The sequence below is a fragment of the Eleutherodactylus coqui genome, chromosome 7, assembly GCF_035609145.1.
Source record: "Eleutherodactylus coqui strain aEleCoq1 chromosome 7, aEleCoq1.hap1, whole genome shotgun sequence".
NCBI lineage: Eukaryota > Metazoa > Chordata > Amphibia > Anura > Eleutherodactylidae > Eleutherodactylus > Eleutherodactylus coqui.
Genome location: NC_089843.1, coordinates 93,810,803 through 94,369,622, shown reverse-complemented (window position 1 = coordinate 94,369,622; position 558,820 = coordinate 93,810,803). Strand labels below are relative to the sequence as shown.

The window sequence follows — 558,820 nt, the reverse complement described above, 5'->3', positions numbered from 1 at the left end:
GAGAGCTGCCATGGATTTTCGCCTATAGAATGTCTGCAAAAATACAATATACTGTGATTCTGAGAAATTGCAGTATGTTATAAGCATTCAAATGATTGCAAGTTTAAAGTTCCCTGTGGCATCCTGTCTCGAAGAAAAGATTTAAGAAGCATTTAAAGAGTCATGATGTATCTGAAAATAATACCAATAGAAACTGCAGGATGTGTTGCAAACAAATGAGCCCTCCTACAGCCTCATCGACAGAAAATAAAGTCACGGGATTAGAAGATGACAGTGAAACTTTTAGTACGTAACTTTTTTTTCTTTACAAAAAATATTTTTTTTGAAAGTAGTGAAAGAGAATATGGCCGTATCAAATTTATGCTTTATTCGTCCTGACCCACAGAATAAAGTCAGCATGTCACTTTTGCTGCACCAGGTACGCCGTAAACACAAGATGCCCCCCAAAATAGCACAAGGGTTTTTTCCATTTCATACCACGGAGAAATATTTTAAAGTTTTTCAGTACGATAAGTGGTACCATAGAAAACTACAGCTTCTCCTGCAAAAAACAAGACCTCGAGGCAGGTATGTCGACTGAAATTTTTTTTTTTAAGCCGGGCAACCGCTTTAATTTTTTTTTTTAACAGCTGTCCATGCAATAAAATAATAAAAAATACAAACTGTGATCTCTGATTGTACTGATAGTGGAAGTCAGGTGATCACTGCAGCCAATCAGACTTCACAGGAGCTGCTGCACAGTTATCCAGGGGTAGAAGAAAGTTGTTTTGTGGGAAAACGCCTCAATGGAAATGGTGTCCACGGCATCGGGGATCCTGTGTGCTAAGGACACGGCTCCTACGGAGCAGGAGAGGTTGGTCCTATGGATGAGGAAGCCCAAGGTAACAGTAGTGCCGCATATTTCTTGTGTGACACCCTTGTGCTGGTGACATCGATGACGCCTGGAGTTCTGTGGTGTTCGGACGCAGCTCCTACAGAGTGGAAGGGGTCAGGGATGATTGCCGTAGGCCCATGAAACAAGTGCCTTATGGCCACCAGATCGGGGAGTTGCACATGACATGTATATGCTGGTCTGAGACGCCACATGATGGCAAACGCAGCGTATTATGCAGGGAAAAAACTCCATGGGACTTACCCATAAGTTGTGATTGTGTAAGGAGATGCCGAGTTATGACACAATTCTATACAGCATGTGGAAGCGATGGGTACACATATGTATTTGCCTACTGACAGAGTTATACCCACATGCAGATCCGCGGCAGAATAGCCTTGGCATTCTGCTGTGCTTTTACAGCCGTGTGAATACAACCTTCGGGCATGTTCACATGTTGCAGATTTTCTGCTGCAGAGAAAAAGCCACACTAAAATCTGCAATGATGCGCATTTGCCACAGACTTAACCCCCTCATTTGAAGAGTAGAAACTTGCTGTGAAAATTCGCAGCTCAAATAAAATGTTGCGGATTTAAAATCTGTGTCACTTGTCATTTTATGCTGCAGGTCTTCTCCGCAGCGTATGGACGGCGTTTCTTAAAATCCCATCCACAATTCCTGTACTATAAATGCTGTGGATGTTTTCCACGTGGGAACGCACCTTAAGGCCACCTTCACACATGGCAGAGTCGCTGCGGGCTTTCCACAGGAAATGCACACCACATCCACAGCTAAATGGTGCCCATTTGGCTGCAGTTTTTTATTGCAGATCCTAACCCCTGTAGTTCAAGAGTTGAATTCTGTAACATAAATGGACATTCTGCAGATTTGTCGCAGAAAATTTCCGCACCGTGTGAATATTTTTGAAAACTCCTGCCTCTGGATTGTACTGTAAGGCTGGGTTCAGACGGGGAGGAAATTCCGCCGGCAATCTTAAGGCCGAACTTAAACACCAAAGTGGCCAAGATTTGCGCAACATGCAATGTCAGTAGCCCATTGATTTTTATTGGGCCACTCATACTTAGGTGTGTGAAAAAACACATCATTCACGTGAAAGAGAACTGCAGCATGCACTATAATGTTTGGAGATTGGCATCACGCAGCAAACAAACATCACTGTGTAGTTGTTGTGTAGCGTGCCGCTTCTCACGGCCATAATAATGGTGGCCAAAAACAATTGTACTATATTTTTCAGTGTATCCTCCATTTATATATGGCGGCAAATTCTGAATATGAATTCACATGAAAAATGCGTCAAAAAGACGCGTACTTTGGAGGCAGAATTACCGTGGACATTCACACGTAGTGGAACCAGTGCGGATTTTCCGGAAGGAGAATTTGGACCAAAATCTGCATCAAATTCCATGTAAAAAAAACGCACAATTGGTGTGGACTTCGAAGGGGTGACGTCTGCTGCGGTGCCAAGTCAAAGGGCGAAATCTGTTGCAAATCTGTTTAATAAAATACAAAAAAAAAAAATCAACAATGGTGCAGAATGTGATGTAAATATTCCGCTGTGGAAAACCTGCATCGATTCTGTTACGTGTACCCTATAGCTGGGTTCACACAATCCAGAATTGCTGCGGAATTTCGATGCAGACTTTCTGCAAGGAAATTCCACTGGCAATTCTAATCCCTGGATGAAGCAGCAAATTGGACGAGATTTGCAAAATTCTAGTCCACATGCTGCGGCCAAGCTGCGCTGAAATTAACATGGCGCACGGAAATCCAAGCCGCAGCATGTCAATATTATTGCCGTTTCCGCTGCGGCCAACTCTCTTCTTAATGGGGAAGAGCTGGCCGCAGAGGAATAAGCCGCTTGAAAACCCGCTGGACTTCAAGCTGCGGAAATCTTGTGGAATTTCCGTGCTGTCCCACTGCGGAAATTCACGTGAGATTTCTGCGGGATTTCCATCCTGTGTGACCGCAGCCTAAGGTCTCCCTCACACATGCGTTACGGTAAGCACCGCGATTTAAATCACGGTGGTTTGCCGCAATTTTACTTTCGCTTTTAGCCTCAGGGAGCTGCGGCTGACAGCGGAGTTTAACATACCTCACCATTGATGAGGTGCGCTAAACAGGCAAAAATAGAACAGCCACCGCTCGAAAATCGGGGCACTGCGATGGAGCTGCTGTATAAGCGGTCTCATTGAAAACAATTTTTTAATACAAAGGAAAAAGGGAGGAGTTAATGCAATTTATATGAATATCTACAATACATAGGTAAAAAGGATGAAAACATCTGTAGTTGGTAATTTATGAGAAGAAATTCATCATGAGAAATTAGGGTAATACAATAGTGTTTAATTCATACATGCATTTTTCCACCTGAACACGATAAGGCATTAAGCCTCAAGAGAGCGGAAAAACTGTATTAAAAAACTCCAGAAAAATGCATGCTGGGTCTTAGCCAAATAGTGCCTATAGTTGAAGAACAGGAAATTGCAAAGAAATTGCAAAACTGAAGCAAAAGATTGTCAGGACAGCACCAGGACTGACGATGAAATGGGTTAACCAGGCGTCCGCCATGTAATGGGACACAGGCAGGATATCATTGCACAGTACGAGTGTCTCTCACTTGAGGGTCAGCTGTCTGAGGCTCCACAGTCCATCTTTACGTTGACTTTGGGCAAGAAATTTTGCCAATACTCTAGGACTGCATGATCTTTTCCGAATGTGACTCCCAGGATCTTCATAAAGTCCAGCTGGATGGAGAAAGGGGACGTACTATGTGAACATCATGGACTCCAACCTCCCGCAGTTGACTTTGGCTCCTGTAGCTTGACCATATTCCTCACAGGTCCGGATAAGCACCATCACGAAGTTCATTGTCGAGCAAATACTTGGCCACTTGGTTCTCTGGATTTCTATGAATAGACTCTGTAAGGATAGACTCTGTAAAGAAATTCATGACACACAAAAAAAGAGAAGATGTAAAAGAAGGCAGTTTTATCTGAGCACAGAAGAGACCCAAGGTTATGGACGGAAGCAGTAGACCATCGCCAGAAAAAAGACCAGTCACGAAAAAAGAAAGTAGCATGCAAATGGAAGCCAGGAACCATCACCGGAAAAAAGGCCCAGTCCAATCAAAAATAAAGAGGGATGCGGGCGGAAGCAGGGGACCGTCGCCAGGAAAAGGGACGGTCCCGCCAAAAGCAAAGAGGGATGCGGGCGGAAGCGGGGGACCGTCGCCAGGAAAAGGGCCGGTCCCGCCGAAAGCAAAGAGGGATGCGGGCGGAAGCGGGGGATTGTCGCCAGGAAAAGGGCCGGTCCCGCCAAAAGCAAAGAGGGATGCGGGCGGAAGCAGGGGGACCGTCGCCAGAAAAAGGGCCGGTCCCGCCGAAAGCAAAGAAGGATGCGGGCGGAAGCGGGGGACCTACGCCAGGAAAAGGGCCGGTCCCGCCGAAAGCAAAGAGGGATGCGGGCGGAAGCGGGGGACCGTCGCCAGGAAAAGGGCCGGTCCCGCCGAAAGCAAAGAGGGATGCGGGCGGAAGCGGGGGACCGTCGCCAGGAAAAGGGCCGGTCCCGCCGAAAGCAAAGAGGGATGCGGGCGGAAGCAGGGGACCGTCCCCAGGAAAAGGGCCGGTCCCGCCGAAAGCAAAGAGGGATGCGGGTGGAAGCGGGGGACCATTGCCAGAAACAAGGCCGGTCCCGCCAAAAGCAAAGAGGGATGCGGGCGGAAGCGGGGGACCGTCGCCAGAAAGAGGGCCGGTCCCGCCGAAAGCAAAGAGGGATGCGGGCGGAAGCAGGGGACCGTCACCAGAAAGAGGGCCTGTCCTGCTGAAAGCAAAGAGGGATGCGGGCAAAAGCGGGGGACCGTTGCCAGAAAGAGGACCGGTCCCGCCGAAAGCAAAGAGGGATGCGGGCGGAAGCGGGGGACCGTTGCCAGAAAGAGGGCCGTTCCCGCCGAAAGCAAAGAGGGATGCGGGCGGAAGCGGGGGACCGTCGCCAGAAAAAGGGCCGGTCCCGCCAAAAGCAAAGAGGGATGCTGGCGGAAGCGGGGGACCGTCGCCAGAAAGAGGGCCGGTCGCGCCAAAAACAAAAAGAGGGATGCGGGCGGAAGCGAGGGACCGTCGCCAGAAAGAGGGCTGGTCCCGCCAAAAGCAAAGAGGGATGCGGGCGGAAGCGGGGGACAGTCGCCAGAAAGAAGGCCGGTCCAGCGAAAAGCAAAAAGGGATGCGGGCGGAAGCGCGGGACCGTCGCCCGAAAAAGGGCCGGTCCCGTCAACAGCAAAGAGGGATGCGGGCGGAAGCGGGGGACCATCGCCAGAAAGAGGGCCGTTCCCGCCAAAAGCAAAGAGGGATGCGGGCGGAAGCGGGGGACCGTCGCCAGAAAGAGGGCCGGTCCCGCCAAAAGCAAAGAGGGTTGTGGGCGGAAGCGGGGGACCGTCCCCGCCAACAGCAAAGAGGGATGCGGGCGGAAGCGGGGGACCGTCCCCGCCAACAGCAAAGAGGGATGCGGGCGGAAGCGGGGGACCGTCCCCGCCAACAGCAAAGAGGGATGCGGGCGGAAGCGGGGGACCGTCGCCAGAAAGAGGGCCGGTCCCGCCAAAAGCAAAGAGGGATGCGGGCGGAAGCGGGGGACCATCGCCAGAAAGAGGGCCGGTCCCGCCAAAAGCAAAGAGGGATGCGGGCGAAAGCGGGGGACCGTCGCCAAAAAGAGGGCCGGTCCCGCCAAAAGCAAAGAGGGATGCGGGCGGAAGCGGCGGACCGTCCCCGCCAACAGCAAAGAGGGATGCGGGCGGAAGCGGGGGACCGTCCCCGCCAACAGCAAAGAGGGATGCGGGCGGAAGCGGGGGATCGTCGCCAGAAAGAGGGCCGGTCCCGCCAAAAGCAACGAGGGTTGCGGGCGGAAGCGGGGGACCGTCGCCAGAAAGAGGGCCGGTCCCGCCAAAAGCAAAGAGGGATGCGGGCGAAAGCTGGGGACCGTCGCCAAAAAGAGGGCCGCTCCCGCCAAAAGCAAAGAGGGATGCGGGCGGAAGCGGGGGAACGTCCCCGCCAACAGCAAAGAGGGATGCGGGTGGAATCGGGGGACCGTCGCCAGAAAGAGGGCCGGTCCCGCCGAAAACAAAGAAGGATGCGGGCGGAAGCGGGGGACCGTCGCCAGGAAAAGGGCCGGTCCCGCCGAAAGCAAAGAGGGATGCGGGCGGAAGCGGGGGACCGTCGCCAGGAAAAGGGCCGGTCCCACCGAAAGCAAAGAAGGATGCGGGCGGAAGCGGGGGACCGTCGCCAGGAAAAGGGCCGGTCCCGCCGAAAGCAAAGAGGGATGCGGGCGGAAGCGGGGGACCGTCGCCAGGAAAAGGGCCGGTCCCGCCGAAAGCAAAGAGGGATGCGGGCGGAAGCGGGGGACCGTCGCCAGGAAAAGGGACGGTCCCGCCGAAAGCAAAGAGGGATGCGGGCGGAAGCGGGGGACCGTCGCCAGAAACAGGGCCGGTCCCGCCGAAAGCAAAGAGGGATGCAAGCGGAAGCGGGGGACCATCGCCAGAAACAGGGCCGGTCCCGCCGAAAGCAAAGAGGGATGCGGGCGGAAGCGGGGGACTGTCGCCAGGAAAAGGGCCGGTCCCGCCAAAAGCAAAGAGGGATGCGGGTGGAAGCGGGGGACCATCGCCAGAAACAGGGCCGGTCCCGCCGAAAGCAAAGAGGGATGCGGGCGGAAGCGGGGGACCGTCGCCAGAAAGAGGGCCGGTCCCGCCGAAAGCAAAGAGGGATGCGGGCGGAAGCGGGGGACCGTCGCCAGAAAGAGGGCCGGTCCCGCCGAAAGCAAAGAGGGATGCGGGCGGAAGCGGGGGACCGTTTCCAGAAAGAGGACCGGTCCCGCCGAAAGCAAAGAGGGATGCGGGCGGAAGCGGGGGACCGTTGCCAAAAAGAGGGCCGTTCCCGCCGAAAGCAAAGAGGGATGCGGGCGGAAGCGGGGGACCGTCGCCAGAAAAAGGGCCGGTCCCACCAAAAGCAAAGAGGGATGCGGGCGGAAGCGGGGGACCGTCGCCAGAAAGAGGGCCGGTCGCGTCAAAAACAAAAAGAGGGATGCGGGCGGAAGCGAGGGACCGTCGCCAGAAAGAGGGCTGGTCCCGCCAAAAGCAAAGAAGGATGCGGGCGGAAGCGGGGGACCGTCGCCAGAAAGAGGGCTGGTCCAGCGAAAAGCAAAAAGGGATGCGGACGGAAGCGCGGGACCGTCGCCAGAAAAAGGGCCGGTCCCGTCAACAGCAAAGAGGGATGCGGGCGGAAGCGGGGGACCATCGCCAGAAAGAGGGCCGTTCCCGCCAAAAGCAAAGAGGGATGCGGGCAGAAGCGGGGGACCGTCGCCAGAAAGAGGGCCGGTCCCTCCAAAAGCAAAGAGGGTTGTGGGCGGAAGCGGGGGACCGTCCCCGCCAACAGCAAAGAGGGATGCGGGCGGAAGCCGGGGACCGTCCCCGCCAACAGCAAAGAGGGATGCGGGCGGAAGCGGGGGACCGTCCCCGCCAACAGCAAAGACGGATGCGGGCGGAAGCGGGGGACCGTCGGCAGAAAGAGGGCCGGTCCCGCCAAAAGCAAAGAGGGATGCAGCGGAAGTGGGGGACCGTCGCCAGAAAAAGGGCCGGTCCCGCCAAAAGCAAAGAGGGATGCGGGCGAAAGCGGGGGACCGTCGCCAGAAAGAGGGCCGGTCCCGCCAAAAGCAAAGAGGGATGCGGGCGGAAGAGGGGGACCGTCCCCGCCAACAGCAAAGAGGGATGCAGCGGAAGTGGGGGACCGTCGCCAGAAAAAGGGCCGGTCCCGCCAAAAGCAAAGAGGGATGCGGGCGAAAGCGGGGGACCGTCGCCAGAAAGAGGGCCGGTCCCGCCAAAAGCAAAGAGGGATGCGGGCGAAAGCGGGGGACCGTCGCCAGAAAGAGGGCAGGTACCGCCAAAAGCAAAGAGGGATGCGGGCGGAAGCGGGGGACCGTCGCCAGAAAGAGGGCCGGTCCCGCCAAAAGCAAAGAGGGATGCGGCCGGAAGGGGGGGAACGTCGCCAGAAAAAGGGCCGGTCCCGCCAAAAGCAAAGAGGGATGCGGGCGGAAGCGGGGGACCGTCGCCAGAAAAAGGGTCGGTCCCGCCAAAAGCAAAGAGGGATGCGGGCGGAAGCGGGGGACCGTCGCCAGAAAAAGGGCCGGTCCCGCCAAAAGCAAAGAGGGATGCGGGCGGAAGCGGGGGACCGTCGCCAGAAAGAGGGCCGGTCGCGTCAAAAACAAAAAGAGGGATGCGGGCGGAAGCGAGGGACCGTCGCCAGAAAGAGGGCTGGTCCCGCCAAAAGCAAAGAAGGATGCGGGCAGAAGCGGGGGACCGTCGCCAGAAAGAGGGCCGGTCCAGCGAAAAGCAAAAAGGGATGCGGGCGGAAGCGCGGGACCGTCGCCAGAAAAAGGGCCGGTCCCGTCAACAGCAAAGACGGATGCGGGCGGAAGCGGGGGACCATCGCCAGAAAGAGGGCCGTTCCCGCCAAAAGCAAAGAGGGATGCGGGCAGAAGCGGGGGACCGTCGCCAGAAAGAGGGCCGGTCCCTCCAAAAGCAAAGAGGGTTGTGGGCGGAAGCGGGGGACCGTCCCCGCCAACAGCAAAGAGGGATGCGGGCGGAAGCGGGGGACCGTCCCCGCCAACAGCAAAGAGGGATGCGGGCGGAAGCGGGGGACCGTCGCCAGAAAGAGGGCCGGTCCCGCCAAAAGCAAAGAGGGATGCAGCGGAAGTGGGGGACCGTCGCCAGAAAAAGGGCCGGTCCCGCCAAAAGCAAAGAGGGATGCGGGCGAAAGCGGGGGACCGTCGCCAGAAAGAGGGCCGGTCCCGCCAAAAGCAAAGAGGGATGCGGGCGGAAGAGGGGGACCGTCCCCGCCAACAGCAAAGAGGGATGCGGGCGGAATCGGGGGACCGTCGCCAGAAAGAGGGCCGGTCCCGCCAAAAGCAAAGAGGGATGCGGGCGAAAGCGGGGGACCGTCGCCAGAAAGAGGGCAGGTACCGCCAAAAGCAAAGAGGGATGTGGGCGGAAGCGGGGGACCGTCGCCAGAAACAGGGCCGGTCCCGCCAAAAGCAAAGAGGGATGCGGCCGGAAGGGGGGGACCGTCGCCAGAAAAAGGGCCGGTCCCGCCAAAAGCAAAGAGGGATGCGGCCGGAAGGGGGGGACCGTCGCCAGAAAAAGGGTCGGTCCCGCCAAAAGCAAAGAGGGATGCGGGCGGAAGCGGGGGACCGTCGCCAGAAAAAGGGTCGGTCCCGCCAAAAGCAAAGAGGGATGCGGCCGGAAGGGGGGGACCGTCGCCAAAAAAAGGGCCGGTCCCGCCAAAGGAAAGAGGGATGCGGGCGGAAGCGGGGGACCGTCGCCAGAAAAAGGGCTGGTCCCGCCAAAAGCAAAGAGGGATGCGGGCGGAAGCGGGGGACCGTCGCCAGAAAAAGGGCCTGTCCCGCCAAAAGCAAATAAGGGATGCGGGCGGAAGCGGGGGACCGTCGCCAGAAAAAGGGCCGGTCCCGCCAAAAGCAAAGAGGGATGCGGGCGGTAGCGGGGGACCGTCGCCAGAAAAAGGGCCGGTCCCGCCAAAAGCAAAGAGGGATGCGGGCGGAAGCGGGGGACCGTCGCCAGAAAAAGGGCCGGTCCCGCCGAAAGCAAAGAGGGATGGGGGTGGAAGCGGGGGACCGTCGCCAGAAAGAGGGCCGTTCCCGCCGAAAGAAAAGAGGGATGCGGGCGGAAGCGGGGGACCGTCGCCAGAAAAAGGGCCGGTCCCGCCAAAAGCAAAGAGGGATGCGGGCGGAAGCGGGGGACCGTCGCCAGGAAAAGGGCCGGTCCCGCCGAAAGCAAAGAAGGATGCGGGCGGAAGCGGGGGACCGTCGCCAGGAAAAGGGCCGGTCCCGCCGAAAGCAAAGAGGGATGCGGGCGGAAGCGGGGGACTGTCGCCAGGAAAAGGGCCGGTCCCGCCGAAAGCAAAGAGGGATGCGGGCGGAAGCGGGGGACCGTCGCCAGGAAAAGGGCCGGTCCCGCCGAAAGCAAAGAGGGATGCGGGCGGAAGCGGGGGACCGTCGCCAGAAACAGGGCCGGTCCCGCCGAAAGCAAAGAGGGATGCAAGCGGAAGCGGAGGACCATCGCCAGAAACAGGGCCGATCCCGCCAAAAGCAAAGAGGGATGCGGGTGGAAGCGGGGGACCATCGCCAGAAACAGGGCCGGTCCCGCCGAAAGCAAAGAGGGATGCGGGCGGAAGCGGGGGACCGTCGCCAGAAAGAGGGCCGGTCCCGCCGAAAGCAAAGAGGGATGCGGGCGGAAGCGGGGGACCGTCGCCAGAAAGAGGGCTGGTCCCGCCAAAAGCAAAGAGGGATGCGGGGGCGGAAGCGGGGGACCGTCGCCAGAAAGAGGGCCGGTCCAGCGAAAAGCAAAAAGGGATGTGGGCGGAAGCGCGGGACCGTCGCCAGAAAAAGGGCCGGTCCCGTCAACAGCAAAGAGGGATGCGGGCGGAAGCGGGGGACCGTCGCCAGAAAGAGGGCCGGTCCCGCCAAAAGCAAAGAGGGTTGTGGGCGGAAGCGGGGGACCGTCCCCGCCAACAGCAAAGAGGGATGCGGGCGGAAGCCGGGGACAGTCCCCGCCAACAGCAAAGAGGGATGCGGGCGGAAGCGGGGGACCGTCCCCGCCAACAGCAAAGAGGGATGCGGGCGGAAGCGGGGGACCGTCGCCAGAAAGAGGGCCGGTCCCGCCAAAAGCAAAGAGGGATGCAGCGGAAGCGGGGGAGCGTCGCCAGAAAAAGGGCCGGTCCCGCCAAAAGCAAAGAGGGATGCGGGCGAAAGCGGGGGACCGTCGCCAGAAAGAGGGCCGGTCCCGCCAAAAGCAAAGAGGGATGCGGGGGACCGTCGCCAGAAAGAGGGCCGGTACCGCCAAAAGCAAAGAGGGATGCGGGCAGAAGCGGGGGACCGTCGCCAGAAAGAGGGCCGGTCCCGCCAAAAGCAAAGAGGGATGCGGCCGGAAGGGGGGGACCGTCGCCAGAAAAAGGACCGGTTCCGCCAAAAGCAAAGAGGGATGCGGGAGCAAGCGGGGGACCGTCGCCAGAAAAAGGGTCGGTCCCGCCAAAAGCAAAGAGGGATGCGGGCGGAAGCGGGGGACCGTCGTCAGAAAAAGGGCCGGTCCCGCCAAAAGCAAAGAGGGATGTGGGCGGAAGCGGGGGACCGTCGCCAGAAAAAGGGCCGGTCCCGCCAAAAGCAAAGAGGGATGGGGGCGGAAGCGGGGGACCGTCGCCAGAAAAAGGGCAGGTCCCGCCAAAAGCAAAGAGGGATGCGGGCGGAAGCGGGGGACCGTCGCCAGAAAAAGGGCCGGTCCCACCAAAAGCAAAGAGGGATGCGGGCGGAAGCGGGGGACCGTCGCCAGAAAAAGGGCCGGTCCCGCCAAAAGCAAAGAGGGATGCGGGCGGAAGCGGGGGACCGTCGCCAGAAAAAGGTCCGTTCCCGCCAAAAGCAAAGAGGGATGCGGGCGGAAGCGGGGGACCGTCGCCAGAAAAAGGTCCGGTCCCGTCAAAAGCAAAGAGGGATGCGGGCTGAAGCGGGGGACTGTCGCCAGAAAAAGGGCCGGTCCCGCCAAAAGCAAAGAGGGATGCGGGCAGAAGCGGGAGACCGTCGCCAGAAAAAGGGCCGGTCCCGCGAAAAGCAAAGAGGGATGCGGGCGGAAGCGGGGGACCGTCGCCAGAAAAAGGGCCGGTCCCGCCGAATGCAAAGAGGGATGCGGGCGGAAGCAGGCGACCGTCGCCAGAAAAAGGGCCGGTCCCGCCAAAAGCAAAGAGGGATGCGGGCGGAAGCGGGGGACCGTCGCCAGAAAAAGGGCCGGTCCCGCCAAAAGCAAAGAGGGATGCGGGCGGAAGCGGTGGACCGTCGCCAGAAAAAGGGCCGGTCCCGCCAAAAGCAAAGAGGGATGCGGGCGGAAGCGATGGACCGTCGTCAGAAAAAGGACCGGTCCCGCGAAAAGCAAAGAGGGATGCGGGCGCAAGCGGGGGACTGTCGCCAGAAAAAGGGTCGGTCCCGCCAAAAGCAAAGAGGGATGCGGGCGGAAGCGGGGGACCGTCGTCAGAAAATGGTCCGGTCCCGCCAAAAGCTAAGAGGGATGTGGGCGGAAGCGGGGGACCATCGCCAGAAAAAGGGCCGGTCCCGCCAAAAGCAAAGAGGGATGGGGGCGGAAGCGGGGGACCGTCGCCAGAAAAAGGGCAGGTCCCGCCAAAAGCAAAGAGGGATGCGGGCGGAAGCGGGGGACCGTCGCCAGAAAAAGGGCCGGTCCCGCCTAAAGCAAAGAGGGATGCGGGCGGAAGCGGGGGACCGACGCCAGAAAAAGGGCCGGTCCCGCCAAAAGCAAAGAGGGATGTGGGCGGAAGCTGGGGACCGTCGCCAGAAAAGGGCCGGTCCCGCCAAAAGCAAAGAGGGATGCGGGCGGAAGCGGGGGACCGTCGCCAGAAAAAGGGACGGTCCCGCCAAAAGCAAAGAGGGATGCGGGCGGAAGCGGGGGACCGTCGCCAGAAAAAGGGCCGGTCCCGCCAAAAGCAAAGAGGGATGCGGGCGGAAGCGGGGGACCGTCGCCAGAAAAAGGGCCGGTCCCGCCAAAAGCAAAGAGGGATGCGGGCGCAAGCGGGGGACCGTCGCCAGAAAAAGGGCCGGTCCCGCCAAAAGCAAAGAGGGATGCGGGCGGAAGCGGGAGACCGTCGCCAGAAAAAGGGCCGGTACCGCCAAAAGCAAAGAGGGATGCGGGCGGAACCGGGGGACCGTCGCCAGAAAGAGGGCCGGTCCCGCCAAAAGCAAAGAGGGATGCGGGCGGAAGCGGGGGACCGTCGCCAGAAAAAGGGCCGGTCCCCCCAAAAGCAAAGAGGGATGCGGGCGGAAGCGGGGGACCGTCGCCAGAAAAAGGGCCGGTCCCGCCAAAAGCAAAGAGGGATGCGGGCGGAAGCGGGGGACCGTCGCCAGAAAAAGGGCCGGTCCCGCCGAAAGCAAAGAGGGATGCGGGCGGAAGCGGGGGACCGTCACCAGAAAAAGAGCCGGTCCCAACAAAAGCAAAGAGGGATGCGGGCGGAAGCGGGGGAGCGTCGCCAGAAAAAGGTCCGGTCCCGCCAAAAGCAAAGAGGGATGCGGGCGGAAGCGGGGGACCGTCGTCAGAAAAAGGACCGGTCCCGCGAAAAGCAAAGAGGGATGCGGGCGCAAGCGGGGGACCGTCGCCAGAAAAAGGGTCGGTCCCGCCAAAAGCAAAGAGGGATGCGGGCGGAAGCGGGGGACCGTCGCCAGAAAAAGGGCCGGTCCCGCCAAAAGCAAAGAGGGATGCGGGCGGAAGCGGGGGACCGTCGCCAGAAAAAGGGTCGGTCCCGCCAAAAGCAAAGAGGGATGCGGGCGGAAGCGGGGGACCGTCGCCAGAAAGAGTGCCGGTCCCGCCAAAAGCAAAGAGGGATGCGGGTGGAAGCGGGGGACCGTCGCCAGAAAGAGGGCCGGTCCCGCCAAAAGCAAAGAGGGATGCGGGCGGAAGCGGGGGACCGTCGCCAGAAAGAGGGCCGGTCCCGCCAAAAGCAAAACGGGATGCGGGCGGAAGCGGGGGACCGTCGCCAGAAAGAGGGCCAATCCCGCCAAAAGCAAAGAGGGATGCGGGTGGAAGCGGGGGACCGTCGCCAGAAAAAGGGCCGGTCCCGACAAAAGCAAAGAGGGATGCGGGCGGAAGCGGGGGACCGTCGCCAGAAAGATGGCCGGTCCCGCCAAAAGTAAAGAGGGATGCGGGCGGAAGCGGGGGACCGTCGCCAGAAAGAGGGCCAGTCCCGCCAAAAGCAAAGAGGGATGCGGGCGGAAGGGGGGGACCGTCGCCAGAAAAAGGGCCGGTCCCGCCAAAAGCAAAGAGGGATGCGGGCGGAAGCGGAGGACCGTCGCCAGAAAAAGGGCCGGTCCCGCCAAAAGCAAAGAGGGATGCGGGCGGAAGCGGGGGACCGTCGCCAGAAAAAGGGCCGGTCCCGCCAAAAGCAAAGAGGGATGCGGGCGGAAGCGGGGGACCGTCGCCAGAAAAAGGGCCGGTCCCGCCAAAAGCAAAGAGGGATGCGGGCGGAAGCGGGGGACCGTCGCCAGAAAAAGGGCCGGTCCCGCCAAAAGCAAAGAGGGATGCGGGCGGAAGCGGGGGACCGTCGCCAGAAAAAGGGCCGATCCCGCCAAAAGCCAAGAGTATTGCGGACAGAAGCGGGGCACCGTCGCCAGAAAAAGGGCCGATCCCGCCAAAAGCAAAAAGGTATGCGGACAGAAGCGGGGACCGTCGCCAGAAAAAGGGCCGATCCCGCCAAAAGCAAAAAGGTATGCAGACAGAAGCGGGGACCGTCGCCAGAAAAAAGGGAAGGTCTCGCCAAAAACAAAGAGGGATTCGGACGAAAATAGGGGGCCGTCGCTGGAAAGAGGGCAGTCCCGCCAAAGACAGAGAGGGTTGCGTACGGAAGCCGGGGACCGTTGCTAGAATATGGACCTTCTGATTTAATATTCAGAACCAGTGTAGAAAATCCACCTTGAATGCAGGTACTCTTACGTAGCTACAGGCAATATTTTATCAACGACAGCAACAACATTTGTAGGAGAACTGCGATAAAAGCACAAATTCTGGAAAGACGCACAGTTTTTGCCATGTGGTCATTCCTGCTACACCTTCACCGTTTCATGTGTAAATGTGTACCTTAGGCTATATTCACACTGTGTTTTTCTGAAGTGTAGAAGAAAAAAACATGCTTTTTTGTTTTAAGAAACTTTTTAAAAAACATGTTTTTTTTACTGCAATTTTTTTTCACTGCATATGAGAAACGCATGAAAAAGACACAAAAAATGCTCAGTGTGACTGCAGAATAAAGCAATTACTGTACAATCCCCCCCATGTCTACACCACATATGTCCTCTGCATCGATGCTGTAGCGGTGACCGTCGCCAGAAAAAGGGCCGGTCCCGTCAAAAGCAAAGAGGGATGCGGGCGAAAGCGGGGGACCGTCGCCAGAAAAAGGGCCGGTCCCGCTAAATGCAAAAAGGGATGCGGGCGGAAGCGGGGGACCGTCGCCAGAAAAAGGGCCGGTCCCGCCAAAAGCAAAGAGGGATGCGGGCTGAAACGGGGGACCGTCGCCAGAAAAAGGGCCGTTCCCGCCAAAAGCAAAGAGGGATGCGGGCGAAAGCGGTGGACCGTCGCCAGAAAAAGGGCCGGTCCCGCCAAAAGCAAAGAGGGATGCGGGCGCAAGCGGGGGACCGTCGCCAGAAAAAGGACCGGTCCCGCCCAAAGCAAAGAGGGATGCGGGCGGAAGCGGGGGACCGTCGTCAGAAAAAGGGCCGGTCCCGCCAAAAGCAAAGAGGGATGCGGGCGGAAGCGCGGGACCGTCGCCAGAAAAAGGGCCGGTCCCGCCAAAAGCAAAGAGGGATGCGGGCGGAAGCGGGGGACCGTCGCCAGAAAAAGGGACGGTCCCGCCAAAAGCAAAGAGGGATGCGGGCGGAAGCGGGGGACCGTCGCCAGAAAAAGGGCCGGTCCCGCCAAAAGCAAAGAGGGATGCGGGCGGAAGCGGGGGACCGTCGCCAGAAAAAGGGCCGGTCCCGCCAAAAGCAAAGAGGGATGCGGGCGCAAGCGGGGGACCGTCGCCAGAAAAAGGGCCGGTCCCGCCAAAAGCAAAGAGGGATGCAGGCGGAAGCGGGAGACCGTCGCCAGAAAAAGGGCCGGTACCGCCAAAAGCAAAGAGGGATGCGGGCGGAAGCGGGGGACCGTCGCCAGAAAGAGGGCCGGTCCCGCCAAAAGCAAAGAGGGATGCGGGCGGAAGCGGGGGACCGTCGCCAGAAAAAGGGCCGGTCCCCCCAAAAGCAAAGAGGGATGCGGGCGGAAGCGGGGGACCGTCGCCAGAAAAAGGGCCGGTCCCGCCAAAAGCAAAGAGGGATGCGGGCGGAAGCGGGGGACCGTCGCCAGAAAAAGGGCCGGTCCCGCCGAAAGCAAAGAGGGATGCGGGCGGAAGCGGGGGACCGTCACCAGAAAAAGAGCCGGTCCCAACAAAAGCAAAGAGGGATGCGGGCGGAAGCGGGGGAGCGTCGCCAGAAAAAGGTCCGGTCCCGCCAAAAGCAAAGAGGGATGCGGGCGGAAGCGGGGGACCGTCGTCAGAAAAAGGACCGGTCCCGCGAAAAGCAAAGAGGGATGCGGGCGCAAGCGGGGGACCGTCGCCAGAAAAAGGGTCGGTTCCGCCAAAAGCAAAGAGGGATGCGGGCGGAAGCGGGGGACCGTCGCCAGAAAAAGGACCGGTCCCGCCAAAAGCAAAGAGGGATGCGGGCGGAAGCGGGGGACCGTCGCCAGAAAAAGGGTCGGTCCCGCCAAAAGCAAAGAGGGATGCGGGGGGAAGCGGGGGACCGTCGCCAGAAAGAGTGCCGGTCCCGCCAAAAGCAAAGAGGGATGCGGGTGGAAGCGGGGGACCGTCGCCAGAAAGAGGGCCGGTCCCGCCAAAAGCAAAGAGGGATGCGGGCGGAAGCGGGGGACCGTCGCCAGAAAGAGGGCCGGTCCCGCCAAAAGCAAAACGGGATGCGGGCGGAAGCGGGGGACCGTCGCCAGAAAGAGGGCCAATCCCGCCAAAAGCAAAGAGGGATGCGGGTGGAAGCGGGGGACCGTCGCCAGAAAAAGGGCCGGTCCCGACAAAAGCAAAGAGGGATGCGGGCGGAAGCGGGGGACCGTCGCCAGAAAGATGGCCGGTCCCGCCAAAAGTAAAGAGGGATGCGGGCGGAAGCGGGGGACCGTCGCCAGAAAGAGGGCCAGTCCCGCCAAAAGCAAAGAGGGATGTGGGCGGAAGGGGGGGACCGTCGCCAGAAAAAGGGCCGGTCCCGCCAAAAGCAAAGAGGGATGCGGGCGGAAGCGGAGGACCGTCGCCAGAAAAAGGGCCGGTCCCGCCAAAAGCAAAGAGGGATGCGGGCGGAAGCGGGGGACCGTCGCCAGAAAAAGGGCCGGTCCCGCCAAAAGCAAAGAGGGATGCGGGCGGAAGCGGGGGACCGTCGCCAGAAAAAGGACCGGTCCCGCCAAAAGCAAAGAGGGATGCGGGCGGAAGCGGGGGACCGTCGCCAGAAAAAGGGCCGGTCCCGCCAAAAGCAAAGAGGGATGCGGGCGGAAGCGGGGGACCGTCGCCAGAAAAAGGGCCGATCCCGCTAAAAGCCAAGAGTATTGCGGACAGAAGCGGGGCACCGTCGCCAGAAAAAGGGCCGATCCCGCCAAAAGCAAAAAGGTATGCGGACAGAAGCGGGGACCGTCGCCAGAAAAAGGGCCGATCCCGCCAAAAGCAAAAAGGTATGCAGACAGAAGCGGGGACCGTCGCCAGAAAAAAGGGAAGGTCTCGCCAAAAACAAAGAGGGATTCGGACGAAAATAGGGGGCCGTCGCTGGAAAGAGGGCAGTCCCGCCAAAGACAGATAGGGTTGCGTACGGAAGCCGGGGACCGTTGCTAGAATATGGACCTTCTGATTTAATATTCAGAACCAGTGTAGAAAATCCACCTTGAATGCAGGTACTCTTACGTAGCTACAGGCAATATTTTATCAACGACAGCAACAACATTTGTAGGAGAACTGCGATAAAAGCACAAATTCTGGAAAGACGCACAGTTTTTGCCATGTGGTCATTCCTGCTACACCTTCACCGTTTCATGTGTAAATGTGTACCTTAGGCTATATTCACACTGTGTTTTTCTGAAGTGTAGAAGAAAAAAACATGCTTTTTTGTTTTAAGAAACTTTTTAAAAAACATGTTTTTTTTACTGCAATTTTTTTTCACTGCATATGAGAAACGCATGAAAAAGACACAAAAAATGCTCAGTGTGACTGCAGAATAAAGCAATTACTGTACAATCCCCCCCATGTCTACACCACATATGTCCTCTGCATCGATGCTGTAGCGGTGACCGTCGCCAGAAAAAGGGCCGGTCCCGTCAAAAGCAAAGAGGGATGCGGGCGAAAGCGGGGGACCGTCGCCAGAAAAAGGGCCGGTCCCGCCAAAAGCAAAAAGGGATGCGGGCGGAAGCGGGGGACCGTCGCCAGAAAAAGGGCCGGTCCCGCCAAAAGCAAAGAGGGATGCGGGCTGAAACGGGGGACCGTCGCCAGAAAAAGGGCCGTTCCCGCCAAAAGCAAAGAGGGATGCGGGCGAAAGCGGTGGACCGTCGCCAGAAAAAGGGCCGGTCCCGCCAAAAGCAAAGAGGGATGCGGGCGCAAGCGGGGGACCGTCGCCAGAAAAAGGACCGGTCCCGCCCAAAGCAAAGAGGGATGCGGGCGGAAGCGGGGGACCGTCGTCAGAAAAAGGGCCGCTCCCGCCAAAAGCAAAGAGGGATGCGGGCGGAAGCGCGGGACCGTCGCCAGAAAAAGGGCCGGTCCCGCCAAAAGCAAAGAGGGATGCGGGCGGAAGCGGGGGACCGTCGCCAGAAAAAGGGACGGTCCCGCCAAAAGCAAAGAGGGATGCGGGCGGAAGCGGGGGACCGTCGCCAGAAAAAGGGCCGGTCCCGCCAAAAGCAAAGAGGGATGCGGGCGGAAGCGGGGGACCGTCGCCAGAAAAAGGGCCGGTCCCGCCAAAAGCAAAGAGGGATGCGGGCGCAAGCGGGGGACCGTCGCCAGAAAAAGGGCCGGTCCCGCCAAAAGCAAAGAGGGATGCGGGCGGAAGCGGGAGACCGTCGCCAGAAAAAGGGCCGGTACCGCCAAAAGCAAAGAGGGATGCGGGCGGAACCGGGGGACCGTCGCCAGAAAGAGGGCCGGTCCCGCCAAAAGCAAAGAGGGATGCGGGCGGAAGCGGGGGACCGTCGCCAGAAAAAGGGCCGGTCCCCCCAAAAGCAAAGAGGGATGCGGGCGGAAGCGGGGGACCGTCGCCAGAAAAAGGGCCGGTCCCGCCAAAAGCAAAGAGGGATGCGGGCGGAAGCGGGGGACCGTCGCCAGAAAAAGGGCCGGTCCCGCCGAAAGCAAAGAGGGATGCGGGCGGAAGCGGGGGACCGTCACCAGAAAAAGAGCCGGTCCCAACAAAAGCAAAGAGGGATGCGGGCGGAAGCGGGGGAGCGTCGCCAGAAAAAGGTCCGGTCCCGCCAAAAGCAAAGAGGGATGCGGGCGGAAGCGGGGGACCGTCGTCAGAAAAAGGACCGGTCCCGCGAAAAGCAAAGAGGGATGCGGGCGCAAGCGGGGGACCGTCGCCAGAAAAAGGGTCGGTCCCGCCAAAAGCAAAGAGGGATGCGGGCGGAAGCGGGGGACCGTCGCCAGAAAAAGGGCCGGTCCCGCCAAAAGCAAAGAGGGATGCGGGCGGAAGCGGGGGACCGTCGCCAGAAAAAGGGTCGGTCCCGCCAAAAGCAAAGAGGGATGCGGGCGGAAGCGGGGGACCGTCGCCAGAAAGAGTGCCGGTCCCGCCAAAAGCAAAGAGGGATGCGGGTGGAAGCGGGGGACCGTCGCCAGAAAGAGGGCCGGTCCCGCCAAAAGCAAAGAGGGATGCGGGCGGAAGCGGGGGACCGTCGCCAGAAAGAGGGCCGGTCCCGCCAAAAGCAAAACGGGATGCGGGCGGAAGCGGGGGACCGTCGCCAGAAAGAGGGCCAATCCCGCCAAAAGCAAAGAGGGATGCGGGTGGAAGCGGGGGACCGTCGCCAGAAAAAGGGCCGGTCCCGACAAAAGCAAAGAGGGATGCGGGCGGAAGCGGGGGACCGTCGCCAGAAAGATGGCCGGTCCCGCCAAAAGTAAAGAGGGATGCGGGCGGAAGCGGGGGACCGTCGCCAGAAAGAGGGCCAGTCCCGCCAAAAGCAAAGAGGGATGCGGGCGGAAGGGGGGGACCGTCGCCAGAAAAAGGGCCGGTCCCGCCAAAAGCAAAGAGGGATGCGGGCGGAAGCGGAGGACCGTCGCCAGAAAAAGGGCCGGTCCCGCCAAAAGCAAAGAGGGATGCGGGCGGAAGCGGGGGACCGTCGCCAGAAAAAGGGCCGGTCCCGCCAAAAGCAAAGAGGGATGCGGGCGGAAGCGGGGGACCGTCGCCAGAAAGAGGGCCGGTCCCGCCAAAAGCAAAGAGGGATGCGGGCGGAAGCGGGGGACCGTCGCCAGAAAAAGGGCCGGTCCCGCCAAAAGCAAAGAGGGATGCGAGCGGAAGCGGGGGACCGTCGCCAGAAAAAGGGCCGATCCCGCCAAAAGCCAAGAGTATTGCGGACAGAAGCGGGGCACCGTCGCCAGAAAAAGGGCCGATCCCGCCAAAAGCAAAAAGGTATGCGGACAGAAGCGGGGACCGTCGCCAGAAAAAGGGCCGATCCCGCCAAAAGCAAAAAGGTATGCAGACAGAAGCGGGGACCGTCGCCAGAAAAAAGGGAAGGTCTCGCCAAAAACAAAGAGGGATTCGGACGAAAATAGGGGGCCGTCGCTGGAAAGAGCGCAGTCCCGCCAAAGACAGAGAGGGTTGCGTACGGAAGCCGGGGACCGTTGCTAGAATATGGACCTTCTGATTTAATATTCAGAACCAGTGTAGAAAATCCACCTTGAATGCAGGTACTCTTACGTAGCTACAGGCAATATTTTATCAACGACAGCAACAACATTTGTAGGAGAACTGCGATAAAAGCACAAATTCTGGAAAGACGCACAGTTTTTGCCATGTGGTCATTCCTGCTACACCTTCACCGTTTCATGTGTAAATGTGTACCTTAGGCTATATTCACACTGTGTTTTTCTGAAGTGTAGAAGAAAAAAACATGCTTTTTTGTTTTAAGAAACTTTTTAAAAAACATTTTTTTTTTTACTGCAATTTTTTTTCACTACATATCAGAAACGCATGAAAAAGACACAAAAAATGCTCAGTGGGACTGCAGAATAAAGCAATTACTGTACAATCCCCCCATGTCTATACCACATATGTCCTCTGCATCCATGCTGTAGCGGTGACCGTCGCCAGAAAAAGGGCCGGTCCCGCCGAAAGCAAAGAGGGATGCGGGCGAAAGCAGGGGACCGTCGCCAGAAAAAGGGCCCGTCCCGCCAAAAGCAAAAAGGGATGCGGGCGGAAGCGGGGGACCGTCGCCAGAAAAACGTCCGGTCCCGCCAAAAGCAAAGAGGGATGCGGGCGGAAGCGGGGGACCGTCGCCAGAAAAAGGGCCGGTCCCGCCAAAAGCAAAGAGGGATGCGGGCGGAAGCGGGGGACCGTCGCCAGAAAAAGGGCCGGTCCCGCCAAAAGCAAAGAGGGATGCGGGCGAAAGCGGGGGACCGTCGCCAGAAAAAGGACCGGTACCGCCAAAAGCAAGGAGGGATGCGGGCGGAAGCGGTGGACCGTCGCCAGAAAAAGGGCCGGTCCCGCCAAAAGCAAAGAGGGATGCGGGCGCAAGCGGGGGACCGTCGCCAGAAAAAGGGCCGGTCCCGCCAAAAGCAAAGAGGGATGCGGGCGGAAGCAGGGGACCGTCGTCAGAGAAAGGGCCGGTCCCGCCAAAAGCAAAGAGGGATGCGGGCGGAAGCGGGGGACCGTCGCCAGAAAAAGGGCCGGTCCCGCCAAAAGCAAAGAGGGATGCGGGCGGAAGCGGGGGACCGACGCCAGAAAAAGGGCCGGACCCGCCAAAAGCAAAGAGGGATGCGGGCGGAAGCTGGGGACCGTCGCCAGAAAAGGGCCGGTCCCGCCAAAAGCAAAGAGGGATGCGGGCGGAAGCGGGAGACCGTCGCCAGAAAAAGGGCCGGTCCCGCCAAAAGCAAAGAGGGATGCGGGCGGAAGCGGGGGACCGTCGCCAGAAAAAGGGCCGGTCCCGCCAAAAGCAAAAAGGGATGCGTGCGGAAGCGGGGGACCGTCGCCAGAAAAAGGGCCGGTCCCGCCAAAAGCAAAGAGGGATGCGGGCGGAAGCGGGGGACCGTCGCCAGAAAAAGGGCCGGTCCCGCCAAAAGCAAAGAGGGATGCGGGCGGAAGCGGGGGACCGTCGCCAGAAAAAGGGCCGGTCCCGCCAAAAGCAAAGAGGGATGCGGGCGGAAGCGGGGGACCGTCGCCAGAAAAAGGGCCGGTCCCGCCAAAAGCAAAGAGGGATGCGGGCGGAAGCGGGGGACCGTCGCCAGAAAAAGGGCCGGTCCCGCCAAAAGCAAAGAGGAATGCGGGCGGAAGCGGGGGACCGTCGCCAGAAAAAGGTCCGGTCCCGCCAAAAGCAAAGAGGGATGCGGGCGGAAGCGGGGGACCGTCGCCTGAAAAAAGGCCGGTCCCGCCAAAAGCAAAGAGGGATGCGGGCGGAAGCGGGGGACCGTCGCCAGAAAAAGGGCCAGTCCCTCCAAAAGCAAAGAGGGATGCGGGCGGAAGCGGGGGACCGTCGCCAGAAAAATGGCCAGTCCCGCCAAAAGCAAAGAGGGATGCGGGCGGAAGCGGGGGACCGTCGCCTGAAAAAGGGCCGATACCGCCAAAAGCAAAGAGGGATGCTTGCGGAAGCGGGGGACCGTCGCCAGAAAAAGGGCCGGTCCCGCCAAAAGCAAAGAGGGATGCGGGCGGAAGCGGGGGACCGTCGCCAGAAAAAGGGCCGGTCCCGCCAAAAGCAAAGAGGGATGCGGGCGGAAGCGGGGGACCGTCGCCAGAAAAAGGGCCGGTCCCGCCAAAAGCAAAGAGGGATGCGGGCTGAAGCGGTGGACCGTCGCCAGAAAAAGGGCCGGTCCCGCCAAAAGCAAAGAGGGATGCGGGCGGAAGCGGTGGACCGTCGCCAGAAAAAGGGCCGGTCCCGCCAAAAGCAAAGAGGGATGCGGGCGGAAGCGGTGGACCGTCGCCAGAAAAAGGGACGGTACCGCCAAAAGCAAAGAGGGATGCGGGCGGAAGCGGTGGACCGTCGCCAGAAAAAGGGCCGGTCCCGCCAAAAGCAAAGAGGGATGCGGGCGCAAGCGGGGGACCGTCGCCAAAAAAAGGACCGGTACCGCCAAAAGCAAAGAGGGATGCGGGCGGAAGCGGTGGACCGTCGCCAGAAAAAGGGACGGTCCCGCCAAAAGCAAAGAGGGATGCGGGCGCAAGCGGGGGACCGTCGCCAGAAAAAGGACCGGTCCCGCCAAAAGCAAAGAGGGATGCGGGCGGAAGCGGGGGACCGTCGTCAGAGAAAGGGCCGGTCTCGCCAAAAGCAAAGAGGGATGCGGGCGGAAGCGGGGGACCGTCGCCAGAAAAAGGGCCGGTCCCGCCAAAAGCAAAGAGGGATGCGGGCGGAAGCGGGGGACCGACGCCAGAAAAAGGGCCGGACCCGCCAAAAGCAAAGAGGGATGCGGGCGGAAGCTGGGGACTGTCGCCAGAAAAGGGCCGGTCCCGCCAAAAGCAAAGAGGGATGCGGGCGGAAGCGGGAGACCGTCGCCAGAAAAAGGGCCGGTCCCGCCAAAAGCAAAGAGGGATGCGGGCGGAAGCGGGGGACTGTCGCCAGAAAAAGGGCCGGTCCCGCCAAAAGCAAAGAGGGATGCGGGCAGAAGCGGGGGACCGTCGCCAGAAAAAGGGCCGATCCCGCCAAACGCCAAGAGGATTGCGGACAGAAGCGGGGCACCGTCGCCAGAAAAAGGGCCGGTCCCGCCAAAAGCAAAGAGGGATGCGGGCTGAAGCGGTGGACCGTCGCCAGAAAAAGGGCCGGTCCCGCCAAAAGCAAAGAGGGATGCGGGCGGAAGCGGTGGACCGTCGCCAGAAAAAGGGACGGTACCGCCAAAAGCAAAGAGGGATGCGGGCGGAAGCGGTGGACCGTCGCCAGAAAAAGGGCCGGTCCCGCCAAAAGCAAAGAGGGATGCGGGCGCAAGCGGGGGACCGTCGCCAAAAAAAGGACCGGTACCGCCAAAAGCAAAGAGGGATGCGGGCGGAAGCGGTGGACCGTCGCCAGAAAAAGGGACGGTCCCGCCAAAAGCAAAGAGGGATGCGGGCGCAAGCGGGGGACCGTCGCCAGAAAAAGGACCGGTCCCGCCAAAAGCAAAGAGGGATGCGGGCGGAAGCGGGGGACCGTCGTCAGAGAAAGGGCCGGTCCCGCCAAAAGCAAAGAGGGATGCGGGCGGAAGCGGGGGACCGTCGCCAGAAAAAGGGCCGGTCCCGCCAAAAGCAAAGAGGGATGCGGGCGGAAGCGGGGGAGCGACGCCAGAAAAAGGGCCGGACCCGCCAAAAGCAAAGAGGGATGCGGGCGGAAGCTGGGGACCGTCGCCAGAAAAGGGCCGGTCCCGCCAAAAGCAAAGAGGGATGCGGGCGGAAGCGGGAGACCGTCGCCAGAAAAAGGGCCGGTCCCGCCAAAAGCAAAGAGGGATGCGGGCGGAAGCGGGGGACCGTCGCCAGAAAAAGGGCCGGTCCCGCCAAAAGCAAAGAGGGATGCGTGCGGAAGCGGGGGACCGTCCCCAGAAAAAGGGTCGGTCCCGCGAAAAGCAAAGAGGGATGCGGGCGGAAGCGGGGGACCGTCGCCAGAAAAAGGGCCGGTCCCGCCAAAAGCAAAGAGGGATGCGGGCGCAAGCGGGGGACCGTCGCCAAAAAAAGGACCGGTACCGCCAAAAGCAAAGAGGGATGCGGGCGGAAGCGGTGGACCGTCGCCAGAAAAAGGGACGGTCCCGCCAAAAGCAAAGAGGGATGCGGGCGCAAGCGGGGGACCGTCGCCAGAAAAAGGACCGGTCCCGCCAAAAGCAAAGAGGGATGCGGGCGGAAGCGGGGGACCGTCGTCAGAGAAAGGGCCGGTCCCGCCAAAAGCAAAGAGGGATGCGGGCGGAAGCTGGGGACCGTCGCCAGAAAAGGGCCGGTCCCGCCAAAAGCAAAGAGGGATGCGGGCGGAAGCGGGGGACCGTCGCCAGAAAAAGGGCCGGTCCCGCCAAAAGCAAAGAGGGATGCGTGCGGAAGCGGGGGACCGTCCCCAGAAAAAGGGTCGGTCCCGCGAAAAGCAAAGAGGGATGCGGGCGGAAGCGGGGGACCGTCGCCAGAAAAAGGGCCGGTCCCGCCAAAAGCAGAGAGGGATGCGGGCGGAAGCGGGGGACCGTCGCCAGAAAAAGGGCCGGTCCCGCCAAAAGCAAAGAGGGATGCGGGCGGAAGCGGGGGACCGTCGCCAGAAAAAGGGCCGGTCCTGCCAAAAGCAAAGAGTGGTGCGGGCGGAAGCGGGGGACCGTCGCCAGACAGAGGGCCGGTCCCACCAAAAGCAAAGAGGGATGCGGGCGGAAGGGGGGGACCGTCGCCAGAAAAAGGCCGGTCCCGCCAAAAGCAAAGAGGGATGCGGGCGGAAGCGGAGGACCGTCGCCAGAAAATGGACCGGTCCCGCCAAAAGCAAAGAGGGATGCGGGCGGAAGCGGGGGACCGTCGCCAGAAAAAGGGCCGGTCCCGCCAAAAGCAAAGAGGGATGCGGGCGGAAGCGGGGGACCGTCGCCAGAAAAAGGGCCGGTCCCGCCAAAAGCAAAGAGGGATGCGGGCGGAAGCGGGGGACCGTCGCCAGAAAAAGGGCCGGTCCCGCCAAAAGCAAAGAGGGATGCGGGCGGAAGCGGGGGACCGTCGCCAGAAAAAGGGCCGGTCCTGCCAAAAGCAAAGAGTGGTGCGGGCGGAAGCGGGGGACCGTCGCCAGACAGAGGGCCGGTCCCACCAAAAGCAAAGAGGGATGCGGGCGGAAGGGGGGGACCGTCGCCAGAAAAAGGCCGGTCCCGCCAAAAGCAAAGAGGGATGCGGGCGGAAGCGGAGGACCGTCGCCAGAAAATGGACCGGTCCCGCCAAAAGCAAAGAGGGATGCGGGCGGAAGCGGGGGACCGTCGCCAGAAAAAGGGCCGGTCCCGCCAAAAGCAAAGAGGGATGCGGGCGGAAGCGGGGGACCGTCGCCAGAAAAAGGGCCGGTCCCGCCAAAAGCAAAGAGGGATGCGGGCGGAAGCGGGGGACCGTCGCCAGAAAAAGGGCCGGTCCCGCCAAAAGCAAAGAGGGATGCGGGCGGAAGCGGGGGACCGTCGCCAGAAAAAGGGCCGGCCCCGCCAAAAGCAAAGAGGGATGCGGGCTTAAGCGGGGGACCGTCGCCAGAAAAAGGGCCGGTCCCGCCAAAAGCAAAGAGGGATGCGGGCAGAAGCGGGGGACCGTCGCCAGAAAAAGGGCCGATCCCGCCAAAAGCCAAGAGGATTGCGGACAGAAGCGGGGCACCGTCGCCAGAAAAAGGGCCGATCCCGCCAAAAGCAAAAAGGTATGCGCACAGAAGCGGGGACCGTCGCTAGAAAAAGGGCCGATCCCGCCAAAAGCAAAAAGGTATGCAGACAGAAGCGGGGACCGTCGCCAGAAAAAAGGGAAGGTCTCGCCAAACACAAAGAGGGATTCGGACGAAAATAGGGGGCCGTCGCTGGAAAGAGGGCAGTCCCGCCAAAGACAGAGAGGGTTGCGTACGGAAGCCGGGGACCGTTGCTAGAATATGGACCTTCTGATTTAATATTCAGAACCAGTGTAGAAAATCCACCTTGAATGCAGGTACTCTTACGTAGCTACAGGCAATATTTTATGAACGACAGCAACAACATTTGTAGGAGAACTGCGATAAAAGCACAAATTCTGGAAAGACGCACAGTTTTTGCCATGTGGTTATTCCTGCTACACCTTCATCGTTTCATGTGTAAATGTGTACCTTAGGCTATATTCACACTGTGTTTTTCTGAAGTGTAGAAGAAAAAAACATGCTTTTTTGTTTTAAGAAACTTTTTAAAAAACATTTTTTTTTTTACTGCAATTTTTTTTCACTACATATCAGAAACGCATGAAAAAGACACAAAAAATGCTCAGTGGGACTGCAGAATAAAGCAATTACTGTACAATCCCCCCCATGTCTATACCACATATGTCCTCTGCATCCATGCTGTAGCGGTGACCGTCGCCAGAAAAAGGGCCGGTCCCGCCAAAAGCAAAGAGGGATGCGGGCAGAAGCGGGGGACCGTCGCCAGAAAAAGGGCCGATCCCGCCAAAAGCCAAGAGGATTGCGGACAGAAGCGGGGCACCGTCGCCAGAAAAAGGGCCGATCCCGCCAAAAGCAAAAAGGTATGCGCACAGAAGCGGGGACCGTCGCTAGAAAAAGGGCCGATCCCGCCAAAAGCAAAAAGGTATGCAGACAGAAGCGGGGACCGTCGCCAGAAAAAAGGGAAGGTCTCGCCAAACACAAAGAGGGATTCGGACGAAAATAGGGGGCCGTCGCTGGAAAGAGGGCAGTCCCGCCAAAGACAGAGAGGGTTGCGTACGGAAGCCGGGGACCGTTGCTAGAATATGGACCTTCTGATTTAATATTCAGAACCAGTGTAGAAAATCCACCTTGAATGCAGGTACTCTTACGTAGCTACAGGCAATATTTTATGAACGACAGCAACAACATTTGTAGGAGAACTGCGATAAAAGCACAAATTCTGGAAAGACGCACAGTTTTTGCCATGTGGTTATTCCTGCTACACCTTCATCGTTTCATGTGTAAATGTGTACCTTAGGCTATATTCACACTGTGTTTTTCTGAAGTGTAGAAGAAAAAAACATGCTTTTTTGTTTTAAGAAACTTTTTAAAAAACATTTTTTTTTTTACTGCAATTTTTTTTCACTACATATCAGAAACGCATGAAAAAGACACAAAAAATGCTCAGTGGGACTGCAGAATAAAGCAATTACTGTACAATCCCCCCCATGTCTATACCACATATGTCCTCTGCATCCATGCTGTAGCGGTGACCGTCGCCAGAAAAAGGGCCGGTCCCGCCAAAAGCAAAAAGGGATGCGGGCGGAAGCGGGGGACCGTCGCCAGAAAAACGTCCGGTCCCGCCAAAAGCAAAGAGGGATGCGGGCGGAAGCGGGGGACCGTCGCCAGAAAAAGGGCCGGTCCCGCCAAAAGCAAAGAGGGATGCGGGCGGAAGCGGGGGACCGTCGCCAGAAAAAGGGCCGGTCCCGCCAAAAGCAAAGAGGGATGCGGGCGGAAGCGGGGGACCGTCGCCAGAAAAAGGGCCGGTCCCGCCAAAAGCAAAGAGGGATGCGGGCGAAAGCGGGGGACCGTCGCCAGAAAAAGGGCCGGTCCCGCCAAAAGCAAAGAGGGATGCGGGCGCAAGCAGGGGACCGTCGCCAGAAAAAGGACCGGTACCGCCAAAAGCAAAGAGGGATGCGGGCGGAAGCGGTGGACCGTCGCCAGAAAAAGGGCCGGTCCCGCCAAAAGCAAAGAGGGATGCGGGCGCAAGCGGGGGACCGTCGCCAGAAAAAGGGCCGGTCCCGCCAAAAGCAAAGAGGGATGCGGGCGGAAGCAGGGGACCGTCGTCAGAGAAAGGGCCGGTCCCGCCAAAAGCAAAGAGGGATGCGGGCGGAAGCGGGGGACCGTCGCCAGAAAAAGGGCCGGTCCCGCCAAAAGCAAAGAGGGATGCGGGCGGAAGCGGGGGACCGACGCCAGAAAAAGGGCCGGACCCGCCAAAAGCAAAGAGGGATGCGGGCGGAAGCTGGGGACCGTCGCCAGAAAAGGGCCGGTCCCGCCAAAAGCAAAGAGGGATGCGGGCGGAAGCGGGAGACCGTCGCCAGAAAAAGGGCCAGTCCCGCCAAAAGCAAAGAGGGATGCGGGCGGAAGCGGGGGACCGTCGCCAGAAAAAGGGCCGGTCCCGCCAAAAGCAAAAAGGGATGCGTGCGGAAGCGGGGGACCGTCGCCAGAAAAAGGGCCGGTCCCGCCAAAAGCAAAGAGGGATGCGGGCGGAAGCGGGGGACCGTCGCCAGAAAAAGGGCCGGTCCCGCCAAAAGCAAAGAGGGATGCGGGCGGAAGCGGGGGACCGTCGCCTGAAAAAAGGCCGGTCCCGCCAAAAGCAAAGAGGGATGCGGGCGGAAGCGGGGGACCGTCGCCAGAAAAAGGGCCGGTCCCTCCAAAAGCAAAGAGGGATGCGGGCGGAAGCGGGGGACCGTCGCCAAAAAAATGGCCGGTCCCGCCAAAAGCAAAGAGGGATGCGGGCGGAAGCGGGGGACCGTCGCCTGAAAAAGGGCCGATACCGCCAAAAGCAAAGAGGGATGCTTGCGGAAGCGGAGGACCGTCGCCAGAAAAAGGGCCGGTCCCGCCAAAAGCAAAGAGGGATGCGGGCGGAAGCGGGGGACCGTCGCCAGAAAAAGGGCCGGTCCCGCCAAAAGCAAAGAGGGATGCGGGCGGAAGCGGGGGACCGTCGCCAGAAAAAGGGCCGGTCCCGCCAAAAGCAAAGAGGGATGCGGGCGGAAGCGGGGGACCGTCGCCAGAAAAAGGGCCGGTCCCGCCAAAAGCAAAGAGGGATGCGGGCTGAAGCGGTGGACCGTCGCCAGAAAAAGGGCCGGTCCCGCCAAAAGCAAAGAGGGATGCGGGCGGAAGCGGTGGACCGTCGCCAGAAAAAGGGCCGGTCCCGCCAAAAGCAAAGAGGGATGCGGGCGCAAGCGGGGGACCGTCGCCAAAAAAAGGACCGGTACCGCCAAAAGCAAAGAGGGATGCGGGCGGAAGCGGTGGACCGTCGCCAGAAAAAGGGCCGGTCCCGCCAAAAGCAAAGAGGGATGCGGGCGCAAGCGGGGGACCGTCGCCAGAAAAAGGACCGGTCCCGCCAAAAGCAAAGAGGGATGCGGGCGGAAGCAGGGGACCGTCGTCAGAGAAAGGGCCGGTCCCGCCAAAAGCAAAGAGGGATGCGGGCGGAAGCGGGGGACCGTCGCCAGAAAAAGGGCCGGTCCCGCCAAAAGCAAAGAGGGATGCGGGCGGAAGCGGGGTACCGACGCCAGAAAAAGGGCCGGACCCGCCAAAAGCAAAGAGGGATGCGGGCGGAAGCTGGGGACCGTCGCCAGAAAAGGGCCGGTCCCGCCAAAAGCAAAGAGGGATGCGGGCGGAAGCGGGAGACCGTCGCCAGAAAAAGGGCCGGTCCCGCCAAAAGCAAAGAGGGATGCGGGCGGAAGCGGGGGACCGTCGCCAGAAAAAGGGCCGGTCCCGCCAAAAGCAAAAAGGGATGCGTGCGGAAGCGGGGGACCGTCGCCAGAAAAAGGGCCGGTCCCGCCAAAAGCAAAGAGGGATGCGGGCGGAAGCGGGGGACCGTCGCCAGAAAAAGGGCCGGTCCCGCCAAAAGCAAAGAGGGATGCGGGCGGAAGCGGGGGACCGTCGCCAGAAAAAGGGCCGGTCCCGCCAAAAGCAAAGAGGGATGCGGGCGGAAGCGGGGGACCGTCGCCAGAAAAAGGTCCGGTCCCGCCAAAAGCAAAGAGGGATGCGGGCAGAAGCGGGGGACCGTCGCCTGAAAAAAGGCCGGTCCCGCCAAAAGCAAAGAGGGATGCGGGCGGAAGCGGGGGACCGTCGCCAGAAAAAGGGCCAGTCCCTCCAAAAGCAAAGAGGGATGCGGGCGGAAGCGGGGGACCGTCGCCAGAAAAATGGCCGGTCCCGCCAAAAGCAAAGAGGGATGCGGGCGGAAGCGGGGGACCGTCGCCTGAAAAAGGGCCGATACCGCCAAAAGCAAAGAGGGATGCTTGCGGAAGCGGAGGACCGTCGCCAGAAAAAGGGCCGGTCCCGCCAAAAGCAAAGAGGGATGCGGGCGGAAGCGGGGGACCGTCGCCAGAAAAAGGGCCGGTCCCGCCAAAAGCAAAGAGGGATGCGGGCGGAAGCGGGGGACCGTCGCCAGAAAAAGGGCCGGTCCCGCCAAAAGCAAAGAGGGATGCGGGCGGAAGCGGGGGACCGTCGCCAGAAAAAGGGCCGGTCCCGCCAAAAGCAAAGAGGGATGCGGGCGGAAGCGGTGGACCGTCACCAGAAAAAGGGCCGGTCCCGCCAAAAGCAAAGAGGGATGCGGGCGCAAGCGGGGGACCGTCGCCAAAAAAAGGACCGGTACCGCCAAAAGCAAAGAGGGATGCGGGCGGAAGCGGTGGACCGTCGCCAGAAAAAGGGCCGGTCCCGCCAAAAGCAAAGAGGGATGCGGGCGCAAGCGGGGGACCGTCGCCAGAAAAAGGACCGGTCCCGCCAAAAGCAAAGAGGGATGCGGGCGGAAGCGGGGGACCGTCGTCAGAGAAAGGGCCGGTCCCGCCAAAAGCAAAGAGGGATGCGGGCGGAAGCGGGGGACCGTCGCCAGAAAAAGGGCCGGTCCCGCCAAAAGCAAAGAGGGATGCGGGCGGAAGCGGGGGACCGACGCCAGAAAAAGGGCCGGTCCCGCCAAAAGCAAAGAGGGATGCGGGCTGAAGCGGTGGACCGTCGCCAGAAAAAGGGCCGGTCCCGCCAAAAGCAAAGAGGGATGCGGGCGGAAGCGGGGGACCGTCCCCAGAAAAAGGGTCGGTCCCGCCAAAAGCAAAGAGGGATGCGGGCGGAAGCGGGGGACCGTCGCCAGAAAAAGGGCCGGTCCCGCCAAAAGCAGAGAGGGATGCGGGCGGAAGCGGGGGACCGTCGCCAGAAAAAGGGCCGGTCCCGCCAAAAGCAAAGAGGGATGCGGGCGGAAGCGTGGGACCGTCGCCAGAAAAAGGGCCGGTCCCGCCAAAAGCAAAGAGGGATGCGGGCGGAAGCGGGGGACCGTCGCCTGAAAAAGGGCCGGTCCCGCCAAAAGCAAAGAGGGATGCGGGCGGAAGCGGGGGACCGTCGCCAGAAAAAGGGCCGGTCCCGCCAAAAGCAAAGAGGGATGCGGGCGGAAGCGGGGGACCGTCGCCAGAAAAATGGCCGGTCCCGCCAAAAGCAAAGAGGGATGCGGGCGGAAGCGGGGGACCGTCGCCTGAAAAAGGGCCGATACCGCCAAAAGCAAAGAGGGATGCTTGCGGAAGCGGGGGACCGACGCCAGAAAAAGGGCCGGACCCGCCAAAAGCAAAGAGGGATGCGGGCGGAAGCTGGGGACCGTCGCCAGAAAAGGGCCGCTCCCACCAAAAGCAAAGAGGGATGCGGGCGGAAGCGGGAGACCGTCGCCAGAAAAAGGGCCGGTCCCGCCAAAAGCAAAGAGGGATGCGGGCGGAAGCGGGGGACCGTCGCCAGAAAAAGGGCCGGTCCCGCCAAAAGCAAAGAGGGATGCGTGCGGAAGCGGGGGACCGTCGCCAGAAAAAGGGCCGGTCCCGCCAAAAGCAAAGAGGGATGCAGGCGGAAGCGGTGGACCGTCGCCAGAAAAAGGGCCGGTCCCGCCAAAAGCAAAGAGGGATGCGGGCGCAAGCGGGGGACCGTCGCCAAAAAAAGGACCGGTACCGCCAAAAGCAAAGAGGGATGCGGGCGGAAGCGGTGGACCGTCGCCAGAAAAAGGGCCGGTCCCGCCAAAAGCAAAGAGGGATGCGGGCGCAAGCGGGGGACCGTCGCCAGAAAAAGGACCGGTCCCGCCAAAAGCAAAGAGGGATGCGGGCGGAAGCAGGGGACCGTCGTCAGAGAAAGGGCCGGTCCCGCCAAAAGCAAAGAGGGATGCGGGCGGAAGCGGGGGACCGTCGCCAGAAAAAGGGCCGGTCCCGCCAAAAGCAAAGAGGGATGCGGGCGGAAGCGGGGGACCGACGCCAGAAAAAGGGCCGGACCCGCCAAAAGCAAAGAGGGATGCGGGCGGAAGCTGGGGACCGTCGCCAGAAAAGGGCCGGTCCCGCCAAAAGCAAAGAGGGATGCGGGCGGAAGCGGGAGACCGTCGCCAGAAAAAGGGCCGGTCCCGCCAAAAGCAAAGAGGGATGCGGGCGGAAGCGGGGGACCGTCGCCAGAAAAAGGGCCGGTCCCGCCAAAAGCAAAAAGGGATGCGTGCGGAAGCGGGGGACCGTCGCCAGAAAAAGGGCCGGTCCCGCCAAAAGCAAAGAGGGATGCGGGCGGAAGCGGGGGACCGTCGCCAGAAAAAGGGCCGGTCCCGCCAAAAGCAAAGAGGGATGCGGGCGGAAGCGGGGGACCGTCGCCAGAAAAAGGGCCGGTCCCGCCAAAAGCAAAGAGGGATGCGGGCGGAAGCGGGGGACCGTCGCCAGAAAAAGGTCCGGTCCCGCCAAAAGCAAAGAGGGATGCGGGCAGAAGCGGGGGACCGTCGCCTGAAAAAAGGCCGGTCCCGCCAAAAGCAAAGAGGGATGCGGGCGGAAGCGGGGGACCGTCGCCAGAAAAAGGGCCGGTCCCGCCAAAAGCAAAGAGGGATGCGGGCGCAAGCGGGGGACCGTCGCCAAAAAAAGGACCGGTACCGCCAAAAGCAAAGAGGGATGCGGGCGGAAGCGGTGGACCGTCGCCAGAAAAAGGGACGGTCCCGCCAAAAGCAAAGAGGGATGCGGGCGGAAGCGGGGGACCGTCGCCAGAAAAAGGGCCGGTCCCGCCAAAAGCAAAGAGGGATGCGGGCGCAAGCGGGGGACCGTCGCCAAAAAAAGGACCGGTACCGCCAAAAGCAAAGAGGGATGCGGGCGGAAGCGGTGGACCGTCGCCAGAAAAAGGGACGGTCCCGCCAAAAGCAAAGAGGGATGCGGGCGCAAGCGGGGGACCGTCGCCAGAAAAAGGACCGGTCCCGCCAAAAGCAAAGAGGGATGCGGGCGGAAGCGGGGGACCGTCGTCAGAGAAAGGGCCGGTCCCGCCAAAAGCAAAGAGGGATGCGGGCGGAAGCGGGGGACCGTCGCCAGAAAAAGGGCCGGTCCCGCCAAAAGCAAAGAGGGATGCGGGCGGAAGCGGGGGAGCGACGCCAGAAAAAGGGCCGGACCCGCCAAAAGCAAAGAGGGATGCGGGCGGAAGCTGGGGACCGTCGCCAGAAAAGGGCCGGTCCCGCCAAAAGCAAAGAGGGATGCGGGCGGAAGCGGGAGACCGTCGCCAGAAAAAGGGCCGGTCCCGCCAAAAGCAAAGAGGGATGCGGGCGGAAGCGGGGGACCGTCGCCAGAAAAAGGGCCGGTCCCGCCAAAAGCAAAGAGGGATGCGTGCGGAAGCGGGGGACCGTCCCCAGAAAAAGGGTCGGTCCCGCGAAAAGCAAAGAGGGATGCGGGCGGAAGCGGGGGACCGTCGCCAGAAAAAGGGCCGGTCCCGCCAAAAGCAAAGAGGGATGCGGGCGCAAGCGGGGGACCGTCGCCAAAAAAAGGACCGGTACCGCCAAAAGCAAAGAGGGATGCGGGCGGAAGCGGTGGACCGTCGCCAGAAAAAGGGACGGTCCCGCCAAAAGCAAAGAGGGATGCGGGCGCAAGCGGGGGACCGTCGCCAGAAAAAGGACCGGTCCCGCCAAAAGCAAAGAGGGATGCGGGCGGAAGCGGGGGACCGTCGTCAGAGAAAGGGCCGGTCCCGCCAAAAGCAAAGAGGGATGCGGGCGGAAGCGGGGGACCGTCGCCAGAAAAAGGGCCGGTCCCGCCAAAAGCAAAGAGGGATGCGGGCGGAAGCGGGGGAGCGACGCCAGAAAAAGGGCCGGACCCGCCAAAAGCAAAGAGGGATGCGGGCGGAAGCTGGGGACCGTCGCCAGAAAAGGGCCGGTCCCGCCAAAAGCAAAGAGGGATGCGGGCGGAAGCGGGGGACCGTCGCCAGAAAAAGGGCCGGTCCCGCCAAAAGCAAAGAGGGATGCGGGCGGAAGCGGGGGACCGTCGCCAGAAAAAGGGCCGGTCCCGCCAAAAGCAAAGAGGGATGCGTGCGGAAGCGGGGGACCGTCCCCAGAAAAAGGGTCGGTCCCGCGAAAAGCAAAGAGGGATGCGGGCGGAAGCGGGGGACCGTCGCCAGAAAAAGGGCCGGTCCCGCCAAAAGCAGAGAGGGATGCGGGCGGAAGCGGGGGACCGTCGCCAGAAAAAGGGCCGGTCCCGCCAAAAGCAAAGAGGGATGCGGGCGGAAGCGGGGGACCGTCGCCAGAAAAAGGGCCGGTCCTGCCAAAAGCAAAGAGTGGTGCGGGCGGAAGCGGGGGACCGTCGCCAGACAGAGGGCCGGTCCCACCAAAAGCAAAGAGGGATGCGGGCGGAAGGGGGGGACCGTCGCCAGAAAAAGGCCGGTCCCGCCAAAAGCAAAGAGGGATGCGGGCGGAAGCGGAGGACCGTCGCCAGAAAATGGACCGGTCCCGCCAAAAGCAAAGAGGGATGCGGGCGGAAGCGGGGGACCGTCGCCAGAAAAAGGGCCGGTCCCGCCAAAAGCAAAGAGGGATGCGGGCGGAAGCGGGGGACCGTCGCCAGAAAAAGGGCCGGTCCCGCCAAAAGCAAAGAGGGATGCGGGCGGAAGCGGGGGACCGTCGCCAGAAAAAGGGCCGGTCCCGCCAAAAGCAAAGAGGGATGCGGGCGGAAGCGGGGGACCGTCGCCAGAAAAAGGGCCGGCCCCGCCAAAAGCAAAGAGGGATGCGGGCTTAAGCGGGGGACCGTCGCCAGAAAAAGGGCCGGTCCCGCCAAAAGCAAAGAGGGATGCGGGCAGAAGCGGGGGACCGTCGCCAGAAAAAGGGCCGATCCCGCCAAAAGCCAAGAGGATTGCGGACAGAAGCGGGGCACCGTCGCCAGAAAAAGGGCCGATCCCGCCAAAAGCAAAAAGGTATGCGCACAGAAGCGGGGACCGTCGCTAGAAAAAGGGCCGATCCCGCCAAAAGCAAAAAGGTATGCAGACAGAAGCGGGGACCGTCGCCAGAAAAAAGGGAAGGTCTCGCCAAACACAAAGAGGGATTCGGACGAAAATAGGGGGCCGTCGCTGGAAAGAGGGCAGTCCCGCCAAAGACAGAGAGGGTTGCGTACGGAAGCCGGGGACCGTTGCTAGAATATGGACCTTCTGATTTAATATTCAGAACCAGTGTAGAAAATCCACCTTGAATGCAGGTACTCTTACGTAGCTACAGGCAATATTTTATGAACGACAGCAACAACATTTGTAGGAGAACTGCGATAAAAGCACAAATTCTGGAAAGACGCACAGTTTTTGCCATGTGGTTATTCCTGCTACACCTTCATCGTTTCATGTGTAAATGTGTACCTTAGGCTATATTCACACTGTGTTTTTCTGAAGTGTAGAAGAAAAAAACATGCTTTTTTGTTTTAAGAAACTTTTTAAAAAACATTTTTTTTTTTACTGCAATTTTTTTTCACTACATATCAGAAACGCATGAAAAAGACACAAAAAATGCTCAGTGGGACTGCAGAATAAAGCAATTACTGTACAATCCCCCCCATGTCTATACCACATATGTCCTCTGCATCCATGCTGTAGCGGTGACCGTCGCCAGAAAAAGGGCCGGTCCCGCCAAAAGCAAAAAGGGATGCGGGCGGAAGCGGGGGACCGTCGCCAGAAAAACGTCCGGTCCCGCCAAAAGCAAAGAGGGATGCGGGCGGAAGCGGGGGACCGTCGCCAGAAAAAGGGCCGGTCCCGCCAAAAGCAAAGAGGGATGCGGGCGGAAGCGGGGGACCGTCGCCAGAAAAAGGGCCGGTCCCGCCAAAAGCAAAGAGGGATGCGGGCGGAAGCGGGGGACCGTCGCCAGAAAAAGGGCCGGTCCCGCCAAAAGCAAAGAGGGATGCGGGCGAAAGCGGGGGACCGTCGCCAGAAAAAGGGCCGGTCCCGCCAAAAGCAAAGAGGGATGCGGGCGCAAGCAGGGGACCGTCGCCAGAAAAAGGACCGGTACCGCCAAAAGCAAAGAGGGATGCGGGCGGAAGCGGTGGACCGTCGCCAGAAAAAGGGCCGGTCCCGCCAAAAGCAAAGAGGGATGCGGGCGCAAGCGGGGGACCGTCGCCAGAAAAAGGGCCGGTCCCGCCAAAAGCAAAGAGGGATGCGGGCGGAAGCAGGGGACCGTCGTCAGAGAAAGGGCCGGTCCCGCCAAAAGCAAAGAGGGATGCGGGCGGAAGCGGGGGACCGTCGCCAGAAAAAGGGCCGGTCCCGCCAAAAGCAAAGAGGGATGCGGGCGGAAGCGGGGGACCGACGCCAGAAAAAGGGCCGGACCCGCCAAAAGCAAAGAGGGATGCGGGCGGAAGCTGGGGACCGTCGCCAGAAAAGGGCCGGTCCCGCCAAAAGCAAAGAGGGATGCGGGCGGAAGCGGGAGACCGTCGCCAGAAAAAGGGCCAGTCCCGCCAAAAGCAAAGAGGGATGCGGGCGGAAGCGGGGGACCGTCGCCAGAAAAAGGGCCGGTCCCGCCAAAAGCAAAAAGGGATGCGTGCGGAAGCGGGGGACCGTCGCCAGAAAAAGGGCCGGTCCCGCCAAAAGCAAAGAGGGATGCGGGCGGAAGCGGGGGACCGTCGCCAGAAAAAGGGCCGGTCCCGCCAAAAGCAAAGAGGGATGCGGGCGGAAGCGGGGGACCGTCGCCTGAAAAAAGGCCGGTCCCGCCAAAAGCAAAGAGGGATGCGGGCGGAAGCGGGGGACCGTCGCCAGAAAAAGGGCCGGTCCCTCCAAAAGCAAAGAGGGATGCGGGCGGAAGCGGGGGACCGTCGCCAAAAAAATGGCCGGTCCCGCCAAAAGCAAAGAGGGATGCGGGCGGAAGCGGGGGACCGTCGCCTGAAAAAGGGCCGATACCGCCAAAAGCAAAGAGGGATGCTTGCGGAAGCGGAGGACCGTCGCCAGAAAAAGGGCCGGTCCCGCCAAAAGCAAAGAGGGATGCGGGCGGAAGCGGGGGACCGTCGCCAGAAAAAGGGCCGGTCCCGCCAAAAGCAAAGAGGGATGCGGGCGGAAGCGGGGGACCGTCGCCAGAAAAAGGGCCGGTCCCGCCAAAAGCAAAGAGGGATGCGGGCGGAAGCGGGGGACCGTCGCCAGAAAAAGGGCCGGTCCCGCCAAAAGCAAAGAGGGATGCGGGCTGAAGCGGTGGACCGTCGCCAGAAAAAGGGCCGGTCCCGCCAAAAGCAAAGAGGGATGCGGGCGGAAGCGGTGGACCGTCGCCAGAAAAAGGGCCGGTCCCGCCAAAAGCAAAGAGGGATGCGGGCGCAAGCGGGGGACCGTCGCCAAAAAAAGGACCGGTACCGCCAAAAGCAAAGAGGGATGCGGGCGGAAGCGGTGGACCGTCGCCAGAAAAAGGGCCGGTCCCGCCAAAAGCAAAGAGGGATGCGGGCGCAAGCGGGGGACCGTCGCCAGAAAAAGGACCGGTCCCGCCAAAAGCAAAGAGGGATGCGGGCGGAAGCAGGGGACCGTCGTCAGAGAAAGGGCCGGTCCCGCCAAAAGCAAAGAGGGATGCGGGCGGAAGCGGGGGACCGTCGCCAGAAAAAGGGCCGGTCCCGCCAAAAGCAAAGAGGGATGCGGGCGGAAGCGGGGTACCGACGCCAGAAAAAGGGCCGGACCCGCCAAAAGCAAAGAGGGATGCGGGCGGAAGCTGGGGACCGTCGCCAGAAAAGGGCCGGTCCCGCCAAAAGCAAAGAGGGATGCGGGCGGAAGCGGGAGACCGTCGCCAGAAAAAGGGCCGGTCCCGCCAAAAGCAAAGAGGGATGCGGGCGGAAGCGGGGGACCGTCGCCAGAAAAAGGGCCGGTCCCGCCAAAAGCAAAAAGGGATGCGTGCGGAAGCGGGGGACCGTCGCCAGAAAAAGGGCCGGTCCCGCCAAAAGCAAAGAGGGATGCGGGCGGAAGCGGGGGACCGTCGCCAGAAAAAGGGCCGGTCCCGCCAAAAGCAAAGAGGGATGCGGGCGGAAGCGGGGGACCGTCGCCAGAAAAAGGGCCGGTCCCGCCAAAAGCAAAGAGGGATGCGGGCGGAAGCGGGGGACCGTCGCCAGAAAAAGGTCCGGTCCCGCCAAAAGCAAAGAGGGATGCGGGCAGAAGCGGGGGACCGTCGCCTGAAAAAAGGCCGGTCCCGCCAAAAGCAAAGAGGGATGCGGGCGGAAGCGGGGGACCGTCGCCAGAAAAAGGGCCAGTCCCTCCAAAAGCAAAGAGGGATGCGGGCGGAAGCGGGGGACCGTCGCCAGAAAAATGGCCGGTCCCGCCAAAAGCAAAGAGGGATGCGGGCGGAAGCGGGGGACCGTCGCCTGAAAAAGGGCCGATACCGCCAAAAGCAAAGAGGGATGCTTGCGGAAGCGGAGGACCGTCGCCAGAAAAAGGGCCGGTCCCGCCAAAAGCAAAGAGGGATGCGGGCGGAAGCGGGGGACCGTCGCCAGAAAAAGGGCCGGTCCCGCCAAAAGCAAAGAGGGATGCGGGCGGAAGCGGGGGACCGTCGCCAGAAAAAGGGCCGGTCCCGCCAAAAGCAAAGAGGGATGCGGGCGGAAGCGGGGGACCGTCGCCAGAAAAAGGGCCGGTCCCGCCAAAAGCAAAGAGGGATGCGGGCGGAAGCGGTGGACCGTCGCCAGAAAAAGGGCCGGTCCCGCCAAAAGCAAAGAGGGATGCGGGCGCAAGCGGGGGACCGTCGCCAAAAAAAGGACCGGTACCGCCAAAAGCAAAGAGGGATGCGGGCGGAAGCGGTGGACCGTCGCCAGAAAAAGGGCCGGTCCCACCAAAAGCAAAGAGGGATGCGGGCGCAAGCGGGGGACCGTCGCCAGAAAAAGGACCAGTCCCGCCAAAAGCAAAGAGGGATGCGGGCGGAAGCGGGGGACCGTCGTCAGAGAAAGGGCCGGTCCCGCCAAAAGCAAAGAGGGATGCGGGCGGAAGCGGGGGACCGTCGCCAGAAAAAGGGCCGGTCCCGCCAAAAGCAAAGAGGGATGCGGGCGGAAGCGGGGGACCGACGCCAGAAAAAGGGCCGGTCCCGCCAAAAGCAAAGAGGGATGCGGGCTGAAGCGGTGGACCGTCGCCAGAAAAAGGGCCGGTCCCGCCAAAAGCAAAGAGGGATGCGGGCGGAAGCGGGGGACCGTCCCCAGAAAAAGGGTCGGTCCCGCCAAAAGCAAAGAGGGATGCGGGCGGAAGCGGGGGACCGTCGCCAGAAAAAGGGCCGGTCCCGCCAAAAGCAGAGAGGGATGCGGGCGGAAGCGGGGGACCGTCGCCAGAAAAAGGGCCGGTCCCGCCAAAAGCAAAGAGGGATGCGGGCGGAAGCGTGGGACCGTCGCCAGAAAAAGGGCCGGTCCCGCCAAAAGCAAAGAGGGATGCGGGCGGAAGCGGGGGACCGTCGCCTGAAAAAGGGCCGGTCCCGCCAAAAGCAAAGAGGGATGCGGGCGGAAGCGGGGGACCGTCGCCAGAAAAAGGGCCGGTCCCGCCAAAAGCAAAGAGGGATGCGGGCGGAAGCGGGGGACCGTCGCCAGAAAAATGGCCGGTCCCGCCAAAAGCAAAGAGGGATGCGGGCGGAAGCGGGGGACCGTCGCCTGAAAAAGGGCCGATACCGCCAAAAGCAAAGAGGGATGCTTGCGGAAGCGGGGGACCGACGCCAGAAAAAGGGCCGGACCCGCCAAAAGCAAAGAGGGATGCGGGCGGAAGCTGGGGACCGTCGCCAGAAAAGGGCCGCTCCCACCAAAAGCAAAGAGGGATGCGGGCGGAAGCGGGAGACCGTCGCCAGAAAAAGGGCCGGTCCCGCCAAAAGCAAAGAGGGATGCGGGCGGAAGCGGGGGACCGTCGCCAGAAAAAGGGCCGGTCCCGCCAAAAGCAAAGAGGGATGCGTGCGGAAGCGGGGGACCGTCGCCAGAAAAAGGGCCGGTCCCGCCAAAAGCAAAGAGGGATGCGGGCGGAAGCGGTGGACCGTCGCCAGAAAAAGGGCCGGTCCCGCCAAAAGCAAAGAGGGATGCGGGCGCAAGCGGGGGACCGTCGCCAAAAAAAGGACCGGTACCGCCAAAAGCAAAGAGGGATGCGGGCGGAAGCGGTGGACCGTCGCCAGAAAAAGGGCCGGTCCCGCCAAAAGCAAAGAGGGATGCGGGCGCAAGCGGGGGACCGTCGCCAGAAAAAGGACCGGTCCCGCCAAAAGCAAAGAGGGATGCGGGCGGAAGCAGGGGACCGTCGTCAGAGAAAGGGCCGGTCCCGCCAAAAGCAAAGAGGGATGCGGGCGGAAGCGGGGGACCGTCGCCAGAAAAAGGGCCGGTCCCGCCAAAAGCAAAGAGGGATGCGGGCGGAAGCGGGGGACCGACGCCAGAAAAAGGGCCGGACCCGCCAAAAGCAAAGAGGGATGCGGGCGGAAGCTGGGGACCGTCGCCAGAAAAGGGCCGGTCCCGCCAAAAGCAAAGAGGGATGCGGGCGGAAGCGGGAGACCGTCGCCAGAAAAAGGGCCGGTCCCGCCAAAAGCAAAGAGGGATGCGGGCGGAAGCGGGGGACCGTCGCCAGAAAAAGGGCCGGTCCCGCCAAAAGCAAAAAGGGATGCGTGCGGAAGCGGGGGACCGTCGCCAGAAAAAGGGCCGGTCCCGCCAAAAGCAAAGAGGGATGCGGGCGGAAGCGGGGGACCGTCGCCAGAAAAAGGGCCGGTCCCGCCAAAAGCAAAGAGGGATGCGGGCGGAAGCGGGGGACCGTCGCCAGAAAAAGGGCCGGTCCCGCCAAAAGCAAAGAGGGATGCGGGCGGAAGCGGGGGACCGTCGCCAGAAAAAGGTCCGGTCCCGCCAAAAGCAAAGAGGGATGCGGGCAGAAGCGGGGGACCGTCGCCTGAAAAAAGGCCGGTCCCGCCAAAAGCAAAGAGGGATGCGGGCGGAAGCGGGGGACCGTCGCCAGAAAAAGGGCCAGTCCCTCCAAAAGCAAAGAGGGATGCGGGCGGAAGCGGGGGACCGTCGCCAGAAAAATGGCCGGTCCCGCCAAAAGCAAAGAGGGATGCGGGCGGAAGCGGGGGACCGTCGCCTGAAAAAGGGCCGATACCGCCAAAAGCAAAGAGGGATGCTTGCGGAAGCGGAGGACCGTCGCCAGAAAAAGGGCCGGTCCCGCCAAAAGCAAAGAGGGATGCGGGCGGAAGCGGGGGACCGTCGCCAGAAAAAGGGCCGGTCCCGCCAAAAGCAAAGAGGGATGCGGGCGGAAGCGGGGGACCGTCGCCAGAAAAAGGGCCGGTCCCGCCAAAAGCAAAGAGGGATGCGGGCGGAAGCGGGGGACCGTCGCCAGAAAAAGGGCCGGTCCCGCCAAAAGCAAAGAGGGATGCGGGCTGAAGCGGTGGACGGTCGCCAGAAAAAGGGCCGGTCCCGCCAAAAGCAAAGAGGGATGCGGGCGGAAGCGGTGGACCGTCGCCAGAAAAAGGGCCGGTCCCGCCAAAAGCAAAGAGGGATGCGGGCGCAAGCGGGGGACCGTCGCCAAAAAAAGGACCGGTACCGCCAAAAGCAAAGAGGGATGCGGGCGGAAGCGGTGGACCGTCGCCAGAAAAAGGGCCGGTCCCGCCAAAAGCAAAGAGGGATGCGGGCGCAAGCGGGGGACCGTCGCCAGAAAAAGGACCGGTCCCGCCAAAAGCAAAGAGGGATGCGGGCGGAAGCGGGGGACCGTCGTCAGAGAAAGGGCCGGTCCCGCCAAAAGCAAAGAGGGATGCGGGCGGAAGCGGGGGACCGTCGCCAGAAAAAGGGCCGGTCCCGCCAAAAGCAAAGAGGGATGCGGGCGGAAGCGGGGGACCGACGCCAGAAAAAGGGCCGGTCCCGCCAAAAGCAAAGAGGGATGCGGGCTGAAGCGGTGGACCGTCGCCAGAAAAAGGGCCGGTCCCGCCAAAAGCAAAGAGGGAAGCGGGCGGAAGCGGGGGACCGTCCCCAGAAAAAGGGTCGGTCCCGCCAAAAGCAAAGAGGGATGCGGGCGGAAGCGGGGGACCGTCGCCAGAAAAAGGGCCGGTCCCGCCAAAAGCAGAGAGGGATGCGGGCGGAAGCGGGGGACCGTCGCCAGAAAAAGGGCCGGTCCCGCCAAAAGCAAAGAGGGATGCGGGCGGAAGCGTGGGACCGTCGCCAGAAAAAGGGCCGGTCCCGCCAAAAGCAAAGAGGGATGCGGGCGGAAGCGGGGGACCGTCGCCTGAAAAAGGGCCGGTCCCGCCAAAAGCAAAGAGGGATGCGGGCGGAAGCGGGGGACCGTCGCCAGAAAAAGGGCCGGTCCCGCCAAAAGCAAAGAGGGATGCGGGCGGAAGCGGGGGACCGTCGCCAGAAAAATGGCCGGTCCCGCCAAAAGCAAAGAGGGATGCGGGCGGAAGCGGGGGACCGTCGCCTGAAAAAGGGCCGATACCGCCAAAAGCAAAGAGGGATGCTTGCGGAAGCGGGGGACCGACGCCAGAAAAAGGGCCGGACCCGCCAAAAGCAAAGAGGGATGCGGGCGGAAGCTGGGGACCGTCGCCAGAAAAGGGCCGCTCCCACCAAAAGCAAAGAGGGATGCGGGCGGAAGCGGGAGACCGTCGCCAGAAAAAGGGCCGGTCCCGCCAAAAGCAAAGAGGGATGCGGGCGGAAGCGGGGGACCGTCGCCAGAAAAAGGGCCGGTCCCGCCAAAAGCAAAGAGGGATGCGTGCGGAAGCGGGGGACCGTCGCCAGAAAAAGGGCCGGTCCCGCCAAAAGCAAAGAGGGATGCGGGCGGAAGCGGGGGACCATCGCCAGAAAAATGGCCGGTCCCGCCAAAAGCAAAGAGGGATGCGGGCGGAAGCGGGGGACCGTCGCCTGAAAAAGGGCCGATAGCGCCAAAAGCAAAGAGGGATGCTTGCGGAAGCGGGGGACCGTCGCCAGAAAAAGGGCCGGTCCCGCGAAAAGCAAAGAGGGATGCGGGCGGAAGCGGGGGACCGTCGCCAGAAAAAGGGCCGGCCACGCCAAAAGCAAAGAGGGATGCGGGCTTAAGCGGGGGACCGTCGCCAGAAAAAGGGCCGGTCCCGCCAAAAGCAAAGAGGGATGCGGGTGGAAGCGGGGGACCGTCGCCAGAAAGAGGGCCGATCCCGCCAAAAGCAAAAAGGTATGCGGACAGAAGCGGGGACCGTCGCCAGAAAAAGGGCCGATCCCGCCAAAAGCAAAAAGGTATGCAGACAGAAGCGGGGACCATCGCCAGAAAAAAGGGAAGGTCTCGCCAAAAACAAAGAGGGATTCGGACGAAAATAGGGGGCCGTCGCTGGAAAGAGGGCAGTCCCGCCAAAGACAGAGAGGGTTGCGTACGGAAGACGGGGACCGTTGCTAGAATATGGACCTTCTGATTTAATATTCAGAGCCAGTGTAGAAAATTCACCTTGAATGCAGGTACTCTTACGTAGCTACAGGCAATATTTTATCAACGACAGCAACAACATTTGTAGGAGAACTGCGATAAAAGCACAAATTCTGGAAAGACGCACAGTTTTTGCCATGTGGTCATTCCTGCTACACCTTCACCGTTTCATGTGTAAATGTGTACCTTAGGCTATATTCACACTGTGTTTTTCTGAAGTGTAGAAGAAAAAAACATGCTTTTTTGTTTTAAGAAACTTTTTAAAAAACGTTTTTTTTTACTGCAATTTTTTTTCACTGCATATCAGAAACGCATGAAAAAGACACAAAAAATGCTCAGTGTGACTGCAGAATAAAGCAATTACTGTACAATCCCCCCATATAAAAGGGCTTCCCATAATATCTAACAATCAGCTGTTCAGCATATAAACATGAAGACACAATTAGTCTAGACAGATGTGAAAAATAAGACGCAGAAACAAAAACACTTATCTGCGAACGTCCACCTAGAGCGTCCAGGAGCTCCTCTCGCCAGGGATGATGTATGCGGCTATCAGCGGCTATATCCACGTAACGTCCACCTGGAGCGTCCAGAAGCTCCTCTCGGACAGGGATGATGTACACAGCTAACGATGAGGAGATGTTAAGGTGCAGCAGAGGCAGCAGAGTTCAGGTGACGGTTGTAGTGCCGCTGCTGCAGGAACTGCCTGTGTGGATGGGTTCTATCTGCATCTAGAACTGGAAACCGCTGTGACCTCACAAGGTCTCCATGGAAATAGCTGCACAGTGGGCCTGGACTGTCCGGAGACCCCCCAAAACCAGCAAATTTCTATACACATTTTAGGCAAATTTCACACAAATTAAAATTTTGCACTAAAATCAGCAACAAATTCTGCACATGATTTTTGGGAGGATTTTGGTGCAGATTTCACTCGTGTTGAGATGAATAGAATACACCCTGAAATATCCTCAACATACAGAGCATGCTGGGAACGCGAGAACCGCAGCGAGATGCCAATCCACGGCAGATTTTTCCCGCTGTGAGTGAAATCCCCATTCACCAGCATTTTACTGTGCAACCAAATTGATGCAACCTGCACACAATGTGTTAAACCGGACTTCATCCAATATTTGTCTAGAAGTACTAACGAAGTGTTCCATATTTAGACCAGCGTTATGCAATTTATGTCGCCATTTCTGTCAGAATCCTAAAAAACGCAACACTGTGGGGTTTTCACCATTGCAAGATCAGATCCGCATGACAATTCAGGGTAACGCAATCTCGTAGGCCAACGCTGCAGGGGGATCACAGCGCAATTTAGCACAAACAGGTGATACATTAAAACAGTGGAGTTTTCGCTTCCGGTGCTACAAGCGTCCTCCACCACTCTCCTGCCCCCTGATGCCAGCGCTACCAACTTCCTCCACCGCTCTATTGCCTCCAGATGCCGGCGCTACCAAAGTCCTCCACTGCTCTCCTGCACCCTGATGCCGGCACTACCAGCGTCCTTTACCGCTCTCTTGTCCCCTGATGCCAGTGCTACCAGTGTCCTCCACCACTCTGCTGCCCCCCGATGACGGCACTGCCAGCATCCCCCACCCTTCTCTGGGATCAAAACTGTCTAAAAGAAACTCTGTCCTCGTTGCCCATAGCAACCAATCACAGCGCAGTTTTGATTTCTGAAACTGCTCTAGTAAAATGACAGCTGCGCTCTGATTGGTTGCTATGGGCAACAAGGCCTGTTTGTCTTCTAGCTATATTACATAAATGAGGCCCTCTGTTCTTCCGGACATGTTCGCACCACACGTGTCCTCTACATTCATGCTATAGTGGTGACATGTCCATACCACACAAGACCTCTGCATCCATGCTGTAGCCATGGCATGTCTACACCACACGTGTCCTCTGCATCCATGCTGTATCGGTGACATGTCCGTACCAGACGTGTCTTCTGCATCCATACTGTACCGGTGACATGTCCGTACCACACGAGACCTCTGCATCCATGCTGTAGCGATGGCATGTCTATACCATACGTGTCCTCTGCATCCAAGCTGTAGCAATGGCATGTCCGTACCACACGTGTCCTCTGCATCCATGCTGTAGCAATGGCATGTCTACACCACATATGTCCTCTGCATCCATGCTGTAGCGGTGACATGTCCGTACCACACGTGACCTCTGCATCCATGCTGTAGCACTGGCATGTCTACACCACGTATGTCCTCTGCATCCATGCTGTAGCGGTGACATTTCCATACCACACGAGACCTCTGCATCCATGCTGTAGCGGTGACAAGTCCGTACCACACGTGTCCTCTGCATCCATGCTGTAGAGGTGACATGTCCGCACCACACGTGTCCTCTGCATCCATGCTGTAGCGGTGACATGTCCGTACCACACGTGTCCTCGGCATCCATGCTGTAGAGGTGACATGTCCGCACCACACGTGTCCTCTGCATCCATGCTGTAGCGGTGACATGTCCGTACCACACGTGACCTCTGCATCCATGCTGTAGCACTGGCATGTCTACACCACATATGTCCTCTGCATCCATGCTGTAGCGGTGACCGTCGCCAAAAAAAGGGCCGGTCCCGCCAAAAGCAAAGAGGGATGCGGGCGAAAGCGGTGGACCGTCGCCAGAAAAAGGGCCGGTCCCGCCAAAAGCAAAAAGGGATGCGGGCGGAAGCGGGGGACCGTCGCCAGAAAAAGGGCCGGTCCCGCCAAAAGCAAAGAGGGATGCGGGCGGAAGCGGGGGACCGTCGCCAGAAAAAGGGCCGGTCCCGCCAAAAGCAAAGAGGGATGCGGGCGGAAGCGGGGGACCGTCGCCAGAAAAAGGGCCGGTCCCGCCAAAAGCAAAGAGGGATGCGGGCGGAAGCGGGGGACCGTCGCCAGAAAAAGGACCGGTCCCGCCAAAAGCAAAGAGGGATGCGGGCGGAAGCCGGGGACCGTCGCCAGAAAAAGGGCCGGTCCCGCCAAAAGCAAAGAGGGATGCGGGCGGAAGCAGGGGACCGTCGCCAGAAAAAGGGCCGGTCCCGCCAAAAGCAAAGAGGGATGCGGGCGGAAGCGGTGGACCGTCGCCAGAAAAAGGGCCGGTCCCGCCAAAAGCAAAGAGGGATGCGGGCGGAAGCCGGGGACCGTTGCCAGAAAAAGGATTGGTCCCGCAAAAAGCAAAGAGGGATGCGGGCGGAAGCGGGGGACCGTCGTCAGAAAAAGGGACGGTCCCGCCAAAAGCAAAGAGGGATGCGGGCGGAAGCGGGGGACCGTCGCCAGAAAAAGGGCCGATCCCGCCAAAAGCAAAGAGGGATGCGGGCGGAAGCGGGGGACCGTTGCCAGAAAAAGGATTGGTCCCGCAAAAAGCAAAGAGGGATGCGGGCGGAAGCGGGGGACCGTCGTCAGAAGAAGGGACGGTCCCGCCAAAAGCAAAGAGGGATGCGGGCGGAAGCGGGGGACCGTCGCCAGAAAAAGGGCCGGTCCCGCCAAATGCAAAGAGGGATGCGGGCGGAAGCGGGGGACCGTCGCCAGAAAAAGGGCCGGTCCCGCCAAAAGCAAAGAGGGATGCGGGCGGAAGCGGGGGACCGTCGCCAGAAAAAGAGCCGGTCCCGCCAAAAGCAAAGAGGGATGCGGGAGGAAGCGGGGGACCGTCGCCAGAAAAAGGGCCGGTCCCGCCATAAGCAAAGAGGAATGCGGGCGGAAGCGGGGGACCGTCGCCAGAAAAAGGGCCAGTCCCGCCAAAAGCAAAGAGGGATGCGGGCGGAAGCGGGGGACCGTCGCCAGAAAAAGGGCCGATCCCGCCAAAAGCAAAAAGGTATGCAGACAGAAGTGGGGACCGTCGCCAGAAAAAAGGGAAGGTCTCGCCAAAAACAAAGAGGGATTCGGACGAAAATAGGGGGCCGTCACTGGAAAGAGGGCAGTCCCGCCAAAGACAGAGAGGGTTGCGTATGGAAGCCGGGGACCGTTGCTAGAATATGGACCTTCTGATTTAATATTCAGAGCCAGTGTAGAAAATTCACCTTGAATGCAGGTACTCTTACGTAGCTACAGGCAATATTTTATCAACGACAGCAACAACATTTGTAGGAGAACTGCGATAAAAGCACAAATTCTGGAAAGACACACAGTTTTTGCCATGTGGTCATTCCTGCTACACCTTCACCATTTCATGTGTAAATGTGTACCTTAGGCTATATTCACACTGTGTTTTTCTGAAGTGTAGAAGAAAAAAACATGCTTTTTTGTTTTAAGAAACTTTTTAAAAAACGTTTTTTTTTACTGCAATTTTTTTTCACTGCATATCAGAAACGCATGAAAAAGACACAAAAAATGCTCAGTGTGACTGCAGAATAAAGCAATTACTGTACAATCCCCCCATATAAAAGGGCTTCCCATAATATCTAACAATCAGCTGTTCAGCATATAAACATGAAGACACAATTAGTCTAGACAGATGTGAAAAATAAGACGCAGAAACAAAAACACTTATCTGCGAATGTCCACTTAGAGCGTCCAGGAGCTCCTCTCGCCAGGGATGATGTATGCGGCTATCAGCGGCTATATCCACGTAACGTCCACCTGGAGCGTCCAGAAGCTCCTCTCGGACAGGGATGATGTACACAGCTAACGATGAGGAGATGTTAAGGTGCAGCAGAGGCAGCAGAGTTCAGGTGACGGTTGTAGTGCCGCTGCTGCAGGAACTGCCTGTGTGGATGGGTTCTATCTGCATCTAGAACTGGAAACCGCTGTGACCTCACAAGGTCTCCATGGAAATAGCTGCACAGTGGGCCTGGACTGTCCGGAGACCCCCCAAAACCAGCAAATTTCTATACACATTTTAGGCAAATTTCACACAAATTAAAATTTTGCACTAAAATCAGCAACAAATTCTGCACATGATTTTTGGGAGGATTTTGGTGCAGATTTCACTCGTGTTGAGATGAATAGAATACACCCTGAAATATCCTCAACATACAGAGCATGCTGGGAACGCGAGAACCGCAGCGAGATGCCAATCCACGGCAGATTTTTCCCGCTGTGAGTGAAATCCCCATTCACCAGCATTTTACTGTGCAACCAAATTGATGCAACCTGCACACAATGTGTTAAACCGGACTTCATCCAATATTTGTCTAGAAGTACTAACGAAGTGTTCCATATTTAGACCAGCGTTATGCAATTTATGTCGCCATTTCTGTCAGAATCCTAAAAAACGCAACACTGTGGGGTTTTCACCATTGCAAGATCAGATCCGCATGACAATTCAGGGTAACGCAATCTCGTAGGCCAACGCTGCAGGGGGATCACAGCGCAATTTAGCACAAACAGGTGATACATTAAAACAGTGGAGTTTTCGCTTCCGGTGCTACAAGCGTCCTCCACCACTCTCCTGCCCCCTGATGCCAGCGCTACCAACTTCCTCCACCGCTCTATTGCCTCCCGATGCCGGCGCTACCAAAGTCCTCCACCGCTCTCCTGCACCCTGATGCCGGCACTACCAGCGTCCTTTACCGCTCTCTTGTCCCCTGATGCCAGTGCTACCAGTGTCCTCCACCACTCTGCTGCCCCCCGATGACGGCACTGCCAGCATCCCCCACCCTTCTCTGGGATCAAAACTGTCTAAAAGAAACTCTGTCCTCGTTGCCCATAGCAACCAATCACAGCGCAGTTTTGATTTCTGAAACTGCTCTAGTAAAATGACAGCTGCGCTCTGATTGGTTGCTATGGGCAACAAGGCCTGTTTGTCTTCTAGCTATATTACATAAATGAGGCCCTCTGTTCTTCCGGACATGTTCGCACCACACGTGTCCTCTACATTCATGCTGTAGTGGTGACATGTCCATACCACACAAGACCTCTGCATCCATGCTGTAGCCATGGCATGTCTACACCACACGTGTCCTCTGCATCCATGCTGTATCGGTGACATGTCCGTACCAGACGTGTCTTCTGCATCCATACTGTACCGGTGACATGTCCGTACCACACGAGACCTCTGCATCCATGCTGTAGCGATGGCATGTCTATACCATACGTGTCCTCTGCATCCATGCTGTAGCAATGGCATGTCCGTACCACACGTGTCCTCTGCATCCATGCTGTAGCAATGGCATGTCTACACCACATATGTCCTCTGCATCCATGCTGTAGCGGTGACAAGTCCGTACCACACATGTCCTCTGCATCCATGCTGTAGCAATGGCATGTCTACACCACATATGTCCTCTGCATCCATGCTGTAGCGGTGACATGTCCGTACCACACGTGACCTCTGCATCCATGCTGTAGCACTGGCATGTCTACACCACGTATGTCCTCTGCATCCATGCTGTAGCGGTGACATTTCCATACCACACGAGACCTCTGCATCCATGCTGTATCGGTGACAAGTCCGTACCACACGTGTCCTCTGCATCCATGCTGTAGAGGTGACATGTCCGCACCACACGTGTCCTCTGCATCCATGCTGTAGCGGTGACATGTCCGTACCACACGTGTCCTCGGCATCCATGCTGTAGAGGTGACATGTCCGCACCGCACGTGTCCTCTGCATCCATGCTGTAGTAGTAACATGTCTGCACCACACAAGACCTCGGCATCCATGCTGTAGCGGTGACATGTCCGTACCACACGTGACCTCTGCATCCATGCTGTAGCGGTAACATGTCTGCACCACATGTGTCCTCTGCATACATGCTGTAATGGTGACATGTCCACAGCACGTGTGACCTCTGCATCTATGCTGTAAGAGTAATAGAGAACGGCCGGGGACAAGGGACGTATTGGCAGAGGAGCGGCGAGTATTAATCCTCTTGTTATTTTACACCATTGTAGACTGTTCTTTATTCCTGGGATTGAACAACCCGAATATGGCGCCCACATACCCGCATACGATGCGGCGACCCGCAGTAATGGCCAAACCTGCAGGATGCTGCGATTCCAAAATAAAGCCTCTGACCCAAGAAACGCTTGACTAAAGAAGAAAACCCCCCACAGAGGATCCCTGTATTGTTTATGGTGTTCCATACTTCGCTGTTGATCTGCTGCTAACATCCGGCTACAAGGTTTTATGGCAAAAATTACCCCAAAAAACGTCACTGAAAATGCACCTTTATTACGCTGGTGTAAAAGCGTCCTTAAAGTGTCTTCACGTCGCAGTCACAGTGCGGTTGAGAACCACATCAACGACCGCGTGTAGTTTTGCTGTGGGTTCGCGATGTCATCATTTACTTAAGTTTTCACCTTCGAAAATTATGTGGCCAATACCACGTCTCACATCTGCGGTAAAACTGATGGGATTCTCAGATTTGGTGTGAATATACCCTTACACACAGCGCTCCGCACCATGTACTTTACACTGTATTTACACAGGCAAGTGCAATATAGGTCAGAGAAAATCAAATCTATATCTCAATAGTAAACCTGTGATTTTCAGGCTTCTGTGATACGTTTCTATGTTAGAAATTTGATAATCGCATCACTGCACGTACGTTTTTACGCATGTGGAAAAAAAACCAACATGTTCAAATAGCTAAAATGGGAAAAACGCATTGCACTCACATGCAAATAACATAGCATGTGAGTGTAATGCTTTTTTTTTCACGCTCCCATAGGAAAGCATGAGCAGTGGAATCGCCCCAAAATAGGACATGCTGCAATTCTTCAATCTGGCACTCAAGTGCACCATGAGGTTTTAACCAGTACATGCGCAATGAGTAACGCAAACCTGCCCACAAAAGGGACAGCTGTTCTATGCATGCACCAGTTGAAGACCTCACAGCACACACGCAAGACTTGGCAGCGCTACGTGGATGACTCCTACTGCATCATTCATCTCCAAGCAGGCGAGAGGGGTGGACTTTGGAACCGAGCAGGATACTGGCAGAGATGATTCAGCCCGCCCACATGACCATTCTGCCTATTTTGGCTAAAAAGATGAAAACATTTTTTAGAAATTGTTCTATCTCCACTTTTATTTTTCCATCGACACGGCTGTATGAGGGCTTGTTCTTTGCGTGGCAAACTGCAGTTTTTATTGGTGCCATTTTTGTGTACATACAATGTATTGTAAAACTTTTAGAATTTTGTTTAGATGTCAGGAAAAGAAAATACATCAATTCTATTTTTTTAAAACAACGTTATAAATGACATCATTTTTTCTTGCGGGTCGATACGATTACAAAGATACCAAAATTATTATGTTTTGTTTTTCCACTTTTGCATTTTTTTTACCTTGTTGCATTCAGAGTCCCATAACTTTTTTATTTTCCATGGACGGAGGTCTGTGACAGGGCTTATTTAGACGACCGTATATTGGCCGGGTATTCACGCTGGCCGAAAAACGGCGTCTCTCTCTGCAGGTGGAGGAGGCTGGAAGAGCCGGCAGCAGTGCTCTGAGCTCCCGCCCCCTCTCTACTTCCTCTCTGGGAATTAGCTCCACCCCTGCCCCACCTCCCCTCATTGCAAATACTGCAGAGGGGCGGGGAGGGGGTGGAGAGTTGGCGGAGAGGGAGCTCAGAGCACTGCTCCCAACTCTTCCAGCCTCCTCCCCCTGCAGAGAGGGACGCCGTATATCAGCCGGCGTGAATACGCAGCCGATATACAGTCGTCTGAATAAGCCCATAGCTTGTTTTTTCATTGGTACCATTTTGGGGTCAAACAGCTTTTCTGACCACTTTTACTGTGTTTTTTAGAAGGCAAAATGAACAAAATAAGCATCTTGCCTCGTTTTTTTTTATGTCTTTTTATTTTTAAACGTTTATTGTACAGGTCATTATGGATACGATGATACCAAATATGTAAAATTTATTTTTTATGCAAACGGGAAAGTGCGCAAAAAGGCTTTTTTGCCGAGTGTTTTTAATAGTTTTTTTTTTACATTATTTTTAACTTTTTTTTTTACATATTTTTATGCCCTTGCAGGGAGCAAGAGCTATAAAAGCTCTGATCACTATGATAATGCTTTGCAGTACTTGAATAGCAAGCACAGTCCATGAAAGGCCCAGGCACTAGAGTATGGTGTTTGTTTACCATAGCAACCCATCAGCCCTCCGTTTTCCCACTTTGAACTCTTTAGATGCCCCAATGTACATTGATTGTGGCATGCAAGGGGTTAAAAGAAGGGACTGGTATTCTCATAAATTCCTGCTGTAGCAGTGGGAGGCTGGCTATCACAGCTTGCTGCCACTGTGGTATGGCACGGGATTACTTCTGAACCCGCGCCATCCACAGGACGGGAGTTTACATCCTGTTGCTTTAACTGCCACTCTGTCTGGGTGGAAACTTGGAGTTTTGCCCCCTGTGGTGTTAAGGGCTAAACTCCAATTACTAAGATATATAACTGTGGAAAACAGAGGACTGTCAATATTATAGAGTTGCTCTTGGATTACTTTACTGAAATGTAATGACAGGTTCCCTTTAAAGGGGTTGTTCCCAATTCTAGCTGTTTGCTGCAGGAAGCAGACTGCTCCGTACATTGTACAGTGGCCCAGGTAGGTACTGCAGGCTGAGACTCATTCACTTCAATAGGGCTCATCCTGCAATACCAACTTGGGCCGCTGCACAATGTACAGAGTGGTCTGCTTCCTGCAGCTAAACAGCTAGAAGTGGGCTAACTTTTTTAAGAGTGAAAAGCAGCCTAACCGTACCGAGATGTCAGAGTCTGGTGTATTGCAGGATGTGTGTGACTTGGCGTACTTTTATATGGAGCGATTATTAGCTGGAATGAGTGAATGACGACTGAGTTATTTGCTTTCAAACATCTGTTTACAGACGCAGATCATCGTTAAAATTTTTTTGTAATTTTCTCGTCATAAATTGTTCAGTCAATTGTTGGTCTTGTCTGGGAAGTCTGGGAATGGCTGAGAATCAGGGGCGTAACTATATAGAGGATGCAGGGGATGCGGTTGCACCCGGGCCCAGGAGCTTTAGGGGGCCCATAAGACCTCTCCTCTCCATATAAGGAGCCCAGTACTATAAATAAAGCATTATAGTTGGGGGCCCTGTTACAGGTTTTGCATCGGGGCCCAGGAGCTTCAAGTTACGCCTCTGCTGAGAATGGTCTGGGAACGACTGAATGATAGCCTTTTACACAAAAAGACTGGCAAACGATAAATAATTTGTACGTTTACGTAAAATGAACAATATGTTAACGAATTACGGTTCATTATTCGATTGTTGAACAATAATTGTGCAGTGTAAACACGGACGTTTTCGCATGACTCAACGCTTATTTGAACAATAATCGTTCCATGTGAAAAGGACCCTGATTTGGCGCCCCGTTCATCGGCAAGTCTCTGTGTAGTTGCAGGAAGGCCAAAGCTATGAGACAAGATGTTGCCGGGAGCTCCTCCTCAGCATCTGCTCAATGCTGCTCTGCGCTCTGATGCTGCGGGTAGTAAAGATGGGGGACAAATGACTTATTGTAGTAATAAACTATTGTGGTGACCCGAGTGGGAGGCCCGCCGCAACAACCATGGAGAAACAAGATGGAATGTCACAGGTGGCTCTGCGATCCCTCCCATTAGCGGTGCCAGCTTGGCCTAGCTGTACATAAACGTAGTATTAAAGAATTGAATGTCACGTGACGCCAGCACCTCTTTTAGGGCTGTATTCATACGGTGCAAAATAAAGAGTCCACAGTCCAACAATACGTTTTCCAGAAAATCAACCGGAGGTGCATGGTTCTACTTTACTCACAACTTTTCAGCTTGGATTCTCCAACAAGTCGTATTGTATTGTGCAGACATAACAATCTTCTTTACAGATATTCACTTCTATCCACACCTTCAATGTTACAGGCTTTTTAAGAGACACTCTTCCCTCCGAAGTTTAGACGTCTTCAGTCTCAGTTATCTGATAGACCATCCGTGGGGTATGCACTCCCGACTCATTAACAGCATTCACTCAAGTTTTCTATTTGGTTCGATGCAATTTTAACATTAGAAACTCCTATTAACTTTCTACTGACAAAAATCGCGGGTAGCAGCGACGCAATGCTACACTTCTTCCAAGAAAAAAGCATCACTGACGCTACAAAATCATGTGTACGTAGCAACAATGTTGTAGCGATTCTGTAGCAGCGATATCGCTGTCGCCCGTGTAAAAGAGGCCTAAGGGTCCTTTTACATGGAGCAAAAAATCATTCGAACGTGCAAACAGTGACAGTCATTTGCTTTAAAATGCAGTCAGTTTACATGCAAAAATAATCTTTTAAATGTTTTTGTCATTCGCTCAATGTTTGATCTTCCAGAGGTCTGTGCCAGTCAATGGGAACGACTGAATGAACTTTTTTTTTTATATATATAATGACTTGAAAACGACTGAATGATGATTTTCTGTCTGTTGTGGCAATGTCTGCGTGAGGGGTGGGGGTCGGCGACAACACAGAGGCTCATTCAGTCCGTGTAAAAGTCCAATTTACTTTTATTGTCTTCAATACTCAGCAGTAGCAAGGAAATCCAGTGCAAACACATCAGCCACTGGCAGCACATAAACTTAGTGCTATGAAAAATAATAAACACTTTACCATCAAGGCGCTAACTAAACAGTAGTTCCCTCACTACTAACACAGTTGCCTAGCACCACTACATGTACCCAACAAGGTGTCTGTTTGGAAGTGTCCTTCCCCATCAGACTCTTGGCCGTACTGCAGCCTGGTCTCCCACAGACATCAGGCTTTCCTTTTCCTTTCAGGGAGTATCTCCAACTCTCTGAGCCTGGCTCTGGTTCCCAGCATCAGCGCTGCTCTGGCTTGTTGCTCTGCCTCAGCTTGCTGCAGCATGGGAGTGAATGTGTTTGGAGTTTTTAGCTCCTCTAGACACACCCACACGGCTGTCCATGCTAATTAGCATACATTCAGCATGCAGAAGGCCTGGTTACAGCCCCCTGCAGGCCATTCTCTGCATAGCCTTGCCACACCGTGCAAAATGAACGACTGATAAAGGAACGCATTTTAATTTGTCGTCTAATCGTTAATCGTCTGCCATGTTTATACTGAACAACTATCTTTCAAATTTGTACGATCCAATAATTGTTTGAGTGATAATGGTTACGTGTAAAAGAGTCTTTATTTCCATCGTAGTCTGAACCTCCCACTCTCGTCTCCATGATTTTTCCCAAACAGCACCAGTTCTCTGGAATGCGCTAACCATAATGAACTATTATCTGCATGAGACAGTTCTGAACTGAGAAATTAAAGGCCCATTTACACGCAAAGATAATCTTTCAAACGACTGAAAGATTGAAAGATTTAGCGATTTATTTGCATAAAGTGTTAATGGCCTTTAATGGTCATTAACTCTTTATCATCTTCATTTGCATGAAAAATGTCCTCCAGGAGCTGTTTGCAGAGCCCAGTGTGTGTTTAAACACATGCCCAACTGTGAAAACAGCTGCATTGCTCTCCCCGCGGCTGCCAGGAGATTGCATTGTTCTCTCCCAGCTAGTGTAAACGTGCCATAGAGATAACAGCCTGTGGTCTACTGAGAGATAAATGTGTTAAATCATCTTAGAATCTACTAGGGGTTCCCACTTGACGTTGCTTCGTCCGACAGTGAAGTCAATACATTCAGGCTAGTCTCGTCGATGGTAGTGTTCAGTTTGGGCTCTGCTATCCCAAAGACAAAAGATACCAAGGAAACTTTGTGAAACCACCTTGAAGACCCATTAGGAAAGCAACCATCTTGAAGTCTCCAATTACCTCCCAACAATACTGATCGTACTTTAGAACTTGCAACAGGAATTTGACACTACTGTACTCCTCCTTGAGATGTGCAAAGTAAGCCAGTGGAAGGGATTAATGAAAAGATTCAGACGTTTTCATTAATTGTGAACTGTATGGACATATTCTGCATTGTATAAGGACTTTGGCTCATGATTGGAAGGAATTTATTTTCTCACTGTGTATGTTCTTGAAATATTCGAAATTCAAAATCATATACTTTTAATTATCGATGTCCTGACTACAAAAGCAAACTTTTTTTCAAAATGAGAGTTATTTCCCATTATATTTTACAATAAGCTAACAGGAACAAATAAACTTTTCTTAGACACAAAAATTGCGTTGCCTAATGTTATGTAATGAAAGTACTTAAAGTTTCAAATTTACAATGCTTCACCAGTTTCAAAGCTCCGCTTGCTGTCGGTGAATGATCCTAATCTTGCATATAGAGTTACAGTTTTATACATTGTATCATTATGTATGCATAAACTACATCAGTCCAAGGTGTACAAAGCAGAAATATTTGGTCTGCTGATTAGTTGAAAGTGTCTCTCCATGATTCACAGCCCAATATCGCCCTTGCAGTTCTTCTGAAAACCCCTGGATGCAAAGCGTTTTCAAAAGAAAGCAGGCTCACATCCCTATGGGACTGAAGGAATCCCCCATAGCGAGGAGAGAGAGGGAGGTGGAGGAATAGGGGATCTCCTACAGATCTTTCCATATTTGGAGAGATGGGGGGGGAGCTAAAGGGCTCCCCCAGGGCTTCCTGAGAGGACGGGGCTAGAGAGGGTTTTCATAGTGACTCCTCCCCAGCCAAGAGAGGGGGCGGGGCTGAAGGGTGGATCCTTCTAGCCCTGCCCCCTCTATTGGCTAGAGAGGAATCACTATGAGAACCCTCTCTAGTCCCGACCCCAGGAAATCCCTCTAGCCCCACCCCCTAGCTCTCCAAATATGGGGAGATCACTAGAAGATCCCCTGTAGCTCCGCCCCTCTCTCTCTCCTCACTATGGGGGATTCCTTCAGCCTCGCAGGCTGTTTCGCGATCTTCTCCTATTGATTTCAATGGGGCCGGCGGGGGCTGCTGCTGGCCTGATTGAAAACAATGGGCTATATCACTAAAAGAAAGAACATGCTGCAATTTGTTTTCTGCATAGAAACGCAGTGCGGAGCTGTGCAGGAAAACATCGCGAATGTGAATGAACCCATTCAAAAGAATGGGTTTCATGTGTGTGTGAGATTTGTGTGTCTCGCAACACACAAGTCTTGCACAATTTTCTTGCTAGTGTGAAGGAGCCCTTAGGCTGCCTGTCTACGATATTCCGCCGCAGGGGAGCAGGAAGGAGAACTGACAGGTCTCCGCAATTTTCCGCGGTCAGCCTATCTATCAGATAGGCTTATCTGATAGATAGGCTGACCGCAAAAAATTGTGGCAAATCGCAGCATGCCACGATTTGAATCCCGCGAGTGGAGAATTACTATGATTCTTTGCTCGTGGACGTCGGGCTGCGCTTTCCATAGTTAAGTCTATGGAAAGCGTTCACTGCATTACCCGCGGCCAGATTATCGCCACGGATAACACAGTGACATATTATCCGTGGACAGGAGGCTTACTCTTTCTCTCCTGATCTGATATCAGGTGTGTAGTGACCCAACTGTATGCTGGGTGGTAAAGTTGTTAAAGGGGTTGTCCCGCCGTGACAAATGCAGCTATATACTTCTGTATGGCCATTACGAAGCACTTTGCAATATAATATGTGCTTTGTAAATGAGCCATACGGAAGATATATACTTACCTGATCAGGTGCCCCCCCCTATATTTACCTGTCCGTTGTCTATGGATACGACAAATCCAGCGGTGTCTCTGCATCTTCTAGTCACGCAGGCGCAGTAACTCTTGCCGGCTGGTTGGGTCCTCGTGAACATGCCTGGTGCACGCGCATGTGCAGTCCGCTCACTCCATGGCAACGGCTTTACCGTTGCCAGCTGGCTCCCGCTGAAGAAGAAGAGCAGCTTTCCCTGACGGACCGTTCTCAGCTGAACGGTAAGTATGAAGAGGGGTGCCAGGCTGCCACTGATCCTGCGGGGGGTGGGGGATCGGGCTGTCACTCAGTGAGTGTTCCCCTTTCAGGAGCAGTACCATACAGATAACGAGGACTGTAGGGCCGGTGTTTCCTGCCTGACCTCAAATCTACTATCTTGCCTGCACAGGTGTGTTTACTCTGTAAAGTGACAAAGTTTTCAAGTAAAGTTTACCAGGCCCTGACCGTTCCCAGGGACTGAGGTACTTAATTACTATACAGTGTGTGGACTCTCTTTATTACCGCCGAGGTTTCATCCTGGTGGGTAAAGGAAAGGTGGTGTCACATGACAACATGTATTCCTGTTATACAGTATGTATATTGGCCATCCCTCTCCTATGGGTAACCAGAAGAGGACCAACGATGCTCCACCCAAAGCTGCATGTGTCCCTCTGGGGAGGAGTCTAGTAAGTGCCACCGTGACAAGTGACAGCTTTAACCTCCCAGCTCCTCAGCGAATGCCCTGTGTCCTGAGTTACCCTATGGGACGCTGCACTTGCACTGATGTCCTATTTTCTATGGAAAGCAAAACACCCACTTTTTGCTCGCGATTGTCGATGGGACTTTCTAATGTTAAAAACTGCAGTCCTGGCTGCTGGCAGATCACATGACTCTGCACCCAAATCCCACTGCGTTTGCCATGTGGACCAGAAGTTAGGCTCTATGCAAGTCTGAGAAACTCACATTGAGGCATACGGGTAAGTGGGGGGTAAGGAAGAGGGAATTGGACCAATAAAAGAAAAAATCTTGTAGTGTTTCTTAAGTCCAATATGCTTATTACCTATGGGAACAGATTGCATCCCGAAGCACTGAAGTCACCTTCATGGTGCGGTATATTGGATACAGAGATGTAGACTTCTTTTATTTCACATTTTATTAATTCAGTGTAAAATACAGATATAAAACATTTTAATCCCACATGTAATATGTACTGTACGTTGTCATACTGATCTCTGGAAACATTAGTGTTTAGACGTTTTCTACATTCAACTTACAGCAAGACCCAGATACTGTACCTAGAGGTGGTCAGGCTACAGCGAGTATGTACTGCTTGTAACCCAGTGTCTTGACATTGAACACCACTTCTATATCACATTACCATTGGCCTTAGGTCTTGTCAGTTTCAGGACTGTGGGCTGGACGTTTTTCACACCACCCGTAATATGAGGCCGATTTAATCCATAGATGACATTCATGGGAAGGACAGCCTCACCAGCAAAGTCATTACTGGAGAGCCAATCATGATCCATGACAGTAAAGACAATGCAGGCGGACTTCCTCCGACACTGCTCTGACGAGACTGAGCTGTGGAAGACATTACAGTATATTAGGGGCACGCAGCTTATTTTACATATACTCATCAAGTGGAAAATGTAAAAAGTAAATCTATACAAAGTATACAGAGCAACATCTGCATGGAGTTTGCATGTTCCCTCAATGCTTACACAGATTTCCTCCCAAACACTAACATACCTAAACGCGTTGTCTACTATGCACGGAGGGGCAAATTTAGTATTGAATAGTACACCAGAAAACTGTCTTACATGCTTTACGGCACATTTATGATGTGACTTTTTTCAGTGGATGCAATTAAAAAAAATCAATACTTTTCCGGTTAGGAGTTGTGGCTTCACGGGAAAGGAGCACAACCTATCTGTGCCATTAGAAAGGGACCCTCCTAAGGGTGTGGAGTGCTGAAGAATATATCGCTGCCATATAAGCAACAGGAACTACATTTACATAAGGGAACAATGCTGAGATGAAAAATAAAACCATGCTTTCTCTAAGAGCCCTCATCTGCCTCGCATTGCACTTTAGCCTATGGGATTCAGATCTAGGGTAAACCATAACGTAGGTGGAGCATGGGTCATGGAGTAAGCACTTCTAGACTCCTATATGGTCCATAAAGAGAATGTGTAACAATGAAAACTCCCTTGCAGCTACTATAATGAGTAGAAAGCAGAAGAGCCAGATTCCAGTCATCTCATTATTATATCTGAACTCACTTTCACTCCCCGCAGTAAAGCTGCAAACAATTTGTGCTCTGCTTTATAATATATCCCCCAGACTCCTAAACTCTGACAACCCCCGCAGGGGACTCCTAGATGCTTCATTAGAATACAGTGCACAGGCTATTTGCAGGCTTGCTGCGGGGGAGTGAAAGTGAATTTAGAGATGATCATTACATCACTGAAATTATCTCTCTTCAGCTACCCATCTATATATATAAAGACGAAAGCCCTCACTGACTCACTCACTGACTGACTCACTCACTGACTGACTCGCCAAAAGTTCTCCAACTTCCCGATGTCGTAAAAACATGAAATTTGGCACAAGCATAGATTATCTCCAAAATAGGAAAAGTAATTGGGTCCCAACTCGATTATTCCATTCTAGCGCAAAAGAATTGGAATCAAAATTTAACGTACATAATCTAAATCTCTCACTTCCCAATGTCATAGAAACTCGAAATTTGGCAGGAGCATTGATTATGTCATAAAAAGGAAAAGCTAATGGGTCCCAACTCAATTATTTAATTCTATGCGCAAAAGAATTAGCGTCCAAATTTTATGTACGGAATGTAATTTTTTCACTTTCCGGTGTCATAGAAACGTGAAATTTGGCACGAGCATTGATTATGTCATAAATAAGAAAAGCTAATGGGTCCCAATTCGATTATTCAATTCTATGCGCAAAGAAATTAGCATCCAAATTTTACGTGCGGAATGTAATTTTCTCACTTTCCGGTGTCATAGAAACGTGAAAATTGGCACGAGCATTGATTATGTCATAAATATGAAAAGCTAATGGGTCCCAACTCAATTATTTAATTCTATGCGCAAAGAAATTAGCATCCAAATTTTACGTGCGGAATGTAATTTTCTCACTTTCCGGTGTCATAGAAACGTGAAATTTGGCACGAGCATTGATTATGTCATAAATATGAAAAGCTAATGGGTCCCAACTCGATTGTTCAATTCTATGTGCAAAAGAATTAGCGTCCAAATTTTACGTATGAAATCTAATTCTCTCACTTCCTGATGTCATTTTATATAAAGGAAACGTTGCATGTTTACCTCCACGTTGTGTTTCCTGGGTAACGCAGAGAACTATGCAAAATGGTGAACATATGTTTTTCCGGTATCTCTAAAGTAACCACGACTACATAAGATTTTCCGTGTGAACACCAGATAAACACCGGTACCAAATTAACTCGGGCGAAGCCGGGTATATCAGCTAGTACATTATAATAGTTTAGTGACATTTTCCCTTTAAAATAGAAGAAAACTGTTACTCATATACTTACAAGTAAAACAGCTCATCATACACTGGGTGTAAAGTTTCAGCTTTAACTTGTGTTCGCTGACCTTTCACCATTGGGAAAATATGATGGGGACAGAGCTCAATGATGACGAAGGGATCACTAAGACCTATAGAATATTATAGCATTAGACATAGAAATCATCTGCAGATAGTCGATCACATATAGCATATATCTTAAAGAGGCTCCTAGTATACATAGCATATTATCATATGTACATTATATAATGCTGCAGAGATCATTAGAAGTAAAAGGCCTTCTTTAAACTCTCGATACACAGTTGTTTGTGTCAAACTGTCACTTACAGTACTGCTTTTTTGCAAATGCTGGCTGTAGACACAAATGCAACAGCACCCCCTTTCAAATTTTAAAGGGAACCCGTCACCAGTTTTTGAGATAAACAGGGAGCATGATGGTCTAGCAATTTTTACAAGCATTCTACATATGTAGCTTTTAAAATTGCAATTGTCTGATTCAACCCCAAAAACATACCTTCACAGCTGCATGTGCAATCTGTTACTTGGGCCCTCGGAGTCACTGTTGTGGAGCCAAAGCCTTCCCAATTGACTGTTTGTACAGGGACCATTCTGCTTACATTGACCCTCCATGTGCTTGTGACATCATACTAGAAGTGCTGCTGTAAACGTTTTTTGGAGTGAACAGCACACAGGCAATTACTTGTCTGTGTCATTGGGTAAAGCTGCTACCGCTAGGAGATGGACACAGAGCACAATAAGAGTTTGTCCCTCCCACTAGCTATACCCCTCCTGCAGGCCCATAGGAGGCGGGCCTTCCTGCTCTCTAGGTCTCTGCTATTATCCCCTAGCTGGGAGCTGAAATGAAGAAAATAAAGACAAGGTGAGTAAACGGGATTCTTAAGTATGGCACTACCACCCCTCACCTCCCTCCTCCCATCTCCCCCTTCTCCCAAGCAGATAAGAGGAGGTGAACCTCTCACTGGCGCTCCTTTAGGCTCTGACGCTGTGGTTGGCACTGCCTTACCCTGCGACATTACAGTTGCAGATCACTGGTCCTTTCAGGTACCACTAGCACTTTTGGGTCCTGTCATTGCAAAAGTGTAGATTTTTAACCATTTGTAGAGCTGCGCCATTTTATTGCTATGATTGTAAAGGCGGAAATGGCCTTCACTGATGGGCATTATGGACATGTTTTAGATCAGTGGTCCCCAACCTTTTTGGCACCAGGGATCGGCTTCAAGCAAGAACATTTTTACAAGGCCCGGCAAGGTTGGGCGGGACATGGGCGGGGCTTTGGTTATATGGGGCGGGGTTATGAAGGGGGTTGGAGTTTAGTGCATTCTTATTTAATTATGACATTTAGAATGTCCTGGCAGTACACACATAGGGCAGTATATAATCTATCCCTCCCCCAGCACACACATAGGGCAACATATAATTTATCCCCCCCCAGCACACACATAGGGCAACATATAATTTATCTCCCCCCCTCCCCCCCCAGCACACACATAGGGCAGCATATAATTTATCTCCCCCCCCAGCACACACATAGGGCAGCATATAATTTATCTCCCCCCCAGTAATTAGCAGCCCCCCCAGTAATTAACAGCCTCCCCCAGTAATTAGCAGCGCCTCTCCCTGTAATAAGTAGCCCCCCCCTCAGTAACAAGCAGCCGCCCCCAGTAATAGGCAGCCCCCTCCCTTAGTAATAGGCAGCCCCCCCCCCAGTAATAGGCAGCCCCCCCTGTAGTAAGCAGCCCCCCCAGTAGTAAGCAGCTTCCCCCAGTAGTAAGCTGCCCCCCCAGTAGTAAGCAGACCCCCCAGTAGTAAGCAGACCCCCCAGTAATAACAGTAATAAGCAGCCCCCCCAGTAATAACAGTAATAAGCAGCCCCCCCCAGTTGTAAGCAGCCCCCCCCCGTAATAAACAGCCCCCCAGTTGTAAGCAGCCCGCCCCCCCCAGTAACAGTCAGCCCCCCCAGTAACAGCCCCCCCCCCAGTAGTAAGCAGCCCCCACCCCTCAGTAATAACCAGAACCCCCCCCCTTCAACCCATATACTTACCTCCTCCCCGCTGTCAGCGTCGGTCCCTCTCTGCTTGCCCAGACGTCAGTGTGCAGCCCGCCACGCTTCCTCCCCGAGTCCTCTCCTGCGGAACTAATGAGCAGGGAACTCGGGGAGGAGGTTCCTGGTTGCACACGGAGGTCAGTGTGTGCCGGGACCAGCGCGATTACCAGCGGGGAGCTGGGGCGCCCCCGCTGGTAATCGCCTCAGTGGTCAGCGGCGTTGGCACGCTGCGGGCCACATAGCACAAGGCAGCGGGCCCGATTCTGCCCGCAGGCCTTGTGTTTAGAAGAAAAGTTCCGTGGACCGGCGCTGACCTCCTAACGGCCCGGCCCCGGTCCGCGGACCGGTGGTTGGGGACCCCTGCTCTAGATAGCAGAACTGTGACCGAAGGTGTGGCAACTACAGAGTTTGAAGTTGGTTCTATGTCAAGTGAGGTAAAGAATAAAGAAATTCCTCTTTAGGGCTCAGTCACACGGGTGCCGATCCGCCCGTGTTTCAGGATGGGAAAATGGCTGCACTGCAGGTGCAGACGAATCTGTGGGAGTGGCAGGAAGGAAAGTAAAAGTTTCAGTTCCTGCCAAACTCAGGGAGCTGTTGTAGAGTCCTTCAGTGCTGGAGGAGACTGCCCTCTCTAGGATGAGGGCCTGAGAGATCCCAGAGTGGAGCATATATGTTTGCTGCTCTGAGTTGGTTCCTGAGAGAACTACTGGATGGAATACTGTTGATTTCTTGCCTATGTTGTTGAAAATAAACTGATTTTCTTTACTTTCACCACAAACTATTCTATGTGGGTTTTAGGAGTGCTGCCAACTATCTCAGAATAGAAGACGGCGATCCTGATCGAGGGACGATCCCCTAGATGGTCACAGTGCTTATAGACAGTACACTGCTCACAATGACATGATATAAAGTAAATTGCAATTTATTATGTAGGGAAATGGCATTCTATACAACCTATTTGAATAATATAAATGTAAAGCTATAATATAACAATAAAACTAAAGAAATCCAATGTGCACAGTAAAAAAAAATACACACTGATAAGGAAGAATTAGCCATGGGCTACATATGTGTTTTAATCAAACATTCAAAATGCTTCTTGATTGAGAAGTTTGTGGTGATGTTCACCACCTCATATAGGGGCACTAACGTTTTCAATACCTTGGCAACCAAAAAAAGTGTAAGTTCTGCAACTGTAAAGAAAGGAAAGGCATCATTGATGTTTAAATTGCCACTGGGGCATCCCACATAATGCAACTGCCATAGGACCAAATAACGCAAACACAACAGCACTTGTGCATACTTTATCACATAAGGGAGGTTCCTTTCGGTGTGTGTTGTGAGCTCCCAAAAGTAGTCTGGATCCATGAACCCTATAAAGTCCAGCAAGAAATTATGTGTTGGAGCCGCAAAGCAGGGTACCCAAATACCTCCATGCATAGTCTTGACAAAGGCGGCGGCAACAGCCGAAACGTTGGCATCAAGCCCTTGTGTGGCTTCAATAAAGATGGAACTCTACGCATTGAGGTATTTGGGTACCCGGCTTTGCGGCTCCAACACATCATTTCATGCAACCGGCATAGCGTACAGGGGGCCAAATATACCATTCAACTCATGTTACAACTAATGTTCTGCCAGGTGCAATATGAGGAGCTACAATACTAGAAGTGGAAGTAAATTGACATAACACTTGGAATGTACCTGTATTTTGGATTTCAGTGTATCCTCCATGTACCAGTGGGAGACAACATATTACCCGTGTACGTGCTTCATGTGGAATACCATCTTGGAGAATTACATTTACATCCATATTGTGATAAAAATGGGTCACTACTAGAGATGAGCGAACGCGTTCGTCCGAGCTTGATATTCGTGCGAATATTAGGGTGTTCGGGATGTTCGTTATTCGTGACGAACACCATGCGGTGTTCTGGTTACTTTCACTTCCTTCCCTGAGACGTTAGCGCGCTTTTCTGGCCAATTGAAAGACAGGGAAGGCATTACAACTTCCCCCTGCAACGTTTAAGCCCTATACCACCCCCCTGCTGTGAGTGGCTGGCGAGATCAGGTGTTCGCCTAATATAAAAGTCGGCCCCTCCCGCGGCTCGCCTCAGATGCGGTGTGAGTTAGATGAGGGACAGTGCTGTTTGTACCGGAGCTGCTGTAGGGAAAGAATTGGTAGTTAGTGTAGGCTTCAAGACCCCCAAAGGTCCTTATTAGGGCCACTGATAGCTGTGTGTTGGCTGCTGTTAGCAGTGGGATTTTTTTTTCTTCTCAAAATCGGCTCTGCAGAGCGTTGCACCTGGCATTAGGGACAGAAGTGCTGCATAGGCAGGGAGAGTGTTAGGAGTGAGTGTAGCCTTCAAGAACCTCAACGGTCCTTTCTAGGGCCATATTTATCCGTGTGCAGTACTGTCCAGGCTGCTGTTAGCTGTGCTGCATTTTTTTTGGGCTTCTCAAAATCGCCTCTGCAGAGCATTCCACCCTCCATTGATACTGCAGGGAAAGAATTGTATAGGCAGGGCCACAACACAGTTATTATTCATAGAATATACGCAGTGCTGCCTGTTGGTGGGAAAAAAACTGAAAACAAATCTATTTGTCCAGCCTCTGTCCGTCCTTACGGGCGGTGGACACGTGTGAGCTGCGTGAAAAACATTGCTAAATCATACGCAGCCAGCTACGCTTTACTGCTGGGTTCGCCATTTGCTTTCCTTAATTGGGAAAAAAAATACCTGCTCTCCAAGAGTTATAATAACTCTGCTACCCTCACGTTCTGTGACACATAAGCAGGGACACAGCACAGTTATTAAACTTCTCAGGTTCATTGAATATACGCAGTGCTGCCTGTTGGTGGGAAAAAACTGAAAACAAATCTATTTGTCCAGCCTCTGTCCGTCCTTACGCCTGTGGAGACGTGTGAGCTGCGTGAAAAACATTGCTAAATCATACGCAGCCAGCTACGCTTTACTGCTGGGTTCGCCATTTGCTTTCCTTAATTGGGAAAAAAAATACCTGCTCTGCCACAGTTAATAACTCTGCTACCCTCACGTTCTGTGACACATAAGCAGGGACACAGCACAGTTATTAAACTTCTCAGGTTCATTGAATATACGCAGTGCTGCCTGTTGGTGGGAAAAAACTGAAAACAAATCTATTTGTCCAGCCTCTGTCCGTCCTTACGCCTGTGGAGACGTGTGAGCTGCGTGAAAAACATTGCTAAATCATACGCAGCCAGCTACGCTTTACTGCTGGGTTCGCCATTTGCTTTCCTTAATTGGGAAAAAAAATACCTGCTCTGCCACAGTTAATAACTCTGCTACCCTCACGTTCTGTGACACATAAGCAGGGACACAGCACAGTTATTAAACTTCTCAGGTTCATTGAATATACGCAGTGCTGCCTGTTGGTGGGAAAAAACTGAAAACAAATCTATTTGTCCAGCCTCTGTCCGTCCTTACGCCTGTGGAGACGTGTGAGCTGCGTGAAAAACATTGCTAAATCATACGCAGCCAGCTACGCTTTACTGCTGGGTTCGCCATTTGCTTTCCTTAATTGGGAAAAAAAATACCTGCTCTGCCACAGTTAATAACTCTGCTACCCTCACGTTCTGTGACACATAAGCAGGGACACAGCACAGTTATTAAACTTCTCAGGTTCATTGAATATACGCAGTGCTGCCTGTTGGTGGGAAAAAACTGAAAACAAATCTATTTGTCCAGCCTCTGTCCGTCCTTACGCCTGTGGAGACGTGTGAGCTGCGTGAAAAACATTGCTAAATCATACGCACCCAGCTACGCTTTACTGCTGGGTTCGCCATTTGCTTTCCTTAACGTTTCTGGCGTCCCCACATTCATCGCCCAATTAATGGGTCCACGCGGGAGACGGTTATTAGAAAATGAGCAGTGTGAGCAGGTCCTGTCCTGGATGGCAGAAAGTGCTTCGAGCAACCTATCGTCTACCCGCAGTTCTGCGCCGTCCACTGCTGCCAATCCGAATCCTCTGTCTGCTGCTCCTCCTTCCTCCCAGCCTCCTCACTCCACTACAATGACACCTGCTCAGGAGCGGGAACACTCCCAGGAACTGTTCTCGGGCCCCTGCTTAGATTGGGCAGCAGCGGTTCCTCTCCCACCAGAGGAGTTTATCGTCACTGATGCCCAACCATTCGAAAGTTCCCGGGGTCCGGGGGAAGAGGCTGGGGACTTCCGCCAACTGTCTCAACAACTTTCTGTGGGTGAGGAGGACGATGACGATCAGACACAGTTGTCTTGCAGTGAGGTAGTAGTAAGGGCAGTAAGTCCCAGGGAGCAGCGCACAGAGGATTCGGAGGAAGAGCAGCAGGACGATGAGGTGACTGACCCCACCTGGTGTGCAACGCTTACTCAGGAGGACAGGTCTTCAGAGGGGGAGTCAAGGGCATCAGCAGGGCAGGTTGCAAGAGGCAGTGCAGTGGCCAGGGGTAGAGGCAGGGCCAGACCGAATAATCCACCAAGTGTTTCCCAAAGCGCCCCCTCGCGCCATGCCACCCTGCGGAGGCCGAGGTGCTCTAAGGTCTGGCAGTTTTTCACAGAGACGCCTGACGACCGACGAACAGTGGTGTGCAACCTTTGTCGCGCAAAGCTCAGCCGGGGAGCCAACACCAACAGCCTCACCACCACCACCATGCGCAGACATATGATGGCCAAGCACCCCGCAAGGTGGGACAAAGGCCGTTCACCGCCTCCGGTTTGCACCCCTGCCTCTCCCCCTGTGCCCCAACCTGCCACTGAGATGCAACCCCCCTCTCAGGACACAGGCACTACCGCCTCATGGCCTGCACCCACACCCTCATCTCCGCTGTCCTCGGCCCCATCCAGCAGTGTAGTTCAGCGCACCGTTCAGCCGTCGCTTGCGCAAGTGTTCGAGCGCAAGCGCAAGTACGCCGCCACGCACCCGCACGCTCAAACGTTAACCGTCCGCATCGCAAAATTCATCAGCCTTGAGATGCTGCCGTATAGGGTTGTGGAAACGGAGTCCTTCAAAAGTATCATGGAGGCGGCGGCCCCGCGCTACTCAGTTCCCAGTCGCCACTACTTTTCCCGATGTGCCGTCCCAGCCCTGCACGACCACGTCTCCCGCAACATTGTGCGCGCCCTCACCAACGCGGTTACTGCCACGGTCCACTTAACTACGGACACGTGGACAAGCACAGGCGGGCAGGGCCACTACATCTCCCTGACGGCACATTGGGTGAATTTAGTGGAGGCTGGGACAGAGTCAGAGCCTGGGACCGCTCACGTCCTACCCACCCCCAGAATTGCGGGCCCCAGCTCGGTGCTGGTATCTGCGGAGGTGTATGCTTCCTCCACTAAAGCACCCTCCTCCTCCTCCTCCTCCTCTGTCTCACAATCAAGATGTGTTAGCAGCAGCATGTCGCCAGCAGTCGGTGTCGCGCGGTGTGGCAGCACAGCGGTGGGCAAGCGTCAGCAGGCCGTGCTGAAACTACTCAGCTTAGGCGATAAGAGGCACACGGCCCACGAACTGCTGCAGGGTCTGACACAGCAGACCGACCGCTGGCTTGCGCCGCTGAGCCTCCAACCGGGCATGGTCGTGTGTGACAACGGCCGTAACCTGGTGGCGGCTCTGCAGCTCGGCAGCCTCACGCACGTGCCATGCCTGGCCCACGTCTTTAATTTGGTGGTTCAGCGGTTTCTGAAAAGCTACCCACGCTTGTCAGACCTGCTCGTAAAGGCGCGCCGGCTCTGCGCACACGGACAAGTCCCACACGGACGCTGCCACCCTGCGCACCCTGCAACATCACTTTAAGCTGCCAGTGCACCGACTGCTGTGCGACGTGCCCACACGGTGGAACTCTACGCTCCACATGTTGGCCAGGCTCTATGAACAGCGTAGAGCTATAGTCGAATACCAACTCCAACATGGGCGGCGCAGTGGGAGTCAGCCTCCTCAATTCCTTTCAGAAGAGTGGGCCTGGTTGGCAGACATCTGCCATGTCCTTGGTAATTTTGAGGAGTCTACCCAGGTGGTGAGCGGCGATGCTACAATCATTAGCGTCACCATTCCTCTGCTATGCATCTTGAGAAATTCCCTGCAAACCATAAAGGCAGCTGCTTTGCGCTCGGAAACGGGGGCGGGGGAAGACAGTATGCCGCTGGATAGTCAGGGCACCCTCCTGTCTATTTCTCAGCGCGTACAGGAGGAGGAGGAGGAGCATGAGGAGGAGGGGGAAGAGACAGCTTGGCCCGCTGCTGACGGTACACCGGCTGATTGCCTGTCATCCTTTCAGCGTGTATGGCCTGAGGAGGAGGAGGAGGAGGAGGAGGAGGATCCTGATAGTGATCTTCCTAGTGAAGACAGCCATGTGTTGCGTACAGGTACCCTGGCACACATGGCTGACTTCATGTTAGGATGCCTTTCTCGTGACCCTCGCGTTGCACGCATTCTGGCCACGACGGATTACTGGGTGTACACACTGCTCGATCCACGGTATAAGGAGAACCTGCCCACTCTGATTCCCGAAGAGGAAAGGGGTTCGAGAGTGTTGCTATACCACAGGACCCTTGCGGACAAGCTGATGGTAAAATTCCCAGCCGACAGCGCTAGTGGCAGAAGGCGCAGTACCGAGGGCAAGGTAGCAGGGGATGTGCGTAGATCGAGCAGCATGTACATCCCAGGCAGTGCAACAGTCTTTAAGGGCCTGGCCAGCTTTATGGCTCCCCACCAAGACTGTGTCACCGCTCCCCAGTCACGGCTGAGTCGGCGGGAGCACTGTAAAAGGATGGTGAGGGAGTACGTAGCGGATCGCACGACCATCCTTGGTGACGCCTCTGCCCCCTACAACTACTGGGTGTCGAAGCTGGACACGTGGCCTGAACTAGCCCTGTATGCCCTTGAGGTGCTTGCTTGTCCTGCGGCTAGCGTCTTGTCGGAGAGGGTGTTTAGTGCGGCTGGGGGAATCATCACCGATAAGCGTAGCCGCTTGTCAACCGACAGTGCCGACAGGCTAACACTCATCAAGATGAACAAAGGCTGGATTTCGCCAGACTTCTGTTCTCCACCAGCGGACAGCAGCGATACGTAAGCAATACGTAGGCTGCACCCGCGGATGGAAGCTACGTTCTCTCTCACCATCCAAAACGGGGACATTTGTGCTTCATCAATCTGTGTCTAATATTCCTCCTCCTCCTCCTCCTGCTCCTCCTCCTGAAACCTCACGTAATCACGCTGAACGGGCAATTTTTCTTAGGGCCACAAGGCTCACTCAAATAATTTTTCAGAACAATTTTTATAAGTTTCAATTAGCTTAAAAGCGTTGGAACTTTAACTTGAACCAATTTTTCGTTACACTGGGCTGCCTCCAGGCCTAGTTACCACTTAAGCTACATTAACCAAAGCGATTCACCTGCCATCTTGGTTGGGCATGGCCAATTTTTACTGAGGTACATTAGTACTGTTGGTACACCAATTTTTTGGGGCCCTCACCTACAGTGTAATCATAGTAATTTCTATGTTCTTCGCCTGCACTCATGGTACAGAAAGGTGTGTGGGGTTGGCCTACAGTTTAGCTACATAAATGTCACTTGTGCCTTGGCTATACTAAGGCTACTGAAATGGAACGAAGACTGCGCTCCCGCTATACTGCTGCTTCAGAATTGTTACTGGGGCCTGTCTTGAGTGCTACTATTGCTTACATGGAACGAAGACTGCGCTCCCGCTATACTGCTGCTTCAGAATTGTTACTGGGGCCTGTCTTGAGTGCTACTATTGCTTACATGGAACGAAGACTGCGCTCCCGCTATACTGCTGCTTCAGAATTGTTACTGGGGCCTGTCTTGAGTGCTACTATTGCTTACATGGAACGAAGACTGCGCTCCCGCTATACTGCTGCTTCAGAATTGTTACTGGGGCCTGTCTTGAGTGCTACTATTGCTTACATGGAACGGACACGTGGAGAGGACACGTAGTGCCTCAAAAACATCCCCCTCCTCCTCCAACAGGGAAAACATTGTTGGCAAATGCCTTTGCATTGGTTCGTCTGGTGGCAGTCCAAGAATTTCACCTTTACCGACACTACAAGAGAGCCCCCCCACCATCCCCCCGCCACGGCCCACTTAATCCTGGCCACATTCCGAAAACCAACAAAATACAACCGTGGTACTAGGTCCGCAGTCACCACCACATTACCACCAACGCGGTTACTGTTAAGGTGCATATAACCACGGACACGTGGAGAGGACACGTAGTGCCTCAAAAACATCCCCCTCCTCCTCCAACAGGGAAAACATTGTTGGCAAATGCCTTTGCATTGGTTCGTCTGGCGGCAGTCCAAGAATTTCACCTTTACCGACACTACAAGAGAGCCCCCCCACCATCCCCCCGCCACGGCCCACTTAATCCTGGCCACATTCCGAAAACCAACAAAATACAACCGTGGTACTAGGTCCGCAGTCACCACCACATTACCACCAACGCGGTTACTGTTAAGGTGCATATAACCACGGACACGTGGAGAGGACACGTAGTGCCTCAAAAACATCCCCCTCCTCCTCCAACAGGGAAAACATTGTTGGCAAATGCCTTTGCATTGGTTCGTCTGGCGGCAGTCCAAGAATTTCACCTTTACCGACACTACAAGAGAGCCCCCCCACCATCCCCCCGCCACGGCCCACTTAATCCTGGCCACATTCCGAAAACCAACAAAATACAACCGTGGTACTAGGTCCGCAGTCACCACCACATTACCACCAACGCGGTTACTGTTAAGGTGCATATAACCAGTCTGACTGGGGCATGCAGACACCTTGACAGAATGAATAGTGTGTGGCACATAGGTTCCCCATTGCTATGCCCACGTGTGCAGCTCCTGATGGCGGTGGCACAGGATTGTATTTCTCATTGCTTCTGTACAGCATTGTGGGCTATCGCCCCGCCCCTATTAAAGAGGGTCGCTACCTAGCCGTGCCAACCCTGTGCAGTGTGTGCCTGCGGTCCCTCGTCGTGGCAGACGCACTTCTAAATAGACATGAGGGTGGTGTGGCATGAGGGCAGCTGAAGGCTGCGCAGGGACAGTTTGGTGTGCGCTGTGGGGGGGAGGGGGTGCGGTTGGGCAGCATGTAACTCAGGAGAAGTGGCAGTGGAGTGTCATGCAGGCAGTGATTGTGCTTTGTTGGAGGTAGTGTGGTGCTTAGCAAAGGTATGCCATGCTAATGAGCGCTTTTCAGAAGTAAAAGTTGTTGGGAGGGGGGGGGGGCCCACTCTTGCCGCTATTGTGGCTTAATAGTGGGACCTGTGAACTTAGGATGCAGCCCAACATGTAGCCCCTCGCCTGCCCTATCCGTCACTGTGTCATTCCCATCACTTTCCTGAATTGCCCAGATTTTCACACATGAAAACCTTAGCGAGCATCGGCGAAATACAAAAATGTTCTGGTCGCCCATTGACTTCAATGGGGTTCGTTGTTCGAAACGAACCCTCGAGCATCACGGGAAGTTCGTTACGAATAACGAACACCCGAACATTTTGGTGTTCGCTCATCTCTAGTCACTACCGTTTGATACAAATAGCATTAAACTCTCTATTAAAAAAAGTAGTAAAAGTCAGAGGGGAACTTCCCTTCCTTTATATTTTCTACTCAAGGGACACCCAATCACTTTTATCCTTGGCATTCGTGATTTTGATGTTCTATTTAGCAACCAGGTGGGATAGCTCTTTTGTACCAACCTAGAATGAGTGGCATCCAATTCAGAATGGCAAGTATCCTGAATGGAACAAAGTATTTCGACACGGATGGCTTTGCCTACTGGAACCCCCTTAATTACATGCCTAAGATGGCATGATATAGCCTGAAAAATAGTATTTGCAGCTGTGATTTTACAGTAGGTGATACTGTTAACACTCGTTTTTGCTTTTAGGCCTGTTTCACACGGGCTACAAAAATGCATGTATGCGACATCGCTACAAGACGCATGTATGTGAAGTCCAAGGTTTCCAATGTGTTCTTTCAGGCTACAAAACATCATGAACCCGTTGGAAACTCTGGGCTTCACATACATGCGATTTGTAGCGATGTCGTGCGATTTTATAGCCTTAATGTTCTAAGCTACATTTTCATGGTATTTTGGTTTTTGATGTTTGTCTGTTCTTGGTCTTTTCTTATATTTAAACCACACTGTCAGCCGTTTGCAATGATTAAGGGCATCATGCACGCCTGAAACATATAATCAGTTCACCTTGTCTTCACCTGTATCTCAGAAAGTTGTTTCTTCAAAGGTTCATTATTTTTGTTATCTTGAATGCTAGTTTTTAAACCCTTGAATTTTCTATGTAATCTTCTATGTAACTGTTGCATTATTAGCCTCGTGCACTACAATGAAGGTTACAGTGCAGACAATAGTTGTGAAGTCAGAAGAGGACATGTAATGATTAAGTGAGCAAGCACAAGACATGCCAAGAAGCTGCATTACTTTGTATCATTGCTGTTCTAGTAATATCGGACTGTCGTATAATTGCATTGTCGGCCCACCATCCAACTATACAGAATTAGCTGTAGTATACTTCCAAATAATGTAGTAATCATATAATAATCAAATACCAGATCTACACAGTGATAGTGATTACAGTGCAGTTACCTCCAGTGATAGTGATTACAGTGCAGTTACCTCCAGTGATCATAGGTGACATCTCTAGTTGGTGATGTTTGACTTAGTTTTTCTTCTCTATCTGGGAGACTACAATAAAGACTTCATCCAGTCGTAACTCATCTCCCCATATTCTTTCAAGCCTGCTGTTAGCCTCAATGAACTTCTCAATACCCCCAAAGTAATAGTGTTACCTCTGTGGCCTGACAAAGTAATAGTGTTCACTCTGTGGCCCCTCTGAGTAATAGTGTACAGTTTGTGACCCGACTTTGTACCTGAGTCCACTATGTGGCCCCTCTTAGTAATAGTGGTCCACACTCCCAAAATCTCATCCATCAGCAGTAAAGGAATCTTCACTTCTCACTCAGTACTGCTAGATGAAGCAGCACGGGTCTCTGTATAATCTCCCTCATCTGCTGTACTAAGGCCTCATGTCCACGGGCAGGTCGGATTCCGCATGCGGGAGCCCACAGCGGTATCCGACTCTGCTCGCAGCCAAGGACCGTGTTTAACTGTCTAGGTCTTTACTGCGGATGTGTGCGGAACCGCTGGCCAGCGCGCTGCCGCACATGTGCAGTAGAGGTTTTTCTTTTTTTTAAACTCCTGATTTCTGCGGATTTGCAGCGGCTGCAGATTGGACGGCTTCCATTGACATCGATGGAAGCTGTCCATGTGGGAACCATAGTGAAATGGAGCATGCTGCGATTTTTTTTTTCCAGACCAAAAAGTCTGCAAAACAAATCCGCATGCTTTAATTTAGCTGCGGACGCCCATGCTTCCCTATGGGCAGCTTGAACTTTGAATCGTCCACCCATGGACATTGGGCCTTACTCTGAGGATGGGTTCTGCAGATAGCTGTGCCACATTAGCCAGCAGTACTTAGAAAAGAAAATACTTTTACTGCTGGTGGCCAAAGTTTTGGCAGTAGGGGCCCAGCGACGAGATGGGGGAAGATCCAATTGGCCCAAGACCCACCAGAGGATCTTCCTGCTGTTTACCATTGAGTTTATTTTTTTGAAACCCCTTGTCTAACCAACGCCAATAAATATTTACATGATTATTGTTGATAGTGTAGTCATTGCAGGAACCATTATTTATTATTGATTATCAGCTGATATGTAAATTTAGTGTACTATTACCATGCACATAAATTAGTCATTAATTTGAATACTGAATGACCCTCGTCTGCTATCTAATGAAGATGACAAATACAAGACAGAGTATAAAGAGTATACACATCATCAGCCAAACTCTACAATTTTGGCAGGTCTTAATGACTGTACAGATTGTATGTATATTAACTCACTCATTAATATATTTTGATATCAATATATGTTTAATATCTTATATATGTGATTTTCCAATATTTTTGTGTCCATATCATAGGTTAATTCATTGCATTGAATCAATTTTCCATTATTACTGTCTCTTTTTTGTTATCCATGTCTGCTTTTTGTTTTTGCTTTGCAATGTTTTCGGACTCTCCAATTTCTTTCACTATACTTTTAAGTTTCTTTGTCTGTGTTGCACCTTGTGATGGGTGAACCAATGGTCTGAAATGCGTAAATACTGGTGCTTTTAATGTGGATGTATACTCTATTGAAATTGTAACGTGTTCTAAATAAAGTATGATTTTTACTGAAAAAATATTCTCGGGTGCTGGAATAGCCTTTTCTGAAATGGAAAATAAAGTGCTTTCCATTTCACATATTACAGCCTATGGTTCCACCATCTCAATGTGAATTTTTGCATGTGAGAGGGAACCCTGAAGTATACTTAGAAAAACAATCTAAAAGAAACCTTACAGATTTAGCAAATAGGACACGTACATATGACCACACATATGAATGTATTGTTTATGCACACTATTAGGCAGCGTTCCCAAAGCATGTTTTACTACGTTGTGGGATTCTGTCAGGGGATTCCATCACAACTGCCGAAAAACAGGATTGTGATGGAACCTCCTAATGGAACCAAAATGAAACCATTCATTTGCATTAGTGAAACAAATATCCCTTTGGTGTCTGTTTTAGGGTGCCTGTCCACGGGCAAGATTTCACCGGCATCTGTCCACGAGCGGAGAATCATTGTGATTCTCCGCTCGCGGCAGGCAATTCGCAACATGCTGCGAATTGCCCCGATTCTCTGCGATCAGCCTATCTATCAGATAGGGCTGACCTGCGGAGAATCGGCGGCGGCTCCCGCGGCGGCGATCTGCCGCGGGACTTTATATCGCCCGTGGAGAGGGGGCCTTATAGGGGTTCCATTTGTTTCCGTTATGTTTCCAGTATAGAACAACATTGTGATAATCAGTTTTGGCACTGTTTCAATCTGGTGACTACTCAGAGCACCACGTTGGCACCCTCCTCCCCTGTCGGTATCCAGTTTTGGCATTAGCTATTTATTTAGCTCTATTTATTAAACAAGTACCATAACTACATTGTTTCAGTCTGCAATCAATAACTTTGCAGTCCACTTCATAAGAAGAGGCATAAACAACAATCCAAAGTCTATTTCCTTAATGGTAAATTCCTAATCGTATGGCGAAGATTACAATTGCTTGTGTGAAGTAAAGTGATCCTACTAGAGAGCTTCCTGTATAACACAGATGTAATATGACCTGTAGTGGTGTCCCCAGGTAGATACACGTCAGTAATCAGTAGTGAGTTCTCCCACAGACAACAGCGTGTGTGTTACATTCATGCAGGGATTATCTACCTTGCCTACAGGAAGGAACTAAGAATGGGGTTCACAGCAAGACAAAACAGTCCAAGAAGGACCACACCGACAAACATTAAAGGGAAACTCATCCCAAGCAAATTTTGGGGGAATGGACCCTGCCTAGAAGCAGGGTAATCATCCTGACAAGAACAGCCCTGAATCTTAGACCTAAGGCTCTAGTCTGTCCCTAGATGGAAAGTAGGAAAAAGAATAGAACTAGACAGATGTAAGATAAACCACATAGGTATTCAGCGCACAGATGTCACATGTTCACCCCACACACCGCAAACCAGACATGGATTCACCTGTCCGCAAACAACAACAGAACATAGAGTCTAGACTCAAACACCAACAAACAGACTGCACCAATGGGATACAAGATAGAGCTAGACTTACACACCAAACTGCATCCAGACAGAGAGCTGCACAGCACACATTCTCACACAGACAGACTGCAGAATGATCCACACCCAGGAATGAGTGTGGCTGGGTTATATATACCTCACACAACCACTGATTGGCCAAACAGGGGACACACCTCCCTGTCAACCAATCAGTCCACACATCATAGGAGATGTTACAGCAGGGTGGATAGGAAACACCCAGTGAGGTGTTTCCAGCAGACAATGTCACAGGGAACTTTTATAGCAACAGGTAAAAGGCAAACAGCAGAGCTGAAGTCATAGCCACATGTACCAGGCTGACATAATAGCACCACCCCGGTTCCACTACCTGTTATAAATGACACACTGTAACAGTGTTTGTCTGTGCACAGTGACTCAGCCTTGCAGGCCAAGCACATATACACTGTCCCCAGATGAGTTTTCCAGAGCTGACTTCCACATGTGACAGCGCAGGAACAGGGAGCCACATAAGTATAAAAACTACATCCCCAGAATCTTCAGAACCTAGTCTTTGAGCACCATAACTTAGTTTATGGTGCTTGTGGGTGGTGACAGGTTGCCTTTAACCCCTTGGCGACACCTGCTGTACACACATGGCAGATGTGCACAGGATTCAGATAGAGTGAGCTTGGGAGTGAGCTTTGACAGCAGACACCCTTCCGCAATGGCTATGATTGGAGAGGACTCCAGTCGCAGCCATTAACCCTTTAGATTATGCTATCAATTCTGAGAGTGGCATTTAAATGGCATTTCAGGTATCGAACCAGATACCACCTATGCTCCAGTCAGTAGCTCTCACTACTGTGGACAGTTCCCTTGCATGAATCTCAGCCATATTTCCTGATCCCAGTTACCTAGTTCCTGCCTGCTGGTTCTGACCCCTCTCCTGTCTTGATAGCACTTCCTATAAAAGCCTGGCCCTGCCACTCCCTCAATGCGATTATTCTGCTCCACAGCAACATTTGATCAAGCTCCACTTGCCTGTTCCTCCGCTATTTCTACAAGACCTCTTGATACCGACTTCTGGCTTTCTTTTCGAGTACGCTAGCTGCCTTATCCATCTGTACTGTAAACAGAGACCTCCTGTTCCTGACTTTTGGCTTCCCTTCTGAATACGCTACGTGCTTCCTCCATTTGTACTGCAAACCGTGACTACCTTTAGACGACCTCCAGCTTCCTCCTGACTACTCTCCAGACCTGTGGCTATTACAACTGAGGCTCCATCCTAGTACCTCAAACTGCTACAGGTACTGTTGTATTATGTCGCCACCGGAACTAAGGGGTGGCAACATAATACAGCTCTGTCAAAATGTAGCAACGCTCCCAGCTTCTCATTGGCTGGGGACATGTGATTGGTTCAGGCCCCATCAGCAGTAAGGCTGGGAACTGTGGCTGCCTGCTCTCTGAAGTAGCGGTGCTCAGGGCTGTGGAACAGTCCATCACATGCTGTCCCCAGCTTCAGTGGAGGCATTGTCTTTAGCAGCTGTCACTGGCACTGCTGCCGAGAGGAGCATGGGGAACGCAATAGCTGTCAGTGGCCCCATTCTCCCCCCCCCCCCTGCGCGGTCCAGGGCTGCAGATGCTGACAGGCGCCATCTGTAGGCTGATGGAGCACAGGGTATGGATGGGCAGGAGCTGCAGGTGGGAGCGCAGAGGGGAGGCCGCTGGCGGAGATGGAGACTTTTTGGCTGTATGTGCAGGACTTGTGTAAGGGAGCGCAGAGGGGAGGTTGCCGGAGGGGGGGGGGGGAGACTTTTTGCCGTGGGATGGAGGGTTAGGGCTAGGAGTCGTTTTACAGTCAGGCTTACATTTTTGGTAAGCCTAACAGTGAAACAACCCCTAACCCTAACCCTCCATCCCACAGCATAAATTCTTCCATGCTGCTGTCGGCCCTCTGAGCTCTGCTGGCTCGCCACCCAATTGGAAGCTAGGCGTGTGACAGGGGGCGTTCCTGCATCTCAGCCCTGTCAAACCCCTAGCTTCCGGTGGCATCAAAGTACAATAGTACCATCGCTACAGGCATGACAGAGCTCCAGAACAGTCTCTGGGGCTGCCATGTATTTCTGTCTATTAAGACATGCCTACAGCACATCCTCATAGACTTCCTGTCGAACTACCATATACAGCAGTATACTGTATAGGATTTACAAGTTCACATACTCTATAGGGACAAAAAAAGTGAAAATGAGCAAAAAAAGTTTTCATTATAAAAAAATGAAAAGTAAAAAAAACCTTTTCCCATTTTAAAATTAAAAAATATATATATAAGGCATGTAAACATATTGAGTAAAATCGCATCCATAAAAGTCTGATCGAATAACAGAATATTTATACAGTACCGCACACTGAATGCTGTCAGAAAAAAATACACAACTCCAGAATTACACTTTTCTTTTGGTCACTAGTAGAGATGAGCGAGCATACTCGTCCGAGCTTGATGCTCGTTCGAGTATTAGGGCGCTCGAGATGCTCGTTACTCGAGACGAGCACCATGCGGTACTCGTCTCGATTAAACGAGCACTGACCATTGAATTCAATGGAGCCGGCAATACAGCCGGCTCTATTGAAAGCAATGGGCTGCCGGCGTAGGCGGGATGAATTGTCGGGAAGAGCTTAAATATATAAGCCCTTCCCTGCAATTCATCTAGAAATGTGTAAAAATAAAAAATATATATATACTCACCTGGTCCCGGCAGAACGATGTTAGCCCATTGAATTCAATGGAGCCGGCAATACAGCCGACTCCATTGAAAGCAATGGGCTGCCGGCGATCGCGGGATGAATTGTCGGGAAGGGGTTAAATATATAAGCCCTTCCCTGCAATTCATCCAGAAATGTGTAAAAATAAAAAATATATATATACTTACCTGGTCCCGGCAGACGGAGTTCAGCGCGGCAGGCTGCAGTTCTCCTGAACTGCTCTAAACAGCTGTGAGTAGTATTCAGCAGCCGGGGATTTAAAATCCCCGCCTGCTGAATGAGATGCCTCTGATTGGTCACAGCCTGACCAATCAGAGGCATCCCTCACTCACACCCATTCAGGCTGTGACCAATCAGAGGCATCTCATTCAGCAGGCGGGGATTTTAAATCCCCGGCTGCTGAATACTACTCACAGCTGTTTAGAGCAGTTCAGGAGAACTGCAGCCTGCCGCGCTGAACTCCGTCTGCCGGGACCAGGTAAGTATATATATATTTTTTATTTTTACACATTTCTGGATGAATTGCAGGGAAGGACTTATATATTTAACCCCTTCCCGACAATTCATCCCGCGATCGCCGGCAGCCCATTGCTTTCAATGGAGTCGGCTGTATTGCCGGCTCCATTGAATTCAATGGGCTAACATCGTTCTGCCGGGACCAGGTAAGTATATATATATTTTTTATTTTTACACATTTCTGGATGAATTGTAGGGAAGGGCTTATATATTTAAGCCCTTCCCGACAATTCATCCCGCGTACGCCGGCAACCCATTGCTTTCAATAGAGCTGGCTGTATTGCCGGCTCCATTGAATTCAATGGGCTAACATCGTTCTTCTCTGCCACAGCTGTTACAGCTGTGGCAGAGGAGAACGATCTTTACGCTGACAGTGTGGGGGGGGGTCTCACTCTTGCCGCTATTGTGGCTTAATAGTGGGACCTGGGAACTTGAGATGCAGCCCAAAATGTAGCTCCTCGCCTGCCCTATTCGTTTCTGTGTCGTTTCCATCACTTTCTTGTGTTTTGCAGATTTTCACAAATGAAAACCTTAGCGAGCATTGGCGAAATACAAAAATGCTCGAGTCACCCATTGACTTCAATGGGGTTCGTTACTCGAAACGAACTCTCGAGCATCACTGAAAGTTCGACTCGAGTAACGAGCACCCGAGCATTTTGGTGCTCGCTCATCTCTAGTCACTACATTGCCAAGATAATATTTAATTAAAAAGTGATCAAAAATTCACATGTACCCCAAAATGGTACCAATAGAAACTACAGATCATTCCACAAAAATGAAGCCTGGAAAATATAGTAGTTTTGGTGGTCAGAAAATGGTGACAGGAAGTAATTTTTATTTTAAAAAAGAAAAAGATATTTTATTTTCTTAAGAAATAGGACAAAAAAGCCGTATGAATTTGGTGTTAGTGTAATCGTACTGACCAATAGAATAAAGTAAACATGTGGGTTTTGCCACAAGAAGAAGGTGGGGAGAAGAAAACAAAAAAGAAAAATGGCCATGTCCTCATGGGGTTAATGAAAAAAGTAACTAGAGGTAAGATAGCCACTAGTGAAGGGAAGCACACATCAGAATTGTCTGACTTCAGTATGTATAGAAACAATGCAACAATGTATATATAAAGAAGATATTTTTTGCAAGAGCACAATGTATCTTGTTATGTGTTTGCCGAGTTCTCCTCTCATTCTATGTCTTACATGTTATTCTAGCTGTTCTGCATGTGAGAACTGGCACAATCAGAGCGGCCTGAAAAACTAATCCTTGTATTTACAAGGATCTGACAGCAGGTACTATATAAGGTACTGTGGATCTTCTCATGACACGTGCCAGTACCTTCTGTCGGTCTTGTGACAAGAGGTGTGCGAGGGGTGTGTGAGGGGTGAGCGAGCGCTCAAGCAATCACATCCCTCACATCTCTATATCAGTGTATAAGGGATTGGAGGAATGCAGAGGCACTTGGCAGGAATACAATGTTGTGTAACCTGTGCAGTCACTAAAGCAAAGGTTGTCAAACCAGCTTTCATGTGCGGCAGATTTAAAGTGTAACACAATAATATCTCCCGGGAAGTGTATTCATTAGGATTTTTAGTCTTACACCTAAACCACAGTATTCAATGACTTAACTACTAATATCAGGTGTCAGATGCCACCACATACTAGTGACATAGATATACATATAGCGATACTCACAAACCTGTGCCAAGACATGTATGCCACATATTACTTGCAGCATCATCAGTACGATAGTGAGCTTAGAGGTATTAACATGCAGATTTAACTTGTTATGTGGTAGTTGGTGGAAAGTGTGATTGTCAGCACTAGGCTCCTTTTGCACAGGGAAGCATTAAAGGGAATGTATCATCAAGAAATTACTAATTTTTCAAATGACGGTTTTATATTAAGCTTTTTTTTTATTTTGGTGCTGTTTTTGTTTTTTTTTTATATTAGGTACTTTTACAAGGGTCAAAAGTCACCTGCGTCATTGCTCCAAAAAACAATCATGGGTGAGTGTCATCCTGTGTAAACAAGGGACTGCACAGGGCAAGTGAAGGAGAACTGCTCAATCGTCAAAGTCACTTGGTTTTTGGCTCACCTAAAACCAAGGGCTGTCCACCCATGCAAACAGGAAGTCCTCCAGCTATAAATGACTGCCTGTTTACTCTAAATGGAGGTGGGCAGCCAGAAGAGATCCCCAGCGAGCTATGCCTACTCTCAAAGAGGGGTCATTGCTCCTTTGTGAAAGCAGAGCAGTGACAATCTCGACAGTCGTCCTGTGTAAGTACCCTCAGGCTAATTCCACATGGGCGATCACGATTTTACTGATGCTTTTTTTGGAGAATACTCTCACACCACATCGCTGCCATCCATAATGTTTTATCGCAAAAATCAGTGGGACTTTGTAATGTTAACATCTCATCACAATGCGCATTTGTAAAAGCACATAAAGCACAGTATAAAGCTGTCACGACAATGCAGCCCAACCTTGCACATGTAAGATAGTCTGACACTTCCTGTCCTGTAGAGAAAACTTTTCAGCACTCATCTCATTACCATCAGGCAGGAATACAATGAAAATGAACTATGCCTACTTAGTGCCCCCTTTTTCATAACATAATGGAAAATATTTTCCCATTCCACAGAGACAAAAGACCAAATAACCCTGGGTAAATGGCTAGCATACTATTCCAGTAAGACAGTCTTTGATATGTACCATCTTCACTCAGAATTCCAGGTATAAATACACCTGAAAGCTACCTGCTGGAAGAAGTCTTCACATGAATGGCATGAGACTCTTTATATTTTATGGACATGAAACAGTTTTGATTAATTGGATGCCCATCAAATGCCTCACGGTGACAAGTTAGTGACATTTGGTCAATGATTAATAGCACTGTACATGTTGACCTGTGTCTAGAGGCTGCCCTGACAAACGTCTCCTAGTATAGACCTCATAGACAAATAGTTGGGTATATCATCCTGCCCATTATTATTTGTATTCATACTACGATAATGAAAAAAAGACATCACAAGAAGTAACAGTGATCTTTTGGATAGCCACAAATAACATTACTGAAGTTAAAGCAGCACACAAACCGGTCACAACCATTAAAGTGGAGGATGCTGAGGGCGCCTTCACACTGGTGATCAAATGGCATGATACGAGAGTGAGTGAAAACGCAGAATTAGGAAAACAATGATTTTCAATGGTTTCTTTCACATTTGCGATGTTTTCACTCATGTGATGTTGCGATAAAAAAATGACGGCATGTCTTAGGCTGGGTTCACACACGGCAGATTCCCGACGTAAATGTCGCGGTTTGGCGGCAGCAAAAAAACGTGACATTTCTGCTGGGAGAACAGCCGCGGTAGCTTTGAAGCGGCCCGGCTGCTCGCTCTTCCACTGCAGCCGGCGCTCCCATAGAGGAGAGCGCGGAAATAAAAAAAAAATAGACATGCTGCATTCGGCAAATCCGATTAACCGCAGCGGATTGGCCGTCCCGTGTGGACGAGATTTCTGAGAAATCTCATTCACTTGGCTGGCTAATCCTGAGATTAGCAGCCACATGCGGATTTGCCGCGGCGAAATTCCGCACGGAATTTCCGCTGCAAATCCATCGCATGTGAACCCAGCCTTATCTTTTTGTGTTTTGCATTATTTTTTTATCTCCCATATTTCCCTATGGAGCCTCCTTTTAATCACATCGCAAAACATAAACTTGCGTTTTTTGTGCAATGCGTTTTTAACATTAGAAAGTCCTATTGACTTTTGCACTAACAAATTGCAACAAAATCGTGAGGAATAAAATGCACAAAAAAATCGCAAGTGGCAGCTATGTTTTTGCGAGAAAAAGCAGCGCTGAAGCTCAAAAATCATAGTAAAAACATAGCGGTTTTGCATGGTTTTCTCGCAGCAATATCGCGATCGCCAGTGTAAAGGAGCTCTTAGTCTTTGTTAGCAACGGCAATTTTAGGAAATGTCTCCGGTACAAATACAGCTCAATGAAACAGTCGATATCTTCTCCTTGCGAAGAGGAACACAGTTAGGTGGTAGAGGTTCTCAGGTTGGCTCTCTCTGTCCCTCCTCCAGTACCCATAGTATCCAGATGGTTGTCTTCTCATCTCCATTGTCTCAGACTTGCTGCCCCAGTCATAGTCTCATCGTTTCTCCTATTATCTTAGGCCCTCTAGCATCCACAAGGTTGATCCAACCCTTTTCTCTGACATCGCTGGTAAGCGAAAGGTTAGCATATGGTAGCAAGGCCATGCGCTCACCAAGACTCTGGCACCACTGCTGTGTTGTCCCTTCTCTTACTTGTTACACCCCACTGCACTTGTTACTACATCCTATACTGAACAACAATCCAAAGGTGGGAAATGGCTCCATTCCATAGCGCATCCTTGCTGACATGATTGCACATGGGGCACAGGTACATCCTTATGCTCTCATGCAGCTTAAGCAACACCATTGAATTCCCAACCAATATAGTGACTGGAGGTGTAACCGCCTTGTGCCATATTGGTAAAGACGCAGCAACTCCTGAAAACCACTGCGTTACAATTTTTGAGAACAGGTCCTAATGTGACGGCAGGGATACACGTATCAAACCCAGATTCCCCGATCTCCCGCAAATGGTCTCCCACTGCGGAAATCCGCATGCAGAATCCGATCCACCTGTGGACATAAGGCCTTAGTGATGACACAACAGATAGTCTTTTAAATTAAATCATATACCAGGTTCATGTTACCCGAACCACAGGCAGCATGACCCCAGGACATCTTCAAACTGTGCTTCTTCTGAAATGCTGCAGTGTTTCAGACTAAAGCCCAATTCACACACAATGATTATCGCTCAAAATTCATTCAAACAATGGCTTTTGAGTGATAATCATTGTGTGTAAATGCTACCATCTTTCACTCTTCAGCTGAACAATGATTTTTAGGTGAGTATAAAATCCATTGTTCACCCTGAGAGACATAGCAAGGACCGCATGCTGTGTTCTCCATGGGAGCAGCTGATTACATTGTATTCAGCCGACTGCCCATGGCTGTCCATGTGAAGACAATGCAGCTGTGTGCAAAGTCTAGACCACATGCTGGGATTTGCATACCGCTGCTGGAGGCTCATTTACATGCAAATGAAGCTGATAAAGTGGTAATGGGCATTAGTGCTCATTAGTACTTTATGCAAAATAATCGCTAGAACTGTTAATCTTTCATTTGAAAGCTTGTCTTTGCGTGTAAATGAGCATTCAGACATACATAAGCGCATTGTACATACCTGTTCTGGGTTCATGCCACTGTGGTTCAGGCAGCTTAAATGTGGTGACAGGTTCCCTTTAATTATTTGATTTTGATATTTTGTATGCAAATGAAGAACCATAAACTGCTAGTGAGTCATTCCAGGTGAAACGTTATTGTCTATATTTTGCTCCATTGACTCTATAATTATATGCGGTTGATTTGCTGTACATAGGAGGTAATTGCCAATAATCTTGTTTTGTCTCTGGAGGTTTATTGGTTTGTAGTTTGTCATCTTTCTATCTTTATTATAATGGAAAGCATTGTAAGGCACTGTCTTCCTGCTGAGCTTCTGATTAGCTGATAAGCAAGAAGGTAGATTTCAGACTATCTGGACTCCTAATAGACAATGAAGCTGTCCGTCTGGGGTCTGTCTGGCGCCGTTCAGGTCCAGCATATGGCAGATCCGCCGGTTCCGGTTTTTCACTTGTTCAGCACCGAGGATGGAGCCAAACTAGAGAAACCATAAAGCTCAGATGGGCAGATTGCCTGATATATCAGTAACATGTAAACATTTTTATTAGGTAACCACACACACACATGATGTAATACATTATTGTAAAATGCTTACATTTGGATAGATTTATAAATATTTGCAAATTATTATTAGAATATTTGCAAAATATGTCTGCCATACTTTGAGCCAGGTTCATGTCTTGGAGCATGTGTATTTGTGTACTGCGGGCCGTGGTCAGTTTGTTTGTATACATCTCTCAAGTCCCATCGACTCAACAGATTGCACGGGGAAAGGAATTCAAGGCTGCCCACATCTAAATGTAGCGCCTATTACTATTTACAGCTCCCCCAACTGCCAAGGTGCAGCGATTTTCTGGAAGTTAACCTCTAAAAATCTCTGTTTCATTATCTACAATAATTTGAACTGTTTCCATTTTAGGTTTGTGTCTATTTGTTTAAGGTTAACCTCACATCTTGTCTTGCTACATATGAAATGCTCCACTGTTCAGTTAATGTGACCTGAAAAGAACATTTATTTATTCTTGATAACTAAAATGTGGACATCGCTTCTTGTGACAACAATATCTAAGTGCAAAAAATAATCCAATATGCCAATATGGAGGGGTATAAAATCGCGACATGTCCTATATTTTCGCATTCGTCGCCCATTGTTTTCAATGTGCATTCAAGTGCAATGTCAGGTTTCCAATTGAAAATAATGGAAAACACTTGCCGATCCTTAACTGTACTGAAGGGATGGGAGGCGTTTTTGACACAAATGCCTCGGATCCTTGAATACATCGAGTTTCACGGCCCAATAGGAACACAACACAACAGGAACACATAAAAGTGAACAATCAGGATGATTTTATTAGGAATTTTTTGAAGTTTTTTGAAAGTTTTGAGTGTTTCACATCAGGAAGATCACTTGTAATAATCTTGTAAATATATGTATATTAATATAACATAAACTTATATAATAAGACTCAATGCATTTCTAATTTCTCTATTGATAGATGATCTATCTATCTATCTATGTCATATCTATCCTTCTATCTATTTATCTATCTATCAATCTCATATCTCTCTATCTATCTATCTCATATCTATCTATCTATCTCTTATCTATCTATCTATCTATCTATCTCATATCTATCTATCTATCTCTTATCTATCTATCTATCTATCTATCTATCTATCCCCTATCTATCTATCTATCTATCTCATATCTATCTATCTATCTATCTATCTATCTATCTATCTATCTATCTATCTATCTATCTATCTATCTATCTCATATCTATCTATCTATCTCTTATCTATCTATCTATCTATCTATCTATCTCTTATCTATCTATCTATCTATCTATCTATCTATCTCCTATCTATCTATCTATCTATCTATCTATCTCCTATCTATCTATCTATCTATCTATCTATCTATCTATCTATCTATCTATCTATCTATCTATCTATCTATCTATCTATCTCATATCTATCTATCTCATATCTATCTATCTATCTATCTCATATCTATCTATCTATCTATCTATCTATCTATCACTAGAGAAATTAGAAATGAATAGAGTCTTATTATGTCAATTACAAATGAAGTGAGTATACAGGACAGCTTTCCGACGGAGCGCTGTAATGTATACTGTAATATTCAGATGCAGAACAGCCTCTAACATTAGAGAGCTGTCCTGTATAGTGTTAGAAACATGTCTGATTTGGCCAACATCAGAGCCATGCAGGGAAATCTGAATGTTGGTGCATTAAAATGCACCGATTTGTGCACAAATCAACCTTGTTTATTGAGCTGAGGCGTGCACAATTGTGCATACGCTCGTGTGAAGCCACTGTAAAATTTCGCAACTGCAGGTATTTATTGTGCATTTGGTACTTCTTGCATTTTTTCGTGCATGTATTGATTGTGTTTTTGATATGTGAAAAAAAACAAACAAACCAAAAATGCTCCTAGAAAATTTGCTTGACTTCATGTGTAAATACACAGTGAATAACTGTGTATCATGCATGTTCACTGAGTATTTACAAGATCCCACTGACTTCAATGGATGATTTCCATCTGTAATACAGACCAAAATACGACATGTTGCGATTTTTTTTATGCATGTTAAACACGAGTAAGGAAAAACAAATCTGATTGATTTCAATGGGTTTGTTCTCATTTCCTTTTTTTACACGTGCATTTGTTGCGTGTACCACAAACTAGGTCCTGCTCTATTATCCTGCATATTTGCGAACCAAAGGGCCCTATTGCTCATTTGAATTAAGTCACCTTAGGGCGTAATCTTTTGATTTAACGAGCTTCAATAATTATCCGGCCATGTGTGACAGGAGACTTTGGGCCGATTCAGATATCAAGACATAAGTCCCTACCATACAGTCCTGAATCATATTGCCACATACTGCTGAAATGTACAAAGCGCTTCTTCCCTTTTTGTTCTGTTTTATGCCAATGTATCATTTAGCTGAAGACATGAGCTACCTGCCACATATTCCTGCTGTAATGATCTCAGGGTGCCTATTGTTCTTATGATTACTTTCCCGCCAGCATTTGTTTCCTATTACCCTGTTACCCTGAAAATAAGACATACCCTGAAAATAAGACATAGCATGATTTTCCAGAATTTTTGAGGATGCTTAAAATATAAGCCCTACTCCAAAATTAAGCCCTGCTAACAGTTAATTAAAAAAGTTAATTTAAATAGTGTCCAGGAAGCTATACATGTAAAAAAGTTAAACCTTTTTGAACAAAAATTAATATAAGACACTGTCTTATTTTCGGGAAAACACGGTAGTACTAATGATACTTGGGATTTTACTGATGTTCTGTTGATGTTGTTGTTTGCATATATTTTACATATTCTGATGTGTCTTGTTTTGTGTTACAAGCGTTAACATGGCTTCATCACAGAGAAAATGTCAAAATCATCCTGATGGCTTTGTTTGTCTTGCAGGGAGCGCATGTTGCTTCAGCATAAAAAAAGCTATAACTTCAAAAAAAGAGCTTATTTTGCATATTTCAAAGTAAAACTGGGAGATCAAATAAGCCTTGGACAGCTCATGTTATGTGTAAAACTTGTACAAAGAATCTGTGATCGTGGACAAATGGGGAAAGAAAATGCATGACATTTGGTATACCAATGGTATGGCGAGAACATAAAAAACTGATTTGTTAGTTTTGTATGGCGAGTGTAAAGGGCGGCAATGGGATATACCGGAGTAAGTGGACGTATGCTCACTGCTTGTTGTACACTTGGTTGTAGCATGAGCATCAAATTGCATCACCTTCAGTCATTTGAATCAATTTCTAGATTGTCTTAGTGATCTAAGTGTGAGTGATTTCACCAGGAAATGAGGACCGTGCAAGAACGGTACAATGGCCAGAGAGGTAAAATAACACTGGACTATAAAAATGCACTTTGAGATTTTTTCCTGTCTCAAAATAGTGAAACTACCCTATTGTTGGGTCGAAAAACATGAATATGACATCAGATTTTGTTTGTTGGCTCTGGTTTTTAAGATATTCTAATCTCAAAGCAAAATACTAAAAATACTCTTTAAAGTTCTTTCTTTTCTCAAAATAACTACCCTAATTTTAGGTCGAGCAAAAGGAACGTGACCTTGTATTTTATAATTCGGCCAATCAATGCCACGGCTAAGCGCTATGGAGCTCCAAAGGGACCTCTACCGAGCCTGCTAGATAAGTATAATAAGACATCCCCTGAAAATAAGACCTAGCACCTCCTTTTGGGCAAAAAAATAACATAAGACAGGGTCTTATTTTGGAGGAAACATGGTACATATAATTAACTCAAATGGGCTACATCTCAGAGCCAAGAGCTAACTCAAAGTTTTCAATGTCATTTTCGTTTCTTCCACAATGAAATGATTAAGAAATACCTATTTTCAAGTCAGAAAGATTTTCACTGTTGACCAGTGTAATCAAAAACTGATAAATGAAATTAATGATTTATGTAATCTAACATGTGACAGTTGGTTAATCTATATTATACTAGGATATGATAACTGATCAATGGGTTTAACCAAAACACTTACCTACATATGGATTAATTTGGGTGACTATGAATAAATATGGAAGTACTAGTAGTTATTGCTTCACTCTTTAGGAGAGCTTTAAACTAGAATAATATGGGAAGGGAAGTGAAAGGCCTGGTAAAAATATACAGCTAATTAATACATTTGAGAACTTTGCTATTAGAAGTGGAAAGAAAGAACAAAGACAAAAAATTCCGACGGAAAGTAGAGGAGCAAGAGACACCGATCACAAACTAAAAAGCTTTTACTCAAATGCACTGAACATGGGAAACAAACAAGGAGAACTGGAGCTCCTAACACAGGAAGAGAAATATGATGTCATAGGAATCTAGGAAACTTGGTGGAATGATACACATGGTTGGAATACAAGGCTTGAAGGATACAACTTATTTATAAGAAACAGATCTAAAAGAAAAAAGGGGAGGAGGTGTTGTGTTGTATGTTAGGAAAACATTAATCTCCACAGAGATTCAAGCTTCAGAGCATGGAAGGTCTGTAGAAACTGTTTGCAGTAAGAATACAAGGAGAGAACAACAAAAAGAACACTACTGTAGGCATTTACTATAGACTGCCTGGACAAGCAGAAAATATGGATGAACTCTTTCTACATCAGAAGGTCAAGCTCTCAAAAAAGCACAACATGGTGATCATGGGAGATTTTACCTATCCAGACATTTGTTGGGAATCTCTCTCAGGTAAAAGTAATGGATCCAACAAATTCTTATCCGCTTTTGCTGACAACTTTATCTTCTAAAAGGTAGAAAAGAAAACAAGGGGATCTGCTATCTTGGACCTAATTCTTACCAAGAGGGAGGGAATGGTTGAGGAAGAAAGGGTGGCTGGGACCTTAGGAGGCAGTCATCATGCTATCCTTGAATTTTGGATAAAAAGAGGAGGAAGACCTGAGAAAACTCAGAGCTCAAGGTTGGATTGCAGAAAGGCAGATTTTAATGAACTCAGAAAGAAGGTAGGAAGAATCCAATGGCTGGATGTTCTTAAGGACCAAAATTTCTAAAAAGGTTGGGAAATATTGTGAAATGAGATTCCTAAAGCAAAATCGTTAACAATCCCTAAAAAAAGGAAGAATGAGAAGCATTTAAAGAGACCAGGATGGATGAACACAGAACTTGAACACACGTTAAAAATGAAGAAAAATATGTTCATCAAATAGAAAGAGGGAGAAATATCTAAAGAAGAATATAATGTTTCAGAAAAGCTAAAGCTAATAATGAATTGAAGCTTGCAACAGAGGCCAAAAGCAATAAAAAAGGATTTTGGGGGTATGACAAAAACAAAAAAAAGCCAAAGATGCTATTGCATGCTTACTAGATGAAAATGGTGAATTGATTAGGAATACTGTTGAGATGGCCGCACTTTTAAATTCCTATTTTGTATCTGTTGTCTCTCAGAAAGCAGATGGAACATCAACTGATCTTCCCTGTACTATTGGGGGAATAAGAGAATGCAGGCTATCTATAAGCAGAGAGGTGGTGAGGGAACACTTAGCTAACCTAAATGAATTCAAGTCTCAAGGTCCAGATGAAATTACATCCTAGGATACTAAAGGAAGCAGCAGAGGTAATTGCCAAACCACTCACCATAATCCTGGAGAACAGGAGAAGTCCCAGAAGATTGAAAAAGGGCAAATGTTGTCCCCATCTTCAAGAAAGGGAAGAAGGTGGATCCAGGAAACTACAGGCCTGTGAGCCTGACTTTTATACAGTTTTTTATATACTGTAGGACCTGTGATGATATCACCAGGGGCGGAGCATGAGAAGCATCCTCCCACACATATGTAAATATTTGGGTGTCCATGAATAATTATGTCAGTGTGTGTTCACAGACATGGGATTTGGTGCGGATTTTGCACAGTGGAAAAATCTGCGCCGAAATCTGAAATTAAATCCATTACATTTATTTGGTGCAGATATTGATGCAGATCAGCAGCAGACTTCATGCCTTTAGTTCAAGGTGTGGAATCTTCTGAAAATCTCAGTCAAAATCAGCACCAAATAGTGTGGCTTTCAATTCAGATTTTGATGCATGTGAATGCACCCTTAGGGTATGTTTGCACAGGGCAGAAATGTTGCAGAATGTCCACAGCGGAAAATTCTGTGGCAAATTCTGCAGCATTTCTGCCTCACATCTGCATCACTGCGCTCACTAGAGGCCAGTGGGTAGACTACGGAGGTGAGCTCTGTATCTTCTGAAAGCAGTTGCAGGTATGTAGCTCACTTTGAGTTACCACTGCTGCACATTTTTAGATGCAGAAATGCTGTGGAGTTTTCTGCTGTGGACATTCTGCAGCATTTCCACTCTGTGTAAACATACCCTTAAAACATTTTTCTACTGTAGTGTATTTAAATAAGCAAAGTTTATTAACATTTTCCTCATTATTTTTAATTTTCTGTCCTAAGACACAATATAAGCTCCAGTTAAACTGCGAAGTTTATTATAGTGGCTCAGTTCCTATACAGTGAGAGACAGTATGTGTATATATATATATATATATATATATATATATATATATATATAATTTAAAATATTACAGAGACGGGGCCTATTGGGATTGGACTGTAATACACACTTTCAATTTAGTTATGCTGGACACAGAAACTATATAGTGTTATTAATTATTTAATTTTTAGTTATTTAACCCCTGGTTAAATAACTAAAAACTCCCTGGTCTCTGCGCTTGCGCCCATCAGCAAACTGGCGAATTCAGGCGCTAAAGCCGAGGATTTCCCAGGAAATTTCAAATCAATGTTAGGGCTCAGTCACATGGGTGCATCGGTGCCCGTGTTACTGCAGCCAGCAGACGGCCGTACCTGAAGACGGACGTCTCTCTGCAGACCCGGGAGGAAGAACATGTGACCGGCTTCATTGCCGGTCATGTGTTCTTTCATCAGCGCTGGAGAGAGACGGCCGTCTTCTAACTGTCAGTCACATGGGCGCCCGTGTGACTGAGCCCTCAGAATTACTTGGATATGCAAAACCTTTATGGAGTTATTCTATGTTGAAGATGTCAGATTTTCAAAATTTGGCCTGGTCATTAAGGCACAAACAGTCTTTGTCACTAAAAGGATAATAATATCAAAGTAGTGAAATGTAAAAGAAATTTACTTTAAGGTATGTATCATAGCTCTGTGGCTACACTACCAAATAGCACCAGCTATTTGTCAATGTTCTTCAGACAGATCCACCTCCCCACATATGAATGTTAATATTTCCTCCTTTTTCAGTTTCCCCGGGAAGAGGAGAATGCAAGAGCTCAGTCCACGTGAGGAAGAAGCATAAGCGTAAGATTAGGAGGATACAATACAACAATGAATTACATGCTCTCCCATTCACTAATGTGCAGCTGATCACGAGGGTGGATATATATGGAAAATAAATTTAATATTTTACACGAATAACTTTATAAAAGGATTACTGGGAAACGCTAGCTAAATGTTTTTTAAAGCCTTCAGAAAAAAAATCACTTTGAAGAGGTGTTGTTGAAGAGTATTTCAACAGTGGACTATAACTACTATCATATCTTACATTTCTACCACAATTTACTATCTTCCATCCAAAAACAACCTTAGAAGATGATGACTGGACTCTACAGCAGAAGGAGATGACCACTTTCTTCATTCTCCTTGGTAACACTCATTGTGTGGCACCAGGTACACTATATCCTAGATAAAGTGTCGAACTCCATTAATACTCATTATTATGGTACAAAAAATATTTTATTAGACAGCCACAATGAGAAATACTTTTACATCCTATTAAGAAAGTGTACATTATTGAAACAAGCATACCTTTCTCTGAACTGCTCATAAGATGTAGCCATTGTCTTTTATAATTTGTATACAAGTGAAAGTCTCCTACCACTGACAAGCAGCAGAGACCTTAACTCTAAAGAATCCAGCCTGAGAAGTGGAATAATGGGAAAGGAGAGAGGAAGAAGAATAGTAAGGAGCTGGAAAAGATGGGGAATAACAGCTTATCTGGCAGAGAGACACATCCAGCTATAGCTTGATCACATTTTTGAGTGGAAATATACACATAAAGGTTAGGTTGCAACACCAGTAAGTAGACAACTATTTAAGTGGGGAAATGAGCGAAACAAGATCCAAGAAGCCCAGATGGTGTAGAATCTTGTGTGTTTATTTTTGTCATTAATACTAAGCTCCTCTGTACATTATGGAGTCAAGAGCTTCCAACCACATCAATCTTGTGGGAGGAGATGTTGATCTCCAGAGTCTTGGGATAATTTGACGCATTGCCAAAAGGAAAAATCTGAGCACACTACTTTTAACTCACTTCACAGGATTTGGGACCATAGATAAGAGAGCCATTTCTGGGGAGAAAAAGATTGAGTTTTTGTATATCGAATTGTACAATAAATTTACTTCCTGCCATAAGGCAGAGATTAATGGACAAGTCCACAAAATATGTATAAAGTTGCCTACCTTTAGGGAGCACCTCCAGCACGTATTTGAGGTCTGGGGAAACACCTTGGCCACCCGTATTGAAATTCTACACCATTGAGATAATAACTTGTAATTGAGCTCTTGGAATCTACAGGAGATGAAGAAATTATGTCTCAATGCAAAAGACTAGGTCCAAAACTCTTTGGTGAAGGATCTACCCAATCTGTTCTCCCATCCCCATCGAAAGACCAGCCCAGCACATCGTCTTGTGTTTCATCTGCCACCAAAATTCGATAAACTAGAGAGATTCCAGCTGTCTGTAATGTGGATGATAAGTTTTTCAAATTCAGACAATGGAACAAGTATTCGTAATAACTGGCCAAGGGAGTGTATATAGTTATAAAGTTTTAGGTATTGGAACTATGCCCCGACCAACAGGCCCTCCCCGTCCAACAATTCGTACAAAGGCCTCATGCCTACACTTGGTACCAAATCTTGTATACAAGGTAGGCGAGTAAGGGAGAACCCTTGAACAATGCTTGTAAGTCAGGATTGTCCAATAGAGGAGTAAGTGGACCCGGGAGAGATACTAAGTTTAAGCACGTCACAGAGCTCTTCCAGCCATTAACCAATTTAGGACCAAGCACAGTAAATTTATGGCACTTCGTCCTGAGCTTTAAACCCAGCTGAGTTAGTGGCAGCTGAGAACCCATGGGAGAAGGCAGGAATGGTTTCTAACCATTTCTGCCTTCTCCTTTCTCTAGTACACAGCGCTAAATGAGCGTTATGTACTAAAGAGTGAAAAATAAAATCTTTCTTCCACTACGCAAGCCGCGACCTGGATCCCCTGTCACGGCAGAGCTACAGGGTCCTAGCAGACCCTGATCAGCTCTGCCAGTGACTATTGTCACTACAGGGGATGTTTTCCCTGTAAGTGAGGCTCCTATGTTGTCAAATAAACAAAAACATGTGAATGACCCCCTTAGGACTTATAGGACGTCATGGGGGACATAGACATTAAAAAAATAATTACATACATAAGTAAAACAAAATTACAGAATAAAATAAAAGTATATACATAAAAAAGAAAATAACCCAAAGCCAACGCCAACCAAAACTGTCGCCGTATGCGCCCTGTAATCCAGAACCGTACATATTATATCAAAACATCCGAAACAAAATGAAAAACCCATTCCTATACTTTATTTTAGCATAAATATACTAATTAAGAAACAAATAACTATAAATGTTACAAAAAAAATATCTTTTTTTTTAACTTTTTACCCCCAATTAAACTAAAAATCATGAAAAAAGGTCAGTGAAAAAGATATTAAAAAGTAGCAATATATGTCACGGAAAAAAAACGCAGCAAAAATAATTTTGGTAGCCGAAGGAAACGAAATAGGGCATTAAAACCACCACATGGGTAAAATCACTTAAAAGTGTCTGGTCCTTAAGGTACAACACAGCCTGGTCCTTAATAGGTTAAGGAGTTGACAAATATATGGTGACAAACTAGGAGTTAGTCTCTGTGTACATTAAGGGAGCCAGAAGATATTTTGAGTCAGGTGAGGAATGGAGTCTTGTTCTAGTTCTACCCATAATTTGGAGGAACATTTGTGGAAGATATCTAACACCATTTACATATAGGAGCTTTATGATAAAAAGAAACATTTTAGTAAGCCCACTCCTCCAGTCTCTTTGTGCTGTATAAGTGTCCAAAATTTAGGCATGGTCTGGTACCCTCCCAAACGAATTTCAAAGTGACTGCAATTTATATAGGACCTGAGTAGTTTGATGGTCAGGGTTTGGAATAGGTAAGGGAATTCAGGAAGAGAGTCCATTTTAAGGACGTTAATTCTACCAAATCATGAAAGTGTAAGAGGACTCCACCTCTGTAGGTCTGCATCCAAGGAAGAAAGAATGAGATTGTAGTTTAGGGTAAAGAGCTGATCTGGGTCAGCTGTTAAAGAGATTTCCAGGTATTTAAAAAAATCCTCCCACCACTGGAGAGGGAATGTGCACTTTAAATTAAATACTTCTTCTGTTGGAAAGGTTATGTTAAGAATCTGAGATTTATGGATGTTAAATTTAAAGTTGCTAATTCTGACAATTTTTTCAAATTCCCTTAGTATGGTTGGCAAGGCTATCCTAGGGTGCGGCATGCAAATTAAGAGTTTGTTGGCAAATAATGCTAGCTTGTCTTTTCAAGTTCCTGTTTTGATCCCTTGTATATCTGGATTTTTTCTAAGAGCATTTGCCAGTGACTCTATTACTAGGATATATAGATATATATAGAAAGAGGACGTCCCTGCCTTGTACCATTCTTAATGTTTAAAGGGAAAGATAACGTTCCATTGACTCGGACCCAAGTTGTTGGATGGCTGTAAAGGACCATAATCCAGTTTCAGAGTCAGGGGCCCAGGCCCACTCTTTGCAGGGTCACCTCCAGGAACCCCCAGTGGACACTATCAAATGCTTTTTCTGTATCAACTGACAGAAGACACAAGGGATTCCTGGAATATCTCATGACCCCGTACAAATCCAATCTGCTCTCTGTGAATTAGAAAGGGAATAAGTGGTTGAAGGCGAGAGGCTAGGATATTAAAGAACAGTTTTGTATCTATGCTGTGAAGGGAAATGGGACGGTAGTTGCTGCAAGCCAATGGGTCTTTTCCCACCTTAGGTAGTATCGTTATTATGGCTTAGAGGAAAAGGGCAAGTTTTGGAAATGGTATTGAAGGATTTGAGTAGTAAAGAAGCTAGTAGATCACCACAGGTTTTAAAGAACCAAGGTGTAAAGCCATCCGGGCCCAGGCTCTTACATATCTTTAGGTTTTGGATTACCTCAAGAATTTCTGACTCAGAGAAGGCACAATCTAATACATTTGCCTTTTCATTCGAGATAGGATCAGGGGCATACCTACCTAGATATGCTTAACATTCCCGACGGCCTGGGTATGGAGTTCCCTATGTTACTTTTAATGTTATATAAGGATTGGTAATAAGATTGGAAGTTCTCTAAGATATTGGATGTGGAATACACTAAACCCTTGTTTGGGGAATTAATAGAGAAAACGTAAGATAGAAATATAGTAGGATGAATGGCCCTAGCTAACCACCGACCACACTTGTTTCTGTATTCTTACAACCCTCTTCATGCTTTATCCCTGTAGCATAATGAGGCTTGGTCTAGAATCGAGAGGACCTGTTAACGAAGGGCCGATATCTCAGCGCGTACCTGGTCTTATTGCAGGTCTCAAGGGAATTTAGGTTGTTAAGGAGAGCCTCCAATTTGCAGGTTCAATCCTTCTTATGTTGAAAAGTATTTTTTTGAACAGCCATAAGCAATAAAGACATAAACCTGTACAATATATATTATGCATGTAAGCCAATAAGACTGATTACACACCACAAGGCCCTGGCACGGGCTAGGGGGTCAGAAAAAAATCACAACTGTTGGTTTTGTATAAAGTATATGCTGTTACCTTAACCAGCCAACTACACCCTAGCGCATCGGGGTATATAAAACAGGACATAGAAGGGAAAGAGGGAAACAAGTGAGGGAGGGGTAGGCATATCTGTCTTATCTTCACTCAGAATGATGTGAACATTATAGACAGTGCACCCCCAGACTTATCCAGTTACTAAATCTCTGTGACGTTTGGATCAATATCCACGGTTGTAAAGTAGAACAGAAACCAGAGTATAAGTTTTTTCATCAGCTCTCATTTCCTCATATCTAATGAGGGTATTCGTGGATTCCACCCATGTCACTCTGGAGGGAGCAGTTGTGGTGCACCACAGCCTGGGAATAATCTGTCAGGCCGCCAGGACAAAGAAGCGTAACAGCCCCTTCTTCATTTTTGAAATGGGTCTCAGGAACATCGACAAGAGGGTAACCTCTGGGGTTAAGCAACAGATAGACCACATGCAAAATTACAGAGGGATATAATATCTCGCCAAAGGCTTGCTACCGAGGGACACTCCCACCATACATGGAGCATCTCCAACATAAGGGAAAGAGCTGTTTATACATTTTATGCAGTTTCTCTGGTGTTCTCTACCACTGGATTCAGATCTTATAGTTAAGCTTCTGCAACCAACAGGATACTGTTATCTTGTGTGAAAGGAGCTGCATGTAGAAGCTTCTGCCCAATTTCCTCTCCCAAGCAGCTACATAGCCCAAAGGAGAGTCCCCTATCTTTCAAGTCAGCAGTGCTCTGTAAATCACTGAGATGGAATGTCTAGGGGGTTCCAAGGAAACACAGAGAGCTTCAAATGTTCCCTTTAGACCACTCCCACACGGGCGTTTTACAGCATTTTTAAGGCACCCCATCATTGCAATGGGCGATGTAATACATTAAAAATACACTGAACGTACAAAAATAGAGCATACAGTGTTTGTTTTAGCGTGAGTTAGATACTCTTTGCTAGAACACTAGTTTGAGAAGCTCCATTAAAATAAATGGAGGCTCAATAACGCCTGGTAAAATGCTGTAAAAAAAACACCTGTTTGAGAGTGGCCTTAAGATGTCCTGCTGCCAGGATAGTTAATAACAACTATCTAACCAACCAACCAGAAGAAGATCCAGATGTGACAAATGAAGACCAAATATATCCTTTTTAGTCTCACATATGCACGCCATCTCACACATTCATGTGCACACACAATCACTGTACTTAGCCATAAATGCATTCAATAGACATAATTATAGACCAGCACACCATACATAGTCACATGCTGTCACTGCAGTAATCAAACACCTTAAACTGCAGAAATTTAGTATGCCCAGAGGAAGGGTCATACAGCAGCCATGTTTTCCCTATGGGTTTTTTTCTGTTGTGAATATTGCTGTACCTTCTTCGAGAATTATGGAAGGAAACAACTAAAACACATATAATAAATTTCACTTTATTTAAATTTATTATATTTGGTCCAAGTTATTTTTCCCAGCCGTGTAGGAGTCATTCCTATACGCCAGTCCCAAGGCCGGATAAATGGGAAGGTTTGGGAAAGACCTGGCAACCTATCCTGTAAAAACTTCACCTTGGAACATCTATGAAACAGCTGTCAAATGATTCAGATATAGTATCCGATGGCAGGCCTCCCCAGGCCAAAGGATTCTCTAAATGTGACTGCGGAAGAGCAAGGTCTGAGTACAAGTAGTCGGGGTTTTCCTCATGACACAACTGGGGGAAAGCCCTGAGGAAGCCCAGCTACTGATGCACCTCATGATGAAAGGAAAGGACCCTGCTGTACCAAAGCAAACATGCTAGCAACATGGGATGTGCGTGGCATGAGTCTAGGGAAGGAAATTGGACATTGTGAAATGTGAAATGACAAGACCTAACAATGATATTCTTGGAATTAGCAAATTTTACTGGACAGATAATGGATATTTTCAGTCTGATGACTTCACATTGCACTCTGCTGAACACGACGAAATCAAGATGAATCGAGCCAAACTTTATTACAAAAATCAGACATCAAAGGCAGTAGAAAGTTTTAGAACAATCAGCGACCATATCATTGCTATTCGGATACGTGGTAAGTCAGTGATAAGATCTCAATCTTATAGGTCTATGCCCCTACGACAGATGCCAATGAGGAAACCATTGAAGATTTTTATGCCAATGTCCAGAAAACTCTAAACGAAGTGCCAAAGAAGGAAATCATTTACATTATGGGCGACTTCAATTCCAAAGTTGACAGCTAGCCAGAAGCAACTATCACAGGAAGATTTGGGTTTGGTGAAAGAAATAAGGCTGGTGATCGCCTGGTACAAGAAAATCGGCTCAGGATAAGGAATACATGGTTTATGCAACCCAAACGCCGACTGTACATGTGGACATCTCTCAATGGCCTCCATCAAAATCAGATGGATTACATCCTGTGTAATCATCGTTGGTGAAATTCAGTCATTGCAATAAAAACTTGTCCTGGCCCTGACAGCAGCACTGATCATGAACTCCTTGCAGCTAAGATCAAGATCAAATTCCAAAGAAAAAAAGGTGGAGGACAGCTTCAACCATAAAAAACATTTTCTTTATTAGTTAATCCATTAGAAAAGCAATCTGCTTGCAAAAATTGTATGCAAAAACTCTGAACACATTTCAGATGACTAGCCTTTGCTTACAAAGGCCAGTTGGCTAAAATGTGGACTCCATTATGGAGTCAGAAGTGGTTATGTCAATGAAACATCTAGCCAAAAATAAAGCACCAGAAATAGATAACATACCAGCAGAGCTATTGCTGCCAATATCAGTGAAAACCATCACAGTGCTGTGCCAAGCAGTATGGGCATCCACACAATGGCCACAGAACTGGAAAAGATCTGTTTTTATCCTTCTACCAAAGAAAGGCGACTTCCAGAATTGCTCTAACTACCAACTACACCCTACAAGAGCTGGGCATATTGGCACATCTAGTCAAGCTGATAAAATCATTTTATACCAATCAAGAATCAGTATGGGGGCACAGATTGGTTTGGGATTGGCAAAGGCATCCGACAGGGCTGCATCCTCTCACCCTTCTTGATTAACCTATATGCGAAAGTGATCATGCGGAAAATGGGCCTAGATGAATTGAAAATTGGGGTGAAAATAGGTGGCAGAAACATCAACAATCTCATAGACTCATAGAATGGTAGAGTTAAAAGTGACCTCCAGGGTCACCGGGTGCAATCCCCTGCTCAGTGCAGGATTCACTAAATCATCTCAGACAAATATTTGTCCCACCCTTGTTTGAACACTTTCATTGAAGGAGAACTCACCACCCCCATGACAACCTGTTCCACTCATTGATCACCCTCACTGTCAGAAAGTTTTTTTCTAATATCTAATTTGTGTCTCCTCCATTTCAGTTTCATCCCATTGCTTCTAGTCTTTCCTTGTGCAAATGAGAATAGGTGTTACGATCATGTGGGCAAAGTAAGCATGGGGCCCACGCGATCGTGACCAATGGAGGACTGGGTTCACACACAGGTTGCACACGGTATTCACACGGGTTTCATGCAAACTGACCCTGTGCTACCGGGAGGTTGACCTGGCCCTACCTGAACGGGGACATTGCCCCAATAAGGGCAGCCCAGCGGTCTTCGGATCTGGGCTGTAGCTGATCCTAGGAGCCATGCACCAGAACAGGACACATTCACATGCCACATGACAGAAACTGAACAACAGGACACACAGAGCCAGAATACACAGCATACAGCAGCCAAAATGCAACCACTAGTAACAGATGATAAGCTGAATATAAATACCAGGTATTAGTTGACATTTTTTACAAAACGTGAAAGCTAGCAGGCCACTTCATGGCTCCTGGTTATACTGCTAGTCCCTACACTAACCAGGAGTCCAGTAGAACCGGACACAATTCACAAAGAACGTTGCAACAGGACACAGATAGCAGGTCACACAGCAAGCTAACACAAAACTGACAGAATATAAACAAACAAATGGACATGAACCAGCAAGACACAGATCACACAGCATACTTCAACAGACAAGTATTCATGACTGAACACCAGGCAGAGACTGACCAGGAGCTGGGTTTATATGTAAGCACAGACCCAGGAGATTGGCTAGCAGGAAGTACCACACCCAGCCAGCTCAATCAATTAACCCTGTGAGGGCTGTGCTGCTAGGAAGCTTAGAACTACAGATCCCAGCAGCACACACAACAGTAGGGCTGATCCCTCTGCACTGTGACAGCCCTTCAGATATTTGTAGAGAGCTATTAAGTCTCCTCTCAGCCTTCTTTTTTGCAAGCTTCTTTAACCAACATGATTTGCAAGATCCTTTAACCGATCTTCATAGGACATGATTTGCAGACCGCTCACCATCTTGGTAACTCTTCTCTGAACTTGCTCCAGTTTGTCTATGTCTTTTTTAAAGTGGGATGCCCAAAACTGGACACAGTATTCCAGATGAGGTCTGACTAAGGAAGAGTAGAGGGGAATAATTACCTCATGTGATCTAGACTATATGCTTCTCTTAATACATCCCAGAATTGTGTTTTCCTTTTTGGCTGCTGCATCACATTGTTGACACTCATGTTCAGTCTATGATCTATTAGTATACCCAAGTCTGTTTCACATGTGCTGCTGCTTAGCCCAATTTCTCCCATTCTGTATGTGCTTTCCTCATTTTTCTTGCCCAGATGTAGGACTTTGCATTTCTCCTTGTTAAATACCATTCTGTTAGTCACTGCCCACTGTGCAAGCTTTTCTAGATCTTTTTGAATCCATTATGCAGATGACACAACTCTGTTTCCAGAAACAGGAGCAGATCTGAAGCAGCTGATATGAAAAATTAAAACTGAGAGTGAAAAATTGACCTCTACCTGAATTTAAAGAAGACAAAAATTATGACAAATGCAAAAAATGGCCAAATTCAAATTGAAATTGACAATGAGGCCATAGAATGCATGCAAGACTTCATCTTCCTGGGTTTGAAAATTGACCAGGATGGAGAATCTATACAAGAGATAAAACGTAGGATAGCATTGGAGCAAATGCGCGATGATAAACATGGAGAAAATCTGGAAAAGTAGGGATATCGGCATAGCAACTAAACGCAGGATAGTGCAAACCACCGTTTTCCCCATAGACATGTATGGATGTGAAAGCTGGACTGCGAAAAAAGCTGATAGAAGTAGGATTGATGCGTTTGAGGGTGGTGCTGGCAAAAGCTGCTGTGTATGCCCTGGACAGCAAGAGTAACAGAGAAGTCTTACATCATATAATACCCGATATTTCACTGGAGAGCAAGTTGACCAGACTCAGACTCATGGATTTTGACCGAGTAATGCGAGCAGAGTCGCTAGAAAAATCTATAATGCTTGGACAGATCAGTGGAAAAAGAAGACCCAGCTGCCAAAGGACACGATGGCTGATACTGTCAGAGCTGATACTGGCATGGATATCACACAACTGAAAGAACCAGTGCAAAACCAAAAAACATGGAAGAAGCTTGCCTTTCGAGTCGCTGAGGGTCGTGAACGACTAAACGGCTAACAACAACAACAATTTTTCCTATTTCTATGTGTGAAAGTCATTTAAAGTACTTCTATGTACTTCTATAGATATGTGACTGGTGTTGGTCAGGCTGGTGGGATTCTTACTGGTCATGAGAATGAAGGGACTGCTGCTCTTGGCGGACCACAGTGGTCCTTTCATTTCCACCAAAGCAAAATCTGCATGTGACATAGAGGAGGAAATGACTGTAAGAAAAAGATATGACATGTCAACAAATCTGTTTCTTGTTTCAAATCACAAGGACATCAAGCATGCACATATTTTACACAAGGATTGAAAAGGAGCTTTGTTATATGAGCCCATGATCTACAGATGTAGCATGCACCATCTTGACTGGTGCACTATAGAATTAGTGTAGTAAACCTAGTGAATCCAATATAAATGGCTCCTTAAGGAGCGCCCCTAGAAGGTGTGTGGAGACACCTAGGAGGTGAGTGAGGAAACTTATACGGCCATGCATGCTTCTCCGGGTAATATATGCAAATAAGGAAGATGGAACAATACCTCCGCAGCGCCACCTATTGGATGGCATCATTCTTTCAAATCAATATAAATGTAACACTAAATCAAGAAGAATAGATGTCTTCATGCTGAGTAATGAAGCCCAAAATGAATCTTACACTGCAAGAAGAGACATAATAATGTATGAAAGTTGTGTATTAGGCTTAGATGTCAAAGAATCCCCCAAAATGTTTTTTCTTCTGAAGTAGAGTTTGCTCTAAAGTTTCCATACCCCAGGCAAAATCTATAAGATGTGTATAACTATTGGAAAATATGTGTAATCCTACTAAACATAAATCTTGAATCTACATTGTGCATGGATGATAATATTTCACTTTTTAATACATTACTAACATTGTATCACATGCTTGCAAACAAATACTGATGTCATCATCCAACAGATGTGGTTAATGTGTACAGTACACCACACCCTGTATGATAAACAAGTGCGCTTTCCATCTTGATCTTGTATATCCTATTGGTTAGAGTAGTAATTACACCATATAGCCAAAATGCATATACGAACTGTGTATGTAGTTTAGTAGAAACAATCAAAGGCCACATACTTAACCATACTTAGGAGACATTTTCACTTGTATACCTATTAACCTTTCAAGCTGAAACAACTATGCCCATCCAGATACATATACTAATAACTTGGGTCAATGCAAAAGTTTTATGGTACCTGTGATATGTATGGTATTCCCCCAAGGTAAATCCCCTTATTCTCAGAGACTGATGCACATGGCTAGTACTTCACCTAGGAGGTATGGTGGCACACCGATGACAAGGTGGCATGAATGCAGCTGGCCATGAGTAATATTCACACTGATAACAGTGTGAAAATATATTTACATTGCTTTTTTCTCTACAGTCATGGTCCAAAAACATCTAGAAATCTATCCTAACCCCTTTGTGTCAGACATACAGCTATATACATTATATTTGCACATACCTCGTGCAGTTAAGACATGTATGGTCGCCAATTGCATATGCTGTATATAGAGCAGGTTCAGGAGCTGAACATACTTTATTTATCGTGAGTATCGACAGTCCTTGACAGCCGGTACCTGCCTGCAATAGCCATGATCAGAGATAACTAGCTGTTAACCCTTTAAATGTCACTGTGAGTTCTGAAAGCACCATTTAAATGCCCCGATCAATTGGGATTTAAAGGTTCCGGATGTCACAGGGGTGTTGGCCGGGTGTCATACTAGCTTGGGACCTTCTGAAGGTCCTCCAGTGTTGCCATGATTGTTTGCCTATTAGGGACATGCGTGTGCACATCTTTAATATGCAGCTTGTTAAAATACAGTATAATGGATCATGAGCGCAGTAAAAATAACCCCCCAGTGGTGCAATTGTGTTTTCTCCCCATTTCGTACCACTTACATTTTTTTTAAATCTTGCAATAAATTATATGGCAAATTAAATGGTACCATTGAAAAATACAACTTGCCCTGCAAAAAAACAAGCCCCATGTGCATTTGCCACCCGAAAAACTGAAAAAAAAAAGGTATGTTTTTTTTCCTGAAATGGGAATACCAGAATAGCAGAATGTGACCTGGATGTAAGTGTATCCATAATCCTTTGTTATGAAGAGGTTAAAATGGTAGACCCCTCCACTTCAACTAAAAGTGTTCTCTTCAGGGGTTGTTGGGAGGGAGCGGGGTGTCTCCAGTGCGAGCAATACTGGCACTGCCCAATCTAGATTAACATTATGAAACAAATGGTACGAATCTCAATTCAGAAGCAAATTTCTCTTGAATACATAGGGAAATGTTCTATGTGCAAAGAAAATATTTTGTAAGATGAAAAGAATGGGCTTTGAAGTCATGCTTGGAAGGCCCATCTCAGCTGTCAATCCCATCATCATATATTCTTACTTGTGCATGGATTTCTTTCCCATTTCCCAGTCTGACCTTTTGCTCCTCGTTCCTGTCCCTGCATAATGCTCCCATCTGTTCTTTGTTGAAATATTGATATATAAAGGCTCTCGCATGCAAGACGTTTAGCCTTTAGAGAATAAGAAAAAGCATCTTTCCCAAAATATCAGGCCTAATTGAGAGCATTATAAAAGTTAACAAAACCATAAAACACTCCCAAATTATCAGGGACATCTGTTCCAGCAGTATGTGTCACAGCGAACCCAAAGGCTGCATAGGAAATGCTCAGTTCTCACAGGCCGTGCCAACATCTAAGAGTATATCAAGATGAGGGGAGTTATCATCTCAGATGTAGAAGTGTGTGATTGCTTAAAATATGCCTTAAAAGAAACATTGTGGCCGTGGTTGGTTCCAGCGGCCAGATCCAGAAAATTGCTTTGCTCTATTTACTTTGAAGGGTTTAAAAATAACTCTGCACGTCTTGCAAGGCCATTTTTCTTCCTCATATGCTAAGTCACAGACAAACGGCCAGACAGCTATCATGTTCAGAATTACAAAGCAAATATGAATCTTACAAACCCCAGCTGATCCGGGGAAAAGCAGAAACCACCCTTGAAATGTATAAACCAATTTTCCATACATAGTAACATAGTATGTGAGGCCAAAAAAAGACATATGTACATGTAGTTTAGCCTATTACCCCCAACCCAATGTTGATCCAGAGGAAAGTAAAACAAAAAACAATGAGGTTGCAGCCAATTTTCCTCATTTAAGGGAAAAAAATCCTTCCCGACTCCAATCTGGCAATCAACATAATCAGTGGATCAACATCCCTTCTGAAGTAATCAGTGACTAAAACATGTAATATTTTTTAGCACTCGGGAAAAAAAGCACTCTAGTCTCACTGCTATTACAGTAAAGAACCCCCTTCTATGTCCGTGTAGAAACCTTCTTTCCTCTAGATGTAGAGGGCGTCCCCTTGTTACAGTCACAGATCTGGCTATAAAAAGATGATGGGAGAAGTCTCTGTATTGTCCCCTGATATATTTATACCTAGTTCTTAGGTCACCCCTCAGCTGTCTTTTTTTCTAAAGTAAATAACCCCAACTTTGATAACCCATCTGGGTATTCTAGTCCGCCCATTCCATTTATTACTTTAGTTGCCTGTCTTTGAACCTGCTCCAGCTCTGATATAATAACATAGTATGTGTGGCTGAAAAAATACATATGTCCATTCAGTTCAGCCTATTACCCCCTCCCAATGTTGATCCAGAGGAAGCAAAAAGAAAAGCAATGAGGTAAAAGCCAATTTCCCCCATTTTCCCCCAAATCCTTCCCGACTTCAATCTGGCAATCAAAATAATCCCTGGATCAACCACCCTTTTGAAGTTATTGATGATATGTCATTCTTGAATACCGGAGCCCCAAACTGTACACAATATTCCATGTGTGGTCTGACCAGTGACTTGTAAAGAAGAACAATGTTCTTATCATGTGCCCCTAGTCCTCTTTTGATGTAGCTTATGTTATGATTAGAGATGAGCGAACGTACTCGTCCGAGCTTGATACTCGTTCGAGTATTAGCGTGTTCGAGATGCTCGTTACTCGTGACGAGTACCATGCGATGTTCGAGTTACTTTCACTTTCATCTCTGAGACGTTAGCGCACTTTTCTGGCCAATAGAAAGACAGGGAAGACATTACAACTTCCCCCTGCGACGTTCAAGCCCTATACCACCCCCCTGCAGTGAGTGGCTGGCGAGATCAGGTGTCACCCGAGTATAAAAATCGGCCCCTCCCGCGGCTCGCCACAGATGCGTTCTCACATAGTTTAGGGAAAGTGCTGTCTTGGTGGAGTTGCTATAGGGAGAGCGCTAGGAGTATTTTAGGCTTCAAGAACCCCAACGGTCCTTCTTAGGGCCACATCTAACCGTGTGCAGTACTGTGGAGGCTGCTTTTTGCAGTGTTGCACATTTTTTTTTTTTGTATATCGGCCGTGCAGAGCATTGCGCCCTGCAGTAATACTCCAGGGCTAGAAGTGGTGGTTAGGCAGGGACAGAAGACATATATTGTGAGGCAGGGACAGAAGACATATTTATTGAATACAGGCAGTGGGCCTTTGCAAAAACATTTGGGGAAAAAAATCTATTTGGGCTGCCTGTGACTGTCCTCAGTGTTCTGGGTCTGTGCTGGGTGTAGTTGTCCTCCTAATTCATACGCAGCCAGCTAAGTGTTACAGCAGGCTTGCGCTAAATTATTTCCTGGCTCTGTGTTGGCTGTTAAATCACCGCTGTATTCCAGTCCACAGTGCAACACTCTGCAGTTATTTGACATACTCCAGGGCCAGTAGCGGTGACGCAGAGAGAGAAGAGATATATTTATTGAATATAGGCAGTGGGCCTTTGCAAAAACATTTGGGGAAAAAAATCTATTTGGGCTGCCTGTGACTGTCCTCAGTGTTCTGGGTCTGTGCTGGGTGTAGTAGTCCTCCTAATTCATACGCAGCCAGCTAAGTGTTACAGCAGGTTTGCGCAAAATTATTTCCTGGCGTTCCGTAAGCGAAGTCAGCCTCCAACCACAGGCCAATAAGTGGCACATTTAATTACAGCGTTCTGTTTCTGCACTACTGGTAATACACCATGCTGAGGGGTAGGGGTAGGCCTATAGGACGTGGACGCGGGCGAGGACGCGGAGGCCCAAGTCAGGGTGTGGGCACAGGCCGAGCCAGTGCGGTGGCCAGGGGTAGAGGCAGGGCCAGACCGAATAATCCACCAACTGTTTCCCAAAGCGCCCCCTCGCGCCATGCCACCCTGCAGAGGTCAAGGTGCTCTACGGTGTGGCAGTTTTTCACAGAGACGCCTGACGACCGACGAACAGTGGTGTGCAACCTTTGTCGTGCCAAGATCAGCTGGGGAGCCACCACCAACAGCATGCGCAGGCATATGATGGCCAAGCACCCCACAAGGTGGGACGAAGGCCGTTCACCGCCTCCGGTTTGCACCACTGCCTCTCCCCCTGTGCCCCAACCTGCCACTGAGATCCAAACCCCCTCTGAGGACACAGGCACTACCGTCTCCTGGCCTGCACCCACACCCTCACCTCCGCTGTCCTCGGCCCCATCCAGCAATGTCTCTCAGTGCAGCGTCCAGACGTCGCTACCGCCACTGTTTGAGCGCAAGCGCAAGTACGCCGCCACGCACCCGCACGCTCAAGCGTTAAACGTGCACATTGCCAAATTGATCAGCCTGGAGATGCTGCCGTATAGGCTTGTGGAAACTGAGGCTTTCAAAAGCATGATGGCGGCGGCGGCCCCATGCTACTCGGTTCCCAGTTGCCACTACTTTTCCCGATGTGCCGTCCCAGCCCTGCACGACCACGTCTCCCGCAACATTTACGCGCCCTCACCAACGCGGTTACTGCCAAGGTCCACTTAACAACAGACACGTGGACAAGCACAGGCGGGCAGGGCCACTATATCTCCCTGACGGCACATTGGGTGAATTTAGTGGAGGCTGGGACAGAGTCAGAGCCTGGGACCACTCACGTCCTACCCACCCCCCGAATTGCGTGCCCCAGCTCGGTGGTGGTATCTGCGGCGGTGTATGCTTCCTCCACTAAACCACCCTCCTCCTCCTACGCAACCTCTGTCAAGCGATCAATATGTGTCAGCAGCAGCACGTCGCCAGCAGTCGGTGTCGCGCGGCACGGCAGCACATCGGTGGGCAAGCGTCAGCAGGCCGTGCTGAAACTACTCAGCTTAGGAGAGAAGAGGCACATGGCCCACGAACTGCTGCAGGGTCTGACAGAGCAGACCGACCGCTGGCTTGCACCGCTGAGCCTCCAACCGGGCATGGTCGTGTGTGACAACGGCCGTAATCTGGTAGAGACTCTGCAGCTCGGCAGCCTCACGCACGTGCCATGCCTGGCCCATGTCTTTAATTTGGTGGTTCAGCGCTTTCTGAAAAGCTACCCACACTTGTCATACCTGCTCGGAAAGGTGCGGCGGGTCAGCGCACATTTCCGCAACTCCAAGACGGACGCTGCCACCCTGCGCACCCTGCAACATCGGTTTCATCTGCCAGTGCACCGATTGCTGTGCGACGTGCCCACACAGTGGAACTCTACGCTCCACATGTTGGCCAGGCTCTGTGAACAGCGTAGAGCTATTGCGGAATACCAACTCCAACATGGGCGGCGTAGTGGGAGTCAGCCTCCTCAATTATTTACAGAAGAGTGGGCCTGGTTGGCAGACATCTGCGAGGTCCTTGGAAACTTTGAGGAGTCTACCCAGATGCTGAGCGGGGATGCTGCAATCATTAGCGTCACCATTCCTCTGCTATGCCTCTTGAGAAGTTCCCTGCAAAGCATAAAGGCAGACGCTTTGCACTCGGAAACGGAGGCGGGGGAAGACAGTATGTCACTGGATAGTCAGAGCACCCTCATGTCTATATCTCATCGCGTTGAGGAGGAGGAGGAGGGGGAGGAGCATGAGGAGGAGGGGGAAGAGACAGCTTGGATCACTGCTGAGGGTACACATGCTGCTTGCCTGTCATCCTTTCAGCGTGTATGGCCAGAGGAGAAGGAGGAGGAGGAGGAGGGGGAGGAGCATGAGGAGGAGGGGGAAGAGACAGCTTGGCCCACTGCTGAGGGTACACATGCTGCTTGCCTGTCATCCTTTCAGCGTTTATGGCCAGAGGAGGAGGAGGAGGAGGAGGAGGATCCTGAAAGTGATCTTCCTAGTGAGGACAGCCATGTGTTGCGTACAGGTACCCTGGCACACATGGCTGACTTCATGTTAGGATGCCTTTCTCGTGGCCCTCGCGTTACACGCATTCTGCCCACTACGGATTACTGGGAGTACACACTGCTCGACCCACGGTATAAGGAGAACCTTTCCACTCTCATTCCCGAAGAGGAAAGGGGTTCGAGAATGATGCTATACCACAGGGCGCTGCTGGACAAACTGATGGTAAACTTCCCATCCGACAGCGCTAGTGGCCGAAGGCGCAGTTCCGAGGGCCAGGTAGCAGGGGAGGCGCAGAGATCAGGCAGCATGTACAGCGCAGGCAGGGGACCATTATCCAAGGCCTTTGCCAGCTTTCTGGACCCCCAGCAAGACTGTGTCACCGGTCCCCAGTCAAGGCTGAGTTGGCGGGAGCACTGTAAAAGGATGGTGAGGGAGTACGTAGCCGATCGCACGACCGTCCTCGGTGACACCTCTGCCCCCTACAGTACGTGGCCTGAACTCGCGCTGTATGCCCTGGAGGTGCTTGCTTGTCCTACGGCTAGTGTCTTGTCAGAGAGTGTGTTTAGTGTGGCTGGGGGAATCATCACGGATAAGCGTACCCACCTGTCAACCGACAGTGCCGACAGGCTTACACTCATCAAGATAAACAAAGCCTGGATTTCCCCAGACTTCTCTTCTTCACCAGCGGACAGCAGCGATACCTAAGCAATACGTAGGCTGCACCCGCGGATGGAAGCATCGTTCTCTATCACCATCAAAAACGGAGACCTTTTTGCTTCATCAATCTGTGTATAATATTCCTCCTCTTCCTCCTGCTCCTCCTCCTGAAACCTCACATAATCACGCCGAACGGGCAATTTTTCTTAGGCCCACAAGGCTCAGTCATATAATTTTTGTAAACAATTTTTATACGGGTCAATGCTCATTAAAGCGTTAAAACTTTCACCTCAACCAATTTTTGTTTTAACTGGGCTGCCTCCAGGCCTAGTTACTAATTAAGCCACATTAACCAAAGCAATTAATGGGTTTCACCTGCCCCCTTGGTTGGGCATGGGCAATTTTTCTGAGGTACATTAGTACTGTTGGTACACCAATTTTTGGGGGCCCTCGCCTACAGTGTAATCAAATTAATTTTTAGCCCACCTGCATTACAGCTGACGTTACATCAGCTGTGTTGGGCACTGCCATGGGATATATTTATGTACCGCCGGTGGGTTCCAGGGAGCCACCCATGCCGTGGGTCCACAGGGAGTTGTAACTGCATGTGTCCACTTCTATAGAACCCCAGTCTGACTGGGGCATGCAGTGTGGGCCGAAGCCCACCTGCATTAAGCGCGACATTACCTCAGCTGTGCTGGGCACTGCAATGGGATATATTTATATACTGCCGGTGGGTTCCAGGGAGCCACCCATGCCGTGGCTCCACAGGGAGTTGTAACTGCATGTGTCCACTTCAAAAGAACCCCAGTCTGACTGGGGCATGCAGTGTGGGCCGAAGCCCACCTGCATTAAGCACGACATTACCTCAGCTGTGATGGGCAATGCAATGGGATATATTTATGTACCGCCGGTGGCTTCCTGGCACCCACCCATGCTGTCGGTCCACTAGGAGTTGTAACTGCATGTGTCCACTTCTAAAGAACCCCAGTCTGACTGGGGCATGCAGTGTGGGCCGAAGCCCACCTGCATTAAGCACGACATTACCTCAGCTGTGATGGGCAATGCAATGGGATATATTTATGTACCGCCGGTGACTTCCTGGCACCCACCCATGCTGTCGGTCCACACGGAGTTGTAACTGCATGTGTCCACTTCTAAAGAACCCCAGTCTGACTGGGGCATGCAGTGTGGGCCGAAGCGCACCTGCATTAAGCACGACATTACCTCAGCTGTGATGGGCAATGCAATGGGATATATTTATGTACCGCCGGTGGCTTCCTGGCACCCACCCATGCTGTGGGTGCACACGGAATTCCCATTGCGGAGTTGTACCTGCCTGTGACTATTTATAAAAAAACCGCGGTCTGACTGGGGCATGCAGACACCTTGACAGAATGAATAGTGTGTGGCACATAGGTTCCCCATTGCCATGCCCACGTGTGCAGCTCCAGATGGAGGTGGCACAGGATTGGATTTCTCATTGCTTCTGTACAGCATTATGGGCTATCGCCCCGCCCCTTTTAAAGAGGGTCGCTGCCTAACCGTGCCAACCCTCTGCAGTGTGTGCCTGCGGTTCCTCCTCATGGCAGACGCACTTATAAATAGACATGAGTGTGGCGTGGCATGAGGGCAGCTGAAGGCTGGGCAGGGCCAGTCTGGTGTGCGCTGTGGACACTGGGTCGTGCGGGGGGGGGGGGGGGGGTTGGTCAGCATGTAACCCAGGAGAAGTGGCAGCGGAGTGTCATGCAGGCAGTGATTGTGCTTTGTTGGAGGTAGTGTGGTGCTTAGCTAAGGTATGCATTGCTAATGAGGGCTTTTCAGAAGTAAAAATTGTTGGGAGGGGGGGGGCCCACTCTTGCCGCTATTGTGGCTTAATAGTGGGACCTGGGAACTTGAGATGCAGCCCAACATGTAGCCCCTCGCCTGCCCTATCCGTTGCTGTGCCGTTCCCATCACTTTCTTGAATTGCCCAGATTTTCACAAATGAAAACCTTAGCGAGCATCGGCGATATACAAAAATGCTTGGGTCGCCCATTGACTTCAATGGGGTTCGTTACTCGAAACGAACCCTCGAGCATCGCGATAATTTCGTCCCGAGTAACGAGCACCCGAGGATTTTGGTGCTCGCTCATCTCTAGTTATGATCCTATTTGCCTTAGCAGCAGCTGCCTGACATTGGTGGCTCCAGTTAAGCTTACAGTTAACTAAAATCCCCAGGTCCTTTTCCATGTCAGTGTTACCCAGTGGTTTTCTGTTAGTGTGTAATGGTGACATATATTTCCCTGCCCCTGTGCATAACTTTACATTTACATAGTAATTACTAATTACATCACATAGTTTTGTGTCATCTGCAAATATTGATATTTTCCTGTGCAATCCTTCTACCAGGTCATTAATAAATATATTAAAAGGAATAGGGCCCAGTACTGCCCCCTGTGGTACCCCACTAGTAACAGTGACCCAATCAGACTATGTACCATTTATAACCACCCTCTGCTTCCTATCACTGAGCCTGTTACTTCCCCCCTTACAAACATTCTCACCCAGACCAAGCATTCTCATTTTATATACCAACCTTTATGCGGCTCCGTATGAAACACTCTACAATGTTTCCTACATTATTTATTAAGGAACCAACGCTTTTAGTATTTATCTTTGTACGATTTATTTAATTGAAGAACAGCTTAGGGTTAGTTTTACTCTCCTTGGCCTCTCTGTCTCCACCTTCGCGGCTTTTTACTGTTTTTTGCCTAATAATTTTTTTTGCTTATATGTTTTTAATGCTTCTTATTTTAGTAGTTTAAACACTTTCTTTTTGCTGTTTATTGCCCCCTTTACATCTTTATTGAGCCACATTGGTTTTCTCCTATTCCTAACCATTTTATCCCTGTAAGATATAAACCTCTCACAGTAAGTACTTAAGATGTTTTTAAACATTTCCAATTTATTGACTGTACTCTTATTTTTGAGCACATTGTTCCACTCAATAAGGTTAAGGGCATCTTTGAGCCACATTCTGAGACCTTAATACACTAGAAATGTAATGTGTTTTGATTAGTTGGTCCTGGTCCAACACATTTCTCATATATTGATACATACTCCCCCTAATCAATGTGGGGAACATGATACTACACAAGCTGATATTTGGAATCAATACACTGTATGAATCGATATACTGTTATACTAGTAACAGTTACTTCAGTATTAGAGATATATTTGGGTCCCTGAGGCGCTCTGTTGAGCGAAACGCATCTGACCAGGACCAATGTATTAAAACACATTACTTTATTTTCTGGTGTAATAAAGTCTCAGAACGTGACTATGGTGAATTAGCTGAACAGGACACCTTTCCTATTGGAGGAGGATGTCCTGCACATCTGATTGTGATAGTGGAATATAAATGTGATCTCTTAATAAATGAATACACCCTGTAATTATAAGGGGAGGTGGATATATGACTAGTTGGTATTCCACCGAGTCCAGATTCTGACTTCCACTTGCATCTATTGGGAATTCAAATACAGGATCATTCCGTGTTGAGTGTTTGTCTGTCCAGAGTATAGGTACTTTTAATGATGATAATAAAAGTTAATTTTTAATTGATTTGATAGTCCAGTCAGTGACCAAGTTTAGTAAATTTAGACTATCATTGCCCCAGTGAAACCCTATAAAATACAAGTTATACTGAATCTTTGCCCATAAGACTATATAGTCCCTTTAAAGGCAATGCATGGCTTTGTTTTTATAAATTAATTAAAACTTTCTTTAAAACAATATCAAAAATTCAAATGCAATACAGTTTATATTTAACATAAAAACCTGATTTAAGAGGAACCTGTCACATTTAAGCGCCCCTATAAATTAATACTATTAAGTGAATAGTGAATACTATTAAGGATACTGAGTTCAACTCTGTATTGTTTATTTTTATACTCTGCCGTTGACCCACTGATTACCTGTAAACCGACCATTGGCTGCATAGGAAAGGACTAATGAGCGCACGCACATAATGGAGGAGACATATATAACTTTTATTAATTTTTTAGGAGGATAGGGGGTAAAAATTCCACCATTTTTTAAAATTTCAAGGTTCAGCATACAAAATAAATAATGTGATAACATTATTCTCTGCATGATTCCAGCAATACCAAATTTATACTTTTTTATGTTTTGCTATTATTGTACACTAAAAATACTTTTTTTTAATAATATTTGTTTTTGTTGTTGCATTGTAAGAGCCATAGCCTTTTTATTTTTCCATCGACAGAGCTCTATGAGGTCTTGTTTTTTGCATGATGAGCTTTAGTTTTCAATTATCCCATTTTTGGGAACATATAACAATTTGATCACTTTTTATTCTATTTTTTCTAGAGGCAAAGTTAACAAAATCTGCAATTCTGCATTGTTTCTTTAATTTTTTATTACTTTTGTTCACTGTGTGAAATAAGGAAGGCTGAGAGGAGACTTAATAGCTGTCTACAAATATCTGAAGGGCTATCACAGTGCAGAGGGATCAGCCCTATTCTCATTTGCACAAGAAAAGACTAGAAGCAATGGGATGAAACTGAAAGGGAGGAGACACAGATTAGATATTAGAAAAAACTATCTGACAGTGAGGGTGATCAATGAGTGGAACAGGTTACCATGGGAGGTGGTGAGTTCTCCTTCAATGGAAGTCTTCAAGCAAAGGCTGGTCAGACATCTGTCTGGGATGATTTAGTGGATCCCGCACTGAGCAGGGGGTTGGACCCGATGATCCTGGAGGTCCCTTCCATCTTTACCATTCTAATATGTTAAATTAACTCTATGACTCAGTATGATTTTGTGAATACTAAATTTATATAGTTTTTTTTATATCTTGCTACTTTTTCACACATTAAAAAAATGTATTTTTTTTTGTGTCGTTAAATTCGAAGACCCCTAACATTTTTTTCTGTCAGATTGTACTTTTTATTGGTACCAATTTGTCATCCATATGACTTTTTGATAGTTTTCTATTCCATTTTTATGAGGGTTGAACAAGTTTTCTATTGATGCATTCCATTTAAAGGTAACTTTGCAGCTGGTAAAACCAGTGTAATATAGCGACCATTAAATTATTTAATGAAAGTCCATAATGCCCAGATACCTTGTAAAAGTCAGGCTTAATACCTCCAGCGCTGTGTAGTAATGAATCCCGAACAGTCCAGTGGGCTGGCCCAGACTGCTTCTGCTGCCCACAGTGCCCTGCAATCCCTAGCCATTCTCTCTGTGAATGATGGGTGATGTGGATGATACCTCTTGTGTCATCCAAAGACCTGTTCAAATTTCACGCAAGCACAGACCAATGTGCAGATTATCTAGTGTTATTGTGGGCTGACTCAACTGACTTTTTTGCACATGGACTGTTCTGTGATTGTGCAAAATGTGGTCCTTGATATCTTTGGTACCTTGGATCTTCTTTGTATTGCCTGACATTGAGGAATAGGTAGGTGGTGGTACATGGGATCACAGCATGTTTCTTTTTAATTTTAGAGTAGAGAGTAAGATTTATTAAATTGCTCATCTCTTAGTTACAATTAGTGACCATATGTCTGCTATTAGTTGTGCAAAAAGGATGAAGTTATTACAAAGATTCCATCCACACGTTTATATAAAGAGATCAGATCACTCTGATTCTCTTCTCTTGACAACCTTTCCCTATAAGTGAAGTTTTCCATGTATTGCATAACTTTTTTTACATTTGTTTTGAGGTGTTTTGGGGAAAAAGATAAATTCTGCCATTTGTTTTTTGGATTTCATTTTTATGACATTCAGCATGCAGAATAAATAATGTGATAATATTATTCTCTTGGTCAGTGCGATTCCAGCGATACCAAGTTTATACCATTTTTACATTTCTGTACACTAAAAACAAGATTTGCTTTTTATGGCCGTATTACTGTATAAAGGTATATGGGCGATCATTAAGGGATTAAAAACAGGAAAAACAATCCTTTTTGCTGTAAAAAATATGTATCCTATAAGACAACCTTGTTAGCCTTGGAGGCAGAATTTTAGTATTGCATTTGTTTTTGATCACTTGATAACATAAAGCCTTATTTATCATAAACTCACCCAGTTGTGATCCTTTCATGGTATAACTAAGAATTCTCATTTGCTGTCTATTTAGCTACTTCATCAAGGCCACCCGTTGCAACGTCTTTCTATGCAGTTTCCAATGGAGTTCCATCTGCATAAATTATGAGCTGGTTTAAGGTTATGTATTTGCTGCCCTTGTTATATATGTAAATATGTGCTGCCTACATCCCTGCTTTCATAACGGTGTTTAGACTTTCTATCTTTTATCATATTAATCTAGCTTTACCAACAAAGGTGTAGCTAAAGGTTCAGGGGCCTGGGTGCAAAAGTTCAGCTCACCCCCTCTGCGTCCACCTGTACCCGTATCTACACCTAAAATGTGCTACTTACAGCCGCAAGACACATTTACATACATGATCTAGCCTCTTGACATAAGCTGTCCAAACATGACTCGTTTCCCGGACTACGTGTAAATTTGTTTGTAGCCCCTTAGGCTGTGTTCATAATATTTGTTGCATTTTTGAACCACAATTAAAAATACACTTAAAAAACTGCATGCAGTATTCAGGTTACACCAGCATGCTCCATAACAGTATATACAGGGATATACAGGGAGATGTATAATTTATATCAGCTGTACATATATATATATATATGTGTGTGTGTGTGTGTGTATAGAGGTTACACCAGCATGTTCAATATAACTATATACATCTCTCTACATACCAGTGATTACCAGCCTTTCTGGAGATGTAGCTGGCAGTAATACTTCAAAGTCAGCCTTACTGCTTTTTTGAAACGGAAGGAGCCAATTTCAAACAAAATAGCAATTTGACTGGTGAAATTTAACAGCAAATGATCACTGATGAGAAAGAAAGCAGTTGGCCAAGTCAGAAATTTTTGTAGGATAGTCAAACAAATCTTTTGTCCAAAGAATGGCCAAATAAAAATCTTTTGTCCATCCCCTGGCATCATTGAATATGTATGAACAATTAGCATGACTGTCACGACCAACATGGATTATAATTAGAGATGAGCGAACGTACTCGGTAAGGGCGATTTCGCAATCGAGCACCGCGATTTTCGAGTACTTCACTACTCGGGTGAAAAGTACATGGGTGCGCTGTGGGGCGGGGGGTTGCAGAGGGGAGTGGGGAGTAGCAGCGGGGAACAGGGGGGAGCCCTCTCTCTCTCCCTCTCCCCCCCACTCCCCGCTGCAACCCCCCGCTCACCCACAGCGCACCCGAGTACTTTTCACCCGAGTAGTGAAGTACTCGAAAATCGCGGTGCTCGATTGCGAAATCGTCCTTACCGAGTACATTCGCTCATCTCTAATTATAATGTACATTTTTGTGTCTGCAAACAATCATTAACCATAGAATAGTTTTTCAATGGTTGTTCAACCATGGACCTACTTCTATGTAATGTGTGTAGCCACCTTCAGTGGCATTTCTATGCAATGATGCCATTATTTTGCGGGAAAGCAGGAGTTTGAAAAAAAAAAAAAAAAAATTCTATTGTGCATGTGCGGCAGAGTGCCAGCCGGCGCTTCCACACACATCCGCAGTGAAGACCCGTACAGGTAAGCAGTGTCCTCGGCCGCGGGCAGGGTTAGATTCAGCTGCAGAATCCGACCTGCCCGCGTTCATTCGGCCTTATGCAGCAATCACCAAGATGTTTGTGATATTAAATACTTCTGCGTAAAGAAAGACAAAAACATCATAGAAGTGATACCTTTATTGGTTAACCAGAAAACAATATATTTGCAAGCTTTCATAGCACAGAGGCTCCTTCATCAGAACTTAACAAATGAATGACTGAGAGAAAAGCATGGTGTCACGGTCTTTTTGCAATGCTAGATGTATAAATCCATAGATAGATAGCTCCCCCTAGTGGTGGCTGCATGTAGCTGGAATTATATCATTTATTAAAGGAGCTGTTACATGCTTAAATGTTACATTTATTTGTTTGTTTTTAAATAATTTTAAAATGCCCATGTGTCTAGATGTTGTTGTTACATACTTGTTATTGTATCCTGCTGTTCTTTAATTCCTTCTTGGCTGGCTTGCACAATTACAAAAATCACTCTACCCTTCATATATAAGAGGACGCGGGGGCTCAGACTGAGCATGTCTGTCCAAAAACACTTCATACATTAGGTAAACATTTTGAGAGAGAAACAAAAGAACAGCAGGGGGCACTGTAACGACTATGTAACAGCAATAAAGAACAATGCAGTATCATAAAAATATTAAACCATAAATAAGGTTATTTATAATCACACCAAAATCAAGAAAATCTGTTAAAGCATTTGACAAGCCTCAGCACCAAAGAAAGGTGAAGACAAGAGAAGAAAAGAAAGGCAGTGGAATGTGAAAAAACTGAGTATTCTAAATAAATAACTTCCAATAAAACCAAATTATAACATAAGTTAGCACAGAAAGGAAATCAGCTCGCCACCTGTGCTCATGTCCACAAAATCCGCAGTGTGGATCCTACATAGCCATGGACATATATACAATGGAAAAATATCCAGCTCGACAAGCAGTAGTCAAGATCATTTATTGAGAGCATTAAAATGCAAGAACTGGCATCCCAATATCCCTATCGCCAATAAAGTATCTTGTCTGCTGTTCGTTAAGCTGAATATTTTTCCATTAAATCCATTTGCAAAATTACCCCATAACTGGTATTCAGGGCGTAACTAAAGAAATCACTGAGTAAAGGTTTTCAAGATTTACTGAGGAAGTGGGTAAACTACCACCATATCAGCCATAGAGGTTGCTACGAGTATAAAGCTGCATTTACTCCACAAAGATGATCGCTCAAAAGATGGCTTTTGAGCGATCATTTTGCATAAACTATTAATTGGTACTAATGCCAATGGGTGATAATGTAATTAGGAGGATATAAAAGATGAAGCCTAAATGGGACCTGTACACTTAAATAGGTAAGAATCTAAGTCTGAAAGATAAAGAAGAGCAAAAAACGTGAACGGTTTGTGAAGCAAAAGAAACATTCAATGACCTTGAAATTCTTTATCAAATAGAGATGAAGTAACAAACAATACAAGGTTGTCCGCATAAAGAGCCAATTTGGGGAGATTCTACTCCTGTACGTACAATGCCCAGCTTTTCAGTAAAGCGAGAGTCAGATGCTCCATAGTGATAATACACAAGAGCAGAGAAATCGAGTGTCGCTTCTATGTAACCATTTTTTTCTATTAAAGGGGTAAGATAACAATTACTTTAGATAGCCTTCATAATAACCCTCCATGTATTTCAAGGCAGTATCTCACAATGTGCAGGGCTTTAACTCTCCTCAAAAACGATCCAAGGCTTTTTGATACTACAAAAGCATACATGCGGATGTCGTATATATTCAAGAAACTCCTTTCTCTATGAACTCAGCCCTACATTATCTTTCTCTGCAATATCCTACATTCTATTCGGTGACAACCCAAACCAAGACCAAAGAAGTCACTATTTGCTTCAGTAAATTGGTTCCCTTTTCCCATACTATTTCTGGCCCTGCTTAAAGCCTCTCAAATTTGCAAGTCTCCGTGGGCGGTGATTTAGGCCTAGGTCTCAGCGTTATACACAGGTTAAATTTTTTCTGGCCCTGCTCAAAGCCTCTCAAATCTACAAGTCTCTGTGGGCCGTGAATTAGCCCTAGGTCTTAGCGTAATACACTGGTTAAATTTTTTCTGGCCTTGCTCAGAGTCTCTCAAATCTGCAAATCTCTGTGGGCGGTGATTTAGGCCTAGGTCTCAGCGGTATACAGTGGTTTAATATTTTCTGGCCCTGCTCAAAGCCTCTCACATCTACAAGTCTCTGTGTGCGGTGAATAAGCCCTAGTTCTCAGCATTATACACATGTTAATTTTTTTCCGGCCCTGCGCAGAGTCTTTCAAATCTACCAGTCTCTGTGGGCGGTGATTTAGGCCTAGGTCTCAGTGTAATACACTGGTTAAATTTTTTCTGGCCTTGCTCAGAGTTTCTCAAATCTACCAGTCGCTGTGGGCAGTGATTTAGGTCTAGGTCTCAGCGTTATACACTGGTTAAATTTTCTCTGGGCTTGCTCAGAGTCTCTCATATCTACCAGTCTCTGTAGGAGGTGAATTAGCCCTAGTTCTCAGTGCTATACACTGCTTAAATTTTTTTCCGGCCTGCGCAGAGTTTCCCAAATCAACAAGTCTCTGTGGGCGGTGATTTAGGCCTAGGTCTCAGCGTAATACACTGGCTAAATTTTTTTTGGCTTTGCTCAGAGTCTCTCATATCTACCAGTCTCTGTGGTGATTTAGGCCTAGGTCTCAGCGTTATACACTGGTTACATTTTTTCTGGCCTTGCTCAGAGACTCTCAAATCTACCAGTCTCTGTGGGCTGTGATTTAGGCCTAGATCTCAACGTTATACACTGGTTACATTTTTTCTGGCCTTGCTCAGAGTCTGTCAAATCTACCAGTCTCTGTGGGCGGTGATTTAGGCCTAGGTATCAGCAGAATACACTGATTACATTTTTTCTGGCCCTGCACTATCCTTTATCCTACATGATGAAGACTAGGGGTAAGGGTTGAGGTCGAGGACGTGGAAGCGGGCATCTGAATGAGGATGTGGGCAGAGGCCGAGGTCCTGGGCTGGGTGAAACAGTGCCTGCTCCTGAGGGGTTGGTAGAGCGCCACGTATCTTCACTCCTCAGCTTCATGTCACATTTTGCAGGTCTGCAAGGTAGACCATTATTAAAAGCTCCATAGTGCGATCAGGTGCCAACGCGGATAGCGGATAATGCCTCCATTACTTTATCCGACACCCAGTCGCCCACGCAGTCCACTCACGCCGCCCAAGGGACTGCACCTCTGAATCCTCAGGCTGCTCCTTCTTCCTCCCAGCCTGGTCACTCCAGGAAAAGGAGAGATGATGATGAACAGGCATACACCCAAGAACTCTTCTCGGGTCCCTACCCTGAGTCTGAAAAAACTGTTCCACAGCCACGTGAGGAGTTTGTCGTGACTGATGCTGAAAATGTGCAACTTTCACAGACTCAGAATTACTGTCTCAAGAGCTATTTGTGGATGATGAGGATGAGACACAGTTGTCTGTCAGGGAGGTGGTTGTTAGGGCAGTAAGCCTGAGGGAGGAGCAGACTGAGGAGTCAGAAGAAGAGCTGGTGGACGATGAGGTGAATGACCCCACCTGGCTTGCAAAGCCTACTGAAGACAGGGCTTCAGAGGGAGAGGCAAAACCAGCAGCGGAACAAGTTGGAAGAGGCAGTGGGGTGGTCAGGGGGAGAAGCAGGGCCAGAGCAAATAATCTACCAAATGTTCCCCACATCACCCCCTCATGGCAAGCCTCCGTGCAGAGGGTTAGGTGTTCGAAGGTCTGGAGGTTTTTCATTGAGAATGCGGACAAGCGACGAACAGTGGTGTGCAACCTGTGCCGCACCAAGATCAGCCGGGGAGCCACCACTACCAGCCTGACCACCACCAACATGCGCACTCATATGATGGCTAAGCACCCCACGAGGTGGAACGAAGGCCATTCACCGCCTGCAGGTCACACCACTGCCTCTTCCCCAGTGTCACAACCTGGCACAGAGATGCAATCCCCCTCCCAGGACGCAGGAACGAGTGCCTCCTGGCCTGCACCCACACCCTCACCTCCACTGCCTCCACAAATGTGTCCCAGTGCAGCGTTCAGCTGTCGCTAACCCAATCATTGGAACAAAAGCAGAAATACGCAGCCACCCATATGCACAATCTTTAAACCTGCATATCGCACAACTATTGAGCCTGGAGATGCTGCCATACAGGCTAGTAGAAGCAGAGGCTTTCCACAACATGATGGCGGTGGCGGTACCTAAGTACTCAGTCCCCAGTCGCCACTATTTTTCTCTGTGCGCTGTCCCCACCCTACACCAGCACGTATCACGCAACGTAAACCGTGCCCTCACCAACGCGGTTACTGGGAAGGTCCACTTAACCATGGACACATGGACAAGTGCTGGCAGGCAGGGACACTACATCTCCCTGATGGCACATTGGGTGAACTTGGTGGAGGCTGGGACCGAGTCTGACCCTGGGTCTGCTAACGTGCTACCCACACCGAGGATTGCGGGTCCTATCTCGGTGAAGGTTTCTCTGGCTTATTATGCCACCCCCTCCACCTCTCAATTACCACATGTGAGCACGTCACCGGCAGTCGGTAGCTCGAGGCGCTGCAGCACTGCAGTGGGGAAGCATTAGCAGGCCGTGCTGAAACTACTCAGCTTGGGAGAGAAGAGGCACACCGCCCAAGAGCTGTTGCAGGGTTTGACAGAGCAGACCGACCAGTGGCTTTCGCCCCTGAACTTCCAACCAGGCATGGTTGTGTGTCATAATGGGTGTAACCTGGTGGCGGCTCTGCAGCTTGGCAGACTAACACACGTGCCATGCCTGGCCCACGTGTTCAATCTGGTGGTTCAGCGCTTTCTGAAAAACTACCCCCATTTGTCTGACCTGCTCAGCAAGGTGCGTTGCGTGTGCGCCCATTTCAGGAAATCCACCACAGATGCTGCTACCCTCAGGACACTGCAACATCGCTTCCAGCTGCCAGTGCACCGACTGCTATGCGACATGCCCACGCGCTGGAATTCTACAATGCACATGTTGGCCAGGCTGTACGAGCAGTGTAGAGCCATTGTAGAATACCAGCTGCAACATGGCCGGCGGAGTGGTAGTCAGCCTTCGCAGTTCTTCACAGAGGAGTGGGCATGGATGGCAGACATCTGTCAGGTCATAGGAAACTTTGAGGAGTCTAGACAAATGGTGAGCGACGATGCGGCTATTATCAGCGAAACCATCCCGCTGCTTTGCCTGCTGAGACGTTCGCTGCTTAGCATAAAGGCTGACGCTTTGCGGTTAGAACAGGAGATGGGGGATGACAATATGTCGCTTGATACCCAGACCACCTTCACGTCTGTTTCTCAGCGCGTATTGGAGGAGGAGGAGGAGGGCGAAGGGGAAGAGACTGCTGCCCACACTGCAGTGGGTACCCATGCTACTTCCCTCATATCTGTTCAGCGTGTATGGGCTGAGGAGGATCATGAAAGTCATCCTCCTAGTGAGGACAGCAATGTGTTGCGTACTGGGACTCTGGCACACATGGCTGACTTCATGTTCAGCTGCCTTTCTCGTGACCCTCGCATTAGACGCATTCTGGCCAACCAGGATTACTGGGTGTTCACCCTTCTCGACCATCGGTATAAGGAGAACCTTTCCACTCTCATTTCCAAAGAGGAAAGGAGTACGAGAGTGATGCAATACCACAAGGCCCTGGTGGAAAAACTGATGCTAAAGTTTCCATCTGACAACGCTAGCATTAGAGGACGTACTTCAGTGGGCCAACTAGCAGGGGATGCATGTGGATCAGGCAGCATGTCCAGAGCAGGCAGGAGAACACTTTCCAAGGCCTTTGCCAGTTTTATGGCTCCCCAGCCACACTGTGTCCCCACTCCCCAGTCTAGGCTGAGTCGGATGGAACACTGTAAAAAGATGGTCAGGGAGTACATAGCCGACCATACCAACATCCTCCATGATCCCTCGGCTCTATACATCTATTGGGTGTCAAAGCTGGACACGTGACACGAACTTGCGCTGTACGCCTTGGAGGTGCTGGCCTGCCCTGACGCAGAGAGGGTGTTTAGTGCTGCTGGGGGGATCATCACAGATAAGCATACCCGCCTGTCAACTGACACCACCGACAGACTTACACTCATTAAGATGAGCAAAGGCTGGATTTCCCCTGACTTTTCTTCTCCACCAGTGGAAAGCAGCGGAACATAAAGATTCTTTAGGCTGGAACAGGAGAACCATGCACCTTCTATCACCCCAAAAAAGTCTTTGATCTTCCTCCTCCTCCTCCTCCTCCTCCTCCTAAACCAGCATGACATCATGCTGAACAGCCAATTTTTCAGAGGGCCAAAAGGCTCTGTTAAAACTAATTTTCTTGGAGGGCTGCCTCCAGGCTTTTTTTAGCAAATTAAGCAACAACAAGCTCTATTTTTTTAAAAATGTTTCTGGGTTTCACCTGCACTCTGGGTGAACCAATTTTTCAGGGGTACACCTGTACTCTTGGTACACCAATTTTTCAGGCCTTCGCCTATACTCTTAGCAAACTAATTTTTCTGGGCTTCACCTATACTCTTGGTAAACAATTTTCTTCAGGTGTTAGTTCGCCTATACTCTTAGTACACAAATTTTTCAGGCCTTCGCCTATACTCTTGACAAACTAATTTTTCCGGGCTTCGTCTACACTCTTGGTAAACACATTTTTTCAGGTGTTCGTTCGCCTATACTCTTGGTACACCAAATTTTCAGGCCTTCGCCTATACTCTTGGAAAACAAATTTTTTCAGGTGTTCGCCTATACTCTTGGTACACAAATGTTTCAGGGCTTCGCCTATACGCTTAATACACCAATTTTTCAGGGGTTCACCTATACTCTTGGTACAGAAATGTTTCAGGGGGTCACCTATACTCTTGGTACACAAATGTTTCAGGGGGTCGCCTATACTCTTGGTACACAAATGTTTCAGGGCTTCGCCTATACTCTTGGTGCACAAATGTTTCAGGGTTTCGCCTATACTCTTGGTACACAAATGTTTCAGGGGTTCGCCTATACTCTTGGTACACAAATGTTTCAGGGGTTCACCCATACTCTTGGTACACAAATGTTTCAGGGGTTTGCTATATTCTTGGTACACCAATGTTTCTGGGGGTTCACCTATACTCTTGGTACACAAATGTTTCAGGGGTTCACCTATTCTCTTGGTACACAAATGTTTCAGGGATTCGCTTATACTCTTGGTACACAAATGTTTCAGGGGTTCGCCCATACTCTTGGTACACCAATTTTTCAGGTGCTCACCTATACTCTTGGCACACAAATATTTCAGCGGTTTCCCTATACTCTTGATACACCAATACTTCAGGGGTTCGACTATACTCTTGGTACACATATGTTTCAGGGGGTTGCCTATACTCTGGGTACACAAAGGTTTCCCAGCGCGGTGTTCAGCTTTCTGACACATACACAAAATAAATTCTCCTGCTTTTCCCATTCCAATTTCTTCATTGTTCATGCTGTCTTTGGAGCAATGAAAGGAACTGTAACTGACAGTACATTGGGTTAACCACGTGGAGGCTGGGACTGAGTCTGACCCTGGGCCCGCTCATGTCCTACCCACACCGAGGATTGCACGTCCTGGTTTCTCGGGCTTATTATGCCACCTCCTCCTCCTGGGGGCCTGGGGATCAGTGCTAGTTGCCATGTATTAGCTCTCGTGTTGTCAAAGTTATCTGAGACACTGGTTTGGACCAATTGAAAGAAGCATAACAGATTTAATGAGACTTTCACAGAAGTACTAGCGTCCGAGTCAGCTTTATGCCCACGCTTGTTGAGGGTGTGGGCAGAGGCCAAGGTCCTGGGTGAGGTGCAACTGTGCCAGGTTTGGCCAGTAGAATTTCCTTGTGGCTCATCCAGTCTTTGGAGTGATGAAAGGAACCGTTACTAATTAAATGAGACATTTACAGCTGTACTAGCATCCGAGTTCACTTTATGCCCATGTTTGTTGAGAGTGTGGGCAGAGGCCAAGGTCCTGGGTGGGGTGCAACTGTGCCAGTTTTGGCCAGTAGAATTTCTTTGTGGTTTATCCAGTCTTTAGAGCAATGAAAGGAACTGTAACTGATTTAATGAGACTTTGACAGCAGTACTAGCATCCGAGTCCGCTTTATGCCCATGTTTGTTGAGGGTATTCGACTCGAGCAATAAGCACACGAGAATTTTGGTGCTCGCTCATCTCTAGTCATATCCTATTCTCAGTTCTTCGATATTGGAAGTTTCCAAATTTCTTACATGGTTGCGAATATTATATGCTTCCCCTAAGGCCTTTGTTCGCTATAAAGGCTTTTGTCCAGATACTTTTCCAGTCCGACAAGGAGCACAGCAGAAATGCCCCGTATTCCCCTTTTCATCCTAGCCATGGAACCCTTTGCAATTAAAATTTGAAACAAACTAAATAAAAAGGGAATTGAAATTGCGTCAATTCATCATAAACTTTTCATGTTTGCCGATGATATCCTGATGTTAATATCTTCCCCCCACATTACCATACCTAACTCAATGGCAAGTTTGGGTCGCTCTCTAGTCTGACAATAAATAACTCAAAATCCAAAGCTCACATTGCCCCCAGATGTGGCTTCCTTACTTAAGTCAAATTTCCCCTTCCAGTGGTTAATGGGTTCGTTGGGTTACCTGGGTATCCATCTAACTAGCTCTTATGCATCCTGCTATAATCAGAACCTTATCCCTCTCCTCCGCAAACTTAGGCTACTCCTAGAAAGCTGGAACCATTATCACAGCTCATTGATTGGGAAAGTAAATGCTATATAAAAAACTTTATATATGCACAGATGGAAAAGGGGATTAGGAGTACTGAACTATTCAAAATACTATCAGGTGGCCCGGTTAGCCCTTCTCCACTCCACAACTAACACTCCTCTCTGGTTATCCCTAGAGGCAACTGAGATCCATCTCCTCACTATTGATTCAATTTTATGGACCCCACCTAGTCATAGACGCTCTATTACTAACCCTATATTGAATTATTCCCTTAGGATTCGGGACTCTGGAAATAGTTTTGAGGACTGATCGCCCCCCACCTACCCCTTCTGCTACTCCTACAAAGCCCCCTGTGCTTTCCAGGCACTGACTCACCTTAATCCTTTAAAAACTGGACAAGTAAAAATCTCAGCAAAGTATACCATTTACGCTTATTAGAAGGCATCACCACATTGCCCATCTTAAAGAAGAATTTTGTCTTATCATCCTCTGAAATATTTCGATACTCGCAACTCAAACACCTCTCTTCTTAAGAGTATTTCCTTTCGCATACCCGCTCTGAACAGAGCAGGGAATTAAAAAAAATAATAAAATAACAGTGCGCATGTCCATGTGCGTAGGATTTGCGGGCATGCTCAGTGCCATATGCAGCCATACGTGGTCTTTGCCAACACAGCATATGACTGCCGAATGTGTAAAATTCTTTGGGAGACCTGTAGCATTTTACGCATATAGCCATGAGCATAAGCCTTAAAGGAATGAAATTTATCGCAACCTTTTTTTTAACTCAAGGTAACTACTATCTTAAAAGTGTAAAAATCATAGTTTTTAAAATGAGTAGTATGGCAGTCAGAAAATACTGTGGGTGGTCCTCAAGAAACACTGGGTTCATAAGGTAGTCACGTGACAATTTTATTTTATAATTTTCACATGATTCTTATTTATTTCCACCCTATTTTGTAATCACAATCCTATCCTTGGATGTGGATCCACTGTGTCACACACTGGTTTGACTCTGGACCAGATCTAGAGGCAAGATCTGAGACAACCTGGTCTTTACCCTTTCACCCCACCAATCAGAATCTGGGCTGTGCTACAGGGTTTCCAGGCTGTTACACTGGAAGTAGTCCCAGGTAAGTAGCAGCTGATGCTACAATAGACCAAGGTGTTACCGTGCAGGGCGGCGCGGGGTCTCGTGGTCGGCGCACGCCATCCCAGCCTCGGCTCCGGCGTCCTGGAGCTGTTACCGTGCAGTGCGGCGCGGGGTCCCGCGGTCAGCGCGCGCCACCCCGGCTTCGGTGTCCTGGAGCCCTGACGTCAGGGCTTCCCCAGCGGTGTGGGGTGGCCGGTCTGCAGCGGCGTGGGCGTGTCCGCCGGTAGGGTGCCGGCCGCACTCCTCTCTCTCTCTTGTACCGTGAATAGGGGAGTTGGCTCCTCCAACTCCCCGCCCCTGGGCGGAGTTTTGTAGTCATAAGGCTGGCAGTGACCTGAGCTCACTGCCAGTTATTGGTTCTGTCAGCTACTAGTCAGTCCTGTCTGCAGTTTCCTCTGTCAGCACCCTAGTTTGCTCGTCAGCCTCCTTTTCCAGCTTTGCCTGGAGTTTAGTATTTTCTGTTTGGTCACTCCATCTGCCTTTCCTTGTCGGTACTCTGTCCCCCGTTAGTTAGTTCCATCTTGTGCAGTCGCCAGGTCCCTAGCCAGGGTAGGGACCGCCGCCCAGTTGTCCGCCGGGGGTTAGCCAGGTCTAGGCAAGTAGGCAGGAACAGTGGGGTGCGGTAAGTTCATGGCACCCCACCAGGCGCTCGGGGGGTCACAGTGCCGTAACATAATAACTGGCCCTTAAAACTCTTTTCTATGGAGGCGATCAGCGCCCTCGCTAACCAGCTGCAAGCCCTGGTGCCGGTGGTCCAGGATTTATCCGCTCGTATGGCAGTCCAGGAGCAGCGGGGGTTGTCGCAGGGTCCGGACGCCTCGACCGCTCCAGACCCCAAGTGCCCTCTTTCCGAGGTGTTTTCTGGGGAGAGGAACAAATTTTTTGTTTTCCAACAAGCTTGCCGATTGTTTTTTCGGATGCGCCCCCGTTCCTCCGGGTCGGAGGCCCAGAGGGTCAGGCTTATAATGTCCCTGCTGCGGGGCTCTGCCCAGACCTGGGCTTTTTCCATTCCTGAGGGTTCCCCCTGCCTGCAGTCTGTGGACTCCTTTTTTCAGGAACTCGGGGGTATCTTCGACGAACTGGACCGAGCGGTGTTGGCGGTTTCTCTGTTGTTGGCGTTACATCAGGGGTCGCTGTGTGTGGAGGATTATTGCTCCAACTTCAGACGCTATGCGGGTGAGACGGCATGGAACGATAGCGCTCTGAAAGACGTTTTCCTGCAGGGCCTCTCGGATGCGGTAAAAGACCTGTTGATTTCCCATCCCATTCCCGGGTCCTTAAAGGAGGCTATGGAGCTAGCGGTGAAGGCAGATAGGTGGCTCAGATCTAGGAAGCAAGATTGACAGGCCCGTAGGGTCAGGGAGGTCGGTTGTCTTGTTCCCTCTTCTTCCTTACCAGTCTCGGTTCCCGAGCCCATGGAGGTGGACTCACTGGACCCCAAAGAGCGACGCCGGATTCGATTGCTGCATCATCTCTGCCTCTACTGCGGGAAAGCTGGACATCGGGTGACCACCTGCCCCCTGAGGCTTCAGCGCTCACAGTCGGAACCGGCGGAAAACTCTGAGTCCTAGGCGATTGTAGGGAGGATTGTCTAGGACTTCAGCTACTTCCTAAGCTTCTGGTACCTTCTCAGGTTAGTTTCCGGAATTTTTCCCGAACAGGACAGGCGTTTATTGATTCCGGAGCGGCTGCTAACCTGATAAGCCTGTGTTTCGTTAGACCCCTGATGGCTGAATTTGTGGCGCTGAAGATGCCAATTCGTTTTACTAGCATTGATGCTACCCCTCTTGCTACGGGCCTGGTACGATGGAAGACCCCAGTGTTACAATTCACGGTGGGGATTCTCCACTCTGAAAAACTATCATTCCTGGTGATGGAGAAAATGTCGGTAGACATGGTACTAGGGATGCCGTGGTTGGCGTTGCGCAACCCCCAATTCAATTGGACCACCCGGGAACTGACTCATTGGGGCCCATCCTGCCAGGGCCATCTTGCTCCCTTTCCTCTCTGCTCAGTAGATGCCGCGCTTGTCCCGGAATACTTGTCTGACTTCCGGGATGTGTTTTCTAAAAGCCTGTCAGAGACCCTGCCTCCCCACAGAGAGTGGGGTTGAGGGATAGACCTTATTCCAAATAAGCCCATCCCTAAGGGAGCCATTTTTAACTTATCCCGGCGGGAGCACGAAGCTCTTAAGGTCTATATTACGGAGCCCCTGGCCAAGCATCATATTAGGCCATCCCGTTCCCCTGCTGGGGTGGGTCTCTTCTTTGTCGAGAAGAAGGATAGGACATTGAGGCCTTGTGTAGATTATCGGGCCTTGAATCAGATCACAGTCAAGAACCAGTGCTCTCTGCCTCTGATTCCTGACCTCCTGAATCAGGTGGTGGGAGCCCACTGGCTTATAATTTGATCCGAATCCACGAGGGCGATGAATGGAAGACGGCATTTAATATCCCGTTGGGACACTTTGAATGTCTTGTGATGCCATTTGGCCTTTGTAATGCCCCTGCGGTCTTCCAGGGGTTTATGAATGCAGTCTTTCACGACGTCCTGGGGGTGTTTTTAGTCATCTACCTCGACGACATCCTGGTATATTCTCCTGACTGGGACTCTCATGTGCAGCACCTTAGGTTGGTACTAACCCGGTTACGTGAGTACCAGCTGTTTGTCAAATTCGAAAAATGTCTGTTCGGCACTCAACAAGTGTCCTTTCTAGGGTATGTAATTTCTCCGACTTCCGTGCAAATGGAGTCAGATAAGGTGGCAGCTATCTCCCAGTGGGTCCAACCAGGTAATCTGAAAGCACTCCAACGGTTCTTAGGTTTTGCGAATTTCTATCGCAAGTTCATTAAAAACTACTCGGTCATCGCTCAAATGTTGACCGACCTTACCAGGAAGGGGGCTGACTTGGTAAGATGGTCACCTGAAGCCCTGGGGGCATTCGATCGTCTCAAAAGGGCGTTCTCGGCCGCCCCGGTGCTCGTCCAACCTGACCCGCTACGCCCCTTCTTCGTGGAGGTTGATGCATCTGAGGTGGGGGCCGGCTCTGTGTTGTCCCAGGTGGTTAGCGGGAGGGCTGGCTATAGTCCATGTGCTTTTTTCTCATGGAAGTTCAGTTCGGCAGAGCGGAATTACAATGTAGGCAATCGAGAGCTATTGGCCATCAAGTGGTCCTTAGAAGAGTGGCGTCACCATCTTGAGGGCGCTAGACATCCCGTCATGGTGTACACCGATCACAAGAATCTAGTATACCTCGCCAACGCTAAGTGACTCACCGCACGTCAGGCCAGGTGGGCATTGTTTTTTTCTAGATTTAACCTCATAGTGACGTATCTCCCGGGGACTAAGAATGTCAAGGCTGATGCTCTCTCGCGGAGCTTTGGGGTCCCAGAATGTGAGTCGCTGCCTCCCGAAAATATCCTGGAACCTGGGGTTGTTGTTGCGGCGGTGGACTCTGGGCTCATTCCCCGCCTTCAGAGTGCCCAGCAGGACGCCTCCCCAGGGGTTCCAGAGGGCAGATGGTTTGTGCCAGAATCATTACGCATCATGGTTATCGAAGAGTCCCACTCATCAGCTTTCGCGGGTCATCCGGGAGTGCAAGGGACTCTGGATCTCTGCTCCAGGCTCTACTGGTGGCCTGGCATGTCTCGTCAGATACGTGACTTCGTAAGGGGGTGCTCTGTCTGCGCTCGTGGCAAGAATCGCCGGAGGCGTCCGGAGGGTCCTCTGAGACCGTTGCCTGTGCCGTCGTGCCCCTGGTCGCACCTTTTGGTAGATTTTATTACTGACTTGCCAGAGTCACAGGGGTTCACCACCGTTCTGGTGGTGGTGGACCGTTTCTTGAAGATGGCCCATTTTGTGGCGTTAGAGAAACTTCCTTCAGCGATTGAATTTGCTCAGGTCTTCGTTAAAGAAATTGTTCGCCTCCATGGAGTCCCTGAGAACATTGTGTCCGATCGGGGGGTTCAGTTCATGGCGCAGTTTTGGCGGGCCTTTTGCAGAAACCTTGGGACTTCGCTTTCATTCTCCTCAGCATTCCACCCGCAGACTAATGGTCAAACTGAGCGGAAGAACCAGGATTTGGTGCAATATTTAAGGCTGTTTGCAAGCGAAAAGGCTCATCGATGGGTTGAATTTCTGCCGTTGGCTGAGTTTGCGCTGAACAACCGTACCAGTTCTTCCATTGGGGTCTCTCCGTTTTGGTGCGTTTATGGCCAGCATCCCCGTTTCCTTACTTCTCTTCCTACCCCGTCTGCCTGTCCTGCAGCTAATGTCGCCACTGATGAGCTGCAGGGGATATGGAAGGAAGTGCAGAAGAATCTGGAGGTAGTGGGGTCTCGCATGCATTTGCGCAGAGGGAGAAGCCTCTCAGTTTCGGAACCTTACAGGGTGGGTCAGAAGGTGTATCTGTCATCCAGGAACCTAAGATTGAAGGTCCCATCCTTAAAACTAGCGCCGCGCTTTGTAGGGCTTTTTTCCATCACGCGGGTAATTAACCTGCTCGCGTACGAACTTGAGTTGCCAGCCACGTGGAAAGTGCATAGGGTTTTCCACAAGTCCTTGTTGAAACCCTTTGTCCCGTCGGTGAGGGGAATGTTACCGTGCAGGGAGGCGCGGGGTCCCGCGGTCGGCGTGCGCCATCCCAGCCTCGGCTCCGGCGTCCTGGAGCTGTTACCGTGCAGTGCGGCGCGGGGTCCCGCGGTCAGCGCGCGCTGCCCCGGCTTCGGCTCCGGCGTCCTGGAGCTCTGACGTCAGGGCTTCCCCGGCGACGTGGGGCGGCCGGTGTGCAGCGGCGTGGGCGTGTCTGCGGTGTTGGCTCCTCCCACTCCCCGCCCCTGGGCGGAGTTTTGTAGTCATAAGGCTGGCAGTGACCTGAGCTCACTGCCAGTTATTGGTTCTGTCAGCTACTAGTCAGTCCTGTCTGCAGTTTCCTCTGTCAGCACCCTAGTTTGCTCATCAGCCTCCTTTTCCAGCTTTGCCTGGAGTTTAGTATTTTCTGTTTGGTCACTCCATCTGCCTTTCCTTGTCGGTACTCTGACCCCCGTTAGTTAGTTCCATCTTGTGCAGTCCCCAGGTTCCTAGCCAGGGTAGGGACCGCCGCCTAGTTGTCCGCCAGGGGTTAGCCAGGTCGAGGCAAGTAGGCAGGGACAGTGGGGTGCAGTAAGTTCAGGGCACTCCACCAGGCGCTCGGGGGGTCAGAGTGCCGAAACACAAGGCACCTGAGGGTTCTAACACAGCCACAGTCAAATCAGTCTGGGATCAAGTCAGGCAGCGTAACTTCAAAATGAAATGAAGTCCAGAGGTCAGAGCATACAGAGCAGGTTTAGCTTGGGGCAAGCAGCAGACAGGAGAGTAGTCAATAAAGCATTCGAGATCAGGAGTGGAGAATGCAGAGAAATTTAATATACCCAAAGTCAGAAACCACAAAATCGGCACAAATTCGTAACACCTTCAGCTGGACAAAGAGACAAAAAGCTTAGGCACCTTCCTTATGGGACATGTGCCTAATATAACGAGAGGGGCTTTAGGATCAGAATCTGCACTGGCCCTTTAAGTCTGCGGGTGTGTGCATGGGTGTGCTTTTCGGGCAACTCTGAGAGACTAACAGGAGGCCAGAGCACGGTGCCTGCAACGGACAGGAGAGGAGCACATGCTGCGTCTGTCATCAGCGGCAGGTGAAGCAAGATGGTGGCTGTGATGCGTAGCACTTCTATTTATTCTACTAATACTATATATTGCATGGCAATAAAATGTTACTTCTAGGGGTTATGGTAAATGAGCATCTGAATGTAATCTAATAATCCTCTGCCATCTCCATATAAAGATGTACAATGCTATTTAGGTTATACAGAGATGCATTGTTGAACACTAATTATTACGCGCATCACAAATGAAATGATTTTCATGTTTTCCTATAAATTGGCTGCTAAAGTATACCAAATGCGTGTGGTCAAAAATCTGGAATATTTTCCATGTAGAAATGGTTACATATCCCAGAAGGATACAACAAAGACAAGAGGCCTCACCCTTTATTTTCTCAGTAGATGAACTACAGTAAATGCCCATTATTATTAGAGAGTTCCCCAGAAAATCCAGCAATGCCTCATTACATCTGTTTCTGCTCTAGACTGAGAGATCTGCATCTGTTACGGGAAATAATATCTAGCACCGGTATTAAAATAAAAGAATAATCAGATAACCTACTAATGAGTAATTAACTATAGCAAAATGGGAGTTGCAAATAGTGTTTAAATACACTAAAATCCTGAATTCGCCAGTGCTGTAGAGGATGAATATTGCAGTCCCATTTTCTTTGTGAATGGAGTAATATATGATAATAAAGTATACTTTAGTAAGTGATGTAACGTCGCTAGGATATCCCTTCATTCACTGATCGTGGAATTCTGAGTGCTAGGATGCCCACCAGTCCTCAGGATAACAGGTCCTACCTCCGGCACCTACACTTATCTGCTGCAGGGGGGTCCCTTGTATTGGAGATAAGTGCGTCAGCAACCACTCCTCCATACATATACGGCCCATTGGCATGCAACGATTACCACTCCAAATTTGTTTACACGACCGCAAATGAGCGATAATTGTTACATGTATTACATGAATTTTTCGTCTGAACAATGATTTTAAAGTGAACTTAAAATCCATCCCTCAGCCGCAGGGGGATAAAGTATCTCTCAACAGACCGCATGCTGTGTTCTCCACAGAAGCCGGACATTACATTGTATTCTGCTGGCAGCCCCGACGAGAACTGCCACTGTGTGCGGAGCCTAACGTGTGTTTAATCACATGTTGGTCTTTGCAAACAGCTCCCAGAGGCCCTTTTACATGCAAATGAAGATGATAAAGTGTCATTGGACAATAGTGTCCATTAACACTTTATGCCAAAAAAATTGCTAAAACTTTCAATCATTTGAAAGATTATATTTGCGTGTAAATGGGCCTTTACTTGTACAGCAGTGCTCACGGTGAACTGCAACAGAGACTTGCTCATTTGAATGGTTGTGGTTTTCACCAATCAGGAGAATAGGGGTCCTCTGACCCCAGTTTGTTCATTCAATGTGCCAGCTTTCCCAAGAAGAAATTAATAGGGAGATAACTGTACCACCTTTCTATCACAGTCTATGGGAGTTATGGTAAAAGCAGAGCCATCTTTGAATTTTATGGGGAGAGCAACCAGTGCCAGCCATAGGCTAAAAAGCATCCTATGTGGAATTTTTTATGGTAGGTACTGATCTGCATTGGGTCTCCTTTCAGTATGGTTTCACACAGGTCGTACTACTAGAACTTAAGTTTCCTTACTTTAGTCTTAGCAGCAGTCCCATGGCACTTCGACGTGGTAGGCAGATTTCTGCTTCTCAAATGCAACTCTTAAAGTTTGCAATTGGGTTTTACTCTCTATCTTTTACAGGGGCCACAACACAAAATTGAAATCCATGTTTCAATTTTCAGGGGCCTGTGCGCTGTACCATCATGCAGAGCATCCATGTCTTCCTATACAAGTATGCTAATATAGGACACCAATATTGAGATACAGCGCTAGATCAGTCTGTTTGATTTCACCTTGTATATTGATAGATAGGTGATGGATATATGGGTAGATGAAGAGGGAGATAGATAGGTAGATGATGGGTGGAGAGAGAGAAAGATAGATGATGGATGGGTGGAGAGGGAGAAAGATGGATAGATAGATGATGGATGGGTAGAGAGGGAGAAAAATGGATAGGTAGATGATGGATGGGTAGAGAGAGAAAGATGGATAGATGATGGATGGGTAGAGAGGGAGAAAGATAGATAGATGATGGATGGGTAGAGGGAGAAAGATGAATAGATAGATGATGGATGTATAGATAGGTAGATAGATTGATAGAGAGGGAGAAGGATAGATAGATGATGGATGGTTAGATAAATGGGTAGAGAGGGAGAAGGATAGATGATGGATGCGTAGATGGATAGATAATGGCTAGAGAGGAGGAGAATGGAGAAATAGATATATGATGGGTAGAGAGTGGGAAGGATAGATAGATAGATAGATAGATAGATAGATAGATAGATAGATAGATAGATAGATAGATAGATAGATAATGGATGGGTAGAGAGTGAGAAAGATGGATACATGATGGATGGGTAGAGAGGGAGAAGGATAGATAAATAATGAATGGGTAGAGAGGGAGAAGGATAGATAAATGATGGATGGGTAGATAGATAATGGCTAGAGAGGAAGAAGGATGGATAAATAGATGATGGATGGATAGAAAGATAGAGGGATAGACAGATGATGGATGAGTGAAGAGGGATACATGGATGATGGATGGGTAGAGAGGGATAGATGATGGATGGGTAGAGAGGAAGAAGGATAGATAGACGCAAATTGATAGAGAAAAAACGTATCTGCGCTTTTGCTGTGGTCCTGGTGCCAATAGGAATAGTCAATATAATCAGATCCAAAGATGGAATCCAACAATCCTTTTATTCCTCACATAAAAGTGTACTCCATAAAAAACATAGTCTAATAGACAATTTAGGTTAAAAAACTTGCCATACATTCAAATGCAATGTGTTTTGGCGTGTATAGTACACCCTTATGAAGCATAGAAACAAACTAACACCACGTCTCTAACTATAAATTATATGTACCTCTTATGTGAGTTGAATAAATTCCACTACTTCGTGGCCAGGCGCACTCCCGGCGCAACTCCGACATCACCGAGGTGTTCCCCCTTGGTCACATGATTGCACATATAGGCAAGGTACATGCTCCCTAGCTTGTGAAACTCATATGCGTTCTATAATAGCATTGGGTGTGGGTATTCTGATTAAATCATTTCCTACCCATTCTTGCCAAGTGCCAAGTCCCCGTGCTAGATATAGATAGGGAGAGAGAGAGAAAAGGATAAATAGATTATGGTTAGGTAGAGAGGGAGAAAGATAGATAGATGATGGACAAGTAGAGAGGGAGAAAGATAGATGATCGATGGGTAGATAGATGGATAGATGATGGATGGGTAGCTAGATGGATAGATGATGAATGGGTGGATAGATGATGGATGGGTAGATAGATGAATAGTTGATGGATGGGAAGATAGATAGATAATGGCTAGAGAGGGAGAAGAATGGAGAAATAGATAGATGATGTGTAGAGAGAGAAGGATAGATTGATGATAGATGGGTAGAGAGGGAGAAGGATAGATAAATGATGGATGAGTAGATAGATGGATAGATAATGGGTGGGTAGATAGATGGATAGATGATGGATGGGTAGATAGATAATAATTAGAGAGGGAGAAGGATGGATATATAGATAATTGATGGGTAGAGAGGGAGACATATTGATAGATGATGGATAGGTGGAGAGGGAGAAAGATAGATAGATAAAGGGATAGATGGATGGATAGAGATGGATAGATGGATGGGTAGAGAGTGAGAAGGATAGATGGGTAGAGAGAGAAGGATAGATAGATTATGGATGGGTAGAGAGGGCAAAAAATAGATAGATGATGAATGGGTAGAGAGGGAGAAAGATAGATGATGGATGGGTAGAGAGGGAGAAAGATAGATAATGGATGGGTAAAGAGGGAGAAGAATAGATAGATGATGGATGGGTAGATAGATGGATAGATGATGAATGGGTAGATAGATGAATAGATGATGGATGGGTAGATAGATAGATAATGGCTAGAGAGAGAGGGGTGGATAAATAAATAGATAGATAGATGATGGGTAGAGAGGGAGAAGGATAGATAGATGATGGATGGGTAAAGAGGGAGAAGGATGGATAAATAGATAGATAGATGAATGATGGATAGGTAGAGAGGGATATATGAATGATGAATGGGTAGAGAAGGATAGAAAAATAGATAGATGATGGATGGATAGATAGATCATGGATGGGTAGAGAGGGAGAAGGATAGATAGATGATGGGTAGATATATGATGGATGGGTAGAGAGGGAGATAGATAGAGAGAGAGAGAGATGGATGGGTAGAGAGGAATAGATAGATGATGGATGGGTAGAGGGTGAGAAGGATAGATGGTAGATGGGTAAAGAGAGAAGGATAGATAGATTATGGATTGGTAGAGAGGGCAAAAGATAGATAGATGATGGATGGGTAGAGAGAGAGAAATATAAATGATGGATGGGTAAATAGGGAGAAGAATAGATAGACGATGAATGGGTAGATAGATGAATATATGATGGAGAGATAGATAGATAGATAGATAGATAGATAGATAGATAGATAGATAGATAGATAGATAATGGCTAGAGAGAAAGAATGGTGGATAAATAGATAGATAAATGATGGGTAAAGAGGGAGAAGGATGGATAAATAAATAGATACATGATGGATGAATGGTGGATGGGTAGAGAGGGATAGATGAATGATGAATGGGTAGAGAAGGAGAAGGATAGAAAGATGGATGGATGATGGATGGATAGATAGATGATGGATGGGTAGAGAGGGAGAAGGATAGATAGATGATGGGTAGATAGATAATGGATGGGTAGAGAGGGATAAATGCATGATGGATGGGTAGAGAGGGAGAAGGATAGATAGATATATAATGGATTAGTAAAGAGGGATAGATAGCTGATGGATGTGTAGTATATAGATAGCTGATGGATGGGTAGATAGATAGTTGATGGATGAGTAGATAGCTGATGGATGGGTAGATAGATGATGGATGGATGGTAGATGATGGATAGGTAGAGAGTGAGAAGGATAAATAGATGATGTATGGGTAGATAGATGATGGGTAGAGGGGGAGAAGGATGGCTAAAAAGATAGATGATGGGTAGAGGGGGAGAGGAGTAGATAGATGATGGATGGGTAGAATGGGAGAAAGATAGATAAATAGATAGATAATGGATGCGTAAAGAGGGATAGATAGATGATGAATGAGTAGAGAGGTAGAAGGATAGATAGATGATGGATGAATAGATAGATAAATAGTTGATGGATGGGTAGATAGATGATGGATGGGTAGATAGATGATGGGTAGATAGATGATGAATGAGTAGAGAGGGAGAAGGATAGATAGATGATGGGTAGATAGATTATAGATGGGTAAATAGATAGATGGATGGGTAGATAAATATATGGATGGATGGATAGATAGATGGTTAGGTAGATGATGGATGGGTAGATAGATAGATTATGGATGGGTAAATAGGGAGAAGAATAGATGATGGGTAGATAGATGATGGATGGGTAGAGAGGGAGATAGACAAATGATAGATAGATAGATAGATAGATAGATAGATAGATAGATAGATAGATAGATACATGGATAATGTATTTGGATAAATGTGGGTGCTTTTTCAGATTCACACTCTATAAGATAGTTTTGGTGGTGGATAACATCTACCTTGATTTATATTGTTCTATTGATATTGTTCAGTTCTAACATGTTCTATACAGTATAAAGTCGTCATTCTCTTCTATTAGCACTATTCTATAATTTTATGGGAAGTACAGACATTACTATAAGTACTACCGATGCAATCCGCAGATAAGTATACAGTAAGACAGATGTGACCAGGAATATTATAACCGTAGCGCTCATCATTTTACATTTCACATCATATATTGCTAATAAATAGACATACTTGTTTGGTTCTCCTGATTTGCTCCAAAATGTTGTCTTTGATTTATATTTAAATTATCCCCCCAAAAAACCTGTACAATTGAGGCTGCGGATGCTGGGAAGCATGAGATGCCAGCAGCAGTGAGAGCTGTGCAGAGCAGTGAGGGTTAATAAGTCGGAGCTGGAGCGCAGGCAGCACCTGGTGAGGAGGAGTCATTCCCTGACACATCCACATACATTGAACGTCATCTCCCAGCAGCAGCCAATGGCCTCCTGCATCGTCCTATACTGACCAGCAGCAGAACACAACATGGAGCACATCAGGCTGCCTAAGGTTAGTAGCACATTGAGGATGTAGATGGCCACAGCAGGGACCCCTCCTCACCCTGCAGTACATAGCAGTGACATCCCCCTCCTCATCCATCCCTGCCTTGTGTTCTTCATTGCCTGATGCTGCATGATGAGGGTATTACATGGAGCATCCCGTCATATGCTCTGTGTATGGCTCACAGCAGGGATGCAGGCCCTGGCTGAGTAATCTGGGATAAGGAGGATGATGATGGTATTATCAGAATGTCATTATTATGTTGCCTCTCCTCATTCATCACTTCTTGGGATCCTTTATGTATTTTTCAAGAAGGGGAATCCCTTCTCCGTTGCATCAGTGTGCTTGTTGTCTATATATATAGAAATTCATGTCCTACTCTGCATTGGATTATGTGCAGTTCATCCATAATGGTTTAGGTATAATTGTTGATGACAATGATGTTTAATTTGCACCAGCGGTTGTCATGAGGCAGCATCACTAGTTACGTTCTTACCCGTATTCATTAAGGTTCAATGGCCGCCCATAGAAAATAGTCCAGCAATAATAGCCCATTGATTACAATACAACTCCGGTAATTTGGTCTTGTTAGAGTGACTTTTTCTTGCAGAGTGCAGTGGATGATACACCAGGATCTGTGCAGAGGTGACATCATTTATTGCTAGTGAGGACAAGGTTACAAGTCAGCCTCAAGGTGAAAAACATCCCCCTATGATCAGGGAAACAATGCAAGCACATACAATATTATACATGACATATACAGTATATATACACATTGGCATACCTGCCATGGAGGCATTGAGGTTAGTATCAGAAGTGGAGGCTTGTTGGTCACTCATTACTCCCCTTTCAATGCTCAGTTCTGCCTGTGTCTACATTTGCTGTGTCAGTCCCTGCCAAGTGGTCGCTTTAGTTGGGGCTTCCTCTACTGCGAAGGATCGGGTCAGTGGTTCAGGATGGGTAGTTACCACCACAGGAACTAAGATATCAGTCTGCACAGGGGTCTGAGCAATGGTGGGCGTCATAGTGGCCTTGTCGGTGTGCATCAGGACCAAACTCATAAAGCTATCCTGTCCCGAATCTGGCCAGGCTAAATCTGATTTTGGCCTATGTTGCTCAGTTTCAAACACAATTATGGGCTTAGCAACCCAGCAGATACTTCGGAGGTTGCTCTCGAAGGAAGGAGCTTTACTCATGTGTTGCTGCGGAATTTAACTTTGTCATTAAAACAAAACCCCGTCCCTCAGCTGGGCTCTGCCTAAAATAAAAAACGAGGGTATACTCACCTCTCCTGGAGTCCCAGGATGCAGCTGACATCCATTGTTGGTATCTGCGGTGACTTCCAGGTAGACAGCCAGGCGGAAGCACATGACTGCTGCGGCCACAGTGTCACTGTCGACGCTTCTGGCATCAGCACTCATATTTTGGGTGCTATGATGCCAGGAGTTTGTAGATGTGACTGATTGGCCATAGCAGTCACGTGCTTCCACCCAGCTGTCTACCTAGAAGTATTCGATACCTTGCTGTCAGATGCATCCTGGGCTCCAAGAGAGGTGAGCATACCTCCTTTTATTATTTTAGACAGGCCAAGCTGGGTGACAGGATTTTGTTTTAATGACAAAACCCCTTTGATTTAACCTGAAGAAACAAGTTCAATGTAGATGCCTTAATTGGACCTCAGACAACTTGCACAAAGTAATGGAAACAGTTCAAACTTGAATATTTTACTCGGGACTCAGGCCACAGCTAGCTAAACTCTTGTCCTCATTAGCCAGAAACTGGGCTGTGCATTAAATATTCCCATTGTCCTCTTTTTCTGTACTTCTGTTTACAGTCCTTGTGTAGTCCTGGGTATCTGGTGTACTCATAGTAGCGAGCCCAATGGTTATATCCGCTGTTGACGTGCTAAATCACTTGCGGTGGTGAAGTGAGGCGGGCCATGCCAACTCCTAGCACTGAGCCAAATGGAGAAATCTTATTCTAAACCAGCCTGTAAGGCTCTCCTCTGGTGGTCCCGTAAGGGTCACCTCTAAAACATCCAGCAGTACACTGCAGCAAACGCACACTTTCTCTATTCCAGAAAAGAGAATGGCCTTCACAGTGTGCCACAAGTTGGCCATGTCTCTCCCCACTCCACCACCGTTCTTAAAGGAACAGCTCTCGATACACATTAAATGAGCAAGTACTACACAGCCAACAACTAAAATAGGAAGCCAACCCGCTCCACCTCTACAGCTGTGCTGCCATAATTAGTGTAAGACACTCCAAGTAAGGCGCAGGCTTTTGGAGACACAATATGTTTGTGTTGTGGGAATGCACTGTCCATATATATGGGCAGCAGAGGTGCTGATCGGTGGTATGCCCCTGAAGCAGGGTGGTCGGCAACTGCAACCCTGCATGAATAGGTTAGAGTGGGGTTTGACCTGATTTGCTCACTCCAGGGGCTGAATTGTCCAGAGCTCTCTCCACTGGTGGTGCAGGGTCCACTTAGCAGGTGGTGGACATCTGTACCTCATACGGACAGAGCAGTACATGCTCTGAGCTAATGTAGTTGAGGAAGAAATCCCTGTTGGAGGCTCGACGTTGCCCCAACTGGAACATTGGAATACAATCTCTGTAACTCCACATAATGCTGGATAACTTTTATTAACAAATTACAAAGTCCGGTACAAACAGCAGGTATCGCTAGAGATGGCAGGTAATGAAAGATGTGATGGAACCAGTACAGAATTATTCTCCATATCCTCAGAAATAAAACAGACCCTTTGATTGGTCCTTCTGTAGCAGCTCCACTTATTTTAGCACCTTCAACACCAGTCAGCGGGAGCCTTCTTTCCCTGTGTCTCACCTATTACCTTTCAGCAGCATAACTACCCATCACACAAAATGTCGCTGGCTAACTTCTCATTCCAGTTCCTCAGACCACCCACGGCTGTCCTAACAAATGCATGGAGTCTGGCTTTGCTTTCAATTCCCGGTCATTGGTACAAGGCTTGTATAAAGAGTCTAACATTAACTTGAAGGAATGCTGCCTTCCAATAGGTGGCACTGTGAAGGCATTGTTACATTTCCCTTATGTCCTAATAAAGGAACATACACCAAACAGACACTATATTAAAGGAATATGCACAATACAAAAGCAACACCCTCTACACTCCTCTTACTACACCCACTGGTGGACCCTCCTAGACAGATTACGATCTATAGATGATGGGAGGGATGCAAGTAGTACAAAGTACACATTTACAGGATAGGACTGGGCACAGCTGGCAGATGTTCTGTGTCCATTTGGTGGGAAGAAGGAAGACAAAGGACTATATTTATGTCCTAATTTTCTTTCTATCAAGAGTGACATGGCTGTTTTCCCTGCAGCCCCCCTGAAGACATAATCACTACCTCTTAGAAAGAGTTCTACATGGAGATAGGTTCCTTTCAGGGGCGTAACTGAAGGCTCAGGGGCCCTGATGCAAAAGGTGAGCTGGAGCCCCCCCCCCCCCCATCTGTATCTGTACCCGTATCCATACCTAAACCATGCTGCACAGAGGCATAACTTGAAGCTTCTGGACCTCAATGCAAAACCTGTAACAGGGCCCCCAACTATAATGCTTTATTCATAGTACTGGGCTCCCTATATGGAGAAGAGAGGTCTTATGGGCCCCCTAAGGCTCCTGGGCCCGGGTGCAACCGCATCCCCTGCATCCTCTATAGTTACGCCCCTGGTTCCTTTTACACAGATGCCCAACAGCTCGTCCCAGTGATGACGGTTCCTCTGCTTTTACACAGGAACCATCATCCCTAGTGAATGGAGGGGAGCAGGTCGGGGATCATTCCAGCCCATCTGCCTCCATTCTTAGTGAACAGGCAGTTCTTCCTAGATTAACGACTGCCTGTTTGCGTGGGCCAGTTCATTGTCCGATTTTTAGGCATGTATAAACTGAACGCCAAACAAATTCTCCTTCCTCATTCAGTCTGTGCATGCTTTTACAGTGAGCGACAATCGTTCAAATTCTCGCTGATCAGGTTCACCGGAGCTTTGAAGTCTTTGTTTGTCATTCCAGCACTTCTTATTAATGCCAAACTTGCCAGCAGCCTTCGTATCTCAAGGTTAGATGTGCTTACTGACTCCTGAGCTCAGCATGAGATGGCGGTGGCAAACACACTTATCTAGTGTTCTACTTACTAAGTGGAAATTAAAGCTTCACCCCATGCCACTTAACATGAGAAAATGCTGAATAAACATCCATATAATGTACATTATCCAAGCCTTTATGGAAAGACGACCCTTGTGCAATGCACAGCCACCGTCACCAATGCTTGACCTCAGTATTATTGGATTTAGGATTCTCAATTCATTTCAATTGAAATATCAATTTTAGTTTTACTTTAGTGTTACAGTATGTGGGTGAAGAATTCATCGCTGCTTATATTGGCTATACAATATGTATTGCTTTCCTGATTTGTATGACTCATGGAATCATTACACATTTAATTATCATTCCCATAACTATACAGGTTATGTCTATACAATATGCTGAGGTAAAATGAAAGCCGCGCTGTGATTGGTTGCTATAGGCAACAGATTTTCCCTTAGACTGTCTTCATAAGAGTGTGGTGACGGCCTACTTTTCCATGGCTCAGCCTGTATATTTGGCATTGGTTAAATGAACCTTTTTTTGTATTATTTGCTCCTGTATTTATGTACAATAATAATGAGCAGACTATTGTTTATGGCAAACATTACGTGGAAAATGTAATGATAAGTTGCACCGTCACTCGGTACTTTGTTTCATTCTGTCTTTCACTACGGACGCATACTACACTGGCGTAGTTCTTTAGGGCTCCTTCACATGGACTTATTTGTGCTCGCAAAATTTGTGTGCGCAAGACACAGAGAATAGAACCCGTTGATATCAATGGGTTCGTTCTCATTTTCTATTTTGTGCAAATTTGCACACCAAAGGGCCCCATAGACATCTACGGGGCATGCGCAAATGCACATGCAATACATAACGGGATGTGGGAAATACAACTCAAGACCAAGGGGAAAAAGAACGCATCTGGAGCTCATTCGGCTAAATCAAACTACTAAGGACCACTTGTCAGTTAGTATGTGAGTTTTCTCATGCTCCACCCCTGGTGACGTCATTGATTCGCCCCTAGTGACGTCATCGGAAGTCCTACAACATATATAAAACACAGCCTGACCGACAGAAGAACAATAAAGTTTGGGCTCTTGAAAAGGGGAGGACAAAAATAACAAAATGAGAATAATAATCTTTATTTATATAGCGCTAAACTTATTCCCCAGCGCTTACAAAAACAGAGGTATACAGAAAGACAAAAGTGCAAAAATACAAAAACCACAGTTGCATAGTAATCAGTTGATGGAAACAGTAGGGGTGAGGGTCCTGCTCCAATGAGCTTACAAACTACAAATAATGGGGTTATACAGAAGGTAACGGAGCTGGAGTTGTGCATGGTATGGTGAGGGGGAGAGTGTGGGATGCTATACACATAAACAATGGTCAGCCATGTAGTGGCTGAATCGGTGTGACTGCCGGGGGTGGTTGATGGCGTCTATCAGGGTTTGCAGTCACTAGGACAGGGAACACGTTATCAGGTGGAGTACGGAGGGGTTTGCTTTAGGGTATATGGTATGCATCCCTGAAGAGGTGCGTTTTTAGAGCACGCCTGAAATTTTTTAAATCAGGGATCGCGCGGATAGCTTTGGGTAGCGTATTCCAGAGGACTGGTGCTGCTCTGGAGAAGTCTTGGAGGCGGGAATGAGAGGTTCGAATTAATGTGGCTCTCAGTCTAATTGTGTAAGCAGAGCATAGCGCCCGGGCTGGGTAGTGGATTGAGATGAGATAGACAATGTAGGGCAGTGCAATGCTATGGAGAGCTTTATGGATGAATGTGGTGAGTTTAAATTGAATTCTGTATTTGACAGGCAGCCAATGCAATGACTTGCACAGGGCAGAGGCATCCGAGTAGCGGCTGGACAGAGAGATGAGCCTGGCTGCCGCATTCAGGATGGATTGGAGGGGGTAGAGTCTGGAGCAGGGGAGGCTGATCAGCAGCGAGTTGCAATAATCAAGGCAAGAGTGGATGAGGGCGTGTCCACGGTGAGGAAAGGGCAGATACTTGCAATGTTCTAGAGGTGCAGCTGACATGTTCGGGCCACAGATTAGAGGTGGGGGTCAAAGGAGAGATCAGAGTCGAATATGACCACGAGGCAGTGGGCGTGCTGTCTGGGAGTTATGGTGGCGTCACACACTGTGATGAATATATCAGGAAGAGGTCGGTTAGTAGAGGTCAGAAACACAAATAGGACAGTTTTTGAGAGGTTCCGTTTTAGGTAGAGAAAGGACATAGTGTTAGAGACAGTGGACAGACAGTCAGTGATGTTTTGGAGGAAAGGTGCAGAGATGTCACGGGTAGAGGTGTATATCGGTGTCGTCAGCGTAGCGGTGGTATTGGAGGCCAAAACTCCTGTTGGCTTGTCCAATAGGGGCTGTGTAGATGGAGAAAAGGAGGGGGCCAAGGACCGAGCCCTGGGGAACCCCAACAGCAAGGGAAAGACGGGGGGAGGTAGAGCCAGTAAAGGAGACACTGAATAAGTGGTCAGATAGGTAGGAGGAGAACAAGGAGAGAGCAGTGTTCTTTAGGCCGATGGAGCGAAGCATACTGAGGAGGAGTTTGTGGTCAACAGTGTCAAATGCTGCAGAGAAATCGAGGAGGATCAATAGAGAGTAGTCACCCCTTAATTTGGCTGCCAGGAGGTCGTTTGACACCTTTGTAAGGGTGGTTTCTGTTGAGTGTTGGGGGCGGAAGCCAGACTGTAGGGGGTTGAAAAGAGAGCTTTCTGATAGATGTCTTATAAGGCGGGAGTAAACCAGGTGTTCTAGTAGTTTGGAGATGAAGGGGAAGTTAGAGATGGGTCGGTAGTTGACAGCATCAGTCGAGTCCAGAGTCGGTTTCTTTAGCAGTGGGGATATCATGGCATGTTTGAAAGAGGAGGGAAAAATGCCAGAGGTCAGAGAGAGGTTAAAAATAGTGGTGAGATGGGAGATAATAACCAGGGAGAGGGACCGAAAGAGGTGTGAGGGGAGAGGATCACTAGCCCAGGTGGTGGGACGAACAGAGGAAAGCAATCTGGAAACTTCTTCCTCTGTCGTTGGTCTGAGTACAGACAGTGAGCAGGGGCTGTTTCTGACAAGACTAGGGTCGGGGCTAGTCTTGGATTGGGGAGTTATTGCCTGCCGGACGTCGTCAATTTTTTTTTTTTTGAAGTAAGCAGCCAGCTCTTCGGCACTGAGATCCGTCACAGGGGGCTGTGGTTTAGGGCTGGTAAGAGAGTGAAAGGTATCAAAGAGATGTTTAGGGTTGTGAGATAGTGAGAAGACGAGAGAGGTGAAGTAGACATGGTGGAAGGATAGGTTGTAGGTTCTGAGCAGGAATTTGAAATGAAAAAAAGGCCGCGGATGTTTGTGACTTTCTCCACCGCTGTTCAGCATATCTAGAGCACCGCCGGATGAAGCTGTTATTATCTCAGATCAGACAGAACTCAGCAGTCCTGACAAAAGACACTGACCTACCGCCACCACAGAGATCCAGTGAGCTAAAGAACCTGCGGAGGAGTCAAGATGTGTTTGTCTTGTGTGGTGCTCAAGATGCATGTTGTAGAGCTATGTGTGTGATGTGTGGGGATCATAATGGATGTATCATGTACTAGAGCTGTGTGTGTGAATTAGCATGTAGCAGAGCTGTGTGTGTGATGTGTGGGGTCAGGATGGATGTAGTATAGCTGTATGTGTGGTGTGTGAGGATCATAATAATGGATGTACTATGTAGCAGAGCTGTGTGCGTGTGAATCAGGATGTAGCAAAGCGCTGCGGAATACATTGGCGCTATACAAATAAAGATTATTATTATTATTATGTAGCAGAGCTGTGTGTGTCATGTGCTGTGTGTGTGATGTATAGGGTCAGGATGGATGTAGTAGAGCTGTGTGGGTGATGTGTGGGGATCATAATGGATGCACCATGTAGCACAGCTGTGTGGTGCATTGCACCACCAGAAACATTAGTACTATAATTTCCTAATAATTACTAGTAGCTTTTTAAATCACGGTGGGAATGTGTCCCGCACCTATGTGAACTGATTCTACGTGAACAAAAAATACAGGAGATTCAAAGGCCGGCATTTATTTTATGCTGGACATATTAATCGCTGGTAAGACCTAAATGTCAGCAGAAAGCACCTGCGGCCAGGCAGTAACTCGGCACCATTCAGTATGTCACCCACTGTGTCTAGCTACCATCCAAACTCCACTGTTGTAAACAGATGCTGTGACCCCTGACTTCTCCTCCCAGCAACCTGTACACAGTGCAGACACCAGGGGGAGTCATCAGAGGTCACAGTATCGGACTACAGCAGTGGCTAAACGGGAGTCAGATCGGGTGGGTCACTGCCGTAGGTTCAGGGTGGGAAGGGCACAAGCAGAAGGCCCTATTACTATTGGGGCCACTACTGAGGGCCCTGTTACTATTGGGGCCACTACTGTGGGCACTGTTACTATTGTGGACACTATTACTACTGTGGACACTGTTACTATTGTGGACACTATAACTACTGTGGACACTGTTACTATTGTGGACACTATAACTACTGTGGGCACTGTTACTATTGTGGACACTATTACTACTGTGGGCACTGGTACTATTGTGGACACTATTACTACTGTGGGCACTGTTACTATTGTGGACACTATTACTACTGTGGGCACTGTTACTATTGTGGACACTATTACTATTGTGGGCACTATTACTACTATGGGCACTGTTATTATTGTGGACACTATTACTACTGTGGGGCACTGTTACTATTGTGGACACCGTTACTATTGTGGGCACTATTACTACTATGGGCACTGTTACTATTGTGGACACTATTACTACTATGGAAACTGTTACTATTGTGGACACTATTACTATTGTGGACACTGTTACTACTGAGGGCACTGTTACTATTGTGGACACTGTTACTACTGAGGGCACTGTTACTATTGTGGACACTGTTACTACTGAGGGCACTGTTACTATTGTGGACACTGTTACTATTGTGGGCACTATTACTACTATGGGCACTGTTACTATTGTGGACACTATTACTACTATGGGCACTGTTACTATTGTGGACACTATTACTACTGTGGGGCACTGTTACTATTGTGGACACTGTTACTATTGTGGGCACTATTACTACTGTGGGGCACTGTTACTATTGTGTTTTTACTATTGTGAGCACTATTATTACTGTGGGCACTGTTACTATTATGGACACTACTGGGGGCACTGTTACTATTTGGGGAACTTTTACTAAGGTGAGCAAATTTTCCCAGGTTCAAAGCGGGGCAGAGGGGTGTGGTCAGGGGGCGGGGCTTATCACCACGTATGATTTTACCTCCGTCATTATCAAAAGACAGGGAATAAATTCCGCAGCATTTCCGCATCTATAAAACAGTCAAAATCCATACCATTGGTGCAGATTTTGACTGAAAATACTATGCGGCACTCCCGCTCACCTTCTCCCAAGGCTTCCCGCTCTCATCGTTCCCTGGCTTCTGGTTCCCAGCGGCCTGTACTGGCATTACCTGACCAATGGCACTGTACCTGACTGGGCATCGCTGACTGTGGGAAGCCTTCGGAGGAGGTGAAGGGGAGCGCTGTATAGTATGAAATCTGTGGATATGCCGCTGATTTCCAGTCAAAATCAGTTTTGATTGTTTTTTGAATGCAGAAATGTTGCGTGAATTGCTGCGGAAATTTCTGCAGCATTTCCACCACGTGTAAACATAGCCCAAGTCAGTTGGCGGTAGACTGCCACGTACAGAGTGACCTCAGTAGTAAGTGTCCCCTATATCGGCCTCAGTAATAATAGTGACCCCTATGCTGGCCCCAGTAATAATAGTGACCCCCTACAGTGACCTCAGTAGTAATAGTGACCCCTATATTGGCCCCAGTAGTAATTTTATTACTACTGGGGCTGATATAGGGGACACTTGGTAAAAAAGTGAAAGTTCCAAAATATCCCATTAACAGTGGCAGTCTGGGCCCAGACAGAAAGAAAAGCTAAAGTGAATGACCTGCAATCACTGGACGTAAGGGAACTGTAATCCCTATTACTGTGTACAGCTGTTATATGGTGACGGCATTATTTACAGCTATACTAGACCTGATCTGCCATGTTATAAAAGAAATCCTAAACATATGCTGCCTCCTATGTATTTGTATTGTCATTTTTTTCATTTTCGGGAGGGAGAAACATGTTGTAGCTTGTGCCCACAATTTTTTAAGACTTTAGCAATGCCTCTGGCTACCAGTGCTGCATGGATGGGTCAATTCAGAGTCCCAGTGATGCAGTTGAAAAGTGTGGACAGGTTGTGGTCAGAAGAGGCCCAATCTGAACTTTGCATCAGAGCCCATAAGAATTTAGCTGTTCCCTTTTTACAAAATACAGTAAGGCTGGGTTCACACAGGGCGGATTTGCTGCGGTTTGCCGTTGCATATCCGCACTGCGGCAAAACCGCTGCGTTTGCAGTGCAATGCAGTACAAATGTGTTTGGGCAAAAAGCTGTTGTCACAGGATGGATTTATTCCGCATTGCCGCAGTGCGGAAATTCAACTGCGGCGCGGTTTTTCAAGACGCAGCATGTCCATTCTTTTGACTTTTCTGCAGCGCTTTTTTGTCCATAGACCTCTATGGACGCAGCAAAGTCCGCACCAAAATACGCTGCAAAAGCAAAAAAGCGCTGCGGAAAAAAATGCTTGCGTATCTTCCATGCGGAAAATCCGCAAGACAATCCGCAAGACAAAAATAACCTTTGAAGCGGTTTTGCCGCAGAAGCAGTTCTTCTGCGGCAAAACCGCAATGGAAAAACCGCAACAGATCCGCCCTGTGTGAACCCAGCCTAAGAGTGCCTGAACACGGGCGAATTTGCATTTCGGAATCTGGAGCGGACGTCTGCCTTGGGATTCCGCAGCAAATATCACCCATAGCATGTAATGAAAAAGTAATTTTTCCTGCACACGAGCGGAAATCAATTACAATTTTCCGCCCGGGGAGGAAAAATTGCAACATGCTCTATTTTTAGGCAGATTCTTTGCGGACAACTTCCATTGAAGTCAATGGAAGCCATCTGACCCATGGCCCTTAAGCAATCATCATTGCGTAAAGGCCGCGAGATTCACGCCATCGCCTAGCAATGGCGCAGCAAAATCTGTACTGCTCATGTGCGCCGGCCGGGCCATCCGCAGTACAGATTAGAAGACTTCGGATTTGTACATGGGAGTCACCAGCTGGGTTCAGTGTCGAATTCCGCTGCAGGATCGAACCTGTCCGTCTGCGGGTGCCTAACTGCTGTTCCTGCTTTGGTGGTGGGCATGTCACTGGATGGGAGGAGCAGGGGCTAAACTGTAAATGAAAAATGTCCTTCTCCCCTCCTTTGTGGAGGCATGTGGTAGGGTATAACTGACAGGGCGGGAAAAGCTAAGCCTAATGCCTCAACACAACATCACAATGTCCATATCTCATACCCATCCAGAGTGTTAGTTTAGGGGGCGTCTTTCCCTGTCAGGCTCATGGTATTCAGTCGGCAGCTTGGTCTGCAGTGGAACTTCCAAGGGACCAACACTTGGTCTCCATTGGTCCTCCAGGGACACAGCAAGACAGGAGATTTTCTGCTCTCAACCCCCCTAAAGGCCATTCCTGGTACTGCCTTCCTACTATATTCACAAATATAAATCACAGTTAAATATATTTTTGGGAAATAAAATCTATGTTATCTATGTGCAGCAATAGATTTGTGCCAAATGTAATATAATTCCACCTATTCTAGTTAAATACATCTGACCTCAACTACATCCCACTTTTTTTGTCACTTTCCAAAGTTGGCAAGTGATAAGGTTGCCTGTCCACGAGCGATTTTTCACTGCGTTTCCCGGGACGATAATTAGACGCGGGAAACACAGTGAACGCTTTCCATAGACTACCATGGAAAGCGCAGCGCAGAATCATAGCGATTCTCCCCTCGCAGGATTTAAATCGCAGCATGCCGCGATTAGCCGCGATTCTCCGCAGTGAGCCTATCTGTCAGATAGGCTCAGTGCAGAGAGCTGTCAGCTCTCCCCTGCTCCCCAGAGGCGGCTCCCATGGCGGAGATCTGCCACGGGATATCGCTACGCCCGTGGACAGGAGGCCTAAGGAATGTCACAAATTTTACCACTGAAATGTTGCATTCCATCACTTATGACATTTTAGTAGAGATGAGCGAGCGTACTCGGCCACGCCCCTTTTTCTTTTGAGCACCGCGATTTTCGAGTACTTCTCTACTCGGGTGAAAAGATTCAGGGGGCGCCGTGCGTGAGCGGGGGGTTGCAGAGGGGAGTGGGGGGGGGAGTGTTAGAGAGAGAGAGCCCCCTCCTGTTCCCCACTGCTACCCCCCGCTCCCCGGCGTCCCCCGAATCTTTGCACCCGAGTAGCCAGGTACTCGAAAATAGCGATGCTCGATCGAGTAATTACTCGAAACGAGTACGTTCGCTCATCTCTACATTTTAGCGTGAGTTTACATCAAAACTTGTACACTGCTTAATAAATGTGGGCCGTTGTATTAGATTATGAAATAAGCTATATTATTGTTGCTTTTTTATCATTGAAGGTTGAAAATGTCCGCCTGCTTGACCGGATATCTTCTAGGAAGCCAGTCCTGGGAACCCTGTATCTCACAGCAACGCATGTCATTTTTGTGGAAAATATCTCAGAAACACGCAAGGAAACTTGGGTTTGTTAATATGTATTTTGTAGATAATTAATATACCTATGCTTAATTTTCTTCTAATTTTAGTCATTTTTTTCAACCTTTTTTTAAAGCCCTTTGTGCTTCATAGTAATGTATTTTATACTATCATATAGAGTTATCCTAAAATTCATTAATATTATCTTCATATCAGATGGAAGTAATGCATAAAATATTCCATCTTCAAATCTATATTATCTAGTAAATCAGTTGGGGTCCACTGCCAAGGACTCCTCTGATCAGCTGTTCCCTGGGCTAATGCGCTCATGTTCTGAGCTGATTTCTGCAGGAAGCAGACAGCTCCATTCTCATTGCAGTGACGAGGATTGGCATTACAGGCAAAGTTTCTGTTCACCTCGATTGGAACTTTGCCTGTAATACCAAGACTGGCCACTGCTGTAGGAACGTTGCTGTCCGCTTCCTACAGAAATCAGCTCAGTGCACAAAAGCACTGACCTGGAAAACAGCTGATCATCAGGCTCGCAGCCAGTGGACTTTCACTAATAGACCATTAATAGTTTACAACTGAACAACCCCTTTAAGCAGGAATGATGCACTTAAATAATCACATAGCCTGTTGTTTTTTTATTCAGTTAGAAATAAAAAAGTAAACTGTTATTTGTCCATTCACATAATTTTAGAAATGTTTACAAGTTTATGAGATGTCTAAGTCTCTACGAACCTGATTGGGCAGATTGATCAAAGAATTTACGGCAGGTGTCTGGCATAAATACATAAAAAATATGGCATTTGTGGAATGCCTCTTTTATAAAGCCTCTGTGCTTCATAATTGCATAAATACAACCATCTTACTATATTTTTGTATTCCATAGATTTCTGCTTCTTCCTATTGTACTTACTTGAGCATCGGTAGAGAAGAAAAATACGCTAATCGAGGTGGCACGACCTCTTTTAGAAAATTGTGCACATGCTTGGATATTTAGAAGTGTTGCTTTATTTTTTTTTTAAAAAGCTGAAACGCACGACATTGCGAGTCAACATACGCCCCTTCTTCGGTCATGCTGGATATATACTATATAGAATGTGCATGAAATAAAAGTAATGCATATAATTATTTAAAAAGAAATGAAAATAGAAGAGTTGATAAACACAAGGAAAAAGGGAAACAAAATACAAAACGTGTGTAAAAATACATGCAAATGGATTAAAACAGGAATAAATAAATCAGTAGCACAATTGTAGTGGACATATATCAACAGTATAAATAATCCAACGATGAAACTATTATACCTGATAGTAAGCATCAAAAACTAAAATATATGGATCCACCAACTACTCAATAAAATGACACGAGCAGGGAACACTATTTTGTGTAATCTCTCTCAGTATGCGGTTGCACAAACTGTCAGAAGACATCTTTTCACACATTTTCAGAGTTCCAACAGGTTTACTGTGATTTACTTTATATTTATAGATTCTTCACAGTCTGATCTCTGCCATTGAAAAACAAGCAACAACTGCATCAGGTTGCCCTTTACTTCTCCGCTGCAAGAACTTTCAGATTATACAGCTCATCATTCCTCAGGAAAGAGACTGCCATGATATCTACATATCTCTAGCCAGACTCTCACGACCAGGTATTGTATAAGTAGGGATACTAGAATGGAAATAGAGGATGAAATAGACTCATATGACAGTTTGGATTTCTACTAGAGATGAGCAAGCACCCAAATGCTCGGGTCCTCGTTATTCGAGTCGAGCTTTTCATAAAATTCGAGAGCCCTACTAGAGTAACAAACCCCATTGACTACGATGGGAGACTCGAGCATTTTTGTATGTGGGACGCCAGGTGCCGAGCTTTTTTTTTTTTCTGGTTCTCTCTCTCACTTTCCCCCGAGACAAAAAATTTGCCAATGAAGCGCGCTGCGTCGCGGCGTGGAGGGGCCAAAACAGGCACGTCACAGTGGGGAGGAGCTAAAAACTGGGGCGAGATCGATCACGGCTTGATGCGTGTTCGAGTAACGAGCACCATCAAGTACGCTAATACTCGAACGAGCATCAAGCTCGGCAGAGTATGTACACTCAACTCTAATTTCTACCTGTCCAGTCCTATTCTTTCCTGTGTCACCAAAGTTGCCTGGTAGCCACTTATCTTTCACTACAGATATAACTTGAACAGTTGGCTTAGAAAGTCAATGGAGGACTTGGTGGCAATAGCTGTTATGGCAAAGAGACTTTATTGAAAGTACAAAACAGTTGATAGCAGGAGCATACATGCCGTACAGGCAGACCGTGCGACTGCTATAGCGCCCTTGGAGGGAGGGGGCCCTACCTGTGATTGCACCATCTTTTTCTACTGGATAGCAAGACAACATGCAGGATCTTTATCCAAAAAGGAACTGCATTGTTAACAAACAGGTAGGTGGAGAATATACCCAAAAGTTGTTTTAGAGGGCATGGAACAGGAAATAAACACCAGGCCATACTGTCCTAGGTGACGAAGCTGGACAACATAATGGGAGAGCTCATTTAAAGGGGTTACCCAGTTGTGAACTATTGATGGCCTATCCTCAAAATAGGTCATCAATAGTAGACTGGCAATCATCTGTTCGCCAGGCCAGTGTACTCCTGTACTGAGCTGATTTCTGCAGGAAGTAAATAGCTTTGTTCTTACTGCAGTGACCAGGCTTGGTATTGCAGGTTAAGTTCCCACTGAAATTAAAACATTGCCTGCAATACCAAGCCTGTTTACTGCAGTAGTAACGGAGCTGTTTGCTTCCTGTAGAAATCAGTTCAGGGCACAACCGAGGCATGCCAACCCGGTGAAGAACTAATCAGCGGGCATCCTGGGCAACAGACTCATGCCAATCTACTATTGCTGACTTATCCTGAGATGTGCCATCAGTAGTTCACAATTGGATAACCCCTTTAAGTTTTTCTATGAAGTCACATTTATTGTATGTGCGCTACTGATTGACAGCAATTAAAAAAAACAAAACATAAAAACAAAGAAATAAAGAAAGACAGCACATGGGACCATGGAATTAGTATTAACCCTATTATGCAATCAAAACATATGCAAAGTTACCATGTAAATGCTAGAGATAATATTCACAGGATCACTGAGCAATACTGTAATAAGTAAACCCTAATTCCAAACAAAAGTTGGGACGCTGTGTAAAATGTAAATAAATGTAAGGCAAAAAGAATGGAATGATTTGGGACTTTCATATTACTATGTTTTATTTACAGTAGAACACATATCAGAAGTTGAAAGTGAGACATATTTTCATTTCATTTAAAAAAATTAACTCATTTAGATACTGGTGGCAGCAACACATCTCAAAACTGTTGGGACAGAGATAACAAAAGGTAAGAAAAGTAAGTAGGTACTAATGAAAAACAGCTGGAGGGTCAATTTTCTACTAAGTCACATGACTCTGTATAAAAAGAGCATATTAGAGAGTCTCTTAGAAGCAAAGATGGTCAGAGGCTCACCAATCTGTGAAAACTGCATCTAGAAATTGTGAAACAATTTCAGAAAAATGTTCCTCAACGAAAGGGCTCTTTCACACAGGCGTCAGCGTTTTTACATTCGCCCACGGGCGACGTAAAAACGCATGAACAGGCGCACAAATCTACCGTTTGTGCGTCAATTCAGATGGCCCGAGACTGGCGCATATACACCGAGCCCGCAATGTCAGCAGCCAGCAATGGCTAAACTCCCTCCCACCTACCTTCTCTGGCAGTTATCATAGGCTCCCATAGGAGTCTATGCAGCCATCAACATATTCTGGCCAGAAAGATCCAGGACAATCTTTCCTGGCCGGCGTAAAAGCGCTCGGCACTACATTGGCCGGCCGGGCACTTTTACACAACAGGAATATGCCCATCTGAACTAATGTACTGGAATTCAATGCATCAGATGGTAGCGTATATCGTCCGGCCGTGAAAACAGTGGCCGATATATGCTCGTGTGAATAAAGCCTAAAATTTGGAAGACTTTGAATATTTGACCATCTACAGTACATAATATCATCAAGATTCAGTGAATCTGGAGAAATTCATGTGAAGAAGGGACAAGGCCAATGGTCAATATTGGATGCTTGAGATCTACGCAGGTGGCACAGCATTAAAAACAGGTTGATTGTGTAATGCAAATCGTTGCATGGACTCAGGGATACTTCCTGGAAATCATTGTCTGTGAACACAGTTCACCGTGCAATCCTCAAATACAAGTTAAAGCAGTATTTTGAAAAGAAGAAGCCATATATCAACACAATCCAGAAATGCCAGCGTCTTCTCTGGGCCAAGGCTCATTTAAAATGGACTGAGGTAAAATCGAAAACTGTTCTGTGGTCAGATGAATCAAAATTTGAAATCCTTTTTTGGAAACTACAGATGCCACGTCCTACAGATTCAAGAGGAGAGGGACCATCCAGCTTGTTATCAGTGCACAGTTCAAAAGCCTACCTCTCTGATGGTATGGGGTTGCATTAGTGCCTATAGCCTGGGCAGCTTACACATTTTGAATGGCACTATCAATGGTGAGCAGTATATAGAAGTTTTAGAACAACATATGCTCCCATCCAGACAACACGTCTTTCAGGGAAGGCCATGTATATTTCAGCAAGACAACACAAAACCACATACTGCATCCATCACAACAGCATGGCCTGAAGACCTGCCCGCCTGCAGTCCAGATTTTTCACCAATAGAAAACAGTTGGCGTATTATTAAACTAAAAATCCGGCAAAGAAGACCAAGAACTGTTGAGCAGCTAGAATCCTACACCAGACAAGAATGGGACAGCATTCCTTTCCCCAAACTCTCCTCACTTGTCAGATGTTTATAGACTGCTGTAAAAAGAAGAGGCCCTGTAGACATGGACCTGTCCTAACTTTTTTCAGATGTGTTACTGCCATCAATTTCTTAATGAGTTCCTTTTTCTAGCTGAAATGGAAAAATGGTTCCCTTTCACCTTGTGTTCTATTGTGAATAAATTATGATTATTTGAGATTTCAAAATCATTGCATTATTTTTTTTTTTACATTTATTTTACATTTTACATCCCAACTTTTTTGGCATTGGGGTTGTAGTCAAAACTCAGATCTGCAAACTAATACACACCATACACCATCACAAAATAATGAAACACTGCACTGTCTCAACATGCATTGCAGCCAAACTGGACACTTTAAGCACCACGTCCAGATGGGATGCAATGGTTGTCCCAAAAGGGTGATCGCCCTGATGAGGGCAACCCCATGTCCAGAACCTGGGAGCTTCCTAAACTGTCCCTAGATGGATAAGGGGATGACCATGAAGAGATGTAAATAGCAAATGTCACAATAACAAAGGAAGCAGATGTAACAGCACAATTCATATATGAACACCGGGAACTCATATGGATGCAGGATGAAACCTAGAAGACATGGACTGGACCAGAACTTCACCAACAGAGGAATAACCGGCGCCCTCTGAGAGGAGAGGCCAGAAATATTTATACTATAATAATGTCGGACTGGCTGGCTAGGGACAACATTTCTTTGATGATCAATCACACCACATAAAAATCAGATGGGACTGATTGATGTTGAATGACAGGGCACATGCGCCAGTGCCGCTGTCACATTGGGCCAGGCTAAAGTCACAACACCAGCCCGGACCTGCCTCTGTGTAACGGACATCGTTCCATGACATTAGGGTCTAACTCCTCTGCATTTTTGTTTTTACACAAAATGGCTGATGCCTCTGTCCATGTAACACAGGCCACAACTGTCCTTTTTCTTTCTTGCTTTGACGCAAGTTTATAAACTTCCCTTTGGTTTTGTACTTTCAATAAAGTCTCTGATATATTGTAATAACATTTTTCTGTGATCGTTGTTACATTTGGGTTAGTGTAGATCAGGGGTCCCCAACCACCGGGCCACGGACCGGGGCCGGGCCGTTGGGTGTTTAGCGCCGGTCCGCGGCACCGCTCGGAACTTTAGCTCTAAACACAAGGCCCGTGGCCCGAATCCGGACCGCTGCCTTGTGTTATGTGGCCCGCGGCGTGCCGACGCCGCTGACCACTGAAGCGATTACCAGCCGGGGCCTCGCAGCTCCCCGCTGGTAATCGCGCTGATCCCGGCGCACACAGACCTCAGTGTGCAGCCAGGATCCTCCTCCCCGAGTCCCCTGCTCATTAGTTCCGCAGGAGAGGACTCGGGGAGGAAGCGTGCCGGGCTGCACACTGGCGTCAGGGCAAGCAGACAGAGAGCGACGCTGTAGTAAGTATATGGGTTGGGGGGCTGCCTATTACTGTGGGGGGGCTGCTTTCTACTGGGGGGGCTGCCTATTACTGGGGGTGGGGTGGGGGCTACTTATTACAGGGGAAGGGGCTGCCTATTACTAGGGGGGGTGGGGGCTACTTATTACAGGGGAAGGGGCTGCCTATTACTGGGGGGGGCGCTGTCTATTACTGGGGGGCGCTGTCTATTACTGGGGGGGACCTGCCTATCACTGGCGGGGGACCTGCCTATTACTGGGGGGGACCTGCTTATTACAGGGGGGGGACCTGCTTATTACGGGGGGGGGGACCTGCTTATTACTGGGGGAACCTGCTTATTACTGGGGGGGCTGCTTATTACTGGGGGTGGGGGCTACTTACTACAGGGGAAGGGGCTGCCTATTACTGGGGGGGCTGGTTATTACTGGGGGGGCTACTTATTACAGGGGAAGGGGCTGCCTATTACTGGGGGGGGGGGGCTGCCTATTACGCGGGGCTACCTATTATTGGGGGGGCTGCTTATTACTGGGGGGGCTGCTTATTACTGGGGGGGTGGGGGCTACTTATTACAGGTGAAGGGGCTGCTTATTACGGGGGGCGGCTGCTTATTACTGGGGAGGGGCAGCCTATTACTGGGGGGGGCTGCTTATTACTGGGGGGGTGGGAGCTACGTATTACAGGGGAAGGGGCTGCCTATTACTAGGGGGGGTGGGGGCTACTTATTACAGGGGAAGGGGCTGCCTATTACTGGGGGGGGGTCGCTGTCTATTACTGGGGGGGACCTGCCTATCACTGGCGGGGGACCTGCCTATTACTGGGGGGGACCTGCTTATTACAGGGGGGGGACCTGCTTATTACGGGGGGGGCCTGCTTATTACTGGGGGGACCTGCTTATTACTGGGGGGGCTGCTTATTACTGGGGGTGGGGGCTACTTATTACAGGGGGAGAGGCTGCTAATTACTGAGAGGTGGGGGCTGTCTATTACTGGGGGGGGGGAGATAAATTATATGCTGCCCTATGTGTGTGCTGGGGGGGGGGATAGATTATATACTGCCCACTGCCCTATGTGTGTACTGCCAGGACATTCTAAATGTCATAATTAAATAAGAATGCACTAAACTCCAACCCCCTTCATAACCCCGCCCCATATAACCAAAGCCCTGCCCATGTCCTGCCCAACCCTGCCGGGCCTTGTAAAAATGGTCTTGCTTGAAGCCGGTCCCTGGTGCCAAAAAGGTTAGGGACCACTGGTGTAGATTATCTAATAACCTCAAATACATCTGAAATTTTGTAGGTGTCTTTTTCAAAGTGATATTACCCATATTTCTTTGCTTTTTATTTTAAAATATTGACTTTGACATTTTTTACTTTACGAAATCCTATTTCTAATGCTTCAAAACCTCACACGTTCTCATTTTCTAGTCAAGTATGAAGAGCTGTATTGCTTCTCTTTCAATCCGAAACTGGACAAGGCGGAGCGAGAGGAAGGATGGAAACTAATTGACTTGAAAGAAGAATATATCCGAATGGGAGTACCCAAAAGTTTGTGGCAAATCAGTGATGTCAATCGTGATTATCGCGTAAGTAAAGAAAACAGAAAACTCCAGCGCAGGCAGTACTTCTTCGTAAAATACAATGTTTATTAAATTCCATTAAAACCTGAGAGCTTGGTACCGATCTTCCATAGAAAACTGCTATGCATCTTGAAAAGGACATTCCCTTCATGTTCTCAGATTTTAACCCTTTCCAATCCACTGTCTGACGTCTGAAGACATTCTGATTGAAGGCTGTACAGCTCCGATGTTGGAAGACGTCCGTCAGGGTATTCTTACTGTATAATACTGGCTGCTCTGTTGTCAGGGGCCTCTCCAACATATCCCATACCGCAGTACTGGCTCTAGCCAGCAGATGGCGTCATTGTGAAATGGCAGAAAGAGAAAGCCCCCTAGGAAACCCTGAATCCAAAATTGGATTGCAAAGGGTTAATGGAATTTAATAAATGTGGGGTTTTATGAAGACGTTCTAGCTGTGCAGGAGTTTCCTGTTTGCGTTACATTTCATTCTTGCACTCTGAATTTGCTCCGGGCACACTGCAGGAGTTGGAGGTGAGTTGATCAGTTTTGGATGAGATGAGATATAAGTAAAGACAATCAACTGGTAATTCTAATCATATATTTTTAAATAAAGGGATCTTTAGCGATAGTAGTTTTAAAAAAAAGTTAAAGTTGTGTACCAGCAGCACTGACCTGAAGGTTTTACCAACTTTATTTAATGTTAATTCCCTCTGTGGAAAGGAATTGTACTTTTCATATGAGGAGAGTTATCTGTCATCGGCACCAATGCTTTTTGTGTTGCTTATCTTCTTGAAAACAATAGGATTAAATAGGTTGAAATCCAACCCATCCAATTACAGTTTGCTTCATAACAGACAACAAGGAACTGTAGGACATAAGGTAGACATGCAGTTGTAGGATTAGACAAATCTCTCAGGACAATGGAGGGCATAAGACCGGTATGAAGACCATGATAAAAGACTCCAAAGCACTTAGAGCCCTTTTACATGTCCTGATCTAGGCGTTTAACCCTCTATTGATACAGAGCGTACATTTACGTCATGTGTGTTTGGGGTTTGTATAGAGGGGGATCGGAAGCCGATCCAGCTCTATACAATACGGTTTTCAGCTGTTTTTCACAGCTGACACCAACTACCTACAGCTATGATCATCATTAATGCTGATTGTGGCTGTTAGCCCTGTAAATGCCGCTGTCTGTTCTGAAACAAGTAAAGCAACATACAAAGGGGATTATCTTGAATCTAGGGTGCCATTATTAGTAATACTATAAATGTTACATATCTGCAGCTTTACTAGGCAAGATTTAGAATAACTGTATTTCCTATATGCAGGCTTTGCATGTTTTATCTAATGTTTCTATCCAATAACAGTGTAAAACTGAGCTACTACTAGTGAAGTGTAAATCAAGCTATGTATTTAGAATTGAAACTTTAAAGCGACCTCAAGCCAGGAGCTCAAAATTGAGACATTAATCGGTTAACCAAAATTGACATGTAAATCTGCAGGGCACGATTACCTGCTATTTATTTTGGTTAACAAAGTTTTTATTCGTTTTTTTGGAAAGGTCAAAACATATTAAACATGACTTTCAATATTACATTCATTTAAATAGTCAGGGGTTAAAAGTTGGGCAAAATGCCCAAAATTACATCTCAGGTATTACTTCTTACAGAGTAGACTAAAGTAAAATTCAAAGCTTTATTCCTTTATTAGATAAACACCTACCGAAACAAAATATAATCGGCCTGAAGAGACCTGAACCAAGAGTAACATTAAGGGAGAAACAAGTATAAAGACAGTAGAGAAAACACGTAAGGAGAGGATCAAGTGGTGGGGGAGTTGGGCTATGCTTGTAGCTTGTCATAACAGTGCACCCAGAGCGTAACTTGAAACTCCTGGGCCCCAATGCAAAACCGGTAACAGGGCCCCCAACTATAATGCTTTATTCATAGTACTGGGCCTCATGGGCCCCCTAAGGCTCCTGGGCCCGGGTGCAACTGCATCCCCTGCATCCTCTATAGTTACGTCCCTGGGTGCACCTAGACTGTGTGCACCCACTATCTTACCTCCTAATGAGCTCGATTATCTTAACGAAGTTTCTTACTCCTTCTTTTTGCTAAATTTTGTGGGTAGGCCACAGCTTTATTAATTATCGTAAACTTTAACTTCAACTTTTAAACTTCAATATCACCAACAATCTTCCATGCTTGAAAACCCTTTCTTTTAGTAAGAAAAAACAATCCATCCTGAGGTGTTTGAAAGCCCCGTACTCGTTACGTGCTTGCCAACCATCCTCGATAAACACCTCAGGCATGGAAGCTTTACGCCATTCCAGCTGTGACGACTTCCAAATTCCTAACCTTCCTTGACACCAACGCCCTTTCCTCCCTTCCCTTCTACTGGGCTGGGCGGGCGGGTTTTCTCTCTTCTTTACCCCTTCTTTCTTCCTCCCTCTTCTTCCCACGTCTTCCTTCTTCTTCCTCTTCTTCTAGGCTCCTCCTCTTCCTGTTCCGGTTCCACCTTAACTCTATCCTTGCTCTACCCTTAACCCCTTTCTGCCCACAGTCCCTACGCATCTACACTAATCATTGTGCTGCATTCCCATCTGCTATTGATTTTGCTATCAGATCTTGCTCCCTGCCCTGTTTTAGCTTAGCTCTATTATGGCTGAGTTGTGATCTGTGACTATAGTTTACCTACAGTGCCTGATCTGAAGTAGTCTGAGACTCCCTGTCTGCCTCCTCTACAGCTTTAACCAATGATAAAATAGGGGGTGTGTCCCAGACTACGTCAGATCAGACACTGTAGCTACACTTTCCTTACAGATCACAGATCTCTCCTAATAGAGCTGAGCTAAAAAGGGGCCAAAAAGTAAAGGGCCATTTTCATGGGATGATTATTGCTCAAAATTCATTCAAACAAACAAAAATGAGCAATAATCGTCACGTGTAAATCCAAAAAAAATTGTTTACTATTCGTTCACTTTTCGTCATCCCTGGCTTTCAGTCAGCATAAAAATCATTGCACGCTTCTTACTGAGTGTAAGCCCTCCCCGCTTAGTGCTTTACATAGAATGTGGAGCACTGAGGGAGAAGCCTCCGATCCAGCGGTGATTTCTGTCAGTCTAAACGCTCTGCAGAGGCACAGGTGACGTCAGCACTTGTGCAGTCATGTAGGCAACTATCGTTCTGTCTAAATGAGACATAAGTCTTGAGAGAGAAAAAAATTGTAGATAATCATCCTCTCTAGGTACTGACTTACATATCAATTTTGAGCTCTTCACTGAAGGTCACTTTAAAATGTATTACTTGTATGTACTTTACATTTCTTTTACAAATCTTTTTAAATACATAATGTCAATATAGTACTAGATATATAAAATCAATGTCTTTCAGGTGTGTGACACATATCCAACTGAACTGTATGTACCTAAACCTGCCAGTGTGCCAATTATTGTTGGGAGCTCTAAATTCAGAAGTCGGGGGCGATTTCCCTCTCTGTCCTATTATTGCCAAGATAACAATGTAAGTATAACACAGTACAGAGTATTACTCTATTTCTGAATTATTTCTCTATCTGGTTAACAGTTAACATCAGTGATTGGCACCTAGTTAGATGAAAGGGCAGCCATGTAGGACAGTGTATAGCCTTAAGCCCCCTTTACATGGGAGACATTTTTGTAAGTCCATCAGTGCTCTTTCAGCTGCATTTACTTGGAGTAAGGCCTTGTACACACGTCAGACATGGCATCGCTGCGAGAAAGTCGCAGCAATATCGCATCGCTGGTCCGTGGTCACTGGTCGTCTTCTTCTCTTGAAAAATTCCCGCCTCCTGGAAGTGCTGGCTGTGATTGGTTGTGGCTGACGCTTAGCCAATCACAGCCAGCACTCGATGAATGGCTGTGATTGGTTCATCAAGTGCTGGCTGTGATTGGCTAAGCGTCAGCCAATCACAGCCAGCACTTCCAGGAGGTGGGGATTTTTCAATCCCTGGCCAGAAGATGATGAAGAGAAACAGTGCCGGGACCCGGGGAGAAGACGCGGCCGGGCTGACAGCGCTTCTAAGGTGATGTATACTGTTTTTTTATTTTTTTCCGGCAGCTAGGGCTTAGATTAGGGCTTTGACAGTAGGATTTTACACTGTATTTATACATATACTGGCCTCGTGCCCTTTTGGCATTTATCAAAGAAGGGATCTATGGATCTGTTTGGCTTATGTAGTGGGAGCTTTCCTGGCACATACGCTGAACACAGTCTTAACCACTCTGTGACGCAGCTGCTAGTTTCCAGGATCAATCATTGATATAATGAAGGATAGATAAACTGTTGGATACATTGAAATAATAATAACCTTATGCCAATGAGATGGGTAACTGGAGTCCTTCCTTTCTCTATTGGATACCTGTAGGCCTCCATCTGTCGAAGTAGTCAGCCCCTGTCTGGCTTTAGCGCTCGCTGTCTTGAGGATGAACAAATGTTACAGGCGATAAAAAAGGCAAATCCAGGAAGTGATTTCCTTTATGTTGTTGATACCCGACCAAAAGTAAGTGTATTATTTTCTTACACCAACAGAGGTGAGCTTAACTGTTTTTTACAGAGCCATTTTTGCCGAATATAAATCAATGGACACAGAAATGCTGGAATATATGTATGTCTCCACTTCCTTTGTCTCATGCAGCGAATACATCTCCATTATAGAATAAGAAAAATCTCCACAAACCCAGTGCTTGAGCAGTGTTCCGTTGTTAGAAATCCCAAAATTCTGGCATGCATGAATGCTCAGCACCATGCATGAGGCTGAATTGCAGATGACAGGTCTGAAGGTGCATCCACCTGTCACCCATAAATATAACCAGCCAGATTCCAGCATTGATGATGATGATTATCCATTCAGTCGCATCCGACTTTCGGTCACTCTATGCATCAATGCTCTCCATGCATTCCTGTCTTTCACCGCTTCTTTCAATTCCGTGATTGACATGTTTGTGGTGGCCTTGATTGTATCTAGCTATCTTGTCCTTTGTTGTCCTGATCTTTTCTTTTCACTGACCTTGCCAAGCATCAGTACTGTTTCACGTGGCCAAAAAAAAGGGAGTCGCTGTTTCATGATTTTGCCCACTAGTGATATTTTCGGTTTGGCGCGATCTAACACTACCTTGTTCGTTGTCATGGCGGTCCAAGGTATCTGTAACATTCTACTCCAGCACTATACTTCAAACGCATCAATTTTCTTTCTGTCTGTTTTCCTGAGCCTCCAACATTCACAACCACACGTCGTTATGGAAAAGACGATTGCATTGACCAGTCTGGTTTTTGTGGTAATGCTAATGTCCTTGCTTTTCCACATCTTTTCCATTCCTTGCATTACGTTGCTACCAAGTGTAATCTGTCTCTTGATCTCGGGTCCAGATTGCCTGTTGCAATCGATTTTGGATCCAAGGAAGATGAAATCTTGGACCGCCTTGACTTCTTCATTGTTAATGTTTATGTTCACTGTGCCGTTGCTTACCGCGGTCATGACTTTCGTTTTCTTGCTCTTGAGGTACAGTCCCATGCATTTGCTTTCCTTTTGCCCTCGTTTGATAGGGTATTCCAGGTCCCTTTTACTTTCCGCAAGCACGGTGGTGTCATCTGTATATCGAAGGTTGTTGACATTTCTGCTACCGATTTTGACTCCGCTTTCTGATTCGTCCAGATTGCATCAACTCATGATAGTTTCTGCGTACAGATCGAAATGGACTGGTGATAGAATGCAGCCTTGCCATACGCCTTTCTCGATTCTGAACCAATCCGCGTTTTCATAAGCTGTCCTGACTGCTGCTTCTTGGTTGTTGTAAAGCAACCTTATAAGCTGTTCAATATGTTCTGGGACCCCCATTTGCTTCAGACACTTCCAAAGCTTGCCATGTTCACCACAATCAAATGCCTTGCTGTAGTCGATGAAACACATGTACACGTCCTTTTGATACTTTCAGGTCTTCTCCATGATCCAGCGCAGGTTTGCGATTTGGTCTCTGGTGCCACAACCCTTGTGAAAGCCTGCTTGAACATCCGGAAGTTCCCGTTCAACAATTGTCGCAATGTGTTTTTGTATGATCTTTAAAAGAATATTGCTCACATGAAGTATGAGGGTGATGGTGCGCTAATTGGCAATTAACATTCTCAAGCATCACCTTTTTTTGGAAGTGTGACGAAGATATTTCAGCATTAATCATGGGTAAAATTCAATATTCATTAGGGGTGTGACGGACTCTCTAATGAAGAATTGGAATGAAGTCTCCCTTTCATAGTGATTGTCAGCGTATATTTCTTGGGCCCTAACCCTGATGGTTTGGAATAAGGCCATTTGAAGTGAGACAGAGAGCAGGCTGTTGTTCAAGCTATTAAATAGTACTGTACAGTATATAGAATGAAAACTACTTACATCTATAGCCAATTTACACATTTTCAATTACATGCCTGATTAATAGCAAGGCAGAGAGGATTAACTGCAGATGCATACTTGTTGGTGTAACCTTTAATCATCATTCCTTTTGCACATTGCTTTGTTGGATAGGAAGTGCTGCCAACCCATGTCTTCTCTATAATATGCACTCACTATTTGTACAGCTCTACCAAAGTTTAACTTGACTTTTAACTTTCTATGCTACACTTTGTTTACCCTCTCAATTGCTTTACAATGGGTTTTGTTGTTGTAACCCCTTAAGGCCCTTTTACACAGGATGATTACCGTTGGAGTTGTTCAAAACCCCGTGATCCATGCTTGAAAAATGAAAGACTAGCCATTCAGTGTAAATTGCAGTAGTTCAGTACTGAAAGGCCGCTGCTTAGAGTTAATGGAGAGGGGCGGGGGAGAGCGGGGAGAGAACTCTCCTCCAGCCACCCCGCCTCCCTGCTGACCGCGCTGTGAGTGATCCAGCGATACTCACTCCTGTGTGACAGCATAGAAGTGAGTATACAGGGGGATGAGTCTCAGGCATCGTTTGTCCAACATTCGTCCCATGTAAATGGGCCTCTAGTACCTAAGCCTGTTTTGCGCCTTAGTAATTCCAGCTGTGAGCCCGGCCTGTCACCCTGCATACCCGATTTAGCTGCATTGTGGATGATCGCGGCGGCATGCCTTCGATCATGCACAGCACAGTTGGTATCTTTTCAGTGTTTGCATTTCCCATGTATGGTCTGTGGGTCGTACGGCATCCAATGATTTCAATGGAGGCCTGTCTGCGGCAAAGTAGAGTATGCTGTGATTTTTCTTCTGCTTGCAGAATATGCAATTCATATCTGCAAGTGTGAAGGACAAAGCGAAAGCCCATGCCTTTCAGTGGCTGCGTTTTGCCGTGGATCCTTTGTGCGAATGGCGATTGCGTATTCCACAATTCGAATCCGTCCATGTGAGACCCCCCTTAATAACCAACCAATTTTTCAGTTTTTTTTTTTCATTGTTGCAATCCTAGAGCCATAACTTTTATATTTTTCCGTCAACGTTGCCGTATGTGGGCTTGATTTATTTAGGAAACAACGTTGTTTTTTTAATGGGATCATTATGGGGCACATATAATGTATTGTATAGCTTTTTTACAAATTTTTTTCAAGGGGATTAGGGGGGAAAAAAGAAATTTCACCATTATTTTTGGGGATTTCGTTTTCATGGCGTTGAGCATGCATAATAAATATTGTGATAACATTAATTTCTGGGTCGGCACGATTCCAGCGATACCAAGTTTATGTAGTTTTTCGTTTTGTTATTTTTGTACACTGAAAACACTTTCATAAAAGATTTGCTTTTGTGTCGCCGCATTCTAAGAGCCATAATATTTTTATTTTTCCATTGACGGAGCTTTATGGAGGCTTGTTTTTTTGTGGGATGAGCTCTACTCTTCATTTAATACATTTTTGTGAACATATAACATTTTGATCATTTATTCCATTTCTTTCTTGAGGCAACACTAACAAAATCTACAATTCTGACATGTTTTTAATACTTTTTTTCTACAGTGTTCACTGTACGGTATAAATAATATGAAAAATAAGTTCTGTGGGTCAGTATGATTACATCAATACCAGATTTATATAGTTTGGGGGGGGGGGGGGTTGCAACGTTTTCACACTTTTCTTTTGAAAAGTTGAATTTTTTTCAGAATTCACATTTTTTTTACCATCAACCGTGCTGTGAGCAGTTTTTTTTTGTGGAGTGAGTTTTACTCTTTAATGGTACAATTTAATGATCCATATAGCTTTTTGATTATTTTCTGTTCTGTTTTTGTGAGGTAAGAAAGGCACAGTTAGCTATTCTTGCAATCGCTTTCATATTTTTTACACAGCGTACACTTTGTGGGTTAAATAACATACTGACTTTTTACGTGTGTCATTACAAACACAGTGATTCCAAATTTGTGGTGGGTTTTCATAGTTCACCGTAGATGGCACACCTGGAGGCCATCTTCAAGCCTTCGGGTGCCATAGGAACCCATCGAGACCCTGAAATCATATTGTTCCAATGGGTGACAGAAGGAGTCCCCTCCCTCTGTCACCCTTTTACATGCCACAGTCACAGCATGTACAGTAAAGAGTTAACGGTTTGTCTCATCCCTACCATTAGAGCTGGTGCTTGGCTATCATAAAACAGCTGAGCCCCCTATTCCCTTCTCATGGGAGAACAGTGCCAGGCTTCCAATTCAGTGCTACAAAGCCCTTTAACGACTGCCATAAAAAGGTGCATGGGGGGTCAACAAGTGGCTAAGATAAGAGAAAAATAGCTTATGAAATGTTTATGATAAGATAGCTTGTTGCAGAAGGTTATCGCAGTCAAGTTAAACTTTCCTACATCTGTACCAAGCACAATCCATTTTTAAAGCATTTTTGCTATTGGAACCATATGTGAATTTTTTTTCCACGCTTATGAAAAACAGATGTAAATCTGATTTACATTGTATGTTTTTATCACAAATGCGCATTATACACACATGGAAATCGCAGATAAAATGGTCATTTTGTCACTCATCTACATCACATTCACCCATGAGAACACACCCTAAGGAGAAATGGGTTTTTTTGGCAGCACATTAATCAGCATGACGTGCTTCCACTGTACAGGAGTCAGACTCTGAGCTTGGAGAGGATGTATATTGTGTAGAGATGAGCGAGCATACTCCCTAAGGCTAACTACTCGAGCGAGTAGTGCCTTAGTCGAGTATCTGCCCGCTCGTCTCTAAAGATTCGGCTGCCGGCACGGGTGACAGGTGAGTTGCGGGAGTGAGCAGGGGCGAGCGGCGGGGGAGAGAGGGATCTCCCCTCCATTCCTCCCGCTCTCCCCGCCGCTTCCCGCCCGCCGCCGGCAGCCGAATCTTTAGAGGCGAGCGGGCAGATACTCGACTAAGGCACTACTCGCTCGAGGATACTCGCTCATCTCTAAAATTGTGTGTAGCTTCTGAGGAGAACTCAGACTGTCAGGTTGCCCAAGCATTGCTGAAAACACTACCAGTAATTCTGATAGACTGAGAGTAGCTCACAATGCTTCTTCTAGATCCTTTTCATCTGGGTGATAGGCACAGATAATGCTCCATCCCTTAAAGGCTATGGAAACCTTTGTGCATGAAAAATCAATGCACACATATTTTACCAAGTCCCTGCAGAAAGAACGATGCACTTTTCTGTTTCTTTGCATGGATTCAGCTGTTCTCACTCATAAATGCACACAAACTCAGCTCCTCTCCTCTTTCAGAGGCTGTGTAGCATAACCACACCCACTCAATACTACACAGCTATCTCATGGTCTCTCTGAGTAGCTGCTGGTCCTGTCCACCCTCATTGCTGATAAGAGCAAAAAATGTGCCCTCTGTAATAGTAGCTTTCTCTGCTCTCTGTCCTCCTGATCTCCTCCACCATTCCCCTGCACTGTCATACAGCCCTCTGTAATGGCTCAGTGGAAGGGCAGTGAATGCACCTTCACAACAGGGGAGCGGGCTAGGGGAGGAGCTGTCAGTTTACTGACTAACATAATTTATTTCTGTCCTCCAGTCTACAGTGCTATGGAAAACAATACAAGCATAGAAATCGAACAATCAGAATTTTTTTTAATGAAAACCGATTCCAAAAAGTCTTCATTTTCCAAAACACATTGCTGAAAAAAGAGTGTACATAGCCTTTAACGTTTGGTTCTGCATAGAGAACCCAATTAGGGTGTACTTTTATTTCTCTAGACGTTTATGTATAATGTTGCACTCACCTAAGTTTTTAGTCCTTTTTTTACAGATTATGGTCCTTATACCACTCTGTCTGTGGATAGACCTGCACTTCTGCTTTACATAGCTAAACTGGAATAACCTTTTGATATCTTTCCAGCTGAATGCAATGGCAAATAGAGCAGCAGGAAAAGGCTATGAGAATGAAGATAACTACTCTGACATCAAGTTTCAGTTTATTGGCATTGAGAACATCCATGTGATGAGGAACAGTTTACAGAAGATGATAGAAGGTAAATAGTCTTCACTAATGTCTTATCAGAGGTGTAACTTGCATCTTGTGGGCTCCTCGTTACAGGACCCCCACCTACCATGCATTATTAATGTTACCAGAGTCTCTATATGCAAAGGGGTATTTTTGGCCATTGCATTCTCTCTATACCGTAGTATGCATCACTTGATATTGGGTTTTCCCCTCATTGGGCCTCACAGTCTAAATTCACCTATTAGTATGTTTTTGGAGCGTGGAAGGAAACCCATGCAAAAACATTGTGAGAACATACAAACTCCATGCAGATGTTGTCCTTGGTCAGACTTGAACCCAGGACTGCAAGGCAACAGTAATAACCACTGAGCTTGGCCTGTTTGATCATAACACTTTGCATTCAGTTCTTCTTGTTTGGTAAGGTGGCCTCCTAGTTTAGGGGGGGCATCTAGAAATGGCGGCAACGTTTGCTGCCACAATTGTTTCACTACAGTGTGAATGACCTTCTACCCAGGATAAATGTTTCTAGTTAAAGCTGATTCTACTGTATATGGAACGGCTTTTTAAAGGGTCACTAAAAGTATTGATAAAAGTTGCTGAGGGAATTTATGAACGTTGGCGTTTCACATGCTAGTCTTAATATGAAGTGTGCTTGACTACGTTGGAGTAAAATGTAGCTCATTTTTGGCTGTCCATGCACAAGAAAACTAAATGAGCTATGAACTGGCGTAGATTTCCACTAAAGTTTGTACCGCTTGATGGTGGAAACTATATATTAAATCTGTCAAGATGCTGAAAGCCGCCTTCCACTGAACCCCACTCATTTGTTATGGAAAGCAGGAGTAAAATCAAAAACGTATTTATATAAAAAAAGGAACTTTTCAGAACTACAAAACTGGCATAAATCACACAATAAATTTTTCTCAATGTTTTTTTTTCTTCTTCTGATCCCCTTCATTTGTCACTGGAAGTTGGCTGAGGGTGGGGCTTAGTTGAGGGTGGGGCTTACGTTTATTTTAACCACTATTGCAGACAACAGTGGGGGGAGGCTCCTGCTAGTTCTCTTACAGCCAGATATAGGATTGTGAGGACAAAATGTCAGACCTCATGGGACACACATAGAAGAATTATCTATTTCCCGATGCTAACCATGACATGTACTAACGTTGAAGTCTTTGTATTTTCTATTTCCAGTATTAAGACTTCAGCATGAATAGGTGCAAATAGTGAAGTGTTATTGTGAACTGAATTGTGGGCCTCTCCGAACTCAATAGTTAAAAAGTCACAACTACGTGTCTTACAAAACTGTCTTGGTAGATGCTGTAACAAGATTTCTCCCACATTTGAGTTTATATCATGGGCAGATTCAAGGTTGCCAACCGTCAAGAAATTCCTGGACAGCCCGTAAAAAAAAAAAAAACATGAAAAAAACAGACTTTTTTCCCCAGCATTCGTGAAAAATATTAGATGTGGCCCAGAATTTTTTTTGGCAGGAAGGACAGTGTTACTGTTTGACAGTTTTGTTAAATGAGACCCAAGAAGTTTTATTCTGCTGTAATTGTCATTATGGGAATAAGAGACAAAATGACAAGAGTGCTTTTGTCTTTGATTTTCACCTCTACAAGTCTACTATTAGTGTGCAACGTCGTTTTCGAACAATGTTTGGTGAAAATTCACCCAGTGGGCACACAAATTGTTAGTGGTACTCCAATTTTAAGGATAAACGTTGCATTTGTAAGCAGCAACCATCCGGCATTCCAACAGTAAGCGTGGAAACAGCGGAACGTGTCCGTGCAAGTTTCCAGAAGTCCTCAGAAATCCACCATCAGAACAAGCAGAGAATTGGACATCCTGCAGCCGACTGTGTGGAAGATTCTGCATAAATGTTATCCCTACCGACTGCAATTATTACAGGCAATGAAACCGGCCGACAGAGTGAGGCGATGTTCTTTCTATGAGAGAATGCAAACTGTAATGGAAACTGATGGTTTCATGGAGTCTTTAATGGTTAGTCATGAAGCTGCCTTCCAGCTTTTAGGCACAGATAACAAACGTAATGTCAGTTTCTGGGGAGGGAAATCCCAACCGTCTACATGGAGGATATGTGCGACTCCCCCAAGGTGACAGTGATTTGCGCTATAACCTTTAGGAAAGTGTACGGCCCCTTCTTTTACCATGAAGAAACAATCCTAGGGATTTTGTACCTGGAACTGCTACAGATATGGCTTCTACCACAGCTGAAACAGGAAATCAAAGGTTTTATTTTCCAACAGGACGAGGTACCCCCCATTTCCACAGAGAAGTCAGGAGTGAGCTCAATAAGCTACTTCCAAACGGAAGGATTGTTCATCCAGGACGTTATGATAGTGAACTTCTTCCTTGGCCTCCACGTTCCCCACAACCTTACTCCTTGTGATTTTTTTTTCTCTCTGAAGCAGTGCTAAAAATGAAGTCTTGATGCCCCATCCCCCCCCCCCCCCCCCTCCACAGGTAGGATCTGCAAGTACGCATCACAGAAGCCATTGGCTCAGTCAATCATGATCCGCTACAACGTGTACAGCAGGAACTTAACTACAAGCTCGATGTGTGTCGAGAGACAAAGGGGGCCACATTGATCACCTCGGGTGTGGAAAACATTTTTACATTGTGCAACAAAATCGATAATTTATGTATTTGAGTGTCATTAAATATGAATGTTTCAATAGGGAAGGTTTTTTGTAGTAACCCTGCATATATGCATATATGGCTTAACGTGTCAATTGTCAGATTGTAGTCAAAATACTGCCAGCATGTGGTTGGATGACCACATGACACGCTAAGGCATTTATATATGTGGGCTAATAGAGGGGGATTTGACATCTAATTGTTTATACTGTAGAGGATACTGTGGCTCCCACTCACCAGCCGGTGGGTGGGGGTTGAAGGAATATGGTGCTCCGACAACCACTTACCTGTGTAGCGGAAAGCAGCTCCTGCTACACTCACAGTCAGCATTCACATTGAAGCTCTGTACAGGAATGTATTGGGTGCTACCAAAAGAGCTGGTGGGGAAGAAAGGTGGGGTGGGGAGGTGGGAGAGAAAGCTATCTTATCCATTCTCACTCCACTGTGTCCTGCACTCAACATTGCAGTGTAGAGCAGCTTCCACTACACTAACCTGCGCATTTGGCTCAGCTGCTTCTGCTTCACCCACCTTTGCAGTCGTTGTCCTTGGACAAGAACTCTGCCCTTAAGTGGATGCATTTTATATTACAATCACCGCCCTGGGACGGGCTGCCTACTAGTAAGTTCATATCGATATATGACTCATAGACATATATTACCGATAGTCTTTATACTGTCATTCATTATGATGTTTAAATGTGTCCATAAAAAAATATTCACTGTCTGTGATTTTTGGATAAGTTTTCCAGGAAAACAAAAACATCTGGTTGGCAACCCTGGGCAGATTAAAGAACCTTCTGTTCTTAAGAGTTGTACCATTTCAGTACATTGAATTTGGGCAGATCTTTTGCTCTAGAAAATCTAAACTAAAATGTTATTGCTTCATTGTAAAATGAACTTTTTGGCCTGTCCCTCAGAGATCCATGCCTCAGGTCCCAGGACTACAGGGATTGGTGAAATATTTTTGTACACGTCATATTAGTATAGTTGTTGGTTTCTTGGTCTCGGTTGTGGTCCACATACATTGTAGCTCTCCTCTTTACAATGTCCGGCATCCAGACTTGAACCTCTGTTTTCAGCCTGGTGAGACATTCGATAAGTTCAGGTAATATGATCTGCAGAGTAAGTGGATGAAGCCGGACTGTGGTACTAACTTTAGATCCAGTGCGTCAGTAACCTTTGGCTTGTAAAATAAACAGGTCATAGTAGTTCACTTTCCTTTAGCATCTCCCTAGTACAAATAAACATGAATGGAGTATGTGCATGAACTACAAACACCGATATGTTGACTGACCCTGATGACTTCTTCAGGATAAGATGATGATCTATTACGTGTGGCCCGACAGTCCCATGAAGTCTGCCATCAGGAGAAAGAACTATTGGATATATTTGATTTCAACATACTCAATCCTTTGTTCCTCTGGGAGATAAGTGGCTCTTGTGGGTATCTGGCAGCCACTAATCTCCCTCTCCCTATTGAAATACAGATGCATGCTTAGCCAATCTAAACATCTGAGTCAGAAGAGATAGCTGTCAGCCAAATGAGTGTTTAAATGACAGCTATCTCATGTACAGTATGGCCTGCTGTCCATGGCCGCCGGCGAATCACGATGGCTGACGCTTTCCATAGGGCTGACCAACGGAGATTCAGCGGCTCCTGCTCCCGGGCGGCACCCGGTGGACAGGAGAGCTATATCGCCTGCTTACAGGCAATGCCAACACTGGCCACATGATAATAGGAAAGTAGACATATTTACAGTTACACAAATCATTGCTGCCTAGTGCGTGGCTCCAATTGGAGCCATTGAAAAGCAGCAATGATGTTCCTTCCAAGAGCAGGAAGAACTTTCCATACTGCTGGAGTTGAGGATTATAATCATGCCCTCAGGACACTTTCTATACCACCCATCTATACCAGCTCTAAAAAGCTGTTACATGTAAAAGGGCCTTTAGAAGTCAGATTGCCTACAGATCCTACCAAAATAGGCAAGAGCTGCTTAAAAAAACTCTGAAATTTATTCAATAAAATAATTGTCACTTGAATAGTCATTCGGAAAACATTTATTTTTCCCAACTCCCCCATAAACATGCTGTAGCTTCCCCAAATACTGTTAAATTACTTGACCACTCAGTCCGCTCTGGTTATAGGGTATTCATTTGATGTAAATTACGTGTGGGGCCGAAACAGAATGGCTTGTTCTTGTATTCAATGTCCAGTATAGGGAGAAAGATGTCAATCAGCGAAGGGGGGAGCTGGTTGCTGATGAATAGGAGGTCTCTGTGCTGCAGCTGATAAAGTGGGTTTTAATGAAACAACAACATATCGCCGATTAAGTCATATATCACTGATCGCTGTGTGTCCATCACTACATTATACTGACTTCTGATGAGAAGGAATAAACCTGGTGACAGAGATTTCCTTTAAAGGGGTTTTGCCAAGAGCACAACCCCTGTTCATATACCTTATCAGTGTATATGAATGCCTTAGAGCAGGGTTCCCTGTTTGTGATCCCCCTCTATGATCGGATTGGAGAGCCACTAAGAGTGGCTCCTGTTCTGGTAGACCTTCTGCCAGGGGCGTAACTATAGGGGATGCGGTTGCACCCGGGCCCAGGAGCCTTAGGGGGCCCATAAGGCCTCTCTTCTCCATATAGGAAGCCCAGTACTATGAATAAAACATTATAGTTGGGGGCCCTGTTACAGGTTTTGCATTGGGGCCCAGGAGCTTCAAGTTACGCCTCTGCCTTCTGCTTTCCTGTTCTTACAGGAGGGCCATTTATGTGAACAGCCATAGTGTAACATCCTGCGACTGCAGTGGAAATGTGTGCCTAGCTGCCGCATTCCCCTTCAGCTAGTTGTGGGACCCAGGGTGATCAGTTGTTTCCCCCGGGCCCTGCATTCTAAGAGGGCTTATGCAAGTTAGCACAACGCCTTTAACTCTATACTAACTTTTAGACAAAATAACTAAGGGCTCCCTCACAAGTGTATTTTGCATCCGTATTACGTCTTTTTTATGGGCCAAAATCGCTCTTCTAAGTCTGTAGGAGCGTTAAAAGAAATGCAGTGACTATGTATGTTAGATGCACATTCACTGTGTTTTTACACAGGAAGCCTGGGGACCGTGTAAAACTAAAAATGTAAGAAATTGGTATGTGCTTTTTTCTTCCTTGTGCGCATAATAAATGCAAATAAGGGAGGTGTAATAAATCCTCCACAGCGCCACCTACTGGAAGGCAGCATTCCTTCAAGCCAAAGTCAGACTTTACACATATGCACCAAATACACACATATACATGCAGTGAAAAACGGTGCAATTTTCACCCATAGAGTCAGTTAGCCCCAATACATTAGTTTGGTTATTTTTTTGGAATCTAAACCTTTTAAATATTTAAATATTAAAAATCCTAATTTTTTAGACCTCCATAGTAATGCTCATAGTCTATCTCTCCATTCCTAAGCCACAACCATCTCAATTGATATTTTGATTACCCTGTCGCTCAACATCCCAGTTGACAACTACATTGTATATAATGGGCTTTATTTATGTTGCTCTGTAATAGTCATATCAGACCTTACACTTTGCCGCCCCCATGGATCTCAGGGTACTACAAACACAGAACATTCACTGCATTTTACAACTGTTTGGCTTTGTGGATCCTCATTTCTATGAAAAACGGAGGCCAATGGGTGTGAGAAGAGTACTAAGAATTATTATTCTGGGATGGTTCTTTGAAGTGTCAGGTATTTTCCTTTTCTAGAGGTGAGGAGCCAGCAGGAGATTATCATTTCATCATCATGTATCATTGTGGAGTCTTCAGATCTCGTCTTCTCACAGCTTGACAGTTTCCTTTATATTTTCCACGTCACTGTTCTGCATTGTTACTTATTTTTATGCTATGGGACTGTTGCATGCACAAAGAGCTCGGACTACGGGGCCTTTATTATATAATTCTCGGTAAAGCTGTGTTCTGCCGCTAAAAATATACCAAAGATAATATACAGTCATATTTGTTCTACCTGCAGAATTTTCTTTCTAGTAACTTCTGGCTTCCTGAGTAATTGTGTTTTGACCCTGAGTTGAGGAGTGACTTAGATTGACTATTTGACCGTGGGGTCACTTGTTGGGTTTCAAAAGGTTCTCTATGTACTTCTAGAAATGTTGACTATCTAAGGGGGATTTCTGGGCTTTAATGTTTTTTTTTTTGTAAGAAAGTATGAATTCTATTCCTTATACTCATCTATTCTCATCGGTCCTGACGAATCACTAGGTCTCAGCAATATTCTGTTGATAACCATGTACTGTTCCACAGCAGCCATTGGACAACATGGCCACATGATGTTTTTCATCAAAGCTATCAGGACTTTGTACTAACAAAAGTAATTGGACACCTGAGCAAGGATCAGAAGTAGTATTTATTTACCCATGTAAATACTTAGTGGGGCCTCTTTTGGCACTAATCAGACTCCATGGTATATTTCTACTAATGTCTGATACCCTTTAGCTGGTATTTCCCTCTATTCATCCTGAAAATGCCTGGCAAGCTCTCTGAGCGAAAATGGACGCTGTTCATATTTCCTGACCCAACATTCCAGTTTATCCCAAAGATGTTTAGGACTCTGTGCAGGCCAGTCCAGCAGTGGAACGTCCATATCCTTAATCCAATGTAAAACAGCGCTGGATTTGTGACCAGGCGCATTGTCTTGTTGGAAGTATTGCGAACTGTTCAAAAAGTATTGCCACATTGTCGGGAGCACAGTAGTGTCTAGAACAGTGGTGGCGAACCTATGGCACACGCCGCCATCGGACGCTCACCACTTGTGAATACCAGCAGGGGCCGCGGCTCCCCTACCGGCATTCACAAACAGCACTGCTAACCGCGCTGATCCCAGCTCACACTGTGACTTTAGTGTGCAGCCGGGATCCTCCTCCCCCTCCCCCGACGTCTCCTACTACTTGTAGAGAGCGTCTGGGGGAGGAGGCGTCCGGCAGCACACTGACGTCACAGTGTGTGCCGGGAGCATAGTAACTTTTTTTCTTCCCCCACTTCTGCCGCAATTCCCAGCAACCTGATTGGTTGTTTGGGTTGGCTGATTCACCAAACAACCAATCAGGGTGCTGGGAATTACCTATTGCGGCAGAAGTGGGGAAGAAAAAGTTAATATGCGTGCCGGGACCATCGCCGATCAAAAAAGGAGCTGAGCTTGCAGGAGGAGGAGGAGGAGGAGGAGGGGGTAAGTATGTAGGTCTCGGGTGGGGTGCTGTGGGGTGTCGCTACTGCAATGGGGGCCGCTGTGGGGTGTCTCTAATGCACTGGGGACTGCTGTAGGGGGTGTCACTATTGCACTGGGGGCCATTGTAGGGTGTCACTGTTATACTGGGGGGGGGTGTCACTATTATACTGGAGGTGTGTCACTATTATCGCTAGGGCTGCTGAGGGGGGTCACTATTACCACTGGGGCCACTGTGGGGTGGGGATCACTATTAGCGCTGGGGCCGCTGTGGGGTGGGGGTCACTATTACCGCTGGGGCCGCTGTGGGGTGGGGGTCACTATTATCGCTGGGCCTGCTGGGGGGGTGTCACTATTACCGCTGGGGTATGTTTACATGTGGTGAAAATGGGCAGGTCTGTTTCAAAATAGACAGTGTTCAGATTTTGACTGCTTTTAGGATGCGGAAATGCTGCAGAATATTCCACAGAAATTTCCGCTGAGGACATTCTGCAGCATTTCCGCATCCAAAAAGCAGTTAAAATCTGCACGCTGTCTATTTTGAAGCGGTCCTGTCCTTTTTAGAATAACGGGGGTAAAATCATACATCATGATAAGCCCTGCCCCCTGACATGTTGGCACTTTGCGATAAAGAAGTGGGTTTTGGGTTGCAGTTTGGGCACTCGGTCTCTAAAAGGTTCGCCATCACTGGTCTAGAATGTCAAGGTACACCTCAATGTTCATGGTTCTTGCCACAATAACCAACAGATCAAGACCATGCTACATCAAACATCCCCAGACCATAATAGAACCTCTGCCGTACACACTCAGGCAAAAGTAATACTTTTAATACTATGTATTACATTATACTGCATAAGCAATCAAATTATTGCACGTTTAAGGATTAAAAGAAAATTTTAAAATGAGTGAACAAAACTTTTATTGAATATTAAAGAAAATAAAAGGAAGTAAAAGTTAAAGAAAACATTTTCCCATATTTATAATAAAATCAAAACCATAAAAAACAAGAACATGTTTGGTATTGCTGCATTCGTAAAAGTCCAGTCTATGAAAGTAATGCATTATTTGTCCTGCACGGTGAACGTCGTCAGAAAATAAAATACACAACGCCAGAATTGTGTTTTTTTTTTTTAGTCAACTCATCTTCAGGCTGGATTCACACGAACGTATATCGGCTCGGTTTTCACACCGAGCCGATATACGTCGTCCTCATCTGCAGAGGGGGGATGGAAGAGCCAGGAGCAGGAACTGAGCTCCCGCCCCCTCTCTGCCTCCTCTCCACCCCTCTGCACTATTTGCAATGAAAGGAGGCGGGACGGGGGCGAGGCTAAGTTCCGAGAAGTAGCCCCGCCCCATCCTACCTCTCCCCATTGCAAATAGTGCAGAGGGGCGGAGAGGAGGCAGAGAGGGGGCGGAAGCTCAGTTCCTGCTCCTGGCTCTTCCATCCCCCCCCCCCCCCCTGCACACGAGGACAACATATATCGGCTCGCGTGAAAACTGAGCCGATATACGTTCGTGTGAATCCAGCCTCAAGAAGAAAATGTAATAATAAACAATCAAACAGTTGAATGTAATCCAAAATGGAACCAATAGAAACTACAGGATGTCCTGCAAACAACGAGCTCTCACACAACGATGTTGATGGAAAAATTAAAAAGTTATGGTCAGAAGATGGCAGTAGAAAATAATTTTATTTTTTGCCAAAGATATTTTGTTTTTTAAAAGTACCGGTAGTGCAGCAAAAAGTGTGTATATATAAAAATTTTGTATTGTCGTAATCATACTGATACATAGAATAAAGTTGTCATGTCATTTTTGCCTCAGTATGTACATCATAAAAACAAGACTCAACTAAAGATGGCGGAATTGAATTTTTCACTCCACTCAGAAATTTTAAAAAGGTTTTCACTCCATTATGTGGTGCATTAACCCTTTCCAATCCAATTTCCCTGCCACCCGCACGGTCCCTGGCTCTTATTTATTTCGGGTGGGAGAGCGCCTTGTGGATTCTGTGGAATTACTCAACAGAAACACATGAAAATGATATCATGATGATTTTATTAGCAATTTTTGAAAATTAAATGTGAGTTATGAATGTTTCAGATCGGAAAGATCGTTTGTAATAATCCTGTAATTATATGTATATTGTTGTAACATTCGTTTATATAGTAAGATTATTCATTTTTAATTTCTCTAATGATAGATAGAATTAGAAAAATGACTAGAGTTTTATTGTCAACTAGAAATTATATAGAGTATGCGGAACATAGCTCTGATGTTGGGCGAGGTCTGATGTGTTTCTAACACTATGCAGGACAGCCTCCAATATCGGAAAGCTGTCCTGCATAGTGTTAAAAACATGTCAGACCTCGCCCGACATCAGAGCTATGCAGGCAAATCTGAATGTCGGTTGAACTCTGACACTGGATTGGGAAAGTTTAAAGGGATTCTGTCATTAAAAAAGAAAAATTCTATACTTACCTATTCCTCCCCCGTCAGTCTACTTACCAGATCTTCACCTCCCCTATCTTCTTCTGGCTCCTGCAGTCTGGAGGGTCACTTCACTGCTTGCTGCCTGATTCTTCCGCTTCCAGTGAAGTTAGATACATTGCCGGCAGTCTTCTTCCTACCAGCCAATGTACATTACGTCACAGCTCGCAGGCCAGCAGGGGGAGTGCCGATCTACTGCAGAGACTGCTCATGCACGTTGTCTCTGAAATAGATCAGAATTCTTTCCTAGGCAGTGAACACTACAGCACAGGGATGTGACCTTTACTGACCGAGCAGGAAGAGTATGTGAGGAATGCACCCTTCATAACAAGCGACCCAGCGTGCGATGAGGTAACCTGGAACACTGCAGAAGTTCAGCCAGGAGAAGATGTGGTAAGGAGACTGACAGGGGAGGAATAGGCGAGTATAGAATTTTATTTTATTTTATTTTTTAATGAAGAAATCCCTTTAACCCCTTAAAGGGGTTGTCCCGCGCCGAAACGGTTTTTTTTTTTTCAAACCCCCCCCCCCCCCCCGTTCGGCGCGAGACAACCCCGATGCAGGGACCTAAAGAAAGCTTACCGGAGCACTTACCTTAATCCCCGCGCTCCGGTGACTTCTATACTTACCGGTGAAGATGGCCGCCGGGAACCTCATCCTCCGTGGACCGCAGCTCTTCTGTGCGGTCCATTGCCGATTCCAGCCTCCTGATTGGCTGGAATCGGCACGTGACGGGGCGGAGCTACACGGAGCTACACGGAGCCCCATAGAGAACAGGAGAAGACCTGGACTGCGCAAGCGCGGCTAATTTGGCCATCGGAGGGCGAAAATTAGTCGGCTCCATGGGAACGAGGACGCTAGCAACGGAGCAGGTAAGTATAAAACTTTTTATAACTTCTGTATGGCTCATAATTAATGCACAATGTACATTACAAAGTGCATTATTATGGCCATACAGAAGTGTATAGACCCACTTGCTGCCGCGGGACAACCCCTTTAAGGACACGGCCTATTTGGGCTTAAGGACGCAACGATTTTTGCCGGATTTTCTTCTTTATTTATCAAAAGTCATAACTTTTTTATTTTTCCGTCGACGCGGACGTATAAGGGCTTGTTTTTTGTGTGGCAAACTGTAGTTTTTAGCGGTGCCACTTTTGGGTACATAGACATAGATATTGTAAAACCTTTATTTTTATTTTTATGATAGCAGGGAGAGAAAATGCATCAATTCTGCCATAGATTTTTTCTTTACAACATTAATCATGCAGCATAAATGACACAATCCATTTTTTCTGCGGGTCAGTACGGTTACAGCGATACCAAAATTCTTACATTGTTTTAGGTTTTTCCACTTTTCTGCAATAAAAAACCCTTTTTTTTGGAAATCTTTTTTTTTTTTTTTTTTTTAAATCGCTGCATTCAAAATCCTGTAACGTTTTTATTTTTTATGTACAGAGCTCTATGGGGGTTATTTTTTGCGAGACGAGCTGTAGTTTTTATTGGTACCATTTTGGGGTGCATACGGGTTTTTTGATCACTTTTATTGCGTTTTTAGGAAGGCAAAATGGCAAAAATTAGCATTTTGCCTCAGTTTTTTAGCATTTTTTTTACACTTTTTTCCGTGCAAACAGCTTATTGTACGCGTCGTTGCGGACGCGATTATACCATAATAATAATAATGTGGGGTTTTAATTTTTTTTAACCTTTTTTATGCTAATATGAGAAAAAGCATAAAAAAAGGGTTTTTTAACTTTTTTTTTTTTACATTTTTTTTAAATCTTTTTTTTTTTAACACAATTTGTGTCCCCCTGGGGGACTTGCAACACTGCCCTGATGATCGCTGTGATAAGGCATGGCAGGGCTACTGCCCTGCCATGCCTTATCGCTTATACAGCGATCTCAGGCACTGGCAACACAGGATTATATCGCAAGAGCCCGTCAACTTCACAGAGGGAGCGCGCTCCCTCTGTGAACCCCTCCCATGCCGCGATCTACATAGATCGCGGCAGGGAAGGTGTTAACAGCGGGGGCCCACCTCCGATGCACCCCCAATGTTGCAGCGGGACGCCGGCTGTGACTCACAGCCGGCTCCCGCTGCAGGATAGCGCGAGATCATATGTGATCCCGCGCTCTCCCCAGGACGAAAGTTTACACCCTGGTGCGGGAAGTATCCCGCTGCCAGGACGTAAACTTACGCCCAGGAGCGGGAGAGGTTAAATAGTATTATTCAAAAATACAATTAGTCCTGCAAAAAATAAGCCCTCAGACAGATATGTCGATGGATAAATAAAAAAGTTTTGATTTATTTTAAAGTGGGGGATGAAAAACCGAAAATGAAATGGAGCAGTCCATAGGGGGTTAAATCTCCATATATGAAATATGTAGTTGCTATGGTTAAAAAATATTACGGAGCTGAAATATGTTTACATACAATATCTATGTATAAGACGTGAACTTATAGTTCTGTTGATGATTGCAGTATGTGAGCACCGATCTCCTTCCATGGGTGAATTTCTTTGGGGTCTTGAATCCTCTGGATGGTTGAAACACATCAAAACCATACTGGATGCTGGAATCTTCATTGCCAAGGTATTAAGATGTGTGGCATCTGTGTGTCTTCTCTATCCATATTCCTCTGCCAGTTGTCTTGCTTGTGAAAGCAGCTTTTGACTACACTTTAACTCTCTAAAAGGAGTTTAACTGGAAAATGAGATCTTTAGTCATTTTTTTTGTTTCATTTGCACATTCAGGCTGTGTCAGAAGAGGGCGCCAGTGTGCTTGTTCATTGTTCCGATGGATGGGACCGCACTGCTCAAGTCTGCTCTGTATCGAGTCTGCTACTTGACCCTTATTACAGAACCATCAAAGGATTTATGGTAAGGGGTTTTATTTCACATATGTAGTAGTGGGGATTTACCTTTAAATACTATTTGCGTATCCTAATTTCTTTTTACTTTTTTCAATTACTATTAGGTATTAATAGAAAAAGACTGGATTTCATTTGGACACAAATTTAATCACAGGTAATGCTGGTCGCTGCACACATGTTGGAAGAGTAATTCAAATATTAGGCTACTTAGAAGGGCTATCCAGTTGTAAAGTATCCTGTGGATAAGCCATTATTAGTAGATCTGCTACCAAGGATTCCTGCCAATCAGCTCTGTTCCCACTGCAGTGGCTAGGCTTTGTATTACAGTTAAAGTTCTCATTAAAGTTAAAAAAAAAGGACCTTTGCCTGTAATACCAGATCTGACCACTGCACCGAGAACAGAGCTGTCTGCTTTTTGCAGAAATCAGGTCATTGCATGAGTACACCAGCCCGGAAAACAACTGATCAAAGGAGATCCTGGGCAGCAGACCCACATAGTGTACAGGTGTATCTTGACGCCACCAGAAGTATGGGTGGTGACAAGATACAGGCAGTTTGACAGGCCGTTGACGCCCCAGGAGCGGATTGACTGGTTTTACAGCCCCTTCATGCCCCCTGGAGCTGATTGACAGCTATGACAGACAGCGGCCCAGGCAGAGCTGGCGGGGGAAGCGTTCTATGACAGCAGCGTCGCAGTGAGGAGCACCGGACCTGCAGAGTGATCAGCAAAGGACGGAGCAGTAATCCGGCAGCAAGCCAGTCAGAGCGCAGCGGGGGAAGCGTTCTGTGACATCAGCATCGCAGTGAGGAGCACCGAAGCAGCAGAGTGAGCAATGGAGGACGGAGCTGTAATCGGACACAACAGTGGGGTCGGCAGACAGGTGACGGCGTAGAAATGTTTTCTGCAAAAAGTGCGAGCAGTGTGGTAGGGAGCTGGGTAACCCCACTGGACAGCAGCCTCCGGGAAACAGTGAGCGCTGGGTGCAGGACTGCTTAGAACTAAATGTGCGTGCAGCAGCCTCCCGGGAACTGTCAGAGCTGGGACGCAATAAACAGCTGTGGCATGTGGGGAAGCACACAATTTACGCAGCGGCATGCGGGGAACACTATGTACGGAGCCGGCACGCGAGGCACACGTCAGGCGCCAATCAGGAGCTGGGGGTGTGACAGGGGCGTTCCTCCATGGAAGCCCTGTCAAACCCATAGCTTCCAGTGGCGTCAAGATACACCAGTACTCCTGCGCAGATCTACTATTGATGGCCTATCCTAAGGCTAGACCATAAATAAACTGGACAACCCCTCTAAAAGGTTTCTATATATTTTGTGATGTGTACCTCTCCCGCAAATCCTCACTGGGCAGTCCCTAATGCTAATGTGTTCTTGTTTCTCTCCAACTACCTGCACCAAAATCCCTCTCCCCGCTGCTATGAGTGATGGTTGTAGCATCTAACCAAGAGACTTCTATACACGTCACTCAAGAGCAAAAGTTTCTTTCTTTCCAAGTTACTTTATATTGATGTCTTAGCCTTAACACAACATAGTTAAATATCCTGTAAACCCCTGTTAATTGTATTGCTGTTCATCAATTCTGTATTTTAGGTATGGAAATCTAGAAGGAGATCCGAAGGAAGTCTCCCCAGTGATTGACCAGTTTCTGGAATGTGTCTGGCAGCTCATGGAACAGTTTCCATGTGCATTTGAATTTAATGAGAGGTTCTTGATCCACATACAGCACCATGTCTACTCCTGTCAGTACGGAAACTTTCTGTGCAACTGCGAGAAGGAGAGGAGAGAACTGAGGTGAGAGAAGAAGTGCTCTGCGTATTGTTACAGTAAGCTTGTGGTATAGTATGAACTGCTACTTACTGTTAGAAGGTCCCCTAAAGATAAACTGATCATAGGGTGTCCCACTGTTGCAAGACATATTCTAACTACCAAACCGGGCCAATTTGGATGACATAATACTAGACTTAAAGGGGTTGTCCCGCGCCGAAACGGGTTTTTTTTTTTTCAATAGTTCGGCGCGAGACAAACCCGATGCAGGGGTTAAAAAAGAAAACGGGATAGTGCTTACCTGAATCCCCGCGCTCCGGTGACTTCTTACTTACCTGGTGAAGATGGCCGCCGGGATCTTCTCCCTCGGTGGACCGCAGGTCTTCTGTGCGGTCCATTGCCGATTCCAGCCTCCTGATTGGCTGGAATCGGCACGTGACGGGGCGGAGCTACAAGGAGCCGCTCTCCGGCACGAGCGGCCCCATTCAGAAAAGAAGAAGACAGGACTGCGCAAGCGCGTCTGATCCGGCGATTAGACGCTGAAAATTAGACGGCACCATGGAGACGAGGACGCTAGCAACGGAACAGGTAAGTGAATAACTTCTGATAACTTCTGTATGGCTCATAATTAATGCACGATGTATATTACAAAGTGCATTAATATGGCCATACAGAAGTGTATAACCCCACTTGCTTTCGCGGGACAACCCCTTTAATACTTTAACCAAGTGTATCCTAGGGCTACATGGAGGCTTTTGGCGCTATGCCATAGATTGCACTGTAGCCCTGCTACATTGCATCTGAATACAAGTGAATACGGATATCAGGTTTGGATTTCTTGCGATCGTCGGGTCTTGACAACTTGCTAGTCATGACATGATTACATTCACTTACATTAGGTTGTGATGTAGCAGGGCCATGGTGCAATCTCTGGCTGTATGATAAGTGTCACACCTAGAGGTGCCTAAAAATTTCTCTTAATTTTGTGGTTGAATTTGGCTTCCAAGGTGTCACAGGTTGTGGATCTCTGCTCTGGGTTATAAATGAGATCCAGTACAGCCACTTCTATTAACTCAGGACTCTGTGACTTTTAACCTATTCCTGACATCCGCTGCATATTACAGCTCATACTCTGCAGCAACGGCCAGAACCAGAGTTAATGCGAATTCCATCCATTTAAACCCTTAGATGCTGCGGACAACAGCAACCGCATGTTCCCTAGTGAAACTGAAAAGAGGTGAAGCTCATAAAACCCAAAAACAAAAGCCTAAAAATTGCACAATTGCTCTCTTAAAAACATTATATGGTACATTAAATGGTACCATTCAAAAATAGAACTTCTCCCACAAAAAAACAAGCCCTCATATGGCTATGCCAATGAAAAAGAGAAAAATTCTGACTCTTGAAAAGCGAGGATGAAAACACAAAAAAGTTGCTGCCAAAACTGACAGTGTCGGGAAGGGGTTAAACAAGTGATATCGTCATATGGTATTGTCATTTTGACCATGTCCTATATATGAGAGTTCAAACCTACTTTTATATTCAATTACGGCAATGACTGTAAGAACCTGCCATGTTCTACCTACTTTTGCCAGTACAACTTTTAACATTAAAGCAACTTAAAGGAGTTTTCTAGGGAGAATAGTACCGATAACCTATCGTCAGTATAGGTCCTCAATAGTTGATGAGCTAGGGTCCATCGCTCGGGACACCGACCGATCAGCTGAGCGGGAAATACACAGAGGTCAGAGCAGAAGCAGCGGAAGACTCTGCGCCGACCTCTGTGTAGTGGCCAGTGCTTGTAACTGCAGGCACGGCTCTCATTGAAATCTACGTGAGCTGTTCCTGCAGTTACAAGTGCTGGCCAGTACATACTGTGTTCCCCCGAAAATAAGACAGTGTCTTATATTATATTTTGTTCAAAAAGGTTTAGCTTTTTTACATGTATAGCTGCCTGGACACTATTAAAATTGACTTTTTAAATTAACTGTTAGCAGGGCTTAATTTTGGAGTAGGGCTTATATTTCAAGCATCCTCAAAAATTCTGGAAAATCATGCTATGTCTTATTTTCAGTGTAGGTCTTATTTTCAGGGAAACGGTGTAGGAGGTCGGCATGGAGACTTCCACCTCGACCTCTGTGTATTTGCGGCGCTGACACCATGCGCCCGCTCAGCTGATTGGTCGGAGTCCCGAGCCGATCAACTATTGATAACCTATCCTGAAAATAGATCATCAATAGTATTCTCCCTGGAAAACCCATTTATTTTAAAGGATGTCAGCACCGGTTTTTCTACATAAGGCTTATAGCTGTACACCACTGCACCCTAACTTAGAAAATGTTACAGAGGGTCACGCATGCAGCTGTAAATGGAGATAATGTCAGTGAGAGGGGAGAGGAATCATGGGAATTGTAGTGCTTCACATTGATAATCCCACCTGCAGTAAGCCCTGGCAGCATCAATACAACAGTGCAGCACAGAGCTGGGCAAGACAATGAATAGTAACTACTTCTAAGCTATGTTGGCATCATTAATGAGGATTCAGACACAGACTGGTACTTATGTGTAGAAGCTGGAAACCAGGTGACTGTATAAATAAGTGTTCTTCCAGAATGTCCTCACTTCTGTTTGGGTTATTTCAGGCTTCTCATTGGTTTGTCCATGATTTCTGTAAAGGTATCCATCCGGTTGCTTATCTACTATTACAAGTGGTTTGAGGGTTTTCCTAATATACTGTTACTTTAGTACAGACAGCACTGCTCTACTAAGCACATTCTTCTAAAAGTATTGGCTGCCAGTTGCTTCCATTAGGGGCGCTCTGTCCACTTTTCCTCTTTGGGCAGGTGAGACTTTTTGTCTATGGAGGAACAGTGTGCTATAGTAAAGAAATGGAGCACCGTATAGAATATAGAGAAAGCACTCAAAATAATTTATGCGGCTGGTTTCATAGAAGTGGTAAATATATTTTATATCACAAAAGCTAATACACAAATGTACCTATTATGCAACTGTTATCTTCCAGAATTCAGGAGAGGACCTATTCTCTTTGGTCTTACTTATGGAAACAGCGGTTGGATTACATGAACCCATTGTACAGACCCGATCATAGTCAGACCCAAGGAACTCTGAGACCAAACACCACTCCATGCCATTTCAGGTAAGAGGCTAATATTGTGTCTCTCTGCATTAACAGAGTTTCCCACTTTTAGCTGTTTTGCTGTAGGAAACAGATGGTTCGGTACATTGTGCAGTGGCCTAGGTTGGTACTGTAGGCTGAGTCCTTCTAAAGTAGGATATACCAACTCTGACCACTGGGCAATGTACAGCGCTTTCTGCTTCCTGCAGCATAACAGCTAAAAGTGCGACAACCCCTTTAAATGAAGCAGAAGAACCATATTGTAATACAACATCACTTATCCTTCATATATACAAACATCAACCTTAAATTATGGGTAGATGCAATACCAGTAGGATGATGCAATTTCAGCCCAAGGTGTTTTACACACAAGTATTTGTGGCAGTCAAAGGGTGGCTGAGAGTATCTGAGTCTACTGACCAGGACCTACAGCATCATAGGAATACTGTATGTCTATATTATGCTCATCTCATAGTGACCTAAGGCTACGTACACATGGGGGAACATGATAGGGCAAGACCTATCTTTTCTGTCCGCGTATAAAATCAGTCACCATTTTTGGTCACCGATGACCTATTATTCCTGAATGCATACATTGGAAACCAATGCTTCAGATGGTCTCGATATTTAACCCTTTCCAATCCACTGTCTGACGTCTTCCTACATTCTGATTAAAGCTTGTACAGCTCCAATGTCCGAAGACGTCCGACAAGGTATTCTTACTGTCTATTGCCAGCCATTCCGATGTCAGAGCCTCTCTGGCGCACGCACACCGGCTTTAGCCAGCAGATGGCACCGTTGTATAACAGCAAAAAGTGAAAGCCTTTTAGGAAACCCTGAATCCAAAATTGGATCGGAAAGGAAGTTAAACGCGACTGAATTAGCTGCGTAAAAACGCTTGTGTGAATAAGGCCTGAGACCATAAGCAGAAAGTCAGCACTAATAATATGACTGTGCAGTCTGACTGTAACCCAGTTTTGATATCTGGCACTCCTACTAATTTGCCACAAACTTTCCTCATACCAGTCAATGATCTGAAGCCGTCTGCAAATAGAACAGGTGAACGGATCAATTTAAAGAAAGAGTCCTCCTAAATGTTTGCAACATTCGATGGCTGAAAACGCAGTAAAATGGGCCTTAATAGCAGTACAAATTAGCTGGATTATAATCTTGTTTATTTGTGCATATATTAAATCTTTCGTCTTGTTTTTCAATATACATGGAAGATTTTGGAGAGGCCTTTACAACCGATTTGAGAAAGGGATGCATCCTCGACAGTCGGTGAGCGATTTTCTTCAAGCAGTAAAAGAAGAGACCCAGCAGCTGGAGGAAGAAATGGAGTTTATGGAGAAGGTATCTGCTGCACTATTGCATAGCAAGTCTATTTAACCGATGTGCCCCGTCTGTAGGCAACTGCCGTAGTTCACTTTTTTTATATGCTGTAGATGTTAAAGGGGTTATCTGATGGCACAAAAAATATGGCCATTCATGTTACAATGTAAGTACAGCACTTACAAATAGATTTGCATTAGAATCATGCCTGGACGGTGGAGTGGTTACATTATCCTCAGTTCAGTAACTCTTTACGAGTTGCATTGGGACATTGCCATGTCAAATGCAACTTCCTCTCTTCTGTGTGTTTCAGTGTATCACTTGCCACTTGGGTGAAAGGGGCTGGGGTAATGGTGCATCATAAGGTAGGTGGGGAGTCTGGAGGAGGGAAAACCAGAACTGGAGCATAAAGAGAAGGATGCAGGTACTTGTAGTCTTTCAGCACATGCCTCAAGACTCAGATGTAAACTGGGAGCACGTGTATCATGGTGGGGATGGAAATCAGTGAGCACTAAGGGGTTACAGCTTCTTACAGCATCAGGCACATTTAACAAGTCTTTTGTCTTATTGCAGATAGGACAGAGAGAAAAGGCTTGTGCTGCAACCATTGGTCTTACACATGGCCAGCCTTATCTATGTGCAACCCGTGTGGTTGCTTCCAGCTTGTAGGGGAAGGGGGGGCACTAGACGGATGTAAGCTGGAGGCGATCTCGCCCTTAGGTCTGTCTGGCCAGATGATCTTGGTGTGGTGTTTTGTTGAACTACATGAATCCTCCTCCTCTGATGTTCCGAGGTTATGCTGTCAGCCCATCAGCACCCTCACCATACAATCACTTAGTTCTCCTACTGTATTTATATTATGAGCTTGGTTCTGGTACAGTATATATATATCAACAGAGCTGTTCTGCGTGGATATGCTGCTATCTTGCTGCTTTCTGCACAAGCAGAATACAGGCAGACTGCCTATCAGTGCAATATACACTCAATAATCACTGTATTAGGACCACCTACTCAGTAACGAGCTGGTTGACCTTTTTGGGTGATCACAGCTTTTAAATATTGAAGAACAGATTTCACAAGGTGGCAAACATGCTCCATACTTAACTCGACCCATACTCGCTGCAGTAGCTCCGTCAGTCAGCGCACATTTTGCGGATCAGTGGGAGCAGATCTCACAGCTCTTTCCACCATATTCCAAAGATGTTCAATGGGGTTACAGTCCGGTGAGTTTGGGGGCCAAGGCAGTGTGGGGAATTCATTGTTGTGTTCCTCCAACCACTCCCTAGTGATCCCAGCTCTATGATATGGATCACTGTCCTATTGAAAGATGTGCACTGTAGTCGGGGAAGACTTCCTGATGATATGGGTGCAGATGGTTAGCTGATAGGACCCTATAGAGTTTACCATTTAAGGATGTGGCACACTGACCAACAATCCTTGGTCATGCTGTTTATGCCAGATGAGGACCTGGTCATCCATGTGGCTCAGTGGGAAACAGAACTCGTAATTCCAGACAACTTTCTGTCACGTGTCCAAGGTCTAATGACATTTTCCCTGGGCAGCGTTTGTGATAACACAGGATCATCAGGGGCTCCCTTGTCGGTCTTTGATTATTGAACAACAGTCAAAGCAAGGTACACCGCATGGTCATTGTGGAGACTTGTCTAACTTCTCAGCTATTGTACTGCTGGGTCAGTTGGTCAACTGTGGCATGCCGTTATTGAGACATCAGATATGCCACCTGATGTTTACCTCTAGGCCTGCCACTGTGTGATCTTCTGGTACACTTCTGCTACTGTAGCTTGGGAAGAGCCAACAAGTGCGACTGGCACCACACCTCCGGGCACCAACAATCTACCAGAGCCACTCAAATCCGTTTACCCATGGCTACCAAATGTTTCCTGCTGTTGCACATAGGAGAGGTCCCCGCATTATCAGAGAGCAGATCGTGACACACCCATGAAGTTTGTACCACGTTACAGATCACAAGATGTGACACGCCAGCTCTTTCGAAGGGTGCATTCACACAGGTGAGCTTTCCAAGTGAGCGCTGTCCGTGGCCGAGACGGACACATCTAGTGCAGAAAAAGAACGCATTCATTTGTAATGCAGTGATCGTTCAGTGTATATCGCTTTTTTCTTATGACATGAGGGCACCATTTAAAACTCAGAACAAGATGCCATCTAACAGGAGGCCGACTATAGTCTTACAGGCAGACAAGGGTGAGCTCCTGGGACACAAGGAATAGATTTCTTTGTAGATTTCTCAGGTTAAATTGTAATAGGAGTCAAAGTAGGGTCAAAAGAAAATAGGAGATTGAGAAAGTGCTGAGCTATTTATTTTGTGGGTTTTTGTGTTTTTGTGTTTTTTTTTTAACAGGCAGAGATTATTTTTCAGGTAAACAAAATGTGTAACTTTTTACCTCATCTCGCAATTTTTCCTTTAGAGATTAGCAAAGCTGGAAACCCGAGAGGCGAATGAAACCAATAAGATTCTAAATGACCAGCCAAAAATCCATAACTTCCAGATGTGTATCACCAAACATTCTCCTGTTAATACACCCCAAGATTACAGCACCAACCTTAAGCTGTTTCCATCCCGCAGTCCATCCCAAGGTGAGGAGGACTCGGCCCTCATCCTAACCCAGGACCATCTAAAGAGCTCTGACCCCGACCTGTCTGCTAACAGCGACCAGGAATCTGGAGTGGAGGACCTGAGCTGCAGGTCTCCAAGCGGTGGGGACTCATTACCCAGTGAGGACAGTGGGAAGGATCCTGATTCAGATGAAGCAGTATTCCTCACTGCTTAAAGATCTTAGTAACTACTTGCTATCATATTATGTGTTTCTATTTATTTATAGGGAGATGTGCGATATAAGCTGGAAAGAATATACAGGAGGACTGGGGGTGTGGGATGACGAATTCAACTATGTCCCCGCTTCTATGGTAGTCTGTGCCTAAGACTAGAAACTCTGTCTGCGGGCTTTGGGAATGTGTAACGTTATGTTTAAAGATTTTTTCTAAACTCCAATATTGATGGACCTGTTTGAAGGACAGCTCATCAATATCAGATTGGTGGAGGTCTACCCTTCAGGATGCCCAATGATCAGCTGTTTGAAGAGATCACAGCGCTCGGTTGAGCACCACAATCTCTTCTGAGGTCAGTAATGTCCCATTCATTTGTCACATGGCCTGAGAGCCCTTCGGTCCCATTCAGGTGAAAAGAATGGATTTCTATACCTGGCAAAGGCACTACAAAAGGTACAGCAGTATGGCTGGTATGCAGGGAAGAGGCTGCAACCTCTTCAAAGAACTGATCAGTAGGGGGTCCTAACCAGCAGACCCCAGCCAATCAGAGATTAATGACATATCCAAAAAATAGGTAATCAATATTGGGTTCCTAGAAAAACTCTTTAATTTAGCCACTTGTCTAAGTAGAATTGGGGGCTGTGTCTAGAGCATGAATCATATCACAATACATGTGTGTATTAGGTTCCTGACTGATATAGGTATATTTAAGTAGTTTTCAAGTTTAGAGTCACTTTTCATCATAATCACATGATGCCAATGTGAAAAAGGTCTGAATGTGAAAACTGACCATGGACTAAAGTTGGCCATACAGGTTCTGATTAAAATTACAATACTGAATATCAGTTTCCTGTTTTGGGTTTGCACAACCCTCACATTCAGACAACCGTTTTGGGCTCACACAGGATATCACGTTGCTATACTATACCATGGATCCCATCCTGTGGCACTTTACTGTGCAGCTATAGCCGAATAATGAAAAAAAAAACCTCAAAAATCTTTAAGACTCCAATTACAAAAATGATGAATAAAGGCCCTTCTACACGCAACAATTAAATTGCTCAAAATTTGTTCAAACGGCCAAAAATAAGTGATAATCGTTACATGTAAACACTGGCATTGTGCACTTTTCATGTGAAGGATGATTTTAAGGTGAACTTAAATGTTTAGCTACTGAGAGATAAAGCAAACACATTTATCTCTCAATTAGACCACAGGCTGTTCTCCCCATGGCACGTTTACACTAGCTAGGAGAGAACAATGCAATCTGGCAGCAGCCGCGAGGAGAACAATGCAGCTGTTTGCACAGCTGGGCGTGTGTTTAAACACGCACAGCTCTGCAAACAGCTCCTGAAGGTCCTTTTATTGTACATGCAAATTAAGTTGATAAAGTGTTAATGGCCATTAACATTTTATGCAAATAGATCACTAAATCTTTCAGTAGTTTGCGTGTTCAAGGGCTTTAAGGTATAGATACAGATCATTCCTTTCTGGGTATCTTTCTTAGGGTAATATTGAAAAGCGCAGACTATGCCCATAGTTGTGGTACCAGAACGCAAGCCTTCAAATGATTACCAAAAATAGGTTGCAGACTTCAGGGGAAATTCCGGTAAGAATATAGTATTGAGGCAACCAAAGGAGGAGGGCGAAGAAAACAAAAACCTTGATATGCACTTCTAGATGAGAGGTGCCGCATATCCACTGGGTGAGTCTTTCCTGTAGACTTCAATATGCGTGAAATAGAGCAGTAAACCCATAAACTTAGAATTCAGTAGTTACGAAAACTATTTTGGTCCCTATTAGGTAGGTCTGGACTGTACACATTGCATTTCATTCACTTTTTAGCATCTGCTGGGATGGGAAATTGGGGAGGAAGCACATACTTTTCCTCCAGTAACAGATTTTGCCCCGACAAGTCATCTGCATGGGTCATTTTCACATAATGGTGTTTTTTTTTTTTTTTTAAAGATACACCATTACTTTAAAAAGGTAAACTGATTAAAGCGAGTCTCAGATCCCCTTCTAAGAGTATGTAGTTCTTTAGTGTGGTCCAGATATTCTCTATCCTTTTGTATTTCTTAATCTGTACATTGCAGCTTTCCTGCTGACCACTTGAGCAGATTAGCGGAGTCCCGTGTACTTGAATCCTTGCATGTAAGCCGGGTCTAAGAACCGTAGGGTCCTCTTGAAGTGCTTCCGACACTGTGGTCTTCAGAACGCACACCGATTCTTTTCTAACCGCGCTCCATGGTAGTCACATGTAGGGTTCATACCATCACATTAGATCAGTTACTGCACTGAACTAGTTCTAGTAAGGTAAGAGTCAGTGTTGTGTAGTATCTCCCCTGCCATCCCGTAACGCGTCCGCCTGCTGGGCGTAGCTAGCAGGTGTTCCGGCCATTTTGAATGTTTATTGAAACTGCTATTAAGTTTCTTTTGTAAGCTGCATGGATAAATCGTACCAAAACAATTGTTCTCACTTTGCTGCTTATTGTGACCAAGACCCTGTTGGTTCTATATGAGAGTTTACAAGCGCTTATAGTGCTACTATATAAGAACAAAGCTACTAGATGCAATAGAAAGAACAGCATGACTATCCGTTCAGAGAGCAGATTCCAAAATGGGATGAACATAGCAGACAAAGGGGGTTATACCACCAAAACCTATCTACAGGATCTGTGATGATTGATTGCTGGGGGTCTGACCATTGGGACCCCACGCAACACAAGAAACAAGTCTACCTACTGCATGGGGCCAAATAAGAGAAAACAGAATTGGAACGGGCACTCCGAATGGGGAATACGTAAGGAGGAAGTAATAAGTAAAGAGGAGACATAATACTGGTAGGCATGTCTCTCCATCCCCACTGAGCCTGACCAGCACCAATAAGCACGGGTTGACAACAATGAAGACAGAAGCAGTGAGTCCAAGGATGTAGTCTAGAAGCAACTGGAGGATTTGGATGCACACATTTATTTTTGTAGAAGATGCTACTCCATGCATTTCAGGAGTAGAGATGAGAGAGCACACTCGCTAAGGACAATTACTCGATCGAGCATTGTCCTTAGCGAGTATCTTCCCGCTCGGAAGAAAAGGTTCAGCTGTCGGCACTAGTGAGAGGTGAGTTGCGGCAGTGAGCAGGGGAGAGGGAGAAGGAGAGAGAGAGAGCTCCCCTCCGTTCCTCCCCGCTCTTCCCCGCCCTCTGCCGAATCTTTTCTTCCGAGCGGGCAGGTACTCGCTAAGGGCAATGCTCGCTCGAGTAATTGCCCTTAGCGATTATGCTCGCTCATCTCTACTCAGGAGCCATAAACTTATACCCAAAAGTCATGTTTTGCTTAAGTAAATTTGTGTATCTTTGTTACTTCTAGACTACATTCCTGGAATAGCTGCTACCATCTTCACAGTTGTCAACCCTTGTTGATTGCTGCTGGCCAGGATCAGAGGAGGTTGAGAAATATACCCTCTTCAGCTATAAGTATTTATCAGCTCTACTTATTATTTCTTCCTTACCAATTCCCCCTCCTGAGCACCAGTTCCAATTCTCTTTTCTCTTATTTGGCTTATCGTCCTTTTGGGGGCTGCCGGTGGAAGCTACTCACCCTTTCTGGTTTGTTGGGTCTTGCCATGATCCTTCAGCAGCAATTCCTTCGAGGTAGAATGATCTCCCATGAAATAGTGAGATACCATCAGGTTTCACAACCCCAGCGTTTTCCATCTTGTAATTTGGATATAATTATTACATTCTAGTCCGGGCGCCTAAATAGTGCTGTATTCTAATGTATGGAGCCGGGGCGTGCATACGTGACCACCACTCCATTCACTGGCTTGGGCGGTATGTGATCACACCACTCGGCTATCTCTGTTAGTCCCATTGAAGTGAATAGAGCAGTGGGTAATGCATGCGCACCACCGCTCCATGCACTAGGTGGATTCGGGGGGCACCATTTTTTGTGGTCCCTAGGGGTCCCGGTGGTCAAACCTTCAGCAATCATTTATTATCTCTCCGCTAGATAGGAGATAAATGATTTTGGTGGATAACCTCTTCAGGGGCGGTCAATGATTAGAGAAAAGAACCTGCTGTTTTTCCCGAAACGGCATGATCTGTCCATGCGGTGCGTTTAGTACTGCAGCTCAAGCCCATTTAACTACATTTGGACTGAACTGAATACCAAATGCAACCCATATGGATGTGCCACTGTTTCTGCGAAAAAGCAGATTCTTTCTTTAAAAAGCCAGGACAAACCTCCTAAAGTAGAACACCCATGTTATAGAATTGAAGCATCTGCATAAAAAAAAAAAAAAAAAGGCATATTATTCTTGGGAGGAGCAGCTGAACAGAGCTGTGCCCCCATAACGAGTAATTTGCTTTATCCGAGTATCGCTGTGCTCGTCCCTGAAGATTCGGGTGCCGGCACGGAGCAGGGAGCTGCAGGGGAGAGCAGGGAGGAACGGAGGTAAGATCTTTCTCTCCCTCTCTCCCGCCCACTCTCCCCTGCTCCCCGCTGCGACTCACCTGTCAGCCACAGTGGCACCCGAATCTTCAGACCCGAGCACAGCGATACTCGGATAAAGCAAATTACTCGAGCGAGTAGTGCTTTTCCGAGTACGCTCGCTCATCTCTAGTGTTGTGGAGACCCTAAAAGTGGTACGCATGTTCTTTTGGGAGTTTTGCTTTAAAAAGAGTCATTCCCATCTGAGCAAGTTATCCTCTAAGTATCAGTTAGGTCTGACTGCTGGGACCCCCACTCATCCCGAGATCACAGCCCCAGGGGCATCCCAAAGTGTGGGCGGCAAAGGATGTGCATGTGCATCTGCTGCATTTTTCTGGATCAGCGGAGGTCCTAGTGGTCAGACCCTAACCAAGCAGCAAGTTCTTACCTTTCCTCCTGGGTACAGGGGATAACTTGCTGTGGTTGAAATAACCCTTGGCTGCAGAGGTTTTTTTTTTTCTCCCATGAAGGTATTCATTTTTTGCTTTTCATTTATTGCTGGTATCATTGCTTATTTCTGTGAGGAATATTACAAGGTCATGATCTATTTTTTTATTTTGTGTTGCACATATTTTGTTATTTATATGCAGAAATTAATTTCTGTTTTAAGATATTTTAAAATATATTGTCAAGCAATATTACCCTAATTGTGATGATATCAATACAAAATATGGATGTAAAAGTAGTCTATTCTGTAATGTGCGATTAAAATATTTTTTTAAACACACTTCTGCTGTGTATATATTATATATATAAAATTGTGTCCATGTCCTTTACTAACACACTATTGCCTAATTTATAGTATAAGGTTTTAGAAAATTGTATATACGTCAAGATCTGATTAATACTTGATGATCGGGGGCCGGCGATCAGCTGATCCTCCCATCCACTGTCAGGGTGTCCCCACTGCACTCCCGAGCCAAGTGTGTAATAGAAGGCATCGTTTCTATGGATTTCAATAGGAGCAAAGCTTTCTATTACACTTCCAGCTCTTACCACCGATATGAACACGGGGTGGGAAGATCAGTGGGGATTCCACGCGTAGGAGGACCCCTGCCATTCAACTAAGGATGACCTAGCTTGAGGACAGATTACCAGCGGTAAATACCCAGAATATCCCTGTGACACAATGAAATTACCCTGACAATTGATAAACTAGAAAGTCTAGTAATTTTTCTTGTGTAGGTCTGCCGAGGAATGTCGAATTTCTCAAGGCTAAAAGTAGAAGACCCGGCAGCAAGTTAGCAGAAAATTAGGAAATTCCCCTAGTTCAGAAATCAAAAGAATACCATATTTTGTGTTATTTTGTTTTGGACAGTTTTTCTGAAGGCTTTCTACCTTGACAAGTGAGGTAAATACACTACGAATGAATGACCAGTCACCCAGAATACTTGGTAATATCATAGCCCATAAATCAGAAGTGTCAAACTCATTTTCAATTATGGCCCCATCAGAATGTCATCTGCAGGATGGTAATGAGGATCACCTGGGATGTACAAGCCGCCTCACGGTCTGACCCCCAGGAAGCAGCGCTGCACTAAAGGTTCAGCGCGAAAAGTCCACACCAAAGACTCTGTGGGCTGCAGTAAGGGCCACAGTGCTCAGTCTGCATGCACTGAACGTCACAGTGTAGACCAAGATAGCGGCCATTATCCCGGTATCCAGCAGCAGGCCATAGACGAGTCCGCAGTGTAACAGAGGGTCTTCCTGGCATATCTCAGGACCCTCCCATCCAGAAGAGACTTTCTGCTTCCAGACCTCACGGGCCACATAAAATGACCGACCTTCAGTTTGACACAGGTGCCATCAATTAATGGAATGTCACAGTACATACCTGCTATTAGAATTGTTAAAGGGGTTTTCAAGGACTTAAATTTGGATGAACTATCCTCAGGATAAGATAACATATCAGATCGCGGGGGTAGCAGATTCCAGGCAATCCAGCCAGTTAGTAATTTGAAGGGGGAGAGGCTGGCATGAGTACTGCAGTCTTTTCATCGTCTACGAAGCACAGCATTGTACACTATAGTAGCTCAATCTCATTCACTTGGATGGCTGCAGAAAGATCACGTGACCTCACCAGAGAATGAAGAGGCTGAACTAGTTACGAGAACGCCCTTTAAGTAGCTGATCAACTGAGGTGTTAGGATTGAATCAAAGGTCATCAATATCAGATCGATGGAGGTCCGACTCCAGTTTGTAAAGTTAAAGGGTCACGGTGGCCCTGTGAATAATGCGGTTAGTACCCCATAAATCAGACTCTTATCCTAATGTGAAGCCATTATCAGAACCGAAAACAATGTATACTTAAGCCTCATTTACACGAGACAACTGTTGGGCAAACGATGCCCGACACTCGTCTCCACTCCAGTGGTGTTGCACAGGAGCAAATATCGTTGGCTCACATCGGGACAGCTGGAGGAGATTGGAGAGGGGCGGGTAAGAGCGAGGAGTGAAATATTCTCCAGCCGCCCCGCTGTGAGCCAGTGATACTCGCTCCTGTGTAACAACACGGGATAGAGTATATGCAGGGACGAGTGTCGGGCATCGTTTGCCTGACAGTCATCCCGTGTAAATGGGGCTTTTGGCTGAATGCACATGGGCGGAAATTCTGCGGCGAGATTTTGCACAGAATTTCCTCTGTTACACGCTGCCATAGGATTGCATTAGCTTATGCAATCCTATGTAGACAACCATGATTGGACCGCGTGAAAACTCGCGTGGTAACAAAATCGCAGCATTTCCTATTTCAGTGCAAGGCTCGCACTGCCGCATCATTGCTGACGTGCCGGCTCTGCACTGCACTGCACACGTGCGCTGCAGAGCAGAGAGAGAAGATGCTGGACAGATAAGCGAGAAGTCAATGCAGGGGTACGGATCGCATCCCGCTGCGAGAATCTCGAAGTCGGACTCCATCCCGTCTGCATTCACCCCCACTATCAAAAGCTAGTTCTTGTTAAGAGCAATAAATCAACAATAAATAATTCTTGTCGGAACGTGAGTAAAAGGAAGCAGCAACGTGTTTATTACTGCTTGTATTTACATTATAATGTACAGGTACAGCCGAGTAAAGAGCACACCTTCATTTCTTCCCACTCTTCCTGAAAGGCACTGTATGTACAGAAGCATGAAATGATGCCAATGGCTCATGAAAGGGAAAGAACACTTAATTTGCTGAATAAAAAGCTCCAAACACAGAAATTAAGTATTTAATATAAATCATTCCAATATGGGTAACAGAAAGTAAAAAATATATTAGAAGTATCCTTACAGCAGATACAGAGTTTGTCGATGTGAAACGAACAATGGTAGTTAAATCGTACAAAAACAGGTCTTACCGATAATCTATCAATGGAACAGAATACAATCATTGTTACCTTCCAATCATAAATACAAAAAAATGTGCTTCCTAGGAGTCAACAACCAACTTCTTCTATGTCAACCTTTCTAATTAACCTAAAGAGAAACAGGGTTAATATGGAATTAGTAGGTATGTACAAACGGTTTCTTCTACTTGTAAAAAAAAAAAATGTTACAGTTTTCTTGGTGCTATTCGGATGATTTCAACGCAGATTTGTTGCAGAAATTGCTATGACCATCTCAATTGCCTGAATGGAGCTTGCAGAAACCATTACAACCCCATTTAGTCTATGTTCACATCAGCTTTTAGTTTTCCGCTTTGCACAAAAAGAAGAATGGAGAAAAGGACATCCTGTAAAATCCTCATTTTCGTTCCTGTTCTACATCTTTTTTTCCCCACCATCAAAGAGAACCGTTGGACCTTTTCCCCATTCAAAATAGCAGAAACGGCAAAAGAACAGAAGACTCTATTCTGCTCCAACAATGCTGCTCATGGGGGTCAGAAACAAACGGAAACTACTTTGTTTGCATCCGTTATGCTACTGTTAAGCCAATTCATTAAAATCTGACGGTAACGGATATCTTACGGGATGAAAACTAGCTTTCCATTTGTTTTTTGGATACATTTAAAACCTAAACCGCTTGAATACAGCCTAACTAAGGGAAACGGAAGCAGACTTCTGTGCATTTGTTCTGTCTACAGATTCTGGCATAAATGCTGGAAAAAACAACACTATTTTTTCCAGTAAAATAACCAAAATCATGAGAAAAAAAAAAAAAAAGAAAAAAAGGACAGAACCCATTATAGCCAATGGCTTCCGTCAGGCACTGCCAGTTTTTCTCACTTGGACAGATCCGGCATGTTGTTTTATTACCCATAACGGAACAGACGAATGGAAATATGAACAGCGGCTCAGACATCAGTTTAGTTTGTTTGAAATAGGAGAAAAAAATGATCCATTACTAACGGATAAAAGACCGCCGATGTGAACAAACCATTAGATGTGATGTCTGTATTGGATCTCCAGTCACAGAAATCTGTCAACAAATCTGCTGTGTGTGAACACCCGATCACGCAGGTCATTTTACACCATCATCATTGGATCGTGAAACATTTGCCAGCGACTAAACGCTGAATGATAAGTGAGTGAATTATGGTTTGATCTTTATTCCTGCAGAAACTGACCAACAATTGGCCTGTGTAAACAGGCAGTCATTAGTCTACGAACGTCTGCCTGTTTACTGTGAACGGAGGCGGGTGGCCAAAGAAATCTCCGCCTCTATTCACAGAACAATTACCGCCCGTGTGAAAGCGCAGAGGCAATAATTGTTGGGGGTTAACCCCTTAGTGACGTGGCCAATTTTCGCCCCAAGGATGCAACAATTTTTTTGAGGATTTTTATCTCCTCATTTGAAAAGTCGCAACGGCTTTATTTTTCGGCCAATGAAGGCTTGTTTTTTTTTGCTTGGCGAACTGTAATTTTTGAGTACATATAAAGGTACTGTAAACACATTTATCAATTTTATTGTAGAGGGCAGGAAGAAAAAACACATCAATTTTGCCATTGTTTTTTTTTGTCAGTGTTAATCATACAGCATTAATGACATGATCAATTTTTCCCGTGGGCTGGTACGATTATGGCGATAAGAAAGTTATATATTTTTTTATTATATCCCCTCTTTTGGAAAAAAATTAATTTCCTGCATCACTGCATTCAAAGTCACGTGACGTTCTAATTTTTCTATTGCTGGAGATCTGTGAGGGCTTGTTTTTTGTGTGGCAGTTTTTATTGGTACCACACTGGGGTACATACAGCTTTTTTTGATAACTTTTATTGTGTTTTTTTGGGGAGGCGAAATGAACAAAATAAGCATTTTGGCTCCATTTTCAATTTTTTTTTTCTTTTACAGTTTTTGCTGTACAGGATAAGTAGCGTGTTCAATTTATTGTACAGAACATTACAGATATGATGATATCAAATATGCAGATTTTTTTATTCCTAAGAAGGAAAAGTGCACAAAAAAGGTTTTTTATTTGTTGCTGTATTAACGTCCCTGTAGGGGACTTGAACCAGAAAAGCTATGATCGCTATGATAATACATTGCAGTACTTCTGTACTGCAATGCATTATCGCTTACAGTAGTAATCACAGGCCATGGCAACCCATCGCTTACCCCCCCTCGATTACATAGCGGAGAGGTAATGACTTCACAGAGGGTGTGCACCTTTTGATTCGGAAGGGGTTTGACCCCCAACATTGGGCTGTTGAATACCAATACCTTAAGCCCATTTTCCTCTCTATGCAGCTTACAGTCCAGATATATGCCCCCCAATGACCACATTTGGTTTAATAAATGGGTTGGCTTCCTTTGCTGTGAATACATGTGTTGACACCTCCAGTTTCGATTTCACTATTCAGGCGTTAAGAAGGGGCCATATGCCTTAAAACAAGTCACAATACTGGTTCACTTTTGTGCTTCATACAGATTTGCGCCCAAGCCCTAGATCTTTGGTTTTCTATTACTATTTGCACTTGGCACCTCTGTAACCCTCAGGTTCGCTTGTGGCCATTGCAAATAAGAGCTCTGCCTGTTTTTTTTCTTTGATCCACATTACGGCCTCTAAGACTGGGTTCACACCAGCTTTCGGGATTCAGTTTTCTTGTTCCACCATGGGAGCAGGAAAGTGTAATGCCGGATCCATCCTATGACAGAAACAAACCACACCTGACAGACCAATGGACGATCAATGGTGTCTGTCCAGAACTCCAGCATTTCCATGAGCAAAACAGTGCAGCATGCTGTGCTATTTTGTCCGGCATTGTGAGCTGAATCTGCACTGGAAGCTCCAACGAAAGACGCCAGCGCAGATGTGAACACGGCCTAAGAGAACCAGTGCAAAATGGAAACAATGTTTATATTACAAAGTGATTAGAACAGCTTTACTCCCACTGAATGTAATAGTAGAGTATGGTCTTGTTGTATATTGCATCGAGCACAGCACGGCAGTGTATCATACCTAGAGCGGTGCGTGGTATTGGCTGTGCAGGGATATGGACTGTTGCAGCTTTTCTTCTTTTGCTCTTCTACTGTGGCAGCACTGAGGAAATAAAGCAATCATTTGTTAGAGCCCTTTTATATGGAACCATTACGGTTATTAAAAAAATCGTTGGATCGTGCGAACTTGAACGATAATAGTTGAGTGCAGGCATAAAAATCATTAGCTCAATGGTGCGTGTGAACAGCGACCCTTTACTTGTTCACATCCACGATTTCAAATGAAATTGTGGACGATTTATCTGGCCGTATGAACAGGCTGCACAAGCGTACTCTGTCATCGTTTGTTCGTGACTCATGAAAACAAAAGTAAACATTGTTGAGCCATAACCCAGCTTAGGCCGGGCTCACACAGCCAGGTCAGTATAGCGTATTCAGTGTGCCCGGAATACACTGTTCCAATCCCCCATAGGCGGCCATGTTGCTGCTCAATTCGCGCAAAATATGAGTGCAAGAAAAGTCATAGCATGTTCTATCCTAGTGCCTATGATGTACGCATACACGCCAAGATAGTACATGGCGATGGGCGGCACGCAGCAAGTATGCAAGGTCATTGACTGGTGATTGGCTGCTGTGGTCACGTGCCAGTAGGGTTTGTCATTGCCGACCGATCTTAAACAAAGGAGATGCGTTTTGGAGCATGAACTCCTTCCTCAATCCACATACATCTGACAGGCTCGTATACAAAGCACACATTTATCCAAAACCCAAGCCACTTAGTTACCTGCCAAATGTTTCTGACAGACAAAAATAATATATATCAAATCCCCATATATGCAAAACATATACTTGCCATATATAATAAAGTTTGTGTGTCTCTATTTGCCTCCACATTTGCGCACCAATGCTCCATAGAAGTCTATGGGAGGTGCGCAGATGCACACTAAATACCCATGCAATTGTGCAAAGAACACAAAACACATCTATCATGGCAAACAGATAGATGAAGGACTACCTGTTTACACGGGCCGATAGCTGCTTGGTTTTTGGCGAGCTAAAAACTAGGTGACTCCAACAAGTGAGCATTTTCTCACTCAGTGTCCTGTTGGCGGCTGCGTGGACACAAGATAATCAGCACCCAAATTGTCGGTTTTAAGCGAGAAATCGGGCGATAATCGCCCCATGTAAAGCACCCTTAACAGTGGCATTTACACTATCCTACCAAAAGTAATTGGACACCTGAGTAAGAATCAAAAGCAGCATATATTTACATATGTTAAACTTAGTGGGGCTCCCTTGGTCCTACTGACATTGGATACTCTCTGTGGTATACTTTCTACTAACATCTGATACATTTCACGGCTCATATTTCCTGACTGGAGTTCCAGTTTGTCCCAAAGATGTTCAGTAGGGTTCACGTTGGGACTCTATGCAGCCAGTCCAATTGTGGAGCATCCATTTGGATTTGTGACAAGGTGCATTGTCTTGGAAGTATGGCTGACAATTCCCAGAGTATTGCCACATTGTCGGCAACACATTAATGTCTAGAATGTCAGGGTACACCGCCGTGTTCATGGTTCTTGCCACTACAACCAACGGACCGAGACCATGCCACCTAACACATCCCCGGACCATAATGGAACCTCTGTTGCGTTTCCCAAGCATCCTCCACAGCCAGGTACATCCATCTGAATTGAAGATGGAGTATATCGACTTGTCACTCCATAGAACGTTCTTCCAGTACTCATCTTTCCAATGGTAACACTCCTTGCACCACTGTGGACGAACTGATACATTACGTTTCATGACGGTCTGCTTGTGTGGAGCAGCATAACCCGTATATCTAATAGCGCGCAGTTCCCGTCACAAACTATGGCCGACACCCCCAGTGGTCTGTATCTTACAGTTTAGGACATATAACATGCTAATAAGACATGATCCATTCTACTGATGGAGGCGTCCAAATACTTTTGGTAGAACAGTGTACAGTGATAGCCTGTGAAAAAAAAAAAAAACCCTGAATCCGTTAATAATGGATGCCACTATTTAGCACCTATAGGCTATAATGGTATATGTTTATTTACCAGGTTATGATGTAACCATTGCATGGATGCCTGTACTGTAAACAGATGCCATATAGTGGCATCCATGACCCAGGCTTTCTTGGTATTCATTTAATGGAGTATAAAACAGAATGTGACTGGATGAAATAGGACAGTCTGCTGTGCCACTCTTTCCAGAAAAAAGGTAAGCCTGATGGAGGCCGGGTTGGCCGGTATCCATCGTGTAAATGGAGGCTTATAGCTCTGTTTAAAATGACAATAGCACACATTTATATGGTCCTGCAAGACCTTTGTGCTAATACTTATTTTATAATATTTGCAAAACTTTAACAAACACTGAATATAAAATGACAATAGCCTTTCCAGCACATGTCAAATGTATCACTAAAACCCAGTGTGAAGGTTACCTGAAGTATCTACTGTTAGAGTATGTCCCCATTCTAAAGGCGCACCACCATTAACCCTACATCACCACTCTTACCGTCCTCTTCTCCATGAACAGAGTTAAGAAATCATCTATTTCCGTTTTGCCCTCGAGGAAATTTTCAGCAATGTTGTCCGACTCCTCTTCCGCTTCATGAGCAGCAACTTTTAACCTGGCCTGTAGAGCACTCAGACTGCAACTCTGTGAGGGGAGAACAAGCATGACGTTACATCTCAGCACAGTAGAAGATGTACAACGTGGTTAATTGGTTTTCAACATTTATCATTTTGCCTAGTTAAGGATGCAAAACATGGGATAGGTTTGCGCTATATAAAAATAACACAGCTCCTGTTATTCTGGTCAGACGCTTTACTCTTGCCGGGTGTTACTTGATAAATCTGCTACACACTCCACTGGGGAAAGAGAATGATAAGTTTCTACCATTGAAAGGGGGGTTAAAGAAAAAGCTAGCCTTGTTGTCCATAGTAGCCAATCACAGTGCAGCTTTAATTCCCTAAATTGCTCCCAAAAATTGAAAGCCAAGCTCCGGTTGGTTGCAGTGAAGGGATCTTCTCAATTGACATTTACATGCGGAAAGATTTTAATATTGATTGTCTGACAAAAATAAAATGCCTAAAAAGGTCTGATAAGGGTTTAGTCTAATAGACCAAAATTCTGTCTAACGGAAATCATTGCTGTAACTCCAATAACACTTATAACTGGTAGTTCTGAACAAACTCAATCGATTCACCAAAGTGTATTAAAGAGTAGCTGCACTTTGATACTTTTGCCATGTCAAAAATTAGCTAATCAGTGGGCGTCCCGCTGCGGAAACCCCGGCAGATTGCTAGAATGAGGGGGCTGCAGCGCCATAAAAGTCCTGTACAGCACTCTGAGGTCACCTAAAGTGGTTTGAGCTGTTTCAAGGCAAAGTTAATGAAGAATAAGGGGATTAAGACGAGTGAAAAATACGAGACAGGAAGACCTATTTGCAAGGCATTGTGGGCTAGCATGAGGTTATGTGATCCTTCCTCCTCCTCGTTTCTACCATGTGACAAATGCCATTTTAGTGGGTTTCAGCCGTGACAAAATGCCCAATTTTTGAGTTTGCGCCAAACCGAACTTTTAGCCAAAGTTCAACCTGAAATAAGGTTCGACTGTTTCAGTTTGCTCAACTCTAACCTGCGAGTCCTTGCTCTCGCCTATTTATTTCCTCTGCAGCGTCAAACATAGGTAAAATAAAATATATATAAAATGCACAAGTGCTGTAGAGGGACCTGCAACCTGATAGCTTTAATGGAGAGTGGAAAAAAAAACAAAAACAAAAAAAAAACAACAACTTTCAGATGCAGCTTTGGAAATAACAGAAGTAGTCACAATCAAAGGGCTTATTTACACGAGCGTGTATCAGACCGTGTTTTCACGGCCGTCCGATATACGCTACCATCTGAGCAGTTCCCCTCTTTCTTCCCCGCTCTCTGCCTCTCCTCTCCGGCGTTTGCAATGGGAGGGGCGGAGCTAAGCTCCACTGTCCTGCCCACTCCCATTGCTGGCTGCAGGGAGGGGGCGGTAGCTTAGCTCCACCCCCATCCTGCCCACTCCCATTGCAAAGAGCCGGAGGGGAGGAGAGGCGCAGAGAGCCGGTGAGAGGAAGAACTGCTCAGATGAAAGCATATATCGGCCGGCCCTGAAAACACAGGCTGATATACGCCTGTGTAAATAAGCCCCAAGGCCAAATTCATGAGAATGCATAAAAACTAGTCCGAAAAAATGGCCACCATCTAATCAATGTGCAGCTCTGTATGACCGACATGCATATGTGGTCCGTATGTCCGTTTTCACTTCTATACGTCATACAAGACAAAAACTAAAAACCGGTCTCAATTAATTTTTCCCCATGTTCCTTAACACCAGATCCATGAAATACAGTATGTGCTATTCTGTTTTCTTATTCGCATCCCCATTGTTTTCAATAAAGGGGTTTTCTCTTGCCAGAACAAAGCCTGCTGACATCTTTTTTTATGTGTACCGCGTGTTTGAGCAAGAAAAAAACTGATGCATGAATTGGCAGACGGACTACTTTGAGTCCATGCCCTGAGCCTAGTCCGCTGCAGACTTAGACAACACACAGACAGAAGATACACCAGTGTGAATTAACCCCAACTCTGTGTAAGGACGCATACAATATTAGAATACATTAAGATGGTAAAATGATATACAGCTATGAGCGAAGCTATTAAAATCCAACATGTCCCATCTTTGCCTGGACCCCGTCAGTACCTCACTCAGCTCATGTTGTCTTTGCATCTTCTTCTCAAATGTAGTTTTCATCTCAGTCAGCAGCTCATACTGTAAGAGGAGAGAAAAGCTAAATAACACGTAATAATGCTGCACCCGCCCCGTCAGCCCCGAGCACACCGACCTACCTTCTCTAGTAACGCTTGGCGCTTGGACTCTAGAATCGGCTCCATTTGAAGATTCTTTTCTGCAGAAAAAAAAAATAAACATTTTCAAAAATCAGTGAGGCGCAAAATGTCTTAAAATACTAGTAAATCACCATGCGCCGATTCTTACTTGCCAGCTCCTCAATATTTTTCACTAGGTCCTCTTTATCTTCTATAATCTGTTTCAATTGTGGGAGAGACATAAACTGCTCAAACAGAACTTCCTCTTGTTCCATCATCTCAGTGAGCTGCGAGACACTGAAACATAAAGCAACGTGTCAAACGCTGACTGTAACACAGGAGCGGACAGGGCTGGCTGCAGCGCCGCTACACACTAGGGTGCCCAGGGACGTCACGCTGTGCAACAATCATATAGTCACATTGGCCTTCGCCACAATAATGGATTTCGGAGCTGGCTGCAGCGCCGCTACACACTAGGGTGCCCAGGGACGTCACGCTGTGCAACAACCATATAGTCACGTTGGCCTTCGCCACAATAATGTATTTCGGAGCTGGCTGCAGCGCCGCTACACACTAGGGTGACCAGGGACGTCACGCTGTGCAACAATCATATAGTCACGTTGGCCTTCGCCACAATAATAGATTTCGGAGCTGGCTGCAGCGCCGCTACACACTAGGGTGACCAGGGACGTCACGCTGTGCAACAATCATATAGTCACGTTGGCCTTCGCCACAATAATAGATTTCGGAGCTGGCTGCAGCGCCGCTACACACTAGGGTGCCCAGGGACGTCACGCTGTGCAACAATCATATAGTCACGTTGGCCTTCGCCACAATAATGGATTTCGGAGCCATGTGATGTGGAATGTTATGGACAGCACATGGTCTCCTTATAGTCTATGGGACTATAGACAGGGACGCCATATATCTGTCCAAGTGGGGAAATTGCACATCCTATTCCTGTCCGTATCACGAATGAGAAATAGAACACGCCAATGCTTTATGTCCGTGTATAACGGACAGCACGCGACCAATGTGAATTGCATTCGAGTTTCGTGGGTGCAACTCACAGCTTCGGCTAGTATGCACCTAGCCTTTATGAGACGCAAATCCCTTTTGATTCAATGATCCTTTGATCAGCTTAAACAATGCTCCAGAGGTCCCCCTGGTATTTCCTGCAGCCAGCCACTGGTCACATGTCTTATTTATGGCCAGTGATTGGCTGCAGCAGTCATAAACTGGTACAGGACATAATCACTCAAGATGGGGACAAAGACTTGTAGGGAACCACTGCAGTATCTGTGCTGGAGCTGCAGAGCATTTAAAGGCTATGGTCAGTTTTGCCAGGAAGGGGGATGTATTTTGGGCTGACAATCATTTTTGCAATGGGGTTTTCAAAACGTTACCCAGTTTGTCTTCTGAAGATTCTACGTATCAATGCATATAGAGACAACAAGCTGAGTGTCAATAGGACATCGGTCAGTGAAGCTGCACTGACTGAGGGCCTAGGGTCGTTTTACGGAGGGGGGCGGAGATCACTCCGACCGCCCGCCTCGATTCACAGTAAAGCGGCAGTTGTTCATAGATGAAGGACTACCTGTTTACACGGGCCGATCGTTGTTTGAGTTTTATGCCTTCAGAAACTGAATGAATTAGCATTTGAAGATATAAAGTGACCAGGCAGCAACTGATGGTTTTTGCAAAATTAAAAAATACTTTTATATGGAGGAATAAAAGTTAAGACCGGCAACGTTTCTGTTTCCACTGAAACTTTTGTCAAGGTTTCAGCGGAAACCGAAAACGTTGCCGGTCTTAACTTTTATATGGAGGAATAAAAGTTATTTTTTAATTTTGCAAAAACCATCAGTTGCTGCCTGGTCACTTTATATCTTCAGTTGATTGGGGTCTTGGATCCGGACCACACCGGGCTCTTGCAAACCTCTCCTCATTTTTGTGACGGATATTTCCTTTGTGGAAACCAGAGTACCATCTTCTTAGAACTCTGGCGTGTGCTGCGGTTGTCTTAATCTTTCTGGAAATGAATTAGCATTTGTTATTCAGTCACTGCTGACATCTACACAGAACTGTAAGAACCAGCAAGAATCTGAACAATTATCGTTCAGTGTAAAGGGACCCTTATAGTTTTCAGTCCTTTTTTCGCCTCTCCTGAACGTTTTTATCAGCTAATTTATGACCATACAGAGAGGTGTACTATTTATTTTAATCAATTCCACTTGATGTTACTTTTTTTCCCCTCTCATACGACCCCTTTCAGGCCAAATGCACACGGCTAAAGCAGATTCCACATGCAGAATCAGACCCTGTCCGGCTAGTGACCCTCTACGTACCTGTCCAGATTGTTATTCTGTGTGCTGCGGATATGTCAGCCAGCACAAATGCACAGTGCAGAGAATGTCGCACCGGAGATGACGCGGATCTACAGTAATTTCGAAATTTGGACGACTCATTTTACATTGCATGCTATGGACGGACATTGCTGCGGAATCTACGGTCAGACGCCCGCCGCAGATTCTGCTGTTATATTCTCCTCCGTACATACGCCCAGAGGCGAGGGAGAGTCTCCTCCGTACATACGCCCAGAGGCGAGGGAGAGTCTCCTCCGTACATACGCCCAGAGGCGAGGGGGAGTCTCCTCCGTACATACGCCCAGAGGCGAGGGAGAGTCTCCTCCGTACATACGCCCAGAGGCGAGGGAGAGTCTCCTCAGTACATACGCCCAGAGGCGAGGGAGAGTCTCCTCAGTACATACGCCCAGAGGCGAGGGAGAGTCTCCTCAGTACATACGCCAAGAGGCGAGGGAGAGTCTCCTCAGTACATACGCCCAGAGGCGAGGGAGAGTCTCCTCAGTACATACGCCCAGAGGCGAGGGAGATTCTCCTCAGTACATACGCCCAGAGGCGAGGGAGATTCTCCTCAGTACATACGCACAGAGGCGAGGTAGATTCTCCTCACTACATACGCCCAGAGGCGAGGTAGATTCTCCTCACTACATACGCCCAGAGGCGAGGTAGATTCTCCTCACTACATACGCCCAGAGGCGAGGTAGATTCTCCTCACTACATACGCCCAGAGGCGAGGTAGATTCTCCTCACTACATACGCCCAGAGGCGAGGTAGATTCTCCTCACTACATACGCCCAGAGGCGAGGTAGATTCTCCTCACTACATACGCCCAGAGGCGAGGTAGATTCTCCTCACTACATACGCCCAGAGGCGAGGTAGATTCTCCTCACTACATACGCCCAGAGGCGAGGTAGATTCTCCTCACTACATACGCCCAGAGGCGAGGTAGATTCTCCTCACTACATACGCCCAGAGGCGAGGTAGATTCTCCTCACTACATACGCCCAGAGGCGAGGTAGATTCTCCTCAGTACATACGCCCAGAGGCGAGGTAGATTCTCCTCAGTACATACGCCCAGAGGCGAGGTAGATTCTCCTCAGTACATACGCCCAGAGGCGAGGTAGATTCTCCTCAGTACATACGCCCAGAGGCGAGGTAGATTCTCCTCAGTACATACGCCCAGAGGCGAGGTAGATTCTCCTCAGTACATACGCCCAGAGGCGAGGTAGATTCTCCTCAGTACATACGCCCAGAGGCGAGGTAGATTCTCCTCAGTACATACGCCCAGAGGCGAGGTAGATTCTCCTCAGTACATACGCCCAGAGGCGAGGTAGATTCTCCTCACTACATACGCCCAGAGGCGAGGTAGATTCTCCTCACTACATACGCCCAGAGGCGAGGTAGATTCTCCTCAGTACATACGCCCAGAGGCGAGGTAGATTCTCCTCAGTACATACGCCCAGAGGCGAGGTAGATTCTCCTCAGTACATACGCCCAGAGGCGAGGTAGATTCTCCTCAGTACATACGCCCAGAGGCGAGGTAGATTCTCCTCAGTACATACGCCCAGAGGCGAGGTAGATTCTCCTCAGTACATACGCCCAGAGGCGAGGTAGATTCTCCTCACTACATACGCCCAGAGGCGAGGTAGATTCTCCTCACTACATACGCCCAGAGGCGAGGTAGATTCTCCTCACTACATACGCCCAGAGGCGAGGTAGATTCTCCTCACTACATACGCCCAGAGGCGAGGTAGATTCTCCTCACTACATACGCCCAGAGGCGAGGTAGATTCTCCTCACTACATACGCCCAGAGGCGAGGTAGATTCTCCTCACTACATACGCCCAGAGGCGAGGTAGATTCTCCTCAGTACATACGCCCAGAGGCGAGGTAGATTCTCCTCAGTACATACGCCCAGAGGCGAGGTAGATTCTCCTCACTACATACGCCCAGAGGCGAGGTAGATTCTCCTCACTACATACGCCCAGAGGCGAGGTAGATTCTCCTCACTACATACGCCCAGAGGCGAGGTAGATTCTCCTCAGTACATACGCCCAGAGGCGAGGTAGATTCTCCTCAGTACATACGCCCAGAGGCGAGGTAGATTCTCCTCAGTACATACGCCCAGAGGCGAGGTAGATTCTCCTCAGTACATACGCCCAGAGGCGAGGTAGATTCTCCTCAGTACATACGCCCAGAGGCGAGGTAGATTCTCCTCAGTACATACGCCCAGAGGCGAGGTAGATTCTCCTCAGTACATACGCACAGAGGCGAGGTAGATTCTCCTCAGTACATACACACAGAGGCGAGGTAGATTCTCCTCAGTACATACGCCCAGAGGCGAGGTAGATTCTCCTCAGTACATACACACAGAGGCGAGGTAGATTCTCCTCAGTACATACACACAGAGGCGAGATAGATTCTCCTCAGTACATACACACAGAGGCAAGGTAGTTCTCCTCAGTACATACACACAGAGGCGAGGTAGATTCTCCTCAGTATATACACACAGAGGCGAGGTAGATTCTCCTCAGTACATACACACAGAGGCGAGGTAGATTCTCCTCAGTATATACACATAGAGGCGAGGTAGATTCTCCTCAGTATATACACATGGAGGTAAGGTAGATTCTCCTAAGTATATACACATAGAGGTAAGGTAGAATCTCCTCCGTATACAAATCATTTAGGTTTTATGGTTTGAGTAAAGAACTCTCATGTATTGCGGATTTCCACACTTAGAATTGAATATTAATATTGTGACCTGCTTTACTTTTCCTATTTACAACCTAAAGAATGGTCGTGCCAAATTTCACATTTGTAAGACACCAGAAAATTAGATTAGTTACATTACATAGGGGGTCAGTTACTTTTGCACTTAGAATTCAATAATGAAGTTGCAACAACCCTTTACTTTTCCAATTTAGGACCTAAAGAATGGTTGTGCCCAATCTGGCTTCATGCCTGGCAAAAGTACAGACATGAATCTAAGGCGGCTTTTTGACCATCTGACATATGAACACTCTAACTGTGGGAAACGCACCCTGGTATTTATAGACCAGGCAAAGGCCTTCGACTCAGTAGAGTGGAGGTACTTGTGGGCAGTGATGCAACGGTTTGGATTTGGGCCAGCATTTATTAGGTGGGTAAAGATCCTATATGACTCCCCAGTAGCCAGTATCAAAACCAATGTCCATGTTTCTGCCCAGTTCCCCCTCGGTAGAGGCACACGACAGGGTTGCCCCCTGTCCCCTGCCCTGTTTGCCCTTGCTAAGGAGCCCCTTGCAATTTGGGTCCGGACCTCGCCGGTAATAAAGGGATTTAAGCTTCACAATTATGAAGAGCGCATAGCACTATATGCTGATGACACCCTCCTCTTCCTCCAGGATCCAGAGTCCTCTCTTGATTCTGCACTCGCCATTTTTGACACATTTGGCCTACATTCTGGTATTCGGGTCAATTGGGACAAAACCCATTTAATTGCAATAGACCCTGCGGCAGCTGAGCTCCCTTTGCCCGCTCCACTAAGCTGGACAGCTCAGACAAACTATTTGGGTATAAGAGTGTCGGTGGGGGTTTCTACCTTCTTTGACCTTAATTTAGCTCCCCTTCTTAAATGGGCTGAGGGAATGGCGACGCGTTGGGCCTCTCTCCCGCTCACTCTAGTGGGCAGAGTCAATTTGTTAAAGATGAAGCTACTACCAAAATTTTTGTACGTCCTGCATAATTCCCCTGTCCTGGTCCCAACCAGATTCTTTGCCACGCTTCGTGGGATTGTACTGCGTATCCTGTGGAGAGGCTCCACCCCCAGGATTAAATTGGAGACCTTGTGCCTCCCAGTGAGCTGGGGAGGATTAGCCTTACCCCACTTCTACTACTACTATCTGGCCAGCCAGCTGGTGTATGCTGGGTGGTGGCCGACTTCATCGGATTACAATCCGGCGGTGGGACTGGAGCGCAGGGTGGTGGGCTCCACCCTAGGATTGAGGGGTCTGCTGATGCGTGGCCCCTCCTCTCCTATTGCCCCCTTACCTGACCCCATGCTGGTAACACTTAAAATATGGCACAAGGCCTTGCAGCTGACCCCTGTAGTGGAAGTCACATGGTCCCCACATACTCCTTTGTGGGATAATCCACACTTGCCGCACCTGCAGCGCTTTACAGAGTCTGCATTCTGGAGAGCTCACGGTATTAATGTACTATCGGACATAGTCAGTGAGGGCGCCTTCTGCACCTTTCTTCAGCTGCAGATAGTCTACAACCTGCCTGAGCACTCCTATTTCAGGTACTACCAGCTACGACATGTGATCAGGGCTCAGTTTCAGGGCCTGTCCATACCGATGTCCCTGACTCGGTTGGAAGGCTTGGCACACATGTGCAACCTAGTAAGACCACTGTCCAGTTTCTATGCCCACCTGATGCAGTGTCTTGCCCCGTTGAGGGAGAGGGCGACCCAGAAGTGGATCATCGACATTCCTGATCTGTTAGCGGAGGAGAGTGAAGACATATTGGCGAGCTCTGGTCCTCCTTTGATTAGTGCTAGAGACAGGCTTATCCAGGTAAAGTTCATACACCGTATATACTACACCCCATCCAGGCTACATGTAATGGGTCTGCTCCCCTCAGCGACCTGTCCCCGATGCTTAATTGCTGATGGGACCATCATGCACATGTTCTGGGACTGTGGTGTCATGCGAGACTACTGCAGGGACATTCTTGTATTTATGGAGTCTCACCTGGGGGCCACGAGGATCATGCACCCTGGGGTTTGCCTCTTTGGGCTTGTTGGAGACCTACCAGTGGCAGCCGCAACCCGCACCTTATATAAGCTACTGTTTTTCTATGCTAAGAAGGTGATTTTGTTAAATTGGAAGCACCCTGGTAGGCCGACCAGAAACGCATGGATCCAGGTGGTGAACTCTGTGCTTCCAATGTATAAACTGACTTATATGGCGAGGGGATGTCCTGAGAAGTTTGACAAGGTTTGGGGGCACTGGATGAACTGTCCGGCAACAGCAGCAGAGATGCCTGTCTAGATGCTGGGAATGGATATGGTGAGGGATACTCGCTTGAACCAATCTACTGTTTAGGCTAATTCTTTTTTTTTTTTCTTTAAGAGTCGCGCAGGGTTGTTGTTTAAGGTGGGAGGGGAGGGGGGGGGGGTTGTTCTATCTATTTGTTTGTCCCTTTTTTGGTTGTTTTGTCTTGTTTTTTCCTTCTTTTTTCTCCGGGTGTCTTGGGGCTCCAGACTAGGAGCCCTCCCTGGTTGGGTTTGTTCCATTATGAGTAGTTGATAAATGTGAAAATGAACAGCCAAGTATTATGTTTTACGAGAAATGCACACGAATATGCGAGACACTCAGTGTTTTCACTTTTGTCTTTTTTTTTTTTTCAGTTCTCATGTACTGTAATGTATCAGCAAGGTGTGCATTCTTTATGATGTCTGCTGTTACTGTATATTTGTCTTTTGGCTAAATAAACGTTCCTTTAAAAAAAAAAAAAAGAATGGTTGTGCCAAATTTTAAGTTTGTACGACACCGGGAAGTTAGAGAATTAGTGGCGAGTAAGTCATTCAGTGTGGCTTTTGCCATATATATGACAGAATTATATGAGAAAATGGGTAAAGTAAGCAGGTATGTATTTATCTATTTACTATATAATCATAGATACCTCAAATCTGTCAGCTCAGGAAAGGTTTCTGGGAGATCAGGCATCTTGTATGTGAAGCCATTCGTACCCACCTAAGAAACGTATACAGTTATTGATGGCTTACTACAGCAAGACGAACATACATTCCCTTTAAGTTTGTTATTTTGGTATCACCTGTGCCGTAAAATCATTAACACATATACCAAAACACATTTTTTGATTTTTTTTTTTAGTTCTTTTTACACAATTGCGTAGACGGCCATCTTCCCTTATTTGCTGTTAACAGTATTCAAAGATATGCTTTACAGCAACTAAGCGGACCAAGGAAAGTGTACTCTAAAGAGGATTCATTAAAGGGTTTTTTGGGGGCTATTTTTATTGATGACCTAACCTTAGAATAGGTCATCAATAGTTGATCAGCTGCGATCCGATGCTTGGGACTTTGGCCAATCAGCTGTTCTAGCGCCCGCTATCAGCAGAAGACTAGAGGGTGTGGAGAGGAAGCAGATCACTCCGACCTCATGTAGTAGCCAGCGCTGGTAATTATAGGCACAGCTTTCACTGATTTTAATAGGGTCTGCACCTGCACTTACCAACACAGCCCATTGCACAGAGGTCAAAATGATCTGCTTCTGCCCCGTACCCTGTGTTTTGCCGGTGGCAGCAGGTACCTGAGGAGCTGATTGGCCAGGGTCCCTATCCAATAAAAATAGCCTGCTGACTGTGTGATAAAGATAGCAGGTCCGCGCCACAGCAGCGCCAGTACAACAGCTGATTAGTGAGAGAGAACGGCTTCCCCCCTGCCTCGTCAATCAGCTGCAGGTACAGACACTCTCACATCTGCTGCCTACATGGGAGAGGGGAGGGGCAGAGAGAGAAGGGAGGGGAGAAAGATCTGCCTGTATATATTTGTGCCTAGTTATGCACAGATGTATACACCATACATCACTATAATGAGACATGCCATGCAGGGTTCCTGGAAAGTTGGCTGACAACTAACGAAATCTCACGTGGCAAACAAATCGCGGCATGCTCTATTTCTGTGCGGGGATCGCAGAGCCCCGCACAGAAATGTCACTCACCCGCCGCCGGCTCCGGTCTGCGCATGCGCCGGGTGCCCGGCAAGCCGGCACATCAACAGCCGGAGCCGGCGGGCGCGGGTGAGTACGCGCTGGTCTCTGCGGGCGCTCGGGTCGGGTCCCGCGGCAAAAATTCTTGCCGCTGGATCTGACCCGCCCGTCTGCAGGCAGCCTTATAGAGTGAAAAATGCGGTAGTCCTTAATGGGTTTAATATTCATAGTGATGTGAAAAATAGTTATAAAAAAAACTTATCTATTTATCTATCTCTAGATCTATAATTTATTTATTTTTGTAAAATCTGTTTAATATAAACCTTTGATTAATATAATAGGTCGTTTTCCAATACATCCCCTTAAAATATCTCATTTGCCCAGTAATAAACTGTGATATTGACTTTCCTGCACACCATTATGCACTTACTTCAGAAATGGGGACAGGTACAGGCAAATCCGTTATCAGCCCATAGGAGGGAGCAGCAGCTTTGGCAGTGTTGTAGGCTGAAGGAAGAGGATCAGACACTGGCACTGATCTATTGGTTTCTTGTGTAGAAAAAGGTGGAAGGTGAAATGGAAAGCCTATATGAGGGTAAGGAGGCCTCCCTGCGGGATTGCTGCAAAACAAAAAGACAATGAAGTGTTCCCGAATATTATGGCACTCCTAGAACTAAACAAGACCCACAATAGTAGTCAGTAACCTGTGAGCCTTCACCAACCCGATACCAGGAATATCAGCCCAGACCACCACCACCGGAGAACTGGGCCCCCCTGCAACAACTGTGTAAAGACGGGTTGCCTGCACACGAATGCACAGAGTAATGGATACATGGGCGTGCAGCGGCGCACGGAAAGATGCATGCGGTTTAACACACAGTAACCCTGCAATCCTATTAGGATACCAAAGATGTTAATCTGCAGATAAGGTTATTGACAGGCTAAGTGAGGATGAAATTCAGCTTTCTATCCACAGGGGCCCATGAGATTATCAGCAATCTTCCATTCCTAGTGCAGTCACCATAAATACATTAGGATATGAATGGTCTGGACTTGCTCACCTGACAGATGAATTGCATCAGTAATAGGCATTAAAGTGATGGGGATTAAATAGAGCAACAGAGATTTAAAACTCCACGAGATGTTTTATCTGTGTCTGGACCATATACACTGCAATACTGGGGTTACTTGCTTCATGCGGATATCAATATAATGTAATAAAGTGTATAATGGCTCGATACAGCTACCTGTAGACTTGGGTATAATGGCTCGATACAGCTACCTGTAGACTTGGGTATAATGGCTCGATACAGCTACCTGTAGACTTGGGTATAATGGCTCGATACAGCTACCTGTAGACTTGGGTATAATGGCTCGATACAGCTACCTGTAGACTTGGGTATAATGGCTCGATACAGCTACCTGTAGACTTAGGTATAATGGCTCGATACAGCTACCTGTAGACTTGGGTATAATGGCTCGATACAGCTACCTGTAGACTTGGGTATAATGGCTCGATACAGCTACCTGTAGACTTGGGTATAATGGCTCGATACAGCTACCTGTAGACTTGGGTATAATGGCTCGATACAGCTACCTGTAGACTTGGGTATAATGGCTCGATACAGCTACCTGTAGACTTGGGTATAATGGCTCGATACAGCTACCTGTAGACTTGGGTATAATGGCTCGATACAGCTACCTGCAGACCTGGGTATAACGGCTCGATACAGCTACCTGTAGACCTGGGTATAACGGCTCGATACAGCTACCTGTAGACTTGGGTATAATGGCTCGATACAGCTACCTGTAGACTTGGGTATAACGGCTCGATACAGCTACCTGTAGACTTGGGTATAACGGCTCGATACAGCTACCTGTAGACTTGGGTATAACGGCTCGATACAGCTACCTGTAGACTTGGGTATAATGGCTCGATACAGCTACCTGTAGACTTGGGTATAATGGCTCGATACAGCTACCTGTAGACTTGTGAATAATGGCTCGATACAGCTACCTGTAGACCTGTGTATAATGGCTCGATACAGCTACCTGTAGACCTGTGTATAATGGCTCGCTACAGCTACCTGTAGACTTGGGTATAATAGCTCGCTACAGCTACCTGTAGACTTGGGTATAATGGCTTGCTACAGCTACCTGTAGACTTGGGTATAATAGCTCGCTACAGCTACCTGTAGACTTGTGTATAACGGCTCGCTACAGCTACCTGTAGACCTGTGTATAACGGCTCGCTACAGCTACCTGTAGACCTGTGTATAACGGCTCGATACAGCTACCTGTAGACTTGGGTATAACGGCTCGATACAGCTACCTGTAGACTTGGGTATAACGGCTCGATACAGCTACCTGTAGACTTGGGTATAACGGCTCGATACAGCTACCTGTAGACTTGGGTATAACGGCTCGATACAGCTACCTGTAGACTTGGGTATAACGGCTCGATACAGCTACCTGTAGACTTGGGTATAACGGCTCGATACAGCTACCTGTAGACTTGGGTATAACGGCTCGATACAGCTACCTGTAGACTTGGGTATAACGGCTCGATACAGCTACCTGTAGACTTGGGTATAACGGCTCGATACAGCTACCTGTAGACTTGGGTATAACGGCTCGATACAGCTACCTGTAGACTTGGGTATAACGGCTCGATACAGCTACCTGTAGACTTGTGTAGAATGGCTCGATACAGCTACCTGTAGACTTGGGTATAATGGCTCGATACAGCTACCTGTAGACTTGTGTAGAATGGCTCGATACAGCTACCTGTAGACTTGGGTATAATAGCTCGATACAGCTACCTGTAGACTTAAGGTGGTTGTTGGGTGCACAACCACCTTTCCAGAGTTCCCTCATAAACTTCTCCATTGAGCTCAATATGTTATTTTTGTTAAGGGCTGGTAAAGAAATGCCAACAATCACTGGCAAGGACACTTGCATGGCTGACTCCAATAGGGACACATGGAACCCCAATTTTAACAGCCTGATATGGCAATCATGAAGAATACAATACAGGACAAGATCAGAAGTGCGCAAAATCGGATCGACTCATGTTCCATCGTTTTGGAAAATTTCCTTCCAATGAACTGATCCGTCCCTTTCTTGATATAAAACCGGAAGGACCAGAGATGTGAAGATATAAAACCCATGTAGACCCTCCACAGAACTGCAACATAGTTACTTACAAAGGGAATGAACCAGAGGTTGGAGCCAGCGTCGGAGGATTTTTCCAAAATTCTTCTAGCAGATTCTGGACTATTTTCCCAAGATCTGAGTGCATAGTAAACTATAGGAAGAGAGACACTTGTTAACAAGCTTTCAATGGTCATCCGATACCGATTCACATGGCTTATAATACTATGACACCTGAGCAAACTAACAGAAATGTGTGATGGGTGGGGTCCCAAAAGTGAGACTCCACCACCCATCATATGAATGGTGATCCCCTGAACCAACTACCGTATGAGCTTCCATGGGGATTCCCACTGATCACTTTCAATGGACCACATCGGATTGTCAATCATCCACGGACAGTGAGCAGTGGGGACTGCCTACTTGAGTGTGCCGGGAATTATATCCACGAAGAGCCTGTCCTAGTGAAGGGAGAGGGAGGCCTAGGGCCTATGGGAAAAAAAGAAGGGGATAGAGTCAGAGGGGTCCCAGCCGCAGAGCCACGCAGCCAGCCTCGCTGATTTTATACAGGATCGGTCCTCTAAGTTCTCTTTCATGACGTTCTGTGTTTAATACAAAAAGCAGCCTGGACAATAAGGGGGTAAATCCAATACCCCGGTGTCAGAAGACAAAGTATATCAAACTTCTTACATTATATACTAAAGGAGATATCACGTTAGTGCCTTGCTTGTCCACTAGGTGATGCCTTATTGGTGGAAAGACAGTGATGATAGGTTTGTCTTGAGGAAATTGCTGAGGAAGCAAACTGCAACAAAAACAGAAAGTATTACAGCCCAGCATGTGATAGATGACCGCAGTGCACACAAGTGGGACAGATTGGGGACTTCACAAATGTATTTAGACAATTCAAAAAAATACTAATAAAGCTCAGCAGATGGTGAATGTCAGAATACAATGTTAGAAGTGTTGTCCAGTTGTAAACTGTCGATGGCCTATTCTTAGGATGGGTCATCAATAGTAGATAGCCGGGGGTCTGTCTCTCGGGACTCCTGCCAATCAGCTTTTCTCTGTGCTAGTGTGCTTTTGCACTAAGCTGTTTTCTACAGGAAGCAGACAGCTCTGTTCCCATTGCAGTGGCCAGGTTTGGCATTACAGATCTAGTTCCCACTAAATTACTTTATGTACCATGTGAAAATATCATTTCACAACGCCAGTGCTGTGGCACAAGATGTGGTGCCATCATAAATGATGCACGGTGTTTTCCCTGAAAATAAGACACTGTCTTATATTATTTTTTTCCCCAAAAAGGGCACAGTGTCTTATTTCCGTGGGGGAGTTATACTTCCGCGGCATCCCAATCCCTCCCGGTAGTCTGCGGCGGCGTCACTGCGGTAAACTTCGTCCTCCGCGTCTCACAGCTAAGCTTCTGCTAATCGAGCACCAGCAGCCAATCACAGCTGGCGCTCGATGAGCCAATCACAGCCAGTGATGTCATTCACTGAATGGCTGTGATTGGCTCATCGAGCACTGGTTGCGATTGGCTGCTGGTGCTCGATTAGCCAATTAGAGTGCTCATTTTGCTGGAGGCAGGGTATTCAAAGCCCCGTCACCAACAGAAGCTCAGATGTGAGACGAGGAGGACGAAGTTTACCGCAGGGCCGCCGGAGACCATCGGGACGCCGAGGATCAGGTAAGTATTAATTTTTTTGGTGGGCAGTTTAGCTAGGTCCTATTTTCGGGTGTGGCCTTATATTTCAGGCCTTACCCAAAAACCCGATAGGTCTTACTATCAGGGTAGGACCTATTTTCGAGGAAACACTATCATTGGAGAGTACCATTTACACATCGTTGGCATGGAACTAAGGTATACTTGTAGAAACAGCTATACTGGCAGTCTTTTACAACCCGCAGACAACCCTTCTACCTCTGCCAGTGTGATGTAACCACCCAGAAACATGGAAACACCCACAGAGCTACTTACATATTTATATTGATGGTCAAGTTTTTGATGGTGATCGGTAGTCTATATTCCACATCTTTCTGAATTTCAGAAATACTGTTAAAAATTGAAAGTGAAAAACAATGTAATTAATGATGATAATAATGTAAACTTATACGTCCAACCCCCCCCCCCCCCCAAAAAAAAAAAACACGACACAGGTTTATGTCATTAGATACCGCAATACATAGACTGTTCCTATAGAATACCCAGAAATAGGCCCGTACCATGAAAGTGGAAATGTGAGTAACGGCTTACAATAAACAGTTTCTGTACATTAATTTGCCTCCGCACACTGCAATTCAGAAAGTATCAGATTTTCTTCAGTATAAGGCCACTTTTTGATGGCTACAATACGGGGCATTTCAGGGTTGGGTTCTACTAACTTGGATGTAGATGCCACGGTGACCCATCGGGTTCAAGAACCACGAGAGGCCTGGACAACACGCCAAGATATGGATGGTTAAAAGTACCCCACGAATTACAGCGGTCTGAAAACGGCGTAATAATGAAGCTTGACTAACTGAGAAGTCTGATACGAGGAGAGCCGTAGCGACTGGGTCATAGCGCTTCTAGAACTACCCAGTGTGCTCAGGGGTCAGACCAATGACTTACGATAAGCAGTATGAAATATTTCATGCATTCACCATTTTTGACAGAAAAATTCTAAATACAATCAAAGCTTCTTCGCTGAACGGTATAAACCCTTTTTTTTGACTGGCAAGCTAACCCACGACACAAGCCAAATGGCCCTTTTTTAATAGCCTGCAAAAATAAAAGGTTCACGCAGGTCAGAAAAATTTAGATGCGAGTTACAAATACAGTCTGCGTCAAAAACAATCGCGCCCCTAGAAGAAGTTGTCATCTTTCTGCAGAACTCGGCATGCAGTTCCATCTCAGGCACATATACAGATGATTAGAGTTGTGATGTGATTAGATGAACGGTCTTGTCACCTGAGGCCCTAAAAATGGCTCCACCCTTGGCCTATAAGGCAGCTCTCGGAGGCTCCTTGTGTGTAGTGACCTCTTCTTCCGCTTGTATAGAGCTTCTTGACCACTAGACGCCTCTACGACACTGAGGAGAGATGTCTACCCGTTACCACAGTCTGAGAGGGGCGCATTATTGGGATGCGAGAAGCTGGATCGACGTATCGATAAATTGCCTGCCACCTGGGCCGTTCTGACCAGACTGTTAGGAGGTGTTGGGACCAGTGGATGTGTGAGGGCACACAAGGCGACTGGGCGCAGGATGCCCTCCACAGACCACCAGTAGAGAGAATAGTCTGACAAGTACAAGCTTCTCAAACTGTCTCACTCCAGGGGCAGGCGACATCTTTACAGGGCCCTGTTGTCTGTCGGAACCATTTCCAGGAGCTTTGCTGAAGACCATTTGAGCTCACAGCACCCAATTAAATGTACTGCCTCCCCCCCCCCCCCCAAACACACACACGTTCACCTCTGTTTGCTGTGGTGTTGTGAGTGATGAAACTCGACACTAAACAGTGGAACCGGGTTGGACAGTCGGTCCCCCCTAGTAGTGGTACGAGGGACAATGGCAGCTCAGCGATATGTTCATCTCATCCTGCAGCCACATGTGTTCCTCTCATGGCGGCTTCCAAGGGGAAGTCTCTAGTAGAATAATGCTCGGCCAAACAAAAGGTGGTGGTGGGGGGGGGGGTCACAGAAATGTCTTCATGACAGTCTGGTTTTGCTTTTAATTCTCAGGTCATTGTTACAAGGCTTGTATAAAAAGTCTGGCTTTGGCTAGAAGGCATGCTGCCTTCCAACAGGTGGCACTGTGGAGGTATTACTCCATCTCCCTTATTTTCATGACATTGTCACACTTCTGTAGCTGCCTGGTTGCCAGATTAATCACCAGCAGAACATGTATGGGACCATCTGGAATGTCAAGATGCACAATCTAGACACTCATTACAGCAAATGTGGTCCAATATATTGTAGGATACCATTCTGAACTTGTATGCCTCCAGGCGGTACGACAGGGTACTAGAGCCTCCAAGCCAGCCCTTATCACATCTTGTATCCAAGCTAGAGGCGGTACACCAGGCTACTAGAGCCTCCATGCCTGCCCATATCACATCTTGTATCCAAGCTAGAGGCGGTACACCAGGCTACTAGAGCCTCCATGCCTGCCCTTATCACATCTTGTATCCAAGCTAGAGGCGGTACACCAGGCTACTAGAGCCTCCATGCCTGCCCATATCACATCTTGTATCCAAGCTAGAGGCAGTATAACAAGGTACTAGAGCCTGTATGCCTGTCCGTATCACATCTTGTATCCAAGCTAAAGGCGGTACAACAGGGTACTAGAGCCTCCATGCCCCCCCCATATAACATCTTGTATCCAAGCTAGAGGCGGTACAGCAGGTTACTAGAGCCTCCATGCCCACCCATATCATATCTTGTATATAAGCTAGAGGCGGTACAACAGGGTACTAGAGCCTCCATGCCCGCCTCTGTCACATTTTTTTTTTTTCAAAACTCTTTATTACAATTTTTTCATAATCAAAAACAAAACATAGCAACTCACATTATGATACAAGAGAAAAAAAAATTGCATAGTTAAATCACATTAACATCTTTGACACATGTACATGTTGAGTAATTGCAGCGCAACGGTTAATAATTATATATATAGCACATTAGCTTTAATTGTCTACATAGAACAAAATAAAATCAATCAACAAACATTTAACAGTGGACTTTAAGAGTACAGCTTTGTGGCTCTTTGTTTTTCCTTTTTATTAATTTACTATATGCTATGGCGTATCAATATATAAAGATTTCTGTTTATTGCCTGAAAATATCATCTTCTCCTCTCCTATATGATTTAACTAGCTGATATACCCGGCTTCGCCCGAGTTAATTTGGTACTGGTGTTTATGTGGTGTTCACATGAAGTCGTGGTTACTTTAGAGATACCGAGGAAAAACACGTTCACCATTTTGCATAGTTCTCTGCGTTACCCAGGAAACACCACGGAGAGGTAACCATGTGACGTTTCTTTTATATAAAATGACATCAGGAAGTGAGAGAATTAGATTACGTACATAAAATTTGGACGCTACTTCTTTTGCGCTTAGAATTGAATAATCGAGTTGGGACCCATTAGCTTTTCCTATGTATGACATAATCAATGCTCCTGCAAAATTTCCCGTTTCTATGACACCGGAAAGTGAAAAAATTACATTCTGTACGTAAAATTTGGACGCTAATTCTTTTGCGCATAGAATTGAATAATCAAGTTGGGACCCATTAGCTTTTAATATTTATGACATAATCAATGCTCGTGCCAAATTTCCCGTTTCTATGAAACTGGAAAGTGAAGAAATTACATTCCGCACGTAAAATTTTGACGCCAATTCTTTTGCGCTAGAATTGAATAATCGAGTTGGGACCTATTAACTTTTCCTATTTATGACATAATCAATGCTCGTGCCAAATTTCACGTTTCTATGACACCGGAAAGTGAGATAATTAGATTCCGTACGTAAAATTTGGACGCTAATTCTTTTGCGCATAGAATTGAATAATGGAGTTGGGACCCATTAGCTTTTCCTATTTATGACAATCAATGCTCGTGCCAAATTTCCTGTTTCTATGACAACGGAAAGTGAAAAAATTACATTCCGCACGTAAAATTTTGACGCCAATTCTTTTGTGCTAGAATTGAATAATCGAGTTGGGACCTATGAACTTTTTCTACTTATGACATAATCAATGCTCGTGCCAAATTTCGAGTTTCTATAACACCGGGAAGTGAGAGAATTAGATTCCGTACGTAAAATTTGGATGCTAATTTTTTTGCGCATAGAATTGAATAATCAAGTTGGGACCCATTAACTTTTCCCATTTATGACATAATCAATGCTCGTGCCAAATTTTAAGTTTCTATGACATTGGAAAGTGACAGATTTAGATTACGTACGTAAAATTTCGACGCCAATTCTTTTGCGCTAGAATTGAATAATCGAGTTGGGACCCAATTACTTTTCCTATTTTGGAGATAATCTATGCGTGTGGAAAATTTCATGTTTCTACGACATTGGGAAGTTGGAGAACTTTTGGCAGGTCGGTCGGTCGGTCGGGGCTTTCGTCTTTATATATATATAGATATTGCTTTATGTTATTTTTAATCTTCCTAATCTATCCGCTCCTGCCTGAGTGTGATACCAGGATGTGTTACTAAATGAGCTCTGTCACATCTTAAATCAAAGCTAGAGGTGGTACAGCAGGATACTAGAGTCGCTATCTGAGGGTTGTTTTATGCAGGACGAGTTGTGTTTTTCAATGGTGCTACTTAATGTACCATATAATGTACTGAAAAAAAACTAAAAAAATTCTAAGTAGAGAGAAATGGAAAATAAAATGACATTCCACCATTTTTCAGTGCGTCTTGTTTCTACGGCGCACAAACTGCAACAAAAATGACGACTTTGTTCTATGGGTTAGAACGATTACTACCAAACTTAGATACCGTATTTTTCGCTCCATTAGACGCACCGGTCTATAGGACGCACCCCCGTTTTAGAGCGGGGAAATAGGGGAAAAGATTTGAACTCACCCAGGGACAGCGCAGGGTTAGTGCCGGGTGATGGAGCAGAGGGAGCAGCAGAGGTCTGAAAAACCATCACTCCATATCACAGCGGAGCTTGTGTGCAGCAGGAGGAAGGAAGCCGTTTGGTGGAGGGGGGGGGGGGGGAAGCAGCAGTAGTGCCCGCCGGCGCTCACCACCAATCAGAGGTATGTGTGGGCGGCAGTGGGGAGGAGAGAAATCTGCTGACTGATCGCACATTTGTTCGTGTGATTGCGAGTTTAACGCACAATCGCGCAAACTAAATAGCGTTCACGCATTAAATTCGCGATCGCGATAAAAATGGCGATTGGAACAAATTTTTGGCACATTCGCTTTATAAGACGCAGCAACTCCCCCCCGGCTTTGGAGGAGGAAAAAGTGCGTCTTATAAAGTGAAAAATACGGTAGTTTTTTTTTTTTTTTTGCTGTACTACTTGCGTTTTTTTTTCTTCAAAAGACGTTTAATTTTTAAAAAGTATTTTCTGCCGCCATCTTCTGCGCACAATAGCTTTCTATTTTTCCATTGACAGCTGTGCGAGGGCTCATTTTTTGAGGGACGTCCTGTAATTTGCGCTGATGCATTTTTTTCTTGGAGACAGGCTGACCAAAAAAGTACATTTCTGGTGTTTTTTTTTTCTTCTTCCAACGATGTTCACTATGTGGGGTAAATAATGCATTATTTTGATGGATCGGACTTTTATGGATGCGGTGATACCACATATGCATTTTTGTTTTAAAATTTAGAATCTTTCATTATAAATACAGCAAAAAGGGGGGTGATTTAAACTATTACTTTTTTTTTCAATTAGTAAAACGTTATTGATTTTTTTTTGTCCCCCTAGGGAACTACAATTTGCGATGTTTTGATCGCTCCTGCAGTATGATGTAATGCCATAGCATTACATCATACTGTGATCTGACAGGCAGGCTATCATGCCACCTCACGGGAATGGCTTGCCTTGTGGGAACGGCAGCCCTGGGGCCGTTTAGAAGGCCCGGCTGCCATAACACCCACACAGCTCCCTGCAATCTCATCGTGGGGGGCCATATGGGACCCCTGAACATCATTTGGGGGATTTAAATGCCACTGTCAGAATTGACAGCGTGGCTCATCGCAGCTGTTGCCGCCAGGTTTCATCTGTAAAAAAACACTATAGGGCCATCACCAAGGGGTTAAGGCCCATTTACACGCAAAGATAATCTTTCGAATAATTAAAAGATTGAAAGTTTTAGTGAGCATTTTGCACAAAGTGTTAAAGTGTAAATTGACATTAGTGTCTATTATCATTTTTATTTGCATGTAACAGGACCTCTGTGAGTTGTTTGCAGATCCCAGAATGTGGACTGGGCTCTGCACACAGCTGCATTGTTCTCGTCGAGGCTTCCGGCAGAACGCAATGTAATCTCCTGACTACCACTGAGAACACAGTATGCGGTCTGTTGAGAGATACTTTATCTTTCCGCAGCTGAACAATAGATTTTAAGTTCTACTTTAAAAAGTGTACGATGGTAACGTTTACACGCAACAATAATCACTCATTTGTGGTGGTTTGAACGGATTTTGAACAATAATATCTGCGTGTAAATGGGCCTTTACCGTAAAACTGAATATGCTACAGTGATAGGATTTAAGTTCTAAGTTCCCCTTGACGGGTGACACGTCTGAGCCCTGACCCTCACTGACGTGTGAAGGAACCCGCTTCATCTGCGCTCTGGGCCACAAGCTTCACATCTTCTACCTACATTTGTTTTCTCAAATTCAGCGGCAGAGTAACTATTCTCTTCCTATTGTGGATGTGGGATAAACAAGCTGCTGCGCAGGACTGTTTACAGAGGAGCTACAGAAAGCTGAGCCGTCAGCCTGTTCTGTACTTCCAGGAAAGTGATAAGTGTGGCCGTGCCCAGGCTGATCTTATGATTAATGAGTCACATGAAGGGTGTTGCTAGAGCTCTCGCTGCACATGCTACATCATCTACTATACCCTGTATATACTGGACTGTCTACTACCTGCAGGTCCAGATACATACTTGTCATATACTACATCGTATAGGGAAGGAAGATGAAGACGTGTTCACGTCCTAAAATCAGGTTAAACTAAAATTATTCCAATTTCCACTCTGTGTGTGTATATATATATATATGACATAAGGCAAGAGAAAAGTACAAACTAGACATCCGTGAAAAAAACCAAGACTATCTATGTAAATGAGGAATGTGATTAAGGAGGGCGTTGGAGCAGAGATTGTGGTAAGTATGGGCCGAGGATCATGGATTACGGGCCGGCACTGCTTAGTAGCTGCACCTCATGTAGGTTTTACTACGAAAGGGACTTTGTGGTTTAAAATCCAAACTTGCAGAAGCCCATCTATTCCATCTGCCATCAACAAGAGGAACGGAGATGGTTAACCGTAAATGTGCTTTAAACAGGGCTTCTCTCACAGCAGACAATTCTATTTATTTGGGAGCCGCCATGTAAATCAGCTGATCGCTAACAGAAAAATAAAACTTATGATTTTTTTTGACAGTGTTAATATAAAAATGAACTACAGGATAGGTGATAAAAGACTGATCGGTGTAGGTCCCACCATGGAGACCTCCACCAATATTATGTATAGGGGTCCTCTGTTCCCCTCTCCTCCTCACTGCACACTCACTAGACCCCCTGCAGTGAGGAGGAGGAGGAGGAGGAGGAGGAGGAAAAACCATTAGTAATAACAATAGTAGGTAGAAAAGTGACATCAGTAGTATCATATAGTAATCATACGGTAGTAGTGCAATTACAATAAGAGGTTTGATCCAGGGTTCTAGGACTGATCGCCTTTTCTCGGGGTCAAGAAGAAATGTTTTCCATGTGCATTAAATGGGCTCACTGCACACAGGGGCTACGTATCTTCTTCTGGATCAACAGTGTAAGTACATAGTGCAGTATTAATAGTTCTAGTGTAAAAGTAACAACTGTATTGTACTAGGATATGAGATCAATAATAGCTGGCAGAATAGATGCAATACAATCACTAATAACAAATGCAAAAATAAAAATCATCGTATTAGTAAATAAATATGTCCTGTAATATTAATTTCATAGCTGTCAGTATAAGTAGGTTGTCTGATCCAGGGTCACAGTCCCTTTTCTCAGTCCAGAAGCAATATTCCCCCTGTGACACAGATTGGCTGTGTGTCCAGGGGAGTATGCCTACTTTTGGATCAACATGTGTAGGTGTATGGATCTTATACCAAAAACAGGACTGATCACCTTTCCACAGGAAGGAGAGGGAATTTCTCCCCTGTGATAGGCATTAGCTGACAGTGTCTGGGGGATTTTTCCTTCTGGATCAACAGCATCGGTAGAGTATTAACATTTAGGCTGGGTTCACACGGGGCGGATTTGCCGCGGAAATTCTGTGCGGAATTTCGCCGCTGCAAATCCGCCTGCGGCCGCTAATCCCGGGATTAGCCAGCCATGTGGACGAGATTTCTCAGAAACCTTGTCCACACGGGACGGCTAATCCGCTGCGGCTAAGCCGGCAGAAGCCGCTGCTGTGGCGCGGATTTGCCGACCGCAGCATGTTTATTTTTTTTCCCCGCTGCGGTCGCGCTCTCCTCTATGGGAGTACCGGCCGCAGCGGAAGAGCGAGCGGCTGGGCCGCTTCAAAACCGCCGTGGGTTTTGAAGCAGCGGTTCTCCTGGCGGAAATCTCGCGGTTTTTCGCTGCTGCCAAACCGCGAGATTTCTGTCAAGAATCCACCCCGTGTGACCCCAGCCTTATAGTACAGAACTAACAATCACATTGTAATAGTAGGCTATAATAAGAATAATTTTTCCTTCTTCTGAAAAGGCCGGTTTCACATCAGTGTCGGCACCTCTGGCCGGAGATCCAACTGAAAATGCACTGCATGCAACGCTTTATCTTCCATCTAATAGCCGGCCAGCTGGGCAGAAAGTGAGCGGGCCCCATTATAGTCAATGGGGCCACCCAGCGCTGGCCGGAGACAACTGTTTGGCCAGGTAGATTGCCCCTTTCTTGCTCCCTGAACGAAGTGCAGATGTGAAACCACCCTTATTCATACCAAAAACAGGATGATAATGAGGACAACATGACAGTAATCATAGGAATAATAATTGTACAAATACCAGCAAAGATAGAAATGCTAGAGAAGTAAAAAAAAAAGGAATACTAGAAATGTCAGCAGGAAATAGAATGTATAGGTGTGATTTTTCTGTCTCGCACCATGTCCTATTAGTGTGCGATTCCACTGCAAGAAGTGCTAATTAATTCCTATGGTAGCCAAAATGTCTCCTACGGTATGTGGTGCACTTAGAATATATGCGGCAGCCCACCTGATCTAAGCATGTGCAGGACCAATAGGCCGTCAGCCAGCAAGGTGCGCTACACTGATCTGTATGCCTTATATACAGGTATGGTAGGTGTGTGGGGGTCCCTTTGCATCGGCCCTCGTACCCGTCTATCAGGATCTATGGCTAACTATTATACCTGTGATTTTAGATCTGATCCCACTGCCTGAGATTACCTTGTAATGTTGGCTTTGGGAATCACAAGACAATGAGGTCCCTTCATGCGGATTACAAACATGCGTATTTTGGCCAAAATATAAACTAATACTTTGTCCTTACTAGTTCTGCAGGATGCGCCTGACTGCGAGATGTTGGGGGTCGGGGGGAGGAGACAGTACTGTATGTGTAGGAGCTCAGAACGTGTAATAGTATTATAGTAGTACTGTAATTATGGGGCGAGACCGCTGAGAATTAGAGGTGATAGATAGAAATGGCAGATTATGAGTACAACTGGTGTTGGAAGTAAATGATTTACTAATAAGACCTTCACACATTTCCCATCAACCACATGAAGGATCCTATACATTTCCAGTTACTAAGTGACACATTATCACTCCTTAGCCTCACTCCCTTATATGGAGCTGTGCTGCAATACCAGACACAGTCCATGGACAAGAGTGGCGCTGTTTCTGGGAAGAAAGCAGATGCTTCTTTTTTAACCTTGGACAACCTCCTTAAAGGGAACCTGCCACCTCCTATAAGTACCATAAACTAAGTTATGGTGCTGATAGGACAGTTCCCGCAGAGTCTGGGGGTGTTATTTTAATACTTACCGGGCTCCCCGTTCCTGCACTGTCACCCCTGGAAGTTGGTACTCTATCAGCGTGTCTCTTCAGTACAGGAATAGGGATGCAGTAATAAAGATGACGCCCGGACTCTGTGGGATCTGCCCTGTAAGCACCATAACCGGAGGGGACAGGTCCGCTATAAATGTGCTCTGCCTACTACACTGGACGGCACAGACAACTTGTCTCACTGTCAGGAACTGCAGTTTGGATCAACCTCTGGTATTATTCAGGGGGCGGAGAATAGAAGTGCTGCAGGGTGGGGCGATAGAGGTATCGGCCCACAGATGCAGGCGGCGCTGCATGCACCAATCAGCACACAGGAGTCAGATGGGATGAACTGGGGAGAATTAACCAAGTAGTGGGACAGTTCAGCAGTAAGTCACCCCGCACCCCTTCTGTTTGGGGGTCCTTCTCCCCATTCTTACTTTACACTTGTGGAGACTGGTAATGGTGTGCTCACAGAGGTGGGATATCAGCACTTACAGTACAAGCATGCAGACTACAGAAAGTCCATTTACACGCTGCGGAGAACATCCACAGTGTACAAGGACCAGCGCTGCAGGTTTATATCTCTAGAGGTCTAGTTATTCTGATTACACTCCGAAAAACAAAGAAGCAAATTTGGTGCAGATGTGAAGTGTGGAAACTCTGCAGCAAGTTAGCAATGTGTGAGCACACCCCGGGGCCGCTCCCGCACACCCCCCGGGGCCGCTCCCCCACACCCCCATGGGTCGCTCCCCCACACCCCATGGGTCGCTCCCCCACACCCCATGGGTCGCTCCCCCACACCCCATGGGTCGCTCCCCCACACCCCATGGGTCGCTCCCCCACACAGCCTGCTTTTACTGCCATCAGAGCGGCAATTCCCATGATCCCATTCATTTCAATTGGATTTCACAGAAAATCCTTCAAACGCTGTCTGCTCTATTCTCGTGTGTTAGCACTTTTTAACGCACCTCATCACCCATCACAATGGTGGCGTGTTAAAAAAAGCTGTCCAACGGTCGGTTCACCATATTTACCTTCTTTCCTCTCCCCTGGCTTTCCCCCTTTTCCTTCCCTCCCCCCCCTCGCCCCTTCCTTAAGTTCATGTTGATATTATAGTTGATTCCCCTCGGCCTTGTGTAAGTGTAATGTAAAGAAGATCACGGAGGAAGAATTTGATTAGAGGTTACACAATTTTGCGCTTTCTGTATTGCAAAAGACGGTGTAGGCCATGTTAACCAGAGACAGTTCCATATGTTTTTGATCCCCATGGTACGGGCGCTTGTACTCTCTGGTACAATAGGCTTTTGATATTTCTTTGTATCGTGATACGTGATGATATGTTAAAATCACAATAAAAATTTGATTTAAAAAAAAAAAAAAAAAAGCTGTCCAATGCTGTAAAATGCCTTCGAAAACGCTGCACAAAATTGCAGTAAAATGCTGCGTTTTCTGAACGCATGTGTGAGAGTAGCACGTTATTTTACAGCGCTTTTTTTAAACACACCCCATCATGGCAATGGGTGATGAGGTGCGTTAAAAAGTGCTAAAACGCACACACAAAAATCGAGCAGACAGTGATTGAATGCTTGTCCGAGAAGCTCCATTGAAATCAATGGAGGTGTTTTTTCAGTACTTCGCACGGCGTTTGAAGCGCTGCACTAAGTACTGTATGAACCAGCCTGGGTGAGGGCGGCCTCTGGGGGGCGCTCACACACTGCTGATTCGCTGCAAATTTTATCCCTTCAAATTGGATTCAACTGAAAGGCTGAAATCTGCTGCAAACCAGCATTGTGTGAGCGCCCCCTAAGGGCTCCTTACACGGGCGGGGGCGATGTCTGGCTGGGATTCACGGCCCGATATCACCATAACAATTCCTGGATGGGATGCGTTTTTACGTGGAAACAGACTCACATCCCTGCGGGGGTTCACCTCGTCCCCGATGCAGTTGTCACAGCTGCAGCAAGGGATCGTGATCTTCTCCCATTGATTTCAATGGGGCCAGCACTGCTTCTGCTGTAGTCCTATTGAAAACAATGGGCGATATCGCAAAAAGAAAGGAGATGCTGCAATTTTTTTTCACGCAGCATCGCACGAGTGAAAACACTGCAAATGAGAATGAAACCATTGAAAAGCATTGAAAAGCATTGGCTCACTCTCGCACTGCGAGAAAAAAAAATAAAACAAAATTTTCTTGCCAATGTGCAGATGAGATTAAAAAAATCATAGCATCCTTTTTTTTGTAAGCAAAACGTGTTTTCAGGGATTCAGCATCTTCTCCAACCCCCTCTTGTGCGGACCATCTTCTTCCTTCTAATGTTATTTCACCCCAGTGGCGTCCAGAATATAAAGTAACCAGATTAGACAAGAGTTTGTCTGGACTCAAACAACTAATCTGTAGGGGCTCAGTTCTTATCACATCATATCTGTAAAAATATCAAAGGCTTATTACATATACAGTACAGCCAATGTCATGAAGAACGGTCTGCAGATGATGATACGGCCCCATGGGGTCCTGATCTCACATCCTCCAGTCTGCCTGGGATTACATGGAGAGACATAAGGATCTGAGTGAGCCGACAAAAGATCTGTGATTATTTCTCCAAGATCTTTGAAAGAATCTCCCTGCCAAGTTCCTTCAAAAACTGTGTGCAAGTGCATCTAGATGAATTGATGCTGTTGTGAATGCAAAGGGCGGTCATGCCTAAGGCCTCCTGCCCACGGGCGATTTTTCACTGAGTTTCCTGCAGCGATAATCCGGCCGCGGGGAATGCAGTGAGCGCTTTCCATAGACTACTATGGAAAGCGCAGCCCCGCTGTCCACGAGCGGAGGATCATAGCGATTCTCCGCTCGCGGGATTTACATCGCAGCATGCCGCGATTAGCCTATCTGTCAGATAGGCTTACCGCAGAGAGCTGTCAGCTCTCCCCTGCAACCTGGCGGTGGCTCCCGCAGTGGAGATCTGCTGTGGGATATCGCTACGCCCGCGGACGGAGCCCTAAGGATTTCATTTCCATTTCTCTTTTCTTCACTCACTTTGTTAAGTGACAAAAACAAACATTAAAGGGGTTGTCCCGCGCCGAAACGGGTTTTTTTTTTTTTCAACCCCCCCCCCGTTCGGCGCGAGACAACCCCGATGCAGGGACCTAAAGGAAGCTTACCGGAGCGCTTACCTTAATCCCCGCGCTCCGGTGACTTCAATACTTACCGCTGAAGATGGCCGCCGGGATCCTCTGTCTTCATGGACCGCAGCTCTTCTGTGCGGTCCACTGCCGATTCCAGCCTCCTGATTGGCTGGAATCGGCACGTGACGGGGCGGAGCTACACGGAGCCGCTCTCTGGCACGAGCGGCTCCATAGAAGACTGCTGAAGACCCGGACTGCGCAAGCGCGGCTAATTTGGCCATCGGAGGCCAAAAATTAGTCGGCACCATGGAGACGAGGACGCTAGCAACGGAGCAGGTAAGTAAAAAACTTTTTATAACTTCTGTATGGCTCATAATTAATGCACAATGTATATTACAAAGTGCATTATTATGGCCATACAGAAGTGTATAGACCCACTTGCTGCCTCGGGACAACCCCTTTAACACTTCTTTAATGAAAACATTCTGGGTTTGCAGCATTTTCCCCGCCTGCCTGAAAACTGTTACGCAGTGCTGTATGTCACATGACATCAAAACAACACCGGGGCTGGATCATGTGAGGGGGAACCGGGGCCCTGGACTGTATGTCACATGACATCAAAACAACACCAGGACTGGATCATGTGAGGGGGAACCCGGGCCCTGGACTGTATGTCACATGACATCAAAACAACACCAGGACTGGATCATGTGAGGGGGAACCGGGGCCCTGGACTGTATGTCACATGACATCAAAACAACACCGGGGCTGGATCATGTGAGGGGGAACCGGGGCCCTGGACTGTATGTCACATGACATCAAAACAACACCAGGACTGGATCATGTGAGGGGGAACCCGGGCCCTGGACTGTATGTCACATGACATTAAAACAACACCGGGGCTGGATCATGTGAGGGGGAACCCGAGCCCTGGACTGTATGTCACATGACAGCAAAACAACACCAGGGCTGGATCATGTGAGGGGGAACCCGGGCCCTGGACTGTATGTCACATGACATTAAAACAACACCGGGGCTGGATCATGTGAGGGGGAACCCAGGCCCTGGACTGTATGTCACATGACATCAAAAAACCATCAGGGCTGGATCATGTGAGGGGGAACCCGGGCCCTGGACTGTATGTCACATGACATCAAAACAACACCAGGGCTGGATCATGTGAGGGGGAACCCGGGCCCTGGACTGTATGTCACATGACAGCAAAACAACACCAGGACTGGATCATGTGAGGGGGAACCCAGGCCCTGGACTGTATGTCACATGACATCAAAAAACCATCAGGGCTGGATCATGTGAGGGGGAACCGGGGCCCTGGACTGTATGTCACATGACAGCAAAACAACACCAGGGCTGGATCATGTGAGGGGGAACCCGGGCCCTGGACTGTATGTCACATGACATCAAAAAACCATCAGGGCTGGATCATGTGAGGGGAACCCGGGCCCTGGACTGTATGTCACATGACAGCAAAACAACACCAGGGCTGGATCATGTGAGGGGGAACCGGGGCCCTGGACTGTATGTCACATGACATCAAAAAACCATCAGGGCTGGATCATGTGAGGGGGAACCCGGGCCCTGGACTGTATGTCACATGACATCAAAACAACACCAGGACTGGATCATGTGAGGGGGAACCCGGGCCCTGGACTGTATGTCACATGACAGCAAAACAACACCAGGGCTGGATCATGTGAGGGGGAACCGGGGCCCTGGACTGTATGTCACATGACAGCAAAACAACACCAGGGCTGGATCATGTGAGGGGGAACCGGGGCCCTGGACTGTATGTCACATGACAGCAAAACAACACCAGGACTGGATCATGTGAGGGGGAACCGGGGCCCTGGACTGTATGTCACATGACATCAAAACAACACCAGGACTGGATCATGTGAGGGGGAACCCGGGCCCTGGACTGTATGTCACATGACAGCAAAACAACACCAGGACTGGAGCATGTGAGGGGGAACCGGGGCCCTGGACTGTATGTCACATGACATCAAAACAACACCAGGGCTGGATCATGTGAGGGGGAACCCGAGCCCTGAACTGTATGTCACATGACAGCAAAACAACACCAGGGCTGGATCATGTGAGGGGGAACCCAGGCCCTGGACTGTATGTCACATGACATCAAAAAACCATCAGGGCTGGATCATGTGAGGGGGAACCCGGGCCCTGGACTGTATGTCACATGACATCAAAACAACACCAGGACTGGATCATGTGAGGGGGAACCCGGGCCCTGGACTGTATGTCACATGACAGCAAAACAACACCAGGGCTGGATCATGTGAGGGGGAACCGGGGCCCTGAACTGTATGTCACATGACAGCATAACAACACCAGGACTGGATCATGTGAGGGGGAACCCGGGCCCTGGACTGTATGTCACATGACATCAAAAAACCATCAGGGCTGGATCATGTGAGGGGGACCCGGGCCCTGGACTGTATGTCACATGACAGCAAAACACCACCAGGACTGGATCATGTGAGGGGGAACCGGGGCCCTGGACTGTATGTCACATGACAGCAAAACAACACCAGGGCTGGATCATGTGAGGGGGAACCCCAGCCCTGGACTGTGTGTCACATGACAGCAAAACAACACCAGGGCTGGATCATGTGAGGGGGAACCCCAGCCCTGGACTGTATGTCACATGACAGCAAAAAACCATCCGGGCTGGATCATGTGAGGGGGAACCCCGGGCCCTGGAGCGGCGCTTCTCAAGATCCTGGGAGCTGCTGGCAGATACAACTGTGACGTAATCAACAGCTGCATTATATAGCAGTACTATATAGTATAGTCTGCTGCAGAAGTGATCAAACAATCAACTGGTGGACTTTTTAGTATTTTCTTGAAATTAAAAAATATATAAATAAAAATAAAACACACAAGCCCTTTTCCGACACTTAAAAACATAAAACCCCACACATATTTGGTATTGCTACAGCCGTAATATCCCAATCTATTTTAATAAGGCATTAGCGAGCCGTATACATTCAGTACGGCCATAGTGGTGCCGACTACAGTATACAATAAGGCATTAGCGAGCCGTATACATTCAGTACGGCCATAGTGGTGCTGACTACAGTATACAATAAGGCATTAGCGAGCCGTATACATTCAGTACGGCCATAGTGGTGCTGACTACAGTATACAATAAGGCATTAGTGAGCCGTATACATTCAGTATGGCCATAGTGGTGCTGACTACAGTATACAATAAGGCATTAGCGAGCCGTATACAATCAGTATGGCCATAGTGGTTCTGACTACAGTATACAATAAGGCATTAGCGAGCCGTATACATTCAGTACGGCCATAGTGGTACTGACTACAGTATACAATAAGGCATTAGCGAGCCGTATACATTCAGTACGGCCATAGTGGTACTGACTACAGTATACAATAAGGCATTAGCGAGCCGTATACATTCAGTACGGCCATAGTGGTGCTGACTACAGTATACAATAAGGCATTAGTGAGCCGTATACATTCAGTATGGCCATAGTGGTGCTGACTACAGTATACAATAAGGCATTAGTGAGCCGTATACATTCAGTACGGCCATAGTGGTGCTGACTACAGTATACAATAAGGCATTAGTGAGCCGTATACATTCAGTACAGCCATAGTGGTGCTGACTACAGTATACAATAAGGCATTAGTGAGCCGTATACATTCAGTATGGCCATAGTGGTACTGACTACAGCATACAATAAGGCATTAGTGAGCCGTATACATTCAGTACAGCCATAGTGGTGCTGACTACAGCATAAAGTGCCATTGTTGCTGCAGTGGAGAAAAAAAGGGGGGAGGGGGGAGAAGAGAAAACAAAAGTGAAAACACACAGAGCTAATCCTCAAGGGGTTAAACAAAGAAGCCTCCTTATTTTACACCATTTCATGATCCCAGTTTTTTGTACGTAACGGGAAACCCTTTTTAAATAGCCAAACGTGTGACTATGACAACACCGCCTGGCCTGAGCCATCTGCACCCTGATCCGTGCTGCCATTCCCGGACCTGGTAGCGGACCACAATCCCGGGAAACCCTTTTTAAATAGCCAAATGTGTGACTATGACAACACCGCCTGGCCTGAGCCATCTGCACCCTGATCCTTGCTGCCATTCGCGGACCTGGCAGCGGACCACAATCCCGGGAAACCCTTTTTAAATAGCCAAACGTGTGACTATGACAACACCGCCTGGCCTGAGCCATCTGCACCCCGATCCGTGCTGCCATTCGCGGACCTGGCAGCGGACCACAATGGCGTTCCTCCCATCCGATACACAATGGGCAATAATTAATCAGCCAGTTATTGCAGTTATTAGTCGGTCTGTCCGACCAGCCGCACTCACTTGCTATGGCATGCCTTGAGGGAGTCAATCTGGCGCTGCTTCTGCTGCTGGAGGCTGGTGAGGGGCAGCAGCGGCCGGCTGCCCTTAGAGGAGAACAGCCAGTTCATGCTGCCGCGGATGGGGCTTGTTGTTGTGAGGAGACAGGAGGCGGCCGGGGATTATCCGCTCAGGACGCTGACCTCCTCTCAGTGTGCCCGGCACATCTATACCAGCTGCTGGGGCCCAGGCTCCGTCACACTGCGGGCATCCCTCTGTGTTCACAGCGTGCTCTGGGCATCATTACACAACCTCTGCCTTCTCTATGGCTGTCTACGGGTCGCGGCGAGTGACAATCCTGTGACGCCTTCCAACACAGAGGCGGCGCTGGGGGGGGACAGCTGACGTCATCACGCGGCGCGGCTGTTGTGTCGACCCGTCGCCGCGCTGATGACGTACATGGCCTGGGAGATTCCTTGTGACCTCATAGAGAGCGGCCGTGACGCCAAGCTGAACTGGGGGAGACATATTTGTTGGTGAGCACCTGCAGGAGGTAAGGGGGAGGATGTGCGCGGCTGGCATCACCTCTGTGCACAGTGCGCTGGGAATAGGATGCCCAGGTAGAACAGTGACTGCTGCACTGACATGAGGATGCTTCCTGCAGATACAACATGACATGCTGCACCCCCTCCCCTGCCCCCAAATAGACTGCTGTCAGTATAATAAATGTCACCCAGTTTCATGGAGAGAATTAAAGGGATATTTGCATAGTGCACCTGGATCTGGTGTCGCTGTGACCTCTGACCTGTGCACTTGTGGCAAGTTGGAGAAGTTTTGTTATGCAGAATTCTACTTATGTAATATCGGACGTCCCCTTTAAGTAATGTCGCCGTCACTTAGTTCACGTTGCTTGGGGGCTCCAGCCGTTGTGATCCTGCCGGTCTTGAGATTCTGGTGACAGGCGTCTTCAGATGGGAGTTATGGAACCGGTCACATATGTATCTATCTATGAGTGTTACGCGGCTGATGACTCTTATAAAGGGATGTTTCATCAGTCATACCTTCTAAATTAAGAACATTGACTTTATTACAATAGTGTTAGGCCTCCCAAACACAGGCGGATAATTGCTGCGGAATCTGCGGTCTGTGTCCGCAGCGCGAATCCACAGCAAATACTACCTATTACTTCCAATGGAGATCTACTGTAGGAACACACGAGGAAAAATCAATTGCGATTTCCGCTCACAGAGGAAAAATCGCAGCATGCCCCACTGTCATGCGGGCTCCACACAGGCGAATTCCATTGTCCACATGTCAATGGAGGTTGACCGCCCCGCGGCCCGTCTGCAATGAACATTGCGGATAGGTGACAGATTGTGCATTATCGCCTAGCGCCGGCGTGGAAAAAGAAATCTGTACTGCGCATGTGTGGTGACGAATCCATCCGCAGTACAGGAAAGATGGCAACAGAGCAGGTACCTGCGGATGCCACTGCTGCCTGAGCCGAATTCCACTGCAGGACTCTGCATGCGGTATACAGCTCTGCCGTGTGCAGTTTAGGCAGGTGTTGAAAAAACGCTGCAAAGTAGGCTCATCCAATACTAGAGTACTTGTGCTGTGTATTACGCGTGCAGTTTTTATGTGCATAATCCAGAGTAAGGGCTCCTGCACAAGAACGGATATTTGCTGCGCAATTCGTGGCAGTCATCCGCACCACGGATACGCAGAAAATAGCGCCCAAAGCTTCTTCCTGCACACTTGCGGAAAACAATTGCGTTTTGCATAAGTGGAGGAAAAATCACAGTATGCTCAATTTTTTTGCGGATTTTGCGTGGACGGCTTCCATTAAAGTAAATGGAAGCCGTCCGATCCGTGGCCCTTCGGAAAACACATTGCGGAAAGGTCGCGGATTCCGCATCACCACGAGGAATTAAAAAGAAAAAATCTGTACTGCGCATATCCGACGGCTCACAGTGTGGACCATCCGCAATACAGATTGAAAACTGCACGTACACATACGTGCAGACGCCACTGCTCCCAGGGCCGGATTCTGCTGCGAGAATCCAGCCCTGTCGTGTGCAGGCGGCCTAAATAGAACCTATTGATTTCAATGGGTTTGTTCACATGAGTGTATTTTTTCATGCAATGTGTTACAAATACGAAGCAGGTCCTATCTTGGTGCGTATTAAGCACCGTAGAAGCCCATATAAATCAATGAAAGTGTGTAAATATGCAGGAAACGTACATATTTGTTGTGTATTTACACATAAAATCAACGCAATTTTGTGCATACGTTTTAACGCGTGTAAATATGCAGTTTATTTGCACACACAAAACGGCTCTATAAGGGCTTGTTTCCTGCAGGATGAGCTGGAGTCTTCATTTTTTTAAATTTTTGGAAACATAATATTTCAATCACTTTTTAGATTAACAAAACCTATATTTCAATAATATTTACATAGTTTTTTGGGGGGTTGGGGGGGCTTTTTAATCACTGCATTCAAAGACCACTAACATTTTTCTTTCTTTGTAAACGGTGCAGTGTTACAGTTCTTTGTGGGCCGAGTTTTACTTTTTAATGGTACCATTTGTTGATCAATATGACTTTTTGATCACTTTCTATTCCATTTTTTGTAAGGTGAGAGATGCAAAATTAGGTATTTTTGCAATGTTTTTTTTTTTTTCACGGCTTGCACAGTTTTCTTCTATACATCTGTGTCTTTCCTTACCTTTTCCTTGTGGTTGGATATGATCTGGTAGGTATGTGTCATGAGAAAACTAGCTTTTTATAAACAATATCATTTCGTGATACTCTGTCACAGGATGTTTTTGTATATGTTTATTGTAGCCACCCAGTGGTCGTGATGTGCATTGCAGGATTAGCATGGCACAGTATTGTGTTGAGTTGGATTAATGAGAAATTGCAGTCCTTAGGGCCCGTTCAGACGAGCGTATGCGCTAATCCGCACGCACATGCGCGCAAAAATGCGCGTGAATGAAGGTCCGTGCTTTACATATGGGTGTTAGCAAATGTGATGTTGGCTGCATGGAGCGCATGTAGATGCGCTTCATACCTTGAGCTGTATCAGCATCCCAGCCAATATACACGACGCCAGTATTTTAAGTATTAATAGTTGTGAGCCACACGATTTCTTTGGCGCCCCAGCGAACTTTGGATTACTAAGTTTCTTCCTTTATATAACAGGCTGCACATCGTTTATTGGTGTTTACAACCAAACACATCCAGAACACAACATGGAGTGCTTTAGGCCGCCTGCAGACGAGCGGGTCGGATCCGGCAGCGAGAATTCTCGCCACGAGACCCGAGCGCCTGCAGAGATGAGCGTGTACTCACCCGCGCCCGGCGGCCCCGGCTCTTTCATGTTCCGGCAGCCGGCGCAAGCGCAGACCGGAGCCTGGCGGCCGGGTGAGTGACGTTTCTGTGCGAGGCTCTGCGAGCCCCGCACAAAAATAGGACATGCCGCGGTTTGTTTGCCACGCGAGATTTCGCGCGGCCAAACCACGGCCGTCTGCATAGGAGTGCGTATTGTAATGCACTCCTATGCAGGCTTTGAGCGGCGGAAATCCCGCGGGAAATCCCGCCGCGGGATTTCCGCCCGTGTGCAGGCGGCCTTATGCAAAGGGAAAGACACAAAAGCATTTAGCTTTAGCATAAAAAAAAAAATTTACATTGCTGTCTATTGGGTCGTTCACACGACCGGACTCGCGTGCAGCGTGTCCCATAGGAGCCAATGTAAAGAGCAGCGCAGTACGGAGCAAACTGGTACGCATGTCCTTTATTCGTTGCTGCGCGCGTTCGCACGCACTAAAAACACGCTCATGTGAACACTTCATAGGAACTCCATAGTTTTATATAGGAGCGCAGTTTTGTGCGCTCGTATATGCACGCGAAAACACGCTCGTCTGAACAGGCCCTTAGGCTGGGTTCACACAGGACGGAATTTCAGCGGAATTCTCGCGTAATAGCCACACCGAAAAACCGCAAGGTTTGCAGCTTCAAAACCCGCAGCCTTTGGAGCGGTTTCTCCTTCGGCGGTTTCACAGGGCCGAGAAACTCGTGCGAGATTTGTGCCTTGTGAGATTCCCAAATCTCGCACTAATATGAACCCCATTCTTTTAAATGGAGTCATATACATGAGCGATGCATGTTCTACCTTTTCACGTTCCATGGAGTGCATTGCCTATTGTTTTCATTGGGACAGTAAAACACATTGCACTGCGTGCAATTTGAGTTTTCCTATTGAAAGCAATGGGAAACAGTTACCGATCTTCTAATGTGGCTGAAAGCCATGCCGGAGGATCGCTACTTTAGAGAAGTGATGGGAGGTCTTTTTGCCAGAAAAACACCTCGCTTCGTCGTGAAAACGCACGTCGGTGAGCACAATATCTGGCCGAGTTTCTTGGCCTGATGTTGCGCCCACCCTGTGTAGGTAGCGTTAGGCTATATTTATATGGGTGAGCAAAATAACTTGGACTCATATTGCGATTGCAAACCTGCAATTTTCCCTGCAAACTGTTAAGAAAATTGTAGATCAATGTATCAGTTAATTGTTCTTTTATTGCATTATAGACTAGAAATATATAGCATGATGCTAGTATAAGTAGTGAAGGGGTTAAACAAAACGCTTCTATAGCCTTGCATGTTTATTGATGGGACAGACAGGAGATAAGACAGTCTCCTAGACCACCCATGTGTGCATGTTTACTGATGGGGCAGACAGGAAATAAGGCAGACTCCTAGACCCCCCTGGCATCCCTTTGCACTGAATTCATAACGGGTTTTATTGTATGTTATAGTAACGCCTTAAAAGGTGTAACTTATGTTAATCATTTTTGTTTTGGCCTATTATGTATTCTTATTAATCTTGGAGGTATATACTTTTCCTGTGATGTCATTTATGGTACATAAAGCTGCATACACCTTAGAATAAAGTAGAAATCATCTGATACCGCACAGGCTGGTGTGATTTGTATTTCTCCTGGGCCCAGACTTCTGCACGAGATCTGGGATCGTCTTCTCTTTGATAAACACATAAATTCTCCTTACACAAACCACATTGCATCTCTGCACTTGCTATATTTTACACACAGGAATCACGTTATTTCAATAGAAAAAAATAAAAATAACATCACACTCACATGAAAATCAAATCTGCATGCAAGTACAATGCGATTTCTTTCTTTTTTTTAATTATATTTATTTTTATTATTTTCATGGGAATGGGAAATAATAGATGATATCGGACAAAAAATAGAAAAGCAGCAGTTTGTCCTATCTCACAGCATCTGTGCTCGAGAAAGATCACCATGTAAATACACCCATTGCGAATTATGGGTTCTACAAAACTTGGATGATAAAGTTGGCAGAGTAATGTGGCCTCAGGCAGGTGTCACACAGGTGATTTACCTGAGCTAGTTCTGTTTGATAAGAAGATGGACAGAAATCGCACAGGAAAAAAACCCAATCATTTGAATGGGTTAAATCACTCTAGCGATTTTTCTCTAGGACTGATAAAACGCTTGCATAAGTGCAACATGTTTCACTGCGAAGGATGCTTTTTTGCGCGCATTTTGTCACATTACTGTACTTTTTTGCACTTGCAGGGCCAGTTCACATGGCCCTGCCGTGATTTTAAAGGCTAGTTGGCACTGCTGCCGCCAGCCCCATTGAAAACAATGGGCAATTGCGCAGATTTTTCTTAGCACTACAAGGGTTGAGTGAAGACATCACAATGAAACCATTGAAAATAATTGGTTTCCTAATCATGCGTTTTCTCTGAGTCTCGCATCGCAGGGAAGTCTATCTTCAGTGAGTACGAGCCGTAAATGTATAACTTAAACATGAGTTGTATATGAAGGAGTCGGAGCCTGGAAAAATTGAGCAGTTGGAGGTATGGCTTACTGACTGCACCGCCCTGACTTTAACATCTCAGTTGACAACCGATCTCCCTGTCTGCCGCTCAGTTATATCTAACCTCCTCCCTAGCCCGCTCACAACTTACAGCTTCCTCCACACACATAAATGGCCATACACCTGATTCTGTCTTCTTCTAGCTTGGCGATCTCTCTTCATACAACCCGGGCGCCGCCCGCAACAGCTCCGATAATCTGTGTGGCTCATCGGAGCTGTTGACCTCTTAAATGCAGCTATCAATTCTGAGAGCGGCATTTAAATCCCACGGACGATGTTCCGCGGTCCCGTACGCCCCCTCACTCCCCCGTGATGAGATTGCAGGGAGCCATGCGGGTGTCATTGCAGCTGGGGGCCTCCTGAAAGGCCCCTGGGCTGTCAAGCCATGCCTGTCTGATCACACTATGATGTAATGTTATTGCTTTACACCATACTGCACGAGTGATCACAGCGTTGCATGTTGTTGTCCCCTTTGGGGACTTATTAAAAAAAAAACTAAAAATAAGTTTTAAAAAGTTTTTCTAATTATTAAAAAAAAACTAAACATTTTGCTATATTTAGAATTAAATAATCTAAATAATAAAACAAAAATACATATTTGGTATCGCTGCATCCGTAAAGGTCCAATCTATCAAAGTAACCCATTATTTACCCCACAATGTGAACGTTGTCAGAAAAAAAAAGAACGCCAGAATTGTGCTTTTTTTGGTCACCTTATCTCCAAGAAAAATGTAATAAAAAGCGATCAAAAAGTACTCCAGTATGTACTCCAGAATGGTACCAATAAAAACTACAGGACGCCACGCAAAAACTGAGCCCCCTTGCTCTTTTTCATTGACTTTTTTTCCAGTTTCTTAGTTTTATTGGGGCTAAAATGCTTAAAAAATTGATTTTTTAAAAATAAAGATTTGTAGTTATTTATTTAAAATTAGTATATTTACGCTAAAATAAAGTATGGGAACGGGTTTCTCATTTTTGTTTCGGACGTTTTAATATATAATATGTATGGTTTAAGATTATAGGATGCATACGGCGACGGTTTTGGTTGGTGTTGGCTTTGGGTTATTTTCTTTTCTATGCATATATTTAATATATGTACATATTTTTAGTTTGTTTTACTTATTTCTGTAATTATTGTTTTACCATCTATGTTCCCCATGACGTCATATAAGACCTCTGGGGGACATTCACATCTTTTTTTTTTTTTTCTATCATAGGAGCCCCAGTTACAGGGAAAAACATCCCCCTATAGTGAGAATAATCACTGGCAGAGCTGATCAAGGTCGTCTGCTAGGACCCTGCAGCTCTGCTGTGCTAGGGGATCCCTGCGGTCGCATAGTGGAAGAAGCACTTCCACTTTCACATCTTAGTACGCTGTGCTCATTGAGCGCTGTGTACACGGGAAAGGAGAAGGGAGGAGGGGTTAAAAACCTCTCCTGCCTTTTCCTTCGGGTTCTCAGCTGACAACGCGTCCTGCTTCTCCTTGATTGCAGAACAGGGGCTTTTATCCCCTGCCGTATTTTTACAATTGACTGGGATTAACCCCTTAGTGACGGCGCTATCGTAAAACTACGTCCTGCTGTTGCAGGAAGTTTATGGAGGGAGGTAGCGCCGCTATCTCCCTCCATACAGCACGGGCATCAGCTGTTTATTACAGCTGACATCCGCGGGCAATAGCTGCGCTCGGCTGTTCGGCCGATCGCGGCTATTAACCCTTTAAATGCCGCTGTCAATTCTGACAGCGGCATTTAAATCCCCCGAACACTGTTCGGGGGTCCCGCACAACTCCCCCCGCGGTGAGATCGGGGGAGCCGTGCAGGTGTCATGGCAGCCGGGGGCCTAATGAATGGCCCCAGGGCTACCTTAGCAGACTGCCTATCAAGCCATCCACACAGGGTGGCTTGAAAGACTGCCTGTAAAAAAGCAGTATGACGTAATGCTATAGCATTACGTCATACTGCAGGAGCGATCAAAGCATCGCATGTTAAAGTCCCCCAGGGGGACTTCAAAGTAATATAAAAAAAATAATCAATAAAGTTTTTTTAATTGTTAAAAAAAAAAAAAGTTATAAAAGTTTAAATCACCCCCCTTTTGCCATATCCATTATTAAAAAATCTAAATAATAAAATAAAAATATGTATTTGATATCGCCGCGTCCGTAAAAGTCCGATCTATCAAAGTAGTGCATTATTTTTCCCGTACGGTGAACATCGTCTGAAAAAAAAAAATAAAGAACGCCAGAAATACACTTTTTTAGTTACCCTGTCTCCCAGAAAAAACGCAATAAAAAGCGATCAAAAAGTCGTATGTATTCCAAATTGATACTATCGGAAACTTCAGGACATCCCGCAAAAAATGAGCCCTCGCTCAACTACGTCGACGAAAAAAAATAAAAAAGGTATTGCGCGCACAAAATGACCGCAGAAAATAATTGAAAAAAATTAAATATCTTTAAAAAAAAAATTTAAGTACTACAGCAAAAAAACTACTATACAAGTTTGGTATTGTAGCAATCGTACTGACCCATAGAATAAAAATATCAGGTCGGTTTTTGTTGCAATTTGTGTGCTGTAGAAACAGGACGCACCGAAAGATGGTGGAATGTCGTTTTTTTTCCATTTCTCTCCGCTAAGAATTTTTTAAAAGTTTTTCAGTAAATTATATGGTACAATAAATAGTGCCATTGAAAAATACAACTCATCCCGCAAAAAACAAGCCCTCATACAGCGACGTCGATGGATAAATAAAGGAGCTACGATTTTTTAAAAGGGAGTAGGAAAAAACAAAAATGGAAAAAAGCAAAAAAGCTCCGTCACTAAGGGGTTAAAGCCCAGGACCAAGCGCCGTAAATTTACAGTGCTTGGTCCTTAATGGGTTAAAGAAGTGTTTTTATTGTGCAAAAGTAGTAAAAAAAATTTAAAAAAACCTATATAAAGTTTGTATCACAGTAATTCTGCTGATCCAGATAAAATCGTTATGTTGTTTTTACTGAATGGCGAATGTTGTAAAAACAAAATTCAAAGACAAAAGCTGCATTTCTGGACGTTCTTCCATCTTCCCCTCATAAAACATGTAATGAAAGTTATAGAATCAAATATCTTAATATGCCTTTGCATGTCCTGTGTTTTGTAACAGAAACACTGCCATCATGTGGTTATATGACCACATGGACACATTAAGGCTAATTTACATGGGCGAGTGTTATATTGGGCTATGAAACTCAGCCTAATATGATGATTTCCAACATGCAATGTCCCCGAGGATGCAAGACGTTTTTGTGTTAAAACTGCCTATATCACTTCAGTGAAGTAGTGATCCTACGCCGCGGATTATTGTGGAGTGTTATCCATGATTTTTAATGGGTAATCATCGCACTCGGATGCTGCTCGCACTCCGTGTGATGCTGTGCCAGCCCCATTGAAAACAATATTTAATGGGAGGCATTCCAAGGGAGCACCTAAAGATAGGACATGCCGCGATTTCCTTCCTGCGCCATGATCTGGGAAAAAATTTCTCATGTGATATGACCTCATTCAAAAGAATGGGGTTCATATTTGTGCATCTCACAATGCACAAATTTCGCAAGATTTTCTTGGCCGTGTGAAAATGGCCTAAGACATTTAAGACGCACTTTTTAGCAAAAAATAATATTGCTAAAAAATGTATGCGTTCTTAAATCCAAAGTCAGGAGGCTTCAGCTGTGCCAGATCCCCCTGACCGTTTGCCTCCTGATTAGGAAGAGTGCTGATAAAGTGGCCTGGCAGATCAGTAAGGGAATTTTGATGCTGCACACCTCTCTCTTACTGCCAATGCAGATCTGTGAGTTCAGTGCTGGACAGGAAAGGATTGCAAAGAAAGCTATCCTCCCAGCCTCTGCATCAATGGAACAGGCCCCAGTCCTATAAATGAAGAAGGACCATTGAGGACCTCAATGACATCATCATCACCTGACCACATGCCGGGAAGATTCTGACTATGGGTATCAGGAGGCAGCAGGGTTTTTGAAGGGAGTCCGTCAACTCGAATATGTGTCCAACTTACAGGCATGATGATATAGAACAAGAGGAGCCGAGAAGATTGACATATAGTTTTATGGGGAAGGATTCAGTGTAACTGGAAGCAAAAGGTTAAATCATTAAACTACTTCTGAGCTGAACAGTCCACTGGGCGGAGCTATCAGTGATTGTATGTAAAGTCATACACAGCTGTCGATCACTGATAGCTCCGCCCACTGGACTGTTCAGCTCAGAAGAAGCAAAGGATTAAATAAAAAAACTACAAGATATACTGAATTTTTTCCTATAAGGCTGGATTAACACGATTGTATTTACACATGCAATACACAGTGAATAGAACCTATTAATTTCAATGGTTCATTCACAAGTGCGTATTGCCCCCAGTCGTCTCCACAACAGCACCAATTGAGAGATTGCCTCCTCCTGATAGGACAGGAACACACTGAGAGGTTAAAAGCTCCCCCCCTTCCCCACTTTCCTCAGTGTCTTCCTGTCCTGCCAGGAGGCAGGATCTCTGAGAGGGGCTGGTGGAGAAGCCAGCCAGGATTACTTACAGGGGGATTGGAGGGCAGTGGGTCAGCCTGTCCTCCCTTCCCAGCCAGACGACTCCCGGGACGCCACATGGGATGGTAGCCCCCGGGCCAGGTTCCTCCCGCGGCGGCCCATGGGGGGTACAAAGCGGGAGCCTCAGTCCCCCTCCTCCTCCTCCTCGTATAGTCACAGCGCGGCGCTCCAGGAAGCCCTTTGACGGCGGGGGGCAGGGCATCGCGTCACGTGTCCAGCGTGGTGACGTCATCACGCTCGCATCAGGAGCCGCACGGAGGGGGCGGGGCTTAGCGCAGGAGCGCGAAAATTCAAAATAAGGAACCTGAGAGAAGCCAGAAGGTGGACCAGCACTACAGGTCGCAGGGAGTCTGCAGCACCGGTATAGTAATGAGTGCTCCAGCCCCAGAGATAGCCGAAACCTCAGCCTCAGCGGCCATAAGTAGCCAGTGCGGCAAAAATACAAAATCCAATGTATTGTATATGGAAAAATTGCATATTTACCCGCAAAAAATACTTTCCCTTTTTTGTCAGGGGGACAAAAAAGACAACCCCCCGAGAACAAAACCCAAAAAATGTGTGGAGTGCGGGACGAGACTGCCAGCTACGTACCAGAGGCCTCTATGCAAGGAATGCGTAGCTAGGCTAGTCAAAGAGGAATCGGGGGGATTCCTGGATGACATTAGGAAGCTGGTGAAGGAGGAGGTTCGATCAGCCCTAACGTCACAGCTGGCGCCGTCAGACAAACGCCAGAAAAAGGCGTATGTTCCCGACGAGCCTTCCGACTCCGAGAGCTCTATCGGGTCGGAGCAAGAGGAACAGGCGGCCGAGGAGTCCTCAGATGATGAGGGCCACAAAAGATACTTATTCCATCAAGACGACTTAACGGAATTGATTAAGTCAGTCAGGGCTACATTAAAAATGGAAGAGCCCAGAGAACCATGCACCCTGCAAGATGAGATATTCGGGGGACTAGGGGAGAGGCGTAAACATACCTTCCCTGTCCACAAAAACCTCATTAAAATTATCCAAAAGGAGTGGAAGAAACCAGACGCAGGTTCCTTCTCCGCTAGAGGGGTAAAAAGAAGGTACCCATTCGAGGAGGAAGTTTGCGCAAGCTGGGAAGAGATACCCAAGGTAGACATCCCAGTGGCCAAAGTAGCCAGGAGGACGACCCTGCCCTTTGAGGACGCCGCACAGTTAAAAGATCCCATGGATCGCAAAGCCGAAGGCCTTCTAAAAAAATCATGGGAGGCAGCGGCAAACATACTTAGGCCAGGGATCGCAGCCACTTGTGTGGCGCGCACTCTGGGGGTATGGCTCGAACAGCTGGAGCTACACTTAACCAATAAAACGCCAAGGGAACAGATCCTAAATTCCCTACCTATCCTGTGTATGGCAACAAATTTTCTAGCGGATGCCGCGGCCGAAACGGTTAAACTCTCGGCAAAAGCTACAGCCCGATCTAACTCAGCCAGAAGAGTACTATGGCTGAAATCATGGTCAGGCGACTTAGCCTCAAAAAATAAACTATGCGCTCTCCCGTTCTACGGTCAGTTTTTGTTCGGACCAGACCTAGACAAAATCCTGGAGAAGGCGTCTGACAAAAAGAAGGGATTCCCGGAAGAAAAGCCGCAGAGAGGGAAGACCTTCTTCCGAACCCCAGGGCAACAGCCCGAGGCCTACCGAGGTAAGGGCAAGACAGGCCGCTGGAGTTACCCCAAGGGGGGCAGAGGGAGAAATATCCTCTCTAATCCCCACCAGGGGGAGCCCAAGCGGAGACCCTGACGCCAGCTCCGTAGGGGCAAGGCTGGGGAACTTTGTGGACCAATGGGCCGCAATTTGCGAAGGCCCATGGATCCCAAAGATCCTACAGCAGGGATACCGGATAGAACTGGTGTCCCTCCCCAGAAGGAAATTCATTATCACAGGAGGCTCAGGGCAACAGTTACACTTACTAAGGCAGAGCGTTCGGGACCTGCAACATCTAAACGCAATATCCCCCGTACCACAAAACGAGGAAACTCAGGGCCATTATTCCAGGCTCTTCCTAGTAAGAAAACCCTGCGGGAAACAGCGGATGATAGTGAATCTGAAGCCCTTGAACACCTGTGTCAAGTACAGAAAATTCAAAATGGAGTCCATCTCTTACCCGATAAAGTTGATTCCCAAAGGGGCCTACATGGCATCCATCGATCTGAAGGACGCTTATTTCCACATACCGATCCACGAGGGGTCCCAAAGGTACCTAAGGTTTGCAGTGGATATGGGCAAAGGAATAGAGCACCACCAATTCAGATGCCTGCCTTTTGGGATCTCCTCAGCACCCAGAATTTTTACCAAAATCATGGCAGAGGTAGCTGCCTACCTGAGGAAAAAGTCGATCCTAATAATACCCTACCTGGACGATATTTTAATAATAGCAGAGTCCAGGGAACTACTAACGAAGCACCTAGAGATAGTGCTAGAAATTCTCCAGTCCCTAGGATGGATCATAAACTGGGAAAAATCCAGCTTAAACCCCGGCAAGGAAAAAAACGTTTCTGGGCATAACGCTCAACTCAGAATCTCAATGCTCCTGCCTGCCCGAGGAAAAAATACAAAAAATCCAACGGCTGGTCAAAATCTTCCTACGGAGACGATCATGCACAATTCGGGAAGCCATGTCTCTCCTGGGAAGCCTAACATCATGCATTCCCGGAGTAGCATGGGCCCAGGCTCACACCAGAGCTCTACAGGCCTCCATCCTATCCACATGGGACAAAAAGCAGTCCTCGCTAGGGACAAAAATGTATATCCCAAACACAGTGAAAACATCCCTGTGTTGGTGGACATCCCCAGCGAACCTGCAGGAAGGGGTTCATTGGCTACAAAACCCAGCCACGCACATCACAACGGACGCAAGCGCCTGGGGATGGGGAGCGCATGTGGGGAACCAGTTCTTTCAGGGCCCGTGGTCCCAAAGGATAAAAGAACAATCCTCCAATTACAGAGAGCTACAGGCCGTATGGCGGGTCCTACAGCAGTTAGGAAACTCGCTACGGAACCAGCATATAAAGATACTGTCGGACAATACGACCACGGTCGCCCATATTCGGCACCAGGGGGGCACAAGGTCTCCTGCCCTGCAAAACATTTCGCAGAAAATCTTCCACTGGGCAGAGGGCCGGATCCTTTCGATCACGGCAACACACTTAAAAGGGACGCTAAACCAAAAAGCGGACTTCCTCAGCAGGAGGCAGATAGACCCAGGAGAATGGTCTCTCTCCCTGGAGGCATTCAGAATCCTGACCAACCGGTGGGAGTCCCCACAATTGGACCTATTTGCAACCAGGGAGAACGCCAAAGTAGGCAATTTCTTCTCCCTCCGCCCAGGAGATCGTCCTACAGCAATAGACGCCCTAGGCCAGGACTGGGGAAAGGGGCTAGCGTACGCGTTTCCTCCGATACCGCTGATCCCCAGGGTCTTACAACATTTCAGAACCCACGTATGCACGCTAATCCTGGTGACCCCCTTCTGGCCCAAGAGAAGTTGGTTTGGTCTTCTGACAACATTGAGTGTCCAGGACCCAGTCACCTTTCCGACCTGGACAGATCTGCTATCACAGGGGCCACTGAACCACCCGGGCTTAGACAGACTCCACTTAAAGGGGTTGTCCCGCGCCGAAACGTTTTTTGTTTTTTTTCAACAGCCCCCCCGTTCGGCGCGAGACAAACCCGATGCACTGGTTAAAAAAGAAAACCGGACAGTGCTTACCTGAATTCCCGCGCTCTGGTGACTTCTTACTTACCTGGTGAAGATGGCTGCCGGGATCTTCTCCCTCGGTGGACCGCAGGGCTTCTGTGCAGTCCATTGCCGATTCCAGCCTCCTGATTGGCTGGAATCGGCACGTGACGGGGCGGAGCTACACGGAGCCGCTCTCCGGCACGAGCGGCCCCATTCAGAAGAGAAGAAGACCGGACTGCGCAAGCGCGTCTAATCCGGCGATTAGACGCTGAAAATTAGACGGCACCATGGAGACGAGGACGCTAGCAACGGAACAGGTAAGTGAATAACTTCTGATAACTTCTGTATGGCTCATAATTAATGCACAGTGTACATTACAAAGTGCATTAATATGGCCATACAGAAGTGTATAACCCCACTTGCTTTCGCGGGACAACCCCTTTAACAGCATGGCTCTTGAGGAATCCTCACTAAGGGGGAAGGGATTCTCACAAAGAGTGGTAGAAACGTTAATGTCCAGCAGAAAAAAGACGACCCACCTTATCTACCAGAAGGTTTGGATAAGGTTCTCCTCATGGAGACAGGGAAGGGATTCCGGGGATTCTATCCCGAGCATCCCTTTGATCTTAGAATTCTTGCAGGAGGGCCTACAGATGGGCCTCTCTCCAAGTACCCTGAAGGTCCAGATCGCAGCCCTTAGCGCCATATGCGACACAAAGTTCGCGGACAATAGACGGGTCAGCAGGTTCCTGACAGCAACAGCTAGATTACGACCTAGACCCATAAAACTTGTTCCAGACTGGAACCTTAATTGAGTTCTAAGGGCCATGTCAGCGGAACCATTCGAGCCGATCGAAGCACTACCGATAAAAATGCTTACGATCAAGACCGTTTTAGTAGCCATCACGTCTGCGAGGAGGGTTAGAGAGCTTCAGGCTTTGTCCATTCGCCACCCATTTCTAAAAATCTCGGACTCCAAATTAGTATTTAAAACGGACCCTGCCTTCATGCCAAAGGTGGTATCACATTTTCATAGGTCCCAGGACGTAATAATCCCCTCATTTTTTAGCAAACCTAAAAACGAGGAAGAAAAAATCCTAAGCTGCCTGGACGTCTGGAGAGCAGTCCTAGGCTACATAGATGCGACAAGCCACTGGAGACGGGACGACAACCTGTTCATCCAGTTCAGTGGCCCAAATAAAGGGAACAAAGCAGCAAAAAACTCCATAGCCAGGTGGATCCGCCTGGCCATCATAGAGTCCTATAAGGCCCTCGGGAAGGAAATCCCCTTAGCTCTTAAAGCCCATTCTACAAGGGCAGTAGCATCCTCATGGGCCGAACATAGCTCAGCTTCGGTCGAGCAGATATGCAAGGCCGCAGTCTGGAAAAGACCCCACACGTTCATTAAACATTATAGGGTAAAAGTGCAGCAGGACGAGGACATGGCCTTCGGCCGCAAAGTCCTCTCGGCAGCAATCCCACCCTAGGGAAACTTTAGTTGGTACGTCTCAATTGGTGCTGTCGTGGAGACGACTGGGGGAAAAAATGGATTATACCTACCTGATAATCAGGTTTCCAGGAGTCTCCACGACAGCACCCGTACCTTCCCCCCCTAAATGGATAGAAAAGAAACTATAGAATATAATATAAAAAATAACTAAATATATAATTTTATAATCAACAAACAAACCCCGGTTAAGGGAAGAAATTTAAGTTGAGCTCCTACCCCGGCAATTCGTTAGAATCCACTGAGGAAAGTGGGGAGGGGGGGGGGGAGCTTTTAACCTCTCAGTGTGTTCCTGTCCTATCAGGAGGAGGCAATCTCTCAATTGGTGCTGTCGTGGAGACTCCTGGAAACCTGATTATCAGGTAGGTATAATCCATTTTTTTGTGTGCGCAATTCCATCACTTAAAGAAAAATACGCAGCATGTTCTATTTTCCTGCGCCTTTGTATATGTAAGTAGTGTGTGCAGCTGGGCTGTGTGTATATGTACTGAATATGCAGCAGAGCTGTGCCTATACATATAGTATGTAGAATGTAGAGGGAGAAAAAAAATTAAATAAGAAACACAAAAAAGACAATTTGGGTACCTTCACACGGGTCGAATTTATCAACCTGTGGAAAATTCTACACCAACAGCCACATTGCTGACCTGGGAATTTGGATGCAGGATTTTAAATGGCTTAAATCTGCCTACAATTCTGCTTCAAAATCTGCATTCAGCCTTGTGGATTTTGGGGAGGATTTCTGCAGCAGAAAATTCAGCTTGTTCCTGCTGGAGTAATTCTGCCCTTCTGAAAGCGCCGTAGTCATTGCTGAGGCTAGCAGAATGTAATGCATCTAAAGGCCCATTTACACCAGCAGATGATCGCTCAAACGACAGTTTCAGTGACAGCTTTGAGCGATCATTTTGCATAAAGTACCCTATTAAGTAGCTACTCAGCTACTTAATGGCAATTAAATGTGCAAATGAAGCCTTCCCTGAAAGCAGTTAATAGCCTGAGCGCTCTTATCTGCGCTCAGATCCTTTGTTCTCCAGGGGAAAACAATGCTATCAGCACTCCCCATGGAGAACTACTGATAAGCCTGAACTAAGATTTTTAGGTTGGACTAAATTTAACGATCAGCTACCAGTGCCCGAAAAGCGCGTGATGGGCGCTCGTTTAGACATGCCGATGATCGCTAAAACGATCGCCGATTAGCGTCTTTGTTTTGTTTTTTTAAATGATCATTGGCTGGTGTAAATGGGCCTTCAGTCCACCATTGTTTCAATGGTCAATAAATGAGGGCACAGCAATTCTAGGGTCACGTTGCCGTTCTGCATTCCGTTTCCTTGCCCTATTAAGATTATAATGGGGTCCATTAGGTTTCCATCTGGTATTTTCACAGATGAAATAGCATAGCATACTGCACTATTCCATCCAGGATTGAAATGGAAGTCACCAACGGACCTTTTGTTTAACAGGAACAGACACAGAGAGCGCTGGATCCTCCTTGTGCTTCCTCCGAACGTGACCCCCTTCACCCTACTGTACCCCCTCCCCACCCCTTTTCCCCTACGCCTCAAACACCCTAATACACAGACATCGGTTACTGGCTGTTATCTGGCTCATTCAGCTTTGTGTCACCCCTATTTCCTCATAGATTGTAAGCTCTTGTGCGCAGGCTCTCAGTCCTATTGTGCAAATAGTTTATTAACTTCATAATGTATGTAAAATCAGATATTGTCTATACATGTTGCGGAATATGTCGGCGTTATATTAATAAAGATTTTTATCTTGTTACATGTGCCTCATCCAGCTCTATACTCTGACTGATTGTTCTTACTCAGGCCGGCTGCACATGAATGATCTATATTCAGGATCCTACAGCAGAATCCGGCTGTGACCCCAGCCGGCGATCCCGCGTACCTGCGTTGTCTGTAATGTGGATGACCGCAGATGCTCGCTATCGGTCATGCACAGTACAGATTTTTTTTAAAAATGTTTGTATTAACCGCGCTGTTGTTCGTCGATGACGCAGGTACCAGCAGCCAATCCACAATGTCAATTACAGATAGGCTGTGGGTCGGATGGCCTCCATTGACTTCCTCCGCTTACGGAATATGCAATTAGTTTTCGCAAGTGTGAAGGAAAAAGCGAACGTACATACCTTTCAATGTGTGCGATTTGTTGTGGATCCTCCATGCAGATGCCGACCGTGGATTCTGCAACAGGAGTCATGTGGAAACCATGATGTAGTGCTGGATCAGTCACATGATGAGCATCCCCAGCAGCTGACACCGCCCAGTTGACATACAGTACTGTGGAAAAGTTTTAGGCAGGTGTGAGAAAAATGCTGCAAAGTAAGAATCTATTTCAAAAATAGAAGGCGTCTCATTGACTTCAAATGTATTCTGCAGCAGAACGACGACCCCAAACATATAGCAAATCTCACTATCTTTAGAGTAAAGAAGAACAGGGGGTCCTGGAAGTGATGATATGGCCCCCACAGAGTCCTGATCTCGCATCATCCAGTCTGTCTGGGATTACATGAAGAGACAGAAAGATTTGAGCGATCCTACATCCACAGAAGATCTGTGCTTAGTTCTCCAAGATGTTTGGAACAACCTCCCTGCCAAGTTCTTTCAAAAACTGTGTGCAAATGTACCTAGAAGAACTGATGCTGTTTTGAAGGCAAAGGGTGCTAACACCAAATACTGATTTGATTTACATTTCTCTTTTGTTCATCCACTTTGAATTTTGTTAATTGACCAAAAAACTATCAAGGGTATATTTACACGGGTGATTCCAATGCACAAAACTTGCATGGAATTGGAATTAATTGTTTTCGATGAGTGTATTTACATGTGCGATTATTGATTTATTTTTCTCTCTCAGTAATTTGCACCACACTTGTATGTAAATGTGAGTTTTATGTGAGTGCAATATATTTTTTATTTTTCCCAATTGGAACAACAAGCGATTTTCAAACCTGTTTCTCCTGCGAAGTCGAAAGGGATGCGTTACATTTTTATTGCAAAAATGCATCACATTTGCATTAAAAATGCGGGTTTACAAGTGTTGTATTACTCCAAGTTACTTGGACCAACATTCACTCGCCTGTGGCAGTGCCCCTAAGGCTACCTTCACACGAGCAAGCGCGATATCTGGCTGAGAGACCCGGCCTAATATCACGCTTCTCAACATGCGTTTTACCCGCGGATGCGAGGCATCTTTTTTGCAAACAATGCCTCAGATCACTTCTCTGAAATTTTTATGTTCAGGCACTTGTTCCACGCGCTTCAGAGGATCGGCACGTGTTTCTCATTGATTTCAGTAGGAAACCTCGCACGGCATGCAATGTGTTTGACTGTCCCATTAAAACAATGGGCGAGGTTGTTTTTACCTCAGAGCATTGCTGTGAGGGAAAATAACGCAGCCGACATCTCCGGTGTGTTAAATGCAGTAATTTTGAGTTGCTGCTATATACATATATGCACACAATTATCCTTTGAGGAAGTCTATTGATTGGGACTGGGCGATACGCAGGGAACTCATCCTGTTCCCCCTTCTGCTGCATCAGACTTGGGTTATGTTCTCTCCACATAGTGTATGTTTTTGAGGCACATGTGATTGTATGGTCCTCCAGATACTTTTATTCCTGTGAAAATATGGATTGCATCAAGGTGGGCTGCTCTTGTACCTTGATATAAGACATATTACATGAAAAGTGCAAGTGCAGAAAAAGGGGGAGGAAGGCAGGTCATCAAATAGGACTTGATTTTTTGCACTTGCATTTTTTTTGCTATATTTGTTATATGAAGCTGGGTTAAGGCCCATTTACACAAAGCGATGATCGCTCAAAAATACCTAAAAAGTGATCGTTTTAGCGATAATCGTTGCGTCTTAATGTGTGCCCATCGTGCACTTTTCGTTCACTGCTAGCTGATCATTAAATTCAGTCCAACCTAAAAATCATCCTTCAGCCTTATCGGCAGTTCTCCACGGGGAGTGCTGATAGCATTGTTTTCCCCTGGAGAACAAAAGATCTAAATGCAGATAAGAGCCCTCGGGCTATTAACTGCTTTCAGCTAAGGCTTCATTTGCACACTTAATTGCTCTTAAGTAGCCGAGTAGCTACTTAATAGTTTATGCAAAATGATCGCTCAAAGCGGTCAGTCAAACAGTCATTTGAGCGATCGTCGGGCCGTGTAAATGGGCTTTTAGTCTTGTACCTGTAGTACTACATTCTTGTCTTAAGGCTCATTTAGACACAACGATAATCGCTCAAAGCCATCTTTTGAGCAATAATCGTTGTGTCTAACTGCACTGACATCGTGTTGTTTTCGTTACACATGTGGATTCCCATTTCCTGATTTTTTTTTTTAGGTCCTAACTTGATTATTCAATTCTAAGCACAAATGTAAGTGCTCCCCTAAGTAATGTAACTAATAACACACATCTGTACCACACAAGGGCGACATTTGGCACAACCATTCTTAGGTTCTAAATAGTTAAAGTAAAGGGGTCGCAACTGCAATATTCAATTCTATGCATGAAAAACTGTGTGAAAATCCGTGATACATGAGAGTTCTTTACTCAGAAACCATAAAGCCTAGGGGAACGATTTGTATACTGAGGAGAATCTACCTCACCTCTGTGTATATACTAAGGAGAATCTACCTCGCCTCTGTGTGTATATACTGAGGAGAATCTACCTGGACTCTGTGTGTATATACTGAGGAGAATCTACCTCGCCTGTGTGTGTATATACTGAGGAGAATCTACCTCGCCTCTGTGTGTATATACACCTGTGTGTGTGTTTCTGTATATACTGAGGAGAATCTACCACACCTGTGTGTGTGTGTTTCTGTATATACTGAGGAGAATCTACCTCACCTGTGTGTGTTTCTGTATATACTGAGGAGAATCTACCTTACCTGTGTGTGTTTCTGTATATACTGAGGAGAATCTACCTCACCTGTGTGTGTTTCTGTATATACTGAGGAGAATCTACCTCACCTGTGTGTGTTTCTGTATATACTGAGGAGAATCTACCTCACCTGTGTGTGTTTCTGTATATACTGAGGAGAATCTACCTCACCTGTGTGTGTTTCTGTATATACTGAGGAGAATCTACCTCACCTGTGTGTGTTTCTGTATATACTGAGGAGAATCTACCTCACCTGTGTGTGTTTCTGTATATACTGAGGAGAATCTACCTCACCTGTGTGTGTTTCTGTATATACTGAGGAGAATCTACCTCACCTGTGTGTGTTTCTGTATATACTGAGGAGAATCTACCTCACCTCTGTGTCTGTATATACTGAGGAGAATCTACCTCACCTCTGTGTCTGTATATACTGAGGAGAATCTACCTCACCTCTGTGTCTGTATATACTGAGGAGAATCTACCTCCCCTCTGTGTCTGTATATACTGAGGAGAATCTACCTCACCTCTGTGTCTGTATATACTGAGGAGAATCTACCTCACCTCTGTGTCTGTATATACTGAGGAGAATCTACCTCACCTCTGTGTCTGTATATACTGAGGAGAATCTACCTCACCTCTGTGTCTGTATATACTGAGGAGAATCTACCTCACCTCTGTGTCTGTATATACTGAGGAGAATCTACCTCACCTCTGTGTCTGTATATACTGAGGAGAATCTACCTCACCTCTGTGTCTGTATATACTGAGGAGAATCTACCTCACCTCTGTGTTTGTATATACTGAGGAGAATCTACCTCACCTCTGTGTTGTATATACTGAGGAGAATCTACCTCACCTCTTTGTCTGTATATACTGAAGAGAATCTACCTCACCTCTTTGTCTGTATATACTGAAGAGAATCTACCTCACCTCTTTGTCTGTATATACTGAGGAGAATCTACCTCACCTCTGTGTGTCTATATACTGAGGAGAATCTACCTCACCTCTGTGTGTCTATATACTGAGGACAATCTACCTCACCTCTGTGTGTATATACTGAGGACAATCTACCTCACCTGTGTGTGTATATACTGGGGAGAATCTACCTCACTTCTGTGTGTGTATATACTGAGGAGAATCTACCTCACTTCTGTGTGTGTATATACTGGGGAGAATCTACCTCACTTCTGTGTGTGTGTGTGTGTGTGTGTGTGTGTGTGTGTGTGTGTGTGTGTGTATATATATATATATATATATATATATATATATATATATATATATATATATATATATACTGAGGAGAATCTACCTCACCTCTGTGTGTCTCTATACTGAGGAGAATCTACCTCACCTCTGTGTGTCTCTATACTGAGGAGAATCTACCTCACCTCTGTGTGTCTCTATACTGAGGAGAATCTACCTCACCTCTGTGTGTCTCTATACTGAGGAGAATCTACCTCACCTCTGTGTGTCTCTATACTGAGGAGAATCTACCTCACCTCTGTGTGTCTCTATACTGAGGAGAATCTACCTCACCTCTGTGTGTCTATATACTGAGGAGAATCTACCTCACCTCTGTGTGTCTATATACTGAGGAGAATCTACCTCACCTCTGTGTGTCTATATACTGAGGAGAATCTACCTCACCTCTGTGTGTCTATATACTGAGGAGAATCTACCTCACCTCTGTGTATATACTGAAAGGCTGCACAGTACATAAGGAAGCAGCCATGGACTGCAGACATGGAACATGACTTTAAGACTGAGAAGGGGTTACAACCGCTAGTTTGTGGGTAAATTTGAATAAAAAGGGGCTTTACCTTTAGGCCTTTTCTGCACGGGCGATTTTCTCGCATTTCGAAACTGCGAAAAATCGAATGTCTGTAGAGCCCATAGGTTCTTCCACACATGCGATCTTTTGTAGTGTGCAAGATTTCAAAATATTCTATACTTCCGCAATTTGCGATTTTTGTAGCCCATGTTTCCCTATGGAGTCTACGCTTTTCTAGCATCACACAGCAGCCACTAGCGACACACATGCTATGCTATGCGAGAAAACTCTGCCTGCTATCAGGTCAGAGACAGTTCACTTCACACATGCCTGATAATTAATTCTCTTGCGCTATAAAATAGCAAAAGAAAATGTGATGTGATATTAGAATCTCGACACGAGAAAATTGCAAGCGCATAGCAGCAACAGCAATTTTCTTGCATCCAAATCGCTATTGCCCGTGTGGAAGACGCCTTAAGGGTAAAAAGTTAGAAGAGTGGGAGGGGTGGCACATTCTACAGAGGAACATCAGTACATGCAGTCTGAGGAGTATCTAACTCTCTTCTATGTGTATACATACTTTATTCCTCAGTTCCTCTGAAGTAACCACGACTTTATAAAATTTTCAGTTTGAACAACAGGTAAACACCTGTATGAAATTCACTCTGGTGAAGCCGGGTATACCAGCTAGCATGCTTATGTTATCTAATGTCAGTTTTGCAGTTTGTATGACATTTTTAGGGGTGCGGTAAAGGAGCGCAGATCTCTTACTACAGGGATTGTGTTGAGTGTTGTCTGACGATGGTTATGTTTTTAAATTTGTGTGTCTGTCTATTCATACGTGTTTAATAAAGTTTGTTCTGGTAATCCTCCTTTGGCTACATTGTTATTGGTGTGCTGAGGTTTTTATATACATTTTTTATCCATCTGGTTTTTTTTTTCTGTTTGTCCTATATGAACAAATGGCAAACAAATTTGCCCGGAGATAGACCTCTCCCGAGATAGACCTCTCCCGAGATAGACCTCTCCCGAGATAGACCTCTCCCGAGATAGACCTCTCCCGAGATAGACCTCTCCCAATCGCTGTGTAAAAGCACGCAAACAATAGTTGTTTGACCGCTAACAGCTTGCTTTAGTGATTAGGCCAAATGAGTATTCGGACAATAATTGTCCAGTGTAAACCACCGTTAGTTGACAATGCCTTACAGTACATGGGGATTTACACAATATATACATACCTCCAAATGAAGGCCATGGAAGCAACTTTATGCCATACAGCGGGGCTGTACATTTGGGACGTGTTCCAATGTAGTGTGAAGATCAGATGTGACTAGTCAGGATGCCGACTAAGTACATTTCACAAGGTATTAAAATAGTATCCTCGTTCCAGAACTGTAAGGCACTCCACTAATCTATACTTGTAATTTACTAACTAGTGCTGAAAACAACCCAATAAACTAATGAACAAATCCAACAACCTTAACCCCTTAAGGACCACCCTTTTTCGTTTTTCCCTGCCCACTTTCAAAAAATCATAAGTGTTTTGTTTATCCATCGACGTAGCTGTCTGATGGCTTGTTTTTTGCAAAACAATTTGTATTTTTCAATGGTAAGATTTAATTTATTATATATTGTACTGAAGAACATGTAAAAATTGGAGTGAAATGGAAAAAATGTAATTTTGCCATCTTTGGGTTGGTCTCGTTTTTAAATTGTACATACTGCTGCCATATTCTATGGTTCAGTACGGTTATGACAATACCAATTTTTTTTCTGTACTACGGTACTTTTGAAAAGCAATAAATCTTTGCAAAAAAATAAAATGATTTTCTGCCTGCCTCAGCATTAATAGTGACATCCCACAGCGGCCCCAGTAGTGTTAGTGACATCCCACAGCGGCCCCAGTAGTGTTAGTGACATCCCACAGCGGCCCCCAGTAGTGTTAGTGACATCCCACAGTTGCCCCCAGTAGTGTTAGTGACATCCCACAGTTGCCCCCAGTAGTGTTAGTGACATCCCACAGTTGCCCCCAGTAGTGTTAGTGACATCCCACAGTGGCCCCCAGTAGTAATAGTGACATCCCACAGCGGCCCCCAGTAGTAATAGTGACATCCCACAGCGGCCCCCAGTAGTAATACTGACATCCCACAGCGGCCCCCAGTAGTGTTAGTGACATCCCATAGTTGCCCCCAGTAGTGTTAGTGACATCCCACAGTGGCCCCCAGTAGTCATAGTGACATCCCACAGTGGCCCCCAGTAGTCATAGTGACATCCCACAGCGGCCCAAGTAGTAATAGTGACATCCCACAGCGGCCCCCAGTAGTAATAGTGACATCCCACAGCGGCCCCCAGTAGTAATAGTGACATCCCACAGCGGCCCCCAGTAGTAATAGTGACATCCCACAGCGGCCCCCAGTAGTAATAGTGACATCCCACAGCGGGCCCCAGTAGTAATAGTGATATCCCACAGCGGCCCCCAGTAGTAATAATGACATCCCACAGCGGCCCCCAGTAGTAATAGTGACATCCCACAGCGGCCCCCAGTAGTAATAGTGACATCCCACAGCGGCCCCCAGTAGTAATAGTGACATCCCACAGCGGGCCCCAGTAGTAATAGTGACATCCCACAGCGGCCCCCAGTAGTAATAATGACATCCCACAGCGGCCCCCAGTAGTAATAGTGACATCCCACAGCGGCCCCCAGTAGTAATAGTGACATCCCACAGCGGCCCCCAGTAGTAATAGTGATCCCCCGAAACCCATATACTTACCACCTCCTCCTCATGGAAGCTCCGCTGCGCCTCTGCTCGGCGCTGCCACTGGCGCAGCGGAGCAGAGGCGTCAGTGTGCTGCCGGACTCCTCCTCCACCTGCTCTCGCAGAACCAAGTAGGAGACGTCCGGGGAGGGGGAAGCAGGATCCTGGGTGCACACTAAAGTCACAGTGTGCGCTGGTATTAGCGCCGCTAGCAGCGCCTCTGAGTGAATACCGGCAGGGGAGCCCCGGCACCCCTGTCAGTATTCACTAATATGGTGAGTGGCCGACGGCAGCGCATGCCAGCAGGGAGGGCTCCGTGTGCCGCCTCTGACACACGTGCCATAGGTTCGCCACCACTACCCTAGCATATCCTTTCTCAAATAGGGCAGCAGTAATCCTACACCGATGCAAAATGTTCCTTGAGTACCGACTGCCCAAAAGTCACTTGGTCTTCTTTCATCCTTCTGAGTGCACTCCTCTATCCAGGCCTATGAGGTCTCTTCATACTGCCAAAAGCACATTTTTTTAATGATACATGGGGTAAAATACAAATGAATGTGCAGTTTAAATAATTAGTTTTTGCAATCTTATTTAGCCCTGTTAAACAGGCAATTCGTTAAGCTGCCTTCTCGTTTTTCAGCTTCCTAGAAGTAACGCAGTCCTCCACCTATGAAACTTTACGGCGGTCACGTGCGACATTTTGATGCCTGCCTCTGAGCACCTCCCGCATCCCCACTATGCCTGCAGCTACAGTGGACCACAGCCAGCGCATCTGCGAAGTCTGGGCCTACAACCTGGATGACCAGATGAAGAGAATCCGCCAAGTTATACGCAAGTATAATTATGTTGCAATGGTATGTTTAGGGGTTGTGTATTCCCAAAGCCATTGCTCTAATCTTGCTGTTGTGCAGATATCCATTGAAGTATACCGGGAGATAAGGATTTTAGTTGATAACCTACAGCCTTCCTATATAAGGGGGAAAGGTCCACTTGTTGGCTTCCATCCTTATCTGGCAGCGGTATGGCTTCTCTATATAACGAGTGGGTAACACTGGCCGGACTTCACCTATACCTCCTCTACAACAGCTAAGGCTAAAGTGAAAAGAATAGAAATATGTTTGTAGTCATATGTTTTCTAGTGTTTTACCACTAAAATACAGGCTGGCCACGGAAATGTAGGCCGGCACCACATTGTGGCTAAAAGAAAATCTGTCTTTGTTGCCCATAGCAACCAATCACAGCACAGCTTTCATTTCCTATACTGCTGAGGTAAGATCAAAGCTGTGCTGTGATTGGTTGCTATGGGCAACAAAGAGATTTTCCGGTAGACAGCTGTTATAAGGGTGTGGTACCGGCCTACTTTTCCGTGGCCGCCCTGTTATAAAAGTGTGGACAGAGGGAACCCCACCCATATTGAGAAGGGGGGGTCTTCATTCTGGGTTCATGATGGAGAAGTCACTTGTCAAATAAAATAATTTCCGGACTGTCAGACACCATCTCTCGGGCCTCTGTGGCATATCCAGACCATACACAATGAAAGTGTTTAGTATAGAAACGAGTTTAACAGAAATACTGTTAGGCCTCATGTCCACAGGGAAATTCAGGCCCGCACGGGTTCTCCATGCAGAATCCCGCAGCGGGTCCCTCCTTTCCCGCAGACACGAGGCCAGAAAATCCCATATACTCACCTGTCTGGATGCTGCGGATCTGCCCTCCGTCTCGGCTGGATCTTCGTATTTCTTCCTGGCAGGTGTGCGCGGCATGCCGGCAGCGTGCTGCGCACTTTTTTTTTTTTAATGCCTGCTTTCCCGCGGCACAGCACAATCACAGCTGCGGATGTGCCACGGATCCGAACAGCTCCCATAGACTTCAGTGGAAGCCGCGAGAGACCTGCACGAAGATGGAGCATGCTGCGGGTGTTTTCCCGCATGTGCGATCCCCGCGTCAGGAAAAAATGACACCTGCAGGTATTTAATCACCTGTGGGAGTCCAATGCATCCCTATGGACGCGGATCACGTGTGCCTGTCACCCGCGCGCATTTGAAAATTTGCCCGTGGACATTGGGCCTTAGGGTGAATTAACACCTGCGTTACCGCTCAGTTTAGGCTTTCCGTCTCTCTGCTCCGTTTTTGGAGGCGAGAAAGGGATGTAAGGCCCAATGTCCATGGGCGGATTTGATTTGCAGAATTCGCGTGGGTCACCCATGTGGAAGATCTGCAATTCAAAGTGTCCATAGGGAAGCATTGGCATCTGCAACTGAATTTAAGCATGCAGATTTGATTTGCGGACCATTTGGTGCAGAAAACAAATTCACTCCATTTCATCCACACCATTTCAGTGTGGATTCCGTGCGGACGGGCTCAATAGAAGTCAATGGGTGCAGTCGATCCGCAGTGCATCCGCAAATACAATTGCCGACGCACTGCGGATTTGAAGATTAAAATCAAGTAGGGAGGTGGGGGAAAGGCCAGGAGGTGGGGTTGCCGATCCACAGTACGTCCACGCAGAAAAACCATTACATCCGCAATCTCCCGCAGATGGTTTCTGCAGATCTCCCGCTTTGGAAATCCACTTGCGGAATCCGATCCACGTGTGGACATGAAACCTTATACTGAAATAAACTGAACATTTTTTTCCCCATTGATTTCAATGGGTCTTTAAAAATACTGAATGCTTTCAGTTTGATTGCGTTTTTTTACAAGAACAAAAATGCAGTCTGCTGCATCTTTATTTGTATCAAAATCCCCATCTTTTTGACGTGACAGTTGACCTGTCAGTGGGCAAAATCCGCATGCAAAATTTCGAAGCAGAAATGACCCAGCAACTAAAAACAAATTATTTATCACTACTCGATGCAGATACGCATAGAAATGAGATTATGCGTGTGAATTTTTACCATAACATTGTATTATACTATATAAGTGATTAAACATTCAATAGGTTCAAGCTCCCTATGGGGACTCTTTTTTTTTTTTCTTTTTTTTAACTGTGTCAGAAAAAAATACACATTGGCAGAATTGCACTTTTTTAGTCATTCAGTCCCTAAGAAAAAACTGAATAAAAAGCTAGCAAAAAGCTTTATATTCCCAGAAACCTACCAATACAAACCACACATCGCCCTGCAGAGCCCTGCATAAAAAAATTATGGGGGTCAAAAAATTTGGACAGAAAGCAATTCTTTTTATTAAAAAAAGCAAAAAAAAAAAAAGTATGTGAAGTTTTATTTTTGGACTATAAGGTTTTATGTCAATGGGGCAGATCGTGCCCGCACTGATTTCCCATGCAGAATCTCGCAGCGGGTCTCTCCTGCAGACATGAGGCCAATAAATAGATTATACTTACCTGTCTGGACGCTGCAGGTCTCCCCTCCGTCACGGCCGGATCTTCTTTTTTCTGCCTGGCGGATGTGCTCAGCACGCCAGCTGCGTGCATGCGCCGTGCGCACTTTTTTTTTCTTTTTGTGAACTCCTGGTTTTCTGTGGTCTCGCGGCACGGACACATGGACAGCTGCGGATGTGCCGTGGGACCAGACAGCTTTCATAGGCTTCAATGGCGTCCGTGGGAGCCGTCCCTGTGGGAAACCTGCACAAAATGGAGCATGCTGTGGGTGGTTTACCACACGTGCGATCTGCGCGCCAGGAAAAATGACATCTGCAGGTATTAACTTACCTGCGGGTGTCCAATAATTCCCTATGGGCGCGGATCACGCGTGCGGGACACCCACGCAGATTTGTTAATTCCATTTTTCCTGTGGACATTGGGCCTAAAATGCATCCCAGGTTTAGACAACGGAAAACAGGAAAAAATATTTCGTACTAACATCTCTGGGGGCCTAACAAAATACAGGGGCTGCTGTCAATAATTTTGGTGTTCTAGTATAGAAAAGGGGGTTAACAGTTAACAGTCAGCTCCTATTAACCCTTTAACGCCACAGGACGTACATTTACATCCTGGAGATTCGGGGTATGTACAGAGGGGGATCAGAGGTCAATCCTGCTCCATACAATGTGAATGCCAGCTGTTTCTTACAGCCAAAACCTGCCTGCACCAACTCCGATAAGCAGCGCCGCTGTTCAGAGCTTATAACCCTTTGCAATCCAATTTTGGATTCAGGGTTTCCTAGGGGGCTTTCTTTTTCTGCTATTATACAATGGTGCCATCTGCTGGCTAGACCCAGTACTGCGGTATGGGACATGCTGGAGAGGCCACCAACAACAGAGCGGCCAGTAATATACAGTAAGAATACCCTGCCGGACGTCTTCTGACATCGGAGCTGTACAGCCTTCAATCATAATGTCTTCAGACGTCAGACAGTGGATTGGAAAGGGTTAAGCTTTTAAATGCCACCATCAAATCTGACAGTGACATTTAAAGGTCCTGATCGATGTGCGGGGGTCCCGCACTTGCGCTCATGATGAGATTGCGGGTTGCCACGCGGGTGTCATTGCAGCCAGGGGCCTTCTACCAGTTTGATTGTGGTAAAATGTAATGTAATGGCATTCCAGCATACTGCAGGAGCAAACAAAGCATTGCAAGTTCTTGTCCCCTCCAGGGACTACAACAAATTGCAAATTTACTTTAAAAAAGTTTTATTAATTATTTAAAAAAATAAAAGTTTAAAAAAAAAAACCCTTTTGCCATATTTATAAGAAAATAATCTAAATAATAAAACCCATAAACCTATTTGGTATCGCTGCATCCTTTAAAGTCGGGGGGAAAAAAAAACTAGCGCAGCAAAAATAAAAAAATATATATAAATTTGGTATCGTAGTAGTCGTACTGAGACATAGAATAAGCTTATGTCACTTTTGTGGCAGTGTTTGAAATAAGACCCTCCCAAAGACCGCTAAATTTTGTTTTCTTATTTTTTCCATTTCACTCAAGTTTTTCAGTATATTATATGGCACATAAAATAGTAGCATTGAAAAATCCAACTCGTCCTGCAAAGAATAAGTGCTCGGACAACTACGTCGATAGCTAAATAAAAGGGGGGAGGGAAAAATGAAAATGAAAAAAAAAACTGCCGCACCCTTAAGGGGTTAAACCCAGTGTGTCCATTCAAACAATGACGCGAGCACATAAGTTTACATTATACACAGCACACACACAGCTCTGCAACATAAACACATAGCTCTACAGTTTTCACATACAGCTCTGCTACATGCACACACCTACAGCATTTTATTAACACTAAATCCCCACATACAAGTGTAGTTATGCGTGATCACCTCCAGCTGCTTCCTGCTCACATGGTTATGACATCATCAGAGGTTCTGCTGCTACTGATGGAGTAGCTGCACCCCAGGAGAGGGGTATGTGAGTGATCTCCAGCATTATCTGCTGGGGTGGACTGGTGGGGCAGGGAGAGGGAGGATTGTATGTCTGCAGAGTTTTCCTGATGATCAGGCAGCACACTGCCAGATCATTAAGGCAGCGGTCAGGGGTCTCTGGATTTATCAGATCCCCCTGCTTCTGGACGATGAGGCACAGACGCTTTTCAGCATAATTTTATCTTGCTAAAAACAGCGTGTTTTATAATCAGAAAAATACGGTAAACTTAGTATTACAGTACTCATAATGACCCACAGAGTAAAAAACAGGTCATTTTTACTGCACCATGAACGCTGTGAAAATGAAAGGAAAAAAAAAATCAATAGTGTTTTTTTTTTTTCCCCCCACTTCGTCCCACTTGGAAAATGTTTAAAATCTTCCAGTACATTATATGGTATTTTACATGTACTATACATATGTCACCTGAAAAAATTCTAAGGCCTCATGTCCACGGGCAAAAGAAGAATTAAAATCCGCAGCGGATTTTAACTCTTCTCCCGCCCGCGGATCCGCATCCCATAGGGATGCATTGACCACCCGCGGGTAGATAAATACCCGCCGATGGTCAATAAAAGGGAATTTAAAAAAAATGGAGCATGGAAAAAAACGTGACATGCTCCATTTTCGTGCGGGTCTCCCGCGGGGACGGCTCCCGCGAAGCCTATGGAAGCTCTCCTTATCCGCGGGAGACCTAAAATAAGAATAACTTACCCGCAGCGGATCGGGCACCTCTTCTCTTCCTCACGGCCAGATCTTCTTGCTTCGGCCCGGCGGATGTGCCCGGCGCATGCGCGCTGCACGCCCCCGACGTGCCGAATACATCTGCCGGCCCAAGCAAGAAGATCCGGCCGTGAAGAAGAGAAGAGGTGCCCGGTCCGCTGTGGGTAAGTTAATTCTTATTTATTCTTCTTTTCAGCGCTCATGTCAGCGGGGCAGGAGGGACCCGCTACGGATTCTCCACGGAGAATCCGTAGCGGGCCTGATTTTTCCCTGTGGACATGAGGCCTAAAAGTAATGATTCTTTGAAAGTGGCACTACCAGAACTGCAGAATGTGACCTGGACCCAGGCGCATCAATGACCCTTGCTCATGAAAGGGTTAAGCTCTTTGAGTCGTGAAGGTTGGCCTCCAAGGAACAGACTTATTTTTCTAGTTGATCCCACAGATATTCGATCAGATGGAGATCTGGGGAATTTGGAGGCCAGATCACTACCTTGCACTCTTTATCCTGTTCCTCAAATCATTGCTGAGCAATGTTTGCAGGGTGGCAGGGGGATTATCCTGCTGAAAGAGGCTGCTGCCACTAGGGAATACAGCGTCCGTTAAGAGGTGTACTTGATCTGTTCAGTATTTAGGTAGCTGGTAAATGTCATTATAACATCTATATGAATGGCAGGACCCAAGCTACGTGACCTGTATGCACTCAGCTGTCCATATGATGGGGAAGAAAACCTGATTCATCAAACCCTGTCACCGTCTTCCATTGCTCCATGGTCCAGTTCTGATGCCCATTTCAGTGGTAAACAAGGGTCATTATAGCCTCTCTGACCCATCTGCAGTTATATGGCCCCATAAACAACAAGCTGCCATTCCCTGTGTGATCTCACACCTTTCTTTCATGGCCAGCAGTAACTTTTTCAGCAATTTGTACTACAGTAGCTCTTCTGTAACATTGGACCAGATGGGCACACCTTTGCTTTTCATATTCATCAATGTGCCCTGGTGTCATTGTCACGAGATAATCAATTCACTTCTAGATGTTTTTAATGCTATGGCTGATCAGGGTTTGTTCTCTTCAGATTTGTGTAAAATGGCATACACTTTGTATAGAATTTCATATTTAAACGGGTTATCGTGGACTTCTACTATTGATGACCTCTTCTCAAGATAGGGTCATCAATAGTTGATTGATGTGGCCCACTGGTCAGGATCCCCACCGATCGATTGATCCCCAGCCCGCTGTTAGTGCTGACAACACTAAATGCAGATAGCACTGTTAACATTGCAGTGGCCCAGTTTGGTACTGCAGGCATAGCTCCCATTGAATTCAGTGAGAGCTGTGCCTATAGTACCAAACTGAGCCACTGCAATGTTGATAGAGCTATCTGCTTCCAGCACTGTCCGCACTGAAAGTGGCCTTAAAGGGGTTGTCTAAACCTCAAAATTTTACCTTACCCCATTCCCCCTGTCACCCCCTGGCATAAAATAGCAAATTAAAGCGGTTTTTAAACCGCTTGCTACTCACCGATCCGACGAAATAAGGACTTTAAAAACTCTTCTCCCAAAGATGGCCGCCGGTCCTTTCCCAGGGATGCACTGCGGTTTTCTCCCATGGTGCACCATGGGCTCTGTGCGTTCCATTGTCGATTCCAGCCTCCTGATTGGCTGGAATCGGCACACGTGACGGGGCGGAGCTATGATGACGACGCAGTGACCAGCTCTCCGGCATGAGCGGCCCCATTCACCAGGCAGAAGACCGCACAGCGCAAGCGCGTCTAAAAAAGCAAGAAGACATCAGAATTAGACGGATCCATGGCAACGGGGACGCCAGCAACGGAGCAGGTAAGTGAATAACTTCTGTATGGCTCATATTTAATGCACGATGTACATTACAAAGTGCATTAATATGGCCATACAGAAGTGTATAACCCCACTTGCTGCCGCGGGACAACCCCTTTAAGATCAACTGATTAGCCGGGGCCCTGAGCAGCAGACTCCCACCAATCAACTATTGATGACCTATCCTGAGACTAGTACAAGTCCACAATAACCCCTTCAAAGGTGTTTTCCAGGAAAATACTACTGATTACCTATCCTCAGAATAAGTCATCAATAGTTTATTGGCTGGGGTCTACCACTCGCAACACCGCCAATTAACTGATCAGGTGCAATACACAGGTGTTGAAATGAAAGCTGCTGCTCTGACCAAGATGTAGTGACTGTCGCTTGTAATTGCAGGCGCAGCTCATATTCATTGTAAAGAGGGCTGCGCCTGCAGTTACAAGTGCTGGCAGCTACAGAGGGTTGCAGCAGTTTCCATTTCGACCCCTGTATTTTGCAGTATTGACTTCCGGTGTCCAATCAGCTATTCGGTCTGGGTTCCAGAGAGGTAGTCCCCAGCTGATCAGCTAGTAATGACCTACCTTGAGGATAGGTTTACAATAGTGAAAGTCTTGGAAAACCCCTTCATTTTCTAAAAGAGAGATATTGGTCAAGAAGGGTATTGTTTCTCCTTAGGAAAAAGCAAGATGTGAGGAGACTTATAAGACCATCCACGATTCTGGAGAAGACTCTGGCTTTGGCTCATAATTCCCAGTCATCGTTACAAGGCTTGTTAAAAGTTCTGACATTGACTTGCAGGAATGCTGCCTTCCAATAGGTGGCGCTATATAGACATCTTCCCATTAGTATAGAGATAAAGCCTTGTAACTTTTTTAATAATTCACCGCCATACATTACTAATTTAGCTCACAGAGCATTGCCTAGACTGGATAAAATTGTATTTACTTCTCAGCTGACAGCAGGACTTGCTGTGTACGGGTTTACTGCCTCTCAATGCAAATACGTTTTCTCATTCACTGACAGCAAACTAGTATCTTGGGAATGGTGAGGAATGGAAACACAAAGTATATTATAAAGTTGTAGAACTTCTCAGTGATTGAACATTATATGCAACCAGGAAACCCATTTCAAGCTTCCAAATGAATGCTTTCATTTACTGACAGCAAGCAGAGATTTTAGCAGTTGTAAATGAGAAGTAGAAAGGGGCCTAACATTTCAGAATCTGATAAAATTGTTCATATTAGACTGGAGAAAACCCTTTAATGTTAATCTAACACACTTTTATCATACTGTTATATGTACTATTCCTTTCTAGAGAATGGCAGAACTAGATAGACTCTCTTCACATCACGCTTGACCTCTACTATTTGCCTGTACACTGGGAAAGCTCCCGGCATATACGCCATACATATCCATAGGTGTCCATTCATCTGAGGGAGGCCAACAGCAGATTATGTTGTCCTTGTTTCTTTAGAGCGGGAGTCGGTGTGAGATGTGTGCTGCTGTGGTGTATCCTGACGTGCATGTCAAAGATATATACAGTACTGTGCAAAAGATTTAGGCCTCATGTCCACTGGCTAATTATATTTAGGAAATCCACGCGGGTGTCCCGCACCCGTGATCCGCGCCCATAGGGATGCATTGGACACCCGCAGGTAAGTAAATACCTGCGGATGTCATTTTTCGCTGCCACGCGGATCGCACATGCGGGAAATCACCTACAGCATGCTCCATTTTCTGCTGGTTTCCCGCACGGACAGCTCCCGCAGGCTTCCATTGAAGCCTATGGAAGCCGTCCGTATCTGCGGCACACCCGCAGCTTAATTTCTGCTCTGCTGCAGGGCCACGGGAAAGCATGGATGAAAAAAAAAAAAAAAAAGTGCACGGCGCATGCGACGGCGCGCTGCCGGAGTGCCGACTACATTCACCGGGCAGAAAGAAAGAGAATCCGGCCGCGATTGACGGGAACCTGCAGCATCCGGACAGGTGAGTATTATCAATTTATAGGCCTCATGTCTGCGGGAAAGGAGGGACCCGCTGCGGGATTCTACATGGAGGATCCGCGCGGCCCGAATTTCCTAGTGGACATGAGGCCTAAGGCCTCCCTCACACAGGGCGTTTGCAGAAACGCAGCGTTTTGCAACGCTGTGTTTGCTGCAGATTCCGCCCCGTTTCAGCAGCGCTGGCATACTTTATAAAGTATGCCAGCGCTGCTGAAACGGGGCGGAATCTGCAGCAAACGCAGCGTTGCAAAACGCTGCGTTTCTGCAAACGCCCTGTGTGAGGGAGGCCTTAGGCTGGTACAGAAAAAATGCTGTAAAGTTAGAATGTTTTTAAAAATAGAAGTGTTAATAGATTATTTTGTCATTTAAAGGGGTTGTCTCGCGGCAGCAAGTGGGGTTATACACTTCTGTATGGCCATATTAATGCACTTTGTAATATACATCGTGCATTAAATATGAGCCATACAGAAGTTATTCACTTACCTGCTCCGTTGCTGGCGTCCCCGTCTCCATGGATCCGTCTAATTCTGATGTCTTCTTGCTTTTTTAGACGCGCTTGCGCTGTGCGGTCTTCTCCCCTTCTCCTAGGTCCAGGCACGAGCGGCGTTCTGGCTCCGCCCCTTCTACGTGTCATCGCGTAGCTCCGCCCCGTCACGTGTGCCGATTCCAGCCAATCAGGAGGCTGGAATCGGCAATGGACCGCACAGAGCCCACGGTGCACCATGGGAAAGGACCCGCGGTGCATCGTGGGTGAAGATCCCGGCGGCCATCTTGGTAAAGGAAGAAGAAAGAAGAAGGAAGACGTCGCAGAGCGGGGATTCGGGTAAGTAATATGTATTTTTTTTTTAACACATCCCTTGGGGTTGTCCTGCGCCGAACGGGGGGGCCTATGGGGGAAAAAAAAGAAACCCGTTTCGGCACGAGACAACCCCTTTAACAAAATGCAAAGTGAATGAATAAAAGGGCAATCTAAATCAAACCCATATTTGGTATGACAACCCTTTGCCTTCTAAACTTCATCAGTTCTTCTAGGTACACTTGCACACAGTTTCTGAAGGAGCTTAACAGGAGGTTGTTCTAAACATCTTGGAGAACTAAGCACAGATCTTCTGTGGATGTAAGGTTGCTGAAATCCTTCTGTCTCTTCATGGAATCCCAGACAGATTCATTATGTTGATGTTGCATTCAGGACTCTGGGGGCCCATATCATCACTTCCAGGACTACTTGTTCTTTACACTGGAAATAGTTCCTAACCCTTTAAGGACCAGGAAGTTTTGGTCCTAAAGGACCAGACACTTTTCAGAGATTTTACCCATGGGGTGCTTTTACTACCCTTTTTTTTCTTCAGCTACCAAAATTATTTTTGCTCCATTTTTTTCCCAAGACATATAGGGATAATTCTTAATATCTTTTTTTGAATTACTTTTTTTCTAGTTTTTTTTAAATTTTTTTTTTATTGGGGGTAAAAAGCTTTTTTTTTAATGTATAGTTGTTTATTTTTAAAATTAGTATATTTACGCTAAAATAAAGTCTGGGAATGGGTTCCTCATTTTTTTCTTATAACAATGACTGGGAATTCAAAACTAAGTCAGAATCCATACACAGACAGCTGCTTCGAGGTTCTTTTTTCTCCGTCACTGTTAGAAGACTTGTATAAAGTGTCCAACACTGACTTGCAAGAATGCTGCCTTCCAATAGGTGGCGCTGCAGAGGTATTGTTCCATTTTCCTCATAGGCATATTTCCCAGAGGAGCATGGACGGCCTTATAAGTCTCCTTAGTCACTTCCTAGGTGCTCACCTTAAAGGGGTTTTCCAGGGAGAATGCTATTGATGACTTATCCTCAGGATAGATCATCAATAGTTGATAGGCTGGGGTCTATTGCTGAGGACCCCAACCAATCAGCTGAGTGGGCACATACTGTCTGCGGCGCAAATACACAGAGTTTGGAGCGGAAGCCTCCGTGTCGACCTCTTTGTAGTGGCCAGCGCTTGTAATTGCAGGCATGGCTTCCATTAAAATCAATGGGTGCCTGCAGTTACAAGCACTGGCCACTACACGGAGGTCAGCGCGGAGACTATTGCTGCTTCAGCTCCGATCTCATGTGGATTTGCGCCGCTGACAGCGACGGAGCCCAGCCGATGAACTATTGATGATCTATCCTGAGGATAGGTCATTAATAGCCTTCTCCTTGGAATAGCCTTCACCCCTTTAAGGAGAGATGATGACCCTACCTGACCCACATCATAGGCCTTTTATTGGCCAAGCCAGAAATCTACTGCACATTGATGAGGGGCAAAAACAGCTGTCTGTGTATGGATTCTGGCTTTGTTTTCAATTCCCAGTCATTGTTACAAGGCTTGTATAAAGAGTCTAACATTGGCTTGTAGGAATGCTGCCTTCTGAAGGTAAAGGTTGCTCACACCAAATAAACAAAAGAGAAATCTAAATCAAATGATAATTTACTTTGCATTTTGGTAATTGACAAAAATGAAACTATTAACACTTCTGTTTTTGAAATCATTACTTTGCAGAATGTTTTTCACACCTGCCTAAAAGTTTTGCAGAGTACTATATGTCAGGCAACACTTTTGACGTACACTTGTGATGGAAGGCCCAGATGTGATGTAAACAGAGTTTAACAGCAAGTAAAATATCTGGATACACCAGCAATCTAAATTCCCAGTGTCCAAGAAAGTGTCCAATTTCTTTATGTATTAACCCTTTCCAATCCACTGTCTGACGTCTGAAGACATTATGATTGAAGGTTGTACAGCTCCGATGCTGGAAGACGTCCAGCAGGGTATTCTAACTGTAGATTACTGGCCGCTCTGTTGTCGGGGGGGCCTCTTCAGCATGTCCCAATACGCAGTACTGGCTCTAGCCAGTAGATGGCGCCATTGTATAATGACAGAAAGAGAAAGCTCCCTAGGAAACCCTGAATACAAAATTGGATTGCGAAGGGTTAATATTTTTTAAAACCACTACTTATTAGGCTCCGGTGGTGATGAAGGATGCAGTATAGGATAGAAGATTCCCCAGAAGAAGCTGGCATCATGACGCTCTAGTGGGACTACAACTGTGGGTCTGTGCCACGTGGATCTGAATTCAGTTTTTACTAATGCTGTTACTTTTACTCCCTTTATGAATAAAAAGGAACCTGTGATAAGATTCTTGTTTCATCTCAGTCTGTATTGCACTTTGCCGATCTATTGTTTTTATAACAGTGGGGAGAAACTGAGGGAAGAGTCCCACGGATGTAATGCACGGTCCGTCAAACATTTCTCTGGAAGCTAAAAGGAGAAAAGAGCTGTACTTCATCCTTCATCACCAGCGGAGCGCTAGAAGTACTGTTATTTTTATATATTTTATCATTTACTTGATGAGAAGGTATTCTGGCTCAATCATGTGCGCATTACTTATGTGATGCTGATGTCTTCTGGCCTTTGTAATAACCAATGCCCTGCTAAGTATGTAAGCAGTAAGTGGAGTGTTTCCAGCACTTTCATACACTGCCTGGCATATTATTAGTTTTGATCCTGGTTTGATGGATCAGCTGCAATTTGGGGGTCAAGCTGAGCTCAGGAGTACCCCGTATCATACAGATATTGCTGAGTTACTTCATCTCTAATGTATTTTGCCATTCTACTTGCACTTTGGGACGTTCCAATGCTTCAATGCACTCTTAAATGGAAAAAGTTTGGTCGTGAAAATTCTTGTGCATATTGGATTATTTTTGTTTCTCCAGGACACAGAATTTCCAGGGGTAGTTGCGAGACCAATAGGAGAGTTCAGGAGTAACGCAGACTATCAGTACCAACTATTACGCTGTAATGTGGACTTACTGAAGATAATTCAGCTTGGCCTCACCTTTATGAATGAACAAGGAGAATACCCACCAGGAACCTCCACGTGGCAGTTCAACTTCAAGTTTAATCTAACGTAAGTAGCGCGGCTCTACTTGATATAGTGTGGAAACCAACACAGTGTATGCAGAAGCTCTTAATGTCACCTGAGTGTTTACCCCATTAATCCCCTCCACGCCAATGGCCAGAACATATGGGCGCTGTTTTTGTACTGAGCTTGAGATCACTTTGATATGAATAGCGGTTTATGTGTATATGGTATCGGAGGGGACAGGGCTTCTGTGAAAAGATGTCTCAGGTACTATGTCTCAGGATACTTTGTATTATCCAATAGAAGGGTAACTGGCAGCATAAGCAGATGAAGTAGAAAAAACTTTATTGCCCCATCACCATAGAAACAACGTTTCGGCCAAAATGGCCTTCTTCAAGCTTTTCTACTTCACCTGCTTATGCTGCCAGTTACCCTTCTATTGGATGATCTATATTCTGGAGTCTTTCTGGTTTGAGTTCCTTTTCTAACTTTTGCATAATCCAGCCTGACCTAGAGTGGGATGATTTTGGTGCTGCTGGTTGGACCTTAATATATATGGTTCATCAGAATTGTCTTTGTGTGAGCACCCTCACTTGTAAAAGGGACAGTTCTGATTATCAGAATATATTTAAGGGGTTGTACCAGAAAACACTTTTATCACCTATCCATTTACTGATTTTTGAGGGTTTCACCACTGAGACCCCAACCAGTCCTGAGAACAGAGGTGCCATGTCCGCCTTCCTCCTTACTGTTTGTTTACTGCAACCACCACAGTTAGGAGGCTAACAGACATGATGTTACAGCAAGCTTTCGAGACTTCTCAGGTTACTTCATCAGGCAATAATAGGATATTTTTAATTATCGATGTCCTGACAACAAAAGCAGACTTTTTTTCTAAATGAAAGCTATTTTCCATTATATTTTACAATAGGCTAACAGGAACAAATAAACTTTTCTTAGACACAAAAATCATGTTGCCTAGTGTTAGTAATCATAGTGATCCAAGACAATGATGTAAACGTATCTCACTCCACTGTGGAATGAATGCATCAATGTAGATGTAACCAATTGTGAACACATAAGAATATAATCAAGTGCATATGAAGTAGAACACGTGCTAGAACACGCATAACAGTCTTTTTTTTTTTTTTTTTGCAGCCAGTTTGATCGATATGTTAGATACAATTATTAGCTGGAACGATATGGGCGGTCAGTTAATTGCCCTACCAAACTAGTTGTACCGTTATCAATAATAGTCACTGGTCAACAAATTTTTACAAAAGTTATGTTACTAAAGTAAAATTAGTCATTTCTTATCAATTTTTATGTGCTCTACACGATTATGACACTCAAAACGCAAAAATTGGTTCAATTTTGTTTGTAATCTGCAATGATTGTTTAAATCGCCTTTAAATCAAGTCACAGACTACGACTTAGATTTCTCTGCCTGTCTCTTGTCCAGCTGTTTGGGGGCATCTCTATGGAGTGTCCAGCAGTAGTCAGCCAGCACGGTAGAGCAGGACTCCCCAACCACCGGTTCGCTGTTTTTTTGCCGCTGTCAGACGCTCACCCTATTAGTGGTGAATACCGACAGGGGCCGCGGCTTCCCTGCCGGTATTCACTAAGCAGCGCTACTATCCCGGCCACGCTGTGACGTCAGTGTGCAGCTGGGATCCTCCTCCGCCCTCCCCTGACATCTCTTACTACTTGATTCCGTGAGAACAGGGAAGGAGGCGTTCAGCAGCACACTGACATCACAGTGTGCACCTAGGATCATCGCTGCTACCAGCGTACCGGACAGAGGAGCAGCGGCGCTGCCATGAGGTGGAGGAGAATTTTTCATGAAGGTATCAGAAGGCTGGTGAACTCCGGTCCTTGGCTTTCACGAAGTTCTTCATCAAACCTAGTTTGACGTGAAGGGGTGGTAGCAGGATTTTGCTCACCTCAACTAGAGCTGGTTGCTGGATATTTTTCTTTCTAACTGCTACATTTTGTCTGCCAGTCCATTCCTTCTGCAAGTAGTGCAATTCCCTTACTCGGCTATCCCACTGACATAAGAAACACATGTATCTTGTGTATCCCATGGAACTGGTCTCGATGCAGATGGAATGTTGGGGTAGAGTATTCTCAACTTCTTTTGCTTCTTTATGCTGCCAGAAAGAGGGTTAACCAGGCAGAAGTAACAGTCATTGGTGTGGTTGCTTGGCTCTCTCCACATCATGGGGACTGCAAACAGCATTGATGATCATTTGCCATTCAACCACTGTGAAAGCTGCTTTATACATGTAGCACAGCATATATACGGGGCCCAAGGCACTTTCGAGGCATTAGTGTTCTGTATTGTAACTAAAGGGATAAAATAATAACAGTTTTATGTAACAGTAGCTTAAACTGTATCCCAGAAAGTCTGAAATATTTTTAATGCTCAACCTTTCCGACTAGGCTCTATATAGTGCACTAGTGATTAGGTGTTGATACGTGCACTGGTACTGGGGACTGAACATGGTGTAGTGGTTAAAGGCCCATTTAGACACAACGATTATCGCTCAAAATTCGCTCAAAAGCCGCCTTGAGAGATAATCGTTGTGTGTAACTGCACTGATATTGTGCAGTTTTCGTTATGCCATCGCCCATCGTTGTCTTTCAGCGTGCTGAAAGACAACGATGAGCCTTATCAGGGATTCATAGTGGGATACAGCTGATACTATTGTTTCCGCTGTATCCTGCTCCCTGATCACAGGCTGGGTATGAAGAACAGAGCGGTCCAGCTCTGTTCTCCATACCTGGCATGGAGCGCTTGGCTGTATAACAGCCGGGCACTCCGTACAGAAAACATGTGGATGCAGAAGACAAGTGGGACACCCCGCTTGTCTTCTGCATCCTCCACTCTGAGCGCTGGACTGTATAACAGTTGGGCGCTCGGAGAGGGGGAACAGCTGTATGCAGAAGACAAGCGGGGACACACCGCTTGTCTCCTGCATCCTCCGCTCAGAGCGCTCGGCTGTATAACAGCTGGGCACTTGGAGCAGGGAACAGCTGTATGCAGAAGACAAGCGGGGACACACCGCTTGTCTCCTGCATCCTTTGCTCAGAGCACCCGGCTGTATAACAGCTGGGCACTTGGAGCAGGGAACAGCTGTATGCAGAAGACAAGCAGGGACACACCGCTTGTCTCCTGCATCCTCCGCTCAGAGCGCTCGGCTGTATAACAGCTGGGCACTTGGAGCGGGGAACAGCTGGATGCGGAAGACAAGCGGGGACACACCGCTTGTCTTCTGCATCTTCTGCTGGCAGCGCAAGGTGATCGCTCATCTTGAGCGTTCATCTTGTGCTTTAAATGACACAACGATGATCGCTCAAAAGTCGCTTGAGCGACATCTTTTGAGTGATTATCGTGTTTAAATGGGCCTTAAGTTGGGGTTAGGTGGGAGTTCATGAGCTCAGAGGCAGTGACTGATCACATGATGGTCCGAACATCGAAGAGAAGACTTTGCCAGCATGCAGGGGTACTAGACAAAGGTAAACTTTATCGCCCCAAGCTCGAGAAAGGACTGGCGGCCAAAACGTCGCTGTAATTCACTGTGATGGGGCAATAAAGTTTTACTTTGTCTAGTACCCCTGTATGCTGGCAAAGTCTTCGCTGATCGGGCTCTCTGAGGGAACTGAAGTTTGGATTCCCTTTTTCTTTGGCTGTTGCATTCTATAGCCCGACCCACAGGGTGCTGCTGGTACAGTCTCTCTTTTTTTTTCTGATGATGGTGAAATCATCACAGGTCCTGTAAGCACACGGCTGCTGTCTGCCTCAAACTGTAACCGTAAGGAAGTTGTTACAGTCCTACTGGATAAATTTATACGGTGAAGCACAGAAAATGAACTATATGAAATATCTTCAAAACGAGAGCAATAAAACATTTTCCCGATCATATTCGTGTACAGCGCACCAAGATACTACAGATTAGGGCCTTTTGAAGTCAGAAACAATTTCAGTGTTGACCATAATTGCCTCTAGCAAAATAGGCTAAACAAAACCAAGGAAGACCCATTGCCTCCTGAACTATCCTGTACCGTTGTATAGCAGCTGACATTCAGCCGCTTGTGTCAGACCCAGGGATGATGCAGTCTTAAAGAAAATCAGTTGGATCTCCTTCTCCCTGCTTGTCTCACCACTACCTGTGAATGTGATAGAGGTTGGATCACCATTGTGCTCCGCATAGATGTGTCAGGACACCAGTATGTCAGCCTTATATACAGCGTCACCTATGTGTTTGTCAGTTCTGCAAAGCTCACATTTAGTGCTACAGAATGACCCCCTTTGACCCCCCAATTGACACGTAGTGCTACGTTTTCCTGATGTATAATACTTAAGTGTTGCCTGTCTGGGTTTTGCAGGGAAGACATGTACGCACAAGACTCCATAGAGCTGCTCACTTCATCAGGGATCCAGTTTAAGAAACATGAAGAAGAGGGCATTGAAACTCACTACTTTGCGGAGCTGTTCATGACCTCTGGAGTGGTGCTATGTGAAGGGGTGAAGTGGCTTTCTTTCCACAGGTCAGTGCTTTCTAAGTTCATCTGAATCTTGGCTAACACACTCAGTTATTTCTTGCATTTGGGAGTGGTTTTTGGCAGATCTTTTCCCTTCCTCAGGGACCGCCAGCTTCTCCTTGGGAGCCACAGAAATAGCTCAGCGGCTTCCAGGAGTCTCAATCATGGAGCCATAGAAGCATGTGTGATCGCTGTCTACTGTGTAAATAGTCATTTGTCTAACCTTCACTGCGCTGCACTTCTACCGCTACCCTCAATGAACCTCTCATTGACCCTCTGTAGTAAATAGTACCCCATTTGGCCCTTCTTATAGTGGCCCTATCTTCACTATCTCCCAACATACAGTCCCTCCCTTCATCATCTTTATCATTTCACTCCCATGCAAATAAACAACACTTCCCTCCCTTCAACCCCAACATACAGTCCCATGTAAACACCACACACTCCCTTTCATTATGTCCTACAGTACCATGTAAAAAGCAACATTCCCCTGCCTTCAGCCATCAACATACCCCTTCAACATACAGTCCCATGTAGAACATACTATTCCAATTCCTCTTGGAAGCTCTAATATGCAGTCCTATGTAAAACACATCATGTATCCTTCCTTTTGCCTCTTGCAACATACAGTCCCATGTAAAATCCTCCCTCCCCCCTTTCAGAAGTACGCACATGCAGATGGGCTCTGTGCTGCTTCCTAATTATCAAGACCACGGGAGGAACATTTACTAAGACCGGCATTTCCACCACTGTTCTTAGCAGAATTTCCTCAGCGCACGATGCGCCTAATACATGACGAGGTGCACGGCTGTTCACGTATTAGGCACATCTCGGAACCTCCATGCGCCCAAACAGAGATGTACGCCAGGTCGGACCTGGTGTACATTACTAACACATTTTATACCAGTTTCTGATGTAAGTTATAATTAATCGTGTGAGACCGGCCTAATACCGATCCTTCTGATGAGACTTTGACACTTCGCCTTATTATATGCACAAAATGATCCTTGTGTTTTGTTACTCTCCATAACATGTCTTCCATGAGTCCCTTAATGGGACCCTTGGGCAGTGAGATAACTGTGTCCTGTATAAACGAGTTGTCAGCACTCAGGGAATTGGCAGCATCGCTGCACACCACCATCAGAAAGTCGTGTTGTCCCCTCCTGGCTTTCTCACAGTTCAAGCGGAGCTGCAGAGGTAATAAGCAAGAAGCTGGACTGTGTCTTAGAAACAGTAAAGTAGGACTGAAATCGCACCGTAAGCCTTTAATCCCTACGAGACGTGTAGATGTTGTCATGTAACCTTTACTTTCTCTTCCCCATTACATTATACTTGTTCTTTGATCTTCACTGGCTTCTTTAATGCCCTCCACTTTCCAGCCTTGTTACTTGGAGCCTTGATTTCATTCTCTCTACACTAAGCTGGATCATCTGTAGGATCTATAATATATCTGACAACATGCCCATTCACACCAGTAGTGACTAGTGGCAGCTTGTGTGTGGTCAAACAGATACTGCCATGTATGCAGAGCATAAGCTGTCCCTATTGACAGAATGCATTTCAAGCCAAGCCAGTGCTACAGATACTTAGCTGTTGCTTCTGCCTTATAGAGACTATCAGCAGAGGTCTTGTAGAAACCAGCAGCTGCTTTTACAGAGATATAAGTATATTGACATCTGGTCTCATGTACGTTTACAGAAGTTTACCATTTTACCATGAAATTAAGAAACAAAATTGCCAAAAGTGCACTGAACTATCGCTGCATTAGGAACATCTATTCAATAACGGGTTGGTCCAGCTTTTTTGGCAATCACAGCTTTCCAACATCAAGGAACAGATTCCACTAGGTGGTGAAGATCCTCCATACTCAACTCGCCCCATGCCAACTGCAGCAGTTCCAGCAGTTGGTGCACATTTTGGGGATACATGGGAGCAGATCTAACAGCCCTTTCCAGCATATCCCAAACACGTTCAATGGGGTTACAGTCCGGTGAGTTTGAGGGCCAAGGCAGAATGGAGAATTCATTGTTGTGTCCCTCCAGGCACTCCCTAGTGATGCAATCTTGAAGAGACGGAGAGTTGTCCTGTTGAAGCATGGCACTGTGCTCGGGGAAGACTTCCTGATGATATGGGTGCAGGTGGCTAGCTAATAGGTTCCTGTAGTGTTCACCATTTAAGGATTATGGTATGATGACAAATGGTCCTAGGCCAGCCTAGGAAAATGCTCCCCAGACCGTGGCATCACCAGTCTGTTGAGCCCCAACACTACACCCGTGGGATACGGCTTCATGCTGTTTACACCAGATATGAACCCGGCTATCCTTATGGTTCAACAGGAAAAGGGACTCCTCACTCCAGATGACCTTCTGCCATGTGTCCAAGGTGCATTAATGTCTTTCCTGGGCCAATGCAAAGCATTCTTGGCAAGGATGTCATCAGGGGCATCCTTATCAGTCTTTGCCTATTGTACCCCAGTCAATGCAAGGTACTCTGCATGGTCATTGTGGAAATGTGTCTAACTTCCCCGTTGTTGTACTGCTGTGTTAATTAGTCCACTTTGATTTATCATTGCTGAGATACTAGACATGCCACCTGACACTTGCCTCTAGAATCAACCACACGTGACCTGCAAGTGTGTAACCTTCTGTTAAATGTCTGTCCATGGTTTGGCCAGTCTTGGTACACTCTTTATAACATGATTTGGGAACAGCCAACAAGTGTGACTGCTTCAGAAATGCTGGCACCAAACATCTGGGCACCAACAATCTGTCCGCGCTCAAAATCATCCATATCACAATATTTACCCGTTCTGCTGCACAGAGGAGAGGTCGGCACATTGTGATGCGGCCATTGGTGGTGCAGCGTTACTGATCACAAGGAGTCATGTGCTGTTCCAATAGTTGTACTACTGGAACGATGATCGTTGGTGGGGCAGGCCTGACAAGATAACACTTAGATACTGTCTGACTTTTCCTGGTGTTATGTTTGCCCTTACATTAGTGCAGTTTAGTTACATTTGTCCATATTGTGTGGGCTGAGGAGATTTTGAAAAAATTAAGATATCATCACAAAGGAAATGTTTTTGCCACAAATCCATGACAAAATTCATGTTATGTGCGGCTTTTTCTATGGATTTCATCCTATGCAATGTAAAGCATGAAATCTGCAGCATAAAGTGGCATGCTAGGAATTTAACCCCCTAATGCTTTAGGATATATATTTAAGTCATGGAGAGGGATCAGGGGTCGATCCCGCTCCATGCAATGCTGTCACTGACCTGCAACAGCTCCATGCAATGCTGTCACTGACCTGCAACAGCTTGGATGTGAAACCGCTGGATGCTGTCACATCCACCAGTTTCACCTTTGGTCAATGGGGCCGGCGGCGGCGCCATTGACATACAGAGAAGATTGCGATCCTCTGGCACAGCTGTGGCACAGGAACGCAATGTTCTCTCATTGAATTCAATGGAGCCGGCGCTGTAGCCGGCTCCATTGAAAGCAATGGGCTGCTGGCAAGCCTTGCAGTGATTTTTGTGGAAGGGCTTTAAATATAAGCCCTTCTCTGAAAATCATCCCTAAAATGTGTCAAAAAAAAAAAAGAATATATATATTCACCTCTCCGCAGCTGCCGGGGCTTAGGCGCATCCAGCTGGGTCTTCTCCCTGAACTGCTCTGAAGTGCTTTCAGCAGGCGGGGATTTAAAATCCCCGCCTGCTGATAGGGCTGTTTCTGAATGGTTGAGCACTGTGACCAGTTAGAGGCAGCTCTCAGCTGCCATTCAATAGCAGGTAACGTGCACATAAAAATGCCCGTCTGACTGAGCCCTTAAAAAGGGGGAGGAAAAACTGAAAAGAGGGGAGAAGGGGGGGTTAGGGGAGAGCACGTCCTTAAGGGGTTAAAATCTGCACTGCATGTCAATTTTCACATGGATTTTTTCCCATATGCAATTTGCTAGAATCTGATCCACTTTGTTGATACTGGAACATATTGTGGATCTTTTACCTCCAAATCTGCAAGGAACTTTTGCAGCATATCTGTCAAGTATGACTAAACTATCGCAGTGACCCTGCAGGCACGGAAAGGGAGACTACAGGCGGCTGGAATATATGCTTCCTCATATAAAATATATTGCAAAGTATCACACGTATAATACTGACTTAACACCAAAAAGAACATTTCATGCTGTGTTATTCATGCAGCGTTTAATAAAAAGCAAGTTACTGAGCTGTCTTCTCTCTGGTGTCTTGTTGCAGCGGATATGATTTTGGTTATCTAATAAAGATACTGACTAATTCTAACCTGCCTGAGGTTGAGCTAGACTTCTTTGAAATTCTTCGTCTGTTTTTCCCTGTGATCTACGATGTCAAATATCTCATGAAAAGCTGCAAAAATTTAAAGGTATGTATACCAATAAATGTATCTTCTAATTACAGGCTATTAAAACTTTTTTCTCTGTTGCTTGAAGTCAGATATTAGTCATTGTCGTCCCAGGACTTTGATACGAATGCCTCACCTGCAGAGATGAGGGAGTGTACTCGCTAAAGGCAATTGCTCGAGCGAGCATTGCCTTTAGCCTCGAGCGGGCAGGTACTCGCTAAAGGTTCGGGTGCCGGCGTGGGAGAGCGGTGAGTAGTGGCAGTCAGCAGGAGGGAGCGGGGGGGGAGAGAGGGAGAGAGAGATCTCCCCTCCGTTCCTCCCTGCTCTCGAGCAATTGCCTTTAGCGAGTATACTCGCTCATCTCTACTCGCCTGCATTTTTTTACTAGTTAAAACCAGATAGTCAAACATTTTTACAATTTTTCTAATCCGTACAATGAAGGGGACCAATTGACTTCTATGAAGGGGTGTTGTGGGCCTATTCTGTGACATTTGAAGTCTTTTCTGTGTGTAATGGTAGAATATTCAGCAAAGGCAGCGCTCCTGGGAGATATATATATATATATAAAAATAATATAATTTATATAGTGAAAAAAGCCCTCACTGACTGACTACTAATTCTCTAACTTCCCGGTGTTGAACAAACGTGAAATTCGGCACGACCATTCTTGAGACCCTAAATAGAAAAAGTAAAGCGGTCACAACTTGATTATTCAATTCTAAGTGCAAAAGTAAGTGCACCCCTATGTAATGTACCTATTGAAATTCTCTAACTTCCCGGTGTCGTACAAATGTGAAATTTGGCATGACCATTCTTTAGGTCCTAAATAGGAAAGGTAAAGGGGGTCACAACTTGATTATTCATTTCTAAGGGCAAAAGTAGTGACCCCTTCCCCCCCATGTAAAGTAACTATGCACATCTGTACCACACAAACTTGAAATTTGGCACGTCATTCTTTAGATCCTAAATTGGAAAAGTAAAGGGATCCCAACGTCAATATTCTATGCCCAAAAAACTGTGCAAAAATCCACAGTATATGATATAGTTCTCTTCTCAAAAATCGTAAAGCCTAGGGAAATTATTTGTATACTGAGGAGAATCTACCTCACCTCTATGTGCATATACTGAGGAGAATATAACAGACGTCTATGCGTATATACTGAGGAGAATCTACCTTACCTCTATGCGTATATACTGAGAAGAACCTACCTTACCTTATACGTATATATTGGGGAGAATCTACCTTACCTCTATGTGTATATACTGAGAAGAATCTACCTTACCTCTATGTGTATATACTAAGGAGAATCTACCTCGCCTCTCTGTGTATATACTGAGCAGATTCTGCCTCACCTCTCTGTATATGTACTGAGCAGATTCTGCCTCATCTCTCTGTGTATATACTGAGGAGAATCTACCACACCTCCATGTGTATATACTGAGGAGAATCTACCTAGCCTCTGTGTATATACAGAGGAGATTCTACCTCACCTCTGTGTGTATATACTGAGGAGATTCTACCCCACCTCTGGGTGTATATACTGAGGAGTTTCTATCTCACCTCTGTGTGTATATACTGAGGAGATTCTAGCTCACCTCTGTGTGTATATACGGAGGAGATTCTAGCTCACCTCTGTGTGTATATACGGAGGAGATTCTACCCCACCTCTGGGTGTATATACTGAGGAGTTTCTATCTCACCTCTGTGTGTATATACTGAGGAGATTCTACCTCACCTCTGTGTGTATATACTGAGGAGATTCTACCTCACCTCTGTGTGTATATACTGAGGAGATTCTACCTCACCTCTGTGTGTATATACTGAGGAGATTCTACCTCACCTCTGTGTGTATATACTGAGGAGATTCTACCTCACCTCTGTGTGTATATACTGAGGAGATTCTACATCACCTCCATGTGTGTATATACTGAGAAGATTCTACCTCACCTCTCTGTATATAGTGAGTAGAATCTATTTTACCTCTATTTGTATATACTGTGGAGAATCTACCTCACCCCGATGTTTATATCGCAAGGAGAATATAACTGCCCTCTATGTGTATATACTGAGGAGAATCTACCTCACCTGGCTGTGTATATGCTGAGGAGAATCTACCTCACTTTGCTGTGTATATGCTAAAGAGAATTTATCTTGCGTCACTGTGTATATGCTAAGGAGAATCTACCTCATCTCTCTGTGTGTATTTGCTGAGGAAAATCTACCTCATCTGTCTGTGTATATGCTGAGGAGAATCTACCTCACCCCTATGTTTTTATATCGCAAGGAGAATATAACTGCCCTCTATGTGTATATGCTGAGGAGAATCTACCTCACCTTACTGTGTATAAGCTGAGGAGAATCTACCTCACCTTACTGTGTATAAGCTGAGGAGAATCTACCTCACCTCACTGTGTATATGCTGAGGAGAATCTACCTCACCTCACTGTGTATATGCTGAGGAGAATCTACCTCACCTCGCTGTGTATATACTGAGGAGATTCTACCCCACCTATGGGTGTATATACTGAGAAGTTTCTATCTCACCTCTGTGTGTGTATATACTGAGGAGATTCTACCTCACCTCTGTGTATATATACTGAGAAGATTCTACCTCGCCTCTCTGTATATACTGAGTAGAATCTATTTTACCTCTATTTGTATATACTGTGGAGAATCTACCTCACCCCTATGTTTATATCGCAAGGAGAATATAACTGCCCTCTGTGTATATACTGAGGAGAATCTACCTCACCTGGCTGTGTATATGCTGAGGAGAATCTACCTCGCATTGCTGTGTATATGCTAAGGAGAATTTATCTTGCGTCACTGTGTATATGCTGAGGAAAATCTACCTCATCTCTCTGTGAATATGCTGAGGAGAATCTACCTTACCCCTTTGTTTATATCGCAAGGAGAATATAACTGCCCTCTATGTGTATATACTGAGGAGAATCTACCTCACCTTACTGTGTATATGCTGAGGAGAATCTACCTCACCTCACTGTGTATATGCTGAGGAGAATCTACCTCACCTCACTGTGTATATGCTGAGGAGAATCTACCTCGCCTCGCTGTGTATATGCTGAGGAGAATCTACCTCGCCTTGCTGTGTATATGCTAAGGAGAATCTATCTCGCGTCACTGTGTATATGCTGAGGAAAATCTACCTCATCTCTCTGTGTGTATTTGCTGAGGAGAATCTACCTCACCTTTATGCGATATATGATATAGAATGTTTCTTAGAAACCATAAAGCCTAGGGAAATGATTTGTATACTGAGGAGAATCTACCTCACCCCTATGTGTATATACTGAGGAGAATCTACCTCACCTTACTGTGTATATGCTGAGGAGAATCTACCTCGCCTCGCTGTGTATGTGCTGAGGAGAATCTACCTGGTCTCGCTGTGTAGATGCTGAGGAGAATTTACCTCACCTCTATGCGATATATGATCTAGTTTGTTTCTCAGAAACCATAAAGCCTAGGGAAATTATTTGTATACTGAGGAGAATCTACCTCACCCCTATGTGTATATACTGAGGAGAATTTACCTCACCTCTTTGTGTATATACTGAGAACAATCTAACTGACCTCCATTTGCATGTACTGAAAGGCTGTAAAGTACACAAGGTAGCGGCCATAGACTGCAGGGATGGAGTATTCCTTTAAGGCTAAGAAAGGGCTGCAACCCTTTACCCTCCTGTCTGGGGGTAAATTTGAATAAAAAGGGGCATTACCTTTAAGGGTAAAAAGTGAGGAGAGTGGGAGGGGTGGCACGATGGCTTGAACAAAAAGTGCACGATGGCTCATGTTTAGACATAATGATTATTGCACATTTTCATTCCCTTAAGTGACAATCGTTACATTTAAATGGGCCTTAAGTTTGCAGAATTGCAGCTGTTGTCTCATCATTGTGTCTCTTGTCAGGGTGGATTGCAAGAAGTGGCTGAACAGCTGGAGCTGGAAAGGATAGGACCTCAGCATCAGGCTGGCTCTGACTCATTGCTGACCGGAATGGCATTCTTCAAGATGAGAGAGGTATCAACTGCTATTAAATGAACACAAAGGGGGAATTTATTAGCCTTTATCAGCTAGTTTTCCAGCATAAATAAATTGCAGCTTGTGGTGCATGCTACATTTGCATAATATTTTGTAGCATTTTCTCCTTTGCACTTGTTGCCACTTTCCATAGTTGGCTAGAAAAGTGGTCAGGACTTAGCAGGAGGGGACCGAGCCTCTGCAGACTGACAGATTTATTATAATTTACACCATAAATCGGTAGAAATTATATTGCAAAACAATGTCTGCTCTGAAAGTGCATCCGTCAGGGAGATATATGTACTTTTACTTATGTGTAAATGAGCTGTAATCCATCTGATGGGTGGTCTTGCAGCTCATTCTGGCTAGGGCTGTCCACCGCTCGGTCCTCTGTAGCACCTAACCTTGTGTAATGATTGCTGTCTCTACATCTCTAATCATTAGACCAGTGGAGGGGCTGCTGCTCTTGGGGCTAGAATAGTACAAAGATGAACAATTGCCTGTTTATACTCGGCAAGAATCCGCTCACTAGTCGTTTCGTTGAGCTGAAACGGAACTACTCTTTCAGTTCCCCTGTCGGTGGCTGCCTTCACACAGACTGACAGTCGCCCGTAATTGCTCGTTCAAGCAATTATTTGGACGACTATTGGCCCTTGTAAAAATACGCTAATAGGATAATTAGTGTATAAGAGGGTGTTATTCTGAATTTCAGTGTGCCAGATAACTGTTATCGTTTAGCACATTTGATCCTTTTTCTAGCAACCCGAAAACAGGCGTTGTTTACTAGTTCGGTAATTGTGTATTAAATGGAGCTTTGTGAAGTAGCTGTGAGGACTGCTTTCACGGCCAATGTCTTGCAATTTTCTTATCGCTCTCTCCTCAGATGTTCTTTGAAGATCACATAGATGATGCAAAGTATTGTGGCCATTTATATGGCCTGGGGTCTGGATCATCCTACGTTCAAAATGGCACTGGGAATGCATACGAAGAGGAAGCCAGCAAGCCGTCATGACCTGAAAAATAGAACTAACCTTTTTTTTTTTTCTATTGCCAAGCTCAGTCACTTTCGACCTGTTTTATCAGATTTCATGGTTATCAGTTTGCCCATCTATCAAAACCATTTACTTTCTGTCTTACTCTACCAATATGGAACCACTTGGCCTTTAAACTGATTGGTGTCTCACTTTTATATTTGCCTTATGTACAGTAGATCTCTATCTACACTGTGCCACTAGCCCAAGTTTTCTCCAGTATGTCCTTACTATTGGGTAATTCGAGAATCAACAACCAGTTGACCACCAACACTATAGCACTTCCGTGTATGGAACAGATTTCAGATGACTTGTGTCTTTTACCCCCCTTCTCCCTCCCCTTTATAAGCCTTACATTCTTACAGTCTACACAGTGGACCCTGAAAATGAAGATCTCCTTTGAGGAAGACTGCTTAATCTCAAGGTGCCTGCCTTCAGCACTTAGAAGTCATTGAAGTCTCTCCAGCTCTTGTTGCACTCTGGTCATAGGAAACAACTGACTTTTATCCCTCAATGTTTACTTATTACAGCCACCATTTTTATTTTTATCGAACAATATTTATTACGGTAGGTGCTTGAGTTTTGGATATTAATGATGAGTTGTTGGAAAGAAAAGGCTTCATATAAAAACAAAGTCCAATACAATTCAAAAGCTCAACAAGTCCGATAGAGATCTCCGCTGCAGATGAAGAGACACTGGAAAATACAATTTGGTTTTGTATTTTGCTACAGAAATGTAATTATTTGTTGTAACAACAAAATAAAAAGGTTTTAGCTTTGGCATAAGAAGTTCTCGGCATATCCCAGCTGTGGATGGATGGATGGAATGATGATGGAGAAGACTCTCTAGACCTTGGGTTTTCCGGTGCCGCCATCACTGAGCTAGTGCGCAATGCTGCAGCTCTTGTTGATGCTCTCAATCTTTTCTTTTGCAATATAGATTTTATATTGTCACCATCGATCTACAATACTACTTTGGCCGCCATCCCAATGATGAATTGCATAGACATAGGATTTTTCTTTTTTTTTCCCCTCCAGGAGATTGATGGTAAATTCATGTTTCCCTACAAATGGATTGTGTGTTTTCATCCACACATTATCAACCTGTATAATATACAGCGAAGCGTCAGTCGGGACTATTTACATTTATACTTTGTAATATCTTGAGGGTTTTTTTTTTTCTTTTCAGAGTTACAGTGTTGTAACAGTGTGATCCTTTTTAATGCAGAAAATACAAATTGTTTGCAAACAAAGGATATTTGTTTTTAGAGCTTTTGTAAATAAAGGCTGAAAAAGATTGTGGTTTTTTTTGGTGGTGTTTTAATCTGTGAGCAGCCATGACATCGGTGGCAACATGATGGATCATGAGAGTAAACACTGTGAATGTTAATCTTTTCCAATCCAATTTGTATCCTGGTTTTACTAGGGGGCTTACTCTTTTTCTGCCATTATACAACGGCGCTATCTGCTGGCTAAAGCCAGTACTGCATGAGGTGACACATTGGATAGGCTCCCAACAGCAGAGAGGCTGGCAATATACAGTAAGAGAACTCCGACGGACGTCTTCCAACATTGGAGCTGTACAGCCTTAAATCAGAATGTCTTCAGACATCAGACAGTGGATTGGAAAGGGTTAAAGGGGTATTTCGAGACCAAAGTCACATTACAAAAAAGTCATAAATTATATCACAGTGCTATACTAAATCTATACATTACCTTTTCTTTAGCTTTTTCTTCTTTCCTCATTGGGCAGCACCCACTATGCTTTACATCAGTACTTCCTGTCCTAGGCTTCTTTACTACATCTCTCATAATCCTCTGGGCTGCATCTCTGCCACACAGCTCACCAATATTAAATCTCATCCACTAAACCATTGATAATCATCTGGCTTCTCTCATTGTTTTACAAAGCTGAATAAGGGTGCATTTACACTCATAGATGATCGCTCAAAAGATGGCTTTTGAGCGATCATTTTGCATAAACTAATACTTGGTACTAATGCTTGGTATTATTGTATCTTGTCTCCACCACAAGTATGGGTGGAGACCTAGTGATGGGCTGTATCCGACCAGTGTAGGCCCACAAGCTGCTGACTGGCTGGCTGGTGCAAGGTCCTAACAGCGTGGAATGAGTTTTGCCTTGGATGGAGGGTTAGGGTTTGTTTCAATGTTAGGCTTACATTATTAGCTGTACATGCTTTCATGTGAGAGGGGGGGCCACAGTAACATGGGAGCGTTTACAGCTAATAATGTAAACCTAACCGTGAAACTAACCCTGCATCCCAGCCAAAGCTCATTCCACGCTACTAGGATCTTGCCGCCTGTGTCAGCTCATCTCCCCTGCAGCCTCTAACCCCCCGCCACCAAGCTGTTAGCAGGGCCGCGGCCCTCCATCCAGCCATGCAGAGAGCGGCCACCGCTTCAGCGATGCAGAAGGACAGGAGCAGCTATGGCTTCAGCAACGCTGGAAGACAACAGCAGCAGCACCGATTACTGTGCCCATGCCACTGCGACCAAGCAGACTGATAGCGCAGGAGCCGTGAGCAAAGAAGGGAGACGGGGAGGAAATTTTATTTTTTCTCCTCTAAATTTCATTAACTCCTGAAAAAAACTGTGGGGTTAGTTGTGCGGGAATCTATCATTCTGACACCTATGAGCTTTAGCAATCTTGGCTTGGTGCAGGAAAACAAAGTGTTCCTCAAAATGCTGATAATCAATGTTAAATTTGTACGTCTCCTAAATGATTAGAAAAAAACTTAAGTTTACAAATGTGCGCCCAGAATCCCACCAGTTGTGTAACATAGAACCAGGACCGTTTTGGCACCTCCAACATACTGAGGGAATCTGGTCGTCTATTTGATGCAGCCTCGACGGGGTCCAATACCAGCAGGATAGGATTTTAAAGTTCTGCTCTGGAGCGACTTCCTCCCAGTTCGAACTCCCACTGGCCCGTATAGCTAGGTAGTATATCCTCCGTCTCACCTTCTAGCAACATTCTGTAAATAACTGAGATCCCATGTTCAGTGGGTGTCGTTGACATGCATAGGGATTTAAATGGCGTCAGCTGTCTACCTCCACAGCCTCCAGCCGTCAGGGACTCCACATAGCCCCTCACCTGAAGGTACCTCATCCAAGCTCCTGGAGGGGGGCCAGAGTCCCCGTAAATCTCCCTCAGGGACTTCATCCCAGATTGGTTTGCCACATCTCTGAGTTTGGGGATCAGGGAGCTAGGGAGGGACAATATAGACACCAGACCATGTCTCGGGGCGCATGCCCCCCAGATCTTGAGGACCCCCAACAGGAATGGTGAGAGAGCCTGAAGGTCCCCTAGGAACTGTCGTGGGATCCAAGGGGCCCTCTGTACTATCCTAGAGTCTGACTCATGCTCCATTTTTACCCACAGTTTAGTAGTCCTACCCTTCATTAGGGTGAGAACGAAGTTTGCAAGGCAAGACTTGTAGTACAGAGAGAAATCTGGTAGACCCAGTCCTCCCTCTTCCTTAGCCCGCGTGAGCAGTCTAAAGTTAAGTCGGGATCTGCACCCCATCCAGACAAAATTAATGATTAGGGAGAGGATTCTGAGGAGATATTGCCGTTCTAAGCGTACCAGGAGGGTCTGACAGAGGTACAAGAATTTCAGGAGGGAGTCCATCTTTACAGCATTGACTCGTCCTGTCCATGACACATATAATGGTCTCCATCTGCCCAGATCCGACTTGAGATTATTCAGGTAGGGCACAAAGTTTAGCTCAAAGATCCGTGTGGGATCTGCCGGGAGTTGAACCCCCAAATACTTAATGGACGAAGATCCCCACTTAAAGGGAAAGGAATCCGAGAGTTTCCTAACCTCATTCTCGGGAAGGGTCACGTTTAGTATCTCTGATTTCTGAAAGTTGACTTTAAAATTGCTCACCTGCCCGTATATCTCAAACTCCTTCATCACTACCGGCAGCCCTACTCTAGGGTTCGACAGGAAAAGAAGGACGTCGTCTGCGAACAATGCCATCTTGCGCTCAAAGTAGGCCACCGTCAGGCCCATGGCCGACCTATTTTGCCTGATGGCATTGGCCAAAGATTCCATGGATAGGACATATAGCAAGGGTGAGAGGGGGCATCCCCGGCGAGTTCCGTTGTTAATAAAGATGGTTTCCGAAAGGGCGCCATTCACCTGGATTCTAGCGGATGGGCCATTGTATAGGGCCATGATTCATTCTCTCATCCTTCGCCGCAGGCCCATCCGACGAAGAGTGCCCTCTAGTAACCTCCACCTGAACCTGTCGAATGCCTTTTCTGCGTCCACCGCAAGTAGGCAGAGCGGGCTGTTCCCCGCTCTAGCCCGGGCAATCAAAGAGATAGATTTAATGGTATTGTCCCTGGCTTCCCTTCCTGGGACAAATTCCACCTACTCTTTATGGATCAAGCCTGGAATATGTTTACTGAGCCTGTTTGCTATTAGTTTTGCCAGCTTCTTTATGTCTATATTTAACAGGGAGATAGGCCTGTAGTTAGCACAGGAAGATGGGTCCTTCCCTGGCTTTGGGATTACTACGATGTGGGCCTGGAGGGCCTGAGGTGGGAGGGGGCTCCCCCGAGAGACTTCGTTGAAGACCTGCACCAGAAAAGGAGACAATTCCTCCCTGAAGAGCTTGAAAAATCTAACCAAGGACCCGGACTCTTGCCTATTTTCAGGCCCTTAATTATCTCTGATATCTCTTCACAGGTAAAGTCTTCCTCCAGAGCCTCAGACTCCTCCACCCCCAGGGGACCCGGGCCATGCCCCTCTAGATAAACCTTTTCCTCCTCTCTCCTCTTGCTATCAACCGGTGCATTCTGTTCTATATTATAGAGCTTCTCGTAGTAGAGGCAGAATTCCTCCAGGATGTCTTGCGTAGAAATCGCTGCCTCCCCCCTGGCTTTAAGGATTTTGGAAACAAACGTCTGTGGGGTTCTAGGATGAAGCAAACGCGCCAACCGGCGCCCACACTTATCCCCGACCTCGTATGCTTCTTTGCGGATCCTGTCTCTGAAGGCCAGAGTCCTCTGGTCTAAAATTGACAGTATCCTTTTCCGCAACGACGATATTTCTGCCCGTACGATATCATTCGGTGCTCTCTTGTTTGCTACTTCGCGGTCCTGTAATGCTGATAGCAGGTCCCCTAATTTCTTTGAACGTTCCTTTTTTAATCTAGCCCCTTGGGATATCAAGGTTCCCCTTATGACGCATTTTAAAGCTTCCCATTTAAGTGGGGCCTGTGTGGAGTCGTTTTGATGGTCGTTTATGAAATTAGCCAAGGTTGTTTTAATTTCCTGCACATACTTGAGGGTCTTTTAATAGGTTGTCGTTAGGTCTCCACACTTGTAATGGAGAATCTCCTTGTAGGTCATCGAATTCGGCATACACTGGGGCGTGGTCGGACCAAATAAATGGTCCAAATGCGCAGAAGGGCATGGGAAACCCAGATATAATCTAACCTACCATAACTGTTATGGGCTATGGAGTGGAAGGTGTAGTCCCTGACACCCGGATGCAGCAAGCACCAAAGATCCACAAGGTGCATGTTTCCCAGCTCTCTCATCAGGGATCATGTTGCTGCCCGTGAGACCGAGGACCTACCAGATGACGAGTCTTGTTCCGGGTCTACTGCCAAGTTAAAGTCTCCTCCTAGGATAATGGCGGTTCCATTCGTGAACTTCGTCAACTCCCTCAAGGCGGCTATTCCAAAGGTGGTCTGGCCCTGGTTTGGGAAATATAATTTAGCAAGTGTAATTATCCTGCCCAACAGTTCGGCTTTGAAAAATAAGTATCTGCCCTCAGGATCGCACATCATGCCAAGGGGTTGGACCTGTAAAGAGCTGTGGAACACAATGGACAGTCCACCCGCCTTCCGGAATGGATTCGGGCAATGGAACCAAGTGGGGAATGATTTCGTGGAACAGGAAGGGATCTCGCCAGCTTTGAAGTGTGTCTCCTGAAATAGGAGCACCCTGCTCCCCTTTTTATGCATGTGATATAATATTTGGCCTCTTTTGGATGGGATGTTCAACCCCTTGGCATTGTGGGAGCTTACCATCAGACTAGCCATGTCTGAGAGTGTCCAGTATACCCCGTAAGAATATCGAGCAAGGTCTAGGTTGGGAAAGGATGGGGAAAGGGGGTTGGAAGAGATGTAGGAGAGGAGGGGTGAGGAAAGAGAAAAAAAAAACATTAACATTATTAAGCCTTAACCAAGGCCTCTACTGTCTAAGCTAAGTACTAGTAACCGCTAAACACTAGCTATTAGTGCAGCTAAGAGCTGCCTACCCTAGGTGGGGGCAGGGGAGACCGAAAACGGAGGTCTGCCCCTGCCAACATCACCACCTAGAAACTTATTAACCTCAGGGGGAAGGAGAAAGGAAAAAAAGGGGGGAGGAGGGTATAGGAGGTTGAGGAAATTTGCATATCTATAGACTACTGAATGACTACTAACGAATGATCGGCGTGTAGCCTGTTTTAAGAGTTTAACAAATCCGCCCATCTGGGCAGGTCAAAGATTACATAGATACAACGTATTGTTTAATTATTGGATAAGCATCTTGCAATTCTTCCATCCTCCGGTCATCTGTGATTGGCCATCAGGTGGTGGATGAAATGAGTGGGTTGTCTTGGAGCCACGTGTGGTTCCTTCGATATGATTGGATGTTACATCATGAACTATAAATTACACAAACCTCCCATGTTATTTGCATCTGTTTCCAGTAAAATCGCTGGGGGATTTTCGCGGTCATCTAAAAACGGTAGTCCGTCTCAGATGCGGTTGTCCATGTCTAAGTTATACTGTCCTCCAAAATTGCAAAACAGTGGAAAATGTAACGTGTTTATACTATATATTATCTTGTCAGCGTTTTGAGTACAGAAGTTTCATGTTGGCTTCCCCATGTCAGCAGAGTTATAAAACAGATATTTTCATATGAGCGGAAGTACCTATTGCATAACTGTAAGAACATTATATTTGTAGCAAGACAGAAAGCAAATATGTATACAGAATGTTAAATTGACAACTGTCTACTGCCAAGGCCCACCGATCCATATAGATATATACTGGGCTTCCACCACACCATGTCCGCCGCAGGACCCATCAGCACGACAAGGGAGAAAGAACAAAGAATGCTAATAGAGAAGGAGCGAGAGAGGACAAATTTAGTGAAGAAAGATCCACCCAATATCTCGGCCCATCAGTGCGACTGTCCGGCCCTGTTGGGACCCACTCCTCAGCCAGTGTCTTGTGTTCATGGTGAGTTGCTTTTAGCCCCTTGACCCGGGCCTCCAACCATCTGCCATTCCATTCTAGGTGGTAGGACCGGCATCCCTCCAATTTTGGGACAATCCGGGATCGCGATCTGGGGCAACTCCAGAGTCCCTAGGAACTTAGGTAGGTCGCCGAGGTGTCTGAAAACGGCCGTTTTCCCTTTTTTCCTGGCTTGTAACTGTAGGGGAAATCCCCATCTGTATGGGATGTCTCTTTCTCTCAGAGCATTCAATATGGGTTTAAGGGCCCTACGGAGTTGGAGTGTGCGTTTGGACAAATCTGGATACACGGAAACAGAGTGCCCCTTAAACTGCAAGTCCTCAACTGTCCGTGACCATTGTAGAATCTGTTCCTTTTCTTTGTAGAAGTGGACTCGGCAAAGGACATCTCTAGGTTTGGCTGGGTCAGTAGGTTTCGGGCCAAGTGCATGGTGAACTCTGTCGAGCTCCAAGACGGAATCCAGGGGTCTCTCCAAAGATGGTTAAAGAATTCCGTGACCCAGTCCTCAAGTTGGCTGTTATCCACCTCTTCAGACAAGCCTCTTATACGGAGATTATTACACCTGTGGCGGTTTTCTATATCGTCTATATGATTAGTCACCTCTGCAATCTGGTGAGCTTGCGCTTCCAGGATATGCGCATGTTCAGTCATGGTACTCTGGAACTTATCCTGGGCCTCCTCCATTTCCACCACTCTTTGCCCGACATGTCTAATGTCCTTCTGCAGGACCGCTATGTCCTGTTTATGTGCTGCATCCAGCTTCTGTAGTAGGTCATTCATCTCCCCTTTTGTGGGAATAGGTTTTAAGTGGGCCCTCCAGTCCCAGTTGTCGTCAGTAGCTGGAGGGGCCCCTGCCTTCGGGGGGGTGGTATGCAAGGCGGGTCCGGACCTCGGGGTGCAAGACCCCTCTGCAACTTTTCCCTGCTGGGGGGGGAGCCTCCAGGCCCTCCTCTGTGACAGGCCTCATCTCCTCCTCGGCCTGCGTCCTTGGTACGGGGGGTTTGACCGGCCAGTGTCTCGTGGAGACCTTTGCGGGAGGGGGTGAGCAGCTGGGGTTATTTCCTCCCCCTCTTTGTGTCTTAGCCCCTCTTCTTTCTCTCCTCTTGTTATGGGGAGCTGCTGGCCTGCTTGGTGGCTAGGGTGTGTTTGATGGGGGCCATGGATGCCTTTATGTTAGGCTCCAGGGGTTCAGTAGTGCTCTTGCCGTGCGAGCGTGAGGGCTGTAAGGGCGTAGGGAGTGACTGATGCCGGGCCTGCTGCTGCCCCTGTATGTGATGAGCAGCCGCCTCCCATCCCCCTACTGTCCATGTGCTCTCCTCCGTCTCCAGCCTGGGGCTGCGTCTCATCTGGACAGGGATTGCCCGGCGTCTCCTCCCGTTGCCCCTCCACTGTTACCTCCTCTAGTGGTGTCTGGTATATGAGCGCCTGCTCGCCTGTACACAGCACCACAGCCTCCTTCTGCCCATCGGCTTCCGGTGCAGGGCGGCGCTGCGCCATCTTAACCCTCCCGCTCGGTGTCGGCACACCGCTCGGGGAGCGAAGATAGCGTTCCAGTCCTGGAGTAGAGGGTCTCAGCTACTGCCTGGGGGCTTCAGGGACCTTCCTCTTCCCCATGTTTGTGGAATACAGGGTCCGCGGCGGAGGATTCGTCTGCTGTAGCGGTGGGTCCGGCAGGAGCTTAGGGCAGAAGCGTCCTACTCCATCGGCGGTAAGCCACGCCTGCCTCAATAGGACTTTTTAATGTTAAAATCGCATTGCACGAAAATCGCAATTTCGTGCTTTGCAATGCAATAAACAAGGAGGCTCCATAGGGAAACATGGAAGATTAAAAAAAAGCAAAACGCAGAAAGATATGGATGTGCTGTGATTTTTCTTTTTTCACTCCACATCACGAGTGAAAACATCGCAAATGGGAATGAAACCATTGAAAATCATTGGTTTCATAATTCTGCGCATTCACTCGCTCTTGCATCGCACAATTTTATCACAAGTATGAAGGCACCCTCGGGTAAAAAAAGGGCATTGTTGAATGCTTCACTGAGGCAGGCTGCGGTTAAAGTTTAGGAGTTTGCAAAGTTCTGGAATACCTCTTTAAGTTTCCCCTGTGATTGGTGCCCATACATCTTCAACAACTGTCAAACTACCATCCTGGTGTTGGCTGTCTCCCCCAGTTCCCCTATATACACGAGTGTTCGGCTCAGATGGATATTTGTGTTTAGGGAGTTAAGCAGGAGACAGCTCTGGCAGCAGCTTCTCCCTTGGGCAGCAAAAAGACGTTTAAATGCAACATCCTCGATCCTTCTTTCCCTCGACATGATCTGTCAGGGGAACTGTGTATGGGGACCTTAATGGAGTTGTAAACTATTAACAGCTTGTCCTCAGAATAGGCCATCAATAGTAGAGCGGCAGAGTCTCCCCACCTGGGACTCCTGCCAATTAACTGTTCACCACGCTGCTCCATTCATGCACTGAGCTAATTTCTGCATAAGCACACAGCTCAATTTCCACTGTAGTCACGAGGTTTGGTTTTACAGGCAAAGTTCTCATCACTTCTATGCCTGCAGTACCAAGCCTGGCCACTTGAAGTAAGAATGGAGCTGTCTGCTTCCTGCACACACCAGCTCAGTGCATCACCTCAGCGAACCGCTTATCAGTGCGGATCCCTGACAGTAGATCCCTCTCCAATCTATTAATGATGGCTTATCCTAAGGATAGAAAATCAATACCTTACAAGTGGACAACCCCTTTAATGCTTTGTTATTACTAATATGATCTGCCATAGAGTATCTGTAGTGTATATGAAACCTAAAGTAGTCAGTTGTCTATGCTAAACTGTACCGTGACCTGAAGGTAGTCTATAATATAATTGATGAGCCATTAGCTGCTTTGTGACAAAATCTTACCGCTTGACTTCGTACAATAATAACCGTAGGTATTAGTGTATCTTGACGCCACCAGGAATTGCTGGTGGAGTCAAGATTGACAGGGGGGTGAGACGCCCCCTGATGCTGATTGGCTGCAAAGGGGTGTTAATCATCAGGTCCTGCAAGGCCACTAAAGTGTCGGTGCGGCCGTGACGGAGTTCTGTTGCTGCCGGCGGTGACAGCGGAGGTCCAGGACGGAGCCCTGAGGCGGCAACGGAGGTTGCGGCCGGAATGGAGAGGTGAGCCGCTGCGCACCTCTAGCCCATACTCGAGGTCTGAGTGGAGCGGTCGTGGCGGAGGTGTGTTGCTGGCGGCGCTACGACGGTGACAGCAGAGGTCCGGGACGGAGCCCTGAGGCGGCGACGGAGGTTGCGCCCATAATGTAGAGGTGTGCGGCCGCGCACCTCTCACTGTTGGCTGAAATGCCGGCCCGCACAGAGAACACACGCTGCAGCCTGTGTATACCTGTTTCCCAGCGCTGCTGCCTTGACCTCCGGGTTACTATAGTAGTTAGCCTTACATTATGAAATCTTAATGCTGCCATATTACACCGCTAACATGGCAGCATTTACAGGTTATACTGTAAGGCTAATTACTATAGTAACCCGGAGGGTAACGCTGCAGAGCTGGGAAACCTGTATACACAATGCGCTGCTACTACCTTTCTCCCTTCACCCTATCGAGAGCTAGGGGTGTGAGAGGGGCGTTCCTCCTGTCAAACCCCTAGCTTTCTGGTGGCGTCAAGGTACACTAATACCATAACCGTATACCAAAATAAAGTTGTCTGTGGCCGTTCTCTTCCAGTAGCTCCGTACACATCCCCATAGTTTGTGAATGAAGTGAACGGGGGTTGAGCCACAATGCTGCACACAAGCTGTGCTGCTGTTTTTCTAACAAATCAGCCATTCTTTTCTAATCCTGCATGACCCTTTATCTCTAAAATATACATAAAACACAAAGTATACTTGTTTCTATTTCTGTACCAAAGCGCAAGTGGTTGTCTAAAGGTGAGAATGGATAACAGCCCAGATTATAGTTTATTGCAGCAATGTGATTGCTGTTTAGTGCCTTTGTCTGTGTGGGGTTTTAATCTCCATTTATTACACCATGTCCCCCCAAATAAAAAGCATGAGACCAATCTATGTGATTTTGGTCCCATTTTCCAAAGAAACCTTTCAGCACAATAGCTGTGTGTGAAGAAATGGTGACCAATAGGACAGGAAGAGAACAGATTCTGTGGAATTTTGTCATATTTAACTATTTGTTAGCAGGAAGTGCCTTAATTAGGCTACAAAGAATGGCTAAAGTCTGGTAAAAGTCAGTATCTAGGGCCTCATTTATACAAATGTGGGCAGACATATAGTGAGCGTAAGGGGGCCTTCACACTTAGGGGGAGATTGATTAAGACTCATTTCAAAGACCAGTTTTAATATGATTTCCCCCCAGCGCATGATGTCCCTAATACACAAAGAGGTACATGCCTGTTCATTTATGAGGCGCATCTCTGCACCTCCCTGCGCCTGCACGAAATATACGCCAGGAATGAACTGGCATACGTTTTTATGGTATTATTTACACCAGTTTCTGGTGTAAATTATACATAAATCCTTTGGTTTGGGGGTGGCCACAACCTCTACTGAAAGCCCCGCCCACTTTTTTTTACAAATGTGGCGAGGCCAGCACAAAAAGCTATAGCCCTGTTTCACACGGGCGACAAAATTGAACGATTTTCTGGCGATGCGACAGTGCGACAAATCGCATGTATGTGCAGCCCATGCTTTCCTAGGGGTTCCTTCACATTAGCGATGTTTTGTAGCATGCGACATTGCGAGAGAAAAAAAATCACAGGTTGCTAGATATGCCCACGTCTTGCAATGTTTTGTAGCCCATATTTCCCAATGGTCTCTTCCTTTCTATTGCACCGCACCAAAACGCAGTTTTCGTGCATTGTGATGCAACTTTTACAATGGGAAATCCTACTGTAAAAGCCCTAAAATAAGCCCTAGCTGCATAAAAAAAAAAACCCCACACACATCAACTAAGAGGCGCATCTCCCGAAGCTCTCCAGCACTTGCTTGAAGTTCTCCTGCAGAGCTTCCTGGTAAGAATTTTGAAAAACCCCGCCTCCAGGAAGTGTCTCTGATTGGCCGAGCGTCGCGGCTCAGCCAATCACAGCCATTCAGTAAATGGCTGTGATTGGCTCATTGAGAGCTGGCTCTGATTGGCTGAGCTGCAGTGCTCACTCAATCAGAGGCAGCGCTTCTTGGAGGTGGGTTTTTTCAAAATCCTTACCAGGAAGCTCTGTAGGAGAACCTCAAGCAAGTCCCGGAGAGCTTCGGGAGACGTGCCCCAAAGCCAGACAGCGCCTCATAGGTAATGTATGTGGTTTTCTTTTTGGTTTTTTTTCATGCAGCTAGGGCTTATTTTTGAGGTAAGGCTTATATTTGAAGCCCACCGCTCCTCTGAAAATCCCTGCAAAACAGTGCCGATATCGCAGACTACCAGTGCAATGTTGCTGCAATTTTCTCGCGGCGATATAGTGTCACCTGTGTGAAACAGGCCATAAAGTCGCAAATCTTTGCAAAAGGTGGGATCTGCACAAAAATGTCAAGTTTTTTTTAATGCCTAGCATAAAAGCCTTTATAGATGTGCCCCATAGTCTTTTTGGGGGAAAAATTTATAAAAGCACTGCACTTGTTGCAGTGGTCCTTTAGGCACTCTGTGTGCAGAGAGGTGACTGGTTCTTCAATCTCGACAACGCGTCGGCCCACACAGCGCTGCTGTTCAATATTTGATGAGAATGGCATGACACCCTTGCCTCACCCTCCGTATTCACCCGATCTCGCTCCATGCAACTTTTTATGAGTGCTTTGAGCAGTGGAAAAGAAAACAACATTTCCCAGCTGCACGTCGTTCATATGAATCGGCCATCATCACACAAGAGGAAAAAAACTTAACCTGTAGAAAAAAATCACTGGAGCCGAATGCAACCTTCCCTAACCACGTCGGCTGTCATACCGCCTCAAAAAGATTTGGCATGCTGATATTTACCTTGCAACAAAAGAATGTACTATGGTAGTAATGCTTTGCTCACCAGAAGAAGATTCCTATATCTTTTGGGTAGCTCCTACTGTGTGGATTCCTAGACATTCAATAGGAGCCTTCACAGCGAGCTGAGGAGCTGAAGAGGCAGAAAGAACTGCATGTGGCAGACCAGGAGCATCAGAATCTAAACAACGGAATGCAGAAATGATCTGTTTGTCACACTCACAGCCGGCTCATTCCATGCCAAATCATCACAAAAAAAATTAACTTTTCAACCTGACCTTGTAAGATTGTCATGAAAATTGGTAGGACGGTAGAGGGCATAAAGTAATTATGTAACATTTTAGCTCTCGGAGATACACAGTATTCATAGAACAGGGCTGCAAACATGAGAAAAATGTGGAACTTTTGCTTACTAGGCCAAAAAAAAAAAAATCAGAAGTGCCTCTAAGTACTGTAGAACTTTCATCTTGGGCTCGTTATGAAGCTAACTGTTGATAAATTGTTTTATAATAAGAATTGCATCCTTCATTTCAAGTTCAAATGAGGTTTCAAGCTCAATTTCCTAGTGGGCTAAAGAAGTGGAGGGTTTAGTTTCAAGTGGATGTGGATAGCCATAGTGGCCCAAATCATCATCGTGCCCCCTCCCAAGGGGTCCCAGTAGTGATAGTGGTTCATAGTGGTAATAGTGCCACAGTACCTAAAGGTTGCAAGTTCGATCCCCACATGCGTCAGGTAGCCGGCTCAAGGTTGACTCAGCCTTCCATCCTTCCGAGGTCGGTAAAATGAGAACCCAGCTTGGTGGGGGGTAATTAAGTAATAATTACCTGAAAGCGCTGCGTAATAAGTTGGCGCTATACAAATACCAAGATTTATTTATTTACCTGCAGTGGGGCAATAACTGCACCAAGAAGTTCGTCACCTTCCCTGCATACCTCTGGTCCGGGCGCTGTTGAGTATCACAAGCTCTGGCTTCTGAACATGCATTACTGCACTTCCTATACACACAGTGCAGACGCCGGGAGGAAGTGTCAGAGGTCAGAGCCTAAGGGTACTCTGTGGCACCTGAACCGGAGCTACACTGAGAAGGTAAATTATTTCTTGGTGGGGTTGCTGGTGAAGAAGCTTTAAATGTGTGATCATGCACAGAAACGCGTTGCCATAGTTATGTCTGCCCAATAAAGGAAATCTACTTCATCTGTATACGGATTAACGGACTGTGTTTATACCGTTCATGTTTACCTGATATACCATTACCAGGAGGGGGCTTTTGTGTTGTACATATCCCCCTTCTCCAAAGTAAGTGCCAGGATTACCCCTTTTATACAGCTATTTATGGATGAATCCAATTGAATAGGCTATCGTAGGAGCGCAGGATTTTGTTACAATTGTTGCTTTATTTCTCATTTATGTGCTGGGGGGAGCCTCATTGGAGAGGACCCCCTTAAACCATGCAGCTCTCCTCTTTTACAAGTGGATGTCATTGCCATAGGACACCGCCGATCAAGACCACAGGTAAGACACCTAATGGCTCCCACTGGGTCCAGGTGTTCACACCAGGTGAATCTAGACCTAAGAACTCCTGAGGTGCTTTCCTGTGATTCTATAATAATCAGGAATATGGACTTTGTATATGTGTGTTAAGAAATAATGGAGAATAAGTAGTTGCTACACAGGCAGCATGAAGAAGCTGGGCGAATACCTGGAACTAAAGCATTTCATGCTTTCATACCTGAAACAAGGAATGCCTTAAAGGGGTTTCCGGTTAAACATACTATTGATGACCTATCCTAAGAATAGGTCATCGATAGTTGATCAGCCGGGGTCCGCCGTTTGGGACCCCGACCAATCAGCTGTGCGGGCGCATGCTGTCAGTGCCACAATAACAGAAGTCAGAGTGGAAGCCTCCGCACCGACCTCCCATGCAGTGGCCTGCGCTGGTAACTGCATGCACAGCTCTCATTGAAACCAATAAGCGCCACTCACTACATAGTAGGTCAGCATGAAGGCTTCCGCTCCGACCTCTGTGTATTTGGTGTGGAAGTCTCCACGCCAACCTCCCAAGTAGTGGCCTTCGCTTGAAACTACAGGCGCGGCTCTCATCTCACCATCCATGATTGTTGCATTATTGCATTTAAAGGTTGAATGAACGGAATTTTCTGGTCAACTATTAGGGATCCAGTTAGCTATACTGATAAGTTAGAACTGATAAGTTAGAACTGGGTTGTACCCTGAATAGCTATATTGATACCAATGTATCAAGTGGAAGTAGAGAATAGATTTTTGTCTCACTGTCACAACTAAGGTATCTTCACTCAACCATTTTGTATATAAATTTGTGAAGAAATCAAGTCACATAGAAAATTTGATCCAAAATATGTGGATATGCTATTTTAATTTATAATTAATAAAGGTTATATTTTATAATTAGTGGTTTCCTTCAGTGATACTTTTTTAGATATTCAAGTTCAAATTTTGTCATGTGACCTTGAAAGGAAGAATGTATTATTTTATTATTAAACTTTTTTTTAATGAAAAGTGTGTTCCATTAGCTACAAAACAAGCGTGAGATGAAAGTTCTACAATTAGAAGCAAAGTTATGAACATTCTATGTTGACCTGGAAAGCGTAAAGCTCATATTTCTTCTGATGTTTGCAGCCCTGCTGTAGGAATACCGTGTATCGCGCAAGGCTAAAAATGTACATCTGTAAATTACTTTATGCCCATCTACAACCTAATCTGAGTCAGCTGGGATGGGAGTGTGATGATTTGGCATGGAATGGTCCAGCAGTGAGATCTGCTTCCCATTAAAGGGGCTGTACCAGAATTTCAAGTTATCCCCTACCCACAGGACAGGGTATAACTTGCTGATCGGTGTGGATCTCGCCACTGAGACCCCCACCGATCTCAAGAATGGGACTCCAGTGTCCCGCTCTCCTGTCAGTGCAGGGGTCACTTTCCCCACGGTGACCTCAATCTGAATAGAGCGCTGGCCGCACATGCCTGTTAAGAAATGCAATGTAATAATATATGCCATTCTGCTTCAAAGTGCATGTACAAGGTTATCTTCTGGGGAAAACTCTGGCTTTGGGTTATGTTCCCAAACACGTTACAAGGCCTGGTAAAAGGTCAGACACTGACTTGCAAAAAAGCTATTTACTAATAGGTGGCGCTGCAGAGGCCCGGTTCCATCTTCCCATTTGCATACGTTTCCCAGAAGAACATGCACAGCCTTCTAAGTCTACTTACACCTACTAGGTTCTCTCCCTAAGGATAAACTTTACCCTCTTGAAGAACAGAAGCAAGCATGGTTATAACAGATGAAATTCTGCACTATGGTGGAAGTGCCACACTTACTTCTATGGGCACAGACGGAAGTACAGAGGAGCAGCAGCTTCAAACTGCGGCATACAACTTGGCAGAGGATGTAAAACTGATTCCAGAAGTATGCCTTTGTTTTTGGCTGGTGGTCGGCTTCACCAAGCAGTAACGATATGTGGACTCGGTTGGTGTTGATGTTATTTAATGAGATCATCAATAACATTTCATTGGCCTCATTATGTAGATAAATACTGTTTCCTTTACATATAAAATATGCTGCCATCATTCTTCTCAAAAAGTGCTCTGCATTCAAGAAATATGTAAGAATGTTCTTTCTTGGAAGAGGAATGACGATAATGCTTGTTTGTGCTATAATATCATAAACACGGTTAAAATACAACCTTACATTGCATACAACACAGTACTGCCGACAGTTTACTACAAAGGATTCCTCTTCCTTCCACTACTTCCGGCATGTTCACATTCCCTGCGGTTCGCAGTTTACCAGGGGGGAGGAAAAGTCTTTCAGCATGGTTTTTAGCGGTAATGAAGAGAGCCAATCAGGTGCTGTTGTCTCTGGAAACAGATGTAAAGCTAGCCAATGAGTGCATGACTTCTTCCTCACATGAACATCTGCCCATGCTCTGCAAGCCTGTAAACAGAGCACATTGATTAGTCCCATGTACACACCAATGCCGGCTGCTGATAGTACATAGATCACTCTTACTTCTTATCCTTCTGCCACATTTCCTTAGAGTTAGGTTTCCTTCTCAATGGTTAATGCTGGGTTACTCATCCCTGGAAGAAAAGATGATGGAGACACGGTTAGCTGTTCAACCTTTAAGCTACAAAAAGATATGTAATAGTATACAATGATTACACATGAGGATATTTAATATCTAGGTGACTTTAATAATCACTGTTATTTCAGCTTACCGTATATATTTGAGTATTAGCCGACCCGAGTATAAGCCGAGACAATAAGTTTCACCACAAAAAACTGAGAAAACTTATTGACTCGAGTATAAGCCGAGCTATACTACAGTATATACTAGGTAAAAAAAACCCTCCATACTCTCCTCCCAGCCAGAGTCTGTGTCTGTGCGACAAGCTGCTTGAATTCTTCCCGCTGTCATCCCCCGCCGTCCTCTCTGCTTGGCTTTGTCAGTGCTGTGTAAGTAAGCGCTGTGATTGGATTGAGCACCAGCCAATCACAGCTGGCACTCGATCCAATCACAGTGCTAACTTAGACAGCACTGACGGCAGGGGATTTGAAAGCCGAGCAGGGAGATGACAGCAGGGAGAATTCTAAAGCAGCTTGATTGGCTGTGAATGATCGAGCGCTGTCTGTGATTGGTTAACTCTCGATCCAATCACAGCTCTTACTTACACAGCGCTGATGGCGGGGGATGACAGAGCCGAGCAAAGAGGATGGCGGGGGATGACAGTGGAGAGAATTCAAGCAGCCTACACAGATGCCGGCTGGGAGATGAGTATGGAGGTTTTTTTTAAAGCTTTGCCTGACTCAAGTATATGCCGAGGGAGGCTTTTTCAGCACAAAAAAATGTGCTGAAAAACTAGGCTTATACTCGAGTATATACAGTATTTAATAGTTAATGTGATAACTATCAAAAGTGCACTATCACTTTATTTACTTTAAGGCTTATTTACACCAGCGTATATTGGTCGGGTTTTCACGCCCAGCAGATATACGCTTCTATCTAAGCAGTTCCCCCCTTCCCTCCCCGACTCTCTGCCTCTCTCCTCCACTCCGGTGTTTGCAGTGTGAGGGAGCGGGGCAGAGCTAAGCTCCACTCTGTCCCGCCTACTCCCATTGCTAGATATGGACAAGGGGTGGGGAGGGGGCGGATGCTTAGCTCCGCCCCATCCACTCCCATTGCAAACTGCTCGGAGGGGAGGAGAGAAGCAGAGAGCCGGTGAGTGGGAGGGAAGCGTATATCGTCTGGCCGTCAAAACACCAGCCAATATACACTGTTGGGAATAAGCCCTTAAATGTAGTTTTTGTGCTGAAAAATCACTCTAAAGTGACGGCTACTAGGGGTCTCTCTACATTCTAAGTGCTCAGTGCACTGCTCCTGGCTCTTCCAGCCTCCTCCCCCTGCAAAGAAAGACGCCGTATATCGGCTGGGCGTGAAAACCCAGCCGATATACGGTCGTGTGAATGCACCCTTACAGTGTTCACAGTGCAGCATAAATTACATTATAATTTTGTTATGGACAAGATGATACCAATTTTTTATGTTTAATCTGTTTTTATTAAAGTTTTGTAAATATTGTAAAATAAACAATAGCTCAAAGGTCTCAAATGCATAAAACCGGTAACCATAACATTTTCTTATGTAGTTTTAAAACATATATTAAACAATTCTCCTTTTGATTTTGTGATTTTTTAATTTTTACATTATATTGTTATAGGACGGGGAGATCCCCTAGAATGTATGAAATCAACAATTTTAACTTTCACATAGTCTGATCTATGGATCGGTTCTACTGTAGATGTCATAATTAGATAGATAGCTAAGCATCTATGTTATAATTAGATAGATAGCTAAGCATCCTAAAATGAGGTACTTTCTTAGTTCCAGATTTTAACATAACAATATGGAACTCTAAGTAGGTTTAGTATTAACTTAGAAGCAGAATTTATCAGAAAGCGGATAGAGAAAGAAAGAGGAGGGAGTGGGGGAGGGAAAGGAATAAAAAATATATATATTTAATAATAGAAAGAAAACATACATATATCAGAGGATGGAATTAGAAGATACCGCAACGTATCCCCCCTGCCTTAGAGTGAGTTAAACCAGGCCTGAAAATCAGCGGTCTTTTAAAACTCTAAAGGCCCTTTTAGAAACAACGAGAATCGCTGAAAGCCGTCTTTTGAGTGATTCTCGTTCTGTTTAAAAGCAGGGACATCATGCAGTTTTCGTGCACAAGTCGTAGATTGCTGAATTCTAACTTGCTAGAATTGGGTGATCAGCTGTTATGCGCAGAACAGGCTGTTATCAGAAGGCTGCACTGATAACATTCTCTGTGCCTGTGTCCTGCTGTGAATTCACAATGGGACACGGGCTGTAAGCATGCAGAACACTACAGCTGTTTGCATATGCAAAGCAGCTGTATTGTTCTATTAGTAGCTGAGGTGGTGTCCCACTCTGCTTGCATATTCTATAGTAGCTACTTAGCTACTATAAGGTATGCAAAGATGATCGCTCAAAACTGTCACTCAAACTATTGTTTGAGCGACTTTTGAGCGATCATCTATCGGTGTAACCGAGGGCTCCCTATTGCAATAAATGTCTCCGGGAAGTCTGAATCATCTGACATTAACAATTTCATTGGTATGATCTCAATTAATTCCTGCATCCATTCAAGGGTAGTGGGTGTTTGTGGAGTCTTCCAACATCTGGGAATAACAGCATATGCTGCAGTTAAGAAATGGCGTAATATATCCTCCTTTATTGATAAGATAGATCCTGCTTGCATAATACACTGCAGCACTTCTGTACTGCAGTGTATTTATTATGCCAGTGTGTGTAAAACTGACAGACGGCCTCATACGCCTGCACTATAGTAGATGTACTAAAATGACAGATCAGATTCTTAGAATTCTGGCTGCCACAGCAATCCATCGCACCTAGCGATCATACTGCAGGAAGTGTGATGGGATGACAGAGGGAACCTGTTGCCTATGTCTAACCACTTAAATACTGTGGTCTCTATTGACTGGTTGACATATCTCCAATCCCCACCAGCAGAACATTAGTTGTATGTCACAACTGACATTGGCTGCCGATGGTGCATGCTCAGCTTCTGAGCCAGCACTGTGCTGTACATGTATGGCGACAACGATTTCCCAACTGCACCATGCATGTGCAATGGATGTCAGCAAGGGGTTAAGGTAACTGCAATACCAGACATATGCTATGGATAAGAGTAGCACTACTTTGGGTTTCTTTTCTAATCCTGGAAACCCCTTCAAGATTTTGTAGACGCTGTAGGCAGAGGACGCCGCTGCTCGACGCGAACATGCCTTCTCAGTTCTCGTTTGATAAAGAACAAATGAATGAGCCAGAAATCTACTGTAATAGATTAATTACATATTAGCCCCCCTCCAACTATGTCCGTTTTGTTGCTATAAAACTAGAATCACTTGCAGTAATTGATTTAACTATTAATTGCAGTGACAGACATTGATGCTCTAATGCAGTGATTCGCAATGTGTCCTGAGGAGCTCCTAAGGCTGCCGCAGGTGAGGGATATATATTTTTTGGAAGCGGTGCTGCAAGAGGAAAATTTTGCTAAGGTGTGCCGCAAACCAAAAAACACTGGGAAACACTGCTCTGATGGATCACATTGGTTATGGAAATCTGGGTTCACCTACTTTTTCCAACAAAACAATAAAAAATGGAGTTAGTTAAAGTGACCCCCCAATTCTGGGACAAAATTCTTTCCCTGCCAGGAGAAAGGAGGGGATATGCTGCCTGCAGTCATTGTTATCTGCTGTCCAAGATGGCTAATTTTCAACTACCTAATGCGCATGCACTGCTTTCTGATTGTCCATTGAGCAGCTCTGGCCAATCAGAGAGCAGTTATAGTCATTGGCAGTCTAACACTATCAGTGCACTGTGGCGACTGGATAGTCTGAGCATTGCGCTGGCCATCTTGGTCAGCCAAAAACAGGCCCCAGAATCTGCAGATCAGGAGCATGGCAGGTACTATACCTCAACTGCAGGTAATATACCTCCCTTCTCCATGGGGTCCTGGGACAGAATTTTGTCCTGAAACGGGAAGGTAACTTTAACTCAAACAAATGAAGAAAAACAGTTTGTTCTTTCATCTCCTGAATTCTCCATTTTTAGGTCTGACTATCTGGTAACATATAAGGTAAAAAGTTATGCAGAAATGTGGAATTCGTTTCACAGATGGTCTGGCACCGAATACTTGTCTGCGATGTAAAAATAACATTACGCCCGCTCTCCTGAAGAACATGAACGTGGTGGGATATATTATATATTATTTTTGCTCTTATATATATTATAAGAATGAGGCATGCTGAGATATGAAACGGCTTGTACCGAAGCATCTACAATACCGTATGATTGTAAACTATGTTGTATGTAATAAAGGAAAGGAAAACCTATAAAATGGGTTATTTCTGCACCGCAGCAAGTGAACACGTGCCGCAGGCATTCATTTGTATGGAGCATAGAAATTCTAACAATTTGTTCTACTGGTCTGAATAGCAAACAGTGTGAAGCTTCACACGCGGGGCAGACCGCAGAAGGTTAACATTAATATCCACAATAGAATGCTTCTACTTGTAGGACATTCAGGTCATAGCTAACCACCATCTGCCTAGACAGAGAGCAAATATTAGGAAGATGGATGATGTTATTTGGGATGTTCTTCATCAGATCAGCATTCTGTCAATGTAATGGACACCACAGCGTATTGTAGACAAGGTAACAACGTTCTGAATCTTAGATGAGGCCGTACTTGTTTAGTCAGCACCGGGCTGGGGATTGTAGACATGTATCGCACCTCTTGGCAGCTCTATAGAAAAACATCCACTGCCCAAGATTTCATAGAAGTGAAAGTGAAGAACTCTTACTGCGTCGTGGGTAGGTGGTGTTGTGACACAGATTCTGTATACGATGCAGCAGAAGGAGTTACAAAACAATATTTATTTGCTAATAAAGAAATGAAAATGAGTAATGTTATAAAAAGGAAGTAGGGTAACCTTTACCGTAGATTCGCCTGTCGCTAGCTACGGCTAACTAAATCCTAGGATTAATACTTTATATGTAGTACGGTAAGAAGCAATAATGCCTCACATAGGACTTGTTGACAAACTCCTCAGAGTCCTCTTTGGTCTTGGTCGGTTTCTCTTGCATGCAGTCTCTCTCTGTCCTCCAGATAGCTCTTCTCCCTGGATCCCAGCATTCATTCAGGCCGTACAGCAGCAGTAACTCGAACAGCCCCCTCTCACAACCAGGGGCTCAGGCAGCAGCATCTCCTCTGCAGGCTCTTGCACTTCTCCAGTAGCACCTTCACTAACTACGGTAACACAGTCTCTGCGCTCTGCCTGTTGTGCAGTAGAAATTTATTTTATAATGCTGATATAGTGTCACTAGAAAGTACTCAGGAAGCACGCTCAGTTCTGTTGGAAGTGGCCATCTTGGTGCTCCATAGTGAAGTGCAGTCCACCTTTTAAGGCTTATAATAATCATTGGGAGTGCATTCCTGAAGGAAAAGTGAGGAGCTCTGTTCTGACTACTGAGGGGAATAATGGAGGGGGCAGAGATATCTCCAGCAATGTGTAAGGCCAGATCTACACACACCCAGTTGCAGTGTGATTGCTGGAGGTTTTAACTCTTCAACCAGGTTAGTATACCATTGATGGTGCTTAGAGTAATATATCTTTTTTTAATTAATGACACCTCAATCCCAAAGTACATGTCACACATGCACTTACTGTGGTGCCAGAGCACCACTTTGATGCTCCTGCACCACAGTATGCAATGCGTGGCTTCACCAGGACTTCCAGAGCGGTGACGTCCCGTAAACCTGTCACGTTTTCCTCTAACATAGAAGCCCAGCAGGTTTATGGAAGGTCAATGATGATGTCCTCTTACGAAGCTCCTATTGGTGGAAAACAACCCACGTGACCAATGCAGACCAAGTCAATATATCACAAAAGAATGAGAGCAGCGGTGGAGAAGCAGCACAGCAGATGAGAGATGAGTATATATCTTTGTACTTAAACATACATTTATTTTTTCGCTAACACCAATGTTTATATTGGAAAACATCTTCAAAGGAGTTGTTTAGGGATAGAAAAATATGGCCGCTCTTTTACAAAAAGCAGCGCCTCTCCAGGCCGTAGGTTGCATCTGGTATTGCAGCTCAGCCTTATTTACTTCAATAGAACTGAGCTGCAATACCAGACACAACCCGTCAACATATGAGAACTCTTTCTACCGTAGAAGAAAGCAGCCATGTTTTGCTAAGACCGAACCACCCCTTTAAGTTTTGGAGTTGACTCCTAGACCTGTCAAAGGCTGGGTCCATCACAGCTCTGTTGTCATTTCCACTTTTCTGCTCCACCACAAAAAAAAAAAAATGATGGAGTGCTGCATCCGTTATATGATGGACCCTACTGAAATTACCTATCTATCAAATTCCGTCATTTTACTAGAAATAAATAGTGCTGCATGCTGTACTATTGTTAAGAGTGGCAATGGCCGCTAACTTAAGGCCCATGTATACATAATGATTATTGCTCAAAACTCGTTCAAAAGACCGAAAATGAGCAATAATTGTTACACATTTTGTGCACTTTTCGTTTGAACGATGATTTTAAGGTGAACTTAAAATCCATTGTTCAGATACTGGCAGGTAAAGCAAACACATTTATCTCTCACTAGACCTCAGACTGTTATCTCCAGGTGAGATAACATTGTAATCTGCCAGAAGCTGTGAGCAGAACATTGCAGCTGTGTGCACAGCTGGCATGTGATTAATCAAACATTGGGCTCTGCAAACAACTCCTGGTGGCCCTTTTACATGCAAATGAAGACGACATAGTGTTAATGTCCATTAACACTTTATGTAAATAGATGACAAAATCTTTCAATCTTTAAGTTGTTTAAAAGATTATCTTTGCGTGTAAATGGGCCTTTACTTCTCCCTGTGGGTGCAGTGCACATTCAGCCCTCCTGGGAGACACCGGGCAGGGTAAACGAGTGAAGACTGGCGTACCACAGGATTTGGCCAAACCAGTCTGTGGTTCGGTAGAGCCATATCTGCTAATCCCGGCAGATATCTAGTTTTCTCTAGCAGATATCTAGTTTTTCTGTGAAATGTGTCAGTAGAGCTATTCTAGTAGATTGTATTATAGTTGCCTATCAATAGTAAAAGGTAAAGTCCCCTGGTGCAAGCACCGAGTCATGACTGACTCCTAGGGTGACATCACATTGTGACGTTTTCTTGGCAGACTGTTTTTTTGCAGGGTGGTTTGCCATTGCCTTCCCCAGTCATCTCTTTTCTCATTTTACAGACCTCAGAAGGATGACTCAACCTTGAGCCGGCTACCTGAACCACACGGGGCTTAAACCCACAACCTTCAAGTCGTGAGTGAGAGCTTAGGACTGCATTTCTGCTGCCTAAACACTCTGTGGCTCATTGCCTATCAATAAGTCCCACTTAAATGCCTAAGTCTCTAAATTGGTAAAACAAATGCTATAGAGCAAATGCTTCCAATGACGTGCTTAGGATAGCTCCGCTCTGGTTGTCTGGTACCGTTAGCGTAGAAAAGGCATCAGCTGTACAGTTAATGCCAAGCAGAATACAAAACGCAGTGCTTTGCACTCTAATGTTCAAGGCTGCACTTAATGAAACTAATGACAATGCCAAAATGCAAAAAGCATTGTATAGCCTTGACCTCCTGGTCTGCTAACAAATAAAGGTAACTCGTTAGCATAATATGCAGATTTCTCCTCCAATGCCACTGCAACAGTCCTTCCACCAGCTGTCGATCCAGAGAATGCAATCCTTATGTGAACAACTGAAGATACATTAGACAAGTTTCAGACAAGAGGTGCAGATGAAATACTTCAAAACAACGGCGCTGCTATCTAACCATATATGATTAAATGATATAGCGGAGTGCACAAACGCACAATGCAATAGCAGCACATTCACGCGATCACTGAAGCCAATCAGTTTGAAGCAGAGTTTTGGCCCATTTTGATTAGTAAATCTCCCCCAACATTTGAAATATTCTTTAAAAAAATTGTCCAACATGCCTGCAATCACCTGAGAGTGATGGGACACAACCAAGCATCAGAGGAACATAGTGTTACAGGAGTTGTCCCAATTCTAGCGGTTTTGCTGCAGGGAGCAGACAGCTCTGTACACTGAGTAGTGGCCTGGACTGGTATTGCAGGTCACTTTAATAGAACTCAAACTGCAGGACCAACCCAAGCCACTGCGCAACCTACAGAGCTGTCTGCTTCCTGCAGCAAAACAGCTAGAAGTGAGACAATCCTTTAAGGTAGGTGATGATGATAGAAACTGCTAAAGAAAACTTTTCAGAGAATCCAAGACACTATAATTCGAATTTATCAATCCACTTCGCTGATACAGGAGCATAGAATCCCAATTTGATATAGAGGTAGCTGACTAATGATCAAAGGTAATGCCCTTTTTACACGAGCCAATTGTCAATTGAATGAGCGAGTAATGTCACCACTAATTCGCTCGCAGATCATTACTGTGGATCGCTCACTCCTGCTCAGTGCTTCACGTTCCTATGTGAAACACTGAGCGGGGAGCATTTACACGTAACGAGAGGTGAGCAAGACGCCAATGACTTCTTATGCCGGATGAGACTGAACGACAAACAAAAAGTGAACGGAAAATGCACGATGGCTCACTTTTAGACGTAACGATTATAGCGCACTTTCATTCGTTAAAGTGAATTTTGAGCGACAATCGTTACGTGTAAATGGGCCTTAAGAAAAAGGAGGAGGCAACACTTAAGTGCTGAGTGGATACAGTTCTCTTCAATGATGTAAATACTGGACAGTTAGCATAGTACATTAGTGCAGCAGTTAGGACGGTGCACAAGAAAAACCCGTGAAACTCCATGCTTAATGAAACGTTTTTTATGTGGAGATGGAAGTTCAATCAAAGTCCAAATAACGAGGCGGTGAAGCTTCAAAGAATGTTCCTGAACAATGCAGCAGGACATTAGTGGACATCCGCTGGAGCTGACGCTGCAAAAAGCTACACCGGAGCTTCTGCCAACCTAGATTACCATGGCTGATGCAACAGGACTGTTGGCAGTATCTACAGCGCTGGCCCGTGAGGCAAAGTATAATTTATGACAAATATCTGCAGACCTCTCCAATGGCTGCAGCCTGAAACAAGGTTTACCTACTAGAGAGCTGCACCAACATCCGCAGAAGGTATAACAGCTGATGACACTTTGAGGAGTGGATGAAATTCACTGAAAATAAGCTATAATGCTGAAATACTACAAGCAGCAGATGAGGAGGAACAGAACAATGCTACACGTTGACTTACAGAAGTCATTAAAGCGAACCTCCGGTTTTGTGGCAAAATTCTGTCCCAGGACTGAAGGGGAAGGAGAATATATTACCTGCAGTTGTTCTTCTCTGCCGTCCCTCCCATCTGCCGGTTCTGGGACCTGTTATCAGTCATCCAAGATGGCCGACACAATCTTCAGACTACCTAATCTCCACAGTGCATTGGTAGCGTTAGGACTACCAATACACATTACCTGCTCTCTGATTGGCCAGAACTGCTCATGTGATCAGCACTGGTCAATCAGAGAGCAATATACAGTGTGCATTAGCAAGAAAATTCTTGCAGCCATCTTGAATGGCTGAAAGTAGGAACCGAAACCAATCGGTTGGAGGGACGGCAGAGAGGAACAACTGCAGGTAACATACTCCCCCTCCCGTATCGGGACAGACAAACCGGAAGGTTGCTCTAATCTGCACCAAAAAATACAGAAATTTACATTTCATTCTTTATGTAGTCTTCCTCTACATACAGTGATCTATACACTGAATGGACACTTTCATGATTGGAGCTTTGCTGTTGGGAAATTAGACATTTGACCCCAGAATGCGGCATAAAAGTAAGTGACATGTTTTTTATGGGTCAGTTTCAGTATGGATCCACATTACAATAGGAAAATCAAGCGATATGAGAGAATTTGAACCAGTGGTCAGGATTTCACTGCCAATCTTATGTTTTTTTTTTTGAGCAATGGTGTCTAGAGGATTCCTAGACTGGTGTGACTGTGAAAAAAAACACCCAGCATAGGGGGTCCTGTGGACATAAACAACTCGTTGAGAAAAGGGGTCAGGGGAGGATATCAAGAATCTTCTGGTGAATAAGCAGTGCTTGCAAACAAATTGCAGCCGAATACATGCCGACTAACGTGTCTGAGCACAACTCATCATTCCTAAGCAGGAATAGGGGCTATAACAGCAGACGACCCGTTCAAGTGCCACTGCTATGTAGGAGAAACAGAAAGATGAGACTCCAGTGGGCAAAATTTGGTACAAATGGAGTCATTGAGCAGTGGAAAAACATCGCTGGTCACAGGAATCCAGATTTCTGTTACACCACGCTGATGAGAGAGTCAGAAGTTGGAGCGAGCAGCATGAATTGATGAACCCTTCCTGTCAGATGTGAACAGTTCAGGCTGGTGGAGGTGGAGTAATGGTGTAGGGAATGTTTTCTTGGCACACTTTGGGTCTTCTGATAGTTTTGCACGGGCGCCACGACAAATTGCTGCAGTTCTGAAGGATAAAAGAGGAGTGTCCCAAGCTGTGTAGAACAATGCCTGCATTCACTAGCTCAACCACACAATTGCCAGGGATCCTTTGCAACTTTCTATTACGTGGAAGCGCCACTGCCATACAATGTTTTGCTTAGAGTTCTTGCAATTTTTGCTGATTTCCAACCCCTCATCCTCACAGGAAAACACTAATGGCTTGAAATTTTACCATAAGGGCTCCTTCACACGTCAGTATTTTGCACCAGTATTTTGTGCGCCAAAACCAGAAGTGGAATGTACAGAGAGAAAGTAGAATAGAAAGATTTGCATTTCTTCCGTATTTTGGACCCACTCTTGCTTTTGGCTCACAAAATACTGATGAAAAATGGACTCATGTGAAGGAGCCCTTACTGTCTCATAACCAAAAGTCAGTATCACCCTTACTCAAAAGCCTATTGAAGCTTAGCTTTATTCATTTAATTGGGGTGGGGCTGCAATACCAGGACAGCGCAAGGAAAAGAGTGGCGCTGTTCCTGGAGAATAAACAAAGTTAATGTTTTCTAATCTTAGACAATGCCTCTTAGTATGAGGCCAATACTCTAAGGCTGCATTCCCACGAACGTATATCGGCTCGGTTTTAACGCTGAGCCGATATACGTCGTCCTCATGTGCGGGAGGGGGGGGGATGGAAGAGCCAAGAGCAGGAACTGAGCTCCAGCCCCCTCTCTGCCTCCTCTTCGCCCCTCTGCACTATTTGCAATGGGGAGAGGCGGGCCGGGGGCGGGGCTAATTCTCAGAACTTAGCCCTGCCCTCGTCTCGCCTCCTTTCATTGCAAATAGTGCAGAGGGGCGGAGAGGAGGCAGAGAGGGGGCAGGAGCTCAGTCCCTGCTCCTGGCTCTTCTCCCCCCCCCCCCCCCCCCCCCCCGCACACGAGGACAACGTATATCGGCTCGGTGTGAAAACCAAGCCGATATACGTTCGTCTGAATGCAGCCTTAAACTTAGACTATGAGATGAGTGGTGAAGAATGTATATGGAGTACTGCCGTAATTCCCTGCATTGGCACATACAATAATGTATGACTGCACTTTATTACAGCAGTTTTACTATAAACCAATTAAAGCAGCAATGTTTTGTATTCTAGACTTCACACTAACATCTTAGACCTACAGGACAGGACTGCACCCGATAGCATAACAAGGTTTTTGACAACTTACCAAGTTTCCCCTTTTCTTCACTGCAGCTGCTCTCGGTCCAAGACTGGCTGTCAGTCAGCAGGTGACTCTGAGACTCCCGAAGAGGTTTGGCTGGGAACTGATGGTTGTCGGCACTAGTGCAGAAAATGGAACCAACATTTTTAACAGCTACAATTCCGATTTTAATGTATATAAATTCCAGGCCTGCAGTCTAAGGATTCTTTTACATGGCTCAATATGGACCGTTTAGTGAGTGCCAGTCAACGAGACCAGCACTTGTCTACCTGGCCTTTTTTATAGGCCAATTCAGACTTGTTAATTCCCCATAGAGGTTCATCATTGTCTGCAGCACATTCCTAGCTTACATAGCCGCTGACAACGATGATTTTTGGTACCACATAACAAGATGTGATCACCTGATAAATGAGAGTTTACTCGTTCGTTGGTGATTAGTAGCACATTCACATGGTTTGCTAATTGGGCAAACGAATGTCCCTAGAAACATTGTAGCCAGACCATCACAAGTTATCCCTTAGGGTGCATTCCCACGAACGTATATCGGCTCGGTTTTCACGCCGAGCCGATATACGTTGTCCTCTTGTGCAGGGGGGAGGGGGGGGGGAGGATGGAAGAGCCAGGAGCAGGAACTGAGCTCCCGCCCCCTTTCTGCCTCCTCTCCGCCCCTCTGCACTATTTGCAATGGGGAGAGGTGGGGCGGGGCTAATTCTCGGAACTTAGCCCCACCCCGCCCCGCCTCTCCCTATTGCAAATAGTGCAGAGGGACGGAGAGGAGGCAGAGAGGGGGCGGGAGCTCAGTTCCTGCTCCTGGCTCTTCCATTCTCCCCCCCCTGCACACGAGGACAACGTATATCGGCTCGGCCTGAAAACCGAGCTGATATACGTTCGTCCGAATGCAGCCTTAATCACAGGTTAGGGGATAACTTGCTGATCAGTGGGAGTGATCACCACTGAGACCCTGCCGATCTCGAGAATGGGGGTCACGTTTTCCCCTCTGCCTCTCATTGAAGGGTAGCTCTCCTTCCACAGTGACTTCAGAATCAATGGAACACTGAACAGCATGTGCGGTTGGAGTTATATTCATTTCAATGGGCTCGTCAGAAATACTTGACTGCTAGTCACTCGAATATCTCTGGCAGTCCAATTGAAAGCGATCAACTCACTGCAGACTCCTCCTCACTGCGAGGGGTGCAGTAAGCACTGAGGAGCAGGGGGTGTAAAGGCATCTTGTTTTTTGGATTGGTAGTGAGAATCCCACCGATCAGCAAGTAATCCCCCATCCTGTGAATAAAGGAGAACTTGTGAACTTGGTGCAACCTATTTAAAGGGAACCTATGCTGTCCTTACTGAAGGCCTCATAAAAGTAATGACAGTCATTTAGAAGGTAATGTTCAGTAGTTTTGAAAAACTTAGGGGTTTATTCACCTGGACGTTTTTTTTCGTCCGAGTATGGTCAGATTTTTAATAGGACTGAACTCATTCAAAAAACAGAACAAATTAATTTAAAGTGGTTTTATTCACATAAGAATTTTTTTCGGTCGAACGTACGGTCAGAGTAAGAAAAGGAAATGCACTCTATCTCAGTCCAACGAGAATCACCAATTTAAGTCAATGGGTGTGTTACAAAAAATGATTGCACTTGCATGATGTGAGTGTGATCGTTTTTTAACCCCTTAGTGACAGCCCTATCGTAAAACTACGTCCTGCTGTTGCAGGACGTGTATGGAGGGAGGTAGCGGCGCTATCTCCCTCCATACAGCGCGGGCATCAGCTGTTTATTACAGCTGACACTCGCGGGCAATAGCTGCGCTCGGCCGTTCGGTCGATCGCGGCTATTAACCCTTTAAATGCCGCTGTCAATTCTGACAGCGGCATTTAAATCCCCCGAACGCTGTTCGGGGGTCCCGCACGGCCCCCCCGCGGTGACATCGGGGGAGCCGTGCAGGTGTCATGGCAGCCGGGGGCCTAATGAATGGCCCCAGGGCTGCCTTAGCAGACTGCCTATCAAGCCATCCACACAGGGTGGCTTGAAAGACTGCCTGTAAAAAAACAGTATGACGTAATGCTATAGCATTACGTCATACTGCAGGAGCGATCAAAGCATCGCATGGTAAAGTCCCCCAGGGGGACTTCAAAGTAATGTAAAAAAAAAATCAATAAAGTTTTTTTAATTGTTAAAAAAAAAAATGTTATAAAAGTTTAAATCACCCCTCTTTTGCCATATCCATTATTAAAAAAACAAAATCATAAAATAAAAATATGTATTTGGTATCGCCGCGTCCGTAAAAGTCCGATCTATCAAAGTAGTGCATTATTTTTCCCACACGGTGAACGTCGTCTGAAAAAAAAAATAAAGAACGCCAGAAATACACTTTTTTAGTTACCCTGTCTCCCAGAAAAAATGCAATAAAAAGCGATCAAAAAGTCGTATGTATTGCAAATTGATACTATCAGAAACTTCAGGACAACCCGCAAAAAATGAGCCCTCGCTCAACTACGTCGACGGAAAAATAAAAAAGGTATTGCGCGCACAAAATGACCGCAGAAAAGAATTGAAAAAAATTAAATATCTTTAAAAAAAAATAAAAGTACTACAGCAAAAACAATACTATACAAGTTTGGTATCGTAGCAATCTTACCGACCCATAGAATAAAAATATCAGGTCGTTTTTGTTGCAGTTTGTGTGCTGTGGAAACAGGACGCACCGAAAGATGGTGGAATGTCGTTTTTTTTCCATTTCTCTCCGCTAAGAATTTTTTAAAAGTTTTTCGGTAACTTATATGGTACAATAAATAGTGCCATTGAAAAATATAACTCATCCCGCAAAAAACAAGCCCACATACAGCGACGTCGATGGATAAATTAAGGAGCTACGATTTTTTAAAAGGGAGTAGGAAAAAACAAAAATGGAAAGAAGCAAAAAATGTTTTTTTTTAGGTTTCTGTAGGTTGGGACATTAAAAAGCCAAAAGGTAGCCCAAATTATATTATTTAAAGGATTGAGAAAACAAATGACACTTGCGTGTGAAAAAAAGCAGAAACACGTGAAAATCCGTTTTTCACAAATCCCAATCACACCCACCTGTGAGCTTGTTTCTGGATGTTTCTACAGCTCCCATTAAGAGATGAGTCCAGATTATCCATGAGGACCTACTAGCTCCACCCATCCACCCTGACAGCCTTGTAGCTATTACACTGCATATTTAGAAAAGTGCCAATCAGGGTGGATGGGCGGGACTAGTGGTTCCTCATGAATAATCTGGACTCTTCTTTTGCTGGGAGCTGCAGAAACAAGCTGTAAATTCTTAAAAAACACTGCAGATTATCCCATAAGTGACACACTGCTGAAATCCACATGTCTGACACTACTTTATGATGCCACAGGGAGGACAGCATAATGTAGACAGGTTTACTTTACATTATGGCTAAGTAGGCATGTCCTCACTAACAACGTATACATTTTTGTATTTGTTTACCTTTTCAGCACTCTTATGAGGCTTTTTATGCTGGAAGATGAAACCAGTGGAAGCAGAATTGTGTCTGACTGCCTCTTTCTAACTCTTGAGAAGACTGTACAAAAATGAATAGAATCTCTCCACATACACTGAGGACGATGTATCGAAACTGGTGCAAAGGAAGAGTAGAGCAGTTTCCCAAGACAACTAATCAGGTCTCTATTCACATCTTTTTTTAAAATGCCTCTAAAAAAAACCTGAGAGGTGGAATCTGATTGGTTGCCAGGAATAACTACTACATAACCTTTGGTACATCTTCTTCATTGTCACAATTAATAATCCCACTGATAGTGCATAATGAGAACCTGCAGGTCTTGTTAGGCATCCCTCACACAGGCATTTGCAGAAGCACAGTGTATTTCAATGCTGCGTTTGCTGCAGATTCAGCCCGGTTTCAGCAGCGCTGGCATAAGTTATGCCAGCATTTTGGCTGCATTTTCAGCACTGTTGAAAACGCAGCAAAGGAGGCTGAAAAAAAAATGAATACTCACCTAGCAGGTGCCGTCAGTGTCCCGGACGCTGATCCCTAGCGCTGCTCCAGGCTTCCCCTGTACTGACAAATCATCTATTGCTGGTAGCAAGGTTTGAGAACCCCGCCAGGGAGCTCTGATTGGCTGTGATTTGGTATCAAGCCAGCGACGAGAACCAATCACAGCAATCTCTTGCTGGAGGCGGTGTTCTCAAACCTTGCTTACAGCAATAGATGATCTATCAGTGCAGGGGAAGCCTGGATCAGCACTACAGATCAGCGTCCGGGACGCTAGGTGAGTATTGATTTTTTTTTCTTCATCTAGTGTTGCTAGGGCTGATTTCAGTATAGGGCTTACATGTCAAGCCCTCATCACGAAAATCGATGTGTGGTCAACGCTGCCAAAAACGAGGTACCAAGTTGTGCCACGTTTTCAGCAGTGCTGAAACTGCTGCCTATTCATTTCAATGGGCAACATAGGGCTGAAAACGGCCAAAGATAGAACATGCATCGCTGTCAAAGCGCAGTGTTGAAGACGCTGCATTTTGATGCTTGTGTGAGCAGCCCCACTGAAATGAATGGGAGCCTTGTACAGCGTTTAGCGCTGCGCTGAAAAGGCAGCGCTAAACACTGTAAAAAAAACTGTCTATGTGGGGGAGGCCTTACGGTGCTTTCACACAGGGCAGAATTATTCAGCATTCTTCACCAATATCCACAGCTTATTCCACTGCTGCAAATTCTGCACCAAAACCCACAAGTCTCATTGAGGATTTTGATGTGGAATTGTAGCCTGATTTAAGCCATTTCCATTCCATATCAAATTCCAAAAAAAGACGTGTGAATTTTGGTGTAGAATGCAGAATAATTCCACCCCTCTGAAAGCACCCAAGTAGGTATTTCCTTTTATTTGATGGATCATGTTTTGCTATAACAAATGAGTGACAAGGAAGTAGCAAGGATGGGGAATAGTTTTGTAGGCGATTCCTGGAATATTAGGTGGTGGATAATGATGAGATATACGAGGAGAAGAGCTGTGGGAATTTCTATGTAGTGGATGTGACATACAGGGCTCTACCAGCACAACAAACTAATAAAAAATGAAAATGGTGCAACTGACTGTAAGGAGACGAGATAAGGTAAGTTTTATGGGAACTGCCTAAACAATAGTTTCTCTATCTTGCCCAGAGCTTTGTGATGATGGCTTCTCCCTGCACTCCTGGTAAGGCTGGGCTCACACGGGACAGAATTGCTGCGGAATTTCCTTGCGAATTGTCCGCACAACAATTCTGCACGCGGCTCCTAATTCCGGGATTAGCCAGCAAAGTGGACGAGATTTTGCCAAAATCTCATCCACACGCTGCGGACAAGCCGTGCGGAAATGGCCATGCGGCGTGGAAAACAAAGACGCAACATGTCAAATCTTTTTTTTTTCCGCACTGGCCTCTCTATGGGGAGAGATGGCCACAGCGGAAATGGAGGCGGCGATGTCGCTTCAAAACCCAAAGCTGCTCTTTTCCAGTGTAATTCTCGCGGTTTTTTTGGTGCGACCAATCCGCGAGAATTCCATTAGAATTCGTCATGTGTGAACCCAGCCTAATGGTGAAAGAAATTGCAGCAGGTAGAGGAAGTTGCATCTGAGTGGTCAGTGACCGGTTCCTGTAATTATCTACCTGCCTCTGGAGAAGAAGTGTAGCTCAGAAAGCAGGTAAGTAGTATAGTGTATGGACATTATTGATGGTAATGTGGACATGGGAAAATACTTAGACCAGCATTACATAGAACAGTCTAAGTAACCTGTGAGCCAGCTTCAGTGCAACAAATGTAATAAGAGCTACAAGCCCCTTAAAGTGGTTGCACCAGAATCGCAAATTATGTACTACCCACTTGGATGGGGGATAATCTGCTGATCAGTGAAGGTCCTGCTTCCCCCATCTTCCTTACTGCGGGTTTACTGCACCCTCTGCAGTGAGACTGAAGTGCGCTGACACTCCATTCATTCTCAATGAAACTGCCGAAGATACCAGCAAGTGCTGAGGTATTTCCATGGGCCCCATTGAAATGAATGAAGCACCGACCACGTATGTATGGCCGGTGCTCCAATCATTTTGACGTCACTACAGGGGAAGGAGTGACCCCCTGCACTGACAGGTAGAGGGAGACACACGTCCACTGCTTTCGAGACCCCCACTGATCAGCAAGTTATCCCCTATCATCTGGACCCCTTTAATACATTTGTAGCATCTGGCTGGCACTTCTGTGTGCCAGATTGATACCTATGCCAGCTACTAGCCGGCGTAGGTTTCAGCTATAATTTGTGACAGTTTCTAGTGTAAATTATAGTAAATCTGACGGGTTGCACACGGCCACACCCACTAATGCTGAACTCCGCTAACACTTTTAATTTATGCTGTGTCCCACAGCTTTTTTTTTAATCAAAAAGTGGTAGTTTTAGCACTTAAGTCAAAACTGACGCTTTGCTGCCAGAATTTTGTCTCAATTAATATTACAAATATGCTCCATTATATTTGAGCTCCTACACGGGCGTTATGGTGGATGCTACGGTCTGGACACTAACAGTAGCGCTGCCTGTTCATCATCAGACTGCAGTCTGATTGTTTGTGCTCTGTACTTACAATAGCTGTTGGAGGATGGGACAGTACTGGGTAAAGGGGTGTAGTGACCACCTACCTCCAGTGTTGTTTCATCAGTGCAATGCTTGCAGGTTTGAATTTCACAAGATTAACAACTTTAAATATCATTTTTAACAATTATCCAATTACATTCGAATGGAAAGCCTTGTATGGTTTGAAGCATATTCCTCATTTGTAAATATCTTAGCTTTCAATAGTTTTAAAGGGGTTTTCTGTCAGTACAATCGGACATATGCATCGTGGTCAGAACCTGAATTGTAATAGAAAGGCATCGCTTTCATTGATATCACTGATGCGGACATCTCACTTGGTTGCCCTGACAGCGGGCCGGAGGATCAGCTGATCAGCAGGGATCCTGAGTGGTAGATCCCCACCGATCACCTATCCTGAGGATAGGTTATCACTAGTAAATGCCCAGAAATGGACTAAACATTACCATAGTGGCCACCAAATCAGTATCGATTGCTTCATTGCTGTCCTTCCCCAGATAAATGTAAGGGTGGTACAGGTTGTACTGTTTAGCGTTGTATGTGATGTTGTTCTTTTCATGGTACTGTCTCTTTAAGAGGGGGCGGTAATGGAAGACAGCTGAGCAGGAAGGGACAAGAAGTGCAGAGTGTAGAAAAAGCACCTAAGCTGTAGACGGAAGCGTGAGGGAGTCTCTCATAGTTTGTGCTGCGGTGTAGTAGTTACAGTCCTATGGATAGTGCCCTCCAGGTAACATGCCAGTGTGACCGGAACTGCGCCATGAGTCTCTGGTGTCACATCTGATAGAAGCAGTGGAGAAGGGGACTATGGCTTCCATATCGGAGCTCAGCCAGGCTCTTCCGGTCATGGAATCAGACCATCCCTATGCCCACCAATCTGCCACTGACCCAGGTGGCCAGTAGAGCCCAGAACCTACTGCCGGTGGTCCCTTAAAATGACTGTGGCAACAAAGCACTGGGCACTGTGGTAATGTGGATTTGAAGAGCGAGTTAAAATTTGTTTTAACATCTTACACTAATTAAAAATTAATTTTTAAGGATCAGCAAATCTCCTTTCAGTTGCAACGAGGAATGCAGATAAACAAAGGGCAAAAAATGGAAAACTTTTTTAGCTTAAGTATTTACAAAGGAGTAAAACCCCTTAACTTATGACCTTATGGCATCTGTCTGTATATATGGTTTATTTTACTGCTTGCATTTGATGTATTATACCCTAATAGTATTGTTATCAGGGTTTTTTTTATGTTTTAGGATGTTTAACAAACAGATTTAGTGTATGCCAGCATTAGAGCAACAAAATGTTAGAAAGGTGGAGCAGAAATCTACCTTTTAGCAACTATATTGGTTCCAGAAGGTGTGGTTGCTTGCTCAGGATCCTGGTTCACCAGACATGTAGGAAAGGAACAGCCATCCCCTAAGCTGCAGAGAAACATGAAAAGTTCATTTAATAGATAGAACATATTAAATAAAGCTAACCCAATGACTGTACTGTGGTATACTTTTCTGATTGTAACACGTGCCTGACTATTAGACATATCCAGATGTATACAGTAAAATGAAAATATTATTTCATGCTACTTAAACTTCCATGAAGGTCTAAGGAAGTAGACGATGGGCTGATCTCGCTTTTAGGGTAATGCCTTTTTTCTTTGTGTTCCAGAATATCATGTTGTCTGCAAACCTATATGTCAGGGATAGTGTTGAGGAAACCGAACCAGTGGAACCCTGTTACGGGTTGAACTTTGCTAATTGTTTGATTCCGCACAAACCCGTACCAAGCTTTTAGCAATGTTCTACTGGCTCCATTCACCCAAGACTATTCCTGAAGACTGGTGTATAACACTGTCTGAGAGTCATAGCAACCATGTATTACGTTCTCAAGAGGGCTTATGTGGATCTTAGACAGTGTTATAAACCAGTATTAGGGTTTGGATGAACTTCCAGTTCAGTTCAAACTAATTTGCACTGTACCAAACTTTTTGCAAAAGTTAACTCCTCACTAGTCAGGGAGAGACATAGGATTTCTTTTTGTGCTGTGCCTCATATTGGATCTCTGACTTTACATGCAAGCACTGTGCTTGTATAGTAGGTTTTTCCATTTCCTCTCCAGTCTCCAGTGAGGTTTCCTATCAGCATACTGAAACTGATTTATGCATTACTCTCAGCATTTCTTCCTATCCTGCACAGATTATACCGATCACTGCCAAGCAGTGAGCGAGAGAGAAAACTGTGCAGCTATGAATCGCTGCAGAGTTAGCTCCATGACAGAAAGCTGAATGCAATGTGCACATCAGGTTCAGCTTTTTCTGTTTCCCTGCCTTGAACATACAGATCAGTGCCTGGTAAGGAAAGAGAGAGAACTGTGCAGCTATGAATAGACACATAGATCTCTCGATAATCAGGCAGAGTGCTTTATGAATGCTCTGCCTGTTCATCAAACAGGTATTGCCATCTCAGTGTTTCATGGCTGACATAGGAAACACCCAAGCTGCCCGATTAGCTCCCCAGGTATTATGGAAACAACCGAGGTGGCAGCCTTACGCTGTTTCTATAAATCTAACTGAAGTCAATGGGAGTTATAGAAACAGCGTAGAATAGAGCACTACACTATTTCTGTAACTCCTTTCACATTAATGGAAGTTACAAAAGCAGCATAAGACTGCCACCTTGGCTGTTTCCGTAACACCCAGTGAGATGGTCGGGAAACAGCTGTGGGATTCTCATCTCAGCCAAGAAATGCTGAGATGGTAATGCCCCTTTCAGGAAGCAGTTAAAGGAGGTCTGGCACTGCCAAGCTACCCTGACTGCAGACTATAAGATGTGGGAACTATTTTTACAAGATTTCTTCTTGCTAAAAAAAAGAGTATATAGTCTGAAAAATACCTAAAGATATCTCACTATAAAAGCCAAGTAAGGCTTTCTAGTGAGAGAACAGAACACCTGTGAAGGGTACTTATATTGGTGGCGGGAAAAGGACTGCTGGGATACAAATTTGGCATCATTTAACAAAAAGACCCAGAAAACGATTTCTGCCAAGTTAAGTACCGTGTTTCTTGATAATAAGCCCCACCCTGATTTCCGAAAATAAGACGCTGTGCCTCTTTTGAGGCAAAAATTAATATAAGACAGTGTCTTATTTTTGGGGAAACACGGTAGCAATACATTATATATCGAAAGGAAAGACCTCTGTAAAACATCTAGTAACTTTAGTATGTATAAAAAAATTAAAATGACCTATATAGGAGGGGGTATATATTATCTGCAGTTGTTATTTCTTGCTGTCTCTTCGATCCAACAGTTCTGGGCTTTGTTTTCAGTTGTCCAAGATGGCTAACTACCTAAAGCACACTGTGGATTGCTCTCCAATTGGTCAGTGCTGATAGAGCAAGCAACTATAGCCAATCAGAGAGAAAGTTTAGTACATTGGTAGTCTAACACTATCAACAAACTGTCGAAATTAGACAATCTGCGGTCTGAAGATTGCATCGGCCACCTTGGATGGACTTGGAACCAGCGGATTGTAGGCACAGCTGACAAGAACAACTGCAAGTCATATACTCCTTCCCTTTAGTCCTGGGACAGAACTTTGTCCTGAAATCGGTGGGTCGTTTTAACTGAGGTAACACTTTAAGTCAGATTCATCAATGCAAATACAGTACTGTATATTAAAAATATAACATTCGGATACCATATGTATGAAGCCCCTTCACCACTTTTCCCTACACATGCAAATGTGTTGGGAGAAATGGGCAGGGCTTTATAGTCTAATTTACGAAAAAACAGTCCATTTTTGCATCGAGGATGCAGGCAATACATGATAAATGTACCGTTAAGGAAAACACCTTTTAGACTATGGTGGATTCATCAAGAAGAATGTCAACATGATGTGCATTCTTTAATTTATAACTACTTACTATACCTTGTAAATACAGGCAGCAGCCAGTATTTCCTCTCATCTCCGAATACTTGTCGCAGATTTTTACTAAATCCAAGACTGAAGCCATTTTTGTCTGTCCCGTGCCTGAATACTGGTGATCTGAAAGCCTCTATCAGGAACACAAATCATCGATAGTTAGAAAGAAAATGAATTTGCGGTAGAGGGTAAGACAAGCTTGTTTAGGAAATCTGTCTTAACCCTTTCCAATCCACTGTCTGACCTCTGAAGACATTATGATTTAAGGCTGTACAGCTCTGATGTTGGAAGACGTCCGTCGGGGTTCTCTTACTGTATATTGCCAGCCTCTCTGCTGTCAGAGCTTATCCAACGTGTCACCTCGTGCAGTACTGGCTTTAGCCAGCAGATAGCGCTGTTTTATAATAGCAGAAAAAGAGGAAGCCCCCTAGGAAAACCAGGATACAAATTTGATTGGAAAGGGTTAAAGACGTTGCTCATTAGCAAGAACCCCTTTCTGAATGTGGTCCTCGGGGTGAAGAGCTGATCACCCCGGGTCCTACTACCAGCTGATTCTTCCGGGGAAAGCTACTCGCTTCTACTGCAGCAGCTGCTTCTAATACAAAAATGGCTCAAATTCCACCATAATGGGAGCTGTTCTTACAAAGTAACTCTCTATTTCTGGCCCCTATAGGGAAGTCCTGAACGGGAGACCTGCTCTATGATGCCCACATACACTAACGGACAATGAACACAAATACTCTTCTTGAGACAACCCATTAAACTTCAAAAAGGTTTTCCAAATTACCATATACTTTTAAAATTGTTTTGGGCCTCTGAGCCCCCTCTATACTGGACTCTCCACCACTCTCCTGTCAGTATGAAATCGGAGGAGAGAAAAGGAGAGTCCAGTATGTGAAACGCCACACAATAACCCCTTCTATAACAATCACCTATACTATTTAGATAGTATAAGTGATTGAATAGTGTAGCATTCATTTTTTAAGAATGGAGAAACGCTGATATAGCACTAGTATGCCGAGAAAGTTTGTAGAATACAAACTTTCCAGGCCAGCGCTGTGATTGGCTGGCACTGATGATGTTTTTGGGACCTGAACCAATCAGGTCCCAATTACAGCACCTGAACAGGCAGCTAGTAACAGACTGTTTTGTGCATTTTACGCACTGTGAGGGGACTGAGATCGCAGGGGGGGTGCCAGATATAAATGTACATCACTGCTGAACAGAGTCCAGGCAGCAACAAAGTAAATTTACCGCTGGTGAATGCGAAAGGACTAAATCAGACAGAAGAAATGTGTGGCCACCAACAGTATCCCTGGCAATAACCTCTATTTGTTGAGGGTTATATCTGCCAGACCCATGGAAATCTACTGACCTCAAGTGGGTCCTATTTTAGGATACATGCACATGGGCTTTTTTTTTCCCGAAAATTGGATGGAAATAGCACACATTCTTTTAAATAGGTTTTTCAGATGAGAATAGCACATGTCAATGTGAGATCTCCAGCACACAGACGGGAGAATCTCAGGCAATATTTTTTATTCATCTGTGTGCATGTTCCGTTTTGTGGAAATATGAACTAACCTATTGAAATCAATGGGTTCTATTCTCTGCGTATTGGGCGAGCAAATACACCCATCTGAAGCTGGCCTAAGGGAGGTTTCAGACTGCGCTTAGGGTTCTGCTTTGTTGCTTCATTCATAGAGCAGGAGAGGAGAACGCCTGTAGAAGAAAGGCTCTGTCTCAGGACGGAATTGAACAGAGCCAAACAGATCCCATTAACTATAATGCAGTCCGTTCAGTTTCGGATAGCTGCCCAGTCCTGGACTAAATATAAAGTGCTGCATGCAGCTCTTTTTCTTCCAGTATTTTGATCAAAAACTGCGACAGAACCTCTAACTTGAGGTTCCAACACAGTTGTGAAACCGGCCTGAGTGTTATCAAGCAAGTAGCCAGGTAAACACTGTCAGCTGGAGGTTTTGCAGAAAGTACAAATAGCAAATAACTACATGCTGCATCAGAAACGGCGATTATATAACGTGTATTTCATAATGCTGACTGTAGTCATAGATACACACGGCGTATTCTCAAAGGAAGCATTGTTCTCCGTCAGCTGATAAAACAATTTACATTTTTGCAGGAACTTATCTGGAATACACCTGGGGCTGAGCGCCAAAGGGCTGGTAAGAGTGTTAAGTGATTCGCAGAATCTTTCATGGGAATTCTTACTTTCTAGTCTGCTTAGTTTTTCATCCCAGATCAGATACAAACATTATTAAACAATACAGACCTTGTGATATTGTACAGTGTAACAAATATGCAATATAAGAATAATCCACACAGGTACAAGCATCACGAGAAGTCAATATTTTGGTTAGGGGTACACAGTGATTTTGCTATTACACTACTATTGAACTCAATGGAGTTACAGCTTGCCGCCATTTGGATTTTTTTTACAACCGCGACATTGCAGGTATGGCAACCATGCTGGATTTGTTTGAGCAACGGAGACATCGTGGTTGCAGCAATCTGCGACCTGCACTGCAGCTCCATTGAGGTCAATGGTAGTGTAATGTTACAGTGCTACAGGGCAATCTTGGGTCGCGTGACTCCCACCCACCACAGCGGACTATATCCCTGTATAGTCCTAACCTAAAGAGCATCTCACTATGCAATAGCAACAAGTACATAACTTGGGCAGCCTCTACATTTTATTCAGCCATTTCTTAAGCCATGACTGTGATCGGACGCACAGTCAGTAAATGACACTTGTTGAAAAATTAACACAAGGCTATTTCTAAGCAATGATGAGTCTTGGCCAGGATTTTTTAAAATTCTGTCATGCTGTGTTAATGGGCCTTTATTTAGATTTCTGGACAATCTAAGTAACAACCCACATGGCCACCTTTATAACCGCAATAGCTGTATTCGCTCTACATTGCTACATAATTAGATGGAACATTGGCTCTACAGCACCAACTACTGGAAGGCAGCATTCCTGCAAGTCAATGTCAGACCTTTTAACAAGCACAATAGGTGGCGCTGTAGAGGCATTGTTCGATCTTCTATTTGCATAAATTTCCCAGAGGAGCATAGAGAGTCTTATAAGTCTCCTCACCAGGTGCTCTCCCTAAGTAGAAACTATACTCGTCCTGATCTACATAATTAGGAAGACTTCCAACTCCAAGTCGGGAGCCCAGAGAATGCTGCCTGACACTTGCTGGAGCTGTACTCAACCAATATTGATGGTTGCCTAGAAACAGCTATAAGGCCTACACAGAATTTCAGATACTTGACAAGAGGCACACTCGGTGTTTAGCATAGGCTGAGTCCAGTATGTAGCTAGCTCTTCTATTTAGGGTTTCCCTCTGAACTGCTTAAAACACCATTCAGGCGGAACCCCAAACTGCACTATGGGTTTTCATTAGTCAAATGGAGACCACTTTGGTCAATGTTTGAACAGGTTCCCATTCCTCACTTGCATTTTTGCCAGACAGAGTAACACAGTCGACTACGCTATTGGCAAAAATACAGCAAAGGAAGGAAACCTATTCAAACAGAAACCAACATTTGCATATTTGGTCTCCGTTTTATCTAAACAAAACCTCTGGTTTTCTGCATGAATGTTGTTTCCAGCGATTCCAATGGATACCCAAGACCGGAAGTCTTGGCCCATACTGAAATGCAGTGTGAACCCACCCTTAGGGCTCAGTCACACGAGCGATTTTTAAGCGCATGTATAGGCGCAATTTTAAATCGCATCTACATAGAACCCATGCTTTTCAATGGAAGCGGTCACATGTGCGATTTTTGCATGCGCTTAAAATTTGCACCTACAAAAGATAGAACATATGCGTGTCAATAGACCCGGTCACACGATTCTTTTACATACGATGTGCCATTTTATTTTATTTTTTTTAAATTGCACTTATATATGCGTGAAAAAATCACTCGTGTGACTGAGCCATTAGGGGGAAACTCTTAATTGTCTAATATAATTATAGATAAATAGGCTAATACATTTTATATAGAGAACTTTATACTAGGGTTCAACAACTCTCAGCTCACTAATAAGATAGCCTCATTGACTGTTTTTTGCTTTTAACATTCAGTCATTGGTTGCTTTTACAGGGTGCCGAATACATGAAACTAGATGCTAGATCAATTTGGAGTGTCATAGTAGTTTGCCTATAGTTATATTGTATTATGTGACAACTTGGATGTGTGATGGTGGCAGTACTGGCTGTCACTCAGATGTCCAACAAAAAAACCTAAGAATTGGTTGAATCAATATTTTTTCTGAATTTTTTCTTTCAATTCACAGACAAACGGTCATTAAATAACGTACTTAAAAGGGCTTAAACTGTCCTCCAACTTGCTGTTTGACCAATTGCAATCTGGCCTCTGACCCCACCACTCTACAGAAACTACCCTAACCAAGGTAGCTAACGATTTGTTAACTGCGAACGCCTCCAAACATTATTCTGTATTCCTTCTCTTAGACCTGTTCTCAGCCTTTGACGTGGTCGACCACACCCTCTTGCTACAAACTCTCTCCTGCCTTGGCATCACAAACTTGACCCTTTCCTGTATCTCCTCGTATCTCACTCACCAAACGTTTAGTGTGTCCCACTCTCACACATGATCGTCTCGCCTGCTTTCTGTAAGTATCCCCCAAGACTCCATACTAGGACCCCTACTCTTCTCCATCTACACCCATGGTCTAGGACTGCTCATTCAATCCCATTCAGCTTATTCAGTACCACCTTAATGCTGATGATGTTCAAATCTACCTATCTGGCCCAGATGTTACCTCTCTTCTATCCAGAATCCCAGAGTGCCTATCTGCTATATCCGCATTCTTCTCTCATATACTAAAACCTAACATGGAAAAAACTGAACTCACCGTCTTTCCCCACCTCACTATGCTTTCCCACTAGACCTATCAATCACTATCAATGGGTCAAAACTTTCACCAGTTCCACAAGTACATTGTCTCTGTGTTACATTTGACTTGCCCTCTAATTCAAACCGCACATACAAACCCTCGCCATCTCCTGCCACCTCCAGCTCAAAAACCTCTCTTGTATACAATCCTTCCTCAATCCTGAGTCAACAAAAATGCTAGTGTCCTCATCATCTCTCTTCTAGACTACTGCAACAATCTTCTCTACGGCCCCCCAATGCCCTTGCGTCTCTCCAATCCATCCTCAACTCTGCTGCCTGGCTTATCCCCTTCTTCCCAGTTACCCACCTGCCTCTCCCCTCTGTTAAAGGGGTTGTCCCGCGGCAGCAAATGGGGTTATACACTTCTGTATGGCCATATTAATGCACTTTGTAATATGCATCGTGCATTAAATATGAGCCATACAGAAGTTATACACTTACCTCCTCCGGTGCTGGATCCCCGTCTCCATGGCGTCGACTAAAGCTGCCTTCTCCTTCCATTAGACGCGCTTGCGCTGTCCGGTCTTCTGTTCTGTTGAATGGGGCCGCTCCGGCGTGCTCGCGCCGCACATGTCTTCTGCGCATGCGCAGACCAGCTCTCCGGCGCGAGCACGCCGGAGCGGCTCCATTCAACAGAACAGAAGACCGCACAGCGCAAGCGCGTCTAATGGAAGGAGAAGGCAGCGTTAGTCGGCGCCATGGAGACGAGGACGCCAGCACCGGAGGAGGTAAGTGTATAACTTCTGTATGGCTCATATTTAATGCACGATGTACATTACAAAGTGCATTAATATGGCCATACAGAAGTGTATAGACCCACTTGCTGCCGCGGGACAACCCCTTTAATCCATTCACTGGTTGCCTATTACCCAGAGAATCCAATTCAAGTTACTATCAATGACATACAAAGCTGTCCATAACCCTCCATACACATGTGACTAATCTCCTGATACCTGCCCACTCGTAACCTCGGGTCCTTACGAGACCTCTTCCACTATTCAACCAAAGTGTGCTCCTAACATAATTGTCTTCAGGATTTCTCCTGTGTGTCAACTATACCCTGGAACTCGCTACCTCAACCCATCAGCCTCACTACCACCTGGGAAAGCTCCAAAAGGAACCTCAAAAACCCACCTCTACACACAAGACTACAACCTACAGTAACACTGGTGCCACCACAAGATCAATACCTTCTACCCTCACCTATTGTCTCCTCCCCTTGGCATATATCTATATTACTCTCAAGCTTGGCCCTAACAACCAATCAGGTTGAATTAGACAACCCAAACAAGCAATCAGGTTGAATCAGATAACCGAAACAACCAATCAGGTTGCTGGAATTGTGAATCAGAACCAATGAGGTTGCTGGAATAGCTCCATAGTACAGAGCTTGAGAATAAGAGGCTAATATGCCTTCCCTTGCCCTGTACACTGTAAGCCCTTGCAGGAAGGGTCCTCGCTTTCTCTATATCAATTTGTTAGTCAATCAGGGGACGATTACTGTTTACCTTCCTGTTTTTAAGTAATGTGGTTATATATGTAAACTCATTGTCCATACAAAATTAGGCACCTACAAGAAGTTGTCAGAATTGAAACTTTCTGTCAGGACAGGCGGTTCTCTGGGGCTCCGTGTCCTCACCGCTCGTCCTGTCACCCAGGCTGCTGGGGTACGGTGCAGGGGAGTCTCGGTCCTTGTGACCTCCCCTGGCCACTGGAGTCCCGGACGCCGGCTCCGGGCGTGCGCTCCCGTGCTCAGGGGGCGGCGCCTGGGTAATCGGCTTGCTGGGGACGCAGCAGATGCCGTCCCTATTGCCATGACACCCTGATTAGCATGCTCTGCACTTGGTGCTGGATGTCTGGTTCTCTGCACTCGCTGCCTTATGTCTGGGTCTTGCTGCTGTCAGTCTCCCACCCCCAATCAGCTGCTGGGGTGGGAGTTCTGACAGCATTTAAACTGCTCAGTTCCTTATGAAGATTGCCAGTGTTTGCCTTGTCTCCAACTTGCAGCCGCATACTTTCTTATTTGATTACCTACTTTGACACGCTGCATGGACTTGACTACCCTTCTGTACCGTGCTCCTTCTCGTTGCCGACCCGGATAGCCAGACCTTGTGTCGTTTGTTTCTGTGTTTGTCTGTAAGTCTGACTCCAGCCCCGTCTCCCTAGTCAGGCTATGGACTGTCGGCCAGTTGTCGCCCTAGGGCTTAGCCTAGGGGGGCAATAGGTAGGGACAGGGGTTGCAGGCAGATTTCAGGGACTTCCAAATACTTGGACCCCAGTTCCCTGACACTTTCTCCGTATGATTGTAACGTTGATATAAGTAAGTGATTACAATATCAGAGCAAAGGAAGAATTTAATGTGGAAACACTTGCATGGAGGCATACAGGTTCCATATGGTACCCTGCGGCATATGAACCCACATTTGCTGTCACTGGGCCTATGGATTGTGCAAATCTGTAGGCTGTCGAAGATTAAGTCCCAGTTGGTCCCATACATGTTCTATTGGCAATGGGGCAGGATACGGATGTGGGGCAATGTTGTGGGGACATTCCTGTGACCCCCTTGTGTGTGCGGCTAAGCATTATCCTGATGGAAAATACCTCTTGGAAGCCTCCATGAGAGGAACACATGCGGCTTCAAGATGTCCTGAACATATCGCTGAGCTGTCATTGTCCCTCGTATCACTACTAGGGGTGACTGACTGTCATATGTGGTGGCCCCCCCAGACCATCACACCAGTAGTGGGGGCAGTGTGCTACTCCACAGGAAAAGCAAGATTGAGACGCTCATCTCTAAGTCTCGAGACACGAAAACGGAGCTTGTTGTCTCTGAAAACAACCTGGTTACACTCTAACGCAGTGCAGTTTCATTATTCATGACACCACTACAAACGGAGACGACAGTGGGTGTCAAAGGCACTACATGTAATGGACACAGTGAGACCAAATGTCCTTTAGCCAAGTTCCTGGAAATGGTTCCGACTAACAATGGTGTCACCTGCCTCTGGATGGTGGACAACCTAACAGTTGGAGTTGCTCATGCTTGTCGGATGATCCTCTCTACATCTAGTCTATTGAGGGGGTCATGACCCGGTCACCTTGCCTTGAGTATGTGCCCTCACACATCCACTGGTCCCAACACCTCCTAACAGTCTGGTCAGAACGGCCCAGGTGGCAGGCAATTCTACGATACGACATCCAGCTTATTGCATTCCAATAATGTGCCTTCTCTCTAACTCTATTAACTGGGCAAAATCTCTTCTCTGCGTCGTAGAGGCGTCTAGTGGTTAACAAGCTCTACACAAGTGGAAAAAGAACTCCACTACACACAACTAGCCTCTGAGAGCCTTATTTATAGGCCAATGGAACCATTTTTAGGGCCTCATGTGGCAAGAGCGTTCACCTAATCACATCCTAATTATGTGCATATCTGACTGAGATGTAACTGCATGCCGAGTTGTGCAGCAAAATGACAACTCCTCCTAGGTGCTTGATTATTGGAGGTAAAGAGTGTAGTAATATTTTCAGCTACATGTAGTGCAATGGTATTTAACCTTATTACCCAGTTGTACAGCACATTGAAATTAATGTTGCTCTATAAATAATAATAATAATAATTAACTTTTATCACCTATCTACAGAATAGGTGCTAAAAGCCTGATCGGTGCTGACCATCTGAATGGGGGTTTCATGTCCTTCTGAGTGCCAATCCATTCACCTTCAGTGGGATTGCACAGATAAACGAGGGTAAAGAAAAAGATTCCCGCGCTCCGGAGTCCAGAGAAAACAGTCGTGCACCCGTATCATATGAGTTAAATTTTAAGGCAACGCATTTTGGCAATCTTCACTTGCCTTTCTCAAGCATATAGCATCTAAAATACACAAATTATATCAGGACACGAGGTCTGCATATACAGATTGTGCAGGTACCGACATGTTGGCAGTATGAGATTTCTTAGTTTTTAGTCTTAATAAGGAATAATGCTGAATGCTGTACAATATTTTGCTTCTTCACCAGCAATAGTCTAGCAGTGTAATATGTAGCATCACAGCTCAGTTCCATCCATACATTTTGAACCCTTTCATCACAGGCAGCTGAGTCATGCGATTACAGTCAACCAGTCCAGACAACAAGTTTTGTTTTCTCTGGACTCCGGAGCGTGGGGATCTTTTTCTTTACCGAGTGGATCTGCTTCAGCCCCCAGTGGGTTGCCTTCCCCAGGACGACTCTCCAGGGATCTGGATTGGGAGCCAGAGATATATGTTTTAAGAGATCGTGGATCTGGGTTTCTCTACCCAGAGAAGTCCACCGAGCACCAGGTGAGTGTACACCTTTCATTCACCTTTGTTATATATCATTTTCTGGCTACAGAAGTGCTTATCTATTTTTGTTTGTTTACAGATAACCGAGCACTTGTACTTGGCCACTTCCATCAGCCGCAATGAACCGAATGGAACAGCGCCACGCATGCACAACGGCCGCTCCATTCATTCTGATATCACTGCGGGCAAGTGCAGTGACCCTACAGTGACTTAAGAAAGGGGAATGGGGCATACATTCTCGGTATCAGCATGGGTTTTAGCAGTGAGACCTCCAACGATCAGACTTTTATCACCAAGTCAAGCAATACCAGTACGTCAATTGAAACCAGGATAGCAATGGCAGTACACAGGCAGATAGGAAAGAACTTACCCAGTGTTGAGCGGTTTTTACAAACAAGCCAACAATGATAACCAAACAGGGAGGACAAACTAACGGAGAACATGGCAGCAGCGAAAAACAAGAACATAATGTGGAATTTGGCTTGCGTGTCAGGCAGACCATTCTGCAGGGAGAAATAAAAAGGAACGGTCACACAGAGAACGGGCAGAATAAAAATACATTATCTATTAGAGGTTCTGACCTTTCAGATTTCAGAGCGGGCAGAAGAGAAGCCGCTGAGCAGTGAAAGGTCATCATTTGCAAACGGTACATTTGATTCAAGGTCTCCAATTAGGACAGTCTACATAGTTTCTTTTATAGCAAATAAAACTTATAAGAAGATGGAAATATACATTGTCACTCCGCTAAATGAAACGTACTAAATAATTTGTGCAGTAATTTTTTTTTTCATTTGCATACTATATGATTTTAGAGCGGAACCAAAGAATGAATGAGTGCCAAATCCATGTCCCATACCCCCAATAATAAGTGTCAGGCACAAGAGGAACTGGACGTGTCCCACTGACACTGAGCAGCAGAAACCACTTCATGTGATCAGTGGATCCACATTGGGAACCCTCTCCATCAAACATTTTTACATCAGGCAAAATAATAATGTCTACAGTAATGGACACCATAAGTGAAAAGGATTGTAGAATATGCAAGCTCCTTATCTGGTTCTGAGTCCATCCAGATACAATTACATACTTATGTGTAAATTACATTATGCGATGTACTTTTAGGTTACAGATTTTTCAGAATCAAGAATTATAGCAAAACTCCCCCAAAAATTATTAGTACAAAAGCATATCTATATAACATAGTCTCTACATTGCCATCGCCAGAAGTACAGAAGACCCTTTCCTTTTGCATTACCTGAGCTATAAACAACAAGCAATGCGGTTGAAGAAATTATAAAAAAACAACTTACTGTCCAAAACTTGATGAAATACTGCAAATCTGTGGCAACGATAAAAAGGCAATAGAATAATGAATAGGCCAAAAAGAGCAAAAAGAACTTGTAATTGGAGAATCCGACACAGTTGTTTACCCTACAAAAGAATAAAGCACAGATGTAAATAATCAAATTATGTTATTTAGAAAATTATTTTAAAAATTAAAATATTATTAGATTTTTTTTTTTTTACTAAGAATCACCACAAAATGCATTAATAACACCGGGACAATAATAGGAAAATTGAACAGAAAGGCTCCTAAAAGACTTGAATATCTCTTAAAGTAACACTACACCTAAAAAATGACTGATAAAAGTAAACAAGAAATACAGTCGTCATCACTGTTTGTCATCTTGTAGTCTTTCCGGTAAGATACTGAAACAAAGAGTCTTGTTAAAAAAATTGTGGTTATTACAGAGGTTACTGTATTGCTTCTATGCTCCATTTCTGGTTGGAGATAGCTGAAGGGGTGGATTTAGAAAAGGGGCAAGGGGTAATGTTTTTGTCCTATTGTAGACGACCGGGGAGGAAATAGGAGGAAGGTCTCATGCCTATGGCAGGGTCGGATTCCGACTGCAAAATCTTGCAGCGGAATTAGACCCAGCGCCCCACAGAGACTCCATACTCACCTCTACAGATCCACCGCAAGCATCTTGGCCTGCAAACATTGGCTGTGATGCGGATTCTCGCGGTATTTAGACAGTGCTCACTGCGCAGAATATCGCAGGACGGACAGCTTCCATTGACTGCAATGGAAGCCGTCTGTGCGATTTTCTGCACAGAATAGAACATGCTGTGATTCTCCCCAAGGAGCGGGAAATCGCAGTTGATTTCTGCTTGTGGGCAGGGGAGAATCATTTACTATTGCATGGAACGTCATTGATGCGGAATTCGCAGCGGGCATCTGGCTGTGAATTCCGTAACGATAATCCGTCCGTGGGCATTATCCCTAAGGGACATGACTGCACTCCAGAGACACACAGATAATATATTTATATTATATGTATCTCAGTTTTGATTAATGAAGGGCAAAATCCCTGCAGCAGTCTGTCTGTACATGGTTATCTTTTCCTTCTGGAGAAGACTCTGGCTTTGGCTTATATTCCCAGTCACTGTTACTAGGTGTTTCAGAAAGTCTGGCACTGACTTGCAGGAATGCTGCCTTCCAATAGGTGGTGCTGTAGAGACATTGTTCGATCTTCTCATTTGCATAAATTTCCCAGAGGAGCATACATGGTCTTATAAGTCTCTTCACACATTCTAGGTTGTCTCCCTAAGGGCACACTTTGAGCTTCCAACCTCAGTTTTAATTGTAAAAGAGACAAACTAGGATCAAAGAAAAGAGGAGATTAGATACATATATTTTTATTTTTTTTTGTATTTTTGGTGTTGAGTGCTCCTTAACTGTCACAGAGTACGTCTTGTTTTTCTAGACTTCCACTAGAAAATCTGATCTTCGTTCTTTGGAGCTCTGTTAAATACCATGATTCAGCAACAGCAAGATCAGTCTAAAGACATAAACATATCCTAATTAAGTTAGCTGAAGTTTGGGAATTATGTTTTATTATAGAGACACAGTGATGTTCCAGTTCAGTTATGACAGCAATTTATAGCAAACCACTTTGGTTGTTACTTGTGAATTAGCATCTCAGAGACTGAGGAACTAGATATGAGTTCAGCTTAGCAGTGCCATGGTAAAATAGTAATAGCTGTCTGTTGTGCCAAAGATTTAGGTTGACCATACACACACTTGTATGTATGCTGGCCAAACCAGCTGATTTTGGTGCTTCTGGCTAATCATCTAAAATGCAAAGGGACCTCACAATTCGCCCCTGAAGGCAGGTGTTGGAGGAGAAAAGGATCCCTAAGTTGGATTTCAATGATCTTTTTTGTTACTGGTTTTCTCCACTTTCTGCATTCAGAACATATGCACGCTCGGCCAAGCCAAGTAAGTAAGTTACAAGCAAGATAGCTGGTGCCAGAATGAGTGTTCAGTCGAAAGCTATCTAATGTGTATGGGCAGTCTTACTTCCTGCTTAGTCATCAGATCCACAGGGGTTTTCTGGTTTTATGTAAATAAAGCTTATAAAACTTACCCATTTAATGAAATCAGTATCAATTACAGGTTTTACATGACATCATAGTTACAAAACTAAGTTTTAAAAAATTACAGAAAAAAAATAAAATAAAATTACATATACATATAAAAAAAACAACCCTCCATCCCCCTTCCCGCTGGCGCCACCAAAACAGTTGTCATATGCACCCTGTAATCCAAAACTATACAGATTATAAATCAATAATTTATAACTGGACAACCCCTTTGAAAATGAGTAGGAAAGAGCCAGGAGATGAAGTGCTGTGGAGACTTCAGAACAACATCGGGTTCAACTTCAAGCATTGTGGGAAAGAGCCACTAGATTAAGAGCTGCAGAGAACTTGGAACAGCATGAGACCAGAATTCAAAAAAGAGGGGAAGAACAAGGACATCAAGGGCTGCAGAGACCTCAGAACAGCACAAGGCAATAATTCAAAAAGAGATGGAAAGAGCTAGGACATCAAAGGATACCCGGGCAACACTGGGTAAATCAGCTAGTTATACATAAATGTATTGATCCCGGGCAGCCACACGCCCTCCTGGCAAGACACACCACCTTTTCAAGAAACTGTTGGATGGTGGCACAAACCACCAAAAGTGTCCACATTTTTGAGCAAGCAAGTCTTGCACACAAAATTTTGTGAGTTTTCTATGCCTGAAACTTTTTAGATATGTCACTTACTGTTTCCAGTGTAGCCGCCCCATCTCTCCAAACCCTACGGCTGTGTGTATACTAATAGCCAATAATAAGGCTGTGAGTAAAAGAGCCCTTTCGATTGACTAAAGAAGTGTTCCACCTGAACTGTTTTATCCTCCTCTCCTTTGCCTAAGAATTGTGTCACAGTGCCCCTCTCTGTGCCTTCAGTCTCAAGCATAAAAACATGTATAAGGGCTCCTGTCCATGGACGACTGTGCACTGTGTTACCTGCGGTGATAATCCGGCCGCGAGTAACGCAGTGGAAAGCGCAGCCCCCTGCCCATGAGTGGAGAATCAGATAGGCTCACCGCAGAGAACGGTCAGTTCTCTCCCCTGTTCCCTGGCAGTGGAATATCGCTAGCGATATTTGGCCTCGCCCATGGACAGGGGGCCTAAGACTGTTTTGAAAGTTATTTGCAAACTCTGGCATGAAGGGGGGGTTAGGGATGGGGCGCTGGGTCATTGTCAAGTCCCCTTCCTTCAGTAATACCGACCTAGTGGCTGAAAACTTGCCCTGATCATGTCCTGTAAACATAAGTGTAAGGCTAATTAGAAGACAGAGCTCTGCTACAGTAAACAAGCCATGAAGCTGTGTGAGCAGATTTTTTTTTCACCTAAATTCCCCAGAAAACTAGGCTCTACCATAAATATCTGATCGGTAAAGGTCTGGCTATTGGGAAAAAACGGGCCACAATATATAGCGCACCTTTTGGGCATTTTCTAGATATTTGTGTAATTGCTGGGAAAATAGTGGCTCACCCTCTACTAATCATACATTGATGGTATACACTAAAGGGCTACTTTATTAGAAACACCCATCTGGTAGTACACTGAACCTCCTTTGGCCTTCAGAACGGCAGCAGTTCATCATGGCATAGATTCCACTAGGTGTTGAAATCATTCTGCAGGAATACTGGCCCACGCGGACAGGAAGCTTCTTGCAGATGCCACAAATTACATTGATGTTCTGAACAGCTGACAGGAAGGGTTCAATGTTTCATGCTGTTTACGCCAAATTCTGACTCTCAGTGATCCAATTTTTGTACTTTTTTGCCCACGGGAGTTTCACATCTCCTTTTCTCTTAGGCATCAGTGGTCATCTACTCTTATAGCTCATCTGTGCCTAGGAATGACTTACTAGATTGAACACTTTATTTGGAGGACCAGCATTGTATTCAATTGCAATTTCCTCGACTGTGCACAGCCTGTTCGTCAGAACGATTCTTGACATCTTCCTTGGACTCCTTTCGTCAATGAATTGTGTCCACATGATCCCGTCTCGGGGAAAGTTTTTCCTTGATCACACCGCTTTCAGTATACTCTCCACAAAACCCCACAAAGCCGGCAGTGGAATCCTTGCCCTAGTCTAGTAATGATGACCAGGCCTCGCTCTAATGGGGATTCACACCGAATTCACACTGATCCACGGAAAACTTGTTGACTTGATCTTATGCTGCACTCCTGATTCATTAGTCTAATACAGGGAAGCTCCAATTGTGAAAGGGCCTGTGAGTGGCCATTCAGCTTATGCAAGAGATATGGTGTTAATGTTAGTAGCGCATACAACCCCCCATTAGAGCTTTCGGGGGTTATTTTGGATCTGAAGATTCTGAATCTCACAGTTTGCTAAACAGGGAAAGAACATGTAACGCACCGACGAGCCTCCGACAGGCAGAGAATTTCAGCACGAACACACCAAGTGACATTCAGTGTACTGGAAACAATTTCGATGGTGGAGTGGATGCATAGCAACACAGTGCTAACCTAACATTACATGTTATAAGATAAAAGGACCTCGGCGCTGATTGTTGATAGTGTCTAAAGGCAGCATAATCCTAGAGGGGACAGGCAGAAGTTATTCCAAATCTATCACAATGGTGCCCCCTATGTGATACAGGGTTGACTACGGAAAAGTAGTCTGACACCAAAGTCTTATGAAAGCGGTCTAAAAAAACAACCTGTCTTTGTTGCCCATAGCAACCAATCACAGTGTAGCTTTCAGTACTTAAACTGCTGGGGTAAAATGAAAGCTGCGCTGTGATTGGTTGCTAGGGGCAACACTGACAGATTTTCTTTTACACAGCTTTCATAAGAGTGTGGTGCCGGGGTACTTTTCTGTGGCGCACCTTGTAGATTTGCCGCATCTTGATAAGATACTTTTTTGCTTACTTATGCCACGCTTATGGTACATGTCGCTTCTGGTACATGTCGTTAATAAATCTCCACTTAGCCACGCTCTCTTTTCTAGACCGTTTTCAAAATGGTCTAGTGAGGCGTAAAAGGCGTCTAAAGTAAACCGGTGCACCACACGCATGCCAGAATTTGGGCACATTTGGCACAGTAGATCCCCACATTGCTTTTTCTTTATGACATTTGTTGTTGGCGGGGCAGCCTGCCAACGTCTGAAGGCAGCAACACAGAAGCTTAATATCATTCTTTTCTGCTTTATGTTTTGAACTGGATGCTAATTACCGCATATGCCAACTTCAAGAATAAACATAATAAGCTCGTCTCAGTGAACTGCGGCTCAGATTCAGCCAAAGACATTATTTTCCTTGTGACTCACATGATAGAACTCATGTACCATCGGACTGTGAGAATCACAGTAATCACCCTGTTGTCTTCATCTTATTCTCACAAGGCGTGAAAAGCTCCTTGTTTTCATTTCCATATTATTAGAATTTGTGCATATCTCATATACAGTTAGAGCACTGTCATGTCAGATGAACACATACTAAAGAGCCTGTTCAGACCTCATTATTGGCTCTACCAGGGGTCCCGTTGAGGTTTCTGTTTAAAATGCCAAAAAATGGCACCCCCCAACAGAACCTCAACAGAATCCATTTTGGTCTTTAATGAAAACTGCTGTAAAGGAGACCAATACGCCTGCGTTTTGGTAGGTTTCTGTACATTTGCAGCATTTTGTTTGAAATTAATAAAAACATGCCCAAATAGAGGTCTATTGGTCTCCATTTCAGCATTTTTTTTTTTATTACTGGTCAAAATATGTTCCGTCCAGGACTGCAGATTCTGGGATTTTAAATGGACGGGACTCATGGACAGACCCAATAATGAGGTCTAAACAGAGCCAAATTTGTAATATAACCTTATTTGATAAATAAGTCAAAGAAGTACTGATTCAATGAAAAGATCACCAATTAGGCCCTAGCCATCACTACACATCGAAAGTCATATGGTTCGTCATCACTACCAAATTGGGTACATACCAAGGACAGTGGTGGTCCATTTTCAGAATACACCTAATAAAAACAAAAAAAGCAACTGAGAAAATGACAACTGAACCAGAACTGTCTAAATAAAACCCATTAACCCTTTCCAATCCACTGTCTGACCTCTGAAGACATTATTATTTAAGGTTGTATAGTTCTGATGTAGGAAGACGTCCGTCCGGGTTCTCATACTGTATATTGCCAGCCTCTCTGTTGTCAGAGCCTATCCAACGTATCACCTCATGCAGTACTGGCTTTAGCCAGCAGAAAAATAGTAAGCCCCCTAGGAAAACGAGGATACAAATTGGATTGGAAAGGGTTAAGGGTGCGTACACACTTGGCAGAAGTAAAGCGAATTTGCAACCTAGAGAGGTTTTCCCAGGCATATACAGGGTTATTCAAAAAGAAGGAACAGATTCAGGGCTTTAATTACTACAAAAGACAGGTACATAATCCATACGTCAATAAAAAGAGGAAGGTTCAAAGTTTTTATGGCACACCGGTAAGTCCCATTTTCTACCGCACCACAGCTTCATTTCTTGTTTATAGGAAAATGGTGACACCTCAGGAGAAATCGTTTTGTGTGCTTATGTTTGCTGAGTGTGAATACATTGTTTAAGTACAATATGAAATTAGGCGTTGATTCCAAAAACAGTTATGGACTACCGGTTTGAATAATTCTTTTTGAATAACCCTGTACGTTTGATGACCTATCCTCTTAATAGGTCATCAGCAATTGATCACAGAGGATCTATCAATCTCTGGCCTGTTGTCAGTGCAACAGCGCCGGAAGTCGTCAACGGGGTCAGAGCAGAAAGTCTCAAAAGTGGCTTCACTCCCACTGAAATCAATGGGAGCTAACCCGTCTATTACACTTTCAGCTCCGCAGTGGGGTCAGAGCAGGAAGCCTCAAAGGCAGCTTCACTCCCATCAATGACATACAACCCCGCAGTGCTGAGAATGGCCCAGACAAAATTAAATGAATGGTGTAAAATGTTAGTTTTCTACAAAATCTTTCATAGAGCGGATCTTTATTCATCGAACGGAGGAACTGATAGATCAGATAATCCCATCACCTAAGGACTTTAATGCTATACACCAGATCTGGACAGAATCTAAAGACTAAAAACTAACTAATGACCTTAAAAAGGCAACAGAAAATCAGATTGTAGCCTACCACCCCATGTAGATGAGATATCAAACATGCTATGCTTATTTGCAATCCTATAAAACACCACAGATACATTGGGGTACATTTATCAAGGCTGGTGCAAAGTACAAGTGGCATGGCCACCCATGGCAGCCAATTAGGTTGCTGCTTTCAACTGAAAAATGAAAAGTGGAATCTGATTGGCTCCTATGTAAAACTACGTCACTCCCAAAATGAGGTAAGCACACATTTTGGAAGAACTATATAAAAGTATATTCCACTTCATGGTGACCGCATTGAAGTCAACTCCTTTTCTAATGCTGATCGCAGGACCCCATGTGGACCTATGTGTGAGAAAGCTTAAAGAATGCATTTTTTGCCATTCGATGCCCAGCTGCAGACTGTCAATTTTAAAGAGGTTTTCTCCTGTCCTTATGCCCTACTAGGACATATGGACAACAGAGGAGGTCTGTCACTAGGTATATACTTCTATATGTCAGAAGTGACAGTTGCTGTGTAAAAGATGCTCTTGCCCTGGCACAACTCTGCATCATAAATGGACAACTATACATCTGAATAGGCGCCATATAATGCTATGCGGAATATGGTCGCTGCGGAAGAAAGGCATGTGTTGACGCAGCTTCCCCAGCGATATTAGCTGATTGCTGGGCATGATAAGCCAGACTCATGGGCGATCAGCTAATCACAGAGATGGCTTCTTATTAAAATGGGGTTGTTTTTATGAGACAATCCTCTTTACCTATGCTGCAGAAAGAGACAACATTCTTCTTCATTTTCGGGCAAAGTAAGCGAGTGGCAAAGACTGCAAACAACCTAAAGCATCAGTAAGGAAACAATCTGAAAGTGCATTCTTCATCTTTTCCATTTTAGACTCATTTAGAGAAAATTAAGTGGTAACAAGTCCCCGTGACTGATAAAGCTATCCATGACGCACAGGTTCTGAATGGCATACAGTACTATTGGCTCTAGATCTCCTCGGCATAGATCCACAACATATGGGATGCATGAGCCCACTTTTGTCTACTTAGACCACCGTATAATGCATCTCTTTCTTTTCTCTCTCTTTTTTTTCTCTTCTCTTTCTTTCCTTCACGCTCTTTCCCTCCCTCTCCTTGTTTCTTTCTTTCCCACTATCTCCTTCTTTTCTTACTTCCCTCACTTTCCTTCCTTCTCTTTCCACTCCCCTCCTTCTTTCCCATTCTCCTTCTTTCTTTCCATCTTCTTCCTTCTTTCTTTTCATCTCCTTCCTTTCTTCAATCCCTCTCTCCTTCCTTCTTTTTCTTTTCTTCCTTCTCTCCTTCCTTTCTTCCCTCCGCTTCCTTCTTTCTTTCTTTCCCTCTCCTTCCTTTCTTCTTTCCATCTGATTTCTTCCTTCTTTCCCTCTCCTTCCTTCCTCTCTTCCTTCCTCCCTTCTTTCCCCTTTCTTTCCCTCTCTTTTCCCTCTCCTTCCTTCCTCTCTTCTTTCCCTCTGCTTCCTTCCTTCTTTCCCTCTCCTTCCTTCCTCTCTTCTTTCCTCCTCCTTCCCCGCTCCTATCTTCCTCCCTTCTTCCCCTCTCCTTCCTTCCTCCCTTCATTCCCTCTCCTTCCTTCCTTTCTTCTTCTTTCCCCCTTCGTCCCCTCTCCTTTCCCTCTGCTTCCTTCCTTCTTTCCTTCTCCTTCCTTCCTTTCTTCTTTCCCCCTTCTTCTCCTCTCTTTTCCCTCTCCTTCCTTCCTCTCTTCTTTCCCTCTGCTTCTGTCCTTCTTTCCCTATCCTTCCTCCCTCCCATCCTTATCCGGATGGCACTTAAGTGTTTCCCTCCTCAGTCATCTTGCTGTATGAAGCACCCTTGTGCTTATGTCAGGTACAGATCTCCTTTGCTACATAACCCAAGTATTCATTGTGGTTAATTACAGCTTTCTGGCTTCCATTCAATTCAAGGTAATCAACATCAACAAAGTGCAGTGCTGTCAATATGCCTACCAGCTGACACAGACCACATCATTCAGCAAGGCACACACTGACAGCAATGAGAGCCTGAGTTCTCCTACATCTCGGATGCTTCTAATCTTGTACAAATGATCAGAGGGAAATGGGCTCGTACTTATCACAGACGGAACAGTGATGACAGCGGTCAGGCTTCACAAGCTGGCATCTGTCACAGTATCTGATAGCTGTGGAAAAAAAAGTCGGGGTTAATGCTCATTTTGGCAGTGAATTCAGTCTACAGATTTCTGAAGTTTTAAGTAGAATCTGTGGCTGACCAGGATCTTATTATATTCCCACTGTCTTTGTTCTGGCAAAAGCTGTCAGTGTTTTATAGTAATGTACCTCTTCGCGACAAAGTGAAAAGCTGACAATTTATAGCGTATTGTCACACTGCCACTACAAAGTCAAAGGATATTAAAGGTACTGAAGCTTCAAAATGGGCTTCTGCACCGAACCCAGAAAATATTAAAGGCAGACTGGAAAAAAATGTAAAAACTTTACATGTATATGCTAGATGAAGATATTTAAGAAATGTCTTTGTATTGAGCAACCGGCATGAGGTCCGGGGCAGCAACTAAAGTGTATATACAAGAAATGTGCACAGTAAAGTCTCACAAAGACCTTCCATCAGATTATAAGAAGATACTAATGTACGATAGTGTTGCTCAGAGGAACAGACGGGTCACGGAAACCACTTGAGAGGCTTAGGCCTCATGTCCACGGGCAAAAGAAGAATTAAAATCCGCAGCGGATTTTAACTCTTCTCCCGCGCGCGGATCCGCACCCCATAGGGATGCATTGACCACCCGCGGGGTAGATAAATACCCGCGGATGGTCAATAAAAGTGATTTTAAAAAAAATGGAGCATGAAAAAATCTGGACCATGCTCCATTTTCATGCGGGTCTCCCGCGGGGACGGCTCCCGCGGGCTTCTATTGAAGCCTATGGAAGCCGTCCGGATCCGCGGGAGACCTAAAATAGGAATTTAAAAGAATTTACCCATCCGGAGCGGACCGGGAAGGTCTTCTCTTCCTCACGGCCGCATCTTTCTTGCTTCGGCTCGGCGGATGTGCCCGGCGAATGCGCGCGGCACGTCGGCGACGTGCCGCAGCCGTGACGAATTCATCTGCCGGCCGAAAAAGAAGATCCGGCCGTGAGGAAGAGAAGACTTTCCCGAACCGCTCCGGATGGGTAAATTCTTTTAAATTCCTATTTTCAGCGCTCATGTCCGCGGGGCAGGAGGGACCCGCTGCAGATTCTACATGTAGAATCCGTAGCGGGCCTGATTTTCCCCGTGGACATGAGGCCTTAAGGGTCCTATTACACTGGTAGAAAGTGTGCTGCAGGCGCTGACCGTCCCCGTAGAGCTGTCATTGGTTGGAAGAACATCTCCCCATTTACACAAGGTGATGTACAGCCGACCAGCCAGTGTTTGTACGCTCTCACAAATCAGCGTTTGCTTGTTCATTTACACAACTGATGACTGGCTGAAGAACGTTCAGATAAAACATGGCCAGGTAAAAGGTCCTCAACATGCATGCGTCTTTTTCATCACCAATGTGTTCCATCATCAGGCAAATGCAAAAAATGTCAGCAGGCTGCCCAAGATAGCATATAATCTTATTAGCAAGGCACCCCTAGATGACAGGATTAGATAAAAGGGGGCCAAACATTGAAGATAGATCTTGGTTGACAGCTGTTCTTCCCGAACAGCACAATAAACATACACGCTCAATTCAGGCCTGTTTTTTCAATGGGAACTATTCTGACAACGGCATATCTACTGCGGGGGACCAAGGATTGGGCATACTGAAATTCAACATGCGCAATCCACGTTTTCTCCAACATCTGCTGTCGGGGAATAGTTGGGAAACCATTATACACATAATGCTCCTTTTATACAGGATGACAGGCGCCTAAACGACTGCTGACTTCACCGCTTAGGTCGTCAGTCAGTGAGACTTATCGCTGGATCGCAAGCTTCTCGCTCAGAGCTTCACCTTCTAAGTAAAGCGTTGAGTGGGGAGCATTTACCTGTAATAAGAAGCCAGTGATCCAGCGATAGTTTTTTCACTGACTTTCAGTCAGCAGTAACGACAAGTGAATGTATAGTAAGCGACTTTTTTGCATTTACACTTCATGTTTATAGCTGAAATTCGTTCCATTTCAACGAATTTTGAGCGATAATCGTTAGATGCAAATGGCCCACTAGTTAGTTAGTGGATCCAGGCGAGAGCAAAGGATACAGCCAATATTTATATAATCTCTACAGACACCTTTAAGAAGCAAAATATCATTTTCTAATTGCTAAACGGCTTTAGTGTTTGGACCACTAATTAAAATAAAATATAACTTTTATTTAAAGATATATATTTTATTGATTTTACAGTATATATATATAACATTACTGCGTCATAAAGCGATAGTGGCGTGAAATTCACGTCTCTAACTTATTGTTGTAACCATTAAAGAAGAACTTATGAAAACCAATAAGATTGTGCGTGTTACTTTCTGTTACTTGACAGACAGGAGGAAATGGGGCTCCCTTCGTTGTATGCATTGAACAGCAGGTGGTCTGTTATCTGCATACAGCCCCTTAGTTTTGCTATGGGACTGCAGCTGAATATAATGTTATCAGCGCTCCTATGGAAAATCACAGCATGCGGTCCCTGCTATCAGCTTTCTGGACGGATGCTGGATTTTAAACTCACCATAAAATCATTGTTCGGACAAAAAGCTAACAATGGTAGCATTTACACGCAACGATTATGCTCAAAAGATATCGTTTGAACGAATTTTGAGCGATAATCGTCCCGTGCAAATGGGGCTTAACCCAGGAAGAAATTATTAATGCAAATCAATTCATCTGCTCCAACAGAGAGACAGCAGAGAGAGAATGACATACCTCCTGACATTGTCCTGGTATAGACCGGAAGGTCCTTGGCTAGCCTTCTAAGGACATCCTGTTGGGATTCTCCTCTAGGTTCTCTTTCTATAAGCTCTTTGTCAGCATAAGACAGATGAAACTAAAACACAAAATTAAAGCATACCTGCTAATATTATCACTATTATGTCTACTTATTAAACAGCAAGGTACAAATTTTAGTCTGTGGGAACTGATTAAATGGGTTTTATGGGACTCCAATATTGATGGTCTATCCTTAGGATAGGTCATTAATATCTAATGGGTGGGTTCCATCACTCAGGAACCCTGCTGATCAGCTGCTTGAAGAGACAGCAGCGCTTGAGCAAGCATCGGGCATCTTCTTAGATCGGTGACGTCACATTTATCCGTCACTGGGCCTGAGATTAGCTCAGTCTCATTTAAGTGAATGGGATTGAGCTGCTATACCAGGTGCAACACTATGAAATGTACGGTGCTGTGCCCGGTATGCAGTGAACGGGATGTGGCGCTTGACCAAACTCTGTGGCTTCTTGAAATAGCTGATCGACAGGGAACCCACTAAATGGATATTGATGGCCTATCCTAAGAACAAATCAATTTTGGAGTACCAGAAAACACCTTTAACGTTCCTTACGACAATCACACAACCTTGGGATCAAACTTTATATAGAAACGTCTTGGTATTGAACTGGTAGGCTGAGATTCAACCATACAACCATAAATTCAAAGAGCGGTGCACAAAAAAGAGTTTACCAGCGCTCTCGCAGGACTGCCCAGGTAATACTGTCCAGAGAACTCTCATGTATAAAAGTTCAACAGAGGCAATATAAAAATACTTTGTCCAGAAATGCTACAACATCTCTTTTTATTAGGTAAAAAAATGACTGCAACTTCGATGAAGAGTTTTTTGGGCGAATTTGTTGAGTGCAGCTCTCCGGATCCACAGATTATAGCGGGACCGAGATTCAAGGCAAACCTGGACTTCGGGTGCCAGTTGGTGGGCTCAAATGATACCTTTGAGACCCACCTCCTGGTGCTAGGTGAGTCAAACATATACTTCTGTTTGATATAGAGAGATGAATTTTGCATAGAAGGATTAAAGCGCTACCCTGTTTGTTTCTTCGACATACAACCATAGGCAGTGTTCATATCTATTCGTCAGCAATTATGGCCTCAGCTTCCATCCAAGGGCAGTCTCATTTTTCTGTATACTGCATGTACTATCTTCTTGCCCAGAAAAATGGGACTTCCTGAGGATAGGTCATCAATAGTAAGAGTCCCTGGTAGAGATGAGCGAGCGTACTCGGATAAGCACTACTCGCTCGAGTAATTGGCTTTATCCGAGTATCGCTGTGCTCGGGGCTAAAGATTCGGGTGCCGGCACGGAGCGGGGAGCTGCAGGGGAGAGCGGGGAGGAACGGAGGTAAGATCTTTCTCTCCCTCTCTCCCGCCCGCTCTCCCCTGCTCCCCGCTGCGACTCACCTGTCAGCCGCAGCGGCACCCGAATCTTTAGACCCGAGCACAGCGATACTCGGATAAAGCCAATTACTCGAGCGAGTAGTGCTTATCCGAGTATGGTCGCTCATCTCTAGTCCCTGGCCACGACTTAAATTTAATTTTGCACGTTACATTACACAGACTGCACATGATATTAATATCTGACTGATAATGAAGCAGAAATGCTAGCTTCTGTCCCAGATATTTAATTCAGGTCATATGTACTAAAGAGTCAGCTCTTTTAGACTGTCAGATGTTTAGACACACAATTATATAATATCTCTTGCAATAACATTCATCATAGATGACCTCCACCAATCTTTACTACTGATCACAGCCAAGATGCCCAATTTGTTCTAGTGAGTGGTAATACTACGAAAATTCCCGGAAATTAAGGAGGATGTGTGGTTAGAGTTATCATTTTTAAAATCACAGTAAAAAGGGTTAACATAATAAAACAAGGGGTACTTAACTGTGCCCAGCCCTAGCGCTCCAACGGTGCTGCCCTGTGATTCCTTTACTTTGTTGACAGTGGAAGTCAGGTGACTGCTGCCTGCCAATCAGAGGCCTCAGCGTCACCGTTCGGCACTCTTAGCATCATGGCACTTAGGATGTGAGAGCTGATGTCAGGCAATCTGATTGGCAGGCGGTGGTCACCTGACTGACGCAACAAACCGAGACCGGAGGAATCGCAGCGGTTTTTTTATTATTTTAACCCTTTTGATTCTGATTTTAAAAGTTAACTTTAACCAGACAATCCCTTTCTTAACGCATCACTTATAGAAATAGAACAGAGCTCTTACAGATCAGCAGTCCAGAGACTTACATAACACTTAGACGTCTCTCAGACGGGCGTAATTAGCTGCACGCGAGCACAAAACAATTAATCAATGGCATGTGTACTTGCTACGTGCCTCCAATCCCCATACACTATCTTGGCGTGTGTAATATGCACCAAGATAGGACGTGCTGCGTTTTCCTGGCGAGAGGACCGATTAAAGCCTATGGCAGATTGGTACTGTGTATTACATACGCAAAAACTGCGCACATGCTTGTGTGATAGAGGACTTACTTGCAGTCTCCTCACGGAGAACTTCTGGTCATGAAAACCTCTTATTATATAGGTCAATACTAACAAACTGTTATTAAATACATTCTGCTCATTCAATACACAAATGCATCAATCGTTGGAGCTATTTGAGTAATGCAGTATGGCACATGGGTGGTAATGTTTGTCTTCCCTCTGGCAGATGAATCCAGCAGAAAGTGAAGACTTGGAAACTCAGCGGTTTCCGTTTCTGGCATCTGATTTCCATTTAGCAGGCAGAGTAAATATTTAATGCTGCCTGAGCATTGCTAGACATCTATTTAATTCAATAGGGGAGAGTTACATAAAATACCAATACTTACAGTTCAACCCGACACATTTGTCAGAGTCCCCTATTTAAAAGTAAATAAAGTTATGGCGCGTGGCTTTTTCAATCCGCCAAATGTGGAGTATAATGAATGAGGCCTGACTCTAGACTAGGATACAGGCCTTATCACATACATATAACCGATCTTATCAGGGAGTATTTGTATTCGGCCCCGCCAGCATACTAGTAGTAGTATTGGCATCTCTGAAGTTTAACGGCTAATGCACTCAGAGATATCACTTAAAACAATTAAATGAGCCCTATAATATAAATTGTGCTTAAAGGCTGCCGTAAGAACATGGTACAACTTATTATATACCTCATCCTGATACTGCTGTTCTGTAACAATCTTAGGCTTAAAGGGGTTAATTGTTACTTATAAAAAAAATAGACTAAGGGCAGGGGATGGCATAAAATAATAGACTCTACAATACTCACCAATACGATGCCCGCCTGGTCCAGTGTAGCAGCCCTGGAGCTTGCCACTCTGGTCCCAGAAGCTCCTACAGCAGTGAAGTGGTGCTCATTGTTCAAATGATCGCGGCAGCCAATCACTGGACTCAAAGGTCATGTGTGCATGAGCAGCATGTGACCACTGCGGCCAGCTATTGGGTGCAGAAGTCATGTGAACGATGGATGGCACATCACCACTGTAGCAGCTTCCAGGACTGTAGCGGTGGGAATCGGAGCTGCTAATCTGAAATCAGAGGGACATCCCACCAGTAAGTAGTACATACGTTTGCTATTTTGTACTATCCCCTGAGCTTAAACCGGAAAACTCCTGAAGGGCTGACAGCAGTACTGTGTGGGAGCACATCTATAGAAGTTCTTATTCTATGGCCAGTAAATACATAACTCTGGCTCACAGCATAGTTTAACTGACTCCTAAAGTCTATAGTAATTTCTCAATCTCAGCATTAGGCCTCCGGCACACTAGGATATTTATGTACTTTTACAAATCCCACACTCAGCACACAGCCTGAATATAGCCTACGGGACTATACACGTGGATGGTTCATGTGAAAATACGCATTGCATGTCCTATTCCTGTCTGAGGAATAGCAAAATGCCAATTCAAGTCAATGTGCTATGTCCTTGTATATTGGACAGCACCCAAACTGGTGTCTTTTGGGCGTAACTTGTAATTACAGCTAGTGTGCACCTAGCCGAATTGTCACAGTGCCGACAGCACCATGACTTCCAGCTTGAGCGGAAGCCCTGCGCGGCAGCCCTGGACCATGTGATGTGTCGGGAGGTACATGTACTGTGTCATTCTGCGCTAGGCATGGAGGGAGTAACTTTGCTCTGGTGCAGGATAGTGCTGCTAAGCCCAGTCAGCCTTTCAGTCTTCATGTAAAAGTATTTAAACGGGCCTTTGGTACAATGGGTGCTGGTTATACACCCTGTGACCTGGCCATTACTCTGTGCCAGTGTGTCCTATGATTTAGTATCCACAGATGCTGTATTCAGTAGCCTAGTTACACTTAGCTTAGTATTTTGGGTTCTAGGTCTATGTAATTAGTATTTAGTATCAAGTTTTACCAGTGTGCCACAGACTCGTTCTCGGTCTCTCTCCTGCAGTAGGGTTGCCCCTTTTGGGGTGAGTGCTCTGCTTGAGGGACCAGTCCGGTTCAGCAGTTCTAGTAAAAGAACTCGTACAGTCCTCTGTTCCTTCCTGCACTTTGCTATAGTCCTCTCTGTTAGTTCAAAAAGACCCAAATTAAATACCCACTATCTTGACCCTCTCTTTGGACCCGGAACGTGTTCACCTCCGGCTGTGCTAACTAGTGGTACCAGACGTGACACTAATATACACAAATTATTTTTATGCAGTTTCTTCTGTGCTTTTTGTTAATAGCCCTATCCAAGGCTTTAAATATTAGTCAGATACTCCAATATATGATACATTTATTATTTAGTCAATTTTTAGCCTTAATGGGGTTGCTGGTGCCAAGAGCAGCTGTGTATAGCCATACAATAAGTGTTATTAAATTAATGGCCAACTACGTAATGCATTGACAAACCAGATCTACAAAAACAGGAGTCCCACTTACATAGGTGCTCGCTGTTCTGGCTCATGATATCCATATGCCCAATATTACGGCATTGTAATATAGTCCTGTTAGAATTATTATAAGGTACAAGCAATCTCTAAATAGTCTGAAAGGTAAATGTTAATTACTTCTTTGATGTTCAGGCTATAAATAAACACAAACATTAATAATTTCTAATTAGGCTATCTTCTGAATAGAGAGCGCTGTCAATCTTGTCTTGTGACACAGAAAAATAGATAATCAGTAAAGCGAGCGCAGTTTGTTATTTACAAGTGAAACAGCTGAGCAATCCTTTCTTGCTACATCAAAGGGAACAGATATTGAATAAATTGCCTCTGGGAAGAGCTTACATGGAGCGTACAAACAGAGGAAGTATTCAGACGAACAATCCCAGACTCATGATCAGTTCTTCATCAGAGAAGCCAAACTGTGTACTAGTTAACGAAGGGAACAATGGAGCAACTGACAAAGAAAATACTACAAGGATATTACTTTTAGAAGGATTAGACACATAAAGCTCCGTATGACATCTATATGTTATACAGTATTAGTGCTGTGAAGCTAAGCTGGGCTGCTGAGACCCCCACTCATCACTAAAATGAAGAGGTAGAAGTGCTCAGCCGAGCCCTGTGCCCCGTCCGCTGGGATCAGTAAGCAGTGTGCACTCTCCGAGGAGAGTCAACAAGGCAGCGCTCACATAAGTGCTTCACAATGGTTGGGGATCTCGGCATTCAGACCCCCACCAAAAAACTTTTGACGCGTCATAGTGACATTTTTTAGGTTTTTATTGAACGTTTAGCTACCATGTAAAGTGGATGTTACATTCGGACAACTCTTTCCTCAAAAACCCAACTCAGTTGTAGTGTAATCACTGCGGGTCTGGCAACTGAGACCCAATGTGATCCCACATTTCACTACTACAATGACTGAGCCATGACATGCAGTCTGGACCTCTCACCACTGTTGCTATTAGAGGATGGATACAAGCAAGTGAAAAGGCAAAATGGTGTAGCAGACCAGAGTATTAGCACTTAAAATTTCACTTTCGATGACTGTAAATTCAGTCTAAGTGCTTCATCTCACCTCTTTAGTTGGATTCATTGGTAATGTGAAGATAGTCTTCCAGTAAGACCAAACAAACAGGAGCACAAAGAAGTGATACGCTATCAGGCAGAGAACTGGAAAAAATAGAAAACACTTTTTTAGATACACAAGACATATATATAAGAAATAGGGGGAATAAAAAACTCTAATAAGTCGTGTGTTCACTGCTGTAAGACGCTTAGGATGCATTGAGGAATTGCATATAAGTAAGAAATAGACTAACGCATATCACTGGATCGCAAAGGTGATCTGCTTATATAGAGTAAGTCCGCTTCAACTTGCATTGTAACATAATTGCTTAGCACTAATATGCTATTTGTGAAATACCCCAACCAAGACATGCATTACAACAGTAAGGTTAAAGGGGTGTTCCCATCTCGGCATGCTGTGCTATTCTGTTTCTGTAGCTTCCATTCACTTCAATAAGAGCTACGGACACAGCACTCAGCTCTCTACAACGTATGGGCGGAACAGAATTTCTGGGTTTCCCCATCTCAGTCATGAAAAGCTGAGATGGGAATACCCAGTTTTTTTTAATCAGATTGGCTTTTTCTCTCATCAATATTTTTTACTGTCTTTGATTTACAAAACTTATGCCCATCACTATAAAAATGCTACTAAATGTGAATAGCTTTATCTTGAGGTGTAAAACATTTTTTTTTTTATTTGTATTTTTTGTAACTAATCTAAGAAAACTTATGAAAAATTGACAGTAGTTAGTCTTAAGGGTCTTTTACACGCAACGATTATCGCTCAAAATTAATCTTTGAGTAATTTTTTGAGTGATAATCGTTGCTTGTAAATGTGTGCCCATCGCGAACTTTTCGTCCATCGCAGGTTCAGCTCAGCTTAAAATTCATCGGGACTGATAAGAGGGACTGAACGCTGAGTTCTCCGCGAGCAGCGCTGATAACATTCTTTCAGCTGCTGTCCCACTGCAGAACAAAAGCGATGTATTTAGAGAACAGACCACCCACTGTTCTCTAAATACATGCAAGTAAAGCTAGTTAGCTACTAATGGGCTAATGCAAAATGATCGCTCAAAACTGTCAGTTTCTGACGAATTTTGAGCGATCATCTGTGTGTAAATGGGGCTTTAGTTTCCAATCCAATACCCACTAGACCTGTCTTGTTCTCTTATCAGCTAGGCCAATTGCATAGACTTTCTTTTGTTTACACTTACCCCCATTCCTCCTTCAGACTCCTCTTAAGGCCCTTTTTCCCCACAACGATTATCGCTCAAAACCATCTTTTGAACGATAACCGTTGCGTGTAAATGTGCCCATCTTTCGCTTTCTGCCGAACGATGATTTTATGTTCAGCATAAAATCCATTGTTCGGCAGAATAACTGATAGCAGGGACTTCATGCTGTGTTCTCCATGGGCAACGCTGATAACACTGTCTCAGCTGTCAGCCCCGCTGCAGAACTAAGGGAATGTATTCAGAGAACAGACCACCTGCTGTTCTCTGAATATAGCTCCCGGCGGCTCACATGCATTAATAAGTTACTAATTGGCATTAGTACCAATTAGTAGATTATGAAAAATGATCGCTCAAAAGCCATCTTTTGAGCGATCATCTTTGTGTGTAAATGGGCTTTTAGATTCAGCTTCCAACTCTGAATGTGTCATGTGGTCGATCCCCACATTCACAGCACTGGCAGCCCAATCAAATAAGAGCCCATATTGGGAAAAGGGGGTAAATATAAACAAATGAAAGACAAGACTGGAGTCAGCGGTGGCATGAAAATAAGCCACGCAGCCGGCCCCGTTGACATGAGGACTTGACACTATGTCTTTAACTGTTAAAAAGCAAACAAAAAATCATGATATTGTAAAAATTAAAACGGCTGCCATTAGTTTACGTCTCATAGGGCATAACTGCATGTGATTTCTTCCTTATGTCATCACAACCTAGCCTAAGTGAATGACTGTCATGTCAGATTCATATCAGGCTGTCTGAATCTTCCCCCCATGGGCCCTGCCAGAAGTCAGAGCCTTTGGTGAATGCTGTATTCTCAGATTGTTTATGAGCAGCTAATGGTGCTTATGGAATAAAGGGGTTATCCAGAATTAGAAAAACATGGCCTTTTTTGTCAAACAGTGCCACCTCTGTCCACAGGTTGTGGATGGTACTGCAGCTCAGACTCATTCATTTCAGCTGGGGACATATTTCTTCAAAAATTGTCCAGCTAAAGGGGTTTTCCCTGGAAATACTATTGATGACCTCTTCACTTGAGACCCCAGCCAATCAGCTAATTGGACACAAGCTGGCAGTGTTGTAATTGCAGATGTAGCTTCCATTAAAAGCAATGGGTGCTGCATCGACAGTTACAAGTGCCGGCCACTACAAAAGGGTTGGAGCAGCAGCTTCTGCTACATACCCCTGTGTGTAGCGGTACTGACAGTGGGTGCCTGATCAGCTGGGGTCCAGATCGGCGGACTCCTGCCAATCACCTATTGATGACCTATCCTGAGGACAGGTCAAAAATAGCATTTTTTCTGGAAAACCCCTTTAATACATGCAGGAGACCACATGCCCTATCTAATAAAAGAACAACTACTTTGGTCCAAAAACTTCCTGCTTTGTCACCTTCCCTGGCTGCTACTCAGGAACTTTGGCAACAAAGCCTGATGCTCCCAGAGGCGGCACTACGATGTATTTTTGTAAATTTATTATACTAGTAAGAGATAGCGAGTATTATGAAGAGTACATTGTACGGTTATCCGCACGCCATAGATTCTTAATACACCAATTGTGCAGGGATCTCTAATCTGATTATTTCCATGGGCAGCATCGCTTCATAGGAGAAAATACAGCCTGCATACAAATACATAAATATTACAAGTGAAAAGGCCGGATTCATTTATCTCTGTATGATATCGACTGAATGGAAAAGGGCAAAATGAATTAAAGTGACATAATAGCAGCAAAAAGTTTAGCAGAAAACGCTTAAGTATTAAACAGATGCTTGCAAATGCTTCCCATGCAGTATGCAGGCAGCGAGATCCTTCCTATAGTCCCTGTAACACCACAGCATCTGGACACGGAGATTAAGGAGCCACAATTAACATGAGCGGGCGGGAAAGCCAGCAGAGCGATTTATAGGGAAGCAATAAAAAAATGGTGCACTTGAAGAAAGGCAGAAATACAATGAAGACAAAAGGACGGCCATGAAACAAATGACAAGGAAGTGTCACTCAGGTAAATGTGCCACACAGACGAGTACTATACTCCATATAGAGGAGCGGGGAAGATCAGGAGCCGCTGGAGGTAGGAAAGTGTCCTAATTCCTGACCTAAATACCTACGAGATTTGGAGATAGAAATCAATAGTAAGAGCAATTAATTCAAGCAAGCAGCCGATCAACAGACTGCTAATGACATGAAACTATATGTACAAAAATGACATGTAAACATGAAAAGGAAATTGGATTCTATAGACCCTCTAAATAAACAGGGAACTACGACTGAGATTTCAGACATATACTTTTCATCCGTCTTATTATTTGCTTCCATTTTTGGCTGGTAAACCACGGAGGGTTCAGGATTTATCCAAGAGGCAAAATGTAACAATCTGTGTCTTCTAGTGCAGACAGGGCAGCGGGGGGAGGATCCTTCTGCAGCCAGGCAGAGGACAGCGAGGGTGAGGAGGGGGGTCTCCTGGGACACATAGGGAATATTTCTGTACATATTTCTCAGTTTCCACTGTAATAGGAGACAGAATAGGATCAAAGGAAAGGAAACACTTAACCGCTTCACACCTCCAATCTGCCTAGTTAGGGCAGCAGTTTGATAGCAGATTAACCCTGCAATTCTCAGGCTGTTGAGGGGATAAGTTGACTTTACTAATGTGACAAAGAATTGAAAGTGTTTGTTACCAAAATGGCAGAAATGGTGCCAAATATAAGTGCCATGTTCCCAAAGTTAAAAATGATCATATTTCTCCTAAAAAAGAAAAATCATAAAATATAAAAATACAACAACATAAATTAGCAAAGCTCCTCCCCTTCCATCTATTTATCATGTATTCTAGATAACATAGAGGCCCTATCACAATGCCACAATGCTCCCACATGATGCAGAATTTAGGCGTTCTAAACCCACAAGAAGAAATCCCCGTTCTCCATTTATGCTCCTGCAGTCTTCTTCCTATCTGTTCTTATTCTTAAAAAGAATTGCACCCGACTACTTTACTTCTATGTACAGAAGCCTCATAGCTGCCAGGTGAGGCCTAACCCCTTCATGGAGATCTTTGTCTTCATTGTTTTATGTGGTAACTTTTACTGGTTATACCAACTACATTAGTGTACAAGGGGAAAGCTGCATTTTTTGACAGTTTTGTGTCTGTTTTCCCTATGGAACAAAGAAAACTCAAAAAGATAATGATTCCATTTTGATCCTATGAGGAAGGCCTGAATGACCCACAAATAATAGCGGTAGACTATGAAATAAAGCAAAACATTCAACTTTCAAATGACTTTGTCCAAAACGCTCCAATGACCCTTGGTCCTGGAAGGATTAAAGGGGCGGTGCCATGATTGAAAGTTATCCCTTATCCATAGAATAGCAGATAATTTTTAAAATGATGGCAACCCAACCACTGAGTCTCTAACCAACCCTGACAATGGGGCTTTGGCACATCCTAAAGTGAGAGGAGTGTCAGTCAGCCATGTGCATCACTGCTCCATTCATACCTATGGGAGATAAAAGAGTTCAAGCGTTTGGCTATCTCCAATGGTCCCAACAATATGAATAGAGAGGTGCCTTCACTCCAGGATGCACCAGAAGCCAGTTCCTGGTTTCAAGCTGTCAGAACCCACCGACCTAAGAGTTATTCCCTATCCTGTGGATAGCAGATAACTTTCAATCATGGCACTACCCATTTAAGCCTATGTCATACATTTAGATGTACGCCAGGAAATTTCCAGATGTAAACACTATATGTGCCTGCAGAAATACATAAGCCTGACAGAGGCTGAAACTGTCCTTTTGGCTTCTGTCTGCCTGGTATATATGAGCATATGACAAAAAAATATGGAATAGAATAGTTGATTGCCTTGAAAAAAAAACATGAAGCATACATTTTGTTTACCATCCAAAGTCAACTTCATGTCATACAAAGTTGACAATTTAATGACATATTCCTCCATAATAAACATGCATATTTTATCACCTTCATGGCTATAACAACTTGTTACAGAAACATGAGAATCTTTCTAGCAGAACCTTAAAGGATAGGCGATAAAAGTCTGATCGCTTTCCATTATCCTCCTCACCGCGGGCTTGCTGCCCCCCCTCCCCCCCCCCCAATGAGGAGAGTACAAGCACTGGGCTATTTACATCAACCCCATTGAAGTGGATGAAGCATCGGCCGAGCATACATGGCCATTGCTGCGTTCAATGTGACATCACTGCGGGTGGGAGAATAGTCCCCGCAGTGACATAAGAAAGGGGCACAGGACCCCTATAGTCAGGATCGGTGCTTAGAGTCTACCTTGGTGCAATCCCTTTAATGGATGCAGAAGGATAGTAAACAAGTGTTTCAGCCTTCCAAATACCTTAGGATACCATACTGATTATGTATTAGATTGTCTGCAGTAGGTGGAAGAAGTATGACAGGACTGCAGTGCAATGTAAAGGACTGCTGAAAGATGTATGCTGTAATCGTGTAATGTAGGCACAACGTTCATTATTAATATGATGGGGAATATATGTGACCTTTCTAAACCATTCTGTCCTCAACGCAAGTCAAGAGCTGCAGGTTGTCAGTAACTGCTGGAGAAATAACCTTATAAGTCACAAAACCGATCAATGAAATTACCGGACAAAAAAACAAGTACAGAAACCAAACCTTTTGTGATTAATAACTCACACTTTTCTATATTCCATGCACGCTGGTAAATGTCAGATGAGAAGTATGTTACTATGGGAAACACGAGCAATTTTTCAACTTTTCCAACTTTCATTATTTTTATTTAATTTTTAGCAATTTTTCATCATTCATTAGTCGATACAAAACTGTCCCAATGTGGCTCACTTTGTGTATAAAGTAGCTGAATTGCAGTAAAAGTGATGTAATAGTAGTGATTAAAAGACTTATGTTATAAAGGGAGTTTTGCATATTCCGTGGCATTATCTGGAAATACACAGGTTATCCTGTAACAAACATTAATTAACCTCTCCCCAGATGACAGTGCAGAGCGTAACTTGTGCATCACACTGGCAGTCCTTATTATTAGATGTGACGGACAAGTGAAATATTCTTTTCTCTTTTATAGAATATCAGAAAAGTGTTGTTTACTACTAGAGATGAGCGAGCGTACTCGGAAAAGCACTACTCGCTCGAGTAATTTGCTTTATCCAAGTATCGCTGTGCTCGGGTCTAAAGATTCGGGTGCCGGCACGGAGCGGGGAGCTGCAGGGGAGAGCGGGGAGGAACGGAGGGGAGATCTTTCTCTCCCTCTCTCCCACCCGCTCTCCCCTGCTCCCCGCTGCGACTCACCTGTCAGCCGCAGCGGCACCCGAATCTTCAGACCCGAGCACAGCGATGCTCGGATAAAGCAAATTACTCGAGCGAGTAGTGCTTTTCCGAGTACGCTCGCTCATCTCTATTTACTATGTTCACAGCCAGAAGGCTGCGCTATTTTGGTCCTCTTCTGCCTGATATTTGCCCATACACCTTCATTCGTCCAACACCTCCACCATATTAATGAACGTTCGGCTGGGCCAAGCATTCATGTTTTTAGGGAGTTATGCCGCAGTCAGACACCTCTGGCAGCGGCTTACCTCTTGACGAAAGAAAGGATCAGGTGTCAAAATTCAATGTCCTTGATCCGTCTTTCCCTGAAAGAGTCACTATTATATAGGTCACCATAGGCAATAAAAATAAAATTAATCTTGTATAGTGCCAACTTATTCCGCAGCACTTTCAGGCAATTTATTTTAATTATTATCTCCCACCAAGTACTGGGTACTCATTTTATGGCATTTCAAAGTCGGGGGTCGTCTTATACGCCGGACTGGAGAATCTGCGGTCGCCGCATACGGTGGGGGGAGCTCAAAAAAGTCCGCATCCCCGCCGGGGATCGTATGAGAGCAGCAAGGGTGGAGCTAAGGCTCAGGGGGGAAGTCTATACTCACCTCCCACAGCGTGTTGCTCCCTCCTCCACACACACAAATAGAGCATTGCTTTCTGGAGGTGGGGCATTCAAGCTTGCATTCAGAAACCAATGCTTTGTCGGCATGGAGGAGGGAGCGACAGCTTGCAGCAGCGCGGCAGATCATTGCAAAACGCCAAGGGAGGTGAGTATTGATTTTTTTTTTTTGATATATTTTATCTGGAAAAGTTGGGGTCGCCTTATACACTGGAAAATACGGTACATAAAAACATTTCTCACCCTGGGATTGGTATGGTACTCTTCAATTGTCCAAATAAGTTCTATGTCTTCCATTTATTACGGAGTCATGACAGCTATGCCAGATCTGTTTTCAAGAGAATATTCTGACAGATCCCAATGACTTTAATGCTTTCTGTCTGGGTTTCACTATTTTTTACAGCAAAAATAGCATTGTAGAGTGCGCTATACTTGCCATTAAAAATACTGAAAACGTTGATGGAAATTCCACAGGTTCCCCTTGAAGCAAATGAGAATAGAGCCTTTCTTTCATGAGTTGATGAGACACTTCATCATCCATGCGGTGCAATCCACTATACTGGACAAGCATGGAAGTGAAACATTTAATATCAATATGCAGGAAAGAAGGGCCATCCATGCACTTAAGAGCAACAAGGAAATCACAATTAAGCCTGCAGATAAGGGTGGTGCTATAGTCCTCATGAACACATCGGACTACAAAAAAGAAGCAAACAGACAGCTGACGGACACCAGATACTACACCAAACTGAATCAAGACCTGACTCAGAAATATGTGAGGGAATTGAGAAGGGTCATTAGAAGCCTGTCTGTGGGCTCCACAAAACTTCTGGACTTGATACCGGAGAACCCCCAGGTGGGAACATTCTACATGCTTCCAAAACCACACAAAGCTGGCAACCCAGGAAGGCCGATTATCTCAGGTGTGGGAACCCTCACTGAAGGAATCTCAGGATGGGTGGAAGGCATCCTCAAACCACTGGTAAGAAACACAACCAGCTACCTGCAAGACACCAGGGACCTACTGAACAAACTGTCAACCGTAGGTCCCCTCCCCAATGGCACCATCCTGGCCACTATGGATGTGGAATCCTTGTATTCCAACATCCCACACGAGGATGGACTGACTGCCTGCCAGGCGCACCTTGAGGCCAATGGGGTCGCCTCTGATGCAGTGCTACAACTCACAAGATTCATTCTCACACACAATTATTTCTCCTTTGGCAAAGAGAAATTCCTGCAACTCACGGGGACTGCCATGGGCAGTAAAATGGCACCGCAATATGCTAACCTTTTCATGGCAAAACTGGAGAGTGACTTTCTGGCCTCTTGCCCCAGCAAACCATTGGCCTACTTCCGCTACATTGATGACATCATGATCATCTGGACCAACACCAAACAAGAATAAATAAAATTCCATGAAAGATTCAATGCATTCCACCCCACCATAAAACTGACATTAAGCTACTCGCATACGGAAATCAACTTTTTGGACACCACCATAAAGATTTCAAACAACTCAATACAGACATCCCTATACCGAAAACCGATTGATCGGCCCACATACCTCAGATGGGACAGTTTCCATCCTAAACACATCAAAAAGTCCATTGTCTACAGCCAGGCCATCAGATACAACCGGATCTGCTCCAACCCAACAGACAGAGAGGAACATTTGTACCATCTTAAAAGAACATTTATAAATCAGGGCTACCATCCCACCTCAATTGATGACCAAATCACCAGAGCCACCAGGATACCCAGAAATCAACTACTCCAATACAAGGAGAAGGAAAGAAACAATTGTGTGCCTCTAGTAGTGACCTACAATCCGCAACTAGAGATACTAAGGAAAACCGCAAGAAAACTCCACCATACCCTGCACAAGGATGACCGTCTGAAAACCATATTCCCGGACCCTCCGCTTCTGTGTTACAGGCAACCTCCTAACTTGAGGAACTTTATAATCAGGAGTGCATTACCCTCTGACACACAAAAAGGAACTTATCCCTGTAATGTAAGGAGCTGTAAGACCTGCTCACATATACTGATTGCGGACAGGATACGGATCCCCAACACACAGCAGGACTATAAGATCCCAGGGACATTCACATGTTCCACGTCCAATGTTGTATACCTGATCATGTGCAGTAAATGTCCTGTTGGGGGTCTTTATGTTGGAGAAACAGGACAGAAACTGAAAGCCAGGATGAGATCCCATCGCCACACGATTGAACACAGAAAAAGAGAATTACCTGTGGCCGAGCACTTCTCTAACCATGGACATGACATAGGAGATATGAGAGTTTTGATATTGAAGGGTGGTTTCAAGTCACAAAACCATAGAAGAATTTAGGAATATAAATTGATAACAACCTTTGACACGCTGAATACTGGGTTAAATTATTCCCCAGGATTTATGCGTGAATGGGAAGTGTGAGACATTTATTATACAGATAAGACCCCCATCAACAGTAATTCAGGGACCATTAACTTTCACTCCCTTATCAGTGTTTAGCTAAAATGTTTGTGTATCTCTTGTAGCAATTCAAGCCTGCTGACTTTCCTCCCTCCAACAGTAATTTAGGGACCATAAAACTTTCACTCCGCTATCAGTGCCTAGACAAAAAAAGTTTGTTTGCTGTTGCAGAATTCCTTTTAAGTGCGAACCAATCACATCCATATCTGTGCCTTGTCATAAGTATGTATGTTATAAGTATGTATAAATATCCATGCCTCTTCAGATCCAATCCATAAGCCTGAAGAAGAACCCTGCGTTGGTTCGGAAGCTCGCTATTATTACATCATGTATTTTTGTTAGCCATTAAAAGGTATCATATCTACAAGACTACGTCGTTTCTCTTGCTGAGAACAATCACATTTTGCTCTACTGGCTAACACGGTACCAGATCTTTGTTTTTTATTATACTTCATCTGGGAACACGCTGAAAACTAATTTTGATACATTCATCGTATTAGTTTCATTTCTTTTTTACAGCAGCCTATCTCCATGACGTGCCAGAACACTAAGGCTGGGTTCACACAGGACAGATTTGCCACGGAAATTCTGTGACCAATTTCTGTGCGGCAAATCTGCCCGTGGCTCCTAATCCCGGGATTAGTCAGCCATGTGGATGAGATATTGCAAGAATCTCATCCACAGGTTTTGAAGCAGTGCTTATCCCATAGAAACCTTGCGTTTTTTCGGTGCGGCCAACCCTTTATTGTACATTAGAGAAAAAGCTTATGTTTAGACACTACCAGATGTCCCCCTGTTACCTATCCGCAGCGTTACAGGGATGCAACAGCACATCACATCACCACATCACCACGATGATCCCTCCCAGCTGATTAGAAGCTCAAAATAGTTCCAAAAGATGTCAGCATGTCCAGCGTTTATTGATTCCCAGATACGTAGAAAAAGTGGCAATGTTTATATCTCCTGTATGTAGTGATATGGACCATGCGGATATAACCTTGGTATCTCCTGTATATAATTATATATACACAGCTGGTATAATTTATACATCTCATGTAAAAAGTTATATATACCATGCTGGTGTAACCTGGGTATCTCCTGTATATAATTATGTATACACAGCTGGTATAAATTATACATCCCCTTGTATATAGTGATATGGATCATGCTGGTATAACCTGGGTATCTCCTGTATATAATTATGTATACACAGCTGGTATAAGTTATACATCCCCTTGTATATAGTGATATGGATCGTGCTGGTATAACCTGTGTATCTCCTGTATATAATTATGTATACACAGCTGGTATAAGTTATACATCCCCTTGTATATAGTGATATGGATCGTGCTGGTATAACCTGGGTATCTCCTGTATATAATTATGTATACACAGATGGTATAAGTTATACATCCCCTTGTATATAGTGATATGGATCGTGCTGGTATAACCTGGGTATCTCCTGTATATAATTATGTATAGACAGCTGGTATAAGTTATACATCCCCTTGTATATAGTGATATGGATCGTGCTGGTATAACCTGGGTATCTCCTGTATATAATTATGTATACACAGCTGGTATAAGTTATACACCCCCTTGTATATAGTGATATGGATCGTGCTGGTATAACCTGTGTATCTCCTGTATATAATTATGTATATACAGCTGGTATAAGTTATACATCCCCTTGTATATAGTGATATGGATCGTGCTGGTATAACCTGGGTATCTCCTGTATATAATTATGTATACACAGATGGTATAAGTTATACATCCCCTTGTATATAGTGATATGGATCGTGCTGGTATAACCTGGGTATCTCCTGTATATAATTATGTATAGACAGCTGGTATAAGTTATACATCCCCTTGTATATAGTGATATGGATCGTGCTGGTATAACCTGGGTATCTCCTGTATATAATTATGTATACACAGCTGGTATAAGTTATACACCCCCTTGTATATAGTGATATGGATCATGCTGATATAACCTGGGTATCTCCTGTATTTAATTAAACAATTTACAAACAATTAAAAAATGCATCAAAAACCTGCATGCAGATTCGCAAAAAACGCAAGTATTGTTTAAATACACATGCAGTTTTTAATAGTGTATGCAGTTTCCTAAAAACCCATACTGTTTTTTAATGTGATTTTAATTGTGGTTCAAAAATGCAACAAAAAACAAGAATATAATCTAAGACTAATTTCACACGGGTGATTGTGATATCGAGCCATGAAACTCAGCACAATATCACACCGCCAACGTGCGATGTCCCCACAGATTCGAGGTGTTTTTGTGTTAAAACCAGTTTGCATTACATCGGGGACGTAGCGATGCTTTTAGCCACAGTGGAGGATCGCAGAGTGTTTCCTATTGTTTTCAATGGTTAAGCCTTGCAGCGCCTCATACACCGTGCGATACTGTGCCGTCCCCATGGGCGATGCGAGACGTTTACATATTTGTGTGAGATTTGTGCGTCTCGCAACACACAAATCTCGCGCAATTTTCTTGGCTATGTGAAAGCAGCCTAGGGGGCTACAAACAGGTTTTCAAGTAGTCCAGGAAATAAGTCCTGTTTAGAAAGCTTACACCAAGGGGCTAAATTGGTATGTAAATTGGTTTTGCAGTTGTATGCAGCACGGTTTAGGTATGGGTACAGGTATAGATAGAGGGTCGGCCCAGCTGAACTTTTGTCCTGAGCCCCTGAGCCTTTAGTCACGCCCGTTGTTCCGAGGTCTGATGCACATACTCCAAACGCCCAGATTAAAGAAATGAAGCAGAATACTAAATTCTGCAAACCATACAGTCCAAATATCAGCTCCACTGCCACCTCTCCATCCTGAGAACCCAGCTGATAAAAGCTGTCATTGACTTTAATTGTGCACCATGTACTGCTTCATCTCCTCTGCAGTGTAACCGGCGACTTCCACTGGTGACATAGCCGTGAACGTCTCTCTGTGATCTTTGTCTTTGCACTACCAACATTTACACCAACTGCACTCTGCAGGTGATGCTGGCCACTGATCCCTACAGCTAGAGAGGGTAGTGAATGTACACCCATAACGGGAATGGATCTCCTTTGTTATTGCTCTTTTTTACAAGTTACAAGCAGATAAGATGAATATTTGTTCTTCTAATCCGTTTTTATTTTCTGATTGTAAATTTTTAAATTCTAACTTTTGTACCTGACTATGAGGACAGCAATCTTGTCTGAGCTGCTGTTAACAGCATTCAGAGATATGTTTTGCAGCAACCACATGGACCGGAGGAACTAACAGACAACAGATATTTATTGACTGGGAGACTGTGCAGATATCAATGTGCAGGGAAGGGGAGGAGGCAAGCTGTGACCATCACCTATTGTGAATGGTGGATCCTGTGTTATCTCTATATGGGTCTCATCTTTCAATGCATTCCTGCAGTGATGATGATATGATTGTTGAAATGTGATCTACTGATCAGAAAGTGCCAGCCAATTACGAGGCTCAACAGCCAGAGTGAAAACTGCAAGATAACAGGATTCTTTTTTTGCATACATAGTGACAAGGTAAATAAAAAAAATAATCTTTAAAAATATTTTATAGGGAAAGTGTCATTAGAAAACAACTTATTGTATAAGGCCGCCTGCAGACGGCCGGGTCGGATCCCGCTGCGAGAATTCTCGCAGCGGGACCAGACCCAAGCCCCTGCAGGGACCTGTGCGGCTCTCACCTGTTCCCGTGGCTCCAGCTGTTTGATGTGCCGGCTGCTGGCCAGCCGGCACATGCACAGAGCGGAGACGGGGTGACAGGAGTGACATTTCTGTGAGGGCCTCTGCGAGACCCGCACAAAAATAGAACATGCCGCAATTTGTTTTCCGCGTGTGATTTAACATGAACAAATCGCGGCCGTCTGCCAAGGATTGCGTTTTTTAATGCAATCCTATGGCAGCTTCCACGGGCAGAAATTCTGCGGGAAATCCCGCTGCAGAATTTCCGCCCGTGTGCAGGGGGCCATAATCAAGTTTTTTGTTAAGCATATTTTTAAAGAATTGTTGGAGTTTTGTTTTTATACTCAATCCTAAAATCCTGCAGTTCTCACACTGACCACTAAGCCTAATAATAGGCTGATACTTGCTGTTCTGCAGAGAACTATTTTTAAGCAGTCATTTTATTATCCTCACAGGTAGGATTAGGATTACAATGACAGATAACACCTGTATATAGATAACACAGGATCCACCATTCACAATAACCCTACAGCTTATCTACTCCTCTTACATGCACTGAGACCTCTGTACAGGTCATAGAGCATGACTTCAATGGATAGGGTGAAATCTGCTGCTGATCAGCATCAAAAACTGCAGCAAAATCTGCAACAATGTCTGCTTACCTTTGTGATGGCCTAGGTGAGACACGCCAAGCAATTCACTGCCGATGACAAGCATCAATTATTGTGATTAGTGTTTGTCTATTGGGTTTTCACGCAAGGTGATTCAAACTCTATGGGCAGCAATTGTTCATACGATCATCTGGCCCTCACAGAACTTTATCACCGTCGGTAGCACATCCCCCACAGTTGCACAAGGACATGTGCCGCCAGCAACGGGGATTTTTTTTTTTAGGACCCAAAAGATGCGATCTCCGAACTTCAAGTATTTGCTCGTTGGTCAAGTTATCAGCAGCACCTCACATGGCCCGGTCAATGGGCAGTGTAAAGAGCCCATAACATGACACTATCTTAAGGTTTTGTATTCAGCTACTTTCTTCTTTCTACTTTCTTCTTGTTCCCTAGGTAAGGGGGCTGTACTTTCTGGAAAATATATTAGTCTTATGTCTTAGTATATGTCTGTGACAATAACTTCCATTCATTGTAATTGCCATAAAGCACATACCCAGCTATAAAAACATATCAACAATACTTATAAAATAGAACAAACACATTATGGTCTTATATGCACAAACGTAATTAAAGCGGTTTTCACCATTGATTTTAATGAGAGTTACGCCTGCAGTTACAAGCGTCGGCCACTACATTAGAGTCGGAGCAGCACCTTCTGCTCTGTACCCCTGTGTGTTGTGGCACTGGGCGCCAGATCGGGTGGGGTCCCGAGGAGCAGACCCCAGCTGATCAGCTATTGATGACCTATCAATGGGGTCCACCATTGATTTTAATGAGAGCTGCACCTGCAGTTACAAGCATCTGCCACTACACCGGGGTCGGAGCAGCACCTTCAGGGAATACATGCCTTTTTTTCTGGTAAAATGATGAACACCACGACGGAGCATGACAGATCCCATTATAACTCAATAGGTTCCGTGAGGCACCATTGGGGTTTGTCATGTCAGGGATTTTACAGTCTGTCCCTTTAAGGCTTTCTGTTCCTATCAAGAAACAGAAAACACAAATAACAAAGCAGATGTAAACTTAACCTAAGATGCGTCTGGGTCACAAAAGCATGAAAATATTTGGGCCATGAAATATATAGTAAAACGTTAGAGGTATTGTGGGAATTCCTGGTAAAGTTTGCAAATGTGCCAGAATGAGTATAACTTCTTATAGCGATGGGATGTAAAGCCTAACTCACCTTTCTCTCCAATGTTGTCCATAGACACTGTAATGAAAAAAGCAGATATTGTAACATCACCAACCACATCAAACACCATTTCTAAAACTGGCAAAGTTGTAAATTATCGGCTTAAATTGTACCTGACTCTTCAGGTAACATTTCAGAATAAGCTGCTATTATATATGGATTTTATATGACTTGTATTCTGCATTTATCAGCATTTTCCTCTCTGCGGGCTGAATCTCTAATTCCCAGTTCTCCCTAAGCTGGTGGGAGGAGTCTGCTGTAATGCTGTCTTCTAAAGACTGCACGTGGAGAAAAATGCTTATTCTGTTTCTTAAGACACACACATATATAACATCATCATGGAGCACACTAGAGAAGCACTGAGCAGTGGAGATGTGATTTTATTACCTTAAACACATTAAATCACTCATTGTTATCTGTAGCAGTCACATCCATGAGAGTCTCTGTTTCTCTCTCCCTCTTTCATCCTCCGGTCACCACAGACTTCTATGGGTATCACAAGTCATCACCCTCCTCTACTGTCTGTTCTCTGTCCCATTATTTCTGTTACTTGAGATGAGTATCACTTGACAACAGGCAGTGGACAACAAGAAGGAGGGGAGACCCGCAGTGGGCAGCACTTTAGTAGATTTTTTAGTATATCATTTTAGGTAAATAAAGTAAACTGCACTTTTGCTAATTATCACACTGGCTATCACATAAGCACAAGTTGACCGTTTAAGTATAACAATTAAAATACCGACTTTTAATGTTGAAGAATGACATTTCTGATCAAAACTTTCAGTGGTCAATTAATCCGACATTTTCATCACAGTCCTTTATGGCGGAGGAGAAAGAAAAGTGAAGTCCACAAGCAAATGAGTCACATGGACTTACTACAACACAGCTAGTGCTACGGTATAATCTATTAAGACCGTTCACATACAGATATGAAAGTATATAATTCAGATCCCTTATTATAAACGTAGTGCAATCATACTCTTATCTATGAATGTTCTGAAAAGTCAGATTTTCTGGTACTTTCACACATAATGAAACCTAAAGAGTCGGAACAACACATAATACATACGTAAACATAGTGATGCCAGGTCCCATAACAACTAATATATAAATGGCAGCACCATATCAAAGAATACCAAAAGAAAAAAAAATGGCAAAAAATGCCACAATTTACACAAAATATAAATCTTTATTGAATAAACAAAATGTAAAACATGTAAAAAGATGCAGCGCTTTTTCTTCCAGTATTCTGTGCTAGATCTGCGACGAAACCTCAGACTGGAGGTTCCAATGCATGCGTAAAACCACCCGAATGGGCTCATAGAGGATGTGGCACGTAAACTTACAGCTGTAGCAAACATTAACTTGACATTTAAGACGTTCTGATAACTTCACTACAATACTGTAAGTCAAGTCATGATGTGGCAGTCATGCTAACAATTGCTACATCAGCACCTTCCTCACCGATTTCTCACTATGTGCTTCATTAAGCCACAGCTCCATGCATCCTGGGGACTACTTAGGGGATCACTCATAGAGAGAAAAATAGTCCTCCTATTATGTGCACATGCCTAAGAAGTCTGTGAGCTGCATGGAGTGGCGTCTTTATGGGCGGAAACGGTGAGGAAGGAAAGTATGAGAGAGGCTTCCTCGGACTCAGTGCCACATCTCCTGTGACCTCATTACTCCAGTTTATGGGGCTGACAGGACATTTAAATATTCCATTTAACATTTCCTATTCCAATTTTGGATTCAGAGTTTCCTAAAAGGCTTTCTTTTTTTGCTGTTATACAACAGTGCCATCTGCTGGCTAAAGCCAGTGTGTGTGCGCCAGAGAGGCTCCGACAGCAGAGTGGCTGGCAATAGATGGTAAGAATACCCTGTTGGACGTCTTCTGACGTGTACAAGCTTCAATCAGAATGTAGGAAGACGTCAGACAGTGGATTGGAAAGGGTTAAAAAAAGCAGAGAACCATAATGTCCATGCAAAACCTTTTTAAAAAAAGCTAAATAGCTATAGTAATGAACGCCGTCTCCCATCTCACACTTGTCATCTAGTCACTGACTAGTGCCTTCTTATAAGTCCTGGTACACCCCTTTGTAAAATTCTTCTCCCATCTCCCTCTTTCACCCCGCAGTTACATATAAACTATATTTAACTAACCCATCAGCAGAATGTGTAAAGCCAGCCTTTTAAACAAATGAATATTAGGATTTGGCTGACAATTAAGTTATTAAAGTTGGAACCTGACCAGGAATCATGATGTCGCACAAATAGAGGAAAAACTGCTGCCAATGTGAGATTAAACCTGACAGCCCCATATACGGGATTTTTCAGGTTGCCAAATACATTTAAAAGAACCTACAGTGTTCTAAATTCCAATCACTTCTGCCAGCAACAAGAGCAGCAGTCACTGGACAGCGCTCAGGACACTTGGACTATCTAGAAGGGCTTGTTCACACGAGCGCTGTGTGTGCGCAGTGTAGCCGCGTGCAAAGATTGCGGATACACTGCACTAAAGATTGTGTGAACCGGTTATTTCCAACTACTTGAAGTAGCCCCTTCACACGATCCGAGATGCGTGATTTCCAGCTCCCATAGAAGTCTATGAAAGCACGCACAAAAGATAGCTCAGGACCTATCTTTGTGCATATCACGGAGCTTAGATGTGACCTTGCAGTCGCATGTCCTATCTTTGTTAGGAGCGCAAATTTAGCGCGTCTAACATTCTTTCATTTGAACACTTCTATAGGAAACCATTAATTCCTATAGAAGCGCTTTCTGTGCGAGGCATTATTACACGCCCGCAGCGCTCGTGTGAAGGAGCCCTAAGACAGAAATATAGAAAATTGACAGCAAAAAATTGTCAATTTTTTTCTTCTACAATGCGGATTTCAGAATTTGTGCCTTATAAAATATGGTGGAAACATTAGCAGACACCTGGAGGGAATTCAATCAGTCCAAGAGAGGATACACCTACTTCTCGCCAGTGCACAAGCATCACTATAGACTGGACTGGATCCTCACTAACACACTGACCCTCCCCCTGCTATCTTTTTCCCGTCATCTGGTAAGCACATGGTCAGACCATCACGCAGTCCTAGCCGAGTTTCTATTGTTTTCCCAAATCCGAATCCCATATGCATGGAGACTAAACGAAACCCTTCTCACCAACCCCATACTAACTTCCACGCTACAGCAGAAACTCGAGGAATACTTCCACCACAACACGACTGAAGACAAAGAATTAGACATCCGCTGGCTAGCCCACAAACCTGTGATACGAGGTGTTCTAATAGCTATGGCCTCACAGAAAAAAAGAGAGAAAATTAGAGCCCAAACCACTCTACAACACAAAATTCGTAAATTAGAAATAGCCTACATGCAACATCCCTCGCCCTACTTAAGAATATCCATTCAGGACACCAGACTGCAGCTAAACGTACTATTGTCCCATAAAACAGAAAGGGCACTTGCCTGGACGCAGGCAACGTACTTTCAATATGCGAACAAACCAGACAGACTCCTAGCGAGAAAACTCACAATCCATAAAATTCTGACAAAACGAGGCCAAATCACTTCCAATCCCGATACAATTTATAAAACTTTCCACCAATACTACCAAAAATTATATAAAGACCAGCAAGTCCCACTGGAGAACCACGTCACCGATTTTTTCTCCCGACTTAAACTACCCCATTTGACAGAATCCGGCCTGTCCGACCTAAATGCCAACATAACTGCCGAAGATATCGACTGGGCAATTAAACGCCTCAAACGAGGCAAAGCCCCAGGGCCGGACGGATTTACATCTCTATACTACAAAAAGTTCGCCCCAGTATTAAAACCCCACTTAACTATACTCTTTAACTTCATTCTCCGCAAAGGCCACATCCATCCAGACTTTTTACAAGCCCTGATCACAACCATCCCAAAACCAGGAAAAGACCACACCCTTCCCGCGAACTACGGACCCATCTCCCTTCTTAATGTAGACCTAAAACTATTCGCCTCCATAATAGCCAATAGGGTAAACAGGCTACTCCCCTCACTGGTACATCGAGACCAGGTGGGCTTCATTCCAGGTAGACAAGCCCCTGACAACGTAAAAAAAATCCTTAACCTTATTCATATTGCAAATACCAAAACTCCCATGTCGGTATTGGCATTAGATATAGAGAAAGCTTTTGACTCTCTTTCATGGCCCTACCTCCAATTAGTCCTTAACAAAATGGGATTTACTGGCCCATTTCTAAAAATAATCTCAGCGCTCTACTCTAAACCTACAGCATACCTCAAAATTCCATCGACCCAGCCATCTCCTATACAAATCCTAAGAGGCACCCGCCAAGGTTGCCCACTTTCACCCGCTCTATTCGTGCTTGCAATGGAACCACTGGCAATTGCCATTCGAGAAAACCCCAACATCACTGGATTACAGGTAGGCACCACCAACAACAAGCTAAGCTTGTTTGCCGATGACCTACTCCTAACCATAACCAAACCACTAACATCTCTACCCAACCTGCTCGAATTATTTAAAAAATTCAGTAACATCTCTGGACTTAAAATCAATCAGACAAAGTCAGAAATCCTCCACTGCAATACCCCCATTAACACGCAAAAACTAACAGAAACCAATTTTCAATTCAAAACTCAACGCCATTATCTACCCTATCTGGGGATCAAGCTCACAAACACACTAGACTCTCTATACAAATGCAATTACGACCCACTCTTCCGCCAACTAGGATTAGACCTAGAGAGATGGGATTGCCCTTATCTCTCATGGATTGGTCGTATCCATAGCATCAAAATGACCCTACTACCTAAATTGCTCTACCTGTTCAGAACCCTTCCCATCCCAGTCCCAGCCTCAGACCTCAGGGCATTCCAGAAAAAAATATTTGCCTTTATATGGGCACATAAACAACCTAGAATCACAAAATCCATAATGTGTCTGCATAAGAAATACGGAGGCCTTTCAGTCCCTTGCATCCTGAAATATTATAAAGCTGCCCACTTAGCACAGATCCCACCCATCTATGCTGGTCACCAGTCCCCATTGTGGACCTCCATTGAGGAAACCCAGTTCTCCCCACACTTGGCCAACACTACTCTGGACAAAAGCCCCTCTCCCGTCCAGTTTCAGAACAAACACACTCCTCACCTTCTTCTCCATTCTATTATGGAGGCAAGTCAGATTCAAGCTTAACCCTACAAACACCCCATCCCTACTCACCCCCCTACTTCACAACCCAGAATTCCCCCCTGGCCTAGACGCGTCTCAATTTACATGATGGAAAACAAATAATTTGACGTCTCTGTATGATTTCCTTATACATGACAAACTGATTTCAATCTCCGCCTTCACCAATCAACACAGGCCACCCCCACAGGAATGGTGGAGAAAAATACAAGTCTTCCACTACTGGTCCTCCATTCTACCCTCCCCAACCAAGACTGAAATGATCCACATGGAGGCCATGTGTAAATTCTGCCCACACACCCAGGCACTCTTTCCCATTTTAACAATATGCTGAGTAAATCATTACAGGACATCAAGCTTCCCTTCATGAAACAGTGGGAATATGATCTACATTCCTCCCTAACACTAGAACATTGGCATCACTGCTGTGAGACCATAAGCAAAAACAGCTGGCAAGTCTCTTTGACAGAAACGTCTATAAAAGTCCTACATAGGGCATACCTAGTTCCAGAGAGATTGAATGCGACCTACCCTGAGACCCCTAACTTGTGCTTCCGAGGATGCAATGACGTGGGCTCTCAACTCCACATCTGGTGGTCATGGCCTGTGGCACAGGCCTTCTGGAAAAGGGTCCCCCACCTTATAACCGCTGTGACTGGGACGACTCTCAGGCTCGACCCGTTTGTACTACTGTTTGGAAATGAGCCCACCCGAAATGGGCAATGCCCCCTTCAAACTACTACAATATATCACAATGTCAGTAAGAATTTTGATAGCACAGCAGTGGCGCAAACCAACACTCCCACTCGAATTCCTAACAACCCGCATCTATAAAACCCTAATAATCTAAAAACTCATAGCTATACGACAAGACACAGTCCTGCAATTTGAAAAGATATGGAGCCCCTGAGTAGTTTACACTAATGTACCGAGCCTAGACTACTTTGTGAGACTGTAGGCAGAAAAAAGATAAAAACACGCCCCCAAAATAATAAGATAACCCTACACCCACACGCAGTCCCTAATCTATAACACAACAACGAGAGAGAGATATCGGGATTGGTTCCCTTCTTTCAGTGTGATGTAAGATGAGATTTCGATTTTTCTGAACATGCATTTGAAAACTGTACTCTGTCCATTGTTCCGTTTCTTCTTGTTTTCTTTCCCCTGTCTACACTTTTTCCCCTCTCTCCCAGCATCACCTAGTTTCCCATAGCTTTTTCTTCTTTTTCTTCCTACCCTCCCCCTTTTGTTGTATTAATACCAATAATTCATGCCTGTCTGAAGCATAGGTGCTCTGTACTCCATTGTCAAAAAATACTTATATCCCCCTGCATGGGGTCTTTGAGGCAGTGTTGCCAACTTTAAGTTTAATTCCAATAAAACTCTTTGAAAGATAAAATATGGTGGAAATTTTCATAGCATGCAACAGAATGCTAACACATGTGGATCTCCCAGCGGAATCTGAGAGAGTGTTCCTTGCCCAAATCTGTGGCGAAATTCCGCCATGTGAAAGAGGCCCAACGGTAAATTGGCACGAGGTGGATTTGTTGTGGAAAATCTGTTTGGATTTTCATCAGTAGATGCACAGGGAATTCAGCAGCTGCCAATCCACACCATTAGGCTGATGGGGACCAACGAAATATACTGGTTGGGAAGAGGCAAGTCTCTTCAGGGGAGCGGAGAGAAGATGGCAATGGGGAATATAATGTTTTTGGCCTTTTTACTATTTTACAGCTTTGTTATCTTGTCCCTAACTGATGATTTTGGGCAGATTCACAGGTATAAAATTTGCAACAAAATTTGCAGCAATTTCAATTTGACTTCCCCACTGAATTCAACTGAGAAAGTCTACAACAAATCAGCGGCCCAGATGCAGCATTTATTCAAATGCTAAGGATCTAAGGGTTTGTTCACACCGTGGGATTCCATGGGGATTTTTCCATGCGGATTCAGCCTCTAAAGCCGGAGCATAAATACACGCCCAAGCCACAAATCTCTGCTGTGGATCAACATGTGGATTTAGCTCTGTGAATTTGCAGATGTCCGTGAAGAATAACATAGTATGTTAGGCTGAAAAAAGACATATGTCCATCCAGTTCAGCCTCTTACCCCCCCCCCCCCCCCTCACAATGTTCATCCAGGGGAAGGCAAAACTCCAATTTTCCCCATCTAAAGGAAAGGAAAGGAATCCAATGCATCAGATGGTGGCGTAAATCGGCTGGCCGTAAAAAAGGGTGGCCGATATACACTCGTCTGAATTCAGCATTAGCCTGAGATTTCTAATGTGGTTATAGAAGCAGAATCTGCCATGTAAGCATAACCTAATTTCTACACCACAGATCAATTTTTATGCCGCATGTGGATGAGATATCTGTAAGTCCATCCACTTTGCCGACACTTTATTATAAAGAGATACCATTAAAGTCTACTGAGCTACTGAAAAGATAGCTAACAAAGAAGATGCCAGTTATTGTAGATGCACTGTACATTTGCTTAAACTGTGGCCAGGGCCTTTTATCTGTTTTTTCCATAATTATATAATGAAGAGTCACTACGTAACAGGCCTTGCCAGTCATGTGTGGCATCACTGAGTTCTCAGAATGTCTCCAGAAGCAGTATAGACCAACTAATGGAAATGCACTTCAGTGCGATGATCCTTTCATAGCTGAACTTGATTTTCCATAGTGAAAATGCTTAAGGTGTACATGAGCTTTCAGCCAATTTTCCAGAATAAACTGAATAACGATATTTCTGGCAACTTGGGATTTTCACCAATTCTCCCCTCAAGGACTCCATCTGTAATTCTCAGTTTCCCTGAGTTGGTGGGTGTAGACTAGACGCTACGTCTCTCAAATACTGCACACATAGAGAAGAGGAGCTTCTGCTCCCTATCTCTATCTCTCATATACAGAGAGGCAGCAGCATGGAAGATACTAGAGAAGTACTGAGCAGTGTAGAGGTGATTCTAGTAGCTGTGAGACAGCAAACCACATACTATTAGCTCCAGCAGCATCTCTGTATGCCTCTCTGCTTTTGTTTCATCTGGTGTGTCCTCCTCACCCCTACTCTCTCCATACACATCTATTGTCAACATGTAATCTGATCAGTCAGTGAACTGTTAAGAGTACTTTCACACGTAGTGATTAATCGTTTGCACAAGCGAACGATTACAGAGTTCGCTCTTTCAGCTTGTTTACGTAGGCAGATAACTTGTTAGCTCGTAAATCATTCACATTCACTGTAGCAGTGAAGGTAAATGAATAAACGATCATTGTTCACACGTAACAACATGCCAACGAATAAACGATTTATCTGCCTGCATAAAATTAACGATGAATGGGGAGAGAACAAATTCTCGTTTGTCATTCAATGGTTGGTTATGTTTACCCTGAATGATTCTCGTTCAAATTCGCCCTATCCAATTTTTAAACTCAATGAAAAGTTAAAAAATTAAAGTTTCAGCTCCCCTTACAGATCAAATCCGTAAGGGGAGCTGAGAGTACTCACCCCCGGTCCTCCACAGCGTCCGGATCCTTCGGTCTTCTCCCCGGCACTGCCGCCGGCGTCTGCGCATGCGCGCCAGACAAATTACGCCACGCGCATGCGCAGAGAGCCGGGAGGCCCGGGAAATTTAAAAACTCCCTGCTCCCGGCTAGAATGAGTAGCCGAGAGCAGGGAGCTGTCACCGGAAGCCGCTGTATGCGGTTCCTGGTCACATGATCACTGCTATCCAATGGATAGCAGCGATCATGTAAAAGTAAAAAAAAAGTTTAAAAAGTGTAAAAAAAAGAAGATAAAAAGTTTGTTTCATCTCCCCTCATGGATCATATCCATGAGGGAAGATGAAATTAGGTACCTTAAGCCCCCAGATTTATCCGCGGACCTTGCCCGGCTTTTGCGCACGCGTCCGTCGCCAAAATGGCGGACGCAGGCGCAAAAGCCGCAGATTGGCGCGGTAATTTAAAATCTCCCCGCACCTGGCTACTAAATGTAGCCAAGAGCCTGGAGATTTCATGGGCGGCCACAGTACGCGTTTCCCAGTCACGTGATCGCCGTTATCCAATGGATAACGGCGATCACGTAAAAGTTAAAAAAAGCTCAATTTTCACCTCCCATCACGGATCGGATCCGTGAGGGGAGGTGAAATTACTTAAATAAGGCCACCAGCGAGGTTCCCTGACGGGATCCTTATCCACGGACCTTCCCCCAGTTTTGCCGCATGCGCCCGTCGCCAAAATGGTGGATGCAAGCGCAGAAGCTGGGGAGGGCAAGAGAAAATTTAAAATCTCCTTGCTCCTGGCTACTAAAGGTAGCCAAGAGCTTAGAGATGTCACGGGGGGCCGCGGTGAGTGGTCTTCGGTCACGTAATCGCCATTATCCAATGGATAATGGCGGTCACGTAAAAGTCAAAAGACAGTTAAAGTTTGACGCTCCGTTCAGTTTGGGCCCCGTTGTGCATCCAGACAGAAGATTAGGGCCACAATGCATATGTTTCTGAACACGGGACAAATGGGGGTATACATTTTGGGCTGAACGTCTTCATTCCTATGTATGCTGTACAAAAAAAACTATTTTTAAAATTACATAATTGCCAAAAAAACAAAAATCGTAATTTTTTCCTTCTGCTTTGCTTCAATTCGTTTAAAACCGGTGGGGTCAAAATACGCAGTACACCGCTAGATGAATGCGTTAAGGGGTCTAGTTTTTAAAATGGGGTCATTTGTGGGGGTCCTCTGTCGTTTTGGTCACTCACGGGGTCTACAAGTGGGCAATGGGGCCTGAAACACCTTCAACCAAAATGTCTGTTCAGAAAACCACCCGCTGCTCCTTCCAGTTTGGGCCCCTTTGTGCATACGGACAGAAGATTAGGCCCACAATGGGTATGTTTCTGAACACGGGACAAACGGGGGTATCCATTTTTGGGTGAAAGCCGCCATTTATATGTCTGCTGTCCAAAAAAAAATGTTTTTAAAATCACATAATTGATAAAAAAAACAAAAATCGTAATTTTTTCCTTCTGCTTTGCTTTGCTTCATTCAAAAACTGTTGAGTAAAAATTTGCAGTACACCCCTAGATTAATGCGCTAAGAGGTCTAGTTTCCAAAATGAGGTCATTTGTAGGGGTTCTCTATCGTTTTGGCCGCTCGAGGCGTCTACAAGTGACCAATGGGGCCTAAAACGCCTTCAAGCAAAATGTCTGATCTGAAAGCCACTGGCTGCTCCTTTCGGTTTTGGCCCCGTTGTACATACGGACAGAAGATTAGGGCCACAATGGGTATGTTTCTGAAAACAGGACAAACGGGGGTATGCATTTTGAGGTGTAAATCCTCGTTTTCATGTGCACTATAGAAAAAAATTCTGTGTTAAAAATTACGTATTTGCAAAAATATGAAATTTTATTTTTTTTACTCTAAATTGCATTAATTCCTGAAAAGAAACTGTGGGGTCAAAATACTCCTGACCCCCCTCAGTAAATACACTAAGGGGTGTAGTTTTTAAAATGGGGTCATTTGTGGGGTTATCTATAATTCTGACACCTATGAGAATTTACAATCTTGGCTTGGTGCCGGAAAATAAAGTGTTCCTCAAAATGTTGATAAGTAATGTTAAATTTGTACGTCTCCTAAATGGTTAAAAAAAAACGAAAGTTTTTCAAACATGCGTCCAGAATAAAGTGAACAGATGGAAATATATATCTGAGCAAAAATTTGTACGGTATGTTTGCACATATTTGAGATATTACAGTTGAAAACGTTAAAAAATGACAATTTTTTCAAAATTTCCCCATTTTTGGGGTTTTTAATAAATATACACAAATTCTATGGGTCTATTTTTACCACCTAAATGAAGTACAACATGTGGCGAAAAAACAATGTCAGAATCACTTGGATATGTAAAGCCTTCACGGAGTTATGATATGTTAAGTGACACATGTCAGATTTCCAAAATTTGGCTCCGTCACTAAGGCACAAACAGCCTTCGTCACTAAGGGATTAAAAGAAGTCTTTCTTATCATCAGAGGTCCCCAACCTATAGTACCTCCATCCACAATAACAAACCAATGCAGTAGGCATAGAGTTGTCTACTTCCAGCAGAAATTCGCTCTGTGCCTGAATGCAGCAGCTCAGCAAACAGATGAGTGGTAGGCGTCTCGAGTGCCCCTGCTGATCTGCTATTGATTGCTTATCCTGACGATAGGCCATCCGTAGTCTACAATTGGAAACCCCTTTATTAAAGCAAGTGCATCAAGGAGAAATTCAGAGCCAACTGCTACCCACTCCCCGTTCCAGTCCCCTTTTCACCCCTTTTCTCAAATTTTTCAAAACTGCATCTTTTTAAAGTACACATTTTTTAAATGGAAGAGTACAATTAATTGGACTAATACATGTAGCAATGTATAAAATGCCAACTTATATTTAAATAAAGAAAAAAAACAACCTTGGGGAAAAGACACGGAAAAAGGGAAAACTGCTTTATAGGTTTAACAGTGTGCAATGTTGTATAAAACCCTGAATCATAGCACAGCTGTGAGCGTAATCCGACATTTTCAGGACAAATGTTGGATTAGTCACTTCAGCAAGGTTAGATGTGTAATTATGTGGAAGCACTCATCTTCAAAAATTAGCACAATCTCACCGAGAACCTATAATACAGAACAATCAGCCAACGCGTGGCCGGCTCTTACTTCTATTTTAAAGATTTCTATTTTTGCTCCCCTCATATTATAGTAACAGTTGGTAATACATGTCACAGGAATGTAAAAAGAATACGTCTCTCAAACCTCACCGTCCTCAAGTTGCTTCTGTCTGAAGGGTATAAGCACCCTTCAGGAGTAACTGCACTTTCATTTTTTTTAAGTAAAATAGAAGCAATTTTAACCCTTTCCAATCCACTGTCTGACCTCTGAAGACATTATGATTTAAGGCTGTACAGCTCCGATGTTGGAAGACGACCATCGGGGTTCTCTTACTGTATATTGCAAGCCTTTCTGCTGTGGGAGCCTATCCAACGTGTCACCTCATGCAGTACTGGCTTTAGACAGCAGATAGCGCTGTTGTATAACAGCAGAAACAGAGTAACCCCCCTAGGAAAACCAGGATACAAATTGGTTTGGAAAGGGTTAAGCCCTTTATCAATATATTTATTTAACTAATTGCACATGATTTTAGTTGAAAATTGCTCCTGAACTGCTGCGCCTATGCAACTGAAGATCGCTGCTAAGTAAGACTTGTCTTTAGCCGCATAGCTGTATAGGCTTACTGCCAGCAGGGGGCAGCTGCTCTTCACTGTACCTAAAGCCTTCCAGAGCTATGCCTAGTTCTAGAATGTAAATACCGCAGAAATGACGGAACAACACAGGATTGTCCCAACGAATATAACTCCTGTGCTTTCACACAAGAGTGATAATTGCTAACTGAATGGAAGCGGAGCGCGCCGGAGCTCTCCCAACAGCCACTCGTCTACATTCAGAGTATACACACAGTTGTCCATAGACCAACGACTACCTGGTTACTTGGGCCAACAGCCGCTTGGTTTTTGGGCGAGTTGAAAACCAAGTGACCACAACAAGTGAGCCCTTCTCACTCACCTGCCCTGCGGGATCTTTTCTTTACAGTCGCCTGTTATTGCTCTTTTGAGCAATTACTCAGGCAACTGTCAGGTCAGCCCATGCACAAGTATCCTAAGGGTAGTTTACACCCAGGGCTGTAAATAAGGGGAGCATCCACTCCATTGGGGTGGGGGAAGGAAAAGTTTCATCATCAGCACAAAAGTTTTTTGTTTTTTTTATCTTCCTATATGGGAATATCAGTGCAAATTTACATTACAAATGTAGCCACTAATTTAACCCTTTCCAGTCCAATTTGTATCCTGGTTTTCCTAGGGGGCTTACTTTTTTCTGCTGTTATATAACGGCTCTATATGCTGGCTAAAGCCAGTACTGCATGAGGTGACACGTTGGTTAGACTCAGACAGCAGAGAGGTTGGCAATATACAGTAAGAGAACCCCGACGGACGTCTACCAACATCGGAGCTGTACAGGCTTAAATCATAATGTCTTCACAGGTAAGGCAGTGGATTGGAAAGGGTTAAACCCTCGCTTTACATTATTTCTCTGAGACCAACTTTTAGCAGGGTGCATTTTAGCGAGCGTGAGTGCTACATGCGTTCTGTAAATTGTGCATCGTTTTATATTCCTGGAGCAGCACCTTATGGCATTGTAGACCCTTGTTAACATAAGCTTTTCAGTGAGTCTGACATTCTTCTTCCCTTCCACAGAAGAGAGTCAGTTGCTGCATATAATAAGCCTTTGAGCAACGGCAGGAAATTAAAGCTGGGCTGTATTGTGAAATAGTTATATAGATCTAACAAGAACTCTTCAGGCAGCCCGCTCATTTTCCTGCCTCAAAACATCAATAAAGCATGAAGGAGGCCGGTCAAGACAAATCAAAGTGTTCTTCTCGGAGACGGTGAAGTGAACTACGTGGATTGTCTGCAACATCTATAACATCTCAAGAACCTTCCGAAACCTTCATGCCGGGCAACATAACAGACCGGACCCACGAAGAGGGCGCCAAGGCTTTTGAGATAATGCAGCGGACTTTCCACATAGATTAGTAAATATGAAGATTAGCGCTAAACTCAAAAAGTGTGGGCGCAGTACTTTAACCCCTTAATGACGCAATGTTTTTGTTTTTTTTTCATTGTCCTTTTATCCTCTCCACTTTAAAAAAAAACAAACGTTTTATTTATCCATCAACGTCAATGTCTGAAGGCTTGTTTTTTACAGGACGTGTTGCATTTTTTAATTTAATGTACCGTATAATGTACTGAAAAATGTAAAAAACTCCTAAGTACTGTGAAATGGAAAAAAAGCGGAATTCCGACATCTTGAGGTGATCTTGTTTCTACTGCGTAATGCGCCAAATTGACATGATAACTTTATTCTATGGGTTAGTACGATTAGAACGATACCAAATAATTAAGAAAGTTTGGGGGATTTTTTTTGCTGTACGTTTAAAAAATAAAATATATTTAGAAAAAAATGTAATTGACATGCCCCTCCCTGAAAGTGGATTGCAGACAGAAGAAAAAAGGGGAAGACTACCTGAAAATCGGAACACAGGGTGGTTTCACATCTGTGTCGGAACCTCCACATGCAGCGCCTTTTTTTCCCTCCAAAAGTTGGGCAGCTGTCAAATACGGTTTCCAACCATCACTGTTCGGGGATGTAGGAAAGCGGAATTCCCAGCGCAAATGTAAAAGCACCCAGAGGCTAATTTCACACGGTTGAGTCTGATATCAGGCCGTCAAACTCGGCCCGATAACGGGCTATGAAGTGAGAATTTTCCCGCGGATGCGAGGAGTTTTTGTATCAAAAACGTCTCACATCACTTCAGGGAAGTAGCGATCAATGGGAAACCTCGCATCACACTCACATGCACCCCGCACGCCGTGCAATGTTTTTGCCAGCCTCATTGAAAACAATTGGCGAGGCGTTCCGAAGGAACGCCCAAACATAGGACATGCCGCGATGTTTTTCCTGCACCGCGATGCGGTGGAAAGAAATTGCTCGTGCATAGGACCGCATTCAGAAGAATGGGGGTTCAAATTCGGCGGGATTTGTGCGTTACGTGATTTCCACGGCTGTGTGAAAGCAACCTTAGGATAATTCCACACGGGCGATCGCATTTTTGCTACGAGAAAATCACGGTAAAATCGCATGTTTTATGCACTGCGTTTTGTGAGCGTCAGCGATGCTTTTTTGGGAGAATAATCTCACATCGCATCGCTGCCACCTGCGATAAAACGCGTGGTTTTTTATCGTTAAAGTCAAAAGTGTTTCTACTGTTAAAATCGCATTGCAGCGCGCGTTTAAAGCATTGCGATGCGATAAAATGCAGGATCCATAGTATACAATGGGAGATTTTTAAAAAATCGTGAAACGCAGAAAGATAGCACATACCACGATTTTTCATCTCTGAACATCGCATCAGTGAAAACATCGCAAGTGGGAAAGAAACCATTGACAATCATTGGTTTCATAATCTACTTTTTAAGTAACTATCGCAGCAGGCGGAAATCGCAGAAAACCTCAAATTTTATCGCTTGTGTGAAACCACATTTAGAAAAAAAACAGGGTGTAAACAGTAGCAAATGAGTGGGTAAAGGGAACCTGGTATATTTTAGCAAACTTGTTGAAAACTCAGGTACAATTTAAATAAAGACATAATCCCTAAATATAGTCCCAAATAAAAGCTTTTACATCACGGCTCGCCGGCTATGTCAGATTAGCATCGGGGTGACATCATGGCGTCAGATCTAGTGCAAGGGATACACATGCTGATGTATGCTCACTGTCATTTCAGCACTGGGCGCCGACATGAACACTTCTCTGCCGGAGTGTGGATGGATTGGTTGGCTGAGAGGCGTGTGTCTCAGCCGGCCAATCAGTGCCTGCCTGTATACAATTATTCTGACTCCTCCTCATGGAGGACGCTGGTTATACATCTAGTCTGATGGTGTTTATGGTTACGTTGTCAGCTCTGGTCCTGAACCACTGTCAGATAAGTCTGTTTAGTGTAAATGATATTCTGAGGTGTTGTGGCATCTTATCCCTGACTATATTGTGATTATATATCATCCGGTTCATTGTGTGCTAGCTTCCATCTAAACAGTATTTCTTGTTATTCTCTGTACCTAATACTATCTGTTTTCCATCTAGTGAGAATCAAGGTCACCCCAGGTTCCTGGGTTTCCTTTTGTTATTAATATATTGTGTTCTCTGCTTAATTGTATAAATAAACGTCTTTCTTGAACAACTAATTACATCCAATCTAGACGGGGTGTTTGGGGTCCAGCTCAGATGTAACACTTTAGTGCCATTTGCTGTCATCAGCAATCAGTGCAGTCCCCATATACTCTCTATGGAGCCCATACACTGCTCTAAGATGGGCACTTCTTGCCTGTTCCTTTTAGCGATTGCGGGGGTCTTATCCTCTTCACCTATTAACAATCTCATTGAAAGCATAAAGTAACATTATCATTTTTAAATGGTCATTGCATGTTAAAGTGCAACTAAAGTTTTAAAAAACTGACATTCCAGAAGATTTGATGAGTGCTAAGTGCATGTCTCCAACTTTTAGCAATATGAATATGTTGCTAGCTGTGTTCGCCTTGGCATATCTTTTAGGTGCCCGAGGGTCTACATAACAAAGCTAACCTGTGGCAATGCCCATACAACTGAGTTAGCATGAAGCTGTGCAAAATGCATTATCACAGCTGCTGTAAGTACCCATAGGGTAAAAATGTAGATGTTGGGAAACTAAGCATGAAGAACTAGCTGTACAGTACTGGTGGCTGTAACAAAGTGTCTGGTCACGTAGAAATAACTTGTCTCCAAGCTATAATTTCCATTTCTGTTACTTGATGCATCTCATATGACGTAACGTTGTGTACAGAATGCTCTGGCATCGTACACTATAAATACACTATATCCAAACTTTCATGGTTTTCAGCCCAGCACATTAATATTACAGCATTTCTACCGCTTCCTGTCACTGAATTGCAGATAAATGTTTTAAGATTATACAACAATGAAGAATCCTTAACAACAGAATATTTTATCTTAATGGAAGCCAGTTACAAAAAACTGAGTGACCCTGGAATTAATGGATGACTAGAGAATGTCATTTTCATAGTGACTCTGAAGGCTGCATCTCCTGTCATGTCCCCACAACACCATAAACTAAGTTATAGTGCTGCTAGGGCAGGTGACGGGGCGCCAGGTGATGTATTTTTTATACTCACCGGCTCCCGCGATCCAGCCTGTCACTCTTTTCCGATTCCCGTGCCCCCCTCTCCTGTACAAGTGTGTGGGAGAGCGGGCGCACACAGGAACATGAAAAGAGGCACATTTTTGTGGAACTGGATTACGGGAGCTGGTGAATATTAAAAAAACCATCTCCCGACTCCCTGTCATCTCCCCTAACAGCACCATTACTTAGTGGTTCCCAAACATTTTCAGCTATGGAGCCCCAAGGTGTGGTCAGGGGAGGGGCTAGGGGCGTGGCTTATCACAACATCATTTTTAGCTCCGTTGTTATAAAAAAGGACAGGGCCACTTAAAAAGAAAAAAACAGGGAGTAACGCTGGAGCAGTCAGTGGATGGGCTATTGATATACATTATATTAACAATTAACATAATGCGGAATTAATTCCAGCACCATGTCAATATCTACACGGGTTTTGTATAGATTTTTTTCACAGCGCGTGGATGAAATTTTTAAAATTTCATCCACTTTGCTGCTACAGCTACTGTGAATTCCGCAGCAAATCCACCCTGTGTAGTAATAGTGGGTACTATTGTACCTTGACGCCACCGGAAACTAGGGGTTTGACAGGAGGAACGCCCCTCTCACACCCCCAGCTCCCGATAGGGTCAAGTGTGGAAGGTCCTACCAGCACAGTGTGCATTGATTTGTGCTGGCCCTGCAGCCCTAGCCAGAAGGTTACTTTGCTTATTAGGTGTACATTATGAGCTGTAAATGCTGGCATGTAACATGGCAACATTCACAGCAAAAAATGTAAGGATCAGAGTAAAAGCTTCAGCCTAAGGCTGCAGGCCCGGCACAAATCAATCCACAGGCTGCAGGCAGGAGTGTGAGCGGAGCAGCCCACCCCCTTTACATGTGCAGCTTAAGAGCTGACGCCTCCGGTCCTGCTGACGGCTCTGCTGCGTCCCAGCAACCCGCTGGCAGCGCAGTGCCGGCCGCCGCTTTAGTGGTCTCTGACGGCCGTTCCTTAGGACGCAAATTTGCCAATGAAGGAAAGGGAGGTGAGAGGGGACACGATTCTGCGGTAGAGGCACCGGGAAGGCCGTTGTGGGGAAATTGTGCCTCGCTGCTGCTGAACATGCACTGCAACACTTATGGGGGTTCCGCCCTCTGGGCCCCCGCAGGGGAAGCCCCTTGCTGGTGGAAATGGTTAGTGAGGCCGGGGTGTGCTTCCACTGTCAGGGGGTTTGCTCCAGCTTATCATTAGTGGGCTTCCAGGACCTGCAGCCTAACCACCTCGGCAGCCAATCAGAAACAGCGGGGCGGGGGTCACCCCCCCCTGTCAATCTTGGCTCCACCAGGCCTTCCTGGTGGCGTCAAGATACAATAATACCGTAATAGTGACCCCCTATATTGGTGGCCCCAGTAGTAGTAGCGTCCCCTATATTGGCCGCAGTAGTAATAGTGACTCCTATTGTGGCCTCAGTAGTAATAGTGTCCCCTATTGCGGCCCCAGTAGTAATAGCGTCCCTCATTGCTGTCCCAGTAGTATTAGGGTCCCCCATAGTGTCCTCAGTAGTAATAGTGACCTCCATAGTGGCCCCAGTAGTAATAGTGACCCCCACAATGGCCCTAGTAGTAATAGTGACCACCACAATGGTCCCAGTAGTAATAGTGAACCCCACAGTGGCCTCAGTAGTAAGTGACCCTCACAGTGGCCTGAGTAGTAATATTGACCCCCACAGTAGTCACAGTAATAATATTAAATGCCTCAGTAACATTAACCCCACAGTAGCTCCAGTAATAATAGCCCCCTCCCCCCTAAGCCACAAACTTACCTCCTCCTTGTAGTCAGCGCCGCTCCTGCTCTTCTCGGTGCTGATCCTGGGTGCACACTGACAGCAGTGTGTGCATCCGGAACGTTTCCTACTTGGTCCTCTCCTATGGATCTGAGGAGGAGAGGACTCATGGGAGGAGGATCCCGGGTGCACACTGACGTCAGAGTGTGCACCGGGATCAGCATCGCAGCACGATTACCGGCGGGAAGCTGTGACACCCCACTGCTAATCACTACAGTGGTAAGCAGCCAGCAGTTGGCTGCTCACCAGGGAGACCCTCGGTCGGAGCCTCTGACAGTCGCTCACAGTTTGGGAACCGCTGACTTAGTTTATAGTGCTGTGGGGACGTGACAGGTTCCCTTTAAGGGCTATTTTACATATGAAAGAATATTCTACAAGACACTATCGAAAAATCTGCACTATTATCCACATGTCTAACATGGATTAAAAGCTCCTTCATGTGACAGCATGCGTTTATACGTTCGCTGCTATGCACTGTATATTCGCATGAATTAATTTTTGACCCGCTCGAGTCCTGATCTTAATTGGTGTATTTAAAGCCATTGACATCGGGCGCTGCTGCATGACTGTAAAAAACACGCTGAAGTGATGGCAACCAACGATCGCTACAAAATGCTCGGAATGACAATCAATGCCTAATTACGGCCAGCCCTCTTCTTTTCCCAGTGTTCTACGCAGGGTAACTCCCTCCCCTCCCTTTATTTCCAGCTGCCATAGAAGTCTATGGTAGCTAGCAGCGTATTACAGCTAAAGATAGGGCTAGACCTATCCTGTCACGCAGCGTATAAAGATGACGGCTGAAAAAGATAGAGCAGGTCCTATTTTTTTCTCACGCAAATATTTTGCACGGAAAAAACACGTTCCTCTTAATGAAGCCATTGAAATGCAATGAATCGCATATTCGCGTTTTATGTGTGGCTTTTTTACGTCTGAATAAGCCGTTATATGCAGAGCTGAAAGTGGAAGAATTCTGCCATCAAGTCAAAATCCACTTTTCGACAGTGGAATATATTATGCAGCGTCCTGCAGAATATTGCGCCCCTTGTGAAGGCACCCTAAATGTCGCACTATGCTAACGGCCTATTCACACAACTTCAATGTACTTCATTCTGGAAAGCGAAGTTTAGAATTTGCTTTATATTTCCAATACGAAGTCGGTTCCCACTAGAATCATGTCACCCCCCTACAACATAAGCCATCAAGATGGGACAGACCCATTGTCCACATATCTAAGCACTTATCGGTGGACCGCTAGGACTTTAATCGGGTCTGTAAGGTGTCAACATTATTGATGGTAAGAATGCTGCACAGAATAGCCTGATGGAGCGTCACAACATCAGTGTAGACGGAGGCCAAGACTTGTGTGTTCATATAAATGGCGGTGTTATATACAGGATTGGTAACATAGTAACATAGTTCGTTAGGCCGAATGAAGACAATGTCCATCTAGTCCAGCCTGTGTAGCCTCCTGTGTTGATCCAGAGGAAAGCAAAAAAAAACCAAGAGCAGAAGCCAATTAGCCCTTTTTGGGGAAAAAATTCCTTCCCGACTCCCTAATGGCAATCAGACTGTTCCCTGGATCAACCCCTAATAGTTCCTACCTGCCTGTATACCCGGATTAACAAATAATCTTAGATTTATAGCCTATAATATCCTTCCTCTCCAGAAAGACATCAAGTCCCCTTTTAAACTCCTCTAAGGATTTTGCCATCACTACGTCCTCAGGCAGAGAGTTCCACAGTCTAACTGCTCTAACAGTAAAGAACCCCTTTCTATGTTGGTGATAAAACCTGCTTTCCTCTAGACGTAGCGGATGCCCTCTTGTTACCGTCGCAGTCCTGGGTATAAACAGATCCTGGGAGAGATCCTTGTATTGTCCCCTCATGTATTTATACGTAGTTATTTGATCACCCCTTAGCCTTCTAAATAGTCCCAATTTGGACAGCCTCTCTGGGTATTCCACTCCCATCATTCCATGTATTAGTTTAGTTGCCCTTCTTTGAACCCCCTCCAGTACTGTAACATCTTCCTCAGCACCGGTGTCCAGAATTGTGCGCAGTATTCCATGTGAGGCCTGACAAGTGCCTTATATAGCGATAGAATAATGTTCTCGTCCTTCGCCCCTATACCTCTTTTAATGCACTCCAAGACTTTATTTGCCTTTGCAGCAGCTGACTGGCATTGATTGCTCCAGTTTAGTCTACAATCCACTAGTACCCCCAGGTCTTTTTCCATCTCACTTTTCCCTAGCAGTACCCCATTTAGTGTATATTGGTGACACCCATTTCTCCTGCCCATGTGCATAACCTTACATTTATCAACATTGAACTTCATTTGCCATTTTTCTGCCCAAGCCCCCAGCTTATCCAGGTCCGTTTGTAGCTGTACATGGTAAATTTGCCGTTTATGCGCCAACACTTTACACCCGTGTTCCCCTGACATCACCCAGTGGTACACAGATTCTATAAGGATAGGCAGGACAAGATAACACGGCATACTCCATGCACGCTGCATCACGGGGCAATCCTTCTAGTGGAGAATATGGCCTCATGTAAGAACCATATGGTGGTATAGAAAATAGTAGAAGATATGCCAGTGTGTTTTATGACTAGCGGTCCTGGAATATACAAAGTGGCCACAAAAATGAGCCCCGCACCGCACTGTTATGGAAGCTGTCCAAAAGAAAATCTGTGTTGCCTATAGCAACCAATCACAGCGCAGCTTTCATTTTATCTCAGCATTATAAGAAATAGCAACCAATCACAGCACAGCTTTTATTATACCTCAGCATTATAAGAAATAGCAACCAATCACAGCGCAGCTTTCATTTTACCTCAGCAGTATAAGAAATAACAAGCAATCACAGCGCAGCTTTCACGTTACCTCAGCAGTATAAGAAATAACAACCAATCACAGCGCAGCTTTCATTTTACCTCAGAAATATAAGAAACAGCAACCAATGACAGCGCAGCTTACATGTTACCTCAGCAGTATAAGAAATAGCAACCAATCACAGCGCAGCTTTCTTTTTACCTCTGCAGTATAAAAAATAGCAACCAATCACTGCGCAGCTTTCATTTTACCTCAGCAGTATAAGAAATAGCAACCAACCACAGCGCAGCTTTCATTTTACCTCAGCAGTATAAGAAATAGCAACCAATCATAGTGCAGCTTACATGTTACCTCAGCGGTATTAGAAATAGCAACCAATCACAGCACAGCTTTCCTTTTACCTCAGCAGTATAAGGAATAGCAACCAATCACAGTGCAGCTTTCATTTTACCTCAGCGGTATTAGAAATAGCATCCAATCACAGCACAGCTTTCATTTTACCTCAGTTGTGTAAGAAATGAAAGCTGAGCTCTGATTGGTTGCTACTGGCAACAAAAATTACAGGGTAAGTCATGAGTTTTCAATTTTAAATTACGCCAGAATTCATCGCCTGGTGCTGGGGAACGCTCATGCAAAATTTTACCCAAATCGGGCCACAACTGTGGATTTGTATCTGACACAATCAGATTTTGCGCCTTATATCTAAGATGGAGCCGGCCGGGCTCAGGCAATCCCTGCTATTGTTGCCTTTGCTCCGGATCACCTTCCAAGCTGTCCGAATCTCCTCCTCTAAGACCCCCGCACACTCGTGTATTTTGGGTGATCCATGGACCGCACACAGCCCCTTATAGGTCTATGAGGACATGCACATTGTTGGATTTTTTCACAAAGATCGATGGTCCGCGTGATAAACCTCATCGCATGGCCTAATCCTGTCCGCTTCACTTACGAGAAATCCGGGGTGGGCCACGGAAAAGTAGACCCCCTCTAATCCCATCACCACACTCTTATGAAAGCTGTGTAATGGCAAATCTGTCTTTGTTGCCCCTAGCAACCAAAACAGATTTCCTTTTAGCGCAGGTATGTTTACATGTAGAGGAAATGCCAAGTAACTCTCAGGTGGTCAGAGCGACATGACCCAACACCCAGAGGAGAAGGACAGCAGGAAGTATCAGATAGAAAGGAATAACTAACCAAGGTGATACTAACCGACTTATATAACCTGGGAGCGACTGAGGCTGCCTGTCCACGGGCGAGCGGGAGCCGCCGGCGGGAAGCAGGAGCTAGTTGACGGGTCTCTGCGGTGAGCCTATCTGACAGATACGCTCACCACGGAGAATCGTGCAATTCGCAGCATGCTGCGGTTTGCCGGCCGTGAGCGAAGGATCGCTGTGAAAGCTCCGCGCTTTCCATAGCATAGCCCTTAGGCTGCCTGCACACGGGCGGATTTGCATTGCGGGATTCCGCCTCCGGATTCTGCAGCACATCCAGCCCATAGCATGCTACGGCAAAATGCGATTTCCTGTCCACGAGCGATTGCAGAGGAGAAATCGCAGAATACTGCGATTTTGTGCGGGCTAAGCACGGCCGGCTTCCATTGAAGCCGTCCATCTCGCACAGGAGCTGCGTCATCGCCGTAGCGACGGCATGGCGTCCTCTGTACTGCGCATGTGCACTGGTACGTCAGCCGGCACATCGGCAGCAGAGGAGAAGACGACGGAGAGGTATGCTGGGGTCACCGGAATCCCAGATGTGGGGTTTGACCCGCCCGTGTGCAGGTGGCCTTACATGACGAATGACAATTAAGGGTTCTACCTAGCAGCCAATCAGGTTGCTGCTTTTATTTTCCAACAGGCCTCTATAAAATGAGAGCTGCTATCTGATTGGTTAGGACAATTATGTTCCTCTGGGACCAAAGGACTAGGAGGCTGATCTACAGATCACACACACATTGCCCCCAATGGGTGCATCTCATGTCTACAGTATAGTAGTTGCATGATCTATGTAAAGATTATATATATATATATATATATATATATATATATATATATATATATATATATATATATGGTGGATAATGGTAGAAATACTGCATATATATATATATCAAAGCCAGTATATTGATATTTTCAGCATGCTATAGACAAAAGCTTCATAAGCCATACAACCAGAGTTCAACAAACCACTAACATAAGCTGTAAGAGACCTACGTATGGTACAGGGAGAATAACTCCAAATATTCCCATGTCGTACCACTGAGCAGTGGGGCACAGCAGCTGGCACTGCCCTCCAGCTGCCACTCCTATTACTGTAGTTGACTGAAATACAGGGTGCATAGATGAGCAATGGAGAACTCGTCAAACCTTCACATCAAGTCTTCAGCCATCTTTTGGCATCCTGCTACTTTATAAGACTCTGTTCACATCTGCACCGCAGGTTTCCATTTTCCTTTTCCATCATGTCAGCAGGAAAATGAAATCCCTGTCGGAAACAGATCTGTTCTATGAAGGAACCAAGTGGCATCAGACAGACCCCACTGACTATAAGGGGGTCCGTCCGGCTTCCATCACAAATGTCGCACAAATATGAACCCCGTTCTTCTGAATGGGGTCATACACATGAGCAATGTTTTCCCATATGGCACTGCGATGCAATGCGGGAAACAAATTGCGGCATGTTCTATCTTGCTGTTTGCTCTCGCATCGCCCATGGGACTGGCGGCAGCATCGCACCATGTGCAAAGTGCAAGCGATGCGATGCGAGGTGTCTCAATGAAATCAATGGGAAAAACTCAGCTGTCAGCCGCGGCCGAGGTTCTCTGCACCCCAAAAGTGGTGTGAGGCTGTTATCACATGAAAAAGGCCTCGCATCGTGGGGAATTTCACATGGATAGCGAGCGTGATTTTGGGGCGGGATTCATGGCCCGATATTGCCCTCGCCCGTGTGAAGTTAGCCTAACCCCACTAACCGACCTCATCCTGACATCTTCATATCAGTGTGTGGCGCAATCATAACTCCCAGACAGCATGCCCGCTGCCTTGGAGTCACATTCGACTCTGATCTATCATTTACCCCCTACATCCAATCTCTGGCCCGAACATGTCAGCTGCAAGAACATCACAAGAATCCGCTCTTTTCTCACAGAAGACACGCTAAACACGCTTACTGTTGCCCTCATCCAGTCATGGCTCAATTATTGCAACTCGTTGCTGATCGGCCTTACCTGCACCAGACTCTACCCTCTCCAATCCATCCTGAATGCGCAGCCAGGCTCATCTTCCTGTCCAGCCGCTACTCGGACGCCTCTGCCCTGTGCCAGTCACTGCACTGGCTGCCCGTTAAATACAGAATTCAATTTAAACTCGCTACCTTCATCCACAAAGCCCTCCACAGTGCAGCGCCCCCCTATATCGCCTCCCTCATCTCAATCCATCAACCAGCCCGGGCTCTCCATTCTGCTAACGAAACCAGATTGAGCGCCCCTTTAATTCGAACTTCTCATTCCCGCCTCCAAGACTTTTCCAGAGCAGCACCAGTCCTCTGGAACGCACTACCAAAGGCAACCCTGCAATCCAGGACTCGCAGAACTTCAGGCGTGCTCTAAAAACGCACCTCTTCAGGGAGGCATATCACATACCCTAAACAAACCCCTCTGTACTCCGCCTGATAACATGCTCCCTGACCTACTGACTGCAATCCCTGCTAGCCACCATAAACCGCTCCTGCAGTCACACCGTTTCAGCCACCACACGGCTAAATGTCTGACCATTGTCTATGTGTATATCACCCCTCACTCTCCACCCCGCCATACTGTGCACATCTCCAGCCCTTTACCTTCTGTATCACCCCATTACTTGTAGCATGTAAGCTCATTGGAGCAGGACCCTCACCCTTATTGTTTCCATCAACTGATTACTATGTAACCGTGGTTCTGTAATGTTTGTACTTTTGTCTCTCTCTATCCCCCCTGTCTATGTAAGCACTGCGGAATATGTTAGTGCTATACAAATAAAGATTATTATTATTGTTAACTTGGCTAGTGGAGGAAAGCAGAATGTTGTAAAAGTAAAGTTGATTTCTTCATACATGAGCTGACATACAGCAGCCAGAAGGGCATGAAAAGATAGAACTCTTCAAGTTTTTATTGCATCTTACAGATGTTCAACGGGGGGCGCCGTTGGTCATAAAGCAGATGTCAAGTCGGTAGACACTTCTTTCCAGGCATGTCCTGGCATATCCACTGTTATCAATGCCTCTGCAGCAGAGATGTGCTTCAGTTAGTCTTGATTTCTGTCGTGCCACTAACGGCGCCCACTTCAAACATCTGTAGGAGGCAATGAAAACTTGAAGAGCTCTTTTTATCTTTCCATATCATTCTGGCTGCTGTAAATTAATCCATGTATGAAGAAATCAACGTGTGCCACCGTTCTGTTTAAAATACCCTGCAAGCGCTGACTTCACTGGCAGACACAGCAGAAAGGGGGTACCGGGTGGTATGAAAAGAGGCTCCCCAGACTGCACATTGACTAAACTATAAGCTCCGTAACTTAGTTTATGGTGCTTATGGTTGGTGGCAGGTTCCCTTTAATGCATGTCTAAGTTGCAGGAGGGTTGTCTTGGTCACAGTACTTTTTAGCACCATAGCCTAACTAAGCTTGCGACAACTTTCTGTTGTTGCACGACAGTGTGACAACCATTCTGCCGCAGTCTATTACGTGTATAGCTTTGAAAGTTGCAGGAAGTTGAATTTTGCAGCAACTTTAACATAAAGCGAGTCTCAACATACGAGAATAATTCCATAGACGCTGCATCTGACTTCACATCATGCTGCATGCTAGCATCCCACAAGGGTACAACTACAGGAGTAGCGCCGGCGCACAAGCATCATTCCGTTCGTTACACATAAAACTGGGGCTACGTGGAGACCTCTTGTAGCGCGACTTTCCAGTTTAATGGCTTCTTCAGACCGTTTTTGCGCGTGTAAAATATACGCACACAATACACAAATAATAGCACCCATTGATGCCAACGGGTTCATTCTCATTTACGCTTTTTGCGCACATAAAACTAGGACCTGCCTAATCTTTCTGCGTATTTCTATGGGAGGTGCGCGATTCCGCTCTCAATAGCCCAGTGCACTGCGCAATTCCGTATAGCACAGAACACATCTGCACCTCATTAGGCTAAATAGCCCTTACAATCAGGGCGGGGGTGTTTCGTGTGCTTGAGAACAGGCCGTGCGTGTGCATTAAGTACAGTACTATGTGCCGATACGCGTGCAAATCAAATTCGTTCACGGTGCAAATGTGTTGCGCTGAAGTGTACGCCATTTCCGGATACAGTTGTCTGAAGAAGCCCTTAAAGGGGTGGTCCGAGTTTTAGTTTTTTTACCTATAATCTATAACTCAGAAACCCCCTTTAACCCCCGAGTGGACTGCTGCGGTGCACGGTACTACGGTAAGTGCATGCAAGTCAGAGCTTGGGAGTTAAAACTGGATAGTTGCACAACAACAAGTCTCCCGGTCGCCCCAACCTAAGGCAACTTTTTTATTTTGCAAGTGGCATGACTATCTTAGGGGTCAGTGGCATTGCCCCATGACTATCTTAGGGGTCAGTGGCATTGCCCCATGACTAGCTTAGGGGTCAGTGGCATTGCCCCATGACTAGCTTAGGGGTCAGTGGCATTGCCCCTGTTCTTGTAGTGCATCTTACAGTGTTCTGCACTTAACGCCATACCGCCGCTATGTAGTCGCATCATCAGAGGTGGCAGACGGGGGAAACTTTGGGTAGTCGGTGTGCGGTAAAGGGTCACCATGAGCCGCTCCATGCATCCCTATGGGACAGGAGGGGGGATGCGGGGCAGCACGGGGCACGGCGGCTCACCTAGACACAGCTGGATGACATAGGCGTAGTAGGACCAGCACACGATGATGGAGATGAAGAGCACCGGGATCCAGTACAGGCACCTCCTGCACCGCCTCCGCAAGCTGCTAGGGCCCGACGGCGCCATCATACAGCCGGGGCCTCTTCATGGGCAGGGGGAGCTCAGCGCCGATGCCCGCCGTCTGCTGCCCACAGCCCGGGCAATGCAGCAGGGCAGAGTGAGTGTTTGTGTCTATGTGCTGGCCCCGCCCCACGCCCCTCCCCCTCCCGCGGCTGCAGCAGCCTCTGCCCCTCCCTGGTAGTATGGCATTGCCAGCCTCCTGCTCTGTCACACACAGGAATGGCAGTGCTGGCACACCTCACACAGAACAACCCCTGGGGAAGGGGAGACATTGTAGTCTACAAAATACTCTCTCTCCTCCCAGAATGGCGCACACTTGTCTGAGGGACGCTCACGCGGGGCGCACTTTCGGTCTGTCTGCATGTTTACTGACTGATACAGAGGGCGCAGGGACCCGTGAAGTGAATACGTTCGTTTTATGCCGACCGAGGTTGCACTTGAAGACTTTATTCACAGAAGCGTTTTTTTCCGTCAGACAAAAGTCACGACCATCTGAGGCCGTGGGTTCCAATGTATTCAGATGAGCGATTTTAAGCCGTGTACAAACATGGCGCCGGAAAAAATAAAACATACGCGATCGAAATTGGCAACTGAAATTATACGCTGCCGGAAAATATTGTTCTACTTTCGACGGATATACGCCGTCGGCGCCCATAGGCTTCCATGGGAGCCGGGAAATAGGGAGGGGCAGGGAGTTCAGCAGCGTCCAACACAGGGAAGAGCTTACGGGTGCCGCTATTTAGGCATTAGAAGTCATTCCAAGGATTTATGCCAAGCGAGGGATTTACGGGCCGCGGTGTATTTTTCCACTAATACGTCACACCAACCCGTGTAAATGGACAAAAGACCGCTAATTAAGCTCGGGACTTGATCAGGTCTAGCGCGGCCACCCAGGCGGTGGTTTTGTCCAAAGGCCGGTGCCGTATTTACTTTTTCCTGGACATATTAATGGCTAGTAAAACATAATAGTCAGCTGAGAGCGGCATCTGGGATGTCACACACCACTCTATAGCTTCCATCCGTCACCAAAATCAGCTGTGACCTCTCCCCTGGGGTCTACGTCCTGCACACATCACAGAGGTCAGGGGTCACTGCTCTGATTACAGCGGTGGACTAAAGGTCCATTTACACGGAGCGATGATCGCTCAGACAGTTTGAGTGCCAGCTTTGAGCGATCATTTTGCATAAACTATAGTAATTTAGTAATTACTCAGCTACTTAATAGCAATTACGTATGCAAATGAAGCCTTCCCTGACACTATTATCTGTGCTCAGATCCTTTGTTCTCCAGGGGAAAACAATGCTATCAGCACTCCCCGCAGAGATCTGCTGATAAGAGTGAATGAGGATTTTTAGGTTGAACTGAATTTAAGGATCAGCCAGCAGTGCCCGAAAAGTGCACAATGGATGCGCGTTTAGACGCAGCGATTATCGCTAAAACTATAGCTTTTTACCGATTTTTTAGTGATCCTCACTCCATGTAAATGGGCCTTTAGGGTGAAAACAGACGGCTATTTGAGCAACTACGTTCTTCGGTACGGAGCGTAGTTGCACATGAACAAGGGAAATGTTTTCCCCTTTGTCGGCTGTTCACACTCTGCACCAAAGCGCAGGAGTTTGAAAAAGACGTCTGTAAGATAGCTGCCTCACAATCCTTTCTGCACGTAGTATTCACGGCCGAGAAAAGAGCTAATGAAAACAAAACCACTGAAATCCATTGAGATCCGTGGTTTTGTTTTGTCCCGTTACGCTGTCCCGATTATCAGAGCCGCGTAGGGGTAGTTTCAAACGGGCGATCATGATTTTGCGTATTTTTCCCCACGATTTTTGAGCTTCATCACTGCTTTTTCTCCCAAAAGTCAATAGGACTCTAATGGTAAAAACGCGTCGCATTGCACGAGAATTGCAAGTTTGCTGCAATTTCTTTTTCTTGCAACATCGCATGAGTGAAAACATTGCAAATGTGAAGGAAACCATTAAAAATCATTGGTTTCATAATTCTGGGCTTCTCTCGCATAGTATGATTTTATCACCCGTGTGAAACCACCCTAAGGGGAGAAAAACACGTCCATGAGTTTAAGCTATAATACGATAGAGATGTCAGTGACATACAGGATGCTGTGGGGTGGCTGCACAGCCGCATGCTCAGGGCTTATATAAGCTCCCGCCCCTTGTCCACAGTCAGCAATGGGAGAGTGGGGAGCTATGCTTCGCCCCTGTCCCACCCCCTCCCATTGCAAACAGCGGCAAGGGGTGGAAAGGAGAAGATAAGGGGGAGGGAGTTTAGCAGTCATGCTGCTAAACTTCCTCCCACCTCCCTTTCCTGGCCGCCGCCATTGGCTCCCATAGGATTCTATGGCAGCTGCTGTAGTCAGGCCAGGAAGATAGTTCGAGGGCTATCTTTCCTGTCTGGGCACTTTTACACCGCGGGAATACACCTGTGTGATCTGATGCATCATATGGTAGTGTGGCCGGCCAATATATGCTCAAGTGAATAAGGCCTCAGGGCGTGGAGGGCACAGAGGGTACCTAATTATTATTGAGGCCACTAACAGAATCACTGGTACTACTGGGGGCATTACTTCCAGTGGGGGCACTATTACTACTGGGGCCACTGACGGGTGCACAATTACTACTGGGGGCAAAATTACTAATGGGGCGCTATTACTATTGGGGCCACTAATGGGGACAAAATTACTAATGGGACCACAGCTGGGGGCACAGTTTTTAGTTGCAGCTACTAGAATAACTCAAGTAAAAACATACCTTGTGATAAGCCGCGGCCCACAGTATTTGTTGTGACAAAGGTGGAATCTTTACTGGGAGGGAAGAAACACATGAAAAGCAAGGTCACCTGTATGCTCCCAACGACTCCTACAGCCTCCTGTCCTGCTTTAAATCCCATATAGGAAGAAAACGTCTAGCTCCACAGCAACGAGGTACAGCTGGCCCGCCAACATATCTCTGACTCAAAAAGTGCCCTTACTCATAACTTCTTTGCTCCAGAAACGCATTGGCATGTCAGATGTATGTCATTAATATGTTTTAGACTGTCTTCACACGGGCATATTTGCACACGTATTTGCGTGCCAACACACAGTGAGTTGAACCCAGTGATTTCAGTGGGTTAGTTCACATGCACCGATTTTTCCTGTGCATCTCAGTCATGCAAAAAACGTAGCATGTTCTATTTTCCTGCACATTCGCACACCAAAATTTCCCATAGAAGTCAATGGGGATGCGCAAATGAACGTGTAATACATTAGGAGATATGTGAAACACTGCGGAATTGTGCAGTGTAATTTTTCCAACACTTGTAGAAACCGCAATTGGTTTCTGCAAGTGTGGAGGAAGAATCGATTTCCCATAGCATGCTATGGGTGTTATTCGCTGCAGATCCACAGTGTGGATGCCTGCCACGGATTCCAAAGCAAATATCCGGCTGTGAGCAGGAGCCCTAAACCAAGCTCAGCAGCTGATCGCAGTTTAACTAAACCGGGACCAACAACATGGTTAGTGCAATCGGCCCTTAGCTGTTATAGCTCATCCGTGCTAAGGAGCAATGGTTTGTGCTTTCGGACATATTGGTGCACCAGTGTCATGTTAGGCTGCAATCTGCTTGACTGTGCACCACCTGTTTGTCAGAATAATTCTCCTCTGACATCAGGAAGCACACGTTTACAAACATATTTTGTTCTGGGGACGCTACATAGATGACATCCTTGTCATCTGGACTACTAGACATTTTTGGATCTTACTATTTCTCTTGACGATATGGGTATGATTAGAACGGAGATTTTCCGCAAGTCCACAGCTAATAGTTTTCTCTTTTTGACAGTCACCACCTTTTTCGGTTACGCAGTGGCATACCAGTGGAACAGTACCTTTGGGATCAAAGGAAATGTTCTGTTGATTACGGTTTCAGCATGAATGTAACTCCCTCTTCCACAGATTCAGAAGAAGAGGATTTCCAGCCAAAATTCTGGACTGACAGAATCTTCTCGTCCCTAAACCATCATCTCAACCGAAAAATAAAATCTCGGTTGGATTGCCACTTTTGATGGCTATTCTCAACAGGTCATGAAGATTTTGAGGAAATATTGGCCATTCCTGTTGGTGAATGTTATTAGCAAACACCCAAGTGTCACCTGTAAGAGGGGCCCGGATGTAGGACATATGCTTGTACATATTTCTGTGCATCACAGGAGAGAGCGCTGGACCTCATAAGTGGCCTTATAGTGGACTGTAAACTTTGTGATAATTGCAATCTATGTTCCTTTATTATGACTTCTTCCGTGTTCACTAACCCTCTTGATCAAAAGATCTATGTGATATGGCAGGCAATCAATTGTAGGAGTAAGGAATGAATTTATGCCGCAATCTGTTCATGTCCTAAGGCAGTGATGGGCAACCTTTTGAGCTCGGTGTTCCAAAATTCGCCAAAAAACGGAGCATAACTTGGGTGGTGTGTCACTTCAAGAAAAAAAACATAAATTCGCTATATTTACAGTTTAAATAACAAAAATGTATAAATTAATGTCTAACTGTATTTAATAAACCCAAAACACCCAGAGCACAGGCCCTCGCCTCTCCCAGCCTCCCCCTCACTTATCTCAGTAATGATGAGTCCCCAGCAGTGACAGTGCCCCCCACAGCGGCCCCCAGCAGTGACAACGCCCCCCACAGCGGCCCCCAGCAGTGACAGCGGCCCCCAGCAGTGATAGCGCCCCCCACAGCGGCCCCCAGCAGTGACAGCGGCCCTCCACAGTGGCCCCCCAGAAGCGACAGTGCCTCCCACAGTGGGCCCCCAGTAGCAACAGCACCCCCCACAGCGGGCCCCCAGCAGCAACAGCGCCCCCCACAGCAGGTCCCCAGCAATGACAGCGCCCCCCAGCAGTGACAGCATCCCCCCCAGCAGCCCCCCAGCAGCGACAGCACCCCCCACAGCAGCCCCCCAGCAGCGACAGTGCCCCCCCACAGCAGTGATAGTGTCCCCCACAGCGGCCCCCCAGCAGTGACAGTGCTCCCCACAGCGGCCCTCCAGCAGTGATAGCGGCCCCCCACAGTGACAGCGGCCCCCCCAGCAGTGACAGCGGCCTCCCAGCAGTGAAAGTGGGCCCCCCAGCAGTGACGGCGGCCCCCCACAGTGACAGCGGCCCCCCAGCAGTGAAAGTGGGCCCCCCAGCAGTGACAGTGCCCCTGACACAGCCTCCCCAGCAGTGACAGTGCCGCCCACACAGCCTCCCCAGCAGTGACCCTGCCCCCAGAGACCCATGTACTTACCCCATCCACGTCCTGGAAGCTCTGCTCCTCCGCTGGCCTCTGCGCTGCTAGCAGCAATGATCTCCGGCGCGCACTAGCAATACTTGGGCCGAGGTTCTGTGCGTCCCTCCGGAGAGGAGTTGGTAGAGCCACTGTAACGTGTGCCAACTTTACCCTCCCAGCTCCTCAACATGGGCCTCGCGTCTAGGTGGCTGTTGAGATGCTGCACTAGCAGACCCTGATCAGCTCTATTAGTGAGTATTGTCACTACAGGGGGATCTTTTCCCCTATAAATAGGGCTCCTATGAATGCCCCAGCTTCAATGGAAAAGTGTGTAATAAAAAAAAAGACCATGTGAATGTCCCCCAGAGGCCTTATATGACTTAATGGGGCATATAAAAAAATAGTTACAGGAATAAGTAAAAAAAATTACAGACTAAAATAAGAATATTTACATAAAAATGAAAATTACCCAAAGACGACACCAACCAAAACCGTCTCTGTATGCGCCCTGTAATCTGAAGTCATACATATTATATATCAAAACGTCTGAAACAAAATGAGGAACCCATTCCTATACTTTATTATAGCATAAATGTTACAATTAAAAAAACTACACATGTTAAAAAGATCATTTTTTAAGCTTTTTACCCACAATAAAACTAAAAACCGGAAAAAAATTTAGTGACAAAGATATTTAAAAGGTAGCCCTATATGTCATGGGGAAAAAAATGCTGAAAAAATAATTTTGATAGTTAAAGGTAAAAAATTAGGGCAGTAAAACCACCACATGGGTAAAAACCCTAAAAAAGTGTATTGTCTTTAAGGTACAAAACAGCCTAGTCCTTAAGGGGTTAAAATAAGTGGTGGTAAACACTAATATATGCACTGACTGGGAGGCATGGGTACACATTGATGCCAGTGTGATCCACTAATATACATACAAATGAGCTCGCAGTCGCTGAGTAGTCCAGTTTCTTTGGCATGTGCAGACCCGAAACTTAACACTGATCCTATCATCCCAGGGCTGAGCTGCCATGTGCTAGTGTTGGATTTCTATTGGTTCTTTATCCCAGGAGCATTATGGTTGGTACTGGGACTTGTCATGTCTGGAGGTGTACTACCTTGTACTAGTTCACTGGCCGTCATCTTTATCTGGCTTCCTATTGGTGAGACCATCATCTATGCCTAGAGTTCAGTAGCAAGAGTGGCCTGCAGAAGGCCTTGAAGGGCATTCTGGTACTGCAGAGAAAGGGTTAACACCTATGGGTGGAGCAGGAACTAGATAAAAGCTTTAGCTCCAGTCACACTCAGGGAGAATGCTGGCTGCTAGTCAGAGAGGCTGTGGGAGCAATCATCAGGACTGTGAGCCTGAGGTCTGTGTGGACCAGTTTGGGGGACCAGATAATAAAATGCATAGAAAGCAGCACAACCAGTATTCAAGCCAATGTGGCACAAGAGCAGGTGAACGATCCTAAATAGATCCGGACTCCAGGATCCATTAGCATAACTTCGTAGATTTCCAATAAAACGGATCAGCACACAGGAGGTTCTTCACATTATATATATCTTTAATCCTCAGCAAAACATGAAGCTGCAACCCGAGGTGGGTTGAAACGTTTGCAGTCAGTCAGAGGAAACACCCTGGGTGGGGTAGTGGCCCTGCAGGTGGTAAACCCTGGACTTTGTACATGAACTGTAGGATATGCTGAATACATTTGCCATGCTGTGGAATGAAATCAACCCGAAAAAAACTTTTTTTCAGCTGCGCTTCAATACTGACCCTTAACGATATATGGGAAGCAAGCTACTAAAAACACATGTTAATAGTAAGCTCAATTTTATTCCCTAAAAAACATATACATTCAAGCAAAGATAAAAAATAGGTATAGATAACTAAGCAACGCGTTTCTGCGTCAACTGACGCCTTTATCAAGCTAATATCACTTCTACCCATTCACATATATATACATATTTAGAACATACCTTAATCATACGCCCCGATGTGGTACATCTGCTCACTTTCCTGCACCACGCTAGACGCTAACCTCGTGTGTGTGTGCGGGGGGGGCGGGGTTTCACACAGACACACACACACGAGGTTAGCGTCTAGCGTGGTGCAGGAAAGTGAGCAGATGTACCACATCGGGGCGTATGATTAAGGTATGTTCTACATATGTATATATATGTGAATGGGTAGAAGTGATATTAGCTTGATAAAGGCGTCAGTTGACGCAGAAACGCGTTGCTTGGTTATCTATACCTATTTTTTATCTTTGCTTGAATGTACATGTTTTTTAGGGAATAAAATTGAGCTTACTATTAACATGTGTTTTTAATAGCTTGCTTCCCATATATCGTTAAGGGTCAGTATTGAAGCGCAGCTGAAAAAAAAAATTTTTCTGGTTGATTTCATTTTCTATATCCCCACTGTTCAGAAGAGCTTTGGGGAACTTTTTATGCTGCTGCTCTCCAGAAAAACATGGATGTGCAATAATAGATGCACGTAACTATATGTTTTTTGTGGATCTTACGGAAGGCCCTGCACTAAAGAAACTGTTGAAAGGCGAACTTGGACTTCAGGTGTAGGCGGGACACAAAAATTATTTTGTTGCTCCGCCTAACACCCGGTAAGTAAGATTACCGAGAGTATTTATCACTAGCTTTTTCCATGGACATGGCGCTCTCCTTAATTTGTGTTTCCATGCTGTGGAATAAAACTGACACGTATCAGATTTAAAGAAAGTAAAGTCTCCTGAGCCACTTTTACACGTGTCGTGCCCCTGTCCGGACTGAGAGGTGGGCCATCCAAAGGCAAGTGAACCCGCCCTTGCCACACCGGTCCTAGGCTTTATAGGGCTTGTCAACCTCCTGATATTCTCACTATAGTTGTGCGATCAACCTGATGACGCCTGTGAGGGTAAAACATGTACGCGGGGCTATGTGTTCCGCCTCATATAATATATATAATAGCATATATTGTCATAACTGAAGCATATTGAGCACATGGGAACACCATTTTTCCTCCACCTACATGGTTGGTCGCTGCTTAAAAACCCACATCCAGATCAGGATTGTGGTAAAGAAATCGAGCTTTATTGCAGTATTTTCACAGACAGAATAATAACAGAATCTTCCTACTGTTATGAACACATCACGGTACACACATATATGATATCTCTGGCCATCTGGCCACTAAATAACACAGGTTATCTCTCTACTAGAGGCCTAGTGCCTCAAACACATGTCACAGTCCATCAATTATTATTACCCACCAGGGTGCCACTCTAGGAGCCCTCAACTCCTGTCGGGATCCTGCCTCCAGCAAGTGATTGCGCTGATTGGTTATCAAGCTCTGTGGCTCAGCCAATCACTGCGGCGCTAGAGAAACAATCAGAGCAATCGCTTGCTCGAGGCGGAGTTTACAAACCCCATTACCAGCAAGCGATGTTCTGTCGGTGCTAAGAACTGCAAGGAAGCCTGCCAGGACTGCGGAGACCAGCGGGAGGAACACGGACGGTGTCTGCTAGGTAAGTATAAGACATCCCCTGAAAATAAGACCCTGTGTCTCTCTTGGGGCAAAAATGAATATAAGACAGAGTCTTATTTTCAGGGAAACATGGTATTATTGATACTTTTATGGTGGATGTCAAGATATTGATTTTCACTATATGTTGCCTTGGTGTGGGATATATTTACAAATATACTAGTGTTGCTGGCAGCAGTACTGTATTTTTATCTCTTGGTGTTTTTAGCCATTATATTAACGGTTACGTCTTACATGAGTTGTAGACGTTTGTTGCCCTAGGGCAACTTTTGTTCTGTCTAGTAAATTGGATGCCTGGCATGATTCCTGGGCATTCTTCTTCTTAGTTATTCACTGTTTGATATTCGCAGACCACACACATTGTTTGTGCTATTATTTTCTATGAAAAAGGGAAAAGAATAGAATGTGCTGAAATTTTTTTACACTGGCTATGTGAAAAAATGCCAGTGTGAATAGCCTCATAGGCCAGTCTAAGAGCAAATTGGCAAAAGAAGCAGTGGCTTACAGGGAAGAAGGGGCCCTTAGCAAAGATGAAAATAGGCCCCTTTTTAAATTAGAGTCCAAGAACTCCTTAAGTTAAGGCCCTTTTACACACAGTTTCTCTCAAAATTCCTGCAAACGGCTGAAAATGAGCGATAATCGTTACATGTAAACGCGGGCCTTGTGCACTTTTCATTTCAACGATGGATTTTAGTTCACTTAAAATCCATTGTTTAGCCGCTGAAGAATGAGTAAATACATTCCATCTTTCACAATACTGCAGGCTGATTTGCCTGCGGCATGTTTATGCTAGCCACAAGGAGAACAACAAGAATGCGTTGGTAACCATCAGGAGAACAATGGAATGTGTAGGCAGCTGTTTACATGGCTGGGTGTGTGTTTAAACACAACCAGCTCTGCAAACAACATCTGGAGGTCCTTTTACATGCAAATGAAGATGATAAACTGTTAATGGCCATTAACACTTTATGCAAATATTTTAGTCTTTTGAAAGATTATCTTTGCGTGTAAAGGGGCCTTTAGAGTAGCATGAGGGCAGGCCACTAATTTTTAAAGGCTGGATAACCCCTTTAAGTGGCTGTGTGATGCCTTGTTTTTTGTGCTATCCACATTACAATTATTCTCCCTCAGAAGCATTAATTCTAGAGGTGAACATATCTGTGATATAGTACTATACAAAGGTACCATATAACAGCACCCAGATTCATGTGAGGAGGAGAAATAGGGGACTTCAAAACCCTGTTTGAATGATTGGTGGGGCTCCCAGTGGTTGGACTCCTAGAAATTATAGCATAATCACTTACATAAGTATCACCAATCCTGAGGACAGGTGATAAATATTCTTGGGAATACCACTTTAGGAGTATGTTTGCACCCGATACCTGGTGACCTGAACTAAGCGCATAAACATTGTCTTTAGTTACTGAAAGAAATTTACCTTTATATACCTTGCTTTATAGCCATTCAGAACCTGTTTCTATTGGATACTAAATACAATCAAAATTCCCAAAAAATCAGGACACTGTGTAAAATGTGAATAAATGTAAAGAAGAATGCAATGATTTTGAAATCTCATATAATCGTATTTTATTCCCAGTAGAACATAGAACAAAGATAAGAAGGTGAAAAGGAGTCAATTTTCTATTTCATTAAAAAAAATTAACTCATTTAGAAACTTCCGAAAAATGTTCCTCAATGTAAAATCACAAAGACATTGAATATCCCACCATCCATAGCACATAATATCATCAAAAGATTAAGAGAATCTGGAGAAATCCATGAGCACAAGGGACAAAGCCGACGGTCAATATAGGATATGCAAGATCCCCTTAAGCAGTACTGCATTAAAAACAGGCATGATTCTGTAATACAAACTTATGTAAAGAAAAAGCCATATATCAACACAATTCAGAAATGCTGGCGCCTTCTTTGGGCCAAATTTCCTTTAAAATGGGCTAAGGCAAAATAGAAAACTGTTGTGTGATCAGATAAAATCGAAATTTGAAATTCTTTTTGGAAATCACGGAAGCCATCTCCTACGGACTCAAAAGAAGAGGGACTATCCAGCAGTTCAAAAAGCCCGCATCTCTGATGGCATGGTGTTGCATTAGTGCCTATAGCATGAGTAGCTTACACATCTTGAAAGGCACTGTCAATGCTGAGCAGTATATAGAGGGTTTAGACCAACATATACTACCATCAAGACAACATCTCTGTTAGGAAAGGCCATGCATATTTCAGCAAGGCAATGCTAAACCACACACTGCATCCATCACACATGGCATTGCAGAAGAGTCCAGGAGCTAAACTGATCTACCTGCAGTCCAGAACTCAGCTATAGAAAATATCAGGCACATTATGAAATAAAAAATCCGGCAAAGAAGACCCAGGACTATTGAGCAGCTGGAGTCCTACATCAGACAAGAATGGGACAACATTCATCTTTCAAAACTCCAGCAATTGGTCTCCTCACTTCCCAGACGTTTACAGACTGTTGTAAGAAGAACATGCTACAGAATGGTAGACATGGCCCTGTTCTAACTTTTTGGAGATGTGTTGCTGCCAGAAATGTCTAAATGAGTTCATTTTCACTATCATCGAATCAGAGATATAGGACAGTGTAAATATAGGTACTCTGATCAAACAGACATAACGTAAAAATAATAATTCTAGCTCAGGTAAGAGTTTATGTTGCAACCAGGTTGCTGTCAACTTGTCTACCACTGAGGGAATCCCATGGATGCTTGGAATCATCCAGGGATGCAACTAGGTTTAGTGAGGGGGGGGGGGGGGGGACTTCCCAAAAGAGCTGGGAGCAGAATGTGATGCATGCAGTTCATAAGATGGGGAATATGATGGGTGCTCAGCTAAAGTTTTGCACTTTGGTGTCGAGTTAGCCAGGGTATCCCACAAGTGCTTAAGGTTAAAGTAGCACTTAGTAGACACAGAGAAAAAAAACACACATGGAGATTAGACATCCGGTGAAAGCATGAATAGCCTGCCAGGATGTCAATGGCTTAATCAATTCGCTCTCAGTGGTGAGGTTTTTGGTGAACCAAAGCCTTCACGAGTGCATAGATTTCATGAGTGCATAGATTACTCAACTTCATAGATTAATAAATTCTGCATGAATTGATCAGAATCACGGGTTCATAGGTTCAACGCGTTTCCCTATTGAGGCAGTTCATCAGGATCCATTTAATTCTTAAGCACAGAGGAAACCCCAAAGGGGAGATACAGAACTTAAAAGATTTAATTACAGACCTGAACTACCTAGTAAATGATAGATCGGAAAAATAAAGGGCAGTCTGGGATGGAGGCGGCACAGAGGTTTCCAGATGTGGAGTTTATGGCTAGAAAGCAGACCATACAAATTGTGGCCCTTGAGAAACTACAAATAACCTGCAGAAGAGTACAGCTAAAAAGTCCCTACACTGCCTTTAGCCATCCCTGAGTGTCCCAGGGGATGGGTCTACCATCAAGACCACAGGCCTTATTGCATCATTTTCTTTTTTGATTCTTTTTCCTAATATTTTAGATTCTGAGGCAGGGTTATTGGACTTCTAACTCCTCCTGAGTCTAGACTAGACTTTAGATAGGGTGCCTGGCATCATGCAATCAGTTAGATCTGGGATGCTCAGGGAATGGCCAGGGATTGTAGCATGTGATCGCACAACTGTAAGTCCGACAGGACCAGGCAGGAAAAAAGCAACAGAAAGAGCAAAAGAGGTGAGCATATTGTTTTATTTCTATTTCCCCCACTTTGTAATCACAGTCTCATGTAAGCCTGGCAACTTGGCGCCCCTGAGACACGGGATCAGCGACTGCTATGGAGGTAGTTGTGGGTGGCCTCAGGACGGGGCTGGCCCACCAGGATTCCTCCAACACTAGCTATATTCCTGTATCTAGATGCCTTAGCAAAAGCGTAGCAGCTTGCTGATGCCCTCTTTGGCACTAAAGAACATGGGGCACATATCCTGTTACTAGCTACACCACTGCAGAGTAGACTGGCTGCAATAATCATTCATTAAACATTACACACATGACCCACTAAAAAGAGTAAAGCACCCAAGACAAGTACAAATGTCCCGAAGAACAATATCAGACACATGAGCATGTTTTATTACATGGGTAAAAATGATTTGGGAATAAATGTAAACAATGTTCAATGATAATATTGTTTAAGGAGGGCTTACTGTACGTAAGACACAACACATACAGTAAATAACATGGTTTACTTATGTTTTCACAAAGGAAAAGCGAACAACAGTGTGGCCATTGTCACTAAATGTAATGATGAAGATGTATCACTGTGCTCATCATTTGTCGCCACCTAGTGAAATATTCATATACTGCACTACTTCTTTTATACAGAAATTAACTATCTCAGGAGAATGGTAATATTTAGGAAAATATAACAATCTATTATTTCTAATTAAGAGACATTCTGAGAATGGTGGGAGTCCTGCAGGTTAACCCTATTAATCACTTCTATTGGTGAGAAAACTCCTTTATGGTCACTTAATTTATCCTGTCTTTGGAGCCAGTTGCTAACATTCTCATTATATTATCTTTATTAAACTGTTAATAAATGTAATCACTGTATAATGAAAGCTTATGCCACTGTCCAATATGCATTGGGAATTATTTATCAATATTGTCGAGTTCTAAAAAGAAGCGCTGCGGAATAAGTTCGCCCGATACAAATAAAATAATTATTGATCTACCAAATACATGCTATTACACCAAATTTACAAAAGTGGCGCATGGACCTAAAATAGGAAAGATGCACTAAAAAATGCGTCAATTTTTGCATAGCAGTGCTGTGTGCGCCAAAAATGAGCCAACTTGTATTCCAAAATATGTTTTGCACCACAAATTAAATTCTGCTTTAGGTACTAATATAAAAAATATAACCAACAACCTAATTACTGATATTAACACATAAAATTGGAGTAAAAACATGAAAAACACCCACCCTATCCATGTAGTTTATTTTCAATACAAAATGCGCCAATTTCCACATAACACTTATCATGCACGCCAAAATTGCGCTAGTTTGCATTTGGAAATATATTTCTCTCCAAAAGTTTTATTCTGCATGATCTACTAATATAAAATAATTAGTCGGTCAAAAAAATGCTAATAAAACAAAAAAGACAAGCATGCGGAGAAAACAATTTGCGCCTAATGCCTCTTCATTTACCCCAACTTTCATTACGTATTATTAGCACCTGTTTTTACCAACACTTTCTTGTAGTAATGCTTTATAGATGTCTTGGAAAGGGACAGAAGCTTGCCACACCCACTTTCAAGGAAAAAGAAAAATTGGCAAGCTTGTCAGATCTTTTTATTCTTTTTGGCGAAACTATTTGTAAATTTGTCTAAAATTCCATGTGCCTTAATTCTGGTGCAGTTTTAGCACAAATCTGTTGGAAACACACCCACAAATAAGGGCCATTCTGGTTTATTGCAAACTGTTTTGTAGAGTAACAAATCTGATTGCTCTACAAACCTTCCAGTGACATAGCTATAGGGGTTGCAATTGCGATCTGGTCTTTAAGCCAGGGGGGCTCAGAGGTTCCCCTTGACATATTACTTGAAGCTGCAGCGCCCCAACCACCCCTATCCCAGTGCTTCTTTACCTTCGTTCAGCAGAACTCAATGTCACTTCTTCATTAAGGCCTGCTTTACGAGTGCACAAGTATAGTTTCACGTGTTTTTGCGCTGCGTTATTGTGGAATGAAAGTTGCGTTTTTGCGTGCACAACCGCAGTTTTACGATACTTTTTGTGCACGCAAGTTGTACACAATTGGACTCTAAAAAAAAATGCACCAATGCTCCCAGCCATTGAAATGGCCAAATTCATTAATGATACCTAGATGTGTTCTTCTCCTGCTTTTTATTTTGTGCAGCGCAATTGCACATGCAAGATAGGCAGTTGTGAATGAACCCGCTGCATAAAAAACTGGGACTGATGAAACTATTTGTAAAAGCAGTTGATAGAAATTCTGCAGCAGTTATGCATTTGAAATCTAAATTTCCTAAAGGTTGTGATGCGAAAATGAAAGAAGGAAGTCCAAGAAGTGAAGTTTTAAGGGCACATTGCATCCCATAGCTTGGTATGATTTCACAACTTCACTTACTAGATCACAATAGTTTTTTGATTTATGATTTCCAAGAAAAGAAGAGGAGACATTGTTGAACGACAATCAGGCTGCTTTTTTGCAATGGATTTAACAGCTTCTGAAATTTTTCATCATCCATTACTGGATTGGTTGACAGGGAGAGTATAAAAGACAGAGAGTGGGTGGGGTTAGCCAGTCTAGTCCTGGAAGCCAACCATGGAGGAAGTCTAGTCCTGAAGCCCAGCCATGAAGGATGTCTAGCCTTGGAACCAGTCTAGTCCTGGAGCCCAGCTAAGACAAAGTTGTGTTGGAGTGTTAGCAGTGGAGAGAGAGGACGGAAGAGAGGAGGAAAGAAAGGAGATCAAGTCAGCAAGTCATCTATAACCTTTAAGTACTGACGTAGGGGCCTATCAGGCCGAGCTAAAGTAATAATATCAAATATCTCCCCTCCCCCGCACGCGACACTTATGCCGTTTCTAGAAGCTTCAAGTTTAGTCGCACTGAGGCCGTAGGTGGTGATTTACGTGTTGGCGCGTGCAAAATTGGTGAATAAAAACATCTGATAGACTCAACGTCGGTATTTACGTGGCTTTTTTTGCAATAATTTTGTTTCAGTTTTTGACTTTTTTTTTCAGTAATTACATGAAAAACATAAAATTGAACCCAGCACTTCATCCGCAAGAAAACGGTTGACAAACACAAGCTATTGCTCACATTTTCTAAAAGTAGACGAGCATTTGTGCCTGTTGATAGTGAATTTGAGTCAACTGTAACATCATGGATACATTTTGAGGACACTAGCAATTCAGAGGCAGATGATGTCGGTGACAATTTCATTCCTGAGCAACATGGACACTCAGTTATTTTCTACCACATGTTAGATATCAGCACTGTCAATAGCCACATATTATATGACATACATCATAAAAAGATTACTGATAGGGGAGTTTTCCTAAAACAATTGGCTTACAGATTAGTGTTGGTAAACATGAGAAGAGTGAACAATGAAAGACTGCCACGTGAAATACGAGTGAGTTTGAGTCGAGTGCTAGGACCTGATATGCCTGACCGTCCAGAAAGTCCAGGAAGAAGAGGTGAAGCGAAGAAGATGCCACACATGACCACTGAAGCTTCAGAGAAAGTCCACACACATGTATTCATGCAAAAAACATGTATGCCTTCAGTGTGCAAAGCAAATATGCCTGGACTGTGTAAGATTCGCGTGAATTGGTGCTTTGCAGTTTTCTACTCTGCCAGGAGGAGCGACAGAGCCACCGTGACTACCATCTAATTTTTGCCGCGCTGCTAAGTACCTCCTAAGTCTGGGTCATGGCACACCCCTGGCTGGTGTAACATTTCAAGATACTTTCATATAATTCATAGTCACCTCTAGTCTGCTTTGGAGAGGTACGGAGATCTTGTCCAAATTTGGCCCCCATTATCTTTTGTTTCTTCTAAGGATGATGAATGATCTGATGGACCTTTCATGTAGACACTTTGGATTACATGCCGTTTTGTTCTTTTTTTGGTTACTGCTGATTGATGTCACTTGGATCTTGCAAAAATGAAGCTTGCGACATGAGTTTATGTTGCTAAAGGTCAAAAACTGACAATATCTTTTCTAACAAATGCACAAAGGGTGAAAGCAAGCATAAGAGCAAGCCTTTATTCCACAGCCCAGCACGTAACCTGTGATTTATATGGACAAATACTCCATGAAGCCAATTGGTCTGCAGTTTGTCAGGGAATACATTTTTCCATTCTACAAAGGACAATATGAGGATTGCTTGTGGCTTCAACCTCGGAATGATTCAGTATTGTATATACTGTAGGTGGTAAACCGAAACTGACTCATGTCGGTAATAAATTTAGCACAGATTTTAAGTGAGCGCTTTTATGTGTTGGGATATGCAGTAGTTGGACAAATAATGTCTCTTGTTGAATAGAATCCTGTGCAATATGCTGATTTTGCTTCATTAGGTAATGACTATTATACAAGAAATTAATTTAGCGGTAAAATCCCTGATACCCCTGTTTGTGGACAAATTGCTGCCAACAAGAAGGCTCACTGTCCATGAAGAACAGCATTAATAGTGCAGAAAATGTAAGGGACCGCGCTGGATAATCTACACGTCATAATCCAGATAAATAGCTTTTAAAGGTTAATCTGACCTAAAATGTTCAGCAAAAAGCAGTGTGGTTCCGTGTTAGCCAGAAAAATCAATGTGATGTTAAATACTCTTGTATACATAAGTGGGGTTTGTGATTATTGTATTTCAGGAAGGTTGGTATATACCATACTGTTGCAGTGCATATGTTACTTTAAGAGGGAGGAGAGCTCAGGAAGCAGCTGGCTCTTGGCGTGCCCCCTTTGACCGGTTTCCAGGAAGGAGAGCAAAGAGATTAAATGGCAAGCTGAGAGGTAAGCTGTGAAGAAGTTCCTGATAATACGTAGAAATGGGCCATACTTTGAGCCCTACTGGCAGTCTTTGCACTGGACTGACCCTGTAAGCCCTGGGCATGATTGGTACCTGTCATTTTACTGCAAGTACTGAGCCTGCTGCTATCCATTCTTTCTCCGTAATGTCAAAACCGGTAGGCCTCATCATTTAGTTTAAGCCTTGTGATACGGCAAAAGTGTGTTTGGTCCACAGTTTACTGCACGGTTTGTGAATTTTTATCCTGTTGGATGTAACACCTGGCACTTTGTCAAAGTTGAACTTTATGTTACCGATATATGGAACTTTATATAGTGTTTGGCCCAATCTGGCCCGTCTTATTTATAGTTCTGTTGCAGTCTGTTAATGAAGTTTGATACAGTTCTTGTCACAAACTGAGGTGACCCTCCCACTTCGCAATAAACATGGTTCAATGAACCGGCCCGATCCCTATGGAAGACAGGGAGACACCCCAGCCTTAGCCCTGGTCTATCCCTAAATTTAAAAAGACAAAAGTATTATAGAGGTGCTACCTTTACCAGCTAACCAGAACAATTATATATGCATTTTTCCATTTTTGGAGCAGAAAATTAGAATTTAACATTTTGTTTTTACCCATTGCTTTCAGTAGTGTAGACGTGCAGTAGGAAGAGTGGCCTTCAGAGGCCCTAAACAGGCATTCTGAGATCTGAGAGAGAGGGTTAACACCTATGGGAGTGGCAGGAAGTGGCATAAAAGTTTTAGTCCCTAACACACTCAAAGGGGAGGTTATAGCTCAGTGGAGCTAGAAGGGCTGCAAGCCTGAGGTCCAGTTTGGACTAGTGAGGTCTGGTGTGGACCAATTCTGGGACCATCATGTATATGACGGAGGAGGACGCCCTCCAGATGCCCCGGGGCGGGGTAGTGATAGTGAACCTGCGGGTGATGTACCCTGAAATTATGTGTAGTGGCCCAAAGTTGGGATGTCTTTAGAGTAGGTGTAGGTCTGTTTCGTGTAAACTGTCTTGTGTGTATCTGTGTTTTATGCAAGTGCTAGCAAGCTTAGTCGTGGTAAATCTGTCCCACCTAACTTATGTGTTGTATTGTGGGAGTTTAGAAGTAGTTGGGAGGCGGAGTCGAGAGTAGGGAGGTGCAGAGATGTAGTCGGTGTAGGAGGACGTTTCAGCGGGAGGCTAAAGCTCGTTTTGCTTCTGCCTGCGCAGAGTCATGGGCCTATCTTATTTGCTGTGGGATATTTCCCCTCCAGGGACTGAAGCTCAGAGTGATGATTCCTGCTATGGCAAGTCAGGAGGAGTAACTAGCCAACAAGGATAGGCAAGAGTTGTGTGTAAACCCACCGTGACAGGAGTGTAATCCTGGGGATCGTTTTACAGATAACTTAGACTGAAGACACCTAGAGGGAAAGAAAATGCCTCTTAGAAGAACGTGTGTGTAACATAGGCAAAACAGAAGGAATCCTGTCAGAAGTGTTGTATCTGAGACTGTCAACTAGCTTTATTCTTGGAAAGTCAAAGTTGGATTCTGTGAGTAAAACGAAATCATGTACCTCCGATTTGAAAACGATCTTTGTCTGTGGACTCTTTTATTTAACAATGAGTAACCATTTGATTGAAAAGAGGTACTTGAAACTATGCGAATAAAATACTTTTGAACGAAAAGAGGTACTGGCGTCACGTGACAACACCGTTAGGACTGTTTACATCTTTCTGTTTTTTTTAGCACTGCGTGCAACCGATCTGGGCCACGTTCCGCTATTGTTGGGGAGAGATCACAGAGTCACCCGTGACAACCAGCTTGGTCTCACCCCCAACGGCCGACCTCCGCTCAGGCGCTGCATATGAACTTTCTGTTATAAGCTGTGCACATACGTTTTGCTGTGCTGTATCAATAAATGCTGGCAGGTGCCAGTTTAAAAGACAGTGAAGTCTCCTCGAGCCTTAATCCCTGTGTGGTGCCCTTTCTGGTCCTAGAGGTTGGCGATCCAATAGACGAGTGAACCCCTGATGGGGTTCACTCGCCTATTGGAGTAGGTTTTAAAGTAGATATTCAAAAAAATTATTTTCTGTCTGTTTGCTTCTGTTCAATTACAGTTTTTTTACTGGAAAAAAACAGGCTGTAGACAATACCGCAAGTGCGAATAGACCCTGCATTTACATGGGCAATTTTCACTCATGATTTTGTGCATTGTGAGATGCACAGAAATCACACATGAAAAGAACACATTATTTTAAATGAGTCTATTTCCATGTACGATGCTGTGAGATGGAAAAATTGCAGTATGTCCTATTTTTGTGTGATTCTTTTAAAGAATTGCCCTTCATTCCCTATGGGAGCAAAAAAATTGCATCATACTCGCATGTGAATTTCATGTGAATGTGATGTAATTTTGTTTTTTACTATTGGAACATATGCTAAGTACAGCGCTGCAATTTTTTTCTCGGAAAAAAAAAATTGTGGGCATACAAGTGCAATTTGTATTTGCCTGTGTAAATGCACCTTAAGGGCTTATTTACATGAACAGGTGTGCACGCAAAAAATGCAGCATGTTCTGTCTTCATGCGTATTGTGCATGACTTTGAAAAAAAAGATGGGACACTACACAATGAGTGTCTTTTTGGCCTATCTTTTGTGCTTGGTAAAGGGATAACCTTCAAAACGCGTTGCACATTCGTAATCCTGTATATGTATATTATTCTGATGTTCTGATATATTGATTGAATGCCCTTTATTGAACCTCTGGAGCATTGAAACCTTTTTTCTTCTGATCCTGTTTTTATGCTTACCCAGGGTGAGTTTCACCTGCGGGGTTCCACAGACGCTCTCCACCTCTGGCTGTCATGGAAGGACAAGGAGTTTCTGATAACAGTGAAGCAGTATAAATCTCAGCGCGAACCCGGACTAAGAAGGATAGGCTGTTCACACCAGGTGATTTGTCTCCTATTAGGAGCCTGTAACAACTTGGCATCATATGCTAACACCAATAGGCTCAAATCCAATTTCTCATTTATTTTACACCTTCACAGCAATATCAGTTTGCTTCAGCACAGCTCTTAGCAATTAACTCAAATGTCCTTTTACTTCAGGTTTAAACAGTAATAGTCCAACTGTGGTTCTCAATCACTTTTCACTTCACGCAGCTTTCCCCAGGAAACGTCCTATACTGCTTTCATCAGGAACGCTTCACCCAATTTTGTTGAGGTACACAATAAGTCTTTCAGTGTCCAGGTCTCTCCCTGGACCTCTCTCTGGCTCTCAGCCCAGGTCCCTCTCTCGACCTCTTGCTGTGGCTCTCAGCCCAGGTCCCTCTCTCTGGACCTCTGGCTCTGGCTCTCAGCCCAGGTCCCTCTCTCTGGACCTCTCGCTCTGGCTCTCAGCCCAGGTCCCTCTCTCTGGACCTCTGGCTCTGGCTCTCAGGCCAGGTCCCTCTCTCTGGACCTCTCGCTCTGGCTCTCAGCCCAGGTCCCTCTCTCTGGATCTCTCGCTCTGGCTCTCAGCCCAGGTCCCTCTCCCTGGACCTCTCTCTGGCTCTCAGCCCAGGTCTCTCTCTAGACCTCTTGCTGTGGCTCTCAGCCCAGGTCCCTCTCTCTGGACCTCTCGCTCTGACTCTCAGTCCAGGTCCCTCTCTCTGGATGTCTCACTCTGGCTCTCAGTCCAGGTCCCTCTCTTTGGACCTCTTGCTCTGGTTCTTAGTCCAGGTCCCTCTCTCTGGAACTCTCGCTCTGGCTTTCAGCCCAGGTCCCTCTCTCTGGACCTCTCGCTCTGGCTCTCAGCCCAGGTCCCTCTCTCTGGACCTCTCGCTCTGGCTCTCAGCCCAGGTCCCTCTCTCTGGACCTCTCGCTCTGGCTCTCAGGCCAGGTCCCTCTCTCTGGACCTCTCGCTCTGGCTCTCAGCCCAGGTCCCTCTCTCTGGACCTCTCGCTCTGGCTCTCAGCCCAGGTCCCTCTCCCTGGACCTCTCTCTGGCTCTCAGCCCAGGTCTCTCTCTAGACCTCTTGCTGTGGCTCTCAGCCCAGGTCCCTCTCTCTGGACCTCTCGCTCTGACTCTCAGTCCAGGTCCCTCTCTCTGGATGTCTCACTCTGGCTCTCAGTCCAGGTCCCTCTCTTTGGACCTCTTGCTCTGGTTCTTAGTCCAGGTCCCTCTCTCTGGAACTCTCGCTCTGGCTTTCAGCCCAGGTCCCTCTCTCTGGACCTCTCGCTCTGGCTTTCAGCCCAGGTCCCTCTCTCTGGACCTCTCTCAGGCTTCCAGCCCACTTCTCTTCTGAATGTAGCAGGAACTGAACCCTTTATGCTACTTCATGCCACACCTATGGGAGTTTTCCCCCATCTCAGGCACCAGAATGCTTGTCTATAGCCCCTTTTTCCCCCTTATATTATTTCCTGTTGAATCCTTGGGGCGATGCCCTCGTTCTAATTTTTTTTTTACTCTAGTACAGAAGGAGACACTTATGCTGCATCTTCTTTCTCAGGGAGTGATCATCGTCATCACACGCCCATTTGATTAGTCACTGCTGTCTGATCGTTGCTGGTGAGCAAAGAGACTTGTTGCACATTTTTCTTATTATTAAACCAAGTTTTCAGCAAGAAGTTTAGACTGTTCAATATGTGGCCATGCCCCATTACTTCACCACTGTATGTGCCATATCTGGTGGGCAACACTTGTGACCAAGGCTATACTTCGTCATAATCGTTGCTCCATCCACCAAAGTCTTTTTCTATTCATGAGCCCAAATAGGAGAGGGGAAGGGGGGACTTGTTATTTGTATAGCGGCAACTTATTCCGCAGCGCTTTCAGGTAGTTTATGGTTCAAAAAAGGTTTTATTAAACTGCCATGAACATGTAATGAGTACAATACTGTGTTGATGTATCATCAAATAAACAAAATTGAAGTGCACAAACACTGTCTTCATTCGTCAGGTTACAATCTTTTGTCGTAAGGCTGTTTGTTTTATTAGTTTAAACCATTCTAAAATAATTCCAAAATAACTTTATAGTACTTCAAATGAAAACAAATTATTTAAGAGAGTAAGTAGATTAAGAAGATATGGGAAGATAGAAAAATAAAGTGGGAGGAGAAAAAATAAATAGGGGGGGCGGAGGAAGGGCGAAGAAAGAGAGGGGAAAGAATAGGGGGAAGGGGGGGGGGGGGGAGAATCCGGCCTAACAACCCAAAAAGTGGAATTATTATCTATGATCTTATGGTGTTGGCAACATACTGGTTATGGTTGTGGACGGGAGGGATCCATTCTCCGACCACACATCTAGGTCCGAGGTAAAACGGAAGTGGTTCCATACCATCATGGCATTTCTCATGCCTCAGTTCATCTCTGGCGCAAATCTCTTCCATATATTTTAATTGATCCAGGGCTTCCAGCCACATCAATCTAGAGGGAGGCGTCGTAGATTTCCACATCCTTGGAATTATCTGGCGCATTGCCAAAATAAAGTATCTAAGCAGTGAACACTTAGTGAGTGCCAGAGAGCCTGGAATCATAGACAGAAGCACTATTTCAGGTGTAAATTGGATCCGATTTCTGCATACTGAGGAGTAAAGAGTGTTGATCTCCTGCCAGAGGGGGCGAATCAAAGGGCAGGACCACCATATGTGGACAAATGACCCTCTCCCCGAGAGACACCTCCAACAGGTATCCGGATACTGGGACAAAATTCTGGCTAACTTCACCGGAGTCTGGTACCATCTTGTTAGTATTTTATAGTTTAATTCCTGCATCCTACTAGAAACAGTCATTTTGTGGGACAGGATTTTTTCCATGAATCCTCTGAGGGTGTATTTCCCATGTCCTGCGCCCAATTCCCCTCCAAATCCCTACCGCAGTTGTGCTTGTTCTCCTCCACAAGCATCCGATATAACGTTGATATCTTATGTTGCTCTGTGGAAGCCGAGAGACGCAAAACCTCTCAAAAGAAGTGAGAGAGCGCTTCAACTGTTGTATGCCTCCCAAATACCTGATGTAATGGCATAACTGTAGGTACTAGAACCATGCTCCGGGTGGGGGTCTCCGATCCCCAAGTATCTCATAAAGCGGCCTGAGTCTGTCAGTTGAAATCAGGTCCTGGTACCCTAAGGATTGTGTTAGAAATGCTGTTCGTGAGTTGGGAGCCCTTGAAAAAGGTGGGAACATCCAGATTCCCCACAAGAGGGGTGAGTGGACCAGGTCTGGTAATCATTCTCGTTTTAGACGTGAAATCCATCCAGGCCGCCACTAGGTCTTCCGTAAACCGTGATAACCCCATGTCCCTGTGTTTTCCTCTACCTGGAAGCCAGATGAGACCCATGGCCTTAAAGGGAACTGAGTTCTGTTCCAACTCTACCCAAGACCACTGAGGTCTGCTATGGAGCAAATCGAGGATTTGTCTAGTTAATGATGCTCTGTAGTAAAGGGAAATATTTGGAATGCCCATACCTCCAGATTCTCTAGGAGCAGCCATAGCCCTCCAATTATGTCTGGGCCTACCATTCCCCCAAACAAAGATCTCCTAACTCACAACAGGAATGACCCAGGTAGTTTTATGGGAACTTTTTGAAGGATGTATAAAAGTCGTGGCAGGGCGTTCATCTTTACTGTGCTGATCCTACCAAACCAGGACAGAGGGACCGCTTTCCATCTGTCAAAGTCCGCCTCTAATTCAGTTTGAAGTGATTTGTAGTTTTTCGAGAAAAGTTGACCCGTGTCTGTAGTAATCACCACCCCTAAATATTTTATCTCATCTGATTTCCAAATAAAAGGAAGGGATGGTTTCAGGGCAGCAACCTCTGGATCTGCTAGAGTGACATTAAGGATTACCGACTTACTAAGGTTTACTTTGAAATTAGAGAGCCACCCGAACCATTTGAATTCTTCCAAGACAGTTGGAAGGGCTATTCTGGATTCGTAATGTATAATAGTTAGTCATCCGCATACAGGGCTGCCTTATGTTCATTATTGTCAATCCTGACCCAGCATATAGTGGTGTTAGCTCGAAGGGCGTTCGCTAGGGTTTCCATGACTAATACATACAGGGAGGGAGACAAGGGACATCCTTGACGCGTACCGTTGCGAATTGGTATCGGATGAGACAGCTGACCATTGATTCGTATCCGAGCCGAGGGGTTTTGATACAAGGCTATTATCCAGTTCCTGAATCTGGGGCCAAAGCCCATGCGTCCTAGAGCTACCTCCAGGAACCCCCAGTTCACCCTATCAAATGCTTTCTCTGCGTCCACTGAGAGAAGACACAGGGGGTCCCTGGATTTACGTGCCCGAGGCACCAGGGCTAGTGTTCTTATTGTGTTGTCCTCTGCCTTCCTTCCCGGGACAAAGCCCACTTGATCCCTATTGACCAAAGATGGGATGTGAGCTTGAAGCCGCATAGCCAGTGTTTTAGAAAAAATCTTAGTGTCTATATTTAGAAGGAAGATTGGCCTGTGGCTACCACATGCCGATGGATATTTACCCGGTTTGGGAATAACTGCTATCACTGCCTGTAGTACTTGAGCCGGAAAGAGGCAGGATTTGGAGATAGAGTTAAAGGTATTAAGAATCAGAGGAGCCAGTTGTTTCTCGAGAAGTTTAAAGAAACGGGGTGTGTAGCCATCTGGCCCTGGGCTCTTCCCTATCTTAAGAGATTTAAATGCGTCCCTCACTTCCTGTAGAGTGATATCCCCTTCCATAGTATTCTGATCTAAGTCTGAAATCCGGTTAGGGGCGAAATTGGCTAAGTAGGAGTCCCTGTCCCGCGTTGTTTCCTCCTGACGTGCCATGTATCTGTCCGGTAAATTATATATATATCGTGATAATAATTGTAGAAACTATTTATTATCTTTGAATTGGTGTGATCCAATCCCTCTTTTTGGATCTGGATGGCAAAAACATAAGTATGCGGTGCTTTTTGGTTCAATGTTCTGGCTAATCCTTTACCACATTTGTGCCCATATTCATAAAATTCCCCCCTGGTCCTATCCCGCTGGCACAGCGAGGCTTGATCTAATATGTGTAGGATTTTATTTCGAACTGCAGAAATTTCTGACGCTCTGCTATTCGAGGACGAAACTTTGTTTGCATTTCCGTGTAGGTCCAGGTGGGAAATGCACACATTTGAGAGCTTCCCACTTCATGGGCGCCGGGGTGGGGTCCGAAGCGTGGTCAGCACTAAAAGTTTCAATAGCCTGTCGAACTGCCTGTTAGCAGGTGGCATCGTTCAGCAGGTTATCATTTAAAAGGCAACACAGATATATTTGTCACCCTGGGCATCTCTTATTGACCCTCATACCAAATAAAGGAGCCTATCGAGCTTAGGGGATTACGATCTAGGAGTTTGTGTGAAATAAATAAATAATCTAAATGGTGATAGCAGTTGTGAGATGGAGAGTAAAAGCTGTAATCCCTGATTCCTGGGTGTAATGTTCGCCAGAGGTCAACCAAATGGAGGCCTGCTAACTCCCTACGCAGTCTACGGAGTGCGTGTGTGCAGTACCAGACTTACCCCCAGAGGAGTCAAGCTTGGGTTCCAGGCAGAGGTTGAAGGTGCCTCCAAGCATAATGCTAGAGCCGTCTGCAAAGGTCCTTAAAGCCCCCAGCATCCGGATACCAAATCGCACCTGTGCTAGATTTGGAAAATATACATTAGCAATAGTTATAATTTCATTGCCTACTTGAATTTTTAAGAAGAGATAGCGCCCCTCTAAGTCCATTGATGAGGAGATAATTTTATGAGGAAAATGCTTGTGGATAGCTATTGATGTGCCCCCTGCCTTTTTGGTTGGGTGTGGACTATGAAACCACGTAGTGTAGTTACGGTTTTTACATTTAGGAATCTTGTTTGCTTGAAAGTGCGTTTCCTGTAAGAGCGCAATCATAACTATGCCTGTGTAGATGGTTCAAGATCTGCCCCCTCTTGGCAGGTTTGTTCAGCCCTCTTACGTTGTATGTGCCGAACGTAATGTTAGCCATCATGTTATCCTAGCTAGATAGTTTGCTTCAAGGCCAGGACAATAGGGAGAAAGGCAAAGGGAAAAGAAAGAGAGAAAAAAAAGGGAATAGAGAAAGAAATGTAAGTTTTGCGGTGAAAACTCTTGTGCAGCATTAAGCAGCTGCGAACTTTCGTGGTGAGGTAATAGCTATATGCTATTGGTCGCAATATCATGCGACAGGTCACCTTAGGTGGAGAGTGGTGAGGTGCCAGTTGGAGCGGGTTCGTATCCTGTGCACCCCCCTGCCCCGAGGTGAATACAAATAAGCTAAGGCCCCTCTCAGAGACCCTGCAAATATCTTCCGGCATGGGCGATTGATAACTGGTAACATATTAAATTGTGTCAACTTATGAATCAAGTTAAGTGGCGTTTACATATTCTGAATTAGGTGAGCGTCACCCCCTAGGACGGGCAGGCCATGATCGTCGGTCCCCCCACCCCTGTCGGCCTGCCAACTGAACCACAGAAGCCAGCTGCGTCTGATACGAGGGAGGGAGAAGGACCAAACCCCGCCGTCGCTCAAGCACAGTCGTTAAAGTCCCAAAACGCATCCTCCGAAGGGGAACCAAAGAGGCAAGGGAATCCGCATCATCAGGTATCTAATTCTGTGCATCCACGTCATTCCCGTCACTGCCTAGGTGGTACTATTTGCCATTGCTCCTGAGCTGTAAAGGCGATCGGAGTCGGGACTTTAGGCCAGTCAGGTAGCTGAATCATTGGGAGTTGAAAGACTCCGAGAAAATTAGGCAAGTCCCCCAGTGTGCGAAAGGTGGCTGTCTTTCCATCTCTTTTAGCTATTAAGGTGAACAGAAAGACCCAGCGGTATGACACCCCATTTTCTTTGAGTGCCACTAGTAGCGGTTTCAGTGCGCCTTTGAGGCGCAGCGTGTTGCGCGCTAAATCCTGTAATATGGGTAATTGTGGGTAAGTTCTCCTTTTTCTCTGGCTTTACGCATAATGGAGTCCTTATCCTTGAAGAAATGTATCCTGCATATTATGTCCCTAGGTCGATTTTGGATCAGACACCTTAGGTCCTAACACCCTGTGGATCCTGTCTATCATGATCAGATTCTCGGGTGTGCGCCCTAACAATTGTAGGAAAAACGTTTGGGCCCAGGCCTCAAGTTGATGCCCCTCAATCTCTTCTGTTACGCCTCGTATGCGCAAGTTGTTTCTCCTGTTTCTGTTCTCGAGGTCATCTAAGTGTGAGATGATGTTAGCGATTTGATCTAATTGAAATTGAATGACCTGTCTGTGAGACTCCAAGATGGTCGGCACACCCTCCTGAGACTCCTCCATCTGGAAGAGCCTGTGGCCCATTTTATGTATATCGGAGTGAATTTGATCTAAGGCTTGTCTGTTAGATGTTTCAAATCTTGTAAATAATGTGTTAAGTTCGTCTTTTGTAGGTATTGACATAATGCTTTCCAGGAGTCTTTGTCACCCATAGAAATTGCCCTTTCAGGGGAGTTATACGCTGGGCTGCTAGCTGTGCTCTTATCTGGCGAAATAGACCAGCCAAGGGGGTCATTGCTCCCATTAGATATAGGGGATTGTTGTAATGCAGGACTGTGTGGTGCAGCATTAAGATTCTCCTGTCTGGTGAGTGGGCTTGCTATCCCTCCACTCACGGTTTTGCTGCTCTTTTGTGCCTCCATGTGGGACTCAGCTTCTGGGCTGTCATGTCCTGTGTCTCCACTCAATGAGGGACTTCTCTCTTCAGCTTCTACATGAGCTTCACTCTGTTAGAGCTGTGCTGCTGGGCCGAGCCGCAGCAGCCGCGGAGGGTAAGGACATGTGTGTTCTCGTGGGAACCGGCGCCATCTTGGGTCTTCTCCCACTTGGACCCGCAGCGCCAAGGAACCGCTCCATGGTCCCCTTTCTGGTTGAAACTGCCGCTGACTTTGCTTCTGGTGCCGACTTCTTACCCATCCCGACCTGGGTGGGTGAAATTCTCTGTCTGCCGGAGGTGTAGCGCCGGGGAAAGGGTAAGTGAAGCGGGAGCCTGTCTCATACGCTTCCTACCCGGTCATCTGCAGGCCATGCCCCCAGGTAGTTTATTACCCCCTAGCAAGCTGGGTATTCATTTTACTGACCTGGGAAGGATGGAAGGCTGAGTTAACCTTGAGTTGTGAGCGAGAGCTTAGGACTCCATGCAGCTGCCTTAACACTTTGCACCACATGAGGCCCACCTAGTCGGATCCTGTCTCGGCATTTCACATGTACATTGTATGACAGTACACCACTGACGATGCGCCAACAAAAGGTAACACACCATCCATTGCTAGGTTGGATGTGTAGATAAGTATTTATATAGGAATACATATGGCAATAGAGGGAGCTCGCCTTTAGGTTCGTAAATGACTAACAACAACAATAACATATGGCCAATTTCATGGCAACCGATAAACTTAGAGAGAGAACACAGAGTGAACATGGCAAATTTATACATATAAAAACCTTGTTTGGGTGTGAACCCATGACTCCAGTGCTTTAAAACTTTCATGCCACATATATATATATATATATATATATATATATATATATGGTTTTCTGGGCAAATACTATCGATGACCTATCCTCAGGATCGGCACCTGGCGTCCCACATACAAAAATGCTCGAGTCTCCCATTGTAGTCAATGGGGTTTGTTACTTGAGTAGAGCTCTTGAATTTTACGAAAAGCTCGACTTGAATAATGCGGACCCGAGCATTTGGGTGCTCGCTCATCTCTAGTCACCAATAACTATTCGGCCAGGGTCTGCCACTCAGGACTCTGGCCGAACAGGACTCAGGGAATAATTCTTTGCTGTACAGAGTATACCAAAGATAGGACGTCTTGTGATTTGTTTCCTGCATTGCATTGCGGGAAAAAAATTGCTCATGTGTATGAGCCCATTGAAAAGAATGGGATTCATATTCATGCAAGATTTGTGCATCTCGCAATGCACAAATCTCGCCCGTGTGAAGTCTTCCTGTTCTCATAATGGAGTAGCCAAACTGAATCCATAGTGCAAGTGTGAATGAGCCCTATGCTAGCTAAACCAGCTATGTAAGTATCATAATGTGGTGGTCATCGGCTACGACTGCAATCAAGACATGAAATCACATTTAGTATTAATACTTTTATTTACAGCATTTCCTTCAATAAAAGTGCAACATGCAGTTCAGTTAAAAGAAAGGTGAAACATTTAATGATCCAGTACTGCAGTTTCTGGACTGACTTACATTGTAGTGTTGTAGTTTTCACAAATGGCAAAAGCTAAAATTGGAGGTGCAGTTAGGCTTCTTTCACACGAGTGAATATTGGCCGGCCTTTTTCGCATCCGGCTGATATGCGCTGTGATCTGATGCATTGGATTCTAATGCATCAGATCACATAGGCGTATTTCTGAGACGTAAAATCGCCCGGCAAGGCCGATATAGCGCTGGGCGTTTTTACGTCGGGCCCAAAAAATAGTCCTGGAACTATCTTCTGGGCCGGAATACGTCTGCCGCTGCATGGGCTCCTAGGTGGCCGTAGGTGGGAGGGAGTTTATCAGCGTGGCTGCTAAACTCCCTCCCTCTGCTCCCCCCCTCCGTGTAGGCTCACCTCTCGTCTCCTCCCCGCTCGTTCAGTACAATGGAAGGGGGTGGGGCTAAGCGCCAACCTGTCCTGCCTCCTACCATTGATGGCTATGGACAAGGGGCGGGGCATGGGCGGAGTTAATCTACCACCCTCTCCCCCGCCCCTTGTCCATAGCCATCTATAGGAGGAGGTGGGGTGGGCCGCCACTTAGCTCTGCCCCCTACCATTGCAAAGAATGAGCGGGGAGGAGACGAGAGGTGAGCCTGCGATGGGAAGGGAGGGGAAATGGGCGATGGCATGGTAAGTTGGTGAATATGCACCGGACTCAATACCGAGTGAACGTACGCACAAACGTTAGATTTGTGCGCCCATTTACGAGCTTCTACGCTCCAGATGGAAACGTATATTGGCCGGCTGTGAAAACGCCGGCCAATATGTGCTCGTGTGAAAGAAGCCTAAGACTGTAAAGTTCACTTCGCTTCAACTGTGGTTGTGTTCCTATGAGCTATAATATAATGGAATACAGCTGTATCCGATCCCTGAATGCCGGCCATTAGATCAATATTTGAGTGTGCATGTTGCATTGAGTAGACTACTAGATTGCAAATATTTGGTAACGAATGGACTTTATCATTTTGTGCTGAAGAAACAATGGGGCAGATTTACTAAGCTAAATGCACCAGATTTCAGGCTTAAAATGCACCAACATTTTGGGCAAATTATTGATCTAAAGCAAGAGAACCAAGTGGCAAAAGGAAGAAAAGTGTCCAGTATGTCTAGCAAGATGCACCAAATGTATCACGAGGTGTACGCCACAAGCGCGTTGTCAGCCTGCCTGGTGTAGTTTTAAGCTGTTAAAGTTTAAGGGCAAAAACACATGGACGCATGCGCTAATACACTCACCACTACCGAATGTATTAATGCATGAACCGGGGCTTGTTTATTTTTTTTGGACTACCAGTATTTAAACTCAGCACTATAAAAAAAAAAAGCAGGAGGATAAGTCCTGCGCTATCTTTCTCGCTTATGGTATTAATGTGCAAGAATCCCAATTTCAATCAATGGTCTCGTTTTGGCCCGTTATGCGGCCGTGATTTTCATGGCCGCGTAACAGGACAAAATCACACCCATCTGTTCAAGCCCTAAGGCTGGTGTCACATAGTTTTTTTCACACTAAATGATTTGTTTTTGCAGTTTTGGGCAGAATTAGGCTGCAACAAGCACCTCAAGTCGTAGAAAATAGTGCACCACAATCCACATACCTCTGTGTGGATTTAGATTCGGAACTAAAAAGAGCTTAATTTTGCCGGCAATTCTGCATCAAAATCTGCATTTAGACGTGTGGATTTTGGTGCATTTTCCGCAGTGGCAGATTCAGTTGAGCATTGCGGTCAAATTCTGGAAGATGTGAAAGGTCTCTTATGCAGTAATGTTAAATCTGCCCCAATGTATCTTCAGTTGTTAGCTGCAAACTGTACTCTGCTGCCAAGCACCACTCTGCACTTATGAGGATGAATAATTGCTACTGTGATCGTTCACCCAGGTAGGCCAACTGCTTATCTCCCTGTTCCCCCAGAAGATGTACCGCCAATGAGTGAGCATTTTTATACTTGCTAAAACTGAACTATCAGCTGACAAACAATTGTTTGCTTGTTCGTCGGCTGATTGTTAGCTCCCTTACACAGCCTGAATGTCGGGCAAGCAAGTGTTTGGAGGAACGCTTGGGCTGGACCTTAACTTACCAATGGTAATACACATTAAAAAGCTATCAGACCAAATTCATATTTTCTATACGTGGCTATAAGTTTTAAATTGATGGCTGATCCTACTGATTTTAACAGGATCTGTTATTTGTTTCCAGGAACATAAAATACTCCTTATATGTAACAGTTGGTCAGCTTATGTATCTCCATAGGAAGAAGCCAATGCATCGTTATTTGCTAACAGAAGTATAGCATTCAAACATATCAACCCAGAAAAAGAGGTATTCCCAAAATTCACTTTTATCACCTATCCTCCTCACTGCAGGCTCACTGCCCCCCCCCCCTTCCCCAATGATGTGGTGGTTGAGCATGTGCAGTGCCGCTTTAATGAGAATGTAGGAGATAAATGAATGCTTGTGTTTGGCTATTTCTGCCAGCCCCATTGAAATGAATGGAGCTACACTGCACATGTGTGACCGTCGCTCTATTCAATCTCCACATTACTGTGGGGCAAACCCAAGGTGAGGAGAAAAGGGAGCACAGGACTCCTGTCCTCGGGATTAATCAGTGCCTCAGCATTGAGATCAGATTCTTATCAGCTGTCTTATGAATAGGTGATAAAAGTCAATTTTGGGATAACCCTCTTAATGTGGCCACTATGTACTGAAACATCTAACTGTTTTTGAATGATCTATAGCCAAAAACATATATACTATTACCGGACCAATTGCCTTTTCTTTAAATGCATCCTATTGATCAATTGGCACAACCTTATGGCTATTATAGTTGACACTGTTGCCTATTGAGAGGGCAAGGCATAAGGATTATTCTAGGAAAAATAAGTTAACTTTCATGCCTTTTAAAAAGTGAGCTCAAGAAGTCCTTTCATGTATCACCTTTGAGAGGGGCTGTACAAGGAATGAAATTGAAAAATACCAATTTTTTAGGAGTTGAATGAGGTTAGGAAAGACACTTAGCTTTTTTTTATCCAGAAATATCACCACTCTTGTCAATGGACTGTTTGTAGTACAGCAGCTTTACCCCTCAGTGGCGCTGCGTTGCAGTAATAGACACAACCGACTGACAAGAATGGGGAAGTTTCAAGGAGAGAAGAAAGACCCTTTTATGCTAGAAGTTTTCTAATGATAAAATATCTTCAGGTACGGCTGCACAAGGTGGGTCATCCTGTGAACCTCCTACAGAATGGTTTTGGGTTGCTATGATGGAGTCGCTCTTGCTGCCATTAGGTTAACATGCTGAAAACTCTATTCTAATGGAAGACTATATAAAGGAAGGAGTAACTCAAGTTCTGTCTTGGGAAGCAGAAATGCTAGACTCCCTGACTGAGGATGTTTTTATGTGTGTAGCTGATATTTGATACTTAACCATTGAGGTAAATGTGTTTCTTGAATATTGCTAACTGCTGAATTTACCCTTGGGTTGACTCTTTACTTCCTGTTGTACATATATTTGTCCTCTCTTCAATAGGAAGAAAAAAAAATCATATAAGACACAGTACACAATATAAGACATAGTACACAATATTGCATGTTGGTTTAAGATTTGAATCGGATTTCCTCATTGTGTAATTGGCAGGATTAACAATGGAAACAAAACAACAATGAGAGGCCACCAAACATGAAGAATACGTTACATCAAGTCCAATCCAAATCACTTCTTGTCTTATATGGAGAGATCTGTTCTTATTACAGCACAACTCCACTTGCAAAACCCCTTGTGCTGTGCATTTTCTACACAGGTCCCCCTACCTTCTCCATGTTGTGTAGCCTCCTCCTCCCGCTCTTGGTGACTTCCTGTATCAGCGATCAGTACTCTGGACACATTCTAACTTCTATATTATGGCTACTAAACCCTTCAGAATTCTACTGAACCAAACTCGGGTCTCTATAGCTAGAATACGGATGTTAAAATGTGACCATACAACAGCCATGTAAAACCGCCTTAATAAGCAAAGTAAAAAAAGATGATCAGCTCACCCATTTTAAGAAATTTGGTGCACAAAAATATGCAGGGCAGGAGGATGTGCCTTAAAGAAGCACTCACATGAAAACACATTTTCCATCCCTGCACCCCCACCTGATTGCCGATCACACACTGGAGGTCTCCTCTGTATATTGCAATCACTTTCATGCAGTGCAGGCTCCTGTCTGATACTTGCCAGATACCATCTTGATGCTGAGATCTTTCCCTGCTCACTTTTTCTATGTTATACTAACATTCCCATGATGCATTAGTAAATCCCATGAGCAGCTACAGCTGGTACCACCTCTGCATTACTGCCATTACCTTCTGTATTCTATATTCAACTAAATAAGCTACAGATAGTAAGTATACAGTCAGGGGGATGAGCTGTTTCTCCAGGGTCGCTGTAACAAATCTGGTGCAAAAGAAAGTGGAGCAGTTGTCCATGGCAAGCAAGCAGATTGCTTATTCCATTTTCAAAAGAGTCTCTAAACCAAGTAGAGATGGAATTTGATTGGTTGCCATAAACAATACTTGCACTTTTCCTATTAGGCTGGTTTTAGATGAGTGTATTATGGCTGCATTACATCATGCTGTTTTTGTATACATCACTTCATAATTCAAAAACGCAATTTATATCACTTTAGCCCTAAAAACATGCTTATATATCTTGCCATAATCTCTGGTTCACTGCCCTGTGTGCACACATGGGGGCGCTCACAGCTTCCATAGCCATACATGTGACCAGCCACTGGTTAAGGCCATCACACAGCAGGAGCTTTATGTACAGAACTAGAAGGAAGTAGAGCCGTTGGGGCCGTATATTTCATCTCACCAGTGTCAATTAGAAAATAAAAGTAGTGATGTATAATGACAACTGCGTCACTAGTTGTTATACATGAAGCCCCTTGTTGTGTTCTATAAGTATACACTATTAGCCCTCTATTATGTATAGAGCGTGATGTAAATGTGCTGGATAATAAAACAAGAGATCTGTAAATCAACTTTTAACTTAATATAAATAAGGAAAAAAATAGATAAAAATAAGAAACGTGCTTCTCTGGGAAATGTACAAATCAAAATAATCATAATCAGTGCAACATCCTAACTATGTACGAAAACAGTATCGTGATGGGGGGGGGGGGGGGGCTACATTGCCCGTCTGTGGTCATGCCTACCACAAACTCCAAATAACTAGAAATGTAACGGCGGCATTTTATCTCAATGTATCTCTGCTGCGGAAGCTCCTGAATAACTCTCTGAAGTGTTTCCTTGTGACGGAGGTCACACATGTGTAGTAGTCCTTCAGGCCATGCTTTGGTTTATCCTGAAGATAAAGGCACATAGATTAGTACAGAAAATACATACCATGAAAGCGGTACAAATTACTGTTATTCTTGTGTGTTTACATAGTGCATACATCTTCTGCAGAACTAGGGTGTCCTCGGCGCTCTCCTACCAAAGTTAAAACACTGTCAGAATTGAAACTGTGCAAGGCTGCCTGTCCACTGGCGATGCTTTATCCTGTGGCGGATCTCCACCGTGGGAGCCGCTGCCCAGGAGCAGGAGCCGGTAGACGGATCTCTGCCGGTCCGCCTATCTGACAGATCCGCTGACCGCAGAGAACCGCGGCAAATCGCAGCATGCTGCGATTTTCTGGCCGCAAGCAGAGAATCGAAATGATTCTACGCTCGTCGACAGGGTGGCTGCGCTCTCCATAGCAACACTATGGAGAGCTCTCACTGCGTTCTCGGCGGCTGGATTATCGCCGCGGGGAAAGCAATGCAAACTCGCCTGTGGACAGGCAGCCTAAAACAGAGATTCAGTTGCAGCTGCTGGGATCAGAGATAACTCTAATCCTGGCAGTTAACCTGTCAATTATGACAGCGGCATTTAAATGTCCCAATAGAGGGAGGGAGCTCCCTCTGTCACCTTAATGACTCTTTCGCAATGTCAACATGGGCACCCCATTCATACATCTTGACAGCCTGGGGCCTTGTGAAGGTAGCTCTTGGGTAATTTTTGCCTATTAAGCCATGCCTGTGGCAAGTCTTAATAAAATACCTGTAGAAATACACTATACCACAATGCTCTTCACTATGAGAGAAGAGAGGGGTAAACTTTTTGGAACAGATACATTCTTTGGATTTTTAAAAATTGTTTTAAACAATTTAGGGAGCTTTGTGATGTTCCATATAGTTATTTTTTCTAGTCCATTCAGTTACGACATGCGTTTGCTGCACAGGCCCGGTCAGTATCTATGCTCACAGTTCAACACCAATTGGTGAATTTTCTTGGATGTTCCGGAGCTACAAAGGGTGTAACATCTTATTTATGTAAACAGATGCTTTCTTACCATTTATAGCAATTCCCAATAAAGGTAAAAGGAAAATGAGAAAAAGATTTAGCCCATATTAGTGAATATAAATGGGCTGCAGTGTTGCATAGGATTCCAATGATATTCATATCTGAAAGTCAATGAGCATCGCAATTTTTTTTTTCAGTCTCGTTTTTTTCTTGCTTCTTTCAAAACACCATAACACTTTTATTTATCCATTGATGTAGCTGTATGAGGGCTTTTTTTGCGGGACGAGTTGTATTTTTCGAAGGTACGATTTAATGTACCATATAATGTACTGAAAGACTTCTTAAAATTATCAGTGGAGTGAAATGCAAAAAAAAAACAACCAAATTCTGCCATCTTTGGGGGTGGGCAGGGGGTTGTCTTGTTTCTACACACTGCAGTAAAAATGACACCATAACTTTATTTTGTGGGTCAGTATGATTACAGCGATACCAAATTTATATAGTTTCTTTTGTTGTGCTACTTTTAAAATATGAAATATCTTTGGAAAAAAATTTAATTACTTTCTGCCGCCATCTTCTGACAGCCATAGCTTTTTTTTATTTTTCCGTCAACATAGTTCTGTGAGGGCTCACTTTTTGTGGAACATCCTATAGTTTCTTTTGGTACCATTTTGGAGTAAATATGACTTTTTGATCACTTTTCATTACATTTTTTCTTGGAGAGAGGGTGACCAAAAGGGTACAATTGTGGTGTTATTTTTTTTTTTTCTGACAACGTTCGCCATGCGGTGTACATAATGTGTTACTTTGATAGCTCAAACCTTTATGGATGCAGCGATACCAAATATGTTTTTGGGAACCCTGAACATCGATAGGAGCAATGAAATGCCGCTGTCATAATTGACAGCGGCACATAAAGGGTTATCAGCTGTGATCAGCAGTGGGCGGGTGTTTGCTGTAAGAAACAGCCAAGACCTCCGTTGTATGGAATGGGATCAACCCCCCATCTCCCCCCATACAAACCCCCAAGGACATAAATGTACTTCCTTGAGCATTAAGGGGTCAATTCGGGTGTTAGATTAAACTCAGATTGTCTGAAGTGTTATATGGATGGTGCAAACTTAATGCCTTTGGGATTGTGTGAATTTTGGAATGGGGTATTAGAGATATTTACAAAAATATATCTTGTCGATATTGGTCTTAATCGCAGGACTTCAATATTGGGTATTTCTGATGGGCTTGATGGACATAATCTTTTGGGAATTCAGAGAGCATTATATCAGATGCAGAAACTGATTACTGTCCGTTGGATGTAGCCAGCCCTTTTCCCCAACAGTAGGAGGTTTTGTCGTAAAATAAAGAGTAGTTATATCTTTGGCAAGGAGGATATGTCTAAAAAGAGGCTGTTTGACTAAATTTGAGGAAATTTGGTGAGGATGGTCTGATATATATAATAGTTAGTTCACATCGAATGCTGGTTACATTGAGGTATTGTAGAAAATATGGAAGGGGTGAGAATGTGGAGAAGAGTTCGTAGTTTTTTTTTTTTTTTGGATGTGCCTAATTATTCATTTTTTGTTGGGGATGGGTGTGATTAGGATTTGCTTAAATATAGTTATTATTAATTGACCGCAAATGTGCATTTATACAGAAGTTTGCGAATTTCTCTTAATTGCCTCCAGACCCGACACTTATTTGAAAAGTGGGCAAGGCTTTCACGGAGGGGTGTGGTCGCTCCATTAGCACAAATTTATGCACAACATTACAACAGACCTAACGTACATCTCTGCCTAGGCAGACGGAGCTGCCAGGGATGTGCCGAATACAAGAAGAGGTGGACCCCTCTATATATATTCATTGCACTGTGCACCAGGGAAAACTGTACTAAGCCCGTCGCAGGAAATACCGGGCTTAGTAAATTTACCCCACAGTGTGCAAAGTGTCCCTTACTTGGAGATATTCATCGTCATTTGCATGAAAAGAGGAAAAGGCATTTGTGCGAAACAAGTATTTTAAAAATTAGTTATTTCTTCCCTACTGTAAGCAGAGCCGACTCTAAAATGTAATTGGACAGGCCAGCGATCACTGGTAGAAAGCTTCCGGGGAGAACATTTACCACCAATTTCACTGCACTGCAAACAGTTCAACAGTCTAGAAATAAGAATTCTATTCTGCATATGAATTACATGTGATTGTCAAGAAGGACTGGCAGATAGCATGCAAGTGCACTGAAGACATAGTGATGACGTACTTATCTGTTGTAAAGCTGTTTCTTCAGACAGGCTTTGAAAGTTGTGTATTTCTGGACAGTTTTGTAGCCCTGCGAAGCAGAAGATAGAAGTGTGCACATCACAGAGCAGCCAGAGAGCGTGCAAAGCCAATGGGAAAGTGACATCAGGTATATTCAAAGTGAAAAGAGTGCTCATTGCAATTGGTGCCACATTCTGTAGTGAGTGCACAAAAGTGGTGCTGTCCATGGCTGTTGTACGCCAGGCTTATATCAGAGCCTTCATGCCCTTCCAAAGATAATCAAGACAGCCTGTCAGCCTAGTTCTTAGATTAATTTAGTTATGTCAAGAGAGATAAATTAGATAAACAGACATAAAAGAGATACGAGAGACATGCAGATGGGTCATACTTTAGCTTGACTCTTAGAATGCTTTAACCCTTTCCAATCCAATTTGTATCCTGGTTTTCCTGGGGGCGTACTCTTTTTCTGTGGTTATACAACGGCGCTATATGCTGGCTAAAGCCAGTACTGCATGAGGTGACACATCGGATAGGCTCTGACAGCAGAGAGGATGGCAATATACAGTAAGAGAACGCCGACGGTTGTCTTCCAACATCGGAGCTGTACAGCCTTAAATCATAATGTCTTCAGAGGTCAGACAATGGATTGGAAAGGGTTAAGATGGAGCGATTCATCGCTCACACGAGCAAAGGATGCCAGAAACCTCTCATTCAGCCTGTCTATACAGGCAGATTAATTATTCACTAGCTAAATCATTCAGTCATTCACATTCAATGTACCAGTGAATGAGAACGACTGAACGATCGGTATTTAAAGCAAATGATTAGCGAACGAGCCAACAATGATTCTCATGCTTGCATGAAATGAATGATAAGCGAATAAATTATCGTTCATCTTTCGATCATTGGCAGTGTGTTCACTGAACAAGATCATTCGAATTCGAACAACCCAGAAATTTTTTTTGAATCATTCAAACAAGCGAAAATGAACAATCGTTCAGTGTAAAAGCAGCCAACAATCGAACAGTAAATCGTTCGCTTTTCATTCATCATTCACTTTATAAAGGCATAAAAACCACCGTTGGCTCGTTCGCTAATCGTTCGGTTTAAATCCTGATCATTCAGTCGTTCTCAGTCACTTATACAGCGAATGTGAAAGACTGAATGATTCTCATTTAAATGAGCAAACAATGTACCTGCTGGTATAAATAGGCTGTGCAAGCAAACGCCGACATAATTTACTCATTCAAACAAGAAATCGTCAGGTCTAACCTGACCCTAGACGGAACTTTAATGTGATGTGATATCACAGGATGTCCTGCTATCAGGATGGCCTATTTACACTATGAATTACTTTACAATGGCTTTTGTTGTGTTAAGAGAACAACAGTTTTTTCATGGGTTAAGATAACTTTCTGCACCATGCGATCACAATCAAGCTAGAATGTGTCCCATCTGTATGAACAGAAAGATTTAAGAGGGGTGAGGTTTATTCTGAGTTTTCATATGGGCTTTAGGATTTCTATGTACTTTTGCAATACTGTAATACACTGTATAAAAAAAATCCAGCTCCTAGAAGAAGTTGTCATTTTGCTGCAGAACTTGGCATGCAGTTACATCTCAGGCAGATATGTAAATGATTAGAGTTGTGGTGGCCCTAAAAGTGGTTCCCCCCTTGGCCTATTAGAGGCTCTCAGAGGCTCCTTGTGTGTAATGACCCCTTTTTCCTCTTGTATAGAGCTTGAGGACCACTAGGCACCTCTACGACACAGAGAAGAGATTTCGCCCCGTTAATTGAGTTATTGCAATGTGAGAAGCTGGATGATAATGTAGACAATACACCAGCCACCTGGGCTGTTCTGACCAGACTGTTAGGATGTTGGGACCAGTGGATGTGTGAGGACACACAAGGTGACCGGGCTCAGGACCCCCGACAGACCACCAGTAGAGAGGATCGTCAGTTTTGTTGTCCCCCATCCAGAGACAGGTGGTACATCGTTACAGCCCTTGTGTCTGTTGGAAACATTTCCAGATGCTTGGCTAGAGGACATTTGGTCTCATGGTGCCCATTACATGTACCACCTTTGACACCCACCCACTGTTGCCTCAGTTTGAATTGGTATCGAGAACAACGAAACTGTACTGCTGCGGAGTGGAAATGGGTCCTGTTCAGCAACAAATCCAGGTTTAGTTTGGGTGCTGACGATGGCCGTGTTCATGTCTGGAGACCTAGGGGTGAGCGCCTCAATCCTGCCTTTCCTGTGGAGAGGCACACTGCCCCCTGCTGGTGTGATGGCCTGGGGGGGCCATCGCATACAACAATTGGTCACCCCTAGTAGTGGTATGAGGGACAATGACAGCTCAGTGATATGTTCCTCTCATGGCGGCTTCCAAGAGGCATTTTCCATCAGGATAATGCTCGGCCGCACAAAAAGGTGTCACAGGAATACCCCCACAACATTGTCACACTTCCGTGGCTATCCAGTCACCAGATTTATCACCAATAGAACATGTATGGGGCCATCTGGGACGCCAACTTCAACTTTGTAAAAATATTTTGCAATCCTAAAACTAGAAAGCCAAATGCATAATCGGCCACTTCTAACTCATAGACTCTTTTCTGGAGTGCTAAATAGGGGTCCCGTTTCCTCATTCTCCTGATATATGGGGGGCCCAGAGATTGCTACACAGTGCACCATTAGTACCTGCTTGTCCTTCTACAACATGGACACTACATGTGAGCAGCCACACACAGGCAGGCATTTCAGATGGTTGGCAGCTGCAGCTAACTTCATCACAGGCCACATGTGGCCATCGGGTTGGAGGTTGTACACCCCTGCTATAGAGCGTACTTGATTTTGATAACCCCCATGGGAAGGTAGTAAAGCAGGTACACTTGCACCTATTAGTATAGTTTTAGTAACACTTCTAAAGAGATTTGTCTGTGTACAAGTTCTCATTTAAAGTGCTCAAGTGCAATAGCCTCAGCCTGGTCAGCAGGTGGCAGCATAATGCAACGAAAAACTCTTAATTAAAGCAACAGTCACTGATGATTATTTTGAAAAGGTAAAACTATTTTTAATACTTTTACGCTTTCTGAGGAAGTGCAGCAATACCCAAATGTAGAACTTCATCATCTTGTGCATTCAATCTATAAATTTTTGATATCATTTCTAGAATACATATATTTAAACTGTATATGCTACATACACCTTTACATTAGTATAACAATGACATAGTCGATTACTATACAGAATAATAAAAAAATATATAAGTGGTGGCCTTATTGTGATGTTACTGGCTGTGAAATAGGAGCAGAGTGTAAATCTCAGCCTCTTACCCTGGTCCCCCGATGTAGCCGGTCTTTCATAATGCCAATAAATTCTTTGTAACTTAATTGATCATCTCTGTCAACATCAAAGATTTTGAACACAGTGTTGACTAAATGTGGAGACAACTTCAGGCCTGTAGCTACATATACGGCACGCTTGAACTCATCTACGGAGAAACGAGACATCAAAAGAGTCAAACCAATCATTATGATAAGAGGACAATCTCCCATCTTGTTTTGTCATTCACAGCTCTGCAATTGGAATTAATGGTGGAGAAATACTACAATGTTTTACATGGAGCTCACCCAGGCTTATAATGCAAACACTGACCTCTCACTAAAGGTACTGTAGGGGTACAGACATGATGGATCTTGTCAAACACTATAAATTACCTAACTTTTTACATTACCTATTGTTTTACTCATAATCCCTGATTATTCCCAATACAAAATATTGGAACTTGTCTTGGCTTCTTACCCAAAGTCTTGGCTTCTTATCCAAAGTCCTTGGCTCTAGATACTACTTTATTACTGGTATCAGTACAGTCTCAGACTACCAGTTGGCCTCTAGAGTCATTACTTTGTTTGTCAGTTAAAGACACTAAGTGGTGACTATAGTAAATCAGCCCTTCACTGCATGAGAGTGCATGTAGCAGCCCCTCCACCTTCCCACCATGTTGGCGCTGTGGCTCTCAAGAGGAAACCATTCCATGAATGTCAGAAATTGGCTACAATTTGTGATACCGTTTGGCATATTGAAATTTACAAACTATACACCTCCCAAGTCAGCTGGCCTCTTCCTGTTCCAATTGTGCAGACGGAGAAAATAATCTGGGCAGCGCAGCCCAGAAGGGGAACATGTTGTATACTGGTATTAGGGGAGGTGATAAAAAAATGATATACAATGTGCACCCGGCCTAGTATGCTGGTTGATCAATGAAGCAGTGAAAAGCTATTAGGATCTCCACCGCTTATGGTCTTCAGTGCTCTACATTTTTGAACCAGGAAGGCTGAACATACAATCATTTGCTCAGCTGTCTGATGAAGAGGTCTACGAACCTCAAAACATGTAACCTTCTGGTTCTAAAATAAAGCAGCTTTGATTCCCTAAAGCATCAACTCCACTTCGCTTCTACATTGACACTTGCCAACAAGTTGTGCCAAAGTCCACCTGCATTAACCCTCGTGTGGTATCAGTTTCAAAGTGCCAGACTGCCATGAACAAGGTTGGGATCAAATAGACCCCATGGTGCCACATGAGGGTTAAATCAAGCAACTACTACACGATCAATGCTGCCATTCCTTGCATTCAGCCCTATCATCTACCAACAACATGCTTTGGCTTTAGATAATTCAAGAGATGGAGAATTTTGCTGCGTCTTTGTGGGGAAGGCACAACAAATTTCTTCACTCGGGCATGTTGTCTAGGTCCCTTTGTGATCATGATGAAGTATACCCCTTATTGTTCCCTACCCCTATTTTCTCCTCCCTTTTTCTCCACATCCCCTCTCCCTACTTTACTTCAGCCTGCTCTTCTTCTGGCATGCCACCTCTGCTTGGTTAATATGTGTGTTAATATATTGTACATATTAGCTTGAGTCATCATAGTTTATCTTACCCTAATCAGATTTTTGGTGCCTAAATACTTGCCATATTCTGACATATGCCTATTTCTGTTCTCTGCATAGGCAACCGTACTATTTCCATTTTTTTGAGTTCTGATTGGACAAATGGTTAAATAATAATTGAGGAAACAGCCGTTCAGCACCTCATATTAAAGGGCCACTCTGGTGATTTTCAAAAAATTAATTCATTATGCAGCTATCCCCCCAGTGTATGTAAGTGTTACCTTGCTTAGTTATTTCTCTCTATGTGAAACTCCTGGCCTCTTTTTGCTCAGATGGTCATGTGACCTTAATTCTGACCAGCTCAGATCTACTTGGGGTTGTGTATTAATTTTCTAGTCAATTTTTCAGTTTGTGTGATGCTAATACATAGATCTACCAGTGCAACTGCCTGCAGGGCACACAGTCATTCCTGCTATATTTACTAATGATGATCACACGGCTGCTGTAACACAAGTATAATAGAGGAGATCACAGCTCATCCTCCTGACTGTATACCTATGATCTGTAGCTTATTTATGTGAATATAGAAGGTACAAAAATAGTATAGCCTTAACTAAGGCTGGGCTGATGCATCATGGGATTGATTGAAATTGAAGGTGAAAAATCTCAGCCTCAAGATGGTGCCTAGCAAGCATCAGACAGGCATGGAAGTGGCTAAAGTACATAGAGGAGACCTTCAGAGTGTGACAGGCAATCAGGTGAGTAGGGCAAGCATGGAAAAATGTGTTTTCACTGGAGTGACCCTTCAAGTTATACCCTTGGTTTACACAGAGTTTGCAGGAAAGCTAAGATAATTAAAGGCAAGGGTGTAGGTACTATAGAGGTACACTATGCGACTGCTATGGGGGTCTTGGAGAGGGGGCCTCAGCTCTGATCGCACCATCCCTTTTTGCTACTGGGTATCAAGAACATATGCAGAACTTTACTCCAAAGAGAAACTGCATTGTCAGCAAACCAGGAGTTTGAGAATTGGCCCAAGAGTCATTTTTAAAGAGCATAGAATGGGAAACAAACACCAGGACCTCCTGATCAGGGTGACAAAACCAGACCCCATAATGGCGACCCACCTCTTCTATGTACACCACTAATTCCAGGTTTTGCCCCCAACCTCTTATGGTGATCAGAGTGCAAGTCCTATGAGTTTCTCCGACCGAGATGTTATCATTTTTATCCCTTGTGTGGTAAGGAAGCAACTAACTAGTGATATAAGCTGCAAAAATGTACAAGTTATGCGATTTCAACGAACCTTGGTAGTAGGATTACTTACCTTGACCAATAGATCGATTGGCAAAGTTGTACATTTGCATTGCAATGGCAAAATCTTCCAAGTTGTTTAAAAACTGGAAGAAAGACCTAAATTCATCAAATGAGATTCCCTGAGAAGCAGAGCAGAAAGGCAGCGTTAGTTCCTCTATGATTTTATCTAGATAAGTAGATGAAAGTATCAGCAGGCGATGAATAAAAGTCATTTAGAAGGTTAAAATATGGAACATGATATTTCCTGTACCAGTCTCAGCTTTCCTAACCGAGTGCTAAGGAGCTTAATGTATCAGAGACATCGGAATATGCCATATTGGAGAAATACAGTGGAGGAATAGCACCACATGTACAGTACATAAAGTTATTATCATAGGAAACATGTTCTGCAGATGACAGGCTGCACAGTAAACCATCCGATAAGGAGTCATTTTATCAGACTTCCTTCAGACCCCTATTGTAGTTCATTCTTATATTATGGTGGCTGTTACTAAAAGTTGACTCAATTCTAAATGCTCAATTACCCTATCATTATATAAATTAAAGAGGTGGTTTTCCTACTTTTACCTGTTTTGCTATAGGGAGCAGACAGCTCTGTACATTGCACAGTGGCCCAGGTTGGTACTGCAAGCTCAGTCCCATTCACTTCAATAGGATTCAACCTGCAGTACCAACCTGGGCAACTGTGAAATGCAAGGAGCAGTCTGCGTCCTGCAGCAATACAGCTAGAAGTGTAGCAATCCCTTTATAGAATATGGAAGTCATAGAGGGGTTGTCCCACTCAAGTCTTCCCATGAGCCAGAACAGAGAGGCACTGTGCAAGAGCAGCTCTTACCTTACGTACCCAGCTACATTCATGCATTATATAGATGGCCATTCACTTAAATGTTCACCATGTAATGCTACATTCTTTCAGAGTGGCCCAGCTGATTTCTAGGGTTATAGAAGTGGAACTCTCTATTCAAAAAGTCTATGAAGCAACATCTTTAATCCTTGGGTTACCAGTATTAAATTATGGTGGGTCGTTCATGAGATCTAAGCAATTCATACAGTAAATTCCAATAATTTGTACCCTAGGTCATTAGTGAGGGGCCTCCCTTTATGATGTCCATATGCCCTAGTAGGGCATATAATAAACGGGGTCAACCTGATGAGATAACTCCTTTGAGGTTTTCATATTACGACAATGACAGTGACTGCTCTAGAGATTATATTTATGAGCCACATTCTTCCACTATTAGAAGTAAAGAACATTATCCAAGTTTCCAAAAAGGAGTTTATTGCATAAAAGAAGGATGCATGTTTAATAAGAGAGTTATTTTTGTCATTTAGAGGCAGTATTATTTTTATTATTTATTTTTAAAGTGCGATTAAGGGCTCATGTCCACGGGCAAAATATGATTTAGGATCCGCAGCGGATCTCCCGCGTGCGGATCCGCATCCCATAGGGATGCATTGACCACCCGCGGGTAGATAAATACCCGCGGATCGTCAATAAAAGGGATTTTAAAAAAAATGGAGCATGGAAAAATCCGGACCATGCTCCATTTTCGTGCGGGTCTCCCGCGGGGACGGCTCCCGCGGGCTTCTATTGAAGCCTATGGAAGCCGTCCGGATCCGCGGGAGACCTAAAATAGGAATTTAAAGTATTTACCATCCGGCGCGGGCGGGGAAGGTCAGCTGTTCCTCACGGCCGCATCTTCCTTGCTTCGGCTCGGCGGATGTGCCCGGCGCATGCGCGCGGCACGTCGGCGACGTGCCGGCGACGTGCCGCCGGCGTCAGGAATTCATCCGCCGGCCGAAAATGAAGATCCGGCCGTGAGGAACAGCTGATGTTCTCCGCCCGCGCCGGATGGTAAATACTTTTAAATTCTTATTTTCGGCGCTCATGTCCGCGGGGCAGGAGGGACCCGCTGCAGATTCTACATGTAGAATCTGCAGCGGATCTGATTTTCCCCGTGGACATGAGGCCTAACTCTAAGGCCCAAGGCCCACGGACAGATTATTGCTGTGGAAATCGCGGCCAGACAACCGCCGCAAATTTCACAACAAATAAGTGTCCATAGACATGCTGAGTCAAATGATTCTCCCCAGCCCACAAGCAGAAATCAACTGCGATTTTCAACTCGCGGGGGAGAATCGCCGTATGTTCTATTTTGTGCGGAAAAATGCACGGACGGCTTCCACTGCAGTCAATGGAAGCCATTCGTCCCAGCGATACTTCCACAGTGAGCACAGCGGAAGTATCACTGGAATCAACATCACCGCCCAGCGCCGGCGTGTCAAACGCTGCACTGCGTATGCATGCCGGATCGCCGGACGAGACGCTCGTGAGAGGTGAGTGTAGGGTCTCTGGGGGGCACCGGGTCTGATTCCGCTGCGATATTTCGCAGGCGGAATCTGACCCGGCCTTGGGCATGAGCCTTTAGGCGCTGTACGAAGGAAGAAAAGGGGTTAAACTAAATTGCACTACATATAAACTGCAAATAAAACATGAAAGAAAGTTTCGAAACAGAGTTTGCTTACATGAAACGAGGGTAAACATGTAAGCCAACACGTTCTTTACATGCTAGCACTAGTAAATTAGTCTGAGCAAGGGATGTATCTGAATTCGTGTAGTTTAATAGTGTGTGTTGCCCTCAGCGCTGGGTCCTAGGATCAAATCCAGCTAAGGACATCTGCATGGAATCTCTATGTTCTCTCTGTGTTTGCGTGCGTTTCCTCCCAACTCCAGAAACATGTCAGATGGTGGATTTAAAGAAAAGACAGAACCCAATATCAATGCTGGGAAGGGGATGGGTAAAATAAAAAGCTGCTTATTTTGTGATAACTATTCATTCATCCGATCGAGCGCTTGTGGGATGAACTGGAGCGATGGGTACAACACCGCCACCCACGCCCATCCTCACAGCAATCTCTTCTCACAGCCCTGCATAAGGAATGGTGAACTATTCCTGCCCAGACTTACAGAGAACTTGTGGAAAGTATGCCTCGACGTGTTACAGCTGTAATACAAGCAAAAGGAGGGCCGACACCTTACTAAATAGAATAATAGAGCACCTTTTCAGAAAAACATGCAGCGTCCAAATACTTTTGTCCATATAGTGTATTATATATAATATATATATACACACAGACATACACTACCGTTCAAAAGTTTGGGGTCACATTGAAATGTCCTTATTTTTGAAGGAAAAGCACTGTACTTTTCAATGAAGATAACTTTAAACTAGTCCTAACTTTAAACAAATGCACTCTATACATTGCTAATGTGGTAAATGACTATTCTAGCTGCAAATGTCTGTTTTTTTGTGCAATATCTACAAAGGTGTATAGAGACCCATTTCCAGCACCTATCACTCCAGTGTTCTAATGGTACAATGTGTTTGCTCATTGGCTCAGAAGGCTAATTGATGATTAGAAAACCCTTGTGCAATCATGTTCACACATCTGAAAACAGTCTAGCTCGTTACAGAAGCTACAAAACTGACCTTCCTGTGAGCAGATTGAGTTTCTGGAGCATCACATTTCTGGGGTCAATTAAACGCTCAAAATGGCCAGAAAAAGAGAACTTTCATCTGAAACTCGACAGTCTATTCTTGTTCTTAGAAATGAAGGCTATTCCATGCGAGAAATTGCTAAGAAATTTAAGATTTCCTACAACGGTGTGTACTACTCCCTTCAGAGGACAGCACAAACAGGCTCTAACCAGAGTAGAAAAAGAAGTGGGAGGCCGCGTTGCACAACTAAGCAAGAAGATAAGCACATTAGAGTCTCTAGTTTGAGAAACAGACGCCTCACAGGTACCCAACTGGCATCTTCATTAAATAGTACCCGCAAAACACCAGTGTCAACATCTACAGTGAAGAGGCGGCTGCGGGATTTTGGGCTTCAGGGCAGAGTGGAAAAAAAAAAGCCATATCTGAGAGTGGCCAATAAAAGAAAAAGATTAAGATGGGCAAAAGAACAGACATTGGACAGAGGAAGACTGAGAAAAAGTGTTGTGGACGGATGAATCCAAGTTTGAGGTGTTTGGATCACAAAGAAGAACGTTTGTGAGACGCAGAACAAATGAAAAGATGCTGGAAGAATGCCTGACGCCATCTGTTAAGCATGGTGGAGGTAATGTGATGGTCTGGGGTTGCTTTGGTGCTGGTAAGGTGGGAGATTTGTACAGGGTAAAAGGGATTCTGAATAAGGAAGGCTATCACTCCATTTTGCAACGTCATGCCATACCCAGTGGACAGCGCTTGATTGGAACCAATTTCATCCTACAACAGGACAATGACCCTAAACACACCTCCAAATTGTGCAAGAACTATTTACAGCAGAAGCAGGCAGCTGGTATTCTATCGGTAATGGAGTGGCCAGCGCAGTCACCAGATCTGAACCCCATTGAGCTGTTGTGGGAGCAGGTTGACCGTATGGTACACCAGAAGTGCCCATCCAACCAATCCAACTTGTGGGAGATGCTTCTAGAAGCGTGGGGTGCAATTTCACAAGCTTACCTCAACAAATTAACAGCTAGAATGTCAAAGGTGTGCAATGCTGTAATTGCTGCAAAAGGAGGATTCTTTGACGAAAGCAAAGTTTGATGTAAAAACAATGTTATTTCAAATACAAATCATTATTTCTAACCTTGTCAATGTCTTGACTCTATTTTCTATTCATTTCACAACGCATGGTGGTGAATAAGTGTGACTTTTCATGGAAAACACAAAATTGTTTGGGTGACCCCAAACTTTTGAACGGTAGTGTATACATATATGTATACTTTGTATAATACTGATTTGTGCAAGTAAGAGCTTAGTCTCACAGTCGTTTTTTCGTGCAATTTGCAGGTGCGTTTGCGATCCGCATCTATATAGACCCAATGCTTTGCAATGGGATCGGTCACATGTCCGTTTTTTATACGGATGCACCAAAAATTATATGACACAACGATTCGCAGAACGCATGTAGTTGCGTTCTGCGCAAATCGGTGTTCTTGCATGTGTGCTCAATGGGGCCGGTGGCAGCAACGCCGCCCCCATTGAGAACATATACTAAAGATCGTTCTCCTCTGCCACAGCTGTCACAACTGTGGCAGAGGAGCGCGATGTTCTCCCATTGAATTCAATGGAGCCGGCAATACAGTCGGCTACATTGAAAGCAATGGGCTGCCGGCAAGCTCTGTAGCAATTTCTGGGGAAGGGCTTAGAATATAAGCCCTTCCCTGAAAACCATCTAAAAACAGTGTAAAAAATAAAAAAATATATATACTCACCTTTTTGCAGTTGCCAGGGATTAGCCGAGTCCAGCAGGCTCTTCTCCTGAACTGCTTTCAGTAGTACTCAGCAGGCGGGGATTTAAAATCCCACGCCTGCATGAATGGGTGAGTGAGTGCTGCTTCTGATTGGCTGAGCACTATGACCAATCAGAGGCAGCTCTCAGCTATTGAATGACAGCTGAGAGCTGCCTCTGATTGGTCCCAGTGCTCAGCCAATCAGAGGCAGCACTCACTCACCCAATCAATGTCAGATCCTTTATACAGGTCTTTATAACAATGATTGAGAATAATATAGTATAGTTGCGCCTGAACGAGGGAAATAGAACTTGACGGTCCTTAAAACTCGACGCCATAGTGCAAGAGTTTGAAAAAAAATGCAGGCAGATAGGACCTGCCCTGTCTTTCCCGCACGCAGTATTTACTACATGCAGGAAAGATAGAGCAGGTAGTATCTTTTCTCGGCTGTAGTATTAAGGGCTGAGAAAAGAGCTGGTGAAAACGAAACCACTAAAATCTATTGAAATCAGTGGTTTTGTTTTGTCCCGTTATGCTGCTATGATTATCACAGTCGCATAAGGGGAGAAAAACACGTTTGTCTAAAACCACTGTAAAAGAGTGAAGTTGACAAGTTCAACTGATATACATCTAAGGGCAGTATTAGACCAGCGTATGCGCAAACACGATTGCTGGTATGGAATGTATTTTCACATGAACGAAGTTAGGAGATGGCAAGAAAAAGGCTGATACGTCCGTGCCAGCAGATAGTTCGAGGTTTTTTGCGAAGTTCAACGCTCGCATGTTACACCCTCCCCGTGGAATACACTGAGTAACTTCCTCCCCCTCCCTTTTTTTAAGCTGCCATTCTATGACCAACCCAGACAAAGATGGAGCAGGTCCTATATTTTATTGAACTAAGATTCTGCGTGAAAAAAACACGTTCGTCTGAAGACATCTATTCAAATCAAAGGCATCGCTTCATCACAGTATACGGCGAGATTTCCATGTGCAGAAATGCCTCCGCAAAGATAATTGTCTGAAAGCGCCCTAATATGCCGGACCACCTTAATACTCACCACTGTGAGTATGTAAAGTCAGCGACATCCGATAGCAACTACAATACTAGTCTAGTACATAGTCTGCCATACATACAAGTGGGCAATGTTCACTCCTCAGTCATTAGCATTTTAAACACAACTCTCGTGCTTACATGACAACAATCAAGGAAGACAATGAGGCGTTAAACTGGAGGTGAAAGCCAATAAATGCTATGTTTCGCATAGTTTCTAAAATCATACAACCATCCTTGTTTTTATAGGGTGAGAAGAGATGAGAAACCATTTACAGACAACTCAATTATGGGCCGTTCAGCTTCTGACCAAGACCTAAGATGAAAGCCTCCTTAACAAAAGGTCTTGCACTAAGTACACTTTAGGTCTTCTGGTTCCTCGAGCTGCATTGTCAACACAACCCAAGTGGTGTAGACCGTCCAGGCAACAACAGGCTGTTTGCAAGTTTTCCTTAGGAAGGATTAACCTGATCCCACCACAAATATACGCAGAAGGATCTATCCAAAACATCCCACGTCTCAAGAACTACTTGTAACATCAGCTCTATTGGTTTCCACTGAAGCATGTTTATACCAACAGGCCTGTCTATTACCCGGTACCAGGCTCGCAGTCTATCCGGTACACCAGAAGTGAAGCAGTTGGATAGACAGGCTTCCAAGCCATCATTCATTCACCGGGATCCCTTTGAAATCCTCTCTTTTGCAATAGGTAAGCGGAGCATGCTACTCAATGCCATCAATCTCACATTATAAAGGGCTGATGTCCGTTGGCTGGAAGGCTTTTATAATTTTGTTCCAAGGCACGACGTATAATTTTTACAATTGAAGTCTGTTAATATATTTAATTTGCCTTTCCTGCAGAACATAATGAGTGAACACACATAAAACATAAATCCGGTTGAACTCGGATTTATAGCTTTAGTATTCCTTCAATTGCAAAAATGTTGTAATACATCATATTTTTGGATCAATTATATGCTTTTTAGCAAATCACTTCATTTACACAGACAGGACACAGCAGGATATATCACTGGAGCTCAGGGTGCCGAGGAAACCACCAGACAACTAGGCATCAGCCCATTTCATTTACCATCTTAGACCTTAAAGGAAGGAGGCATTACCCTAGACCACTAAGGAATCATGTACTAACCAACTCTTTTACTCAGGACCACCAAGGAAAGAGGCATTAGTGTAGGCCACCAGATAATCATGTACTAACCAAGTCTTCTACCTAGAACCACCAAGGAAGGAAGCATTAGCCTAGACCAGTGGTCCCCAACCTTTTTGGCACCAGGGACCAGCTTCAAGCAAGACCATTTTTACAAGGCCCGGCAGGGTTGGGCGGGACATGGGCGGGGCTTTGGTTATATGGGCCGGGGTTATGAAGGGGGTTGGAGTTTAGCACATTCTTATTTAATTATGACATTTAGAATGTCCTGGCAGTACACACATAGGGCAGTATATAATCTATCCCCCCCAGCACACACATAGGGCAGCATATAATTTATCTCCCCCCCAGTAATAGACAGCCCCCACCCCTCAGTAATAGACAGCCCCCACCTCTCAGTAATTAGCAGCCCCTCCCCCTGCAATAAGTAACCCCCACCCCCAGTAATAAGCATCCCCCCCAGTAATAAGCAGGTCCCCCCAGTAATAAGCAGGTCTCCCCCCCATAATAGGCAGGTTCCCCCCAGTAATAGGCAGGTCCCCCCCCCAGTAATAGACAGCGCCCCTCAGTAATAGACAGCGCCCCCCCCAGTAATAGGCAGCCCCCCCAGTAATAGGCAGCACCTTCCCCTGTAATAAGTAGCCCCCACCCCCCCCAGTAATAAGCAGCCCCCCCAGTAAGCAATTCCCCCAGTAATAAGCAGGTACCCTCCAGTAATAAGCAGCCCCACCCAGTAATAAGCAGCCCCCCTCCCCCCAGTAATAAGCAGCCCCTTCCCCTGTAATAAGTAGCCCGCCCCCCAGTAATAAGCAGATCCCCCCCTAGTAACAGGCAGCCCACTCCAGTAATAGGCAGCCCCCTCCCCCGTAATAAGTATCCCCCCCAGTAATAGGCAGCTCCCCCCTGTAATAAGTAGCCCCCACCCCCCAGTAATAAGCAGCCCCCCCAGTAATAAGCAGGTCCCCCCCCCAGTAATAGGCAGCCCCTTCCCCTGTAATAAGTAGCCCCCCCAGTAATAGGCAGCCCCCCCTGTAATAAGTAGCCCCCACCCCCCCAGTAATAAGCAGCCCCCCCAGTAATGAGCAGGTCCCCCCCCCAGTAATAGGCAGCCCCCCCAGTAATAGGCAGCCCTGCGTAATAGGCAGCCCCTTCCCCTGTAATAAGTACCCCCCCCAGTAATAGGCAGCCCCTTCCCCTGTAATAAGTAGCCCCCCCCAGTAATAGGCAGCCCCTTCCCCTGTAATAAGTAGCCCCCCCGTAATAGGCAGCCCCCCCCCATAATATGCAGCACCCCTCCCCCCCGTGATAGGCAGCCCCCCCCCCCAGTAACATCCTAGCCAATAAAGAAGGGGAAATACCCCAGACCACCAGGAATTCAAATAAGAATGTGTTGATAGATATAGATGAATAGACAAGCAGGTACAGTAAATAAACACATGCTGTCCACAGCTCTTGATATATAACGTTATAATAGCTTTAGTGTCCAAGATCTATATAATAAACATGTATACAACTTTATGTGCTCTCCATTTCCTCGTGAAGATCACAGGGTATATTTAAATAGGCATTCTAAAGGTGTACCAAAGTGAAAGTGTCCCTGCGGTCCCAGACAAACCAAGATGGCGGCATTGTATCTGTGACTGAGCGTTGGTAATGCATCTGCATTCTTATATACTACACGCTGCTCTGATTGGTCAGAGCTGCTTATATGAAAAGTATGTATCGTCTTAGACGACTCATTCACCGCTAACCACAGTCAGAGAAAGGATGCTACCATCTTGGTTTGTCCAGGTCCCCTTAAGGACTAGGGTGTTAATGTCTTTTTGACCATTTTTCCCCCATTTTTTAGTTTTATTGTATTGTGGGACATTGTCTCCCTTCAGCCTAACATACTATTGAGTGTAAAAACAGACGAAAAAAGGAAGTGATGGTGAAGTCAGGCACATCACACTGGAAAACCAGTTTAGACAACTTAGGCAAACACCTTGGCGGTTTCAGTGGAACACTTACCGTATTTTTTTCATGTCAGTATGGATGGATGAGAATGTTAAAACAAAATTACCTTTTCCTCCGGTAGTCTGTAGCGCACGTTCTCCAAGTAGCTTGATGTGTTTTCGACATTTGTGTATCGTAAAAGAATGCGAGCAAAATCTTCTTCACTGATTGTATTCATGCCTTTGGAATAGGAAAGGAACTCAATTTCAAGTACCTCCGTCTGGAGGTTATCCATAAACCTAGAACAGAAGTAATGGTGCACTTCATTTTCTACATGTTTCAAAAGACACAGAAGACTTGAATGTTTGGGTGGGCTTTTCAATTACTACTTCTGTCCATATTGTAGGTAATACAGTAGAAGTGAAGCACTGGACCTGCCAAGCAAAATCCAAGCCTCCCTCAGAGGATGCATGTGTTCAGTCTTGGCATCAAAGAGCTCATCGTTGGTATTGTTGTTTCCATGTTTGTTGTATTTATTATCTGCATTTTACATGTTTTTGTGCTTTTACAAGACCACTTTTTCATGTTTGCATGCTCTGTTGTGTTTGCTCCAAAACCTATCGCTGCTCCGTTTCTCTTTAGCTGTTCTAATCCGCGTTTTTTTCATTTACATGTTCTCTTTTAAATGTTTATTATATGTATTGTATGTGTTTTACTTTTACAAGTTTACCTTTTCATGTTTGCTCCATTTGTATTTGCTCTTTTCCATGTTTTCGGCCATTTACATATTGTATTTTGAATGTTTGAATGCCGTGTCCTATATTTGATCCGTATATGATATCTACTCTGTGTTTGGTGGCTGTGTTCCATGTTTAGACGCTCCTATCTATAACATTTGTTGTTTGTATGATCTATCTTCTATGTTTGTTATCTAGTTTTTATTTTCATTATGTTTTGTGTTACGTTTGTTGTTTTTCTGTTCTGTGCTGCTGCTTTTCATTTATAGGTTCTGATATTTATGGTTGTTGATGGTATATTGTGCTCCATGTTTGTTATTTAGATGCTGTGTTTAGCATGTTTGTATGATCTATGTTCCATGACAGTATGTCCTATGTTCTGTGACAGCGGTTATCATGCTCTATGCTTATAGTTACTATGTTCTGTATTACACAGTTGTACGTTCCTCCGCTTGCTGTTTGTATATTCTGCGTTCCATGTATATGCTTCCTATAGCTTATCACACAGCAAGACCTTAAGAATAGGTAGTATTGTTACAGATAACTGCATAGTTGTGTATACAGCTTCCTGAAAGAATGCAATCACATAGCTATATCATTTATTTGCATTATGAATATGCATGTAAATGACTCACCTATAAAAATCCTCAAAGTTTAGTTCAATTTTTCCTTTCTTCCCAAAAAAGTGCACAAGTAGTGTAGTATGTACCATGGAACTGGTGAGCTCATCAGCGCCCTTCATGGAGAAGATAATATTATGTGAATGGCCGTATACAATGTTACCATGTAATGAATACTGTACAGATTACAAAAGGGTTTTGTTCTTATATGACCCGATACATTTATGAATTATCTGCATTGATTCTGTATGATAATGCCCTTAATAAGTTAGATGTGTATGGGATCTTTCACATGGATGGAATATTTCCACAATTCACAGCTCCATCTTCCAATACCCTCATGTATGTATGCAGAACTTCCTGTGTCTTTAGCTGCGGAACATGGAAATGTTCCACCTGTGTGAAAGGTCCCAATAACAGAAAATCTGCATAAGGCAGATCATTCACTGCCCGTAGTCCCATTTTGCATCTGTTACAAAAAATACCCTCCCACTAATCCTTCATTTACTCACCGTCCTTCAGCTGTTTTGGTATATAGTCCCAGAAATGTAACAAGGTGCATATATTCATACCGGTAGTAAGGCAGTTAATACAATCACAGGTAACTGGTATCATATACATATCAGGCTGATTGTGGGAATCTGAACGATTTATCGGCCCGTCTAAAAGGGTCCTCAGACAGGAGAAAGCTAAACCAGACAGCAGAAACTGTGCCAAATTAACACAATGATACATATTGTGGTGGGTTTTCTCTGACGTAGACCCCCTTTCCTCTTAGGTTTGTGTTCCTTACACGATTCTGGCCACTATATGGAGCAGTGGCCCAGCGAAAAGCTGATCGACTGTGGTTATCAGGACACCCACAGATCAGCTATTGATGACCTATCACATGGGCGGGTCATCAATTTTTAAGAAATGGAAAACCCCTTTAATCTCCTTTGCGACTTATGACATACATATACGTAATACATAAAAAAGGTTATGGCCTATGAAAATTGCAGATGAAAATCCCCCAAAAATCGTTGCGTCCTTAGGTGTTGTCCTTAGAGGGTTAAAGGTGGACATACTAATATGGATATTAAATGCCATTTACATATTGTGAGTATATAAAAGTGAACCATGGAATATAAAATCTAACATGCATTTATATATACAAAGTGGAGGGTACATTACAGCTGGCGTTGCTTGTATCAGGTGATTTTAGTATGGAAGTATCCTCTGACTTCCCTGAATATACTGATGGGACAACAATAACTGACACTTCAACCATAAATAATATGAATACATTGCATATACACATGACAGTAACGTAAAAGCAAGAGGAGGAGCCAACAGTCACATGCGTAATAAATGCAAATCAGCATTCAAACATAATCCACATGATGCAAATGAATGAAATCTTAATGAGATGTAACATGTCTCGGACCAGAGGTTTATTTGTACCTCTGCAAGGTCCGAAAAGAGGGCTTGGCTTGTGCCACGTCTTAGAGTATCCCAATAGCTTCTGGAGGCATGATCTTGTGCATCTGTTTTATGTACCTGCAGAAGTTGTAAGAAGCGTAAATACTTGGAAATACAAACATACTGATTCAGCTTCAAAATGGTACAAGGTTTACGGGTTAGAAGTATGAAAAATGGCATATTCTTATAATCCGTGTTTTATAAGAAGTTGTTACACATATGCATTAAATTGCTATATTAATGGCATCATCCTATAATGATAGGATACAGTACCCTCCTGAAGTAATGGAAACACTCCTTAAAAATGTCACATTCGGACAAAATAGTCTAAAAATGTTGAACTAACAAAAAACAAACGAGCAGCTTAAACTTCTTAATGACTTCACATTGTGGATTCTTCAACTTGTAAGTTTTGGTGGAGCAGGTTTTAGGTTTCCTGGTTGGGATACGTTTCCATTCTTGGTGGTGAACCTCCCAGAGATGTTTGTACTGCTACTTTGCTGTTTGAAAAGTAGGGTGTTTCCAAACTTCTGAAGGACACTGTATGTCAATACATTATAGTACAGCAATTGCAATATTACTCAATTTCTGCACCGCTAATCCACAAGTGTTGCTAATATATGTGTAAACTTGTGTTAATATTACCTATAATAGACCTATACATTACTGTTCATATGAAACAACAAAGCTGTAAATTCAGTGGACAAACCCTTTATACTGAGAGCTTCGGGGATGATCACTTTTGGGTCTGAATCACAAGACGTCTGGCAGATAGATGATACCTGAGGAAGACTTTGGCTATGTATTCCCATTGCTGCGGCTATTACAAAACAAGAGTAATATGACATTTATATGGCCTGCACTTTCACTCATAGATGCTGGTCCACCTATGAGGTCTGTATGCTTTAATAGGGCATACGGACAAGGGTAATTCTAATTAATGGCCTTAAAAAGGGTTCCTAGTAGTCAGACTGTAGGAGATTCCTGAGCCTTGTAGGACTTTTCCATGGCAGTGCTATAGAGAAGAATGGAGTGGTAGCATACTTGCTCAGCCACTGTTCTATTCATAGGGATGGGATACAAGAACCACATTCTTATGATCAGTAGGGGTCCTAGCAATTGAACCCCCGCCAATCAGACACATATTCCCTTTTGTGTGGATGGGGGATAAGTTGAAATCTTAAAATACGGGTACTTTTACACAGGAAGACTGTCAGACACTGTCTCAAGGACTATAGTTGCTTTCACACCAGAGCAATATTCGTTCAGTGAATGGAGGCGGAGTGCGTCAGATCTCTTTTGGCCGCCCGCCTCCATTCACTGTGAACAGGCAGTTGTTCATAGATGAATGACTGCCTGTTTACAGAGCCAATAATTAATCACTTAATTTCAGTGAGCTGAAACAAAGCAACTGATGAGCGATTTCTCACTCAGTACCGTTGAGTCCTGCTTTTACATGGGATGATTGCTGCTGGAACAGGCTTGTTTGAGTGATTTTTCGACTGATCGTTGGCCTGTGTAAAAGTACCCTAACCCGTTTCATTGATTGAATGTCTGTCTAAAGGGCTTTTACTGCATTCAAAAATTGCTTACATTTCTATATACCATTTGTTTTACGTATGTAGTGTGCACAAGTAGGGCACATGGCTATATTACAGACTGCTATGGGGCTATAGAATACAGCATTTTGTACACATGCTGTACTATGGAAGTAATCTCCTCTAGAAGAATTACTTCTTGGGAAGACTACATTGCTAAGGAGGTCTCTTAAGTTTTAACTATATTTTGGGATTAATTATATTATTGGATTGTGGGAGAAAATGTGCACAAAACATGCAAACTGCCTCATACTTCGGTACTAATCCTACAAGGCATCAAGTCATTCTTGCATATTTTAATATACAGCATTTTTACATAGGTTTTTTACAAACTAGTCCTAATAAAGTGTGCAGTTTCTACAGAAGATATTTTGAATGTAAAGGGTCTTACTTTAAAGCCTGGTAAGACGAACCACACCTGTTTATAATGTAATGTAATAATGTAACGTCTTACATTATACTACTCCGACAAATCACAGCAGTCACATCTATGGCCCCTATCGATAGATCTGTATGTAAAATCGTAATGACGGACACAGAGTCAAATGAAATAGACTTTTGTTTGATCAGTTATTTCCACAGGTATCTCAAAGACGAGACGCTCTATGAAAATGTATGAAAAGTCGGCATTGTGCTATATGCCCTCCTGTACAAGAGAGAGAGGAAAGCATGCATGTTATTTAAAAAGATTAGTCGAGCCTGGGAAAAAGAATGTGGAAACATGACAAATGTGCGGTGTAGCTACTATGTTAGTGGTGTTAGTAGCAGCCATTGTTAAGGCAGGTAAAATACTGCAGCTCACAGTAAAAAGTAGATAAAAGGAAAAGGAAAAGATTCCCAGAAATAGACTGTAGCACCTCTGTCTAATAGGGCTGAGAATGTAAAATTAATTTCATGAATGAAGTCTGATCAGACAGAATCTGGGCACAGTATGGCAGTGGGGGCTTATGAGTTGGTCCTATCTCTCCGGGTAGCGGGAGTCCACACGCTTTAAATCAAGGAAGGGCCTGAAAGGGGTTTCTTATGCTGAGATTGGGGGCATGATGGAGTGAACCAGCAAGGGTCCTTTTTTAATTTTTGCTATGGACTTATGGCCTCCTTATCCTTTTATATATGCTAATTCTCTACCCCTATAAAGTTTAGTGTCTGCACCTCTTTAGTTTAGATTTGTTTCCTAAAATCCAGTCCTCACAACCCCTCAACAGCTCTGGTTGTCAGGATTTCCCCAGTATTGCACAGGTGATGTAATTATTGTCGGTGCCTTAGTCATTGCCACCAGTGTTCTCTCTATAGGATATGCTCATATCATGACCCATTGGGGGGTCGTGAGGACTGGACTTTGGGCAACACTGGTTTAGACCAATGTGATAACCTAGATGTTATGGCTCACCGGCCGTGTCGAATCGGGACTAGGATGATCCACATGCCGATACATGCTCGGTGTCATTTCAGTGCTGGACGCTGACATAAGCACGTATCTTCCGGTGTGTGAATGCATTGGTTGGCTGGGAGGTTTGTGTCCGAGCCGGCCAATCAGCGCTTGTCTGTAAACGTTTATTACGGCTCCTTCTTGCAGAGGATGCCAGTTATGCTCTTCGTTTGAAGGCGTTTCAGGTCTAGTTGGCGGCTCCTGTCCTGTTCAGTTCAGATAAGTCTATTTGGCTTTTAGTGTAATCTGGAGTGCTGTAACATCTATCTCCTTTCTTCATGTTTATGGTCACTTCACAAAATGTCTCTGACAAGAGCTCGAGAAGTGAATTATATAGGAACTTAGGCTCTGTTCACATTACGCTTGAGCCTTTGCTCAGATGTATACATCAGAAGTACTTCCCACATATACCTTTGATGGAGGGCTCCATCATGAGCCATTGTATTAGAATACAGTGGCATACATCACCCACAGGCTCCTATGATAAAAAAATATATACTGTGCAGTATACAATGTTGTGGGACGCCTGTATAGTAAAGCGTAGCAGAATACTCATTCCTATACAATTAAACAAAATGAAATCCCGACATACAGTATACCGCCCTGCAATGTCTTTTGACATCAGTCTTTGAAATGGTGCCCCATGGATATGTACTGCGTGTGCACCAGGAGCGTTTCCAGCACAAACACCTGACATAGGGAGAAATGTGATGTGAACAGAGCCTTATGTCTCAACCAGCGCTAGTAGATCCCAAAGTAAAAAGTTAACTCTGTGTATGTTCTAGTATATGGACCATTTAACGTATTTTATGCTAGAAGTGCTTGATAGATTCTTGGTGCTAAACATGTAATAAAACAGACTGAAACTTTTTCAAGTTGTCTACTAACTTCTGACGTCTCTGACAAAAAATACATATGTTGTATTCATTCAATAGACTAAAGAAACATTTAACCAACGTGGACAGTTCTTGATGGACAGTTCTTGATGATATCCCGAAACAGGAGAATATTACAGTAAAAGACACATTAGTTTAGCTACAAACATGAACCTTCTTCCTCAATAAGGAATCCTTTATATTAGCAATTCAATAGGCTTCTTTGTGATCATAGATACATTGCACACTTCAACTTTCCCAGTACTTGTAAGTAGCTACAAAGTGGTGTTCAGTGCCACCGTATCATGTAGTTGTCAGAAAGCCAGAGCGGTAATGTGAATGTCTTTTGTTTCCATACTGCTCACTTTTTGGCTTCTCGTTACTGATGTCATATAACTTCATCCAAGCCAGGGCTAGCTCTGCTCGGTATACCGCACTGTAATACTAGACAGGGTCTTCCATTTCTACAACTTAGGGGCTTTTCAAGCATCGGGCAGGTAGGAAGTGTTGTCATAAGGACATAGGCTGCCTAGAGTTTTTCACGGGGAGCTTGTAATATCAATGGCCGGTAGAAGAAATAACAACATGTTAAGGGGATTTAATACATAGCAGATATGTTGATGGTTCTCCTTTATGCAACTATTATATATGTATCACCTACTGGGAGCCTTTGTGTGAGTGTACCCCATGATTCCTAAAAGAAACGGCAGGTGAAGCAGAATGATGGTGTTATATGGTGTTGATTACCAGATTCCTCATATATCTACTGAGCAGAATAAAGTAAAGGAAGTTTGTCAGCATAATTACCGTATCCAAATATTCATCACATGTTCTGTGCCCAAAACAGATGAATGTAACAGAACATTTTTTGAAATTCTCTATGTCTCCGGGCTCAGTCACATGGGCGCATCGACCCCCGTACACAGGCGCCAATGTGCCCGTGTGACTGAGCCCTCACTGCAGGAAGAAGACGGCCGTACCTCAAGACGGACAACTCACCGCAGCGCTGAAGAAAGAACACATGACCAGCAATGAGGCCGGTCACATGTTCTTTCTCCCGGCGCTGCAGAGAGACGCCCGTCTTGAGGTACGGCCATCTTCTTCCTACAGTAACACGGGCGCCGATGCGCCCGTGTGACTGAGCCCTCCAACTGCCCGAAATATGCTTTTGCAGGATTCCCATGCAGCGTGTAAATAAGTCCTGGATTCTCCAACGAGTTATTTTACTACTCGTTCAGCATTTTTTTACCCTTCGTACTCTTAGGGCGGCTTCAGACGAGCGTATATAAAATGTATTTGCACATGAACAAGTCAAAAAAATTTTTTTACCGTTTAAAATTTGCGCCAATGCGTGAAGTAAAAAAAAAAAGCAAAAGGATAGGTTCTGCCCTAGCTTTTCTTGCCCATAGCAAAACTAAGTGCGAGAAAGATAGGGAAGGCCTATCTTTTCTCGTACGTAGTAACACTGCGCAAGAATCCCACTACGAAACCATTGACATCACATACATTTGTTTAAGCGCTTAACCCTTTCTAATCCACTGTCTTACCTCTGAAGACATTATAATTTAAGGCTGTACAACTCTGATGTTGCAAGAGATCCGTCAGGGTTCTCTTACTGTATATTGCCAGCCTCTGTGCTGTCAGAGCCTATCCAACGAGTCACCTCATGCAGTACTGGCTTTAGCCAGCATATAGCAACGTTGTATAATGGCAGAAAAAGTAGTAAGCCCCCTAGGAAAACCAGGATACAAATTGGATTGGAAAGGGTTAAACACGCCACAAAGCTGCTTACCGAAGCTAGAGACTCTGTCTGCAGTTGACGTGCCATGTATGCACGTGCACCGCATTTCCAGCTGTGGCGCAGACGCAGTGATGCCCATTTATCTCTCCATATTAATCTATGTGGAGAAAAACAGGCGGAACTGCGCATATGCCGAAATGTGGCGCATGTGCACTGATGTCCATTTGACTGCATAGATTAATATGGGAAGACGAATAGATGCCAAAGAAGGAAATGCAGCGCATGTGCAGAATGTCAATTACACATCAATTATGAATAGCGTCAGTCAGCCTCATTTATATGTTACGGGGGAATTGCGTGAAAGTGGATTTTGGCCAACTGGAGGCCTTGAGGATATAAAAAAGTAGTGTTATAGTCATCTGTTTTGAGCACATTCCATGTAATGAATTTGAGGATATGGCAAATTATGCTGACAGACTTCCTTTAAGATCTTCATTAGCTGTGCGGAATACTTGAGGGTGCTGTATAAGATTGCCCATTAAGAGTATAAACATCTGACTTACGTAATTAATGTAAGCCAATAACATATGTTGCTAAGTATAAGGCTTGGAGATGTGTATCATACATAATTAATTTCTTAATTTTCGGTGTCTTGCCATCATGTTAAAGGGATAATAAAATGTCAACAAATAATGTTTATTCATTGTTATAGATTGTATATCAGTTCCTCATAGTTCTCAAGATCTCTGCTTGCTGTAGTTAAACTGACACTGTTAGTCCTGGTCATGTGATGACACGCGGGGTGCTTGTTACGGGGTTACTGTCACTTACTGCAGTGTATTTTTGTATATTTATGATGAGTCGCTGACCAGCTGTTTTATCAACCAGAGTTGAGATGAAAAATAAGTTAGGTTTCCTTTGATCAGTATGCTATTTGTCTGTCCGTATGGGTCATTCTCATTTCCGTATGATCAAAAGGATGAGATAATAACAGACCATACAGATTTTTGTTCTGTTCTGGTTCTGTATTGTATCTGTGGACCAGGAGGCAAGAACTGATGCATGGTGGGACAACCTAAAGTAAGTGTTGGTCTGGGTAGTCCTGGCCACAGTATACTGGACAAGTTCCAGTCAACTGCAACTTACCGGTCACTGACTGACTGCCTAAGATCCAAACTACCTCTGTTTAACTTGTACTTAAATACGCTAAACTGGAAGGTTTATTATATTGTTTCTTGTTTATGTTTTTAAGTCATAATGACCTTGTGTGACTACTGTCTCATAAATGTGCTAGGTGCAGTCACCAAATGCTTTTACTTTTTCTAGAATATATATATGCTTTCTCTAAGGCCTCGTTCATATGAGTGTGGTTTTAGGGCACTATAGGTGCATGAAAAAAATTGTGCCTTTACTGTGCTAGAAATTGAGTGAACAGGCAGCTGTTCCAGGAGGAGAAAGAGAAGAAGCCACGCAGGGCTTCTGGATTTCCCCATAGCAGGGAGAGAGAGGAATTATGGGGGGATTAACTCATAGCCCCCTCTGTCTCTCCCTGCTATGGTTGATTAACGCATAGCCCAGCTCTGTTTCTCACAGCTATGGGTTAATCCCCCAGAGCCCCACTCTCTCTCGCCCAGCTATGGCGGATTAACCCATAGCCCTGCTCTGACTTTCCCTGCTATAGGTTAATCCCTCATAGTCCCACTCTCTCTCCTTGCTATGAAGGATTAACCCATATCCCCACGCTCTCTCTCCCTGCTCTGGGATCCCTGAGGGTTATCCCCATAGTGCAGAGAGAGTAGGCGGGGCTTCAGGGTTTCTCAAAGGAATTCCCCATAGCAAATAGAGAGGGAGCAGGGCTAGAGGACGGATCCTTCTAGCCTCACCCTCTCGGGGAAGCCCTGCAACCCTGCCCTCTCTCTCTCCCTGCTGTAGGGAAATCCCTTGAGGAGAAAGGTGGAGGGAGTCCCTTACTGTTCCCCCCCCCCCGCCCTTGCTGGGGAATTGCCCAGCAGCAGGACTGGAGGAATTCCCAGCTGTTTACAGCCAGACATTTAAAACGTGCTGCTCAGAAGCACATCTTAAATGTCTTGCTGTAAATTCCTGTTAGTCCCTGCAGGGATTAAAGGAACCCCCGGGAGTCCCCTCATCCCCGCAGGGACTAACAGGAGTTTACAGGGGGGCATTTAAAATGTGCTTCTAGGCAGCAGATTTTAAATGTACTGCTGTAAACAGCTGGGAATTCCTTCCGTCGGCAGAACTCCTCCTAATGAGATTTGTAATCTTCTTTTCCTGCGCAGGAGTTTCCATAGACTCCAGCTCCCATAGGAGTCAATGGAAACTCCTGTGCAGCTCACACCAAAGATAGGTCAGGTCCTATCTTTTCTCGTACCATAGACCTTAGATGCCAGCTTTGCACACACATGTCCTATCTTTGATTGGTGAAAGTATTTAGTGTGTCTAAACTTCCTTCATCTGAACGTTTTTATAGGAAACCATTGGTTCTTATAGAAATGCTCTTTTCACTTGCCTCTAATGCGCGAAAATCGCGCTCGTGTGAGCGAGGCCTAAAGTTTAGTTACAGGTGACAATTAACCACAAGGTCAGCATTTTTGTTGCCCTGTAAAATGTGCCTGTAAGTCTAGCACCTAAACATTGTTATTAGTCTTGCATGCAAGTGCCTAAAGCTATCAAACAGTATAAGCCATCATAAAACATAAAGAGATCCATGTCATGTAACATCAGTAAACAGTGAGCAGCTAGTCAGCCCCGACAGTTGCCACAAATAAGACTTGTACGTTGCATGTTAAAGTACATACACTGTTAGTTGTTGCAAAGTATCCATAAAGTTGTAGACGCTTACATACACCAACAAGGCCCAAGTGAAGTGCCACATTTCAGAGTCAAGTCGTGAACAGCAAGATAAAAGGGAAGAAGACAAACAGAATAGGTTAAGGCATGCATTCTTCAATATTTACAGACTATAGAGAACAGACAGCTGGAGCACATTGTAGGACGTACAGAGGATCAGACAGTCATCATCCTAATTGTGGCAGGACTTCCCAACTATTTCAGTCTTTAGACTTGCAGAGAGGTATAGAAAATCTGTAAATGTATAAACGGAACTTGGCTTCTACAAATAACATTAAAAGAGCATCTACTGATGGTCCCACAACGGGATAAGGCTGGACATGGACAACGACCACGTAGACGTTCTTCAAAGAGATTACCAATACGAAGTCTACAGTATTTTTATACATAATCCCCACAATATAGGAGTTAATTCTCATCAGTGGTTCAATTTGGAACCTCCGTGGCCAAGCAGCGCTATTTTGTCTGGTAAAATGTAAGACTGCTGGCCAGATATCGAACGAACTCCATTATACCCAACAGGGGTCGGTTCTGCGCTGTTTTGTTTCATCATAAGACGAAACCGTTTAGCGAAGCGGTGCTGTTTTCCTGCTCCCCCCCGAAAAATAGTTAAATAGAACTCCCTAATGCTGATGTGAACGAGCCCTAAGGCTGTACTCACACGGCGAGTGTGTTTTTGGCCAGTGAGAAGCTGACCGTTTTCCATGTATTTTTCATGCTATTTTTCTTGTTATTTGCATGCCCTTGTTCTTCTGCTCTGCACTTCCTGTTTCTTTTTTTCATGTGGCCCCCATGGGAACCTGCATTAAAAATGCATCTCACTCGCAAGAAAATCGATTGGCATGCAATCGCTTTTTTTTAATGTTTCCATAGAAAATAATGGCCGATTCTTCAGGAAGAATTGCACAAAAATAGGATGTGCAACGATTTTTCTACCTTGGACTATCGGTCCGAGAGAAAAATCACTTGTGTGAATTAAGGGCACATTCACAGGGACGTATTTTCAGTCCATATTTTTTATAGACTGAATACAGACCCATTGAATTAAATTAGTGTATTCAGACGCCAGTTTTTTATGCATGTAAAAAGTTGTGACCTCCTGATTTGGTCCATATAATGGGCCAAAATAACCTATGAAAGTCTATGGGAGTGTAAAAAAACGCAGTAAAAATGGATCTTACATGCATATTCACAGCATTTTTCATGCATATTGCCAGGAGACAGTGGAAAAAGTGCCATCAATTGGGCATCCTTGCGTTTTTTAGGGGTTTTTTTGAGAGTACGGATGCAACGCAGACATCAAAGCTTGCATATGCATTAAAAACACACTACTTCAGATGGCCGTATGCACAACTAGGCTCTTCACTACGAAGCGTAGCTGTGCATGAACAAGGATTTTTTTCTTTACTTAAGCCGTTCAAACTCCGTGCCAAAGCCAAAAAATCTGCGGGAAGATAGGTCCTGTGTGAATGCCGTATAAACCATTGAAATGAATGGGCTCTTTTCCAGTGTAAGTTCTCTTCATATCAGAATTGGACAGAACTTGCCTGTCCAATTCCACATCGCCTGTGTGAATATACCCAAACTTGTCCTCATAAGCATTAGTTATAATGTGGGGGTTATGTATAAAAATGGACTATTATATTAACCTGTGCAATTAGTTTTCATACCTTCTTGAAAGCTTCTGATCCCAAAAAGCAAACTACATTTATGGAGATATTGCAGGATGCAGTCTGGCCTTGAGCTGCCAGTGCTTTGTATGGTACACTAAGAAGGTGTAGGATAGCTGGCCTGATCTAATAGTATGGGCATCACTAATAGGCCAGCATGGTGCACTACACGTATCTATGTGTGATGGCATCCTATAGAAAAGCAGCCTTATATATCTACAAGCATAATACTGAGCAGCCAACCCTCATGAATAGTAGATGTGAGAGGGGCTGTTCAGCAGTATTTTCCACCTATATATCCTCCCCCATATAGCATTTTTCCTTTTCTCTATGGGAATTGGTATTTCTAGCTTTTGTAGCAGTAGGTATGGATTTTTTCACTAACCTTTTTTGTATGGGGTATAAAATAGGCCATTTACATGCACTGCATGTAGAATGTAAGTGGACTTCTTATCAAATGGGCTATAAGAAGCTCAACAAAAAGGCAAACTTCATATATGTAAAAATGTTAACAAAGATACTCCCTAACTTTCACAATTATGACATGCTGAAAACCTGGCTAGCTCTTCTAAATCTACAAAACATTTTAATAGGTGAGGAGGAAGCAGATTTCCCACCTACCAGTCTCCGTCCCTCACAGTAAATGACAGCAATCACATTTCTCATTCTCAGGGCCAAGTAGCTTTTTTCCCCCATGGTGCTGCCGTTTGCTAATTACTGTGGAGACGAGGCTTCTGCACTGATTAAAAATCAGTTAATTGCTGTAGTGCTCAGCTGGTTCACACATGTTGGGTGGTCCCAAACAGAAACCCACTATCTATCTCATATCTATCTATCTCATATCTATCTAATTCCATCTAATCCTATCTACTGTATCTAATCAAATCTGTCTTATTTATTTAACTACTGTATTTCATCTTATCTATCTCTTTAATTCAGTCCATCTAATCTTATCTATGTACTTTTGTCTATCATAATAATCTTATCCATCTATTCCTATCTAATCATATCTCTCTACTGTATCTAATTTTATCTATGTACTCTTATCTATCTATTCATCTATTTAATTCTATCAATCTAATACTATTTTATCATATCTAATTCTATCTATAATTTATTTTATCTATGTAATCTTGTCAATGTATCTATTGTACCTAATCATATTTATCTTTTCTATCTTCTGTATCTAATCTTATCTATCTATCCATCTATTTAGTTCTGTCTAATTCTATCAATCTATCTATTATATCTAATCTTATCTATTCATCTATTTAATTCTATCTAATCTTATCTATTGTATATAATTCTATCTAATTGTATCTATTCATTGTGTCTAATCTTATCTATATAATTCTATTCTATCTAATTCAGTCTATCTAGTTCTATCTAATGTCTATCTGTCTGTCTGTCTGTCTAATTCTGTCTGTCTATCTAATTCTGTCTGTCTATCTAATTTTGTCTGTCTGTCTATCTAATTCTGTCTGTCTGTCTATCTTATTCTGTCTATCTAATTCTGTCTATCTGTCTATCTAATTCTGTCTGTCTGTCTATCTTATTCTGTCTATCTAATTCTGTCTATCTAATTCTGTCTATCTGTCTATCTAATTCTGTCTATCTGTCTATCTTTGATGTATCTACATCTATTAATTCTATCTAGTCCTATCTATCTACTGTAACTAATATAATCTTAATTTACCTATGTAATTTTATCTACTTATCTCTAATCTTATCAATCTATCTAATCTTTATCTATCTCCCATATATATTCTTATAGGATAGGGAATAATTATCTGCTAATGAGGATCCAACCTCCCACTGATCACAATAACTGTGTTCCTGAAGGTCTCTGAATGAATTAATCTGCGGTGGGACGTTCACACTATCACTCCATTAATTTCAATAGGACTGCTGAAGATTCAAGCACTCAGACTCATTAAAAAGAATGACATGGTACTGTACATGTGTGACCGCAACTCTGTTCAATCAAGCAACTTTGGCACCAATTTTCTTGAGATCAATGGGAAGTCAGACCTCCCACTATCAACTAGTTATCCCCTATTCTATTGATAGGAGAGAGCTTCACTTCACGGGACAACTTCTTTAAAATCTTAGTTAAGAGCAAAATAAATTCCATATAAATGATCAACCTCTGACTACAACTTCCATCTCACCTTCACTTCCCCTCTTGCAGACAAACAGCATCCACTGCCGATGTTCATCCTAATCAATGCATTCTTCAGTCACCTACAGAGTCACCAACCCCTAATGACTACTCTCCTCCATTACTTGTAACAGTACGGGGGGTAGTTGGGTTATGAGGTTATTCGACCTACACTAAATAATACTGTAGAAGATTATGTTCTGCTTTCCTTTGCAGGTACCCTATTTATCATTATGTGGAAAAAGTTATCCGCGGAGCAATCTTAAACACGTTACCAGTTGAGCACACTTTTCTTCTTCTCCTTTCCGTTCTTTCTTTTCATTTTTCTTCCGAAATATTTCCTGTAGCTGAAAATAAAAATAAAATAAGCTTGTTTGTGCAACAGTATCATGTAAAACTAAAATCTAATTTCACTGGGATCAATACTGGACAATCATCGCTGGAACATCATTAGTTTATGTGATTTTGATTAATTGTTAGATATTCCCAGTAACAGCCTGTTCCATGTACTGCTGCTTGATGATGCATCCATAATCCCTTAGCGCTAAAGGGCGTACGTATACAATTTCTGGCAGTGGGGACTGTATGGAGACGGCCCGGTAGCTGAGCCTACGCCATACATGGTGGGTGTGGGCTGTCAAAGACAGCTGACACCTGCCCGCAACAGCTGCGATGAAAACACGGATCACAGCTGTTAACCCTTTAAATGCCCTGATCAGAGTTCAGGGGTTTCGAATGACCCACCCATGATCAGATCGCAAGTTGCCGTTCACTTTTCATGGCATCCGTGGGCCATCTGAAGGACCCCAGGACTGCGATATATTTCTGCCTATTAAGATGCGCCTATGGTCTGCCTTGATACAATGCTGGCAGAAATACCATATACTGCAATACTGAAATATTGCAGTATATGCTATAAGCGATCAAGTCCCCTATGGAGACAAAAAAATAAAAATAAGTGGGAGAAAAAGGTTTTCATTACTGTAAGAAATAAAGAAAAAAAAAATTCCGGTATTTATAATAATGAAAAAAAATATTTTGTACTGCTGTATCCGTGAAAATCTGATGTATCAAAATAACACATTTTTCTTGCTCGGTCAATGTCATCAGAAAAATGAAAATGCGCAACTGCAAATGCAATCAAAAATTTTTTATGCACTGTCCTGCAAAAATTAAGCCCTATCAACAGAAAGATTGAAAAGTTACGGTGATCAGAAATGGCTTAGAATTAAACAAAAAATATTTTTCAATGTACAGCAAAAAAAAAAAGAATTTGGTATTATCATTGTCCTACTGACCCACATTAGAAAGTCATCATGTCATTTTCGCCACAGTGTCTATGCTGTAAAAGCAATTTTTCCAATTTCACTTAATGAACGGAAAAAAAATCTTATAGCAGTCGGAAATTGACAACAGTAATTGAAATATATATTTTAAAAGCAGTACAGCAAAAAAAAGTATTAGCCCGCAGAATAAAATTAACGCCATTTTCGTTGCACTGTCTACACCATAAAAACAAGATCCGCACAAAAAATTGCGATTGTGTTTTTTTCCAATTCTACTCCACTCAATTTTTTTTATACATTTTTCAGGACATTATATGGTACCATTGAACATTCCAACTTGTCCCATAAAAACAAGCTGTCTGACAGCTACGTTGATGGAAAAATAAAAAAGTTATAATTTTTTGAAAGTGGGGAGGAGAAACCAAAAATCAAAAAAGAGATGCGTCTTTCGAAGTTTAATAATTATGTATATTAAAAAATAATATTCTCAATTCTTGGTAACATTAAGGAAAACATCTTCATTTTGTAAAGTGAAAAGCAATAATAAAACTAAGCAATTGTACTGATGAACGCTAACGTGTATATTGATCGCGCCGCTTATATTGAGACCTTTTGGTATAGTAAATGCTTTAAATATCTATGTAGACGCTTGTGTATGGGAGTGACCTACTATTAACTACTTCTACCCGCAGTTAGTCGGAATTAGTATATTGTAGGAAGCCGTGTTAATCTGGGGGAATACTCTGCTGAGAACCAGCAACTCAAATATCATCTCTCCACACCGAGTCATTTGTCTGCATAGTAGGCACCAAACATACCTACAGATCTTTTTTCATACTGTCAGCACAATTCAATTAAATGATTAAGATTTTTGTATGTCCGTAGAATTCCTTTGTGATGCTGTACAAATCATTACTTAATGAATGTGCAACTTTTTGAGGGGGGGCTTCAATAAACAAAAAACAAGTGTAGTATCAAAAATACTGTACAAAAAGTACAAATAAAAACTAAAACAAAAATTTCATTTTGACTCTTAACTCAAAATCTTTCACAGAAACAGATTTCTTTACATTTGGGCATGTGTAAGATGCTCCAATAGCTCTAGGCTAATACAGCTAATGGGTGCATTACTATAATGGTACAGAGAAACGGGTGAGACGATCCTTCTTGTCCACTTGGTTGGGGGGGCTTCTTACCGTTGTAACTAGTGAGACAAGCAATTCAAGGTCACGACTCCATGGTGGTCGCTTAAAATTTTTATGGAGGGGTTTCCAAAATGACTCCACTACAGCTCCCATAAGAGAGTCCAAGCAGCTGCTCCATCTTGTCCATTGTATAGTTATTTCTGTCTCATCTCACATAGCGGAGGTTAATATATATTTATACAGTATACCCAACGTTACATCGGAAATGCAATATATGTATTATCTGAAAATCTCATTTCTCCTTACATTTCTGCTTTCCTATCCTGAAACTCTGTTGTTCCTTGGTTATTTTTTCTGAATATTTAGACGTCACCATTCTCCGTGTCATAGGGGTGTGTCCTGTTACACAGTGATTCTGTTAACACTGATTGGATAGTGTCAGACTGTAGGAACCCCCCCCCCCCCCACACACACACACACCCCCAACTGTTTACACCCATCTGTCAATTATTTTCAAAATTGGTAGGAGGAATAACAGAGGAACAGAAGAACACAGAGTGCTAAAAGATGATGATCCAAGACTGTTATCCAATGAAGAGCACACGTATTTACTCTATACAAGGCTGATTCTACTTATCAATATAAATTTGTTCCTGCATCTCTGTTAAAATCAGTAGAAAATGGCCAACCCCTTTACAGTTCTAGCACCATGATGAGCATGATTCACAGAGCATGGTTAACTGGTTCCATGGGCCATCTTATAAGCTACACTGACAAATCAAGACTCCATAGTATGGGCTACATTTATCTAAGACCAGCATTTCATACACCGGTCTTAGTGGACCTAAGGGGTTGGACACTTTTGATTAATTTTAATAAGAGATGCAGGAACCAGTTTTGTATTGATAAGTTGAGTAAATAGGGATAAGAAAAAGGAGAACTTCTCAACAGTATTGGTGAAACAAATTTACTCTACTTATACATATAAACCTCTGTTTGCATCTCTGTTAAAACTAGTAGAAAAAGGTCGACCTCTTTAAACCAACCCTCCAGATTAGGGACAAAATTCTGTCTAGGGACAGGAGAGAGAGCTGTTCCCTGCAGCTGTTCTCTGTTGCCCATGCCACCCGCAAGTTCGAGGTTCTGTTTTTGGCCATCCAAGGTGGCCATGTCAGTTTTCTAACTAATGCACATTGTGCACTGCTCACTGATTGGCCAGCACTGCTCACATGAGCAGCTCTGGGCAATCAGAGAGCAGATATAGTGCACTGGTCGTCAAACACTACCAATGCACTGTGGAAATTAGGTAGTCTTAAGATTGCATCGGCCATCCTGGACAGATGAAAACAAGGCCTGGAACCTTCAAATTTGAGGGACGGCGGAGGACAACTGCAAATAATAAACCCCTTGCGCTCTCCAGCTCTGGGACAGTATTTTGTCCTAAAAGTAGATGGTTGCTTTAAGTTCATAAAAGGGGTACTTCATAAGGCTATGCCTTTTTTTACATGGATGTAAAAATGTGATGGACTTGTCTTCTGGACGTGAGCTAAAGAATGCTGGTTGTTGGTTCAACAAGTTTTTCTTGTCTTATAAATTTCTTCTAATACACACAACACACTTCAGGAATCTGATCATCTCATGCTCAGGCTGTAAAGTGATGGTTTTAGGAATCTGTCTTTAAATTGCCATGGTCCATGAAAGACCCAAGAATGTTTCTTGTTCACATTCCTCCAAGCATCCTTATCCATCACTCCCAAACAAATGATCCATTTATTTATCTTTTTTAAAGTTCATGAACTGCCATAGAACATTTTTGGATTTGTCAACTTGCATGCTTGGTTCTTTGCTGAGAGTCACTCAGTTCCTGTCTTTCCCCTTGGCTCTTTAAACATCTTGTATTACAGACATCAGGGACCGTGTTCGGTCACTGTTGGGTGACTTAGATTTAGCTAATTTAGCTTCAGTCAGACGTGGCCATTGTTATTTTTTTACATACATCTCTTTCATGCTTTATCTCTTCAGAGCAGATGCTATAAATAAGAAGGTGAAACTAAACTTGGAAGTCTTGCCAATGCCGGCTGATCGTTCAACAACCACGTCATTTTAAGCTGGAGAGCCAAAAGTTATTAACCTTAGCCTATAGATTGTTCATTAAATTGCCCACACACAGGTTGATCCTGTTTAGGATTACTTTTCATGTTCATTATGTAGAACAGATCTGAACATCTAACCATTTACATGGTGGTGATCTCCTATTGGTTGTGTAAGTAACCAATTCTTCATTTTAATTGGCTGAAGTCAGATACCACATTTACTACGGATCATAAGATGCCATTTAAAATCAATAATCCAATAAAGCAGGAAAAATACAAAAAGTTTGCTACTATGTTAGCCAGTAGATTAAAAAATTAAACCAAGTAGTCTTGTATATATAATACCTTTTAATGGTTAACAAAAAAAAAGATGATGTTACAACAAGCTTTCGAATCTATCTACAACTCTTCATCAGGCTAGAAAGCAGGCAATAATGGATATACTTATTTTAGTATAACAACAATATATCTGCAATGTTTCCCGGAGAGAGGTAGCACATCGGCTTAGCCTATCTTGACTTGGATAAAATCTCTAGTGACACCTACTTGCGAATTTCACTCTTTATAGGACTGTATCTTATAATTAAATACAGGTTGTGCTATGGAAAGGAGCCCGCCTCTGATCTTGGCAGCACACTATTTGGAGGAGGCTGTAGCCTCTTGCACCCTGTCTGACAGTCACGTTGCCCCTATGTGCAGTGTTTCGGCTTTAATATACTCTACTATTTAGTTTTTCTGTGCACATCACGTCAGAAAGACGGTGTTCTTCCTCCAACAATGAATACTTAGTGTGGAAGGTTATGTGCAAAGCGGATCAATTAAGGAAACGGAAGAGGCCTTCATCAACAAGTACCCAAGTACATAACCACTACTACATACAACTAAATGTTGTGTTCAGAGTCTGATTCAGAAATGGTGCCAAACTGGGTCTGTTGCAAACAGGAAAAAACCAAGGGCACCGTCAGTCCGAACGTCCAATCTCATCTGTGACATTTAGAAGTAGATTGCAAACAGGAAGAAACCAAGGCCTCTGTCAGTCCGAAAGTTTGAACTCATCTGAGACACTTAGAAGTAGATTGCAAACAGCGCTCAAAAATAAACTCAGAGACTGTCCTAGCAAGTTGGTTGTATCCTTAACGACATATCGGTGAGTGTTGGAATCTATGAACCTGAAACCATACCATAACTTGAGCAGGTGTAGAGGGGAAACATTAGTTGGCGATGTTCTTTGATGACATGTGGGGTATATGACAAATTTGCTGTGTTTAGTTTACTGAGAATGCCAAGTTATGTAATGGTTAGCGAAGAGATACATCCATATATCTTAGTGGTTGATGCCATCTATTGACTATTATTTATATTGCAGTTCTGATACAGTTTGGTAGAGTACATTTTCAATTGGTGGGGAGGGATCATGTGGCTGATAGGAAGTAGATTCTAAGCATGCTCAGAGCAGCGGAAAACATGGTACTGAGCAAACTGGTGACTGTCGGTTTTCTATATTAGAAAGACGGTATTCTGGAGTGTCCTAGTTCTGTACCTCACCTGCAGCACAGTAAGCCTTTGGAGTATCTACGAGCACTATTAAAGACCTAGTGACGTAGCATTATATTAACGGAGAAATGCAATACCCTCTCTCTCAGCTAAGCCTGCCATGTGTTCTTCATCGTTCTGCATAGAACCCTCAGACCAAGGGTATCAAGCCATGTTCAGACCCACCTAACAGTGAGTAACAGCACAAATGTGCTTGACTGATCCTTTTAATGTTAAAAGGGTGTCCAGGTTCCTACATGTTATTCTTTATTCATGGGGTAGGGGTTAACTAGCTGATTGGTGGAGTCTGACTGTTGAGAATAGGGCGGCTCTGTGTGAAGCACAGATCGGGCAGGCACACTATGTTCTATTAATTTTAATGAGAGCGCCAAATATTTGAGTGCTTGACTGTGCTTGACCCCTTCCACATAGGAAAGAGCTCGACAAAGCTAAAAGCGTAAATTACTGTACGTAGTTGCTGACTATGACTGCTATATGACTTTTGGAACTGTTGCTGTACTTTATGACAAATGAAGTGCGGTTTTATTTATTAGGTCCCATGAATTCACAGAATTCGAGGTACTGGGCTACTGAAAATCCCCACCTGACTTAGAAAATGCCACTGCATGAACAGAAAATTGGTGTTTGGTACGCATAGTCAGATACACGAACAGTGGGAGCAATTCCAATCAACTGAATACCGCAGTTTATCTGGACATGTTTGAATAGTTTTATGACACATTAACACCCAAAGAAAGTACTGCATTTTCCAACAATATGGGGAAACCTGCCACACCTCTTGTGACTCATTGGCACAGGCTCATGAACTATTTATGGAAGAGCGAACTGTGAGAAAGGGATCATGGCCACCCCGTTCCCAGGACTTGTCCACGTGCAATTTTAATCTGTGGGGAAATTTAAAGTAGAAAGTGTATGCCAATAATCTGCATACTCTGGATGAACTCAAGATAAACGTCATGAACACTATCTGCAGCATCTTGGCCCCTCCATAAATGTCATAAATGTAATGTCTTGTGTAGATGCACTGTACAGAAACTGTCTTGTCCTTTGTTATGGGTACTGAAGAGTTAATGTCTGTGAATGTATCCATCTAATGTCATGTGGTATGTTTGGAGTCTATAAATATGAGTGATTGGGTGTGAGAAGAAGCTTCTAGTTCTTCTTCAGAGATTGGTCATCATAAGTTCTTGTGAGTGCCGGGCACATCCGGGTACCTTTAACCCCCATGTGATGAAGAGAATGGAAGAGGAAGAAAAGTATCTTCAGGACATCAATGCGAAGAGCCAGTAGCGAGTGAGGAGATAGTGTGAGAGAGAGTGAGTACAAAGGAGAGCCCAGACTACCGTGCAGAGGTACTGTGTCCAAAGATTACCTGTGGAGAGTTTGCTCCTTTCCTTTTTCCAGGAGCGGTCCCGGACAGATAACTAGGACTGTTGGACCGGTGTCATCCTGAGTATACACCTTCCAGGAATGGTTCCATAAAAGTCTTAAGGATTGTAGGACCAGCATTATCTTGAGTTCCTCCCAGATCGTATTTATCTCTATTGCCTGCATCGGTGTGTTACTGTACCTTGTGAACTGTTCCAGTTACTAAAGTAAAGTTTTCCCAGGCCCTGACCGTTCCCAGGGACTGAGGTACTAAAAAGTTAACAGTGTGTGGACTCTGCTTATTACCGACTACGTCCTATACCGGTGGGAAAGGAACGATGGTGTCACCTGTGACAACCTAAAAATCTCTATGAATGTTTATTGGACATCCCTATTCAACTTTTCAATGGTACCATTTAATGTACCATGTAATGTATTGAAAAACTTTTAAACAAGTCTGAGTGGAGCGGAATGGGAAAAAATCATAATTGCACCTTTTTTGTAGGTTGATTCAATTATGGCCATACTAAATTTATATAATTTTTTTTGTTGTACTGCTTTTAAAAAATATATATTTTTTTATTTACTTCCTGTTGTCAATTTCTCACTGCCATAACTTTATTTTTTCTGTCAGTGAGACTGTGCAAAGCCTTGTTTTTTGCAGGATGACCTGTAGTTTCAATTGGTACCATTTTAGGTTATACATGACTTTTCCATTACTTTTTATTAAAGTTCTCCTTACCCACTCTGCTGCTGTTTGCACCCAGTTTCATGTCTGCAAATTTTGATTTTCAGGCCATCTTCCCCATTTTTCTGCTGTTTGCATTCAACTTTCAGGGAGGGAGTGTGTAGCAAGCCTAGCATTCTGCCAGTAATTCATGCCCTTACTTCCCATGATGCACTGCACAGTCTCTGGTCCAATCATCAGGGAGGTAGCATCTGAATACTCACCACTCTGCATTCCCAAGACGATCCGGCATTTAGAGACATTTTGGCCAAATAGTTAGTACACCCATTATGTTAAGTTTGTGTGTGCGTAATGTATGCCCTACTGATTTTATTCCTTGACAGCTCCTCTTTTAATGAATGGTCTAGACGTAATACTTGGACAAGATGTGTCTTCCAATCTTGGTATTATTCTTGTGTATATCTTGTAGTATACTTGCATTAAAAACTTTTTTGCTTTACTACTGAATTACCTGCCACTAGGGGGTCCCTCTTCCAGCACCTTTGCAATCCACTGCCTGTTGTTAGTAATTTGGCTACTCTAGTAACAGGGAGACTGGGACACTGCTAGTTACTAGATGCAACAGAGGGGTGGACATTCAGATGCTGCCTTACAGCTGATTGGAACAAGGCTATGCAAGGCAGCATGGGAAGTGTAGGAGAGGAAGTCCCGGCCAGTACATTACCAACAGAATGGCTGCTTGGGACCTGTAAGTGGATTGCAAACATCACGGCAGCAGAGAAATCTACATGGAAAAGTGAATTAATAGAGCTGAAACTAGGTGCAATGAAGACCTAGGCTGCTTCTGAAACTTTTTGAAAATTCAGGAAATCTAAAACTAATAATCACATAGATAATTTTTGTAATATTTTAGTTAATATTTGCTTAACAGTAAAAGGCCAGCAAGCTTGAGAAATCTGAGCACCGTCTGGCAGCGGTGTAGTCCTGTATGTATTGGTACCTGCATGCCATCATACAGTGATTCACAGTCACACTAGAACCGTGGCATTGTTTATTGTGGGATGAGTATGGAAGCTTTCTTGGCTTTTGTAAGTCAACATGTTTGTGTGTGGGAGAAATGCCAACATTAAGCTGTCAGCTGTGGTATTTCCACACAGTCTTGGCATGACAGTTACACCAAGTTCAACACCGCTAGCCTGCCCAGACTCTACACTCAACAGTTCTCTAGTCTCCGGGAAAAGAATTAATTTCATCCAATTTATGTACAGGCTTGCATATGACCACGGCCACCAGATCAAGTGAGACTGCAGTTAATCCCGATATCCCTTTCATATTATTTCTAACTCCCGGACGTCCAAGATGCTGAGATATGAGGATTTCACACCCTGGAGCTACCGATGATAATGTGGTCTCAGTGTTCCGACTGTCACAGTCACTGCATGATGACCCCCACCACAGCTTATGTCTCAGCTTCCCGGACACTTACAAGTGCAGCGTAGGGAGGTAGAAAATACTGGGATAATTGCAAAAATTCCTAAATATTGAAGATTTAACTACTTAAAGGCCAACCATTTTTTTGCTTTTCGCTTTCATTTTTAAATCCCTGCCTTCCAAGAACCATAACTTTCTTAATCTTCTATTGATGTGCCATGGCTTGTGTTTTTGTGGGTCAAGCTGTATTTTTTAATTGTACCATAAAATACAATGAAAAACTTTAAAAATGTGTGAGGTGAAATTGATTACAAAAAAACAAAACACAAATACCTTGTAAATGGGACATGTTCATTTAATTCTATGGATCAATACAATTATTGGCAATACCAAATTTATAGTGTTTTTTTATGTTTTAGTACGTGTAAGAAAAACAGTAGATTTTTGTTGCCACATTGTGACACCCATGCTTATTATTTTTTTGCTGATAGAGCTGTGTCAGGCAAGCAAGCTTATTTTTACTATTTTTGGGCACATTTGACTTATTGATCACTTTTAGGGATGAGCGAGTATACTCGCTAAAGCACTACTCGCTCGAGTAATGTGCTTTAGACGAGTATCTCGCTGCTCGGCCCTGAAGATTCGGGAGCCGCCGCAGCTAACAGGTGAGTTGCGGCGGGGAGCGGGGCAGAGCGGGCGGGAGAGAGAGATCTCCCCTCCGTTCCTCCCCGCTCTCCCTCGCCGCTCCGCGGGGGCCCCCAAATCTTCAGGGACGAGCAGGGAGATACTCGTCTAAAGCACATTACTCGAACGAGTAGTGCTTTAGCGAGTATACTCGCTCATCCCTAATCAATTTTGATTCAATTTTTTTCTGGGAACAGATGGTGACAAAAAGCCCGCAATTTTTGCATTGTGTAATTTTTTTACAGTGTTTACGGTGCAGAATAAATACTGCATAGTTTGGCTGCTTACAGAAGCTGCACTACTAATTGTTTAGTTTTTATTGTTTAGATTTTTATGGAAAAGAGTAGAGAAGTTTAAACAATACATTTTTTATGTATCTCAAACTTTCTTTTACTTTTTTAAGTCCAGCTAGGGGACGTGAACATCTGATTGCTTGTACCATACACTGCAATCCTTCTGCATTGCAGTATATTTCACTTTTTAATGTTAGCCTATTAAGCCCTACTATGGGTAGGGCTTAAAGGAGTTGTTTAACCAAAGCCTTTATCAGGAATACAGTCATGGTGGGAAGACTGAGGCAGTGTCAGACACACTTTTGAATCTCTGCTTCATTCACTTCAGTGGGGCTGCTGAAGATAGCCGAGCAGTTGAACTTGGCTATCTCCAATGGTACCATAAAAGAGAATGCAGCGGAGACATGGTAGCATGTCCTACACTGCCCCACATTTCCCAATGCACTGGGGCTGCATTCCAGATAAAGACTTTGGTGAGATAACCCCTTTCTACAGGATATGGGATAAGTAGCTGATTGTGGGAGTCCAACTTCTAGGACCCGCGCTGATCACAAGAATAAGGGTCCCGAAGTTCTCTGAATGAACAGAGTGATGGTCATGCATGCATATCCTTACAGAACTGCATTTTCTATAGGTAATGCAAGATAGTCTAAAATAATCCTCCGGTCTCAGCCTGAAGCTCATCCCTACTCTCACGCTATACACTGCAATTCTGCCTGTTCACATTGACTGTTACACAAACTCTCCACAAGCATATAGCCCTAGTTTCAGTAGGCAGGTTGACTATAAACTAAAGGTTTCAGTAAAGGCAGGTTGACTATAAACTAAAGGTAGCACTAGTGAAGAAGAGATGGCAGTCAGGTATAACTACTACAAATGAGCCTCCAAAATGGGGAGTGAAGGGATCACATGAATAATAATATATTTTTTAGAATTCACTTTGATTGCTTGTGAAGAGATTGATTCAAATATTAGGACTGGGAACGTCTCTTCATGTAATTCTAATAGAGTTTATGGCTCTGCTCAACTCTAAAAGGATGCAATAAAGAACTAAGTTCTTAGTAAGGGATAACAGGTTTGAGTTTTCAGGATGAAGTTTCTACATAATACCTGGTAATTATCAGCCAAACAAATAATTTATTATCATAGCTAGTGACATGTTCAATTTTAAATAGACGTCACAATGTTATATATATTCGCCTAACCTTATATTTACTAACAGAGAGAATTCTCTGATCTTGTGTGGAAAGTCGAAGTCGTACTTCTTTTGAAGTTGGAGTAAGGCAAGTCCTACACTTTGATTACAGACAACCTCGTTTGAAATACAGTTAAAAAAGGAATTAGCCATTGGAAAAAGGAAGTTGATAAAGAATGGCCAGTCTCCAGTATGGCAAGTAAACATTAATCTGTCCAACCCCATCGGAACAGGTATCAAAACAAAGTGAAGAATGCCTATCCTTGTGCAGCTGGACGCCCTTTAATGTTCATGCACTTACCTGTAATTAGCTCTTTTCACATCTGGACATTTTAATCTGCCCTAGTTACTGACTTAAAACATATTTTATGTTCTTTTGATATTAGAACTGGAAAAAAAATGGCCTTGTGATGTGGTTACTTTTAAAGCAAGGAAGAATTTGATACTGAACAAGCTGTTGAAAAGCTGAAGCAAGAGTTGGCATAAGTGGGGCAGGTGTAGTCTTCTAATGTGGACTTAGGCAACAAGATGCGACTGTGTATATATAAATATTTCTACCCGCTGCGTAAAGTAGAGTTCAAAATCCATGATCTGGTAAGGGTAACTGTGTGAGACTTACCACCAAGAACTCCTCTCTGTCCACCATCTCATTGCCATCTGTGTCAAACATGTTGAATGCAATCTTGAATCCGGCATGAGGTTCTGGAAGGTGTTTGAAAGAGGATTGTGAAAAAGTAATGCAAGATACATATTTCCACCTATTGCATATGCAGATCAAAAATTAAGGCTCAGTCACATGAGAGTTTTGTGTTGCGCATGTGTTTTGCGTTTGCGATTCGCATCTATTAGAACCAATGCTTTTCAATGGCAGCGGTCAAATGTCCGATTTTTACTTGCGCAAAAAAATTTGCACCAGTAAAAAATAGGACAGTGAATTTCAAAACACAACTAACTGCAGCATCAGGATTCTTTGGATGTGAAACCCCTAGATGCTGTCACATCCAGGGGTTTCACCTTGTGGTCAGTGGGGCTGGTGGCAGCAGTGGTGGCCCCATTGACAACAGACAGAGAAGATCGCAGCCTCATTGAAAGCAATGGGCTGTCGGCTACCCCTGCAGTGATTTTCGGGGAAGGGCTTTAAATAGCCCTTTCCTAAAAAATCATCCCTAGCATGTGTAAAAAAATATACACTCACCTCTCCGCCACTTCCGGGGCTCAGGCGCGTCTAGCCACTTGGTCCCCCTGAACTGCACTGAAGTTCTTTCAGCAGGCCGGGATTTAAAATCCCCGCCTGCTGAAAGGGCTGTATCTGATTGGCTGAGTGCTCAGCCAATCACAAACAGCGCTCAGCCATTCATTTAATTTAGCCAATTAATTGCACTGTAATCAGAATCCCTGTTTAGAGCTGGCATCTGACTATTATGGTTATTATTCAGAGGTATACTAGAGATTAGCTGCTGTAAAGAAAAAAACAACAACTTTTTTTGAAGGGTGAATATGGCGCAACCTTCAGACAAAGATGACTGTCAGGTATGTGTTTGCCAAAAGAAATATTAGTTTATTGTTCTGAAGCAGCTTGTAAACGCATTTCGAGGTATATACACCCCTTTCTCAGTACTTACTGGGGATATACCTTCCTGACGGTGTATCTTAGAAAAAGTTCTTTCAGTGCTGAAATAAACTAATATTTCTTTTGGCAAAAGCATGCCTGACCGTCATCTTTCTCTAAAGATTGCACCATATTCACCCCTCCAAAAAATGTTATTTATTTTTTCTTTGTCTGTGATTCCATAAATTTACCATATGGGTAGAACGTTTCGTAGGGGAGCTCCATCTTCCTAAGAAAATAAAAAAGTTGTCTCCATCCTATCCCTGCTATCAAGCTCCAGGTTCCTCATTTCAGACTTTCCACATCTGGGCTGCTCCACTTCATCTTTTTGCTTCTATTTCTATATTGTTTCTAGATATGGGTAATACTTGACAAGAGGCAGTGGACAACAAATTAGAGGGCAGTGAGACCCCTAGTTCTCAGCACTTAAAGAGTGATTTTTCAGCCCAAAAACGTAATATTGGATAGAGTAATTTACAATTTTGCTAATTACCACACTGGCCGTCACATCATTTCAAGTTGTTTGAAAAGTTTTTGACTATTTAGCAAAATAATACATAAATAGTCAGATTTGGCAGTTTGCCCTCCTTTCAGTAGGATTTCAAAGTAAACTTTATTTCAATACAGAATACATATATACTTTCTCTTAAAAAATAACTTTTTACTATAAAACCAGGACTTAATTTCATGGCCAATCTTCCCATATACCTCTGGCTATCTGGTTGGCAAAATAACTGCTCATCAAGTATCTATCTTATGGTCCTTTTACACGGGACGAGCGGTCAGGCAAACGATGCCGGACAGTTCATCCCCATGATGCTTGCTCCTGTGCTGTTCCACACAAGCGTGTATCGTTGGCACAGCTCACAGCGCAGCCGGAATGGAGGCGGAGCGGGCCGGGGAGCGTTCTCCCCCCACCCACCTCCATTCATTGTAAGCAGACAGTCGGGCAGCAATGTGCTATCAGCTTCACTAATGCGGGTGAGTAGTTCTGTTAGTTTCTGTTTGGGGGTTCTGTCACAGCGCTGTTTTCTGTACCTGTGACATAGCTACCGGAAGGAATCCTACAGTGCAGTGAAGAACACTGTGGGAACGCTCCCTAACTAATCAATTAGGAGTACTTATTAGTTAACTTATGAAGAAGTTGAGATAACACCAAGTGGTTATGATCATTTCTATTCCCAGGAGTGCTGTATGTTTTGTATTACAGTTAGGCTAGAACATAAAATGGCATGGCTGAGGTCTGGAGTCTTATCTAAGATTGGTCAAGCCACTGTACAAGAATTGCAATGGTTTCCCTAAATATTATATTAGAGCTGGTGCTCCCATATGGAGGAAGTAATATTCCAGCTGCTGGGAAGAAATCCTAAATAAGAGGAACTGTGCCTGTGTTTTGGAATGAAGATTTTACGGGCAAAGAAAAAAATTACCGTATATACCGGCGTATAAGACGACTTTTGAACCCCGAAAAATCGGGTCTGAAGTCGGGGGTCGTCTTATGCGCCGGTAATACAAAAAAAAAAAAGTGTAAAAAAAAAAAATTCATTACTCACCTCCCCCGGCGTTCTGTCGCGCTCCGGCAGGATGTCGCTCGCTCCTCGTCCCCGGCGCAGCATTGCTTTCTGAATGCGGGGCTTGAAATCCCCGCTTCCAGAAAGCTAGTACACACGCCGGCAGCCATGACAGCATTGAATGGCTGTGATTGGCTGAAGGCGCACGTGTTAGCAATCACACCCATTCAATGATGTCATTGAATAGTGTGATTGGCTGAAGCCACGTGTGTTTTAGCCAATCACAGCCATTCAGTGATGTCATTGAATAGTGTGATTGGCTGAAGCCACGTGTGTTTTAGCCAATCACAGCCATTCAATGATGTCATGGCTGCCGGCGTGTGTATTAGCTTTCTGGAAGCGGGGATTTCAAGCCCCGCATTCAGAAAGCAATGCTGCGCCGGGGACGAGGAGCGAGCGACATCCTGCCGGAGCGCGACAGGACGCCGGGGGAGGTGAGTAATGAATTTTTTTTTTTCTCCACTGTATATCGGCGTATAAGGTGACAGTTGGGGGGTCGTCTTATACGCCCCGTCGCCTTATACGCCGGTATATACGGTAGGAAAGTTGATTTTTCAGATTCTCTGATGGTTTTAGGAAAAGTGAAGACAGCTTAATTGTGGCTGAAAGTCAATTTTCTCCTTTTACTCATCTCTTACAATCGGGAGAAACAACCTTCCTGTAAGGATACATACATTCAGTTGTAGGGTGAAAGTGCGAGAACATTCTCTTGTAATCTGATACTCCTTGAAATAATTCTAGGGGTTTTCAAAATTTGATTCACTATCTTAAGGGAATCTTCCAGGAATGAAGTATTGATGCCCTATCCTGTGTGGCCTGTGAGGGTCTGCCACCCAGGGCCTCTGCCAATTGGCGTAAACTAATGGCTCCATACATACTGCACTGGCTCTGGACGGTACTACAGACACCGCTCTCATTCGACAACACATTGGTGCCATACAGCCCAGCTGATTGGTGCTGGTCCTGGGCAGCAGACCTCTTCCATTCAAAACTGATGACCTATTCTGAGGACAGTAACTGCAAGGAGAGCAAAAGACAGCGCTCCTATAGTGAAGAGATCAAAATAAAATAAGAGAAGAATTAGTCAGGTGGCATGCCTCGTATTGGTGGCAAACATACCGAAGAGTATGTAACAGCTGCAGTCCTCCTCCTAGCGGATCGCTGGATACAAGTTAGTGCGCAGAAATGAAGGGGGTACCAAAGGAAGAAGATCAGCATTGCTGTACAGGTCAATGCAATGAAAATTCTACCCAGTTTTATCTTGATTAGTTTTAGGCCGGACTCGTACGACCATATTGGAATTACATATTACGCAGGCTCTGTACACCCATGACATACCCAGGAGGTCGCAGGCAATCAATCACATTGCCTTACGCAGTTCCACTCACATAAGCGTGTTGGAATTGAGGAATCTGCGAGCGCAAAATAGAACGCAACATGTTTTATTTTGTCGCTTATATAGGTGAGATAGAGCCCATTGTTTTCCATTATTGCGTATATACACGCGTCCATAAGCAACTACATTGTGTATGGGCTGCAGGTATACGCATCATCACTAAGCGCCGGTGTGGGAAATATAAACAAAAATACAACAGGCGCGCTGCATATGACCACGTGCAGTACAATTGCGCCGACATAAGCGGCTGTTCGCTTGGTCACGGCCAGGTTCACAGCTGTAAAACGCTGCGGAAGCCTCACTGCATTTTATGCTTACGGCCGTATCAGCCTGGTCTTAAGTACATATTTTTTCTGCCTATTGTCAATAAATTATTGTTTTTTTATGTCCTATTTTTAACGAACTAGTTTATGTGGGTGAGTGATTTCTGGAAATTCTATTATTATTTTCATCTTTTGTGAATTGTTCTATTTTGTGTTTGCTTTTATCTGCTTGTTACTATTCTTTTTATGTATCCTAGGTAGTATACACAAACATTTAATTCACAGCTCATTTAATTGGTGTTATTTATTATTGTAACATGAGTTTTCTTTAGGAGTATTATCTGTATTAGCCGGGACCTAGTAATTGGTGGAGATCATCACATGCCATGTTTTTCCCGCTTTTAACACACATTTAAATTCCCCTTTTTCTTCATCTTCTGTAAGTGGCCTAGTGGAGGGGTCAACCCAGCTCTGTCATACATAGCCCAATAAAGAGTTGTACAATATACTCCAGCCTCTACTGTTCTGTATAGCAGCACCGATCTTCTCTCTTTGGTCTCGCCTTCATATCCCGAGGACAGGTCATCAATGATTCAGTCTTAGAAAACTAGTTAGGTTGGTAGAGGATTTCTCAGAAACCTCTTTGCAAAAACGATTATTTAAGCTTAGTGGGTTTTTTAGTTGATGAAGCAGTTGCAATAAATTGTAGCTTACTACATAGATATTCTTTAGTTTTATACAGACATTTCTTTCATTTTTTGAAAGCTAAAATTGACCATTTCATTTCTCTACTTACTAAGACTATTTCATGACACCAAGGAGTTATGTTCCTTTCCTTTCTTCTCACTGCCCAGTTGTGATTTGCTATCCCTGTTTAATGGGTACGGATGCACTGACTACCTTTACTTCAGGGTAACATAAAACACATTGATATGCATATGTCATTAATTCAGAAGGATTGCTGATCCAGGCAGTTATTCTGATTGCCAGATTTGGAGTCGGGAAGTATATATCCACAAAATTAAGAAAATTGGCTTCAATCTCATGGGGGGTGGGGGGGGGGGGATTGCCTTCCTTTGTTTGGGTCAACATTGTAGGATAATAGGCTGAACTGGATGGACGCATGTTTTTTATTTCAGCCTTACATACTATATTACTATGTCATAGTGTTCTCAGAGTGACACACTTACTTGTCAATATGCAGAGCAGGAAGAGATATTCTGTGTAGGAAATCATGCCTAAAGAGGAAACAGAATATACTGTGAAAACCACGTTATTTTAAAGACAAGCACATTTTTTGCATTGCTGGTTTTTGGTTAGCTAAATTCTAATGCTTAAAGAAATGTAAATGTATAATACATAATAATTAAATATATAGAATGCATCTATTCTGCTTTTTTATGACACACAGCCACCAGTACAATAGACACAGTACACAACCATATGATACAGATTGGAATATCCAATAATGAAGAGGAGCAGCATGGGCTTACACTGGTAATACCATGAAGAACTAGAGTCATGAGTTTGATCTGTAGGGGCACCACAGGTCTTGAATGATACATAGTAAAGCTTGCGGCACATCAGGATGCAGCTTGTCATGTCACAGCTGCCACAGAGACTTTTCATAAAGACCAAGCCCCAGCATGGTTTTCAGTAGAGTTGAGCGAACATACTCTGCCGAGCTTGATGCTCGTTCGAGCATTAGCGTACTCTATGGTGCTTGTTACTCGAACGAGCATCAAGCCGTGTTCGACCCCGCCTCAGTTTTGGCTCCTCCCCGCTGTGACGTGTCTGTTTTGGCCCCTCCCCGCCGCAGTGCGTGTCATTGGCAAATTTTTTGGCTGGCTGGCGACAGAGAGAGAGAGAAGGAAAAAAAAAAGCTTGGGACCCGTTGTCCCACCTACAAAAATGCTCGAGTCTCCCATTGGAGTCAATGGGGTTCGCTACTCAAGTAGAGCTCTCGAATTTTATGAAAAGCTCGACTTGAATAACGCATTTGGGTGCTCGCTCAGTTTTCAGCTTTCTTGATTTCCAATGATACTACAACAAGGTGTGCATCAGACATGACTACTGTAAAAAAACAAGATTTTAATTTCTAAAGTGCATTAAAATAAATGTAACATTATCCACAAACATATCAAACATATTAGAAATATATATATGTCGTCTGAGTTTCAGATTGGAGGATATATGACCCTCCTATCAAAAACAAATGGAGAATAATCAAAAAACATAAGGAAAGGCCTGGTTTTGGTAGCCCAAGGCATCTGCCCTCTTGGCTCTTCCGTAAACTGGCCTGCTGGACTTGCTCTCGGAATGCTTTGTTCTTTAGCGTCATTTGCACAATGTTTCAGGTTCTCATAGAGGATCATGTTGTCAGTCAATAATGCTACAACTGCCACACTAAGCCCACTGATCCTACGAAGGCTTTACGCCTTAAATGGAAGGATTGTTTTCTAACAAACACAAACATACCACCTACTATCTGTAGCCTTATGTTTGCTATCACCTTGCAGTAACAGGGCATTAGCCACATAACTGACCTGAATGGGAAAAAAAACCTGCGAGGCAGAATGTCCCTTGGATATCAGATACAGGAGTGTTCTGATAAAGTGGTGTGAACTTTAAAATATGTTAAACCCATTTGTTTTATAGCTGAATCCATTTGTTTGATGCCACTCTTTTTGTTGTGAAACAAAGACTAGCTGAGCAACTGTCAGGCGGCATGTCAGCAGAAGTGAAGACCGCTATCTAAGAGGTCTTGAAAGCATTCCCTCCTTTTGTTTGTGGCCTCCAGAAAAAGATAGTTCTGCTTGAATGACCTGAGTGTTACGGGAGAAAGACCCTGGAATGGTTATGGCTCAGTAGGCAAGTCCTCAACAAGGATGGGACTGAGGTCACCAGAGAGGGAATCTCAAATAATGTAAAGTACAACAAAGCATGATTATGTAAGAAATAAGTATTTCATTTGCTAAAAAAATGAAAGATAGGTTCCATGACGAATATTGGGGGCAGCATGATGGCTTAGTGATTAACACTACTTTCTTGAAGCACTAGGATTCCGGATTTCTAACCATCCAAGACACCATCAGTATGGAAGTTGTAGGTTCTTCTTATCATGCTACAAAAACATACTGAAAATCTACAAATTTGATCTCTATGAAAGGAAGAAAGAGGGAAAAGAGGGAGGCACTTCCTGGTGAAATAATGATAGGATGATAAGATGAACATGAGGTATAATCTGATGCACTATCCTTATGGGCATGTGTATCAGGCTCAACCCCCTTAAAAGCCAGGGGGCAAAAGAAGAAAAATGGCCAGCTGCCGCTCTACCTGGAGGACCTTCTATTCCATATAGGAAACGGGATAATACTCGGTAAATAGTAGCTGTGCAATCTCCATCAAACCTGGCAGGGCTCCAGACTAAAGAAAATTATGTAGGGGCCATTGGCTCCTCAGCAGAAAAACTTAGGAGTCAAATAAAGTTTTTAGTAGCCAAATAAATAAAGAATAATTGCAGAATAATTTTAGTCTAGTAGTGTAGTTCTAAGAAAAAGTAAGTGAATCCTTCGGAATTACCTAGATTTCTGGCTTGATTATTTAGAAAATATCCAATTACTATCCAAATCCCAATTGTAAACAAACACAAACTTACTACAACAATGTAAGCAGGCGGTGGAGTTCTGTATGGTGCGGCATTGAGAGATGGAAGGGAGGCAGCATTTAAAAAAAAAACTTTAAAATAACTTTTTACTGTACTGTAGCCAAAAGAATAATATTTACGCTCCATAGGAGGGCACTTATACTTGAATGTTGCTTATGATACTCGTGGCATAAACTCTTAGAGACAGTATTTCATTCCTTATCACCCATTATATACGTACTCATTTCACGCAATTTTACATTGGCATTTATATTTCCTGTTCATCTCTTTCAACTGACAGCAGCAAGGCACATGATTTACAGGCCCTCCTTCATCATGCCTAACACCGGATATTACATGTTTTGACTGACCCATTACGCTCCGTAGGAGCTCTATCCTTTATTTACTAGACGCCTGCCATCGTAGATGTCACCAGAATCAGGATCTCTTGAGTGATCCATTACATTAAGCTGCATCATATGTAGTAACAGCCTCTCCCGTTATGTTTTCATCAGAATATGGGCACTTAATTTCCAGAGGTCCGCAGCATGTACTATCATGGTGACCTCATGCACCGTAAGTGCTAGCATCTACACTTAAAACAACCTGTTTCGCTCTCATTTTTTTGTGATTTAGGATCTCTGCAGACTCAAGGACTCACTACATACATATATTTATGAATACAGCGCACTGCTACACCTACTGCAGCTACCTTCTTAACCGATGTCTTTCTGCCCCTTCCCACATCATATTATCACATGCATATCACGGTGCAACAATAGAACAATATGCACAAATTAACTCTTACACAGCCTACATTAATCTGTATGCATGACCTTTCTTAAAACCAAATTATAGCGCAATAACTTTACTTTGCACACCTCATTTCAGCATCTCTTTGGAGAGTTACTCTCTCAGTCCTTCTCACCTACACCCTGGCCAGGGATTTATGCCTAATGTCCCCGGGGGAAGTTTTTACATTCACTACCATCGGTGTTCTCTTTGCTGATTATCAGCACCTCACACTATGGTTGTACTTTGACCCCGATGCCTCAGTGTCTGGCAATGGCAGGGAGGGAGACTTCCTATCCTCTCACCAGTTGTGTAGTCCTTCGCTCCAGTGATACAGCTAATCTTCCATTCAGCAGTCTCTTCAGCCCAGTCTCACTCCTGGTAGCTCCTTAGCATGGGAACCCTGCCTGCATCCCTATTTCTACAGATCTCTTTGTACTGCCTCCTCCTCGCACAGACCCTGAATTCTAAACTACATTACACTTTCGAAATGGCTGCTGGCCATTCCCTACTATATCATCTGGGGCTACACAGCTAACGAGAGCTCTTTTTAGATAATTCTCCATAAAGTCCAATTGCTCTATTCACTTGTATTACTAATATCCCTTGGTGGTGCTGGAGCTCCTGCTTGTGGCCAAAGCGGATATTGCAATCTGCATTATTGTAACTCAGTCCTAGATGCCACAGAATGGCTGATAGAGACAGTGGATGGGACCTTGCTTTGGAATGTTAGTTCAGTTACCCATGTCTGCCGCCCTCTTGCTATTCCGGGCAGACATGGGTGTGGCTCTGCTCCTCCTGTATGAATGGACTCTTGGCTTCTACCTTCTATCAGCACTGCAGGAGTTAACCTTCCTCAGTGCTCACAGCCCAGCTGCAGCTTAATAGGCAATTACCCTCCTATTTAAGTGAGCTGGGGACCCTCCCTCTTTGCCTGAGTGTTGCTGTGTGTTTGACTTAGACACCCAGCATACATAGGTCGCCTGTCTCTGACTTTATTGTCTCTTTTATCCTGTACTTGTATCTGTAAATCATTTGTTTGCTGCCTTCCTGTTTATGCGTTTGTCTCTGTCATCCAGCATAACTTTCCTATCTCTGACTTCACTGTCCGCTCTTTATCCTGTATGTTTGCTGCCTTCCTTATTTTACATCTTATCCTGTTTATGTGTTTTGTCTCTGTTACCAAGCATAGCTTTTCCATCTCTGACTTTGCTGTCTGCTGTTTGTCCTGTACTCTTGTCAGTATTTGTTTGATCACTGCTTTCCTGACTCTTGTATCTAATCCTGTTTGCAGTCCGGCCTGTTTCAAGGTGCCTTGACCGGTGCTTCTGCCTCTTGGGGGTCAGCTGCCAACAACACCAGGACTATTCCAAGAGGTAGCGGCCTCCCCTGTTTCCCACAGCGAAGGCCGGATCCCTGTACAGGGGTTAAGGGGGAAATACTGGGGAACTAGCAGGATAACGCCCTTAGGTTTAGCCCAAAGTCAAACCGGTTGGTTAGCACAGTGCGTCCACACTCGCTGTCCATAACACGGAGCACAGTACCGGGCAACTGAGCCACTGTAATCTGTAAGAGGGAAGCATGGCACAGCTCATCCCTCTTACACTAACAACACACAAACAGTTATACTTTTCATGTCTTTTATTGAGTGCACTTTGTAAATGTCTAGAGTGCAGGAAAAAAAGTAAGTGAATCTCTGTGTTAATCACTTAATCAAGAGCTAATTGGCAAAGGGTGTTTCAAGTAAGGAGATGAGATTGGAAGTGCGAGTTTCATAGGTGCATTGCCCATTAAAAAAAGCAGACAAAATCTGGTTACTGAAAAAAATCTGTTTTTCTCAAAAAGATTGGTAAGTGTGAAGCATGCATTGATGCAAACAACTTCCAGAAGACCTCAGAAGATGCATTATAGAGAAGCATGAAGCTGGAAAAGTAAACAAAAACATTGCTAAAGACTTTGGTGTACAATAATCCTAAATTGGGGTACTTTTAAACGAGTTGATTTATCATTTGAACAAGCAAATGACGTCAGAGTTAGCTCGTTTGCACTTGTGCAGCATGCTTTGACAGGCAGATATATTCTTGGTTTGTTAAAATGAAAAATCATTCAGAATCGTATTGTCTTTCACATTCGCTGTATAAGTGAATGAGAATAACTGAACTAGCGCTGTTTAAACCAAACAATAAGTGATAGAGCCTACAATGATTTTTATCACTTTCACTCGTTTGAACAATTTTTCTTGAACGATAATCATTCTAAAAACACGCTTAGAAAAATTACCTATAAATGGAGAAAATTCAGGACTGTTGTTACTTTCCCTAAAAGTGAGTGTCCTGTTAGGATCACTCCAAGGGCACTCCACCCAACACTAAATTAGTAATTTAATAGATAACACAGATCCAAGACTGGCATGCTTGACATCAGAGTGTCACATCTGTCTCCTTAGCCTTGTGGTCTACAGGTGCTCTGGAACTTTCCTGCTCAGGTGTGGGGGATTGTGCTGGCTGTGTGTGGGTGTGTGTCTCCAGTCAGCCAATCACTCTAGGTCAGTACACATATAAGCTGTCTTCCCAGGTGTTGTGTGGTCAGCTTTCTCTGCTCTCATTTCTCTCTCTGTGTTGTGTGAGCAGGTTCCATGTGTGGTGGCTGCAAGAAAGGTTTGTGTCTTGTGGTTTTGTCTGGTTATGTCACTGGATTCCTGGTTAGTGAAGTGGCCCGCAGGCTACCATATTTTGGCCAAAATGTCAACAAATACCTGGCATTTATAGCATTAACATGTGCTACTAGTGTTTGTGTATTGGCTGCTGTATGGTGTGATTTTGGTTCCGTGTGTCATCTTATCCAGTCCAGTTGTCCCTGTTGGTGGTGGCATCTGTATGCGTGGGTGGCCTGGATGCGTGGGTTCCTAGGGGCAGCAAGGGCCCAGATCTGAAGACTGCTGGGCCGCCCTTTATTGGGCCGAGGTCCCAGCTCAGGTAGGTCCTTGGTCATCTTCCTTTGTAGAAGATAGGGAGAGGAGTTAATCGGTGGTTGTTTCACCTGGTGTTCCCTATTTGTAATAATTTTCCTGTGGGCCCAGTGCTCACTTGCCCACACAAATGTAACACGCAGTCTTTATGTTTTTCCTAAAAAGAACAACTAGTTCATGTTACTATCAGAAGTGCTTGTTTCTGCACACACAAAGACTATACAGCATGTTGGGAAATCTCTTCATGACAGAGGTGATCTTTCTTTTTTCATATAACAGATTAAGAAAGTAATAGTAGTATGTATATCGCTTGGACAAGAACTGTCATATGCTATATGTCCAAGAACTGACAAATGTTTGACAGTAAGAAAGCTGATCTGGTTGTTTCCTATGCTTCAAAATCAGTAACAAAAAAATAATACACACAGTGCTAAGTGGTGTATATACATGTTACATTATAATATATTTCAAGATGTGAATATCTCTTTAAGCCATGTCTGTGTGATATATTGGTTACATTTCTGCTTTTTTAGCGTTAGCAATTGTTGACGAGGTCAATGCTTTTGAAAGGCGTCAGAAATTATGTCAATAGAAATCCATAGGATATAAGTTTATAAGTCAAATGAGAAGGAATCTGTCGCTTTTCATGTCAGTCTGGAGATTGTGACACAGATATTGAAGATGTCTACTGACATTTATAATTCAAAACTGAACACAACACGATCTATAAGAAATGACCACCCACGTTGTTACCTCCCTCTTTGTTCCTTTCAAACACACAAAGTTCATTGTTCCTTCAGACACTATTGTTTAATATCTTTCACCCGCCATATTCTAGTATGAACAGACCAAAAGCAAAGGCTACTGTCTGCAATATTTACAATACTGCTACAATGATCCCTCATCCTTATGTGTGTAATCATCAAGAAAGGAGACCATGAAAACAAATGATACTGAGAACTTAGGACCTGACAGTAGGACACTATACCTGATCTAAAGGATTCCATATAGCCATGTAATAACTTGACTGTATCATTTATAAAACTGGTTGCAGATGTCTCCTGAAATGGATCAACCCAATATGTGGACTTACTGTATGTCCAATCTTAGCTAATAAAGAACAATCATTGTATAATAAAACGTTCTAATATAGGGTCATTTGTTTTGCAGTCCCTTAAATGGGTATTCCAGGACTTTACAAATTTCTAACCTGTCTCAGTGAAACATTCAACAAGGCCTTAAATGAGTGCTTGTGCTTCAATCAGGGTGTCACATAACCCCAGCTGTCTGAATGTCGTGACTTTCTCAGTTGTAATGACCATGGTCAGTCTCCCAGCTTCCGGTCCTGACTGTCCTGTCTCAGCCATATGAATATTTATGAGCTGGACGGGCACTCAGGAACAGATCCCCCAGAGTTATGGGCAGGCACAGCTCTAACCTCAGAAGAGGATACTGCATGCTCACTAACACAGCCCAGCCCCGCAGCCTTCTCCCTCTAGCTGTTACCGCTCTGATGGCTGTCATATGTTGGGTAGCAGAATGTTATATATTCGTGGATAGGAGCTCACGTTTTATTCATGGACAAAATGTATAACAATTGGTAAATGAGCAATAAAGGTAACATTTCTGGATGGTGTGTATGTAGAGTATACATCTTATTCCACAGCATTGGAGTGGCTGGGCAGTGCAGTGGCCAAGAATGCTACCTTTCACATAGGAGACTGTGGTTTAAATCTTGGCTGAAACCTGCCGAAGTGATATTGTGTGCATGTAGTTATTTGGTCCAAAAACAGTCGTTTTTTTATCAGAAGGTTAAGTGGGGGAGATGTATTTCAGTTTGTCTCTGAAAATAAAGATGCACTGACAGATAAAATTAGTTACAGGAGGAGATAAAACTGTCAATAACACTGCAACTGTTATAAATATGAAGCTGCAGTGGAGTTGAGCTACATTTCTCAGTATTATGATCCGCTGCACACCAGGACTGTTCTCTTGTATGACAGTAGATTACAGATGGTGACAGTATTACAGGCTCAACCTTTTATTCAGCTTTGTGAAACATTGAGAGCAGCTAACTGATTATGACTGGTTTAGTGGGTGGGATTTAGTATTCATGAGCTGTGTGTGGGAGGAGGATAAAGAGTGAACAGGCAGTGATGCAGGCAAGGGGAATATGGGAGATGTAGTAGGGAAGAACAGGAAGATTGTGAACAGGAAGTACTGATGTAAACAACAAAGCACAGCGGATTCTGCTGAATGAAGAGGGAATGTAATGGATGGATTTACTTTAGCACTGTCAGATGATTTATGACCATTTGGAATTTGACTCTGGACTGATAAAATGCCCCAAAAATTGCACCAATATTGCAGAGTGCGCCAAATTTGTCACAACAGAGCTAAGCATGCTCACTCAGAACTTTCTGGTGAAATGATGCCATGATATAAAAAGGGAGAATTTCTTTCTGCATGTGAGTACGGCAGGTGCTGGACAGAGAAGACAGAGAAGACAAAGTTGAGGAAAAGGTGCACCGGGATGGCAGAGGAACGGAGCCTGACCCAGAAAGGGTCTGAGAGAACTGCTTTGCCTACTGCCTGGAGCCACAGAAAGAGAGTAACTATGCTATGGCACCAATCTGGTGGGGGGCAGCTGGACTGCAACAAGGACCAAACAGAGCGGTGGCAGATTCATGCTCCTGAATCCAGACAATCCTGGGTCAGTAGTGTCTATGACTACTATGCAACAAACCATAAATGATGCTGGCCTCATAATGGGCACTAGTTATGCACTTCTGGAAGGGATGCTTAGCCCGCAGGACTGCTGTAGGGAATAGAGTTTACCCTAATGACACTGAATTGCTGGCAACTTGTGGCGCTCGAGCCTTGTTCATTGTCTGAGTTACTTAAAGAGATATAGCTAGCAGATATGGGAATCAGACTTTCTAATAAGACTGTTTTGAAATGGTGACCACCAAAAGGAAGCTGTACATTATTCTCTGTATTTTGCTTTAGATGGTATCTTTAATAGTCGAGTGGTCTTAATATTATTCACCTGGTACAACTGGTACTACAGACTGCTCACAAATTATTGTTATTCCAATGCTTTAGGTAGCAATAGACAGTGCCTATGTCTTCGCAGGTGAAAGCTCAACTGTATACTCAATATTGTGGCATAATTGTTCAATTCTATTTTTGTGTTTCAAATAAATATTGTAAATTTTGGTTACTCCATCTGCTGCATTATATCCTGAAATCTGCGTCAATGTACCTTCACTCACAACAATAACATGGTCTGCCATTAGAGATGAGCGAGCGTACTCGGTTCGGGTGTTTTTGCACTCGAGCACCGCTTTTTCCGAGTAACTGATTACTCAGACGAAAAGATTCGGGGGTGCCGCGGGTGAGCGGGGGGTTGCATAGGGGAGAGGGGGGAGGAAAGAGAACCCCAATGCTACCCCCCCGCTCCACCACGCCACCCCCGGCGCCCCCCGAATCTTTTCGTCCGAGTAGTCAGTTACTCTGAAAAAGCAGTGCTCGAGTGCAAAAACACCCGAACCGAGTACGCTCGCTCATCTCTATCTGCCATCAGTGGTGTGGCCGAGTCAAAACCCTGACTTGAGTTGCTGTGACAAGACCTTAAACAAGCAGCTAAAAAAACCTTTCAATATAGCTGAATTAAAACAATTCTGCAAAGAAGAGTGTTCCAAAATTCCTCAACTGTGATGTGAAAGACTCTTAAGTTGTTGAAAGTGATTGCAGTTATTACTGCCAAGGATGGCAAATCAGCTAATACGTTTAAGGGGGAAATTACTTTTTCACATAGGTGATATAGGATTAGAATACATCTTTGTTCTCAATAAATGAAACTATCAGTTAAAAACTTGTGTTGTCTTCATACCATATTAAAATTAATTGGATGATCTGAAACATTTTAGTGACAAATAAGCAAAGATAGAAGAAATTGGGTGAGGGACAAATACTTTTAATAGCACTGCAATCTAAATTAGGGACCAAGTAAATGTCAATTTGGCAGGACTGGCTGGCCATCTAATGTTGGGGTGACTGAGCCAAGCCCAACCATACACATGCCGAGAATGCATGTGTATGGAAGGGGTCGGAAGGAAAGGCTGTTGGGCAGGGGCGTAACTATAGGGGGTGCAGGGGATGCGGTTGCACCACCGGGCCCAGGAGCCTTAGGGGGCCCAAAAGGCCGCTCTTCTCCATATTGGGAGCCCAGTACTATGAAAAAAGCATTATAGTTTGGGCCCTGTTACAGATTTTGCACAGAAGCTTCAAGTTACGCCTCTGCTGTCGGGTGATTATGCATATGGCTAACCAAGGAAAATTGTAACTTCAAGATTTCACTTTCTCAAGATATAGTAGACTACAACATATGAGGTTGGGCACAAAAAATGGCTGGACAAAATCTCTACAAGCTGCTCATAATAAACGGTCCATTAAGTTCACACATATATTTAGTATGTCAGTACATACATAAAATAGTCTAAATTAGCAAATTTCGCAACCCCCAATACTCATCAAAATATTCTAAAACTTCTGATAATACTACTGTGTTCTCATTTATGGTAATGGAACTACTTCTCAGTGTGTGGGCCATTCTTCGTAAAGGATGAGGAAGCGCAAAGACCTTTTTTTTCAAAAATCAAAGGCACGACACCACCAAGAAGTGTGCTAAGCCTGAAGATCCCCAGCAGACCATACCACGGCTAGTATTTCGACAATGCGTGAGTTTTCCTAGTCAAGTGACTGACAAGAGCATTTATGTATTAAAATGTTGTGAAAACATCCATCCAGTTTGCTTATCGCAAAGTGTGATTAGTATCTCTAAGTATGACACAAAGCTTGCACTTACTTTTAATATAATTGTATTGCTTTCTTTAGTGGTTGAAGGCCATGCGCTGAATTGGAAAGCTTCACGCTTTGATGAGTGTGGTTAAGGCTTAAAAATCCAGAGGAAGAAAATGTTTTAAGGAGAAAAAAAAAGTTTTGTTTCAAGAAATGAAACACAATGCCTCTCTTTGACTTAAATCTGTCCGTGATAATCAGGGGAATCACATACAACTGTCTATCTGTGTCCAAGAGGCTAAGGAGAATGTCAACATTTTTTCATACCTTTCTAAAGGCGCTTTGTTTTGGGGGAGCCTCCTCTGCTATTCTGTGGAGACTTGCTCTGGTTTGAAACTCAACACCAGGATTAACAGGTTTCATCCCAGCATAGGTATTTGGCCAGAGTACAGAAAGCTCCCTACCGCCTAAATACGCACAGTACATGGGTTTTGCATCTTCAAAGATCTGAAATGAGAGGAATCTGGATACACCAAATAAAGTAAAGTGTGTTAATCACCTGTGCTGCGTAGCAAGCAAATTCCTTTGTTTGAAGTTGGTCCACATACAGCTCCGATGTAAGAAATACATCAAACTGGGATATAATAATATAATAGTTAATAAAGTAAAAAATTACTTTGCCCTTTGTTATCCCAGACCCTGTTTTCAAGGGTCTTCAGGTTTAGAATATCCATTTTCAAATGCTCTAAAGCCTTGTTCATATTTGTGCTAAGGGGTTCAGTTTTCTTGCTCGTTCTTGGAGCAAGAAAACGGCACCCAGTGGCTGAAAAGATCCATCTTATGATGGAACTGAACAGTGATGAATGGATCCCGTTGACTATAATGGGTTCCGTTGAACCTCCGATGGTGATGTGAAAAGACTCTAACTCTGTTCGAGTTCCTCCTCTATTACCTACAGTGTATAGGGGCTACAATTAGGTTATGCCACTCTAAAAGAACCAAGATTACAAGGACAGTCCACTGACTTTAAAGCGAGTCCCTGATTCTGGACAAACAAAGATGGCCGCACCATGTCTTTGACTACCTGAGGCATACCGTGCATTAGTATATATCGGTAGTCTAAGATACTACATGCTGCTCTGAAATGCCAGTGCTGCTCATGTGGGCAGCATTGGCCAATAAAAGCAGCACATAGTGTCTTAGACTAATGATGCATGTTAATTCACAGTCTGCATTAGGTAGTCGGAGAAGCTGTGTGGCCATTTTTGTTTGTCCAGAACCAGAGGTTCGCTTTAATGAGAAGTGTGTAATGCTTTATTCCACCTGTGGTGGCATTGCAGGGAAATTGCCCACTCGCCACCAGATCCTAGCACAGATTACAGCTGATCAGTGGGAGTACAAACAGGGCAACCTGTGACCAGCTCATCACCAGTTGACCTTTCTAATAAAAGGGATTGCTAGAAGTTGGAAACCATTTTAAGGGTAGATCCATACCAAATATGTGTCCTATTAGAAATAATAAGAACATTGTGGCAATGTCTCCCAGACAGAATGTGTGCTACACTTCCAATTCCGAAATTTGTATTTTACAGGCAGAACACAAGATAGTGGATAGGCTCAATGAAAAGTCTATAAACACGTTTCTTCACCTAATCTTTTAAATACAAGCCAAGAGTGAGGAGCGCATGCAGGAGTCTACTTACCTATATGTCATTATCACTATATATTGACTGCGTGAGATTTCCTTTACAAGTGCAGAGACAATGCACACATGAATAGCTCTGTCTCTCCTGACAACACATGGCACACCATAGAAATATTTTAAGTAAGGGTGAATGCATACAGGTGGATTTGAATTGTGGAATCCGGAGCGGGCGACTGCCTCTGGATTCTGTGGCAGATACTGCCCATAGGATGCAATGCAAAAGTGATTCTTTATGCACACGAGCAGAAACCAATTGCGGTTTCTGCTCGTGGAGGAAAAATCGCAGCATGCTCCATTTTCCTACGGATTCCGTACAGACAGCTTCCGTTGAAGTCAATGGCAGCGGTCTGACCGACAGCCTGTTCGCAATTGACGGGATGCAGATTCTGTGAGAAAAGCAGGAGTTTGAAAAAAATATCTGTACTGTGCATGTCCAACAGCGAGTTGTGCGGACCATCCGCAGTACAGAAAGAAGAAAAAGAGACCAGGTACGAGCAGACGCCGCTGCTGGCAGATCCAGATTTCGCTGTGGGATTCTGCATGTGGAATCCGACCCGTCTGTGTTCATGCGGCCTTACTAACACTTCGAATAGTCAACAGAGACGCTACCAAATTATTCAAGCACTTACTGCTAAAAAATTTTAGCCTGTGAAGTTGTCCATGCATGTATTTACAACCGGGTATAAGAGTAAGGGCTCATGCACACTGGCGTTTTATTCTCTCTTGCGCTGCGAGAGCAAATGTAAACATTCGCCTCGCAGCGCAAGAAAGAAGCTGGGATGACGCTGTGATATCGCCAGTGTCGTCAGTGGGGCCAGTGGCATCGCTAGCCCCATTGAAAACATAGGGAGAATATCATGGACTTCTGCCGCAGCTGTCACAGCTGTGGCAGGAGTTTCCTTCATCCCCGCCTCCTGAGAGGCCTGTGCTGATTGGCTGAGCGCTCAGCCAATTACAGCTAATGCTTAGCTATTCAATGAATAAATCCCCGCCTTCTGAAAGTGCTGAACAGCAGTGAAGCGGAGCCAGCCGGAGGACGCGCCTGAGCAGCGGAGAGGTGAGTATTGTTTTTCTTTTTTTAACCAGTTAATGATGACTTTCAGGGAAGGGCTTATATTTCAAGCCCTTCCCCAAAAATCATGCTGCGGGGGTTGCCACAAACCACTGCTTTCAATAGGACTAGCAGCAGCGCCGATCCCATTGAAAGGAATGGGATAGCTTGGTGAAAACATAGGGAGAATATCACGAACTTCTGTCGCAGCTGTGACAGCTGTGGCAGAATTCCGTGATACTCTCCCTATGTTTTCAATGGGGCAAGCACTGCTGCCGCTGGCCCCATTGAAAACACTGGCGATATCCCGGTGTCATCCTGGCGTCTTTCCTGCGCTGCGAGGCGAGTGTTTACACTTGCTCTCACAGCGCAAGAGAGAATAAAACACCAGTGGGCGTGAGCCCTAAAATTTATTTTATCTACCTTCGTATTTTTAAGGTTTTACTATCATTTATGTCATATAATGAAAGTTTTGCTCCAATTGGAAGGACTTTCACGACATTATACTGTACTTTGTTTTAAATCCATCATCTATTGCACCTCCCAGATGGAAGTGATATGGATGTGGTACATGGTCCAGCTCAGACAATAAAAGCATTGTCTAGCTTGTTTGCTTTAAATGAAAGAAGTCTGTTCCACAAGGGGTGTTATGCAGCATAAAGGCATTGTCACGTGAAGATAACTTCCATCCATATGCCCTTCTATACGAGCAGCTCCATTTTTGGTGAACTCAAACCGTCCTTTTATATTATGGTGCTTGGTCATACATCTCAATGTCCATCATGTAAGGCTGAGCTCACACAGCTATAAGCGGAATCCCCTTGCGGATTCCACCTATGAGCCCAGCCATAGCTACACGTACTAACGCAGGTAGTCATGCGCAGTACACCTTTTTAGTTTATATTTTTCGCCCCGCCGCTCAGCGATGACATGGATACCCACAGCTGTCCATGGATCCGAGTTGGTTTTTTTTGCTGGATCAATAAGAGATCTGGAAAATCTGGAGGCCAATACATCACCTTTAACTATTTTTCATATCTCACAAACCATTCATGAACAGTGTCTACAGCACGGCAGGGCGTATTATCTTGCTGAAAGAGGCCGCTTCCAATAGGGAATATCATTGCCATGAAAAGAGGTACTTAGTCTGCAACAATATTTAGGTAGGTGGTATGAGTCAAAGTAATATCCACAAAAATGTTAGGACTCAAGGTTTCCCACCAGAACATTGGCCAAAGCATTACACTGAGCCCACTGTCTCCTTCCCATAGTGCAACTGGTGCCATCTGATCCTCTAGTAAGCCATGCATCTAGTCATCCACAACATGTAAAAGACACTGTGATTCATCAGACCGGTCACCTTCTAGTATTGCTCCATGATTCAATTCTGAGTTGCTTAGTTCCTTACAGCTGCCCATTTTTCTTGCTTACAACACTTTGACTTCAAGAACTGACTGTTCTTTTGCTGCCCAATACATAGCACCCTAGCTGATGGGTGTAAATACATCATGTTATTTTTTTATTCTGTCTTTATACATGGATTTTCGTTACATTAATATTCTGTCCTGAAATTTCCTTTAAGGCCTCATGTCCATGGCACTCACAGATTCTGAGTGTGGAATCCCACACAGAATCCGTGCGTGCCTGCAGCCACGGAACATTTTCTCACCTCTCTGGATCCAGCGCTGGTCTCCTCTGTCACAGTCGGATCTTCTTTCTTCAACACGGCGGATGTGTCTGGGCGCATGCGCAGTCCTTTTTTTAAAAAAGATCTCCTGCTTACCTGCGGGATCAGCGGCACGTCTGCACGTGTGCCACAGATCAGATGGTTTCCATTGACTTAAATGGAAGCCATCAGTGTGGGATCCGCAAAAAAATGGAGCATGCTGCGATTTTCTCCCACGTGCGTGATCCGCATGCCGGGAAAAAATTGATATCCACATACTTTAAATTATTTTGCAGACGCTAATGCATCGCTATGGGTGGCTTGATTTGCGGTCTCGCAATTCAAATCCGCCCGTGGACATTGGGCCTAAATTTTACACAAACATATTACATACAAAATATTAGTGTTGATGAAATAATACAAAATAAAACACTTCCAAATAGTCTTACGCAGCATCAAAATGTACCACCAAAAGAAAAGTAACGTTAACAAGTTCAGATCCGAAGTATGTAAGGAGTTTTATAGCTAGATCAATAGAAACACCCTAAAATAACAAAAGAAGCAATAACATATTTTTGGCATTAAAATAAAAAAGTATCTCCTCAGGTGTTTGACTGGATGTCAATGTGAGGGTCTTACCAAAGAGCGAGTCAGTGACAGATTAGAAACAGCAGTGATTGTTAGCACATCTGAAGATCATGATGATCAGATGGCTGTCAAGAGACCATTCATGTCAGAGCTGCCATATTTTTGGGTGTGTAGAGGGATAAAATGACATAATACTGTATCCTATAATAACAGGTATTCTACTCATTCCTCTCATGTAGATAATTCACTGTTATGAAAACAAAACGGCACTTTAAACGCCCGGGCCGACAAAAGCTACTTCAAAGGAGAGCCAAGGTTTATGCTCTTATCTCTACCACGCTCTTGGTACAGCTGTTATTAAGGCATGAGACACACAAAATGTGTGAGGAAAGATCCGCATGTTCCTCTAAAATCGGCTTGATGAAATTGGTGAAGGCCGGGGCTGAAGAGCAACGACAACACAACTTCAAATCGTTCCATGTGGGAATGACATAGTTAGAATCTCTAAGAGAGTTGTAGGGTTATTATTGATCTTCATTCTTTGCAAACAATTGAAGTTGTGTTGTTTGCATGAGTTTAGAGAGATTCTTGGGCAACGTCATGCTGTCGTGTAGCCCCATGTTCAAAGGAATTAGAAGAAGCAGTGGTAAATAACCTTAACCCTTTGCAATCCAATTTTGGATTCAGGGTTTCCTAGGGGCCTTTCTCTTTTTGCCATTTTACAATGGCGCCATCTGCTGGCTAGAGCCAGTTCTGCGGTATGGGACATGCTGGAGAGGCTCCCGACAACAGAGCAACCAGTAATATACAGTAAGAATACCCTGCCGGACGTTTTACGACATCGGAGCTGTATAGCCTTCAATCAGAATGTCTTCAGACGTAAGACAGTGGACTGGAAAGGGTTAATTATAGGGGTCACTGCGATGAGAAGATGAGGCAGGTGACCCCAGTACTAACACGGATATTAAACGTGACTGTATGCCACATTTTTTATAATTTACACCTTTTTAAATTTAGGGGCTGGTGGACCATTATTGGCCAACTATTGAAGGCCCATTCCCAGGTTAGATCATCAATAGTAGATTGCTGTGGATCGAGCACTCGGTACCCCTACTGATGAGCTGTTTGACAGGCCAGTGCATTTATTCATCCAGCTTATGTGTGCCGGAAGTACACAACTCAGTTCTATATACAGTGGCCTGGCTTAGTTTAGCAGGCAAGGTAATATATATAAGCAGACCATGCTGCTGCTATGGGGCCCATGGAGAAGAGGGGTCCAGTGAGGTTTGGTCCCAACCACTTTTCCACTAGGTAGCTAGAATCAGTGCAGGGCTTCCCCATCCAAAGGAACTGAGCTGCTCAAAAATTAGGTCGATGAGAATTGTCTTAAGGGTCATGGAAAGGAAGAATAAACACCAGACCCTTCTTTCCTTCAGCACCTTAAAAGAGGTTCATTTTGATTTTTGTTATGGAGTCCCTCCTTTTCTGTGTATGCCTCGGATTGCAGGCACTATTCCCAATCACTTCAATGGGACTTTTCTCTGCAGTACCAAGTTGGGCCAGTGCAGAGAGAACAGAGCTATTTGCTTCCGGCAGAAATCATGCAAGAGCACAATGGCCCCACAAAAATCTGATAAACGGGGATCCCAGGCAGTTGGACTCCGTAGATCTTGTATCGCTGGCCAATCCTAAAAACAGCTCATCAGCAGTTAAAAGCTGGACTTAAACTACAAATGTGTACTCACAACAGAAACATGATAAAAAAGGGTGCCCCCTATAAAAGAAATCAGAATGGGTACCCCAATCTAGAGCTGATTCAGACCTCAACTTCTCCAGATCCCAATATAGTACTCGTTCATCTTTCCTTGTATTGGAGAAGGATGGTGAAACCTTCAAGCGGCCTCTGATTCTCTGGTTTATAATAGTTGCAATGCTGGTGGAGTAAGGGAGTATTGCATTGCCGATGGTAAATGGAGTACATATAATCAGAACAACCTTCCCCTCTGTAATGTAAGTTTTTTGCATATGGTTACACAGATTTTACACAATAATTTGGCATTATGCCTAGCAACAGGTGCAGCAAAAAGCTGAGGAGAAAACTTAGGTGGCCTTACTTTTGTGGTGGTCACCAACCAGTCTGTAGAGTTTCGTATAACAAAGGACATTTGACTTTATCTACTTCTAATCACTCTAAAAAATGAAAAATTCATTCTTTACAATACTCCCAAAGCAAACAATAAATGTGTCTGGGGAAATCTAACAAAAGAAATAGAATGTGAATCAGTGAATTTCAATATAAGAGTATTAAAAATAGAACAGAATGTGAGAACGGAGCCAAAATAATGATTTTTCTAAGCATATTGTAACCTGGGAATCCCCCAAATCCGTGCAATACAAATATAGTAACATTCATGTCAATTTACCTTTATCTCCAAGAGTTCTAAAAATCCTGGACGAGCCCTTCCATACCGGAGGTGTATCTATTAGCAGCTGATTCACGTCCTGGAATACAGAATTATTATATACTACACATTGTTGAAGACACATGCATTAAAATATCTGGAGAAACAGACACCCTAATACACTGTTTTACAAGATTTTGCCTTTTCAGAATAATCTGTCATATGTGTACATGAGGAATAACACTAATTATGACTTCCATCTCGCATTTTTTAGCAGTTTTCTCCTCTACAGTTTCCAACTCTAATTCTTAATTTTGCCTGAGCTGGTGAGTGTAGACTAGCAGTTGTGATGTCTCTCATACACTGCACACATAAAAGACAGGAGATTCTGCTCCCTATCTCTATTCCGCATATACGGACAAAAACACTATAGAGAACTACTGAGCAGTGTAGATGTGATTCCAGTAGCTGTGAGACCGTAAAACAGCCACTATTAGTTGCATAAGTACGGCTGTGAGTCTTTCTACTTTGCTCTCACTCAGCTACTCCTCCTTCCTCTCTCCATAGACTTTTATGGGCAGCATGTAATCTGATCTGTCAGTGAGCTAAAAGTCTGATTAGAAAAAGTGGCTTAGAGGCTCGGCTAGGGGATATCAAGGCTAATAGCCCTGACGCCGCCAGGGAGCTGGCGAAACACGTTAGGGGGTTAACAGTAGTGTTTTTAGCACAGTTTGTTTGGCTGAAGTTTGCTCTTTGCCATGTGTGCTTGTTTAATAATTCCCTTTTATATTAAGGAGGGAGTTTGAGTCTTCCACTTGTTAAGGCAGTTTTTTACCTGCATTTGCATGTATCACTTGATGAGTTTTTCCTTTTTTCTTATATATGACCTTTCATCCTAAATTGTGATCATATCTTTCAAGCATTTTCCTATACTGAGGACGTTTGAGTCTTCCACTCATGTCCCTTTGCAAATAGGGCAAATTTGGACTCTCATAGGGTGATAAACCTAATGAGTGCTTAACTGTCTCAGGCAGCCGGCAATCTGAATTTTTTAACCTTTAGCAAGTGAACTTAAATCTACATGTAATAAAAGTTATAATTTAGGGAGCTTGGCATAGGTGTTATGTAATTGGTATTTGCTTTCACTTTGAGCTAATAATCTGTCTTGTCTACCGAGTCAGATTTTAATAATTTTTCAGGGCGAGCGAACAGTTTGGAGGGGAAGAGGGGAAGGAGAGCGGTCTGATAAGTAGCATTTTTCTCTGATAAGATATATTAGAAAGTTTCTTCCATTTCACTGTACTTGATTTATGCAAAGCTTGTTGAAAGCGCAGCACCTATTTAAATCAGATTTGTAGTTCTAGTCATAAAAATTACTTTTAAGTCAGTGCCCTTAGGCAGTGCTTATTTATTATTTACTACTGACTGTTTCTGGTTCGGCTCCATAGGCACAGCTATGCAATGCCTGCTTACTTGAATATGAAATCCACTTCTGCATCTTACAGAGCAGCTTCTCTATCTCCCCCATGCTTTACATTACAGCTCTGCCTGTTCAGATGGCTGCTATGCATTAACACAAGCCCATCCCAAACACACCAGGAAGTCACAGCATGGAACTGTCATTATTTTTTTTTAACATCAAGCAAAAATAGAATAGTTATAAACTACCAGCAATGGAACCACTAGTGAGTAATAGAATATCCTGTAGGTGCTACACAGTACATATACGGAGGCAGGTGAGCCTTAGTAAGAGGAAAACCACTTTCAAGATGACATCCTCTGTAATTTCCAAGATTTATGCTGCTTGGTGAAACGAGGACTTCCTTGTGGATGTTGCTGTCACCTATAATTTCCAGTCACCATCTTGCCCAAGTCTGGTTTGTTCTCATTGACTGGAATTGTGAGTTATAGTATTTCAGGTTCTCAATTGCAGTAACTCCATTAGTTAACATATTTGTAACACAGGTTGATTAGCTTCTTATGTGGTATTGTTGGTTTTCATAATCACAAGATGTAATGCCGATTATATTATCATTTGCAAGCCTGCTTGGATCAATGACTTATGGGAAAAGCCTTAAAGCTGGCCATACGTCTCACATGTATTTTGACCACACGGTTCGATTCTGGGGGAGATAAGGATCAGGCTTTTGGATTTCAACTACTAATCCTTTTGTTCTCAGGGAGATAAGCTGCTGCCAGAGGTGTCCAGTAGTGGACTTTCCTTTTCTCTATTTAGAACACGTAAGCGCTCGGCCACACCAAGAGTATAAATGTATTGGTGGATCAGGAGCGATAGGCATTGGTTGATGGAGTGTTCGGCTGAGAGAATTATTAAAAATCTCATTCACCCTGTTTTTCACCCTTTTACTTAAAAGGACATGCATATAAGTCCTCCGGGAGTGGGGTTTGATGGAGTGAGATTGGAAACAGATCACACTCTATGCATGGTGGGTGCTGGCTGTTTTACGACAGCTGACACATGCCCACAACAACCGTGATCAACACTCATGCTGATCATGGCTGTTAGCCCTTTAAATGCTGCTGTCAATTTTGAAAGCAGCATTTAAATGGTCCCACATGGTTCACTTGCTATGAGATCGATAGGTGCCATTTGGTTATCATAGCAGCTCAGGGCAATTATAAATTTTTGTTACAGTGTGCACGCTGTAGAAATAAGACCCCCCTAAGGATGGCAGAATTCCACTAAGAAATTGTAAAACGTTTTTCAGTATATTATACGGTACATTTAAATAGTACCACTGAAAAACAGAACTCATCCCGCGCAAAACGAGCCCTCAGACAAGATAGTTACGTCAATGGAGAAATAAAATAAATTATCATTTTTTTGAAAGTGGGGAGGAGAAACTAAAAATCAAAAAATCAAAAATAAAAAAGCTCTGTCTCTAAGGGGATAATGATACCTTTGTCAAGAAAGTGCAACCAATGATGACAAGCAAATGTTGTCTCCATTTCAGTTTTCTCTGGGGCAGTCACTCATCTTTCCAAGATACCAGAGTGGTCACCGGCAATGTTACTTATCTGTATAGCATTATTAGCTTCCGTCCTTCTACGAGGCTTCGCAGTGACATGTATGCAGCTGTGATGGGCCCTGTGGGAACTGATTCTCAAAGTTTTCCCATAGACATATATAAATAACAGCTAGATAGAATTTTTTTTTAAGGGGAAATACAAGCAGTATCCTAGCTGGTTCCAGACTTTTGACTCGCCTGCAGTATAATTCTGGTCCTGTATACTACAGAATAGATTTGCTATTGACTGCAAATATAAAAAATGAGTACAGTGTGCAAAAAAAATAAGAATAACTTCTTCTGTACATGTCTTTCTTCTCTGCTCCTCCGAGAACACCCTTCTTATTGATTTACAGAACTGAAGACAGATGCGCTACAGATAGAAGCCTCACATCCCATCATCACCTCTTTCCAATTTGTCAGTCTATTCGCCTAACAAATGGAAGGCAGTGATTTCCACTTTGACATTCATAGACGTTTTCGTATTATCAGATACATATTTATTATTCATTACTACCAATGCTCTGCACAAAAAATGAAAATGCCCCGTGCTGAATTATTCACCAATTCCTCTTCTGCTGTTTGAAGAAATTAAATCAGGATTATAAAGTCTTATTTCTAACATTTCATATCAGAAATATGCCACTTCCATTAACATGTGCTAAGCCTCCATGAAAAAAATCGGAAAATGAAGGATAACTCTAATGCTGCTATGATTTCGCAGCAAAGCCTGTATCAATATGTTCTGCAAATATCCATTAGCGAAAACAAAAACAGCCAGAAAACCAGAAAGCTGGGTGCATCCTAAAGGGTTATATATACCGTATATTGTCTGCACCCTTGTGCACACACCATAGCGAAGTGCACGCAGCCTGGATGACCGTCCGCACCGTAGACCCGTATGCCCCTGTATGGCAATGTATTGTTTAGATATTCTATCCTACAAGTACCATCAATGTTTTTTTTTCTATCTGACTCCATAGAAGGAAAATCATTATACAGAGGTGCAAAAACTTCTATGGGTGATCTATTATGGTTCCCTACAATTCCGAAGTGGTTCAGAGCTGTAATGCAGCTGTATGCATGAGGCTTTATTTGGTTAATTTGAGGTGTTTATGTTGCTGTTGCATTCTGTAGGTGGAGCCCGGGTGCCGCCATAGTGTCAGCCCCGGCCCATGTGACCTCGTCTTTGGCGCATGCGTCCTGTTAATCACCGCTGGGCACCAATGATTGTTTTCTTCCTATCACTACAGAAGGTCCCTAACGTGTCACCTTTCAGAAATCCCTCAGTGGCCTCAGTGTATAATGTGCCCTTCTCCACAATCCTCCTACAACTTCTTCTGTGGTGTATGGACTGATTGGCCGACAGAAAGGCGTTTTCCCTAGCCAGCCAATCAGCCATAATAGAAGTGATTTTATTCTGGGCCCGCCTCTACATGGGCGCTAGTTATTGTCTTGCCTGAAGTGTTTGCTGAGGCAGATGACTCCTATTAGCTAAGTACTTATGGTTATTTGTTCTGTGTAAAGCTTATTAACGTCTACCAAATACTGTGTTGCATGCATTACTCCTTCTATCTGCTTTAAACATCTTTACTATCCTTCATCTAGGGACAAACTAGGTTCCTTAGGTCCTGATGTGGGGTCGCCCCTGTCAGGGCAATCGCCTTGCTTTTAGGCTGGTCAGCCACACCACAGTTGGTTAGGAAGAGCATTCTCAAACCCATATTTTTGTTACGTTACTTGCACTATTTTACCTTTTCTGCATTTGGTGATATTTGTCTATATTGGTCCATTGATTAAGTCTTGGTCTGACGTGTTAAGGACACTAAATTTGCTTCTCGCACAAGTGTAACCGTTTCATAATAAATTATCTCATTTTGGTATGTGGCTCCTGTGTTATTCCTTACTGTTTGGTAGCCCAACGCTAGCCAACCATACAGCTAGCCATACACATAAGACTGCTCATTAATAGATATTTACATAATGTGTAAGAGTACCTTAAAGGGGTAATACCACCAGAGAAACTTATCCCCTATTTACTGGTGAGGATAGCTGTGCACTTGAACGCGGCTACCTCCCATTACAGTGAGTGAAGCGGAGATACACTTGTACATTCTCCGCTGCCCACACTATGGGATGCGCCGGGGCTGCATGCCAGCAGTCAGAACCCCAACCTGTGGCTAGGGGATAACCAGAAGTGGTGGGATAACCCCTTTAAGTGTGGATATCAGAATGTCATGGTGTGCTGGCCAAGACACATAAGCAGATGCAGGCTGACTTCACAACAACAGCCTGACCCATGTAACAGTGGCGCCTGCGCCCTGTCATTTGTCGTTGGGTGCCCGATGGCTTCCTTAGCTGGTCAATCATTCTTTATTGTGGTAAATTTCGGTGCCTCCTGTCAGAGGGCACCGGTTATTCTTCTGTTGGTGGAGGTCTGGCCCCATCCACATCTCCCTGGTGTCACCCTTCATTCAGATAAGTCCCTGGTGTTCTAACTTGTATTATGGCATTCCATCTGCTTCCTATAACTGTTGTTACTGTTGCTATTTAACATCTGTGATTCTCTTTTTTATCTAGAGACAGTTTTGGAAGCCAGCAGGTTGCAGACGTGGGACTGTCCTCATCAAGGCGATCGCCGCGCTTTAGGTAGGGTTTCCCGTACACATACAACTAGGGTGAGTTTTCCCTTTCCCCCTTTGTTTAGTTCTGTTATTGGTCGTTTTGCTTTCCGAGGTTTTACTAGAGTGTATATAAGTCCTTTTTGAACAGCCATGACATCTCATCTGGACGAGGTGTTTCATGTGTCTAGCTTGGATGTAACACAGAATTTCATCTATCTGTTCATCTGTTTATGTGTCTCTATATATCAATATCAATAGAAAAATAGACAGACAGACAGCATAATGCTAGTAAATAGCCATGACAGATCATCTGTAAAGTGCACAGGTGGCATATATTAGAGCACTGGAACTTACTTTTATACAAATAACATACAGACAGACAAAAAGGTGACATACAAACAAACAGATATGAGATAGACAGACAGATACATAGACAGACAAATACACAGACAAACACACATAGACAGACAGACACATAGACAGGGAGACACAGATAGATAGACAGACAGACACATAGACAGACAGACAGACAGACAGAACTTACTTGTCTTGACAGTGATTTCCATCTTTTAGAGTCTAAAAAAATAAATAAAGCAACATTTTAAGAAAACTAAAAAACATACTAAAAGTACAGCCAAACCTCTAGTTTTGTTGGTAATCCGTCTGACAGCAATCGGCCAAACTTGAAGCCAATAAAACCCGAGGTAATTATTTCCATAGGAATCAGTGTAAATCCAATTAATTTGTTCTAGACATTCCAAAAAACACACCAAACCACATTTAATAGAGAATAAATATGGTTTTTAATACCAAAAAAGCAGCCTAATGTAGAGCTGTGTGTTAACTATAGTGTTACATAGGACTGCAGGTCACATCTACTGCATTATTTGTCCTAAGAGTTATCACAGTGTGTTGTCTGTGGTATTACATAGGACTGCAGGTGGCATCATTATCTGTCATAAGAGTTATCACTGTGTTATCTGTGGTGTTACATAGGACTGCAAGCGGCATCAATGCTCACCTTTCAGGTGTCGTCGGGGTCCCCACCGCTGCTTTCGGAGCTTCTGGACGGCTGCCGAGCGCTTGTCAAGCTGGCAAAGCATCTGTTTGATAGTGACGGGGATTGAATTCTCCGCCTCCCAGTAAGAGATTCACTGATTGGCTGAATCAGCTGAGTGATGGCCCTCTCAGCCAATCACAGCCAGACAGCGAAACTAGAGGCAAAATTCTGGCTTGAAAAATAAGCAAAACTGGAAACCGGCGAAACTAGAAGACAACGAAACTAGAGGTTTGACTGTCTAACACTTGACTGTACATGTTAGGGCTAGTTCCCATCTGTGCTTGCAGCAGTTATAACTTTCTAACGCACTGCTCTGTTATAGGAGCCAGATCCAACATATGCCGGACAGCGCTGGATGGACCCCATTAAATCTAACGGGGTCTGCCAGGTTTCCAACATTTTACCAGAAAAAATAATGCTGCATGCTGTGCTATTTTTTTCCATTGATTTAAAGGGGTTGTCTCGCGGCAGCAAGTGGGGTTATACACTTCTGTATGGCCATATTAATGCACTTTGTAATATACATTGTGCATTAAATATGAGCCATACAGAAGTTATTCACTTACCTGCTCCGTTGCTGGCGTCCCCATCTCCATGGCTCCGTCTAATTCTGATGTCTTCTTGCGTTTTTAGACGTGCTTACGCAGTCCGTGCTTCTGCCTGGTGAATGGGGCCGCTCGTGCTGGAGAGCTGGTCACAGCGTCGTCATCGTAGCTCCGCCCTGTCACGTGTGCCGATTCCAGCCAATCAGGATGCTGGAATCGGCAATGGACCGCACAGAGCCCATGGTGCACCATGGGAGAAGACCCGCGGTGCACCATGGGAGAAAACCGCAGTGCATCCCTGGGAAAGGACCGGCGGCCATCTTAGGGAGAAGATTTTTAAAACTTCATATTTCGTCAGATCGGTGAGTAGCAAGCGGTTTAAAAACCGCTTTAAATTGCTATTTTAACCCCTTTAACCCCTTCTCACTGCAGTCTTTTTTGCTGCTTTTTTTCTTCATTTTAATTTATTCCATCTCAGGTTTCAAAAAATCATAACTTTATTCTTGCAGGATGAAATAGGATGTATGTGTGTATGTGCCACCATAAATCATGAACGCCTAGAGCAATTTCAAGCAAACTTGGTACATATATAACTCATCCCATAGGGACAAACTTGGGGGTGACAAGACAGCCCCACTACCCCTGGGGGGAGGGGGGGAATGCCGAAATTGCACTTGAGCAGATGGCTTTTATTTCACAGTCTTATCTAACATAGATGACTTCCTCCTCATTATACACCAATCTATTACACAGACGACCTCCTCCTTCTCAAATACTAATATATTACACAGATCTCCTGCTCCTCAGATAATAATATCTTACACAGACAACCTCCTCCTCTGCTCCAACTACCACACAGCTTCCCACCAGCACTGAGCCACTATGTACCACACAGAAATGAGCCCAGCACCCACTCTTATAAAAACTGTCCAAAAGGAAATCTGTGTTGCCCATAGCAACTAATCACAGCTTTCATTTTACCTCAGCAGTATAACAAGTGAAAGCTGAGCTGTGATTGGACGACCTCCTCCTCATATACTAATATATTACACAGATGACCTCTTCCTCCTCATATACCAATATATTACACAGATTACCTCCTCATATTCTAATATATTACAGATGACCTCCTCCTCCTCATATATTAAATCAGTGCACACAAATATACACACACATATTTAAATTCTTTTCATGTCCAAAAATAAAATATACGGACAACCAGCTAGTTTAATATAAAAAATCCTGCAGGCTTTTTCTTGCCCCACACTTTGACCCCTTTGCGTTACCTTTGGTGGATGATTTTGGTGTCACTAGATTTGTAACATCCTCACCACTGCCATAACATCATACAATGTGAGTTTGACGCATTGAGTGACTGTCAGGCAAGGTCAAAGTTCCTATATTAAGTCTAGCGGCGCTGTTGTGCTTTTTTTCCTGAGATGAAATGACCAAAAAAAGCACGATTCTGGTGTTTTTTTTTCCTGACAGTGTTTAGGATTAATAAAGTGATATTGTAATAAACTGGACTTTTACGGATGCAGTGATTACTATTTTTATTTATTTTTTCTTATTTTTTGAATGTGGCAACTGGCAAAGGTTTTCTTTCAACTTTTAAATTTTTTTAAATAGTTAGAAAATCTTTATTTTGCATTCGGTCCATGTGAAGACATATATTGGGACTGTGTGCTGTCTATGGAATACACGGCAGCACATGGATGGAAAATATGCCCGTGTGAATGGGCCCTTACTATATGAAAGATGTTCTCTGGTCGGTGGGTTTATTGTTTGTATAGAGTTGACATCCGTGAACCTTCCCACCTCAATTCTTTACAATTGATGCTGGATTTCTAATGTATTGGATGGCTGACAAGTAATACTTACTCCGGGGTTCATCTGTAGTGACAGATTCTAAGAAATCCCTCGGCGTCATGTAGAGCTGACCTTCAAATTCCAAAGATGCAAATACACGAAACCTCTGCTCGCGGGAGCTGGCAAACATGTCCAGATCCTCAAATTCTGTGTTTTCCGCTGAGCTCTGTAGGGAGAGAAAGTGATTTCAATAAAACTGCTACATGTATACACATGATGGCACACGCAACACTTGTGCGATAATTAGCAACTTTTTGTCTGCTGTCAATGAATGAAATATGTTGACATTCAGAGACTAAAAATGTGCTGCTTACATAGTGGTAGGAATCATTACAGTAAGGCCTTGTGTCCACGGGCGATATAAAATTGCGTTATTCGCAGCGTTAGTCCGCACCGGGGAAACGCAATTAATGCTTTCCATAGGATAACTATGGAAAACGTTGCCCGATGTACACGAGTGGAAAATCACAGCGATTTTCCGCTCACGTATAAAAATCGCAGCATACCATCATCGCGGTGACTTTAGTGTTCTCCCGTGGTGGAAAATCCGTTGCAGGAAAACGCTTCGCTCGTGGACAGCCAGCCTTAGTGCTCCTGCCCACAGACGGAAATTTGCTGTGGAATCTGCTGCGGGCGTCCGCACTGCGAATCCGCAGCAAATAGCCCCCTTAGCATGCTATAGGAAATTGATTCTTCCTAACACTTGCAGTAACCAAATGCGGTTTCCACAAGCGGAGGAAAAATCGCGGCATGCTCCATTTTTTGCAGATTCCGCGTGGCCGGCCTCCATTGACTTGCTGCTGGGAATTATCTTGCATGCGGAATCTGGCTCTGCCATGTGCAGGGGGCATCTGTCAGTTCTTTTTCAATTAGCTTTGCACGGGGTGTTGTCAAAAAGAGGTATCCAGCGTGTATCTCCATACTGGTGTCCTATAGTGAAATAACAATAGTGTACTTGAATAGGAAGGCACGGATGTGCTACACAATGGTATGGGGTCATTGGCCCCTGGGGGACCCAAAATATGGATTCCAATTTTGTGCTATGGCCCTTGTAAGAGATAAAGATGAAAACCCAATTGCAAAGTTAAAGAATAGCATGTGAGAAGCAGAAATCCACTTTCTGCATCTCTATGAGTCCCGTGGGACCGCTGATATGACTGAAGTAAGGAAGGTGTACTCAAAGTGACCTGCAAGGGGGCAGATCACCCAGGAAGTCATCCACCATTGCCTGCAGGAGATTCAGGTACTGATTCGCATTGAGAGTCCCTGTAATGAGTACAGATCCAATGAGACGATTGCGCCAAATTCCATCTCCCACATTTGATGCTGAAATTGGCATTGTCTTCTGATTGGGTCATGCTCTTACTAGTAATTTACATTGCATCTGCATTGAATTGGGGTTTCGCCATTTATGAATACACTCCTGCAATAATAATGTCAGCTGTGGACTGCACTGTCGAATGGTTCCACGCTTCTCAAATGTTAATCGGCTTTCCTTTTTATCTCTATGAGGGGCCACAGCACTAAATTGAAAGCCATGTTCTGGGGCCCCAAGAATCCTTTGCGCCATACCATCGTGTAGCGCATTTATGCTTTCCTATTAAAGTACACTATTGTTATTTCAATATAGGACACCAGTATTGAGATATAGCGCTGGATCAATACTTACGACTACCCAATGTATTAGGATCACACGCAGCGGACGTTTTCCACACTAATATGCCCAGATAACTTTGTTTTAGTGTTGATTTCACTCATTGCAGCCAAACGAATGAAATCCACAGTGGGAATCTGTCGCTTTGTGCAACAGATAGAGTATACTGTTTTTGGTAAAACCCCATTCACTTACATTGTACTGTACATCGTTGCAGAATTTTTGGCGCACATTCCGCAGCAATTCCGCAGTGTGTGAACTCACCGCTAGAAAGTTAAATATTTTTTAATTATGCAATAATTAAGTTTTAATTAAATGAAGCCGGAAACTATTTAAGGAGTATCCTTCCTTCTGAGGAGACCACGTATCAGAGCAGAGCAGTCCAGACTGAGCAGCTGTCATCCCGACTTCAGGCACCTCACAAATATATCACTTAGTTTGTTTTGCGACCTAATTGATGCTGAAGGCATAGAATGAAAGGCAGCAATTAAAGGAGCTTTGAACTACCGTCCATGCTTCTTTGTAAGCCAAGCGCAAAGTTTGTTGCTAGAGAGGAACCCAGACACATTCAGCAATGGGAACAGGCTACAGGATGTGTGCGGTCAGCGTCCAGCGGCAGATGACTATCTCACTACAGCCCCAATTCACGCACTCCCTAGAGTAATGGCAGCTGGACAATCAGGTTAAGCCCTCTTTTATACGACCGTATGCGTTTTTCGTTCGCCCATACGTGCCAGAAAATCGCATGAATGAAAAATGCTGTTTGCACGGACAGCAGCTGCGTATCGGCAAAAAATATGCTGCAGTATGGAAATCCCTCGATCAGCAGAAATCCTTGGAAGGACTGCTAATGCTTAACCCTTTCCAATCCACTGTCTGACGTCTCAAGACATTCTGATTGAAGGCTGCATAGCTTCTGACGTCGGAAGACGTCCATCAGGGTATTCTTACTGTATATTACTGGCCGCTCTGTTGTCGGGGGCCTCTCCAGCATGTCACATACTGCAGTACTGGCTCTAGCCAGCAGATGGCGCCATTGTATAATGGCAGAAAAAGAAGGCCCCCTAGGAAACCCTGAATACAAAATTGGATTGCAAAGGGTTAAATAGAGGTAGCTGGCTTCCTTTCCCAGCATTGGACGCTGGTAAACTCCCTCCCTTTCTTTTCCGCTTCTATAGAAATCTATGGGAGCTTTCTACTTATCTCGGCAAAAGATAGGGTAAAACCTATCTTTTGACCCGCCGTATAAAATTGGCGATGTGCTATTTTTCCCAGTGCACATTTTTTACGTGCCCAAAAATCGTTCATGTGATTGAATACATCGGAATCCACTGCTTCACATGGTCACAATTTTTGGGTGATTTTTTTTTATGCTGCTGAATAGCAGCATATCTATGGTCGTGTGAATAAGTCCAAATACAGGGCGATTTGGTACAGCTTTTAATGCAGTTTTCAGTCAAAGCCAAAAGTGGATCCTAAAGTAAGAAAAGTACATATTTCCTTTCCTTATTGTCTCTTCCCTTGTTTTCGGCAGCAAAGACTGAAAAAGAAACAAAATCTGCACTGTGGAAATCTAGGTACAAATAGTTGACTTAAAGGGCTACTCTGGTGATTTTTTTAAAATTCATTATGTAGCTATCCCCAGTATATATAAGTGAACCAGTGTTACTGCGGTTCGTTATTCCTTTCTGTCTGAAACTTTAGTCTTTAGTCATGTGATCTCAGTTTTGCTCAGATCTACTTGGGTTTATGTGTGAAGCGTCTACTCAATTTCTACTCTTCTCCCCGCACTAGACTCGCTCCGCTCCAATCCATACTAAATGCAGCAGCTAGACTCATTTTTCTATCCAGTCGTTATTCAGACGCCTCTGCATTATGCCAGTCGCTGCATTGGCTGCCCATCCACTGCAGAACTAAATTTAAACTCCTCTACCTCACTCACAAAGCTCTGCATGGCGCTGCGCCACCATACATCGCCTCCCTACTGTCAGTACACCACCCAGCCCGCTCACTCCGATCGGCTAACACACTCAGACTAAACACCCCTGTAATACGAACCTCTCATGCTCGCCTACAGGACTTCACCAGAGCAGCACCCATCCTCTGGAACGCTCTACCCCAAGGCATCTGGACAATTCCCGATGCACGAAATTTCAGACGTGCCTTAAAAACCCACCTCTTCAGGGAAGCATACCAAATCTCCTGACCTAGTCCCTCGCCCCTCCCTATGGCGCCCCACCCCGTTTGCCTTCTGATAAATGATCTGTACATAAAATTTCCTATTGCCTGTGTTCCCCAACCCCTGCACCTCCTGTACCACCCTCAACCCATTTGTGTCTAACCCAATGTACCTCACATTGTAATTGTTGTATTGTTTTGCATTTATCCATGCCTGAAAGCGCTGCGGAATAAGTTGGCGCTATACAAATAAAGATTATTATTATTATTATTATTATTATTTCTCCATCTGTGTGATGCTGTTGCATGAATCCTACCACAAAATCTGCCAAGAGAGGGAAATGGGTATTTCTATCACAGTTGCTGATGTTAGTCACACAGCACCTGTCATACACTTATAATAGAGGAGATCACAGTACATACTCCTGACTGTTTACGTATGGTTTGTAGTTTATTTAGTGGATTACAGAAAGTAATGATAATTAAACTGTTCCCCCAGCAGGCGGAAATGGCACAGCCTCTAGCTAATGCTATGCTGGTGAATCATGGGATTGATTTTAAAGTGAAGGTAAAAAATCTCATGCTCAAGCTGGGGCCTGAATAATATCAGACAGGGAGATGAACTGCACAGACGTGACTGCAATACATAGAGAACTCTAAAATGTGACAGGCAATCAGGTGGGGGGGGGGCAGGAATGAAAATGTGTTTTTGCTGAAATGGCCCTTTAATTGTCACAATTAAAAAAAATAATAATAAAACTTAATGTACAAAAAGTCTGTTATCAGATAAAAAATACGAAGTCCTGAAAAACCTCTTTACTAAAAATAAAGTTCCATTTAGGATGGTTTCATAAAATGGCCTTACAGCCTAAGGAACCTACAAACGCTTGTAAAAAAATTATATATATATATATATATATAGTTATATATACAGTATATATATGTGTGTGTGTATATATATATATTAGAGATGAGCGAACGTGCTTGGCCACGCCCCTTTTTCGCCCGAATACCGCGGTTTTCGAGTACTTCACTACTCGGGTGAAAAGTACTCGGGGTCGCCGGGGGGCGGGGGTCGCCGTGGCGGCGTGGGGGGTAGCAGCGGGGAGCCCTCTCTCTCTCCCTCTCCCCCCCACTCCCCGCTGCAACCCCCCGCGCCGCCGCGGCGACCCCCGAATTTTTTCGCCCGATTACGGAAGTACTCGAAAATCGCGGTTTTCGGGCGAAAAAGGGGCGTGGCCGAGCACGTTCGCTCATCTCTAATATATATATATACATATATATATATATATATATATATATTGCATGAAATTCATTGTTTTGTATAAGCCAATACTATGTGTGAGGGAAGCCTTAATCTACAAAACAGAATATGGTGGCTGTGATGTGTAGAGTATGCACTAGCAAAGTGAGCTGATTGTGATCACTCTTCTATTCTTTTGTGCTCATTCTTCTTCCCTTCCTCTTTACAGAATTCTAGACCTGTCATTTTTTTTCTAGTCCAGAAAAACCCCTTTAACCCATTCATTCTAAGAACTATGTGGCACTAGATTTCCACTTGATTTCCTGTGTTGAGACACATTACTGAGCTGAAGAAGCTACCTGATTTGGTCGAACTGTTAGGCCTTAGTCAGACGGGCGATTTTTCGCGCGATTTGCGGATCGCATGACGGATGCGCATCCGCAAATCGCGTGACCGGTGCGCGCAAGTCGCCCGCAAATCGCCCGAAAATCTGCTCCTAGCCGCGTTTCATTAGAAACGGGCCGGAGCTGTTCAGCGCATTGCATTCAATGGAGACGGCAATACAGCCGTCTCCATTGAAAGCAATGCGCTGCGGGCGAGCCCGGGATGAATTGTCGGTAAGGGCTTAAATATATAAGCCCTTACCTGCAATTCATCCTAAAATGTGTAAAAATAAAAAAAAATTGTATACTCACCTTCTCCCGGCAGCCGGAGCTCCGCGTGGCCGTCCTGCAGTGGGTGTGAAGGGGGTGTGAGTCAGACCTGCCCCCTGATTGGCGCAGCGCTGAGCCAATCAGAGGCATGCCTCACTCACACCCATTCATAAATTCATGAATGGATGTGAGTCAGACCTGCCCCTGATTGGCTCAGCGCTGAGAGGCAGCAGTCACTCACCCATTCATGAATTCATGAATGGGTGTGTGAGTGTTTTCAGCCTCTGATTGGTCAGGGCTGTGACCAATCAGAGGCAGATCATTCAGCAGGTGGGGATTTTAAAGCCCAGCCGGCTGAATAGTGCCAAGAAGCAGTTCAGGAGAACTGACAGCGGCCGCGGCTGGACTCCGGCTGCAGCGGAAAGGTGAGTATACAATTTTTTTTTATTTTAACACATTTTAGGATGAATTGCCGGGAAGGGCTTATATATTTAACCCCTTCCCGACAATTCACCCCGCGCACGCCGGCAGCCCATTGCTTTCAATGGAGCGGCTGTATTGCCGCTCCATTGAATTCAATGGGCAAACATCGTTCTTCTCTGCCACAGCTGTTACAGCTGTGGCAGAGAAGAATGATTTGTCTTCTATATGTTCTCAATGGGGTCGGCGCTGCTGCCGCCGGCCCCATTGAGCGCATATACAGAAGAGAACAGGAATCGCAGATCGCAGATAGGTGCGATCTGCGATTTTTTGTTCTATAATTTATCGGACGAGCGCATGAAAAGCGCTCATGTGTCCGATACCATTGCAAAGCAATGGTTTTAAAAAATTGCCGGACGCATGCGCATGCGCAAATCGCGGCTAAAAACGCCCGTCTGACTAAGGCCTTAGATGCCCATGTTTATGGCATATACTATGAATATGCTGTAAATGTTTACACCGTGAGGTTCGGCATCTAAAGAGTACATAGATGAAATATTATTAACAGGGATGAGCGAGCGTACTTGGAAAAGCACTACTCGCTCGAGTAATTTGCTTTATCCGAGTATCGCTGTGCTCGTCCCTGAAGATTCGAGTGCCGGCACGGAGCGGGGAGCTGCAGGGCAGAGCGGGGAGGAACGGAGGGGAGATCTTTCTCTCCCTCTCTCCTGCCCGCTCTCCCCTGCTCCCCGCTGCGACTCACCTGTCAGCCGCAGCGGCACCCGAATCTTCAGGGACGAGCACAGCGATACTCGGATAAAGCAAATTACTCGAGCGAGTAGTGCTTTTCCGAGTACGCTCGCTCATCTCTAATTATTAAGTAAAAGTCAAGGAATGTGCTCAATATTAAGTGTTGTAGGACTGATTACAATAAAAGCTGTTTGTATGGAAGTGATGTGCGGTTACTGCTTTAAAAGGATTTTCTGATTGCTATAAAACATTTGCGGCAGTGACAGGAAAGTTTTACTAATTAAAACTCCCCAATAATCACCTCTTAATCACCCGCCGCTGCAGCTCTGAACTCACTCCCAGTCTTGGTTTGCAATGACGGCAACTGTAATTTGTTGGTATACACCAACGACCACTACAGCCAATATCCTCATAGCAGCCGACCCCAACAGAACATCATCGGTAATGTCCTGTAAGCAGGAGTAGCTGCTCTTAGCACGTGTGACCTGTCTACAGGATGTCATTGGTCCAGGAGCCGGAGGTAATATCACAGGTCACATGATGCACCACTGGAATGAGGAGAGGAGCTCTGTCCTGCAGGTAAGTATATGGGAAGTATGAATATATGGCAATGGTGAAAAGGCCAGCGGGAGGAAGGCTCTTGATACAAAAATATATATATCAGAAAACCCTGTTATATTGGCCACAAATTGCTGAGCCCAATCCAACGTACACCCCAATCATATCTGTGTCCATTATAAACAGAAACCATGATGCACAGCGAACAGCGGCAATACCTGATGCTAATTTATAATACAGTCTGCTGGGTTCTGCGAAGGTGTCCATTGTTTTGATGCAAAAAAAAACACAGCATGCAGATGGGAACATAGCCTAAAGGTCCATTTACACGCAAAGATGATCGCTCAAAATTTGTCAGAAAAAAAGTTTTGAGCGATCATTTTGCATTAGCTACTAATGGGCTAATCAGCTTCAACTGGCTTCACTTGCATGTATTTAGAGAGCAGCGTGTGGTCTGTTCTCTAAATACATCACTTTTGTTCTGCCACGGGCAGCAGGCTGCATACAATGCTATCAGCACTGCCTGCGAAGAACACAGCATGCCGTCCCGCGTATTAGAGGCAACGGATTTCATGCTGACCTGAACTCAGCGCTGGATGAAGAGTGCAGTTAAGTGCACGATTCGTCATTTGGACGAATTTTGATCTATAACCGTTGCGTGTAAATCAGCCTTTATGTTTTGATATTTTTCAGCATAGGGACACAGGTGATAAAAGAAGTTCATCCTTTAGGACGTCTGCAACAATTCAAAAGGAAAGTAATTAAAAATGTAGTAAATATCCTTTACGGCGTTGCAGCATATGGCTGATGAAAAGCTACCTAGATCCTCTAAATTGCCGGTTATTTCTCTTCGTCAGATCAAACACAACAAACTATTTTGCACCTTTCTCAATTGTGTTTCTGAAAGTAGTTTGTGGTGTTAGATACGGGGGATTCTAAGCAAACATAATGAGGCAGATCAATCTACCTGACGCTAGGTGCTCGCTGGTTATGTTACTTCATTATCCTATAGGTAAGAAGAGAAAAGGTTCACCGCCAAGGCATTGTCTCACATTACGTCAGGTCAGTAATTCAAAAGTTTCACTCAGCGGGCAAAATATTTGGTTTTCCCATACAGACAAGATTAAATGCCAGATAAGGGATTCACTGGCTGACAGAGGATACCGATGCCTACAAGCTGATAATATACTAAACAGGTAAAGTGAAACAATTATATCAGCTATCTAGGCCCTACACAATGCCCCGTCTTTCATCGTCCCCGAGATACCTGCAAGTGATCATCTTAGGATGGGAAGGTGGGAAAGGTTTGAGGTCAGAGTCTATATGATGGAACTGTATTACCATTAATTGCTTGGCTGGTAATTAATTATCCTCACTATGTGATCCTTACCTGTCACTGGACCCGATGTAGAAGAATGCTCCAAATCAAGCAGCAAAACGTCTTATAGAACCTATGCTGTAATGTTTATATAGGGTATAGTCATGTAATGTGGGAATCAGAGCACCACACTCTATATAGATGGCTCAGTAAATGCATTTCTACGGTGACTGCAATTTGGTTGGGTCGAACCATGTAGGGCAGTGGTGGCGAACGTATGGCACGCGTGCCAGAGGCGGCACTCATAGCCTTCCCTGCTGGCACACAGCATATGAATTTAATTTTGCTTTTCATTTTACCTGGCCTGGAGAGTTCTTTTCCAGTGGGGCTTACATATAATGGGGGATGCTGCTGTGGGATGTCACTATTCTACTGGGGGCCGCTGTGGGATGTCACTATTCTACTGGGGGCTACTGTGGAGTGTTACTATTCTACTAGGGGCCACCGTGGGGTGTCACTATTCTACTGGGGACCGCCGTGGGGTATCACTATTCTACTTGGGACCGCCGTGGGGTGTCACTATTCTACTGCGGGCCGCTGTAGGGAGGGGGGTCACTATTACCGCTGGGGGGGTGTGGGGGGGGGGTCACTATTACCGCTGGGGTATGTTTACAGGTGGTGAAAATAAGCAGGGCTGTTTCAAAATAGACAGGGTGCAGATTTTGAAAGCTTTTTGGATGCAGAAATGCTGCAGAATTTTCCCCAGAAATGTCCGCTGAGGACATTCTGCAGCATTCCAGCTCCAAAAAGCAGTCAGAATCTGCACCCTGTCTATTTTGAAGCAGCCCGGTCCTTTTTAGAAAGACGTGAGTAAAATCATACGTCGTGATAAGCCCCGCCCCCTGATGTGTTGGCACTCTGCGATAAATAAGTGGGTTTTGGGTTGCAGTTTGGGCACTCGGTCCCTAAAAGGTTCGCCATCACTGATGTAGGGTATTGCAGCTGTACTATGGACTGTAATATACCCCCCTTTTGTGGCCACTAAAGCAACACTCCGATCCTGGAGAAACAAAGATGGCGGCACCATTTCTCTGACGACTTGGTATACACTGTGCATTAGTATACATCATTAGTCTAAGACACTACATCTACTTTGATTGGCCAGTAGTGCCCATGTAAGTAGCAGGGGCCAGTCAGAGCAGCATGTAGTGTCTTAGACAACCAATGTATACTAATACACAGTGTGCATCAGGTAGTCAGAGAAGACCTCTGATTGGCTGGGCTGTAGCGGTCTGGTGGTAGCCATTCATAATCAGAGATTGCGTGCGGTAGCGCTGGATTGCTGGGAAACAAAAGGGTGAGTATGGCTGCTTTTATTGTTTAAACACATTTGGAGCCATTTTAAAGAAATCGCCTGCACCCGGACAACCCCTTTAACTATTCTGTTACCGTTTAGCATGCTATAGACACCAGTCCCATTTTTCCAATTTGTGTGCGGTCCTTGAGGCGTCTACTATCAGTCAAAAAAGACAAACTTGAAGACTGTACGATCTGCAGTAATAGTCTGCATGATTTTGGATTAGGCAGATTACTTGTCTACCCCCCCCCCCCCTCCCTTCACCACGTAGGATGTAAATGGAGTGCTATTAAGCTGTTGTTCCCCTGTAGCGGAGATGCCGTCATAAACCCTGGTTTGGAAGTGCAGAGAAGGGTCAGAATAGCCACTACATGTATCTGGGTGATTAGGTTACTCTTGCCTTTCTATAACCCTGGGAGGATAAGGTGGTGTGCTTGCAGAGGACACTGGGTACAAGCATTCAGGACCAGCAGATGCCGGATCACGTGGGGAAAACACACAAAGAGGATCGGGATGATAGACAGAGCAAATGCCTGTATATTATTTCCTTTATATTACAAAGTTGCGCTACTGTAAGCACCTGCACGGGCCGGCGAGCTCCTCGTTACTGACTGTTCTATGTAATTATCAGTTTTATTTAGTTGTACTGCTATACTATGACCCCTTTAAGGGGTCTACCATTTTGGTTGAGGTGCAGTCGGTGGTGACATGTGCTGCAGAGGAGATGTGGCCATTATTAAAGGGGGAGTCCTTCAAGCAGAGAGCAATGGTGATGCAGTTGAATCGTATGTGAGAGCACACTATAAGAATAGGCTGCTGTCCGTAATGCAGAAAATTAAGAATTGGTTGATTGAATTGTGGCACAAACTGTTAAGGCAGCAGAAGGCAGTCCTAAGCTCTCGCTCATGACCTGAAGGTTGCAAATTCAATCCCTGCTTGGTTCAGGTAGCTGGCTCAAGGCTGACTCAGCCTTCCATCCTTCCGAGGTCGGTAAAATAAGTACCCAGCTTGGTGGGGGTAACAAATAAATTACTGCGGAGTAAGTTGGCCCTATACAAATAAGATTTATTTATTTTATGTATAAGGTTGAGACTTTGTTCCACCACATTGCCTAATACTCAGAAACCCTTGTGATCAGCATTTCTTCACAAGGTATGTGGCTCCCACACTCATAGACAGCATTGAGTCTAACCTGCCCACCCAAAGAACCCAGTCGGGTTGTTTCATGACAGTAAAACTCCTTTAGGGTGACTACCCACTACAGTTTTTTTTCACTGCGAAATTCGCAGCGTTTTTTTTTCTGCAGGGGTCTATGAGACTTGTAATGTTAAAATCGCGCAAAATCGCAATTTACCGCGAAATCGATGTCTCAACCTATGTGACCGCTACGGTGGTCATGTGTCTAGAAGCTAGGAGATGTAGAGATCAGCGGGGAGCAGGCAAGCCTTTCCAAGGAAGCAGAGAAGGTGAATACATGTTTATATTATTACACGGTTTATTTTTAAATATCCCTAACTGCAGATTTTATCCAAAATCCGCATGTAATCCACAGCACCACTTGCAGATACTTACTCCCCATTGAACTCAATGAGGAGAATCCACAAGAAATCCGCAGCATAAATTGACATAGAGATTTAAAATCCGCACCACGGGTCAAGTAATAATGCAGCTGTTTTAAGCAGCATGTGGATGCGATTTCCGTAAATCCCATCCACTTTGATGCTACTGTGAATTTTCCATCCATGAGAATCCAAAGCAGTTCCAACAAGTGTGAAGAAACCCTAATGGTATATTAACATGTTGCACGTTTGTTGCAGATATTTCTGTGACTTAAAGGAGATGTCCCGCGCCGAAACGGGTTTTTTTTTTTTTAAACCCCCCCCCCCGTTCGGCGCGAGACAACCCCGATGCAGGGGTTAAAAAAACCACCCGCACAGCGCTTACCTGAATCCCGGCGGTCCGGCGTCTTCATACTCACCTGCTGAAGATGGCCGCCGGGATCCTCTGTCTTCATGGACCGCAGGGCTTCTGTGCGGTCCATTGCCGATTCCAGCCTCCTGATTGGCTGGAATCGGCACGTGACGGGGCGGAGCTACACGGAGCTACACGGAGCCCCATAGAGAAGAGGAGAAGACCCGGACTGCGCAAGCGCGGCTAATTTGGCCATCGGAGGGCGAAAATTAGTCGGCACCATGGAGACGAGGACGCCAGCAACGGAGCAGGTAAGTATAAAACTTTTTATAACTTCTGTATGGCTCATAATTAATGCACAATGTACATTACAAAGTGCATTATTATGGCCATACAGAAGTGTATAGACCCACTTGCTGCCTCGGGACATCTCCTTTAACCCATTCCAATCCAATTTGTATCCTGGTTTTCCTAGAGAGCTTACTCTTTTTCTGCTGTTATACAACGGCGCTATATGCTGGCTAAAGCCAGTACTGCATGAGCTGACACGTTGGATAGGCTCCGACGGCAGAGAGGTTGACAATATACAGTAAGAGAACCCCGACGGATGTCTTCCAACATCGGAGCTGTACAGCCTTAAATCATAATGTCTTCAGAGGTCAGACCGTGGATTGGAAAGGGTTAAAATTAATTCTGTACTTGGCTTGTTTTAGCACCGAGTACGTGAATGTCTCCAAGCCCCATTCAGATAAATAGGATAGTCAAGAGAAACGTCTGCAGCAAATCAGCCATGTTGAGATATCCCCTTAGACCACCTTCATATAGCAGTAGTCTGCAAGTAATTCAGCATCAGTATTTGTAAGCCAAAGTCAGTGTAGTCTCAGTCATCACTCGGAAATACATTAAGACAGTGGCACATGCAGTTGTAGGATTAGTACGTAGAATCGCTTCCTACTTTGCACTAAATTACTCATCTAGCATTAGTGTAAAGTTACTGTCAGGTATTCCCATCACACTTGAACACTGGCTGCTTTCTTCTGTTGCTAAAGCCAAGGTCACCCATGCGTTAGGGCACAGATTGCTTTCCCAAGCCCCTTGCATTGGAGATGTGGGGTAGATCAGTAACTCCTGTAATGGCAAGATACTGGCTCACTTATATTAAACATTTCAGCCATGTCTCTATATACTATTCTCTTCCATGTGTCACATTATTATTAGATAGAAACTGTAATATCTTGCAAACTCTTGATGGGCATCTTATACTTTCTGCAATGCTGCTTATTCCCCTTTGACTTTAAGAGAAAAAAAAGGCAAACTTCTTAGACTTTGTTAGGAAAATTATAGTCTCCTTACAAAAGTTAACCTGTTGACCGTCTATAACTTCTTTACATGACTGTGCATCACTATGAGTACATTGCCTTTGCATGCTGTAGAAGCTCTTTGGCTAATAACAAAATATTGGGAAGTATTAGCTTATACTGAAATTCCCGAATATTCAAGACAAGGTTCCTCTCTATAACTACATGAGTACAAGCATATTGTTATCTCCAGCTGTAGCAGTCACTATAGGGACAAGTGACTGAAAGGACCCATTCACATACGGGAGGTGATGTTCTGCTGTCTACATCTACTCTGCAGGTAAAGGTGTGCTTACAAATTCAAGTTACACCACTGAAAAAAGGAGGATTACTAAAGGAGGATCACTAAAGGAGGATCACTAAAGGAAGATCACTAAAGGAGGATCACTAAAGTCGGCTTCAAAATAATTTATCAGTAATTGGAGCCCAGAAATAATTCAGTTCCAACACATTTCGAGATCCTTGCGAATGCGGTCGGTCGCCTCCACTGTACTGTTTGTCAGTTCCTTGCTGGAATCAGTTTCCGCTTATCTATGTTAATAGCTGTTATTTAGCAATCAGTGCTCAGCTGATCAGGAAGGTGTGCTGATACAAATGATGTGTTTGTATGCATCCTCAGTAGATTATCACCACAACTGTGTACGTAAACATGAATTCTGTCCCAGATCACAAGAGCGCATTCCATTTACAGGTTATCTCTGTGCATCAATGCAGCCAATGCCTGATTAGCGAATGACTGTGAAAGGCACTAATACAATAAAGTACAATTTACATGCTACTGTTTTGGAATTAGGACTCCCACAGATATAGGATCTTATCTCGACAAGTCAACACACTGGACAGATCGCCATAATATGCTGCTGAAAGCTCTGCACTCTGTTCAGGGAGTTCTATGGCTTATGGGGAAGGTTAATAATATATGATGAAAGTTCTGCAACTTTCTGCTACGCTTTAATGAATAATGTTCTTTCTTGCTAACTGTTTTTAAGCTCTCTCTTTGAACACTCATACCTCTCCCTGCTAATTCCCAGCTGCTCGTTGATGCACTGCTTACAGGCTGCAGCAGCCTCTGTCCAGGATGCCACAGGCTGCTGCCACCAATGACAGAAGACCCAGAGCTGCCGATGGAGGACTTGTGGGGAGAGGTACGCATGAGCTGGTTTTAACTTTTTCACACAAGGGACCTGATTTCAAAGAAAATATCTCGGAAACCCCCTCTAGGCCACTTTCACATGGCCGTAGGCGGTTTTACGTGCGCCTGCCGGATGTTTGTGAGCCTGTTCAAACGGCACGGGCCCTGGCGCATACACGGCGAGGCCGCAATGCCGTTGCCTCCCCTTCCCAACTATCGGCCGGCTCACCTCCTCTCTCCTTCCCTCCGGTTGTTTGCAATGGGAGTGGGCGGGACAGAGGAAGAGCTTAGCACCAGCCCCCTCCCCTTGTCCACAGCCAGGAATGGGAGGGGGCAGAGCGATGCCCCTTCTATTGCAAACAGCCGGAGGGGAGGAGAGAGGAAGAGACAAGAAGGAGAGAGTATAGCAATCACGCTGCTAAACTCTCTCCCACCTCCCTTCTCCGGTCGCTGTCATTGGCTCCCTTAGGACCCCATGCAGCGGCCGACGTATTCCGACCAAAAAGATAGTTCCAGGACTATCGTGGCATGCTCTGTTGCTGCGTGAATTCCACGCGGATGGCCTTCAATGAAGTCAATGGATGAGTGTATTCCGTTGTTCATACGCAATAAACATAGCGAAGGAGCGGCGGAATCACTCAGAACTAGGTATGAGAGTACAGAGACAACGAGAGAGATCTCACCTGGGGGATGTTCTACTAGTTTCTGGTCTTGTTTCCCTATCTGCGATCTTTTTTCTGCTCAGATGATATTTTGTCCATACAGGTACATCTGCACGGAAAAAACATTCGCATCCGCAATCTTCCCCAAACAATCGCAATTACTTTCCGTAATATTTCGCAGGTCTTCCACTGCGGAAATCCGCTTGTGGAATCTGACCCATTCGTGTGAGCCTGGCCTTATAGTCCTTTTTCATGAAGCGAGAATTCGTTTGCATGAGCAGTGTTGAGAGTATGATAAGAGTTCGCTCTTTCACTCGGTGTTGTGAGTATGATGAGAGTTCGCTCTTTCACTCGGTGTTGTGAGTATGATGAGAGTTCGCTCTTTCACTCGGTGTTGTGAGTATGATGAGAGTTCGCTCTTTCACTCGGTGTTGTGAGTATGATGAGAGTTCGCTCTTTCACTCGGTGTTGTGAGTATGATGAGAGTTCGCTCTCTCACTTATACAGCCAGTTTATGCGGGCAGATAAATCATTTAAACTTCTTTCATATGATCGTTCAGTCGTTCACATGTACCAGTGTATGTGAATGACTGAATGCTCGCTGTTTACATGCAATGAGTTGCGAATGAGATGATTTTTATGCCTGCATAAGATAAACAAAGATTAAGAAACAAACAAACTATTGTTCGTCGGTGCATCGTTGGCTGTATTTACACAAATTCGCACGACCAAACCTTTTTGAAATAGTTTTGGGTTTAAAAAACTTTAACTCTCACTTCTCCTTTATGTTTTAATGATCTTATGCATTGTGACACTTCTGAATGTGTATTCTGGGGAGTCTTCTCACTGGTTTGTCAGACCCTCCTGTTTTGGATCATTTGGAAATAAAAGTCATTGCCACAATGACTTGCAGGGTGGACTTTACAAAGCGCTTGGGGCTATAAGCACTCAGGGTTTCTCACCTAACCTGCGCTTAGGACATCCCAGCTGTCTGCTTTTCATGGAGGTCAATATACAAGGGGGTAACCAAGTCGCTTACTGTAAGTGCATCACAAAGAAGAAGAAACATTCTGGAACTGCACAAAACAAATTAATGCTAATGCCAGGCTGCAGTTGAAAGCATCTTCCTTGTGGGATAATCAAATTAGGCTCTTCTCGAATATTCAGCAACTGAGATTAAACATCTACATTAAGAATGAATGGGAGACTGGATAAAAGGTCAGTTAGAGGCGGTCACTGCAGACCCAAGAAAAGTTTAAAAGTTTTATATATTTTGGGATAAGATTTTAGGATTTCTTTTATTGCTTAAGATAATGAACTGAATCCTACAGCTTCAGAACAGATCAAGGTTGTAGCCCCAATGTATAATATGTACCAAAGCCCTCCATCATTTATAACAATGCCTATGGGCCCTTATAGTCCCCAGGTGTAACTACACATTCTGCATCCCATATAGCTATGCCACCAACAGTGTAAGTAGTGGAAACACTTTCTCCCCCCTCAAAAATTGAAATTAGCAATAAGGAAATAAACTGAATGGCCACTTTATTTGAGACACTGACCTTTTCACAATTGGAGTATTCCTGTATGGTAATTATACATGTGAACTCGGAGCACAGCTTAAAGCTATGTGAGTAGCTCTCCACTGAGCCAGTTTCAGGGTGAATCCACAATAGAATGGGAAAATCTAGTGATCGGAGTGACATCCAACAAGGCCTGGTTATTGGTGCTAGGCTGGGTGAGGGAGGGAGGGGGTAAGATTTCAAAAACTGTCAACCTTGTTGGGTTTTCCCGTACAATGGTGACCAGAGTATATGAAGAATGGTGTGATCGAGGAAAAACATGCAGTGAAAGAGCAATCTGTGGATGCTAACAATTCATCAATGAAAGGGGTCAGAGGAGAATGTCAAGAATTGTTCGGACAAATAGGCTGTGGGTGCTCAGTCAAGAAAATTGCAGCAGAACACAACGCTGGGGCGCCAACTAACACAAGTCATTGTTCCTTAGCCCAGATGTGCTATAACAACAGGCGATAAGTTCCAGTGCTATTGCTGCCTAATAAAAATCAGAGAGGCAAGACTCCAGTGAGCAAAATTTGGCGTAAGGACCATCAATCGATGACCCTTTCCTGTCAGTTGTTCGGGGCATGTCAGTAACTCCATCTAATTTGCGGCAACTACAAGAAGCTTCCTGTCCACATGGGCCGGTGTTCTTACAGAACAATTTCAACACCAAGTGAAGTCTACACAGATTTGCTGTTGTTCTCAAGGCCAAAAGAGGTCCAACTTGCTATTAGAGGTGTCGCTACAGTGGTCATTCACTGTAGGTTTATAATACTTTAAAATTGTGAAAACACAAAAGAGCATAAAATATCAGTTAGGGCTTTTTCACGCGAGCGTGTGCTGGTGCATACATAGGTGCGCACAAACACGGGTGAATGCAGGTCCATGCAGCATTGCTTTCAATGGGGCAGCAGCTGAAAATTCCCCGTAAATCATTCCTAGTTGAAGTAAAGAAATTTAAAAAATCTATACTTACCTCTCCGTCACTGCCGGGGCTAAGGCGCGTCTAGCCACTTGGGTCCCATAATGAAGTACTTTCAGCAGGCAGGGATTTAAAATCCTCACCTGCTGAAAGGGCTGCGTCTGATTGGATGAGCGCTCAGCCAATCACAGGCAACGCTCAGCCATTCATTGGCCGGGCTGACAAGACCGTATCTTAAAACGTTGTGTAAAAAACGCAGTGTTTTACTTGCATAGGGAATTGCGTATCCCTGCGTATTGTTGTGTTTTTGCTCGCATGTGTACAGTATATTTTATGCATGCTGTCCTGCACTGGTTTCTTTTTTTTTAACTTTCTTCACATGTCTCTTCGCAACACGTGTAACAAACACCAGACAAACGCAATGTAATTGCGTATGCACTGCATTCCGAACGCACTCATAAAAAATAAATAGGGCTGTATGCTTGTACTACGCGGCAAAATAGAACATGCTGCATTCTTTTTTTACGTGTGTAATATACACAAGAAACATGCGCAAGTGTGAGGGGATCAATGAAAATCATTGTGCTTTCACTGACGCCATTCACTGCGTATTATGTGCGTGTAATACGCAATACAGATATGTTCGTGTGAGCGCAACCTTAATATTTCCCATACACAAAGCAGAAACAACTGTGTCTACTGTCCAGTTATTAGAAAGAATAGCGCCATGGGAGAGCGGCGGGGGGTAATCATGCTGTTGATATTGGCGATATACAGATTCGTTACCGTGAAAGAAAGGAGCGACTGTCGCCACTTTGCTGGCGGCAAACAAGGCAGCAATTTGGCTATCTTCATTACCAGATTACACGCGCCAGGTCTGCTGGAAGCGTGGAGGGATTGGGTGCAGTAGTCTAATTGTAGGTGTCAACCGACTGTCCATGTGCCATCTATAGAACCCACAAGTAGCCCAACCAATACAGAATATAGTGGGATTATCCCAACACCAGGCTCACTTGTAGCTAATGTGACATTATCCGGACACAGATCAATGAGTGAGAAGAACAGGAGCGGAGGTGAGAAGTGAGACCCGCATACATATACCTACCGTAGTAGGTAGGATAGGTGTCCGACCTGACGGTCCAGCTGGGACAAGAATGCTTCTGTCACACATATAATGCTATAATGCGAGCCAGCTACTTCTGGGGTCCAACTAGATGGATGTGTATCACTAATTGGTACCTGATTTACAGGACACAAGATGCATTGATTAAATTTCCATAAGTAATGAAGTTACTACCAGAAGACACTGATCCCCAGACACTTCCACTGAATTGTGGCAGAACACTTGGAGATTAACCCCAACCAGCAGGGCTGCTCATTAAGCGCCTTCTACACCTAACGATGTATCGTTCGCACCAGCGAGTGAGATCAGAGTTCGCACGTTCAGCCTGCTTATTCAGGCAGATTAATCGTTCACTCCCTAAATCTTCCAGTCGTTCACATTCGCTGTACCAGTCAACAAGAACAATCGGTATTTAAAGCAAAGCGAATGAGTCAATGATGATCTTCATGCTTGCATAAATTGAACGATACTGGAAAAATTATTGTTTGCTGTGTTTATACTGAACGATAACATTGTGCAACAAATTGTTTACACAACTTCTTAGTGACGAAGCCTGTTTGCACCTTAGCGATGGAGCTAAATTTTGGAAATCTGACATGTATCAATTTAACATAGAATAACTCCGTAAAGGTTTTGCATATCCAAGTGATTCTGACATTGTTTTTTTGCCACATATTGAACTTCATTTATTCAACTTCATATTGCAATATCTCAAATATGTGCAAGCATACTATACAAATTTTTGCTAAGATATATATTTCCATCTGTCTACTTTATTCTGGATGCACATTTGAAAAACTTTTGTTTTTTTTAACCATTTAGGAGACGTACAAATTTAACATTGATATCAAGATTTTGAGTAACACTTTGCAAAGGCTCATAGGTGTCAGAATGATAGATACCCCTACAAATGACCGCATATTAAAAACTACACCCCTTAATGTTTTCACTGAGGAGGATCGTGAGTATTTTTACCCCACAGTTCTTTTTTTCAGGAATTAATGCAATTAATAAAATTTCATTTTTTGAAAATACGTCATTTTAAAGGCAGTTTTTTTCTATAGTGCACATGAAAATGAGGATTTACACCCTAAAATGGATACCCCTGTTTGTCCCGTGTTTAGAAACATACCCATTATGGCCCTAATATTATGTTTGTATGCACAACGGGGCCCAAAATGAAAGGAGCAGCCGGTGGCTTTCAGAACATAAATTTAGCTTGAAGGCATTTTAGGCCCCATAGGACACTTGTAGAGCCATGCTGCGTTCTGTTTTTTTGCGAGTGGATTACGTAATTCCAACCCACTAATGTGAGGGGAATTGTGTAATCCAGTACTTATCGCGTCTTATCGCGGATCAGACGCATGCGGAATCCGTAATTCCTATCTGGTCGCGTGAGACCGGCCTAAGGTAGATCGCTACCTTTTTATCACAAGGATAAACATGGCCACCGGTCACTGCTCCAGGCTCTCAGTGACCTTTGGCAGCCGGAAGGAAGGAGATTTTAAATTTCACGGGCCCTCCCCAGCTCCTGCGAATGTGTCTGGCCTCCGGTAAAAAGTTTTATCCTCTCTCATCGATCACATTGGTGAGGGGAGATGAAACTTAAACTTTTTTTCTTTACTTTTAGGTGATCGCCATTATCCATTGGATAATGGCGATCACGTGACAAGGAACAGCTCACCGCAGCCCCCCGTGACATCTTCAGGGTCTTGGCTACCTTTGGTAGCTAAGAGCATGGCGATTTTAAATTTCCTGGGCAATCCTTGACTTTTGCGCATGTTACCGCCATGTTGTTGACGGGCACGTACGCAGAAGTCGGGGTAAGGTCCGCGGATAAAGATCCCATTGTGGGACAAATCCGGAGACCTTAGTTATGTAATTTAATCTCCCCTCACGGATATGATCTGTAAGGGGAGATGAAACTTAAACTTTTTAAACTTTTTGTTTTAACTTTGTTTTAACTTTACATGATCACCGTTATCCGATAGATAATCGCTCGCACTCGCAACCATTCGCAATTTGTTTCTGTGATCACTCCTAGGACTTCCGCTGTGGAAATCCGCAAATGGAATCCGACCTATTCATGTGAGCCCAGCCTTATATTTTATGTTAGAGGAGTTAGGCCGTCAACAGCTGATTGGTGGGGGTCCACCAACCAGGAACACCACTGATCAGCTGATCTCAAGGCCATACAGAGCTGATTTGCTGTCAGAAAGCCACAGCTCTGTACATTCTGTAGTGGCCTGGGATGGTATTACAGGAACAGTTCCTATTCACTTAATGCAATGTCATTTCACAGCCTGACGATATGCGCTGTGATCTGATGCATTCCAATGCATCAGAGCACATTGGTGTATTTGTGAGACGTAAAAACGCCTGGCTGGCCAATATAGCTCCAGGTGTTTTTACATCGAGCCCAAAACATAGTTCTGGAAAACATAGTTCCGGCCTCACCAGGCCGTATGAACGAGCGCACAAACGTTTGATTTGTGCGCCCGTTCACCCGTTTTTTTGCCCCCAATGTAGCGTATATTGGCCGGCTGTAAAAACGGCCGGCCAATATTCGCTCGTGTGAAAGAAGTCTTAGGCCTTATGTCTACGGGGAAAATCAGATCCGCAGCGGATTTGTAACGCGGATTTGGGCTGCTGATGCACTGTAATTGTCTTTTATTTTTCATGCAGGAGATCAATTGAGCTATGTGCTCTATGAGCTCCCGCACGCGTGATCCACACTAAAATAGAGCATGTCCATTTTTTCATGCTCCAGAAATTTTTTAATTCACTTTTAAATACCATCCGCAGGTATTTATCTACCTGCGGGTGGTCAGTGCATTCCTATGGGGTGCGGATCCGCTTGCAGGTGATCCGCTGCGGATTTTAATTCTTCTGTTCCCCGTGAACATGAGGCCTTAGGGTGACTTTATGCAGGACTATTTTCTGAATACTGGCTTGAAATAGTGGCTACAGCATATGAACGACTGTTTGTATGCTTTTACACAGAGCGATCATAGAACGGTAGAGTTGGAAGGGACGTCTTTGGTCATCGCGTCCAACCCCCTGCTCAGTGCAGGATTTACTAAATCATCCCAGACAGATATCTGTCCAGCCTTTGTTTGAACACTTCCACTGAAGGAGAACTCATTACCTCCCATGGTAACCTGTTCCACTCATTGATCACCCTCACTGTCAGAAAGTTTTTTTCTAATATCTAATTTGTGTCTCCTCCCTTTCAGTCTCATCCCATTGCTTCTAGTCTTTCCTTGTACAAATGAGAATAGGGCTGATCCCTCTGCACTGTGACAGCCCTTCTGATATTTGTAGACAGCTATTAAGGCTCCTCTCAGACTCCTTTTTTGCAAGCTAAACATTCCCAGATCCTTTAACTGTTCTTCATAGGACATAATTTGCAGACCGCTCACCATCTTGGTAACTCTTCTCTGAACTTGCTCCAGTTTGTCTATGTCTTTTTTAAAGTTGGGTGCCCAGAGCTGGACACAGTATTCCATATGAGGTCTGACCAAGGAAGAGTAGAGGGAGATAATGACCTTACATGATCTAGACTCTATGCTTCTCTTAATACACTCTATTTCTACTTGATAAATACCATTCTGTTAGTCGCTGCCCACTGTTCAAGCTTTTCTAGATCTTTTTGAATACCCTCTCTCTCTTTTCCCTAGTGTTAGCTATCCCTCCTAGCTTTGGGTCGTTGGCAAATTTGATCGGTTTCTCATCAATTCCCTCCTCCAGATCATTTATAAAAATGTTGAATAACACTGGGCCTAGGACAGAGCCTTGTGGTACCCCACTTGATACATTCTTCCACTTGGATGTGCAGCCATTTATGACCACTCTTTGAGTACGATCACTCAGCCAGTTGTGAATCCACCTAACAGTTGCCTTGTCAATCCCATATTTGGTCATTTTTTCAATAAGTATGGTATGAGAAAGTTGACAAATGCTTTACTAAGGTCAAGATAAACTATATTCACCGCATTTTCCTGATCAATTCAATTAGCGATTCTGTCATAGAAGGAAATTAGATTCGTCTGACTTGACTTGTTTGTTACAAACCAATGCTGGCTCTGGTTAATTACTCCATTTTCATCCAAGTACTTGCATACATGCTGTTTAATAATTTGTTCAAAGATCTTTCCCGGTATAGAAGTCAGGCTCACAGGCCTGTAGTTTCCTGTATCCACCTTCCTCCCTTTTTTGACGTTAGTGACAACATTTGCTCTTTTCCAATCTTGTGGGACTTCTCCTGTTCTCTAGGAATTTTCAAAGATTATGGCGAGATCGTTGTTCACTTGTTCAGTTACACACTTGCCGTATAAATTGTTGGAAGCATTTGCACAGGCCGAACTTTCCTTCCTCAACAAGTTAAGGAGCATGCGGTTATTTAGCGGGCATGTATCTGAACGCACGCAAATACGTGAAAGCCATCTTCGAGTGAACACTGACTGGACCGAAACCATCCAGAGACCGTAGCAGCGAGTGTTCTATTGAAGACCAACAGGCACTATTCAGTAGAGGCATTTATGGTTTTTCGCAAAAAACCAATGATTAAGTGAAAGTGCAAAATGTTCAAAAATAAAAGCAAGAGCCAATCAGTGTTACGTGGAAGGAGCACGCGGAACAAGCGAATACCTCCCTGCAAAGTCGTTGGCTAGTGGTTGAAAGCCAATGATTACCTGTTTACATTAGACAATAATTAATCAACCAATGACTATTTTTAGGTGAACTAAAACAAAGCGATTAGCAATTAACGAGAGAATTCTCACTCATCTCCCAGTCGGTGGTTGTGATTACCCAGAACTGTTGCTTACATTAGCTGTAGCGAGCACTATTTGGAGGAGTCCAATAAAAACATCGCAGTATGCCGTGTCAGCTGTGTACGAAATCTAACAGAATAAACCTCTGTGAGCCAGAATACAGCGGCGCATACAATTGTTAACTACGCTAATGATATACATAAAGTTACTAATAAGTCACTATTGAATAAACTTGGCAGAAGTGTAAACTTCAGCTGCCCATGTCGGAAATATAAGAATTATTTATAGTGTGCCACATGATCTTACCAGGGATTCTACTTTGAGTTCCCTTTCAGGTGCAAAATTTCCTGCGGACTATCTTGTTACACAGACTCTGGTAACGCGGCTCCGTGACCTCCGGGTACGGCAAATCTTAAAGTCAACTAATAAATAATAAGGTCTGTTTGTAAAGCAACAGGACTATCCCAGATGTCATTGTACTGCTGGAACTGAACGCTTCCTGTACATTACAGATAAAGCTGGCGGACCTGATTGTGTAACCTTCCTGCAGTAACAGAGGCTACATGATGACTGCCAGCCGAGAGGGCAGCTGCTACCCGCCTCCCATATCACAGTGTCAGCAGCAGGCATGGCCAAGAACACATACACTGCAAGGATGGGGACTGTCATCCAGTTGTTAGGATGATGTAATGAACTGTGGTTTTTATGGGAATACAAAAGATTTCTCTACGATATCAGTCTCCGGTTGGGTAAAAAAAAGCAAGCAAAAAACAAAGTCAGCACTCCCGACAAAAAAAATGAAAGCGCACGTAAGCCATGGCTGCGACAATTACAGTAACAACTCGTGCTTCAGCACTCATGCACATTTAAGGGTGGTTTCACATCTGCAGCAGGGATTCTGCCTTCCTGATTCATTCGGGGAGCAGGAAAGGGGAATCTCCACTGCCAAACAGTTCTGTCTCTGGCCATATTCCGCCGCGATATCCTATTATCGTGGCCGCAATGTTTTGACGTGGCTAAAGAGCGGCATCGGAATTCATGCATTGGAATCCAATGCTTCAGATGGTCGCAAGTTTTAGCAGAATAGCCGCGATAAAACGCTTGTGTGAATTTAGCCTAAGGGCTCTTTCACACGAGCGTATATTGGCCGGCCGTTTTCACGGCCGGCCAATATATGATACGACCTGATGCATTGAATTCCAATGCATCAGATCAAATGGCCGTATTACCACGGTGTAAAAGCGCCCGGCCGTGACAATATAGCACCGGGCGCTTTCATGTCGGACTGAAAAGATAGTCCTTGAACTGTCTTTCCGGCCAGAATACGTCGGCCGCGGCATGGGCTCCTATGGGAAACAATGACAGCAGCCGGAGAAGACAGGTGGGAGGTAGTTTAGAAGCAGGACTCCTAAACTCCCTCTCTCTTCTCTCCTCCTTTCTGGCTGTTTGCAATAGGAGCTAAGCTCCGCCCCTCCAATTGCTGTCTGTGGACAGGGGGCGGGTGCTTAGCTCCGCCTCCACCCCACCCACTCCCATTGCAAACCACCGGGGGAAAGAAGAGAGGAGGTGAGCCGGCGAGGGGAGGGGAGGCAACGGCATTGCGGCCTCGGCGTATATATATAGGGAGTCGTGCCGTCTGAACGGGCGCACGTAAAAACACCTACGGCCATGTAAAAGAGGATGTGATCCTGATAGTCAGAATATTTTTTTGTAGAATAATTAATAGGGTGCTGCCAGTCCAACTACCATCACTATAGTTAACAGGGCACAGAAATGCTTAATTATGAAAAGGAGAAAATGATGGTCCGTTGGCGCAATTCTTGTAATGTAAAGTGCATAAAAGCAAAGCAATTAACCCAATTTCTTCTTTATTAATTAATTGATAGTCAACACAAATAACACGTTTCAGAGATGCAGCCCCTTCTTCAGAAATGGCCAGAAAGAATACAGGGATGTTACTGGATATTCTTGCCCTGTACTGCCGGGAAAGAAGAAATGGCGGGCCATTTCTGAAGAAGGGGCTGCATTATTTGTGCTGGCTATCAGTTAATTAATAAAGGAGAAATAAGGTTAATTCCTTCGGTTTCATGCGCTTAACATTACAAGGGTTGTGCCCATGGTCCATCATTTTTTCCTTTTTACAATTAAAAATCATTGTTGGCTCGTTCACTGGTGTTGCACGAGTCAACGATGAATCTGCCTGTCTGAATAGGTGGCGCGACTGCAAATGAGCAGGTGATGACGTCACCAGCTTGTCCGCTTGTGCAAACACAAATTGTGCAGTAGAAAAGGAGCAATAGGCATATGGTAGGCCTCCCTAAAAAGATGTGTTTTTAGGGCACTCTTAATGCTGTGGGTGTTGGGAATTAATCTGATTGTCTGTCTGGGGAAGTGCGTTCCAGAGAACTGGCGCAGCTAAGGAAAAATCTTGGAGACGGAATTGGGAGGTTTGGATTAGAGAGGAGGAATTGAACCACAAAGTCTCTCTAACTGCTGTGGGATCACTGCTATGGCTGAAGTAAGGAAAGTGTAGTAGAAGTGGCCTTCTTTTGCTACAATACACGCATGGAGCCATTCGACACTGCAGTCCGTGGCTAACACTATTATTGCGGGACCGTGTTAGTGAATGGCGAAGCGCAGATTCAGTGCTGATGCAATGCAAATTACTAGAAAGAGCAATGCAAATGTCAGCATTAATGTGAGGGTTGAAATTTGGTGCGATCGTCTCATTGGACTGTGTTCATTCCAGGGACTCTCAACGCGAATCGGTACCTGATTCTCCTGCAGATGACAGTGGATGACATCTTGCATGATCTGCCCACCTCCACCTGCAGTACACTTCCCTTGTACTTTGCAAATGGGTTTTACTCTCTATCTCTTACAGGCGCCACAACACAAAATTGAAATCCATGTTCCAGGGCCCCCAGGAGTCAGTGCCCCATACCTTCGTATAACACATCTATGCTTTACAACTTGAGTACACTACTGTTATTTCACTATAGGACACCAGTACTGAGATATAGTGCCAGATCCGTCTTTTTGACTACACCCGGTCTGAGGGTTGTGCCTCTTGATTTCAATGAAACAGTAATGCATGTCCGTCATGTAGTCCTATTGAAGTCAATGGCAAATTCTCAGACTCAGAAAATAAAGAGGTTAATATTGAGGGTCCTGGCTCACAGGCCGCTACTGACAACAGCCATGGGCCTTGCTAGGTCAGAACCAGAAGACCCTCGAATGGTGCCAAGTGACAAAATTACATCCCTGGCATATATCCTATACAAGAGTTCTTGTAGCTGTGCACATGATGGTTGACGCGTACACAGTGCCAGGGGCCACATGTGGTCCGCAGTCACTGGATGAAGATTATATGGAGATAATAATGCAGAATTTATATAATACAGTGTCTTTCTTTTGAAAAGTTGATCCACTACATAGAAAACTGTTCTTCAAGAAGACAATACGAGGAGACGCGTTGGCACATCTAGAGCCAACATTACACAATGTCCCACTGTTCAGTATCACAACAGGATGTTGAGCCACTGCTCCAAACTGTATATTGCAGTCTAACCACATATGACAGATTGGGGTATACAGAGTTACAGGGAGTCTGCCAGCTCCTATGGGCACCATAAACTAATTTTATGGGCTCATAGGGACTGAAGTGATGAATTCGAGGATGTGACACTCATATTTACCTTCCAGATTTTGAAAATTTCACCCACAAGCTGCGGAAATAATCCGCACAAAACCTGTGCAGAAATTGACACGCAGTATGCAATTCAATATCGTGGCATGTCAATTTTATCGCCATTCCTGCTGAGAGGAAACATGCGACATCACGGGGGCTGCGCCAGCGCTGAGCCTTGCAGACCCTGACTGCCTACCTGTGTGATCATCACCCCCCATGGTACTTCCACTGTTGCAGAACGTCAGTACAAAGGTATAGTAATACAAAGCATCAGTCATAGTGGGTTTCCTATCTCAAACACAGTAGGTCTTTGCAGGGAGAGGGGCAGCGGGTAGGGGAGAAACCACCATCCACTACAAGGGCACCTCAGGGGGCATCACACAGACAAGAGAAAGTGTCCACAGGGTTAGCCTGTACTGACCTGTCTAGTGAAAATATCTATCACATAAAAAATAATAAAACAATAAAAAATATACATAATTGTTATCTCCATAACCCTAATGATCCATCCTATAACATCAACGTGTTAGGACTTGGTCACACAAGCGTTACACCACCGATAGAGACTTCAATGGGGTTTTTTTTTAATGGAAAAGTTTCCGTTTGTTTCCGTTCCGCTTGAATTCCGTCTTTTAAACAAAATAATTAATGCAGTCTGCCGCACTATTTATTCTGTTGAAAAAATGTGAACTAAACTGAACAGAAGCATATGGAAACCGTTTTTTGTAAACTCACGGCAATTCCGCTTAATTTGGTTTCTCTGCTCCAAAAATGGAATTTTTAACGGGGGGTGAAATGCTGAAGAGCCCACAAGAGGCAGCATTGGTAAGGCTCTAATCACATCTGCATCAGAAGCATCCGGCACAGATCTATCCAGAAATCCCAATGTCAGAGGGCAGGATGGAAGCCAAACAAGCCTTGTCAATGGGGTCCGCCTGGTGACGGTCGGTTCTGTTACAGGATGGACCCATTCACTGCAGAGATGACATTTTCCTGCTCCCAGGATGAAGCCGGAAAGTGGAAACTCTGAACACAGATGGCGGACAACAAAACAGTTGGAGCTGATCATGCTTGCTGGATGGTTAGATGATCCTTTCTACTGGTGGTCTGTCGAGGGCATCCTGAGCCTGATCACCTTGTGTGCCCTCATGCATCCACTGGTCCCAACACCTCCCAACAGTCTGGTCAGAACGATCCGATGGGGGACAATTTGTCCATACGACCATCCAGCTTCTTGCACTCCAATAATACGCCCCCTCTCAAACTCTGGTAACGGGGTGAAATCTCATCTATTGCATCGTAGAGGTGTTAAGTGGTTCATGAACTCTACACAAGTAGAGAAGGGAGTCAGCTACACACAAGGAGCCTCTGAGAGCCTTTTATAGGCCATGGAGGGAACCACTTTTAAAGTCTCAGGTGACAAGTCCGTTCATCTAATCACACCACAACTCTAATAATTTGCATATCTGCCTGAGATGTTACTGCATTACGAGTTTTGTAGCAAAAAGACCATTTTTTATAGGTGCTTGATTTTTTTGGATAAAGAGTGTATATTAATAATATAGGACCCATATCTATATCAATCTGTATGTATTAGCTGATGGGAGTCTCCAGAAAGGGCTCCTGTAAATTACAGGCTGTAACCCTTATTCTGCTGGAAATGTGTCCTGCTCCTCACACTAAGGTGAAGTGCTGAGGACAATTAGGAGTTTAAGGGTTAATCAATGTAAACCTTCCACTGAGCCCTGGAACAGGTATAGCACATATAGAAGAAGGGGGCACATTGCATATTGAGTCCACTGAGGGATTTCCAACAGATGACCACTAAGGCCAGGCTCACACGGGCAGATTTGTATTAAGGATTGCGCGACCGCTGTCTGCGCGGACGATCCGCCATAAAATGCGGGCATTGAAAGGCATGCATTTTCGATGTATCGTTTAGACTCGTGGATACGAATTGCATATTTTGCAAGCAGACGAAAAATCGCAACATGCTCTATTTTGCCACAGAACTGATGTTTAAGGAGGCCGTCCGACCAGCAGAGTGCAAAAACGGTGGGCTCCAGTGCCACAATAAATATATTGATTACAGGCATTACAGTGAATAGTAAATGGGTATAGTAAATGGGCTCCTGTGGTATACATGGGGTTAAATTTTGTTGTCCCATGCCTCACGACTCTTCCCTCGCTCCCACTGTTTTACACTTGCTTTACACATGCTATCACTTCTCCTCCTTCACCCCCATCCTTAGCTAGCCAAATTGGTATGGTCCTCTGGCTGGCCAATAGTAATGGTATAGAGGGGTCTGTAATGCCTGTGGCCCTTCACAATTTTGTTATATGCTCAGACTGGTGCCATGTTTCCCCTTGTCCTCCGTAATCTTGGGTCCTGGAGAAGTGACCCCATGCTGTCCAGTGGAAGCATGTCAGAGGAGCTGCTGGCTGCTATGCACACTTGAGCTACAGTGGAAGAAGAGGGCTAGCTGAGCTGCTTTCTCCTCCTATGCTGAGTGCTCTAGTGGATGTAGGTGGTTGGCGGTCTGCTTGGTGCACCTGCCCACCGCAGTGGCTCAGTCCGTACCAGACAGTGACTAAAGCAAGATCTTCTCCCAGCTGCCGGGCATCCTCTGCTACTGTAACCTCAGTCAGGTTTCAGACTGTGGCACCCATGGCTCCTACCTCTTTTTTGGCCCTACTACCAGTGCCATTATCTGCTAAGTACAGGGCTGGTGTAGTTATAGGAGAAGCTATGGATGCTCAGGTGAGCAGTCCTGGCTCCCAAGAGGAGCCTCCGCCCAATTCAGCTATGTATCAAACTGTAATGGTGGATCCTCTTGTAGTTCCCACTTCTAAGGCCACCTCTGCTAGTACTCGGAGCCAAGTAGCTTGTAGTGTGCTGGTGCCTTCGGCCTTAGGCCCTGCCCCTACCTTTACCCCCTTACCCACGTGATGTTTGTGAGAGCGCACGCTTCCCTCCCTCTGTGTTGCCCCATTTGAAGTGGTACAGCAGGCACCACTCATCTGGTTGGTGCGAAAAGTGTACAAGTCATTCATCATAGTCCACTTCCTCATCTTCTGGTGCCCCATAGCATCATAGCAAGAGGCCGGAGCCTAGCGTCACTTCCAGGGTCGGGAGCCTAGTGTCTTCCCATGCACAAGGTGGTGGTGTGATCCAGTTGCTCTAACTCCAATGCCTGTGGTTTCTGGTCAGCGTTCCTTTTCAAGGAAAAGGTGTGCAGGGAATGCTGTGGGTTTGGTCCGGCTCTTAGGGCACTTTTGCAGCAGTTTTTCACCCCTTCTTCAGCGTCCCCATCTGTGCAGGGTAGTGGGAAGCCTACACCAGTTTCAGTAGGGATACATAAGGATACCATGCTTTGTGGGGTTAGCCTCGTGGGTTCTCATCTAGATGACAATACATGGCAAAACATTTGGTACAACTAGTATACCAATATTTGGTGCCTAATCTTTATGGATCAACGCATGGTTAATAAGGAGCACAAACTGGCTCACCATCCCTACGATAGGAAACCCAAGGTGGCTAAAACCATGAATAATTGGTTACAAACCTATGCTGTTTTTAGGGGTGTCATGAGCCATGTGCCAGCTGATCTATAGGTTTTGCTTAGTTTGCAAGTTGACTTTGAACTTTGTGTGCAGGGTGATGCCCATGGGCAGGGTTTTTTCTCGTCGCGTTTGACAAGGGGTGTGAAATGCCCTGAACATCGGATCAGGATCTCTTTGCCTGTTGTGTTTGGATTTGGAGTGTGGAAGGATTTCCTTTCATTGTAAAATTGGCCACACGTATTGCCAGGACACTGAGGTGCTAACCAGGAACTGGCATGGTCTACTGACTCTACTGGCTCGGTTAGATATGGGGCCATACTGGGAAACAGTTGGTGTGCTGGAGCTTGGCCTGTAGGTGTGGCAGCATGTTTGGGTAAAAATTTGACCCCCTTGGAGTTTTTTCCAATTGTTCTGGAATTAGAAATTTGGGGTTCTGACCTTACCAATAAGAGTCTGTTTTTGGGTGGACAACTTGAGTGTCGTCCACTGCATTAACGGGTTGTCATCATCTTATCTCCCAGTTCTCAGCCTGTTATGCCATCTACTAATTGGAACGCCCCTGTACTGGTTCTCTGGTGGAATTTCTGCACTCGGCCCAGGTGTATTATAGGGTTTTTTTATCCTCTTTGGTATCATATGACTTGGAGGGTCTGTAATAAACAGTGACCGGCTGTGGAAGACCCACATGAACCTACAAATGACATACAACGTGCTGCCTTCTTCCTGTCACTGCAGAAGGCCCCGTGTATAATGTGCCCCCTCCTGCTATATGTACTACTAGGACTTCCTCCGCTTGGAATTTGCATTTTTTTAAATCAAATCTGTGTTTTGCTGTATATTGAAACATTAAAAAAATGAAATAGTGAAAGGAATGTAACTGCAATGTCAGCACAAGTCTGTACTCTACGTTTTTGGTGTTGTTGCTAGGATACGTATGTGATTGGTTGCTATGGGCAACACAGATTTTCTTTAAAATCTCAATCCAAGCTAATGTGTCTTTTGTTCAAGTTGTAAGGCAAAATCTGTCTGTATCGTAGTGCCCAGCTTTCATTTCTTATACTGCTGAGGTAAAATGAAAGCTGTGCTGTGATTGGTTGCTATTCCTAACACTGCTGAGGTAAAATGAAAGCTGCGCTGTGATTGGTTGCTATTCCTTACACTGCTGAGGTAAAATGAAAGCTGCGCTGTGATTGGTTGCTATGGGCAACACACATTTTCTTTACACTCTCAATCCAAGTTAATGTATTTTTAGTTCAGGTTTCACTTCCGGGCAACGCCAGGTATCCCAGCTAGCTTAATAATCACATATGTGTGGCAACGAAGTCTGCCCTCACGTGTCTGCTCATTTGGGGAGGCCTAGCTTATGATGTTCATCCCCTACCGCTCCGCCACACTTAATAATCCCATACGTGCGGCAATAATGTCTGCCCTCACATGTCTGCCCGTTTGTGTAGGCATAGCTTATGATGTGCACCATCTTCCCCTCCGCCTCTCTGCATGGTGCAGAGCCACAACAATAAATCTGTCTTGTCCCGCTGCCTAGTAAACCCTATACATTTTCGAGATAAAACATAGCCTATGTCCTTCCTCAGGATGCAAGCTATCTCCCTGCCAAATTTCATCAAAATCGCCTCAGCGGTTCAGCCGTGAAAAGGTAACAGACAGACAGAGTTACTTTCACATTTATAATATTAGTATGGATACCTGCTCCAGGTATATAATATACTCCTCCGCTCCCGCTATATGTGCTATACCTGCTCCAGCGCTCAGTGTATGATATACTCCCCCGCTCCCACTATATGTGCTATACCTGCTCCAGCGCTCAGTGTATGATATACTCCCCCTCCCCTGCTCCATGTGCTAGACCTCCTCCAGGGCTCAGTGTATAATATACTCCCTCGCTCCCACTATATGTGCTATACCTGCTCCAGGGCTCAGTGTATAATATACTCCCCCGCTTCATGTGCTAGACCTCCTCCAGGGCTCAGTGTATAATATACTCTCCCGTTCCCGCTATATGTGCTAAACTTGCTCCAGGGCTCAGTGTATAATATACTCCCTAGCTCCCGCTATATGTGCTATACCTGCTCCAGGGCTCAGTGTATAATATACTCCCCCGCTCCCGCTATATGTGCTATACTTGCTCCAGGGCTCGCTCAGTGTATAATATACTCCCCAGCTCCCGCTATATGTGCTATACCTGCTCAAGGGCCAGTGTATAATATACTTCCCCGCTTTCGCTAAATGTGCTATACCTGCTCCAGGGCTCAGCATATAATATACTCCCCCGCTCCCGCTATATGTGCTATACTTGCTCCAGGGTTTAGCATATAATATACTCCCCCGCTCCATGTGCTATACCAGCTCCAGGGCCCAGTGTATAATATACTCCCCCGCTCCTGCTATATCTGCTATACTTTTCCAGGGCTCAGTGTATAATATACTCCCCTGCTATAGGTGCTACATCTGCTCCAAGGCCTAGTGTATAATATACTCCCCCACTCCCCCTTTATGTGCTATACCTGCTCCAGGGCTCAGTGTAGAATACATACTCCTCCGCTCCCATTATATGTGCTATACCTGCTCCAGGGTTTAGCGTATAATATACTCCCCCGCTCCATGTGCTATACCAGCTCCAGGGCTCAGCGTATAATATACTCCTGCTATATGTGCTATACCTGCTCCAGGGCTCAGTGTATAATATGCTCACTCCTACTATATGTGCTATACCTGCTCCAGGGCCCAGAGAATAAAATACTCCTGCGCTATATGTGCTATGCCTGCTCCAGGTTAAGTTAAGGTGACCAGGCGTCCCGATTTAGGCCGGACAGTCCCGCTTTGGGACTCCCTCCTGCTTTCCCCAGGGTCCCAAGCGGGACAGCCATTTGTCCTGCTTTCGGGACGCGAGGTCACCATTAAAGTGATTACCAGCCAGGGTGCCACAGCTCCCCGGCTGGTAATCACTCTGCAGCGCACTGACAGCAGTGTGTGCAACTGACATCTTCCTCCTCTCCTTTCTGGTTCCAAAGGAGGAGAGGAGAAAGGAGGAGGCACTGCTGCGGGAGCACGCACTTCCACCCTCAGCAGCACTGAGAAGAGGAGCAGCGGCGCTCTGAAGACCAGGAGGACGTAAGTATATGGGTTTCAGGGGGGCGCTATTACTACTGGGGCTACTGTGGGGATCACTGTTACTACTAGGGTCGATATATTAGGTCGACACTATTAGCAATAGTGACGACCAAATTAGTGTTGGCACTATTAGCAATAGTGTCCCCTATATCAGCCCCAGTAGTAGGGGTCACTATTACTGCTGGAATTAATATAGGCTCACTATTACTACTAAGGCCACTGTGGTGGTCACTATTACTACTGGGGCTAATATAGGGATCACTGTTACTACTGGGGCTGATATAGGGGACACTATTACTACTGAGGGCACTGTTAGGGGTCAATATTACTATTTGGGTCACTGTGGAGAACACTATTGATACCGAGGCCACTCTGGGGGTCACTATTAGTAATGAGGCCACTGTGGGGGCCACTATTACTACTGGGGCTAATATAGGAATCACTGTTACTACTGGGGCTGATATAGGGGACACTATCACTACTGAGGGCACTGTTGGGGGGTCAATATTACTACTTGGGTCACTGTGGGGAACACTATTGCTACTGAGGCCACTCTGGGGGTCACTATTGGTAATGAGGCCACTGTTGGGGCCACTATTACTACTGAGGCTAATATAGTGGTCACTATTACTGCTAGAACTAATATAGGCTCACTATTACTACTGGGGCCACTGTGGGGGTCACTATTACTACTGGGGCTAATATAGGGATCACTGTTACTACTGAGGCTGATATAGGGGACACTATTACTACTGAGGGCACTGTTGTGGGTCAATATTACTACTTGGGTTACTGTGGAGAACACTATTGCTACTGAGGCCACTCTGGGGGTCACTATTAGTAATGAGGCCACTGTGGAGGTCACTATTACTACTAGGGGTTAATATAGGGTCACTATTACTGCTGGAACTAATATAGGCTCACTATTACTACTAAGGCCACTGTCGGGGTCACTATTACTACTGGGGCTAATATAGGGATCACTGTTACTACTGGGGCTGATATAGGGGACACTATTACTACTGAGGGCACTGTTGGGGGTTAATATTACTACTTGGGTCACTGTGGGGAACACTATTGCTACTGAGGCCACTGTGGGGGCCACTATTACTACTGGGGCTAATATAGGGATCACTGTTACTACTGGGGCTGATATAGGGGACACTATTACTACTGAGGGCACTGTTGGGGGTCAATATTACTACTTGGGTCACTGTGGGGAACACTATTGCTACTGAGGCCACTGTGGGGGTTACTATTAGTAATGAGACCACTGTGGGGGCCACTATTACTACTGGGGCTAATATAGGGATCACTGTTACTACTGGGGCTGATATAGGGGACACTATTACTACTGAGGGCACTGTTGGGGGTCAATATTACTACTTGGGTCACTGTGGGGAACACTATTGCTACTGAGGCCACACTGGGGGTCACTATTACTACTGGGGCTACTATAGGGGTCAATATTACTACTGAGGCCACTGTGGGGGTTACTATTACTACTGGGCCACTGTGGGGAACACTACTCCTACTGAGGCAACTGTCGGGGTCACTATTACTACTGAGGCCACTGTGGGGAACACTATTACTACTGGGGCTGATATAGGGGGCACTATTACTACTGAGGCCAATTTAGGAAACACTATTACTACTGAGGCCACTGTGGGGGTCACTATTACAACTGGGGCTAATATAGAGGTTCACTATTACTACTGAGGTAACTGTAGGGGTCACTATTAGGGGACACTATTAGCAGTCACTGTAGGGGACACTAATACTACTGAGGTCACTGTAGGGATTACTATTAGGGGACACTATTAGCAGTCACTGTAGGGGACACTATTACTACTGAGGTCACTGTGAAGATTACTATTAGGGGACACTATTAGCGGTCACTGTAGGGGACTCTATTACTACTGAGGTCACTGTGGGGGATTTGTATTGCGGATTTCGTCTGCGGGAAATCCACAATACACATCCACCAGTGTGAGCCTATTACTACTAGGATCAATATAGGGGACACTATTACTGCTGAAGCCACTGTGGGGGGTCACTTTTACTATTAGGGCCATTATAAGGGACACTATTGCTACTGAGGTCAGTATTACTACTGGGGCCACTGTGGGGGTCACTATTACTATGGGGCTAATATATGGATCACTATTACTACTGGGGCCACTAATATACAGGGTCACTATTACTACTGAGGTCACTATTGAGGTCACTGTTACTTCTGGGGTCGATATAGGAGACACTATTACTTCTGGGGATACTGTGAGGTTCACTATTACTACTGGGCTGATATAGGGGTAACTATTACTACTGAAGCCACTCTGCACATGGCTGACTAAGGGTATGTTTACACGTGGCGGAAATGCCGTGGAAAATTCCGCAGCATTTCCGCATCCAAAAAAAGTCAATTAGTGCGTTTTCTGACTGGAAATCAGCGGCATATCCACAGCTGATTTCACACTATGCGGCGCTCCCCTCACCTCCTTAGTAGGCTTCCCACGGTCAGCGCTCCGCGGCTTCCTGTTCCCAGCGGCCTGGCCGTGTGCAGTGCCACTGGTCAGGTGAGGCCACTGGGAACCGGAAACTGGGGAGCGCTGCTTGCGGGAAGCCTACAGAGGATTTTGACTATTTTTTGGATGCAGAAATCCTGCGGAATTTGCTCCCTGTCTTTTTTGAAACAGCCCTGTACTTTTTAGAAGGACGGAGGTAAAGTCATATGTCGTGATAAGCCCCGCCCACTGACCACACCCCTTTGCCCCACTTTGACCTGGGAAAATCTGGTCACCATAGCTCAGTGGAAGGTTTACATTGATTAACCCTTACCATCCTCAGTGCTTTCCCTGTGAGGAGCAGCAGTGGGAGGGTTACAGCAGGCACCTCTCTGCTGCCCCTCATCCCTCCCCAGGAGGAGCCGTCAGTAGCAGTGGGAGGGTTACAGCAGGCACCTCTCTGCTGCCCCCATCCTTCCCCAGGAGGAGCTGTCAGTATAAAGCAGTGGGAGGATTACAGCAGGCACCTCTCTGCTGCCCCCATCCCTCCCCAGGAGGAGCCGTCAGTAGCAGTGGGAGGGTTACAGCAGGCACCTCTCTGCTGCCCCTCATCCCTCCCCAGGAGGAGCCGTCAGTATAAAGCAGTGTCGGGGAGGCAGGTGATTAGCAGATGGCGCCTCCCCGTCATGTACAGCCCGCAGCCCTCCTCTTACCGTCTCCTTGGCAGCGAGGACAGGCAGCAGGATGCCGGCTCCTCGCCGACCTGGTCCATCTCCCCCGGACTTCAGCCCTATGTCGCGATAGAGTCGCTCTCCCCAGTTCTGAACGCGGCCATCACAATATACGGCATAACAAGCCACGGCCAGCCCTGTTCCCGACAGCAGCAGCAGTAGGGGGGAGCGGGCGGAGGAGGTCGGGCTCTGCAGGGAGATCAGCCGTGTGTGTGCTGGGGGGCATAGCTGGTGGTGCTGCTGGGCACGGAGGGCACCGAGGAGCCTGCGAATAGCAGCCATCTGCGGGAGTGACAGCGGGGGAGGGGGGAGAGGAGGAAACATCGCGAGAGGAGCTGTCACTGTGTGATGCTGAACGTATCCCTCATACTATATATAGTTCTACAGCACCTCTATATTATACTGTGTGTATCCCTACAATACTGTATATAGTTATATATCCTCTAGATGTATTATACTGTTAGCCCTCCACCACTACATACAGTTATATCATCTAGATATACTGTTATCCCTCTGCTACTACATACAGTTATATAGTTATACATCATCTGTATGTATACATATATAACCCTACAATACTGTATATAGTTATATATCATCTCTATATACTATACCGCCCATATCCCTCCAATACTGTTTGTGTGTAATATATATATATATATATATATATATATATATATATATATATATATATATACACACACACACACACATATATATATATATATATATATGCCTCATCTATCATACGCAGATATATGGTTATACATCATCTGTATATTTGGCTGTCTATAACTATATAACGTATAGGAGGGAAGTGGATGTTAATATACACACACATATATATATATATATATATATATATTCCAATTTTTTCCTCCTGAAATAGGTAAAATGGTGTGTGTATATATATATATATATATATATATATATATATATATATATCCCTCCAATGCTATATAAAGTTATACATCAAGTGTATATAATACGTAACATAGAAAAAGACTTGTGTCCATTCAGTTCAGCCTATTTTCCAAAAACCCTAATGACGAAGACAATTTTTCTCATTTTAGGGGAAAAAATGTATATGTGTGTGTGTATTACTATCCACATCCCTCCTATATGATATACAGTTATTGATAATAGTATATATGTATATTATACTATCCACATCCCTCCTATATGATATACAGTTATTGATAATAATATATATGTATATTATAC

The 558,820-nt window shown here is 45.5% G+C and overlaps 5 protein-coding genes across 14 annotated transcripts; 2 read left to right on the top strand and 3 right to left on the bottom strand.

Annotated features, from left to right (window-relative positions):
- Positions 1–141,221: 141,221 nt before the first annotated feature.
- On the top strand, positions 141,222–198,054 carry MTMR7 (myotubularin related protein 7). Its single transcript, XM_066573392.1, has 14 exons — positions 141,222–141,270; positions 153,980–154,102; positions 155,553–155,715; positions 161,773–161,930; positions 165,320–165,448; positions 166,332–166,466; positions 172,265–172,397; positions 185,232–185,341; positions 185,503–185,628; positions 185,726–185,775; positions 187,221–187,421; positions 190,417–190,551; positions 191,757–191,883; positions 194,310–198,054. Exons 1-14 carry the CDS (start codon positions 141,247–141,249, stop codon positions 194,670–194,672), a joined length of 1,977 nt encoding a protein of 658 aa, XP_066429489.1. The 5' UTR covers positions 141,222–141,246; the 3' UTR covers positions 194,673–198,054.
- Positions 198,055–202,353: 4,299 nt separating this feature from the next.
- On the bottom strand, positions 202,354–242,247 carry VPS37A (VPS37A subunit of ESCRT-I). Of its 2 annotated transcripts, XM_066573384.1 has the most exons (12): positions 241,882–242,247; positions 224,626–224,700; positions 223,335–223,449; positions 222,698–222,798; positions 219,922–220,111; positions 218,443–218,513; positions 210,579–210,706; positions 210,431–210,489; positions 210,285–210,353; positions 208,062–208,205; positions 205,540–205,620; positions 202,354–202,616 (listed from the first exon to the last, which is right to left on the bottom strand). In XM_066573384.1, the coding sequence occupies exons 1-11, from the start codon at positions 241,986–241,988 to the stop codon at positions 205,540–205,542; spliced, it is 1,140 nt and encodes a 379-aa protein (XP_066429481.1). In that variant the 5' UTR covers positions 241,989–242,247; the 3' UTR covers positions 202,354–202,616. The 2 variants fall into 2 exon arrangements, with proteins under 2 accessions (XP_066429481.1, XP_066429480.1); XM_066573383.1 differs by having other exon boundaries at positions 202,354–205,620; positions 241,882–242,246.
- Positions 242,248–242,270: 23 nt separating this feature from the next.
- On the top strand, positions 242,271–296,105 carry CNOT7 (CCR4-NOT transcription complex subunit 7). Of its 7 annotated transcripts, none has more exons than XM_066573385.1 (7): positions 242,271–242,410; positions 267,659–267,872; positions 280,663–280,856; positions 285,201–285,362; positions 289,612–289,756; positions 293,664–293,774; positions 294,658–296,105. In XM_066573385.1, exons 2-7 carry the CDS (start codon positions 267,756–267,758, stop codon positions 294,784–294,786), a joined length of 858 nt encoding a protein of 285 aa, XP_066429482.1. In that variant the 5' UTR covers positions 242,271–242,410; positions 267,659–267,755; the 3' UTR covers positions 294,787–296,105. The 7 variants fall into 7 exon arrangements, with proteins under 7 accessions (XP_066429482.1, XP_066429483.1, XP_066429488.1 ...); XM_066573386.1 differs by having other exon boundaries at positions 242,288–242,393; XM_066573387.1 differs by lacking the exon at positions 242,271–242,410 and adding an exon at positions 280,142–280,261 and having other exon boundaries at positions 267,777–267,872.
- A 15,461-nt stretch (positions 296,106–311,566) lies between these two features.
- On the bottom strand, positions 311,567–406,222 carry ZDHHC2 (zinc finger DHHC-type palmitoyltransferase 2). Of its 2 annotated transcripts, XM_066573381.1 has the most exons (13): positions 405,992–406,222; positions 378,423–378,449; positions 363,190–363,284; positions 357,141–357,261; positions 354,351–354,420; positions 351,096–351,128; positions 345,049–345,169; positions 344,109–344,241; positions 334,475–334,601; positions 331,882–331,974; positions 323,937–324,049; positions 312,109–312,179; positions 311,567–312,033 (listed from the first exon to the last, which is right to left on the bottom strand). In XM_066573381.1, the coding sequence occupies exons 1-12, from the start codon at positions 406,119–406,121 to the stop codon at positions 312,139–312,141; spliced, it is 1,104 nt and encodes a 367-aa protein (XP_066429478.1). In that variant the 5' UTR covers positions 406,122–406,222; the 3' UTR covers positions 311,567–312,033; positions 312,109–312,138. The 2 variants fall into 2 exon arrangements, with proteins under 2 accessions (XP_066429478.1, XP_066429477.1); XM_066573380.1 differs by lacking the exons at positions 311,567–312,033; positions 312,109–312,179 and adding an exon at positions 320,528–322,741.
- Positions 406,223–435,562: 29,340 nt separating this feature from the next.
- On the bottom strand, positions 435,563–557,920 carry MICU3 (mitochondrial calcium uptake family member 3). Of its 2 annotated transcripts, XM_066573379.1 has the most exons (15): positions 557,579–557,688; positions 520,414–520,567; positions 517,472–517,503; positions 511,296–511,374; positions 492,844–492,891; positions 487,434–487,516; positions 475,353–475,424; positions 471,195–471,233; positions 462,718–462,813; positions 461,290–461,390; positions 460,045–460,216; positions 450,490–450,598; positions 447,604–447,761; positions 444,265–444,333; positions 435,563–441,033 (listed from the first exon to the last, which is right to left on the bottom strand). In XM_066573379.1, the coding sequence occupies exons 2-14, from the start codon at positions 520,529–520,531 to the stop codon at positions 444,265–444,267; spliced, it is 1,176 nt and encodes a 391-aa protein (XP_066429476.1). In that variant the 5' UTR covers positions 520,532–520,567; positions 557,579–557,688; the 3' UTR covers positions 435,563–441,033. The 2 variants fall into 2 exon arrangements, with proteins under 2 accessions (XP_066429476.1, XP_066429475.1); XM_066573378.1 differs by lacking the exon at positions 444,265–444,333 and having other exon boundaries at positions 557,579–557,920.
- Positions 557,921–558,820: the final 900 nt, after the last annotated feature.

Bases quoted from the DNA above. Each gene is read 5' to 3' on its own strand.
- CNOT7 (XM_066573385.1), top strand. From the start codon at position 267,756: ATGCCTGCAGCTACAGTGGACCACAGCCAGCGCATCTGCGAAGTCTGG. The intron at 289,757-293,663 runs GTATGTATACCA...GTCTCTTGTCAG, and splicing joins AAAGCTGCAAAAATTTAAAG to GGTGGATTGCAAGAAGTGGC. The intron at 293,775-294,657 runs GTATCAACTGCT...CTCTCTCCTCAG, and splicing joins CATTCTTCAAGATGAGAGAG to ATGTTCTTTGAAGATCACAT.
- MTMR7 (XM_066573392.1), top strand. From the start codon at position 141,247: ATGGAGCACATCAGGCTGCCTAAG. The intron at 165,449-166,331 runs GTAAGTATAACA...GGATACCTGTAG, and splicing joins ATTATTGCCAAGATAACAAT to GCCTCCATCTGTCGAAGTAG. The intron at 166,467-172,264 runs GTAAGTGTATTA...ATATCTTTCCAG, and splicing joins TTGTTGATACCCGACCAAAA to CTGAATGCAATGGCAAATAG.
- MICU3 (XM_066573378.1), bottom strand. From the start codon at position 557,920: ATGTTTCCTCCTCTCCCCCCTCCCCCGCTGTCACTCCCGCAGATGGCT. The intron at 520,568-557,578 runs GTAAGAGGAGGG...CTCTCCCTACAG, and splicing joins TCCTCGCTGCCAAGGAGACG to AGCTCAGCGGAAAACACAGA. The intron at 461,391-462,717 runs GTACAAATAAAC...TTCTCCATGAAG, and splicing joins TCTTTTCGGACCTTGCAGAG to GGCGCTGATGAGCTCACCAG.
- ZDHHC2 (XM_066573380.1), bottom strand. From the start codon at position 406,121: ATGATGGCGCCGTCGGGCCCTAGCAGCTTGCGGAGGCGGTGCAGGAGG. The intron at 363,285-378,422 runs GTGAGTTAGGCT...TATTTTTTCCAG, and splicing joins GGACAACATTGGAGAGAAAG to TTCTCTGCCTGATAGCGTAT. The intron at 345,170-351,095 runs GTATGTACCCAA...ATTCTTTTGTAG, and splicing joins ATGGACCACCACTGTCCTTG to GGTAAACAACTGTGTCGGAT.
- VPS37A (XM_066573384.1), bottom strand. From the start codon at position 241,988: ATGAACTGGCTGTTCTCCTCTAAGGGCAGCCGGCCGCTGCTGCCCCTC. The intron at 222,799-223,334 runs GTAAGAAGTTTG...CTCTTCCTATAG, and splicing joins TATCTCCTTTAGTATATAAT to TTTACTATGCACTCAGATCT. The intron at 205,621-208,061 runs GTAAGAGTGGTG...TTATTTCCTCAG, and splicing joins TGTTCATGGAGAAGAGGACG to TGCTGCCACAGTAGAAGAGC.